A 523498-nucleotide genomic window follows, 5' to 3' on the forward strand; every position below is an offset into this window, starting at 1 on the left:
GCTCCCAGGGTAGCGAGCACACACGTGCATGATCCTGAGGTTGTGGTCACACACGATATGCAAATTCAGGGAGTAGAACCCTTTCCTATTAATATAGTGTACTCCAGATGCCCTGGTGCTTGCAAGGCACCTTGGACCTGGGCATCTTGCTGGCCTGATCCAGGTCGAAAGTGATAGTCTGATGCCAGGGCAGACAGAGCATCTGTCACCTCCTGTATGCACCTGAGGTTGAAAGATTGGGATATGCCACACAGGTGTCAAGCCCTGGAATGACCCAGTGTCATAGATGTTAATGGCTACAGTGACCTTTACAGCCACCACTTTACAGCAGGTGGCTTCCTCATCCACTGGGTGCCATATCTGCAAAGGCATTCCTGAGATGGATTCTTCTGTGGCACATTGCGTCCATCAGCTCATGGAATGACCTACGGCGCTTGTACAACTTGGGCCATCGCTGGCCTCCCCTTCTGGCTCCCTCCTCCGCCTGATGGGCAGCTGGGTATTCAGGGTGTGCAGTAGTCCCTGCACGTGGGGTGGTGGTTATAGCTTGTGTTATTGTTGCTGCCTTGTAAAGCATTTGCTCACCTCAGCTGTCACAAGCACAGCCAGAGTAGCCTCCACGTGATCCACACCAGCAAACATAGTTTTATCTGGAAGGAATTGGAGAAGGAAAAAGGCCAACAATCATTTAGAGCTTCCATTCTAGGACCCTCAAATCGCCCAAGCCTCCCCCATCCTTATCATGGCTGTCCAGCCTTCTCTCAGAGTGCCACCCAGACGAGCCATGTGAAGTGCTCTCATAACTAACACGGCTAATTCTTCATTTGAAGTAGCCTTCAGCTGTGAAGCTAGAGGCTGCTCACAGTCAAAGGGTGTCAAATTGATTTTCGGGAGAGAAGCAGCAGCAGGGCTCCATCCTGGAAGAATTTGATAGGACAGACAGGCTGAAACTGTGGTTGTCCCGGATATGGGTCTCCACAAAGGTTATAGATAGCGTGAAGACCTCACAGACGCAAAGTCCCTCAGCATCCCCGGCTCCTCAGTGACCTCTGACCAGGAAAACGTCAGTTCCCCGACCAAGCCCAACCCCCCTGAGAGGTCTCCCACCAATGGAAATGACGACTCACCTCTTCAGTTCCCCTCAGTAGCCATTGCGCCAGGTTCACATTTTTGAAAAGGTATTCTAAATGACACCCGCATGACTTCCCACTGGGGAGTTGTGTAATTCCCAGGAGGCTGCTGCATTTGACTTGTACCCCGCTAATTAAATTGAATAGAATGCAAATTAGGGTTATTGATATTCTGACCATTTTTGGGTGAGATCCGGAACTTGCCATCATCAGCAGACCAAGTGAATTGCAAAATGGCTCCTGCCCAGCACAAAATCTGATTTTTGCCCTCTCTCACTATTCACCTGGCACTCTCCGGTTTGCGCTGGGTGCAATGCGGTCGCTGAATTGCGCCCATAGTCTTTAAATCATCTAGAGCTCTTAATGGTACATGTGCTTGCCTGGGGAATTTTGTTTCTGTGACATTTAATCCTTTGTGAAGTGGCTGAATTCTTCACTTGTGAACTGAGAGCCATTGTCACTCATTAACTTGTCTGGAATGCCATAATGACTGAAGTGTGATTTCAGGAATTCTACTATTGCTCCTGTCATCATTGCAATTAGCCAGTCTAATTCCCAGTAATCAGAATTATAGTCGACAGTAAGAATCAGTTCTTGCTGGAGTGAAGAGGTTTATTCGCAGCTTCATCCATTGTCTGTCTGGGAAGTCATGCATCATCAATAACTCTCTCTACTTTGTTTAGTTTGGTACTCATCACAAATACCACATTGGCCTATGTGGTCTTTAATTTCATTGTTCTTTCTCAAACTTGATTCAATTCATTAATAGCTTGCATGGACATTTAGCATGTCTCCCTTCATCTTTTTAGGGATGATGACTCTATTTTCTTTTTACAAGATACCATTACGGGGTGTCATTTCATCTTGGTATGGCCGATATACTCTTGTGACTATAGGTTTGTCCTTGATGTGCTTAAGCCATTCTTTCATCGCTACTTCTTGTATCAATTGGAGAATTGCATCATGTTGGATAGTTTGCTTAATTTGAGCAAGGTACTTGTCAGTCAAAGTCAATCAATGGAATTCTCTGTTTGTGAGACTAAGTGATGATGCTACGGCAGGATTCATGGACTTCCACGGCAGCAAAACTGGCGCCGCACCTGGACCGATTCAGCAACTGTTGAGGGGCTAGCACCAGAGACAAGTGGAACACAATTGATTCCAATGAAAAATGGTGTGGGATTTGCCGGATTCGCGATTGACACTTGGGAGGCTGACAGTTGCAGCCGCTTATACACGTTAAAATCCCCACACACACTCATCTCAGCCAGCAATATGGCACTGGTTGGGCTGGAGTGCGCCCATCCCACTGATGGGTCGGCTGGGGCCAGAGGGCACCTAGGGGGGTGGCCTAGGATGAAACCCAGAGGAATTGATGCGCTAAGTTCACAGTGGGCAGTCAGAAGCATACGCAGATGCATGCCCGTCCACCCCAACCCCACAGCTCACCTCCTGTCTACCCCACGCTCTCCCCCAGCCCTGTCAGAAGCCCACCGGCCAACAGCACAACTGTCAATAAACTATGGCGATGTTGGACATTTTCCATACTGTCTCTCTCCCTCAGCAGCCACGGCACCTGTTTCACAATTTTTAAAAGCACAAGTGAACCCCGTCATCGTGAATTTGCCCCAGTGAAGGCAGAGATTCGCGAAGGCCTCGGAGAATACCGGATCAGGCCTGCTGGTGATATGCCAACTGCACTTACTCTACGTGCGTTCTGGAACGCACTGATGCTGCTGTTGAAGCACCAGAGAATTACAATTTGGTGTGAAAACCTGCGCAGGCCACGATTTTGACATTAAACCTGATTCTCTGGCCAATCGCGTTTCGCAATTCCAGCATCTGCTAACGGAGAATCCCGCCCACTGTCTCTGCTGTGTTGGTAGACTTCCCTATCATGTCAAGTTTTTGCTTCACATTGAACATGGACGATTTCACATTCAGTTGTAGCATCCTCAACATTCTTCATGGGGCGGGGGGGGAATGGAGAGGGGTGCTGCTCTCGCCAGCATGTCTGTAATATATATATTAATTAAAGGATTTGAGTGGGATACAGATTATGCAATTAATGGAAGGAGCCAGGTCTGTAACAGGTAGTTTAGCTTTGAATCTGCTGGGAAATTTAAGATGATCAGTGGCTTTTGCCAAAGGCTGTCAAGTTAAGCAGGATTCTGATACAGACAGAAGGATCTGCTGATTGTTTCCTCGAAGTCTCGCTCTCTCGCTTTCCTTTCAAGCAATATTCCCAAGAAATCTCTATTCAAGTGTACATCTAGTAATCCTGTGTTTCCTATCATTATTTATATGTGTTTTTTTGACCTGTGATGGGCTTTGCTTAATTGGAGATAGAGAAAAAAGGGTTTCTTTTTACTTTAAGAATTGTTTAACAGTTAATTGGGAAGCTGTTTTCTTTGATAATGCGTTTAATCCTGTGTTAAGAATTAAGTTTGTTTTAATATGAAAGGTACCTGTTGGACAGTGGAATCACTCCTTGAGTGAAGTATCCTTTCCTCGAAGTTCCAAAAGTGTTTGGAGTTCTTGTTCGGTATCCTAATGAATGCTGGGGTTAGTCCAGGATTCTAACACACTGCAGGGTGACTTCATCATTGATATGATAGTACTTGTGTTATTGTCGCTAGCTGTTTGATTTTCGTGAACAAATATAGCACAGGAACAGACCCTTCGGCCCTCCTCACTTGTACCGGTCATGATACCACCCTTGGCCAAAACCCTCAGCACTTCCTAGTGCCATAGCCCTCGATACCCATCATATCCATGTATGCCTTTTGAACATCGTTAATGTATCTGTTTTCACAACCTCCCCTGGCAACACGTTCCAGGCACTCACCATCCTCTGTGTAAAAAAACCTGCCTCGCACATCTCCTCTAAACTTTGCCCCAAAGACCTTAAGCCTATGCCCCCTGGCGACTGACCCCTCCACCCTGGTGAAGAGTGCCTGCCCATCCACTCTATTCATGCCCCTCATAATCCTATATACCTCTATCAAGTCACCTCCGTTATTCTAATGAAAACAGTCCAAGTCCCTTCAGCCTCTCTGCATAGGTAGCACCCTCAAAACCAGGCAACATCCTGGTAAACATCCTCTACACCCTCTCCAAAGCTTCCACATCCTTCTGGTAGTGTGGCGACCAGAACTGTGTGCAATATTCCAAGTGCAGCCTTACCAAGGTTCTATACAACTGTGGCATGATTTGCCAGTTTTTGCTGCTGCTGAATGCTGCTGCTTAGTCTGTTCTGCAATACCACTGCATCTCCTTGGCAGTGAGCTGGCATAATGGTATACATGCCGACAAATTGGGAAAAAAATAGCTCACAAATCCAAACAATTGTTGCACTCTTTTCATATCTGCTGTTTTCTGCATCACTGCTACAACTCTCATCTTTTGAGGGTCTGGGCAAAGATGTTTGCTGTCAGTACATGCCCCATATACTTGACTTCGGGCATCTTCAATTGCAACCTTTTCTTGTTCATTTGGTGAGCTCTGTGTAGCAACTGTATTAATTCTGAATGTGATCAGTTCTGGCTTCTCCCTTTATGCCTACACATCCTGTAGGCCAGTAGATCATCCGCTATGGCTTCCAGTCCAGGAACATCACTAACTATCTTGTGTTGATGCGCTTCTGGAGCCATGGAAATGTCATATGTCATGTTCAATATTGTGATTCTCAAACAGCATCTAGAATGTAGTTAGAAAGCTGCTGCTTTCACCTAGCTTCACTTGCCAGTAACCATCCTTTGCAACTAGAGTAGTAAAGATCTTTGCCTTGGCAAGTTGTGGAGAAATCCCTTTGATGGTTGGTATGAGGTTGTGAGATTGATTCAACAGTTAAACACAAAAGGATCTGATTAAAACATACTTGCTGCTTTCATTGCTGCTAACCCAAGCTGTTGGAATTGCCACTTCTCATGATTACAACCTTTTATTCCAACTTTTCCATTTCATCTTTTAGGCTTGAGGGCAGCTGAAATTATCCTCAGCAGATGCTGAATTGGTCTTACACTCTCCTCTACTTCAGGATAATATACTCCAGGTAGACATCCCAACACAAATGTATATTTGTATGCTTTTCGGATCTGTTTAGCAGTCAAAGATTTTGTCTCCTGCAACACGCATGTGCGTGTGCACATTGCTGAGTTCCGCTTATGTTTTTTCTCTTAATTCTTTTTACCATTTTTATGCACATCTTCATGCTCTAACTCCAGAGGTGGGATTCTCCAATAATGGGGCTATGTCCCCAAGCCCGCGAAAACTGCGCGCGAATCACTCTAGATTTACCTGGAGAAAGTCCAAGGTGATGCTCCGATTTACAGCGGGATAGCAGGGCCTTGAAGTACTCCTCGCAGCTCCGGCTACCGATGCGGGGCCCTGCAATTCTGGTCAGGGGTCTGCGCATGGGCGCAGCGGCAATCTGTGTCGGCTGCCCTGTGCGACATGGCCGACCCACACTGGCACCGAAAACATAGCCCCCCCCCCAGATCGCACGCCCCCACAGATTGGTGGCCCCCAATCGGTAGCCTGGCCATCCTGGAGCTCCCCCCCAGTGAATGATCCCCCGCCCCCCACCAGGGCGTCCGCGAACTGAGTCCGCAGCCAACACACCGATTGCCCACCAGGTTGAACCATGAGAGAACCACGCCAGCGGGAACTCGGCCAGCTGCACTCGGTGAATAGCCACAGGGGCCTCTTTCAATGGCCCCCGACCGGTGCCGCATTGAACGCGCGCGCAATTGTCGCGATTCTCCGGGGACCGGAGAATCATGGGAGCGGCGTCGGACCCGATCTCGGGTTTGACGCCCATTTTCCGCTCCCGCGCCGAGCGTGATTTCAACGCGGAGGCTCGGAGCATCCAGCCCCAGTTCCTTCACCACTTGTTGGAGAATGTTGTACTATTTCTTACTGGCCCGAGTAAATTTCCTAGCTACTTCCTACCTTTTTCATCGTGCATTTTTATTCTTTCTTACTTTTGACATATCGGGGTCAATTTTCATTTATATTAGGCCCATAAACTTTTACCTCAGTTTCTATTTGAGTTCTTGGTGACATTTATGCAACTTTTCTGTTCACTCTTACTACTTCTGCTGTGGCTTGTCCTACTTTCTGACTTATTCTGGCTTTATCCTTTACTTGTAATTTAGTCCTAAAATTCTCAAGGATCTCCTCACTACAATATCAAAGGATGGCACGCAATTGAGTCTCGCTTGCTTTCAGCTCTTTATTTAGTAATTGAAGGTCTTTTGGTGCACTCCTTCTGGAGTCCATCAGTGCCCTGCTTCTGGAAAGTCTTTCACTGCCTAGTCTGAGTCTGGTGTTGCCCCTTCCTTGAGGGCTTATTACTTCCCCTGAGCTCCAGGGTCTTCTCTCATGTTCCTGTTCCTTGTGCTTCTTTCCCTCTCATGGTGGTTGCATTAAATGCTGTAAAACATTAAGAGCTGGAGTAAGATTTATAAGAACAATCTAAGCTTAAAATCACACTCTGTAATACTTCACCCCCCCCCCCACTTGAAATTTCAATCCCCCATCAATACAGAAATGCAACAAAAATAATGTCTTAACTATATGAAAGTCTGTCAGTAGCGATTGCGACCTACGCAATACCACTGGTGGATCTTGTAACGTTTGATCTGGAATCTGGGCAGCATGGTGGCACAGTGGGGTGGCATGGTGGTTAGCACTACTGCCTCACAGTGCCAGGGATCCAAGTTCAATTCCGACCACGGGAGACTGCCTGTGGCGATCGCACATTCTCCCTGTGTCTGCGTGGGTTTCCTCCGTGTACTCTGGTTTGCTCTCGCAATTCAAAGATGTGCAAGTTAGGTGGATTGGCCATGCTAAATTGCCCCTTAGTGTCCACAGGCTAGGTGAGGTTACGGGAATAGGGTGGGAATGCACCAGTCTCTCTAGGAAGAAAATTGTCTCGGGAGGACAGTAACTTGGGTGGCAAATCGGATAGCAGGATACGGCTCAATGCATGTGCATTTATGTTGCCTTTTCCTGCTCGACACACAATATTGTACTGATAAGCTGACAATGTAAGCACCCATGCTGTATTCTTGCTGAGTATGCGTGGAATACATTTTGACTCACTGAAAGGACTCATCAATGATTTGTGTATAAATGGTGAACATAAATGGTAAACAAGATCCTGATGGAATTTTTCACAACAAAAACGATAGCTATACCATCTTTGTCCAACTGTGAAACTGTGAAAATCCTTTTCCAGCCTTTGTCAGTGTCCTAGATCCAAAACGAATGGATTTTTGTAGCTGTCCTCCATTAAATGAGAAAGAACCGCCCCCTCACCCCAGGGTAAGTCATCGCACGACAGAATGAATTCCGCATCTGGATCAAAATGAAATAGCAGATCAGCTAATTGCAGCTGCGCTTTCACATCTTTGAAAGCCTTCTTCTATGTAGATTCCCTTTGTGCAGAAGTAGATGCAATGGAGCCAACACTTAACAGGTTTTAAAACTTAATCCAGATTGCTGAGATATTTCTCATCAATAATTCCCCATAATTATGATGTCATCCAAGTAGACTGCCACCTGAGGAATGCTTTGTAATAAATTGTCCATCGTCCTCTGAAAGATCACTGAACTGGGGGATATGCCAAGAACCAAATGAGAGTACTTGAACAACCCTTTATGCATGTTGATGGTCACGTACTGTGTTGAATATTCCTCTAGCAAGAGTTGTTGATATGCCTGGCTCATGACCAATTTTGAAAACTCTCCCACGAACGTTGAAAACAAGTCTTCCCCGTAGGTAATGGATGAACAGATAACTTGGAAAACTGATTAATAGTGAGCTTGTAGTCACGACATATGTGCACCATACCTTAATTTTTAAGGAGAGGAGAATTAACCTCTGTTGGAGACAGAGTCAGTCCCATGTTGACTTGTAGGCCTCTTCACTAATTATGGAAGCTGGGGCTCCTGTGTCCACCTCCATCTAGATTTTCTTACCATCGATCACCATTGTAATAAAAATAGGTCTCATTCACATTAAACATGTTGGAAGTATGCTCCTCTGCCTCCTCCAAGCTTTTCACATGATGCGTAGCTGATTGAGGCTTCCTCAAATTTAAATTTTCTTGCTCGGCTGTAATCTTGCACTCCTGCATTTCTTTGCTAAATGTCCTTTCTTTGTGCATTGGTAACAAGCAGTGTTCAGTAACCTGCATTGATTGGCACAGTGCCGCCCTCCACATCTAAACCACTCCACTGCTGTAACCTTTCTGCTTGCAGCTTCTTTCTATACTTTGTGCAGCGTCCCTCCCCAGGCACCACCATTGGCCTGCTGAATATGTCTAGCATTGCTGGCAGCCATTTCCGTGCCCTGAGAAATTACCAGAGCCTCCAATATTGAGGTCTTCAGCCTCTCTGGAGGCCCACTGTTAGAATATAAATACGACATACCAATTTTTAAACGTTGTCACCATTGCCTTCATTGTAACCACAGAATATTCTCAAACATCAGAGGAGCCCAGCTCATTAAATGTCTCAGTTCATGTGGAATTATTGCCTGGTATTGTAATATTCAGGTTGAGACTGGCAGCACATACTCCTATTACTGGGTAAAACTGACTAGTGCATCTGCACATACACAGTTTAACACCGATATCCATGTGTTGTCAGAATGCCTCTACAGGGTACAATGTTGAAGTCTCTGCCGATGGATTCTACACAGAAATTACACTTAAGACATGAACATTGACTAATTGCCTAATGTTATCACCTTAAAGGCCAATGAAAAACTTAAGCTTTGTTCATTCAGGAGTTTGAGTTTTTAATTGTATCACAACTCCGAGTTAAACAGCTCAGGGTGAAGATCATCAGACAATGAGCCTTTGGGCAAAACACAGATGAGCTAATTAACAGATGAAATTATAATAATATCTGAACAATCTCTCCAGCACTGAAAAAAATATTTTAAAAGTGTGGTGTAGCATTCCCTCAGAGGAAAATTAAAATGTGGCTGTCTCTGGCTCTGACGTGCGTCATGTGGATTTCAATTGAAGGCCTAACCTTCATGTTTCAAATCTACTCAGGGTTACAGCTATCTCCGAAAATTAAAATATCGCAGGCTTTTAAACAAATAAATGTATTTTTTTTAAACTTGTTTCTGTTTTCTTTTTTTCCCTTTTGTCCCAGATATATACGCCAATTTTTCTTTCATTTATATGTCATTTATATTTCCTACTTTGCTGTCTGATGGAATTACAATCTGATAGTTGAATATATTCAGGACAGAGGTCAACAAATTTTTGGGCACTCAGGCAATTAGTAATAGTAATCTTTATTAGTGTCACAACTATGCTTTCTTGAAGTTACTGTGAAAATCCGCTAGTTGCCACACTCCGGTCCCTGTTCGGGTACACTGAGGGAGAATTCAGAATGTCCAAATTACCTAACAAGCACGTCTTTCGGGACTTGTGGGAGGAAACCGGAGCACCGGGAGGATACCCACGCAGATACGGCGAGACGTGCAGACTCTGCACATACAGTGACCCAAGCGGGAATTGAACTTGAGACCCTGGCAAGCAACAGTGCTAACCACTGTGCTACCGTGCCACTTAAGGGATATCGGGATTGTGCAGAAAGGTGGAATTGAGCTGGATGAACATCCGTGTTCTTGTTGAATAGCCAAAGAGTCTTGCAGAGTCAAATTTCCTACTCCTGCTCCCATTTCTTATGTTCTTATGCACCTATAGTTGATCAGCCTGCCTGCAGCCTGTCCTAATCCAAGATGCCACAGATTACCTGCCGAAGGCACCAAATTCTAACTGCCATCAGGGAAGAGTGAGTCTGTGTTGTGGACCCCACTAAAATATTCTGGGAAGTTTTTTTTTCCCTGAGATGAACAGCGACCGCTGTTCCCGAATCACTAACAACAAACTTTGGGCAAATGTTTACAGTCTTTCTACGGCCCTTTCTGTTCGGTTTTTAGCAACTGAGCACCTGCATCATGCTTTCCTTCCTTACTTCTCTCCTCTGCCTAATGGCACATTGGGCAGGCGAAGAATGCACTTATGTCTGTTTAAATGGCTAGCCTTTCCTGGAACAGGTTGCCAGTCTGTCACCAGAGGCTAGACCTCAAGAGGCAAGCACTCCGCGTCAAGCATGGCTGGCTGGGAGACTTACCAGCTCTTACTGCCTGCTGCAGGTGTACGGGAAGGGTCTTCAGGTTGATAATCAATCTGTTTGGCCACATTATGTGTGCACATTCGATAGTCACCAAGTTCAGAAGTGGGACTCGATGTGTCTCCGGCGCCAAGGCATGGATGCTATCTACTGTGCCACAATAGCTCCAACACTTGCATTATTACATGTCCGATATTTATGTCCGACAATCACATCCTCCCATTATAATCACCAGTAGTCTCATGACTCAAGTAATAAACACCTTGACAGCCATTAACAATGCAGAACCACCAAGCCCACTGGGAAGGAAGTGTTGTTCCAGAGCCCTGTAGGTATCAGCATTGGTTTGCTGTGAATGCCTGAGAGTCCTGAGGCATTTTTCTCATACATGCAAAGAGAGTTGATCCTCTATCTGCAGACTTTATAGCTTGACACCTTCAACCTCGAACCCTTTGCCAATCCCCTGTCTTGTTGAGCAGAATGTGACTGAGAATAATAATAATCTTTATTGGTGTCACAAGCTACAGTTAAAGCTGAAAAGATCAATGTGAGTGAAGATCAAGGCAGGTCAAATAACTTCCAAGAAGTTGGAAATCAGCTGTCAAATAGTAAAGTAAGAGCAAAGTCTCAGAAGAAGTGTTGTGAGCAACAATATCACCTAGATATTATTGCAGAAAATTGTTGCAAATGCCTCAGCCTTGTCTTTTGCCCATATGTGCTGGGTTCCTCCATCATTGAAGATGGGGATATTTGTGGAGCCTCCAGTGAGTTATTTAATTGTCCATCACTATTCACAGCTGGATGAGGCAGGACTGCAGAGCTTAGATCTGATGTGTTGGTGTGGTGGTATGAATGTGAGCACTGCCATTGGTGCAGAGCATGGGTTTCCCATTGGCTCTGGCTGGTCATGTGCCTCTCGTCCGATTGGCTGGGACTAGTCATGTGACTGCTCACCAATTGGTCGAGAGGCAAGTAGACCCCGCCTCCGAGGCGGGGTATAAGTGCCCAGAGTTCCCGGCAGTCGGCCTTACTCTGTAGTCGACCACCGGGCTAATAACTAGCTGATTAAAGCCACAGTTCGGATCCTAATCGTGTCTTGAGTCCAATTGATGGTATATCAATTTAATCAGCTAGAGCCAATGGGACATTTTGGACTTTGTTGTTATTCTGTTGCACCTTAAGTGGTAGTAGTATTGTTTTTTTTGCCACGAGCCAGTGGGCAGCCCACCTTTCTCGATTTTCGCTGCTTATACCACCAGTCCTCGGACCCCCTCCCCCCCCAATTCCCCCCAGCGCCCCCCGTGCCCCCACGACCCAGCGCACATGCCCCCTCTCTCCCAATTACAGCGTCTCCACCATCGGCCCGGGGTACGGAGACACATCTACGACCAACACTCCGGAGGCAAGGACGACCATCGGCCCGACGTCACCGGCTCCACTGCGACGGTCCTCTAGAACACCACGGGCACCCGACAGGCTGATAGTGTCCATCTGATGCGGCCATGGGACATTTTGGACTTTGTTGTTATTCTGTTGCACCTTAAGTAGTAGTAGTATTGGTTTTTTTTTGCCACGAGCCAGTGGGCAGCCCACCTTTCTCGATTTTCGCTGCTCATACCACCAGTCCTCGGACCCCCTCCCCCCTCTCTCTCTCTTCCACTTACACCCCTCCCCCGCCTTCTTTCTCCACAAGGGGTGAATGTGGTAGTATGAATGTGAGCACTGCCATTGGTGCAGAGCATGGGTTTCCCATTGGCTCTGGCTGGTCATGTGCCTCTCGTCCAATTGGCTGGAACTAGTCATGTGACTGCTCACCAATTGGTCGAGAGGCAAATAGACCCCGCCTCCGAGGTGGGGTATAAGTACCCAGAGTTCCCGGCGGTCGGTCTTACTCTGTAGTCGACCACCGGGCTAATAACTAGCTGATTAAAGCCACAGTTCGGATCCTAATCGTGTCTTGAGTCCAATTGATGGTACATCAGTTGGTTGTGGAATCGCTTAGCAAAGTCTATTATTTATTGCTTATGCTGTTTGGCACACAAGTAGTCCTTTGTTTTAGCTGCATCAGGTTGACACTTCATTTTTTTGGTATGCCTGATGTTTCACCTGGCATGCTGTCCTTCACTCTTCATTGAACCAGGGTTGATCACCTGGCTTGGTGGTAATGGTAGAGTGGGGGATATGCCGGGCCATGAGGTTGCAGATTGTGGTTGAATTTAATTCTGCTGCTGCTGTTGGCCACAGAGCCTCATGGATATGCAGTCTTGAGTTGCTATATTTTTTCGAAGTTAATCACATTTAGCATGGTGGCAGTGCCACACAGCACGATGGAGGGTATCCTCAATTTGAAGATGGGTCTTTGTCTCCACAAGGACTGTGCAGTGGTCAGCTTCTACTGATACTGTCATAGACAGATGCATCTGCAGCAGGCAGATTAGTGAGAATGAGGTCAAGTATGTTTTTCCCTCTTGTTGGTTCCATCACCACCTGCTGCAGTCCCAGTTTATCAACTTTAGCAAATGTGTCATTTAGAACCCAGTCAACTCAGTCTGTGGTGGTGCTACCGAGCCACTCTCGGTGATGGACATTGAAGCCCCCACCAACTACCTTAAACATTCACTCCCTTCACCACAGCAGTGTGCATTGTATACAAATTGCAGTAATTTGCCAAGCCTCCTTGGATAGCTCCTTTCAAACTTGTAACCTAAACTACCAAGAAGAAGTAGGGGGAAGATGCATGGAGACGCAACCACATCCAGGTTCCTCTCCAAGTTGCACCTGATGTGGAACTACATCACTGTTCCTGCACTGTCAATGAGTCAAATTCCTGGAACTCCATCATAACAGCACCGTGGGAGTATTTTCACCATACAGACTGCAAGAAGGTGGCTCACATCTGCCTTCGCCAAGGCAACTAGGGATTGCGACAATGAGCAATTATTATTGTTATTATTTGAAAAAGTAGTTCAGCAAACAGCAGACTTTCTCCCCGTGTCCGCATGCGTTTCCTCCGGGTGCTCCGGTTTCCTCCCACAGTCCAAAGATGTGCAGGTTAGCTGGATTGGCCATGATCAATTGGCCCTTACTGTCCAAAAGGTTACATGGGGTTGCTGGGTTAATGGGATAGGTTCGGGGCCTGACCCTCAGTCAGATACCCTTCCGGTTCAGAATCAATAGGCCGAATGGCACTGTAGTGATTCTATAATTCTATTCAAACTGACCTCATATTATGTGTGATCCAATTAATGTCCCCATTATTAAATTATTAAACTGGGTAATGCCGTTTATGTCAAGGCATGATCATGTGCAATAATGGCCTTGGGCATGGACATTAATGTTTTAGAGTTAACTGCTGTTTTCTACGTTGTTTGTTTTATTGAGACTATCAGCTTTAATGAAACTGCTTTCTGGCCTTCCTGAATTATTTCAGTTGGTATTTATATTTTTACCCAAGTTTTTTTTTCTCACTCCACAGAAGAGGAAAATTCGTCCTTAAGATCCTCACATTTTCTTCTTATCAACTTTAAACCCAGAATCTATTCATATTGTTGTCTGCTTCCTATTTGGTGCATATCCTTGCTATGGTAATTAACTGGCATCAACCTAGTTAGAATGAGCCCAGCTTGGCTGAAACCACATTAACGAATGCATATGTCAGCAACACTTCATTACACGTTTTAAATTTTCAAGGATCCTGTACCAGAAACACTTCTAAGTGAATGTGAGATTAAACAAAATTGATTTTCTACCAGTGTTTTAGCTGGAAGCTAGGTAACTGTGTGTGGTCTCCCTGGTGCTTTCTTCTTTTTCATGTTTGCCATGATCTGCATGGGGATTATAATTATACTGAACTATTATTTATCTTTTACTTTAGCTGAGGTGCAGAACTGCGGGATGTACATTCAGATTAGGCTTTTATTTAAATAGACACAGTCGGGTCATAATACATAATGGTATTGTTATCCCCGTCTAGTGCCACTTGAATCGTGTCTTTGAATTTTTGATAGAACATATTTCAATTTTGGATCGAACTCGATTTGTATAGTTTCTTCACAATCTCCTTGAAAGCATTTTTTAAAAACTGTATCTGTTTTTGTGGAGCAGTCTGGTTAAAATGAATCTCACGCCAAAGTGAGAGTTTATGTATGAAATCATTGTGGAGCAGACCCACATAAAGTCCCTTGTTCAACCCTGGTCTGTGATGAGTTTGGTGATCTCAGCCAGGATGCTATAATTTGGGATGCTATAATTAGTATTGCAGCTCTGGGCTTGGGAAGGGGGAAACAATATCAGACTTGGTTCCCACTACTGATCACAATACACTCGTGCCTGCTAAAAAGTGCATGTTTGTGGGTATTAGCTGAATCCAGGACTGAGCTTCATTGTGATGCTTAATAAGGCAAAGAGATTTTTGTTGCCACTGTTAACTCTCTTATTAAGCTTTGTCATTTGTGTAAAGAATCCTGCCGCACGGCACCAAGGTCCCAGGTTCGATCCTGGCTCTGGGTTGATGTGTTCGGCAGGTTGGTTCGATGTGGACTGCCCTTGATGCAGTGAAGCTAGAAACAGACCTCTAACGCTGGAGAAGATCCAACACGGTTTTATTCAACGATAGAACCAAATATACATATTCAGCTGTGGGTTGACACTATACTGAATTGACTGGAGACCTAGTACTAGCCTGACCAGACTTACTGGCTACCGCATGGTGTTTGCACTTACTAGCTTGTGGACTCTGACTGTCTCAGTGGCTGGATCCAGAGAGAGTGGGAAACCTAGTGCCCTCTAGCTTTATAGAGGTAGTGCCCTGTCTGGTGATTGGCTGCACTGTGCTGTGTGCTTACTGGTCATCCTGTGTGTCAATCACTGCCTGTCTGCACTTCATTATATACATGAGTGGATATTATGACATGAGTCACGGTCCGTGTGGAGTTTGCACATTCTCCCCATGTTTGTGTGGGTTTCGCCCCCACAATCCAAAGATGTGCATGGTAGGTGGATTGGCTACACTAAATTACCCCTTAATTGGATAAAATGAATTGGGTACTCTAAATTTATTTTTAAAAAATTGTGTAAAGAATCATTGGACAAGAAACACTCATCTTAATTCTGCACCTTCAGGAGAGGGCAAGAAATAGAATTTTTTTAATTCTGAGAGTGAGGAAAGAGATCAACAAGTAATCTACATTAATGAACCAAAGAGAAAGGGACAGCAACCATGCACTGCTTTTAAATATATCTTCATAAATAACTGTATAGAACTCATAAATTGGGCAATTAAGGTGATAATTCTCTGCACTGGTGAATTGACTAATTGGATTACAATAAATGTAACTTTCCTATCTCTATTGTATTGATAACCCTAGGGTTACTGATTGATTGTCTTGTTACTTGGAGCTTCCAGCCCAGGGAACTATGACCTCCCTTGGCTATCACCTCAGGATTGTTAAGTGGGTTAAAACACCCAGCAAGAAAATAATATTCAACGCCTAGAGAATGAAAGATCTCTTGGAAAATTACAGAAGAGGAGGAATAGTGATGGTAATTAGACAGAATATCATAGCGGGGGACAGAGAATGTTTAATTAGAACAGTCATCCGAACAGAGTCTCCGGTGAAACAAGTTGGAGAATAGCAACAAATTGCACACAATACTGGAGATATATTACAGATTGGAACAGTGGAAAATGTTGAGACGGGACAAAAAATAAATTCATATCTACATCACCTGGACTACTCTGAAAGAAATGATCATTGGTTTTGAATGGTCAAGGTTTTCCATGATGAGCCAAGACTCAAACTAGAGGAATTTCTAACGTTCTGAAAATGAGCAAGGAGCTCTTCATTTTTAGAAGAGGTGCTAATGCCCCGTCTGACTGCCAACAATTGAATTGACAAGACCAAATTCAAGACCGTTTTAGAGAAGTTTGACAGTCACTGTGAAATCGAAACGAACGACGCTTTGAGCGCTACATCTTCCAGCAACGCCTTCAGGGTAAGGATGAACTGTTCCAATCATTTCTAACTCAGCTCCGCATATTAGCACAGTCCAGCAATTATGGAGACACCACTGATTCCCTCATCTGGGATCAGATCGTGTTTGGGGTGCACTCCAATTCCTTGCGGGAGCAACTCCTCAAAATTAAAAACCTGACCCTGCCAGTCGCAATCGAGACATGTGTAGTGCATAAGCATGCGAGAAATCGGTACTCACGTCTCAAATCGTCGGAATATGAAAAACGTGCCTCCCACGAGGCCGAGAGGGTACAGGCCATCGCCTGGATGCAGCACCTCAGTATCGCTGACAGCGGCCATTTCGTGTGCTTTTCCCGGGGCACCACGCATGCGCAATACGGATGGGAGGACGAAGCTGCCGAAAACCAAATTGGCCAGGTGCGAATGTCGGCTGACCGCACTGCGCATGTGCGATGACACACGGAGCGTAATGACGTCAACGTCATGACGTGCCCAAACTGCGGTACCACCCATTTAAAGCTGCAATGCCCTCCATAATGCAGGTGTTGTTTAAATTGCGGGAAGTCTGGACATTATGCAGCCGTGTGCAGGTCTGCACCACCAGTCAAGGGCTAGCGATCCCAATGCAAGCGCATTCAAAGTGTACAGCAAGGTCGACTGGATTCTGATCCTGGTAGCACTACGGATCCAGAGGACAACTTCCTGGAGTCCCCATATCGTGTGGGCATCATCACTACTTGCTAGTATGCGCCCCAAATGCATCAAGACGCCTATCTATCCTCAATGTGGATTTTGCGGACAGATGGCGTGCTGTCGAACACATAAATCAATCCAGCATCAGTTCAAACTGGACACTGGTGCTTCAGCCAATCTCATCTTTCAAGCTGATTTTGACCGCATTAAGAAGCAACCCAAAATTCTTCCGCCAGCCTGCCAGCTCCTCGATTATAATGGCAATGCCATAACTGCACTAGGATCTTGTCACCTATCTGTTTCCAACAAGGACATCAATGTCACACTGCGATTCGAAATCGTCAAGCCTGACAAGGCATCACTGCTCAGTACTCTGCCATACTGCTACAAGATCCTACTCAGGCCTGATGCCACGCCTGTAATCCATGCACCACACCGGGTGCCGGTTCCTCTGAAGGAGCGTTTAAAGGCACAGCTACAGGAGCTCCAAGACCAGGGCATTATATCCAAAGTGGCGGAACCATCTGACTGGGTCAGCTCGATGGTCTGTGTGAAGAAGCCCTCAGGAGAGTTGCGGGTATGCATAGATCCCAAAGATCTTAACCGGAACATTACCCGATCCCAAAGTGGAAGGAACTGACCAGTGAGATGGAACACACCACATTCTTCACGATACTCGGTGCATCCCATGGTTTCTGGCAGATACAACTGGACGAGCCAGCAGGAAGCTCTGCATGTTCAACACACCATTTGGCAGGTACTGCTATAACCGTATGCCATTCGGCATTGTCTCAGCCTCTGAAATCTTTCACAGGATCATGGAAAAAATGATGGAGGGCATTGAGGGTGTGCGTGCCTACGTAGATGATGTAATCATATGGTCCACGACTCCAGAGGAACACATAGATCGTCTTAAACAAGTCTTTCGACGTGTCCATGCAAACAGCCTCAAGCTGAACACGGCCAAGTGCTCCTTTGGCATGTCATCCATCAAGTTATTGGGCAACCAGATTTCTCAGCAGGGTGTGCGACCAGATTCGGACAAGGTCAAGGCCATTAATGCCATGAAGACTCCGGAAGACAAAAAGGCAGTCCTACGCTTCCTCGGGATGGTGAACTTCTTGGGAAAATTCATTCCCAACATGGCTTCATACACTACGGCTCTCAGACATCTGGTAAAGAAGTCCACTGCATTCCAGTGGCTACCCACACACCAAGCGGAGTGGCTTGAGCTCAAAACGAAGCTCACCACTGTTCCAGTACTAGCGTTTTTTGACCCAGAAAGGGAGACAAAAATCTCCACGGATGGAAGCCAGGACGGCATTGGTACGGTGCTCCTCCAGAGGGATAACTCCTCATCCTGGCTCCAGTTACTTATGCATTCAAGGCCATGACGCCCACTGAACAGAGGTACGCCCAGATAGAAAAATAATCCCTGGGCCTCCTAACCGGCATTGTAAAGTTCCATGACTTAGTCTACAGTCTACCAACGCTTACAATGGAGACTGACCACAGGCCCTTGGTCCATATCATTCATAAGGACTTGAATGACAAGACACCCAGGCTTCAGCACATTCTCCTTCAACTCCAAAGATACGATTTTGAGTTAGTTTACACACCAGGCAAGGAACTTATAATTGCGGATGCCCTGTCCTGCTCCATCACTACGCCCTGTAAAAAGGTTGACTTCATCCGCCAGATTGAGGCACAGTTCCAGCTGTGTGCCAGCAATCTCTCAGCCTCAGATGAAAGGATGATCAGCATTCGAGAAGAGACTGCCAACGACCCTCTGTTGCAGTGTGTGATGCACCACCTTACAAATGGCTGGCAAAAAGGGCAATATCCTCAGTTCTTTAATGTAAAGGATGACCTGACAGCCGTTGAGGGGATCCTCCTCAAGCTAGAGCGTATCGTTATTCCTCACAGTCTGCAGAGCTTAGTGCTCAAACAAATCCATGAGGGACACCTAGGTGCTGAAAAGTGTAGGCGCAAGGCCCGGCAGGCTGTCTATTGGCCTGGAATCAGCCAGGACACATCCAACATGGTCCTCAATTGTCTGAACTTCCAGCATTTCCAACCTGCTCAGACAAAAGAAACACTCCAGCAACACGAGATTGTGACCTCTCCGTGGTCCAAGGTGGGACTCGACCTTTTTCATGCCAATGGTCATGACTATGTGCTCATCATTGATTACTTCTCAAATTACCCGGAAGTTGTGAAGCTGTCGGACCTCACATCAAGGACAGTAATCAAGGCCTGCAAGGAGACATGTGCCAGGCATGGTATTCCACTCACTGTCATGAGTGATAATGGTCCCTACTTCCACAGCCAAGAGTGGTCCAATTTCTCCAAGTCATACCAATTTAACCACATTATCTCACGCCCCCACGACCCGCAATCCAACGGGAAGGTTGAGAAAGCAGTCCTATAGTGAAGCAACTGCTCTGCAAGGCTGCGGACTCAGCTTCTGACTTCTACCTTGCGCTGTTGGTGTACAGGGCAACCCCTCTGTCCACCGGTATGTCCCCGGCTCAACTCCTCATGAATAGAGACTTGCGGACGACTTTTCCAGCCATCCACGTACCAGACCTGGATCACCTCCCAGTGCAGCAAAAGGTGCAGCAACTCTGGAACCCGCAAAAGCTGACGTACAATGCTCATGCTACCGATTTGCCTGGGCTATCTCCGGAAGATGGTGTTCAGATCAAGCTTCCTGATGGAGGCTGGTCAGCTCCAACTGTTGTTGTTCGACAGGCTGCTCCCAGATCATTTGTAGTTTGTATGTCTGATGGCTCTGTTGTCAGGCACAACAGGAGGGCACTGTGCAAAGTTGCTTGCCCATCACCAGATACTACTTTTCTGTCTGTTGTTATGCCTCCTCCGGACACTTTGCACCACAAGGCCACCAATCTGGCAGCAATCCCGCCTGTCAAGGTGCCGTCGTCCCCACCTCCACCTCTCAGGCGGCCGACGCAAGCCCCAAAGATTGGACTTATAGACATTTATCTTGTAAATTTTGTTCTGTATCTGCACACTAAACACCTCCTATGTACATATTCATCCACTCGCCATTTAATGTAAATAGTTCCACATATAAATACTGTCACATATGCTCCAAGCAACCAATTCTTATTTTAAAAAGGGGAGATGCCATAATATGCACATAATGAGATACAGACAGGCAGTGACAGACACTCAGTACAGCCAATCAACACACAGGACAGAACACAACCAATCACCAGGCAGAACACTAGAAAGGGTTTCCCACTATAAAACATACGTGGCATCAACACTCTGTCTCTTTCCACTGGTGACAACTGTAGTGACAGTCAGGGTGTATATATCAGTTAGCACCTTCTACACGTGGCTCAGAGCTAGTCTGGTCTAGTTAGTCCAAGTAAGCACGCTTATCTTAGTAGAATGTCAAACCCACAGCGAACTGTGTGCACTGCTTAACAGGTTCAATAAAATGTATTGAATGAACTTCAATGTTTGGAGTCTATGTTCCAGTACAACTGCATCCAGTTACAGTCTATGTTACTCCAGGGTGATTAACGTGACAGGCGGCTTCAGCAAATCAAACGCTGTGTGGAACTGACATTTAACTATGAGCAATGCCCGAGAACTTTAGGTTGTCAAAAGTGTTGTATTCCTGTATGTCATCAGGAATTGGCTTAGATGTTTAGAAAATCATCCTTGCTTATGAGTTACCTTCAATGTAAGCAATAAACTAGATGAGCTGCGGGCGCAAATGCAAATTGAAGATTATAATGTAGTAGCTATTACAGAGACATGGCTGCAGGATAGCCGGGTTGAGAACTAAATATACCTGGTAATAAATTTTGCAAGAGGACAGAGAATATCGCAGAGGGGGTGGAGTAGCCTTACTGATTAGAAGTACAATCACCTCAATGGTGAGGGAGGATACAATGAGGGGACAGCATTCAGTGGAAACCAAATGGGTGGAACTCAGGAACAAAAAAGGATCTAAAACTAGAATGAGTGTTGTGCATCGAGCCCCTGATAACAGTTCTGAGGTGTTAGGTTGTTGAAATGCAGAAATTAGGCAAGTCTGTAACAAAAGTAGAGTGGTATTAATGGGGGATTTCAACTTACACATAGATTTGGAGAGGCAGACAAGCACGTCTCAGAAAGGTAATAAAATTCTGGAATGTGTCCGGGATAGTTCCCTGCAGCAATATGTTCTAGATGCAACAAGGGGACAGGCAATATTAGATTTAGTTATGGGCAATGAGCCAAATTTAATTATTAGCCTAACAGTGTGCGAACATTTATCAAATAGTGATCACAACATGTGTAGCGTTTGAAAGTGAAAAGCACGATTCAGAAAAGAGAATTTTGGATTTGGGTAAGGCTGATTCTAATGGGATGAGACAGAGATGGTCTACGGTAAACGGGAAAGATCTGTTGATAGGTCAAACAACTGAAGATCAGTGGAGAATATTTAATGAAACATTTAACGAGATACAGAACAAGTATAGACCCCTGAGACGAAAAGGCTCCACTTTACAAAATAAACTGTAGACAACTAACGACGTTAGGGACAGCATAATGCTTTTAGCATTCATAGCTACTTTGAAAAAAATTAAGGACTTACAAAAATGCAAAACATAGCACAGATCCAGACAGATGGTTTGGATACAAAGCAAGAGAGCTAGGAATGAGATGAGGAGAAAATTCTTTACTCAGGGACTTGTTGGATTTTGGGATGTGCTGCGTGGGAGAGTGTTGGAAGCGGATTCCATAGGAGGTTTCACCAGAGAGCTGGATACATATTTGAAAGTGAGGATTTTAGAGGGTAACAGAGACAGGGCTCCTTTTTGTTCATACCTTCCTGGTCTGCAAACCTATCCTTTAAAAGTATCACAAAGAAAACTGGTTGAGGAGGCAGGAACAACGCTGGCAGACACCTGGAGAAGTAAAAAGAAAATAGAGAAAAATCGTCGATCCGTGCGCACAGATCCGAAAATTATTAAGAAGGTAAAAACTTTGCTACCTCACAGCTGGCGACGGAGGGGTGCCAAATATCAGTAGTAGCCATCAAAGGAATGGAAATGCAAACATAGTTTTCAAAGGAAACATAATCAAAAAGAAACTCAGCATGTGCTCTGCCCAGAAAGATCTGGAAAAGTACAGGGAGCACAGTGAGTCATAAGTACCCTACAACAGTAGTACAGAGCTGGGGGGTGTTCCAAAACATGGAAGGAAACAAGCTGAGCTCAGGGGTACCTTGCTTGGAAAGAGAAGCGAGATGGTACTGAAAATGCCATAGCACATCGGGCTTATGCAAGCCCTTTCCACAATAAAAATTGTGGGAATTGTTGGTGCTGTGGGACTGCATGATGAGAACCCCGAAAGATTCAATTATTTTGTCCGAGTGAATAAAATTGCGTCAGATATTGTCCCAACTTTCCTCGGTACAATGGGGAGGTGGGAAACATTCATCCTCCTGCGAAATCTAGTGCAGCCAGAAAAACCAGGTTCGAAACCTGCGGAGATTGCGGAGTTTTGCTGGGCCACCTCTCAACTAAAACGTTGGTCATCACCTGGTGGCTCAGGTTTCATAAATGTAACCAACAAAAAGGTGAATCAATCACACAATTCATAGCTACTTTGAAAAAATTAAAAATTAGCTGAATACTGTGACTTTGGAGATGCCCTGAACAACATCATTATAGATAGACTAGTGTGTGGGTCAAAAAGCGAAGCGATTCAAAAAAGGCTGTAAACCATAAGCAACTTAAACCTAAAGAAGGCTTTAGAAGCTGCAATCTCTATGGAATTAGCAGCTAAGGAAGCCCAACAATTAAGTTTCAGCACCAGAATCCATAAAATGTTGGCTGAAACCCGAACAGCGACACAGGTTCGAAATTGCCATCGATGCAAAAACATGGCCCTCAGCAACAGACTGCTGGTGCAAAGATGCAAAATGCAGGAATTATGATAAAAATAAGCACTTCAAACATGTGTGAAAAGAGTATAGCAGCACAGTAGTTAGCAATGTTGCTTCACAGCGCCGGGGTCCCAGGTTCGATTCCCAGCTTGGGTCACTGTCTGTGTGGAGACTGCATGTTCTCCCCGTATATGCGTGGGTTTCCAGGCTCTCCAGTTTCCTCCCACAAGTCCCGAAAGATGTGCTGTTAGGTGAATTGGAGATTCTGAATTCTCCCTCTGTGTACCCGAACAGGTGCCGGAGTGTGGCGACGAGGGGATTTTCGCAGTAACTTCATTGCAGTTTTAATGTCAGACTACTTCTGACACTAATAAAGATTTTTATTATTATAAACAGCAACAAGTTGCAAACAAAAACTATAAAAATCAAGAACCAAGTGTATAAAATGGAAAACCTAATAAAGGGAAAATGATCCATGTGATACAAAAAGGGCAAGAGAAAGGACGAGAGTCAAAGTCAGATGATGGACTGTTGTTGAATGCACTGGTCATTGCGGGGGCAACAAACCATTACGGGGTCATGCTTGTATGGGATGGACAACTGGTGAGAATGGAGGTGGACACTGGAGCAGCAGTTTAATTGGTATCGGAAACTGTTTACCACAAGAATCTCAACAGGTCACCTTAAAACCTTCAAAGATAATACTAAAAACCTATGCTGGGGAAGTGGTTCCATTGAAGGGCCATATCGATGTAAATGTGCAGCTAAATGGACAGACCGCAGACTTGTCCTTGCACATCGTCAAAGCCAACTATCCAGTCCTAATGGGGATAACCTGACTGGGGAGAATCAAGATAAACTGGATATAGGTGAATCTCACGTTGGGGTCTGAAGCAGGTCGACCGCCGATTTTTAAAAAACATGCCTTTTTCTTTAATGGAGAGCGGGGAAGCATGAAAGGAATCTTAGTCAAACTAAGTATTAAGGACGCCTTTGTCGCCAGCTTTGGTGTTGCAAAGGTTTTACCTTCTTAATCCTTTTTGGATGTCTGCACATGGTTCGAAGATTTTTCTATATATTTTGTTGCTTCTCCAGGAGTCTGCTAGCGTTGTTCCGAAGTCCTACTCGCCAGTTTTTGTTGTGTTTTTTTAAAGGATAGACCTGCAGACCATGATGGTACAAACAAAGAAGACCTTTATTGGAAAGGTGTTTTCTGTATAGGCTGTTAGGATAGGAACTATTTGCCCACACAAATGGCTGATGACATCATCTATATGTCATGTGATCAGACTCTTAACGTAACCTTGTTCCAATTAGAAACAAACATGAATACACAACACAAATCATATTGCAAATGCTCATTTTATGAATTTGTGGACAGGGTTGCACAATCTCACAATTCTCAATACTTCATGCCAATGATGCAACATTGTCATCAATTGCCTTTTATCAAGTACATATCCTGCCTCAATCTCTTTACCTATATATCTGAAATGGTCAGCGTGTTTAATCAGTAGAAACCCAATTTATCTTGCTGGGAATATTCCCTTCACTGCTTTAATTATCCTGTAATGTAATTTTGAGAATTTCAACTGGCACATAATTGCTCATAATTTTCACTGTAAGATTGTATAATGAAGTATCTTCAAAATTTGAGCTGAACTGTTAAAGTAGAACTAAACTGCACATCTTGCAATAAAAGCAATTGCAATTAATTACATGAAGAAATCTCTAATTTGTTCTTCTGAGCCCCCATGTAGTACTTTCATGGTCAGTTTCCTCACTCTACTGCAACTAAATTGGTTAAGGTATGAGATTTGCTTTGTGACTCATGAGTTTATTAAGCATCCAGGAGAGCCAAGCCTTGTTTTGGGTGATGAATTAAGTTAAAGTTGCTCTGAGTCATCAGTTGTGTCAACTGAAGCATCTGTTAGTCCATCATTTCCCTCGATGATTTAACAATCTCTTTATCAGGCTATGATGGAATTATTTTTACATGTGTACAATATCGAAAGATAAATTATGAGCTTTATTAAACTTTTGATCAATGACAATCCACTTGGCTTCCAGAATCTTGCCAGATGTACATTGGTTTATGTAAACTATGGAAAACCGAAATGGAAAGATTTCCCAATTGCTTCAGTATGTGTCCACTGAGTTGATTTAACTATAATATGCACTCTTCATAATGCTTTCTCGACATGTTGATAGGGCATGCTCTGACATGCATGATTCCTGTTTGAAAAATCCTAATATCAGCCTAAAGTTCCAAGCTTCCAAAACTAAAAAGCACTTATATCGCATCTTTCATAATCTCAGGAAGTCTCAAAGCATTTTGCAATTAATGCACTGAGAGAATAACCAGATAACTTATTTTAGTGATGTTGATTGAGGAACAAATATTGATCAGGATACAGGGAAGCATTCCCCAATTCCTTTTCAAAATAGTACTATTGGGTCTTTCATAACCACCTGTGAAGGCAGACAGAAGTTTGCTTTAACATCAATTCAGATACTACTTAATTGTAAGAACATAAGGAATAGGAGAAGGAGTAGGCCGAACGGCCCCTTCTCCACCATTCAGTAAGATCATGGCTGATATTAACATCTCAATTCCACTTTCCTGCCCAAATTTCACAAGCCTTCATTCCCTTAGAGTTCAAAAATCTATTGGTTTCAGTCTTAATATGCTTAAAAACAGAACATCCCAAATGCTCTGAGGTGGACAATTCCAACGATTCCCAACCTTCCTTTTGTGAGGGCCACGAAGATCCAGCACGAGTTTTCAGGATACAAAGAAATAACATTTATTTACAATATATTCAACAGCAGCAACTTCCCTTGCTGCTCACTCCTCTCTCTCTGCTGGTTCCAAACTGGCCAGCTCTATTTATGGAGGGAGTCTGCTAATGATTTCTCCGCCCCCCTCATTGGGGAAGCTCATACTCCCATAGGATTGTGGCATTGCCATTAGTCCCCAGCCAATGGTAAGCATGCAGGTTATAACACCTACTCATCCTAGTCTTAAATTATCAATACTTTATCCTGAAATTACATCCTCCAGTTTTAGACTTCCCAACCAGGGGAAACAATCACTCAGCACCACATTGTCAAGCCACTTCAGAATCTTATGTTTCATTGCAACCACCTCTCATTTTCTAAAATCCAGCAATTCCAGGCACAACCTACTCATCATTGAGGACTCAGTGTTGGACATTATGGAAAAGGCCATTGCTAAGTGGCAGAATTGAATTCATTGCAGATGACAGTATTCTCATATCTAATCTTCATTTTCACATCCCATTTACCCCTCATCCTGCAATCTCTATTTGTTTATGAGCTACAGATTATATAAACATGCTCATAACTTTCCCCTTTCCTCTCCCCTCACCACACCTACTCTTTATCCTTTTCCCTTCAGATACCCAAGAACTGCAACCTGGCCAGGCAGCAGAAGAAAAGAAAGAAGTCATTATTGATGAAGACACAGACTATCATTTGATTCCACACCCACAGCCAGCAACTCAAATACTGACACCATGTGAATTTTAGAAGATAGCATAGTGTTGCACCTGGGAGATATTAGGAACTTTGGCCCAGAAATGAGATCCAAAATGTAGCAGGGAATTTAGGGGTTAAACAGACTGAGAGGGAAAAAAGCTATCAGCATGGAGTGAGAGCAATATGCCCACACCTGGCCGAGTTACATTGTCTCAGTCAGACTTAAAGTCATTAGGGGGAATACATAGGATGTCCCAGATCCATTGTCTTTCGGGACACTCCTGTCTGATCAGCTTCTGGCCCATTACAGAGTCTGATGGCCCTTTTGTCTGTCAATGGGAGTTTAGTTGCATATCAACAGCATGGCTCTGTTATTTTGTATCCACAGGAGGGAGTAATCAGACAGTCAAGCCAACAATGATAGGTTCAAGGCTGCAAACCTCAGCAGAGAACATTTATTTGAAGGACTGGCGGAACTTAGAGAGAGAGAGAATCCTGTTTTGAATAGGTATGAGGAAGGCTTTGGAAATCAACCAGGAGAATTCATGAAAGTTTCTACCAAGATAAGCTTCGGAAAAGGTTTTTGAACAAAATTCCCTAACAGAAGAAAAATTGTTTTGTAAATGCAAGTATTGCCTTTGCCGGCCTGTGTAAGTGGCATGAGAACTGCATGTTCTGTTAAAGTGCTGTTTAATAGGAATTAGTGTGTTAGGGTTAAGAAACTGCTTGTAATTTGTTACTGTTAGGGCTGAAGTTTAGAAGTATAAATTGTGGTTTTTTTTCTTTTGTTTAAATAAGTTTTGTTTATAAAATAGCCAAGCCCTATAATTCTGTTACCACTCCTGGAATGAATCAATATTTCAGCACCTTCTTAAAACATAAGAAGTTCTGTGCCGGGATTCTCCCCTACCCGGCGGGTGGGGGGTCCCGGCGAGACGGAGTGGTGTGAACCACTCCAGCGTCGGGCCACCCCAAAGGTGCGGAATTCTCCACACCTTTAGGGGCTAGGCCCGCGCCAGCGTGGCTCCCGCTCCGCCGGCCGACGCGAACGGCCTTTGGCGCCAACGCCAGCCAGGGCCGAAGGCGAAAGTCCGCGCATGCGCCGGTGCGTCAGCGGTTGCTGACGTCATACTGCGCATGCGCAGAGGAGGGGGTCTCTTCCGCCCCCGCCATGGTGAAGGCCATGGTGGGGCGGAAGAAAAAGAGTGCCCCCACGGCACAGGCCTGCCCGCCGATCGGTGGGCCCCGATCACCCCCAGGGACCAGATCGCCCACGCCCAGGACCCCAGAGCCCGCCTGCGCCGGCAATCTCGCTGGCACCAGACGTGCTTTTATTCCCACAGACAGGAACGGCCTGTCAGCGGCGGGACTTTGGCCCATCGCGGGCCGGAGAATCGCCGCGGGGGGCCCACCAACCGGCGCGTCGCGAATCCCGCTCCCGCCGATTCCACCCCAGGTGTCTGTAGCAAAGGCGTTGAAATGTGGCCAACTTTATCAATAAAAAAATTGTGGAATCAACCCTGATGTAATACCTCATGGCTCTGTCAGCTTCCACTGCATCACAAACAGCTTTCAACAAAAGTCTGGGAGCTGCAGGGGAAGCTCAAACAGCAGCATGCAAGCTCAGTTTGCTCCATCATCATTGTGGATACCAATATTCAAAGGGAATTTCATGGTGTCACAGCAGTCCAGAAATATTGCATTCAACAGATTACGGTGATTGCAGAACCATTACCCTGGGGAAGTGGCAGTGGCTTCATCATGAGCCTGCTGTCTTCCCTCAGGAAGGCAGTATTCCTGGCATTCCACCAGTCACCTTACTGTTGTCTGACAGCCAAGCTGTCCAGACTGCTATCACCCATGCGGGATAATGCTGTCTGAAGTTGGCTGTTCTCGGCCCAAAGCTGTTTGAAGTTGTTCTCCAAGGCCATCTTCAGTCACCCCTGCTGAAAGTCAACAACCTTCTGCCAAACATTCTGCAGCACGGGGGAGCACTATGTAGGAACAGGAACCAAGCATGATTAGTTTATGTTTGCATGCAAAATTGCATGGCTTCATTTTGTTTTTTGTGCTGCCTTTTACTTTTATATGAAGGACAGAAGATAAGGAGTAGAATGTAATGCCCCATTGGTGGTGAGTTTGGAGACAGTGGGGGCACTTCATTGGGTGGGAGGGTGCAGGGTGGGGATCCTGTTTGCATCCTGACTCCCTGCAATTAAGTCCAGGGTAGTAAGATTCCTGGACTTTATTCTGCTTGTGTACTAATTGAGGTCCTTAAGTGAGGAATAAGTCTCGCTATCTCTCTGGAAGGGTTCCTCATTCAAAGGCATTCAATGTCTTATTGAAGGGCTTAGCATTGGGAAGGGTGGGGGGGGGGGCAGGGGGTGCCTGCTTAGAGACAACCCCCACCCTTTCATCCAACCCCTGCAACCCCAAGACAACAACCCTCCCCCAAAACCCCCATCCTGCCTCATTCACCTCTGGTTGGGGGTCTCTCATCAATCCCAGGTCTCTGGTAGGTGTATTACCAGCAGTAGCCACTGCTCCCGATGGCGATGATGGGCTGTGATTTGCCAGTAGCTATTGGGGGAATGAGATTTCAGCCTCCCACAGTCTCTCAAAGGTGGCCATTTCAGTGCTTGATGGGCACATAATTTTGGCAGACCTTCCTCAACGGAGGTGATGCAGGGCTCCTGGCTTCTGCTCGCACCTGAGATCCCCGTTGCCAACATGAAATTCTGCCCAAGGAGTATGGGACATTTAGTGAATGGGAATTTGAGGCTTCTGATATTGCATCACAATTAGTTATTTATGTACAGTTCAGGTCAAAAGGAGTACTAGGTTGCAACCTTCTTTCCTGTTCCTCGTTTTCTTCCTCCTCCTGCTTCTTCTCCTTATGCACAAAAATAATTATGTGGCTCCTTTTTGGGAAGACCACTTTAGACTGGACTAAAAGACCTGTTGGAAAGTTATACTGTGCATTAAAGTGACAGGAATCCAGTCCTAGTGCCTGTTCCATTCCTGTGTTATCGGTGTTAGTGACTGGAATATAGGTTGCAGAATTGAATCTCAGCTGTGTTCTGAAGGCCTACCTGGTCTCTCTAGGGGCAGGTTGTTCCACTCGTTACATGTAGCTAGTGTTCTCCAAGGTTATGGTGCCTGCAAATGCCTCCCTGAACACACTGAATTGGTGCTACGCTGACATCAGATAGCCCAGCCAGTTTATGTGGCACTGGGATTCCGAATCAGGTGCGGATCCTGGCAATGCCTGCATTATCTATTCTTGAAAAGAAAACAATATGAAACAGAATGGTTTGATTTATTAATAGGCCAGACATCTTGGGCGGGGTTCTCCGACCCCCCGCCGGGTTGGAGAATTCCCGGGGGGCGGCGTGAATCCCGCCCCGGTGCTCTGACGCCAGCTGCAGTATTCTCCGGCGCCAGTTTTCGGCCGGGGGCAATGATCACGCCACGGTGGGGGCCATTGGCAGTGCCCCCCCTCCCCCCCGGCAATTCGTCAGGCCCTGATGGGCTGAGCGGCTGTCCGTTTTCGGCCAGTCCCGCCGGTGTGAAATGGACATGGTCCCACACGACAGGACCTGGCTGTGAGGTCAGCTGGTGCGGTCCTCGGGGGGGGGGGCACGGGGGGATCTGGCCCTGGGGGGGGGCCCCCATGGTGGCCTGGCCCGCGATTGGGGCCACCGATCTGTGGGCGGGCCTGTGCCCTGGGGGCACTCCTTCCTTCCGTGCCGGCATCTGTAGGGGTCCGCCACGGCTAACGCAGAGAAGAAACCCCCTGCGCATGCGCCAGAATACGCCGGCCAATTGGCGCCATTTGGCGCGGCGCAAACCCTTCTGGCGCTGGCCTAGCTCCTGGAAGTGCGGAGGATTCCACAACTTCCGGCTGGCCCAATGCCAGAGTGGTTCGCGTCGTTCTTGCCGCCGGCGTCGGGCCATCCCGCCGGTTGCGAGATAATTCCGTCCCTTATTTGCAGATAAGGTACATTTATGGAAATGTTTCTGTTGGAAATGTCTATAAGTACCCTTGAATATTCTTGCAGGTCCTTCACCTCATTTGTCAAACCTTGTTGCTGCATTGTCACAGGAATGGAGAGGAGGAACTGGCATGGCTGGCAGAAATAAACTGAGTTAATGTTTCAGGTTTGTGACCTTTCATCAGAAGTAGAGTAGGTTACCTGTCCGCACAAATTCTGTACCCGGTATGAGAGCGCAGTAGAGCCCCTGGGTTGGCAGCACAATGAGATGATGCCGCAGATGTAGTAGGAGAGGGAAAGCTCGGTCAACTTGGAACTGGACTTGTCAGGCCAGCTAATACAACCAGGATCTCAGCGTACATGGTTGTTCAGAGCTCTCTTCCATGCCGCTCCATTAATGTCCTAATCAAGTACTTGTCTGTGTCCTCATCCTTGAGCAAGCAAACCATCTTTTCATATTGGCCTGGTTGCAACCCACTGGTGCCTAGTGACTCATCATGTGCTTGTTCCAGTTCTACACTAGCCTCCAAGTTAAGTGTGCCTGTAGCAAAGCTGGTGGCTGCAAGTTTGAAAGAAAACGGTGGGTGCCTCTTCATCAGTGTTGTGCTTTTGCTCTATTTCCACCTTGTGTAGCTCCCATGGTGTGGCTGGTGGCAGACCTCCATATATATGAAAGCAGAAACTCCAAGAGGATGGTATTGTGTGGGAAGGGGCTTCTGGCGGGACGCAAGAGGTCCATGGTAATAGCATCAGCAGCATATTCCTCAAACCAGATAGCAGGATGAGGGTGTATTGGGAGTTGAGGAGGAACATAAGGTGGGAATATCCCATCATCCTCATTGTTCTGATCATCATCAGATACTGTGGGCCCCAGCAGAGATGGCCCATTGGTGCTGCAAGCCATTTCCTAACAGGGCTCAGGAGATGCAAACAATACTGTTTCCCACCAGTTCCACTTTCTCTCTACTACTGTGTGCCACCGTGTGCTGTAAGAGAGGGGGAAATGTCACTGATTTGTTGAGCTCTGTGTTTGAATGATATGTTTGCTTTTACTGAATAACTGGAGATAGCAGCGAGATTTGGTTGTGAAGTTAATGGCATTGGTAGGTGTGTGAGGATCAGGTGGAGGAGGATCTAGATATCAGCCTTGAGTGCGAAGTACCAAGTGTTGTTGCTTGGTGAGAGATGAGGGGGCAGTGTATTGAGATGTTGGGAGAACAGTGGGCAGAAGTGACGGTGCATTCATTGGCATTGGTCACATGATGTTGCTCGTCCTGTTGTGGCTGTCAGGTTATCGAGTCTAGATTCTGGGATTTGACCTCCCTGGCCACCTGCTCCGAAGGGTGCTCCTTGAAAGTCTCTGCAGTACTATGTCATCATGATTACCTGCACCACCAATGTCTCCAGGGCCGCATTCATTGGTTTGGATTCCGCTGCCTGCCCTGGAGTTCAGTTTGTAAGAATTTCCATTGCATCTTTTTGTGCAACTTTCCCTTAAGAAGCAGCCTGGCTTTAAGAAAGACTTGACTGTCTGCACCACGTTCTGCGCTGTAAAGCTGTCAGTGCCTCCTGCTATGTGCAGAGTTTGCTGACAGTATTGAGAATGAGAGGGCAGCACTAGAAGTGCAGGAACCCATGCCAAAATCATCCGGATGAGGCATGCAGGTGAATGTTGTATCACCCACCTCTATCTGAAAGGGTGAGGCCACCTAACAAATTGTGACCCTGCTCCCAAACATTTTGGTGCATGAATTAGATGCCCATGTACTTCAGTCGATACATTCGTCTACAGATAAAGTTATGGTTGGTCCTATCACTAAAGACATGAGAATTGGAAAACTGGTTGATAATTCTGCCATCTTAATTCTAATTTGCCCCTCTGCAGCTCTTCAGCAGCAGGGTCACAATCATCAGTATTAATATCAATGGGTAAGACATTCTTTCCTGTTGTTCCATCACCACTAAGTAAACAAACGATGATGCACCTACTAACAGAATTCTCCAGCCTTATATTTCTATAGTATTTCTTTCAAGCGAGTTGTTGCTTTTAATTATATGTCATTAATATATCTTGGTATGCATTACACAGTACTTAACAGCCATGACACATCCAGAATAAGCCTCGGGCACTGATTTTACTGGTGTTTCTGCCGTAAAGACAAATGGATGATAACTGGTTTGGAATGTTGTCTCTCCATGCTGCTGAGGAGACCATTTGAATCTCTTTTCGACTTGGGCATCCTAACCCATCATCACCAAATTATACACTGACCTTATACTTGTTTCATAAATGAAAAAGATAACTGACAGGTAGAGGCCAAATTTGCATAATGAACTGTTTAAATATTCAGATCTCATTTGTGCTGTAAGGCATCATTTGTCCGTAAGAGCCTTAACAACTACTGACCCTTTCGAAGCCAACATCATTTGTCAAATCACATTAGGTTCAAGTTGGCTCACTGACAGCTCTGATTATTCCCTCGATTTTCAAGCAACTATGAAGTAAATTTTTGTGACATAGCCTTCTTCATGTATGCAAAACATTCCTTCTTAAGTTCTTCAGTGGTCACAAATATGTTACTTTGCTCTGAGGTAAAAGAACAGTGCGGGTCAGTTAAGTATGCAAATTTGACATTTCATAACTCATTAACAGATTCACATCTCCTCAGACCGCAGTGCACTGCCACATATTTTCATCATTCTCACCTGGTGCACCCAACATAATCAAGAATAGAATCTGATTGCTATTTGCGTAGTTGCTATCGGGGTCCACATAACTGGTTTAGTAAAGAGATAAATGATGGCCGATTCAAATTGAGGGATCTGTGTATGAATGAGGTAAGACTAAGAGAAAAAGATACCAAGGCGCCAAATTGAAAGTATAAAAATCATAGATCATGGGAGGAATGAAGTGTGAAACAAGTAAGAGTTCTATATATTTGAGGCTTCTTAAGTGAGACCTCATGTGGATACAGCTCATGCTTTACATATAGAACATAAAAAATAGGACCTGCAGCAAAGCATTTGGTTCTTCGAGCCAGTCCCTCCATATTAGTGGCAAATGGAATTCAATCCAGATAAGTGTGAGGTGATGCACTTGGCAGGACAAACAAGGCAAAGGAATACATGATGAACAACAGGACCCTGGGAAGCACCAAGGATCAGAGGCGCCTCCGTGTGCATGTACACCGGTCCTTTAAGGTAACAGGGCAGGTGGATGAAGTGGTCAAGAAGGCAGATGATATACTTGCCTTTATTTGCCGAGGTTTTTAAGAGCAGGCAAATGATGTTGGAATTGTATAAAATGTTGGTTATGCCACAGCTAAAGTATTGTGTGCAATTCTGGAATCCACATTATAGGAGGGGTGTGATGGCACTGGAAAGGGTGCAGAAGAGATCTACCAGGATGTTGCCTGGGCTGGAGAGTTTTAGTTATGAAGAGATTGGATAGACTGTGGTTATTTTCCTTGGAACAGAGGAGACTGAGGAGGGACATGATTGAGATGCATAAGATTTTGAGGAACATAGAATAGACAGGAAGAAACTTTTCCCCTTGGTGAAGGGATCAATGACCAGGGGTATAAATTTAAGGTAAGGGGCAGGATGTTTAGAGGGATTGTGAGGAAAACCTATTCATCACGAGCATGGTGGGAGTCTGGAAGCACTGCCTGAAAGGATGGTGGAGGCAGAGACCCTCATAACATTTAGATGGACAGCTGCAATGTCAAGGCATACAAGGTTATGAGCCAAGTGCTGGAAAATGGGGTTAGAATAGTAAAACTAGTTGTTTTGACTGGCACAGATGTATTGGGCGGAAAGGCTTTCCTGTGCTGTAGGCCTCGATGAAAAGGCTGGCAGCGGAACCGTGGCAAATTGATCTTTTGGCCTCATTTGCATTTACAGATGAGATGTGAGCCCCAGTCCAATCCCAAAGTGGGGGAGCGGGGTGGGTGGGGGGTGTTTGTGTGTGAGTGTGTAAGGTTGAAGAGAAATTGGCTGGCTGGGATTGGCGATCCCAAGTTGCGCAAGTGTGGCCCAGCGGCAGTCCGCATTCCACATTTTGATGTTATTACAGATGTGCAGACAATATTGATAAGTTACAGCATTTGTTTGCCTGGTATGGATGACCTGCAGAGTTAGTCACTGACAATGTTTCTGATTATCTTTTCGGTCATATGATTTTTCTCCAGTTTGGACGAAGAATGGGCGATCTTACATTACTCTTAATCTGAACACCTGCAATCTAATAGAGAGTTTGAATCGTTTGCATATCCTCACTAAATAAGGTGCTGTAAGATCCTGATGGTTGACTTTGAAGATTATTTTTAACAATTCAAAATACCTTTTTTCTTTACGAATTGCTCTCACCTCAAAAGTGGACTTGGAAGTATAGATGACGAGAAATTGTGCCAAAAAATAATGTTGTTTCTTTGCTCCCAGTTTTCTGTGATCCAAACCATTAGTGCAAGTATTCAGAGTCTGTTATTCCATTGGCATTGTGTGCAAACTACTACCTTGCCAAGTGGCCAATAATCATTTGTTAAGTCATTGTAGTGAGGCTTTCAATCATGGGGATATACCAGCCTCAATTAATCCTGTACCTGTTCAAAATCTACACATGCAAACATTCAACAGGGGTTGCTGGATAGCAATCAGAATTATGAATTTGACCGATCTTCCCTCGCTATCCTGAGAGCAGCAATTAGTGCACCCCAACAACTCATGTGGCTGTAATTAAACACAAACTGAAGCACAATTACAGGACAAAATAAGCCATTTAGGGAGCTAAGAAAAGTAACAAAAAATTAGAAAGATAAATTAGTTTAGATTAGATGAAATAAAAGTTGAAAGAATGGGAATAGCAAAAAAAGTATTGTTTCACATTCTAATGGTCTTTTTTAAAAAATCATTTACAGGATGTGGGCATCTTTGGCTAGGCCAGCATTTATTGCTCATCCCTAATTTCCCTTGAAAAGATGGAGGTGAACTGCCTCCTTAAACCACAGTATTGCTGTGGTGTAGGTACATCCACAATGCTGTTAGGGAGGGAGTGCCAGGATTTTGACCGAGCGATAGTGAAGGAATGGTGATACAATTCCAGGTCAGGGTGGTGTGTGGCTTGGAGGGGACCTTAGTGATGGGGTTCCCATGCCCTTGTCTTTCGAGATGGTAGCAATTGTGTGCTTGGAAGGTGAGTTCCTGCAGTGCATCTTGTATATAGTACACACTATTACCTCTGTTCGGCGGTGGTGGAGGGAGTGAATGTTTGTGGAAGGGGTGCCAATCAAGCGGGTTGCTTTGTCCTGGATGGCGTCAAGCTTCTTGAGTGTTGTTGGAGCTGCCCTGATCCAGGCAAGGGCAGTGTATTCCATCACACTCTTGACATGTGCCTTGTAGATTGTGGACAGGTTTTGGTGAGTTTTACTCACTGCAGGATTCCTAGTCTCTGACCTGCTATTGTAGCCACAGCATTGATATGGCTAGTCTAGTTTTGTTTCTTGTCAAAGGTAACACTCAATATGTTGAGAGTGGGGGATTTAGCGACGATAATGCCATTGAATGTCAAGGGGAAATAGTTAGATTCTCACTTGTGGGAGATGGTTATTGCCTGGCACTTGTGTGGCACGAATGTTACTTGCCACTTCTCAGCCCAAGCCTGGATATTGTCCAGGTCATGCTGCATTTCAACATGGGCTGTTTCAATTTCTGAGCAATTGCTAATTGTGCTGAACAATGTGCAATCATCAGCGAACATCCCCACTTCTGACCTTATAATAGGAGGAAGATCATTGATGAAAGCAGCTGAAGGTGGCTTGGTCTGGGATACTACCCTGAATAATTCCTGCAGTGATGCCCTGGAACTGAGTTGATTAAACTCCAATCGCCACAACCATAAAAAGTATAGATTGACCAAAATCTAATGAAATGGTATTCTTTGGCATATCCCTGAACCAAAACATCCACTTTTACAAGTCTAAGGCTGGACTTTATGTAGAGGTAGGTGGTGGCTCAGCCCTCTGACTGAAAGGTCAGGAACAAGGTCCCCTCAGCCAGCCCAGGAAAGGCAGGAATGGCTTTTTCAGTTGTTGAGAAGTTAGTTGCATGAGATTCAGGCATCAAACCGATGGGGAGGATGTCCCACCTCCAAGAAATGCCAGCCATAGATGGCTGGCAGCTCTCCAGTGCCATCAGCACCACCAGGAATGGTGGCCACAGCTGACATGCAGTCCAGTCCCCAAGCAGGAGTGTCATTGGAGTCCAGACTTGCGACTCCAGTGAGAGGGAGGAGGTCCTTAAATGACAAACAATTAGGCATTTAAGGATATCAATTAACCCTAAGGCAAGTGGGTCTGCTGCACCTATAAAATACCAACTGAAGTGGGGAGGTAATGGGCACAGCAACCTTGCTATCCCAGAAAATTTTACTCTTCAGCTCCCAGGGGTGGGGGAAATTCCAGCCTAATGGTTTGTTCTTTTGGAAAGTAGCAAAGCTGAGCTCAAACTCATTTTATGGCCACTGATGTTTGTTACTGAGCTTAAAAAAATCTTTATTGGCATTAATGCTAACTCTACCTCTGTCTTCATCTAACATTCACACTTCCAGCAGGATTCACTTCATGGCAATCAGGAACTGGAATTATGGTCTATAGCTCCGGCAATTGAGATCAGCTGACTGCAAAGACTGGAACTCAAACCTGCATCTTTCTGGTCTGTATTGAATATTTGTTCATTGAACCATCAGGGGTACAAAATCTGATTCCCTAATAATCCATAGAATCCCTACAGTGCAGAAGGAGGACATTTGGCCCCTTGAGTATGCACCAACCCTCAGAAAGGGCACTCCACCTGAGCCAAATCCCCACCCTATCCCCATAACCTTGTGCATTGATCGTGGCCAATCCACCTAACCTGCACATCCCTGGACTGGGAGGAAACTGGAGCAACCAGAGGAAACTCACGCAGACACAGGGAGAATGTGCAAACTCCATACTGAAAGTCACCCAAGGTCGGAATCTTACCCGGGTCCCTGGTGCTGCGAGGCAGGCGTGCTAACTACCGTACCACCATGCCACCCACAATGCAATGAGGTAATGCAGCATGGTAAAATCTTAAGCCTTTCAATGTCGGATTGTTTGTGAATCAATTAATTTATTCTCCATATATTTAATGAGAAGCAGGTAATGATTATTTCACTAAGAAGAAATATTGTAATTATATAACAAATTTTGTTCATTTTGCATACTCATTACTGATAATGCATGCCAACATTTGTTTGTCCTCCCTGTAGTTGGGAAGATGCTGATTAAAACAATGTTGCCAGCAGTCAGCTGATTTCTCGAGATGGCTCATTTTGTTTTATTTTGTTTTAATTTGCTTGATTGTTACGTACAGTATTCATGAGTTGAATAATATTTATACCAAATAAAATTTTGATCCAGACAAATTAATCCTCTGTAATTATTCAACAGATGAAACACTAGCTATAGAATCCCAATGACTCCATCAACCTGAGGCATTGAATGCAACGTCAAGCCACTTTCTGATTTCAAGTGGAAAACAAACTAATTATGTGGAAATATGGTAATGTAATGTGCTGTAGGACTGGTTCCTCATCTCATTAGTGTTGATCTTTATTATCTGCTCCTTGTGTTATTTCTTCCAGGAAGGAATGCCCTTTCTAAACACATGAACAATTCTGACCAGTCTGCCATATTTTACTTCATAAAGTAAATTTACATAATTGGAAGTTACTATTTGGTAGAAATTATATCTTCAAAATGAACAATCATCATTTGCTGCATTATTTCTATGCTAATGCTCGGTTCCTAATTATAAGTGAAAATGGGTAAACCATCATTCCGGCTCGGGATATTGAGGTATGTTCAACATAACACTGGGACATTCCGTTTGTCTGTGTGTGGGAAAAGTTGTAATTTGTACCTATAATTTATTTTTATAGCAGCATTATCACATGATTTGTTTTGTCCAAATAATGGGTCCCTCTGAAAATTATATCAATTGTAATTCAATAAATATATTGTGGGTTTTCCTCCTGCATATTGCCCCTCATTCTTATTCTATTATTAATTTTACTGGTCCTTAATCATAGATCATTAATCGTGTATGGTAAAAAGATGACATGGTAGTTCAACATTTTCTAACCTTCCTTTCCCCTTAATATTCATTTCTATTATAAGGCTGGTTACAAACTTGCAGTACCCCGATGACACAGTGCGACTTGCAGAATCAGAAGTACATTTTTGATATTTAGAGATGGATTGAGCATGGTCACCAGAAAGATGAAAACTACAGAAGTCAGAAGGAGCACAATTGAAGAAACTAGGGTGAAGTGGAACAAGTAGAGCTGTTTATCTATATTGGATAATGAATAGCATAAGGTGGCAGACACAATGATGAATGCAGAAGAAGGATAGAGAGAGCCAGAATTCATAGAATCATAGAATTTACGGTACAGAAGGAGGCCATTCGGTCCATCAAGTCTGCACTGGCCCTTGGAAAGAGCACCCTACTTAAGCCCACAACTCCACCCTATCCAGTAATCCCACCTAACCTTTTGGACACTAAGGAGCAATTTAGCATGGCCAATCCACCTAAGCTGCACATCTTTTTTTTATAAATTTAGAGTACCCAATTATTGTTTTCCAATTAAGGGGCAATTGAGCATGGTCGATCCACCTAACCTGCACATCTTTGGGTTGTGGGGGTTAAACCCACGCAAACACGGGGAGAATGTGCAAACTCCACACGGATAGTGACTCAGAGCCGGGATCGAACCTGGGACCTCGGCGCCGTGAGGCTGCAGGGCTAACCCACTGTGCCACTGTGCTGCCTGCTGCACATCTTTGAACCGTGGGAGGAAACCGGAGCACCCGGAGGAAACCCACGCAGGTAAGGGGAGAAAGTGCAAACTCCACACAGACAGTCACCCAAGACTGGAATTGAACCTGGAACCCTGGAGCTTAATTATGTGAAGATGAAGGATGTGTTAACAACAAGAAAACTGCAGTATATAACAAGAAAAAAACTCATAAGGTGCTGATTTCTGTTCACTTTCTTGTCCGCTTCCGAAACCTAGACAATAAATAAAGATTTGTAGAAGAAAAGAGAGGCCTTTAAAATGTGGTGCTAACAAGCATCCAAAATATAGACCATCAGACAAATCATAGAGATGTACATTGGGACACGGATGGGTCATAGAATGCCTACGCTGTAGAAGGAGGTCATTCAGCCCATCGAATCTGCCCTGACCCTCTGAAAGAGTACCCCACTTAGGCCCACTTCTCCGACCTGTCCCTGCAACCCCACCTAACTTGCTCACCTTTGGACACTAGAGAAATTTAGAATGGCCAGTCAACCTGACCTGCACATTGTTGGACTGTGGGAGGAAACCGGAGCACCGGGTAGGAAACTAATGCAGACAGAGGGAGAACGTACAAACTCCAGGCAGACAGTCACTGAAGACCGGAATTGAACCCATGTTCCTGGTGCTGTGAGGCAGCAGTGATAACCAATGTGCTTGCCATGAAGAGGTATGTGAGATTGTAAGAGCAAAATTAATTCTTAAAAAATGGCATTCAGAAAAAAAAATTGGCCATATGATTGGAGTTGAAAAGCTGCTGAGTTAGCTTCCCGAGGTCAAAGTGGAGGGAAGCAGCAAGATGGTTGTCACAGGATAGTTGTGGATGAGCTACAATGGACGCATAAGGATGTCGCAAGTCAGACATGTGTGACATACAATGACATACTATGACAACAGATTTCCTGATAGCTACAAACAGCAGCAGCAATGCATGCATAGATAATAGAACATAGAACATTACAGCGCAGTACGGGCCATTCGGCCCTCAATGTTGCGCCGACCCGTGAAACCATCTGAAGCCATCTGAAGCCTATCTGACCTACACTATTCCATTTTCATCCATATGTCTATCCAGTGACCACTTAAATGCCCTTAAATTTGGCGAGTCTACTACTGTTGCAGGCAGGGCGTTCCACACCCCTACTACTCTCTGAGTAAAGAAACTGCCTCTGCAAAATTGTAACAGTTTGCAGAATCTTCAGTGCAGAGTTATATTATCTACAGGCTATTGTAAAAGGGGTTTTCCTGACTTGTGGCAGATGCAACAAAGAAATAATTTAGTCCATTAAAAGTTATATTTGCATCCATTTCCCATTAATGTGTTCAGAAAGATGTGTTAATTCACTGGAGAATTGTATTTTATACATAAAGGGCGCGATTCTCCCGAGTCACGAAGACTCGGGAAGCTGGCGTCAAAAACGGGCGGGTTTGACGCCAGCCTCCGCCCCCCCGACCGGGAACCGATTCAACTCCCCGGTCGGGGCTAGTACCGCGCGGCCGTGAACTCCGGCATCGCGGGCTTAACGAATTTCGTTAAGCCCGCTAGCCAGAGTTAGCGACGGCTGACGCGTCAGATGACGTCAGCCGCGCATGCGCGGATTGGACGACTCCAACCCGCGTATGCGCGGATGATGTCATCACGCATTTGCGTGAAACCCGCGCATGCGCGGACCGGTATGCCCCTCAGCCGCCCCGCGAATGGATACAGCGGGGCGGCGGAGGGAGAAAGAGTGCGCGGGGTAAGTACCCGCTGCCCGTGATCGGTGCCCACCGATCGCGGGCCCATGGCACCCTTGGCACGGCCGTGGTACTGCCGTGCCAATCGGTGCCATGGTTCACCAGATCGGGACTTTACGGCTGTTTTTACGAACGGTCAGACCAGGTGTGTTTTACGTTCATAAAAACGGCCGTAAAGGCCTTGGAATTCGGCCCATCGGCCGGGGTGAATAACTGCTCGCCGTAAAAAAACGGCGTGCAGCGATTCGTGTCGGGAGGTGGGCGTGGGGGGGGGGAGAATAGCGTGAGGGCGTCGGACCAGCGTGTCCGTAACAATTTACGCCGCCCGCTATTCTCCGCCCCGTCGTGAGTGCGAAGAATCGCACCCAAAGAGCTCAGCCACAGTGAATAGACATAATTCTTGGATAGTTAGAAACTGAATGGCTGCAAAGCAGACAATTTAAAATAACCTGTTGAGATATAAAGGATTTTCGATGGAATTCTGCATTCCTGAAAATAAGTGTTGACGCCGGGGCAGGATTTGGGAACTTGGAGTAAATTAAATTAAATGAAAATCGCTTATTGTCACAAGTAGGCTTCAATGAAGTTACTGTGAAAAGTCCCTAGTCACCACATTACAGCGCCTGTTCGGGGAGGCTGGTACGGGACCTTCTATGACAGTAAAACTGGTGCCACACCTGGACCGATTCAGCGACCGTTGAGGGGTTAGCACCAACAGAGAGGCGGGCTACCCTATCCTCAGGCCCATGAAGGAGGCTGCCAGTCATCGTTGTTCGCCGTGCCAGGGTGCAGGTGGCAGAGTTGGTCAGTGCCATCAGCAACACTGTCCGGGCCGGCCAACAATATTTGCACAACCTCCTCAGGGTGGCCAGGGTGAGGAGACAGCATTGTTTCCCTGGCACCAACCCACGCACCCATAATCCTACATCTCCCCACCACCCCCCCCCCCCCCCCACCACCCCCCCAAACCCCCCACTAGGAGGATCGCCGAAACCCCACACTGCACCACAAGCTGGCACCTATGGGGCAGCACGGTAGCATTGTGGATTGCACAATTGCTTCACAGCACCAGGGTCCCAGGTTCGATTCCCTGCTCTGGTCACTGTCTGTGCAGAGTCTGCACATTCTCCCCATGTGTGCATGGGTTTCCTCCGGGTGCTCCGGTTTCCTCCCACAGTCAAAAGATGTGCGGGTTAGGTGGATTGGCCATGCTAAATTGGCCATAGTATCCAAAATTGCCCTTAGTGTTGGGTGGGGTTACTGGGTTTTGGGGATAGGATGGAGGTGTGGCCCTTGGGTAGGGTGCTCTTTCCAAGAGCCGGTGCAGACTCGATGGGCCGAATGGCCTCCTTCTGCACTGTAAAATTCTATGAAATCTATACCGGCTGCCATGGCCGGGTGCCCTGGCCACTGAAGCCACCAGCTATCTACCCCCTTGGCTGCATGTGTCGGGCTGCCTAACACTGTGTGATTTCTGTTTCCACCCCCAATGCCCCGCTGCCAGGAGAAGGCCACCCATAACCTCCAGTAGCAGGTGAAGGCTGGAGGGAGACCGTTTGACCTGCGGCACTGCACTGCGGCAGAGCTGAGAACACTGGACGTGGTCGGCGGGCTCGAGGAAAGAGCAGCCACCAGGGTGGTGATCGATGTTGGGCGATGAAGTGAGGCCCCGCTGAACTGTGGTTCCCTGTGACACGTGTAAATTCCCCAACACCACCCTCACTCCCACACCACCTGCATCTCCAGAAAACCCTCATACCCCCCCACAAAACCCTCATACCACCCCCACACCACCCCACATCCACACAACATCCACATCCCTGGCCCACGGTCTAATCATGAGTCTTGTCTTATGTCTTGTGGAAACTGCTGGTGATGGGACGGGTCCTACGCACCACCCGCAGCCACAACCACAGCCCCAGCCACAGATGTCAAGCAACGATGAGGACACCGCCACGGATGCGAGACATATGTCCAAGACCCAGGGCACCCTGGAGCTCAACTCCAATGATGACATTGATTTCCCATCACACCTGTCTCCAACACCCTCCACCATCCCAGAGACACTCACCTCGGTTGGGCACTTTAGTGAAGAGGCACCTTGAACACTATCTAATGTGCACCACACAGCTGCTCTGGTACAGCAGGTGGATGTAAGAACTCCCAAGGGGGTGGAGGGTTGGAGGACTCCAGAGACTATCTCCTGTCCAGACGTGTTTCGGGCTTCTGCAACGGACAGTTCCATCGATTGTGGAGATGCAGTCGTAGAGTTAGGAACTATAGGAGGGGTTGTCGGCAAGCATTCAGCACCTTCAGTTGAACTCCTCCAACTGCATGCAAGAGCAGGAGGTGATGCTGACCATGCATGCCACCCAGGCCAACACCGCAAGGGTGTCGTCCGCCATGGAAGCCTTGAGGGTGAGGGTGTTGGCTTTGGATAAGCTTGGGCAATCTGTGCAGGCACTGGCCGAGGCCCAGGACAGGCCCTCACAGGCAACCGTGTGACAGAGCAACCTGGAAATTGTCGCGGTGCTCTTGAGCGTGGCCCAGTCACAGCGGGCCATGGCTGAGAGCGTAGGTGGCATTGCCCAGGTGCTGGCTGACATGGCACAGACATAGAAGGAGGTGGCCCAGACCCAGAGGGAGATGGCGCAGTCACTGGCTGATGTGGCACAGACCCAGAAGGTGGTGATACAGTCATCCTCCCCCACATTCTCCTCATCGGACGAGGGCCAGTGTTCCTCCTCCTCCTCCAGCACATCGTCCCTCTGTTGCACAATGTTGTGGAGAACGCAGCAGGCCACCATCATGTGGGTGACCCTCCCAACGCCACACTGTGGGACCCCTCCACCTGTGGTCCAGGCTACTGAACTGCATCTTCAGGATGCCAAAGCACCGCTCGATCATGCCCCCTGTCGCTGCATGGGCATCATTGTAGCGGGTCTCCAAATCAGTCTGTGGCCTGCAAATATGTTGCATCAGCCAAGACCGCAACGGATAGCCCCTGTAGCCCTAGAGCCAACCTCCCAGCCGGGGGTATGCTTCAAAGAGGCCTGGAATCATTGAGTGTGCCAGGATGGAGATGTCATGCACACTGCCCAGGAAACGGCGCAGATGTGCATGATGCGCATTTGATGGTCACACGGGTGAACGTTCATCGAGTGAATCCCTTTGCGGTTTGTGGAGAGCGACCTGTCATCTGCAGGTGCTCATAAGGCGGTATGCATCCCATCGATCACCCCCTGGGCCCAGGGCAACTCGGTGATGATGGCGAACCCCGCTGCCGGGCATCCTGGTGGGTTCGGTCTACATTGAAATGGATGTATTGTGCCGACTGGGCACATAGGGCCTCCGTGATGGCATGGATGCACCAGTGCACCGAGCTCTGTGAGATCCTGGACAGGTACCCAAGAAGCTCATGGCATCAACGTTCATGGCGACTGTCACCTTTGCGATGGTGACTGTCACCTTTGCGATGGTGACTGTCACCTTTGCGATGGCGACTGTCACCTTTGCGGTCACCAGGAGCTGGTGTCCCCCCCCACAATACAGGCAGATATGTCGCACTGTCCCCCTGCTCAGCTGGAGTCTTCGACGGCATGCACGGTCCAGCATGTCCTCGAATGACAGGCAATGCCGGTACACACGAGGCCTCATACGGCACCTCCTTGGTACCTCCTCCTCCTTCTCATTCGCTTGTTGGGCGGCTGGCTCTCCATCTTCACCAGCTGCCTCCTGTTCCTCTGCTGCCTGCTCTGCTGCTGCAGCTTCCTCCTCGCCGAGCAGTTCCAACTTGTACAGCCGCAGCGAATACCCAGGGTTGCGGCGACTAGAAAAGGAAGGCCAACATTGCTGGTTGCGTTCCAACATCCATTGTCTGCAGGGGATGAAAGGCCGACGACATGTTAGCATGTAGCACCAGTTGGCACTACAGACTGTGCCCCCACATGTACCACCCGTCCCCCATCCCGCACTCCTGACCCCATTGGTGCTTGGCACTGTGGGGCCTCTGGTCCCAGTGCCCGTCCCTGCTGCCAGAGATACTGTTGGTTGGCACTGCCCATACTAGTGATACGCTCCGCGGCCCCCATTCGGTGCCTCCCTGTGGGGGCGACTGTGGCCGTTGCCCTTAGGCGGGCCACGTAATGCCCCACCGGCGGGTGGCGGCCGGTTGGGGGGGTGGTATGGCAGAGGGTGGGGAATGGAGGGTTTGGTGTGGGGGCACCCATACGGCTGGTGGCACCCTTCAGAACCAAGGCCAAGGTGGGTGGTCAATGGGGTGAGGAGCAGGATGGCTGCCTTGTAGGCAGAGGCAATGGCGGTTACATGCCTGGACACCGCTCCTGTCCAGTGGGGGTTCACTCCTGCACCATGCCTGTCCCCCAATGACACCCACACATCCCCCCACCAGCCAGCCCGGCCAGTGTCAGGACCAGTAGCTCAATCGCAGCATCGACGGACGGAGAATCCCGCATATACCTTTGGATATGCAGATTGGAATATAGATAACTAAGAGCCACAGCTCATCTTCCTGTGTGGTTAAGAAATATAGAAACAAAGCATTATTCATATTTTCAAACTGTTATTGGCAGACTGAAGGATCAAGCATTATGGGCGGAATTTAAAGGAAAAATTTCCAAGTCCATTTGTGGCGGGTCTTGCAGGGAGTTTCCCGCCAGCTCTGCTGATGAGTACCCCACTGCTATCAAACAACACTTAGTGGGCGGGATTCTCCATCGGACGACGCCAGAATCAGGAAATAAGAGTGACCGGAGAATCGCACGTGAGTCAAAAACCGTGAGCAGCGCCGGGCGCCCGACAGAAAGACATGCTCCAGTGCCTCGACAGCGGCGTGAATGCGTTCTACTCCGCACATACAGTAAACGTCTTTGGCATATTATTAACAGCTCTGACCCAATATTCTCCGGGGCTTCCGCAATGCTCCTGCAGGAAGAATTACCGACGACGAGGTTCAATTGTGGTTTTAAAAATCAGGAAACGGGCGCCGTGGCTGCTGAGAGAGAGAGCAGAGGTAGGACATGTTCCCAGAGGCACAACCGTGGGCTGTCGGTCCTGCCGCTGGCACGGCTGGCTGGTATGCATCTGCCAGCGATGGGGGAGGGGGAGTAGCAGGAGGGCAGCCAGGAAATGGGGTGTGGCACCAGGGTGACCCACCCCGGGACCAGGGGGAGTAGCAGGAGGGCCACCAGGGGATGGGTGTGGGGTCAGGGTGACCCACCCCAAGTCCAGAATGTCCAGGGCTACCATTACAACAGGCTGCAAGGCAGCCACCTTGCTGCAATCCCACTGACCGCCAACCGTGGCCCATGGTTGCGCAGAGTGACACTGTTCATATGTGTGTCCCCACCAAGCCCGCACTCCACCCCCCCCCTACATCTGGGCAGGTATCACATGGCCCACATGGCCCCCCCAAGGGCAATGACCACAGTAGCCCCTACAGGAAGGATAAGGACGGGGCACCGTAAAACATGGCGCCGGCTGTGCGCAGACCCAACCTGCTCGATAGTACCCCCTGCCCACCCCCTTGCCACCGCTCACCAATCCTCCCACCCCTCGCATGGCTCCCACCCTACAGTGGCGGTGCGGGACACAGTCCACAGTCACCACACCGGGGGCGAAATTCCCCGGGGCTCAGAAAATCGCCCAGCGCCAGCGTCAATCCCGCCCCCGCCGTGGCCCGAATTCCCCGCCACCCAGGAATTGGCGGAGGTGGGAAATGCGCCGCTCCGGTCAACGAGCCCCCCGCGGCGATTCTCCGGCCCGCGATGGGCCGAAGTGCCGCCGCTTTCAGGCCAATCCTGCCGGCGGGAATCAAAGCACCTCTGGTGCTGGCGGGATGGGCGGCGCGGGCGGGCTCCGGGGTCCTGGGGGGTGCGTGGGGCGATCTGACCCCGGGGGTGCCCCCACGGTGGCCTGGCCCGTGATCGGGGCCCACCGATCGGTGGGCAGGCCTGTGCCGTGGGGGCACTCTTTGTCTTCCGCCCCGCCATGGCCTTCACCATGGCAGGGGCGGAAGAGACCCCCTCCCCTGCTCATGCGCCGGTATGATGTCAGCAGCCGCTGACGCACCGGAGCATGCGCGGACTTCCACCGGCCAGCGAAGGCCTTTCGGCCCCAGCTGGCGTGGCGCCAAAGGCTGTTCGTGCCGGTCGGCGGAGCGGCAACCAGTCCGGCGCGGGCCTAGCCCCTCAATATGAGGGCTTTGCCCCTAAAGGTGCGGAGAATTCCGCACCTTGGGGAGGCCCAACGCCGGAGTGGTTGACACCACTCCAATACGTCGGGAGCCCCCGCCCCGCCGCGTAGGGGAGAATCCAGGCCCAGGTTCCCGACCACTGAGACCACAGATCAACAGCACGGTCAGGAACTCAGCCCACCAGGGGGGGGGGGCGGGAATTTAGGTGATGTGCTAACGCCATTCCAGCGGCGTATGGTGCGAGGCGCGATGACGGCATTTCAGAGGGAGCGATGTATACAAAACATGTGTTAAATAGGCAGTGCCCCCGATTTTGGCATCAGAAGGGATTCTCTGCCTGATCACTGATTACGAAATTGGAGTCGGGGAACGGTGAATCCCGCCCCATGTCTCAGAAATGGAAAATCGCACCCTCTATCTTTTAAATCTGCTTTCTTTGCTAGCTCCAATACATAATGCTGCATTATAAGCACTTGCCCATGTAAAGCAGTGTAAGCAGCAATCACATTCTTGCTTGTAGGATTATATAATTCTGACTCATGAATACATGTAAAATGCCATCCATTTGAATATGTAGCATTTTTCATCCGTCAGTAAATCAGTACTTTGAAACTAGAATTCAATTCATCTCTCACCCCATATGGTCTAAAGGATTTACAAGCTTCAGTCACAAAAGATTCAAGTGCTCGTTGTGGTAATATAACTGAGACACATGCCTCCATTTTCTAAGGTAAGTGGATGTCTGTAATTCTTCATTGATTCCATCTGGGTCTCCACATGTAGCCTTCGATCAGAAAATCACATCAAACTGCATTCACTGTACGCTGAAGTTTACTGTTTGCTGTACCTTTCCCACACCAACCCACGATCAGATCCATTTTGTACAGAAGGTTTCTTAAGATAGCGATATTTCAAGAGTTGTTAGAAATCTTAAAAAGCATAGTTTGTTGAACTTTCTATTTTATGTACATTTCTTTATGTTGAACCTAAAACACACAAATCAATGGCTTCCCTTTCTTATCACTACTCAAGCTGAAGGTATTAGAATTACAACCATGTGTACACAATTTGTGGTGCACATTAGCCTATATTTAACTAATTTGTTTCATAGACAAAGATCTAATTTTATACAGACTGTAGGAACTTTGATCACAGTGATAAGTTTCAGTGAGAGATTATTTTCCTCCGTTTCAATATGTACTTGATCGAAAATGATTTGTCATGTCCATAAATGTCTGCACAAAATTCATTTGATTTTTAGTTACATTACACCTGAATATCACACTATATGGATTGAACACTTTCACTTTCTGTCTCTGCCTTGTGAAATTTAGAGATTTCTCTCTGCCTGGAGTTCCTGGTTCATCAGATCACCTTCTATGTTAAAAGTGACATTTGAACAGTTGCGGGACTTTGTTCGTAGACAGGTCCCATCTTTCCCGCGCCTCCCGCCAATGGGGATCCTCGACAGAATAGTCTCTAGGAGGGAAGAAGGGGAGGGCAGAGTCTCGGGTATATATAAGGTGCTCATGAGGGAGGAAGGGTCCCAGACAGAGGAACTGAAACTTAAATGGGAGGAGGAGCTAGGCGAGGAAATGGAGGATGGGCTGTGGGCAGAGGCCCTGAGTAGGGTAAATTCGACCGCGACATGTGCTAGGCTCGGGCTGATCCAATTTAAGGTCGTTCACCGGGCCCATATGACGGTGGCTCGGATGAGCAAATTCTTTGGGATAGAGGACAAATGCGCTAGGTGCGCGGGAGGACCAGCGAACCATGTTCACATGTTTTGGGCATGCCCTAAGCTGAGGGGGTACTGGGAGGGATTTGCGGGGGTCATGTCCCAGGTGCTAAAAACAAGGGTGGTGATGAGTCCAGGGGTGGCAATTTTTGGGGTTTCGGAAGACCCGGGCGTCCAGGGGGAGAAAGAGGCCGATGTGTTGGCCTTTGCTTCCCTGATAGCCTGGTGACTAATATTATTGGCGTGGAGGGACTCAAAGCCCCCGAAGACGGAGTGGTGGCTTGCGGACATGTCGAGTTTCCTGGGGATGGAAAAAATTAAGTTCGCCTTGAGGGGATCTGTGCAGGGGTTCACCCGGAGGTGGCAACCATTTATTGACTTCTTTGCGGGAGAGTGAGCGTCAGCAGGGGGGTGGGGGGGAGGAGGGGGTAGAGTAGGAGGGAAAATATGGCGGTTAGTACCGGTGGGAGGGGAGCGGGCTTGTGCAATATGTTACGATGGAAGTATTGAAAGTACGTGGATGTTTGCACATTTTTGCCTTTTTTGCTTTCTTTCTGATGATGTCTGTAACTGTTTATAAATCCAAAAACTACCTCAATAAAATTGTTTATTAAAAAAAAAGTGATATTTGAAGTTATGTGTCCTCTGGTGCAATGCAGAATGAAACACTGCGGGTGGGATTCTCCATTGGGTGACTTTGAAATCGGGAAATGCCATTGGGCGAAGAATAGGTTCCGACACCAAAATCGCAGCGGCCGTCTATTTGACACCACATATGCCAGATCCAGGCTGAAAGTTTGTTTTAGTTTGCTGAACATTCAGATTGTTTAGTACTCTGGGGGTTCTATCAAGACTTTTACCATCTTAGTCAGCTGTGCAGCAAGTATAATTGTCGAATGGGGCAAGGATTTCCCAAAACGAATTCCTCTTTCCCTAAGCCATGTTCAGTTGTAACAAGTATGATAAAGTGGTTAAGTTGGACAAGGGATAATAATGCACTATGAGCACAGTCAACTTTCACCAGGACACTTCCAATGCAATGAGGGCAGAAGGGATTCAAATAGGAGGCTTTGGGAATGATGGGGCACAGTGCTAGATGACAAAACTTGAAGCTGAAGGCAAGTATGGATGGTCTTAGTCTTTAGAGACACACATTTAAGTGATATAATAGCATAGACAAGAAATTAATGCTTACGCCACAGAGTATAAGGAAACGAGAGAATGCAGATGAGAACAATGCAGATGAGAATTGCAGGGTTCTGCCATGAAGAGAGAATGGTAACAAACTATCAGGCATACAAGATGTGGAGCTAATAAGTAGGAATGCAATCCATTATACTGTGTTACACAAATATCTGAAAGAGATCCAATTCCATGCTGGGCAACTTCTGAAACTACATTTCAAAGTGGACAGAGCAGGTACTGGAGGGTGTTCAGTTCCCTCAGTGATTGAAAGCTCTTTCTAATTCTGTAAGATTTGTTCTCTCACTGATTGCTGGTAACTCAATCCTGTTCCTTGTAGCAGTTGGGTGGTTCGCGTCTGTGCCTCAGAGGCAGGGTGAGGGTATGATGACTAAATGTGAGAAACTCAATTTTGTTTAGACCACACCTGGGAGGTTGGTGGGACGGAGCAGATCTTTGATGGGCTCGGACTTCCAAATGATCACAGTGTGAGATGTACTGAATGAGTGTAGTCCTCATCTGTCCAACAATAATTGCCACCGTACTGGTTTCCTGTTTCTTATGCCTGTATTTTTATGATTAGCAATGCCACCAGGTTCTCTGGTATTCTTCATGACATTTACCATTATTCCTTTCTTGATTGCGAAGTTACGAAAACACACATATTGCACAATTCATGAAACAATGTTGACACAGACTCCAAGGCAGTCCAATACTAATTTAGACACTGGACCCTCCCTTTGAACCTCCCAGTAGCCAACAAAATTCTCAATCTTCTCTCACGCAATGTTTACTGTGGCCTTCTCTACCAGCAGTGATCTGCCAAGAGACGTCATTGGCCATACAAGTTGTTGTTATCACTTGTGACCTAATAGCCACCCTATTCCTTAGCCCTGCTATTGAGCTGATGAAGTACAAAAGCATCAGGGAACTTCACAACATATGAATTCATGTGCAAGAGGCTGTCCTGCCATTGTAAATAATCTACACATTCATGGACTGGATGTCTTTGTGGCTCATTTAAATATGGGTGTTTACATTTGGAGCACACAATATCCCAATTATTTCATCAATGCCCCCAATGATCCTGGAAAATCCAGCAATTATTATATGTTTGATGTCTGCCATGGAAATTATAATAAAGGCAAATTCTTCGAGAGTTTGATTAAGGAAATTTATCTGACACAAATATTTGTGGAGAGGGGAGTGGTCTGGCCGCATAGCCATTCCACAGCACTCTGAGTTATACACTTGAAAACCATTATATTTATAGTGTGAAATAAACAACTTTGAAGAGATAAACCTTGGGAACATACACAAGAGGAAATATGAATGTTTGATTTAAAAACAATCCGAGTACACATTTTGTTGTCCTTCGGAAGAGCAACTTATTATCATAATAAGGCCGAGTCCAAAATACTAAGTAGTATTTTGTTTATGTTACCTGACCTACTTATTTTTGTTCTAAAAGCAGAGTTAAACTATAGTCGAGCATTCCCAGCATGTTTTAGCAAGTGCCTTTTTTATAAAATACAGCCACGCAGCTAGATAGAATGAACCCTTAAGCAGGCAATTAATCCGCACACTAAAGTCCCTTCTACAATGTTTTTTTCAGTCATCCATGTGGGGTATTATCAAATTGCATGTATTTGAGCAGCCTTGCTCAAGGCTGACATTAGTGACTTGTGTTATAGAGGAGTGCACAGCAAATTGGTTGACGTGACAATATTCCCGGTAGTTCCCTGGAATGAGCTTGCAATGTTGAGTACTGTGGTCACTTTCTCTACCACGGTCAGAGTTGTACATTCTGTAGGTCTTGATTGTAGATTTATATGCAGCAACACGAGACCTCCAAAGCTAAGACAGAGCTCTCAGAAAAGGTATCAGGAAGTGTGTTTATGGTCAGCTGGATGCGTATTGCTAGGATGGTCTATGTCTCTTCTGATATGCCTGATCAATCTGGCTTTTGCTACAGCTCACTGATTCACCTTTTCCTCCAGTGTGTAGATCATGTACCAATGTCAGTGTTCTCGCTCAGGCCACCATCCCTAGCATTGACCGTGCTTGATCAGCTCCACTGGGTGGGCTGCACCATCTACATGCCTGACGTGAGACTCCCGAAACAAGTGCTCTACTTAGAGATTTAAAATGGCAAGTGAGCCCCAGGAGGGCAGAGGATATGCTCCAAGGACACCCCAAAGCCTCCTTGAAACAGTGCAATATCTTCACTGACACCTGAGAATTCCTGGTACAAGACCGCCCGAAGTGGAGGAAAAGCATCTGGGAAGGAGCTGAACATCTCAAGTTTCATCACTGAGAGCAAGCTGAAGCCAGAATTGACAGTGAATGGAGTGCATGACAACCTGGACACTCCACCCACTCAATCCTCCAACCACTGTCTATCCCACCTGTGACAGAGATTGTAGGTTGTGCATTGGACTCTTCAATCAACTCCGAGGGACTGCCTAAGAAGAAGATCCTGTAAAGTTAGAATTCCATTGGACCTCTCATATGCTAGCTCAGTAATTCTCTTCAAATAAAATGTTTTGCCCAGTTATAGTCAAAGGTGTCATCATAAGATCTCAGTTCAGCAGGCTCCCTTTACTTCCATCTTGATGAATGGGTTTTGCCAAACTGCTCCTTTTAAACAGTGGAGCACATTGTCAATGGGTGATGGAAAAGGAGAAGTAGTGAAATGTCAGACAATGGACACCATTCCATCTCAACCCTGTCTTTTGCACATGTTTGTCACTGAAGAGTGTGTGCTTATTCAGTACATCCTGAAAATTAAGATCATTTATGTGAGGGACTCCCTCAGAACAATCCAGTAAGAATCAACTCTATCAAAAATTTCTGCCCTCCAAAAAAGGTTCAATTACTGAATTACGCCCGTCCAAAATGCACAGCATGTGGAATCACCTTCAAGTAACTGACTTCAGAGCTGTTCTGATTTATTCTTAGTTCACATGTTGGTTTAATTTAAGGCGGTAGGTGATTTATTATTCCCACATGCTTTCTTTTGTTTTAGACTATTTTACATGAACTGTAGCTATTTCCTCAGGGTCACACTATAAGAGAATAAGTAACGGATACCTTTTCTATGCTGATTATTTTAATTAAAAGGGTATAATTTGAAAGCTGCTCTGAATTGAGGGGATGAGGGTGCCTTCTCTCCGTATATGCTCAGCTATATGTTCTGAAACTATTCTAAAATGTATTGTAACCTTTCCTCAGGAAGTAACTACAACCTAATGTCTACTAATTACTTTACTTAAGTTATAATGTTAGGCCTGAGGCAGTATGTATTTCCAGATGGAATTCTACATTTATAGCATACAGTTGCCATTGAAAACCTGCAGAAGAAATGGCAGGGAGAATTTACATTGCATAATTTCCTCCTTAAAGTGGGGCCAGCCCCTGCGGTGAGAGCTCCATTGAATGAAGAACTCATAGAGGAAAGGCATGCACCTCCATCCATTAGCTAAGGCATAGGGGCAGAATTCTTCCCCAAAAATTACTCATTTCAGGTGGGAAAACCAATGCGAATCCCAGTGCAATTCTCCCACTATTGTTCATTCTTTTGGAGCCAGGGTGAAACCTGCCCAAAAAGTGATGTGTGGGATGGCGGTAAACCCAGCCTCACAAGGTTTGCGGCAGGATTTTTAGAATGCACCCCGGTCTCAAAGTGAGAGTACAGGCAGCTCCCTCTAAGGATCATTGACATCTGGCCCTTGCAAGGGTCTCTCATCAGGCCCTGCCCCTCCTAGCCAGCATCAGCCCCCCACCGCCCATCAACAGCACCAATGTTAACCCCCCTGTGAGTGCCACCCTGCTAGGATGTCCCCAAATGCACCTAATGCCCCCCTCAATCCCCCCTCTTCATGGTTATGCCCCCTTTACAGCCAGCCCCTCTTTCAGGCCATACCCATTGACAGTGCCCCTTGGCATCCTAGCAGTGGAAAACTGGCACCATGGCACTGCCAACCTGGAGCTATGGCATTTCTGGGGGTCATTGGGTTGTCCTGCCATATACCCGACCACCTGGGGCTCCAATGGCCTCCAATCACTCCGGCATGTTCATCACGTCTGATTGGCGGTTATGGAGAAAGTATCACATCGGCACCAGCAGAGAGAGAATCCCGGGAGATGGGATGCTCTGGCTTAAAACAGTCTGAGCATATAAAAATGCTTCTTTCAATATGCTGACGTGGGCAGATAATCGCCCCCATTGAGTGAGATCTTAAAGTGCAGCAAGCAATGTCTGCAGATGCTCCTTCAGCATGCCCATTGATTCAAATGGATAGAAAATGATGGGAAAGAGCCCCTGCCATTTTTTGATAAGCCAACGCAAAGTTCTGACAAAGCTGAGAGTAGCAGAGAACTTTGGCCATCAAGCCAAGTCAGTGATCAAGTGGACAATAAAGATCCCAGTGAATGATTAAAAGAAGAGAAAAGCCTTCTTCCATCCTTCTCAATAAATAACACCAGCAGCAAATTATCTGGGCCAGAATTTTACGGCTCTAGTAAGGTCCAATATTGGAGGGATGGTTGAGTATCATAGGAACATAGGATCAGGGCCTGCTCCACCATTCAACCAGTTCATGCCTGATCTTCGATCTCATTTTCCCACAGTTCTGCAGATGTCTGCAACAGCTTGTCTAGAGAAATGCTACCTCCTAATGGGGAAAGCTCTGCAGATAGATTCAAAGAGAATCTTGGCCTGCGCACTCTCTCTGTTCAGGAGAGGCCTCTTACCAGAAGACCGCTTACACAATGTTTTCTAATCGGCTCAGCTGCTCCTCTTTCCCCATCCAAATGGAACTGATAATAATAAGACCTTAGAACTTACTGAAAGACACAAAACTTGGAAAGAAGCAAGGTTTGAAGCTGAAAACTCTCCTGCCAATCCAAATAGTACAACAATGGCACAAAGATCCTGTAATCCAATTACCTGCAGCTGAGTGACCCTTTAAATGCTGCTTCAGTGATTGTGAGAGACAGATCCCCCTCGGTTTCACTGGCAGGTTAGCTGCTGGATGAGACTTTGTGATTTGACACAAAATAGCATTGGGGTCCTAATTGCATCAGCGGACCCCAAATGTCACAAGGAATGAGGAGAGTTTGGGAAAAACAAACTTATACTGAGTCATTTGAGGATGGATTGCTTTGCCACTGGAAGTAATCACGACTGAGACTATTCCATCTTTTATGGGAAGTGCAAGTGACTATTTGAAGCAGTGGAAGCTATGAGGCCATGGGGAGAGAGCGAGGCAGTGGAAGTTGTTTTTCATTGCTCTAGCAAAGAGTTGGCAGACATAATGGGCTGAACATTTCTATGGTTCTATGCCAGAACTTGTATCTGTCAAAGATGGAGCCAAACCATCTCATATCAGTCCCTAATAATGGTATTGCTGACAAAAAGGTCTGGAAAAGAAAACTGAGGAAGAAGGAGCAATTACTAGATTCCTGCAGGTTGTCAAGAATTTCTTCCACGTTTTGGTCACTTTAATCATTTTTTCTGAAGGCGTAATGTGAGCATCTTTTTTGTGGGATATCTGCACGTGATTTGGTTGCAAAGATAAACTGGGAGATAAAATTGAATGAATACTTTAATTCATTCACTTCCTACCAAGCACTAACTTGTTCATTTATTCAAATACATAGGCGTGATCCTCAGCAAATGCGGAGAGTCATGAAGGCTGCCGTGAAACTGGCCGTGTTTCACGGCAGCCTCCGCGCCCCCTCCCGGGACCCGATTCTGCTCCCTGGTCGGGGATAGCAGCGAGACCCCGTGAACCACGGCATCGCAGGCTTAGCGAACTTCGCTAAGCCCGCGCGCCAAGGGTAACGGCGGCTGACGCGCACGATGACATCAGCCACGCATGCGCTGATTGGACGGCTCCAACCCGCGCATGCGCGGTTGACATCATCACGCATATGCGTGAAACCCGCGCATGCGCGGGCCGTCATGCCCCTCAGCCGCCCTGCGGACTGATCCAGCAGGGCGGCAGAGGAACAAAGAGTGCGCGGGGTTCGGACCCGCTGCCCGCGATCAGTGCCCACTGATCCCGGGCCCATGCCACCCTTGGCACGGCCATGGTGCGGCCGTGCCAATCGGTGCCATGGTTCTCCAGAACGGCACTTTGCGGCCGTTTTCATGAACGGTGAGAGCAGGTGTGTTGGAGTTCGTGAAAACGGCCGTAAAGGCCTGGGAAATCGGCCCATCGGATAGGGGAGAATCGCTGCTCGCCGTAAAAAAAACGGCGAGCAGCGATTCGTGTTGTGGGGCGGCCGTGGGGGGGGGGGGGGGAGAATAGCGGGAGGTCGGGAAAAATGTCGGGAAGGCCCTCCTGCTATTCTCCGACCCGTCGTGGGGGCGGAGAATCGCGCCCATAGGGCGGGTTTCTCCATCAGCTGATGCTGGAATCAGGGATCGCGATTGGACGAAGAACGGCGTGTGAGGCGATAAACACGGCCGACGGCGGGCGTCTGACAGAAAGAGTAAATGCCATTGACATATCATTAGCGGGCCTGATCCGTCATTCTCCAGGGTCTCTGTGAAGCTCCGTCTCCGCCAGGAGGAATTGCAGACGGTGAGTTTCACTTGTAGTTTTAAAAATCGGGGAACAGGCGTTGTGGCTGCTAAGGGAGAGAGAGGAGGTAGGACATGCAGAGGCATGACCATGGGCTGCTGGTTCTGCCACTGGCAGGCCTGGCTGAGGGGTATTTGCCAGGCCCAGGGGCAGTGGAGGGTGACGGGGGTGACCAGGGGATGGGCTGTGAAGTCGCAGTGATCCGTCCCATTTCTGTGAACTGTAAGGCATCCACCTTGCTGCACACCTCACTGGCCGCCTACCATGGCCCGTGATTGCGCAGAGTGACACGGCCACATGGGTGCCCACATTCCGGCCTCCCACCCCACCAACCCACAACAAGGCACCGCTCGCCGGTGGGGCAGCATGCGGGACACCCAAGGGCAATGTCCAGAATAGCTCCTACAGGAGCAAACTTGTCTGGTATGCGGAGCTTATTATTGGTATGAGTAACGCGAGCCACTGGTATCCCTGTCAGCAGGGACAGGTGCCGGGGCCAGAGGCTCCTATGGTACCGGGCACCGACGGGGACAGGGGTGCTGTGCAGAGGACAGAGTGCCAGGGGGACCGGCCGGATGTGGGATGGGGGAGGAGCGAGGGGGAATGGGGACATGTGGGGACAGGGGCTACCACGCAAGCTGGGGCAACAATGCAGCCTGTTGGACCTGGTTCGGCACAGGGAAAAGCAACATGCTAACATGTCTGCCTTTCAAACCCTTCAGGCAATGGCCATCGCGATCCAACAAGGAATGGTGGCCTTCGGGCAATGTGGTAGCGCAGTGGTTAGCACAGTTGCTTCACAACTCCAGGGTGCCATGCTCGATTTCCGGTTTAGGTCACTGTCTGTGCGGAGTCTGCACGTTTTCCCTGTGTCTGCGTGGGTTTCCTCCGGGTGCTCCAGTTTCCTCCCACAGTCCAAAGATGTGCAGGTTAGGTGGATTAGCCATGCTAAATTGTCCTTAGTGTCCAAAAAATAGTTTGGGTGGGGTTACTGGGTTACGGGGATAGGGTGGAGCTGTGGTCTTAGGTAGGGTGATCTTTCCAAGGGCCGATCCAGACTCGGTGGGCCAAATGGCCTCCTTCTGCACTGTAAATTCTATGATTCATCATGGCCGCCGCAGCCCTAGGCGATGCACTGAGGCTGTACATGCAGGAGCTACTCAACGGGGACCTGCAGACAAGGAGCTTGCCCCAGAGGAATGGGAAGCAGCTGGTGCAGATGAAGAACTGGCTGTCAAACAGGCCAAGGAGGAGGCGGGAAGGAGGCACTGCGTCAGGCCTCGTGTTTACTGGCAGCGCCTGTCATTCGAGGACCTGATGGACCGGACATGTTGTCGAAGACCCCGACTGAGCAGGGGGACTGTATGATCAGATCTTGGCACACTTGGCACTGTGGAGATATGGGGGAGGACACCCCCTCCTGGTGGCTGTCAAGGTGACGGTCACCCTAAACCTTTATGCCAGGAAGTCCTACAAGGCATCGAATGCGAGCCTGTCTGGGATCTCACTGGCCTCCATGCACAGGTGTATCAGTGCCATAACGGATGCTCTATTAGCCCGGTCGACACACACCATATGTGGACCAATCCTACCAGGATGCCTGGGCAGCGGGGTTCACGATCATCACCAGGATTCCCCAGGTCCAGGGGGGTGATCGCTGAGATTCATGTCGCCCTGCGGGCACTGGCCCACGATGGCTGCTCTTCACAAACCGAAAGGAGTTCTACTCGATGAACGTGCAGCTGGTGAGACCCTGAGCTGCACATTATGCACGTCTGCACTCGATACTCGGGCAGTGTGCACTACCCCTTTATCCTGGCACACTGATGATGCCTGTCCATGGCTACAGCCCGACGCGGAGGCCCGCTACAACGACACCCATGTGGCGACGAGGGGCATGATCAAGTGATGCTTCCACATTCTGAAGATGCGGTTCAAGTGACAGGAATGCTCTGAAGGGTCCCAGGCACTTATATAACGCTAGGAGGGTCTCCCACATCGTGGTGGCCTGCTACATCCTCCACAACATGTCACAGCATAGGAGTGATGTGCTGAAGGAGGATGATGAACGCAAGCCCTCGTCCGATGAGAAGAATGCGGGGGAGGGCGAGGATGGGCAGGACATGTGGCCTGTCAGGCACAAGAGACAGCAAAACGTGTGCGCCTGGGCCAGCACACATTGGGGCACCCTAATTGCCTCCAGGATCACTGACTAGAGGGTCTGGTCAACAGTACGAACACCCCATCCCACCCCAACACACTCGCCCCATCCCCACACACCCTGGCTGACTATCCCCTCCCATGAGCACCCTCCCTGCACCACCTCTTCCCCCTCCCTCCTTGCAACCTCCTCTGTGATTCCTACCTGTCTCACTCTGGGGTATGGGCCCGGGGTTGGCAGTAACATTGCGTCAGGTCCATGGGATGGAGGATTATGATGACCTGATCTGCGATGAGCTCTGGGGTGGATTCTCCAGTTGGCGATGCCAAAATCACATTTGGCGATCGGCCGGAGAATCAAAGTTCTCTCCCAAATCTGGGGCAGCGCTGCTTTCGCGATGCTCCGCCCTTCCCAAAATACGGCGCGTGACGTTTCAACGGCCTATAGACGTTGCCTGAGGCCTGCCCCCCGATCCTCTGCCACTGACTTGCCGGGTTCCCGACAGCGTGGGTCGTTCATGGTCTCTTCCCGTCAGAAACTCGGCGTGGCGGTTGCGGGCTCAGTCAAGCACTGCCAAAATCGGGGAGGGACGATTCACAGGCAGGGGGTCTTTATCAGGGGCTGGGGGCACTCTCCAGCCAAAATGGTGGCACAATTTTGCAGGCCGGGTCCGCGAGCGGCCGCCGCCATTTTGTACGGCATGGTTTCTGCAGACCACCGCCATGTTGCACAACAAGGTCACTGTAGGCCGCCGCCCTGCGCATGCGCGGCCACAGCCCGGCAATTCTCCGGGCCATATCGGCAGCTAGAGCTGGGTGTGGTGAATGTAATTCACACTGTATTGCATTGTATTGTATTATGTCCTTGTGGGCTCTGCCTGTGAGCCGTTGCGCGGCTCTGCCCATAGGGGAGATGAGGAGCTTGTACAGGGCTCCACTCTTGGCTCCGCCCATGGCCCCTCCCACTACTGGAAGTATAAAGTGCTGCAGCCGTGTGAGCCTGCCCTCAGTTCTTCTGGTCGCAAGCAGGCTCAGTTGTAAGACTATTAAAACCACAGTTTACTTCCAATTGTGTTCCAAGTGAATTGATGGTCTCATCACTGGGCGCTCTACCCTGCCAGCATGCGAGCCCCCAGCTACATGGAAGATCGGTGCCCGTTTTGCCCCAAATGTTCGGGCGTAAAACTCCACTGTTCCCCTGACAGCGTGAGGACATAGCCTATCAATCGAAGAATCCAGCCCCTGGTGCGCCGTATCATTCGACAGTGTCTGACTCCTGCCCACAGTAGCACTATCCACCTGGGTGATCCCTGCATGTGAGCTGGCCATTCTGTCACACCGTCCCACCAAAATCTTGTGGGGATGATTGGGGAGGGGTTAAGGTGGAGAGGAATCTGCGTGCGGTGGGGTACCAGGTCAGTGAGTGGTGGCTGCACTGGGGTCCCTGGATAGAGCCCACCCCCGACGTATGCCTATTCCCACCCCGGAACCTCAGTGCTTTCTCCGCAGCCAGACCAGCCCAGCCTATCCCTCACACCTTTCTGACAGAGCACTGAGGCTGTTTGCAATGTTGTGAACAGGTGTTTATCATGAAATGGCGAACATTTATGTGCAGGTTTGTGCCCTAGACCCTAACGCTATACTGTGCACTGCATTCATGCCAACTTAACTGGTGTCTACCTTTCTGGCCTTACGGGCCTTAACTATATGTCTAGATGGATCCCAGGCGGCACATCTGCTATGATTCCCGCCCTGTGACACAGGTCCCCTTTGGCGGCCTTCCTCTGGAGTGAACAGGCCTGGACAGGCCCGGCCTCAGCAAGGGTCACCAGCAAGGGCCTCCTCCTCCCTCGGAGTCCCTGATGGTCCCTGGGCTATTCCTTTGGACAGGGTGCTGCAGGGGCTAATTCATGGGGCTCCCCTGCCACCTGGCACTGCCAGTCCTGGATCCCACTCCCATCTCGACCAGGGTCTCAATGCTTCTAGCCATGGAGCATAGGGAGTGAGCCATCTCCCTTTGGACCTTGCCACATCTCCGACTGACTGTGCCAAGTCCCTCTGGGACTGGGCCACCTCCCTCTGGGACTAGTTCAGGTTGGCCAGTGCCAAGACAATGCTGCCACCTCCGTCAGCCATGACCTGTTGCAAATGGGCCAAGCTCTGGAGAGCCGCAGCAATGTCCAGGTGGCTCTGGTCCATAGCTGGTCTGTGACAGGGCAGCCATCCTGTGGGCACTACCTGCATAGAGTGCTCCAGGCAACCCGGTACCCCCTATTTCCCCCCCCCCCCCAAAGCTAGGGCCCCCCTAGCTGCGTAACCCCTTCCATTATATTTCCATAAGTCAGCGACTCCTGCTGACCCCGGCTGCTCCCACCATCCCAACGACCCCCCCCGGATGCAACACCACCACCATTCCCCCCACCCAGTGCTGGCCCCGCCCACTGCTCCTCCAGCGCGGGAAGAAAACCCCTGCTTCCATACCACACGCAGAAAAAAGACGGGCACATGACCCAGCAGGACCGCGGACAGCTCCCCAACCCTCCACCAGTGAAGAAACGAAAAAGCACCCAAATAAATAAATAACATAGGGCAGCACGGTGGCACAGTGGTTAGCATTGCTGCCTAAGGCGCTGAGGACCCGGGTTCGAATCCCGGCCCTGGGACCTGTCCGTGTGGAGTTTGCACATTCTCCCCGTGTCTGCGTGGGTTTCATCCCCACAACCCAAAAGATGTGCATGGTAGGTGGATTGGCCACTCTAAATTGCCCCCGAATTGGAAAAATAAATAATTGGGTACTCTAAATTTAAAAAATAAATAAATAAATAATAGCCCCAAAAAGCGAAAAAGCAGAAAAGCAAAAAGGCATCATCAAACACAACCAATAAAAATGAAAGGATACCAAGGAGGTCAAAGCCTCCGGACTGTGTACATCAAATTGCAGGGTTATTGATTGCACATTTTTCAAATGTGATGTTTTTTCAATCCACTGCTGTGTTTTTACACCTCAAGTCTGCAAAAGCAGTATGTCTGGGCTAAAATATCAACCACATCGCATACTTTCATCAGAATGGCTATTCAAATTAGCCATGATCTAACTGAATGGTAGAACAGGTTCAAGGGGCTGAATGGCCTTCTCCTGCCCCATGTAACCTCGAATAATGGAAAGAAAAAATGCAGGTATAACCTTTTATGTTCAGAACATATACAGGCTTTGATATATTATTCTTATTCTTGTTGAATGTACTTAAATTGCTAACTTTCAAATATATTCTCTCAATGTATGTCAACCGACCGACTCTATTAATCATTTCCCACTAGGACTGTAAAAGCAAATAAAAGGCAAATACACAGGACCTCTCAGAGGACAAGGGACGGAGGCTGAAAAGCATGAAAATCATAGTAATAGAATTAGATCATTAACCATTGATGCTAAGACAATGGAATTCCATTAAATGTGGCTGATGTTGTGTACACAAACTTTATATGGAGCTTTATCATCAAACAAATCTATTATGTATTAAAAAGGGCTAATTGATAAATCCAATCAAGAATTTTTCTTCAATGCTGTAATGAGCTCAGTAGACCAAATAGGAAATGTATTCCATGAACAATGACGTACTCAATCCCTTCTTTGGCAAGAAAGTCTGAATTGAAACTTTTTGCCTTCTGAAACAACAACAGGGCGGTGGGGGGGGGGGGGGGGGGGGGGGGGGGGGGGGGGGGTGGGGGGGGGGGGTGGTTTCTGTTCCTGAGACTAAATGTTGACGCTGGCGCGGGATTCGTGGAGTTCCACGATAGCAAAACTGCCGCTGCACCTGGACCGATTCAGCTACTGTTACGGGGCTAGCACCAGCGCCACATGGAACACAATCGATTCCAGTGAGAAACGGTGCCGGATTCGCCCGGTCTGAGATTGACGCTCGGGAGGCTGACAAACTACAGCCGCATATACACACTATACTCTCCACACACACCATCCCAGCCAACAAGATGGCTGCAAGGAGAGGGGCTCTGCAGTTCACGGATGCTGAACTTCAGACACTGTTGGGCGCCCAGGAGGAGATGTGGGCCACTCTGTACCTTAGTGCAGGAAGGAGATTACCACCTGCTGCCGTGCACAGGGCCAGGGCGCAGGTGGGAAAGGCCATGAGTACCATGGACAACACCGCCAGATTCGGCCAGTCATAGAACCATAGAATGTACAATAGCGAAGGAGGCCATTTGGCCCATTGAGTCTGCACCGGCCCTTGGAAAGAGCATCCTACCCAACTCCATGCCTCCATCCTGTCCCCTTAACCCAGTAACACCACCTAATCTTTTGGACACTAAGGGGCAATTTAGCATGGCCAATCCACCTAACCTGTACATCTTTGGACAGAGGGAGGAAACCGGAGCACCCGGAGGAAACCTACGCAGACACGGGGAGAAAGTGTAAACTCCACACAGGCAGTCACCCGAGGCAGGTGTACGACAGCGGATGGCAGTCTCCTTTGCTCCCTGGGGAACAGCCGGGTCTCCAGCTCAGGTTCTGCAAATCATGGTGCCACTCCCCGTGTTGCCGTCTTGTTAGCTGGGATGAGTGTGTGCGGCGAGTGGAGTGCTAACATGTGGATTTCGAGAGGCAATCCTGACTCCAGCGAATCAGACACCGTTTTTCATTGGAATTGATCATGTTCCACGTGGCGCCAGTGCTAGCCATTAATGGATCATGAATTGCTCCGAGACAGCAAATTTAGTTGTCGTGGAGGTCCACCAATTCAGTCCCGGGGTCAACACTTAGGGCTGGATTCCCGATTGCCGAAATCACATTCGGCGATTGGGCGGAGAATCCCTTTTGACGCCAAAATCGAGGGCAGCGCCTATTTTCGGATGCTCCGCCCCTCCAAAACGGCTTCATCGATGAGTGCGCCGCACGCCATTGAGACGGCCTCAGTATGTTACCTGAAGGCCCTCCCCAGATGCTCCGCCCCTGATGGACGACTTCCCAACGGTGTGAATCACTTGTGGTTTGAGGTTTCGTCAACCTTGATGGTGGCTGCGGACTGCGTCCAGCGCCGCCACAGTCAGGGTGGAGCCATTTTGCTGGCCGGGGGGGGGCTTTGGCGGAGTCTGGGGAGACTGATGGGGGCTGGTCCGGGGGTAACGAGGGGGGTTACAGGGGGCACTATCTGGCGGGCTGGGTCTGCGCGTGGCGCGCCATGTTGTACGGCGTGACCGCTGCAGATTGCCACTGACCTGGCGATTCTACGGCCGTTTCTGTTGGGAAAGCAGGGCTTTTACGTTGCGTGGCTACTCGCCCCCCACCAGGTGGAGCATCGGTGCAGGGGCGGCACCAACTTTTTCATTGTAAGACTAGACACATGCTCCAGACATAGCCTCAAAATCGGAGAATCCAGACCCTGGTTTCTGAAACAGAGAATCCTGCCCCTGTTGTTTCTCTTGGCCTAACTGTATGCTTCTTCCTTGGATCGAATACTATCTCTAATTTCCCTTGTAAGCCATGGAACGGCCATCATTCCCGTTTGGCTTTTGTGCCAGACAGCAATAAACAATTGTTGCAGTTAACCCAAGCGCTCTTTGAATGTTTGCCATTGCCTATCCACTCTCATCCCTTTAAGTAACATTCCCCAATCGATCAAAGCAAACTAATGTCTCATATAATCTTAGTTTCCTTTATTAAGATTCAGGACCCGAGTATCTATCGATCCTGATGAAAAATTCATCGTGGTCGCTTTTCCCCAAGGGATCTCGCACAGCTCGCCAATAATTCCGTCCTCATTACACAACACCCAGTCTAGGATGACCTACTCTCTAGTTGGTTCCTCAAAATATTGGTCCAGAAAACCATCCCGTATACACTCCAGGAATTCCTCCTCTAATATATTGTGGCTAATTTGATTTACCCAATCTATATGCAGATTAAAATAGTCCATCATTACAAATCATAGAATTTACAATGCAGAAGGAGGCCATTCAGCCCGTCGAGTCTGCACCAGCCCTTGGAAAGAGCACCCCACTTAAGCCCATGCCTCTACCCTATCCCTGTAACCCAGTAACCACACCTAACCCCAGTAAGGGCAACTTAGCAAGGCCAATCCACCTAACCTGAACATCTTTGGACTGTGGGAGGAAACCGGAGCACCCGGAGGAAACCTACGCAGACACGGGGAGAATGTGCAGACTCCGCACAGACAGTGACCCAAGCTGGGAATCGAACCTGGGACCCCTGGAGCTGTGAAGAAACTGTGCTAACTACTGTGCTGCTCCTTTGATATTCCTTTATTGCACTAATTTCCTGTTTAATGCCATTCCCAACATCACCACTGCAGTTTGGAAGTCTATCGATGCCCACTAATTTTTATTGTCCCTTGGAGTTTCTCAGCTTTACCCATATAGATTCCACATTGTCAGAGCTAATAGCCAATGAATTGACCAATCGGAAAATACAGAAGCAACAAACTTGTGGATATTGTGTCATCACTTAAGGACAAGTGCTCTATCTCCTGGGTCCATTTTATGTTTTAAACGTATTCTGAAGATAAACCATAAATTGGAGAAAACTAGTGTTAGAAAAGGACAAAGAATGAAGGTCTATGGGGTTGTTCGAGGGAATACTAGGGAGACTTCCAGTATAACTGAACAATGGTTTATTGATAAGAAATAAAGATAAACTATATACAGGCACAGGGTCACTAAACAGATCTTCACTCTCTGGCTCCAGGGTCTACTCTTCCGGGGACCCTACTCCCAGGGCCCTGCATTTTGCCCCATTCGTCGGGGTTCACGCACTCCTGTGAGATAGGGCCGAGCCTATCCCATGGACAAGGAGGGCTCACCCCTTAAAGGGGCCGCGCAACTACACCCCTCCCCCCTTAAGTCCCTCAATAATATATTTACAGAACAGGTTGCCAAGTGGCTATCTCCAATAAAAAGGTTGAGAAACACATGGAGCAGGATTCTCCATCCGTACATGGCAGCGGGATTCTCCGTTCCCGTTGCAGTGAATGGGAGATTTGGCTGAGCCCCAAATTCTCCGTCCACGCCAGCAGCAGTAGTGGGGCAGACTCACAATAGAGAATCCCGACCAAGGAGAGAGAGTCCATAACAGTTCATCACAATGTCAATATGTCCAGGAATTTTCAATATATCATAGGAAATCTTAATCTCTCAACCGGCTCCTCCATCTCTGAGGTAGTAACATTGTTATCCATGGAAGATTGTCTCTGAGATTTGACCACTACAGCAGGGGCATTCCCTTCTCCAACTCCTTCCTGGGTCATCGACGGGGACTTCTCAGAACTCCTGCATTCCTTCTGTTCTGGCAGCACCACGAGAACACTGGTGCTGCCTGTTGGCTCCAAATGTTCCGAGATTGGGGTTGTGGTCCTCCATCTTTTCATGTGGTCAGCATACTTTCACACAGTCCTGCCGTATGAATCCACCATGTAAAAGACTGGGCCTGACTTTGATACAATTCTTGTCGGTAGCCAAAGTAGGCCTGAGGCAAAGTTCCTGTTGAAGACCAGGTTTGCCACGTGAAATGACCTGTCTCCTTTGTGTGAAATATGCTGTTTTCTCTGGTAGGCCTTCCGTGCTTTCTGCCAGTGAGATGCCTGTGGTGGCATAGGTGGGGGGGGGGGGGAGATTGTGTTGTAAGATAGAAGAAAGTTGGCTAACATAAGGCATACTGGTCCGTTGGACTGCTTCTTCATGGATGATTTGAATGTCTGCACAGCTCTCTCTCCCAACCCATTTGAGGAGTGATAGGGGGCTGTTCCAGTATGGCGAATGCCATTTGTTCGGGCAAAGTGCTGAGACTCTTCTCCAGTAAACGCAGTGCTGATGTCAGACACTATTACTTCGGGGAGGCCATGGGTAGCAAATATCCACCACTGGGCCTCTATAGTTGCCGCCGAGGTTGTCATCCTCATCTTCTGGACACCCTGTTGTCTCCTGTTGTCAACCAAGACGAGGATTATTCTGCCCAAGTGGGAGCCTGCGAAGTCGACATGTACCCTCCATGGCCGACCAGGCTATTCCTAAGGAGGGAGATTGGCTGTAGGTGGCAATGTCTGCTGTCTATTTCAGGGGCCGCATGGCGCACCAAGCGTTCAATATTCTTATCTATGCGAGGCCACAAAATATTGCTCCCAGCTAGCATTTTCATTTTTGTTTGGCCCGGATGGGCAATTCCTACAACAGTGGCTCTCTTGCTGGGAGTGGTACCACCACTTGGAAACCCCAGAATATGACTTCACCCTCACAACCGAATTCACCTTTGCTGGTGAAGTAAGGCCGTAACTAGTCGGGTTTATCATGGTGCCACCCAATTAAAGGTCATGGGCTTCATTTTGGATGGGACTGTGTCACATTGCGCCCATTTCTTTATATAACCTGATAATATTGGCAATGTGTCAAGAAGGTTTAGAGCCAGGATGATTTCTTGAGACACCAGTGGTGGTGCCAGGTTCTTTGGAAGTGGGAGTGGACTCAGCGCACCAGCACTTGAAATTTGTGTGTCTGGCTGATGCTAAAAGATGTAATCATAGGCCGCAGCAACAAGGTCCGCTGTTGTACCCGGCGGAGGGAATTGGACGTTTCGGTTTGTCTTCACAGAGGAGCCCCAACAGAGGCTTGTGGTCTGTTATTGTTGTGAAGTGTCGTCCTTAGAGATACTGGTGAAATATTTTGACGCCTTAGAATAAGCCAAGGGCTTCTTTCTCAATCTAAGTGTATTTCCGCTCGGCCTTCTGGAGAGGAAGGCAATTGGCCTCTCTGAATCATCTTGAATTTTATGGTACAGGAACGCCCCTATTCCATATAGTGATGAATTGCAAGTAAATATGATTGGCTTACCCAGGCCAAAGTGAACCAACAGCAAGGACTGCTTGATGTGGGGGAAGGCCTGCTCCTGTGGTTCCTTCAAGCACGTCACGTGTTTTCTTAAGCGCACGTGTAGTGGCACCAATGTTGTTGCTAGGTTGGGGGAAAACAACCATAGTAGTTTGCCATCCCCAGGAAGGACTTTATTTCTGCCATGTTCTTCGAAGCTTGGACTTCTCTTATGGCTCTCACCTTTTCTTTGAGTGGCTGCAGGCATTTTGATTCCACTTTGAACCCTGGGAAGTGACCTCACTGGCTGGGAAAGTGCATTTCTCACACTTCAGTTAGATTCCCACATCTCTAAGACTTCTCAGCACCTCTTCTAGGCATTCCAGGCGCTCTTCATGTGATGTTCCTGTTACTAGAATGTCATCCAGGTAGATCACAACTTCAGGATTCCCCGGAGCAGATTCTCCATTGTGCACTGGGATATCGCGCAGGCCGAAGAAATGCCAAAGGGTTAATCTGGCATATTGAAACAGGTATTTATGTGTGTTAATTGTCACAAACCTTTGAGAATCTTCACCCAGTTCTAACTGCAAATAGGCAAGACTGCGGTGGTGTTTGGGCTATTTGAGGCCCCAAGTAGGCCAACTTTGCATAAAGGTCTTCAATTCATGGAATTAGGTATTTGTCTACTTGGGCTGCCTGGTTTATCATAGGCTTGTAATCTCCGCATATTCTACCTGAGCCATCCGGTTTTAGCACGGGAATGATGGGAGCTGCCCATTTTGAAAACTGCATAATTCCGAATTGTTCCAGGCTTTTAAGTTTGGCTTCCAGTTTTGTTGGAAGGCATCTCGCCCTGACAAACCTTGCTATGGAATCAAAATTTATGTAAATCTTGGCCTTTACTCCCCTTATTTGACCCAACTCGTTCTGGAATACATCTGCGACTGACCCACCCTCAGAGGCACAGAAGCTCCAGATTCTTTACACGTGGCTGAGCTCAAACGTCCCCCTCATCCGCGACACGCTGACATGCGCTGAGGCCATGGCGCTACTAAAGAAGAACTACGCTCAGAAGACCAAGAAAATCTACGCCAGTCACCTCCTCTCCACACGGCATCAGCTCCCCGGTGAGTCTGTGGAAGATTTCTGGCATGCCCTGCAACTCCTAGTGAGATACTGCAATTGCCAGGCCGTTTCGGCCGCTGAACATTCTGACCTGCTACTTAGGGACGCGTTCGTTACAGGCATAGGGTCGGCCTACATCCGCCAACGACTCTTCGAAGGGGCTACCCTCAATCTCACGGTGACCAAGAAACTAGCGCTCTCACTCACAGTCGCCTTACGCAATATACAGGCGTATGCCCCCGACCGCGCGGCCCAACCCTCCCGTGCACCGTGGACCCCGCCAGCGAACACCCCACCGTGGACCCCACCGGCAACCTCCCCCAGATCTGCACCACACGGCAGCCACACAACTCCGGGGGACCCAAGTGCTACTTCTGCGGACAGTCAAAACGCCCCCAACAACGCTGCCCGGCACGGAATGCGCTCTGCAAGGCCTGCGGTAAGAAAGGACATTTTGCCGCTGTGTTCCATCTTCCCCGCCTCAGGATCCCTGCTCGTCGGACACCTCATTGGGCCGCTCATCGCCTGTAACCGCCGCTGACCAGCCACGTCTGGCCTCTGTTACGATCGACCAGACACGACCGCACAACCTCGTGACCGCGTCGACGACAGTGAAGGTCGACGGGCACAAGGTTTCCTGCATTCTGGACTCCAGGAGCACTGAGAGCATCTTCAACCCCAATACGGTAAGGCGCTGCTCCCTCACGGTCCACTCCACCAACCAGAGAATCTCCCTGGCCTCCGGATGCCACTCCGTGGTGATCCAGGAGTACTGCACCCCCACCCTCATCATCCAGGACGTAGAGTTCAGTGGCTTCCGGCTCTACGTCCTCCCCAACCTCTGCGCAGCCTTGCTACTCAGCCTGTACTTCCAGTGCAACCTCCAGAGTCTAATCCTGAAATCTGGCGGGCCCCTACCACCCCTTACTGTATGCGGCCTCACGACTCTTAAGGTCGACCCACCTTCCCTGTTTGCGAACCTCACCCCGGATTGCAAACCCATTGCCACCAGGAGCAGACGGTACAGCGCCCAGGATGGGACCTTCATCAGGTTTGCGGTCCAGCGGCTGCTGCGGGAAGGTATTATCGAGGCCAGCAACAGCCCCTGGAGAGCCCAAGTGGTAGTGGTGAAAACGGGGGAGAAAAACAGGATGGTCATTGACTACAGTCAGACCATCAATCGGTACACGCAGCCCGACGCATACCCCCTCCCTCGCTAATCTGATATGGTCAATCAGATTGAACAGTACCGGGTCTTCCCGACAGTGGACCTGAAATCTGCCTACCACCAGCTCCCCATTCGCAAGGTGGACCGCCAGTACACCGCATTTGAAGTGGACAGGAGCCTTTACCATTTCCTTAGGGTTCCCTTCGGCGTCACTAACGGGGTCTCGGTCTTCCAACAGGAGATGGACCAAATGGTTGACCGGTACGGACTGCGGGCCACTTTCCCGTACCTGGATAACGTCACCATCTGCGGCCACGACCAGCAGGACCAGCTAACCTTTCCAAATTCCTCCACACCCCCAAACTCCTCAACCTAACCTACAACAGGAGAAGTGTGTGTTCAGCACGGACCGATTAGCCATCCTCGGCTATGTGGAGTTCTGGGGCCCAACCCCGATCCCATGCGCCCCCTAATGGAACTCCCCCTCCCCCACTGGCCCAAGGCCCTCAAATGATGCCTGGGGTTCTTCTCGTACTACGCCCAGTGGGTCCCTAACTATGCGGACAAGGCCTTCCCACTCATTCCCTCCACTGTTTTCCCACCAACGGCCGAAGTTCACCAGGCCTTCAAGGCCGACATCGCCAAGGCCGCAATGCACACGGTCGACGAGACGCTCCCCTTCCAAGTCGAGAGCGACGCGTCAGACGTCGCTCTGGCCGCCACCCTCAACCAGGCAGGCAGAGTCGTGGCATTCTTTTCCCGCACCCTCCATGCCTCCGAAATTCGCCACTCCTCCATCGAGAAGGAGGCCCAAGCCATAAGTGATTATTTTGAATTAATTAACAAGTTGTTAAATCTCACAGGGTGCAGTGTTCTAACTGTGAGATGTGGGAGATTCGGGACGCTTCCAGTCGACTATGTCTGCAGCAAGTGTAACCAATGGCAGATCCCCACAGACTGCGTGGTTTGGTTGGAGCAGCAGCTGGATGCACTGAGAAGCATGCACATGGCAGAAAGTGTCATAGATAGGAGTTATAGAGGCATGGTCACACCCAAGGTACAGGCAGACAGATGGGTGGCCACTAGGTATGGCAGGCAGGCAGTGCAGGAATCCCCTGTGGCTGCCCCCCTCTCTAACAAGTATACCATTTTGGATACTGTTAGGGAGGGACAATGGCACCACAACTGGCTCTGTTGCTCAGCAGGGGAGGGCAAAGTGCAGGAGAGAGATAGTTATAGGGTCTCTATAGTAAGGGGCATAGATAGGCGCTTCTGTGGACAGGAACGGGACTCCAGGATGGTATGTTGCCTCCCTGGTTCCAGGGTTAAGGATGTCTCAAGCACAGGACAGCCAGGGTCAAAGTACACATAGGCACTAACAACATAGGCAGGAAACATGATGAGGTCCTGCAGAAGGAGTTAAGGGAGTTAGGCAATAAGCTAAAAAGCAGGACCTCTAGAGATGTAATCTCAGGCTTACTCCCTGTGCCAATTTAAAAGAGCCATGAGGCTAGAAATCGGAGAATAGTGCAGCTAAATACGTGGCTAAACTGGTGGTAGGAGAGAGGGTTTCAGATTTCTGGACCACTGGAATCTCTTCCGGGGCAGGTGTGACCTGTATAAGAAGGACTGGTTGCATCTAAACCAGAGAGGCACCAATATCCTGGCTGGGAGGTTTGCTTGAGGCGCTCAGGAGGATTTAAACTTGTATGGCAAGAAAACAACATCACCCAGTCTGCTCAAACGCAGTGATTTGAAGTGTATTTGTTTCAACACCAGAAGTACAGCAGGTAAGGCAGATGAACTGAGAGCACTTATTAGTACTTGGAAATACAATGTTGTGGCTATCACAGAAACATGGTTAAAAGAAGGGCAGGATTAGCAGCTGAACGTTGGAGGCTATAGATGCTTTAAGAGAGATAGACAGGGATGTAAAAGGGGTGGGGGAGTAGCATTACTGGTTAAGGAGAATATTAAAGCTGTACCGCGGGAGGGCTCAAACAATGAGGCAATCTGGGTAGAGCTTAGGAACATGAAGGGGGCAATCACAATGTTGGGGGTTTATTACAGGCCCCCCCTAACTGCCAGCGAGAGATAGAGGAGCAGATAGGTAGAGAGATTTTGGATAGGTGCAAAAGTAACAGGGTTGTTGTAGTAGGGAATTTTAATTTCTCCTATATTGACTGGGACTCACTTAGTGTTAGGTGCTTGGAATAGGCAGAGATTGTAAGGTGTATCCAGGAAGCTTTCTTGGTGCAATATGTACATAGTCCAATCGGGAAGGGGCAGTACTGAATCTGGTATTGGGGAATGAGCCTGGACAGGGGGTTGAGGTTTCAGTAGGGGAACATTCTGGGAGTAGTGACCACAATTCCGTAGGTTTTAGGGTCATTTTGGACAGGGATACGGGCAACCCTCGCATTAAAGTGCTAAACTGGGTTGCACAGTAGCACAGTGGATAACAATGTTGCTTCACAGCTCCAGGGTTCCAGGTTTGTTTCCCAACTTGGGTCACTGTCTGTGTGGAGTCTGCATTTTCTCTCCGTGTCTGCGTGGGTTTCCTCCGGGTGCTCCGGTTTCCTCCCACAAGTCCCGAAAGATATGGGGCGAGATTCTCCGCAAAGGAATCGTAAAGGCTGCCGTGGGGTAGGCCGTGACCCACGGCAGCCTTCACGGCCACTTCCGGGGCCGATTCTCCCCCCAGGGTGGGGCTAGGAGCGCGGCCCCGTGCGTCACGGCGGTGCGGCCCCGTGCATCACGGCGGCGCGGCCTTGACGACCGTCGTCAAGGCCGCACGTCAAGTGTCACGCCGGCTGACGCGGCCGATGACGTCAGCCGCGCATGTGTAGGTTGGACAATGGCAACCCCCGCGCATGCGCAGTTGCCGTCTTTCTCCTCAGCCGCCCGGCAAGACGTGGCGGCTTGATCTTGCCGGGCGGCGGAGGGGAAAGAGTGCGTCTGTTTTGGACGCTGGCCCGACGATCGGTGGGCATCGATGGCGGGCCTGTCCCCTCCCGAGTACAGTCGTGGTGCTCCAGTGTAAATCGGGCCTCTAGATGCCCCAAACGGGCATCTGGCGCCCGTTTCACAACGGCAGCGAGCAGGTGTGTTTGCTGCCGTGGTGAAATGGGCGTGAAGGCCCGGCCGCTCGGCCAATCGGCCTCGGAGAATCGCCTCTTTCCGTAAAAAACGGCGAGTGGCGATTCGTGGCGTGGGTCGGGTGTGGGGGGGGGGGGGAGAGACTAGCAGGAGGGCGTCAAAAATGTCGGGAGGCCCTCCCGCTATTCTCCCACCCGGCGTGGGGGGGGGGGCGGAGAATCGCGCCCATGCTGTTAGGTAATTTGGACATTCTGAATTCTCCCTCTGTGTATCCGAATAGATGCCAGAATGTGGTGACTAGGGGCTTTTCACAGTAACTTCATTGCAGTGTTCATGTAAGCCTACTTTGTCAATAAAGATTCTTATTAAACTGAGGAAAGGCAAATTACAATAACATTAGACAGGAAATAAAGAATTTGGATTGATGCGGCTGTTGGATAGGAAGTCAACATCGGACATGTGGGAGTCTTTAAAGCGACAGTTGATTAAGATTCAGGAAAGTCACATTCCTGAGAGAATGAAGGATAAAGAAGGGAAGTTTAGGGAGCCTTGTATAACGAGGGATATTGTGAACCTTGTCAAAAAGAAAAAGGAGACTTTTGTACGGTCTAGAAAGGTGGGGACAGCCGAAACCCTTGAAGAGTATAAAGAAAAGAGGAAGGTACTGAAGCGGGAACTTAGGAGGGTTAGGAGGGGTCATGAAAAGTCCTTGGCAAGTAGGATGTAGGTCAATCCCAAAGCTTTTTATTCATCTGTAAAAAGCAAGAGGGTGGCCAGGGAAAGGATTGGACCCTTAAGAACAGTGGGAGGAATCTATGTGTTGAGCCAGAGGAAATGGGCAAGGTACTAAATGAGTACTTTGCATCAGTGTTCACCAAAGAAAAGGACTTTGAGGAAAATGATTCTTGAGTAGGACAGTCTGGATCACGTTAACATTGAAAAGGGGCAGGTATTGGGGGCGGGATTCTCCGGTCGCCAAAATCACGTTCGCCGATTGGCCAGAGAATACACGCCCCCTCCAACGGTGTACTCTTGGAGTACTGTGCACGCCGTATCGACAGCCTCATGATTTTGCCTGAGGCCCACCCCCCGATGCTCCGCCCCCGACTGGACGAGTTCTCGACGGCGTCGGTCGCGTGTGCTATCATCCGTTGGAAACTCAGCGTGGTGGCTGCGAACTCAGTCCAGCGCTGCCACAGTTGGGGGAGGGATGATCCGCGGGCTGGGGGCACTTTGGCTGGGGTTGGGAGCACTGTTGTGGGGTGGTCCGGGGCTCGGTTCCGTGCGCGGCCGGCGCCATGTTGCACGGTCAATTCTTCGTGCCATATCGACAGCTATGGCCGGATGCTCCACGCTGCTCGGCTGCCAGACCTCAGCCAAACAAAGGATCGGTGGCTGATTTGCGCTAAATTTTCGGTCATAATGGGGCAGCACGGTGGCACAGTGGTTAGCATTGCTGCCTACGGCGCTGAGGACCCGGGTTCGAATCCCGGCCCTGGGTCACTGTCCGTGTGGAGTTTGCACATTCTCCCCGTGCCTGCATGGGTTTCACCCCCACAACCCAAAGATGTGCAGGGTAGGTGGATTGGCCACACTAAATTGTCCCTTAATTGGAAAAAAATAATTGGGTACTCTGAAATTTTTTTTTAAAATTTTGGTCATAAAACGGCATGGTTCCCACGCCAGGGTCAAGACATAGCCTCAAAATTTAAAAGATATTTAAGTAGATAAGTCTCCTGGGCTGGATTGGATTGATCCCAGAATAATGAGGGAAGCAAGGGAGGAAATTGCTGGGGCCTTGACTGACATCTTTGTATCCTCATTGGCTACAGGTGAGATCCCAGAGGACTGGAGAATAGCTAATGCGGTACCTCTGTTTAAGAAAAGTAGAAGGGATAATCCTGGAAGCTATAGTCCGGTGAGCCTCACGTCGGTAGCAGGTATGTTTTTGGAGAGAATTCTCAGGGACAGGATTTTTACCCATTTGGAAGCAAATGGACTCATTAGTGATAGACAGCATGATTTTGTGAAGGGGAGTACGTGCCTCACTAACTTGATCAAGTTTTTTGAGGAGGTGGTAAAGATGATTGATGAGGATAGGGCGGTGGATGTTGTTTACATGGACTTCAATAAAAGCTTTGATAAGGTGCCTCATGGCAGCACGGTAGCATTGTGGATAGCACAATGGCTTCACAGCTCCAGGGTCCCAGGTTCGATTCCGGCTTGGGTCACTGTCTGTGCGGAGTCTGCACATCCTCCCCGTGTGTGCGTGGGTTTCCTCCGGGTGCTCCGGTTTCCTCCCACAGTCCAAAGATGTGCAGGTTAGGTGGATTGGCCATGATAAATTGCCCTTAGTGTACAAAATTGCCATTAGTGTTGGGTGGGGTTACTGGGTTATTGGGATAGGGGAGGTGTTGACCTTGGGTAGTGTGCTCTTTCCAGGAGCCGGTGCAGACTCGATGGGCTGAATGGCCTCCTTCTGCACTGTAAATTCTATGAATTCAAAAGGTGAAGCCACATGGGATCAGAGGTGAGGTGGTAAGATGGATACAGAACTGGCTCGGTCACAGAAAGCAAAGGGTAGCAATAGAAGAGTGTTTTTTTGAATGGAAGGTTGTGACTAGTGGTATTCCATAGGGATCTGTGCTGAGGCCTCTATTGTTTGTAGTATACGTAAACGACTTGGAGGAAAATGTGGCTAGACTGATTAGTAAGTTCGCGGATGGCACCAAGGTTGGTGCAGCAGCAGATAGTGAGGACTGTCAGAAGATACAGTGGGACATAGCTAGGTTGGAGACTTGGGCAGAGAAATGGCAAATGGTGTTTAATCCGGACAGATGTGAGGTAATCATTTTGGTAGGTCTAACATAGAGGGAAAATATACCATAAATGGCAAAACTCTTAGGAATATAGAAAGTCAGAGAGATCTGGGTATGCAGGTCCACCGATCTTTGAAGGTGGCAACACAAGTGGATAAGGTAGTAAAGAAAGCATATGGAATGCTTGCCTTCATTGGACGGGCATCGAATATAAAAACAGGCAGCAGGTCATGCGACAGTTGTATAGAACTTTGGTAAGGCCGCATTTGGAATATTGCACACAATTCTGATTGGGGTCCCTAATGGGACTGATGTGGGGGGTGGGTCTGATGCGGGGGGTAGTTGAGTCACTCTCAAATGTGCAAGCACGCTGTGGGGGGGAGGGTGGTGATGAGCGTTATTCCCGTGGTGATGGGGAGAGTATGCCCCTACTTGTTAGTGGAGGGGCGGGTGGTAGGATTTGCAATGTCGGGGGGCGGGGGGCCAGCTGCCGGACCTCAGTATCAGTAGTCCACCCGCTCAAAAAGGCAGCCCGATGCCAGCATTCTGACAGATTCCCACGAGGTCTCCTCCATGCATAGATTTGCATGGAAACAGAGAGTGAATCGCACCCAGGCACCACTTCTAGTGCCTCCAGAGACCAGGAGCTATTTTACTTTGGTGGGAGAACTTAGCCTCCAGAATGGAGAATGAAGCCCAAATCTTTCACCTATTTTCTCGTAATATTTTCAAATTTCAGTTATGAAGGTGAAATATTGTGATTATTTCTAATCTCAATTATAGGACTATGCATATACATCTCTTGAATGTATTCCAGGATCCTCAAGAAAATTGGATGAGATTAATGCAACACAACTGACCCAGGCTAAATTGCATCAGACTGGAAAAAAATCATACATCAAAACTTGGTCATATTACATCAATTCAAACAGAAGATTGAGAAACCTGGGTACAGTGTGTCAGACTGAATGACTATTAAGTAACCTCAGCCACACTGAACCAGACATTTGCAAAACATGACTGAAGGCAGATACTGTGATGCTGCATCAGTTACCTAATGCAAAATATCTCAATTGTCTTGAATACATTGCCTTCAGCTCATCAGTTTACAGTTTACATTTTGTGTTCCACATCTTTCCTGCACTACTATTACAACATACCGTAGTTAAATCTGACAAAGTTGTGGCCACAGAGTAAAAGCAGCTCCATTGAAATCTCAGAAATTAGTTTAAAATTTTGAGCAACTTAAATAAACTTTTAGACCATGTATAGATGGATTTCTGTTGCCTTAAAGTTTTCTTTTTGCCAGTGATTTTTGCCATGGTGGTGAGTGACTGACAGCATTTTTCCATCATTGGATCAGGCAAATTATGTTGCATTGTTGGTTTTGGCATGGGGAGTTTGGGATTAATTTATTCATAGATTAACAGAATAAATTTAGCAAATTGCAGATTTAGGTAGGACCTAGCATGCAGCCATTGCAAATCTGTAACAGGCAAATTGTACGCATCATACTTGTGATGTTACTGCATGTACTGACTATGTACAACTCCAGTGCTATATTATCTATCGGTTTACTTTCTCCCTTCTCACTATCAAAGATCCCAAATACTCCTTCCAAGTAAAGCAGCAATTTACTTGTACTTCTTTAAACTTAGCATACTATATTCACTGTTCACAATGAATCTCCTTGACACTGGGGAGAGCAAACAGATCTGGGGACGCGATTCAGTCACTGCATTGTGCTGGGTGTGGAGCAGGCGCAATGGGTGAAACCCGCTCCCTTGTGGGGCCGATAGCGAGTCATCCAACTCACTCCAGCCGACGCGATCTAGATCTCGTCCTCGCTGCGCATGATCCAGATCAGCAAATTTAAATGAGCTATTAGGCTCACGTAAATACCCAGCCACCATTTTAATCCAGCACCCGAGAGTCAACGGCCATGCCTGCAAGGCCTCAACTGGGCGTCGTTTAGCACTGGTTCCCACAAACGTGGAGCAGGCGTGACGGCACCTCCCCAAGACCATTAGAGCTCCCTAGATGATGGTCGGGGACAGGGCAGGGACTTGGCACTGCCAGGGTGGCACAACCAGGGTGTCCATGTGGCACTGCTATTGTGCCCAGCTGGCAGTTCCAAGGTGCTTGGGTGCCAGATAGCACTGCCGGGGTTGGTCCCCAGAGGGTCTTCCCCATTAGTGGCAGAGTGAAGGGGGATTCCAGGGGCCACTAGAAAGTTGGGGGGATGAAGCTGGAGGGGGTCCATAAAGCGGGGGGAAGGGCCTGAAAGAGCGGGAGGGGTGTAGAGATCGGTCCTGCTGGTCAAAATGGCATCCAATCTGCTGTCCCTCTATCTTCATCATAAAAGCCATTATGAACATACCTGTCTGATTTTGCTCCTTGCGAGAGAAGATAATACACAACATGGCGAGAGGCAAAGGCGAAGGGAGGGGAGGGTGTGCAGATAGTCCTCCAGCGACAGGCACTATAATGGTCACTGGCACCTGCATTCACACCTGCTCCACTGGGAAGATGATCTTGTTCCAGGAGGCTGCAACCTACTGTGGGAGTGTCAGCCTCCTGGAGCACTGCTGCTCAAATGTAACAAGAGAGCTCATCCTCTGTGTTGGGGGTTTTGCCTCCCTCCAGCTTAATCTCTGAGTCTATTGCTTCTTCTCTGTGGGGCTGTGTGTGGTTGAAAAGAAGGCAGCATGCGCTGTTGCTGGAGCTACTCCTGCTAATGATGGTGGTGCTGCCGCTCCTACTCTGGCTTCTCAGCAGAGGTAGAGGGTGGAGCCCTGTAAACTGTTCCCATATTGTGGTGAAGGCTGGCAACTGGGAAGTACAGCTGAGGGTGAGTAAGCTACTAGCCAGGTGAAATATCTTTCAAGTAATTGGAAATGGCCTGTTAATCAGTGAAAGAAGTTGAATAGTTGAATGGGATGCAATATTAATTATTAGAAATTGTTTGCTAGCATCTTCAATTTATATAAGCATCTCAATGGCCATGGTTGGAGCGCTTCAGCATAACTCATTAAGCCTTGGCAACTTGTCAGTTTCACTGGAGAAGCTCCTCCTGTTGTGCACCAACCTGATGCCCCTGGAGCACTCAGTGCAGACACAGTGTGGAAGACACATGCTGCAGCTCCCTGAGGCAGTTCCACAGCGACTGTCCCCCTGAAGGAGCACATTAGACACACCAGTTCACAAGCTCCTTTTCTCAGTGCGCACCTCGCCAGCATGCTCAGCATTTCACTGAGCGTGTTTCACACTGGATGGCCGCTAATTGACCAGCCAGAATGAAATTGCGCTCCAGGGCTGATGGCGGCCGGGACTGCTTTTTGTGTCCACTTCCAGGCTCACCGAGTGCGTGGGCCCGACGGGTGAAAAATTCAAACCCATGAGTTTTCTATGATTGTTTTAGCAAGAGTACATCTTTTGTCTGTACTGAGATTTTCATGAATTTATAGAAATTGAACATGATAGCAAACAATTTCTAATAATTAATACTCCATCCCATTCAACTATTTATTCATTATTTCTATTTACATGGATTTAAAAGCAAAACTCAAGGGATAGAAAATTTATTTGGTGTCTGAAATATGTTGCCATCTGTAAATGCACTTGGTGTTCAGAACATTGCTGTTTTTTCTTGAATCGAGGTTTTGCATTTAAATGTTGTGCTTTGGTCTGGCATTCTATTCAGTGGGTCTGAATGGGACTAGTTTGGTCGACTGACATTATATACTTGGATCAGCATTCTGCTTGAAGCAGCTACTTCTTTATCTGCAGTTAACTGTTGTCTGCTTGAATGGATATATACTTGAGTGTTAGTAAGGTTACTTGGCACAGTGACAGATGCATGCTTACTCTAATTATACCTGCATGATCTCCAATTTCAAGTTAACTATTAGTCTCGCAGTTTGCAAAACACAATGAACAGTCCCAAGAAATGTATATTTCACCCACAATGATGCATTTTGTCATTACAAGCTTGCCTTGCATTTGCATTTGCATAGAAAATTTGAGAGACGATCTGATCATGGTGTTATAAATGTTAAAATATTTTGATAGATTCGACATAGAGGCTGTGATTATACATCCTTCTTGGGAGTGGGCTGGGAGGAAAGGGGTGTCGTGCCCGTCACCTTCCCTCTGCTCCTGGGATTTTACCAGCAGCAACCTGCCTGCCCTTTGGCCAATTGAAGTCTTTAAGTGGTCAATTAAAGTCTGTTCAAGGGTCTCTTCCCACTGCTACTGGTATTAGATGGGCACTTCGCCAGGTGAGGAAACTGCTCAGTTAAACCTGGCAGCCTCTTGCAGGATCTTTGGGGAAGGTTCGCTCCTGGTAATGCCCTCTGTACCTACAGAGAGAGGGTGCCATCTCTGATGGAAGACCCCGCTACCCCCACCCTCCTTCGCCCCTCAGCGGTGCCTGCCTGATTGACTCTGGCTTCCTTTGACCCCACTTGCCTGTCCTCTGGGTTTCTTCAATAGTGTTAAGAAGTTGGATTTTTCTTCCTCGATAGTGGAGAACACTGTGAAATTTACTGTAATCGAGGAATGCTATGGCAGCACAACCTCCAGAGATCTCATTAATTCTGAAATCAAGAGGTTGTGGTGTATCTAAATGGACTCTAGTGTTACCCACACACATGCTCCCACCGTGCCCATTCATTCAAAGTGGCAGGGACCGTTCATTCAAAAACTTTTGCTTGTTTTCCCTCAACTTGCATGTACTGGTCCTAACAAAATGTTAGGACTGCTAACCACAGGAGTAAATCAAGCAGTCAGTCGTCCACAATGCTTATGTCCTCATCCACAAAATATGCAGATGATTGGCAAATGTGATTAACATGAGTTTCCTGATTCATGTCCCCTTCACCACCGTCACCCACCCCGCATGCCTTGTGCCTCCCTGTGTCAACACTCCTGACTTCTCCCGCATACACAGCTTTTCTAAACCCCTCTGGCACATCTGGTTTTCCTCGCCCCCGGTTTGCCAACCCCCTTCACTGTCCCTCTTTGCCCCACCATCCCAGCTGCACTTTGACTTCTCCACCTCCACCCTGATTCCCCTCCTCGCTCCTTCCACCCCCTTCCAGTTCCAGAGCCCTTCTGGTATCAGAACAAGCCGAAGATGGTGGGAGAGGAGAGTTAAGTTGAGGGTGCCAGGTTGAGAGAGAGGCCACAGATGAGGTACAGGTGGCATCAATGTCCGAGGGTCAGATCGTGACAGACTATTTTAAAATTGTAATAAAATTGTTAAAAGTGTTCAGACGTTTGTAACAGGTTTTACATGTGCCAGAACTGTTTAAAAATATTTAAAATCATTTTCTAAAAGTCCCTGTTATTGAGCTTTAGACTGGCCTCAAGAGACGAGCCTTCAGTTCTTGATATCAAGAGGGAGCATGGTTTCACCATCAGCCTGCTAACTCAGCTTCACTTGAACGAGGAAAACCTGGACCAGTGCTTCCGAACCCTGACTTTGGCAACAAGTCCAGGAAATGATGGGTCATATGGGCAGTGAGCTCTTTTAAAGCTCATGCAAAACAATCTTGAAATTAATAAAAAAGCTACCAAGGGTGGGACTTTCCTGTCCTGCTGAAAGTTAATGAACTTTAGGCTGGCCTGTCGCAGCCCCTGCCGAGGGGTCCCACCAGAAAATTCCGGCCCCAATTAGCTTTGAGCTGTAAAGTTAGGGTAAAATGATGAACCAACAATAACTGGAATACAGGGGGCAGAGATGTGAACAATTTCTAAACTTGCTGTCTTCAAGTTAATTAATGTGTTACCGAATTCTGCAGCTGGATGTCTACTGGCGTTTATTGCTTTCTCAGAGTGTGCAAAAGCTTAATTTAAATGTCTAAATTCATGGAAATTAATGAATAATTGGAGAGTTCCTGAAATCCCAGGGTTTTTGTATGTACATGCAGTGTGCTCAGTTCATCCATTTATAACAGATGTTGAAGGCCAGGCACTCTCTGGAATTTCAGGAAATGATTTCATGAAGCTGGATTGCGCTATATATTGTTGCTGCTGTTGAATTTGAAACGTATGGGCATTGGCTCCAGTCCCCTTTATCTGGGATTTGCTGGAGCTGAAAGACAAAGATCAGAAAGAGAGATGCCAGTGAGATCCCTTTGCACCAAGATGACTGCTTGCAATTGCCAACACCCAAGCAACCTTTCCACAGCCCCAGGCTCAGAGCTGGCAATGTTAATGGAGAACTGCCTTCACTGGTTCAAGTTCAACTTCAGCCAGGAGGCAATCGCAGAGCTGTGCCATCTGCTTCAAACAGATCTGCAAACAGCCCCTATTATAGGAATAGTCCAGCCGTAGCAATCAAGGTCACTGCTGCCCTCGACGCCATGCCTCCAGCTCTTTTGAGGGGACATCTGCAATACAAGGCAATTTGTAGCAAACAGATGTAAAAATATGAGTGACTGTTCAGCAGGGCCAACTGTTTCACTAAGCAGGAATGAAAAAAATTAACCGCTTTCCCAATTTGAGCACTTTGCTAAATTCTCTAAAATGAAGGGGTCTTCGGTCACATTGGTTCCACCAGCCAGGGCCCCAAGAGAGAAAGCGGGTAGATTATGGGCCAAATCTCCATGGGGGGTGGCGAGAAGATCAGGTGTTGATTCATGTGCATGAAGGGCGTCAGAATATTTCTCTCAGGTCAACAGGAAGAAATATCAATTTTCAAAATCTGCCTTGGCATACATTGCAGCAAATTAGCGGTGGAGTCACATGGATTAGCATTAATCTACTGTTAATCCACCAATAGAGGAGAATCTCACATGACCAATTTCCCTATCAACCTGTAGGTTTACTGTCGTTGTCTTATTATCATATTGTATCAAATAACAATTTTTTTAATGTTCTTAAATGTGTTTTGTAAGTGTTAAATAGAAATTGTAAATGAACAAGGAAGTTATAAATACATTAAATTAAGGAAGAACTTGGGTTGATTATAAAATAATGAGGTTGACTTTCTTAACTTACCACATGAGGGCAGCAAATATAGCACTTCAGAGACAACTGTATTAAGGGCTGACCATTCTATTTAAAGTAGGTCTCCAATTTTGAACATTCTTGAATGTCTTTATTGTGTTTAGGTACAAACTGAAAACTCTATTTGTAATATTTTGGATCTTTATCAATTTTTTGATTGCATCCCATGAAGGGCCATGGTATATTTTACTATGTTAAAGAGACTGTTAGTGAGGATGGAGAATCTGATGCGCTGTTCGCTGGCGGCGGGATTCTCTACTCCCAGACCCTACCGGATATGGGCTTGGCCATGCACTCCATGGATAAACACTCTGGTTGGCATCGTCAGGTGCCAGAGAATCCCTGCAGTGCAGAATGAGGCCATTCGGTGCATCGAATCAGCACCAACCTGCCAAAAGAGCAACCCACCTAGGCCCACTCCCCCGCCCTATCCTCGGACCCTGCACATTGATCATGACCAATCTACCCAACCTGCACATCTTTGAACTTTGGGAAAAAAACAAGAGCAACCGGAGGAAACCCACACAGTCATGTGGGGAATGTGCAAACCTGACACAGACAGCCACCCAAGGCCAGAATCGAACATGGGTCCCTGACACTGAGGCCGCAGTGTTAGCCACTATGCCATCATGCCACCTGTGTATGTTGAAGGCCACATGGGCATGAGGTACTTGACCTTTCTGCAGGTGCCCCCTCTTCTGAAGGTGTCAGGCCGGGGTCCTCTGGCACCCACAGGGAAGATGCGTGTTAACCAAACACCCAGGAGGCCTCCACTCAGGACGCCCCAACAGTTTGCAGCTACTCAGAGCCCCCTCTGCCTGTGTCTGCACCAACGACAGCAGCGCAAGCCATCGAGGGTGCTTCTGGTCATGAGCTAGAGGCCCTTATGAAGCCAGGGCCCCGGCAGGGCTCGGGTCACTAGAGGACAGCACAGACACCATGACAGTCAGCAGGCTGCCTCCACCCCTGCTGCAGATGTGGGGGCTGCACTAAGATGTAGTGGCAAGGTTAGGAAAGTTAAAAAGTTTTGATGTCACCGCAGGGCCACGAATGCTTTATCAGTGTGAATAAATTGCACTTACTGAAAACCATTCTATGGGTATGTTAATATTATGGTCAGATGAAAACATTGGACGGGATTCTCCGCCCCACCGCGCCACATTTCTATTCCGACCTCCGGCTGGACTCACCATTATGCCGGCTGGTCAATAGGGTTTCCCATTGTGGGGCAGCCCCATGCCGTCAGGAAACCCCCGGGTGCCAGCAAAACGGAGAATCACACCGGCGGAGAATCCCACCCATTTTGTTTTAGACATTTGCAACCACCTTATTCTAAGGTTCAGTCTTCCTCACATTCAGTGTTTCCTTTTAAGACTCACATTCATTTACAAAATGTAAGTGGACAACTTACGGGGGTAACTAACAGCGGGGGGGGGGGGGGGGGGGGGGGGATTGGGGAGGCAAATATACATTTGGGTGCCGGGGAGATAATTACAGTGTGTGATACTTGGCTGTGTTTCGTGTTGTTGTCGCCTGCTTCTCCTGGACCGATCTCGCTGCCGTCTCACGCTCGCCTCCGCTTCTGCTGCTCCTCCTGTCCTCCGTCTTTATTTTCCTCGTTCCCCGCTCCTGGAGATGTCATGCACGATTTGGTATCCCGTGCCTTCTTTCCGGCTCCCATTTCCCTGCCCCCCCCACCTCGCTGGTTCTCCTCTCCTGTTCCCCTCTCCCTCCACGGTTCGCCTTTCGTTCTTCAGGTTTATCTGTCTCCCCCCCCGGCAAACAGTCGCCTACTAACGTGTTGTAAATAATTTTGGCCAGGTGTACAGAGCTGCAGCTGTCGAGCTGGTGCACAATACCCTACCAGTTATTCTATTTCATTTTTTATTGTATTTTTTTTTACTGTGTACTATTTTCTTCTCTTTGATATGTTTGGGTGTGCCCTTCTCTTCTATATATGTGTATATATATATATATATATATGTTTCTTATCCTGTGTACATAACGGTAATTATACCTTGTTCAAAAACCCAATAAAAAACATTTATAAAAAAATAATGACTCACATTTATGTGCTGTCAACCTCAGTGCAATTTGTTATCAGACCCCTGTGTGCTATCAGGGGGATGCGTATAATTCTATATTAGGAATGTAAGATGGTGAGTGCACAATCCTTTGTCCTCAAGGGATAACAATGGCTATAGTGGGCTCATCACGTATGTGACTCTCTGCGCATCTGTGTTTCCTTACTGACAATGTTCCAAATCAAGACAGACACTTTAGGATGAGAGCCTTACGCTGGTCTGTATGTCCTTCATGACCTCGTCCGTCCTTACATTGCGTCGGAAGCGTCTTGCATTGACCCTGTGGCTCCAGTGGTAGTCACCACTGTTGTATTATATTGTATATATTGGTATTACGGTAAGGCACCTGTAGTACAGGTACGGGGGTAGATCCCTGCATGCTGTCTCCGCCCAGTAGGCGGAGTATAAATGTGTGTGCTCTCCAAACAGCAGCCATTTCGCCAGCTACTGCAGGAGGCCACACATCTCTGTGTAATAAAGCCTCGATTACTCTCTACTCTCGTCTCGTCGTAATTGATAGTGCAACAGCTCCTTCGGGAGATGGGGCATAGGAAAAATCCACCCCATGCAAATGCAAATTGTTGTTTCTTTTCCTGGTAGTGCTCAAGAGATTACTGGGATCAGAGTAGGACGTGGTCGGTTAATGCCTGGAGCGGCCTTTCCCGGGCTTCTGACGGCTGTTACACCTCACAAGATCCAAACAGATTTTGTGAGACATCGTGATATGGGTCCTACCCACAATGGGCGGGCCCATTCTTGCACAGTTAAGTGGGTTTAAGAACCCACTTAACCATGCTCACACTGGGTCTAACCAGCCCCTGGCATCCATCGGCTCCTCAAGGAGATCACAGCCAGGCACCAATTAGTATTGGTCCACACAAACATGCACCAGGCAAAACAGCACCTGTGGGGTCTCCCAGGCCATTGGAGGCCCCTGGGTGGACAGGGACAGGGCAGGGTGATACCCTGCCTCTCCATCTGACACCAGGGCACCTTGGCACTGCCTGGCTGGCACCTCAACAATGCCACCCTGGCACTGCCAAGGTACCTTGGGGGTATTGTCAGGGTGCCAGAGTGGCAGTATTAGGGTGCCTTGGTGCCAAGGTGGCAGTGCCAAGGATCAGGGCCTGAGGGGACCATGCCCAAGAAAGGAGGGATGAACAGGGGGAGGGGGTTTGAAGGGTAAAGACTGAATGGTGGGAACGAAGGTGTCCCCATAAGGTGGGGAGATCAAAGGTGGGGGTCCTGAAAGGAGAAAGGCCCGAAAGGGGGTCTCGGAAGGCCTGAAAAGGTATGTCTCCCAGTGCCCCTATAGTGGGGTATCCTCACTTGGGGGGTGTGGGGTAATGCCCATGTGTTTGGTGGGTGACTTTGCCTGCTCATCCCTCCTTTCATGGGCATAGTCCCCTCAGGCCCTGATCCTTGGCACTGCCACCCTGGCACCCAGGCACCCTAACACTGCCACCCTGGCACCCTGCCCTCTGTACCACTCTCCTTCATCCGCCCAGGAGATCCCTGCATGCCTGCTGGCCAGCCCATCTCACGGTCTCATCAAACCTCTGGGGGTGGCAGAGGTGGGGACAGTGTCCGGGGTGGGTGTGGGGGTGGGTGGGGACAAGGCTGGGTAATGGGGGGGGGGCAGTGTGCAGTGGCCAGCCTGGGGTAGCTGATGTACCGCAGCATGTGTGCGGTTTGCACCAGATTTGCTCCAGGAACCACTTCTCTAACATGCCCAATCAAGGTGAGTGTCTCTGGGGTAGTGGAGAGTGCCAGTGCCAGCAGTGCTGAGTAGTCAGCGTCGCCCCCAGGACATTTCCTGCAGGGTGTCTTGAGGTTACCGCTAGGGACTCACATCGTCAGCAGGTCCCGCATCTTGGGGTTAGGGTCGGTGGCAGGGGATGCCAGATGGCCCCGCCTCATTGCCTTATTACAGGCAGCATGGTAGCATAGTGGTTAACACAGTTACTTAACAGCTCCAGGGTCCCAGGTTCGAATCCCGACTTGGGTCACTGTCTGTGTGGAGTCTGCACGTTCTCTCTGTGTGTGCGTGGGTTTCCTCCGGGTGCTCCGGTTTCCTCCGACGGTCCAAAGATGTGCAGGTTAGGTGGATTGGCCATTCTGGATTGCCCCTCGTATCCAAAAAGGTTGGGTGGGGTTACCGGGTTATGGGGATAAAGAGGGATAGGGTGCAGGCGTGGGGTTTAAGTTGGGTGCTCTTTCCAAGGGCCGGTGCAGACTCAATGGGCTAAATGGCCTCCTTCTGGACTGTAAATTCTATGATTGCTGGGTGATCCTGCAAAACAAAAGACCTGGGGCGGGATTCTCTGCCGACGGGATGCTCCATTCTGCTGGTGCCTGGGGGTTTCCTGACGGCGTGGGGCTGCCCCACAATGGGAAGTCCCATTGACCGGCCAGCATAATGGAGCATCCCGCTGGCAGAAATGTGATGCAGCGGGTCGGGAAATGCATGGTTAGATCGCGCGGTGGGAGGGTGTGGGTGGTGGTGGGGGTTGGGATGACACACAGGCCATTGGGGCTCACATTAGTGGAGGGAGTAGTATTGTTACTGGACTAATAATCCAGAGACCCGGGGTAATGCTCTGGGATCCAGAGAGTCCCACCAGACCAGATGGTGGAATTCAATAAATATCTGGAATTAAAAGTCTAATGATGACCATGAAACCTGTTGTTGTAAAAACCCATCTATTAGGGAAGGAAATCTAGCATCCTTACCTGGTCTGGCCTACATGTGACTCCAGACCCACAGCAATGTGGTTGACTCTTAAATGCCCCCCGGGATGACACTAAATGCTGGCCCAGCCAGAGACGTCCACATCCCATGAGCGAATAAAGAAAAAAAAAAGAAACTTGCTTCCTCGATGCCGACCTACGCCTCGACTACTGCCTGTTAACTGGACCCATTGACTAGCTCCTGCACCCTCTGCTCCTCGGTGGTGAGGGACAGCAAATCCGGCTGCTCGCTTTGGTTTTCTCTTTGGTTTTCTATCTCACCTTGTGGTTGTGGGCCGTCTTCTCTTAGGGGTGGGACACATAGATGGGGACAGCACAGCGGGTCCGTGGCTGTTGGCCTGTGTGTGCAGGGCACCTGGCCATGTCGGACAGTATGGGTGTTGACATGTGGTGCAGGGTGGGGTGTGCGTGGACTGCAGGCAGGCAATTGCCCTCTAAGTGGGGAGGGGGGGCTATAGTTGTGTGGATGGGAGTTGGTGCTAGGAGCACGGTGGTGGGGTTGGCTCAGTTTGGCTGGCCTGGGGGGATGCTCACCCTTACCCCGCGCTGCCTGCCAATCCAGCTGGTTGGGGCCGCGTGGCGGGATGGTGGGGGTTATGGGTATGAGGAGTGTGGGACGGGCGTGATGCCAGGGCCACAAAGGTAATGACTTAGCCGGGCGGCCCTGAGATCATGCAGCTTCTTTCTCCACCGCCGTTCGGTCGTGGTGGTGGAGTCCACGCTGCTCACGGCCTCTGCCACCCGGGCTGGGCCCAGTTTATGTCCGCAGATGGCAGCCCCCTTTCCACCCCAGGGAACAGTGTGTCCGGCCTCTCCTCCACACGATCCAACAATGTCTCCAGCTCCGCATCTGCGAATCTTGGGGCTATTCTTCGGGGTGGCATCACTTTGGCTGGAATGTGTGTGCTTTTGTGTGGGGAGTGGGGTGCTTATATGTAGCTGCAACCTGTCAAGCTCTCCAGTGCCAATCCCAAGCCCAACGAATCAGGTGCCAGCGTTCATTGGAATCACACTAGTTCCACATGGCGCCGGTGCTAGCCCACTAATGTGTCCTGAATCGCTCAGGGACTAGCACCACTTTTGTCAACGTAGAACTCTCGCAATTCAGTCCTGGCATCAGCACTTAGGGCGCAATTCTCCCAAAGGGAGGCAAACAGCAGACAGCGGAGTGAAATCCGGAATGTTTCACTCCGGCGTCGGAGGCCACTCCTCGCCCCCTATTCTCCACCCCCCCCCCCCCCCAGGGGGCTAGGAGCGGCAGCGCTTCAATCCCGAGCGCCCGGCCTTGACGTTTGCATCAAAGCGGCGCGCCAGGAATGACGCGGTCAGCGGCGCCGAAGTGACGTCAGCCGCGCATGCGCAGGTTGGCCGGTGCCAACCCGCGCATGCGCGGTTGCCATCTTCCCCTCCGCTGCCCTGCAAGACATGGCAGCTTGATCGTGCGGGGCGGCGGAGGAAAAAGAGTGCGTCTTTTAGAGATGTCAGCCCGCCGATCGGTGGGCACCGATCACGGGCCGACATCTCATGAGCACGCCCGTGGTGCTCGATCCTCCCTCCGCCCCCCACACTTATCGGTTGCGCGCTATTCACATCGGCAGCGACCAGATGTGGTTGGCGCCGGCATGAACCGGTCGGGTTCGGCAGGCCGCTTGGCCCATCCGGGCCAGAGAATCGCTGGTCGCTGTGAGAAACGGCAAACGGTGATTCTTCGAGGGCCTGTTGCAAAACGCGACACACCATTTTGTGGGAGCTGGGAGAATCGCGAGGGGTGCCAGGGCGGCGTGTCGTGATTCGCCCGGCCCTCCCGCGATTCTCCCCCCCGGCGTGGGGTGCGGAGAATCACGCTCTTAGTCTCTCAAATGGAGAGTCCTGACCTGTACAATCTCTGTAGCTACCTCCATTAAGAATCTGAAGTGAAAACCATCAGGTCCATGGCACTTGTCAGCCTTTAACTCCATTTGTTTACATAAAATGAATTATCTGGTGATTGTGACTGTATTTAATTCCTCCCTGTATCGTTTTGCTATTTCTGGAATGCTGTAGAATCCATCAGCAAAGACTGATGCAAAATATCTATTTAACTTCTCTGCCATTTCCTTGTTCCCCATAATTACTTCCCCAGTTTCATTCTCCAAGGATCCAATGAATTCTTTTACTTCACTCTTCCTTTTAATGTACTGAAAAAAGCTCTTATCTGTTGCAATGTTTCCCTCTCACTTTCCCTTTTAGTTAATTTTCTCCTTCCTGATTATTTTTTTCGTCCATCTTTGCTGCGTTCTGAATCTATCCCACTCTTCTAGCTTACCACTGATGTTTGTCATCTTACACATTTCTGTTTTCAACTAAACACCCTCCTTGACTTCCTTGACTTTCTTGGTTATCCATGGTTGGTTCTTCCTTCCCTTAGAGTTTTTATTCCTCATCGGAATGTATTTTTGTTGGGCATCATGAATTATCTCCCTAAATATCTGCCATTGCTCATCTATTTTTTTACCTACTAATCCATATGACCAGTCCACTTTGGCCAATTCCATCATCATACCTTTGTAATTCACCTTCTTTAAGTTTAACACTGATATTCATTGCCAATTTTCTCACATTCAAGCTAAATGCTAAATTCCATCATATTGTGATCACTACTTCCTAGCGGATTCTTAACCTTGAGATCATTGATGAAACCTACCTCATTACATATTGCCAGATCCCAAATAGCCTGATCCCTAGTTGCCTCCGTAACATATTGCTACAGGAAACCATATTGCTCCAAGAATGCCGTTTGCTGCGATTTCCAATTTGGTTAGCCCAATCTATATGAAACTTAAAGCTGTCATGATTAATGCAGCACTCTTTTTACATGCATTTGTTATTTCTTTATTTAAACTCTTTCCCACAGCATGGCTACTTTTTTGGGGCCTCTCCAATACTCTAACCATTTTCTTCCTTCCTTTGGTAGTTGTCACTTCCACCCAAATTGACTCCACACCCTCTGAGCCCAGCTCGTCCCTCAGAACTGTTTCATTTTCTCTTATTAGCAGAGTTACCCCACTACTGCCTTTTCTTTCCCACCTGTTCTCCCTAAAAGTCAAATAACCCTGAATATTGATTTCCCAACTTGGATTTCCTTGCAACCATGGGCGAAATTCTCCGACCCCCAGCAGGGTTGGAGAATCGCCTGGGGGCACCTAAAGTCCCGCCCCCGCCGTTGCAGAGATTCTCCGCCACCCGGGAAGTGGCGGGGGCAGGAATCTCGCCCCGCCGATCGGAGAGGCCCCTGCGGCGATTCTCCGGCCCGGATGGGCCGAGGTCCCGCCGCTGGGAGGCCTCTCCCGCCGCCAAGGTTTAAACCACCTCTGGAACGGCGGGCACAGCGGCGTGAGCAGGCCCCCGGGGTCCTGGGGGGGGGCGGGGGGCGATCGGACCCCGGGGGGTGCCCCCATGGTGGCCTGGCCCGCGATCGGGGCCCCCCGATCAGGGGCCGGGCCAGTGCCCTGGGTGCACTATGTTCCTCCGCGACCGCCACGGCCTCCACCATGGCGGAGGCGGAAGGGAACACCACATCTCGCATGCGCCGGCAGTGACGTCAGCGGCCAGCTGCCACTGACATCACTGCCGGCGCATGCGCGGACTGGCGAAAGCCTTTCGGCCAGCCCCGCTGCCGGGGGTGCCGGTTTTTTGCGCCAGTCTTCTGGTGCAAACCGCTCCGGCGCGGGGCTGGCCCCCAAAGGTGGGGAGAATTCCCCACCTTTGGGGAGGCGCGACCCCTGAGTGTTTGGCGCCACCCCCCTACTCCGGCACCCTCCGTCACGCCGGGTAGGGGAGAATGCCGCCCCATGTCTCAGTAATGGCTATCAGGCGATACCCACTTAACTCTATTTGTGCAGTCAGTTCATTCATCTTCTTTTTTATGCTATGTGCATTAGGATACATAGTATCATAGAATGTACAGTGCAGAAGGAGGCCATTCGGCCCATTGAGTCTGCACCGGCTCATGGAAAGAGCACCCCACCCGAGCCCACACTCCCCACCCTATCCCATAATCCAGTAACCCCACCCAACACTAAGGGCAATTTTTGACACTAAGGGCAATTTATCATGGCCAATCCACCTAACTTGCACGTCTTTGGACTGTGGGAGGAAACCGGAGCACCCGGAGGAAATCCACGCACACACGGGGAGAACATGCAGACTCTGCATAGACAGTGACCCAGCAGGGAATCGAACCTGGGACCCTGCCGCTGTGAAGCAATTGTGATAACCACTATGCTACCGTGCTGACCCTTTTTTTTAGGCAGAATCATTGAAACTTAAAAACAAAACTTAGATACAAAACTCTTAATTTTGCTTTACTACCACATTTCCCTACACTAAGCTCATCTCGAACACCAATAGAGCCACTGTTTGTATTTTTGCCTTTTATTCCCATATCTTCCTCTTATGCTTTCAGCCCGCTGCTCAGGTACGCATCCCCTTGCCATAATGGCCCGCAACCTACAGCTAGCGGCGGGAAGTCATGGGCCGCCGTTTTTTAGAGGGAAAATTGCACACTTACCTCTGCTCAGATATTGGCCGGGATTCTCCCCTACCCGGCGGGGCGGGTGGTCCCAGCCTGATGGAGTGGTGTGAACCACTCCGGCACGGGCCGCCCAAAAGGTGCGGAAGTCACCGCACCTTTAGGGGCCAAGCCCTAACATTGAGGGGCTAGGCCTGCGCCGGAGTGGTTGGCGCTCCACCGGCTGGCATGGAAGACCATGCCCCACGGCACAGGCCCGCCCGCCGATCGGTAGGCCCCGATCGCAGGCCAGGCCACCGTGGGGGCACCCCCCCCGGGGCCAGATCGCCCTGCGCCTCCCCAGGACCCCAGAGCCCGCCCGCGCCGCTTGCTCCCACTGGTCAGGTAGGTGGTTTGATCCACGCGGCAGGAGAGGCTTGACAGCAGCGGGACTTCGGCCCATGACGGTCCGGAGAGTCGCCGATTGGGGGGGGCGCCGATCGGCGCGGCGATTCCCGCCCCTGCCGAATCTCTGGTGGCGGAGACTTTGGGACACGGCGGGGGCGGGATTGACGCCGGCCCCCGGCGATTCTTCGAACCGGCGGGGGGTCGTAGTATCCCGCCCATTGCGTCCAATCTTCGTCTCGGTGCGGCAGCCTAGAGCCTCCAGCGCCTCGGACTGCGCAGGCTCCAGTGCGGCACAAGAAGAGCCTCTTATGGTGGGGCCAGCTTGGGAACGCCCATTGAGGACAGGCATTTAAAAGCTGGTTTAGATTCAAACAACATGCAACATATTTAACAAGCATTTTAAAGGTATGTTGAATATTGTAAAAATAGTTTTCTTTTGCTCTTTCTCTTATCCAGGCATTGCTGTTCTTATTGCTTCTTTTAAAGTAATTTTAAATTTTACTTTATGATTAAAAGTGATTATTTATAAGTGAACACAGGTTTGGTTATTTGATTTAAACCTGTGACATTATTTAATTCTGCACCATATTATTATATAACTTTTTGTGTGACATGCTTAAAAGTGTTTGTATGTTTTCATTTAGATTATGGTTAGAAGATTTTAAAAGTGCCTGGGACATTTTGCTGTCGCTGTCCATGTAATAACTGATATTTTTTTGATTGTGTTTATAGAATTATACAATCACTACAGTGCAGAAGAAAACCATTCAGCCTTTTGAGCCTGCGCTGACACTCTGAAAGCGCACCCTACCAAGACCCACGTCTGCGTGCTAACCCCATAACCCCACCTAACCTTTGGGCACTAAGGGGCAATTTAGCAAGGCCAATCCACATAACTTGCAGATCTTTGGACTGTGGGAGGAGACAGAAGAATCCAGAGGAAATGGTGGTGGCACGGTAGCACAGTGGTTAGCACTGCTGCTTCACAGCACAGGGGCCTGGGTTCATTCCATCCTTGGGTGATTGTCTGTGTGAATTTTATACGTTTTTCCCAATGTCTGTGTGGGTTTCCTTCGGGTGCTGTGGTTTCCTCCCACAGGTGGATTGGCCATGATAAATTGCCCCTTAGTGTCCAGGAATGTTCCAGGTTCCAGGAATAGGGTGAGGGGTGGGCCTAGGTAGGGCATTCTTTCAGAGGATCGGTGCAGACTCGATGGATTGAATGGCTTCCTTCTGCACTGGCAGAATTCTATGGTTCTATTGCATGGTTTTTGGAAACCCATGCAGACAAGGGGAAAATGTGCAATCACCATGCCGTCACCCAAGGTGTGAATTGAACACAGGTCCCTGGCGTTGTGAGGCAGCAGTGCTAACTAGCGTGCCACCGTGTTACCCGTTTTATTATGTTTCTGCCTTGTTTTCTTCAATTATCTTATTCATTTATAATTAGTTCATAATTAAATGTTGCGTTTTGATGTTTCAGTAAACCATTTGTAAAGTTTGGTATAAAACATTTATTAACAATAATAATTTTGTAAATTCAAGACTTTGAAACCAGTCAAAGTTAAATTTTAAGTTAAGCTGAACAATGATATTAAACTGCTTCAACTTTTACAAATTTCTGGCAATAAAATATATCTTCTCACATAAATACAATGGTCATTAAAGTATATTTCCCTGCATAAACACAACAGTTCTGTCTATTTGGAAAGGGATAGGATATTGACATATCAATTGGCTGGTGTAGCTCACTTGGGGCTGGTTTAGCTCACTCGGCTAAATCGCTGGCTTTTAAAGCAGACCAAGCAGGCCAGCAGCACGGTTCGATTCCCGTACCAGCCGTGTTGGAATGTGGCGACTAGGGGCTTTTCACAGTAACTTCATTGAAGCCTACTCGTGACAATAAGCAATTTTCATTTTTCATTTCAATGTTACAAGCTCAAAGTCTGAAAACAGCAGCTGCTGAAACACAGTGTCCTGTCACACATCTCCTCTGACATAATTTTGGGATGTCCTTTTTTGGTACACTCTTAGAGCTGGGTAATTGATTGGCTGCAATACCTGTCAGAGAGATAGTTCACATCAGAGATGCCGGCGTTGGACTGGGGTGGGCACAGTAAGAAGTCTTACAACACCAGATTAAAGTCTAACAAGTTTGTTTGGAATCACTAGCTTTCGGAGCGCAGCTCCTTCACCTAATAATAATAATCTTTATTGTTACAAGTAGGCTTACATTGCAATGAAGTTACTGTGAAAGCTTCTAATCGCCATATTCTGGTGCCTGTTCGGGTACACTGAGGGAGAATTCAAAATGCCCAAACTAGTGGGAGGAAACCGGAGAACCCGGAGAAAACCCACACAGACACTGGGACAATGTACAGACTCAACACAGACAGTGACCCAGCCAGGAATCAAACCTGGGACCCTGACTCTGTGAAGCCACAGTGCTAACCACTGTGCTACCGTGCTGCCCATCTGATGAAGGAGCTGCACTCTGAAAGCTAGTGATTCCAACAAACCTGTTGGACTTTAACCTGGTGTTGTAAGACTTCTTACTGCACTCACTTTATACAGTGAGCCTCATGACAAATCAAAGGTTAAAAAAATCTTTCTTTCACTTTATTTGCATTTCAAACATATTTATAAATGCTAAATACTAATATATAAAATATTAACCTACCAAACAAATGTCTCCTGATTTCCCTTGCTTCTGCTAGACCGAAAGATAGAAGCGCAAATAAAAAGGTGTAAAAACTCACCTAACATCGGGGTAAGTGGTCCAGGTTAGCGCTGTACCTGCATTTTCCACTCAGCAGCTCTAGTACAGCGCAGGGCTTCAAGCAGGGAACAAAAACAGCCAGGAGTTTAAATGCTGTGCGCTTCCAGTGCACCTGCCCTTACCCCTGTACGTCTGGGTCATCATGCCACGCATGTGTGGCGGACCAGCGACTTAAGCCACTGACCAGAGAGGAAATTACGAGCCTCCCAGCAGTACTAGCAAACACTCCTGCAGGGATATTGGTCCTAGTCATTTGGGGCATAACCCATCCAGTTTGTACAGATTGCACCTTCCCCAGAACCTATCCTAATGCCTAAGGAATCTAAAACCCATCCTCCTACACAGTTCCTCTAGCCACCCATTCATCCTGCCTATTCTCCAATTTCTGCTGTCACCATGGTGTAGCACTGGGAGGAATCACAAAATGACTATATTTGAAGCCCTCCTTCTAAACTTAACATCTAATTCCCTGTATTCAGATGACATCCTGAACCCTTGCGCCAGGGAGGCAACATATCATCCTGAAATCATTTTTGTGCTCACAGAAACACCTATCTGTTCCCCTTGCAATTTATTCCCCTGTCACTTTAACACTACTCCTCTTTTTCCTCCCCTTCTGTGCAGTTGAACCACCCATGGTGTCATGGGCTTGGCTTTCACTGTATCCCCATAGAAGTCATTACCCCAACCGTATCCAAAGCAGCATATCTGATGGAGAGGGGTATGGCCCCAGTGGACTCCTGCACTACCTGCCTAACTCTACCCTGGCTGACATTTTCTTTCTGACTGCGTAGACTTAGCCTGGGTGTGACCACCTCTCTAAACATGTTATCCATGAAGATCTCAACCTGACAGATGCTCCAGAGTGACTCCAGCGAGCGCTTCATCTCTAATTAACAGATTTCCAGTATCGACAGCTGAAGACACTTCCTGCACACTGGAAGTGTACCTGGTTTCCCACATTGTACAGGAGAAGCATTCCAAGTGACCAAGCTGTCCTGCCATGACTTGCCCTTACGTCACTTCACTTTTTACTTCCAAGTTAGGGAATATTAATAGCACTACAGACCTTCTTCTACTCCAGATGTTGACCCTGTAATAACAGACCTTACCTCTATTCCTAATCTCCTACACAGTCTATAGTATGATTATACAGCCATTACTGCCTTTCTGAAACAATTTGGTGGTGATACTGAGAGACAGACTGATCCAGCAAGATTCATCTCCATACATCCTCATGGATTTGGCAGATCTGGCCTTTTATAAACCCTTATCTTCAGACTTCCTTCCATTGGTAGAGAAATTCAGTATTCACCAAAGGAAACAATAGTGCAAACATATAATAGTCTCATTGTGAACTCCTCAGATGCAAACAGATACATAGATACGCACTGATTAACAAACAAACATATGCTAATCACTTGTGTTCAAATAAACAGTGGAGTGGAAAGGGGTGAACCTGGTCTTACTCTGTACAATCCTCCTCCATAAAATCCCACTGTTAGGTGCCAGTGCCCAGAGCAGTGGAGCCTCGCCGCAACTTTGGCTCGATTTCCAGCTTCCCACACAGACAAGAGCCAGAGACTGGCCAATCCGAGGCAGGGTTAACCACGCAAACCAACCAATCAAATGCCATACCAGGTGTGATTCGACTTCAATGGAAAGTGTAGCAGCCTATAAACAGACATGTTTCAGGAGATAATAAATACTCTTAGGTGGCAGGCTGAGCAACTTCATCACTTACTCATCATCCTTGGGGCCCTTGTAGTCTGGGGGCCCTGTGCCGCAGCCTACTGTGTTTCATTGTAAATTTGCCCCTGGGGTGTTTAATGTGGACAACCTCAATAGAAAATACATCCTTCAGTGAATCAGGAGATTATACTGTCAAGCAGTACGATAAGCAATAATGAATTTAAGAAATGACCTGCATCAATGTTTCTGATCTTATGAAATGTCAACTTGTAAAAATACAGCAGCAGAACTTCTTGGAGAAGGACAAAGCTGGGAGATTAGGATAATCAAATGTGGCGAAAGATAACATCTGAGAGCTAAGAATTTAATAAAAAAGACTGACCTTCGATTAATTAAAAAAAACGATTGAGGGGAAACATGATCCAGATTTTTCTAATGCTGAAGGGCGCAGGTAAAATAAATTGAAGCCTCCTTGATTTAGACTTTGATCAAAGAGCAAGATGATTTATATTTAAAATGAATGAGTTTCAACTGGAACTGGAAATTAAAGGAAACTGTTTTCTACCGAAAAGCTATATTGCTTCACTTTTTCAAAAAGACTAGAAAAATAACTCTTCACAATCTATTAACTGCTTCTCTGTGACAAGGGTCAGCATTTCAGTCTGTTAAACCAGATCAGTTTTTCTTTTCTCCAGCCATTTTGTTCAGATTCCAGTTTCATTTAGATGTTTAGATGTAAAACGTCACTTCCAAGAATCTGGCAGGCCTGTGCTGTCTTTCCAGCATCATCAGTTTTTAAAAAAATTGAAGGTCTGTAGCATTTTTAACTTGTCTCTCTTTATGTTTAACTATGTAATAAGCTTCAGGTTCTGATGTTTCAGTGGTCCAATACCCTGATGGGGCTGATTTCCCTGTGTTCTAGACAGTTGTCAAGGTGCCTGAAGTACCTCATGCCTGTCAAGGTCTCTCTGCATCTATCAGATTTGCACCCAAACTCTTATTTTCAACTGTACATTCCAGTGCATGAGTCTGCCACAAACTGGGACTGTCTGGGATACTCAATAAAGCGGGAGAATGGAAAATTAATAGGGAGCTTTGCTTGATAACCATTATAAACCTTGTGACATTGTGTTGAATGTCTAGTATATAAAGGGTTAATGTAATACCATAATTGACCACTAGATGGAGCTGTGAACAGACCTGTAAAAAGGACTGACTCTCAGGCTTCTGGGAGAGTATAAGAGAGAGTGGGAAAGAGTGTAGGAGAGAGCAGACTATAGTTTAAGACAGAGTGCATGAGACAAGTATTAGTTTAGTGTAGATTGCAGTTTAATAGATTGTTGCTTGCTATAGGAATAACTGGTCGAGCTGTATATTAAGAAGTGGAAAAAATGTTAGCTTTGTTATTGAACTTAGCTTGTGTGATCTTTGTGAACACTACGACATCCATCCTGAGTATAAGAAACACAAAGAACACCGCAAATCTGAAAATAAATATACAGAACGATAGTTTAGAAATTAAGTAAGAAGCCGATGAGAGACAAACGATAAAATACTATGCCATTTCCTCAGGCAGACAGGTGGGAGACTCCCTCACAAAAAGCTGCATCAGATGCCTGGGTGACAAATGGTTATTAACTCAAAATCCTGGGTGACCTATTTGCTGAGATTGTGGACAACCGGCTGTTGTGTGCAGCCAGTTAGTAACCCAAAAGTCAAAATCAACATCAAAAAGTGTACATATTCCTATTTGGGGTTTATTAATGCAGACATTCTTAATTGTCAAGTGTCATATGCATCCTATTGGAACAAATCTCTCATTATTGTCAATGCTGGAAGTCTGATTTTGGCGAAATTTTCTGAAAAAAATGACAGTGTAATTTTCAGCGAGAAAATTGATGCGATTCCCGCCGCCTCCTGTGGTATAATCCGGGTCACAAATTTCAGGCACTTTGACATTTTTTTCCACTGGGTGAAAAAGATAACGCCAGAAGTGCAAAGCAACTGATTCACCCACCCAGGGGTCATCTGAGCATTCCAATGAATGGTGCGCTGTATTTAAATGGCTCTGCAGCACTTGCTCTCATTCAAGCCAGGAGGATGGCAGCTAAGAAACCAGCTCCTAAATTTACAGAGGAGACCCTCAGCTGTATGCTGTGGAGGAGAGGCAGGCTACGACATACCCCCAGACTGGCAGGATGCCGCCCAGCAATGTAACAAATGCTGCCTGGGAGACGGCGGCAGCCGTGGTCAGTACCAACAGCCTGACCAAGAGGATGGTGTGCAATGTAGAAAAAGGATAACAGACTCTGATCAGCCAAGGTTAAGTGCTTTCTGTCTCCTCCCTGCACTCTACCATTCCGTCACCCCCCCGGAATGCCACGTGCTGCCACCTCGCAGGGCAGCAGCACCCGACCTCCCACCAGCATCATCAAACCCCATGGCACTCCTCATCAGAGCCCCTCCCTGCTTAGATGCAGTGCCCACACATACCAGGTTTTATCAACATCTGACTTGTTAGGCATCCAACTCACATTATCCACATTTGCTTTCCTGCAAGAGAAACTCTCCCACAACCGCCACGAGTGAGAGAAAACGGGTGGTGGGATGTCCGAGCTGAGGATCCTGATTCCATACGTGGAGAAAGCCATGGAGCTCGCAGGGGAGGAGCAGCACCAGGCTGTGCTGAGAGTGAGGTGGGCCTGTGTGTTAAAGGGGTCACTGCACCTTCATCCAGTTGACCAATCACAAGTGAGTTCTGTGTAGTTCAAACCCATGAAGAGACCATGCATTAAAGCCATGTCACTTTGCAGGAACATCAGCCAAAGAGTCTGAACTGTCTATCAGCTGTGTCCCACAGGCCACCTCTGACATCACCTCAAGGAGATCTCTGAGGAGGACAAGGATGGAGTGACAAAGCTATCACCTGCACCATCCACTATTGTAGAGATACACACCTCGGTCGGGAAACTTGGCAGGCAGGCTCCTGGGTCACTATCTGGTGAGCACCACACAGCTTCTGATGCAGTAGCATCCCAAGGATTGGGCAATCGGAGGTCTGCTGTATCCCAGGACTCAGCTATTCCCCAGCCAGCTGTCAGGCCTCTGGACAGGTTCGTCCCTTAGCTGAAGAAGATGTAAATGCATAGCCGGGAATATCAGGAGGGGTCGTCAGTGACATTTTTGCTCCCACTAGTCTAAATGGAGGAGCCCCAGAGCTTTCTGTCACAAGAAATGTTGCCAGCGATTCATGGTACCCAGACCAATACTGCAATACTGCAAGGGCGGCGTCCACAGTGAAAAGAGGTCAGATCCATGATGGGAGAACTCCAAAATCTAGCTCAATCACCGAGGACGTTGGCTGCCTGGGCCTCCAGGACTGGCAGCAGCAGATGACGTTAAGGCTTTTAGAGCTCAATCCAGCTTTCCCTCCATCCCATGGATTAACCCAGGAGCCCACGAGCCTCTGGAGGGAGGAGGAACTGCTGGAGCACATCCCAGGGCCTACCACCCAGGAGACTATGGGAGTGACCAGCCAATTTGAATCCCCTGTTCCTGAGACCAGGGCAACCCAGGCACAGCAGGCAGGAGAGGGTGACGGGGCAATCCGAAAGTAGGCCAGGGCCCTCCAGGTCCCGGCCCTCCAGAGGACACCCGCTAAGGGCATCCAGGCAGCAGATTGTGGGAGCCAGCAGACTGCCGTTCACCTCTGATGTGCACCCTGGGAACACACCCAGATATTGCGGGAGGGTTTGCAAGTGTAAATAATTGTGGGGGACGAGCATAGACTCAGATAGTGGGGGGTCATTGTCTCTTGTACCATCTGCAAACGCCAGTAAATTAAATATTATTGTTGTTTACCATTTTAATGCTTCACATTCTTTAACTCTCCTAGTGGAATAGGTCTTCCATCTGGACACAGTTATTTTCATTGGCCCTTAATGTCTGCCGACGGTTAGATCTACTCATTGTGAATGTTTCATTCGCAAGGGGTAGGACTCAGGAATTATTCCGTGAACCCTAGACCCTTGCCCTGAATCCCCTCCAGAGCTAAGGGACATGCCAGGGAGTCAGCATGCTGGCAGCTGACAGACAGGAGTCAGATATGAGCAATAGTTGAGGAACATCATCCTCCTTGACTGGGCAGCAGGTATTTAAGGACTCCCCAGCCCCAACAACCAGATGAGTAAACTTTCAGCAAGCTTTATTCCCTGGTCGCAGAGGGATCGTAACATCCTGGTGGGGTGTGTGGAGAAGTGGGGGGGATTGTGTTGCGCTATCGGGATACATGCTGGTCCCACTTCATGAAGCGGGAATTGGTTAGGGCATCTGTAGTCCTCCTGCCCATGTGCACCCTCACCCCCACCTGGTCTCCATCCTTCAGATCCTCAGTGGCCTCTTCATTAACACCCTCCTTAACATCTTCCGCATCCTGAAGATCGTCGCCGCGTTGCGGGACCTGATTTTGTTGGGCAAGGCAGACCACCACAATGTGGGAGACCCTCGGGGGGCTGTACTGGAGGGCCCCCCAAACCTGTTGGGGCAGCAGAAGCGCATCTTCAGGAGAGCAATGCTCGCTCTATCACTGGTCGGGTGGCACTATGAGCCTCATTGTACCGGGCCTCTGCTGTGGTCTCTGACCTCTACACTGGCATCATCAACGAAGACCTCAGGGGATATTGTCCCATACAAGCCATCCCTGTAGCCTGCACTGACCCTTGAAAATGGCAGTGATCTGTGGTTGCCTGAGGACATATGCTCTATCATGATGTACTATCATGCATGCTCACTGGAAAGCAGGCATACACATGCATGAATCGCATCTGGTGAGCACACACCAGCTACACGTTGAGGGAGTGAAACCCCTTCCTGTTTATGAAGAGGACCCCCTGACACCATGGGGCGTGTGGAGTAGCATGGATGCATGTCAATCGTTCCCTGCACCTGTGGCAGACCAGCTATGATGCCGAATCCTGTGGCTCTCTCATCTTGCTGGGCCTGTTCCAGGTTGAAACGATTAAAGTCCAAAGTCCTTGCATCGAGTTCATCTGTGACCTCATTGATGCATTTATTGGTGGATGCCTGTACACACAGGTCACCTGTAGAGCCCTGCAGCAGCCCATTGTATAAAGGTTGAGGGCTGCCATGACCATCAAGGCCACAAGGAGCAGGTGCCCCCTGTTGCCAATTCGGCAAGCATGTGGCACAGCTACCGCATAGTCTCCCTGGTGAAGCGGAGTCTCTGATGGCACATATTGTCTGACAGCTTCATGAAGGACACTCGGGCCCTGTACACCTTCAGACCCCTTCTGCACCTTTGTGTCCCCTGTACAGCTGGTGTGGCCTCCAGTCCCTGAGCCTGCGCCGCGGCCCCCTGGTCTCCTGTCGCTGGTTCTTCTCTGGGTGCCACCGGATGTTGCTGCTGGAGTTTGCAGCGTAGAGAAAAGGTATGGAGGTGCCCCAACTCTGGATTCTTACAAACATGATTAAACGTTTTAAATGGGATGTTGCTCCTAAAATCTAAAATAGCGAACTGAAGCACGCACACTCTCTGCTGACGTCACTACAAATCATATGATTCTTCCGCAGCAGAGATATATTCTCAAATATATATATTTACAAATAATCAGCTTCATGGGCTCCAGACCGATATTGCTTAGGGAGGGATAAGAGAGAGAAAGATAGTCAGATTGGTGTTGCATTAGGATAACATCAGTATCTGCCCTGACCCATTGGCCTCCCGGATTTGGAAGCAGCCAATCCCAAAGCTTTTCCAGCGGCTACCACTCACTCAAGGCTCCATTGCATGACTGGCCACAGCCTATACTCTCGTCCACTCACACTCAGAGTCACCTTTGGCCTCCCATCTGCTTCTCCCCTCCCTTATTTGCTATGTCAGTGGGGGTTCTGCAAGGAAGTTTATACGGTCGTACATCCCTCATGGGCCCACTGGACAGTGACATTTGCCTTGAGGGCTCACAATGGATCCTCACTGGCAGGTATTGGGGTCTGGCACATAAGCAAGCCCTGTGCCGCTCAATCCCATGAACCTAAGCCCTGAAGCCCTGAACCCTGAGTACTCATCCCATTCCTTGACTTTGAGACCATGAGCAGCTGACATTGTTGAGGATTAACATATTGATGGCCAGCTAGTTTCATAAGCATGAGTCTCAGGAATGATTGCTTTTTGTTTCAGGGATAGACAATGCTAATAGGAACACTCCTTCTTCAGGCTGCATCATTCTGAGATCTCATTGCTGTTTGGCCTCTACACTTAAGACTCCAACAGCCACTCCAGAGTTTCCCTTCCTGGACATGAACCTGATTGCATCACCGGGGTGGGCCCACAAGATCACATCCCAAAATCTTGCCAGCACAAATCCCATTTTTGGTCTCTTTCGAGATTTAGCAGCCATTAAGGAATTTGCACTTGCGGCTAATGGGGCTGCTAAATCCCACTGTTCACTTCTAGAAAATATCTTTCTGACTTCTAATAGCCACTTAACTATATCTGATGATGCGAGGGCAGCTACAGAGACTGCAAACTTGGGGTACCATGGGCGGGATTCTCTGATCCTGAGGCTAAATGTTGATGCCGTCGTAAACGCCGCCGCGTTTCTCGACGGCGTCAACATGGCCTCATGAGCAGCAACTCTAACCCCTACAGGGGGCCAGCACCGCACTGGAGCGACCCACGCCACTCCAGCTGCCGATCTTTGCATCAGATGGGCGCTGTGAGTCTGCCGCATGCGCAGTGGGGTCGGCGCCAACACGTGCATGCGCAGTGGGACCGGCACAATTGTTGCGCATGCACGGTGGCTCCCTTCTCTGCGCCAGCCCTGACGCAACATAGCGTAGGGCCACAGGGGTCGGTGCGGAACAAAAGAGGCCCACAGCCTGAGAGGCCTGCTTACCGATCGATATGCCCCCCCGGATTTGGACCCCCCCCTTCCCCCCCACCAGACCACCCCCGGATCCATTAACACCCAGGTCACACCGGGTGAGACCAGGTGTAAACGGCGCAGGAGCGACTTGGGTTTTTTTGTACAGCCGCTCGGCCCGTCCCGGGCCAGGAATCGCCGGGGGGGGGGGCAATAGACCGGCCCCCGACTGGCGCCGCGCCGACCTCGCCGGTGCCAATGGTGCTGAAGCTCCGCTCTCCAGAGAATCGGCAGACTGGCATTTGGGCCGGCGTCATACGATTCGCGCCCGTCCAGCGATTCTCCGGCCCGGCCTGGGCTGAGAGAATCCCACCCCATGTCTTAACTGTTATAATTTATTTCCTGTTATCTGATCTTGTTAGCTGCAGCTGAATGGATGTCAACCATCCCAACTCTCCACTTAATAAATTCACTTTGGTTTGAACACAATTTAACCAAGTAAAGCAAGGCAGGACTTTATGGATATTAAATTTTAGAAGAGGTTTACAAACAGAAAAATATCCTCTTCACAACTTTAAGCCTTGTTTTTTACAACATCCTCTGGGTGATCAATCCGTAGAAATGCAACCCTCTCAGAATTCCTTCTTTGACAGTCATTCTCTTGGAGTTCTGCCTCAGGATTCTTTGGTACTTGCTTCCAGTGGCGAGTATATAGTTAGTGAGGCCCTGTGCGCAGCTTCATGTCTGGGACCACCCCACACAGCATCTGTCTGAAGCCCTCTTCTCGCACGCACTCTCTCTTCTCCCCCACCCCTCACACACAGTCTCACTTGCCCTCTCTCCACACACCATGAGTGATGGAGTGGGAGATTTTGAGGTGCAGAACCTCTAAGAAAATGTATTGCCCATATAATTTCTCACACCCCTATTACATTGTTTTCCTTTCTATTAATTATTTGAGTCCACAAATGTCAATAAAACAATGCTTTTTGAGTGAAAAATATTAATGCTGGGTGGCATTTTATTTCAAACCATGAATCATTGAATTATGTCTTCAGCATAGCTAGAATTTCATTTAGCAGCAGATAAATTATGTTATTCGAGCCTGTTAGAAACATGAATAATAGAACTTTACTTTCAAGATAAGGACAAAACTAGGTAAATACAGAACAATCATAATGGCAGAAAAAGCTCAAGGGGCTGAATGGCCTACCCTTGTTCCTTTGTTCCTATCTCTATATCAGTGAATGGGGCTTGGCACGTGTGTTCAAGCATTCATGCATCAAGCTCTTTCTCCAGTCAACTCAAACTCGTTCAAATCTCAAAGAACTATTAGTCAGCTAAATTAATGACTCGCCTCGGACCTTTATGAATCTCTGCAGTATTCGAGGTTAAATGTTATCAGACCCAACAACCTGATCAGTGCCTCAGACCAAACTAAGGCCATTTATGCATTTACATTTAATATCTAAAGTATTTATACCCACCACTGTATCATCTTCAATAGTGAAAATGAATACAAAATATATATATTTACATTTCATCTATATCTTACTCCTCAATGCTAACTACCATGCTAAATCTTACAAAGGGCCCATTGGCTTTTCTAGCCACTAACAGAAATTTTAAGTCATTCCCAAGGGAATGCCACCTGATCAGTTGTTTTTTTTCAATGTAATTTTGCCATTCAATTATGGCATTAGTTAACTTTAACTGTATCTGATACCTATACATTCAATCTTGCCATTTTTTAAATACCTTGTGAAATATTAGCCCATAACTTTATCAGAGTGCAACCCCCATTGGATTGCCCCTTTCGCCGGATTACCTTCACTGGGATTCCGAAGCCCATGTCTTGCCCAACCTCGCTCAGGCTGGGTGAGACAGGAGCAGTGAAGCACGCCCCCGGCAGCATCGCTGTGGAATAACTGGAATTCACAGAGGTAAGTCACTCCCTCTTTTTATGGCAATAAAAGGAGCAGGTCAGTTTTAAAGTTTCGGAAATTGGGGGATGCGAGGGCATGGGGAGGGGATGGCAGAGAGGTGGGGAGTGTGGTTGGACTGGAGATGGGGGTGGTCAGACAGGAGGGGAGAGTGGCAGTGTGACTGGAGAGAGGGGACGGTCAGTCCGGAGAGAAGGGGGACAAGCGGTCGGACTGAAGGCGGTGGGGTGGTGCTGGGGGGAGTTGTACAGAGGAGGCAGGGGCCGGTTGGACTGGAGAAGAGGGGGTGTTGGACCAGAGAGACCATAAGACCAAAGGAAATGGGAACAGGAGTAGACCATTCAGCCCCTCAAGCCTGCATCGCCATTTAATAGGATCATAGCTCATCCAACATTCTTCACTTAGCCACCCTTACACGTAACCCTTGATTCCCATTCTGATCATTAATCTATCTATCTCAGCCTTAAATATACTCAAGGTCTCTTCCCTTATAGCTTTGTGGCAAGGAGTTCCAAAGACTAATAACCCTCTGAGAGAAGAAATTTCTCCTCATCTCAATCTTAAATTGACCCTCCTCTGATCCTAGACTCTCCCGTGAGAGGAAACAGTTACCCTGTCAAGATCCTTAAGGATCCTTTGTGTTTCAATAAGGTCACCTCTCATTCTTCTAAATTAGGCGTATTGGCAACATTCCATTAGCCTTCCTGATTACCTGCTGCAGCTCTGTGCTCGCGTTTTGTGTTTCGCGTATAGGTACCCCCAAATCCCTATGTGTTGCAGCGTTCTGATGTTTTTCTCTATTTAAGTAATACTGTGTTCTTTTGTTCTCCCTTCCAAGTAAACAACTTCACATTTTCCCACATTATACTCCATTTGCCAACTTTCTGCCCGCTTACTAAACCTGTCAATGTCTCTTTGTAAATTGTATATTTCCTGCAACTTGCCTTTCCCCTATTTTTGTGGCATCTGCAAATATATTTGCTTCCTGCCTCCAAGTTATTCATATATATTGTAAACAGTTGCAGTCCAAGCACTGATCCCTGTGAAACCCTCGTGGTTACAGGTCGCCAATCTGAAAAATAATCCCTTATTCCCATTCACCATTTCCTGCCCATTAGTCAATTCTCTATCCATGCCAATATAGTACCTCCAACACCGGTCATGTTTATTTTGAAGCAGCAGTCTAGACAAAGTATCCACCTTCATGTGCTGTTCAGACCTACAATATTAGATGACATAATCCTGTGCGAACAAGATTATGCCCAATTTTGTAGTTGACTAGCAGCGAGCGAAGGGATCCCGTTATACGGCTCAAAAATTGTTGTCAAGGGATGATGGTCAGTCAGTAGAGTAAACTGACAGCCAAATAAATAATGGTGGAACTTTCAAATAGCATAAATTCATGCTGAGAGCTTTTTTCTCAAGTTGAGCATAGTTGGACTCAGTGATAGACAATGTCCTGGAAGCAAATGCTATTGGCTGCTCTGAGTCTGATTGTATTATATGCGAGACAACTGCTCCTACTCCATGGGATGATGCATCGCAAGCAAGCTGCAGCTTCAGGTTTGGGTTATAATGGACCAATAAGTCTGATTCCTGTAATTGTTTTGACATTTTGGTAAGTATCCTTGCAATCTTTCATCCAAAGCCAAGCTTGTTTGTTACGCAACGTGTGTCAAGGCTTCAGTCATGTTGCTAAATGTGGTACGAATTTTCCACAGTAGCTTAATAATCCTAGAAACAACCTTAACTGAGTCACATTCTACAGTCATGGAGTATCCAGGATCTCTGTCAGTTCTTTGTGATGACCGCCTTGATTGATGATGTGTTCAAGATAGTGAATAGCAGATTTAAAACATTTGCACTTCTCTTTCTTGATTCTGAGATGATGTAGTTGGAGCTTTGCAAGAGTAGCTTCTAGGTTCTTTACATGCTCTGCATCGTTCAAACCTATAAACAAAATGTTGCCCAGGTTGCATTGCACACATGATAGCACACTCATGATCTGATCCATAGATCATTTGAAGAGAGCCAGTGTTGACGTTATCTCAAACAGAAGCTGATGATACCGAAACAGATCCTTAGGTGTTAACCATGGTCCGTAATGGCTGAGACTCAATAGCTGTGTTCATTTGCTGATAGGTTTGGGAGAGGTAGATTTTGCAAAATATTTGGCCAGTTGAGAGGCTTTCAAAATGATCTCCGATAAGTGAAAGAGGGTATTGATCAGCACATAATACAAGGTTGATAGTCATTTTGAATTCCCTGATTCTGAGTTTTGTAATGCAACTCTCTGATCTGTGCTACTCAACCTTTAGCCTGTCTTCCCTGCTGTGGTAAACCACTGTTGCACCTATATTAGGTGATGTATGGTACGTCGGTACTACAGGTACTACCTGTACTACAGGTACGTCGTTAGTCCCTGCCTGTTGTGGGAGGCCACACATCTTAGAGCAATAAAGCCTCAGTTGTACCCAACTCAAGTCTTTGTGCAATTGATCGTGCATCAATTTATTGCTCTACGAATTTCAAAAGATGGACCTCCGTATCAAGCCGGATAGCCTGCAGCTGGATCCGCAATCAAGCGATGCCAAAAGGAATTTTCAGTACTGGCTAGCTTGGTTCGAGGCATACATCAACTCGGCGCCAAGCCCTGTCTCGGAGACTCAGAAAATACAGATACTATACTCAAGGTTGAGCTGCAACGTCTTTCCGCTGATCCAGGACGTGCCAAAGTACGCCGAAGTCATGACGCTTCTCAAAGAAAATTACGCTCAGAAGACGAACACAGTCTTTGCCAGGCACATACTCGCCACTCGCTCTCAACTCCCTGGTGAGTCCATAGAAGACTTCTGGCGGGCCCTAATCCCACTCGTCCAGGACTGTGACTGTCAGGCCGTTACGGCCACCGAACATTCAAATCTCCTTATGCGGGATGCGTTTGTTATGGGGATTGGGTTGGACCTCATACATCAGCGACTGTTAGAAGGGGCCACGCTCGACCGAGCAGAGACAAAGAAGCTAGCGCTCTCTATGACGGTCGCCTCGCGCAACATTCAGGCCCACACCCCCAGCTGCGCGCCCCATCCCTCCTACACATCGTGGACCCCACAGACGGCTGCCTCAGTGGGGCCTTACCCAGCCAATACGCCTGCGCCACGCGCCAGCCAGTGAACCCCAGGGGTCCCCGATGTTACTTTTGTGGCCAGCAGAAACACCCCCGCCAACGCTGCCCACCCCGCCCTATGCATTGTAAGGCTTGCGGTAAGAATGGGCACTTTGCCACGGTGTGCCAGGTCTGTGCAGTCATCACTATCGCCCCCACCCCCCTCATTTACGGACAATGGGCGCCTCCATCTTCACCTTCCCGGACCACGCGCGGCCAGTAGGCACCGCCATCTTCTCCCCCTCAGACCAATCGGGCCAGTGGGCACCGCCATCTTCTCCCCCTCAGACCACGTGCGGCCAGTGGACGCTGCCATCTTCTCCCCCTCAGACCAAGCGCGGCCAGAGGGTGCCGACATCTTCCCCTCCGTGCAACACGTGCCACCATCCTGTTCAACCCCCGCCACGTGCGGCCCATGGGTGCCACTATTTTGTTCTCCTCACGATCTTCAGATGTCGCCATCTTGTCTCCCCCATGGCACATGGGCACCGCCAGCGTTCCAGGACCTGTGCCCCCCCGGGCTCCCCATCATCCGACACGAGTGACGACCGACCATGACTCGCCTCAGTGACCATCGACCAGTCTCGTCCGCACAACCTGGCCACTGCATCGACCAGTGTGAAAATCAACGTACACGTGACCTCTTGCCTGCTGGACTCCGGGTGCACCGAAAGCTTCATCCACCCGCACACAGTAAGGTGCTGCTCCCTCGCGGTACACCCTGCCAACCAAAGAATCTCGATGGCCTCCGGATCCCATTCCGTGGCGATCTGGGGGTACTGTACCACGCAGTATGGGTACTCACGGTCCAGGGCATAGAATTCAGCGGCTTCCGCCTCTACGTCCTCCCTAACCTCTGCACTGCCCTACTACTCGGCCTGGACTTCCAGTGCAACCTCCAGAGCCTAACCCTGAAATTCGGGAGGCCCCTATCACCCCTTACTGTCTGCGGCCTCACGACCTTAAAGGTCGATCTGCCTTCCCTCTTTGCAAATCTAACCCCGGATTGCAAACCTAACCCCGGATTGCAAACCTGTCGCCACCAGGAGCAGACGGTACAGCACCCAGGACAGGACCTTCATCAGGTCCAAGGTCTAGCGGCTGCTTTGGGAAGGCATCATCGAGGCCTGCAACAGCCCCTGGAGAGCCCAAGTGGTAGTAGTTAAAACTGGGGAGAAACACAGAATGGTCGTGGACTACAGCCAGACCATCAATCAGTACACGCAGCTCGACGCGTACCCTCTCCCACGCATATCTGATATGGTCAATCAGATTGCGCAGTACCGGGTCTTCTCAACGGTAGACTTCAAATCCGCCTACCACCAGCTCCCCAATCGTAAATCAAACCGTCCATACCTTCGAGGCAGACGGTCGCCTCTATCACTTCCTCAGGTTTCCTTTCGGCGTCACCAACGGGGTCTCGGTCTTCCAAAGGGAGATGGACCAAATGGTCGACCGGGATGGTTTGCGCCGCTCTCCTAAACCTCACCTACAACAAGGAGAAGTGCGTGTTTAGCACGATCTGCTTAGCCATCCTCGGCTATGTGGTCCAGAACGGAGTTCTGGGGCCCGATCCCGACTGCATGCACCCCCTCATGGAGCTTCCCCCTCCCCCACTGCCCCAAGGCTCTCAAACGCTGCCTGGGTTCTTTTCATACTACGCCCACTGGGTCCCAAACTATGTCGACAAGGCCCACCCACTCACACAGTCCACTCATTTTTCCTGACGGCCGAGGCACAACAAGCCTTCGCCCGTATCAGAGCCGATATCGCCAAGGCCAGGATGCACGCAGTAGACGAGACACTGCCCTTTCATGTTGAGAGTGATGCATCAGACGTCGCCCTAGCCGCCACCCTCAGACCCGTGGCATTCTTTTCCCGCACCCTTCATGCCTCAGAAATCCGGCACTCATCCATTGAAAAAGAGGCCAAAGCAATTGTTGAAGCTGTGCGGCATTGGAGGCATTACCTGGCCGGCAGGAGATTCACTCTCCTCACTTACCAACGGTCGGTAGCCTTCATATTCAATAACACACAGCGGGCAAGATCAAGAATAATAAGATCTTGAGGTGGAGGATCGAGCTCTCCACCTACAATTACGAGATTTTGTATCGCCCCAGCAAGCTCAACGAGCTCCCAGATGCCCTATCCCGAGGTACATGTGCCAGTGCACAAGTAGACCGACTCTGGGCCCTGCACGACAGCCTTTGTCACCCGAGAGTCACACGGTTGTACCATTTTATAAAGGCCCGCAATCTGCCCTACTCCATCGAGGAAGTATGGACAATCACCAGGGACTGCCATGTCTGTGCGGAGTGCAAGCCGCACTTCTACCAGGCGCGCCTGGTGAAGGCCTCCCCCCTCTTTGAGCGCCTCAGTATGGATTTCAAAGGGCCCCACCCCTCCACCGACCGTAACACGTATTTTCTCAGTGTGGTCGATGAGTACTCCAGATTCCCCTTCGCCATCCCATGCCCCGACATGACGTCTGCCACCGTCATCAAAGCCCTCAACACAATCTTCGCTCTGTTCGGCTTCCCCACCTACATCCACAGTGACAGGGGATCCTCATTCATTTTTTTTTAAATTTTTTTTTAAATTTAGAGTACCCAATTCATTTTTTCCAATTAAGGGGCAATTTAGTGTGGCCAATCCACCATGCTTGCACATTTTTGGGTTGTGGGGGCGAAACCCACGCAAACACGGGGAGAATATGTAAACTCCACACGGACAGTGACCCAGAGCCGGGATCGAACCTGGGACCTCGGCACCGTGAGGCTGCAGTGCTAACTCACTGTGTCACCGTGCTGCCTGGGGATCCTCATTCAGGAGTGATGAGCTACGTCAGTTTCTGCTCAGCAGGGGTAGCGCCTCCAGCAGGACAACCAGCTATAACCATTGGGGAAATGGACAGGTAGAGAGGGAGAACGGGATGGTATGGAGGGCCGTCCAACTGGCCCTACGGTCCAGGAACCACCCGGATGTCCTCCCTGATGCACTACACTCCATTCGGTCACTACTGTGCATCACCACTAACAACACACCCCATGAACGTCTTTTTGCCTTCCCCAGGAAGTCCACATCAGGGGTGTCGCTCCCGACTTGGCTCGTAGCTCCAGGACCCGTCCTGCTCCGTAGGCACGTCTGACTCCACAAGGCAGACAAGGTGGTGGAGAGGGTGCAATTACTTCATGCAAACCCCCAGTATGCCTACGTGGCATACCCCGACGGCCGCCAGGATACTGTCTCCCTCAGGAACCTGTCACCAGCAGGTTCCGCACATACACACCCCTCTGGCCCGACACCCCTCTCCCCTCCCAGCAGCAACCCCCCCCCAGGACCATCCGTCCTCCCCCTGCCCACGCCCGAGGATGAAGAGGATTTCGGCATGCTCCCGGAGTCACCGAAGATCAGACCAGCATCGGCATCGCCGCCACCACTGCGTCGCACCCAGTGGCACATCAAGGCCCCGGACCGGTTAAACCTCCAACTGGTCCACTGGACTTCAAAAGACATTTTTTTTCTCTCCAATATTGTAAATGTATCACTCATTTGTTGTATATAGTTCTCCACCACCCCCGCCGGACTCAATTTTAACAGGGGATGAATGTGGTAAACCACTGTTGCACCTCTATTAGAGGATGTATGGTAGGACCTGTACTACAGGTACGTCGGTAGTCCCTGCCTGCGGCTCCAGAGTATAAATATGTGTGTCCTCCATGCTGCAGCCATTTCGCCAGCTGCTGCGGGAGGCCACACATCTTGGAGCAATAAAGACTCAGTTGTACCCAACTCAAGTCTTTGTGCAATTGATCGTGCATCACCTGCCATTTATTTTCTCTCTGTTTAAAGGAGTCAACCTCACAATGCAAAAAGAGACTAGCTGTTTTTGTGCCTTGCTATTGATTCCCAGGCAGTAGGTTGCAGAGTTGCAGCCCCATAGGTTTGCGTTCCCATGGCCTGTTTCAATGCCACGCACGTGGTCTGCACAGCTCTCCCCATTACAACAGTAAGTAGACTGAAAACTTTGATCCTCTGTTTGAAGTAAGCCCCCAGCAATTTGCAGTTGTCCGATAGCTTTATTGAAAAACCCTTTCACTTGCACTAGTGGCTGTCGTGATTGACTGGTTAATTTGCTGACGCCCTGCTCCAAACTGTACGGTGTGCAAGTACTTACTTGAGAGTTGGTTTCACTTGGCACAATGATAATTTCACTTTGCAAGACGACAGTATTTCTCCCGACCTCATTCCCGATGGTGTATGAGCCTGGATCTCCGTCAATAATTGCTTCTGAATCACAAAATTGTCGTTGAAAGTTGTTTTTCTCCAGTTTTATTTATGGCCCAGATCTCGTTGCTAGTTTCTGTTTTCTTATGTTCTTTGGTGGAGCCGTAAAGAGAAAGAATCAGAGGTGGCAAACGTCAAGTTCTTGTAACACGGTGCAAGGGTTTATTTACAAGAGGCTGTGAACTATCCACAAAAGCCAGTGCAACGCTCTGATGATGTCAGAAATACAAATTTAAGTGACATCAGAAATAGACAAAATGCCAAAGGACCACAAGGGATTCTGAAACCTTCCATGGAAAGGTGCCAACAGTGTGAATGTCGCATGGCTTTCATCAAATAACAGCAAGAACAGCTATGATTGGTTTATTGAAATTGATATTTGTAAGGCAATCACAAACCATCTAAGAAGGCAGTTATTCTCTACTCGCTATCGTTCATGTCGTTTGAAATGTTGCGAATTAACTGATTTTTAAAATATATTTATTCTTGACATCAAGGAGTTCTAAAAAATCTGAGGGTCTTGGAATCTAAGGAAAAACATTGTGGTGGTTGGAGTCACACTGGACAAAAAGGAAGATGATAGTAGTCAGAGGAGACTGACCATTGTAGACCATAACTACAGGACTTTGTCAGGGCAACATTCACAGCTCAGCATCTTCAGCTGCTTTAGCAACGATATTGTAAGGTGAGAAGAAAGGTTAGTAGCAAATTATTCCACAGTTTTGGGCTCTATTTTGACAATTAAGTAGCCCATGCAAGTCTACAGCAATATTTAGACAAAATCTCGACTTAAAAATAAGATAAATAACCTTTATTGTCACAAATAGGCTGATATTAACACTGCAATGAAGTTACTGTGTAAAGCCCCGAGTCGCCACATTCCGGAACCTGTTAGGGTACACTGAGGGAGAATTCAGGGGCTGGATTGTCCGAGCCAAAATCGCGCTCGGCGCGGGGGCGAAGAATGGGCATCAAACCTGAGTTCAGATCCACGCCACTCCTGCGATTCTCCGGTCCCTGGCATGGCGCCGGTCAGGAGCCCCCGCGGCAATTCTCTAAGTGCAACTGGTTGCGTTCCCGCCAGCGTGGTTCTCTCATGGTTCCACCTAGCGGGCACTCGGCGGGGCAGCTGCGGACTCAGTCCGCGGCCGCCCTGGTGGGGGGCAGAGGATCATTCACCACGGGGGCCTCCAGGATGGCCAGGCTACCGATTGGGGGCCACCGATCCGTGGGCATGCGCGATCTAGGGGGGCCATTCTTTTGCTGTCGCTCTACGGTGTGGTTCGGCCATGTCGTGCGGGGTGGCCAACACAGGCCATCGGCGTGCACATGCGCAGACCCCTGACCGGACGTGCAGGGCCCTGTATCAGCCACCGGAGCTGCGAGGAGCACTCCGGAGCCCTGCTAGTCCCCTCCAGGTAGGAAAATCACTCTGGACTTTCTCCAGGTAAGTTCGGAGTGATTCGCCTGTATTTTGCCGGGGGTGTGTGGACATAGCCCCATTATTGGAGAATCCCACCCCAGAATTCTCAGCTGGTACGGGAATTGAACCCGCGCTGCTGGCTTTATTCTGCATCACAAACCAGCTGTCTAGCCCACTGAGCTAAAACAACATGTAACAGTTGCAGGTAATTTCCAACAAGCAACCGTTCAACTGCCTTCCTCAATCTTTGCCAGCACTATACAGCATGCTGAGATCATCACAGACCAGAGGAAAACTGGACCAATGTGCAAGACTAAGACAGTGGCAAAATGGCCAGTGATGGATAATAAATATGGCCTTGCTATCATTTCCACATCCTGAGAACAAAGATTTGTACTAAATGTACTGCCATGATTGCAGAGAATCATTAATGTCTCATGTTGCCTGGTGTGTTTTCATCCCAGGAAAAAAGTTTCAGAAGTCTGGTCATTGAAATCTCTCAAGAGAAGTAGCGTTGCCAGGGTATACTTTAACTGTGTACAATCGCATCATTCCGAAGATGGGCTGCTTGGAGAAGAAATATCCACTTCATCTCTCCAATTCTCTTGATGACATCTATTTGTGATACTTCATATATAAATCTTTGCACAGAAATACTGCAAATCACGGTTCTACATATGCTCTGCTAAGGACAAAATCACGGCAGCAGTGATAGGGTGTGCACAGAAATACACATTAGTGTAAAGTAAATGTCGCTACTAATTAAAATGTCATGCTGCCTATGCTTGTTCTGTGAATACCATCACATTGATGAACAACTGGTAAGGAGTAAGGCAACAGTGGGCAAGCAGGTAAGATACACATCATTAAAGCTAACACATGGCAAATGTCCGAATGCAGCCGCTCGGGGGAGAAAGCCATCAATCAATTGCTGCAATGGATCTTGTGCTGCCTCTGCTCTTCGGTGGAGAGGTGTGAATGCCCCTCCTTGTTGTCCTTTTGGACAAGAGTGCACTGACCATTGGCGAATAACGTTAAAATCTCTTAAAGTGGCAGTGGTGTGTCATTATACCGCCTTTCAGGGCCACACACGTGGCTGTCACCATGCCAGTCAGGATACCAAATACCTCTTTAGCTCTTCAAGGGCTTAGTTTAGTTCTGGGTCTTAATACTCCTGAACACATTGTGCAGGGCCAATATGAACCAAACGTGAAATTCAAAGCCCACGGGCTGGATTTTCCGATTTTAAGGCTATGTCCGGAGGAATTCCGAAGACAAAGTCGGCGAGGTGAGGGTCCAGAAACTGTGCCACATCAAACTCACGCCCTTCACAAAATAAACGGCCAGAGAATTGCCGGGTCTGTGGCCACGCATGCGCACGCCGACGACCTGCAGCGGTCACGCCACGTGCAGAACCAACCTGCCAGATAGTGACCCCCTGGATGCCCCCTCGCCACCCCCAGGCCACCCCCCACCAGTCCCCCTCACTGAAGCTCCCCCACCTACAGCACGACTCTGCCCGATTGTGGCGGTGCTGGGTACAGTCCGCAGCCGCCAGGCCGGGTTACCGACCGCTGAGACCATGAGTCAACCGCGCGGTCGGGAACTCGTCCCTTTGGGGGTGGAGCATCGGAGAGGGCCTTCAGGTCGCGTCCTGAGGCCGTCCCAACGACATGCAGTGTACTCCTCGATGATCCCGTTTTGGAGGGGATGGAGCATCCGAAAACAGGCGCCGCCCACGATTCGGTCATGAAAAATTATTCTCGGGCAGCACGGTGGCCTAGTGGTTAGCACAACTGTCTCACGGCGCTGAGTTCCCAGGTTCGATCCCAGCTCTGGGTCACTGTCCGTGTGGAGTTTGCACATTCTCCCCGTGTCTGTGTGGGTTTCGCCCCCACAACCCAAAAATGTGCAGAGTAGGTGGATTGGCCACGCTAAATTGCCCCTTAATTGGAAAAAATAATTGGCTAATCTAAATTTTTTTTAAAAAATGAAAAATTATTCTCCGCCCGATCGCCGATTACGAAATTGGCGTTGGCAAGTGGAGAATCCCGCCCCACATTTTTCAACACTCAGGGGACTCCTGAATTGCTGCTGCAGGGAATATCTAAGCACATTTCATCACTGAAGCCTCTTGTGTGTAACACAGTCTAACTTTGGCCCAGATCCTTACATTCTTTTGTCAACCTGATCAAAATTCCATGACCCTAAATCATCACAAAACATCAATTCTCTTTGCCTTTACATGAGCATGCTAACAATTATCAGCTGAGTGAACAATCAACATCAGGTATGTGCACCCTTTACTGAATGATTCAAATCTCCATTGAAAACATTGGCCTCTCAAGCCCCAGCCCCTTGTCTTCTGGAATTTTTTGAGGTTTTGACCAGTAGATTGGACAAGGGTAAACTAGTGGATATTGTGTATCTGGACTTTCAAAAGGCTTTTGACAAGGACCCACACAAAATTAAAGCTCATGGTATTGGTGGTAATATATTGACGTGGAAAGAGAACTGGTTGGCAGACCGGAAGCAGAGAATGGGAATAAACAGGTCCTTTTCAGAGTGGCAGGCAGTGACTAGTGCGATATCGCAGGGTTCAGTGCAGGGACCCCAACTGTTCACAATATACATTAATGATTTGGACAAAGGAATTGCATGCAATATCTCCAAATTTGCAGACGACACTAATCTTGGTGGCAGTGTGTGCTGTGAGGAGGATGCAGAGGTTGCAGGGTGACTTGAACATGCTAGCTGAGTGGGAAAATACTTGGCAAATGCAATATAATGTGGGTAAATGTGAAGTTATCCACTTTGGTGGCAAAAACGGAAAGGCAGATTATGATCTGAATGGGAGCAGTTTAGGTAAAGGGGTGGAGAGAAAGCGGGAGTGGGATACTGAATTTGCATGATCAGCCATGATCATATTGAATGGCGGTGCAGGCTTGAAGGGCTAAATGGTCAACTCCTGCACCTATTTTCTATGATTCTATGTTTCTATATTACAGGCCAAAGTGGCAATCATTGATTGGAGCCAAAACAGGTAGACAAGGTAAATAAGTATTTTGCATCTGTGTTCACTATGGAGTAGGATAATGCAGATATAGAAAGAAAGGAGGGGAACTGTGATATAACTGAACAGATTAGCATTGAGAGGGAGAAGGTATCAGCAGTTTTAAAAATGGATAAATTACCAGGCCCAGATGAGATGTATCCTATGCTGCTGTGTGAGGGAAGGAGATAGCAGGGACTCTGGAGCTAAGTTTTAAATCCTCTCTGACCACAGGACAGGTGCCAGAGAACTGAAGGACAGTTAATGTGGTAACATTATTCAGGAAAGGAAGTAGGGAAAACGCAGGCAATTACAGGCAAGTAAGTCTAACATCAGTGGTATGGAGGTAATTGGAAAAAATTCTGAGGGATACAATTAATCTACATTGGAGAGTCAAGGATTAATCAAGGATAGTCAACATGGCTTTGTCAGGGTGAGATCATGTCTGACAGTTATGATATAATTTTTGAGGAGGTGACTAGGTGTGTCGATGAGAGCAGTGCAGTTAATGTAGTCTACATGCACTTCAGTCAGGTTTTTGACAAGGTCCCACATGGGAGACCGATCAAAAATGTAAAAGCCCATGGGATCCAGGGCAATTTGGCAAATTGGATCCAAAATTGGCTTTGTGGCAGGAGCAGAGGGTGGTGATTATAGATTGGTTTTGTGACTGGAATCCTGTGTTCAATGGTGTACTACAGGAATCAGTGCTGGGTCTCTTGCTATTTGTGGTATTTAATCCTGAAAAGTGTGAGATGAACAATGCAAGGGAATATACAATGAATGATAGGACATTAGGATATACAGAGGATCAGAGGCATCTGGATGTTCCGGTTCATAGATCCCTGAAGACAGCAAGGCAGGTAGATAAGGTGGTTAAGAAGGCATATGTGACATTTGCCTTTATTAGACGAGGCACAGAATATTTCACAGTAACTTCATTGTAGTGTTAATGTAAGCCTACTTGTGACACTAATAAAGAGTGTGGAAGTTATGATGGAGCTGTATAAAATCCTCAGTGGGCCACAGATAGAGTACAGTGTGAAGTTCTGGTCGCCGCACATTTGGAAGGATGTGATTGCACTAGAGAAGGTGCAGAGGAGATCCATCAGGATGTTGCCTGGGTTGGAGCTTTTCAGCTATAAAGAGAGACTGGCTAGGCTGGGTTATTTTCCTTCGAGCAGAGAAGGTTGAGGGGATACCTGACTTTGGTGTCCAAATTTATGAGGAACCTCGATAGGGTAGATAGGAAGAAATGGTTTCCCTTTGTAGAGGGGTCAATAACCAGGGCCATAGATTTAAGGTAAGGGCCAAGACATTTGATGGGGATTTAAGGAAAAGTTTTTTCGTCCAGAAGGTGGTGGGAATCTGGAACTCACAGCCAGAAAGGGTGGTAGAAGCGGCAATCCTCACAACAGTTAAGAAGCATTTAGATGAGCACTTAAAATACCATGGCCAGGACTCTCCGACATCCCGGCCAAGTTTGACGCCGGCGTAAACACCGGAGTGGTTTCCGTGCCGGCGCATGTGCATGTTTGCATCTCTGCACCGGTACATGCACATGTATGCCGCCTCCGCGCCGGCGCAGAACAACATGTCGAGGACCTAACAGCGGGCCCGTGCGGAAGAAAGTAGGTCCCCTCCAGATTGCAGCTGCCTGCCAATCGGAAGCCCCCAATCGCGAGCCTGAAACCCATGGAGGCCCCCCTGGAGTCAGGTCTCCCCCCCCCCCCCCCCCACTAGGATGTCCACCGCAGCCGTAGGTCTGACCTCCTGGTGGTACCAGGTTGGAACCAAGCCAGTGGGTCTTGGCAGAACTCAGCGGGAGTTCAGCCGGTCGCCCATGGTGAATAGGCCCGTGGGGGCCTATTTCAGCGGCTTTCGACTGCCGTCGCAGCGACCGCGCAGGCGTGATTGGCGGCGATACTCTGGTCATCGGAGCGGCATGGCGGAAATTTTCCCCGACCCTGCGCGGGCGCGGGGAATCCCGCCCCATAGCATACAAGGCTACACACCAAGTGCTGGAAAATAGGATTAGAATAGATAGGTGCTTGATGGCTAGTGTTGACACGATGGGCTGAAGGGCCTCTTTCTGTACTGTAAGTTGGGCTTTAAAGCTTTCTATATTCAGTGAGGCTTGTACTGTTTATTTCATACTGAGTGAAACAGTCAACTCTCAACTATCACACTTGACTTGATAAAATAATGTTTTGAATTAATCTACATTGACACCAGATTGAAGATAACATACTCAGCATGGCCTCAGATTAGTGAATAATTAGTAACTGTGTCTGTGTTGTCTGACAGTGACAGGTTCTAGTTAAATATTCTGTGTGCTAGTGCATTCTCAATTTGACATGGTGGTACTTAATTAAGATAGACAATTTGTTCGGGTGGCTTAGTTTGACAGTACCAAACCCCATCTTCTTAATGTCAAAATGCCTTTGGCACCTGAAATTTGCCAATGTAGACAAATCTCAATTAATTTTAGTCAACCCCAGGTTAACGTAGACATGCAACTTAATTCTGATCTTTCTATGGATTATGCATCAGAGCGTGTAGCAAACACATTAAAGATAGTTATTATTGTTCTTGGCAGAGAAACAGCATGAAATTGTTCAGCAATATTGTTGTCAAGATGGCATCGATAATATTGGGGCGCGATTTAGACGTTCATAAGATGTAGGAGCAGAATTAGGCCATTCGGTCCATACAGTCTGCTCCGCCATTCTGTCATGGCTGATATGCTCCTCATCTGTTACCTGCAATTTAACGACCCAAAAACATGGTCTGTTTTGAGCACATATTGCAGGGTGTTTCTAAGCAACTGCAGTGCCCAGAACGACCCGGTTAGTAAATAAGACTCTCTTTGTTTTGGCCACAGTGAGGAACACCATTCCAAGGCCACAATTACTTTATTTCCTTACAATCCATTTTTAAATGCTGCCCTGATTGCTCAGACCCTGCCCATCCACCCCCCTTCAACCCCAGGACACCTCACCTTACCCGCTAGGAGGTCCTCGAGCACCCCCTCACTTCACCTCATAAGAGCAGGGCATACCCCAGCCTTGTCCCTGACATGAGCAACCTAGCACTAAGGCACTGCCACCTGGCAGTGCCCTGGTCAGTCTAGCAGTGCCATCCAGATGGCACTACCAAGGTGCCAGGATCTCAGTGCCAAGGTGCCAGGCTGGCAGTTCCAAGTTGCCTGGGTGGCAACATGAGTGCCAGGGCAGCACCCTGCCCAGAGACGGACCACCCGGGAGCCTCCAATTGCCTGGGATACTCCCCAGATGCCGTTAAGCCTGGTCCACATTTGTGTGGACCAGTGCTAAACAGCGTATTGGTGAGGTCTCCCAGGCACGGCCGTTAGTTCCCGGGCCTCAGGAGCATTGGACACCAACATATTTAAGCAAGCCTAATTGCTAACTGCTCACTTAGTATGTAAATCTGAACCCCACCCTCACTGGACCAGATCCAAATCACGATGTTTGCGTCCATCCTGTTGAGGACGATTTAACAACCTCATCACGTCACCAAATTGGGAGCCCTCAGCAAACCTCTAGATGGGGACAAGCAGAGGTGGGAAACCCTCTATCCACGGTTGGCAGATGTCCTGTCAGCAAAGTAACCAACTCCATCTGGGAGGCTGTGGCTGCCATTGCCAGTGCTAGCTCACTGCATAACAGGACAGGGCTGTAGTGCCAAAAGAAGATGAATGATCTTCTTCGTGCAACCAGGGTGAGTCTTCCTCCTCATGCTCCTTTTGCACACCCCTCACACCTCTACATACACCCACCCACCTCGCATGGTCACAGTACTTGTCATTCACTCCCCGCTCCCCATAATCCCCCCAGTTGCTGTGATGCCTCGCACATGCCCGCTCCCACTCACTACCCATGCATGCCAGACTTGAGATTGGCCCTGGTGGCACGATCTGAACCGCATTTTTGATGCACTCAGAGGAATTTTCTTTTCCCCACGTGAAAAATGCTGCCCTGTGGTGTGAAGCGTCTGATTCACATACCCCAGGTGTCATCTGAGCACTTCATTGAAGGGCTGCATTTAACAGAAGTGATATCCAGTTGCATTTAAACGGTCTCACAGCACTTCATTCTCACTCAAGCCAGGAGGATGGAAGCTAAGAAAGCAACTCATAGGTTTATGGATGGGGCCCTCAGCCATTTGCTGGATGTAGTGGAGGAGAGGCGGGCTACAATATATCTCAGGCTGGCTGGAGGCCTTCCAGCAAGCTGACAAATTCTGCTTGGAAGATGGTGGCAGCACTGTTTAGTGCCAATATCTTGACCAAGAGGAAACCAGAAGCACAAAGGAACTTAGGAGTCCTAGTTCAAGATTATCTTAAGGTTAATGTGCAGGTTCAGTTGAAAGTTAGGAAGGAAATTGCAATGTTAAGAAGGCTAGAATAAAAGATCAGGGGTGTACTTCTAAGGCTGTATAAGGCTCTGGTCAGACCCCATTTAATAATAATAATAATCTTTATTGTCGAACCCCATTTCCCAGGAATCCTGGTAGGGATTGGTCCGCATTGAAATGGATGTATTGTGCTGCCTAGGCGCACAGGGCCTCCAGATGGCATGCATGCACCTGTGTACTGAGGCCTGTGAGATCCCAGACAGGTCCCCATTCGGCTCCCGGAAGGACCCTATGGCATAAAGGTTCAGGGAGACCGTCACCATGACGGCCATTGGTAGTGGGTGTCCTCCCCCATACTCTCGTGGTGCCAGGTGTGCCATCATCTGGCAGATATGTCACACTGTCTCTCTGCTCTTCGATGGCATGCCCAGTCTGGCCGGCCCTCGAATGACAGGTGGTGCCGGTACACACGAGGCCTCCTTGACCTCTTCCTACTCGGCCTGTTAGGTGGTTGGTTGTCCAAACTGAGCGACCGCCACCTGTCCCTCTGCAGTACACTCCGCTGCTGCACACTCCACTGCTGCAGCTTCCGTCTCCTCCTCAAGCAGCTCCTGCTTGTACATCCGCAGGCCAACCCCCAAGGCTGCAGCGGCTAGCAGGAAGACCACCATAGCTGGTTGAATTCTAATATCCATTGTGGTGCAAACCCTCATGGCCAACCAGGTCCACCAGGCTACATGGTGGCCCCACTTGGCACTGCGGACTCTGCCCCCACATAACCCACTCCCCCCACATGACCCCCCCCCCCCCTACCCCCCCTCCCACCTTCCCGCATCACTGCCCCTGTCAGTGTCTGGCACCGGGGGGGGCTTCTGGTTTGTGTGTGTGTGGTGGGGGGGCAGTTGTGGTGGAGGGGGAGGTATGGAGGTGGGGACACCCATACGTCCAGTGACACTCTGCAGAACCATGGGCCAAGGTGCGTGGTCAGTGGCTGCACAGTAATGGCTGGTAATGGTGTTCCATCACCGCCCTAGTCCTGTGGGGGGGGGGGGGGGGGGTCACCCCAGCCTTCGGCCTATTCTCCCCACCCCTCCCTGCCCCTGGCCTTGGCAGGGTCCCCCCCAAACCCAGCCAGCCTGACCAGTGTCTGGCTGGCAGCCCACAATCCCTCCTCTCTGTGTCCCAGATCCTCCCTCTCTCCTTCACCACACTGGTTTCACGATTTTTGAAAGCACAAGTGAACCACACTTTTGGGTACTCGGATGAGGAGAATTGTGGAGACCTCGGAGAATACCAGGTCGGGCCCATTAGTGGGCCGGGAATCTCCGAGCCTGAGCGCTGCAATCGTGCCTGGCACGGGGGCGGAGAATGGGGCGCGGAACGCGACTCTTTCTCCCGATTCTCCGGTCGCCGCGGCGGGGGTCGTTGAAAGAGGCCCCCGCGGCGATTGTCCGCGGACGACCGGCCGAGTTCCCGCCGGCATTGTTCACGTATGGTTCCACCCGGCGGGAGCTCGGAGCCGCGGCTGCAGTGGCCGTCCTGGTGGAGGGCGGGGTGATGTGTCACCAGGAGGAGGGTGCCTGCACGACGGCCAGGCCCGTGATTGGGGGCCACTGATCAGCAGGCGCGTACGATCTGGGGGCGCCTACTTCTTCGGCCCTGGACCGCTGTGTGGTTCCGCCATGTCACGCGGGGCCTGCGCCGGAAGTGCAGGGTCCCGTATCGGCAGCCGGAGCTGCATGGACTCCTCTAGGCCCTGCTAGCCCCCTTCAAAATGGAGAATCACCCCGGATTTTCTCATAAAAAGTCCGGAGTGATTCGCGCCCGTTTTCTCACGGGCGTGGAGACATAGCCCCATTATTGGAGAATCCCGCCCATGATATTCAAATGGTGTTTACTCTACGTGCATTCCAGTATTCATTGACGCCACTGTCGAGGTGATGGTGAATTGCAATTTGGCATCAAGTCAGCGCCTGCCGTGAATTTTGGCTTCAGAACCTACTCTCCGTCCAATCGTGTTTCACGATTTCCGCATCACAAAACGGAAAATCCCGCCCCTTATGTTTCAAATCCTTGTAGTTAATCATGTTAAATGATTTACATCAACAAATAACTGAGATATTGATTTTTGATAAGGAGAAGTATAGCTTTCAATGGTTTAATTGATCAGTATTTGATTATGTTAGTCTCCTGACTGATCTTTGTTCACTGTTCTCAGTCTGGGTGTAGCTTCTGAGAACTAAAGTAAATTAAAGCTTACAGAGAAAGAAAGACCTGAGAGGTCAGAGCTGTGAAGATGTATGAAGAATGTCTATGATTGCTGAGGTATTTTCAAGTACTGTGAATTAACCTGTTGTAGACTTCGAACTAGCATAATCTCTGCATTGCTTTGAAGTAAGAAATACACATAAACATATGCAGCAAACTCGCAAATTCACAATAGGTGGGAGCTGTATGGTTTTTAATAGTTTTCTATGTTATGATTTTTTTAAATTCCCTAAATTGTGTTTCTAACCAATTTTTAGACTCAGTTTCTTGATCACACTAACATCACATCAGCTAATTTGTTTGCCTCACCAAGTTAAAATAAAGGTTTTGCTTCACTGACAGCTTCCTCCAGCTGACAGCAAATCCTTTTTTTTTGCATAATTTTTTTCTGAAAGGAAGTCAGTGGTTAACTGCCATAAATGACACTGACAAGACACTACTGTCAGAAACTTTGTGCTACCACTACCTTTTTAGGGGCTTCTCTGATATACAAGGAGGTTATTTCGCATTGGTAAGCCTATACTCAAAGCACTGCAAAATGACACTAAATATGACAACTCTCAAGATTGTAAGGGTGGCTCAACAAACCCATTGGAAACGTTTTAAACTTTACTTTGCACTATTCCTCATTGTGAAGCAATAGGTACAAAAATCAAACAATGAAGCTACTTCCCAAAGTGATCTTACATGACTTCTCAATACGTGAACTGTATGCAGATTGGCAACTTTAAACTACCTGTTTAGGTCAGGTAACATAGACATTTTCTTCAAACTTGTTTGACTTTACATTATGGCATGTTTAACCAGAAAACTATTTGCTACGCACATTTGGGGGTGGGAGCCACATATTTGTTAAACCAAACTCTCATAACCATTTTATTAGTCAGTGAAATAGAAAAGATTTCAAGATTGACAGTCCAATTATAGCGGTGACAGGGTATACTTTAATAATATTCTTACAAAGAATGAAAGACTGACATGTATATTCATTAGATGTCAAAAAAAGAAATTGAAATGCTTTAACATGATGGAAGAGTATAGGTGTCGTCTTTTTCCCCATAGAATAATTTGGAAGGAGGGAAAAGGAATTGGCCCATGTTTTAGGGCAAACTTCGGAAATGGTGTTCCTGATGTGTGCACATTTCCGATGCATAATACACTGGACTCCATATTCATAAAGTGTTTGCATGTGCACATGTAACAACGTCTGACAGCATGCAGAGCAGACAGATGACAGGGGCCATCAGTGTATAATGCTGATTTAGCACCAGCACTGTCATTTTGGATTTCCATGCTCCAGCCATGCCTTCTCTTAACTAACACAGCTAAACATGTGCTCAATGGCATAAAGAATTTCCCACCAGTGCTAATTGAAAGGATCATGAAATACTTACAGATTAGTTGCTGGATTATTTCTTCCAGTTGTTGTTACAATTCTATGTGTTTTTCCATACTTATTAACAGATTCAACAGTCTGGCTGGCACAGATATACATTTTTGGTGACTTATAGGCTGTGCTCAAGTTAAATGCTTCTGGACATGGATGGTCTAGTATGGTCTCATTTTGGCATTGACTATTATTTGGAGACAGACCAAAGGCCATGCCGAGCAGGACAAACTTCTAGAAGAGGGAGGAGGCTTTTCTCCATGCTCTCTGGCCACCTCACACCAAGACCTTTCTTTCCCTAGCACTGGTTCCAGTCTAGGTGCGCTAAGTATCCTACTCTTTAGCCTGAAGTTTTGTCTATGCATTGGGAGGGCAATGTCAGGTGAATTCCCGGCTCCGTGAACAACACTTTCAAAAATGGCTACCTGGATGTCAGAGTTTCGGCCCCTTTGCAGGGAGCAACTATATTAGAAGTTGGGGCCAGAGATCCCAGAAGTAGTGAGGAACATGCCAGGTGCAGAGGCAGGCAGAGCGGAAGAAACTCTGACTCTGTGTCCCAATATATAAAAAGAAAGCATAAATCATCCCCACCAGCCATCGCCCCTCACACAGCCCTCACATTCCTTACACTCCTCATGCCCCATCTATGCTAATCATGCCAATGCATGCCCTCCACCCACTCCTATAGCCTTCCCCACCATTCATACAAACCTATGCTGTTGTATCAAATCCCCATGGCCCATTACACCATCCATGCCAACTTTCTGCTCCTATACCAACCCCATGGCCATGGCCATTCATACACTCCATGCCAATCTATGCCCCTGCAACCACCCCATGCACTTTTATAGACTTTATGCTAACTTACTGCCAACATTCCAACAAATTTACCCCCTCACCACCCTTTGCCCTTACATCTATTATGCCAACTCACCCAGTATCCACCATGGGCAGACCTCAAGATTCATGCAGATATGTGATAAAATGAAGTTCTATAAATTAAAGTTATAAATGTCTATTGCAGACTTCACTGTTTGAAAAACAAACTCTCGCACTGCCTTATAACAAGAAACATTTGATTCAAGTGCTTAATGACTTATAACAACAAGTATTGGAATTCATAATGCTACGTCAAAGAGTTTATAATCACTTGGAGGTGTCAATAAAGCTAAGAAATAGCAGCTAACCTACTGTGATAATAGATTGTTCTGAAATCAGTCACAAAGCTCTAATTCACTAGTGCAAATCCTCAATCATATGTAAATAGGCAGAGCCGAATGAGATTTCTGATCTCTGGACTTTATTGCCATTTTTGACACAACAAAGCCTCTCCACTGTGGAGATTATCCAGGCCTGCAAGTTCACATAGTGTAAACATCCGCGTTTCTGGCTGTGACCGTGAAGCTAAATGGCAATGTCCCTTAATCTTCACTTTCTTCTTGCGAGACAGTTTATGTTCTCTCAGTGAATCCAGGGATATAGGGAATGGGTGGGATTGTGGAGTTAAGATAGAAGATCAGCCATGATTGTATTGAATGGCAGAGTAGGCTCATGAGGTCACATGGGCTACTCCTGCTCCTATTTCATGTATTATCCTTCCACGTTCTTGGGTATCTAATTAAGGCACAAGTATCTGGCTCTGGCAAGGGAACGGGGTAAGTACAAATTGCAGGCTTATATCATCATATGTGATGGCAATCATAATGTGATGGTACTAACTGAATTTTATGTTTACTGCTCACTAAGCAGAAATATATTTCAAACATTTTTCAGCTGTTTGAAATGTAATCTTGTTTGAAATATAATCTTGGACATTGTAGGTTAGTGCACTTGATGATCTTGTGCTGCAATATTGCAAAGGTCAGATCACAGCTGCTCATCCATAAAGACCATAAGAAATAGGAGTTCGGCCCTTCAAGCCTGCTCTGCCATTCAATAGGATCATGGCTGATCCGACATTCCTCACGCCCACTTTCGTGCCCTTTCCCTATCACTCTTTATTCCCTCACTGATCCAGAATCTATCTGTTATGATCCTCTCGAGACCTATGGAGTGGGCTCAATCACTTTCCCCATGAGTCTCGCCGAATACGAGCTCCCCCACTAAGGGGGTGGAGAGCCCTAGATTTTGCATGGTTAAGTTCAGTATAAAATCATCCAAGGACGGAACCGACAAGACAGACCTGGCTAGGATATGATGTATTGCGTTACAATAAATCAAAATTTATTTTGTACCAATTTGGTTTGGACTCCTTTGCGATCTACAAAACTGGCGATGAGGATGAAATTGTATTACTGTCGATGCTGCTACACCATCGGGTAAACCACCTCCTTTACTCTGGTAGATCACAAATTGGATTTTTTTTTTCAATATGTCTCTGTTTGAAAGCTTAGAGGAATGGATACAGACCACAGAACACATTTGGAACTTTTTCCGGGTGAATGATATGTCAGATAATGAGCAACAGACAATAATACTACTGACTGCCTGTGGTATACATATTTATAGCGTGATTAAAAGACTAATGTATCCTGCAGCTCTGGACACTAAAACCTTTTAACAATTGGTCACCCTAGTGGGGAAAGTCTTCAACGCTAGACCGTCTGTAAAAGTGCCGAGGTACCGTTTCAATAGGGCAGAAAGGACCACATCGGGTTTTTGACAAGGCTACATAAAATTGAAGAATTTTGTGAATATGGAACTCGCCTTTCAGAAATTCTGCAACCGTTTGGTCTGCAGTGTAAATAATGAGGGTACTCGCCGAATCGTCCCTAGATCTATAGCAGGCCCCACAAATTTCACTTTCCTGTGAAAGCGTTGAGAGAAAAGTTCAGAAGATCCAGGGGATGGATGTTCCTGGATCCAGGAATGTTCTAGGATGTTCCCCCTCCTGGTGAGCAGCAACCCCCACCCCTCCAACCAGGACCGATACCCCACCCAGGACTGAGCACCGTAGGGCCCAGGTCCATTGATCAAAGACTGAGTCGTCCCGATGGGGATACCTCCCCGGAATCTATAGAGGGAGAACCAGGATATTTTGGGACATGTGGACAAAGGTCTCGAAGGGGACACAAGTTATAAGTTAGCCAGAGATCCAGGCACCCCAGTCGAGTCAGGTGCCAACATAGGGCTCGCACTTTCCACCTAGATGAACCAGAAAAGGATGAGTGTATGCAGCTGAGTTGTGTTGCAGCAGCCGAATGGCCCCCATTGAGATAACTGTGCAGGTTAATGGGCATCCGTTTGATGGAAAGCAGACGTTTGACAGGATTAAAGTCGAGGGTACAGCAATTGGATGGAGCAACACTGATGCAAGGTTAGCAACGTACAGTGGCGTTTGCCAATGCAGGGACCGCAATGTTTACTGACAACAGTCCCGTTATTCATTGTTAAAGGATACGGCCCCAGTCTGCTAGGCCACGGTTGGCTACATCGCCTCCATTTGGACTGGCAGAAGATTTTCTAAATGACATCCAGAGACCTGTGCAAAGTACTAGGAAAATACCCTGATGATTTTCAGCCCGGACTGGCCACCCACGAGTAATCATTTGAGTATCCTCCCAGCACCCAGAAAGCAAACACAAATGTATTGAGCCAACTGCCTTTGCCGACACATTCCTCTCCTCCTGCTCCCCATATGGACGAGGTAGTGGCCACACTCAACTTTATTGGACGAGTTACCCATTACTGCGTTCCACATCCATGAGTGGACCCAGACCAACCTGTTCCTCTCGAGGTATGACACATCGTTTTACAAGGCGGCCAGCGTAGGCAGTTGATTGCCGAATTGCGTGCATTTTTAACAAAGGTGTCTGAATTTAGTGTGGAAGATAGCATCCTGTTGTGGGGTGCGCGTGTCATCATCCCAAGCAAGGTCCAGGACCTGATATTGAGAGAACTGCACGACGGTCACATAGCTACGGTTGGTGGCCAGGCCTGGATGCTGACATAGAGAGAGTAGCCCAGCAGTGCGGTGTATGTCAGGAGCACCAGAAACATCTGCTAGCGGTGCTTCCTCACCCATGGGAAAGAACGGGGCCACATTGGGCACGTTTACATGCCAATTTTGCCAGTCTATTTCAAGGCTCGATGTTCCTGCTCCTGATAGGTGCCCACTTCAAGTGACTGGAAGTCCATAGGATGTTTGCGACCACTTCCAGGGCAACCATTTAAAAATTACATTCGTCCTTCTGTACATACCAGATCCCAGAGGTGTTAGTTACCGATAATGAAACACCTTTCACAAGTAAAGAATTCTCAGGATTCCTGAAGGCTAATGTGGTGTGGTATATTCAGATGGTCCCATATTACCTAGCCTGAAATGGATTGGTAGAAAGGACGGTAGAAATGTTCAAATGTGAACTCAAAATCAGACTTCAGGGTCGCTGGACACAAGGCTGGCCGGGTTTTTGTTCTGCTTTGGGACCACTCCACACATCCCAACAGGGTATCTCCGGCTGAATTACTGGTGGGCCGAAGACTTCGAATCCATCTTAGTATGGCATTCCCTGATATAGGTGAGAAAGTACACCAAAGCCAGGGGCTGCAAGGTTCGATGAAAGTCACCCAGACTATTCATACCAGGTGACGCAGTCTATTAGAAACTTTGCAAATGGCACCCAGGGACAATCGTGCGCTAGACAAGGCCAGTGTCTTATCAAGTGCAGACACAAGGTTGAATCATGCAAAAGCACCTTGATCACATTCGCGCCAGGTGGCCAGTCTATGAAAAATCCCTCAGGAGAGGAAAGTTACGGTTAAGCCAAATCCAACGCCTGCAGCGGCTAATATGTTACCACAAGGAGGTCAAGACACCGTAACTAGATTCAAACATGGAAACTCAGGCATCGAAGGTCTCCGATGGGGAGCAGGCAGTGCAGCAGACTCAGACAGTGCATCCACCATGACGCTCTGATCGGAAGCAGCATTCACCGTCCAGATATACGCCGCCGTATCCAGCACCACCAGTGCAGGATATGCAGCCAAGTGCAAAAAGAGTTTGATGCCCTCGTACTCCTCAGTTGTCAGAAGAATCTTCGGACTTTGGGGGGGGCAAAGGTTATAACTCGCATGAGATCTCTGGGATGGGAGGAATCACATTCCCCATGAGTCTCACCAAATACGAGTTCCCCAAATAAGGGGGCGGGGAGCCCGAGATCTTGCATGGCTAAATTCAGTATAAAGTCAGCCAAGGATGGAACCAACAGGATAGACCCAGCTAGGACCTGATGTACCTTTCCATTACATTATAACAAACCCAATTTTTTTTTGTAGCAACTCGGTTTGGACCACTTTGTGGTCTACAAAATTAACTATGTCAGCATTAAATATAAACAAAGACTCTGCCCCCACAGTTCTCTGAGGCAAGGACTTCCAAAGACTCATAAAACTCTGAGAGAAGAGATTCCTCCTCATCTTGGTCTTAAACGGGAACCCCTTTATTCTGAGACCATGCCATCTGGTCCTAGTCTCTCCCATGAGGGGAGATGGTGCAGTCATTGGCTGTTGTGGAACAGACCCAGAAGGTGGTGGCACAATCACAGCGTGATGTTGTGCAGTCCCAGAGGGAGGTGGCCCACTTCCTGTGCTCCATGGCTGTGAGAATGCAAATTCAAGTCGAGACGGGAGTGGGCCTCCAGAACTGGCAGCGCCAGGTGGTGGGAGAGTCTCAGGAGATAGCTCCACTCACACCCTCATCCCGTGGAGTAGCCCGGGGGCCATTTGACACCCCGAGGGACGAGGAGGTAAAGGGGCCCGTGCCGGTGACTCCCACAGGGGAGGTGCCAGAGCATGGCAGCACCTCGGACTCCCCCATCCTGTCTCTGGTGCATATGGTTGGCAGTGGGCAGAAAAAAGTGGCACCAAGCCACCTGGGACACCGGAGCAGCAGTTAGAACAATCCAGGCCCGGTTGCCCCACAAGACTCCTGCCAAAGGGGACTCAGATCACAGTGGGAGGAACAACAGGAACAACAGCAGCAGCCTCCATTCCTGATGTACCTTCTGGGGATGCACCGTAAGGCCAGAAAAGTAGACATCAGTCAAGTTGGTACGGGTGCAGGGTACAGTTTAGTGATAGGGGCTAGGGCACTTATCTATATATATGTTTTCACATTAAACACCTGTGCGCAATTTTGCAACCTGTCTCAATGCTCTGTTAGTGGGCTGGCCGCAGAGGGGGCACGAGTGAACGTTATGTGTGGGAGGGTGGACGTTATGTGTGAGCTTGGCTCAAGAACCGAGTTCAGCCAGCTCTCACCCCATCGGTGTCCCACCCCCATTCCACTGCCCCAGGGAATCAATGGGACCCTGGGAATCGATGGGACCCTGTGATGGAATGGTCAGCTCTCATGCAATGGTCACCCAGGTGGACAGCGGAATGTGCTACCGTGGGCAGGGGTCAGACATTGTCAAATGATGCGGAGCAGCAGAGCTCATCACAGAGCTGGTTGTCATTATCTTCCATCCCATGCACCAGACCCACTGTTCCTGCCAACCCAGGACTCACACCCCATAGTGCGGTAGGTATGTATCACGGGGGGAGGTGGGGTGTTGACAGGAGGAGGAGGCAGTGGTGTGGGGTGGGATGTGGTGTCCGTACTCCTAGCCAATCCCCTCCCTAGTCAGTGAACCTGGAGGCGATAAGAGCATCCTATACGAGTTAGCCCTGGACTCACGTTGTGCACCTTCTGTGCCTGGGCCTCATGTCCTACACATTCTTCCCTCCCCCTCATCCTCCTCACTGGGCGTGGACTGGCATTTATCCTCGTCTCCAGCACATCGCCCTCTGCTGCGCGATGTTGTGGAGGCCGCAGCAGGCCGCTACGTTGCGGGAAATTCTCCCAGAACCATACTGGAGAGTGGTCCAGGCACCTGAATCGCATCTTCAGGAGGCCAAAAACATCACTTGACCTCGCTCCTGTTCACGGCATGATCGCCCAAGAGCCAACCCCCACACAGTGGTACGCCTCGAAGAGGCCGCACATTGTTGAGTGTGTCAGGATGAAGGCATAGTTAACATTTCTCGGGTATCGGACGCAGACATGCATGATGCGCATCTGATGATCACACACCAGCTGCATGTTCATCAAGTGAAACCCTTTTTAGTAGAGCGGCAGTCATCTGCAGGTGCTTGGAGGGCGACATGCACCCTGTCGATCACTCCATGGACCCCGGACATCTTGGTGATGGCAGCAAACCTCACTGCCCAGGCATGCCGGAGGGCTTGGTCACATTGAAGTGGATGTATTGCGCCGACTGGGCATATGGGGCCTCCGTGATGGCACGGATGCACCTGCGGTCTGTGAGATGCCGGACAGGTCCACACTCAGTGCCTGGAAGGAGTTCATGGCGTAGAAGTTCAGGACGACCATCAACTTGATGGCCACTGAGAGCGGGTGACCTCACCCATTCCCCCGCGGTGCCAGGTGCGCCATGATCTGGCAGATATGTTCCACTGTTCCCTTCCGCAGCCGGACTCTTCAACGACATACTCAGTCCGGCAGTTCCTCGAATGACAGGCACTGCCGGTACACACGAGTGCTCACGTGATGCTTCCTATGCATCTCCTCCTCGTCCTCTGTGGTCTGTTGGGCGGCCAGCTCGCCATCCTCAGTGGCTGCCTCCTGTTCCTCTGGAGCATGCTCCGCTGCTGTAGCAGCTTCCTATTTCTTGAGCAATTCCAGGTCATAATGCTGCAGTGCATCCCCAAGGCTGAAGTGACTAGGAGAAAGGCCTGCATTGCATGTCGTATTTCAAAATCCATTTTCTGCAGGGGCTGAAAAGCCGACATGTTAGCATAGTGCATACCCCCATGCCCAACCAGGTCCAACAGGATACATGGTGCCTCCAGTTGGCACTGTGGACTCTGCCCCCATATGTTTTCCACCCCCCATCCCCGCAACCCCGTTGGTGCCTGTCACCATGGGCCTCTGGCCCTGGTGCCCGTCCCTGCTGCCAGGGATACCGTCATGCCCATGCCAGCGGTATGCTCCGTGCCCCCATCTGGCACCCCCTGGAAGGGTTACTGTGGCCGTTGCCCTTGTGTGGCCGCATGATGCACTGCCGGTGGGTCGCTGTAGAAGGGATGGTGGGGTGGGAGAGTGGGGTCTTGGACGCAGGGGTGGCAGCACCCACACGGTTGGTGGCACCCTGCAGAACCAGGGGCCAAGGTGGGTGGTCAATGGTGTGTGTAGAAAAATGGGTGCCTTGGGTCGAATCAATGGCAGTCCGTGCCTGGACACTGCCCCAGTCCCATGGGGGTCACCCTGACCACATGGCCTTCCCCCTGTTACGTTATGGTGCTTGGCTGGATGGAATTAGTGCACCAAAGAGTGTCTAGTTTGTGATTAATTAAATGTTTATTGTTAAACAATAATGTGAGTCAGATAACAATAAGAACACCACACCATCAAAATCTACTAGCTGTAAATTACAATGATGCAATTATCTAAGAGCTACTGCTAATGTGACTATCCACTACGATGACTATCTCCAGACTCCCCAAGGTAACAGTGTCACATGATTGTTCTTTACTACCACCTGCTGGTTGGATGTCTAATCTGTTAAGGTATGCCTGATTGCTTATGCATATCATCACACCCCCGGTTCCCCCCACCCCCCCCCCCAGCCAGCCAGATCTGCATCCGGCCCAGCAACCCACGGTCACGCCTCTCTGTGTCCTACCTCCCATCTCTCCCTCATCAGCCACGGCAACTGTTTCTCGATTTTTAAAAACACAGTAAACCTCGCTATCATGAATTCGCCCCGGTGGAGGCGGAGAATCGTGGAGGCACCGGAGAAAATACCAGATCAGGTTTGCCAATGAAATGTAAATGAAATGAAATGAATGAAATGAAAATCGCTTGTTGTCACAAGTAGGCTTCAAATGAAGTTACTGTGAAAAGCCCCTAGTCGCCACATTCTGGCGCCTGTTCGGGGAGGCTGGTATGGGAATGGTGTTTACTGTACGTGTAGAGTGGAACGCATTGACGCCGCTTTTGAGGCACTAGAGAATTGCGATTTGGCGGGAAACCGGCGCCCGCCATGATTTCAGCATCAAAACCAATACTCTGCGCGATCGCATTTCCCGATTCCGGCGTCGGCCAACGGAGATTCCAGCCCGTGGAGTTTAGTCCAACTGATTGCTAATATTATTATGTAATGGTTCTCATATTTGGGTTTCCCAGTCTATTCATAGAAGCCTGGCCACTGAGTGTTAAGGAACTGGAAATATTAAACAACACTCCTGACTCTGCTTGTTGTATACCTGATGCCAGTTTCACATTGGTACCCGTAATATAACGGTGAAAATAAAGATGTAACCGCTGTCGAGGTGACGGAGAATTGTGATTAGGGTCAAATCGGCGCTTGGGGTAATTTTGGCGTTGGAACCTATTCTCCGCCCAATCACGTTTCCCGATTTCGGCATCAGCAACGGAGAATCCCGCCCAGTTTTCCAATTCTCCGTCAGGCATGACCCATCTATATGCTATTTCTGCTTTACAGTAAGAGGGCACCAGATTTATGTTTTAAAACAGGGACAGACAAATTTGTCAAGGTACAATGCTATACATTCTGGAACATCATTTTCATAACAATACAAGAAAAATACTTTGGATGCTGGTAATTGAAAATAAAAATAAAATGCTGGGAAAACCCAGATCATTTTGATATTGGCCTACTCCAGAGACTTGAACACATAATTCTGGCGGACTCTTCAATGCGGCACTGAGGAAAGGTTACCTCATTAGAGGAGCCATCTTTTGGATAAGTACTTAAACCAAGATGATCTGCCTCGTCAACATAGCTCAAGCAAATTAGCTGCCATGTTTTCCTATACTACAACAGTTGTTTTTGTGTCCTCACCTGTTTCCTTTGGAGAATGTCATTGAGTTAGAGGAACAATTTGCAGGCTGATTGACAGCCAAACAGGCTGTGGTGTGGACACCCCTTCAATGTGCCGAATTACCATTATACATGTGGATATCCAATATGGATACGACAAGCCTTATGATGATCTCACTGAATGTCAACCCAGAATTCAAAGCCTAGCTTCGATCTCCACTCCAGGTAAGGACTCAATCCCTGTACAATGCCCTCAAATCCCGACCCCACACTGATGTTGAAGCGCAGGAACGTTGTAGCTTTATTCTGCAAAGTAGTTCGTTGACCAAGTGTCACATGTGCCACCCACTTCACAGCTCTGTATGTGGGATGGAGGCAGGGCTTAGACAGCAGCAAGCCTGTTCAGAAAGAAAAGGAGCAGTCATTGCTGAGGCTGTCATTCATTCACAAGATGGAAGCACAATCTGAGCAGAAGGCAAAGTTTATCAGGCCACGAAGGAGTCCACACCAAGTAGTTCAAAGAAACGTAGTTTATTCACAACTACTATATACATCACATGGTAGATCCCAACAAGTTCTGCCTTGCCGGTGCCTAACTGGCCGGCTTTATATCCCAAAAAAGTATGGATTGTTTAGAGGTCCCCCACCCCCCTTAATGGGGAGCTCATATTATGCAAGGCTCATGGGCATGTTAATTGTCCCGACCCCGTAAGATGTTTGCAGGTTATAACACAAAGGTTAGGGAGGGGCCATTTACAACAAATAGGCAGTAGGTTCATAAACTTCCCCAAAGACAGATTAACATCTCGGGTGCAGATCTAGTCAATTTTACCTGTAACAAAAGCTTCTATTCATATAACATGCTTAATCCTCCGGTGTGAAAAACATTGAACCACCTCCTCCTCCATGTTGTGCTTCTGACAGCATTTTGAACCTGACCCATAAGAATCCAAATCTGTGCCCTGAACATGTTGACAATAAGCTTGTTACTCATCCTCTGAGAACCTTGATGTCGGGCTCCCCAGTCCCCCAGTCTGGGACCTCTCCCTCCAATTGTGCGCTAGCTTATCCTGCATGAAGCCAGGTGGAGACAGTGTGAGCAGAGTGCATGCCAGAGCAGATGATAAGGATGCCTGCCATGTGTGGGTGCTGAGTGGAGCAATGGATGTGATGAGGACATAAGCTCCAGAGGGAATGAGGCCATTTAAAGGTGTGAAGGTGTGTGTGAGAGAGTGAGTCCCTTAAGCTGGCAGTGTGTGAGATCCCTGTGGGCTGTTATCCTGTGAATAGCTGATGGGCTGGTGAATGTAGGCGTTGAGAGTGATGGCCTGGTTGACTTAAGCTGGCGGAATGGACAAGATCAGTCAGCCTCTTTCTGCACTGGATGGTTGACCTCTTCTGTGTAGCGTTGGCACTGACTACCTCTGTGTGGTAGTCACCACTGATGTATATACATATATACTGTATATATATATATGTGTTTTACGGTAAGACCCCTGTACTACAGGTACGGGGGTAGATCCCTGCCTTCTGGCTCCGTCCAGTAAGTGGAGTATAAATATGTGTGCTCCCCGTACAGCAGCCATTTTGTCAGCTGCTGTAGGAGGCCACACATCTCTGTGTAATAAAGCCTCGATTACATTCTACTCTTGTCTTGTCGTAATTGATAGTACATCACTCTGCTACTGCCCTGCCAAGCTAGAGGGGGGATGTCGGTGGACCTCTTCTGGCCAGTGCAAGGGTAGAAGACATTGCAGTGGCCCTCCATGGCATCCTATAGGTGGTTCAGGGAGGCATCACTGAACCTGAAGGCTGCCGTCCTCTTGCCTTTCAGGGCCATATCTTCAGTGTAGCAGGTCTGTCTTCCATGCAGCAAGAATGCTGCTCTTGATTGCTCTCTAAATATGGTGCCCAGAGTTTGGTACCGATGAGCTCACGGCAGGGTGGGCAAATCAGAGCCACCCACCTGCAATTTTTCCTGTACACACATTGTTAGTGCGGCTGGTAGCAAGCGATACAGCTTTAAAACCCACCATTGCAGCCAGTAGGAAAAACATTGATCTTCACACCTGCCACCGAGCAGTGCGAATGGGAAAATCCTGCTAGGTTTTTCTATTCATTCTTCTTTCATTCTGATCGAGCATATACGTCACAACATGGCTTTCCCTCTGTCAGAAACTGAGAACACATCGGGTAAGAGTTCTCTCACGAGCTCAGGGGGGAGAATCACTGTCCATGTGCTACTGAATTATATAGACAAATCTCAGCCCAATCCCCGGTGAGTGCCAAATGAGGTGGTCACAGGAATTTAACAATTGATATCAATGGATGAAAGTGGGAACACTCAGTCAGGGTTCTGGCTATTACTATCCAGTTACCTCCACACTAAATGTTTTCATAGTGGGCAAAGAAAAGACATGGCCCAGCTATAATACTCCCCAGTAGTTGAACAGACTGGCAACCCTTGCCGCCTACAGTCACACACGAAAAATGGAGACTCTGCCAAGGTGCCTGACATCCGTCAGTGCCCATGGTAACGATGAATTGGCTTCTTTAGGAGCGGTGGGGAGGGATTTGTTCATCAAGATTCCTCATCATCTATTGTTTTACTTGCTTCAAGTGAAAGAATCAAGTACAAACAACAGCATGTCACAGAAATATCAGCCTTCTTCACTTGAGTGAAAACATCAATAATGTGAGTATTGGATTTCCCAGAAACATAGATCATAAGTACACAGCAAAGCCTAGTGCCCACCATCCATAATTCCTCGAATTTGGAAAACTCACTCAGACTTTCAAGAAATGTGTGTATTTATTTGGCACACATCATTTTATTATTAAATTTTATTTACATTTGAAATTCCTGCACACAGCTGCTTCTCCACATGGTTGCTGAAATCTTCAGTCCATGCAGTGGCTGGTTTGATCGTTTTTACAGCTTGTACCCTTCACTCAGCTCACTCATTAAAGCCCTTGCCCAGATTCAGCTCAGAGAAAGGATTACTGAGAGCTTATTGAGTGATTGGCTGCTGCTGAGTTCTGATGATGGGTGAAATGATTTTGTAGCGTGCTTGAAAGCTGCTGGTCCAGAATTGCCACTTGCGAGGATTACTGTGGGAAGCAATCTTTTTACAAATGTCAGGGAAAAGGTTAGTTGGAGCTTGATGTTCCTTATTTACTTAAAAAACCCAAGCTCACTCTATGAATGAATGGAGTACACATTCCCTCTGGAAGGAAAAGTACAAATCCATGGAGCCTAAGCAAAGCAGACGGTTTGTCGGTAAGACGAAATTCAACTCAAAGGAGCGCAAAAAGCAAGTCAGATGGAGACAGCCAGATGTATGAAACAGAGAATGGAATGATTTCAACTCCCTCAAGAAAATCTACCAAAGCAACTGATGAATATAGGAATTTCAGATATATATTGCATTATATGTATCTGGTGCAATGATGGTTAAAAGCCTGGGTAGAGCGTATATATCGACGGCAGTAAGGGTTGTAAAATCCTGGTTTAAAAGACAGGCGAATACTGGGGCTACAGAAGGGATAATTAAAGCAACATAAAAGTAAGATCACCATTCATGCCAAATTGGATGAATAGAATTTTGTTTATAGAAAGAAGGTTCCCTGAGGTTTAGATAATTGAGGAATTGTGGTCAGCCTTAGTAAGATGGTCATAACCCAATAATTAGGACAGAGATGAAGCAGTTACTGGGAGGAGCTGGGGGCTGAAGCAGTCAGGTGTTGAGTTTCAGTTTAGATTTTGCTGTGAGTGAACAGAACAGTAGCTTTTTGCCAACTGCTGGGAATTTAAACAGTGGTTTGACACAGGCAAGAATCTGTAGGCTGTTTCCTGAAGGCTTTCTCTCTCTCTCAAAGGAGTTTCTCCAAGGTACATCTACGCAGCAAATATTCCGGTGTTTGCTAGCTGTATTAAAAAGCAGATTGTGACATGAGATGGGTTTTGCTTGATTGGAGATTTTAAAAAGCTAGCAATTAGGGGTTAAAGTGTTTCATTTTATGAGCATTTTTAAAAAATAATTTAGTATGCCCAATTATATTTTTTTCCCAATTAAAAGGCAATTTAGTGTTGCCAATTCACCTACCCTGTACATCTTTTTGGTTGTTGGGGTAAAACCAATGCTGACACAGGGAGAATGCACAAACTCCACATGGACAGTGACCTGGGGCCAGGATTGAACCTGGGTCCTCAGCGCCGTGACGCAACAGTGGTAACCACTGCACCACCGTGCTGCTCTAAGCATTGTTTAACTGGTAATTGTAAGCTATTTCTTGTTGGGTGCCACACTTGGGTGTTGATGTTAGTTCAATACTGTGTGAATAATAAAGTTTGTCTTAATATATCATATACCTATTTATGCGTGGAATCACTCCTGGAGCGTGGAATCACTCCTGGAAACTCTAATAAAATATTAGAGTTTCTGTCTGGTATCCTAGCAAATGTTCGGGTCTGGTCTAGGATCATAACACTGCAGCTCCACCAAACGTGACTAGTACGAGGTCTGGAAGAATTGCCAAGCCTGCAGACCATCTGAATTTATTCAGAGCCTTGTGGGGTGAAGGGGCAGCATGGAACAATTGTATTCTAAATATGTTTGCTTAAAGACTTGGGATGGGGTGGGGGATGTACTATATGGTTGTTCAGCATGACAAGGGTTAATGTGGGGCTCGAGGACAGTGCCACACACAGTATGATGGAGCGAGTCACATGATAATGGACTGAGTGCAGTAAATTCTAGCAGAAGCCATAATGGAGGTTATACCAAGTGTGGGCTTTACCCTGGAGATATATAGTTATGAGTTGTTCATAAACATGTTGGGCAGCACGGTGGCGCAGTGGTTAGCACTGCTGCATCACAGCACCATGGACCCATGTGGAGTTTGCATATTCTCCCTGTGTCTGCATGAGTCTCAACGCCACAACCCAAAGATGTACAGAGTAGGTGAATTGCACACGCTAAATTGCCCCTTAATTGGAAAAATAGCTGGGTATTCAAAATTTATTTTTAAAAACACGTAATGTTCGACAGCACTGGCCTCTGGACCTCTTTGTTGGACATAGGATAAATCCTTACAACATAATATGCTGTGGATGGCCTTAACAAGCACAGAGTGTGATTTCCACCCTTCAGCAGAAGGAAATTCTATCCTCGAGAGCTGCTGGCCAATCAAATAGGTTGGCAGCATTTTCATTCCCAGAAGAGAGCACGGGGCACTGCTGAGAGTGCAATGAGGACCCGGGAGCAAATGGAACCATGGATGCCGGAGACAGGGGGCGGGATTCTCCAAGCTTCCGCGCAAAAATTGCGATTGGCGCGGGGGCAGCGAATGGGCGTCATCAGATCGGGTCTGATGCCGCTCCCGCGATTCTCTGGTCCTCGGAGAATAGCCGCGAATCGGCGTGCGCGGACTAAGCGGCGCCAGTCGGGGGCCATTGAAAGAGGCCCCCTCAGCGATTCTCCAACATCAACTGGGCGAGTTGTTGACGGCGTGGTTCTCTCACGGTTCCACCCGTTGGGAACTCGGTGTGGCGGCTGCGGACTCAGTCCACGGCCGCCCTGGTGTGGGGCGGGGGGGATCCTTCACTGGGGGGGCCTCCAGGATGGCCAGGCTACCGATCGGGGGCCACCGGTCTGCGGGCGCACGCAATCTGGGGGGGGAGGCCTATGTTTTTGGTGCCGGTCCGCGGTGTGGGTCCGCCATTTTGTGCGGGGTGGCCATCGCAGGCCGCCGCCGTTCGCATGCGCGGAATGTACCCTCCTTCGTTCCTGGCTTTTCAACAATTTGGGTGGAAAAAGGCCTCCCCACTCTCACCCACCTTTCGATCAGCGGAAGGGGCTGAGGGCCCCAACAGGCTTAAGGGTGGGCGACCAAGCCTCCACCCCTGTATTCTGGGGACTGGGACAGGGATGGACAGGAAGGGAGCGGGCTAACCACCCAAGATATTTTATATGCCCCCTGCCAAAATTGTACCTGGTGGGGAGGCAATAAAATCCAGCCTATGAGTTCTTAAAGCTACCCTATAGGGCATGTCAAGATGTTCATTTGAACACAAGGGATGATCAAATGAAATAGACTCCAGGGAATGTAGTGGAGACCAAACCACAGAAGTAATTTAATTTGTCACTGGCTGTTCTAACGGGAACTCTGCGACTTCTTTCTGAATGTACCCAATTGATTTTCTCATCTTCATGTATCTTGCGATTTTGTGGAAATAAAAATATTTGAATGTTTTTGTGATTAACCTCATAAAATAGGTAAATGCCACTGCTGTATTCGGAGCTGAAAGGATGAGAGTAATTTTAATTGAACTCATTCATCAACTGTAAAATTTGCAAATCCTATTTCTCCAGATCTCCAAACAATCCTTTGCTAACAGTTTTTTTTCTTCCTCCTTTCCAGTCAGTATTCATAAATAAGTGCAGGTTATAAAAATTTATTCAAACAAATATATGCCGCTGAGTTCAGTAAAGATTCAACTGTAAGTCATTGGAGTGTTACATTGTCTGGTTTATTCATCATTGTGTATATAATTACATCCATAGTGGAACAGAACAGCTGGAAATTTAAAAAAAGACAGAGACTAATCCATCGCCTTGTTTGCCTGGAGGTCACTGTTTCTGGCTGCTGTTTACTTAACCCTATACCTTTGTGGTTAATGGCTCAGGAGGGAATGGGCATGACATTATTTAATGACCATGGAACCCTGTAGTCCAGGCCACAGATTCATTACTGCACGAGCATTTTGTGCCCAGAATGCGTATCTAATAGCAACCATTTCACTTGGAATCCATTTGGGGAGTTGGGAATTTCTATCCCATAGAATCAGTAACATCTGTGTGTGGGAATTCTGTTCGGAGAGTTACACAAATCCTCGTCTTTAACAATCTTTTCTTCCCCCCTCCCCCCTCCGGCCTTAAAATTATGAGCTGAGAGACGATGTTGTTAAATCGTTGTTGATTGTACCAGAAGGGGAAAAAAGGACATCCTTAAGGAGGCCTATTAGAATTGCTAGAACTTCTCCTTCTACTGTAGTTTGAAACAAGATTGGGAAACTGCAAGGAACTACACCACAGGTATGTCTTCAAATTTCCTCTTGGCAATGATTTTTTATGTTCTTTGCTCATTCCAAAACAACTTTTATGCATTAAGGGCTATTGTGGAGTTCAGTGAATGCATAAAACACACTTGGCAACTAATAACGTGAATTGGTTGAACTAATTCAACCATTTGTTTCTTTGACAGATTTCTAAATAATTTGGCAGGGGTTCAGAGTTAATCAAGCTAAGGATCTTGATATCACTGTGCATTTGTCTTTTGGGTGAATTTTAACTTTTCTTTGTAAACAAATGCCACATCATTCCTGGAAAAATGATTTTAGTTTGTGGCACTGGAATAGAAAGCTCTGTTGGACAGCATCGGTTCTAAATTATGGAAATCTACTGGACAATCAATTGTGTTCAGCATATGGAATTATTCAAGTGAAATCAACATCCATTACAAATTTACGAAGAATCACATTTTCCGTCCAGCTATTTTTCAGAAAATTATGTTGTGGCAAAAACAAAAGTCAATTTAGTTGCACAAATATTTGTTCGGACAGATTGAAGTTTCTAAATGTGTTTATTTTGAAACTGAGGAATGCATTGAAGTGACTGAATCCCCTCCACAGGACTTGTTTGGCCTGCTTCACTGAAATCAGCCGGTGGCAAAAACTACATAAAGGCGCATAATGATCGATCAGCTTCTACACTGATTAACAAATTAGATTGATATCACATCACGGTTCAGGCATTTAATTGAAATCATTCCTAAAGATTTAGTTTTGCAACTTTTACAAGTCTCTTAAATTAAAGCATTTGTTGTGTCAAATTAACAAAGGTATTCCAAAAAAATGATTTATATTATACTTTTATTTACTTTTCTCTATTGATCTTAACCTAACATGGTTTAAATATTATGTTCAGCATATTAGTTTATGAAACAATGGGAACAATTTTCCAGGCGCATTGCAGAAATCTCGTTATGTTGGGAAGCCCTGAAACGGGATTTGAGCCAGGCGTCAAACAGCTCGCGATGTTCCCTGGCCCTCTAAGCAGACATAATCTGCTTCACGCCCACACTGTGCGTGAACCAGATTAGTATATTTAAATCCTTATTTAAATATGCAGGATCAATTTTAAGGTGGTTTCTGCCGGATGCTGCAATTCCCCACCCACCAGGGTAACGTGAAGCCGCCGCAAATCACTACTGATCGCCACAAATGGAAGCTAGATGTGATGACCACACCGGGAGGCTCGGAAGCCATTTTAGCCCCTAAGGTCAGGGACATGGCACCACTGGCACCCTGGCAGGCTGGCACCCTACTAGTGCCAAGTTGGCACCCTACCAGTGCCAAGCTGGCACTGCCAGGGTGCCAGAGGCAGTGCTAAGTGGAGCTGCCAAAGGGGCGGGTCTGAATGGGGAGAGGGATGAGGGGTCAGGGGATGAGGGGGAAGGGTGCAGTTGGTGACCCCATAGCAGGGCATCGTTCATCTTGGGGGTTGGGCGGGGGGGAGCTGCTAGTACCGGCAGTTGGGTGGGGGACCTGATTCTGGCAATTGCCGGGGGGAGGGGGGAGGTACCTAATGCCGGAGATTTGGAGGGGTCTGATGGCGGTGAATTGGTGGGTGGAGGTTAGTTGGGTTACTCTGAGATCTGGGCACCCTTTACAAATGAATAAGTCAGACCTGCCAGCATGTTTAGGCCCCGCCACTCTTTTTTTTATAAATTTAGACTACCCAATTCATTTTTTCCAATTAAGGGGCAATTTAGCATGGCCAATCTACCTGTCCACAAACTCCACACGGACAGTGACCCAAAGCCGGGATTGAAACTGGGATCTTGGCGCCGTGAGGCAGCAATGCTTTTTTTTTTATAAATTTAGATTACCGAATTATTTTTTCCAATTAAGGGGCAATTTAGTGTGGCCAATCCACCTAGTCTGCACATTTTTTGGGTTGTGGGGGCGAAACCCACGCAGACACGGGGAGAATGTCGAACTCCACACGGACAGTGACCCAGAGCCGGGACCGAACCTGGGACCTCAGCGCCGTGAGGCAGCTGTGCTAACCACTAGGCCACCGTGCTGCCCTTGAGGCAGCAATGCTAAGCATTGTGCCACCGTGCTGCCCCCCACTCTTAATGTCGGTGCAAATCACGTTGTCTGCTCAGTGGGCAAGCAGCTGGTGGCCTCCGATCCCCTGGGAGACCCCCACAAATGCTTTTCTGTCTGGTCCATGTTTGTCGAGACCAGTACTGAACGACGTTCGCCTGAGATCTCCAAGGTGCAGGGAACAGATACCAATGCCTCGGGTGCATTGTGACTTGGCACATCAAAGTCAGACTCCAGTGAACGACTCACCCCTGAGAAACACACGGCTGGGGGACTGGAGAATCCCGCCGATAATATCACTCACATGCTTAGAATATTCCCCAAAACAATAAGTTACTTTTTAAGTGCTGTCACTGTTGTTACGCAGGTAAACACAGCAGCTACTGGTTGGTTGAGGAAGTGAAATTAACCAGGAGTGACCAGCAAAGAAGTGACAGATGGAATACAATTATCTTTTCAACAGTTATCTTACTGTGCTTAATATTTTTTAAGTAAGGCTGTCAAAAAAAGTGGCCAAGAGGGGACCTTCTTGTTGAGGTGCCCTCTGAGCTATTTACCTTGTACTGCAGCCAGGTGCTCCTCTCCCACTGGGGACCTCAAATGCCCTCTAGTTTCTAGAGCCCATTGCCATCCTTAATTGGATAGAGAAACCTGTTTCATTGCCAACTAGGCAAAGTCTGGTCAAAATTCCAGATCAGTGACTGTTTTGCCCAGGGGGGGGCGGGTTTGGGATCCAAAATCATTCCTGGCTCCTGCTTCCCTGAGGTGAAAATACAGTCCACAGATTTGTTGCAGCACAGAAGTAGGCCATTCGGCCTGTCACATCCATGCGGCTCTGAGCAGGAGCAACTCAGCTACTCCTACTCCTCCATCTTTTTACTGTAGCCCTCCAAATTTTATCTCTTCAGATGAAGATCTTATTACTGCTTTTTTGGAGCGGAAAATTGAGACGTTGCCAGAGAGTAGAGGAAGTAACATAATTCAGTTTGAATGATTGCAAGTGTTATTTTTGTCCCTCCAGTTCCCCAACCATGGAGAAGCCTAAACAGCGAGTGTCAGTAGAATATTCCACTCTAGAGGGCCTCACACCAGAGCCTGATCCTGTCCTGCTCCATGCCCACACTGATGCCTTCAGCAGGAGCCACTAAACTCTGTGTTCTGAGGGGAAATCGTGATTAATGTTTCTCATCCTTAGCACAGGGATGCTGAGATTACTTAACGCCTCACTTGTCATTGTCTGAAATCTGCTGACTTGGCCACAAACCAAAGATGATACTTCCTGCACCTGGTGTAGTACCCATGCCGACAAGGGAGTTTGTAAGTTCAATCCCAGTTCTGTGCTGAGTTACTCAGCTATGTTTACTGTGCTGATGCGACAATTGTGCTCAGTCTCACAAAACCAAGCTTTGTAATTGTTTATCTTCTGGTCACCCCATTCCCACCCCTTTGCAACTGGAACAGTGTGCATAAGCAGACGCCAGCTGAACGCAGGCTGGGATGGTTCAGTAAGTTTCTGGTGTTCAGCATCCAACCTTGTGCAGGAACATGTTCCGGGATTCTCCGAAATCCCGGCCAAGTATTGGCGCCGGCGTGAACACTGGAGTGGTGCACGCCGGCGTCAACGGGCCTCCTGGCCCAGCAATTCAGCAGCCCTCAGGGGGCCAGTACGGCGCCGATACGTGGCACTGCACTGCTGGCACGGGTCCGCGCATGCATGCGACGGCCGTCTCCGCCTGCGCATACTGGCCATCTCTGCACCGGCGCATGCGCGTGGTGGCCGTTTCCGCGCCAGTGCTGCGCAACATGGCGGAGCCCTACAACGGGCACACGCGGAAGAATGTAGGCCCCCTCCAGATCACAGGCACCGCCAATCAGTAGCCCCCGATCATGGGCCTGGACGCCATGGAGGCCCCCCAGAGTCTGATCCCACCGTGGCCGCGGGTCCGAGCTCCCGCCGGGTGGTACCGAGTTGGAACCACGCCAGCGGGAGTCGAAGGAACTCGGTGGAAATTCGGCCGGTCGACTGCACGGGAGCGATTGCTGCCAATTCTCCGGTCGCCGGAGAATCGCGTCCTGGCGTCGGAGCGGCATGGCGGGAATTTCCCGCGTCACAAGAGGAATGAAGTGCAGAAAGTAAACACTTACAGCAAGGTATTTTTTGAAACAAGGAAGAGCACTCAGCAAATATTTGAACAGAATTCAAAGATTCTTACTGCTTTGATACCTCTCCTGCACGATGGATGCAATACCAATACAATTTTGCTAGTTTGCAAAATAAAGAACTTTTTGTTTCTATGACAGTAATTTATAGTTCTATATGCTGGACAAGGCTGTAACCATTAAGTATTATAATCACAAAACTATTGAACGGTGTCCAATGTTCTGTGTTACTTGTGCATCAAAAATAGTTTGCTTGGAAAAATGTCCCTGGGGTCTTTTGAAAGTCTGCTGAGAGGTTACCTGATATGCCGTAAGCAATCAGGTGTTAACACTTAACAGCAATAACTAATTGACCAAATTCCTGAGTGATATGTCAGCTAGTTATTGCTGTCAGAGAACATTTAAAACTCCAGCTCTGACCTGTTCCTGTTCCCCTTCTTCTGCCTCAAGGTGCTGACCCGTGCTTGTTTTTTTCTTCAGAAATGTCACGTACAGAGGTCATGGTGGTGTTTCTCTGTTCTCCACCACTACGATCGGGAATCCCAATTGGGTGGAGAATGGCGTGTAGGCAGACCCATCCCCAGTTTCCGCTCCCATGCCGCCAGCCATAGCGGGCTACCCGCCCTGCACTGGCGAGAACACGCAAACTCACTGTAGCACTAACAATTATACTCAAGGACGAGAGAGTAGTACAATAGAGGCTTTATTGCTGTGCGATGCTATTCCTCCATCTGCAACTGTAGGCTAGAGTCTGAGTGACTCACACGCATATTTATACACAAGCTCCCTGTGCAGCCGGCAGGGGCTTACCGGAAGAACCTGTATTACAGGTGCAGGCATACATCCCCCTACTGCAAGTACACATCACTACAGTGGTTATATCACCACATTCACCCCCTGTAAAAAAATGAGTCCGGCGGGGGTGACGTGTAACTATAAAACAAAGATGAGCTATTTACAAGAGGGTCCAAACAAAGAAAACCAAGAGTCCATCCGGTCAGCAGGTCACAGGTTGAGCCGAACCGGCGGTCGAATGTTCTGCTGTGATCGGCGTAGCTGTGGTGGCGACGTCGGTGCAGGTGCTGGTGGTGTTGGTGCTGGCTGCTGGCGGGATGACCCCGAGAGCGAGCCAAAATCTTCCGTGTCCTCCAGTGTGGGCAGGGGGACGAGGGATGGACCTGGTGGGGACGAATAGGGGGGCGCCGGCGAAAAGGAGGGTGGCGCGGGAGGAAAAGGGGGAGTGGGCATGGGACCAGCACCTGAGGGAGCCAGGTCCCGGAGCGAGACTGTGTCCTGGCGGCCGTCGGGGAACTCCACGTAGGCATACTGAGGGTTGGCGTGGAGGAGGCGTACTTTGTACACCAGGGGTTCCGCCTTGTGGTGCCGGACATGCCTACAGAGAAGGACTGGGCCCGGACTCGTGAGCCACGTCGGGAGCGACACCCCGGATGTAGACTTCCGAGGTAGTCTACATCCTAGATGCAAAAACACGTTCATGGGGTGCACTGTTAGTTGCGGTGCACAGTAGTGACCGGATGGAGTGTAGTGCGTCAGGGAGGACCTCCTGCCAGCAAGTGGCTGGGAGGTTCCTGGACCGTAGGGGCAGCTCGACAGCCCTCCATACCGTCCCATTCTCCCTCTCTACCTGCCCGTTTCCCCGGGGGTTGTAGCTGGTCGTCCTGCTGGAGGCGATACCCCTGCTGAGCAGGAACTGACGCAGCTCATCACTCATGAACGAGGATCCCCTGTCACTGTGGATGTAGTCGGGAAAACCGAACAGGGCGAAAATGGAATCCAGGGCCTTGATGACAGTGGCAGACATCATATCCGGGCATGGGATGGTAAGGGGGAACCTAGAAAATTCATCGACCACACTAAGAATGTAGGTGTTGCGGTCGGTGGAGGGGAGGGGCCCTTTAAAATCCATGCTAAGGCGTTCAAAGGGGCGGGACACTTTCACCAGGTGCGCGCGATCTGGCCGGTAGAAGTGCGGCTTGCACTCGGCACAGATCTGGCAGTCTCTGGTGACTGTCCGTACTTCCTCGACGGAGTAGGGCAGATTGCGGGCTTTGATTAGATGGTACAAGCAAGTGACCCCCGGATGGCAAAGGCTCTCGTGCAAGGCACGGAGCTGGTTCACTTGTGCGCTGGCACATGTACCTCGGGAGAGGGCGTCTGGGGGCTCGTTGAGCTTGCCGGGGCAATACAAGATCTCGTAGTTGAAGGTGGAGAGCTCGATTCTCCACCGCAAGGCTTTGTCATTCTTGACCTTGCCCCGCTGCGTGTTGTTGAACATGAAGGCTACCGACCATTGGTCAGTGAGGAGAGTGAATCTCCTGCTGGCCAGGTAATGCCTCCAGTGCCGCACCGCTTCAACGATTGCCTGGGCCTCCTTTTCAACAGAGGAATTACGAATTTCGGAGGCGTGGAGGGTGCGTGAAAAGAATGCCACGGGTCTGCCTGCCTGATTCAGCGTGGCGGCAAGTGCGACATCTGAAGTGTCGCTTTCTACTTGGAAAGGCAATGTCTCGTCTACTGCATGCATCCCGGCCCTGGCTATGTCTGCTCTAATACGGGCAAAGGCCTGTTGTGCCTCGGCCGAGAGGGGAAAATGTGTGGACTGGATAAGGGGGAGGGCCTTGTCCGCGTATTGTGGGACCCACTGGGCATAATAAGAAAAGAACCCCAGGCAGCGTTTGAGGGCCTTGGGGCAGTGGGGGAGTGGAAGCTCCATGAGGGGGCGCATGCGGTTGGGGTCGGGCCCCAGTAGTCCGTTTTGAACTAAGTAGCCGAGGATGGCTAAGCAGTCTGCGGAACACGCACTTCTCCTTGTTGTACGTGAGATTAAGGAGAGATGCGGTGTGGAGGAATTTAGAAACGTTGGCATCATGGTCCTGTTGGTCATGGCCACAGATGGTGACATTGTCAAGGTACGGGAAGGTGGCCTGCAGTCCGTACTGGTCAACCATTCGGTTCATTTCTCATTGAAATACCGAAACTCTATTCGTGACGCCGAAGGGAACCCTAAGAAATTGGTACAGACGACCGTCTGCCTCGAAGGCAGTGTAGGGACGGTCTGATTTACGGATGGGTAGCTGGTGGTAGGCGGATTTCAGGTCAATAGTAGAGAAGACCCGGTACTGTGCAATCTGATTGACCATATCAGAAATGCGGGGGAGGGGGTACGCGTCGAGCTGCGTGTACTGGTTGATGGTCTGGCTGTAGTCCATGACCATCCTGTGCTTCTCCCCGGTCTTAACCACTACCACCTGGGCTCTCCAAGGGCTGTTGCTGGCCTCGATGATACCCTCCTGAAGCAGCCGCTGGACTTCGGACCTGATGAAGGCCTTGTCCTGGGTGCTGTACCGTCTGCTCCTGGTGGTGACGGGCTTGCAGTCTGCGGTCAGATTGGCAAAGAGTGAGGGAGGCTCGACCTTGAGGGTCGCGAGGCCGCAAACGGTGAGGGGAGGTAGGGGTCTGCCGAATTTGAGGGTGAGGCTCTGGAGATTGCACTGGAAATCCAGGCCTAGTAAGAGTGACGCGCAGAGGTTGGGGAGAATGTACAGATGGAAACCGTCGAATTCCACGCCCTGTACAGTAAGTTTAACCAGACAGAAACCCCGGATCGGGACAGACTGGGAACCGGAGGCGAGAGAGATCTGCCGTTGGCGGGGTGAACTGCAAGGGAATAGTGCCTTACCGTGTCCGGGTGGATGAAGCTCTCAGTTCTCCCGGAGTCGATGAGGCAGGAGGTCACGTGGCTGTTGACCAGCATCGATGTTGACGAGGGTGCCAGGTTGCGAGGACGCGACTGGTCGAGCGTAATGGAGGCGAGTAGCAAGCGATCGGCGGTCGAGTCAGATGAGTCCGGCGAGGAGCGGTAGCGACCCGTGTCCCGTGGCCCCGTCCCAAGGAAGGACAAAATGGCGGCACCTGGAGTACCTGTGGGTAAAATGGCGGTGCCCATGGAGCGCACGTTGTGGGGTTGGGTCAAAATGGCGGCACCCATGCAACACACATGGCGGTGGTGGATGAAGATGGCGGCGCCCATGGAGCGCACATGGCGGGGGCGGCGAAAGATGGCAGTGCCGACTGATCGCACGTGGGGTCGGGGGAAGCGGATGGCGGGGCCGTTTGAGCGAGCGGCTGAGGCGAAGGGACAGGGGGCACGATAGCGGCAACCGTCCGGGACTGACACACCGCTGCAAAGTGGCCTTTCTTGCCACAAGCTTTGCAGGTCGCGGTTAGGGCCGGGCAGCGCTGGCGGGGGTGCTTCTGCTGACCGCAGAAGTAACAGTGGGGACCCCCAGGGAGCGCGATGCAGTGAGCAGCGCAGGCGTAGTGCGCGGGGGCGGCTGCTGGGGGGGGCTGTTTGCGGGGTCCACGAGGGGTAGGACAGGTGGGCCGAGTGGCTAGCGGAGTAAGATCGCGCACTACGGGAGGCGGCCGTCATGGAAAGCGCCAGGGCCTTTGCGGCCGCGAGGTTGGGGGCGGCCCCATCCAGCAGTCGTTGCCGGATGGTGTTCGATGCAATGCCTGTAACAAAGGCATCGCGCATGAGTAAGTCAGAATGTTCCGTGGCTGTGAGGGCCCGGCAGTCGCAGTCTCGTACCAGAGGTATAAGGGCATAAGGGCCTTCCAGAAGTCCTCAATCGACTTACCCGGCTGCTGGACGTGAGTAGAGAGTTGATACCTCGCAAACAGGGTGTTCGCCGACTGTGCATAGTTCTCCTTGAGCAGTTCCATAGCTGTGGTGTAGTCAGTAGCATCTCGAATTAGCGGAAAGACACTGGAGCTAAGTCTGGAGTACAGGAGTTGCTTTTTCTGAGCCTCCGTCGGGGGAGGGTCCGCTGAAGAGATGTAGGCCTCAAAGACTGCCAGCCAGTGAATGAAGTCTTTTCTGGCGTGAGGCGACTGCGGATCCAGCTGCAGACGGTCAGGCTTGATTCTGATGTTCATGGTGAACGGAAAATCACACAGCAATAAATTGTAGCGCTAACAATTATACTCAAAGACGAGAGAGTAGTACAATAGAGGCTTTATTGCTGTGCGATGCATGATTGTGATGCCTCATGGGCGGAGCTACCAACCTCTCAGCCAATCGGCGGGTAGTCACATGACTAGCCTCAGCCAATTGGCAGAGAGGCACATGACTTGCCTGGGCCAATGGGCAGCGAGTCTTCTGCACCAATGGCAGCATGGTTCTAAGGTACCGTAATCTCCCTAGTCATACTACCACAACCCAAATATCCGCTCGCTTGCGAATCCTAGCCTCCACCTGATGTACTGCAGCATGTGTGTGTTGCACAGCAGACGGTGATTCAGGAGCCTCATCACTGACATTTCCAACCAAGGTGATGGTCTCTGTGATGGTGGATAGTGCAGGTGAAAGCAGTGCAGAGAGGTCGGTGTCTTCCGAGGGTCTGAAAATTCTAAAAGGTGGCATTTTAACATTTTTGCACTAAGTGCTGGCTGAGGTGGGAAAACCGGCATACAGCTCATCGATTGCACAGCTGGTTTTTATCGCCATAAAATCCAGCACTTGATTCCAACAAAAGTATCGGCATGGCTCAAGGTGTCTCGCTGGCAGGGGAGCAAAAAGCGGCAAAATCAGGAAACCGGATTCGGGGCTCCCTTTTTAAAAGATCAAGCCCCCCGCCCCCCATTCACACGGAACTCCTCCAAACAGACAACGCCCCATGGAGCCCGTTCCTGCACGGAAACAGGAACCCCCCTCAACCCAGTGAGCTTGCCAGAGCCCCCCCCCTCCCCCCCCCCTCCCCCCCCCCCCCCCCCCCCCCTCCCCCCCCCCCCCCCCCCCCCCCCCCCCCCCCCGACATCGTCCCCAGGCACCCTTTCACTGTTCCTGGCACTGTCCCGGACACTTCCTGGGGCAATGCCGGGGCAGTGCCAGGGTCAGTGCCAGGGTGTCAGGAGCACTGCCTGTGTCCCAAGGGTACCAGAGGGCAGTGCAAGGGGGCTGTGCCAGGGGGCAATGACAGGATACTGCCTGAGCATGTCCCTCTCCTCCCAGAGGTTATAGTTACCTGTCTGCCCTCTGCTGGGTTCCCTTCACCTGGTTCCAGTTTTTAAAAACCTACTGTTGATCTCACCAACGTGAAGTGACGTCCGTGTGGGGATGTGAGGAGATGACACATTAGGGAAGCCCTTTAGTTATATTATAATTTATTTAAATTAGGTTCCCAACCTTTCTGGGCAGGAATCTCATTACGTCACTGGCTGGGAGCATGGGAAAATCTGAAAGAGATCTTGCCGGTGAGTTTCTCATTTTAAGACTCTTGTGGGATTTTGCGTCCACATCGTTGCAGCCACAAATTCCCGGCCAAAGTATTGACTGAGAGTTCATAGTAGACTGGAACATAAGAAATTCCTTTGCGATATCTGCCTGATTTTATTCTTCTATAGAATACTCATCACCTCAGCTGCACAACATCAGCTGGATGATTGCATGTGTCACTCGACTCTGTTTTGCGACGGAGAAACGTCTGAATGTACTCCCTCCTCCTGGCAAAACCCTCATCACCTCACATAGAATGAATGTTATTCTGCACGGAAGGGAAATGTCTTCCATATGGCAGGCACTTCCTGTTCTCATTAGCGTTACGTCCTACATCAACATTTTTGATTCACACATTTAATGCCAGTGCTTTATCACAGGAAAGTCCTGTGTCAACATAATCCCTGTGCATGTTGGAGGAACCAGTTAAATCACTGAAAAAATTAATCCTTGATTTTTTCTGAGAAACTAAACTGATTAAATCCAAAAAGGTGTGAAGCAAATATGTATACAATGATCGGAATTCTCCGGCCGTTGCGATTCACTGTTTCCGTTGACAGTGCACCCCAGTCCGTATTTGTCCCAGTTGCGGTGGGGTGGCCTCAATGGGAAAATTCATTGACAAGCGGTGGGAGCAGAGAATCCTGCTGCCAGCGAATGGCGTGTTGCCGAGAGAACTCGGCTCGGGGACCGGAGAATCCAGCCCATTATGTACACATTTGAGAACATGTTTAAATGTATCAATTGAATTAGAATTTGTCTCTAAATGCTTTCCATCAAGTTTTTACCTCATCTGTCTGAATACAGCAGGCAACGCTTTTTGAAACCCCACCAAAAATGTTGGGCAAAATCTTCCCATTTTGAGGCTGAATGCGGTGGCGGGTGGCACCTGCGGCACCTGTCCTGCAAATGGCAGGAACCCGCACCAGATTCTGGACTTGGAAACTCATTAATAATGCAGAGGCACGTTCCCCTCCCACTCTCCTAGTGGGCTGGCGGCTGATTGGTTCACCTTCCCTCAGCTGACGGGTTCAAAGGACCTGGTGCGATATATAGTAACAGCCCAGCACATTCCTATCACTCTGTCCAGCCAACCCGTCTTCACCGGACAATGCAGGATGTCAGCAACCCAGCGGGAAAGGATAGCATCCTCAGGTGGAAGTCTGTTCATCATTTCAACCACCCTCTCCCCAGCCCATCACCTGTGAGGCACCCATGCCCTACTTGAACCTCTACCCACCATATCTGGAGTCTTTGTGCATCCCCTTCCGGTAAACAATCCCTTCAACCCCCTTGTTTGTGAGCTTTTCATGCAGCCTTGTCAGGGCCTAGCTTCCCTCCTGTCGATCTTCCCTCTGCCTTCCATTGTTTGTCTTCTTCTTCCACCTCCTTGCCCCTCTTCCTGCTATCATTAACCATTGCCCTACCTCTCCACCCTCCCTTGCACAACCTTCCTTTCACATTTCTCCCCTCTGTCTTCATCTAGCCTCCAGTTGAACTTCGGACCTTTGTTGTGGTGGCTGCATGAGTGCCACAGCACAGTGTTGTCCAGATATTACTGATGGGTGAAACCGGGTAAGGGGGGGAACTGAGATGGTGACGCAGGAGGGTCCATGGGTCCAGCGGCTGGATGCAGCCCATGGAAATCAGCTGGACATGGAGATGGAGAGCAGGAACCGGCCTAACCCAGCAGAGTGGTGAACAGCGTAGCAGCACAGCACTGTGGCAGAAGGTCTTTGTTGCACTCACGTCATCTCTGGCAAACTAAGGACCACCTTGTACACGTCACTCTTTAGCGATCCGGTTTTACTCTGATGTTATTTCCCACTGGCATGATGCAAGATTGGAAGGCCTGACAGGATACTGGTGGGTAGCTGTTTCCTGAGCATTAATGAGATGTAAATCATTGGAAATGCTACCTGCCAGAGGATGACTGACCCGATATTAATCCGCCATTGGAGAATTGCAATGTGATTTTACACTGGCAGGTTTCTGACATTTCAGCTCCCACCAAATTCTCCACGCTCGCCGCCACCAAACTCACCACGGGTGGGTTGGTAGAATTCTGCCCATTGTCAGGGAATGCATCCCAACCAATGCCAGCAGCCCCATAGCCATTTAATGCTCCGTGAAGCATTAATTGGCTGGCGACAGGAGGCAGGACTTCCGCCCCTCGCTCATGAGAATGTCCTGCCTTAAAGAACTGTGGACCAAGCAGATTGACTGGCAGCAAAGGAAGCTCAACACACTGCCAGGAATGGTGGCCACTGCTGAGAAAGGCAAAGGCCTGCAGTTTACAGGAGGTAGTGTGAAGATAGTTTTTTTTTTAAATTCACATTTTTTGATGGTGGGATAACCCCCTCTTGGTAATTGCTAAGGTCATAGGGGTTGTCTTCCCTGTCCATAGCCCCCTCTTTAAATAAAAACATACACTTGGATACCTGGAGGGAAGGAAGTGTGAGGGGCTCAATCTCCCATCAGCAAAATGCTGATGGCCTGGTAAAATGGGCATTAATAGAATATTCAAATATTTAAATACGCTTCCCGCCTTGTCGCCATCGGCAAAATTTCCTGACGGTTGGACAGAATCGGGGAGCCGCTCTGGCATGTTTCCCCCACCCCAGGTCTTACAGATCCTCCCAAAACCACCCCCTCCCCCCAATCATGATCCTCGCTCAAGAAGGTCCACAAAATTCTTTGACTGAAAACCTCCTCATAGAACCTCCTCACAGGTGGTTTAGAACAACAGCTGAGCAACTAGTGATGTTAGCTGAATTTCCAGAGTGCATCAATAGTTCCCTCTGACATGACATGGTGCATCTATGAACACAGAGAATTTGTGAGTTTCTTTGCTTTTTCCAAGAGGCAGGAGAAATTGGAGAATTGTCAATTCAGACAAGTTTCAAATTCAAAACAGCAATGGCTGCTGTTTAGCTATGGCAACCTTTTCAAAGAACGGTACGACACGCTGGGTAGATTGCACCCAATGAATTATCTTCAACTGCATCACATGTTTAATTTTGAAAATCAAAGTAATGGTAGGGTGATCAAATTTCCCTCCTTTTAATATGGCTTCAGTCGGCTTTTAACGAGTTATGTCGGTTAGAGCTACTTCCTCCACTCTCACACCACCAATCCCAGCCCTGGATGTGTCTAAAAAATTAAGCCCACTGCCTAAGCCACGGATTATATCTGAAGATACTTTCTCCCACTCCCTGTCCTACCCCCGCCCCGTCAGTTTAATATGCACGTGCACGTATATATGTACCTAAACTTGTTTTAAAATAACACACCACAGCGTTTGAAATTTCTCCTCTTGTTTTTCAAAGTTATTTAAAGAAAGAAGTGCTGGACATTGGAGAAAAAGGTCCCAGCAGCAGAACTGACGGAGCACAACTGGTGTATCCTGGGAAATAAAGTGCAGTGCACAATCCAAATAGTGCTCATGGCGTCACTACTTACAGCACAAACAAAGGAAGAGGCTGAGGCCCATCAGCAATAACTTTAATCAAGATATTGAAAGACACAAAAACTATTCAATGGAAAAAAAATTGTGTTATTAATTGGGGGCGGCATGGTGGCACAGTAGTTAGCTGCTGCCTCACCACGCCAGGGATCCGAGTTCAATTCCGGCCTCGGGTGACTGTCTTTTTTTTAGAAAATGTTTTATTGAGGCATTTATAATTTTAACATTCAAAACAACAGAGCGGTCCGACACACGCAAAAACCCCCCAGTAACATCCCCAACTTTCCCCCGCCCTAATTCCAAGCTACCTGTATATTAGATTCCCTGTCTTTATTCTTCACTGCCATGCCTCCCCTTCCCCAACCCCCATCCTCCCCCCCACCTGCTAATGGTCAGTTTTCCTTAAAGAAGTTGATGAACGACTGCCACCCCCGAGCAAACCCCTGCATTGAACCCTTTAAGGCAAACTTAATCTTCTCTAGCCTGAGAAACCCTGCCATGTCACACCCCCGACTTTGGAGGCTCCGATTCCCTCATCCCAGCAAAATCCGTCTCCGGGCCACCAGGGAGGCAAGGGCCAAAATGTTGGCTTTTCTCCCCCCGCACCCGCCCCCGCCGGGCTCTTGGATCTTCCGACACTCCAAATATTGCCACCACTGGGCTCGGAGTAACCCTCCCGTCCAGGACCTCTGACGTGACATCCGAGAATCACTGCCAAAATCCCCACAGCTACGGACACGCCCAAAACATATGTACATGATTTGCAGGACTTCCTCCACACTGCCCACATCTGTCCTCCACCTCCTCAAAAAACCTACTCAATTAGGCCACAGTCATATGAGCCCTGTGGACCACCTTGAACTGGACCAGGCTAAGCTTGGCACACGACGAGGATGCATTGAGTCTCCTCAGGGCCTCCTCCCATAACCCGACTTCCAACTCCCCTCCCAACTCTTCCTCCCACTTCTTCACCTTCCCGATTGGAACCCCCTTCCTACTCCATCAATTCCTTATATGTTTCAGAGACACCCCCCTCCCCAACCCCTGTTTTTGACATCACCTTATCCTGTAGTCCCACTTAGAGGGGGGCGAGGGAAGCTTGGAACCTGCCTCCGGACAAAGTCCCATACCTGCAGGTACCGAAATCCATTCCCACCCAGCAAACTCCTCCTCTAGCTCCTCCAGGCTCGGGAAACCCCCTCAATGAAGAGAATGCCAAACCTCTCAATCTCTGCCCCCTGCCACCTCCTAAAGCCCCCGCCTAGCCCTGAACCGGTGATGTCACAGATCGGTGACCACACTGACGCCCAGTCTCCAGTCTCATGTGCTGCCTCCATTGCCCCCACACCCTCAGGGATGTCGCTACCATTGGGCTTGTGGAGTACCGAGTTGGCAAGAACGGCAGAGGTGTCGTTAACAGAGCCTCCAGACTCATGTCCTTGCAAGATGACGCTTCCACTCGCTCTCACACCGACCCCTCCCCCAGTACCCATTTCCAAACCATCAAAAGATTGAACGCCCAGTAGGAGTTAATAAAGTTCGGAATGGCCAAGCCTCCCTCCCCACACCCCCGCTCAAGAAGGACCTTCTTCACCCTCGGGGCTTTCCCAGCCCATATAAAACCCGGGATCGCTGCGTTCACCTTGGGGATGAAGATTGGAAGACACTGAAACACGAATAGCAATCTCGGGAGGACTGTCACTTTCACAGTCTGTACCCTCCCGGCAATGACAGCTGGAGCACATCCGTCCTGCAGAAGTCCCCTTTCATTTGCTCAATCAGCCTACCCAAATTATGTTTATGAAGCTGACACCAGTCTCTTGCCACCTGAATCCTCAGGTACCTAAAACTCCTTCCCACCACTTTCTAAAAATAAATTTAGAGTACTCAATTCATTTTTTCCAATTAAGGGGCAATTTAGCATGGCCAATCCACCTAGCCTGCACATCTTTGGGTTGTGGGGCCAAAACCCACGGAAATACGGGGAGAATGTGCAAACTCCACATGGACAGTGACCCTTAGCCGGGATCGAACCTGGGACCTTGGCGCCGTGAGGGAGCAGAGCTAACCCACTGTGCCACCGTGCTGCCCTTCCCACCACTTTTAATGGCATCTCCCTCCGTCTCCAGTCCTGCCCCCTTGCCTGGATTGTGAAGACCTCACTGTTGTTCATATTCAGCTTGTACCCTGAGAACTGGCCAAATTCCTCCAGTGTTCCCATAATTCATGTAATCCCCCCCCCCAACAGGTCTGTTATATAAAGGAGCGAATCGCCCGCATAGAGCGAAATCCTATGCTCCACCCCCCCCTTACCATCCCCTGCCAAATATTCGATGCCCTCAGCGCCATTGCCAAAGGCTCTAAGGGCAGGCCAAATAGTAGTGGGGAGAGTGGACACCCCTGCCTTGTCCCCCTGCACAGACTAAAATACTTTGATCGAACCCGGTTGGTCCTTACATTCGCCACGGGTGCTTGATAAAGCAGCTGCACTCAGTCCACGAATCCCTGCCCAAACCCAAACCTTCTTAGGATATCCCACAAGTACTTCCACTCCACCTGATCAAAGGCCTTTTCTGCGCCCATGGCCACCACCACCTCTACCTCGCGCCACTCCGCAGGCATCATTTTCACATTTAGGAGGTGTCAAATATTGGTCATCAGGTGCCGTCCCTTCACAAATCCCGCCTGGTCCTCCCCTATTACCCTCTGAACACAATCCTCTTAACGTGTGGCCAAGAACTTTGCCAGCAGTTTGGCATCCACATTCAACAGGGAGATCGGCCTATACAACCCACAACTCTCCGGATCCTTATCCCGCTTCAAAATCAGGGAAATTGATGCCTGCAATAACGTTGGGGGGAGAATGATGTGTTGGGTATGCTGGGTCTGCGAGGACTGCGTTTACCATAGTAGTGAGAGAGACAGGCTACCAAAACTTGTAGAAGTACAACTCTATTTTATTTACCTATGAGCTGTTAAACATACTTGCACTGTGGTTGACACTATGTTAAGTTGACTGGAGACCTGAGGCTAACCTGACCAGACTATACTGCTGGCACATGGTAGATGTTCGTGTTGCTGATCACGGGCTCTGGCTGTCTCAGAGGCTGCATCCCAAGAGAGCGGGAAAACTAGTGCCCTCTGGCTTTATAGTGGTTGTGTCCTGTCTGGTGATTGGCTGCTGTGTTCTGTGTGTTAATTGGTCATTCAGTGTGTCAGTCAGTGTCTGTCTATGCACCATCATACTTGTGTGTATATTATGACATCTTCCCCTTTTGAAAAAAAAAATATGTGTACGTGGCAATAAATAGTGTGGTATGTGAATGTGCTTGACTATATAGAGAGCATGTGAGCATACTTACATGACCATGATCCTGGCTATACACAAAAATCCTTATGTATTTACATGGGAAGGTGTCTAGTGCAGATAGAATGTATGTAACAAAACATGGGATATAAATAACAGTATGTACAAATGAGCGAACGAAGAACCAGGGTAGCGAAACAATCAGTCCATGAATTCAGTCAGTTCATAAACTCAGGAAGTTCATAAATTCAGTCTCTGTGGTGGGCGACGAATTCTGGTTGACCAGTGGCCTGTGGTCCGTTTCGACCGTAAATTTGGGGATACATATACGTAGTCATGGAATTTGACAATTCCCGTGAGGAAGCCCAGGCACTCTTTTTCGATTTGAGCATAGCGTTGCTCGGTGGGCGTCATTGCACGCGATGCGTATGCGACTGGAGCCCATGAGGAGGAGTCGTCGCGTTCAATGCCGGACTGGCTCGCATCAATGGAGATCTTTGTCTCCTTGGCAGAGTGGAAGAATGCCAATACCGGGGCCTTGGTGAGTTTTGCCCTGAGTTCACGCCACTCTTGCTCGTGAGTGGGAAGCCATTGGAAGTCGGTGGTTTTCTTCACTAGATTGCGGAGAGCTGTGGTGTGAGATGCGAGGTTGAGGATTAACTTCCCCAGGAAGTTGACCATTCCCAGGAAGCGGAGGACCGCCTTCTTGTCTCCGGTGTCTTCATGGCATTGATCGCCGACACCTTGTCTGCGTCCGGCTGCACACCAAACTGTGATATGTGGTTGCTGAGGAATTTTATTTCTGTTTGACCAAAGGAGCATTTGGCTCTGTTGAGGCAGTGGCCATGCTCGTGGATTCTCCGGAAGACGCGTTGGAGGTGATCGATGTGTTCCTGTGGGGTGGTGGACCAGACAATGATGTCGTCTACGTATACCTGCACCCCCTCGATGCCCTCCATCATTTGCTCCATTATTTGGTGGAACACCTCCGAGGCTGAGATGATGCCAAACGGCATCCGGTTGTAACAATATTGGCCAAAAGGGGTGTTAAAGGTGCAGAGCTTCCGACTGGATGCATCAAGTTGTATCTGCCAGATCCCCTTGGACGCGTCTAACTTTGTGAAAAATTTTGCATGAGCCATCTTGCAGGTGAGTTCTTCGCGCTTTGGGATAGGGTAGTGTTCCCTCATGATGTCACGGTTCAGATCTTTGGGGTCGATGCAAATGCGTAGTTCTCCTGATGGTTTCTTAACACACACCATGGAGCTGACCCAGTCGGTTGGTTCCGTTACCTTAGAGATGACTCCCTGGTCCTGGAGATCCTGCAGCTGCTGCTTGAGGCGGTCCTTGAGGGGCACCGGCACCCGGCGGGGTGCATCTCAAGAAAGCGGGAAAACTAGTGCCCTCTGGCTTTATAGTAGCCACGTCCTGTCTGGTGATTGGCTGCTGTGCTCTGTGTGTTGGTTAGCATTTCAGTGTGTCAGTCAGTGTCTGTCTATGCACCATCATATACTTGTGTGTATATTATGACAGAGAACTCCCAGCTCCTGGGACACGTTAAAAGCCTTCACCAGGACCGGCCCCAGCAGCCCGGAAATGTTTTATAAAACTCAACCGGGTATCAGTCCGGTCCCAGGGCCTTACCCGATTGCATCACCCCCAACCAGTCTATAACCTCCCCCAGCCCAATTGGGGCTCCCAATCCCTCCACCAACTCCTCATCTATCCTCGGGAACTCCAGCCACTCCAGGAATCGCTTCATACCATCCTCCCTGGTTGGGGGTTCCGATTTGTACAATCTACTGTAAAATTCCCAATCCACATCATTCATCCCGCTGGATCCAAAATCACCTTCCCTCCTGTATCCTTTACTTTCCCAATCTGTCTTGCTGCTCCTCTTTCCTCAGCTGATGCGCCAACCAACTGCTGGCTTTTTCCCCATATTCATAGACTGCCCCCTTAACCCTCCTCAGCTGTCCCTCCGCCTTACCTGGGGACAGGAACCCAAATTCCAACTGCAATCTCTGACACTCCTTCAAAGGCCTGTCATCCGGAGACTCTGCATAAATCCTGTCCACTGTAAAATTTTGCCCATCAGCCTGTCCAGCTCCGCCCGCTCAGCCTTCTCCTTATGGGCCCAAATTGAGATGAGTTCCCCCCTCAGAACCGCTTTCAGTGCCTCCTACACCACCTCAGACGAGACCTCACCTGTGTCATTGATCTTTATATATCCCCGAATGGCATCTCTCACCCGCTCGCATACCTCCTCCTCCGCTAACAGCCCCACATCTAATCTCCATTGCGGCCGCTGGGCCTTTCCATTTTTAGCTTGCAAGTCCACCCAATGTGGGGTGTGGTCTGACACCACAATTGCTGAAAAATTCAGCATTTACCACCTCAGCTAGCAGCATTTTGTCCAACACAAAGAAGTCTATCCAGGAATACACCTTGTGCACATGGGAGTAGAATGAAAACTCCTTACTACTTTTGATTAGCCCATTCACTCCCCGAACGTTCCACATGACCAGCCTTATCTGGGGGCACCACGCTCCCTCCCCTGCCTCCCTGCCGATCAACCATAACCTCTCTTAGGCCAGTCTTCGGCCCATATCCTGCACCACCCCTGGCCTGCCCTCGGGCAACTATTGGCATCAACCCTCCTCCTCCTCCACCCTGAAAGTCCCCTCCCCGTCAGCCGTGTAGTGCCCCCCCCATCCAACCCCTTACCCTCCCCCAGCCCCATATCGGCTTCAGCTCACCCCCACTTTTCTTCCGTGAACTATCCCTCCCAGCTAGCCTGGCAGCCCTCGCCCATGGTGCCTAACATCTTACCCCCCACTGGTTCCCCTCCCCCTCTCTTAGTGCAAACAGTTGAAACAAAGGCAAGATCCAAAAACAAATGAACAATCCCTCCCAAGGTCCGAGCACAGAGGCCCACCTCTCCTCCCTTAACCAATTCCTATATCCTAGCCTAACCACAAACAGAACCAAAAAAAAAGGAAAGAAGCAAGCAAAACCCCCGAAATAAGTCCGAACAACGCAAACCCGAAGTTTTACAAAACATAGTTCAATTCCCCTCAGTTAAAGGTCAAGGTCCTCCTTCTCCTGTCAGTCCATTCTCCTTCATAAAGTCCGCTGCCTCCTCCGATGAGCCAAAGTACAACACCCGGCCCCCATAGGTCATCCATAGGCGGGCCGGGTACAGTAGTCTGAACTTTATGCCCTGGCGCCTCAGCGTGGATTTCAAAGGGCCTCTCCCCTCCACCGACCGTAACACATATTTTCTCAGTGTGGTCGATGAGTACTCCAGATTCCCCTTCGCCATCCTAAGCCCCGACATGACGTCTGCCACCGTCATCGTAGCCCTCAACACAATCTTCGCTCTGTTCGGTTTCCCCGCCTACATCCACAGTGACAGGGGATCCTCATTCATGAGTGATGATCTGCGTCAGTTCCTGCTCAGCAGGGGTATCGCCTCCAGCAGGATGACCAGCTACAACCCCCGGGGAAACGGGCAGGTAGAGAGGGAGAACGGGACGGTATGGAGGGCCATCCAACTGGCCCTATGGTCCAGGAACCTCCCAGCCTCTCGCTGGCACGAGGTCCTCCCGGATGCACTACACTCCATCCGGTCACTACTGTGCACTTCCACAAATAACACACCCCATGAACGTGTTTTCACCTTCCCTAGGAAGTCCACATCTGGGGTGTCGCTCCCGACTTGGCTCGCAGCTCCAGGACCAGTCCTGGTCTGTAGGCACGTCCGACTCCACAATGCGGACCCGTTGGTGGAGAGGGTGCAATTTCTCCATGCAAACCCCCAGTATACCTACATGGCGTACCCCGACGGCCACCAGGATACTGTCTCCCTCAGGGACCTGGCACCAGCAGGTTCCGCACATACACACCCCTCTGGCCCGGTGCCAACCCCCCTCCCCCGGCACTCCCAGCATCAACCCCATCAGGACCATCCGTCCTTCCCCTGCCACGCCCGAGAATTAAGAGGATTTCGGCATGCTCCCGGAGTCACCGAACATCAGGCCAGCATCGACATCGCCGCCACCGCTACGTCGCTCTCAGCGGAACATTTAGGCCTCGGACTGGTTAAACCTCTAACTGGTCCACTGGACTTCAAAATACATTTTTTTTGCTCTTAAATAGTGTAAATATAAATTCATTGCTGTATATAGTTCTCCACCACCCCCGCCGGACTCAATCTTAATAGGGGGGTGAATGTGGTAAACCACTGTTACACCTTTATAGGTGATGTATGGTAGGACCTTTACTACAGGTTCGCCGGTAGCCCCTGCCTGCTGGCTCCGCCCAGTAGGCGGAGTATAAATAATGTGTGTCCTCCGTGCAGCAGCCATTTCGCCAGCTGCTGTGGAAGGCCACACATCTTGGAGCAATAAAGCCTCAGTTGTACCCAACTCTAGTCTTTGTTCAATTGATCGTGCAACATGCCCTTCTTGTACTGGGCCACCTTAACATTGTTAAAATTCGCCCTCCTCTTCGCGAGCTCTGCTCCCAGGTCCTGATACACCCGGATCTCGACATCCTCCCACGAAAATCACCTCGTCTGCCTGGTCCACTTCATAATACGTTCCTTGTCCACCATCGGCCTCAGCGGCTCACCCCCCTGGAGCTTGCGCATCATGCCCTGTGGGCCCGATTGACCTCCAGCGGTCAATCAAACGCACTTTCCTCAAGCAGCTTCTCCAGCATCTTCCCCACGTACGCACCAGCGTCCGATACTTCAATTTCCTCCAGCAGACCCACAATCCGAATGTTCTGCCTCCGAGAATGATTTTCTAGATCCTCCACTTTCTCCAGCAGCCTCTTCTGCTGGTCCTGCAGCATCCCAATCTCTGCTGCCATCGAGGTGGACTTGTCCTCATGCTCTCCCGGCAGCTCCTCCAGCCTCTGGATCGCCTTCCCTGGGCTGCCAGTCTCGTCTCCGCGCGGTTAACCACCGCCTCGATCGGGTCCACCGCCCGGGCCAGGTCCTCCACACTCTCCTCCCGTTGTTGGGTGAATGTCTCATTTAAGAAGCTCACCAACTGGTCCATCGATCTCTGAGCTGACGGGGTCTGACCCTGTTCATCCGCTATCTCTACACGTGTTGTCCGCTCCTCACTCGCCGCCACTGCCTGATTCGTTCTTATCCGATTACTTCTGAACCGCAGCTCCATAAACTAGGAGTCCCTTTCTTCTGTTCTTGCTTCTACACGTGGAGCAGGAGATTCTCCTTTCTGGGGAATAAGTCCCTATGCCCGCTGGAAAACAGGTGAGAATCACTCCGGACTTTTTCCTGGAAGATCCAGGATGATTCTCCATTTTTCAGGTGGCTAGCAGAGCCCCGGCGTGCGTCCCGCAGCTCTGGCTGCTGACGGGGCCCTGTTAGCCAGACCGCGCAGCCATGCATGCGCACCTTGGCATGGGGGCCGCAGACATGGCGGTGCCACACAGCGGGCCCGCGCGGAGGAAGGTAGGTCTCTACCAGATCGCGGTGGCCCGCTGATTGGTGGCACCCAATCACAGGCCTGGCCACCGCTGAGGCTCCCTCCGGAGTCAGATACCCCCACCCCCCCACCAGGACAGCCACTGCGGCCGCCGGTCCCAACTCCTGCCGGCTGGTACCACATGTAAACCACGCTGGTGGGGGTTCGGCCAGTCGACCGCAGAGAATCGCCGCGGGGGCCTCTTCCAACGATTCCGGCGCGGAGGGTCGAAGAATCCCTCCTCTTTCCTCGACAAACTTCCTGCAACAATCCAGCGTAAAAAACCACAAATAGTCCACCATGAGCGGGAGCTGCCAAATGTGCGACTGCTCACTCCATGGTCGCCTCCGGAGGTCCTTGGGTGACTGTCTGTGTGGAGTTTGCACTTTCTGCCCGTGTCTGTGTGGGTTTCCTCCGGTTGCTCCACTTTCCTCCCACAGTCCAAAGATGTGCGGGTTAAGTGGATTGGCCATGATAAATTGCCTCTTAGTGTCTGAAGATGTGTAGGATGGATGCGGTTATAGGAATAGGGTGTGGGAGTGGACCGAGGTAGGGTGCTCCTTCAGAGGGTCGGTGCAGACTCAAAGGGCCTCTCTCCATACTGCAGGGATGCTATGTTCTAATTGTGTAGATATCTTTTGAATGTTAAAACATTTTCATAGCATTGCTTTCAGTCTGGAGATAAATTTAGGTTTATGGAAACCCATTGAGCAGTTAGTATAATCATAAAGTGAAATAATCAAAAGTATAAAACAGCAGCTTTTTGTGATGTGTCACATTGAAAATACCCATGATTGCCACCTACTGGAGTAATCAGTACTGCATGTGCTTCCAGTAAGTTTTCAGGACAATCCATGTCTTGCTCATTGAATTTAAATTGTAACAGATTATTGTATATCTAAGTGTCTTCCTGTGGCATATGGAGCCAGCCATCAATATGCAATTCGAGTCTTCAGACAGGAGATTGTTAGATTTTAATCTTGTGTTCAGATTTTCCACCTGATGAGTTGAAAGCATTGCTGAGAATTTTAGGGATGGAGTGCTGGCACACACCCATCCCAGAAGCACGTGAAATCATGCGGGAAGATGTTGGCCGTGCCTCCCAATGTCATCACATACTTACACGAAATGTATGTCTCCGGGTTTGCTTGAGAGTCGTAGTAGAACCCGTCAGCGATCGAGAAGTCAATTTCAATGATTTAAACACCAATTGACCAATATTTACGTTGCCTGCCTACCTGCACATTTGGCGGGCGGGTGGGCCGATTGACAAGGTGGCGTTTACATTTAAAGTGTAACCTCAACCCAGCGTGGGATGAAATATCAGGTGCCGGATACTCCGTTTCAGAGACCAAGGGCGGGATTGTCCGATTTTGCGGTTAAGTGTCGATGTCGGCGTGAGAACGGTGGCATTTTACCTTGCCAAAATCGGCGCCGAACCCTCACCAATTTCGGGACTGGTGAGGGGGCGTTAGCAGTGGTGCCGGGTAAAACCCCGGGCTCCCGCGGCAAAAACGGCCAGAGAATAGCAGGTTCCATGGCTGCACATGCGCACGGTGGCGGCCTGCAGCAGTTGCACCGTGCAATATGGCTCCGGCCATATGTAGACCCGGCCTGCCAAATACAGCCCCACAGGACAACTCGTGGCCATCCCCGGCCACCCCACACTCGTCCCCTCAGCCCTCGCGGAAGGCCCCGCACCTCGGCAAGCAGCACGGCTCCCAGTTGACTTTGGTGGCACTGGACACAGTCCGCAGCCGCCATGCCAGGTTTCTGACCGCTCAGACCATACGTCAACTGTGTGGTCAGGAACTTGGCCCATCGACGGTGGAGCATCAGGGGTGAGCCTTCTGATGATGCTCCAACACCGTTCCAACGGCATGCAGCGTGCAATGCAATGACAGTAGTTTTGAGGGTGTGGAGATTCAAAAACCGGTGTCAAACCGGCGCTGCACCCAATTTGGGTGTCAGAAGAGATTCTCCCTTTCACAGATCACCAAATATGATAACGGCATCGGGCAATGGAGAATCCCGCTCTAAGTGCTGATGCCAGGACTGAATCGGTGGACTTCTACGACCAAGGGATCGGTGTGGGTCCTGTGCAATTCAGAATCCGTTCATGAGCTACCACCAGCACCACGTGGAACTCGAGCGATTCTAATGACAAATGGTGTTCCATTCGCTGACGTCGGGATTGCCACTCAAGAGGTGGACAAGCTGCAGCCGCATATAAGCACTCCCCACACACATTCATCCCAGCCAATAAGATAGATGGCAGAAAGAAGAGCTGACCCCGGTTCATGGACATGGAGCAGGAGACCCTGTTGGTCACCGTGGAGGAGAGGCGGGCCTCCCTGTTCCCCAGGGTGCAAAGGAAGCTGGCACCCACCACCGTACATTGGACTTGGGCACAGGTGCCAGATGTTGTGTGTGCCATGGGCCTCACTGCCAGGACCAGCCATGAGTGCCAGAAGAAGCTACACAATCTCCTCAGAGCGGCCAGGGTGAGTAGGCAGCACCATGCCCCTGGCACCAACTGCTGTCCCACATACCTGTAACTCACCCTCCCCACCCCACCCCCCACCAAGAGAGAAATCGAGCCCAACCTGCCAGCAGTCTGCTTGCACCAACCCTCCACCACATGCCAACACCCATACCGCCCACCATGGCGGGTGCCTTCACAAAGGCCACCAGCTGCCCACTCCCTGTGCTGCACTTGTCCGACTGCCTAACACCTTGCGCTTTCTGTCCACTCACCCACCACCCCCCGCAGTTTGGCCACCGCTCACCGCCTTGGGCAGCACGGTAGTATAGTGGCTAGCACTGTGGCTTCACAGCACCAGGGTCCCAGGATCGAATCCCTGCTGAGTCACTGTCTGTGCAGAGTCTGCACGTTCTCCCTGTGTCTGCATGGGTTTCCTCCGGGTGTTCCGGTTTCCTCCCACAGTCCAAAGATGTGCAGGTTAAATGGATTGGCCATGATAAATTTCCCTTAGTGTCCAAAAAGATTAGGAGGGGTTATTGGGTTAGTGGGGGTGTGGTAGTATGACTAGGGGTATTACGGTACCTTAGAAGTGAGCTGCTATTGGTGCAGAGGACCCGCGGTCCATTGGCCCAGGTAAGTCATGTGCCTGTCAGCCGATTGGCTGAGAGGTAGGTAGCTCCGCCTACAAGACGGGATACATCTTGTGCATTAAAGCCTATCGTTTGGATCTCATCTTCGTCTCGTGTCCAATTGATGGTGCATCGGGGGTAAGGGGGCAGTGAGGCTTAAGTGGGTCGGTGCAGACTCGAGAGGCCGAATGGCCTCATTCTGCATCGTATGTTCTATGTTCCATGTACCTGGTACCTGGCCTCACCCCATCCCCACCACTCACCATCTTAGTACTCCATTCCAACCAACGCCACCCCAAGGGTTCGGTGGGGCCGTGTGATGGAATGGCCAGCTCGCATGCGGGGATCACCCAGGTGAACGGTGGAAAGTGAGACCGTGGGCAGGAGTCAGACATTGTCAAACAATGCAGAACACCAGAATTCGTCGCAGAGCGGGTCGTCATCATCCTCCATCCCATGGATCAGACCCACTGTTACTCCCCCGTAGTGAGGCAGAAGGAATCACGGAGGGAGTTGCCGGTGCCTGGAGGGTTGGGGGGGGGGGGGGGGTGCAGGGAGGGTAGACATGGGAGGGGATGTCCGACTGGGGATTGTGGCAGTGGGACAGGTTGTTTGTGCTGCCGACCAGGCCTCATAGTCAGCAAACCTGTAAGTGATTAGAGCGTCAGGGCACGCCTTCCCTGGCGGACACATTGTGCGGCTTTCTGAGCCTGCCCAGGCCCCATATCCTATCCATCCTCACCCTCCCCCGCATCCTCCTCGCCGGACGAGGCCTTGCGTTCATCCTCCTTCTCCAGCACAGCGCCCCTCTACCATGACTGCATCAGATAACCCCTGTCACCCAGGAGCCAACCACTTACCCAGGGGTGCACCTCGAAGGTGTCAGGAACCATCCAGTTTGCCAGGATGAAGGCGTCATGCACAGTGCCTGGGTATGGAGCGCAGAAGTGCATGATGTGCATCTCATGGCCACACACCAGCTCATCGAGTGGACCCCTTTTCCGTTTGTCAAGACCGGCCCCTCATGTGCTGGTGCTCGCAGAGGGTCATGTGGCCCGTCAATCACCCCCGGACCTAGGACATCCTGGAGATGGTGGTGAACCCCGGGCATCTTGGTGGACTCGGTCCACACTGATTTTGATATATTGTGCTGAGTAGGCATTCAATTCCTCCATGACAACGTGATCTGCCTGTGCACCATGGTCAGCGAGATCCCTGACAGGAAATCACCCGGTACTGGAAGGACCCCATAACGACTGTCACATTGACAGCCACTGGGAGCGGGTGTTCTCCTTCATACCCCTGCGGTTCCCGGTGTGTCATGAACTGTCAAATATGCCGTAAGGTTCCCCTGCTCAGCTGAAGTCTTCAACGGCATGCCCGGTCCAGCAGGTCCTCGAATGACAGTACACACGAGGCCTGATGCGGCGCCTCCTTCCCACCCCTCCTCGGCCTGTTGGGCATCCAGCTCTCCATCCTCACCGGTTGGTTCCTGTTCCTCTGGGGCAGTTTCCACTGGTTCAGTCTCCTCTCCGAGCAGCTGCTGCTTGTACAGCCTCATTGCATTCCCCAGGACTGTGGCGGATACATAAAGGTCTCCATTCCTGGTTGAATTCCAAAGTCCATTGTCTGCAGGGGGTGAAAGGCAGACATATTAGCATGGTGTGTACCCCCGTGCTACACGGTGTCACTGGCCTGCATTGCAGCCCCTGCCCCCGCATGTTCCTCTTCCCCCTACCCCACCTCCTGCCACTCTGCCCTCTGTACTGCACCCCTGCCCAGTCCCGCAGGGACCTCTGGCCCCAGCACCCATCCATGCTAGCAGGGGTACCAATGGCTGGCGCTACCCAAGCTAGCAGTACGCTCGGCAGCTCCCGTCTGGTGCCCTCCTGCAGGGGCTCCATGGGCGTTCCCCTTCGGTGGGTTGCATGATACCTCGCCGGCGGGTGGCATCCGATTGTGGATTGGGGGGTTGGTGGGGTGAAGGTCTGGGTGGAAGGAGAGGATGGTGGTGGGTTGGTGGGATGGGCATGGGGTGGATGGAGGGATTTGGGGTGGGTGGGTACATCCATACGGGTGGTGTCACTCTATGCAAACATGGGCCACGGTGGGCGGTCAGTGGGGTGAGCAGCAGACATCTACCTGCCGTGGCAATGCGGTCTAGGCCTGGACACCACCCCAGTCCTGGAGTCATCCTGACATCACAACCCATCCCCTGGCCACCCCCATCACCCCCGCTACACCTACACGCCCCATCCCCATAGCCAGTGCTATGACCGGCAGCCCACAGTCGCCCATCTGGGAACATGTCCTACCTCTGCTCTCTCCCTCAGCAGCCATAGCGCCTGTTTCCCAATTTTTAAAGCCACATGAACCTAGCTGCCAGTACTTCCTCCTGGTGGAAGTGGAGCATCGGGAAGCCCTGGAGAAGACCGGGTCGGGCTCATTAAGGTTTTGCCAACGGCGTTTACTGTATGTGTGGAGTAGAAGATGTTAACTAGTGGGGTGCCACAGGATTCGGTCCATGGGCCCTAGCTATTTACAATCTATATTAACAACTTGGATACAGGGATAAAAGGTTCGATAGCCAAAGTTACAGATGACACAAAAATAGGTGGGACAATAAGTTGCAATGAGGAAATAAGAACCATACAAATGGATATATTGGATATGGATATAGAAAATACGAGATTGGAAGATGACCAATTTCAGCGGGGTGGGAAAAGATCTGTTCGAGTTAAAATGGAATCAACGATTGGCAGGAAACCTGGAACAGAATATCACACTACCTTTAAAAAGGAGTTTGTTGAGGTACAGAAGAGGTGCATTCCCATGAAGATGGAAGGAAAGGCAAGCAAAGCCAGATCTCTCGAGATGGTGAGAGAGAACGAGGGCAACAGTTAATGGAGGCTGGCTGGGGAGCCTGCGAGATCCCTGTATCACCTATCTTAGGGAAGGCCTGAAGAATTAATTGCCACTCAGGCATTAACTGGAAAGTGGTGGGCCTTTCCTGGGTCAAGGACTTCAGGGGCAATGCCCGTCCATCAAGTGCTGCTGGTATTGGACGGCAGTGCCACTGTGGCGGTGGTAGCTGCTGCTGGTGTGACACCTGATGTGTTATCTGTGTTGGTTTAACATCGACTGAAACTGGATGCAGTAAAATGAGAAACAGGCTTCCGACACAGGAGATGGTCCAACGCTGTTTTATTGAACGTGTCGATTGCTGTACATAATCTGCTGTGGGTTGACATTCTATTAACCTAACTGATAACCTCTTACTGGCTTGACCAGACTAGCTCTCTATCACATGGTGATGATGTTCATTGGCCTGTGCACTGCGACTATCTCCCTGGCCGTGTCCTGTGAGAGAGAGCCCTAATGCCCTGTGGGCTTTATAGTGGTGGTGTCCTGTCTGGTGATTAGTTGTTCTGTGTCGTGTGTGTTCATTGGTTATCCTGTGTGTCAATCACTGCCTGTCTGCATCTCATGATATACATGGAGTGCTTATTATGACATCTCCCCCTTTTAAAATAAATTTTGGAACGTGGCTGTATATGCATGCATAACTATGTACAAGTGGGGAATGAATGAACGTATGTACATGGGAAGGTGTCTATCGTGCAGATACAGAGCAAAATTTACAAGATTTAAGTCGATAGATTCAGTCTTTGTGGTGGGCGACGAATTCTCGTCGATTGCCACAGAGGTGGAGGGGGGACGCCGGCACCTGGACAGGTGGGAACGCTGCCAGATCAGTGGCCTCGTGGTGCAAGATGTCCGAGGAGGCATGATAACATGCGGAGAAGTGCGGTCGGGTGATGGGCAGGGAACTTTACGCAGCTCCCTCCTGTTGCACCGTAAAATGAAGCCATCAGCCATTTAGACAACGAAAGACCTGGGAGCAGCCTGTCCGACAACAACAGCTGGGGCTGACCAATCTCCCTCAGGCAGCTGAACGCGAACAACATCGTCTGGAGCCAGCGCAGGCAGATCCCTGGCATGAGCATCATACGTGATCTTTTGCTGGTCCCTGGATTGCTGCACCTTCTGCAGCACTGTGAGGTGGTCAAGGTCTGGAACATGGATGGCTGGAACAGTCGTCCTCAGGTTGCGGTTCATGAGCAACGGCGCCGGAGACAAACCAGTTGACAGAGGGGTTGCCCTGTATGTCAATAGCACCAGGTTGAAATCCAAGGCTGAGTCTGAAGCCTTGCACAGCAACCCCTTGACAATGTGGACCCCTTTCTCGGCCTTCCTGTTTGATTGCGGGTAATGGGGACTGGATATGATGTGACTAAAGTGGTAGGATCTTGCAAAGTCGGACCACTCTTGGCTGTAGAAACATGGACCGTTGTTACTCATTACCGTAAGGGGTTTCCCATGCCTGGCAAACGTCTCTTTGCAGGCTTTGATGATGGACTTTGACGTGAGGTCCGACAGTTTCACCACTTCAGGGTAGCTGGAGAAGTAGTCGACCAGGAGCACATAATCACGGCCATTGGCGTGAAAGAGGTCCATCCCCACCTTGGACCATGGAGAGGTCACGATCTTGTGCTGTTGAAGCGTTTCTTTGGGCTGAACTGGTTGAAATTTCTGGCATGTTGTGCAGCTGAGGACTGTGTTGGCAATGTCCTGGCTGATGCCAGGCCAGTAAACTGCCTGCCGAGCTCTGCGTCGACATTTCTCGACCCCCAGGTGACCCTCATGGATCTGTCTGAGCACCATGGTTTGCATGCTTTGGGGAATGATGATTCTATCTAGTTTAAGAAGGATCCCCTCAACAACCGTCAGCTCGTCCTTAACGTTGAAGAACTGGGGGCACTGCCCCTTTTGCCAGCCATGGGCGAGGTGCTTCATCACGCGCTGCAGTAGGGGATCTTTGACAGTTTCTTCGCGTATTTGTATAACTCATTCATCAGTGGCTGGGAGGTTGCTGGCACACAGCTGCACCTGTGCTTCAATGTGGCGAATGAAGTCACCCTGTTCACATGGCGTGGTGACGGATCGGGATAGGGCATCCGCGCCGATCAGCTCCTTACCCGGTGTGTAGACGAGTTCAAAGTCATATCGGCGGAGACGAAGAAGAATTCGCTGCAGCCAAGGTGTCATGTAATTTAAATCCTTTTGGATTATGTGGACTAAAGGCCTGTGGTCTGTTTCCACCGTGAACTTTGGCAGGCCCTATACGTAGTCATGAAACTTGTCTATTCCTGTCAGGAGACCCAAGCACTCCTTTTCGATCTGGGCATACCGTTGTTCGGTCGGAGTCATGGTCCTGGAGGCGTATGCCACTGGAGCCCAGGACGAGGAGTCAACTTGCTGGAGAAGCACCGCCCCAATGCCGTCCTGGCTTGCGTCTGTGGATATCTTGGTATCCTTGGTTGGGTCAAAGAATGCCAGTACTGGGACTGTGGTGAGCTTTGCCTTCAGCTCAAGCCACTCCGCTTGATGTGCGGGAAGCCACTGGAACACTGTCGACTTTTTTATGAGGTGCCGGAGGGCTGTGGTGTGGGATGCCATGTTGGGAATTAATTTCCTGAGAAAATTCACCATCCCGAGGAAACGGAGGACCACTTCTTTGTCCTCTGGTGGCATTGATTGCCAGCACCTTGTCCGGGTCAGGTTGCACACCCTGCTGTGAAATGTGGTCACCCAGAAACTTGATAGCGGACTTACCAAATGAGCATTTGGCCCTGTTGAGCTGGAGGCCATTTTCATTAATCCTCTGGAAAGATTTGTTTGAGGCGAGCGATGTAATCCGTGGGTGTCATGGACCAGATGATCACATTGTCCACATAGACCCGCACCCCCTCGATGCCCTCCATCATTTGCTCCATTATGCGATGAAATACTTCGGAAGCTGATATGATACCAAAAGGCATGCGGTTGTAGCAATACCTGCCGAACGGAGTGTTAAACGTGCCCAGCGTCCGACTGGACTCGCCCAGCTGTATCTGCCAGAACCCACATGAGGCGTCCAGCTTGGTAAAGAATTTGGCATGAGTCATCTCGCAGGTTAACTCGTCACGCTTTGGGATCGGGTAGTGCTCGCGCATGATGTTGCGATTCAGGTCTTTGGGATCAATGCAAATACGGAGTTCACCAGAGGGCTTCTTGACGCAGACCATGGAGCTGACCCAGTCTGTTGGTTCCGTGACCTTTGAGATGATACCCTGGTCTTGGAGCTCTCGTAGCTGCGTTTTCAGACGATCTTTGAGAGGGGCCGGCAGCCGGCGCGGTGCATGGATGACTGGGATGGCATTCGGTTTGAGCAATATCTTGTAACGATATGGGAGCGTGCCCATTCCATCGAACAAGTTGTTGTATTGCGTGAGAATGTCGTCTATCTCAGCCTGGAGATTTACATTGGGCGAGGCAGTCACCGGTGTCGAGGACATGGCATAGACGCGGTGGACCAGATTTAGGAGTTTGCATGCGCGAGCACCGAGCAGGGATGCCTTGTCAGGCCGGACGATCTCGAATCGTAACGTCACTTTGATTGCCCTGTGAGATACACCTAGCTGACACGATCCACTGGCAGCTATGGCATTGCCATTGTAGTCAAGGAGCTGGCAGGCTGGTGGAAGAATGCTAGCTTGGTCTCGGATGCTGTCGAGGTCCGACTGTGATATGAGGTTTGCAGATGCGCCAGTGTCCAATTTAAATTGGATGCGAGACTGGTTAACCGTGACGACAGCACACCACTCGTCGTTGGGGTCCACAGTGAGGATTGAAAGGCGGTTTGCAGGCACGGGTGGAGGCCAGCTCGCGCATGGGGATTATGCCCACCCAATATAGAGATTCGAGGCGGTCAGCATCGGGGTCCCTTGGGCTGTCGGGATCCGAATCATGCATGCCTTGTTGTCAGCAGCGGACACTGTGGGCTTCATAGTGGTGGTGTCCTGTCTGGTGATTGGTTGTTCTGGGTCGTGTGTGTTCATTGGTTATTCTGTGTGTCAATCACTACCTGTCTGCATCTCATGATATACATGAGTTGATATTATGCCAACACCCACCTGAAGCCCAGTGTCATCACTGGATCCCAGGCCGTGTGTGAGAAACGGCGGGAGGGGATTACACGTTGGGGGGGGGGGGGGGGGGGGGGGGGGTCGTGTGGGTGGGAAGAAAGGGCAGGAGTGTGACTTTCAGCAGACCCCCCCTTCCCAATGCCTGCAGGTTCCTTAATCACTGAGTGCCTTTGAATGAGGGACTCCATAAGAAACCCTGCATGAGTTTGCTTGTCCTACCCCTGCATGGTGAATCCCCCATGCCCAACGCTGGGTTAATATCAGCGGAGGTAGGAGGAGACCCTTAAATGGGCACTAATTTCCCAGTTAAGGCCCTCAATGGTGGTGGGGCGGTAAGGTTGGTCATGGGCCTTCCCACGACAGAACTAATTAGAGTGGTCGAAGCTACCTGCCCTTCTAGCTCTGGGAGTCAACTGCCTACCATTTTGAAACTTTTTTTCTCTTCAGTCCAGCTTGGCCACCATGTGTTATGATGTTGACTTTGGACCATTGTTGCAGCTTTCTTGCAGTTGCACTCTGGGTGTGTTGATCCTCATTGCTCCCTATTTTAGAAGGTAATTTCAGCTTTATCTTTACTGCATTTTGCTCACCTCTCTTGTGATTTGCCCAAGTCTCTTGACTCTCTGTTCACTCAGGTTCTCTAATGAAGGGGCAATTTAGTGTGGCCAATTCACGTAACATGCAGACAGTGACCCAGGACCAGGATTCGGACCCGGGTCCACAGCGCCGCAGTCTCAGTGCTAACCACTGAGCCACATGCCGCCCTTATTCTGCTTTTTAGCCTTTGTCCCCTTCTTAAATTTTTCTCAGCCTTTTGTGATAGGTTCCTTGACTACATGCGATCAAGTCTGGCACTAGATCACCATGAGCCCTGCTGGAGCCCTTCAGCCTCCATGCCACCAATGTAGTTTTTTAAAGCAATCTTCAACTGTGTCTTTAATTTAGGTGCTTTTCTCTCAGGTCAGGCTTTAATTTCTTTAGCTTTTCATGCTTTGAGACTCTGGGTTCCTTCTCCTGTTTTTTGGGGGTCCATTCTTTACTGCCACCATGTTATAAAGTTGTTTGGTGTTTCACTAAGAGGTCTAGAGTCTTGTATGGTTGAATTTAAACCATTCATGGGCAATTCCTAACAATATACATCTTCAAGGCACAGCCCTGCATGGTGCTGTTTCCATCAAATTGTGCGATGGGCAGTGAGTCTAGCCAATTAAAATACATCAAGAAAACTAATGAATCCAGTACTGACCGCCAGGGAGACCCACTGTATACCTTCCTCCAGTTTGTAAAATAACCATTTCTCATTACTCGCTGGTTCCTGTCACTCAGCCAACTGTTGTCTAAGGGTTATCTGTTGTCCAACTGTTATCTGTTGTCTAAGGGTGTTCGGGTAGAGCAGGGGTAAATGGCTCCTTCTAGACTCTACTAAACACAGACCACCATCATGGGACTCTCTACATCACACTGTGGGTAGTATTGATCTTCGTGTCATTCTTGCATACGGGCAATGCTCCTCTTCGCTAGTATTGCCGAAGCAAGCAATCCCACATTAACCCTTGCGCTGGCTGAACACACTTATACTACAGATACAAATCATCCTCATCTCTGTCTTAAAGGGTAATAATAATAATAATAATAAGAAGAATAATAATCTTTTATTGTCACAAGTATGAAGTTGCTGTGAAAAGCCCCGAGTCGCCACATTCCGGCGCCTGTTCGGATAAGCTGGTATGGGAATTGAAGATTCTTGTTTTAGAATTCCCCACAAAGGTAAATGTGGCACAATTTCAAAATGAGCAGTTGGCACAAAGCTTGAAAATGTGGTGAACTGTTAGGAGGTTAGTAATGGACTTCAAGAGGGCACAAACTAGTCGGGTGGAATGGGAAGACATGAGGCAGAGAAGTACAAAGTGGTACATTTTGGTAAGAAAGACTAGGTACAATAAAAGATAAAGGGAAAAATTCTAAAGGGTGTGCAGAAATAGAAGGAAATGGCACATCTATCCACAATTTATTGAAGGTGGCAGGATAGGTTGAGAAAGTGACTAAAAACACATACAGAATCCTGGGATTTATAAATAGTGAAATAGAGTACAAACACAAGGATGTTGTGAAGAAGTTGGGACTGTTCTATTTAGAGAAATGAAGATTGAGAGCATATTTGACAGAAGAATTCAAAACCTTGAGAGATCGAGATGGAATAGCTAGAGAGAAGCTGTTCCCATTGGTAAAAGAGTTGAAAACCAGAGGTCACTGTTTTAAGGTGGTTGAAAAAAGAACAAATGACGACATGAGGTAAAGCATTTTTAACACTGTGAGTGATTCGGATCTGGAATACTCTAGCTGAGATTGTGGTGGAGGAAGTCACATTTCAAAGGGAATTATAATTCGCTGTATTTCACTCATTCACTTTGCCTCTTGTTTCTTCTTTCGCTTATTTCCTCTCTCATTCTTTCTGATATTCCTTCTCTCTTTCTCTCTCACAATTAGCATCAATAAGATCTTGTTTGGAGCTTTGCTCCTCATTTCTGGCCAGAAATAGACAACAACCAGTGGAGAATGTCCACTTCTTCCCCACCTATAGCATGAAAGTGTTTGTTGTGGCACAGGACCTGGATACCAATGGAGATTTCCTGATGTCACACTTCAACACTCCTACTCCTGCGTAGCCAGAGGAATATGATAAGTAATGGGAGTGGCATTTAACATTTGCTCTTGCTCAGCTCCAAACAAATTGATTGCTTCATAACTCAATATTAAGTTGACATGAGAATAATCCAAAATAATTCCAAAAGTATACAAATAGATAAGAATGGGATGGAGTTTTCTCATTGTATGCTGAGTGTCGCAGCAGGCGAGTAAAATGATGTGGGAGCCATCAGTCCCCAGGCGGTTTTCTCTGTCATACTGTGAGGGACATTTTTTTTTAAGTGAAGGAGTGGGTCCCACAACATCACGCTAGTAGGGACAGTCCAATCAACAAATCCATTTTTTAAAGATCTTCCAAAACAAAAAATTACAAACAGTGGAACAACATTTAGATGTTTCTGTAAGAACAGAGAAGATGGTAAATGAGGGGGGGTGTGGCATTGTTAATCAAGGAAAGTATTACGGCGGTAGAAAGGACGCTTGAGGACTCGTCTACTGAGGTAGTATGGGCCGAGGTTAGGAACAGTAGAGGAGAGGTCACCCTGTTGGGAGTTGTCTATAGACCTCCGAATAGTTCCAGAGATGTAGAGGAAAGGATTGCAAAGATGATTCTCGACAGGAGCGAGAGTAACAGCGTAGTTGTTATGGGGGACTTTAACTTTCCAAATATTGACTGGAAATACTATAGTTCGAGTACTATAGATGGGTCAGTTTTTGTGCAGTGTGTGCAGGAGGGTTTTCTGACACAGTATGTAGACAGGCCAACAAGGGGCGAGGCCACATTGGATTTGGTACTGGGTAATGAACCCGGCCAGGTGTTAGATTTAGATGTAGGTGAGCACTTTGGTGATAGTGATCACAACTCGGTTATGTTTACTTTAGCAATGGGCAGGGATAGGTATATACCGCAAGGCAAGAATTATAGCTGGGGGAAAGGCAATTATGATGCTATTCGGCAAGATTTAGGATGTATAGGATGGGGAAGGAAACTGCAGGGGATGGGTACAATCGAAATGTGGAGCTTTTTCAAGGAACAGCTACTGCGTGTCCTTGATAAGTATGTACCTGTCAGGCAGGGAGGAAGTTGTCGAGCAAGGGAACCGTGGTTTACTAATGAAGTTGAAGCACTTGTCAAGAGGAAGAAGAAGGCTTATGTTAGGATGAGACATGAAGGCTCAGTTAGGGCACTTGAGAGTTACAAGTTAGCCAGGAAGGACCTAAAGGGAGAGTTAAGAAGAGCGAGGAGAGGACACCAAAAGTCATTGGCGGATAGGATCAAGGAAAACCCTAAGGCTTTCTATAGGAATATCAGGAACAAAAGAATGACTAGAGTAAGATTAGGGCCAATCAAGGATAGTAGTGGAAAGTTGTGTGTGGAATCAGAGGAGATAGGGGAAGCATTAAATGGATATTTTTCGTCAGTGTTTACACTGGAGAAAGACAATGTTGTCGAGGAGAACACTCAGGTTCAGTCGACCAGGCTAGATGGAATTGAGGTTCAAAAGGAGGAGGCGTTAGCAATTTTGGAAAATGTCAAAATAGATAAGTCCACTGGGCCAGATGGGATTTATCCTAGGATTCTCTGGGAAGCCAGGGAGGAGATTGCAGAGCCTTTGTCCTTGATCTTTATGTCGCCTTTGTCGACAGGAATAGTGCCGGAAAACTGGAGGATAGCAAATGTTGTCCCCTTGTTCAAGAAGGGGAGTAGAGACAACCCTGGTAATTATAGACCTGTGAGCCTTACTTCGGTTGTGGGTAAAATGTTGGAAAAGGTTATAAGAGATAGGGTTTATAATCATCTTGAAAAGAACAAGTTGATTAGCGATAGTCAACACGGTTTTGTGAAGGGTAGGTCATGCCTCACAAATCTTATTGAGTTTTTTGAGAAGGTGACCAAACAGGTGGATGAGGGTAAAGCTGTTGATGTGGTGTGTATGGATTTCAGTAAGGCGTTTGATAAGGTTCCCCACGGTAGGCTATTGCAGAAAATAAGGAAGTATGGAATTGAAGGTGATTTAGCGGTTTGGATCAGTAATTGGCTAGCTGAAAGAAGACAGAGGGTGGTGGTTGATGGCAAATGTTCATCCTGGAGTTCAGTTACTAGTGGTGTACCGCAAGGATCTGTTTTGGGGCCACTGCTGTTTGTCATTTTTATAAATGACCTGGAAGAGGGTGTAGAAGGATGGGTTAGTAAATTTGCAGATGACACGAAGGTCGGTGGAGTTGTGGATAGTGCTGAAGGATGTTATAGGATACAGAGGGACATAGATAAGCTGCAGAGCTGGGCTGAGAGGTGGCAGATGGAGTTTAATGCGGAAAAGTATGAGGTGGTTCACTTTGGAAGGAGTAACAGGAATGCAGAGTACTGGGCTAATGGCAAGATTCTTGGTAGTGTAGATGAACAGAGAGATCTCAGCATCCAGGTACATAAATCCGTGAAAGTTGCCACCCAGGTTAATAGGGCTGTTAAGAAGGCATATGGTGTGCTAGCCTTTATAAGCAGGGGGATTGAGTTTCGGAACCACAAGGTCATGCTGCAGCTGTACATAACTCTGGTGCGGCCGCACCTGGAGTACTGCGTGCAGTTCTGGTCACCACATTATAGGAAGGATGTGGAAGCTTTGGAAAGGGTTCAGAGGAGATTTACTAGGATGTTGCCTGGTATGGAGGGAAGGTCTTACGAGGAAAGGCTCAGGGAATTGAGGTTGTTTTCGTTAGAGAGGAGAAGGCTGAGAGGTGACTTAATAGAGACACATAAGATAGTCAGAGGGTTAGATAGGGTGGACAGTGAGAGTCTTTTTCCTCGGATGGTGATGACCAACACGAGGGGACATAGCTTTAAATTGAGGGGTGGTAGATGTAGGACAGATGTCAGAGGCAGTTTCTTTACTCAGAGAGTAGTAGGGGTGTGGAACGCCCTGCCTGCAACAGTAGTAGACTCGCCAACTTTAAGGGCATTTAAGTGGTCACTGGATAGACATATGGATGAAAATGGAATAGTGTAGGTCAGATAGGCTTCAGATGGTTTCACAGGTCGGCGCAACATCGAGGGCCGAAGGGCCCGTACTGCGCTGTAGTGTTCTATGTTCTATGTTCTAACCGACATGGAAAACCCCCACTGCCGCTGCCCCCAGCCAGGGGTCAGTGCCCGAGCAGTACCAGTGTACTGCCCAGGCATGACCCTCTCCCCTCTGGGGATGTCCTTACCTGCGCTCCTCCGGCAGGCTCTACTTGCCAGGTACAAGTCATGGGTACCCTACGTGATTCACGTTGTCGAGCCCTCATGTCAATGTGAATGGACAATCCAACGGGGTTGGAGGGAGTGCCTTTTACTTGTATTTAAATGTAATCAAATTGTGATTTCGCCGTTGAACATCAGGATTCTCGTTTTGTCATTGGCGGAGGGCGGGGACAATCGGAATGGGAAATCCCGCCGGCATAAACGACTTTTTGGGACTCGTGTGGGAATTCCCGTTTTCACTGCCAATTCCATCCTTCCCGTAAATGGAATCAGAAAATCCCCTCTATGTTTGTTTACCATTAGATCAATTCCAGAAGAATCCTTTATTAAGGCAAAAAAAAAACAGTGCACTGGTTTCCAAAAGATCTTAATATATGGTTAACAACAATATATTCTTTCAGAAATTTTTGGAATGTAGCTTTTTTAAAGTTCATTTGTGGAATGTGGGCATTACTGGCTGGATAAGTATTTATTGACCATCCCTAATTGCACTTGAAATGGTGGCGATGAGCTGCTTTCTTGAACCGCTGCAGTCCATTTAGTGTTGATGCACCCACAGTGCTGTTAGGAAGGGAGTTCCAGGATTTTGACCCAGTGATAGTGAAGGAACAGCAATATATTTCCAAGACAGGGTGTTGAGTGGCTTGGAGGGGATCTTGTGAGCTCCTGCAGTGCAACTTGTAGTTGATACACACAGCTGCTGCTGTGCATTGGTGGTTGACGGAGTGATTGTTTGTGGAACGGATGCCAATCAAGCAGGCTGCTTTGTCCTGGACGGTTTCAATCTTTTTGTGTTGCAGGAGTTGCACTCATCCAGCCAAGTGGTGAGTATTCCATCACACCCCTGACTTGTGCCTTGTAGGTGGTGGGCAGATTTTACAGAGTCAGGAGGTTACTTGCTCACCGCAGGATCCCTAGCTCTGACCTGCTCTTGTAGTCACAGTATTTATATGGCTGGTCCAGTTCAATTTCTGGTCAATGGTGACCCCTGGGACGTTGAAGGTGGTGATTCAGCGATGATAGTGTGTGGTGGTATGAATGTGAGCACTGCCATTGGTGCAGAGCATGGATTTCCCATTGGCTCTGGCTGGTCATGTGCCTCTTGTCCGATTGGCTGGGACTAGTCATGTGACTACTCACACAACTGGTCGAGAGGCAAGTAGACCCCGCCTCCGAGGCGGGGTATAAGTACCCAGGGTTCCCGGCGGTCGGCCTTAATCTGTAGTCGGCCACCGGGCTAACTAGCTGATTAAAGCCACAGTTTGGATCTTAATCGTGTCTCGAGTCCAATTGATGGTACATCAATTTAATCAGCTAGAATTTTGGAATGGAGCCTTGCATCAAGCCTGACTGCCTCCGCACCAGCCCGCATGCTGCAAATGCATCTGCAATCTTTAAACACTGGCAGGCGTGTTTTAATAGCTACCTGACGACTGCAGCCAGCAAGCCCACCAAGGAGCAGAAACTCCACATCCTGCACCCATGCGTGGGCACAGCGATCTACTCTATGATTGAGGACGAAAGCGATTATGATGCGGCCATGGAGATTCTCAAAGGACACTTTCTCCAGCCGGTCAACGAAGTATATGCACGGCATCTCCTGACGACCAGACAACAGTTCCCTGGTGAGTCACTCGACGAGTTTTACCAGGCCCTCGCAGCTCTAGGGAGAACGTGCGCATGTCTCCAAGTTTCGGCGACGGAGCACATGGAACTTTTAATCAGAGACGCTTACGTTACTGGCATGCAGTCCCCTTCTATCCGCCAACGATTGCTGGAGAAGAACACCCTCATCCTAGCTGACGCACGGACTCTTGCAACCTCCCTGGAGGTTTCTGACCTGAACGCCCGCGCATATGCCCCCGGCCGCGCAGCAACCCCCTGGACCTCATGGCGCGCGCCATCCCCGTCCTCCGTGGACCCCGACCCCCCCCCCCCCCCCAAGCCTGCGCTGCGGGTCGCTCCGACAAACTAGTGGGGCCCCGTTGCTATTTTTGTGGCCTCTCCAGGCACCCTCGCCCATGCTGCCCGGCCCGCTCCGCTCTGTGCAAGAGCTGCACGAAGAAGGGCCACTACGCGGTCGTCTACCAGACCAAGTCGGTCGCTGCTGTTCCACGCAGCGACCGTGGATCGCCCCCCCCCCCCCGGGCTCCCCTAGGGCCAGGCGCCGTGCACCAACCTCTCCGGCCCGCCTCCCGGCCCCCGCAACGGCCCCACGGTCCTCCCAACCCTTGCTCCCAGCTGCCCGGAACGGCCCGCAGACGACGCTGACACTGCCCCCAGCTGCCACGAGGTTCCCAATGGCGCCGCCATCTTGGGCCCCGGGCGCCATGTGCGGGCCATGGGCGCCGCCATCTTGGGGCCCCGACTCTACGTGCGGGTCCTGGGCGCCACCATCTTGAGACACCGACTCCACGTGCGGGTCCTGGGCGCCACCATCTTGGGCCAACACGGAATGCCCTGCCAGCGATTACTCTGGCACCGAGGATAATCTGGATCTCTCACCATGACTTGCTTCCATCAAATTCGACCAATCGCGACCACACGCGCTTGCCAAAACTACGACAACGATCCAGCTCAACGGACACAAAACGAGATGCCTGCTGGACTCCGGGAGCACGGAAAGTTTCGTCCACCCCGACACGGTAAGACGCTGCGCGCTCCCCATCCACCCAGTTAAGCATAAGATTGAATTGGCCTCGGGTTCGCACTCTGTCCAAATCACCGGGTGCTGCATAGCGGACCTCACGGTCCAGGGGAGGGTCTTCAAAAACTTCAAACTCCTCATCCTCCCCCATCTATGCGCTCCGGCACTCTTGGGCCTGGACATCCAGTGCAACCTGCAGAGCTTGACCTTTCAATTCGGCGTCCCTATTCCCCCTCTTACTGTTAGCAGCCTCGGGTCCCTCAAAGTGGACCCCCCTTCCTTGTTTGCTAATCTCACCCCAGATTGTAAAACTGTCTCCACTAGGAGCAGACAATACAGTGCCCAGGACCGGACCTTCATCGGGTCTGAGGTCCAGAGGCTCATTAAGGAAGGAGTTATCGAAGCCAGCAACAGTCCCTGGCGAGCCCAAGTGCTGGTAGTTTGGACTGGGGAGAAAAACCGGATGGTCATCGATTACAGTCAGACCATCAACAGGTTTACGCAGCTGGATGCGTATCCTCTCCCCCGTATTTCCGACATGGTTAACAGGATCGCAAAATACAAAGTCTTCTCCACGGTGGACCTTAAGTCCGCCTACCACCAGCTCCCCATCCGCGCGAGTGACCGAAAGTATACCGTGTTTGAGGCAGATGGGCACCTCTATCACTTCCTCAGGGTTCCATTCGGTGTCACAAATGGAGTCTCGGTCTTCCAACGGGAGATGGACCGAATGGTCGACAAGCACGGTTTACGGGCCACCTTCCCGTATCTCGATAACGTCACCATCTGCGGCCATCACCAGCAGGACCACGACATCAACCTCCAAAAATTCCTCTGAACCGCAAAACTCCTTAATTTAACTTACAATAAGGATAAGTGCGTGTTTAGCACCGACCGTCTAGCCATCCTTGGCTACGTAGTGCGTAACGGAGTGATAGGCCCCGATCCCGAACGCATGCGTCCCCTGATGGAACTTCCCCTCCCCAACTCCCTCAAATCCCTCAAATGCTGCCTGGGCTTCTTCTCATATTATGCCCAGTGGGTCTCCAACTACGCCGACAAAGCCCGCCCCCTCCTTTCCCCTGTCGATGGAGGCCCGCCAGGCCTTTAGCCGCATCAAAGCGGATATCGCAAAGGCCACGATGCATGCTATCGACGAGTCCCTCCCATTCCAGGTCGAGAGCGACGCGTCTGACGTAGCTCTGGCGGCCACCCTGAACCAAGCGGGCAGACCCGTGGCCTTCTTTTTACGAACCCTCCACGCTTCCGAAATCCGCCATTCCTCAGTGAAAAAGGAGGCACAGGCCATAGTCGAAGCTGTGCAATATTGGAGGCACTATCTGGCCGGCAGGAGGTTTACCCTCCTCACAGACCAACGGTCAGTAGCTTTCATGTTCGATAATGGACAGAGGGGCAAGATCAAGAACGACAAGATCTTGCGGTGGCGGATCGAGTTGTCCACGTACAACTACGATATCTTGTATCGTCCTGGGAAGCTCAACGAGCCTTTCGATGCGCTGTCCCGCGGTACCTGCGCCAGCGCGCAGATAGACCGCCTCCGCTCCCTCCACGCGGACCTCTGCCATCCAGGGGTCACCCGTTTTTACCATTTTATTAAGACCCGCAACCTGCCCTACTCCGTTGAGGAAGTCAGGACCGTCACCAGGGACTGCCACGTCTGCGCCGAGTGCAAACCGTACTTCTACCGCCCCGATAGAGCGCATCTGATCAAGACATCCTGCCCCTTTGAACGTCTCAGTATAGACTTCAAGGGTCCCCTCCCCTCCAACAACCGTAACACATATTTCTTGAGTGTTATCGACGAATACTCCCGCTTCCATTTCGCCATTCCCTGTCCCAACACGACCACAACAACCGTCATAACGGCCCTCCTATCCATCTTCTCCCTGTTCGGTTACCCCGCGTACATCCACAGCGACCGGGGGTCCTCCTTTATTAGTGATGAACTGCGTCAGTTCCTGCTCAGCAGGGGCATAGCCTCTAGCAGTACGACCAGTTATAACCCCCGGGGTAACGGTCAGGTCGAGCGGGAGAATGGCACCATTTGGAAGACCATCCTGCTGGCCCTACGGTCCAGAGATCTCCCTGTTCCCCGTTGGCAAGAAGTCATCCCCGACGCCCTGCATTCAATCCGGCCTCTCCTCTGTACTACCACTAATCAAACACCTCATGAACGTCTTCTTGTTTTCCCCAGGAAGTCGTCCTCAGGATCCCCTCTCCCGACCTGGCTGGCCACCCCCGGGCCCATCTTGCTCCGGAAGCATGTGCAGGTGCACAAGTCCGACCCGTTGGTTGAGCGAGTCCAGTTACTCCATGCCAACCCGCAATATGCGTACGTGGAGTATCCCGACGGTCGGCAGGATACGGTCTCGTTTCGGGACCTGGCACCCGCCGGCGTGCAGCCTTCTCCACCTACATCAACACCCCCCCCCACCCCAATTCCCCCCAGCGCCCCCCGCGCCCCCACGACCCAGCGCACATGCCCCCTCTCCCCCGAATACAGCGTCTCCACCACCGGCCCGGGGTACGGAGACACATCTACGACCGACGCTCCCGGAGGCAAGGACGACCATCGGCCTGACGTCACCGGTCCACTGCGACGGTCCTCTAGAACACCACGGGCACCCGACAGGCTGATTGTGTCCATCTGTTGCGGCCATGGGACATTTTGGACTTCTGTTGTTATTCTGTTGCATCTTAAGTAGTAGTAGTATTGTTTTTTTTGCCACGAGCCAATGGGCAGCCCACCTTTCTCGATTTTCGCTGCTCATACCACCAGTCCTCGGACCCCCCCCCACTCTCTCTTCCACTTACACACCCCCCCCCGCCTTCTTTCTCCACAAGGGTTGAATGTGGTGGTATGAATGTGAGCACTGCTATTGGTGCAGAGCATGGGTTTCCCATTGGCTCTGGCTGGTCATGTGCCTCTCGTCCGATTGGCTGGGACTAGTCATGTGACTGCTCACCAATTGGTCGAGAGGCAAGTAGACCCCGCCTCCGAGGCGGGGTATAAGTACCCAGAGTTCCCGGTGGTGAGCCTTACTCTGTAAGTCAACCACCGGGCTAACAACTAGCTGATTAAAGCCACAGTTTGGATCTTAATCATGTCCAATTGATGGTACATCAGTGCCATTGAATATCAGGGGGAGAGGGGTTAGATTTTGTTTTGATGGAGATGGTAAATGCCTGGCACTTCTGTGACATGAGTGCTACTTGTCACTTGTCAGCCCAAACCTAGGTATTGCCCAAGACTTGCTACATTCGGATATGGGCTCCTTCATAACCTGAGGTGTAAAGAATGGTGCTGTATGCCACTCTTCTGTTCCGGATCTGTGTCCTGTCCCACCGGCATTATTTGTAATGTATGATTCGGTGAGTATGACTATATCAGGGTGTTGCTTGATTAGTCTGTGAGACAGCTCCCCCAACTTTGGCATAGGCCTCCAGATATTAGGAAGGAAGACTTTGCAGGATTGACAGGGTTGACTTTGCCTTTGTCGTTTCCTGTGCCTTGCTCCGTCCAGTTTCATTCCTTTTATACTTTTAGCACTTTGATATAATTGAATAGCTTACTTGACCATTTAACAGTCAACCACATTGCAGGTCTGGAGTCACATGTAGGCCAGACTTGCTAAGGGCCCTAGCCATGTGACCCTTACTCTGCTAAGTTTCCTTTAAAGGGACATTCACCACACAATTTAAATCCGGTGTTTCCCAAAATATGAGCCTATGCATCCTGGACCACTAGTACAGTGACATTGCCATTTCAGCACATTTCCCGCTACAAGATAGAAACAATATTAACAGGAATTCAGTAAAACATGTATTGGAAAATAAAAGATCAGTTCTTCCTGTGATAGTCAGTCAGATGACCAAAGGCTTGGTCAAAAAGATATATTTTAATGAGTGTCTTAAAGGAGGAAAGCAAGGTGTAGAGGTGTATGGAGGAAATTCCAGAACATGCAGTAATGGCAACTGAAGGCACGGCCATCAATATTGGAGAGTTATAGTCGGGAATGCACACGAGGCGGGGGGTGCAGGGCGGGCAATGCCATGGGGGGATTTGAAAACAAGAATAAGCATTTTAATATCAAGATGTTGCTTGACTAGGAACCAATGTAGGTTAGTAAGCAGAGTGATAGGGGAATGGGACTTGCTACAGGTTCAGACACGGGTAGCCGAATTTTGGATGGCCTCAAGTTTATGAAGAGTAGTATGTGGGAGGACAACAGGAGTGCATTGGAATAGTTGAGTCCAACGTTAGGAGGCATGGATGAAGATTTCAGCAGAACATGAACTGAGAAAAGGGCGACATCGATGATATAATAGAGATGCTAATAGGTGGTCTCAGTGATGGCACAGACATGAGATCAGATACGCATCTCAGGGTCGAATTTGACACTAAAGACGAGATCTTCCATCTGTTCACGCCAGTGGGATTCTCAGGTCCGGCTGACAAAAAGCACCTGCTGCATGTTTCCTGCCGATGTGGGGTGGATTTAATCGGAAATTCCGTTGACAACCCGCCACCGGACAACAGTTGGCTGCCTCCCGCTGCCGAGAAACACGCCATAGGGTGGCCAGAGAATCTTGCCTCAAGAATGTAAACTGTTGCACATTTTACTTGAGTGTATTACGCGTTTATTGGAGTGTATTAACACGCCTCCGTTTAAAGGCCGTGTGCTTAACACTGCTACAGCTCTGTGTGTGTATTTTCAGCTCGGAGTCGCCAGGTGCCGTATTATAGACACCTCACAAGTATTTCAAGGTCAGGTTCAAAGTAATAAAACTATACACCGATTAGTAAGTTCCAACGATCAATATTTATTATACAAATATAATAAATACGCATGCACACGCTAAAGACTAATACCTATTTCTACTATTAAACGACTAAATACTTATCTAAGTAGGAACCAGCAAGGTCAGGGGACAAGGCCTTTGTTCCTTTCTGGGCTGCACCTTCTGTTCGTTACTAGTCGATTAATGTATAGGCAATGCTGGGTTCACGTAGCGAGCGTCGTTTTGGCACTTACTGAACGATGGCTGGTGCTCAACGGCTGGTGATGGAAGACAGGATCAATGGCTGGAGTCGGAGTCAGGATACAACAGCAGATCTGGGCCGGAGTCAACAGCAGAGCCGGAGCAAAACAGCAACGGAGCCGGAGCACAACAGACAGAACCATGTGCGGGGTCTATCTTTATAGGGCCCCCAATGTCCGTGCCTTTTCGGGGCGGGCCTTTACCTGCCATGTATCGATTGGATCATTTCCCAATCGATGTCTTACAAATCCCCCAATCTGAGGGTCTCTTCTCGATGGGTGGGGCGGTCTCTAGGGTCTTTTGTGATGGATACTTCTGGTGCCGTTTCGTCTGGGCATCCACTCAAAGTATCCATTCAAAACCAAATGTTGCTATTGTGTGTGTCCAGATCTGGATTGCCTCATTACTATGCAAAGTGTTTTGTTATTTACACCTTTGGTTGAGATCTTCCACCTGGCCATAAACTAGTTTCGTTACGTGCAGAATGCTAATTAGCCTTTGCAGACTGCTTGTCTGGCTAAAACTGTTTTCTCCCTACAGTCTTAGCAGTTCTCCATTTTGTTAGCCCAGTGTCCCTCTTAGGTGGCTACAAAACAGACTGAGTTAATCCGTTGTGGCTTAATCTGAGACTGTTTCCAAGAGAGAGAATCAGTCAGCAGTTAGTTAATAGAGTTTTGAGTGTGGGCTATAAACAAATAGCTTCAGTCTTCCCAGTATTTCTGCTCATCCATTACTGGATCTCAGATAGGCAGGATGATAATTTAGCAACAGTGGAGGAGTCAAGAGTGATGGCAGTGGTAAGGTAGCGCTGGAAGTCATCAACGTGCATGTGAAAACTAACACTTATGCATCAAGATGATGCCCAGCTTGTGTTAGCTAGTGAAGTTTAGCTTTTCTTCTCCACTTCCCAGCAATTTTTGATCAATGGGTTCTCTTCAAAAGCCCAAGCAACCATGACATTTCACAACTAAAATTTGTACCTATAGTTTCAAGGGTTCTATTACAAAGGCTATTTACCCTACGTCATACTGCAGAGCCATTTTCAACTAACTTAATAAGTTGAGTTGACATAAATCTTAAATTTAGCAATTCCGAAAATGTAACTGCTGGTTGGGAGTTCATACCATTGAGGAATTAACTTGCTGCAACAACAGCGCTTGCCCTTTAGATGGCTCACATGCCGATGGTTAAGCTACCCAAAGCACTGTTATTAAGAAATTTCTCTGACCATTTGCTCATCACAGTAGGCTTCACCTAGACTATGAACCATAGTGTAAGAACAGAGCTAATGGTCCTTGGAAAATAGCTAAATAAAATGCATATTTTGTGGTAATGCCAACACCACCCTCTAATAAATCAAGAGTCATACTCTTAAAAAATGGAAGGATTTACATAAAACGATTTCCCCCCCAAAACATAAATATAGATTAACAGTTAGTTTATAAAACTCATTCATGACTTACTTAATCTCCATAACATATCAGAAAGGGACTGGTTAGCTCAGTTAGCTAGGTGACTAGCTTGTGGTTCAGAATAGCTCCAACATCCAAGGGTTTGATAACCATTCCAGCTGAATGTAGATTTGGGGCCCGCCTCCCACACTGTCCTGTCGTAAAATCACCGCATAAGCCATAATTCAGCAAGCCTGGAATAATCAAGGATGTCACTGGGCGAAGAAGAAAACAAGTCATATACCTTTACAAAAGCTATAATACTGAATATGAATTCCTTGAGGTCAGTTAACTCGGTTGGCTGTACAGCTGGTTTGTGATGCGGAGCAACACCAACATTGTGGGTTAAATTCCCTCATTAGCTGAGGTTATCCATGAAGGCCCCACCTTCTCAACCTTGCATCTCATCAACTCAGGTTTTCTCACCCTCAGGTCAAATCACCACCACTCAGCTCTCTCTCTCAAAAGTGGGGAGTGAACTGTGGGGCTGTGGCAATTTTCATTTTCAATGCTGAAATGTGAAAATGCTTTGCAAAAACTTGAAAACATTCTGCCTGCTGTTAACTGTCATTGTGTCTCATAAAGAGACACATTTATCAGTCTAGCACCTTTGACTGTGAAGTTGTTGAATGAGGCAGGTTTCCGGGGATATTCTATTTTGATTGACAGCTCTGCAACCAAAAACGTCCTCACTTTTGGTACGACTATCATTCATTTGTACAATACTGCTACTTCTCTTTTTTTTTTCCTTTCTGCTCTTTTTCCCTCTTAGTATTTTCTCTCTTGCCTGGCACAGATACCCTGGAAAATCTCTACAGATCCCCAGGAGTTTGTGGACTCCAGTTTGGAGTCGTATAGTGGTTCTCAAACTTTTGTGGTTGAAGGAAGCCTTTGCAATTGGATCAGTAATGAATTATAAATCACACCATGGATTTAAATCCACTGTTATCGAATATCTGAATTATTCAGTGGAAGAACATTTTAAAACATTTAATTACAATTTTAGGCAGAAAAGGAAACAGCGCCACTGATACATGAGCATGGTGGACTTCCACGTGATCAAAAATATTCAAGCAAGGGCTGAGACTGACTGTGATGCATAAATCAAGACCTTTCCAACCAGCAGATGTTAGCGTGAAAGCAGATTCTCAGGGTCAGGGACTTCATCAATAAACCTTTATTAGAGACAATATTTGGAAATAATCCCTGGGTACCAGCTACCACAACTCATTGTACAGCAACAGAAAGAGGTGGTGGTGGTAGTGGAGGCTGATGTGTTTAACCAGCAGCCTGTCCTTGTCTGTGTACCCAGGAACATGTGGAAAGAGGAATTGTTACCGATGTTTGTTATTTTGAAGCAAACAAAAGCTGCAAAAAAGCAAAAGCAGAACTTCCTTCCTGATTATCGTGGTCACTGTTCACAGCATCTGCCGGCTATAATCAGCGGCTCCTCCCACATCCCAGGGACCAACACTGACTCCATCTGAGTTTACCAAGTGCATTCTGAGCTGACTCCTGTCCCTCGGCTCTGACCAACACTCATTATCCTGACTCCACTTACAAAAGAAACCACGAGATTCAAAATTCCCAGTGGGGGATCATGAACGAGGCATGTCTGTTGTTAGCCGGCAGTGGTAATCACTTTACTGAGTCTTTTTGAATCAGATGGGCTTTGATCAAGCTACTTGCTTTCTTTGTTCATCAGTCAGGAGTTTGTTTTCTATCTCCTGACAGGCACATGAACAGCCAACCTTGGCTTTCAATTGAATGGAACTGACAGCTGGACATCTGCTTTCAGAAAGCAAAAAGCTTATACTTTAAATACAACTTTTAGAGGTTATCCCACCAACAAGTAGAGGATGGTCAGTTTTGTGATGTGGTCAATAGAGAGAAACGAATAGGAACAATGATTAGATATATTGACACCACAGATAGTACAAATTTAACAATCACAATATTCTGTTTATGTTGGCTTCCCAGATGTTAATGCACTGGGAACACAGCAGTAATTGAAATATTATTGCAGAGCAGACAAAAGAGCCGAACAGCCCGCCTAACAGTCATTGTCAGACAGCCGAGGTAATTAGTTAAATGGCCTTGTTAAGACTACCTCTTTAATTGAAGTTGATGATTTCTTGCTGTCTGATTAAAGCCATTACATGTCTGGAAACTAATTATTCTTAATTCATTTAAGTAGTAAAATGATAGCAACAGAGTGCAATTGGATGGCAATGTGAGAAAGGCCTGAAAAATGAATAGTTGATGGTATATGTCTGAGAGAGCGAGGTTTTTAAAATCGGTTTATTGCAGTGTGATGACATTGTGCCATGATTACATTTATGTTTCGAACATGATTTTTTGTGACATAGCAAGTTCCTCATTCATACATGCCAACGTAGCAAAAGCTGACACAGTCCCATTAAAAGATAGAAAGAACTGTTGCCTTACATAATATGGGGTAGAAATACAATCAGGGCCATCTGGTTTGCATCTGACAAATAGATGAAAGTTGGGGTGTTTTGTTTGATCGTAATCACTTCTTTGACACCCAAGGTCCACTAGATCTAATATTTAGGAAGGCCTGTAAATGGGTGAAAAGCTTGAGGCTGCATGAGGCAGGAGGCTGCTTAAATATACAAGGCCATGGGCGGAATTCTCCGCAACGGCCGAGGCCGTCGTGAAACCCGGAGTGTTTCACCACGGCGTCGGAGGCCGCTCCTCGCTCCCTATTCTCCCCCCTACCCCGGGGGGGGCTAGGAGCGGCGTTCCGTAAATCTCGGCCGCCGGGAATGACGCGGCCGGCGCGCATGCGCAGTTGCCGTCTTCCCCTCCGCTGCCCCGCAAGATGTGGCGGCTTGATCTTGCGGGGCAGCGAATGGGAAACAGTGCGTCTCTTGTAGACGCTAGCCCGACGATCGGTGGGCACCGATCGCGGGCCAGTCCCCTCCCGAGCACGGCCATGGTGCTCGCTCCCCTCTCCGCCCCCCACAGGCCCCAAACTCACCTATTGCGATATGTTCACGCCGGCAGCGACCAGGTGTGGTTGCCGCCGGCGTGAACAGGTCGGGAACGGCAGGCTGCTCGGCCAATCCAGGCTGGAGAATCGCACGGCGACCCGCAATTTTCCAAGCGGCGCCCATTTGGGGGGGGGGGGGGGGGGGGGAATCGCGGGGGGTGCCAGAGCGGCCCACCTGCGATTCTCCCACCCGGCCTGGGCAGCGGAGGATCATGCCCCTTGTCTGAAAAATTCAGGTGCAAGAGGGAATATCCTGCACAACACATACACCATCTAGTTGTAAAGGTGTTGACTAGCTTAACCAGCAGTCCTTATGTTGTGCCCTTGCAGACATACCTGCGAATGTATGAAAAAGTGACACTTTATTTTCCTCAAAAACAACATAGAGAATGGACAATCATCAAGATGGTGTCAAAGGAGATGAGTTGACCTCTTGCCTTGTCTGAAAATATATATGAAACTGCCAAGGCTGGTTTATCTCAACTGGATATTAAAATCTAAACAACCTTTTGGAACACTTCTGACAAGACACTAAAAACACAACAGACCAACTAGTAGATTTGACAGCTACTATTGTCGAAATACCCAGAGACTGATGCACACTAACTACACAGATTTAATGGCTACAGAATGAAACATCACAAAATGGGTGTGAAGGAGCAATAGTTCTATCACAAGAGATGCAGATGACTAAGGTTCAAAATTCCATTGTGCATTAATGCTAATGTCATCAGGGACCATTTGTGTGGATAATGGGAACACTGGCACTATGGCCTCCTGGCAGAAACCAGCTTGAAATAAGAAACATTTATAAACATTGTGGTGAGATAACCACTGTAGTTATGTGTACTGCAGTAGGGGGATGTATGCCTGTACCTGTAATACAGGTTCCTCCGGTCAGCCCCTGCCGGCTAGCTCCGCCCACAGGGAGCTTATGTATAAATGTATGAGAGCTGCTCAGACCCTTAGTCTACTGTTGCAGATGGAGGGACAACATCGTACAACAATAAAGCCTCTATTGAACCAGTCTCTCGGCTTTGAGTATAATTGTTAGCGCTACAATTTATTGCTGTACGATTTCCCAGTCACCATGGACATCAGAATCAAGCCTGACCGTCTGCAGCTGGATCCGCATTCGCCTCACGCCAGAAAAGACTTTGATCACTGGCTGGCAGTCTTCGAGGCCTACATCTCTTCAGCACACCCTCCCCCGACGGAGGCTCAGAAAAAGCAACTCCTGTACTCCAGACTTAGCTCCAGCGTCTTTCCGCTCATTCGAGATGCGACCGACTACACCACAGCTATGGAACTGCTCAAGGAGAATTATGCACCATCGGCGAACACCCTGTTTGCGAGGCATCAACTTTCTACTCGCGTCCAGCAGCCGGGTGAGTCGATTGAGGACTTCTGGAGGGCCCCTATACCTCTGGTACGAGACTGTGACTGCCGGGCCCTCACAGCCACGGAACATTCTGATTTACTCATGCGCGATGCCCTCGTTACAGGCATTGCTTCGGACCCCATCCGGCAACGACTGCTGGAAGGGGTCGCCCCCGACCTCGCGGCCGCAAAGGCCCTGGCGCTCTCCATGACGGCCGCCTCCCGTAGTGTGCAAACTTACTCCGCTAGCCACTCGGCCCACCCGTCCTACCCCTCGTGGAACCCACAAACGGCCCCCCAGGCCCATCCGTCCTACCCCTCGTGGACCCCGCAAACGGCCCCCCCCAGCAGCCGCCCCCGCACGCTATGCCTGCGCTGCTCGCCGCACCGCACCCCCTGGGGGTCCCCGCTGTTACTTCTGTGGTCAGCAGAAGCACCCTCGCCAACGCTGCCCGGCCCGCACAGCGACCTGCAAAGCTTGTGGCAAGAAAGGCCACTTTGCAGCGGTGTGTCAGTCCCGGACGGTCGCCGCTATCGCGCCGCCAATCCCCACGCCTCAGCCGCTCCCTCAATGGGCCCCGCCGTCCGCTTCCCCCGACCCCACGTGCGATCAATGGGCGCCGCCATCTTTTGCCGCCCCCGCCACGTGCGCCCCATGGGCGCCGCCATCTTCATCCACCACAGCCATGTGCGTTCCATGGGCGCCGCAATTTTGTTCCGACCCCATAACGTGCGCTCCATGGACGCCGCCATTTTACCCACAGGCACTGCGGATGCCGCCATCTCGTCTCCAGGGGCCGCCATCACGGGACACGGGTCGCTACCGCTCCTCGTCGGACTCATCTGACTCAACCGCCGACCAACCACTGCTCGCCTCCGTTACGCTCGACCAGTCCCGTCCTCGCAACCTGGCACCCTCTTCCACATCGGTGCTGGTCAACGGCCATGTGGCCTCCTGCCTCATCGACTCCGGGAGCACCGAGAGCTTCGTCTACCCGGACACGGTAAGGCGCTATTCCCTTGCGGTCCATCCCGCCGACCGGCAGATCTCCCTTGCCTCCGGTTCCCACTCTGTCCCGATCCGGGGTTTCTGCCTGGTTAAACTCACTGTACAGGGCGTGGAATTCGACCGTTTCCGTCTGTACATTCTCCCCGACCTCTGCACTTCACTCTTACTAGGCCTGGATTTCCAGTGCAATCTCCAGAGCCTCACCCTCAAATTCGGTGGGCCCCTACCTCCCCTCACCGATTGCGGCCTCGCGACCCTCAAGGTCGAGCCTCCCTCCCTCTTTGCCAATCTGACTGTGGATTGCAAGCCCGTGGCCACCAGGAGCAGACGGTACAGCACCCAGGACAAGGCCTTCATCAGGTCCGAAGTCCAGCGGCTGCTTCGGGAGGGTATCATCGAGGCCAGCAACAGCCCTTGGAGAGCCCAGGTGGTAGTGGTTAAGACCGGGGAGAAGCACAGGATGGTCGTGGACTACAGCCAGACCATCAACCGGTACACGCAGCTCGACGCGTACCCCCTCCCCCACATTTCTGAGATGGTCAATCAGATTGCACAGTACCGGGTCTTCTCTACTATTGACCTGAAATCCGTCTACCACCAGCTCCCCATCCGTAAATCGGACTGTCCCTACACTGCCTTCGAGGCAGACGGTCGTCTGTACCAATTTCTGAGGGTTCCCTTCGGCGTCACGAATGGGGTCTCGGTCTTTCAGCGAGAAATGGACCGAATGGTTGACCGGTACGGATTGCAGGCCACCTTCCCGTACCTCGACAATGTCACCATCTGCGGCCATGACCAGCAGGACCATGATGCCAACCTTTATAAATTCCTCCACACCGCATCTCTCCTTAATCTCACGTATAACAAGGAGAAATGCGTGTTCCGCACAGACCGCTTAACCATCCTTGGCTACATAGTCCAAAACGGACTACTGGGGCCCGATCCCGACCGCATGCACCCCCTCATGGAGCTCCCAATCCCCCACTGCCCCAAGGCCCTCAAACGCTGCCTTGGGTTTTTCTCTTATTACGCCCAGTGGGTCCCGCAATACGCAGACAAGGCCCGGCCACTTATCCAGTCCACACATTTTCCCCTCTCGGCCGAGGCACAACAGGCCTTCGCCTGCATTCGATCAGACATAGCCAAGGCCGGGATGCACGCCGTAGACGAGACTCTGCCTTTCCAAGTAGAGAGCGACGCTTCAGATGTCGCCCTTGCCGCCACGCTGAATCAGGCCGGCAGACACGTGGCATTCTTTTCACGCACCCTCCACGCCTCCGAAATTCGGCACTCCTCTGTCGAAAAGGAAGCCCAGGTAATCGTTGAAGCTGTGCGGCACTGGAGGCATTACCTGGCCGGCAGGAGATTCACTCTCTTCACTGACAAACAACACGCAGCGGGGCAAGATCAAGAATGACAAAATCTTGCGGTGGAGAATCGAGCTCTCCACCTTTAACTACGAGATCTTGTATCGTCCCCGGCAAGCTCAACGAGCCCCCAGACGCCCTCTCCCGAGGTACATGTGCCAGTGCACAAGTGAACCAGCTCCGTGCCTTGCACGACAGCCTTTGCCATCCGGGGGTCACTCGCTTGTACCATCTGATCAAAGCCCGCAATCTGCCCTACTCCATCGAGGAAGTACGGACAGTCACCAGAGACTGCCAGATCTGTGCGGAGTGCAAGCCGCACTTCTACCGGCCAGATCGCGCGCGCCTGGTGAAAGCGTCCCGCCCCTGTGAACGCCTCAGCGTGGACTTCAAAGGGACCCTTCCCTCCACCGACCGCAACACCTACATCCTTAGTGTGGTCGATGAATTTTCTAGGTTCCCCTTTGCCATCCCATGCCCAGATATGACGTCTGCCACCGTCATCAAGGCCCTGGATTCCATTTTCGCCCTGTTCGGTTTCCCCGACTATATCCACAGTGACAGGGGATCCTCATTCATGAGCGATGAGCTACGTCAGTTCCTGCTCAGCAGGGGTATCGCCTCCAGCAGGACGACCAGCTACAACCCCCGGGGAAACGGGCAGGTAGAGAGGGAGAACGGGACGGTATGGAGGGCCGTCCAGCTGGCCCTACGGTCCAGGAACCTCCCAGCCGCTCGCTGGCAGCAGGTCCTCCCTGATGCGCTCCATTCCATTCGGTCGCTACTGTGCACCGCAACTAACAGTACACCCCATGAACGTGTTTTTGCCTTCCCTAGAAAGTCCACATCCGGAGTGTCGCTCCCGACTTGGCTCACGACTCCGGGCCCAGTCCTTCTCCGTAGGCATGTACGGCACCACAAGGCGGAACCCCTGGTGGACAAAGTACGCCTTCTCCACGCCAACCCTCAGTATGCCTGCGTGGAGTTCCCCGACGGCCGCCAGGACACAGTCTCGCTCCGGGACCTGGCTCCCTCAGGTGCCGATCCCATGCCCACACCCCTTTCTGAGCCAACCCCAGCGCCCCCCTATTCGTCCCCATCAGGTCCATCCCTCATCCCCCTGCCCAGCCTGGAGGACACGGAAGATTTCGGCTTGCTCTCGGAGTCATCCCGCCAGCAGCCAGCACCAACACCGCCAACACCTGCACCATCGTTGCCATCACCGCCTGTGCCGACATCACCACCACAGCTACGCCGATCACAGCGGAACGTTCGACCACCGATTCGGCTCAACCTGTAACCTGCTAACCGGATGGACTCTTGATTTTCCTTGTTGGACCCTCTTGTAAATAGCATCCTTTGTATTAGAGTTACATGTCACCCCCGCCGGACTCATTTTTTAAAAGGGGGTGAATGTGGTGAGATAACCACTATAGTTATGTGTACTGCAGTAGGGGGATGTATGCCTGTCCCTGTAATACAGGTTCCTCTGGTAAGCTCCTGCCAGCTAGCTCCGCCCACAGGGAGCTTATGTATAAATGTATGAGAGCTGCTCAGACCCTTAGTCTACTGTTGCAGATGGAGGGACAACATCGTACAGCAATAAAGCCTCTATTGTACTAGTCTCTCGGCTTTGAGTATAATTGTTCGCGCCACAAACATACATCTTGAAAGCAGCCTTGGAAGTCAGTCAGTCAGTCCAGTAGACTAAGAGACCACAGAGGGAAAAGGTCCCATCCCAGTAGAATCTATTAAAAGGTAGAGGATAGATAGGGGCTATCCTATTACCTACAGATTTTTAGAATCAAGCCAGGTCTTCGCAACATGGGTCAACCATAACTTTGACTGAAGCAAAGCCAAAAACATACAATTGCAATGAGTAAACTACTGTGAAAGGTGATCATTAGGCCTGCAGCGCAATCACGCATGTGTGTGTGTGTGTGTTTGCTCATACATAAACTTCTGCTTGTTTTTTAAACTTACTAGGACACCTCTCATTTGTCCATTCTGGAGAGTCACATCACTGAAGGTGTTATACAAAATCTTCTTTGAAACATGTCTTGTTCTGCTTCAACGAAAGGTGACAAAATAGGGGAACCACCCTGAAGCAAAGCCTTTGTTCCCGGTCCATGATTCCACACATTAGACAATGGAGAAATTGGAAGTGGAAGGTGAAATTGGTCAATGAAATTGTTAAAAGAAAATCAATCAGCAGGTTTTCACACAGTCTCACTGTGTTGAGTAAATGTAAGAAAAAAAACAAAGAAGACTGAAATCACCCAAATTCTTGCTGATCACTTAGATATTGAATCAGAGATAGAGGAAACAAACATGGAATCAGAAGCTGACAGGATAACATTAATTAGAGCTTAGACAAGTGCAGCGACTTACCGGGAAATGTTTGGTGGTTCTTTTATTCAAGACCTGCAGAGTAAGTCTGAATTCAAACGGACAGAGATCTTGCCATATGGAAAATGTAATTAGAGTTCCAAAGGCAAAAAGAAGAAAGAGCAGAGAAAAAAAAGAAAAGGGAAATCCAAAGAGAAAGAGAGATCAGACAGTTTGGGCTGGCAAAGGCCAAACTGAAATTGGATAATGTTGGTGCCAATAACAGTTCAGATAATAATTTGGATACAGAGAAAGGCTCTTGTGAAACATTTACAGCTGGTGCCAAAGTTTAATAAAGAAGCGGTTGATTCCTACCTTATTTCTTCTGAGAAAATGGCTAAGAGGTTAAAATGGCAAGAAGAGTCTTGGACTCTCCCAAAATAAATTAGTTGGGAGACCTTGTGAAGCTTAATCAATCTAGCAGAGGAATTTCTGTGGAATTTGAACAGACTAAAACTGCCAATTTAAATGCATGAGTTAGTACCCAAGGTATACTGTCAGAAATTCGGAAAAAAGGCTGCATGAACCGACAATGTATTTGAGAGAAACAGATATTTTTGGTCAATGGATAATGTGATGAATGTCGAAATTTCAGGGGCGGGATTCTCCGAGCCTCCGCGCCAACCCCAGAATCGGGTCCAACACTGCTCCTGCGATTCTCCGGTCCTCAGAGAATCTTGAATTATTATAATTAGCAAGAATTCAATTACAAATGACATAATTAGAAATTATGCAGGAAAATGATAAACAGAAAGAAATAGAACTGAAGAAATTAGAAATAGAAGAAAAGGAAAAAGAAAGGACATCTCAAAAGGAAATGGAAAGGTGGAAGCTTGAGGTAGAAATGGAAAGATTAGCAAAGGAATAAAGGGATAAGGAAGAAAAGGGATTGGAATGGCAGAAGGAAAGAAAAAGGGAGAGAGGATTTGAACTTCGGAAACTGCAGCTGCAAAGAGAACACCAACGGAAAATGCCGAAGCTGAGGAAGGTCCAGAGGAAGGAGTAACACTTCCTAGTCAAAAGCTTAGCTGGGATATATTTAAATACATTCAAGCAGTGTCAGCGTTTGATGAGAAAGATGTGAAAGCCTTTTTCATTTCATTTGAGAAAGTGGCTGAACAATTGAATTGGCCAAAGACCATGTGGGTAGTGTTATTTCAATCAAAATTGGTAGGTAGAGCAAGTGAAGTGTTTGTATCACGATCAGAGAAGGTATCTAGGGATCACAATGAGGTGAGAAAAACCATATTAAATGCATATGAACCCATGCCAGAAGCCTACAGACAAAGGTTTAGAAATCTAAGGAAATGACCAAGTGAGACATATATAGAATTTGAAAGAGGTAAACAAAATAATTTTGATAGCTGAATAAGAGCATTAAAAATTGACCAAACATATGACAATCTTAAGGAAATGATTATTTTCAAGGAATTTAAAGATTCACTCCCATAGTAGTGATAACTCATGCGGAAAAGCAAAGAATTAAAACTGCTCGACTGACAGCAGAAATGGCAGGTGATTTTGAATTAGTTCTTAAAGAAAAGTCTGGTGACTGACAGTAGAAATGGCAAATGATTTTGAAATAGTTCTCAAAGAAAAGTCTGGTGACTGACAGTAAAAATGGCAAATGATTTTGAATTAGTTCCCAAAGCAAAGTCTGGTTTTTGACATCAATTTCAATCTGTGAAAGATAGAAACTGGAGAAATGAGAAATTTACTGGTGGTCAAGGTGTAGCAGATTAATTGGTGATGTTAAGGAGAGTTTGCCTCAGGTTAAAATGGAAATCTATGATAGTGGAAGAGAGATAAGAATATGTAAGCATTTTCATTGTAATAAAATTGGACATGTGAAGTCGCAGCGTTGGTGGCTTAAGAAAAGTACTGGGATGACAGACTCGGATAAGCAAGGTAAGCCAGTGGGGTTTATCAAAGTGGGAAGAAAAAGAAATTCTCTCAGCCGGGGGCCGGGCCGGAGAATCTCTGCGACCGGCGTGGATCGCGCTTCGCAGAGCAGAGAATCAGCGTCATTGGCACCGGTGAGTCGGCACGGCGACGGCCGGGGGGCTGCTCTACGGGACCCTCCCGCCGATTCTCGGCCTGGGATGGGCCGAACGCCATGTCAAAAAACCCAAGTCCCGCTGGCGCCGTTCACACCTGCTCTCAGCCGGCGGGAACTCGGCGTAGAAGGGTCGGGATGCGGCCTGTGGCCTGTGTGGGAGGGGGGTCCGACACCGGGGGCGGCCTCTGATGTGGCCTGGCCAGGGATCGGGGCCCACCGATCGGCGGGCCGGCCTCTCTGGCTGGGGGCCTCCTTTCTTCCAGCCGGCCCCTGTAGCCCTGTGCCATGTTGCGTCGGAGCCAGCGCGGAGAAGTGAGACCCCGCGCATGCGTGGGTTGGCGCTGGCCCAACTGTGCATGCGCGGACCCCGCGGTCCCCAGTTCATGCCAGGATCATGGGCCACTCCAGTGCCATGCTGGCCCCCTGTAGGGGCAAGAATTGCTGATTCTGAGGCCGTGTTGAAGCCGTCGAGAAATGCGACGGCATTTCTGATGCCGTCAACATTTAGCCTCAGGATCAGAAACTCCCACCCATTGTTCCAGTGAAAGAGGTGCAACAGAGTGTATAGCCTGTTCAGAGCTTGGTGGATAAAAGATGGTAATATGTGGAATTAATGGTGAGAGGAATGGTGTGCCACCATGTAAGGTAAGATTAGAGAGTCCAGAAAAATGTGAAGTGGTGGTAGGAGTAATAGAAAAAAAATCACCTTTCTCAAGGTACAATTTATCCTAGGTAATGCGATAGCTTGATCAAAGGTAGGAGTGTTCCTATTGTGATTGAAAAAACAGTGGAAAGTGAAACAACTGAGGTTTTGTAAGAAGCATATCCTGGGATGTTTCCTGATTGTGTTGTGACAAAATCACAAAGTCACAGTTTGAGAGAGAATGAAGAGAATATGAGGAGTATCGCTAGGGAGTCTGAGGTTCAGTTGTCAGAAACCATGTCAGATCAGATGGTCAGTAAAAAACAAGGGCAGGTGGGGAGATCGAGCGGATATTTCTAGTTCAAGCAAGTTGTTTGAATTACAGCAGAAAGATTCAGAAATAAAGCAGTTGCATTGGAAAGCATATACAGAAATAGAATCTGAGTGTATACCAGAATGTTATTACATTAGAAATAATGTATTAATGAGAAAATGGAGACCATTACATATTATTTTTGTTTTGAAAATATTTCTATTAAGTCATTTATAAATAAACATCAAATACAACCTCAACCAAGATCAAAAAGATAACCAACAGATAACAAACAGATGATCATATCGTAACTTAATGAGTAACCAACAATTCAGCCCACCCTCCCTACCATACCCCCACCATCTCTACCAAGACAATTACATATTCAAGCAGATGAGAAATGGGCAAAAGTTCATCAAGTGGTTTTACCAGTGGGTTAGAGAAAGGCAGTTTTTCGGGTAGCATATGAGGTTCCGGTTATTTAGGAGTAACGAAAATTCAAGTAAAAATACAAAAATATCTTTATTGGTTTGGACTGCCATACATGTCACACATATCAGGTATTACGGAAAGCTCAGCCAGTAAGGGCAGCACGGTAGCATGGTGGTTAGCATAAATGCTTCACAGCTCCAGGGTCCCAGGTTCGATTCCCGGCTGGGTCACTGTCTGTGCGGAGTCTGCACGTCCTCCCCGTGTGTGCGTGGGTTTCCTCCGGGTGCTCCGGTTTCCTCCCATAGTCCAAAGATGTGCGGGTTAGGTGGATTGGCCATGCTAAATTGCCCGTAGTGTCCTAAAATGTAAGGTTAAGGGGGGGTTGTTGGGTTACGGTATAGGGTGGATATGTGGGTTTGAGAAGGGTGATCATTGCTCGGCACAACATCGAGGGCCAAAGGGCCTGTTCTGTGCTGTACTGTTCTATGTACCCATCTCAGAATTTGAGGAACCTTTTACTCGTGACCTAATTGATTGTGTGGGACACCTGCCTAAAACAAAAAGTGGGAATTAATATCTGTTGACCATAATGGATGTTTCTGGAAGCCATTCCATTAAGAAACATTATAACTAAGAGGGTTGTAGAGGAGTTAACCATTTGTTTTTTTACTCGATATGGACTACAAATATAAATTTAATCATATCAGTGGTCCAATTTTATGTTGAAGTCATTTAGGAAAAAAACAGTTTACCTCAACTGCATATCATCCAGAATCACAAGGAGCATTAGAAAGATGGGATCAAACTTTAAAGACCATGTTGAAGACCTATAGTCAGAATTATCCAGCAGATTGGGCTAAAAGAATTCAATTTATACTATTTGTAATTAGGGATGCACCTAATGAATCAACTAAATTAAGTCTATTTGCATTGATTTTTGGTCATATGGTGAGAGGACCACTTAAATTGATCAAGGAAAAATTGGTGAGTCAGTGTTCGGAGACTACATTGTTGAATGATGTATCAAACTTTACTGAGTGATTAACTAGGGCTGGTGAGTTCGCTAGAAAGTATTTAAATCTGTCACATGATAAAAAAAAAGAGGCAGATAAGAATTTTTTTTTAATTGTCGTTTTGTTCGTAGGGAGAAAGTATTAGTATTGTTACCAATAGTAGGTGAACCATTAAGAGCAAGATTTAGTTGTCTTTATCTAACTGAAATGAAATTGAGTGAGGTGAATTATTTGATAAGAATACCAGACAGAAGGAAAACTCACAGAGTGTGTCATGTTAATATGCTCTAAAGGTATGGAGAGAAGGAAAGGAGAAGGTGGTGTTAGTAACAGGGTAGTAACAGCTGGAGTGATTCCAAGCTTGCCCATCCAAGGAATAGATCTATTACTGACTGGGGTAAACCCCGTCAAGATATAGTGTATTATCCCAGAGGTTCCAAAGACCGTAAACACTGGGAAGTTGAGGAAACTTCTGCAAAGATCAAACAGGTGGAGACAAAACAATCAGAATTTATAAAGGCTGAAAAGAGCCACGAGCAGGAAAAGAATGCTGTAATGAAAATAGCAGACAGTGAGAGAATAGACTCGAGATGTGCTTAGCAGACACTTGCTGCCAACATTTAAATAGGGGCAAGCAAAGTTCGCCGGCCAGCAAGCAGGAAATATGGAACACGCCTCACATAGTTTAAGTGCTCTGGTGAGTGCAGTGGATTCTGAACCTTGAGATAGTAAAGCCCCAGCTTTGGACATGGGGCAGATCAGAATAAAACCCAACCCAGAAATACAGGAAAGAAGGAAGGTCTTTTCTGAAAATAATTTATAAACGGTGAAAACCCCAGTAGGACTGAAAACAAAGTCAGTGTGGATTTACTCACTGAAGAGTCAAACGACCAGATTTTACTGATTCCAGGTCCGAGGCCACCTAAACCTAACAAGCTAAACTGTCTTTGTGGAGTTTGTATGATCTCCCAGTGTGCATGGATTTCCTCCGGGTGCTCCAGTTTCTTCCCACATGCCAAAGATGTGCAGGTTAGGTGGATTGGCTATGCTAAATTGCCCCTTCGTGTCCAAACGAATAGCTGGATTTACTTAGATAGGCAGGATTCTCTGACCACCCCCCCCCCCCCCCCCCCCCACTCCGTAACCGGGTCCGAGAATCCCCGGGGGGTGGCGTGAATCCCGACCCGCCTCTCCGATGCCAGCTGCCATATTCTCCGGTGCCGGATTTCGGGCGGGGGCAGGGACCACGCCACGCCAATCGGGGGCCTTCTCCGGGCCCTGATGGGCCAAGCGGCCGACCGTTTTTGGCCAGTCCCGCCGGCGTGGATTGGACATGGTCCCACACGGTGGGACTTAGCAGGTAAGTTGGCTGGTGCAGTCCTCGGGGGGGGGGGGGGGGGGGGGGGCGTGGGGGGGGGGCGTGGGGGGTTCCGACCCCGGGGGGGCCCTAACGGTGGCCTGGCCCGCGATCGGGGCCCACCTATCTACGGGCGGGCCTGTGCCATGGGGACACTTCTTCCTTCCATGCCGGCCCCTGTAGGGCTCCACCATGGCCGGCGTGGAGGAGACACCCCCCCCGTGCATGCGGCAGAATACGCCAGCCGGCCTGCGCATGCACGGGACCACGCCGGCGGTTCTGCACATGCGCTAACTCGCAGTCCCTTCGGCGCCGGCTGGCATGGCATCATCCCCTCCGCCGCTGGCCTAGACCTCGGAAGTGCGGAGAATTCCGCTACTTCCGGTCGGCCCGACACCGCAGTGGTTTGCGCCGTTTTGTATGCCGCCGTTGGGCCATCGCACCGAATCAGGAGAATTCCACCTCGGTGGGGGCTTCGGTCGAGGAGGGGTACTGTTTCAGAGGGTCAATGCAGACTTGATGGATCGAATGGCTTCCTTCTGCACTGTAGGGATTATATGATTCTATTACTGAAGCTTGCTTTCCCTTCAGGTCAACCAGCAACAGCTTGCAGCAACTTATAGAAGGCTGCAAAAAAACCTTTTCCACTGTTTAACCTTCTCTTTGAAGCAGGCAGTTCCATTCCACACCAGAATCACTCTTTCATGCGTGGAGCTTAACCTAAGCTCAAGAAGCTGAAACAGAGCTCAACGATGCTATCAAGTAACAATCTATGATCAGCTAAGGTTGTGGCCACTTGAGATACTGCAACATAGAGAGCTAGATTAAATTCTGAAGGGCTGTCAAAAGATAAAGATGGTCTTAAAAACACTGAATAAGCCACATAAGAATATAAGAACTAGGAGCAGGAGTAGGCCATCTGGCCCCTCGAGCCTGCTCCGCCATTCAATGAGATCATGGCTGATCTTTTGTGGACTCAGCTCCACTTTCCGGCCCGAACACCATAACCCTTAATACCTTTATTCTTCAAAAACTATCTATCTATACTCCAGGTGTGGCCTCACTAACACCTTATACAATTGCAACATAACCTCCCTAGTCTTAAACTCCATCCCTCTAGCAATGAAGGTCAAAATTCCATTTGCCTTCTTAATCACCTGTTGCACCTGTAAACCAACCTTCTGTGACTCATGCACTAGCACAACCAAGTCTCTCTGCACAGCAGCATGCTTTAATATTTTATCGTTTAAATAATAATCCCGTTTGCTGTTATTCCTACCAAAATGGATAACCTCACATTTGTCAACATTGTATTCCATCTGCCAGACCCTAGCCCATTCACTTAACCTATCCAAATCCCTCTGCAGACTTCCAGTATCCTCTGCACTTTTCGCTTTACCACTCATCTTAGTGTCATCTGCAAACTTGGACCCATTGCCCTTGGTCCCCAACTCCAAATCATCTATGTAAATTGTGAACAATTGTGGGCCCAACACGGATCCCTGAGGGACACCACTAGCTACTGATTGCCAACCAGAGAAACACCCATTAATCCCCACTCTTTGCTTTCTATTAATTAACCAATCCTCTATCCATGCTACTACTTTACCCTTAATGCCATGCATCTTTATCTTATGCAGCAATCTTTTGTGTGGCACATTGTCAAAGGCTTTCTGGAAATCCAGATATACCACATCCATCGGCTCCCCATTATCTACTGCACTGGTAATGTCCTCAAAAAATTCCACTAAATTAGTTAGGCATGACCTGCCCTTTATGAACCCATGCTGCGTCTGCCCAATGGGACAATTTCTATCCAGATGCCTCGCTATTTCTTCCTTGATGATAGATTCCAGCATCTTCCCTACTACCGAAGTTAAGCTCACTGGTCTATAATTTCCTGCTTTCTGCCTACCTCCTTTTTTAAACAGTGGTGTCACGTTTGCTAATTTCCAATCCACCGGGACCACCCCAGAGTCTAGTGAATTTCGGTAAATTATCACTAGTGCATCTGCAATTTCCCTAGCCATCTCATTTAGCCCTCTGGGATGCATTCCATCAGGGCCAGGAGACTTGTCTACCTTTAGCCCATTTATCTTGCCCATCACTACCTCCTTAGTGATAACAATCCTCTCAAGGTCCTCACCTGTCATAGCCTCATTTCTATCAGTTGCTGGCATGTTATTTGTGTCTCCCACTGTGACGACCGACCCAAAAAACCTGTTCAGTTCCTCAGCCATTTCCTCATTTCCCATTATTAAAACTCCCTTCTCATCCTCTAAAGGACCAATATTTACCTTAGCCACTCTTTTTTGTTTTATATATTTGTAAAAACTTTTACTGTCTGTTTTTATATTCTGAGCAAGTTTACTCTCATACTCTATCTTACTCTTCTTTATAGCTTTTTTAGTAGCTTTCTGTTGCCCCCTAAAGATTTCCCAGTCCTCTAATCTCCCAGCAATCTTTGCCACTTTATATGCTTTTTCCTTCAATTTGATACTCTCCCTTATTTCCTTAGATATCCACGGTCGATTTTCCCTCTTTCTACCGTCCTTCCTTTTTGTTGGTATAAACCTTTGCTGAGCACTGTGAAAAATCGCTTGGAAGGTTCTCCACTGCTCCTCAACTGTTCCACCATAAAGTCTTAGCTCCCAGTCTACCTTAGCTAGTTCTTCTCTCATCCCCTTGTAATCTCCTTTGTTTAAACACAAAACACTAGTATTTGATTTTACTTTCTCACCCTCCATCTGTATTTTAAATTCCACAATATTGTGATCGCTCCTTCCGAGAGGATCCCTAACTATGAGATCATGAATAAATCCTGTCTCATTACACAGGACAAGATCTAGGACCGCTTGTTCCCTCGTAGGTTCCATTACATACTGTTCTAGGAAACTATCGCGGATACATTCTATAAACTCCTCATCAAGGTTGCCTTGACCGACCTGGTTAAACCAATCGACATGTAGATTAAAATCCCCCATGATAAATGCTGTACCATTTCTTCATGCATCAGTTATTTCTTTGTTTATTGCCTGTCCCACCATAACGTTACTATTTGGTGGCCGATATGATGGCCGATTTGGTGGCCGACATGATGGCCACAAAACTTCCACTACTCAATTGGAAGTTAGCAAACCTATCTGAATTTACTTTGTTCTGACAACTCATAGAGCTGAGACAAGGGGCATGACTGTAACTTTATGGCATTAGAGCTAGCAGACAAAATAACTGAGCTTGTGCTAGAACCTACCCCAATGGAAGCATTACAAAATGACTTATTGATCCAACCCAAAGGTTATAACTTGGAAACACTACTTTAAAATGGAAACAGGTATGAAGCCATACTACTGGGTGGACAGAGTCTACAGGCTATGAGCAATCAGTTCACAATGGCATGAGAACCAAAACAAGCAAGTCCAGTAAGCAATGCACCTAGAAATTGTCCAACTTTTAATCATGTATACTATGCAGTGATATCAGAGCACATTGGAAACATCAATGTAGAAAGCTAAGGTCGGAACAAGTGGTTCAACATCTCAAGAAGCCAAAACCAGAGACCAGACAGGTTCAGCATTCCAATAAACCAAAAGCACATAATTGATACCTTCAAAACTGGATCCATGAAATGTCTAGTGTAGCTACACGGTCATCCAGACCACTGAACATAAAGTTAACAGTCATTCAGCATGGTGAACATCCAAGATGTATCGCCACAGTGGTACCAACAGAAGCATGTGCTATCATCCAGTTTATATGCCCACAGAATCAGGGAAAGCATAATGCAGGGACAGTGGAAGGGTGACACAGTGGTTAGCACTGCTGCCACACAGCGCCAGAGACCCGGCTTCGATTCCAACCTTGGGTGACTGTATGGAGTTGTCACTTTCTCCCCGTGTCTGCGTGGGTTTCCTCCGAGAGTGCAAAGATGTGCAGATTTTGAAAGTTAAAGGGCAAAGACAGAGCAAATGTGCAGGCTAATGATATAAGTTATGATAACCAGAATGTGACAGAGCATATAAACATAAGCATATGCCAGGAAATAAGACCAGTGTAATTAAAAATAGTAAAAAGAATTAAAAGCTCATTGATTGAAAGCGTGTAGCATTCCGAACAAGACATGAATTGATAGCAAAAGTAGTAATAAACGAGTATGGTATAATAGAGAAGTGCTTGCAAAATGGCCAATTCAGGAACCTGAATATTCAAGGGTATTTGACATTTCAGAGGACAGAAGGAAATTAGCAATGGTAGGCTGAAGGAATAATTTATCAAGAGTATTTGGGATAGTTTCTTGGAACATTACATTCTGGAACATGTCAGGGAACAGATGATTTTGGACCTGCTAGTGTATAATGAAAATAGTTTAATTAAGGACAAAAGCATACATCAAGGCAATTAGAAGGGTATGAAGACAAAATTGGCGAAAATGGACTGGAAAATGAGTTAGAAGGTTAGATGGTGGAGTGCAGTGGTAGATATTTCAGGAGATATTTCATAACTTTCAACAGAGGCGGCAAGGTGGCGCAGTCGTTAGCACTGCTGCCTCACGGTGCCGAGGATCCGGGTTAGATCCTAGCCCTGGGTCACTGTCCATGTGGGGTTTGCAAATTCTCCCCATGTCTGCATTGGTCTCATCTCCACAACCCAAAGATATGTAAGGTAGGTAGATTGGCCACGCTAAATTGCCCGTTCATTGTAAAATGTTTTAAAAACTCTCAGCAAAAATATATTCCATTGCGGAAGAAAGACTCTACCATAGGATGCACCATCTGTGGCTAACAAAGGAAGCTAGGGGTGGTATCACATTGAAAATGCTGTGAAGCTTTGTGGTAGGACAGAAAATTTCTAAGAAAAGTCTTAGAAACCAGCAACTGATAATTAGAAAAATAATAGAGTGAGAAACTGGAGTATGAGAGAAAACAAGCAAGATATATAAAAACAGACAGTAAACGTTTCTGCACATATAAAGAAATGAAAAAAGTAGTTAAAGTGAGCATTTGTTCCTTCGAGGGTGAGACTGGGAAATTAATAATGGGAAACAAAGAAACTAAGTGTTTGAACAAATATTTGAATCCATCTTCACAGTAGAAGAAACAAAAAACATCCCAATAATAGTGAAATGTCAAGCAGCAAAAGGAAGGGAGGGACTAGAACAATCACTATCACTAGAGAAAAAATAATGGGAAAACTACTAGGAATTAAAGATGACAGGTCCTCTGGACATGATGGCCTGTGTCCTATAATATTGAAAGAAGGGGCTGCAGAGAGAGAGATAGAGGGTTGTCATTTTCCAAAGTTCCCAAACTCTGGAAAGGTACCAACTAACAGGAACTGTTCAAGAAAGGAGAAAGAAATCACAAAACTACAGGGTAGTTAGCCAAATGTTTGTCATTGTGAAAATATTAGAATCAATTGTTAAAGAAGCAGTAGCAGGATAGTTAGAAAATCATGATACAATCAGGCAGGGGCAACATGGTTTTGTGAAAGGAAAATCATGTTTGACAAATTTAATAGCATTCTTTGAGGATGTAATAAGCAGGTAAATAAAGGGGTAGATGTAGTGTATTTGGATTTCCAAATGGCATTCAATAAAGTACCACATGGAAGATTACTACATAGGATAGGTGCATATGGTGTTGGGGGTGAAATGGTTAGAGGATTGGCTAACTAATAGGAAACAGAGCTGGGATAAATTGGCCATTTTTAGGTTGATAACTTGTAGCTAGTTCTGTGCTGCAGGGATCATGGCTGGGACTTTAACTATTTGCGATTTATATTTATGACTTGGATGATAGTATAAAGCAAGGTGGAAAGCAGGTTGTGAGGAGAAACCAGAGAGATTTTCCGGTCCCACTAGCGGCGAGCATTGTCATGAGTGGGGCTGGATAATTCGGATAGCGGTCAAAAGTCAATTAACACGATGATGCCCGCCACAGGTGAAACCAGAAAATCCTGGCCAACAGGTCTGCAAAAACAGATAGAGAGGTTAAGTGAGTGGGAAAAACAGTTGGCATCTGGAGCACAATATGAGGAAATATCAGGTTGTTCACTTTCGCAGAAAGAGTAGAAAAGTGTAATATTATTTAAATGAAGAGAGACTGCAAAATATTGTAGGACAAATGGACCTGATTTCCTTGCATGTGAATCACAAAATCTCAGCATGCATGTACGGCAAGTATTTAAGAAGGTAAATAGAATGTTGGCTTTTATTGCAAGGCGTTGGAGTATAAAAGGAAACAAGTCTTGTTACAATTGTACAGCGCACTGGTGAATCAGCACCAAGAGTATTATATGCAATTTTAGATCACCTTACTTCAGAAGGGACATATTTGCCTTGGTGGTAGTTCAGAGATGATTCATAGGCTGATTCCTGATTTGAACGTGTTGTCCAATGAGAAAAAGCTAAGCATGTTAGGCCCATTGAGATTGGTGTTCTGAAGAATCAGAGGTGGTCTTATTGAAACATATAGGATTCTAAGGTGGCTGGCTGTGTAGATGCTGATAGGAAGCTTCAAAATACGCGGTCTCCCATTTAAGATGGAGATGAGGAGCAATTTCTTCTCTCAATGGATCATTGGTGCTCGGAACTCTCTCCCCCAGTGAGCAGTGTAGACTGGATCATCGAATAAATTCAAGACTGAATTAGAGGGATTTTTGATTGACAATGGTGCCAATGGCTATGGTGGACAGGCAGGAAAATGGAGTTATGGCTAAATCAAATCAGCCATGCACTAATAGAATGGCAGAACAGGCTCGATGGGCCCATTGGTCTACTTCTCCTCCTTCTCTGTTCTGAATCGTTCCAGGGATGTGGAGTTTAGCTACAATGTTGAATTGGAGAAGCTGATGTTATTTTCTTTGGAACAAAGAATATTGTGGGCAGATTTGATCGAGGTGCACAAGGTTATGACAGGTTTGGTTAAGATAGACCAAACAAAGCTGGTCCCATTAGTTGATGTCAAAAGGACAAAGGGAGACTGATTTAAGGTTTTGAGAAAGTGAGGCAGAAGGGATGTGAGAAAAAATGCTTTTATATGGGTAGTAATAACCTGGAATTCACTGTCTACAAGGGTGGTGGAAGTGGAGATGATCAGCAATTTCAAAAGGAAATTGAGTAGGCACTTGAGAGAAGGGCTACAGGAATAGAGCATGTAAATGTTACTGATTAGGTCGTTCTCCAGAGAGTTGACATGTACTGGATGGGCCAAAACGCTTCCTTCCACACTTCCACACATGGTGAAATCATTGAAACTACTTTCACCCCAGTGCTTTTTATAACTTGTGCGAATACAACTTGTCTTAAGAGGACAATATTCAAATGAAATTTTGCCCCAAGCCTTTTCAGTAAATAAATGGTTAGAACATTTTCAAATATCAGTGAGCTGTTTAAACCTTTTTTTATTTCACTAGCAGATGGAAATCCACATGAAAGTTGGGATCAAAAGGAATCGGTTTCTGTAATGTACAGGACATTGGAGCTACGGGACAGCTGAGTCAAGAAAATTTGAAAAAAAAACCTGAGGTGGACTTTATTCAGGCATGTGGATAACAAGTGGAAGTAACCTTCTTTCAACCTGACCTTCTCTGTAAAATGATAAAACTTTGTAACTTTTCTTCATGATATTGGATTTTAAACGTTTTCTCCCTTCCTGATTGCAAACACTATTCTCTTCAAATATTACTCCAAAGGAGGTTTTGTCCTCAGAAAGCACCATTTAGAATAAATATGTTTCTAAGTTTGTTGGCACTGGTAAGTTCCTGCATCCAACATACAGAAGCAGATGGACTTGTTCATCTGAATGGAGGGATTATAGTTGGCAGGGGGCAGTACACGTATGTGACAGACAATGACCTGCAGTTCAACATTCCTAAAATCAAAGACTCCTGCAAAGTTGAAGTTGTGTTGAATGAACCTATAACACAACGAGTTGGAAAATTAACTCCTCAGGTAGGTAGCCTCAAACATTGCAAAATGCCACATTAGATAAAAATCAAACTGAAATAACCTGTATTTCTTCTCTTTGAATGTGTTCTAATGTAAAACAGGTTTCATGCGTTTTGTTAAACAATGTCATTTCAAATGTTCAAGTTTAATCTTTTTAAATTCCAAAATACAGAGGAGAAAGATTCCATTCAAAGTATCTTCCTCCAGCAAACACACTGCCCTATAACTTTGATTGGTCATTTCATTTTTTTAAACTCAAAATCCTAAATTATCTAATATATGAGATGCCATGCATTTTACACTCTCTAATCATACAGAATCACTGGTGATTCTTTCTGTGGGGACTTTGATGGGGTCAGGCTTGCTGTTGAAATAGGTTAATTAATGGGATGAAGTTTTTTTCTCTGAGATTGAGAAACATTGTTCAGTGACACAAGTTTAGACAAGCTCTGTTCAATTCCAGGTTAATTCAGCACACTCAACCAACCTCACATACAGCACAGAATGTGTAATTTTGTTTAGATCTGGTACTAATTGGCAGTGAATCATAATTATGGAAAAGGAATATTAGATTGGTGCACTTTGTATCTGTCTTTACTAATGAAGAGGACCTGCCAATGCCACAGTACAGGAGGAGGTAGTAATAAAATTGGATATTAAAACAATTATGCCAAAGTTGGGAGAGCTGTCCCACAGAGACAACAGTCTGACATAGTCATACTCACAGAATCATACCTCACAAACAATATCCCAGACAGCACTATCACCATTCGTGGGTGTGTCCTGTTTCACCGGCAAGACAGACCAAGTAGAGGTGGCAGCACAGTGGTATACAGTCGAGAGGGAGTTGCCCTGCGAGTCCTCAACATCGACTCTGGACCCCATGAAGTCTCATGGCTTCAGGTTAAACATGGGCAAGGAAACCTCCTGCTGATTACCACGTACCAACCACCATCAGCTGATGAATGAGTCCTCCTCCATGTTGAACACTCTTAGAGGAAGCACTGAGGGTGACAAGGGTGCAGAATATGCTCTGGGTGGGGGACTTCAATGTCCATCACCAAGAGTGGCTTGGTAGTACCACCACAAACCGAGTTGGCTGGGTCCTAAAGGACATAGCTGCTAGACTTGGACTGCAGGAGATGGTGAGGGAACCAACAAGAGGGAAAAACATACTTAGCCTCATCCTCACGAATCTGCCTGCTGGAGATGCATCTGTCCATGACAGTATCGGTAGAAGTGACCACACCACAGTCCTTGTGGAGACAAAATCCTGTTTTTACATTGAGGATACCCTCCATCATGTTGTGTGGCACTACCACCATGCTAAATGGGATAGACTTTGAACAGATCTAGCAACTCAAGACTGGGCATCCACGAGGCGCTGTGGGCTATCAGCAGCAGCAGAATTTGATTCAACCACAATGTGCAACCTCATGGTCCTGCATATCCCCCAGTCCACCATTAATGCCAAGCCAAGGGGTCAGCCCTGGTTCAATGAAGAGTGCAGGAGAGAATGCCAGGAGCAACATCAAGCATACCGAAAAATGAGGTGGAGACCTGGTAAAGCTACAACACAGCATTACTTGTGTGCCAAACAGCATAAGCAGCAAGTAATAGACAGAGCTAAACAATTCCACAACCAACGCATCAGATCTAGGTTCTGCAGTCCTGCCACATCCAGACTTGAATGGTGGTGGGCTATTAAACAACTCACTGGAGGAGGAGGCTCCACAAATATCCCCATCCTCAATGATGGAGCCCAGCACATATGTGCAAAAGACAAGGCTGAGGCATTTACAACAATCTTCAGCCGGAAGGGCTGAGTGGATGATCCATCTCGGTCTCCTCCAGAACTCCCAGCATAAGAACATAAGAATTAGGAGCAGGAGTAGGCCATCTGGCCCCTCGAGCCTGCTCCGCCATACAATGAGATCATGGCTGATCTTTTGTGGACTCAGCTCCACTTTCCGGCCCAAACACCATAACCCTTAATCCCTTTATTCTTCAAAAAACTATCTATCTTTATCTTTAAAACATTTAATGAAGGAGCCTCAACTGCTTCACTGGGCAAGGAATTCCATAGATTCACAACCCTTTGGGTGAAGAAGTTCCTCAGATGACAGATGTCAGTCTTCAGCCAATACGATTCACTCCACATGATATCAAGAAATGGCTGAAGGCACTGGATGCTGCAAAGGTTATGTGTCCAGATAATATTCTGGCAATAGTACTGAAGACTTATGCTCCAGAACTTGCTGCACCTCTAGCCAAGCTGTTCCAGTACAGCGACAACACTGACATCTACCCGGCAATGTGGAAAATTGTCCAGGTGTGTCCTGTACACAAAAAACAGGACAAATGCAACTCAGCCAATTACCGTCCTATCAGTCTACTCTCCATCATCGGCAAAGTGATGGAAGGAGTCATCAACAGTGTTATCAAGCAGCACTTACTCGGCAATAACCTGCTCACGGACACTCAATTTGGGTTCCACCAGGGTCACTCAGCTCCTGATCTCATAACAGCCTTGTTTCAAACATGAACAAAAGAGCTGAATGCCAGAGGTGAGGTGAGAGTGACTGCCCTGGACATCAAGGCAGCATTTGACCGTGTATGGCATCAAGGAACCCTAGCTAAACTGGAGTCAATGGGAATCAGGTAAAAGATTCTCCGCTGGTTGGAGTCATACCTGGCACAAAGGAAGATGGTTATGTTGGTTGGAGGTCAATCATCTCAACTCCAGGGCATCGCTGTAGGATTTCCTCAGGGTAGTGCCCTAGGGCCAACCATCTTCAGCTGCTTCATCAATGACCTGCCTTCCATCAGAAGGTCAGAAGGGGGGATGTTTCTGGATTACTGCACAATGTTCAGCAAAGTAAAATAATCATCTTTATTATTGTCACAAGTACATTTAACACTGCAGTAAAGTTACCGTGAAAGTCCCATAGTCGCCACACTCCATCGCCTGTTCGGGTACACTGAGGAAGAATTCAGAATGTCCAATTCACCTAACAAGCATGTCTTCCTGGACTTGTGGAAGTAAACCGAAGCACCCAGAGGAAACCCACGCAGACATGGGAAAAACATGCAGACTCCACACAGACAGTGACCCAAGCGGGAATTGAACCTGGGACCCTGGTGCCGTGAGGCAGCAGCAGTGTGAACCACTGTGCTACCATGCTGCAACTCCTTAGATAAAGGAGAAGTCCATGTCCAAATGCAGCAAGACCTGGACAATATCCAGGCTTGGGCTGACAAGTGGCAAGTTATTTTCAGGCCATACAAGTGCCAGGTAATGTCCATCACCTACAAGAGAGGATCTAACCATCGCCCCTTGACATTAAATGGCATTACCATCACTTAATACCTCACAATCAACATCCTGTGGGTTACCATTGATCAGAAACTGAACTGGACTTGCCACATTAATACTATGGCTACCAGGGCAGGTCAAAGGTGAGGAATCCTACGACAAATAACTCATCTCCTGACTCCCCACAGCCTGTCCACCATCTACAAGCACAAGCCAGGAGTGTAATGGAATATTCTCCATTTGCCTAGATGAGTGCAGCTCCAACAACACTCAAGAAGCTTGACACCATCCAAGACAAAGCAGCCTGCTTGATTGATTCCCCTTCCACAAACATTCAAACCCTCCACCACTGATGAACAGTGGCAGGTGTGTGTACCGTCTGCAAAATGCACAGCAGTAACTCACCAAGGTTCCTTAGACAACACCTTCCAAACCCACGAGCACTACCATCTAGAAGGATACAGGTACCTGGAAACCTGACCTGGAAATATATCGTCATTCCTTCATTGTCACTGGGGCAAAATCCTGGAACCCCCTCCCTAACAGCACAGTGGGTGTACCGACATCACAGGGACTGCAGCGATTCAAGAAGGAAACTCATCACCACCTTCTGAAGGGCAACTAGGGATGGGCAGAAAATGCTGGCCTAACCAGCAACGCCCACATCCCTTAAATTAATTATTTATTTTTAAAATATTGGCAGCACTCTAAATAGCCGAGTCAAATAGCACTGGAGTGCTGGGCTTGTTGCATTTGAGTGCTACAGTGAGAGTTTGGTGACTGAGGGAGTTAGGTGAGGAGGGAGTAAGGTGCTCCTTACATTTCATTTCCTATATTTATCAAAGAGCGTGAAGGGAGCCAGGAGTTTAGAGTATAGCTGACTGGAAGCAGAGTCGGAGTGCGGAGGTCCAGTTGGTCTACGGGGCAGCTAATTCTGTAAAGTAAGAGGGGATGGAGGCTAGGGCAGTTGCATGCTCCTCCTGTAGGATGTGGGTGGTGAGGGATACCACTGGTGACCCCGCTGACTATACCTGCGGGAAGTGCACCCAACTTGAGCTCCTCAGAGACCATGTTAGGGAACTGGAGCTGGAGCTGGATGAACTTTGGATCATCCGGGAGGCAGGGGGGTTATCGAGAAGAGTTACAGGGAAGTAGCCACACCCAAGGTACTGGACAAGAGTAGCTGGGTTACAGTCAGGGGAAATAAAACTAACAGGCAGACAGTGCAGGGATCCCTCGTGGCCGTTCCCCTTCAAAACAAGTATACCATTTTGGATGCTGTTGGGGGGGATGACCTACCGGGGGAAGGCCCTAGCGGCCAGGTCTCTGGCACTGAGTCTGGCTCTGGGGCTCAGAAGGGAAGGGGGGAGCATGGAAAAGTAATAGTAATAGGAGATTCAATGGTTAGGGGAATAGATAGGAGATTCTGTGGTCGCAAGCGAGACTCCCAAAAGGTATGTTGCCTCCCGGGTGCCAGGGCCAGGGATGTCTCTGATCGTGTCTCAGGATCCTGAAGGGGGAGGGTGAGCAGTCAGAAGTCGTGGTGCACATTGGTACCAACGACGTAGGTAGGACAATGGGTATGGAGGTAATAAACAAGTTTAGGGAGTTAGGCTGTAAGTTAAAGGCCAGGACAGACAGAGTTGTCATCTCTGGTTTGTTGCCTGTGCCACGTGATAGCGAGGCTAGGAATAGGGAGAGAGTGCAGTTGAACACGTGGCTGCAGGAATGGTGTAGGAGGGAGGGCTTCAGGTATTTGGAAAATTATAGCGCATTCTGGGGAAGGTGGGACCTGTACAAGCAGGACGGGTTGCATCTGAACCGGAGGGGCACCAATATCCTCGGGGGGAGGTTTTCTAGTAGTCTTCGGGAGGGTTTAAACTAATTTGGCAGGGGAATGGGATCCGGGTTTGTAGTCCAGCAACTAAGGAAGCCGATATTCAGGATGCCAAAGCACGTAGTGATGCAGTGGGGAAGGTAACACTGACAAAGGAGAGTACTTGCAGGCAAGGAGATGGGTTGAAGTGTGTATACTTCAATGCAAGAAGCATCAGGAATAAGGTGAGTGAACTGAAGGCATTGATCGGTACTTGGGACTACGATGTGGTGGCCATCACGGAAACTTGGATAGAAGAGGGGCAGAAATGGTTGTTGGAGGTCCCTGGCTATAGATGTTTCAACAAGATTAGGGAGGATGGTAAAAGAGGTGGGGGGGTGGCATTGTTAATTAGAGATAGTATAACAGCTGCAGAAAGGCAGTTCGAGGGGGATCTGCCTACTGAGGTAATATGGGTTGAAGTCAGAAATAGGAAAGGAGCAGTCACCTTGTTGGGAGTTTTCTATAGGCCCCCCAATAGCAGCAGAGATGTGGAGGAACAGATTGGGAAACAGATTTTGGAAAGGTGCAGAAGTCACAGGGTAGTAGTCATGGGTGACTTCAACTTCCCAAACATTGAGTGGAAACTCTTTAGATCAAATAGTTTGGATGGGGTAGTGTTTGTGCAGTGGGTCCAGGAAGCTTTTCTAACACAGTATGTAGATTGTCCGACCAGAGGGGAGGCCATATTGGATTTGGTACTTGGTAATGAACCAGGGCAGGTGATAGATTTGTTAGTGGGGGAGCATTTTGGAGGTAGTGACCACAATTCTGTGACTTTCACTTTAGTAATGGAGAGGGATAGGTGTGTGCAACAGGGCAAGGTTTACAATTGGGGGAAGGGTAAATACAATGCTGTCAGACAAGAACTGAAGTGCAGAAGTTGGGAACATAGGCTGTCAGGGAAGGATACAAGTGAAATGTGGAATTTGTTCAAGGAACAGGTACTGTGTGTTTTTGATATGTATGTCCCTGTCAGGCAGGGAAGAGATGGTCGAGTGAGGGAACCATGGTTGACAAGAGAGGTTGAACGTCTTGTTAAGAGGAAGAAGGAGACGTATCTAAGGCTGAGAAAACAAGGTTCAGACAGGGCGCTGGAGGGATACAAGATAGCCAGGAGGGAACTGAAGAAAGGGATTAGGAGAGCTAAGAGAGGGCATGAAAAATCTTTGGCGGGTAGGATCAAGGAAAACCCCAAGGCCTTTTACACATATGTGAGAAATATGAGAATGACTAGAGGGTAGGTCCGATCAAGGACAGTAGCGGGAGGTTGTGTATTGAGTCTGAAGAGATAGGAGAGGTCTTGAACAAGTATTTTTCTTCAGTATTTACAAACGAGGGGGGCCATATTGTTGGAGAGGACAGTGTGAAACAGACTGGTAAGCTCGAGGAGATACTTGTTAGGAAAGAAGATGTGTTGGGCATTTTGAAAAACTTGAGGATAGACAAGTCCCCCGGGCCTGACGGGATATATCCAAGGATTCTATGGGAGGCAAGAAATGGAATTGCAGAGCCGTTGGCAATAATCTTTTCATCCTCGCTGTCAACAGGGGTGGTACCAGAGGATTGGAGAGTGGCGAATGTCGTGCCCCTGTTCAAAAAAGGGAATCAGGATAACCCTGGGAATTACAGGCCAGTTAGTCTTACTTCGGTGGTAGGCAAAGTAATGGAAAGGGTACTGAGGGATAGTATTTCTGAGCATCTGGAAAGACACTGCTTGATTAGGGATAGTCAGCACGGATTTGTGAGGGGTAGGTCTTGCCTTACAAGTCTTATTGACTTCTTTGAGGAGGTGACCAAGCATATGGATGAAGGTAAAGCAGTGGATGTGGTGTACATGGATTTTAGTAAGGCATTTGATAAGGTTCCCCATGGTAGGCTTATGCAGAAAGTAAGGAGGCATGGATAGTGGGAAATTTGGCCAGTTGGATAACCAACTGGCTAACCGATAGAAGACAGAGAGTGGTGATGGATGGCAAATATTCAGCCTGGAGCCCAGTTACCAGTGGCATACCACAGGGATCAGTTCTGGGTCCTCTGCTGTTTGTGATTTTCATTAACGACTTGGATGAGGGAGTTGAAGGGTGGGTCAGTAAATTTGCAGATGATACGAAGATTGGTGGAGTTGTGGATAATGAGGAGGGCTGTTGTCGGCTTCAAAGAGACATAGATAGGATGCAGAGCTGGGCTGAGAAGTGGCAGATGGAGTTTAACCCTGACAAGTGTGAGGTTGTCCATTTTGGAAGGACAAATATGAATGCGGAATACAGGGTTAACGGTAGGGTTCTTGGCAATGTGGAGGAGCAAAGAGATATTGGGGTCTATGTTCATAGATCTTTGAAAGTTGCCACTCAAGTGGATAGAGCTGTGAAGAAGGCCTATGGTGTGCTAGCGTTCATTAGCAGAGGGATTCAATTTAAGAGTCGTGAGGTGATGATGCAGCTGTACAAAACCTTGGTCAGGCCACATTTGGAGTACTGTGTGCAGTTCTGGTCACCTCATTTTAGGAAGGATGTGGAAGCTTTGGAAAAGGTGCAAAGGAGATTTACCAGGATGTTGCCTGGAATGGAGTGTAGGTCTTACGAGGAAAGGTTGAGGGTGCTAGGCCTTTTCTCATTAGAACAGAGAAGGATGAGGGGCGACTTGATAGAGGTTTATAAGATGATCAGGGGAATAGATAGAGTAGACAGTCAGAGACTTTTTCCCCGGGTGGAACACACCATTACAAGGGGACATAAATTTAAGATAAATGGTGGAAGATATAGGGGGATGTCAGAGGTAGGTTCTTTACCCAGAGAGTAGTGGGGGAATGGAATGCACTGCCTGTGGAAGTAGTTGAGTCGGAAACGTTAGGGACCTTCAAGCGGCTATTGGATAGGTACATGGATTAGGGTAGAATAATGGAGTGTAGATTAATTTCTTCGTAAGGTATGGGCAGCACGGTAGCATTGTGGATAGCACAATTACTTCACAGCTCCAGGGTCCCAAGTTCGATTTCGACTTGGGTCACTGTCTGTGTGGAGTCTGCACATCCTCCCCGTGTGTGCGTGGGTTTCCTCCGGGTGCTCCGGTTTCCTCCCACAGTCCAAAGATGTGCAGGTTGGGTGGATTGGCCATGATAAATTGCCCTTAGTGTCCAAAATTCTATGATTAACCTAGGATAAAAGTTCGGCACAACATCGTGGGCCGAAGGGCCTGTTCTGTGCTGTATTTCTCTCTCTCTAAAAAAAAAGTCAGGATGGGATACATCCTATCGAGGGAAGTAGAAGTGGAAATTGCAAAGACTCTGGCTACAATCTGCCAACCTTTCTTATTTATGCCAGATGTGCCAGATGCCTGGGGAAGTGCAAATGTTACACCCTTGTTCAAAAAAGGGAGGGGGACAAATTCGGAAACAGCAGGCCAGTCAGCCTAACATCGGTTATGGGGAGATTTTTAGAGAAATTAATACAAGACAAGATTAATTGGCACTTGGGAAAATATGGGTTAAAAATGAAAGCCAGCAAGCATTTACTAAAGGCAAATTGGGAACAAGATTAGATCACCCCGAAATCAGTTGTAGGGATCACGGGGCAGGATTAGCCCATGTGTCCATTCAGGCAGTATGCAAACTTTGTGCTGCCTGCTAATTATGATTGTGGCAGGCAGCCCAGTGCTGAAGCACTGCTAAGTTGCTACATGCCTCAGCAGGGGCCCACATTTGTGTGAAGGCAACAACACTTAAAGCTATAGAGAGAAACAGAGTTAACTTTTCAGATCATGTCCTTACATCAGAACTTATCAGTTCTGATCAACCTGAAACTTAACACTGATTCTCTATCCACGGATGCTGCCAGACCTGCTGAATATTTCCAGCATTTTCTGCTTTAATTTCAGATTTTTTCCAGCATCTGCAGTATTTTGCTTTTGGACCACTTAAAGCTAGCCTGCACTGTTTAAAGCTAGTCTGCAAATCTTAGAGGTGAGATGTATTCTGCGTTCAGCAGTGGCTAGGTGAAAATCCAGAAGGAAGCCACAAAAATTGCGCACAAGGCCAGGGAGTGCATCCCAATGTTCTCATGTGCTATACTGGAGGTCTTGATGCACAGAGGGAGAGGTTCTCTTCCCTCAGGAGGTCAGGAGTCCCGCTAGGCAAATATTGAGAAGGTTGTGGGAGTAGGTAGCCATTGTGGTCAAAGGCACTAGTCTTGCCCTGATGACATGATGCAGTGCGTGAAAGAAATTTAATGATCTCATAAAAGTGATTAAGGTCAGTCAATTGTGGAACTCTTTGCCGCAGAAGGCTCTGGAGGCCAAATCACTGAGTGTCTTTAAGACAGAGGTCAATAGGTTCCTGATTAATAAGGGGATCAGGGGTTATGTGGAGAAAGCTGGAGAATGGGGATTAGAAAAATATCAGCCATGATTGAATGGCAGAGCAGACTCGATGGGCCGAGTGGCCTAATTCTGCTTCTATGTCTTATGGTCTTATGGTCTTTATTCATCTTCAACTGCCATACTACATGTTTTCCCCGTGTCTGCGAGGGTTTCCTCCGGGTGCTCCGGCTTTCTCCCACAAGTCCCAAAAAGACGTGCTTGTGTGGTGAATCGGACATTCTGAATTCTCACTCAGTGTACCCGAACAGGCGCCAGAGTGTGGCGACTCAGGGGTTTTCACAGAAACTTCATTGCAGTGTTAATGTAAGACAACTTGTGACACTAATAAAGATTATATATTCTAACAACAGCACGACTAGCCTCAGACACTGCTTCATTCACCACATTCGCATTGTATTACCCTCTCTCTTGCAGGACAAGGCAGCCCTTAATAGTCAGCGGGAGCCGCCAATATGCAGAGGATAGGCATATGCTCAGCCCAATGGCGAAGGCAGCCCTGGTCATCATTGAAGTGGTCATTACTGAGGCAGAGGCCAGCGGCAGACCTGAATCTATCAAGGATGACAGTATGTTCCTGCCTAATGCACCTTCTCAAATCTCACTTCACTTCGATCCCACAATCTGTTTCATTTACAATCTGCAAATGGTGTAATTTTGCACCTCTGACTTTCTTCTTGACTCACCCCAACCCTGCCCTTGTGCCTTTATGCTTACAAATTCCCAAGAACTGCAGCCTAACCAGGAGGTGGTGCAGGAGACTATAGGCCTAGAGAGAGAAGAGAGGAGGAAGAAACACCATCATTTGATCAGATATACCACCCAATGTCTGAATGCTACAGTGAAAGCTCAGACTGTGGTAATTAAATCTGAGCTTGTTGCCATACTCGCTCAGATTGCTGAGATCATGACTGTGGATACCAATGATCAAAGGGGCTTGCAGGATCTCACAGGCAGTCCAGAAATCTGTCCTCAGATCGATGACTGGGATCGCTGACATGCCTCTTCCCCAAAGATGTGGCAATGATTTCTCTGGAACGTGAACCTGTTGTGCTCTTTCAGAATGACAGGATTCATCTTCCCACCCTGATATCAGTGTCCTTGCAGTTGCCTGTCAGCCAGCCTAGACTGCTACTGCTCACGCTGAAGTAGTATCGCCCAAATCAGGCATTCTGGGACCAGAAGGCATTCTGCAAAGATATCTGCAATTTCCTCCATTGAAAGGCAGCAATTTCACTTTTTAAAACTTTTACTATCGCAGAATTATTCAGTTTAAATATGAATTAACAGATGAAGAATATTTCAAATAAAAAGGGGAGTATGATCGGGCATGATGAACAGGACAAGCCTCTTTGGACACATTTGGATATGGGTGGCATGGTAGCACAGTGGTTAGCACTATTGCTTCACAGAGCTAGGGACCCGGGTTCCATTCCCAGCTTGTCTGTGCGGAGTCTGCACGTTCTCCCCATGTCTGCATGGGTTTCCTCCAGGTGCTCCGGTTTCCTCCCACAAGTCCCAAAAGATGTGCTTGTTAGGTGAATTGGACATTCTGAATTCTTCTTTACTGTACCCGAACAGGTACTGTTGTGTGTGGAGGCTGGGGGATTTTCACAGTAACTTCATTGCAGTGTTAATTAAGCCTATTTGTGACACTAATAACGATTATTATTGGTAGTAGTATTGAACCATGTCTCGAAAAGATCTAAGCTCAGACATATCGTTTGCCATTGGAGCATTGACTATAACCTCTATCTTGTCTTTCACTGGTTGCAGCCCCTTTTCAGATATTTCAAGTCAAGGTACAATATCTCAGCTTCCAAGAAGCACACTTGCTTGTTTTAAAATTCATGCTGTGATCATTGAGCTTTTTAAAAAATTCATCCAACACTTGAAGATTCTAATCCTCTGCTGCAGTCAGGATTGCACAAGCAATACAACGCTCCTTGAAAAGCCATATCGATTGTAGCAATACAACGCTCCTTGAAAAGCCATATCGATTGTAGCAATACAACGCTCCTTGAAAAGCCATATCGATTGGAGCTTGAAAAGCCATATTGATTGTAGCAATACAACGCTCCTTGAAAAGCCATATCGATTGTAGCTTGGAAGAGTTTTGCTGATAATGTCACACCAACGGTAGCTCTTTGTGTAGAGGTATTATATACGTGTTTATCATGAGACATTGCTGATTCTTTCAATCCACACTGAACTGTGCATAAACATGGGAAAAATTCAAGTGTAAAGCTTGAATCCCCACTAATTCCGGGTACAAATTTTCGGAGGTTGATTGTGGCTTCTGTTCACCATCCATAGTTTGCTTTATTGTAACTTTGTAGTTCTCACATCTTCATGGTTTTGGCTGACTTGGGAACTTCTCTCTAGCTCCCTTAGTTCCTCTTCAACTCTTCCTTTGGGTGGTACAATAGCACAGTGGTTAGCACTGTTGCTTCACATCTCCAGTGTCCCAGGTTTGATTCTCAGCTTGGGTCACTGTCTGTGCGGAGTCTGCATATTCTCCCCGTGTTTGCGTGGGTTTTCTCCAGGTACTACAGTTTCCTCCCACAGTTCAAAGATGTGCAGGTTAGGTGGATTGGCCATGCTAAATTGCTCTTAGTGACCAAAAAGGTTAGGTTGGGTTACGGGGATAGGATGGAGGTGTGGACTTAAGTGGGGTGCTCTTTCAAAGGGCCGTGCAGACTTAATGGGCTGAATGGCCTCCTTCTGCACTGTAAATTCTATGATCCCATAAACCTTGCTTTGCGAACAGATGTAATTCGCCTTGTCTTGCATTATACTGGCTTTGCATCAAACCTGAATTAGATATGGATATGGACACGGATTATGCCTTCATAATTATCCTTGAAAATGTTGCTGTAACTATTCAATAGCTGATCAAGCGTCTTGGTTGCGTCAACCTGATAAAGACATGCTTCCAGTCTAACTTCGGCTTCCAAAGCCAGTCTTTGTCCAATTATTGCATTCAAGATTTGCCTTATTCTAATCCTTGACCTCTTCACTTTCATCTTCAAGTTTTAAAATGTTATTACCTCTGAAAAATATGCCCATCCATTCAATATATAAACTGAATGGTTCTTAAGCGCTGTCATATGTTCCTACCTTTCGATTATTCCACAGCCATAAATTCAACAGTGACATTGTAAACACTTTAATGCAGCTGCTCAAAATCAGTCCAGTCAGTGGTTGTAAATATCATTTATATGTGTGAGCTTTACAGTGGGCTGGATTCTCTGGTCGCCGATGCCGGACTGGCGTTAGGCGACAGGCCGGAGAATCCAACCTCCTGACAGGATTGGGGCGACACCGCTTCCGCGATGCTCCACCTCCTCCAAAGTGGCATACTCGCAGAGTACGCCGCACCACGTATCCATAGCCTCAGGCTATTGCCTGAGGACTGCCGCTCGATGCTCCGCCCCCGACTGGTCGAGTTCCCGACGGTGTGGGTCTCTCATGGTCTCACCCATTGGGAACTCGGCGTGGCAGCTGCGGACTCAGTCCAGTGCCTCCATAGTCAGGGGAGGGCCGACCCGCGGGCAGTGATGGGCATATTTGGGGCTGGGGGCACTGTGGTTGGGTGGTCTGAGGCGCGCGAGCCAGTCGAAGGTGGGGACTATTTCGCTGGCCGGGACCACGGGCTGCATCCACCATGAAGCATGGTGCAGCCACTGCAGGCCGCCGCCATGCGCATGCGCAGCCACGTACCCGGCCACTCTCCAGGCCATATTGGCAGCCAGAGCCGGTGCTCTACGCTGCCTCCCTGCTAGCCCCCAGCAAACTGGGGAATCGGCGGCCGCTTTGCACCAGTTCATCGTTCCCACCCCGGCATGGGGAGTCTCCAAATCGGAGAACCAAGCCCAGTATTTCTACTCCATGTCATGGAAGTATTTCTACTCCCTATCATCAGAAAAGACCTTTATCATCGATTATTTTTAACCTTCCTTTTTCAACTACATCTGCTGGAACATTTTTGTGATTTTCTCTCCCTGCTCAAATCTGGGCTGGATTCTGCCACAGAATCCAAAGCACTGGGATAAATGTCTCATTTCAGCCACGGTGTGGCTTTTGCATGGTGCTGATTGATCCCACACTTTTGATCCACAATGGAGTAGGCCATTTCCTAACATGTGAAAAAAACTTACCAATACCTAATCAAACTTTCCAGATTGGTGGGTCAGTTCTGGAGAATATGGCTTCAGCACGCTCACCTTCTTAGTCCATTTTGTGGCATTTTGCACGGCATAAATGAAGAAGACCAACACGAGGTATAGCTAGTTCAGAAAACTAGATTTATTGTATCATTACATACTGTGCTTACTCAAACATTATTAACATAATGCATTACTCCCTTTAAAGTGATCAGGCTTCCTTTACGTATCATTGGCCTTGCTATATTTCTCATCCTCCTCCGAGTCATCCAGCTACAACAGGCAACATGATTAGCAGTAGCAGCTTTCTAAACCATCTAATTGAGACTGGAGCATAAAAATGGATTAAGTGTCCCAAAATCATCAAGCAGATGGGACAGATGCTTTGTTCACTGACCCACTTGATCTGTACTCCAAACCTAAATCAGCTGCCTATATATTCAAATAGTGGCCTTAGCCTAAAGAGGAATTTTGTTAAGGACATCAGCAGAACTTTCCTTTAAAATAGAGTTATGGACTCTTTAACATCCACTTGAACTACTGAAACAGACACACAGGACCTCCATTAATTTAAATTGACATATATAATCGTATTTGATATATTGAACCAGGGATTGGTCAATGCTAAAACTATCTTCCATAATTAGGAAAATGTTCTACCTTTACCAAAATTTAGGAAAAATATTGAAAACCTATTTTGTATTTGAAATTTAATCTCCATTGCCCTTTGAGGTAGGTTGATTCCATTGAATTTAACTTTATCACTGTGGCTACAGCAGTCTAAAGTAGAGCAAGGGCGGCATTCTCCACTCCTCACGCCGGGTGGGAGAATCCCGGGAGGTCCGCTCTCCCACCCCCCCAAAAACGGCGTGTCGTGTTTAAGAGAATTGCGGGCCGCTGTGAAAAACGGCGGCCCGCGATTCTCCGACCCGGATGGGTCGAGCGGCCTGCCGTTCGCGACCGTTTCACGACGGCAGCAACCACACCTGGTCGTTGCCATCGTGATCACGGCATGAGATGCCCGTTTGGGGCTTGTGGGGCCCTAGAGGGGACTGAGGACCACAGCCGTGCTCGGGAGGGGACAGGCCCGCAATCGGTGCCCACCGATTGTCGGGCCGACGTCTCAATGGGACGCACACTTTCCTCTCCGCCGCCCCGCAAAATCAAGGCGCCACGTCTTGCGGGGCGGCTGATTGGAAGACGGTAACCGCGCATGCGCGGGTTGGAGCCGGCCAACCTGCGCATGCGCGGCTGATGTCATTAGGCGCGTCGGCCGCATCATTCTCGGCGCGTCGGGCCTTGACGCCAGCGACAAGGCCCCGTGGCCGAGTTTCCCGGCACGGCCCTCCTAGCCCCCCAGTGGGGGGAGAATAGGGGGCCTGGAGATGCCTCTGACGCCGTCGTGAACCTCTCCAGGTTTCACAACAGCGTCAGGCCTTTGGGAGAATTCCGCCCCAGATGTTCCATTTCAGGGGAATGAAAAATAATCAATCGGCTCAGATGTGCTCCACAAAAATGGAGATCATGTTAACTCAACAAGTGGAATTGATCATGGGCACAAAGAATCTCAGGTAATTATAAAGTATGTTTGGAAGATCAAAGGCAGCACTGAGATCTAAGTGAGCACTTGTGCATAATATGCATTATGTGATAATATACATGGGCCGGCATTTTCCGAGCCTCCGGGCCGCAATCAGGCGCGACGCGGGGGTGGAGAATGAGGCGTCAGACCCGTGATCGGGTCCGACGCCTTCCCACGATTCTCGGAGAATCGCCCCCAATCGCGCGCGCACGTCACTTTTTGTCATGTTTACTGTGAGCAACATTCTTCAAATAATAAATAGTTTTTCCAGAACTCCTGAACTAATTCAGACTGAAATTCAGATCAGGAAAGAAAACAGTGATTTCATTAAACATTTAAATCAAAAATGTATTAACATATGTCTATATTTCTGAGCAGGTCTTTGACTGTCATTTTCTTCCTCACGAAGTGAAGTACACCCACAATGGCTGCCCTCTACTAGAGGAAGATAACGTGATGCTAAGAATCTATAGGTAATCCAAATAATCATCATGTGTTATCAATGGTATGAATTGTTTAGCCGTTCAATTACATTTACAGCAGAGATATGTTTGAATTACCATGATATTAAGGTGATGATGAATAGTCATTCCGGAACAGATGAGGAAAAAGTATCATGGGTGGAATTCTCTGATAATGGGGCTATGTCCCCACGCCCACCAGAAAACAGGCGCAGATTACTCTGGACTTTCCTGGAGAAAGTCCACAGTGATTCTCCGTTTTGAAGGGGGGTAGCAGGGCCCTGCACTTCTGGCCTCGGGTCTGCGGCCCCGTACAAAATGGCGGACCCACACAGCTCTAAGTGATACAAATTCCCACCAGAGTCCTAACCATATGACAATCACCTCCCAAAATAATCAGTAGAAAGCTGAAACTTGTTTTCAATAATAATTTCCATCATATGCAGTGATTTATTTTTCTCTTTCAATCTTCTCCCTTCTTCTCCTGAAAATGATTGTGTGGCATATTTTCATAATTGTCCAATTGATACTCTTTATAAGTGGCCCTAAACATTGCATGTTGTGAAGTTATGAAACATTGGAAGGTACCACAGTTCATTCCTTCCTCATCACAATGCAGACATGCACTCTTCAGCAGTCAAGTTAGTGGATATCATTGGAAACCTTCGCCTGAGAGTTATTCCAGATTTGGTTCCTCTTATAACCCTACAGGAGGCCCAGGTATCTGCAACCTTAGAGTCCCTGTGGCCTTACCTGTGATCTACCTATAGGGGGGTGGAGCTGCCCCCTTTAACCAGAGATTGCTGAGATATAAATACCCTGGTCCAAGTTTGGGCCGGGCATGGGAGACCCTTCAGGGAGTAGGAGGTGTAAATATATAAGGGAATAAATCTAACTTTTCTATAGTCGTCACCTCCGAGTAGTCGCTTGCCTGAGACTTTACAGTGCCTATGCAACCAGCTGAACCCTAACCATCAAACAAACCCATGTCCCTGTTGAGTCAACCACACCAGTCAGAGGATTTACCCACAGCTTATTTGTAGTGCTTGGCGGTTAATCAGCAGCACGTTTTTAACAATAATTCAGATCTTTTGTTGATCAAATAGTATCAATAAAGACATCTAAAACTTAAGTAAATGAGAAGAAATAATTTTAACATCTTGCTAACATGTCGAATTTAGCAGAATATAATTACATGGTACAGTTGGAAACAAGGTCCTGACTCACAACTCTTTCTTTGGCTTAATTCTTACTGCACACCAGTACAAATCTGTTGGTTACTGATTAAGATTGTATTTAGATGTTAATGTATTAAAAATGTTGCTCAGTTAATGATCAAGTACTTGTAATATGCCCTCTGCGAACCAATTATAAAAACCAAGCTGCGAAGGTGCAGAAATGCAAATCATGTCAATTTTGTTTTTATTTCCTTTCCAGATTCACAGAATCTCAGACCTCTCTGGAAACATTCCTTTTGAATGTCCAAATTACAGAACCAAAATCCAGTCTCATCAAGTTTGGATTGGTTAGCCTTCAGGTCCAAAAGTTTTATGGGATATCAAATCCTATTGATAAAAATGTTGTGTCTTTCAAATACAATACAAACTCTATTTGTACAGTAAAGGTCTTTTCAACTGAGGCCCTTGTTCCAGCCCATGGACAGCTAATTGTTGATGATCCGAGGTATCGCCCAGAGAATTTGCTAGATACTGCATTGAAGCAAAATGTTAGGAAAGGTACTTACTATCTTTGTGATTTAAAAACAATATTTTAATAGACCATTAAAATATAGCACTGTCAAAGGTTTATGTTGGGAAACATTTTCTGGAAATTATAGCAATATGATCCCAGTTGATGTTTGGCGTAAACGACAAAGGGGAGTCCAAAGAGTTCATAAGAAAGACATTTATTCAGTATCAAAAGGTATTTACACATGACCCGGTTACACATCTCAGGGTTGTCACTTCTTTCTGTCAGCTGCTACAGTAGCTGACCAGTTATACTCGTGCTGGTCAACTCAAAGCCCAATCAGAACTAGGGAACAATCATTTCCAGCTGGATGAGTCCCATGCAGGGTTATAACAATGCTACAACTGGACGGGAAGATTCCAGAATCGAACCCTGGTTCAGAAACCGTGGGCGGGATTGTTCGACCCCACGCCGGGTCTGAGAATTGCCGGAGGAGGCGCGAATCACGCGACACCGCTCCAACGCTGGTCCTCCGACTCGACCGGAGAATCGTCCCATTGGTGCCGGCACAGCGCCGGTGAGCACCCCCCCCCCCACCCCCTGGCGATTCTCCCCACACGATGGACCGAGTGCCCGCCGAGTTAGGCCGAGTCCCGCTGGTATCGTTCTCGTGTGGTCCTACCCGGCGGGACCTTGGCGTCCATGCTGCGGGGCGCGCCCTGGTGGGGGGGGGGGAGTGGATCCGACTCCAGGGGGTGGCTTCCATGGTGACCTGGCTCGCGATCAGGGCCTACCGATTGGCAGGCGGGCCTATCCCGGTGGGGGCCTATGTTCCTCCGTGGCGGCCCCCTGTAGGTCTCCGCTATATTGCATCGGGGCCGATGTGGAGACGGCAACCCACGCGCATGCACAAACTCGCTGCAGCCGTGGCGCGCATGCGCAGACCTGTGCTGCCCGTGCTGACACCCGTACCAGCAGCTGGAGCAGTGTGAAGACCTCCAGTGCTGTGCTGGCCCCCTTTGAAGTGCAGGATCATTGATCCCAGGCACCAGATAACACCGTCGTAAAACACTCCAGCGTTTACTGAGAATCCCGTCCCGTAACCTTTGCTTTTTTTTATAAAAAGTGGAGGAACAGAGTCAAAGGGCTGCTAATCTGTTTTAATAAGAAGAAGAAAAAGATTTGTTGAACATGAAAAGATTAGATTGTGATGCAATACACATTTACTCATTCAGCAGAAGAAATACATGCAGATTGTAAGATTAACATGGATTAAAAAGTATATATTAACCTAAAATAGTCACAGTAACACACAAGATGGCTGGGCCAAATACACACTCTCCTCTGACCCTCAAATGAATGTCTGTGGATTTCTCCTCAGAATAACCCCAGATGATTGTTTCATGAAAGTTTCCAAACTCCACGACCAAAGTACATGCTTCAAAATTTTCTTTCACAAAAATGCTTTCCATGAGCAGTTTGGATTCTGAAATCCATACAGGTTTTCCAAATGACTCCTTCAAACAAAGCTTCCTCTCCATTTTTAACAACTAATCCAGCATCCAGGTTTTACCACTTTCCCTTTAGGGTTTCTTTGTCTTGACTGTTGTACAAACTGTTCACAATTGCTTTAACTATTGATTCCCAGACATTAAATGGCATCAAATTTTTGATTTACCTCTGAAGGCTGCTTTCCCACTTTAAATCCCACGATTTGATGAAATCTTCACACCTGACTTGGTGTTGCGACAATTCTGCTCAGTCGCGCAAGGGGCTTCTCAGTAGATCTGCGACATTCAAGATGTTTCGCGGGATCCACCTAATCTCGCGAGATGTCACAACTCATCCCTGCGCTGGGTTCCCAGAAACTAATGGCCTCCCCAGCGAGGAGGCCTCCACAAATGTGGACTAGGCATAGCATCGCCTGAGAGGTTTCCCAGGCCATTTGAAACCTCAGCTAATCTGGAGAAGGCAGCATGGCACCCTGGCCTGCCCTCTGGCACCTGGACACCTTGGCACTGCCAGCTATGCACCTTGGCACTGCAACACTGGAAGTGGCAAGGATTGCAGTACCAGGGTGCCCAGCTGCCAGGGTGGTACTGCCTAAAGTCAGGGCCTGAGGGGGGCCATACCTATAAAAGGGGGGATGGAGGGGCATGAAGTGAGGAGGATTGAAGGGCAGGTCTGATGGAGCCGCAAAGGTTTGGGGTGATGGGTGCGGGTCCTAAAAGGGGCAGCCCAAATGTGGGTGTGGGGAGGCCTGAAAAAGGTGACCCTCAATGACACCATAGCAGGGTGTCCTCACTTGGAGCGGGTAATGCCCATGTGTGCAGGTGGTGACATTTCCCATGAGTGGAGAGTGTAGGGGATCCTCAAGCTCACTTAGTGATGAAGGGACCCTTTCAAGATGGTGGCCCAATCTCTGAGGAGGCAGCGTCGCAGGAGGGTTCAGCTCCCCATTGCTGAAAATATTTCCAAGTGTGGGCTAGACCGGGTGAAACTCCCCAAGGCCCAAAGAAATGTTGAAGAGCGCAATATAATGGGTAAAATCCAAAGTGTCATTTTGTGCACGACCTCCTGGGTGATTCCCAACGGGCGGGTCGGCAAGATGGTGGCCTCTTTTTAATGGCACTTGGTGCCGAAAATGAAGCCCCACGTGTTTCACTCTGATACTGCCTGTCCCACTAGCTGATACAGCAGACTTGCACCCGTCAGCTCCCCGCTAACAAGGGGGAGCTGCTTTTAAATACCCCCATCCAATTCATTCCCAATCAGCACACAAGCATGGCACCACACAAACTTGCTCCACGCTTCGAGGAGGCCGATCTCACCAGGCTTCTGGACACCATGGAGGCGAGACGGGATACCCTGTCCCCCCAAGGGGGTTGGAGCACTAGCTGCAGGGCCGCCAATGGACATCCGCTAAGGGCATCACAAGGCCCAAGGTGCGAGAAGCAGCAGGCTGCCCCCACCTCAGATGTGCATCATTGAGTCATAGCTGGACGTAGTGGCAGAGCATGGAAGATTAAGATGATAGAGGATCACTGAGTAGGCACTGGGAGGCACTGGAGGGGTGGGGGGCACTATCTGTAGCTGGGGGCAATGGGAGTTTCAAATGTTTCAAACTATTAAGCATCTAATAACTGATATAGGTAAAGCCTCTGTCCCATTATTCTGCACATCGGGCCTAACTGAAAGCCCACCCCCATCCTCAGTTGCCCTCTACCCCCCCCCCCCCCCCCCCCCCCCCACACACACACACACACACACACACTCACACCCTGCCCTCTGGGCACAGTGGTCCGAGATCACAAGCTCCCAATGCAGACCCCGTTCAATTGATGGGTGTGAGCGTGCTTTCAGCAGAAAGACAGGAATCAGAGTATGGCATAAACTGAAAGGCACCAGAGCTTACCCCACAGCAGGTTATCATCACCCTCCTGCCTTGTATATTGACCCACTGACAGTGCCGACACAGGCCAATTACCCTACGGTGATGTTACATAGACCCTGGGATGGTGGAACAGAGTAGTCGGGGAAGGAGAATAGTGTGGCACGGTTGGGGGATGGGTGGGAAGGCTGGGGATAGGGTTGATCAATGGGGGAGAGGGTGAATGGAGGGGAGTTTGGGGGTGGAGGGGGAGGGGGAAGGGGGAATGGGAGGGTTGGATTGGAGGGAAGGAGGAATTGGGGAGGGAGGTTAGGGGGAAAGGGGGGCTTGGAGGGATTGGAGGAGCATAGGGGGTGGGCTGACGGACAAAGCTCCATCCTATGAGAAGCGGGCAAGGATGCCGCCACCTGCCCTCCATCCTCTGGCTGCTCCCACAGTTCCTCCCTGAGCTCATCCTCCAACTCCTCCTGGTCCGGCGACCAAAGACATTTGTACACCTTAGGGCATCGCTGGCGACCCCTCTTGGTTCCTCCTCGACCTGATGTGTGGCCAGGTCTGCAGGGTGTGTGGCGGCCCCCTGCACATGGGGTGCTGCATCCTGCCTGCATCAATGCTGCTGCCACCTTCTCCTGCATCTGGTCGCCTGGATTGCACGACCACCCCGAGGGTTGCTGCTGCAGGTTCGACAACGCCATCCATCATGTCATCTGTAAGGAAATAGAGAAGGAGAGAGATCAAAAATCAGTTAGGTCTTTCATCCTGGGACCCTCAACTCCCGTAAGCGTATCCCCCCTTCTCTCAGAGTGCCAACACCGAGTCGGTTGTGCTGGAGAATCCCTGTCTACAAACGCACCTCTGCCCACATCAGAGGCCACTAGGCCCCAGACCTCAGACCCCTGCCAGGAATATTAAGGAGACTGTGTTCAAATACCCTCTACACACTCACCTACTGGTCACGAGGATATCCCCAGTGCTGAAACCCATCTCCTGGGTGTTTGATTGTTGGCTGCTGTCTCTGTGGTGCTGACACACTCAGGGTTCAGGAAAAGTGTCTAGGCCTCGCAGTTTGAAGGAATGCTAGGCAATAACACTTGTCTGAAAAATGGTTTGTGTATCCACTAGAATGCACTTGAGAGTTGCAAAGTGCTCTCATAACTAACAATGCCAATTCCTTAATAACAATAACCTTCAGCTGTTCCACTACAGGCTGCTCAAAGCCAAAGGGAGTTAAAGTGACTTTCACATATAACCAAGAACAGGGCTCTGTCCTGGAAGTGTCTGGTAGGCAGCTATAGTCACCCCTGCTATGGGTATACATAATATTGGAGGATGGCTTCTAGGCTCCAGAGATGGCAAGCCCCTCACCCCCCCAGCCCAGGGCAACCTTCGACCAGGCCCATCCTCCCCTGCAGGATCCAGCCCCACTACCCAGGTCCTGCCTACCCCCCCGAGCTCTGGGGCAGCAACTCCACGGAGACTCGGCTGCATACTGGGGAATGGAAGTGGCTACTCACCTCCTCAGCTCCTCTCAACAGCCATTGCGCCAGCTTCCTGTTTTTAAAAGAGAGAGCGAAACGACGCCTGTGTGACCTCTCACTGTGAACGTAAGAACATGAGAACATAAGAACTATGAGCAGGAGTAGGCCACCTGGCCCTTCAAGCCTGCTCTGCCATTCAAAGAGATCATGACTGATCTTTTGTGGACTCAGCTCCCTTTATTCCTTTATTCTTCAAAAAACTATCTATCTTTATCTTGAAAACATTTAATGAAGGAACCTCAACTGCTTCACTGGGCAGGGAATTCCATAGATTCACAAGCCTTTGGTGAAGAAGTTCCTCCTAAACTCAATCCTAAATCGACTTGCCCTTATTTTGAGGCTATGCCCCCTAGTTTTGCTTTCACCCGTCAGTGGAAACAACCTGCCCACATCTATCCTATCTATTCCCTTCAAAATTCTATATGTTTCTATAAAATCCCCCACATCCTTCTAAATTCCAACGAGTACAGTCTCAGTCTACTCAACCTCTCCTCATAATCCAACCCCCTCAACTCTGGGGTTAACCTAGTGAATCTCCTCTACACACCCTCCAGTGCCAGTACGTCCTTTCTCAGCTAAGGAGACCAAAACTGAACACAATACTCCAGGTGTGGCCTCACTAACACCTTATAAAATTGCAGCACCACCTCCCTAGTCTAAAACTCCATCCATCTAGCAATGAAGGACAAAACTCCATTCGCCTTCTTAATCACCTGTTGCACCTGTAAACCAACATTTTGCACGAGCACACCCAGGTCTCTCTGCACAGCAGCATGTTTTAATATTTTATCATTTAAATAATAATCACTTTTGCTGTTATTCCTATCAAAATGGATAACCTCATATTTGTCAGCATTGTATTCCATCTGCCAGACCCTAGCCCATTCACTTAACCTATCTAAATCCCTCTGCAGACTTCCAGTATCCTCTGCACGTTTTGCTTTACCACTCATCTTAGTGTTGTCTGCAAACTTGGACACATTGCACTTAGTCCCCAAGTCCAAATAATCTATGTAAATGGTGAACAATTGCGGGCCCAACACGGAACCCTGAGGGACACCACTAGCTACTGATTGTCAACAGAGAAACACTCATTAATCCCCACTCTTTGCTTTCTATTAATTAACCAATACTCTATCCATGCTACTACTTTACCCTTAATGCCATGCATATTTATTTTATGCAGCAACCTTTTGTGTGGCACCTTGTCAAAAGCTTTCTGGAAATCCCGTTGTCTATCGCATTGGTAATGTCCTCAAAAAATTCCACTAAATTAGTTAGGCATGACCTGCCACGTATGAACCAACACTGCGTCTGCCCGATGGGACAAATTCCATCCAGATGCCTCGCTATTTCTTCTTTGATGATAGATTCCAACATCTTTGCTACTACCAAAGTTTAGCTAACTGCCTATAATTACCCACTTTCTGCTTACCTCCTTTTTTAAACAGTGTGTCACGTCTGCTAATTTCCAATCCACCGGGACCACCCCAGAGTCGAGTGAATTTTGATAAATTATGACGAGTGCATTTGCAATTTCCCTAGCCATCTCTTTTAATACCTTGGGATGCATTTCATCAAGGCCAGGAGACTTGTTTACCTTTAGGCCCATTAACTTTCCCATCACTACCTCCTTCGTGATAACAATCGTCTCAACGTCCTCACCTGTCGTAGCCTCATTTCCATCAGTCACTGGCATGTTATTTGTGACTTCCACTGTGAAGACCGACACAAAAAACCTGTTCAGTTCCTCGGCCATTTCCTCATCTCCCATTATTAAATCTGTCTTCTCATCCTCTAAAGGACCAGTATTTACCTTAGCCACTCTTTTTTATTTAATGTATTTGTTGAAACTTTTTATATTCTAAGCAAGTTTACTCTCATAACCTATCTTACTCTTCTTTATAGTTTTTTCAGTAGCTTTCTGTTGCCCTCTAAAAATTTCCCAATTCTCTAGTCTCCCACTAATCTTTGTCACTTTGTATGCTTTTTCCTTCAATTTTATTATCTCCCTTATTTCCTTAGATATCCAAGGTCAATTTTCCCTCTTTCTGCCATTCTTCCTTTTTGTTTGGTATGAACCTCTGCTGAGCACTGTGAAAAATCGCTTAAAAGGTTCTCCACTGTTCCTCAACTGTTTCAACATAAAGGCTTTGCTCCCAGTCTACCTTAGCTAGCTCTTCTCTCATTGTAATTTCCTCTGTTTAAGCACAAAACACTAGTGTTTGATTTTACCTTCTCATCCTCCATTTGTATTTTAAATTCCACCATATTGTGACCACTCCTCCCGAGAGGATCCCTAACTATGAGATCAGTTATTTCTTTGTTTATTACCCGCCCCACTGTAATGTTACTATTTGGTGGCCTATAGACTACTCCTATCAGTGACGTTTTCACCTTACTATTCCTGATTTCCGCCCAAATGTGTGCAACCTTATCTTCCATAGCACCGCTGTCATCCCTTAATACTGCCCAGATGTCATCCTTAAATAACAGAGCTACAGCACCTCCCTTACCATCTCCTCTGTCCTTCCGAATAATTTGAAACCCTTGGATCTTTAACTCCCAGTTGTGACCATCCTTTAACCATGTTTCAGTAATGGCCACTAAATCATAGTAATTCACGATGATTTGTGCCATCAACTCATTTACCTTATTCCGAATACTGTGAGCATTTAGATAAAGTACCCTTATGTTGGCTATTATACCTCTGTTTTGAATCTGAATACCTCTATCAGTAACCTCTTCTAAGTTATTTTTCTTTTTAACTTTTCTCCTAATTTTCCTTGTCGTTGAACCCATTTCTTAATGTAATAACCGACTGCTTTGCTTTCTATTTATGTTTTTACTTCCCGTTTTATTCCTTTTAGTATTACTGGGCCTATTCACTGAGCTCTCCTCAGTTACTGTACCCTGTACTGTGGCCCTTTTTGATTTTTGACTATGTTTTCTCTGCCTTACACTTTTCCCCTTACTGCATTTTGTTTCTGCACCTGTTTTACTTCCCTCCGACTACCTGCATCGGTTCTGATCCCTCTGCCACAACAGTTTGAACTCTCCCCAACAGCACTAGCAAACAACTCCCCTTGGACATTGGTTCCAGTCCTGCCCAGGTGCAGACCATCCGATTTGAACTTGTCCCACCTCCCCCAGAACCGGTTCCAATGCCCCAGGAATTTGAATCCCTCCCACTTGCACCATCTCCCAAGCCACAGATTCATCCTATCTAACCTGACATTCCTACTCTGACTAGCTTGTGGCACTGGTAGAAATCCTGAGATTACTACCTTTGAGGTCCTACTTTTTAGTTTAACTCCCTGAATTCAGCTTATAGGACCTCATCCCGTTTTTTACCTATATTGTTGGTGCCTATATGCATCACAACAGCTGGCTGTTCACCCCCCCCCCCCCCCAGAATGTCCTGCAGCCGCTCCGAGACATCTTGACCCTTACACCAGTGAGGCAACATCCGCAGAACCGTCTGTCTATTCCCCTTACAACTGAGTCCCCTATCACTATAGCAATGCCATTCTGCTTCCTGCCCTCCTGTGCAGCAGAGCCAGCCACAGTGCTATGAACCTGACTGCTGCTGCCTTCCCCTGGTAAGCCATCTCCCTCAACAGTATCCAAAGTTGTATATCTGTTTTGCAGGGAGATGAACGCAGGGGACACCTACACTGCCTTTGTACTCTTGCTCTGTCTTTTGGTCACCCATTTTCGATCTCCCTCAGTAATTTTCACCTGCGGTGTGACTGTTATGGGCCAGGGTTTAGAGAATCCCAAAGTATATCATGACGTTCACCTGACCCACAACTTTTAATAGATTGTGGTATGGGGAGCACACGGCTTACTCGACAGGTATGGTACAGCAGAAAATAGACCAGTGATTTCTAAAACAAAACAATGTTTATTCTATGAACTCAAGTTAACCTTTTTAAAACAGACAGTGAATATATTAGCACCCAGCAAATCAAATACACCCCCCAAAGAATACAACACTAAGTAACTTGTATGCTGTCCTTTTACACCCAAAAGTCTTAACAAACTTTCAAACAGGAGCACATTAGGTTTACATTTAATACTGAGACCTTTTTACAATCTGAGTTTGCCAAAAGATCCATAGATAGTCTTTGGATGGCAGAGATCATAGCAGATGCAGCTCACTGAAAAACACAGACACATCCAAGCTCTTTCTCAAACTGAAACTAAAAGAAAGCGGAAGTAGAGCTCAGCTCCACCCACACTCTGACATCACTCCAGTAACATGAGCATCTCCATTTCTTAAAGATACATTTCTTAAACACCCATTTCTTAAAGGGTACTCTCACATCACAGTGACCAACTCAGCAAACGTGCTATCCACAACGTTCTCAGCATCGCGAATGCTCCAAAGTGAGTCCATCCGCAGCTCCAGAGCCGTCAAGCTGTCTAACAGGAGCTGCAGCTGGACACACTTCTGGCACATGAAGGAGCCAGAGTCAGTGGACATGTCCCTGAACTCATGGGAGCTGGTTAGTTCCTCGGAGGCCATTACATTGGACTTCCAATTCGCTATTGAGATGGAGATAGGTCTTAATTGGTGTCAGTTAGTGTGTCGCCACGCTTGGGCAGGATCTGGAACCCGCCACCAGAAGCAGGTCGGTTCGATCGTGAATCGATTTGTGCCTGGCGCGTATCCCAATTTTGGCTTCCCCCCACATTTAACCAGTGCACCCAGATCCAAGCAGGGCACAATGCTGCCGTTAGATCGCGCCCTAAGTGTGGGTGAATACTGGTGTGGGTCTCACCCAAAAACCCAGCAAGAAACATCTCCCCAAACTCGCCATAATGAAACTTGGAAGTATTTTGCTTCAATTACATTTATTATGTTTGGCAATGCAAATATATTGAAACTACCTTTTTTTCTGTAAAAATAGATCAATTCACTTAATAGTATATTGAAATGGTAACAGCTAGCCATGCCAATAAATGTAACAATTCAGTAATGAAAATGTTTAGTTTATGTGTCTGTACTGATGACAATTTCATTTCTTCAGTAAGACAGGCTACAATTCCATGCCCCACCAATAAGGCTTGCCCAACTGGTGTTAAGGAAGTGCGGTTCTTAAAGACCAACTGTGAAGATTTCCTAGCAATGGGGCTGAAATATCAACACCTCAGTCCACCCTCTCCTGATAATGACTATATTCCAATTAGAGTAGAGGTCAGAGATGAAAGGACCAGATTCCTCCACCAGGTAACCATTTAATCAAATATATTTTCATTTATTGAATAAGTGTAAAACGTAACTGAAGTTATATTTAGAAGTGTAGGAATGGATATAGTGAGAAAAGATTATTCAGTAAACCAGAACTCTGCACGCACAATCTACAATACCATTTCGTCTTTTTCCAACTATTTAATCTCCAACATTTTTCATGAATGCTTCCTCATTTTCAAAGGCATACAGACAAAAATCCATCCTCACTGTTAACCAGCCTCATTCCTAATTGTTCAGCCCTTATTAGCAGTGCTCCAGAAAGTACTTGGCCGGGACTCTCCGAGCCCGCACCGGGTCGGAGAATCGGCGGTGGCGCGGGGAATTCACGCCACGCCACTCCGACGCCGGGAAACGATTCTGGAGAATCGGCACTAATTGTGCCCGCGCGGTCAACACGGCGCCAGTCGGGGGCCGCTGGAAGCGGTCCCCATGGCGATTCTCCGCGATCGACTGGCCGAAACCCCGCCGAGTTCCGGCGAGTCCCGCCGGCATAGTTCCAACCTGGTACCATCCGGTGGGAGCCCGGACCAGTGGACGCGATGGACGTCCTAGTGGAGGAGCGGGGGGGGGGGGGATCTGACTCCAGGGGGTTCTCCACGGCTTCCAGGCCCAGGATCGGGGGCTACCGATAGGCAGGCGCCCGCGATCTGGAGTGGGCCTACCTCCTTCCGTGCGGGCCCACTGTAGGTCTCTGCCATTTTGCACGGCGTCGGCGCAGAAACGGCCGCCAGGCGCAGGGCTGCCTTTCAGCGCCGGAGCAGCACGCAGCACTCCGCCGCTGTGCTGGCCCTCTGAGGGCCACTGAATCGCTGGGCCAGAAGACCCGTTGACGCCGGTGTACACTACTCCGGTGTTTACACCGGCGTCAACACTTGTCCGGGATTTCGGAGAATCTGGCCCTTATCTTCCCACTTCCCCACTGGCAATGAAAACATTGAATTGGAGTAGAAAATACACAGATGGTGGGAGTAGAAAGATGCAGTCAATGAAATTTAGAATAAAAATGCAATGACTTAAAGACATAAGAACATTTTGCAAAGTATCTCCTCACAGCCTTTTCCATGGCTGACGTGAGGAAGAGAAAAAATAGGTAACAGGCATAGAGAAAGGAAATTGAAGAGACAGGAAACTCAAGATTCAGGTACGACCATGAAGGCAGATGATGGAGTTCTAAACCCACTTAAGCGGCTGACTCTGGACCTATTCGGCTCCCGGCATCTACCAGCCTCCAGAGGGAGACCCCAGCTGCGTGTCCAGTGGGTTTCCCAGGCCATTGGAGTCCCTGGGTGGTCAGGGATAGGGTAGGATGACACCCTGGCTCTCTCCCTGGCACCCGGGCACTTTGGCATTGCCACTCTGGTACTACCAAGATGCCTGGGTTGCATTGTCAGGGCAGCAGTGCCAGGGTGTCCAGATGGTGGGGCAGCACAGTAGCATGGTGGTTAGCATAAATGCTTCACATCTCCAGGGTCCCAGGTTCGATTCCCGGCTGGGTCACTGTCTGTGTGGATTCTGCACGTCCTCCCCGTGTGTGCGTGGGTTTCCTCCGGGTGCTCCGGTTTCCTCCCACAGTCCAAAGATGTGCGGGTTAGGTGGATTGGCCATGCTAAACTGCCCGTAGTGCCCTAAAAAGTAAGGTTAAGGGGGGGGTTGTTGGGTAACGGGTATAGGGTGGATACGTGGGTTTGAGTAGGGTGATCATTGCTCGGCACAACATCGAGGGCCGAAGGGCCTGTTCTGTGCTGTACTGTTCTATGTTCTATGTTCTATGCCAGGGTGGCACTGCCAAGCATCAGGGCCTGAGGGGGGCCATACCCATTAAAGGGATGATGAGGGGAGATATGAAGGATGGGACATGAAATGTGGGTCTGAATGGGCCTCTGGAAGGTGGAGGGGGTTGATGTGCGGGGGTCATGGAAGGGGGGTCCCAAAAGGGGGACTGGAAATGTCTGAAAAGCGGGGCCCTCAGTGATCCCACAGCCGGGTGTGCTCACTTGGGGGGATGTGGTTTAATGCCCATGTACATGAATGTGACATTGCCCATGGGTGGTTGGGGGGGGGGGGGGGGGGGGGGGGTTAGGGGCACCCTTTCAAAATGGTGATCCGATCTCTGAGGACCCGGTCTAGCCAGCGAGTTCAGCTCCCCAGTGATCCAGTGATGAAAATAATTCTAAGTGTGGGCTAGCCCGGTGAGAAACCTCCCAGTGTCGATCAAAGTTTCTAAGGGAATGATCATTCCAAAAGAGAACAAAGTCCCTGAGTGAGTGCATTTAGCCGTGTGTTTCCTGGCATTCACAGTGCCGAGAAACACATGGCTATTCAACACAACCTGCTTTGAATAAGGGGCTCAAACGGGGAACCCACGGCTGAGGCTGCACATAGCCCCATAGCACATAGCAAGTGATCAGGACGCCATTTAAAAATAGCGTCCGATCTCCGAGGCCCACAAAGAATTCCCAACCACCCCTCCAGCCTGAACGCAATATCAGAGGGGCCCCTGCTCCGCTCCGCACCCCCAGCACCCACGCCCAACAAGCCCGGTCTGATCGGCGCATGCAAAAAATGCCAGCTTGCCACCTTGGTAATGTGGTTAAATAGTGGTGGGGAACTCACCAACAGAGCCAGTGAGAGAGTCCCACCTAAACCCACCTGAAATGACATTTAGAAACGTTTCCGTTCGATCGTACCCTGTGAGTCATTAATGGCTCTCTCACAAGGGATTCTAATTTTCACAGTCAAAGATCGCGAGGAGGTTGTCCATCCCTCCGCACCCGTTTTCTAGCGCGCTGCTCCTCCACCGGCAGTGGGATCCTCCGTTTCCCATTATGGGCACCCCTCCACCGTCGGAAATCCATGGGCATGAGTGCGCTGCCGGCGAAGCTGAGGATCCCACCAACGGATAACCCTGCCCCTCACCCACCTTGCAGGGTTTTCATCTCATCTCCCAATACCCCGTTCCCCTGATTCCCAAGAATGCGCTCAAAAGCCAAATCACAAGCACAACTTCAGCTTTTCAGCCATGTCAAACAGAATACCACTGCTCCAAAGGGCTTTGTTTGCCCCAACTTCTGCTGGATTCCTGAATCTCTGTGGCTTATCCTGAGCCCTCTTTGATCACCAGGGCTTTTCACCACATAAAGTCTGCCAACCATAGCCCCTTTTTAAAATTTGGAACTTCTCTTTCTAGATGGTAGATAAGAGTCAACGACATTGATTTCACTGGATGGTAGTGAACTAGATGGTAGTTAAGAGGCAACTACATTGCTGTGAGCCTGGAGTCACGTGCAGGCCAGAACAAGTGAGGGCAGTGGATTATCTTCCATAAAGGGAACAACATGACCTTGTATAGCACCCTTGTAGCTTCCTGGCCGCCATCGTAGAACCATTCTTTTTCTCAATTTCAGACTTAATTAGTTTAATTTAAACTCTCCCAGTTGTCATGGTGAACTTTGAAGTATTAGTCCAGTAGCATTGCCACAATGCTACCATTCCTGTGACCTGGTGTGTTTCATAGAATTCATAGAATTTACAGTGCAGAAGGAGGCCATTCGGCCCATTGAGTCTGCACCGGCTCTTGGAAAGAGCACCCTACCCAAGGTCAACACCTCCACCCTATCCCCATAACCCAGTAACTCCTCCCAACACAAAGGGCAATTTTGGACACTAAGGGCAATTTATCATGGCCAATCCACCTAACCTGCACATCTTTGGACTGTGGGAGGAAACCGGAGCACCCGGAAGAAACCCGCGTACACACAGGGAGGATGTGCAGACTCCACACAATGCTACCAATGTTTCCTCTGGGAATAGAATGCAATAATGTTCAGCAAATGGAATCTGGTCAACTTTCTACAGACATGCGAGGTCACCAGCAAAGTGAGTACAGAGCACTTGTTGGGCATCCCTCCATTAGTCACCGTCTTCCAAATAACTCAGTTGAAAGGATTCCGACTTATCTTTGATGTCAGTAACAGTGTGGAATGGAATGGAAAAAATGGAATAGCTGTCCAATTCCCGTACCAGCCTCCCCGGACAGGCGCCGGAATGTGGCAACTAGGGGCTTTTCACAGTAACTTCACTGAAGCCTACTCATGACAATAAGCGATTTTCATTTCATTTTTCATTTCATTTCATTTCATAAAGGCTCATGAGGGTCTAAGTGATAGTGGAACAACAAAAAAGCATCAGAACAGCTAGAAATAAGTGAAGTTAACTTATCAATACACTCTAAATCAGGTCACTAACCATAACTAACTCATTCCTTTGAGAACAATGCTCTGACCCCAACAGAGGCAAAGTGTGTTTTGGATAAAAGTACCACCAAATCAGTATTAAAATTATGTGCTCACCCTTTTTCTTAGTGGGCATTCGCAATACCTTGAGTGTAAACTCAGAAGTTATGCAAAGCAAACAGTATCAGGCCGAACAGTCATTCCATTCATATTCCAGCCTAAGTTGTCTCAATTTCACTGACAGTATAGACAGCTAGGCTGGAAGATCCTGACCTGTAGTGCCTTATAGCTAGTTGATATGCCTTTTGGCCCAAATTGTGTGCATGCATAATTTGAATCACAGTCATAAAATAGCGAAGAGAACAAAGAACCCTTGCTGAAGTCTCCCCTCCCTCGCCGAGGTATATTGAGGCTATTGAAAGTGTTTGCAATTCTGTCAAGGTTGATATAACCTTGCAGTACACATCTGGGACCTTATTAGTCTAGCTCTCGCATCTCACAACACAGTATGTGGAGTGTTTTTCCATTGTCATTGAATCATAAGACATAAAACTTTAACCTAGAGTAAGAGTGGGAGGATGAAACCTTGATAATAGGGATAATATTGAAAATTTTCTTTTGTCTTGAAGTTAATAACTTGCAATCATGTTGAGCATAGCTTGAGGTTGGGATTTGATTGTTTTACATTAAGCAAACAGTGATGAAACAAAATATTTTTTGACAGGCAGAAAATGCTTGGATTCGAGTTAACATTAAAGGTGCAATTCCAAATCAGCAACCCAAAGCTGCTTTCATGTCAATGTATATACTGGAAGTTGATCAATTCATCCTGACACCATTGAGCATTGCAGCTGTTGATGCACAGGATGACGAAACACCAAAGGACAGACTAGTTTTCAACATCACCAAACCGCCTGTTGAAGGGTACTTGACTCACCTGGATGACCACACCAAATCCATCACATCATTCAGCTGGCAGGATTTACATGAAATGAAAATAGCATATCAACCTCCAAACATTAGTCATACTGAAAGAAGGAATTGTGAGGTATGTTGAGTCAATTTAAATCCATATTTTTTAATAACTGATTTTAGGGTGGGATTCTCCATTTCACCAGCTGGTCTATTGCGTTTCCCATTGTGAGGCAGCCCCACACCGTCAGGAAATCCCCAGGCTGCCGGCAAAACGGAGAATCCCGATTGCGGAGTATATAATAACCGCCCTTTTGCATCCTTAACTTTGAGTATACCACCCATTTTCCTATTTCTTCCTGCACACTTACCACGCTGGGAATTTCCTCAGAGTTGTATCTGTTCCATCACTATAACATCGCCAAAAGTGTGCTGAAAACCTCACTTACCCAAATGAAAACAAGACGCATACTCTACTTCATTCTTCCCCAGGACCGCAAAACTCAGAAGTTCCTAAACTCCCTAAACTTTCTACAATCTAAAGACTTATTTAAAAAATCAAATCTTGATACCACCTGGTTACTGTTCCTTATAATTTGACTAATCTTTCCACTTCTTGCAATTCCTCAGAATATACATCCAAACTTATTTATGCATTGATATACTGAAAGTACTATGCAGGAACACTCTTTGTACAATGCCCAAATTTTAAAATTGTTTGTATGTGGAAATGTTTGTCTGCAGGATGTGCTATTAACATGCAAAGTTAAGATAGTTCAATTGGTTTCAAATTTCAGCCCAGGTTGGTGGAATGGGCACATCTGTTCTGATTTTGCTAAATGGAAGTAGTTAAATCAATCTCAAATCTAAAATTTCCAATATCTGAAAACAATTGGCACAATTTTAAAAGACTTCACCAAAAAGGCCTTATTCAGAAATACTCGGTGCGATTTAACCGGAAAAATATCTCTGTCCAATTTTGGGTGTGTTTAGTTGAGTGTTTCTTGTTGGCTGCAGTGCCAAGAAACATCTTGCTATTTAATGTCACTTTGATGGTATTTTTAGCCTCGGGGAGTTTCAATCCGCCAAAGCCACACTGAAATTCGCTCACCAACAGGGAGAGGCTCCACGCAATTTGGGGTGCCATTGTGTCTGGCTGCCCCGATCTTTACAAGCCCCCTCCTTTTAGATCTTTCCATCGTTTTCGATCTGCCCTCCCCCTCAACTTCGGGAAGGTTCACGGGAACACCCCCTAACCCCAGTCCTGTAAGCCGCCCCCAGGGCACGATTCCTGCCAGTGCCAACCTGGCACTTGGCCATCCTGGCACTGGCACCTTGGCAGTGCTCTGCCTGCCTGACAGTGCTACCCAGGCACCCTGGCAGTGGCTGGCTGGCAGTGCCAAGGTGCCCAGGTGCCAGAGAGAGTGCAAGGGTACCACTCTGCCCTGTCCCTGCCCACCCAGTCGGCTTTAATGGTTGAGAGACCCACCCAGGTGCCATTATGACTGGTCCATGTTTGTGGAAAAGTACTAAATGGCACCCTAGCGAGGTCTCCCAGGCGGGGCCGTTAAGTTCCATGCACTGGGAGAATCCAGCGAATGCATATTTAGATTAGCTTGATGGCTCACTTAAATAGGCTGATCTGGATCTTGCCCAGTAAGGGCGAAATGCAGAACACAACATTTCACGAGGCTCCTTTATATCTGATGAGGCGTTTTGAGTGTCGCAAATCTCACAAGAGGTCTCTCGCCAGATTCACATGCCTCATCCCAACACCAAGCCCGGCACAATTAGACCATTAAATCACGTTCAATCTCCAGAAATGGGAGATCGTGGCACTTAATTGAGACATTTACTTTGGGAATTTACCAGCACCTAATTTGTCTTAACTTCGGCATGCTTAATGCTAACATGAGGTAAACAAGATTGAAAAATATATTCCATTTTCCAGTACCTCCGCAGGCACAAATTTTATTGCAAATAACTGTTCTGAAATGACTTGCATGCAAACCTTCATAACCGATATTCTTTCTTGCTTTAGGTTGATTTTCAGGCAATAGACACATTTTTCGAAGTTAGTGCTCCCATCATGGTTCACTTTTCAATCAGAACAGCAGAGACAAATGCACCAAGGGTTTCTTGGAATATGGGTACGTAGTTTGAGATTATACTATTATTATCAGTCCTTTATTTTAAAAAAGAACATACATTTCAGTTGCTGAGACTCACCCATCTTCATGTGCAGTGTTGTACTTCATGATGAAATCTCTAAATACTCTGAGATGGTATAATTCAACACAATACAACTATAATTATACAATGCAATTTAATATACTGATACCTGGGATTAGGGAGATATCTTTTGAGAAAAGGTCGGACAGACTCCAAAATATCCATTGGAGTTCAGACGATCGAGAGGTGATCTTATTGAAACAGATAGGGCAAAATTTTCCGATATTTTTTCAAAGTGTTGGTTTCAGGAAGAAAACCAGAGAGAATTCGACGAGAAAAATTGTCGTATCCTCAATCACTTTTGCGAGATTCACGCCATACTCGTAGCAGCCTGCCTCTGATTCACTCCCCTGGAATTACTTAATCTCAGCAATCAGAGGAGATTTCCTGTGAAACACCTCGGCATGCGTTCCGAGTCCAATCGGGGGATGGCAGCCCAGAGAATAGCCCCACATTTCTTTGAGGGACCCCTGAACAAGATGTTGGATGGGATGGTGCAGCGGTGTGGCACCCTCTACCCTCAAACGGCAGATGGCGTGCCAGAAAGGCCACCAAACCTGCCTGGGAGGTGGTGGCAGCGACAGTGAGTTCTCTGCATAGGAGGGCGGGAATTCAGTGCAGGAAGAAGATGAATGACATTCTTTGTACAGCTGGGGAAAGCCTGCCTTCTCATGTGTCTACCTGCACCCCTTAGCGCACCCATCACACAGCCACAGTGATCTCGCTCCCAACCACCTCACAGCGTTCTTGGGGTTGACATTCCCCTTCCTGTGACTGACAGACCTCCAGCCCTGCACACCTAGTAGGGCAGCAACACAACACCCCTGCTGCCCAAAAGCAGACCCATATCCTCAAGGTCATGGCCCTCCATGTGCAGCCCACAAACATCATCTCAAGCAACAGGGCATGGCAATCAGCAAGCTGCCTCAAAATCAGCTGTGGATTCTGGGGAGATACCTAGACTCCGGGATAGGGTGAGGAAAGTTAAGAGATTATAGTCATAGCATGGGCATGGTTGAGGTTAAGCACAAGATTACTTATGTAATCACCAGTGTAAATTAAAAGTCATTTTATGCACTCTTAAAAGTGCTTTGCTGCTATCCTTTCATTGAAGCATGCACAGCCGACTCAACATTTAGGCTGGAATTACAATGTCAACACCTCCTCTATCTCCTCTGGGAGGATGGCAGGTCAATCCGCCACAACAGTGTAACAACCAGTCACTCTGATGTAATTAGTTAGGGGTGACATTGTGCTACAGTGATTGGCACTACTGCATCACAGCGCTAGGGATCCGGGCCCAATACTGGCCTTGGGTGATTGTGTGGAGTTTGCACTTTCTCATCATGTCTGCAAAGGTTTCCTCCAGGTGCTCCACTTTCCTCTCACAGTCCAAAGATGTGCAGGTTAAATGGGGGAGTGGGCCAAGGTAGAGTGCTCTTTCAGAGGGTCACTGCAGGCTCGAGGGCCGAAATGTGTCATACTGCACTGTAGGGATTCTAATCCTGGTCATGGGCACCATTCCCGCTCCCCCCCCCAACCCCAACTCAGGCCTTTCATCTCTGCAAGCTTCCTTCCTTCATGAGGAAAGCTTCTGACAGCCTGTCCCCCTGTACAAGAGTTGTAGGCCCATACTGGCACCTCTAACCTCAAAGGGGCAGCAGCTGAGATGAGTCATTCAGCGTATAATCGGCCAAAGATCGCCCAGTTCAGGGTGCGTTTAAGCATCTGTCAGGCAGGAGTCAGGCATTCACAGCAGACCCGAGAAGCATTGCTCCATCCTCACTGCAAGTCATCATCATTCTCCTGAATCGGACAGTTATTGGGCTTCAGAACCATACCCATGAAAGGAGTGATCACCAAGAAGACATCCAATTTGAATATTCTCAAGAAGGAGGTCTCAGACCCCATGGGGGCGGGGGGATGAGCAGAGAGACATTTTTGTCCACTAGTCCTGGTGCTTCCCAAAGCAAGAGGCAATCAGGGCATCACAAGTCCTGCACCCCATTTGTGCCCTGGCTATTGCCAGAGGTCCTTCGTCCACCTCCTCCTGGTGTTACCCCTCACTGCCCTCCTCAACTTCCTCCTTACCTAAGGAGATGCAGTGGTCCCCCATATTCTCCTCATCTAGCTCCTTGCCCTGTTGCAGTGCCGGTTATGGAGTGTGCAGCACATTATGTTGAAGAATGATACCCTCTTAAGGTTGTACTGGAGGGCTCTCCCTTGACTAGCCCTCGCACCAGAAGTGCATCTTGAGCAGGCCAATTGTCTGCTCAACCAGCGCATGTGCTGAAATTTGAGCCTCATTGTAACAAGTCTCCATGAGTGTTTGGGGCCTCTGCACTGGCATCATTAGCCACCTCCTGAGGGGCTCCCTGAGGAGCCATCCCTCTAGCCACTGCTCTCCCTCAAAGACAGTCGGGATCCGAGAGCATCCAAGCATGTAACTATCATGGACGTCACCCGGGAAACGGACGCACATTTTCATAATGCGCATTGCATGGTCCCACACAATCTGCAACTTGAGGGAGTGGAATCCCTTGCAGTTTATGAAGGGCATCCCATACCACCATAGGAGTGCAGAGCCACGTACCTGCAGCCAATAAGTCCCTGCATGTGGGGCAGGCCAGTTATGCGAATGAAGCCCATGACCCTGGCTAGCCTGGTCCTGGGCAATGTTTATGGGTTATGCACCCTCACAAATGGTGGATCGGTCATCTCCCATCTGCACTTATGTGCGGCAGACTGGGAGATGTCGCAAAGGTTCCCATGCAGCCCTGAAATGAGCCACTGGCATAAACATTTAGCTGTGACCTTCAGGGCCACTTGCAATGGGCGACCTCCCAGCCCATGTGGTACCAACTCCTGTATTACCTGGCACAGTTGGACCACAAAACCTTGGGCAGACGCAGTCATCTCTGGCACTGGATCTCTGACGTTTGGAGCTATGTTACAATGCTCCACTACACTCTTTCCCGGTAGTGTCTGCTCTGGGCAACTTGAATGTGTGGCCTTGCCCCCGATAAATAAGCAAGCCCTGCCTCTCCCTCCCCTGCAGGCACATGTCCTGTCCACATACAGCTGAACACATAACGAGTCTCCCATTTAAGATGGTGGCGAGATGCAATGTCGCTCAGATGGTCATGAATATGTAGAACTCTCCTCCCCAGAGACTGGTGGAGGCAGGGTCATTGACTATTTTTAAGGCAGAGGGAGATAGATTCTTGACTAGCAAGGGATAAAAGGTTATTGAGGATAGGCAGAATGTCAAGTTGTGGCCACATCAGATCAACCATGATCTTAGTGAACGGCCCAGCAGGCCCAAGGGGCCAAATAACCTACTTCTGTTCTTAATTTGCATTCATTCATTCTGCACAACTGTCTCTGAACTTAGACATTGGCTTGTCTATGCTTCAAGTACCTCAATTCTGTCCAAAATTCAGCTTAATCCCACCACAAATCTTAATCTTGGAACTCTCTCATATTTTCTCCTCCCTGTCTTCTTTTAACAATTCTAATCTTGCCATGCCCCTCTCTGCCCACTGTACATTTTAGCTGCCACAAAAGACTGAAGCCTATTATTGCTATTCCCCCTCTTTTTTATCCCATCGTGACCCCTTTTCTAACTGTCTCTGTTGTGTCCTCAGCTTCTTATCGTACACCTATATCACCTTTAATTTCTCCCCTTTGGAGTACTTAGTCCCATTGCCCCAAACGGTCATCAGATTACATTGGATTTAAAGCACGGAAACAGGTCACTCGGCCCAACCAGTCCATAGTGGTGTTGATGCTCTACCCAAGCCTCCTCCCATCTTTTCTCATTTATACCTATTATCCTTGTTATTCCTCCATCTTCCAAATTCCCTGCTTTCATCCCATGCTTTAATCCCAGTTGGATATACCTACAACATCCCCCTCTGCCACTTTTGGCCTACTCTACAAGGCCTATTAACATTGTTGTTGCTTTTCTTCATTCTCGCGATGTGATCATGTTGACACTTATTACCTATCCCCAGTTGTCCTGAGAAGGTGGTGATTAACCTGAGTGGCATGCTATGTCCTTTCAAGGGGCAATTAAGAGTCAGTTATGTTGATGAAGGACTGGCCAGACTGGGTAAGAGTGGCAGGTTTTCTTCCCTATGGGACAGAAATGAAACAATTCAGTTTTTACAACAATTCAACAGCTTCATGGTCATTTGTTTAATTAAGAGCAGCTTTGTACTTCCAGATTTTTAAAACTGGATTAAAATCTTCAAACAGCCCTGGTGAGATTTAAGATCATGGAGTAAGACTTTAACAGACTCGAATCCCGTCCTCACACAGATTTAAACTCAGACCAATTTTGTCTGAATTATTAGTCTTGCCATGGATTTCTAGTTCAATGACATGAAAGCACATTACTATGTCCATTAATTAATGCTTGTTGGTTTTGAAAGGTTATTGGTGTTCTGATTCAGATATTCCTAACTTGTGCAGGTCTGGACTTGTTAGAAGGTCAAAATCGACCAATTACTTGGGAAAATTTTCAGATAGTGGACAATGATAATATGAATGCGGTACGTTTAATAGCAGTGGAAGGATTGCAACACGGACGGCTCACAGTTAGAGGTAAAACATAGAGATAATTTTAACAATGATCTATAACCACGTGGTGAGTGATCAGGATTGGAACACGTTTGGGAGTTATTTACATAAATATCTTTATTTTCATCTGAGGGTAACACGGACTAGTATTCGGGTGGGTTTGGTGGCGGGGAACAAGCCCTTGAATTAAAGGATACTTGTCCTATCAGTTACAAGCTGCATTATTGATCCTAGCTAACATTTTCAAAATAAGTCATGTTTCAGAGGCTGGTAATAAATTGTCAAAATACTATATGACATGAAAGACATCAAAGTACTGGGGTGGATTCATAATATTTATATGATTTGTCACTGCTAAATTAATATTTCTTAACCATTATGTCTCTGATTTGTGCAATCATCAGGTGGCAAAGGATTCATGTGCACCGTTAAGGACATTAAGGATGGCGTTGTACGTTATCACCATGACGATAGTGATACAACCAAGGATTATATTATATTCCGAATCTACGATGGCAAACATGCTACTAGACACAAGTTTCCAATTAACATCCTACCCAAGGATGACAGCCCTCCCTTCTTAATTAACAACCTTGCTTTTGAACTAGCGGAAGGAGAATCTATATTAATAGAAAACCATATGCTACTGTCTTCTGATTTGGATTCTAGTGATGATTACATATTGTACAGGATTATAATTCCACCAAGAGCTGGCAAGATTGTGAAAAAAACTCTATCAGATCTACCAGGTATGTATGGATTGAATAAATAAGCATCCTTAATAAAAAGTTAATGTGGATTTCAATTTAGGTTTATGTCACGTGTACCGAGGTACAGTGAAAAGTATTATTCTGCGTACAAATAAGAATCTCAATGAACTGTTTGTATATATTGCTCCTCTTACTGTGAAAGACCACACTTTTTAATTTGAACAGCATTATCTCAGAACTATTTTTTTATTCGTTCATGGGATGTGGGTGTTGCTGGCTGTGCCAGCATTATTGCCCATCCCTAATTGCCCTTGAGTGAGCTGTTAAGAGTCAAATACATTGCTGTGTATCTGCAGTCACATGTAGGCCAGACCGGGTAAGTACAACAGATTTCCTTCACTGAAGGACATTGGTGAACCAGGTGGGTTTTTACGACAATCAACAATGGTTTCATGGTCATCATTTTAATTCCAGATTTTAATTGAATTCAAATTTCACCATCTGTAGTGGTGGGACTTGAACCTGGGTCCCCAGAGCATTACTCTGGGCCTTGGGCTTATTGTCCTGTGACAATACCACTGTGCCACCATCTCCCCCTAATTATCCTCCTATACCTCACCTAAATTTCTGGGAAAGATATTTGAAATGAAATTGTTGTCTGATGAGCAGTTCTTTCCTTACTACTAGCTGACAAACTCGCCTCTTTATTACACAATTCTTGTGTCTATTTTGTCGATTCTATGGTTGTCATTACTGTCTGAGTTTTTCTTTTGTTTTAGGTTCTAAATACGTGGTCATATATTATTTTCCTTTTTGCAGACATGTTGCATTGCTTTTTGTTACAGCTCATTGTTTCATAGTTATAGTTACAATCTACCTCATTAGTAACTAGAATGTAAATATGTGACAACAATGTGGAAATATTGACCATCAAATTCATACCATCTTCTAGCTTTATTGTCATATTTTTGGTTTATAGTTAAAATATTCACACATTGATTCAGGATTTAGATTTTAACGTATATTATCACTGGATGCTTCATGTCAGCATATTAAAAAATTATAGATGTGCCTCCAGTGGCCATTTGTTGCAGGCTGTTCATGATAGAAAATCTTGTCTGCTTGAAATTTAGCTAAGTTCTACAGGAAAAGCCTGATCAGATAATTGCAAGATATAGTCAGCAAGCAGAAATATAATTTAAAGGACAACTATTTGGTGGCTTTAATTGTATAAGTCAAATCCGTACTGGTCATACGGCACATACCAAGTATTGTGCCTGTTACCTGTCACAGGCTAATTATAACCTACTCATTTGTGTGTTAATTATTTGATATACAATATACTAGTATTGTCTGTTATGTACTCTGTTTATAGCAGTCAGGATTCCAACATTCTATTGCTGAAAAATGCTTTTGCACAGAGTTCTATTCAATAACAATAATGGCATTTATTCCATGTCGTTTCAAGGTTGGGCTGGATTTTTTGGCTGCGCCCGCAGCAACAGCGCCATGGACTAGACGGAGACTATGTCAAGGTCCGTTGACCTTGGGTGGGAATTTCCCGTCGCCGGGCGGGCGCGGCCGGAAAATCCTATCCCTGGATTTAGGCTGAGAGGAGATTTGATCAAAATCATGAGGGGCCTAGACAGAGATGATAGGGCGTAACTGTTTCCAATCATGAAAGGATTGTGACATGGATTTAAAGCAATTGGCAAAAATCGCATGAGTAAAAACATTTTCATGCAGCAAGTAACTAGGGTCTGGAATATACTGCCTAAGTGTGTGGTGGGAGCAGCTTCAGCTGAAACATTCAAAAGGGAATTAGACATTTATCCGAAAAGGAAGAATGCGCTGGGTTACAGTGGGAAGGCGGGGGAATGACATTCAGTGAATTGCTCATTCAGAGAGCCGGTGCAGACCCAATGGGCTGAATGGCCTTCTTCTGCACTGTAACAATTCTGTGATTCAGCTCTTTCTTTTGTAATCATTATTTTGAATTTCTTCTTCTGGTAAAAGCTGCAATGGCAGAATTTTAACTGCCAAAGAGAGTCAGGTCCAGATATGGGTGGGGGCTATTAAAAGTCCCGTTGGGTCAGGAACCTGACATGGTCGATTTGGAGATGAGCATGGAGCTCCCTTGCAGCCGTGCAAACAGGAAATATGTTTGAATCTAATCCCGCATTTTGGCTTTAACGGCTACCATGGGTTTTTTGTAGCTGTCTGGAACAGTTGAGGGTTAACAAGATAGGAGAAAAGCAGAACGAGGTTGCTTAATGAAATTGGTATGCACAGAAGCCATTGAAGAGTGAAATCGCAAAATTTGTGGCCAGCCAGAGTGGAGGGCTGTGTCTGCATAATTTATTCTGAGTGCCTACATTCACCTCATCAGGGGTTAACTTCTATTCAACTTCCTACCTGTCAGTCTTCACTACATCATGGGAGCAATTTATGTAGCAGCATCCTGGAACTCTGACGAGGAGCATCAGAAGCCATACCAACAACTGCTGCCCCAGCAACACCAGGAGCAACAACAACACCATCAACAACTGCCTTCCCTGCAGCCTCAGGTTAGATGTCAGAGTAGATGGATAGGGAGCTGCAACTTGAGGAGGTGATACCCGAGTATAAGTACTACAGACAGAGCTTCTTCAATATGTCAGAGCAACTACACCTCAGAATACTCAGGCTCTCACAACAGGTTGTGACCGACATCAACAACTTCTGGAAAAATATTTCTGACCAATAGGACTATAGTGCCATACATTGTAGGTAGCTATGAAAGCCACCAAAGCCCAGAATGTCTTCATCTCCAGCTCCATCCAGGAATCTGTTGACAACATCCCCAGCACCACTCAACCTGCTGCCCATAAGCAACACACTTCCAGGTCACTGATGTCTTGTTTTCCAAGACTGCCACTTAAGTTTACTTTGCCACAAAAAAGACCAATCAAACTTTGCTAGCTTTGTGGCAATAGTTGAGAGTCATTGTTTAAAGCAGTGTTCTTCAAACTTTTTCTCCGGGGACCCATTTTTACCAACCAGCCAACCTTCGGGACCCAACCCGGCCAACCTTCGGGACCCAACGCGGCCAACCTTCGCGACCCACACCGGCCGACCTTCACGACCCATGCCGGCTGACCTGAGCGACCCACCATTTTCTCTTACCTTGTTTACTGCTGATAAAAATGGAGGAAATGGCTTTGGGTCCCTTTGGCCCTCGTACACGCTCCTCCAATGGAACCTGTTGGATGAAGGTGAAGCCTTCCTGTGTCGGAAAGTATGGAGTCTCCATCTGTCCAAAGTTCTGCACTTTTTTCCTGTAAATTTTTGTCAAATAAAAGCCTCCCGAACTTGTAAAAAAATAAAAAATAAAATGAATAAAATAAATGAAAAAAAAAAAAATTAAATGTATAAGATAAATGAATAAAATGAATAAAACCCCCCCGAATTTGAAACAAAAAGCTACGACCGTTAAAAAAAATAACGGCAGCACGGGGCATGTGCGCCCGATCATCGGTCCGCATGCGCAATGCGGCCAAATTTTAAAGGCAGCTTGCAGCCGGTGTTATTTAAAGCCGGCTGCTGCGCGGGGATTTGCGCGATCGGGAGCGCCACGAAGCACAACTTCGCGACTCTCCCGACACCCGCCCGTGGCCCACCCGTGGGTCGTGCCCCCGACTTTGAAGAACACTGGTTTAAAGGCACTTTCAGATCAGCCAGGGGGTCTTCATCAATTTCAAGCGAATTCACTTCCTTAATATCCAGTTGGTTTGTAAACCCTGAAAAATGATCAGGATGTCTGCACTAGATATCCAGGAAGCTGCCATGATTAATTCATTTAGTGGCAGTCACATCTCCCACAGAACTGTGCTCCTTCACACAACATCAGTGGTTGTCTCTTGGGACAAAAAAGTTATCCTGCCCAATGACTTCTATAAGAAGCTTGACCAGTGAATCAGAGGACAGATACAACAGGAGCAACACCATCACAAGAACACCAAGAAAACAAGCTGTTGGGTGCTCAAGATGCATTTCTGGTGCCTCGACACATCTGCATGTGCCCTTCAGTAATCTCAATAGGAGGTTTCCAAAATGGTTGTAGTTTCCTGAGGGCCGGATTTTCACTCCCGGGTCAGGTGCGCAGTATTGGGACATTTCTCGACTTCACAAGCCCAACCCGGGTAAAAGAGGCCTTTAAGTTGGGACTTTCATTCCAGCAGTGCCAGGGTGAGGATGGGTGGGCTCTATTAAAAGTCAGGCCCAACTCCCTCAGAATGAATGTGGAGGCTGCTAGGTGCATAGGCAGGCCGGTCAGAAGGGATGCCTTTGAGCATTACTAAAATGTAAAGAATTGTAAAAGCAAAATAGAACAAAACACATCACTCCAAACCCTACCCCTCAACCCCCCTCACAACCCCCATGCCTCATCCATGCCAACTCATGACCCTGATTCCACCTTCTACTCTCCATGCCAACTTATGCTCCTGTACTCAAGCCTATGGCCCCCTTATGTGATCTATGCCACCCTATGCACCATACCATCCCCTAACACCTCATATTCTCTATGCCCCTGTAGCCACCCTATGCTCCTCATACCTAACACTATTCTTTGCCCTTCTGCCCATCTCACATGGCCCTTCATACCCCAATGCCAATGCATGCTCCCCACTGATCCCTATGAACTTTTACAGCCCCTATGCCAACTTAGTGGCACCCTCCCACTCGCTACCTTAAACCCTCCATGCCAACTCACCTAATATCCATCATGGGAGCTATGCTGGCATAAAATAATATATCCATCGAAGACATCACTAATTTTAAAACATTCTCAACATTTAATATGATATTCCTTCAACTAATTTCTTATGAAAACAAATATCTCCATACCATATCCACCTGGAGTTGTCAATTAAATTGCTCACTTAACAGACATTCCACTGTGATAATATTAGGTTGTAAAATTAATCATACAATAAAAATCCAAGAATGATAGCAGTCAAGCTTATTTCAACAGGCAGAGTGAAACAGAGTGATATTTTTAAATTTCACACATTCTTGTAATTTAATTAATAATAATCTTCATTGTCACAAGTAGCCTTACATTAACACTGTAATGAAGTTACTGTGAAAAGCACCTAGTCGCCACATTCTGGCGCCTGTTCGGGTGCACAGAGGGAGAATTCAGAATGTCCAAATTACTTAACAACACATCTTTCGGGACTGTGGGAGGAAACCGGAGCATCGGGGGAAACCCACGCAGGCACGGGGCGAACGTGTAGACTCCACACAGACAGTGACCAAAGCCAGGAATCGAACCTGGGACCCTGGAGCTGTGAAGCAACAGTGCTACCCACTGTGCTACCGTGCTGTCTTATAAAGTCCAGCAGGCATAAATCCTTTCACAGCTTTGACAGTTCCAATGAATTTTGACAATTCCAGTGAACTTTGACAATTGATTGACAGCTTGTCTGATTTTTAACAATTGACAGTTGTGGGCAGCAATGTAGCACAGTGGTTCAATTCCCTGCTGGGTCACTGTCTGTGCGGAGTCTGCACGTTCTCCCCGTGTCTGCGCGGTTTCCTCTGGGTGCTCCGGTTTCCTCCCACAGTCCAAAGACATGCAGGTTGGGTGGATTGGACATGCTAAATTGCCCTTAGTGTTCAAACAGGTTAGGAGGGGTTATTGTATTACGGGGATAGGGTTGAAGTGAGGGCTTAAAGTGGGTTGGTGCATACCCGATGGGCCGAATGGTCTCCTTCTGCATTGTAAGTTCTATATTCTTTGATACATTGGCAGTTCTTTGACAGCTTTGTCAGTTCTTCATTAATTCTTACAGTTCTTTAACAGCTTTTACAGTTTCAATATGTTTATGTATCTTTTTCGCACATTCATGACTACTTTTAACCATCCCAACTGGCACCTAAACCCTCCCAAATGTACCTTACCTCTCACAAAGGGGTACTTATAGGCACCTGTTGCTCCCATAGGTGTCCCAGGACCATATCCAAACAGGTAACTCACCTCTCCAAAACATTACCCTTGCTAACCAAATTAATCCACAAGGCTCAGACTTGCTCCTACTAGGTTGAATCAACACACTTTGAATTTCAAGCCACCTCAACAAAACCACACATGAATGGAGGCATCTGCTGATTTATATGGACAACCATCTCCATAAATCTCAGATATGCAATTAGAACCCACCTCCATAACCCTCTGGCCTGAGAATGGTGACGCCAGTTTTGGGCAGCGAAAGCCTCTCTGTCTGCTCAGAAATTCAGACTATTGTGCTGCAGAAAGAATGGAGTTTCAGGAAGAACAAGATGCAGAATGACCTGGAATCTCTTCTAAATTGGAAGAAGTAGTAAAGGAGGAGACAGATATGGCCAATGTTGCCTGCAGCTGCATACCTGGTTGTTCTAAATCAGATAGCCGAGCAGTGAAGGATAGAACTGGAGCCTAATCTTTGCACAATGATAGGGCCCAATTTTAACTCTACGCGGGTGAGTAGATTTTGAGTTAAAATCTTGCTTGTGCGCTATTATTTACAGATACACACATTATAAGCATGCATCTCCTAACCTAACATTTGCAGTTTCAGTCTGTTCCTATATATACTGCACAATGGAATCCCCAGCTAAACCTAACCACGTGTTAAACACCCAAATAATATACAGTTGACACTGATTGCCACAGAAGCTTGCAACAAATCATCCACGTACTCTATAATTACTCTGTGTGCATGAGTCCATTCAACAGTGCCTTCAGAAACACTGTGCCACCACTTTCTGCCCACCCCAGATATAATCCATTCCAACAGTCTGCGAGTCAACCATCACATTCAAACATTTACCAGTCAGCTAAAGATTACTCCCAGCGCGAATGAGGATGGAACAAAGTAGAGGTCAGCAAAATTAAGAGTTAAAATGAAGTGTTTTATTCATTGAAATAAACAGCAGCATAATCCCAATAACATTGATATGCACACCCAAGTGAATCCCCTTGCGCAACTATTAAGGGTGGGACTTTCCAGCCGTTTTCACCAATAGGATCTCTCGTCCGACCGACAGCGATCCCGGGGGGTTGTTGGCTTTGGGAAGCCCTGTCGGCAGTAGCGGGCCGAGAAGATTCCACTGCTGCCCACTTGTGGGGGGGGGGGGGGGGCTGTAAAACATGCACCGAGCAGCGGAAAATCGCACCCCAAGATTTTCTCAATCACTCCCCCTTACTCTCACATGCAGCAACCCCTGTGACATCAGCAGAGCAGGAGGCAAGGCTGCTTGTTCCCCTGCTCTGACCCGTGACGTGCCTGTGGTGGGCATCCTCTTGTTCTGGGCCCTGTGAGTTCCCTCCCAAAGACTAACCCACCTGACCTGTGCAGGAGCAGACCACATATTTTAAAAGAAAAAAGGCAAAAGATAGCAGAGGCATTATTGTACATATTTAATAATTTGTTCGAAAAGGTTGTAGTGTCAGAGGACTGGTTGTTTGCTAATGGAATTCCTATATTTAAAAGGGAGACAGGACATGTCCAGGGAATTATACATCAGTCGCAATAGGGGAATAATGTTACCCTTACTAAAACAGAAAAATAAAAACATTTAGAAATGAGAAATATAGTCATATTCTGCATGGATTTCAAAAGGAAAATTTGTGCATGATCAACCTTATTTTTTTTTGAGGAGGTAACAGAGAGAGGAGACATTGGTAATGCAGTAAAGGCCTTCGATAAGCTGAGCCCTCATGGGCGAATGAATAAGGCTGAGTATGTGGAGTCAGGAGACAAATGACAGAATGGATTGCAAGCTGCCTTCAAGGCAGGAAGCAAACAGTGGGAATAAAGAGTAGTTATTCAGAGAGGCAGATGGTGGGAAGGGGTGTTCCACAAGGATTTGTGCTGGGACCATTGCTGTTTACAATTTACGTGAAGAATTTGAACTTTGGAGTCATAGAATCCCTACTGTGTAGAAGGAGGCCATTCGACCCATCGAGTCTGCATCGACCCTCTGAAAGAGTGCACTACCAAGGCCCACTCCCCACCCTATCCAGATGGCCTCACCTAATTTGCACATCCCTGGACACTAAGAGCAATTTGGCATGGCTAATCCACCTAGCCTGCATATCTTTGGACTGTGGGAGGAAAACGGAAAACTCGGAGAAAACCCATGCAGACATGAGGAGAACGTACAAAGTCTGCAGTCACCCAAGGCAGGAATTGAACCTGGGAACCTGGCACTGTGAGGCAGCCGTGCTAACCACTGTGCCGCCATGCCGCCCATCAAAATCAAAAGCAAAATTTCTAAATTTGCGGATTACACCAAATTAACGGGGAGGTGGATAATTAGTTCATTTTTTAAGATACTTTCATGGAATGTGGGCATCCCTAATTGGCTTTGAGCATTTTATTTTTAAAGTCAAGCACATTGCTGGAGTCACATGTAGGCCAGACCAGGTAAGGACGACACATTTCCTTCCCTGAAGGACATTAGCAAACCAGATGGGTCATTACGACAATCGGCAATGGTTTCATGGTCACCACTGGTTTTTTAATTCCAGATATTTATTTAATTAAAATGTCATCATCTGCTGTGATGGGATTTGAACCCAGGACCCAGAGAATTACCCTGGGTGGCAGGACTATAGCCCAGTGATAATACCACTACACCACCACCTCCCCTTAAGGAGGAGGACTGCAATAAATTACAGGAGGACATGAATAAACTTGCAAAATAGACATGCAATTTGCAATGATAAGTTTAACACAGATAAATGTGAGGTAGTGCATTTTGATAGGAAGAATAGGGAGGCCACTTTACTTTGGGTAGAAGAACAAATGGATCTTGGAGTACAAATTTTACAGTTGCATTTGGGAACATCACAGGCGTCAGCATACCCGGAGTGAAATGTGACAACATCAGCCTGGGAGTACAAATGCACCAATCACTAAAAATTGTGAACCGTTAAATGGTTAATAAAACCATTTTTTAAAATCACACCAAGTCCTAGGTTTTATTTCTAGAGGAATAGAATCGAAAATTATGGGCATTATGCTAAAGCTGTATTGAACCTTGGTTAGACCACGCTTAGATACTGCATGTGATTATGGTTACCATATTGTAAAAAGGATGTAGAGACGCTGGAGAGAAGGTATTAGGCATGCTCTACCAGCCACTTTACGCCCGAACAGGGGCACGCACCACCAGAAGATGCCAAGAGAGTCCTCACCCAGGTTTCCTGACAGCCTTTAAGCCTTGCAAAATCTAACCAGACCTTGTGAGATGTCGCAGAGTGAAGTTGGCTTAGTAGCTGAATTACTTCTGCCTTTTTTGTATTGAACGGTGTCGTGGAAATCGTAATAAGGACAAATACCTCGAGGTTCGATTTAAGGAAATTTATTTACACAAATATATTTGCGGAGAGAGAGTGTTCCAGCTGCAAAAGCCAGTGCACTGCGCTCTGAGATTCAATTGAAGGAAGCATATCTTTATAGTCTGAAATAGCAGTTTGAAGTAAACAGGCATGTTTATATTAAATAGACTTTGGAAAGTACGTAAGATGAAATATGTAGTACGTATGTTCTTGCCCTTGGCTAAAAACAACTCGAGTATACATTTTGTTATCTTTCGGAGGACAATGTGTTTTCATAATAAGGCCGAGACCAGAATATCAAGCAGTATTTTGTTTATGTTACTTGACCTACTTATTTTAGTCCAAGAGCAGTGTTGAATAATAGTCAAGCATTTCCCAGCATGCTTTGAAGTTGGTTTATGCTAATTTCCCTTCCGCAAACGGCCACCCGACATTTACCGCCTTGCCGAGGAAACCCAGCTGGGCACCGTTCGGTACCGGTCCTCACAAACGGGTACCAGGCGGAACGGTAGAGGGGGGTCTCCCAGGCAATCCGTACAATCGGTGGGGGGGGGGGGGGGGTCTCCCAGGCAATCAGAGGTTCATGGTTGGTTGGGCTCTGGGCATGCTGGTACCTTGGCACTATTGGTGTCACTTGGACACTTTGGCACTGCCTCCCTGGCCATGCTACCTGGGTGCCATGCTTGTCATGCCAAGGTGCCAAGCTGGCATTGTGCCCGCATTGGGAATCGGGCCCGGGAGGTACCCTGCCGTATGACAGGTGAGTTTGATGGTCCGGCAGTTGCGTTGGGCAATCGTGAGATTGAGGTGTCATTTAAAAATGGCAACCTTATACAGTCCTACATGAAGGAGTTCCGCTCATCTGAGCTCCTCAGTGCAGGAACTGCAACTAAGCGCTGCCTCGTCGGGGCAATTCCCGCCGGGGCACGAAAACAAGACAGAGTGTCGAGAGATAGCAAGGTCGTCCCCGGCACCACAAGCACTGGGAACAACCCCGCTAACTCCACCCAGAACAGCACTCTGCTTTAATTTGGTTGGATTGCACCCATTATCAGGAAAGACTGTCCTTTCAGGGGTGACCAAATAGAAGTATTAAAATCATGAAAGGTTTTCATAGATTGGAGAGAATGGTTCCTCTTGTGCAGAACAGCAAAACTAGAGGCGATCAGTATAATATAGTCACCAAGAAACCCAACAGGGTATTCAGAAGAAATGTCTTTATCCAAAGAGTGGTTAGAAAGTGTAATTCATGGGACTTCCGGTGGCGGCCATGGAGTGAGTGGTTGCATGTTTGGCAGCTCCTGCTCATGGTGGTCTTTTTGTGGCCTTTACCATAGTTTGTAGCAGGAATTTTGGAGGTAAGCAGAAGAGAGTGACCCCTAGTTTGTTTGTTTTTACTTATCGCCTTTGTTTTGACTGTTTGCACCAAGAGCGGGGGAGGGGAATCAGTGGGGGTTAGGTTGCTAGGTGCCATGGGCGGGGCTGCCAGGCTAGCTGGACGGGCTAGTTCATGGAAGCAAAGTGGAGGGTGAGCTGAAGATCAATCTGGGGGGGTTAGTTGCTGGGGAGTTGGAATGAGGGGTTCGGATGGTGGGGGAGTGGAATTATACTGCTGTCAGGGAGGGGACTTTCAAAGTACAGGAGGAGGAGGGTAGATGACGGTAGTTGCCCAAGGGTGGGCCAGGAAATGTGCAGGACATGGGCCGAAGACTGGCCTAGGCGAGGTTATAGTTGATCGGCAGGGGAGGAGGGCCTGTTGCCTCCCGACCAGGCTGGTCACGTGGAACGTTCGGGGGCTGAATGGGCCAGTCAAAAGGGCCCGTGTCTTTGCATACTTAAGGCAACTGAAGGCGGGCATTGCCATGTTGCAGGAGACACATCTGAAGGTGGAGGAATCAGATTAGGTTCCGAAGGGATGGGTTGAACAGGTTATCCATTCGGGGTTCGACTTTAAAATGAGAAGGGTGGGGATCTTGGTTAATAAGCGGGTGGCATTCAAGATGGGGAATATGGTATTGGTAAATATATATGCCCCGAACTGGGGTGACGCTGAGTTTGTGAGATGGCTACTGGGGAAGATCCCAGACCTAGATTCACATCAACTGATTAGGGGGGAGACTTCAAAACAGTCCTGGAACCAAGGTTGGACCGGTCAAGTTCTAGATCTGGGAAGGTATCAGCTATGGGGAAGGAGCTCTGGGGGTTCATGGAGCACATGGGAGGGGTCGATCCATGGAGATTTGGGAGGCCGAGGACTAAGGAATACTCATGTGCACCATGTGAACTACATGAGCATCAGGTGTATTTCCTGAAATATTTTTTTGTTATGGATAAGATGCTGCTGGCTGAGGTGGTAGATGCTAAATATTCAGCAATAGTGGTGATGGACCACGCCCAGCACTGGGTGGACTTGCAAGTTAGCAAAGGAAAGGCCCAGCGCCCGCAATGGAGATTGGATGTGGGGCTGTTAGCGGAGGAGGAGGCGTGTGAGCGGGTGAGGGATGCCATTCGGGGAGATATAAGGATCAATGATATGGGTGAGGTGTCGACGCAGGTAGTTTGGGAGACACTGAAGGCAGTTATCAGGGGGGTACTCATCTCAATTTGGGCCCATAAGGAGAAGGCTGAGCGGGCAGAGCTGGACAGACTGATCGGTGAAATTTTACAGGTGGACAGGAGGAATGTAGAGTCTACGGATGATGGGCTTTTGAAAGAGCATCAGAGTCTGCAGCTGGAATTTAGGCTCCTGTCCACAGGTTTGGTGGTGGGACAGCTGAGGATGGTAAGGGGGTGCTTTATGAATATGGGGAAAAAGCCAGCAGGTTGCTGGCGCACCAGCTGAGGAAACAGGTGGCGGCGAGAGAGATAGGAAAACTGAGGGATATAAGGGGTAGGTGATTCTGGAGCCGGCGGGGGAGAATGATGTGTTTCAGGAGTTTTACAGTAAATTGTATAAATCGGAACCCCCCCAGCCGGGGAGGATGGGATGAAGCGATTTCTGTGGGGGTGCTGGAGTTCCTGAGGATACCCGAGGAGTTGCTGGAGGGCTTGGGAGCCCTAGTCGGGCTATGAGAGGTTCTCGACGGGTTGGGGGCGATGCAATTGGGAAAAGCCCCAGGACCGGACGGATACCCAATTGAGTTTTACAAAAAGTTTTCTGGGCTGTTGGGGCTGCTTTTGGTAAAGGCTTTCAATGAGGCAGCATGGTAGCATTGTGGATAGCACAATTGCTTCACAGCTCCAGGGTCCCAGGTTCGATTCCGGCTTGGGTCACTGTCTGTGCGGAGTCTGCACATCCTCCCCGTGTGTGCGTGGGTTTCCTCCGGGTGCTCCGGTTTCCTCCCACAGTCCAAAGATGTGCAGGTTAGGTGGATTGGCCATGATAAATTGCCCTTAGAGTCCAAAATTGCCCTTAGTGTTGGGTGGGGTTACTGGGTTTGGGGTTATGGGGATAGGGTGGAGTTGTTGACCTTGGGTAGGGTGCTCTTTCCAAGAGCCGGTGCAGCCTCGATGGACTGAATGGCCTCCTTCTGCACTGTAAATTCTATGATTCTATGAGTCAAAGGAGTTGGGAGTGCTCCTCCCAACATTATTGCAGGAATCGATTTCCCTTATTTTGAAACGTGATAAGGATCCGGAGGGCTGTGGGTCATATAGGCCTATATCACTGCTAAATGTGGATGCAAAATTGCTGGCAATGAGCTTGGCCATACGTATAGAGGGTAGTGTTCCAGGGGTAATAGGGGAGGACTGGACAGGACGTCCCTTAACAAATAATGGCTGCAGAAGGGCGCGAGGTTGAGGTGGTGGTGACCATGGTGCAGTAAAATGCCTTCAATCGGGTGGACTGGCAATATCTGTTGAAGGTCCTGGGAAGGTTTGGGTTAGGACAGGGATTTGTGGATTGGGTCTGGTTGCTATACCAGGCACCGGTGGCTAATGTAAGGCCAAACCTGGTTCGATCGGAATATTTTTGCTTGTGTCGGGGGACGAGATGGGGTGTCCACTCTCCCCACTACTGTTTGTTCTGGCCATAGAGCCTTTGGCAATGAGGCTGTGAGCACTGACCATTTGGAGGAGGATAGTGAGGGGGGCTGTAAATTAGAGTCTCGCTCGAAGCGGACGATCTGCTCCTTTGTATAATGGACCCATTGGGGGGGATTGTAGGAATTATGGGGATATTGGAGGAATGTGGCCGCTCTCAGTTTACAAACTGAATATGGGCAAGAGTGAGGTTTTTGCGATCCAAGCAAGGAGGCAGGAGAGGAGACTGAGGGAGATGCTGTTCAAGGTGGTGGGAGGGAGTTTTAGGTACCTGGGGTATTCAAGTGGCAAGAGACTGGGATCAGCTTCACAAATTAAATTTGGGCAGGTTGATTGGGAAAATGAAAGGGGACTTTCAAAGGTGGGACGTGCTCCCGCTGTCATTGGCGGGGAGGGTACAGACTGTGAACATGACAGTCCTCCCGAGATTACTGTTCGTGTTTCAGTGTCTTCCAATTTTCATCACAAAGGCATTTTTTGGGAAGATAAATGAGGCGATCACGGGTTTTATATGGGCCGGGAAAGCCCCGCGGGTAAAGAAGGTCCTTCTTGAGTGGGAGCGGGGGGAGAGGGGGTTGGCTCTTCCAAACTTTATTAATTATTACTGGCCGGCTAATGTATCAATGGTTAGGAAGTGGGTAGTGGGGGAGGGTCGGTGTGAGAGCGAGTGGATGCAGCATCTTGCAAGGGCATGATCCTGAAGGCTTTGTTAACGCCACCTTTGCCGTTCTCATCGGCCCGGTACTCCACAAGCCCTGAGAGTGGCAGCCCTGAGAGTGTGGTGGGAATGGAGGCAGCACATGAAACTGAAGGGGGCGTCGGTGTGGTCACTGATCTGTCACAATCACTGTTTCGCTCCAGGGGATGGGGGGGTTGTTGCTCGGGGGCTTAAGGAGGTGCCTGCAGGCAGGGATTGAGAGATTTGGAGATCTCTTCATTGAGGAGGGTTTCTCGAGCTTCGAGGAGCTAGAGGAGGAGTATGAGTTGCCGGGGTGAATGGGTTCCGATATCTAGAAGTGCAGGATTTTGTCCGGAGGCAGGTTCCGGGCTTTCCTTGCCTCCCACTAAGGGGACTACAGGATAAGGTGATGTCAAAAGCAGGGGTCGGGGAGGGGAGGTCTCAGAAATATATAAGGAATTGATGGATTGGGAAGGGGTCCCAGTAGGGGAGGTGAAGAGGAAGTGGGAGGAAGTGTTGGGAGGGGAGTTGAAAGTCGGGTTATGGGAGGAGGCCCTGAGGAGAGTCAATGCATCTTTTTTGTATGCCAGTCTTAGCCTGATCCAATTCAAGGTAGTCCACAGGGCTCATATGACTGTGGTCTAGATGAGTAGGTTTTTTGAGGAGGTGGACAGATGTGGGCAGTGTGGGGGAAGTCCTGCAATCATATAACTAAGGTTCCCCACGGTCGTCTATTGCAGAAAATACGGAGGCTGGGGATTGAGGGTGATTTAGAGATGTGGATCAGAAATTGGCTAGTTGAAAGAAGACAGAGAGTGGTAGTTGATGGGAAATGTTCAGAATGGAGTTCAGTTACGAGTGGCGTACCACAAGGATCTGTTCTGGGGCCGTTGCTGTTTGTCATTTTTTATAAATGACCTAGAGGAGGGCGCAGAAGGATGGGTGAGTAAATTTGCAGACGACACTAAAGTCGGTGGAGTTGTAGACAGTGCGGAAGGATGTTGAGGTTACAGAGGGACATAGATAAGCTGCAGAGCTGGGCTGAGAGGTGGCAAATGGAGTTTAATGTGGAGAAGTGTGAGGTGATTCACTTTGGAAAGAATAACAGAAATGCGGATATTTGGCTAATGGTAAAATTCTTGGTAGTGTGGATGAGCAGAGGGATCTCGGTGTCCATGTACATAGATCCCTGAAAGTTGCCACCCAGGTTGAATGTTTTGGGTGTGTCCAAGGCTGAGGGGATTCTGGCAGGGATTTTCATTTGTCATGTCAGAGGTCCTGGAAGAAAGGATGACTCCAAGTCCAGAGGTGGTAATATCTGGAATGTTGGAAGATCCGGGAGTCCGGCGAGGGGGAGAGAGGCAGACATTTTGGCGTTTGCCACCCTGGTGGCCTGGAGACGGGTTTTGTTGGGATGGAGGGACTCGGAGCCTCCAAAGTCAGGGGTGTGGGTCAGTGACATGGCAGGGTTTCTCAAGCTGAAGAAGATTAAGTTTGCCTTAAGTGGTTCACTACAGGGGTTCGCACGGAGGTGGCAGCCGTTCATCAACTTCTTCAAGGAAAATTGACCGTCAGCAGCGGGGTGCGGGAGATGGTGTTAAAATTATAAATGCCTCAATAAAATATTTTCTAAAAAAAAACAGAATGTGTAATTCACTACCACAAGGAGTGGTAAATGAATAGTATCAGTGCATTTAAGGGTGAACTAAATAAGTATTGAAGGGAGAATGAAATAGAGGGTTATAATGATAGATTTAGAGGAGGAAAGGTGGAGGAGAATCGAGTGAAGATCAACATGGGAATGGACTGGATGGGCTGAAGGCCTGATTTGTGCCATATATCCTATGTAATCCAATGAAATCTTCTGTAAGGCAAGGATATACTCTATCCTGTGTAAAATGGCAGGCATTTGGTTGGAGCCAAAGTGCAGTAATGGTGTCTGATGCATGCAGATGGCCACTGTTTCTATGTCAGTGGATATTAGTGAAAATGCCTGAAACATCAAGGTACACAAGCTTGAGTGGACTCCTCCAGGGCGGGATCCCCCGACCCCCCGCCGGGTCAGAGAATCACAGGGGGCGGCATGAATCCCGCCCCCGCCGACTGCCGAATTCTCCGGCGCTGGGGATTTGCCGCACCGGTCGGCGGCCGCTAGCAGCAGCCCCCCCGGCGATTCTCCAACCCGCGATGGGCCACGTGGCCGCCCATTTTCAGCAGGTCCCACCCGTGTGTGGTATGACAGGACCTGGCTCCGCGGGCGGGCCTGTGCCGTGGGGGCACTCTATTCATCCGCGCCAGCTGGTGAAACAGTCCGCATTTTCCGGCGTGGAGATGAACCCCCCCTGCTCATGCGCTGGGATGACACCAGCACACGCTGGCGCTCCTGCGCATGCGCCAAGCCCCGTTGCACCGGCCAGCGCGGCACAAACCACTCCGGCGCCAGCCTAGCCCCTGAAGGTGCAGAGGATTCCGTACCTTCGGGGAAGCCCGATGCCAGAGTTGCCCGCCTCGCCGGTTTCTGAAGAATCCCGCCCCCAATCTTTCTACAATGATGCCCACTAGACGGGATACTCTGTTGCCCCACGTTGATAAGTAATCGGCGATCGGGCGGAGAATCGAACCCGACGCCGAAATCGGGAGAGACGCCGGTATGACGGCAGTCAGCCATGCTCCGCACCCTCTGAAATGGCGTCATCGCGTCGTGCCATGTGCCATTGCAACGCCACTGACGCATCATCAGCCGGCCAGCTGGGAGTATACTGCATCCTACAACGAGGACTCTCTACTCATGTCTCTGTCTCCTGCTCCTACTAACATGTGATGTGCTCCTCACCATTTCACAACCTAGCTTTCTGTACGGCATTACCCACCGAGGTCTCTGTTTCTGTGCTGGTGGAGGGTGCACATAAATCATGTGATGGTGCACCCTCCGATCAGAAGATCAGAAGAAATAGGAGCGGGAGTAGGCCATTCAGCCCATTGAACGCACTCTGTCATTCAATAAAATCAGGGCTGATCTGATTGTGGCCTTTACTCTATTTTCCTCCCTTCCCCCATAACCTTTGACTCCTTTGTAGATCAGAAAATAGTGCAACATCTTCTTGAATTTTTAAAATTAATTTACAGGATGTGGGTGTTTCTACCCTTGAGAAGGTTGCCTCCACACCTCTCTGGGGAAGAGTATTCCAAACACTTGCAACCCTCTGACAGAAGAAACTCGTCCTCATCTCCTGGACCCTGGTTCGGACATTGGCTGGAATTCTCTGACCATTTGCTTGGGGGGGCAACACCACACCCCCAGGCCATGGGTTTGCTGGTGGCGTGAGATGGCTTCAATAGGAATTACTATTGATAGAGGCGGGACTAGAGAATCCTGCTGCCAGGGAACGGCACTCCGCTTCCCGCCGCCGAGAAACATGCAGCCGGGAGGCAGAGGAATCCCACCCATCCTCTCAGCATCTACCCTGGCAAGAATTGGATATGTTTCAATAAGATCACCTCTCATTCTTTTAAACTCCAAGGAATGGAGGCCCATCCTCCTCAACCTTTCCTCCTTAGACACCCCCTTCATTCCAGGAATGAGACTAGTGAACCTTCTCTGAACTGTTTCCAATGTAATTATATCCCTCTATAATTATGGAACTACAGTACAGTACAAAAGGTTACACGGTATCTTGGTAAGGCCACCAATGCCCTGTAGAGTTGTAACAAGGTTTTCTTACATTTATCGCTTTCAATTGAGAGCAATATTTGATTTGCCTTCCTAAATACATGTTGGACCTGCATATTAACATTTTGTTATTCACGTATAAAGGTATGTAGCTGAGCATGCTGACCACAGCATATTGCAGTCTCTTTCCTTTTGAATTATATTCTGTTTTTCTGTTCTTCCTGCCAAAGTAGACAACCTCATAATTTCCCACATGTTTCCTACTGTCAAATTTTGGCCAACTCACTGAACCTATCTTTGCAGAATCATTGTATCATCCTGACAACTTGCTTTCTTGCCCTTTTTCGTACCATCAGACAATCTGACTGCAATACAGGCAGTCTGTTCATTCAAGTCATTAATAAGTAGCTGAGGCCCCAGCACTGATCCCTGGGGCACTCCACTGGTTACAGTTTGCCAATCTGAAAATGATCTATTTATCCCAACTCTTTGTTTCCTGTTCATTAGCCATCAGCAATAGCAGGGCATGGTTTTGTGAAAAGGAAACTGTATAAGACTAATTTGTTAGAGTTCTTTGAGGAAGTAACAAGCAATGTGGATGAAGGGGAAACTTTAAGTGTACTTAGATTTCCAAAAGGCATTCTATAATGTTCCACATCAAAGTATACTTCACAAAATAAGAGCTCATGGTGTAGGTAGTTACATATTTGCATGAGTTGAGGATTAGTTAGCTGACAAGAAACAGTGAATAGGGATAATGGGTCATTTTTGGATTGGCAAGCTGTAACTAATGGAGTGCCGCATGGATCAGTGCTGGGTCCTCAACTATTTATGATCATTATTACTGACTTGGACAAAGGGACCAAATATATTGCAGCTAAATTTGCTGATCACACAAAGATAAATAGGAAAGGAAGTTGTTAAGAGGAAATAAAGAGTGTACGAATGGAGATAGACAGGTTCATAGAATCCTAGAGTGCAGTAGGAGACCAATCGGCCCATCGAGTCTGCACCAACCCTCTGAAAGAGCACCCCACCTAGGCCCACTCCCATAACCTATCCCCATAACCCCACCTAACCTGCACATTTTTGGACACAAAGGGGCAATTTTAGCATGGCCAATTCACCTAACCTGCACATCTTTGGACTGTGGGACGAAACCAGAGCGCCTCGAGGAAACTCATGCAGACACAGGGCGGATGTGCAAACTGCACACAGTCACCCAAAATTGGAATCAAACTCGGGTCCCTGGCGCTGTGAGGCAGCAGTGCTAACACTCTGCCACCATGCCACCCGAAGTGAAGAGGCAACAATTTGGCAAATGGAACATAATGTAGGAAAATGTGAACTTGTCCACTTTGGCAGGAAGAATAGAAAAGCAACATAGAACTCTATGGTCAGAGGGATGTGGGTTTCCTTGTACATAAATCACAAGAAGTTGGTATGCAGGTATATCAAGTAATTAGGAAGGTAAATAGAATGTGCACGTTCATTGCAAGGAGAATCAAGTATAAAAGTAGGGAAGCATTTGGAGTATTGTGTACTGTATTGGTCTCCTTACTTAAGAAAGAATATAATTACATTAGAAGTTGTTCAAAGAACGCCACTCGATTGATTCCGGGGTGGTAAGGGTTATCTTATGAAGAAAGGTTGAGCAGGTTGGGCGATATACACATCTGAGTTTAGAGAAATGAGAAATTACATCATGGAAACATAGGGGGCGGAATTCTCCGCAACGCCTGACGCCGTCGTTAAACCCAGAGTGTTTCACGACAGCGTCGGAGGCTGCTCCTCGCCCCCTATTCTCCCCCCCCCCCCGCATGCGCGGTTGCCGTCTTCCCCTCCGCTGCCCCGCAAGATGTGGCGGCTTGATCTTGCGGTGAGGCGGAGGGGAAAGAGTGCGTCCCTTGGAGATGCCGGCCCGACGATCAGTGGGCACCGATCGCAGGCCAGTCCCCTCCCGAGCGCGGCCGTGGTGCTCACTCCCCTCTTCGCCCCCCACAAGCCACAAACGAACCTTTGCCACCATGTTCACACCGGCAGCAACCAGGTGTGGTTGCCGCCGGCGTGAACAGGTCGGGAACTGCAGGCCGCTCGGCCCATCCGGGCCGGAGAATCGCGGGTCGCCATTTTGGGGGGGTGGGAGAATCGCGGGGGGGGGGGGGGGGCCAGAGAGGCCCTCCCCCGATTCTCCCACCCGGCCTGGGGAGCGGAGAATCACGCCCAGGATCTGGAGGGGATTTGACAGGGTGGATGTTGAGAGGATGTTTTCCCTTGTAGGGAATTCTAGAACTAGGGGACATAGTTTAAAAATTAGCGGTCTCCCATGAGCCTGGGATGAGGACGATGTTCTTCTCTTGGAGGGTTGTTGGTCTGTGGAATTCTCTCCCCAGAGAAATACTAATATTTTGATGGGACAGAAGATCAAAATAGGAATCGTTTTGGGAGCCTGATCGAGTCAAGTGGACAGGGGTGGGCACTATGAAAAACTACTTCTGTACACTGTGTGCAGAAAGATTATTGATTTGTTTCGAAAGAATATATTTCCTATTTTCTTACCGGTAGTAAAGAAAAGCTGAATAAAATGAACACTGATTTATATTCAGGACAGCGTGTTTACGTTGAATGGAATACGTTTTATATCCCCAGATGACCTGATACATTGTGCCTCATTGTAGGTTAGATTTTATGAACTCATGTTTCTAGCATGCATATCAGAAGGGCAAGAAAGGGGATCAATAAACCCTGTGGGATTTTTCAATCTACCTTTGTGTCCAAATTTTTCATATGCTTTTGCACCTCCATCCCAATGACACAAGCTTGTAAAATATATCCTTGTAGTATTTTCCTGTTACTTTTTGTAGAAGCTGCTCAATGTTTGGAATAGTGGATCCCGTGCCACTGAACTCAGTGAGAGATTAGATGCAATAGGGATACTTCACAGCTCCTCTGACTAAAAGCATGAAATAAATATTGGAAAGGAAAAAAAGCCAAATACTGTCATTCTCTACAGTTCATTTGAATCAAATGTGATTTACTCTTACTGGCAAATATTTCTAGTAACTATCTCCATCTGGCCAGAAAAGCCAAAATAATATAAAGCAAAAATACTTACATATTGGACATGTTAAATGTGCTCCTCCATACAGCATTTTGATCTGTTATTTTCATGCATAATACGTCCTTTAGCATTGTGCTTTTTTTTTTACTTCTGCAGGGCATCCTGTGACTGCATTTCTGCAACGGGATCTTTTCCAGGGTCTGATTTATTATCATCATTTTGGAGGCGAGGTTTTTGAGGATTCATTTGAGTTCATTCTATCGGATAGCAACGAGCCTCCCAATCTTTCAGACCCCCAGGCAAGCTGTTACTCATTTACCAGATATTATTTTTCAAAAGAAAACTGGAGGACGTTTTATAGATTCTGAAGATTTGGGGGATGTTAATATTGATCTTACTTATCTTAGGCATAAAGAGTTTAAAAAGTGCAAAAAATAGTATGCAATTGAAGATGTTAGTGCCAATTTATACTTCGACAAATGCTGAAGTAAACTAAAAAGAAATCAATGTTAAGCAAAAAATCTTAGAATCTTTACATTAAATATTGCACTATATAATCATCCTTTAGTTAAGTTTAGAATAAATGTGTATTTTGTTTTGTGCTGATATAGAGAACCAACTTTCTGCATTGATCAAAATTTCCTGATACTGAAAATATCCTGATGGAATTAATAAGGCATTAAAATAAGCAGAAAACATGGATGATATTGACTTTGTTGAGTTGGGGTGTATAGTTACAGGATATTACACAATTAATTAGGACAGCCAGGGCACAAAAGATTTTATGTTATCAATAGATAGCCAATTTTACAAGACAGAGTTCTTAGTGCAGAATCTTGGTCAAAAGGAATGCAGGTCACAGATAATTCACTTATCATTATGGCTAAAAGTTGCAACCTCACGCACATAAATGCATATACAGTAAGGGTGATAGAATATGGTAAGATTTACAACTATGGACTACAATATTAAAAGGACCACGGAAATGAATATTAATTCATGTGATTTCCAAAGTCCAAGAAGTCAAAGTCCAAAGGGTGTTTCCTTCATGGTGGAGTGCAGTACAGGTGAGTTCCTGGTTGGAGACAACACTATGAAAATTCTCAAAACAAATGATGCTGTAAAAAGATGAACTTTCTATACATAGACCACTTGGTGGTAAGCAGATACTTTTAAAATCAAACGGGCAGCACGGTGGCGCAGTAGGTTAGCCCTGCGGCCTCACGGCACCGAGGTCCCAGGTTCAATCCCGGCTCTGGGTCACTGTCGTGTGGAGTTTGCACATTGTCCCCATGTTTGCGTGGGTTTCACCCCCACAACCCAAATATGTACAGGGTAGGTGGATTGGCCACGCTAAATTGCCCCTTAATTGGAAAAAAATGAATTGGGTACTCTAAATTTTTTTAAAAATCAAACAGGTTTCCAGGAGTTGAAAGATGGTGGTTGAGAGATGGTGGTTCAGAGATGACGGTTGACTGCTTAAAACTGAGAACTGTTGAAGTTCTTTCTGGATGGCGATAAAGCAGCAGTTCGAGCTGTGAGGCTAGAAGTATAAAAACAGTCGCCTGGGGTTATGTGATAATGAGTTCATTACTACCTTGCAAGCAATTTCTGTTCTCCTGGCCAATATTCATTGTTTCTCTTAGGAGCAAAATGGTGGCTGTTAACACTTCTTCAGGTATAACGAGTTTCAATATCTCTCTCTTAGTTATTGTCCCAGCTGGTGGAGCCAGTTCATTTGTCAGTCATCCAGTTTCATCATTATAATGTAGCCTTACAATGTGGTGTGAGATTCTACAAGGATGATTTTTGTTCCTGTAATCTTTGTTGGAACCTTCCAGAACAGATGGCCAATCGTGTGAGTCATATGATCTGTAACAGCCATTTTCTGGTTCAGCGGAGGCCCATTTTAACATCACAAAAAAGGAATACAGTTTTGGTTTCTTTTTATGTCTTATTGACTTGCTAGATGTGGTAAGATAACTATCTCTGTTCTTCATTTCTCAAGAAAGTGTAAACATACTTGTTGTTTTGTCTCTTTAGACATTTTCCCAGATTTTGTGACTCAAACCACAGCTATTGTGAATCTATGCTCCCTGTGCTCCAGTGAGGTTTTATCTACCACATTTAATGTGTGGCCAGAGATCAAACATAAAATCCTATACCAGAAATATCACTTACCTTTCCTTGAGCACAGAATTACAAAATTGTTATGGCGGAGGAGGCCATTTGGCCCATCGCATTTGAACCAGCTCTCCAATTAAGCATCATCATAGTGCCATTCCCCTCTCTTTTCCCCGTACCCCTGCAAATTGTTTCTATTCAAATAATAATAAATGCCCTCTTGAATGCCTCAATTGAACTTGCCTTTACCACACTTCTAGGCAATGCATCCAGACCTGAACCATTTGTTTTGTAAAAAGTTTTTTTCTCATATCGCATTTGATTCTTTTACAAATCACTTTAAATCGGTGTCGTCTCATTCGTGATCCTTTTATGAGCAGGAAAGCACTATTCGCGACTCCTCAGATACTAAAGCAATCGCTGTCCAAATACAGAAAAACCTGGACACTATCAAGGCCTGAAATAAACAAGAGAGAATCGAACCATTATCCCATGACATTCAATGGCATTAATAGCTGAATTTCCCACCATCAACATCCTGGGGGTTACTATTGACCAGAAATTGAATTGGCTATATACATAAATACTGTGGCTACAAGAGCAGGTCAGAGGCTAGGAATCCTGTAACAGGTAATTCACCTCATGACTATCCAAGGTTGTCGACCACCTACAAGGTCAGGTATGTGATGGAAGATTCTCCATTTGGCTGGATGAGTCCAACAACACTCAAGAAGCTTGACACCATCCAGGAGAAAGCAGACCATTTGATTTACACCCCATCTACAAACATTCACTCCCTCCAACATCGATTCACAGTAGCAGCAGTGTGCACCTTCTACAAGATGTGCTGTGGAAATTCACTAAGACTCCTTAGGCAACACTTTTTAAACCCACAACCGTTACCATCTAGATGGACAAGGGCAGCAGACACATGAGAACACATCCAAGTCACACACCATCCTGGATTGGAAATATATTGCCATTCCTTCACTGTCGCTGGGTCAAAATCCTGGAACTCACTCCCTAACAGCACGGTGGGTGTACCTACACCACATGGACTGCAACGGTTCATGAAGACAGCTCATTATTGCCTTCTCAAGGGCAATTAGGATTGGGCAATAAATGCTGGCCTAATCAGTGATGCCCACCTCTATCCCATGAATGAATTTCTAAAAATCTGTTTACATAATTGAGCCTGCTACCATCTCCAAAAGATTGTTATATTGTAAACGGATTGAAGACTAGAGCTCATTTAAAGGTTTGAACGATGTAATTTAAATCCCAATCATCAGGATTATACTTGAATGATATGAAACAATAAGGGACACCTTCTTTTCAGCAGTCTTTTTGAAATAATTCTGTTTATCTTTCAGGTACCTATGTCTTTTGATATGCCAATGATTATTTTTATCATTCTTCAGTCACATAGCAAAGTCAATCCTTTACAGTTGTTTTATTTATCAGATAACAATGATTCATGTAACCCCGGTGAAGGACCAGTTGCCAAAAGAAGTTGATGGCACCATGCGTTATTTGGTAGTGAAAGAAACAGAAATTCGACACATCACTAAGAATCATCTGCACTTCACAGACACAGAATCCCCAGAGAATGAACTGATGTACATTATCACTAAACCTTGTTCCTTCCCAACAAACCAGAGGTACGATTTTTATTTTTTTTAAATATAGTTATCATATACTTAAAGCTGATATACATAAATATATCTGCGAATATGAGTTCCGTTATTTTCATATCTGTTTTTTGAGTTCAATAGAATCCAATACATTCACTTTATTTCTTTGTTTCTCTGAGTCATGCAATTGCTGTATCTGATAAAGATAATTGTGGACTGATCAATCGCCTGCAGTCCACCATCTATTTCTAATGTCTTTGTGGTTCAGCAGACACTTTGTTACTGCCTCAAACTGTATTTCTTCATTTTCTAGCAACGTACAGAATTAGCGAGCTCTTCATCTGCAGGAGTTCTAGGTCCAGTAAAATTCCTACACATATTTAAATATATTTATTCATAAGAATTCCTCTAGTCTTACATCATTATGAACAAATCTTTTGAATTCAGTAGGATCTAATACTTCAGTCTAACGCTCATCTAATATTTAGTCAATGCATAAAACTGTGTTTATAACGGGATCAGTTCCAGATTTGTGTCCATTTACTCAGAATTAGACCCCAAGGGCTGTTCATAAAGCTTACAGGCATTTTTCTTGTTCCTGATTTGTGCCAAATTATTTGTGAATCACACAAGGCTTCATCTCTGACTTCATGAATACAAATATCCACTTGTTTATTTTCTGCCAGTCACTTGAAAACAGCCCTTTGAATTATGTTGGGAACATTGTGGACAAATTCTGAAAAATACGATGTGAAAACTATTATATCTACGATTTCTACTGTTGCACGTTTTACTGTGGGCGTAAAACGCGTTTATTGGAGTGTATTAACACGCCTCCGAGTTCGACGTGTGCTTAACACTACTAGGCTCTGTTCTATGTAATTATTTAGCTCTGGAGTCGCCAGTTGCCGTATAGGCAACGTCACAAGTATTCCAAGGTCAAGTTCAAAGTAATAAAGACGATACACCGATTAGTAAAGTTCAAACGATCAATATTTATTATACAGTTATAATAAATACTCACACACACACTAAGAGACTAAGCTATAACTAAACTTAAGTGAACAGAATACTTATCTAACAGGAACAGGCAAGGTCAGAGAACGAGGCCGAACTCCTGGTTTGGTACTGCAGCCTTCAGCAAGCGTTCTGGTACTTGGGAGTCTAGTGGGCTTGGATCGCGTAGCGAGCGTTGAACTTACGGTTTCGGCGGCTGGTGCTCAACGGCTGGAGTCAGGATGCAAGATGTCAGTCAGAGCCGGAGCACGAGTTTAACAGACCAGGCTCTGTGGGGAATTTGCTTTTATACCCCTCTCTAATGTCCTTGCCCCCTTCTAGGCGGGCTCTACCTTTCGGTACCGATTGGAACGTTTCCAAACGGCTACCTTCGAAATCCTCCAATGCGGGGCTTCCCTCGATGTTGGGGGGTGGTTTCGATATTCGTTACTCTGGTGCCATCCTGTCTGCTCCACCAATTAAGTGCTACATTGAGATGGAAATGTTGCCATTGTGTGTGCCTGGATCTGGGCTGCCTCATCAGAATGTTAAGCGCTTTGCCATTAACACCTTTGGCTTGGAGATCTGCACCTGGCCAGAAAACTGGTTTGCTGCTTGCAAAATGCTAATTAGTTGAGAGCAGGCTGTCTGTTCTCACTAAACAGGCTTTCCCTGCTGTCTTCCATTTTAGTTTGGCTCAGTGTCCATTTTGCGTGGCCAGCATGGCTACATTCCCTCCTTGTGATCCTCACAATCATACTATTGTGAAGGATCACCTATGTACTTTGCCTTCCTTGTGTTCTGACCTCTTGCCAGTTCCTGTTCTACTCTATCTTAAACTATGGGAAGAAGAAAAAAATTTTAACTAACATCTCTACTTGGCCCTATGTCAAAGGGACATGCATTACTACAACTGGGAACCTCTACCTATCACTATTAACCTTAACCTTAACTTAACATTTCATCACTCTAAAATCTTAACCATTCACACCACAACATCACACTTCCCAACTCGGCAGTCGAGTATGGAACAATATAATACATGGCTGAATTTTTATTTACAGAGTGTTGTAATCAGGGAGGGGTTGAGGGGTTTGGTGGAATCCGAAGATGGGGGATTGAACTCTATAGATGGGTGAGGTGCTGGAACGAGAGGCTCTCCTCTTCCATTTCCTCAACCTGAGGGTCTGCACTAGTATGATGAGGATCGCGATCACCAACAGTGATTCGATTATATAGGACATGGAGTACCACGTCATGAATTTAGTACACCAGGTCTGAACCTCGCTGATCAGAGCTGAGCACTGGGGGTTTGCTGTAATTGAAACATTTACGGTGGGGGTTGTGGGGGAAACGTGTCTTGTTTCCACACATATACATATGACATTGAACAGTAATAAGTGGGCTTCCATCATCTTTTGTTGTTCTTCTTCTTTCTCTTCCTTCTTCCTCCGGTATTGACAATCCTGGCTTCGACCTCTGTCTCGTCCTTTGAAACCTTTGGGATCAAGCACAGTATCTGTCAATACACAGTTTAAGACCTTTACTTGTTAGTGCATCTGTCTTTCAAATCCCAATTGACCCTTTAAAATGACTGGCTAAGTCACACCCTGTGACTCCCCTCATTTTTTTTTTTCAAAAAGCGAATTTAAAGACCAGCATACACCTAACAATCCTTCCTTCTGCAAGCCGTCTCGCAGGCTTTGCTGATTTACCATCCGAATGTTCCCGGATGTAAATAGCATGTGGGATGGCGGCCGAAGGGCTACCTAACGTAAAATGAAAACAAACTTTGAAACAAACATCCGAATGAGTTGCGTATGGGCCGCGACGGGTATGAGTTGGATGGAATCCCCGGGTAGGGCGTGCTGTGCCATACCCGAGCTTGGCTGACCAAGGGTTGGTTCTCAGACAGGGCGGGTCCTCAGTGCCGTTTGTCCACTGCCTGAGTAACCTGGAAAGAAACGGGTACGAATGTGTTGACCGTGACTTGCAGCCTCTATTTCGCCGAATAGAGGGGCACCTAAAAAACCAAGGGAGCCAAGATGCTCCAACTGAGGACATCACTGAAGTTCTCAGAGATATCTGCAGATAAACTATTTGGCGTGTGGCCTTACAACTTTGGAAAAGATCTCCAATCAAACCGAAGTTCTCAAAGGTATCTGCGGACAAGCTAACGTGTATGTGAGGTGGTCACAATCTTTTCAGCTGAAAAGAAGATGTCCATCCTCCAGCTGAACAATGTACAATCCTGAGACAAACAAACATAAAACGAAGACAAACATACGTGCAGGTTCCATCAGAAAGGACATCGTTTCCCTCAAACGATTCCTATCTTACATCATCTGGACACCTCACTTTGATTCTGCCTCTGTGAACAGGGTCACAAAGGGGTTGCCGTGTCGGGATTCAGACATTGCGTCGTCCTGCTCTCCCGGATCCCACACCCTTGTGTGGATCAGGCATGAAACTTTGGAATTGTGTGACCGGGGGTCACTTTCATCATTGCGGACAAGTCTGTAGGAATTGTCCCTGTGCCATTGTGTAGTGTCGAGTGTGTTGTCGGGGTAGTCGGGGTCGGGTGGTGGTTCTGGGTTTTTGAGGTAAGTGACTTCCATGGGGTCACTGGAGTTGGGGTCGTAGTTGGTGCAGTGTGGGCTGTATGGCTGTGTGCTGTCGCTGTCTTCAGAGTCAGTGTCTGTCCTGCTGTCTCTGCTGTGGCAGCTTGTGGGCGTGTCGGGGCGTGGTCTGTAGTGGTCTGTGGGCGGAGTCGTGGGCGAGTCCGTGGATGAACTGGTCTGTGAGGGGGATGGTGGAAAAGTGTCTCTGGTGGGCGGGGTGAAGTGTTCTGCTGCATCCAGCAGGACATGGTGAGCATGGTTGGCCTGTGTTCCATATGCCTTTAACTGGTTTATATGGAACCACGCGGTCTTCCCATTAGGATACTTTATCCTGTAAACGGAGGGGCTAATTTTGTCCGAAATTGAGTAGGGACCGGAATATTTTGGAGCCAAAAAACTGCTGGGGTTATAAACAGATAACATTACCTGTTGCCCAACCTGGAATTCTGTGGTGTGTACGGTCTTATTGAAACAGGCAGTACGTTGCTGTCGGCGTTTCCCTAGCTGGACTGCGGCTGCGAGCTGTGCAGACCTCACAGTCTCAACTAGATCTTTAACTGCCTTTTCATGTGTGAGGGCCGTCACTTCGGGGCTTGTCATGTCCAGTCCTAAAAGGAATTCTGTACCTTTCATAGGGCGTCCGGTCATGAGTGTATGTGGTGTGTATCCTGTAGATGTGGAGACAGTGTTCCTTATGAACATAAGTGCAAAGGGGAGCACTGAATCCCATGTGGAATTATTCTGTTGAACCATTTTCCTGAGGGTAGTTTTTAGGGTCCGATTCATGCACTCCACAATCCCGCTGGACTGTGGATGATACGCAATATGGAAGTTCTGTTTGATTCCGAATATTGTCAGGACGTTCCTCATGACCCGTCCTGTAAAGTGAGATCCCTGGTCCGAATCGATACTTCGGGGTAAACCCCATCTCGTGAAGATGTGGTGGGTCAGGATCTTTGCAGCTGTCTTAGCTGTGTTTGTTCGTGAGGGAAATGCCTCTACCCATTTGGTAAAGGTATCTATCACCACCAGAACGTATTTATAGCCATTCCTACAAGGGGGCAATGGACCTATAAAGTCGATCTGGAGGTTTGTCCAAGGGCCGTTAACTGGGCGAGTATGCCGAAGTTGTGCTTTCTTAGAATACCGCTCCGGGTTATTCTGAGCACAAATGAGGCAATTCTCAATGTAGTGTGTGACATCAGTCCTGAGATTAGGCCACCAACAGAGTTGCCTGAGGTGCCTCGTTGTTGCATCAATTCCCTGATGCCCGTGTCCGTCATGGAACAAGGCAATCATCTGATTCCTGTCCTGCTTTGGGACCACATAAAGTTGGTCCTTAATGATCACACCCTCATGTGTGGTCAGTGTGTGTTTAAAGTGCTCGTACGCAGGCACAAAGTTTCCCTTGAAAACCTCCCTGAGGTCTCCGTCCTGTTTCTGTGCTGCTACGAGATCTTTAACCTCTGTTTGTGAGACTTGTACTGCGCTCACAGGGGCGCTAGCTGGTGCGCTAGCTGGGGGGGTCCATAAGTGTCCTCTCCTGGAACCTGCCTTAGCCAATGCGTCGGCTTTTACATTCCCAGGGGGTGATGACCTATGGTGGCTGCGAACTTTTATTATGCCGAAGGTCCTGTCCTTCGCTTTCTCTAGGATATGCTGGAGTAAGGGGGCTGATGGAAGGGGTTTTCCGTCTGCGGAGACAAAACCTCGTGTCCTCCACAGGGGCAGAAAATCTGTTAGGCTATTGCATACATATAAGCTGTCTGAATATATGTCTGCTGGGCTGGGGAAAGAATCGGGGTGGTCCACTATGTACGCTATGGCTGCTAGCTCTGCTGCCTGCGCGCCTAAGTGACCTGGTAACTTAAGAGCTATCTCTTCGAGAGCGCGCCCCTGCGCGTCCTCTACATAGATGCCGCATCCTGTGATACGCTCACCATTTAAAACTGTGGAGGAACCGTCTACATAAATCCTCAAGGGTCCACACGTGTCTGTGGGCTGGGGGCTTTGTTTTGGGTTCCCTATCTTCCTGGGGGGTGTTTTTGCTAAAAAGGGTCCTGTGTTATGCAGGGGAGCTACAATTTCACAGTCATGGGGCGGTCCGGGGTATTGGAGGTTGTCTGCTAAGTATGTGTGTGTGCGTGTCCGTTTTACTGTAATGTCCCGTCCTTGTAAAAGTAGGGTCCACCTAGCTGCCCTAATCTGGCTAACTGAACCGTCCTTCAGTCGACCGTCTAGTAGTAGCTGTGTGGGTGTATGTTCGGTTAGAATGGTGATGGGGTTTAGTCCGGTTATGTATGAAAAGTACTGTACTGCCCAGAAGACAGCAAGGAGGTGCCTCTCACAGGCTGAAAATCCTTGTTCAACCGGGTCTAACAGTCGGGAGGCATAAGCCACTGGTCTTAGCTGCTCGTGCCGTTCCTGAAGCAACACGGCCGAGAGGGTCAGATCGGTGCTCGCCACCTCTATTGCGAAAGGGGAAAGTGGGTCTGGGACTAGCAGCGCGGGTGCTGCACTAAGGGCTCGTTTTAACTCTTCCACAGCGCCTGTATGCTGCGGAAGCCATTCCCAGGGGGCTCCTTTCTTAAGGAGGTCTGAAAGTGGGGCGGCTTTTGTCGCGAATCCGTCTATGTGGTTCCGACAATAGCCAACCAGTCCTAAAAACGACCGGAGGGCTGAAACATTCTGGGGAAGGGGCAATTTGACAATCGAATCAATTCTTTTGAATTCGATCTCGCGTTTGCCGTGCGTGATGACTGATCCCAAATACATCACTTTACTTTCCAATATTTGGGCCTTTTTCGGGTTAACTTTGCAGCCAATTTCAGTCAAGAGTTCCAGGAGTTCGGCCAGAAGCGTAATGTGCTCTGCCTTTGTGTCTGTCTGCAGTAGTAGGTCGTCTACATACTGTACCAGACATTCGGGTCGGGAAAATTTTTCTAATCCACTTGCCAGCTGTCGGTGGAAAATGGAGGGGGAATTGTGGAATCCTTGTGGGAGGCATGTCCACGTGTACTGCTGAGTTTTAAAAGTGAATGCGAATTTGTATTGGCACGCTTTTGCCAATGGTATTGACCAGAATCCGTTACTGATATCCAATACCGTGAAGTACTTGGCGTTGAGACCCTGCTTGAGCATGGTCTCGGGACTAGTAGCTACCGTTGGGGCTACTGCGGGGGTTACTTTGTTGAGTTCCCGATAATCGATGGTCAGACGCCATGATCCATCGGGCTTCCTCACTGGCCAAATAGGGGCATTGTTGGTGGAGGCTACCGTTCTCAGTACACCTTGGTCCAACAAGCTACCTATAACTTTTTCTATTTCCACCTCTGCTTCAAGGGGAAATCTATATTGCTTTTGCGGTCGGGGGTCCTGTCCGGTAACATGAACTTGTCCAGTCATTCTGCCACAGTCATGACGGTGACTTGCAAATGCTGTCCTGTGTTTGTTTAGTAGGGCCTTAATTTGTCGGTCGGTGTGGAGTGTAGTCAGGTCGAATGAGTACTCTCCCACTGCGCTAATCCGATTAGCGTAGTCTCCTACTGTGAGGGTGGCTGGTGCTCTGTCTAATCTCGCCATTCGCCAGACACACTGGTTCACTGGGTCGAACGACAAGCTATGAGCGTTCATAAAATCTATCCCCAGGATGTGCTCTGCTGTCCGGGGAAGATTTACTAGAACTACGGGGTGCCTTGTGCTAATGTTCCCTAGCTGGATCGCTACGGGTGCGGTGATATGTCCCTGCTGCGAGTGTCCGGTGAACCCGCTAAGTGTGATGGTGGAGGTGGTCGGCCACGTGTCTGCGTGTGCCGTGGTTGTGGAGTTAATGGTGGTGCGGGATCCTCCTGTGTCCCACAGTAACTCTATGGGCTTCCCTTTGACTTTCGCCGTGACTACGGGCCTCCCTGATGAGTCCCATAGTGTGTCACAGACCCAAGTGGGGGAGCCCGAACACCGTCAGTTCGTCTCGTCCACATTGGTGGGTCCTGACTGTACTGCTACATTGTGGATGGGTTTTGCCTTACTGCGGTTCAGAGTGCCTGTCTGCTGGCCTCTCTGAGATCGCTGGGGTGCATTACACTCTTTTGCCCAATGCCCTAACTGTCCACAGTTATAGCATTCCTGTCCTTTCTGTTGAGGGCTGCTCTTGCCTTCATTTACCCATGCGGGCTTCTGGTGCTCTCTGACTGCTTGGATATCTGCAGCAGCCTGAGCCTCTTCTGGGGATCTAACTTTTCCTTTTCCCTGAAGCGATTGCTCCCAAGCGCGGGACAATCTTTTCAGGACCCATTTTTCGTTATGGGCCTCTTCTGAGGGGTCATAGCTATTGCAAGCGCTCTGTCCTGCTTCTGTTGCGTGTGAGATAATTGTGCGCGTCCACTTAACCATGTTTTCGCGGGTTAAATGCGCTCTATCTAGCTGTCCGAAAACTGCGCTGAAATGAATCCACAGCCTTCCTGCGAATGCTGTGGGGTGTTCGGATCTTTTCTGCCTGCACTTATTCAATCCTTCTACGGGGTCACCTCTATTGTACCCGATGGCATCTAAAATGGCGGTGTGCATCTCCTCTAGGCTGCCTCCTGCCACGTTCTGTGGGTCGGGGAGGGCTGCTACTACGCTCTGGTCTAAGCTCAGCACGGTGAGCTTAACCTGCTCTCTCTCATCCAGGCCGTACATGGTAGCCTGCTGTTTTACTTTAGCGAAAAACTGGTGGGGGTCTGCGGTGGGGAGGAACGGAGTGATCTTTTCACAAGCGTCCCTTAGCTGGGTTACTGTTAAAGGGGTGGTGTAAGTTATGTCTGGGGCGCCTTCGGATTCGGCTTTTCTCTGTGTGGTTACGGGATTCATGGGTGCGGTTATGGTCTGAGCTGTGGGGGGTTGGGGTGCCTGTCGTTTCTGCTGAGCTGCGGGCGCACATGTTCCCTGAACATAACGCTGCGCTGTCTCGCTTAATTCCTGCCAATCTGGGGCGTTTTCTCCATCTAACTGTGCTCCAAAGGTGCTTTGGAAGCCATTCTGCACCGAAAGCAGAGATTGCAGTTCCGCAATCTGTTTCCTGCATTTCGCGTGGTCAACTGTGCTTTGTCTTTGTTCGGTCGTTGCAGCATGGAGTGCTCTCAAAGCTGCTTTGAGATCAGAACATTGCCTCTGCAATGCCTCCACCTGCTTTTCCGATTCCTGTCTTATCAGAACGGCACGTTGCACGTCCTGATAGGCTTTCTCATACTGGGTCTGGGAACTGCTCAGATGAGCTAGACAAGACTGATGAGCCCTCTTGGCATCATCCACCTCTCTATCCTTCTCTGCCAACTTCCCTTTTAATTCCAGGTTTTCTTTCTCGATGTCCCTGACATCGACCTTACTCATCCTATTCCTCTCTTCTAAATCTGTCCGGAGCGTCCTGATGACCTCCTCTGCGCCTCGCAACTGTGCCAAACAGGACACAATCGCCATCGGCTTGCGTGCTTTACCTAGATTCTTTTTGTGTATTTGAGAGAGGTTCTCCCACCAAGTATGACCTATACTTCCGGGACCTGTCTCCTCATTTGCACAAAACTCTTTCCAAAGGGGCCATCCCTTTCCTTGTAAATATTTGCGGAGTTCCAGCTCCCACGTGGGACACTGGCCTACTCTGCTACTGCTGCTGGTCGCTGCGACCACAAACTTTGCTGGATCCATCAGACGTTCCATTGCCTGCATGGCCATTTCCTCTGACTCTCTTTGTATAATTTGGAACAGGGGGTTGCTGGGGTGGTGTTTCGAAAAAAGGGTACGGCTTACGCTATTTTCCGTTAACCAAACTACCGAAAGTTTGTCGCAACAAAAAGCTTTCAGTTTTACCTTACAGCCCTGTTAGTACGCATGCACTAAACACACTTCCGAATTTCGCTTATTATTTTGAACACCTTGAATACTTGTGATCTCTTTCTTTCTCTGCAATTTGGAGTTCTAATTCAAATTTCAGGGTCCTGGACACTGTGGTGTTTCCACTTACAACAGGGTCCCGGCGGATGTCGCCACTAAATGTTGCACGTTTTACTGTGGGCGTAAAACGCGTTTATTGGAGTGTATTAACACGCCTCCGAGTTCGACGTGTGCTTAACACTACTAGGCTCTGTTCTATGTAACTATTTAGCTCTGGAGTCGCCAGTTGCCGTATAGGCAACGTCACAAGTATTCCAAGGTCAAGTTCAAAGTAATAAAGACGATACACCGATTAGTAAAGTTCAAACGATCAATATTTATTATACAGTTATAATAAATACTCACACACACACTAAGAGACTAAGCTATAACTAAACTTAAGTGAACAGAATACTTATCTAACAGGAACAGGCAAGGTCAGAGAACGAGGCCGAACTCCTGGTTTGGTACTGCAGCCTTCAGCAAGCGTTCTGGTACTTGGGAGTCTAGTGGGCTTGGATCGCGTAGCGAGCGTTGAACTTACGGTTTCGGCGGCTGGTGCTCAACGGCTGGAGTCAGGATGCAAGATGTCAGTCAGAGCCGGAGCACGAGTTTAACAGACTGGGCTCTGTGGGGAATTTGCTTTTATACCCCTCTCTAATGTCCTTGCCCCCTTCTAGGCGGGCTCTACCTTTCGGTACCGATTGGAACGTTTCCAAACGGCTACCTTCGAAATCCTCCAATGCGGGGCTTCCCTCGATGTTGGGGGGTGGTTTCGATATTCGTTACTCTGGTGCCATCCTGTCTGCTCCACCAATTAAGTGCTACATTGAGATGGAAATGTTGCCATTGTGTGTGCCTGGATCTGGGCTGCCTCATCAGAATGTTAAGCGCTTTGCCATTAACACCTTTGGCTTGGAGATCTGCACCTGGCCAGAAAACTGGTTTGCTGCTTGCAAAATGCTAATTAGTTGAGAGCAGGCTGTCTGTTCTCACTAAACAGGCTTTCCCTGCTGTCTTCCATTTTAGTTTGGCTCAGTGTCCATTTTGCGTGGCCAGCATGGCTACACTACCTTTTCCACATTCCTATCTGTTGACAGGATAAAGAGTAGGACACTATGGACCCATGATTTGAACTCTAAGCTGTGCCAATGGTATAATTTCCTTGGAATAATTATTGATGGCTCCATATCACATGGGCCAAAAGTGGAAAAATAGAACTATTGAAAAATTAGATTTATTTTCTGTCTGATGTACATTTTAGAAATGTTTGGAAAACTAATCGAAAATCCAGACTGTCTGTAAGTTGGACAGGCGTCAGTCCACCATTAATAATAAATAGATTTAAGAAAATGCACTTTCTTAGAAAGTTTGTTGAGATTGCTTACCTTACTCCATGTTTTTGCCTTTACCCTTATTGCAGAACGTCTGATGCAGGCAAGATAATTTTCACAGACAGTACAAAGAATATGAAAAAAGATCCATCTGTCCCCATGCTGAAATCATTTACACAGGTACCTTAAATAAGATGCTGGGTAACATCACGAGGGACTACTACATTTTGACTCAGTACGACTCATGAAAAATTACACATAATATTTGACTGTGATTTTCAGTAGGATTGAGCACAAGTATCAAATACAACAGGATTTCAAATAATTCTTCTACCTGTCACAAAAGCCTTTTGTCACCAGAATCTTTAATGTAATAAATAAAAAATAGATAAATAAAATATTACGCAACATGGGGCTTGGGGTAATGAGTCTGGGTTAAGAGTCCCATTAACTATCAAATCGGCTCGCCAGGCTATGAAGGAATTGGTATTTCTGTAACACTGATCCTCCTGCTGGGATGGCACCAGGATCATATGTGCACGTGTCTATGGCCATAGTACAGGCCAAGTGCACATGCGCAACCACTTCTTCACAGGCACTTTGTTCCCAATCAAGTGAAGCGTCATTGGGAAGGATGTCCTTTCATCTGACTGCTCCTCCCACTCCATCATCTGACACCCCCCTCTAACATGCTGTCACTCACTTATGGCCTAGGATCTAGTTTTCATTCAAGGGTTGGGTCTCTACATTACTGAGAGCAGCTCCTCCTCCTGGCATTGGTTCCAGCCTGTGACTTGCCATAGTTCTCAGCAGTGGGATATCCACCCTTGTGGGGATCCTTAATTGCAAGGGAGGCATGCTGCTGGCCAGTTAAGGCACTTAGTTGCGTTATGTCATGCCCTCCCCTCAAAAGTGATGTGGCGCTCCTGCCAGTAAGCCATCAGATGGCAGGTACCCGCATCGCCAGAACAGAATCCAACCCAATATGAAAGAAATAAAGAGCGGGATTTTCTGACCAGCCACTCACACCATGCTTTCTGGCAACAAGGGCGGCACGTCATTGGCCACCAGTGGCATCTTCCAGACCCACCGATGTATTGGTATTTTGTGTGGCTCGCTCCTTCCACTGTCAGGGACATCTTTGGGGAGAGTAAAATATCCTGCCAGTGGGAAGAGCTAACAATTAGCAAAGTATTGGATGTTTTAATTTTAATACATAAGAAGATAAAAATTATATCCTAATACAGAAATTGGTCATTATTAGGTCATATTATTACACAGTTACCATAATTGTTCATTTATCTAAAATAAAAGTATGTAAGGGACAAATGCAATCATCCTGTTAATTTTTCAAATATGAGGGGCGCAATTCTCCGATGCCGTGGGGCATCGGGAAAGCCGTCGTGAACTCGGCCGAGATTCACGACGGCGTCGGAGGCCGCTCCTCGCACCCTATTCACCCTCCCCCCCCCCCCACAGGGGGCTAGGAGAGGTGTTGTGAGAAACTTGCCCGTTGGGCCTTGACGCTTCCGTCAATGCGGCACGCCGAGAATGACAAAACGGCGGCGCCTAAGTGACGTCAGCCACGCATGCGCAGGTTGGCCAGCTCCAACACGCGCATGCGCGGTTGCCGTCTTCCCCTCCGCTGCCCCGCAAGACATGGCGGCTTGATCTTGCGGGGCGGCGGAGGGGAAAGAGTGCGTCTCTTAGAAACGCCGGCCCGACGATCGGTGGGCACCGATCGCGGGTCAATCACCTCTCGAGCATGCCCGTGGTGCTCGTTCTTCTCTCCGCCCCCCACAGGCCCCACACTTACCTGTCGCGTGATGTTCATGCCGGCAGCGACCAGGTGTGGTTGGCGCCGACGTGAACCGGTCGGGTTCGTCAGGCCGCTCGGCCCATCCGGACCGGAGAATCGCCGGTCGCCGTGAAAAATGGCGACTGGCGATTCCGCGACGCGCCATTTTGGGTGGGGTGGGAGAATCGCGGGTGGGTGCCAGGGTGGCGTGTCGGGATTCGCCCGGCTCTCCCGCGATTCTCCCACCCGGTGTGGGGAGCGGAGAATCGCGCCCGAGAAACTGGGGGCGCGATTCTCCGCTGCCCACGACGGGTCGGAGAATAGCGGGAGGGCCTTCCTGACATTTTTCCCGACCTCCCGCTATTCTCCCCCCCCCCCCACGGCCGCCCAGGACACGAATCGCTGCTCGCCGTTTTTTTACGGCGAACAGCGATTCTCCCCTAGCCGATGGGCCGAGTTCCCAGGCCTATACGGCCGTTTTCACGAACGCAAACACACCTGCTCTCACCATTCATGAAAACGGCCGCAAAGTGCCGTTCCCGACAACCATGGCACCGATTGGCACGCCCGTGGTGCGGCTGTGCCAAGGGTGGCATGGGCCCGCGATCGGTGCCCACCGATCGCGGGCAGTGGGTCCGAAACCCGCACACTCTTTGTTCCTCCGCTGCCCCGCAGTATCAGCCCGCGGGGCGGCTGAGGGGCATGACGGCCCGCGCATGCGCGGGTTTGACGCATATGCGTGATGACGTCATCTGCGCATGTCGCTAAGCCTGCGATGCCGTGCTTTGCGGGGCCGCGCTGCTAGCCCCGACCGGGGGGGAGAATCGGGTCCCGGGAGGGGGCATGGAGGCAGCCGTAAAACGTGGCCAATTTCATGGCAGCCTTTACGACTCTCCGCATTTGCGGAGAATCGCGCCCTGGAAATTTCAAAGAATGTTAATCTAGTAAATTCAGTTCTGTGGTTGATGTAGAAAGGTTAAAAAGTCATAATTTCTACATATGGTCATGAATTATAACATAGTACAACATTTGTAAACTATTTATTATGTATATGAGGTCAATAAAGTTTAATAAAGAATAGGTTGCATTTTTTTACTATTTCCTTATTTAATTGCTGCAGTAACATTTGTTTGGAAGTTCAGTCCTAAAATAGAGATCCAGAATAAGGCTATTCTGCTGCTTCCTAAAGATGAGAAAGGTCCCTCAACGCTTGAGATAACAATAGCTGAGGCAATCTGTAAATCTCTTGTTCTCTGGATGTGATGTGAAGTTTTCCTTGACATTGAAAACCAGTAAAATTAATTTGCTGCTCAAATATAAATGTAGTCTGAAACAGAGAAGCTTAAATATTTGGGGTTAGATTCTCTGGGAGACAAGGGGCAGGATTCTCCATTAGCCGACTCCGAAATCGGGAAAGGCGATTGTGAAGAGAATTGGTTCCGCCACCAAAATCGCGGCAGACGCCAATTGACGCCAAATTGCAATGCTCCAGCATTGGAGAGGTGGAGAGTGGCAGGTGGAGAGCAATGCAAAATGTTCCTGTCATTTTGGGGATTATTGCCAGTCAGCAGATATGTGGAGGAGTGAAGCTTTGCCAGTACAGGGAGCCAAGGGAGTGGGATTGAGGGTAGTGATCGAGTAAAGATACATGTGGTAGCATTCAGCTGTCAACTCTGTGTATGTGATGATCTTGACCAAAATGGGGCGCAGCATTCTGCTACTGAGTGTGGGACTGTGAATGCTGAGGTTCGGAGGGTGGTGGTAGCAGCATCTGGAGGAAAGCCACGCAGAAACGAGGAGAACGTGCAGACTCCACACAGACAGTGACCCAGTGGGGAATCGACAATATTGTTCCAAGTCAGGATGGGGTATGCTTGGAGGGGAACCTGCAGGTGGTGGTGCTCCCATGCATCTGCTGCCTTTTCTCATCTAGATGGTTGCGATTGACCATGATGTTACCACCTTATTCATCACCCGTTGGGCAGCATGGTAGCACAAGTGGATAGCACTGTGGCTTCACAGCGCCTGGGTCCCAGGTTCGATATCCCGTTGGGTCACTGTCTGTGCGGAGTCTTCATGTTCTCCCCATGTCTGCGTGGGTTTCCTCCGGCTGCTCCAGTTTCCTCCCACAGTTCAAAGATGTGCAGGTTAGGTGGATTGGCCATGATAAATTGCCGTTCGTGACCAAAAAGGTTAGGAGGGGTTATTGGGTAACGGGGTTAGGGTGGAAGCGAGGGCTTAAGTGGGTTGGTGCAGACTCGATGGGCCGAATGGCCTCCTTCTGCACGTATGTTCTATAACAAAAAATTTGATATTCCCATGGGCACTCACATCCCAGCCATTACTAGACAGTAATCAAAGGCAAGCACCTTGTCGAGGTCTCTATCCTTCCTCGTGCAAAGTTACAGGGCTGGATTCTCCGCCGGCGGGATGCTCCGTTTTACCGGCAGCCCGGGGGTTTGCCGATGGCGTGGGGATGGCCTACACTGGGAAACCCCATTGACCAGCCGGCGTAATGGCGCATCCCGCCGGTGGGGTGAAACAGAAATGTGGCGCAGTGGGGCAGAGAATCCAGCCCAAGAGTTTAATTGTGATATCTCTACTGCCATGCCTCCGAAGGCTAGCAAACCTATTTCCAGCATGTGCGACCTTTTGACTTTCTTCCTTAGAACTTAGTTTTTTTCAATGGTATTTGAGCTATTCAGCTAAAGTTAATAATCAGCGTTAGGTACAATGGGCTTGATGATGACAGGGCGATCTGGGCCAATGTGGGAGAAACTGGCAGGAACTTTCACCTCTGGATGGGGTATTATACGGTTGCGAGCAGATTGAGCATTCACAATGCTCCATTGACCTGAAAGGAAAATCAGGCAACTAGTAAAATGGACAGCCATCCATTTTACATCCCCATCAAAATTGCAAGTTTGACTCACTTCAGCAGAAAAGCCTTATTCGATCTTTGGAACTGATGAATCATCTAGATCTGTCACATGCTTTAGTCTCCGAAAAAATAGTTTCTCTCATTCTTGTATCTACTACACTGTGCTGATCTTTATGTATGGCATGCAATATATGGGAAATTCCTGACAAGGGAGTAATTTCCTTTCTCCTTTAAGTTTCCTGTGCATATGACTTAACTTGTTCATTTTATATTCCAGCATGCGGTGAACCACATGAAAGTAGCATACATGCCTCCTCATGGCGATATAGGGCCTCATCCGTTATTGGTGCAGTTCGTGTTTTCTGTCAATGATCAGCAGGGCGGCACTTTGTCTGGACTTGTCTTTAACATCACCATCATGCCTGTGGACAACCAACCACCTGAGGTATAGAAAAGCAATATGACTTTGCTGCTTAACAACGTGAAAAGGATCCTTGAGAAACACATTATTTAAAACACTGTTTTCTATCTATTCATTCTTCAGCATCTGCTCAATCACTTACAATCCAACCTGCATTTTATGCTACAGCATTCCAGATTAAGTACACCAGAAAGATCAGATTTACTTTAACCAAAACCCTGTCATGTGTTGAACAAGCTGTTTTAACACAACGTAATTCAATGATTCAATGTTTAACAGTTACTCAGTGTCAGCAAAAATCATTTTGAAAAGTGGGTGAACCATGAGAGGTAGCTTATTAAGGAAACTATTTGTAGGACCAAGTTATATAATGCTGGGCAGTTAATATTGAAAACAACGGCAGGAAGTCCTAAAAGATGATTGTTTATTCATGCCCTGCAGTTTTTTTTCCTTCCGTGGTCTCATTATCTCACGGTCACCCATGTAAAATTATATTTGCCATTCATCTGACATTAATCTCCACCTATTCAGCTAGAGGGAGAAATAGATAGGAAACCATATTGGCAAAAGATGAATAATGTTTAGTATTTACTGAGGAATGTTGAGGAAAGAATTCTTCGCATAACTGTTGGTTTCAAATTTAGCACTTTTGTGGATGAACACATTTTGATTTCAGAAGCAGCAAAATTGTTAACCGTTTTTGTTAGCTTATTTGTAGACACAGCATTGTATTCCTAAGACAATAGATTGAGCAAAACAAATCGCACCATTGAGGTGCATGGAGTATCTGGACCAAGGTGGAGGGTTCCTCTTTCGAGCGTCATTTGACACGTTTCCATGGAACTATGAGGTTGCAACTGAAGAGATAATACAGCAGGGTTTTCCAAACCTTTTTTCCTGCGACCCATTTTTGACAACCCACCAGCCTTCATGACCCACACCTACCAATTTTCACAACCCACGCTGGCTGACCTTCGCGATCCATGACGGCCGACATTTATGGCACATGCCACGTTTGCTTATCTTTAATGGAAAAAGGGAGCCTGGTCCTCATGATCTCACTACAATCAGGTTCACAGGAGGAGAGTGCAATGTGTATATCAGGTGCAGATTTCAGCTTTGTGAGAATAAAAAATGCAAACTCGCACATATAATTCATTGTGAAGGTCAATAACAACAAAATGTTTGTTTTACTCAACACTGGATACTCCTGAGAGATGCAACCCCAGAATGCTGACAGCCTTATAGACTTTTGGCCTGTTTTTAAAGTGGTACCACAGGTCAGGTACATCAGAGTAGTCTTTTCGTTTGGAGTCAGCTCTAAGTTAATAACTGACTCTCGGGTCTCAACCTCAAAAGTAATTTTTCACCCATTTCCCATTCCAAATTCTCCTCTCATGTGCGAGTACTTCCCTGCATATAACACATATGGGCTTTGCATCCTTATATGTAGTGGCACAAATGACAAAACCATATCTCAAGAAATCATATTTGTATTGCTTTATTCCTGAGTTATGTTTCCTTTTTGTAAGCTATTAGCCAGAGGCCCTGGGGCTCTGTAAAGACCTAACACTGGCACTACTCTGTACTACCCTGGACTCTCCTGGTCAGCTTTCTCCAGCTGATTCAGATCTGAGATCCTAGCCAGTAGGTACTCTGTCTATTTGTGTCTCTGGCCATTTCTTACTTGTAAGAAAATGATTCATCTTCACAGTCCTCTTGCCTTGCTTGCCAGTACCGAGAAAATGGAAGAAGCTCTCCATTGTTATTTGGTGGCAAAAACCCGTGCATAGAGGGCATTTGACGCCACGTGTTTGTGTAGGCTGCGTGACCTGCTCACTGCTGCTGCTTATAGCCAGTAGACTGCAAACAGCTTCATTTCATTCTCATTTAAAAGGCGGTAGCGGCCACCATTCTCAATAAAAATGTCAATTACTCTGACTCTCCAGAACTGTATCACACCCGCACTTTGGAAAACCCTTCAATACATTATAGGTTCACTACACGTGCACACAGTAGCGGCTTCAATTTGTGGGTATCAGCCTCTAGATATTTGATCGAACATTTTTTCTTCTGTTTCGTTCAATAGTTGCACAAAATTGCAAACCATTTCTTGTGTGGTAAATTATAACCTTGAAATTATGATGTAGGCTATTCTCTTACAAATATTGAATACATTTGTATGAAATTCTTTCCTCCACTATATTACCTGAGGTATTTAAATATGGATTCTTGTTCAGCTTTCACCAGAACCCTCATGCTGACAACATTCCCTTTTCAAGCTACTCACTCAGACCAAACCCAATGTTGAGCAATTTTTTGTAATAATCTTTATTAATGTCACAAGTAGGCTTACATTAACACTGCAATGACTTAACTGTGAAAATCCCATATAATCTATTCTGAACTGAGCTTCATACTCTATTTCCAATACCTCAAAAAGACTACATTATTCTTCCTTCATAACAGAAAGCCATATGTCCACTTCTGCGGGAACACTCATCCATTACCTGACAGTTTGATTTCTCAAATTCTCTCTTTACCAGTCACCTGAGGTCCACCTAAAACAATTTGCCAAGAACTCTATTCTTAATTTGCTATCCAATCTACTATGTCAATTCCGAAGCCCATCCTCACCGACTTCCACTGGTTCCCACTCCCACAGGATATTAATTTTATTAATTTTCAAATCCCTCCATAACCATGTTCTACTCCACCCTTACAACCTTTTGCAAGGCCACCATACAGCCTTCACTTTTCCAACTCTGCTCCTTCGTCTTCTCCACAGCCTGCTGAAGTATTTTAGACATTTGTTATGTAAAAGGCAACATAAGAGTGCATGTCATTTCACACAAGGATACAAATGTCTTTTACATACCTATTTCTGTGTTTCCTTCATTTTCTTTCTATTTTAGTCTTCCCATTTTACATATTGTTTCATCTTGGATTCGGTGTGAGAATGAGATTTCTTTAGGATTTGCCTGTTATCCTAAGAATGCTTTCTATGACCGTTATTTGTTTAAACCATTCCTCTATATTTGCAGATCGATATTCGGTAAAGGTACAGTAAAGTTGCCATAGTCCCAGATGACCATAAGCTGCTTTCCCCTTTGAGGGGGAGAGCTGACTGGTGGTAGTTTAACCTGAGGATCACCACACCTCAGGCAAGGGACAATCATTTATCCATCACAGCACTCTACACAAGGTTGTATTTCTGCTTCCCACGAGGTCTAAGTCTCTTATTCATGTTTCAATGAATCACATGAGGTGCTCCTGGTGTTAACCTTTCACTCTACATCTCCTCTGAAGTCTTTATACCAATAAAAACATACTCCTACATCTCCCCAAAAGGCTACAGGCTTCACAGTGTTAGTCTTTGAGGTGATCAATTTCCCTGATCTGGTCCTGGTTTCATTTCAAGATTGAGGATGACATATACTTTCTCTTCATTCAGTAGACGCGCCTTCTACATGGGTGGTTGTAGAGTTTCTATTTGTTTCTGGTTCCTTGTCTCCTTCTGGACCTAAATTGTATGTCCAAAGTTCCATTGATGTCCTTTCTAATAATACCAGGGTTCTTCAGTTCTTTCTGATATTTCCCTGGTCCCTTTTAATTCTGGAAGATCTTGGCTATGGAGGTCTTTCTATTGCAATGCCTTATTAATGTTGATCTTGTATCTGCCCTCCCTCACTGGGCAATAGCACTTTTGAGTCTCATGCTCTGTACCTGAAGTTAAAATGATGAGCTTGACTGTCTCTTTGTTGCTCCTCATGCTTCTTAATTTCTCACAACCATCTCAAATCGTATCTCATGAGTCTCAGTATAAAATGTTAAATTCAAGGCACCGTTCTTTTTCTCTGTGCCCATGAGATATCCTGAGATGTAATAAACTGGTCTCACTTGTCCATCTTTTTCAACTTGAAACAGCACTGTGCCCAAGCCTGTAGATGATGCGGCCACTGCTACACCTGTTGGCAGGTTACTTATTGATTTGTCAGAAGCATTTTGCTGGTTCACATTCCAGCACTAAAGTTGACCGTGTCTCAACAGCTGTCATTTTGTTGAAATTTGCTTCCTTGCTTTCAGCTTTGCTAAACCTGGAAATAGGGATGGAAATTAATTCCTGAATACCTCACTAAACTACTCATGAGCAACTTAATCAACCTTGTGAATCAATCCCAGCTGCAAGCATGTTCTTCTGCTCAATAATGATGCCTCCTGGTTCTTTAGCAATTTCTTTATCCTTGCATCTTAATCTTGTCAAGTATTGGCCTATTACTTTTAGTGTAGTTCTAACTGGGCCTTGCAGCTGGATTGAGTATGGTTGTAATACAATGGGCTTGATTCTCCACTGGCGGGATTCTCAGTTGCACCAGTAGTGCACCCATGCCTGGGGACTTCCCGACAGAATGGAGCTTCCCACAATGGGAAACCCCATTGTACGGCTGGTGGGACGGAGAATCCCGCTGCCGGCTGGGACTGGCCAGAGAATCTGCCCACTATTTTTTAACAATTTAACTTCATTAGATAACATTGAAACACCTGCCTCTGTACCTAGCTTCAATTCTTTGAGGGCTGCACGGTAGCACAGTGGTTAGCATTGTTGCTTCACAGCTCCAGGGTCCCAGGTTCGATTCCCAAGTTGGGTCACTGTCTATGCGGAATCTTGCACGTTCTCCACGTGTCTGCGTGGGTTTCCTCCGGGTGCTCTGGTCTCCTCCCACAGTCTAAAGATGTGCAGGTTAGATTGGCCATGCTAAATTGCCCTTAGTTTCCAAAAATGTTGGGTGAGGCTACAGGTTGCGGGGATAGGGTGGAGATGTGGGCTTAAGTGTGGTGTTCTTTCCAGGGTCCGGTGCAGACTCAATGGGCTGAATAGCCTCCTTCTGCACTGTAGATTCTATGATTCTAACAACTTTCAATTTAATACTCGAATAATTATTTTCTGTTTTGCTAACTTCTCCTAGGAAGTTCTGTAGGTCTAGTTCTTTTTAATTTTTAACTGGATTAATTGTAATTTTTTTCTTCCAATGGATGATGGAAACTTTGGATCTGCAGACTATTTTTAAATGTCTTTGACCGCATCGCCAAGAGCATTTCAAGATGATGGTTGGCAAACTTCTTTCCGATTTCACGCGGCTTTTGAGTCACTGTGCTCTTTTCTGTCTGGCAATTGAATGGTTTTGCTTATTTTTTCCAAGGGACCTCACTTTCTCCAAGACCAACCATTCTGTTTTGCTTCCTAAACTCAGTCTGTCATGTTATTTGTACTGCCTTTGTGAGAGTTAAATCTTCCCTCATTTGCCAATGATCTGATAAGGTTTCATCCAAGACGCCAGCTACTCTACAATTGCGTATTCATGCGTCTTATGGATCCCATATGTGCAGGTCTGCACAAATTTGTAGAAGTCATTTATAAATGAACCCATGGATTCACTCGGATTTAGCTCCTCTTATTAAGGGTGTGATTTACCGGCCACGTCCCACCGGAATCAGGACGAAATAGGACGAGGGCAGTCGAACCTGCGAAATGCCTCTCAGGATTCCGAAAGGTCTTAATGCCTTGCGAGATGTAACAAAATCTCAAGAGATATATCTCATCTACAATGGATGAGACCCAGACTCGCAGAGTTAAGTGAGTTTAAAAACTCACTTAAATATCCCTTTACCCGATTTAACCGGCTTCGTTGAGGAGACTACAGCGGAGCACCAATTAGTTCCCCATTGAGGCCCGACAAAAAGCCAGAGTGCCGTGAGATACCGGGGTCATTCCCAGCACTTATCCTGTCCAGAACAGACTTGATTTTTGTTTTGTTAGATCACGCCCACAATTTCTCTCCCTCAATGGTTACATTCTTCAAACTGTGAAGTATGAATTGAATGCGTGAAAAACGTTGTTATCTGATCTCAGACTTATCAATGTCTTGTCTTGCAATAACATCGTCTGCTATGGGCCCGACATTGCAAAGTACTGACCTGATTCTCCTGTTCCTTCTGCAAGCCTGAACCTGGTCCATATCTGGAGAATCTCTTCCTCCAATTGTCCCAGTGTTGGGCCTGTTGTGAGCCTTCATCATTTCAGAACCATTCTGGGAGTGTCAAGGTAGACTCCATGCTTACCCTAAAGTCTGTATCTGTTGCTGCCTCAGTAGTCTGGATGGTAAACTATGATCTGTATTCACTGTTTTCTGCACTCGAGTCTGTGTCAGCTTGCATCTGCAGCACCAATGATGTTCCATTCTCAGGTGAGTCTTCAATCTTTTTCCCCATCTTCTTCCAAGGAATCTGAGCTCTTTCAGGTTTGCAGTCCTTTCTTGGAGTTATTCTGGGTCTTTTCACTCTGTCTGCTACCACCATGTTTCAGGTGGTTCATGCAAACAGGCAGGAGAAACCACAGCTGCCATCATGCTTTGCCTGAGATTCAGGGTCTAGATGGGGTATTTATTTAAAAAATTCTTGTTTATTTTCAGATCTATTCACCTTTTACTCCACACATTTCTTTCATGAACTGCATTCTTCTTTTCTGAATTTGAAATTGCCTTTGAAATGTGCAAAGTTGACTGTTGATTATTTTGGTAGATTTTCACCAATGATATAAAAGCTGAGGAAGGTTCAGGCTGCATGATCACTGCAGATAATGTGATGGTGACAGATAAGGATACACTTGATGAAGATCTCCGAATTCAGATGAAACAAAAACCGCAGCATGGAGATATTGAACTTCAAGGAAACGTCATGCAGGAGGGTGATATGTTTACACTCGATGAACTCAAATTCTTTCAAGTCAGGTGACTAATGCAAAGTCAATGTGCTGTAGTTGTTCTTAAAAGGTTAGATGTTGCCCTTTCATTTAGTTTCCGAGTGTGCGTTAAGTTTGAAACCAGGTAACTACATGTCAGTTTGCCAAACTAAAACTTTTCAAACCCAACCAAAACATAATGAGAGGTGAGCTGTCAATCGAAAAGTGGAAGGAGGATGGGTTGAGCTGAACTGCCTTCACATACTTCTTAAAAGCTAGCAGCTCACCTTTTGCATCCGAGAATATAACAGGAGAACCTGGAAGGATGGTGGGGTGGGGGGGTGCTTTTTAAATTAGGTTGGGATATGTCAGTGTAAGTCACCTAATGGGCGGGATTCTCCATCCTGGGACACCTGGAATGCATTCCCCAAAGGGACGGACAATCGGGCATCGGGAGAAAATGGGATCGGAGGCAGGCTCCGATTCCTGTCTGGTCATGTGAAAAAGGCCCACGATGCGGGCCAGATGGGGGATATAAATAAATGAAAATTGGTCTCAATGACATTTTCAGGCAGGCATTGTGCCCTATGCTCTGGCCCCTGGAAATCACGTGGGCCACTTGTGGTCTCTACCAGCGTAGTGTCACCCTATCACAGGGGTCCCTGTGAGGGGGGTCTCCCTATCACAGGAGTCCCTGTGAGGGGGGTCTCCCTATCACAGGAGTCCCTGTGAGGGATCTACCTATTACAGGAGTCCCTGTGAGGGGGGTCTCCCTATCACAGGAGTCCTTGTGGGGCGTCTCCATATTACATGGGCCCCTCTGTGGGGGGTCTCCTTATTACAGTGGTCCCTGTGGGGTGTCTCTCTATTACAAGAGTCCCTATGGGGCGTCTCCCTATCATAGGAGTCCCTGTGGGGTGTCTCCCTATTACAGGAGTCCCTAAAGGCCGTCTCCCTATCACAGGAGTCCCTGTAGGGCGTCTCCCTATTACAGGAGTGCCTGTGGGCCGTCTCCATATTACAGGAGTCCCTGTGAGGCATCTCCCTATCACAGAAGTCCCTGTGGGACATCTCCATATTACAGGGGTCCCTGTGTGGGGGGGTCTCCCTATCACAGGGATCCCTGTAGGACGTCTCCCTATCACAGAAGTTTCTGTTGGGGTCTCCCTATCACAGCAGTCCCTGTGGGGCGTCTCCATATTACAGGAGTCCCTGTGAGGCGTCTCCCTATTACAGGGGTCCCTGTGTGGGGCGTCTCCATATTACAGGAGTCCCTGTGGGGCATCTCCCTATCACAGGGGTTCCTGTGAGGCGTCTCCCTATTACAGACGTCCCTGTGGGGCATCTCCATATTACAGGAGTCCCTGTGGGGCGTCTCCCTATCACAGGGGTCCCTGTGGGGCATCTCCATATTACAGGGGTCCCTGTGTGGGGCATCTCCATATTACAGGGATCCCTGTGTGGGGGGGTCTCCATATTACAGACGTCCCTGTGGGGCATCTCCATATTACAGGGGTCCCTGTGTGGGGGGGTCTCCATATTACAGACGTCCCTGTGGGGCATCTCCATATTACAGGGGTCCTGTGTGGGAGTCTCCCTATCACAGGGGTCTCTGTTGGGGTCTCCCTATCACAGAAGTTTCTGTTGGGGTCTCCCTATTACAAGGGTCCCTGTGGGTCAGACTCTTTGGTCAGGGGTCCCTGTGGGGAATCTCCCTAATACAGGGGTCCCTGTGGGGACAGGGGGGTAGGTTGGGACACCACCGTACTTGGGGGTTTGGGGGGAACCCAAGACATCTGAGGTTTGGGAGGCTGCTGTGCAATGTAGGGGATGTTAAAGGTCAAGTTGCTGTGGGGGTAGGAAAGGGGGGGGGGAGGGGCTGGCCACAGTACCTTCCTATCAGGTCGCCCACTCAAGGTGATGGCCCGATAGCAGGATTCCCTGAGAATCCATCATATTCTACGCCATGCATGTACTAGCATGGCAAGAAATACAAAATTGCATTCCACTTTAGGATCAAAAGAGGATCGTAAAACTGGCGCAATTCAGCTCCAGTGGGAGAACATAGGTGACAATCCAGTGGACACCCTGCGCCGAAAAAGCAGCTTGCCACGATACAGTGTGGCCGATAAAAGCCAGAAGACCCCACTCCTGGGGTCCACTCAGCTCGCAATGCCTCACGAAACCCAATGCGATCTCGCAAAATGTTGCAATGTAAATCCCGCCCATTGTGGGTGTGGTGAATGTACATCATGTAATTCATACTGTATAGTATTGCGTTCACACTATGTAGCATTGTGTCCTTGTGGGCTCTGTCTGTGAGCCGTTGCGCGGCTCTGCCCACAGGGGGAGATGAGGAGCTTGTACAGGGCTGCACCCTCGGCTCCGCCCATGGCTCTGCCCATGGCCCCTCCTACTACTGGAAGTATAAAGTACTGCAGCCTTGTGAGTCTGCCCTCAGTTCTTTTGGTCGCAGGCAGGCTCAGTTGTAAGTCTATTAAAACCACAGTTTACTTCCTATCGTGTCTCAAGTAAACTGATGGTCACATCAATTTAATAGACTTAAGAAAACTACTATGGAATCATCCCTCAAACCTGATCGACTGGAACTCGACCCACAGGCTGCAGAGGCGAAGGAAATCTTTCTACACTGGCTTCGGTGTTTCAAGGCTTACCTGGCTGCATCGACTACCTCCGAGACTACAGATGAGCAGAAACTCAGCCCACTGCATGCACGAGTCAGCCATCGCATCTCTACGCAACTCAACAGTACCGACTCGTACACCGAGGCCCTTGCTATGCTCGACCGATTGTACGTGCGGCCTGTAAACGAGGTCTACACGCAGCACATTTTTGCTACCCGCCGCCAGAACCCCACAGAGTCGCTAGAGGACTACCTGCGCGATTTAAAAGCCCTTGCACGGCAATGTAACTTTCAGGCTGTAACTGCATCCCAGCATATGGAACTCGCTGTCCGTGATGTGTACATTGCGGGGGTCCGGTCTAATTATGTGCACCAGCGACTACTCGAAAAAGGGACCCAGAACTTGGAGGACACGGTAGCGCTAGCAACCTCAATGGAGGTCCCAACCAGCGACTCCCCCAGGCCTGCGCCGCGTGGCCACCCACCCACTATGGAGCGCCAGCGTGACATTTTTGTGGCCAGCCCCAACACCCAAGGCAGCACTGCCCGGCCCGCAACGTGACCTGCAGCAGCTGCAGTCTAAAAGGACATTATGTCAAAGTATGCCTGTCGAAATCAAAACCCTCTAACTCCCCCGCAGTCCAGAGCAATCGCTCCCCCAACTCGCAGGCCCGCAGACCCCGCAATGTTGCAGCGTGTCTGCTGACTCCGCCTCCACCCGACATGTGCGACTCATGGGGACCGCCATCTTGGCAATCCTCCCCCTCGCGGCCGGCCATGTGCGAGTCATGGGGGCCGCCATCTTGGGCACCATCTTCCTCGCCGCCCGCCACGTGCGATCCACAGGGCAGCCATCTTGGACGCCATCTTCTTCATCGCCCGCCACGTGCGATCAACGGGGGCCGCCATTGTGGTCATCACCCGAAGTTCACCTCGACGACTACGACCTCCGCGGACAGTCATCACGGGGCCACTCCAGCACTGCTGATCGAGCCACCGACTACCCGCAACTCAACGCAGTCACTTTGGACCAGTCGCGTCCGAAGCACCTCAGGAGCTCGATGATGTCCGTTCAAGTCAACGGATACAAGACACCGTGCCTCTTCGACTCTGGGAGCACCGATAGCTTCGTACATCCTGACCTGGTAAGACGCTGTTCACTCCCAATCTTCCCCGCACGGCAAACTATCTCCCTCGCCTCGGGTTCGCACTCGGTCCAAATACAAGGGCGCACCGTTGCGACCCTAACAATACAGGGCGCCAGCTACTCTAATTTCCAGTTGTATGTACTCCCCGACCTCTGCGCCCCACTCTTACTTGGGCTCGACTTTCAGTGTAACCTCAGGAGCCTCACACTCAGCTTCGGCGGACCCCTACCTCCTCTCACTATATGCAGCTTAGCGACTCTAAAAATGGACCCCACTCCACTCTTCGTTAACCTAACGGCTGTAAACCAGTAGCCACTCGCAGCAGGCGGTACAGCCTGCTGGACAGAGTATTTCATTAGAGCGGAAGTCCAGCGGCTCCTATGTGAGGGAGTCATAGAGGCCAGTAACAGCCCCTGGAGAGCTCAGGTGGTGGTCATCAAGACCGGGGAAAAGTTCCGAATGGTGGTTGATTATAGCCAAACCATTAACCGATTCACGCACCTCGATGCGTACCCCCTCCCCAGAATTGCAGACATGGTCAACCAGATCGCCCAGTACCGCATCTTCTCCACGGTGGATCTGAAGTCTGCATACCATCAGCTCCCAATCCGCCCGGAGGACCGCCACTACACGGCGTTCGAGGCAGATGGCCACCTCTTCCATTTCCTCCGGGTCCCTTTTGGCGTCACGAACGGGGTCTCGGTGTTCCAAAGAACAATGGACCGAATGGTGGACCAGTACAGGCTGCGGGCCACATTTCCGTACCTGGATAACGTCACCATCTGCGGCCATGACCAGCAGGACCACGATGCCAACCTCCACTGATTTCTCCAAACCGCCCAGAAACTTAATCTCACCTACCATAAGGAGAAATGCGTTTTCCGCGCTACCAGACTAGCCATCCTCTGCTATGTCAAGGAAAACGGAGTCCTGGGCCCCGACCCAGACCGGTTTAATTATGTGCTCCCTCATTGTCCCAGGGCCCTCAAGAGGTGCCTGGGATTCTTCTCTTATTACACCCAGTGGGTCCCCCAGTATGTGGACAAAGCCCGCCTACTATTTAAGACCACACTCTTCCCACTGTCAGCAGAGGCCCGCCAGGCCTTCAACTGCATCAAGGAGGACATCGCCAAAGCCGCCATGCAGGCGGTGGATGAATCTGTCCCCTTTCAGCAGGAGAGCGACACCTCAGAGGTCGCTCTCGCCGCCACTCTGAATCAGGAACGGAGACCAGTAGCTTTCTTCTCCCGAACCCTCTCCGCTTCGGAACTTCGACACTCCTCAGTCGAAAAAGAAGCTCAAGCCATTGTGGAAGCCGTACGGCACTGAAGGCACTACCTCGCAGGTAGGAGGTTCACCCTCATCACCGACCAGAGGTCGGTTGCCTTCATGTTCGACATCTCGCAAAGGGGCAATATATAAACGATAAAATCTTGCGGTGGAGGATCGAACTCTCCACCTATAATTATGACATCATATATCGACCGGGGAAGCTCAACGAGCCCCCAGATGCCCTGTCCCACGGCACATACGCCAGCACGCAAGACGGCCACTTAAAGGCTATCCACAATGACCTCTGCCACCCGGGGGTCACCCGGCTCGCCCACTACGTCAAAGCCCAAAATCTGCCTTTCTCCACCGAGGAGGTAAAAGCCATCACCAGGGATTGCCCGATCTGCGTGGAGTGCAAACCGCACTTCTATAGACCAGACAAGGCCCACCTGGTAAAGGCTTCCCGGCCCTTTGAACGCCTGAGCATCGATTTCAAAGGGCCACTCCCCTCGACCAATCAAAATGTGTACTTCCTCAACTTCATAGACGAATTCTCCCGCTTCCCCTTTGCTATCCCGTGCCCCGATATGACCTCCCACACAGTCATCAGAGCCCTGCACAGTGTCTTCACCCTGTTCGGCTTCCCCAGCTAAGTACACAGCGACAGGGGTTCGTCCTTCATGAGCGACGAGCTCCGTCAGTACCTGCTCGGCAAAGGCATCGCCTCGAGCAGGAGTACCAGCTATAACCCCAGGGGGAACAGGCAGGTGGAGAGGGAGAACGCGACGGTCTGGAAGACCGTCCTACTGACCCTCTGGTCCAGGAATCTCCCGACCTCCCACTGCAGGAGGTCCTCCCCGACGGGCTCCATGCAATTAGGTCCCTCCTGTGCACTGCCACTAACCAGACCCCTCATGAGCGATTATTTGTTTTCTCTAGGGGCACTACCACGGGGGCTTCGCTCCCATCTTGGTTGAGGACACCGGGCCCGGTTCTCCTCTGGAAGCACGTCCGGACACATAAAACGGACCCACTGGTAGAGAGGATACTACTGCTACACTCAAACCCACACTACGCCTTTATTGAACACCCCAACGGCCGTCAGGACACCGTTTCCCTCCGGGACCTGGCGCCTGCAGGATCCACCACTACCACCACCCCTGCCGAGGTACCCCTCACACTACACCCCACCCGACCACCCACGCCCTGCGCCCCCGCGCCTATAGGTTTCCTGCACCCTCCTTCGCCCGTCGCACTGGTCAGGAACGAAGCTTGGACCGAACCACCCCCGGAGTCCACCCTCAGATCCACACCGCCAGTCACCACCCAGCTACCCGAAGAGGCTGCAACCCTGGTGCTCCGCCGATCCCAAAGGACGACTGAGCCACCGGACCGGCTCGACCTGTAGACCCGTCACCCCCACCGGACTTGATTTTTTTACAGGGGGTGAATGTGGTGAATGTACCTCATGTAATTCACACTGTATAGTATTGCGTTCACACTATATAGCATTGTGTCCTTGCGGGCTCTGCCTGTGAGCCGTTGCGTGGCTCTGCCCACAGGGGGAGATGAGGAGCTTGTACAGGGCTCCACCCTTGGCTCCGCCCATGGCTCCGCCCATGCCCCCTCCCACTACCGGAAGTATAAAGTACTGCAGCCTTGTGAGTCTGCCCTCAGTTCTTCTGGTCGCAGGCAGGCTCAGTTGTAAGTCTATTAAAACCACAGTTTACTTCCTATCATGTCTCGAGTAAATTGATGGTCACATCAGTGGGCAGGATCACTTTTTGGTAAATCTGCATATTATATTGAGAGAGTAAGTGTCACTCTAATGTGAAGATTCCTGAGTACCTGAGGCTTTGGGATTCATCCTCTTCATCCTAGAGAACTTGGCCAAGTGCCGTTCAACACTGGTCCCCACAAACAGGGACCAGCAGAACGGCACTCGTGGGGGTCTCCCAGGGATTTGGTGGCCCCAGCTGCATGCCCTTCAGGCAGGCTGGTGCCCCGGCACTGCTGGTTCCACCTGAGCACCCTAGCAGTGCCCATGCCAGCTGGCAATGCCATTTGTTCACCCTGGCAGTGCCAGGCTGGCACCCTGACAGTGCTCATACAAGCTGGAAATGCCAACTGGGTACCTGGGTGGCACAGCCAAGGTGCCAAGATGCCATTTTGTGTGCATGCGTGATTGGACTGGGGGTGCCCTGTGTGGTTGTTGGTTGGGGGGGGGGCGTGCTGAGGGGCCAGGCATCCTCTCATGGTGCGTTCGGGTTGAGGGGAGGTTGAGGATCGTTTCGGAGACCTCGGAGATTGGGACACCATTTAAAAATGTCGTCCTCATCACTCGCTACACTGGGGAGTTCTAGCGAGCGGAGCTCCCCAGTGTGCAAAATGGGGCTATGTGTGGCCTCAGCTGCGCGGTCCCCAATGATGCCCCTTATACATTGCGAGTCGTGTTGAATAGCCATGTGTTTCTCGGCACTGTGAGCACTGGGAAACATATGGCTAAATGCGCACGCTGTTCCCATTTGGTTGAATTAAGCCCATAATCTAGTTTCCCAAACGGAGAATCCAGGACAATATCTGTAAATAGTGCCCTTGGCAGAGCCTTTAGGTGCTTGGATGGAAATAACTGGGTGATTATACAGTAAGCATTATGTTGGATATTTATATCCGGTCAGTTAATTTCCTGGGGCAGCCAGGAATAACTTGCTGCCAAACCTTGACATGGCCTCTACTGTGATTTAAAATTTATCCTGGAAGAATTGACCCATAATGCAAAAGATGATATTAAATCACTGACCAAATCAACAGCTTGTTAGGGAATCTTTTTTTTAATATAAATTTAGAGTACCCAAATCATTTTTTCAAATGAAGGGACAGTTTAGCATGGCCAATCCACCTACCCGGCACATATTTTGGATTGTGGGGCGAAACCCATGCAAACGCGGGGAGAATGTGCAAAAAGACAGTGACCCAGAGCCGGGATGGAACCTGGGGCCTTGGCGCCGTGAGGCAGCTGTGCCTCACTGGTATTAGGAAGCCTTAATGAAGTGCCCCCTTAATTACATTAGAAGTTGAGATTCTCCTAACATGTTTTAATTACACGGAGAACCAATGCAGCAGCAAGAGTTGTTTCACGGTATCTTGTGCCGGATGAAAATATCTTTTTTTTTAAGGCAAAACGTCCTTATTTTTACCTGATGCCTTGCTCCAGTTGCAAAACTCAGTTCAGTGTAGTTTCTGCAACGTTTTGAGATAATGTAATCCGTGAGCTACAGCTATATTCTCTTCCTGCGTTACTGTCAGAATGGAGATACCAAAACTATGCTTTGCTCATCAGTCTCCAACTTCCAGTGAAATGTCCAAAGTATATTTAATGAACTGGGTCACCAACACTGGTCATGTCAGTCGCACTTTCTTCAGGGATGGAGAGATCTTACTACCAGTCCTTCAATGACCACTGGAGACCTTGCCTTGAAACTAAGTCTTTTGTTGTCTTTTTTCGTTTTTTGTGAGGACAGGAGGAACAGAAGTGTTCCTCCAGACCCCACAAAAATCTTCTGATTCACTCGCAGCCGCACTCTCCTGCAGCTCAATAGAAAACGGCTGAACCTGAAATTGGTTCAGGTCTCCAGACTGTTGCTAATTGGGAGCTCTCTGTTTGGTTTCTCTGCCGGTAATGTCAGATCTCAGAAGAGAAAGGTCAGTTTCTAATCTAACCCATTGCACCAGCCAGACTCTTGTAGTTAAAGTTAAAAAATACTAACTGCAACATTTCTGATACAAAGTCATGTTTTCAAGATGCTGATTATGCAGCTTGTTTCGATAAAGATACTGGCACACCGAGAGCAAATATGCATGTTAGCTGACACACTGATTCACTCAAACTTTCAGATCAGATTTATTCAGCGACAGAGTGTTCTTCCTCATAACTACTATAGCTGTTGACATTGATACAATCTGTTTCCGACTTTTCAATCGGATCAGTGTTTCGCTGTGGACAGACCTCTGAGGTTTGTTCACAGTTGTCCTGTTGTGTGATTTGGCCATAGCATTATACACATCTTTTGAATAAGGTGCAGACCATGGAGTTGTTGGTCAATTTTGCAATGTCTTTTTTCAACAAGTTTCATGCAAAATAATAAAGTCTTACTCTGTCTATTCTAGTAATTGTAGAATACAAGTGTAATTTGAGCTTGTGTCCATAGGTGTGAAGGTAGCACTTGAACTGTCGTGTTGTTTTTTCGCTTATGATTGTGTTGTTTTAATTTGTGGCGTCATTTCCACTCTGTTCACAGGTACAAACATGATGATTCAGAAACACTGCATGATTTAGTTGTGTTTACAGCCACAGATGGATTTAACACTGCAGATGAGGTGTTGAAAGTAAAGGTAAGGACAAAGGGAATGTGTCAATATATGTTGCAACATATGATAAAAGTCTGTTTCAAAGCTTTAGATAACATTGCACAACAGTGAGTTGTAATTTGATTCCTACACGAGTGTTGGTCTGATACATTGTTTAATATTTTTGCTCCGGACAAACAATACAATGCCAAAAAACGGAACTTGCAGTATGTGTTACCAAGTTTTACAAAGCATTACCAGCACAGATTGTTTATGTTCCATATGAACGTCCTTCTACACTACTTCATTTCACCCCATCAAAATATCCATCTATTTATTTTTCCTCTTGTACTCAGCTAGCTTCCATAGAAACATAGAAAATAAGAACAGGAGTATGTCATTTGTCCCCTTAAGACTGCTCCACCATTCAATATGATCATGGCTGGTCCTCCACCTCAATGCCATACTCCTTTGCTCTACCCATACTCCTTGACACCTTTAGATTCTATGGACGGGATTCTCCGACCCCCCGCCAGGTTGGAGAATCCCCGGGGGGGCGGCATGAATCCCGCCCCGCCGCTCCGACGCCGGCTGTCGTATTCTTCGGCGCCGGTTTACGGGCAGGGACGGGGTTTACGCCGGTCGGGGGCCGTTGGCAGCGGCCCCCCAGCAATTCTCCGGCCTCGATGGGCCGAGCAGCCGTCGCTTCCTGGCCAGTCCCGCCGGCGTGAAATGGACATGGTCCATCGCGGCAGGATCTGGCTTGTAGGCCAGCTAGGTGAGTCCTCGGGGGGCTGCGGAGTGATCCGGCCCCGGGGGGGGGGGGGGGGGGGGGGGGCACGGTGGCCTGGCCCGTGATTTGGGACAACCAATTTGCGGGTGGGCCTGTGCCGTGGGGCATTCTATCCTTCAGTGCTGGCCTCTGTAGGGCTCCGCCATGGCAGGTGCGGAGAAGGTGCGCATGCACCAACTCGGCCGGCCCTTCGCTGCTGGTTGGCGCGGTGCCAAACCCTCCGGCGCCGGCCTAGCCCCCGGAAGTGCGAAGGATTCCGCACCTTCCGGTCAGTCCGATGCCAGAGTGGTTCTCACTGCTCTTGGCGCCAGCGTCGGGCCATCCGGCCAGTTGTGGGAGAGTCCACCCCACAAATCTATCTATTTCTTTCTCAAAAATAGTCAGCAATTTGGACTCTCCAGCCTTCTGTGAAAGAAAATTTCACAGGCTCACCACCCTCTGAATGAAGAAGTTTATCCTCATAATAATCTATAAGCAAATTGTTGCAGATACTGGAATTTGAAATAAAAACAGAAAATACTGGACAATCTCAACGGGTCTGACAACATCTGCGGAGATAGAAGAGAGCTAACATTATGAATCTGGATGACTCTTTGTCAACAAGGTTTATCCTCTTCTCAGTTAATCCTCATCTCAGTCCTAAACAGCCTACCCAGTATCCTAAAACAATGACCCCTTGTTCTCGACTCCCCCAGCCAAAGAAAGCAACATTCCTGTATCCATCTGTCCAGGCCTGTCAGAAATTTATATGTTTCAATGAGATCCCCCCTCATTCTTATAAACTCCAGTAATATCGGGCCTAGTCGACACAATGTCTCCTCAAATTACAATCTTGCCATCCCAAGAATCAGTTCCCTTAACCAATTCCCTCTCTATGGGTGGCACGGTAGCACAGTGGTCAGCACTGTTGCTTCACAGCTCCATGGTCTTAGGTTCGATTCCTGGCTTGGGTCACTGTCCATGCGGAGTCTACACGTTCTCCTCAAGTCTGGGTAGATATCCTCCGGGTGCTCCGGTGTCCTCCCACAGTACAAAGATATGCAGGTTAGGTGGATTAACCTTGCTAAATTGCCCGTTAATGTCCAATAAATTAGGTGGGGTTACAGGGTTGCTGGGATTGGGTGGAGGTGTGGACTTAAGTAAGGTGCTCTTCCCAAGGGTTGTTGTTGACTTGATGGGCCGAATAGACTCCTTAAGCACTGCATATTCTATGATCTATGTCTATGCTGTTTATCCCAACTGGTCTTTCCACACTTGAACATTTCTGGGTAACAGGTCTATCTTGAATTCCTTATTGAATTTATTGTGACCATAGTATATTGATGGCCCAAAGATTTACTTTCTCCCACAAATGAAAACATCTTCTTTATTTTGAACCTATCAAAACCTTTCAAAATAGGAACATAAAAATATAAGGGGCGGAATTCTCTGGCCGTTCGCTGGTGGTGGGATGCTCTGGTCTCACTGGCAGCACACGCCCGCCTGTGGGTTTTCTGGTTGCATAGGCTGGTTTCAATGGGAAATCCCACTGATGGCACGCTAAATTCTCCATCCTTGCTAGTAGTGGTAGCGGGGCACTCTAGCAGTGGAGAATCCACCCAAGAAATTGGAGCAGGAGTTGCTCATTGGCCCGTCGAGCCTGCTCTATCATTTAATATGATCATGTTTGATCTCTCACTTCCACTCCACCTTCCCGCACTATTCCTTATGCAAATTTCAAATTCCCTCAGTCCCAAAAATCTATCCACCTATGTCTTGAACATACTCAACAATTGGGCATTTACATCACTTGTTGGGTTGGATTCTCCGGTCGCCGACGTCGAAATTGTGTTTGGCGATCGGCCGGAGAATCCAAGTTTATGACAGAATCGGGGGTGGTGGCACTTTTGTGATGCTCTAGGAGTACGCCGCGCCACGTATCGACGGCCGCAGGACATTGCCTGAGTCCCGCCCTCTGATGCTCCGCCCCCAACCGGACGTGTTCCCGATGGCGTGGGTCTCTCATGGTCTCATCCGTTGGGAACGCGGCGTGGCAGGCTGCGGACTCAGTCCAGTGCCGCCACAGATGGGGCATGGCCGATCCACGGGCAGGATGGAAATTATTCGGGGCTGGGTCACTGTGGGGGGGGGGGGGGGGGGGGGGGTGTGGTCTGGGGGGCGTGAGCCGGCTAAAGTGGGAGCACTATTTTGCGGGCTGCGTCCACCATGTAGCATGGTGCGGCCGCTGCGGGCCATCGCCGTGCACATGCGCGGCCACGGACCCTGAAATTCTCCGGGGTGGATCGGCAGCTAGAGCTGGGTGCTCTACCCTGCCAGCATGCTAGCCCCCAGCAAAACGGGGAAATGGTGGTCGTTTTGCATCATTTTGTTCTGGCGTAAAACATCACCGTTCCCACACCGGTGTGGGGACATAGCCCCAGAATCGGAGAATCTATCCCGTTAATTTAAAGGACTGTGCTCAGAATTAAATCCACAAGCTTTATCGATACTTTTTAAAATACTTCATGCCAAAGTGCACAAAACACTTACCTGTCATTGAGCTGAAGACTGACTTCTGGGGTGAGTCTTCAGCTTGTCATGTCAGAGAGAATGTGCTGTGGGGTCAGGCATCGGCAGTCATTTCACCAGTGGATCCATGGAGCAGCTGGGAAAGCAGGATCCTGCTGCAGCCGCTGAGAAAGATAAGGATGTCATTTAACATGCTGTCGGGACTGTACGCCACCGCTTCACCACTGACCGTAAGATCTGGGATATCATCTGATTGGTGTTTGCAGGCCCATGCTCTGTGCAAATTGGTTCCCATTTCCTATATCATAACACTGACTGCATTTCAAAAGGAATTTATTCGTTTGGGTATCCAGAAGACGCACAAGAACAAAATATCAGTTTTATTTTATATGTTCATTTTGTTCCTCTGATTTTCCATCTTACACACTTGAACTGTGAGAGTAGATGGTGATAACACCATGCAATTTCAAAATTCTGGTCTAGGCTGAGAGCTTGGTGGTGGCCAAAATGTAGCCTGGTTTCGTGCCATTTTCTACTGGTTGGGCGAGAGAATCCTCCACCTTCCAATAGGTCAGTTGAGCATATCTTAGGAAATTACAAATGAACCTTCTGCAAGTATTCCTTTATCAACTAACAGGACTGAGAGCTGGCACAATATTGGTGGAGGCTCCTGAATAAGTCCCAGAAAGGATGGGTTGCCATTGTTATGCCTGTAAATGGTTCCTTTTGGAACTGGCAATTTTCTAAATTGTGGATTCCTTGACCTAGGAAGAGATTTGGAGTGACCTGTGATGGAGTGACTTTGGGCTGCTTTGGATTAGAGGCGTGCAGATGGGGGATCACTTGGTGCCAGTAGCTCAACAGATTGGGTGGAATTCTCTGGTCCCTGCCGCTAAGATCAGGAATCCTGATCAGGCAGAGAATCCCACATTGGTCCAAAACAGGATCGGTGCTGAAGGCAGACCCATCCCCTTTCCCCACTCCCACCCCGCTGGACATAGCAGGCTTCCCACCCCATGCCAGCAGGAACATGCAAAAAGGTCCTTTGCATTCATTTGAATAAGATTAATGTGTTGTAAGCCTTAATCTCCCCCCCCCCCCCAAAAAAAAACTCCACCGGACAGGCTTTGGTGCAAGTATTGACAAGAGCAGTCCTGGCATGATGGTGCTGATACGACCATAAGACATACGACATAGGAGCAGAATTAAGCCACTCAGCCCATGAATCTGCTCAGCCATTTAATCATGGCTAATATTTTTCTCATCCCCATTCTCCTGCCTTCTCCCCATAACCCCTGATCCCCTTATTAATCAGGAACCTATCTATCTCGGTCTTAAAGACTCTCAGTGATTTGGCCTCCACAGCCTTCTGCGGCAAAGAGTTCCACAGATTCACCATCCTCTGGCCCCAGGGGGAGTCAAGGAGGTTAGCCCATTGCTCATGTGCCCCTCGGCCGCTGCCAGGCAGCTAAGTGCTAACTGCTTTTCTGCAGTTAGAAAAGAGGAAGTGAAAGCACTTAACATTTTTGAGGTAGCTAGTAGCTATCAATCAGAACAAGGATGTTTATAAACATTGCAGTTGGGATCAATGGAGGGTACTTCAGATGCATTCAAGCCTGAAGGGAAAGATACATAAACAAACCTCCAACCTACTGTGTTTAAAACATTAAGCTGCCAATCAAAAGCTAGTTAAAAGTATTACACTGTGTTGTACATTTTCTAAGGTGGTCAAGACATTAAAAAGCATCTGTTTGAAATACATACAGCTGACTGAAAAGATGTGAGGAAAGCAAAAATGATCTGGCTTGATTTTTCAGTTAACTGTCTGATTTGCTCATCTGGTGTCAGGTAGAGCAGTTCAGGGAGAGAAGGTCACTTCAATGTTTAAACAGGTCAGACATGGATGATGATGTTGAACAGAGGGCTACCTGAGATCAACATACCAAGAATGATCTTAAGGTCGCCCAGGACTGGAAAGGGCAGCCCAGACACAGGAATCCTATACTTGCAGAGCATCCTGGGGTCAACCCCTTGCCCACAGCCTAAACCTACCTAAACCTACCTAACCCCCAGGACCCTTTGGGGACCCTCCCTCTTTTGCCTGGCAACAGCAGAGTGGCACATGAGCAAGGGCTAATGTCCTTGACCCTCCTCGGGCTCCAGCATGCCAGGCTAGGGTGTCACTGCCAAGGTTTCAGTGCATTGGTCCCAGGGCAGTGCACAATTGACAATGCCAGAGAGTGGGGCCGGATGGTGGGCTCTGGGCTGGGGTCTATCTCTGGCCGCTGGGTTTGATGTGCTCACTCAAAATGGTGGCCCAAGACCAATAAGTGCCAGGAAACTAGTGTGTTCATTGCTATGCAGAGTAAAGGTATGAGAATACCATCTTGGCCACACACCTAGTGCTAATGGGTCACAGTTCTAATTCTCTGCTGACGGGAGAACTTAGTCTCTGGAACAGGGTATCCTGCCCAATCCCCACAATTTGAGGTTAGGTTCATATTCTTGTGCTTGGGCAGGTGAAGGTTCCACTTGGCCACGATTATTATCATGAAGCAGGTAGTGTTGGGAATGCTAATGGGGCTAAAGTTAGTCAAATCTCCTGGCCATGGTGAAATGCATCCCAGGGTACTAAAAGAGATGGTGGTGAAAATAGCAAATTCGCTCGTGGTAACTTACTAAAATTCGCTGGACTCTAGGCTTCATGCTATGCCAGTCGGGGGCTGTTGGCAGCGCCCCCCCCCCGGCAATTCTCTGGGTCTCGATGGGCCGAGCGGCCGCCCACTTTTGGCCAGTACCGCCAGCGTGGATTAGACATAGTCCCACACGGCGGGACCTGGCAGGTAAGTCAGCTTGGGCGGTCCTCGGGGGGGGCGCAGGGTGATCCGACCCCAGAGTGGGGGGAGGGGGTGCCCACGGTGGCCTGGCCCACAATCGGGAACCACCGCGGGCGGACCTGTGCCATGGGGGCACTTCTTCCTTCCGCGCCGACCCCTGTAGGGCTCCACCATGGCCAGCACAGAGAAGACACCCCCCCTGTGCATGCACCAGAATACGCTGGCAGTTCCGCGCATGCTCACGCCGGCCCTTTGGCGCATGCGCAGACCTGCGCATTCCCTTCGGCGCCGGCTGGCGTGGCGCCAACCCCTCCAGCGTCCACCTAGCCCCCGGAAGTGTGGAGGATTCCCTTACTTCCGGTCGGCTCGACGCCGGAGTGGTTTGTGCCATTTTTGACGCCGGCGTTGGGCCATCGCGCCGATTCTGGAGAACCCCACCGGTCCCCCAGCCGCGTGTTTCTCAGTGATGTGCCATTCACGGTGGTGGGATTCTATCTTCCTGATACTTTTCAATGGGATTTCCTATTGAAACCACCCAATGCCACCGGGAAACCCACGGGTGGGAGTGCACTGCCAGCGGGAAAAGGGAACCCCGATGGCTGGAGAATTCTGGCCATGGATTGCTGGGAAGACAGTCTTTTACACTTCAGTGTGTAATATTTCAACTACATAGAGAACGTAGAACATACAGTGCAGAAGGAGGTCATTCGGCCCATTGTGTCTGCACCTACCCACTTCAGCCCTCATTTCTATCCTATCCCTGTAATCCAATAACCCCGCCTAACCTTTTTTTTGGTCACTAAGAGCAATTTATCATGGCCAAACCACCTGACCTGCACGTCTTTGGACTTTGGGAGGAAACCAGAGCACCCGGAGGAAATCCACGCAGACACGTGGAGAACGTGCAGACTCCGCACAGACAGTGACCCAGCGGGGAATCAAACCTGGGACCCTGGTGCTATGAAGCCACAGTGCTATCCACTTGTGTTACCGTGCTGCCAATAACTAGTATAGATAAAGCCATGAAGGCATCTCCAGCTCGATTATGTACACTGGAGCTGATCTGTTTTTACCTCCCAGAGTAGGCACAGTCCCTCAGGCTAGCTTAGAGACAGAATGGCTAGAGTTCCTCAGCTGTTGGGATTCTCTTTTTCCGCTGGCACCTCCACCCGAGGGTTTTCCAGCAGCATGGGGTGGCTTCAATGGAAAATCCCATTGACAAGCAGCGGGAAGATAGAATCCCACAGTCAGTGAATGACATTCCACTGGGGACTCGGGACTCCAGCCCATTGTGTACCAATCAGGTTGGCACATGGGCACCTTGGTCATCTTCATAGCTCAGAGTACAACTGAGTACATGCATGCACATGCTTGATATACAAAGGAATCTGAAGAAGCCAGGTGTACATACAAGTATTAACTTAGGAAACTTATTATTTCCAAATAGCTGATTTTGTTTTATTAAAATATTTGTCCCACTAGCCATTGCCTAAGATCAGTGCCGTGTGTCTCACTCACTGTCCAATCTTTTTGTTTCAAACCATACATTATGTGCAGGTTCTTAGGCCCCTATGTTTACCGAGATATGAGGAAGTTAAGGGGAAAGCACCATCATGGCGCAAATCTGACAAGGCCAGGGACACAGTGTTCTCGCTGAATTTAACAACAGGAATGTATGATCAATTTTTTCTTTGTTTCTGGGCCTTCAGCCAGTCAGCTGGAGACCTTTGAGGATATGGTCCCTCATCATTAGGGAGGAAGGAGGCTGGAGATAGAGGTTTGGCAGCGGTTTTTACAGGAGGGGGCAAAGCCAGGGATCAGTACTTAGGTGGGGAAGGTTAGCTTTTGCAGCAGGCCGGAGAAAAAGGTCACATCAGAAGTGGTGAAGCCATTTCCTCCTTCTCTTGATTTATAAGGAGCACTGTAAAAGGGGATGGCAACTTCTACCTCCCCATGCCGGGTTTCCCAAGCCCTTGAGGGAGGGGGAAATTCTGTCCTCGTGCTTGCTATGCTTTAACTCTTTGATCTTTTCTTGAAGATTATACCAATCAATGATGAACCTCCAGAGCTACAGCCACATTTAAAATCTGGCCTGCAATGTCCTGAGGGAGAAATGATCACCATTACCGCAGAGTACCTTTATGCTACAGATACTGACAGTAATGACATGAAGCTGACATATATAATCGCTCGTTCACCAACATATGGAGTGATACAAAGAAATGAAGTTACAGTCGACAAATTTTCACAACTGGATATCATCCAAGGGTTAATCTCCTATTCGCACACTGGTAGGGACATTAGAAGGAGGTAGTGTTAACTTTAACCAGAAAATAAACGTACAAAATAAATATTCCACTTGTTTCACAATTTAATTGTTCAATAGTCTGTGACCATTTCTTAGAGATTTTCCTTTTAATTTTTATATATTAGGCCATAACTTCCTCAGTCTGGCAATCAACACCAGATTGTTGCTCCATAGACACTTAACTGCACTAAAATTCATAAGTGACTGTCTTGCCCGACCTTCCTGACTCAGGTCAGGTGAGATACAGGCAGCACAGCATGTCCCCGGCTCCAGCACTGAAGTCCAAAATAAGCAGAGCGAAGGAGGATAGACCCCTTTTTTACTGCACTATTTGACTATTTGTTTGCATTGTATTCAGATTTTAATTGTATGGCTTTTCACATCTTGGCATTTCCAAAAATTAAAAAAAATCTTTTTAAGGACCTAATTCTGCTAAAATGGGCATTTACTTGAGAGTTCCTCTTTGCTTCAGAGAACGGCAGGACAAGGAGAGGTTTCAGGGAAACACTTTGTCAGACTTCCTCAATATTGAAGCTGCGTTCACCTGCTCTGCCATTCCTTCCCAGACAGACAGCAGAGTTTGGAAGAGGGTACACCTCTATCACAAAGAAGGCAACACTATGTTTCAACACCCCTCAACCTGACTCTTTTAACAAAGACATGTCTCTTCCTTTAGACCTTTAATTTTTCCTTCCAATCTAGTGAATGGAGCAACAGTCAAATCACCAAGATTTGTGAGTTCTCCTTATGCACAGCAGCAGCTTGTGAACTGCTGTATCAAATAATCTGACCCTGCAGCCTCCCTGTGCAGGGCTAGTTTCTGCAGGCAGCATATGTTAATAAAAGGGATTTACAAATCCACTCAAAACCTGAATGTGCTTCCGATGTTAGTACTGGTTGAGACTATCAACCCGATAAGGACTTGTTGACACGTTAATCATTATTTTTGCATTCCAGGCGGTGAAATAGGACACAGTTCTTGCATGGACACTGTAACAGTAATTGTCTCTGATGCAGAAGCAGGTACAGTGGATAGCTGCTGTTATGATGGACCTCTTCCACCACCAGTGCCACTCCATGGCTCTCTGCCTTTCTATGACCTTAACATCACTGTAATGCCAGTCAACAATCAACCTCCTACAATTCAAATTGGTTAGTTCACAATCTTGTATATTTGTATACACTGTTACGACACCTCAAGATTGGTTGGTGTATTTAGAATACTGGGGTCATGAATTCAACATTGTTGCATTTACTTTTTGTTTAAATGGTTTTGTGTCTTTTCCTTCAATTCTATCTGGAAGTGTATTCCATGTGTTGATGGCTTTCTGATGTTATGTTTAATGTACATTCTACCAGCTTAACCCTACATCTTTGGCCCTACTTTGGTTTATGGTTTAAAGTAATATTCTGAGATTTTCACTGCCTTAGACAATTCATAGGGCTATTTCTGCCCCTCAGTTTGGTTTGGGAACATATAGTTTACAGACCAAAATTCTCAGTACAGGACATCCTAGTCTACTGGTGCCAAGCAGTCAAAACAATGGCCAATAAGGCATCCTTCAAGCCATTTGTAATCTTACTTTCTTTTCTCCTTATGTTGAGCTGGATTGTTCTCCAGTTTTTATCCTCCAAGAGTGGGATGACATTGATTCCTTGTCTATTACATAAGCTTATCAAGTTAAGCAATGCATTACTTCTCATGACCCTGATATATTGTACGATGAAGCAACCACAAATTATGTTTATTAACATGGATTCAGAAATATTTGGCTATTCCTGATTTCTATTTGCACCGTTGAAGGAATTCATTTAATAACTTTGCTGTTTACATATGCCGATTGTTAAGATCTCAGACCAACATTTGTTAGGATACCAGGCAAGAACACCAAACAATTTTTTTTTTTAATTTTTAAACTGTGAGGAAAGGATTCTTCACCCAAGGAGTAATGACTCTGATCAATAGGTATATTTTATGGAAAAAGAAAACGTTAAATTTGAACACAGAATTAACCACATTAACTTCAACTAAATAGCTTTACACTCATCAATTTAACAGTTCTTAAATAAAAGGGAAAAACCTTGGGCGAAATTCTCCGCCCCCCACGACGGGTGGGAGAATAGCGGGAGGGCCTTCCCGACATTTTTGCCGCCCTCCCGCTATTCTCCCCCCCCCCCACCGAAGTCCCGACCCGAATCGCTGCCGCCGTTTTTTTTACGGCCGGCAGCGATTCTCAGCTGTTAGATGGGCCGAAGTCCCAGCCCTTTACGCCGTTTTTACGAACGGCAAACACACCTGGTCTTGCCGTTCGTAAAAACGGCGTGACTAACTCGCTATTAATAACCATGGCACCGATTAGCACGGCAGTACCACGGCCGTGCCAAGGGTGCCATGGGCCCGCGATCGGTGGGCACCGATCGCGGGCAGCGGGCCCGATGCCCGCGCACTACTTGTCCTTCCGCCGCCCCGCAGTATCCATTCGCGGGGCGGCTGAGGGGCAACCCGGCCCGCGCATGCGCGGGTTTCGCGCAAAAAACGCGATGACGTCACCCGCGCATGCGCGGGTTGGAGTCTTCCAAACTGCGCATGCGCGGCTGACGTCATATGACGCGTCAGCCGGCGCTAACTCCGGCAAGCGGGCTTAACGATTTTCGTTAAGCCCGTCTTGCCGGAGCCTACGGCGTCGGGCTGCTAGCCCCGACCGGGGACCAGAATCGATCCCCGGTCGGGAAGGGGCGCGCTGCCGTAAAACCCGCCCGGGTTTTACGCCAGCTTTACGATTTCTCCCGTTTTGGGAGAATCGCGCCCCTTAACTTTATACCTTACACCTCCACTATAGACATTCCAATCACGCAACCCAATACAGTTCAAATGCCACTTATAAATAATGTTGACAGAACAGGTTTACTTGCTTATCTGTCCAGACCTTTGGAGAGAAAGACCCTTTCAGTAACAATCTGAAAATCCTTCCATCTGGTCAGACTCTTCTGCTCAACCTGCCAGCATTTTGCAAGACTGCTGTTCAACTTAAAAACTTCCAGCATGCAGCCAAACTACAGACAGATCTGGCTGCTCCCATTAATTACATCATGTGTATCCCACTAAGTTCCATGGCCTGCTTAGCTAGAATTAAACACCATTCCCCCATATATTATCTACATTTCAGGGAATCTCCAGCAATCAAAACATGATTCCATTAACCCCTTTATCTGTAACCAAATAAATGTTTGAAATCAATCCTGACCTCACCTTTTATGACTCCTAATTACAGCTTTAGCAAACATACAGTCTAGATACCTTAATCTAGATTCTTTAATAATATTACTGCAACAAATATATAAATACCTTAATCAAGGCTTTTAATAACATTACTGCCACAAATATAAAATATAATATCTGACAATATCTACATTCATCACAACATTTGTATCTCTTCATCCATCTTCTTCTGACCACCGTTTTCATCCAGGTTAAATTAGCTATCCAAAGAACAAAGAAGAACAAAGAAAATTACAGCACAGGAACAGGCCCTTCGGCCCTCCCAGCCTGCGCCGATCCAGATCCTTTATCTAAACCTGTTGCCTATTTGCCAAGGATCTACTTCTCTCTGTTCCCCGCCCGTTCATTATATCTGTCTAGATGCATCTTAAATGATGCTATCGTGCCAGCCTCTATCACCTCCACTGGCAAAGCGTTCCAGGCACCCACCACCCTCTGTGTAAAAAACTTTCCACGCACATCTCCCTTAAACTTTCCCCCTCTCACCTTAAAATCGTGACCCCTTGTAATTGAACCTCCACTCTTGGAAAAAGCTTGTTGCTATCCACCCTGTCCATACCTCTCATAATTTTGCAGACCTCAATCAGGTTCCCCCTCAACCTCCGTCTTTCCAATGAAAACAATCCTAAACTACTCAACCTTTCGTCATAGCTAGCACCCTCCATGCCAGGTAACATCCTGGTGAACTTCCTCTGCACCCTCTCTAAAGCATCCACATCCTTCTGGTAATGTGGCGATCAGAACTGCACGCAGTATTCCAAATGTGGCATAACCAAAGTCCTGTACAACTGTAACATGACCTGCCGACTCTTGTACTCAATACCCCGTCCGATGAAGGCAAGCATGCTGTAGGCCTTCTTGACCACTCTATCGACCTGCGTTGCCACCTTCAGGGTACAATGGACCTGAACTCCCAGATCTCTCTGTACATCAATTTCCCCCAGAACTCTTCCATTGACCGTATAGTCCGCTCTTGAATTAGATCTTCCAAAATGCATCACCTCGCAATTGCCTGGATCGAACTCCATCTGCCATTTCTCTGCCCAACTCTCCAATCGATCTATATTTTGCTGTATTCTCTGACAGTCCTCCTCGCTATCTGCAACTCCACCAATCTTAGTATCATCTGCAAACGTGCTAATCAGACCACCTATACCTTCGTCCAGATCATTTATGTATATCACAAACAACAGTGGTCCGAGCACTAGTCACCTTTCTCCATTTTGAGATACTCTCTTCCACCACTACTCTCTGTCTCCTGTTGCCCAGCCAGTTCTTTATCCATCTAGCTAGTACACCCTGAACCCCATACGACTTCACTTTTTCCATCAACCTGCCATGGGAAACTTTATCAAACTCCTTACTGAAGTCCATGTATATGACATCTACAGCCCTTCCCTCATCAACTAACTTTGTCATTTCCTCAAAGAATTCTATTAGATCCAGTGTAATTAATCATGTAACTCTTTATATCCCACCAGATCAACTTTGTTTTCTTAACAAACTCCATTCACTGCAAGTTCAGATATGTGTGCAATTCAGTGGCCTTATCACGCCTGACTTGGTGTTGGGACAAAGCCGTTGAATCTTGTGAGAGGTCCGATCAAGATTTGCGATGCTCGAAGTGTCTCGCAAGATTCAACGGAATCTCGCAGCGCATCGTGATCTGCCTCTCATTCTCAGTGGCTGAGGTGCCTCGCACTCTCAAAGACTGAGGCGTGCATATTTAAATGGCCAGCTGTGATGGCACATCGGTTCTCCTGGGGAGTTGAGGCCCCAGGGTGGTTAGGATCAGGGCAGTGTGTATCCTGGTACTCCCCTGGCACCTGGGCACCTTGGTAGTTCCAGGCTGACACCTTGGCACTACCAGGTTAGAAGGGGCACTTCCACCATGTTAGTCTGGCAGTGCTAAGGTGTCCAGGTGCCAAGTTGCCCATGCAAGGGACAGGGAGGCCTTGCCCATAAGAGGTGGGGTGAGGTGGGGGGGAGGGGGGGGGGGGGGCTTGAGGACCCTGGAAGAGGTAAATAGGATGAATTGGGGGGTTCTGGAGGGGTGAGGGGTGATCAAAATATCGGAGCTGCCTTTAAAAATGGCACCCCGATCCCCGAGTCTTCTTCCTGCACAGGCGAGCTCCAGGAAATGACTTAAAGAATGGCCTCGATGGGGAATCGCTTGTCAAGGCCAAAAAAAATGGAAAAATGCCATTGAATAGCAGGGTCTTTCACCCCGTTAAATGCACTGTTTAATGGACTTGAACTTGGGTCTGCTGAATCGCGTCTATGGTAATTGTGAGCTGTATTATTTGATGCTTGAGATGTATTTTCACTGTCTGGGCAAGATGGAGGATCTTTTACTACGATTCTAAACAAGATAATATGTGACAAGTGAGTACTTTATGCAGGTGCTTGGTCCAAAGAGCTGGAAAATGTTTCCTTCCTGATCACTGGCCCTGATCAATACAAAAACCTACCTCACTCCCTGCAAATATTCTAAAGTCTAGACTGCATAACATAAGAACATAAGAACTAGGAGTAGAAGTAAACCATCCAGCCCTTTGAGCCTGCTCCGCCATTCTATAAGATCATGGCTAATCGTTTCGTGGTCTCAGAACCACTTACTCGCATTCTCGCCATATCCCGTAATTCCTTTATTTTTCAAAAAAACATCTACCCTATCTTTAAATATATTCAATGAAGTAGCGTCTACTACTCCTTTCGGTAGGGAATTCCATACTTTAACCACCCTCTGAGTGAAGAAGTTCCTCCTTGATTCAGTCCTAAATCTGCTCCCCCTAATCTTGAGGCTATGCCCTCTTGTCCTACTTTCACCTACCAGTGGAAACATCCTTTCTACTTCTATCTTATTCATTCCCTTCAAAATTTTATATGTTTCTATTAGATCCCCCCTCAACCTTCTGAATTCCAGTGAATATAATCCCAATCTACTCAGCCTCTCCTCATACGATAACCCCCTCAACTCCGGAATCAGCCTAGTGAACCTCCTCTGTACCCCCTCTAGTGCTAGCACATCCTTTCTCAAGTGTGGAGACCAAAACTGCTCACAGTACTCCAGGTGTGGTCTCACCAGCACCTTGTACAACTGAAACATTACCTCTCTACTTTTAAACTCAATCCCCTTCGCAACGAAGGACAAAATTCCATTTGCCTTCCTAATTACTTGTTGCACCTGCAGACCAACCTTCTGTGACTCATGCACAAGTACACCCAGGTCCCTCTGCATAGCAGCATGCTGCAGCTTTTTACCATTTAAGTACTAACCCGTTCTATTGTTACTCCTACCAAAATGCACAACTTCACACTTAATGACATTATACTCCATCTGCCAGACCTTTGCCCACTCACTCAATGTGTCAATGTTCCTCTGTAAGGTTTTACAGTCCTCAGTACACTTTGCTCTGCCACACAGCTTCGTGTCATCTGCAAACTCGGATACCTTACACATAGTTCCCAACTCCAAATCGTCTATATAAATTGTAAATAATTGTGGTTCCAACACCGATCCCTGAGGCACACCACTCGTCACTGATTGCCAGCCAGAATAGCACTCATTTATTCCCACTCTGTTTCCTGTTAGACAACCAATCCTCTATCCATGCTAGTACTCTACCCTTAACACCATGCAACCTTATCTTATTCAGCAGCCTCTTGTGCGGTACCTTGTCAAAGGCCTTTTGGAAATCTAGGTACACCATATCCACTGGGTCCCCTTTGTCTACCTTGCTCGAAATGTCTTCATAGAATTCCAAGAGATCCATCAAGCATGACCTGCCCTTCATGAATCCATGCTGCGTCCGTTCAATGGGACAATTTCTATCAAGGTGCCCACCTATCTCTTTCTTGATAATAGACTCAAGCATCTTCCCCACGACAGAGGTTAAGCTAACCTGTCTATAATTCCCCATCTTTTGTCTACGTCCCCTTTTAAACAGTGGCGTCACATTTGCTGTTTTCCAATCCACTGGGACTGCCCCAGTGTTCAGCGAATTTTGGAAAATTACCGCCAGTGCATCTGCTATTACTCCAGCCATCTCTTTCAGTACCCTGGGATGCATTCCATCAGGGCCAGGAGACTTATCTATCCTGAGAGCTCCATTAGCTTGCCCAACACTTGCTCTTTCGTGATAGTAATGGTTTCCAGGTCCTCACCTACCTTCTTCTCTTGGTCAATTGCTGGCATGTTATTAGTGTCCTCCACTGTGAAGACCGATACAAAATATTTGATCAATGCCTCCGCCATTTCATCATATCCCATAACTAAATGACCACTCTCATCCTCTAACGGACCAATGTTTACTTTAGCCACTCTTTTTAGTTTTATATAATTATAAAAACTTTTGCCATCTGTCCTTATATTCTGTTCCAGTTTTTTTTCTTATCTTACTTTTCTTTATGGCTCTTTTCGCGGCTTTCTGCTGACCTTTAAAGTTTTCCCAATCTTCTAGTTTCCCGCTGATCTTGGCCATTTTGTAAGCCTTCTCTTTCAATCTGACAGCCTCATGTATCTCCTTAGACACCCATGGTAGATTACCTCTTTTCTTACAATTCTTCCTTCTCACTGGAATATACTTTTGTTGAGCACTATGAAAGATTTCTTTGAAGGTACTCCACTGCTCCTCAACTGTCCTACCATAAAATATTTGTTTCCAGTCTACTTTAGCGAGGTCCTTCCTCATTCTATCGTAGTCCCCTTTGTTCAAGCATAGGACCCTGGTATTGGATTCTATCATCACACTCTCCATCTGTATACTAAATTCAACCATGCTGTGATCACTCCTCCCAAGAGGATCCCTAACGATGAGGTCATTAATTATTCCTGCCTCATTACACAGGACCAGATCTAGGATAGCTTGCTCTCTCGTCGGTTCCATTACATATTGTTCCAGAAAACTATCCCGGATACATTCAACGAACTCCTCTTCAAGGCTACCCTGACCGAGCTGATTTGACCAATCTATATGCAGATTAAAATCTCCCATGATAACTGCTGTACCCTTTTCACAGGCATTAGTTATCTCTTCATTTACTGCCCGTCCCAGTGTGATGCTATTATTTGGTGGCCTATAGACTACGCCTATCAATGTCTTTTTCTTCTTAGAATTTTTAATTTCTACCCAAATGGATTCAACCTCATTCTCCATAGAACCTATATCAGCCCTCAATGCCACCCTGATGTCGTCCTTGATTATTAGTGCTACTTCACCTCCCTTACATACCTGTCTATCCCTCCGAAACATCTGGTACCCCTGGATATTTAACTCCCAGTCGTGACCATCCTGCAACCATGTCTCCGTAATGGCTATCAAGTCATATTCATTCGCGATGATTTGTGCCGTTAATTCATCAACTTTGTTACGAATGCTACGAGCATTCAGGTAAAGTGCCTTTCTGCTGACTTTCTTATCATTATTAGAGAAATTGGACATCATGAGATGTCCTAAGTTATCCTTCCTTTTTGCTTCATTCCTAGTCTGCCTTGAACTTAAACCCACCTGCACACATGCCAACCTGCTGCTTATCCTTCCATTTAACTCCCTACTCCCTGTCGCTTTCCCTTCCCCCCGACTCAGAAGCATCATCGTAGATAACTGCAATGTAATTAAAAGTCTGAATCAGCAAATTGTAAAGATGTGGGTTTATTGTGTTAATGTCCATATAAGACCATTGAGAAAGTGAAATCGTTTGAAATCCATATGTGATGATTGCAAAACATCATCAGAGAAGAGTAAGGCCCAGTGTGCACAGAGGACTTTGAAATTCAACTCATGCAGAAAACTGATCAAGGTTACTGGTGACACCAAAATCCATCTGCTGGATGGTGTAGTCAGAGGAAATATTAATATACACGGGTAGGTTCAAGTCCACTGCATTCAAAGTTAAGATTCTGCAAATACTGCATCCACCAAACACAGATGCTAGACCCCATATGGGAGCTGTGGGCAATCCTCCCACATGCAGTTTTTGATTTAGATAGATGGATATAAATATAATGTTATAGAATTGGTGCTTTATAAGGGTTCACAAGAATACAATATTGTGTGAATTTAATGAAACTTTATGAGGCAAAGTCAGGAATAGCATCTAAATATCTCTAAATGTCTATGCTGTTAAATATGCTCAGATGAAAAAAAAAGATTTGAAAATGAATTACAAATATTTGCCTCTACTCTTGGTATATCGGAATTTTTAAAAGTATTTTTACTTTCTTTTTATTCCTTACACCCTGAAAATTCTGGGGTACAGCCTCATGAATCTTAGCAGCCATGACCTAACTAGTAGCAATCAAAATTCTAGCCCTAAACTTTCCTACCTCTCGCCTCCTTTCAGAATCTCGTTAAAATCTCCCTCTTTGGTCAAGTAATTGTGTAGCTATCCTCAGAATATGTGTTAAACTTTGCTTGACAACTCCCCTGTGATGCCATTTTGGATGCTGCTAGGCCATGGAGAAAATAATGGCTCATGTGCCAGCTCACTGGAGGGTGAGGTTGAATTCTACTACAGGGGGCTCAGATGAAAATTTTGTTGGAGTGGTATACAGGAGGAAACTGATAAGGATGCACACCGAGATGCTGGGTGCATTGACTAGCCTTTCAGACAGCTTCCTGTCACTGGTAAGGAGCATGGGGGATGTCCAGCTCCAACTTGGCAAAGAGTATTGCACAGACCTTCCCTCTTTGCGGCCACTATTCCATCTTATGTTGCAGAGCTAGAGGCGCTGCAATTGAAGACCCATACTTCCTGGTGTGGGCAGGTCACCAAATCCTCAGTCCTACTTGGCAGTATAGATCAAAGCCCCCTGATAAAACACCACAGTATCTCTAAATAACCCTCCAGAGTAGTTCCTGAACTTTAAATGGCAGATTCTTTCTAAATTACTTTACCAGCAAGTTGATTGTTGGCCCTTTAAATAAAATTACTTCTGTGTCCTTCTTGAGTCCTCTTTGGTGAGTGACAATATTGACTAACATTACGTGGTCAAGGTTTGTAAGTAGAGTATAAATCAGCAGGTTTTAACATCATGCCTGTGCCATCTCAGAGTTTGCAGGCAAGCAGGGGATGGGTGTGCCTCTCCCAGTAAGGATCTACAATGATGCAATAGGTCTGATTTTCCCACTCCTAAAGATTACTTGCTCCAGTTGTATTTATACTGCAGCCAGTGTGAAATAATACAATAATCCCTCAGATCGTTTCGCACTATCAGCCAGAATTGAATACAACAGGGCTGAATTTTACCAACCTCCGGCTGCTGAGCTGGGAGGCGAGGGGCTGAGAGCCAGTCAAATAGCGAGGGGGCTGCATCGGGACAGCTCCCTGATTCAGCCCTGCAGCATGGGCATTTTGCCAGCAGTGGACCGTGAGGGGCAGATTGGTTCCCTCCACCAAGAAAGTGGGCCTCTGGTTTTCATTCTGAAAGGTCCTATAAAGGGTAATTTTAGAAAACTACCTGAATACTGCCAATAGCTTCATGATGATGGCCTCCCTGCAACTGCCCAGTGTGCCAATGGAGCTGGAGGCTCCATGGCCCAAAGAGAGGTCCGGGGAGTGGGTGGGGGGGGGGGGGGGGGGGGGGCTGGAAAGACAGTTCCACAGCGCCAACAATCTCCCCAGATAATTTTATCTTACAACCCTCAAATCCCTTGAAATTTTGATTTACTGTCCTGTCCAAGGCTCGAGATCTCTGGTTTACTTCAGTAACAATCAGCTCTCTCGGTTGTGCTTCTGAGACTTCAGAGCTGTCGGCCTCTGATTGGGCCAATAGCATCGGTAGCCATCCATAATTGGACAGCGGACCCGCAGGCGGTCTACCAAAAGGCCATCCATGGTAAAATGACCGAGCCTGTCTTGCTGCCAGCAAATGGTGACTCGGGACCTACCTTTCACCTTGATGTTGGGGTCCCGAAGCCCGCAGTGAAATTCAGCCCAATAAAAAGCCCATAATATTCCTACTTCCCTTGTGAAACATTCTATTATTTTGTCAAAGCAAAGCTACTTTAATAATATAACACAGCATTACCTCTTTATTTGTAGGCGATATGTTTACAGTGGATGAAGCATCACAAGCCAGTTTGGTTTTAGAATGTCTGTCTGCCACAGACGAAGACACCATCACAGAGGAACTAATCTTTGTTTTGGAGAGTTTGCCCCAGTATGGATACATCGAGAACACACTCCCATCACCAGGATATGAGAAGAGCAATGCTGGAATAAATATAGGTACAAAAAATGTCTGTTTAATTGCCAAACAATTTCTACAGGACTTAAACTTTTACAGTTGATGAACACATACAAAAAACAATCTTTGAAGGCCTGTGGTGTCTTATAACCACTGTAACTACAAAAATGCAGTGAACTTTTGATAGCTTACATAAATTGTCAAAATTAAATGTCTAATATTAATATTAGGATTCATTTTGTTTCTTTTCACAATCTGAAGCCACGCATAGCTTGATGATTGGCTATCACGTTCAGCATTAATTTGCTGTAAAGAAGCCGTCAAATAAAACTCCTGTGGTTTAGTTAGTGAAGAAAATGTCCTCCTCTTCCTTTAAAGGTTTCCTAACTCAGTTATGATATTTCCTTGATTTCCAATTTTATCTAATATTTATCTCTCCCTGACTTCAAATTCAGGATATAAATTTCATTTCAACAATTAGTTGAAATACTAGAAAATGTGTAACCAAGAGGCAATATGTTAAATTCAGTTGTACAAGTGCTGTCACTACTAGATTGATATCAAAACCCGATAATCAAAAATTGAGAGCTTGGAAACTCCATTGCCCTGTCAGCAATGTAATGGGCACGACTTCTGCCAATAAGTATGCAGCAGCACTAATCATTAGACCAAATTTCAGAGGCAGGACAATTAGCATAAAAGGGCAGTCTAACAATTGTGGGACGCTCTGGGCGTTCCATGAGCTCTCAAAATTCAGAACGATATGCATCAGTGATGGCAGTCTGGAGTAACTGAATTGAAAATATTTTTTTTGCTGACTTTATCCTCGGATTTGTTTCAATTTTTCTTTTGCTGATAAGTCCTGTTGGCTTCATGCAAGTGTCTGATGTCAGCCACCTGTGTTCACGGTGACTTTTCCCTGCTCATCCACCTTAACATAACTTCAAGCTTTGGCTCAGTTGACCAGACTGTACACTTCAACTGTCTTGCATCCATTATCCAACTCAGAATGGCCATGCTTGATTTCACTTTTACTTATCCAAACAGAGCCAGAGTATCTCTAGAATGGTCCCTGTACCCAGCCTGCACTATTACTAATGGGGCTCTCAAAATATCTATCCTTAGCACTGTCCTCTGCCACATCTAATTATTGCTCCCTCGCTTTCATGTTCCTCACCTTGATGAGTAAATGAAAAATGAAGAAGGGAACAAATTTGGGAGAAGATTAGGAAAATGACAACACTGAACAAATAGGTGTATTTTCATTCAGAAACGCTATTACAGCACATCCATTTCTGTTTATTAGTCCTGCCTGCCGATCAAACTGGTCCATGCACTATAGTTTCCTTTGGGCTGTTTGATAATCTCATTCAACAGAAACTGGCCAATCAGCCTAACCTTCATCTTCAGATTTTTCATGAAAAAACAGTTTAAAAGCCAGGAATTTGGGAGGCGGTGATGTGGTGGTATTGTCTCTGGGCTAGTAAACCCGAGACCCAGAGTAAATCCTCTGGGGACACAGGTTCAAATCCCGTCACTGCAGATGGTGAATTTTGAATTCAATAAAATCTGGAATTAAAAGTCTAATGATGACCATGAAACCGTTGTCGATTGTCGCAAAGACACATCTGGTTCACTAATGTCCTTTAGGGAAGGAAATCTGTAGCGGGATCCCCCTTTCTAACTCCACCCAACGGGCTTATATTGGGCTTGACACCCCTTTGTCCAAGCCCCACCACTGCCCGGGTGATCCTCTCTCTCTTAACGGTGGACTCACAACCACCTTGCGCCTATTCCACTTGAGCAGCGCCCCCGGGAGAGAGAGGAAAGGAAAGTCTCTGCCCACCTTTATCTGGCAGTCTTTCCTGAGTGGGCGGTTTCGAGGCGCCCAGGGTACCCCTCGGTCCCAGACACCGGAATTATGGTAAGGGATGTTTACTATTGTGACTTCGTCAGAGATCGTTGGTGAGGAATTGAAAACTCAAAACGGACTCCAATTGAAAGCCAAATATAGGTATTTATTAAACGTTCAAGGTCAATATCACCAAATGCTAGAAAACACCACAAAATGCCTTATGCTTTACAAAACTATGACTATGGAAGGAATACTAAACGGGCACCACGTAAAAGCTTACTTTACACAATTTTAGCAGTGTCTTAAAACTATGATAGATGCATGCAACCCCCTTTCCCCAAAAGCCTCATCCACTATAGTAATCTTGGGAACTTCGCGAACTTCCAGAGGATACTCACAATCCTAGTTTAAACTTAAACTGTTCAGTGGGTCTCAGGCTGCGTGCTGGAACAAAATGAAAGGCAGGCACCAGGAGCACGATGATGATGAGCAGGAGCGAGGAGAGAAGAGTGACAAAAAGGAAGAGCGCGCTGGCAGGTGTGACCATCCTTTGTATACACCAAGTAAAGGCTACGGCCTTATCTGCTACTGTGATCTTCAGCCTCCATTGAAGCATACGTGGGCTTAACCTCGTTATCTTCGGTATCAGGTGGGCTACGGCCTTATCTGCTACTGTGATATTCAGCCCCCGTTGAAGCATACGTGGGCTTAACATCGTTATCTTCGGTATCAGGTACTTGATTGCACCCTATTGCCCCTCCGGAGGTTGCTGAATGCTATCCCATTAAGGAAATGGGTTATATCTTCCCTCTGGGCCAGGGCCATCAGCGCCTGTATTGAAACTAACCCAGGTGCATTGTTCTTCTGCCGGTCTAGTCTGGTGATGTCACAAACTCCTTTATCTTGGAGATAAACTAATCACCGGCCTGTCTGGGTTTCTGCTGCTTGTGGATTTCGAGAGTTGCCTCTCTAAACACACACACAGGGCTGAAGCTGCTGGGAAGTTTAGTCAATGTCCTGCAGTCCCAAACATGGCTGTTTTTTACTGCTTTAAAGTTCAAAGTCCTTTTCCCAGCTCGTAAAAGGCTTGAATCTTGCCCGGAAAACCTACAAATCTGTCATCCTTACATGATCTGGCCTACATATGGCTCCAGATCCACAGCAATGTGGTTGACTCTTAACTGCCCCCTTAAGGGCAATTAGGGATAGGCAATAAATGCTGGCACAGCCTGCATTGCCCATGTCCCATTAACGAATAAAAATAAATTACAGACAAACCATAATTTTAGTTATGCAATAGTAGTTGGGAGATCAGAATGCACAAAAATAAGATGGTCTCAGTTTGAAAATAACACAGGATCATTGTACTTCTCAAAGGCATCATGAGTACTGGAATTATCCTTTTGAGACCAGCAGGCAAGACAATAACCACAGTGAGATCCAGGATATCTGACAGTGTATTACTGGCACTAGGTGGGATACTCCGTCAGCCGACACCAAAATCGGGAAAGGGGATTGGGCAGAGAATTGGTTTTGACGCCAAAACCATGGTAGGCACCAGCTTAATTTCAAATCGCAATTCTCCAGTGCATCGACAGCAGTGTCAATGCGTTCCACTCCGCACGTACTGTAAATTATATTTGCATATCCTTAGCGGTAAGATGTACAGTATAATGACTTGAGAAGCCATTGAGATAACGCAGACATTGTGCTACAAACATGCTGCCTTGCCTAAAAATTGCAAGTCATTTTTCAATCTTAAAGTTTAAGAAATTGCAAACATTATAATTAGAGCCCATACATAGCATTATACTGATTGTATGTTTTTTCAAATGTAGACTCATTACATTTCATTGGGTATCTCATAACTATACAGGGAAATAACCAACCTGTGTAGTAATTGTACTGATCGCCATGAGCAAAATACATTAAGATCTGTGGCAATTATGACTAATATGCTGCATCTTTGCGGTAATATTCTTCTCTATCTTTCTGGTCTTTTGTGTCATAGTTTCTCCTGAGAATTCCCTCTGGTTCCTCAGTATAATCAAAACTGAGGTTATATGCTCTCTGATATACCATCATGCTTATTAACTCAGGAGTATGTTTGTTGGCGAACCTCCTGGGCAAAAAATGTCATCTTGTTTCCCTATAATTAGTTAATAAGAAACTGCAGGACCTGGTAAGTGAAACATTAGTCAAATTTGTTGCTGAGGGTTACATAGAAATAAAGTACTCCCCATTGTTGAATAAGAAATGTTTTATCATTTATATTAGCTAAAACATGTATTTTTGTCCTTGAGATATTTTGTTTGTGAGACATTAAAAAAAACTATAGAGAAAACCACGAAGGTAAAAAGAAAAAATATGGCCCACAAATTGTTGTAAGTAGACGATCCTTTTGTGATTGATTTTTTACTCAGTTACTTACATTCTGATACACAAAGGCCAGAATTCTTGGGTTTCCCAGCGGGATGGCATGGTTTCAATGGGATATCCCATTGGCCGGCTGGTGGCGGGAGTCCCATCGCCAATGAACAGTGTGCCACCGGAAACACGGTGCTGGTTCACCAGAGAATCCAGCCCAAAATCTTTTAAAGTAAGTTTAGCAATTATTAAAATCAATCATTCATTATTCATATAAACGTCTAGATACTTTTTCTGTTAATTATGGGTCAGTAGTGAAGGTTTTACAAGCACTGTTAGACATATTAATCTTGCCTAGGAAATCCATGTCTGAATTTGTATCCACTTGACTGGCACCACATCCACCACCTTAAACATTCACTCCCTCCACCACCAGTGCAGGAGTAGCAGCAGTGTGTACCATCTACAAGATGCATTGCAGCAACCCATGACCTCTACCACCGAAAGGACAAAGGCAGCAGACACATGGGGACAACCTCACCTAAGACCATCAGACATAGGAGCAGAATTAGGCTATTTGTCCCATCATGCCTGCTCCGTCAATCAATCATGGCTGATATGTTTCTCATCTCCATTTTCCTGCCTTCTCCCCATAATCCCTGATTTCCTTATTAATCAAGAACCTATCTATCTCTGTCTTAATGACACTCAGTGATTTGGCCTCCACAGCCTTCTGCAGCAAAGAGTTCCATAGATCCACCACCCTCAGGCTGAAGAAATTCCTCCTCATCTCAGTTTTAAAGGAACGTCCCTTCAGTCTGATGCTGTACCCTCAGGTTCTAGTTTTCCTACTAGTGGAAACATCCTCTCCATGTCCACTCTCTCTAGGCCTCTCAGTTTCCTAGTAAGAAGTCTTACAACACCAGGTTAAAGTCCAACAGGTTTGTTTCAAACACGAGCTTTCGGAGCACGGCTCCTTCTTCAGGTGAATGGAAAGGCTTGTTCCAGAAATGTTTATATAGACACAGTCAGAGATGCCCCGGAATGCGAGCACCTGCAGGCAATCAAATCATCAAAGATGCAGAGAGAGAGGTAACTCCAGGTTAAAGAGGTGTGAATTGTCCCAAGCCAGTTCAGTCGGTAGGCCTCTGCAAGTCCAGGCTTGTTGGTGGGGGCCGAATGTAATGCGACATGAATCCCAGATCCCGGTTGAGTCCGCATTCATGCGTGCGGAACTTAGCTATAAGTTTTTGCTCAGCAATTTTGCGTTGTCGCGTCTCCTGAAGGCCTCCTTGTAGAATGCTGACCCGGAGATCAGAGGCTGAATGTCCTTGACTGCTGAAGTGTTCCCCAACTGGAAGGGAACAGTCCTGCCTGTTGATAGTCGCACGATGCCCGTTTATTCGTTGTCGCAGTGTCTGCATGGTCTCGCCAATGTACCACGCTTCGGGACATCCTTTCCTGCAGCGTATGAGGTAGACTACATTGGTCGAGTCGCACGAGTATGCGCCGCGTACCTGGTGGGTGGTGTTTCCACGTGTAATGGTGGTGTCCATGTCGATGATCTGGCATGTCTTGCAGAGATTACCCTGGCAGGGTTTTGTGGTGCTGTGGTTGCTGTTCTGAAGGCTGGGTAATTTGCTGCAAACAATGGTTTGTTTGAGGTTGCGCGGTTGTTTGAAGGCCAGTAGTGGGGGTGTGGGGATGACCTTGGCAAGATGTCCATCCTCGCTGATGATGTGTTGGAGGCTGCGAAGAAGATGTCGTAGTTTCTCCGCCCCAGGAAAGTACTGGACGACGAAGGGTACTCTGTCAGTGGTGTCCCGTGTTTGTCTTCTGAGGAGGTCGGTGCGGTTTTTTGCTGTGGCGCGGTGGAACTGTCGATCAATGAGTCGAGCGCCATATCCCGTTCGTACGAGGGCATCTTTCAGCATCTGTAGGAGTCTGTTGCGCTCCTCCTTGTCTGAGCAGATCCTGTGTATACGGAGGGCTTGTCCATAGGGGATGGCTTCTTTAATGTGTTTCGGGTGAAAGCTGGAGAAGTGGAGCATCGTGAGATTATCTGTGGGCTTGCGGTAAAGCGAGGTGCTGAGGTGACCGTCCTCAGAAGACAAACACGGGACACCACTGACAGAGTACCCTTCGTCGTCCAGTACTTTCCTGGGGCGGAGAAACTACGACATCTTCTTCGCAGCCTCCAACACATCATCAGCGAGGATGGACATCTTGCCAAGGTCATCCCCACACCCCCACTACTGGCCTTCAAACAACCGCGCAACCTCAAACAAACCATTGTTTGCAGCAAATTACCCAGCCTTCAGAACAGCAACCACAACACCACAAAACCCTGCCAGGGTAATCTCTGCAAGACATGCCAGATCATCGACATGGACACCACCATTACACGTGGAAACACCACCCACCAGGTACGCGGCGCATACTCGTGCGACTCGACCAATGTAGTCTACCTCATACGCTGCAGGAAAGGATGTCCCGAAGCGTGGTACATTGGCGAGACCATGCAGACACTGCGACAACGAATAAACGGGCATCGTGCGACTATCAACAGGCAGGACTGTTCCCTTCCAGTTGGGGAACACTTCAGCAGTCAAGGACATTCAGCCTCTGATCTCCGGGTCAGCATTCTACAAGGAGGCCTTCAGGAGACACGACAACGCAAAATTGCTGAGCAAAAACTTATAGCTAAGTTCCGCACGCATGAATGCGGACTCAACCGGGATCTGGGATTCATGTCGCATTACATTCGGCCCCCACCAACAAGCCTGGACTTGCAGAGGCCTACCGACTGAACTGGCTTGGGACAATTCACACCTCTTTAACCTGGAGTTACCTCTCTCTCTGCATCTTTGATGATTTGATTGCCTGCAGGTGCTCGCATTCCGGGGCATCTCTGACTGTGTCTATATAAACATTTCTGGAACAAGCCTTTCCATTCACCTGAAGAAGGAGCCGTGCTCCGAAAGCTCGTGTTTGAAACAAACCTGTTGGACTTTAACCTGGTGTTGTAAGACTTCTTACTGTGCTCACCCCAGTCCAACGCCGGCATCTCCACATCTCAGTTTCCTGTAATTTCTATAAGATTCCCGTCCTAGACCTCCCTCCCTAACAGCAATGTGGATGTCCCAGTATCACATGGGCTGCAACAATTCATGAAGGCCGGTACCACCACCTTCTCAACGGGAATAATTAATACTGGCCTCGTCAGCAATGCTCATATTCTATGAACAAACAATTATGTTACATCATTATGTTACATGTTTTGTTTACGTTTCCAAATCTAAAGTTCAGGTCTGGATTTCTGTAGGTTATAATCAAATTGATGTGCACTTTTTGCAGTAATCCAGCGCAAATTATATCATCGATGGAGCTTGAAATCCAAACTAATATAAATTAGGTATGTTTAAAATAAACAATCACAATTGTCCACTTAAGACAATTTGGTTTACTTCAAAGAGTAATAATGGTTTGTATGAAAGGCCATGGAGAAAATGGGGGGGTTTACCACGTGCCATCCAGTGCATTTCTCGATGCTGGGAAGCGACCTGCTGACGGCAGGGTCTTCTGGTCCCCCTGCCGCCAAGAAACCCACGGTGGGAGTCCGCCGCTGGTGAGACCGCAAGATCCCGATGGCGTGAATGGCTAGGAAATCACTAACTGTTTTATACTGAGAATAATAGTGTTTTTTTCTAAAACTGCTTAACCTGCATGACACTTGTGGTGAATGTAATATAGATGTATATATGTTAATTCACACTGTCTTTGTAAGCGCAGTAGTGCTATCCTACCTTTAGGGGGAGTAGCGCTGGGAGCACTCAGGAACTTATACTGGGCTCCACCCTTGGCTCCGCCCACGACTCCTCCCCCTAGTGCAGCTGTATAAATACCCTTGTCCAGAGTCAGCCTGAGTTCACTACGAGTTCATTGACAGGTAACAGGCTGGCTCTGAAGTAAGTCAATTAAAGCCTAGATTCACATCGGAAACATGTGTCTGGTGAATTGATGGTTCCATCAACACTTTAATTGGAATCTAACGGATACTGAATAATGAGGTGTTCAAGTTTGGAAGGATTAGGAAGAATCAGCATCCAGACCCTCAGATTTTGCTTTCTTAATGTAATGTTGTTGGTCCTTCAGTGAAATTTGTATTAAACTACAGTCCTGGGACAACCAATAACGTGATCATAAGCTGCCATCAGCACAATCATCAAATTAGTTACTGGAAAGGTTCATGTTACAGCAGATGCAATGCTAATTATTTTAGTGCAGATCTCTTGAGAAATTATTAACAGCTCAAGAAAAATTTTATTAATAGTTTTAGTTTAAGAAGTCATGAAGGTTCTCTGATTCTGATGTGCTTTGGAATCTTTTATTATCATAAAGATGCAATACAAATATCATAAAAGCTGACACAACAGTATTATTGCAGCACCAGTTTTAGCATCATGTATCTGGTAAAATTATCTCAATTATTCCAACAAGTGTCCCTTGACCAATATAAACTGTTGATCAATGGGGTGAATGCAGGCTACTTCAATTAATTAACCTTCAGCAAATTAACCTATATTGCTAAATAATGGTAAGCAGTAACATATGTGATATTTTTAAAATCTATATTAGGGACCAGGTGTGATATAATAATAATAATAACAATCTTTATTGTCACAAGTAGGCTTACATTGCAATGAAGTTACTGTGAAAAGCCCCTAGTCGCCACATTCCGGCGCCTGTTCGGGTACACAGAGGGAGAATTCAGATTGTCCAAATTACCTAACAGCACATCTTTCAGGACTTGTGGGAGGAAACTGGAGCACCGGAGGAAACCCACGCAGACAAAGGGAGAACGTGCAGACTCCGCACAGACAGTGACCCAGCCGGGAATCGAACCTGGGACCATGGTGCTGTGAAGCCACAGTGCTAACCACTGTGCTACTGTGCTTCCCTATGCTTAAGAAGAGTAGATTTTATCACGCAATGTCAAAATAATTGTTTATATTTTTGTGCCTATAGCAGTGATGGGGCAGCATGGCGGTTAGCACTGCTGCCTCACGGTGCTGAGGACCAGGGTTTGATCCTCGGTCTGGGTCAATGTCTGTGTGGAGTTTGCACATTGTTCCCATGTCTGCGTGGGTCTCACCCCAACAACTCAAACAGATGTGCAGGTTGGTGAATTGGCCACACTAAATTGCCCCTTAATTGGAAAAAAGAATTAGATACTCTAAATTTCTTTGAAATAAAGATAGCAGTGAGGGTCAGGATCTTCATATCTCATTTAGCATGTTAAATCTTCACTTCGTTCTCCTTAACAAAACAAGTGAATGGAGTGTAATGGTCACTGTGCCTTCTATTGGCTGAGACAATACATTTTTGCTTTGTGACTCCTCTGTTAGACTAAATATATTATTCTGTAGACTGGTAAAGCTGAGTGCTTCCCAAGCTAGAAGGTGAATTATTTTGAAAGATTTTTATTTTATGTGCAATTTTAAACCATAGATGTTTGACCCAATCTGTTTGTTTAATAGCTTCCTTCAGTCTGCAGCACCTCAGGGCAGGCTACATTAACTACGTCCAGTGCAGACATAACCAGATGGAACCCACAGCTGACCACTTTATGATGTCTGTTAGCGACGGTGTACATAAATCTAAAGCAGTGCCATTTTATGTCATCATCAACCCAATCAACGATGAAACTCCAGATTTGCATCTGGGAAACATCACTGTAAGTATGGACATAGCAAAGAAAGAAAAATAACTACTCATATTTATTCATAATCTATGTCAAGTAATTCAGACTTTATTTTATCTTTTATTCTGTATGACAGAGTTTATTTTTAAAAAAATATTTTAGATCTCGCCAGATGTTCCATCATTAATAACAGCACAATAACCATTTGGTTACCATTAATCTGAAAGCCAGTCAGTTGAATCATGTATAGTTGTTTGAATTTGAAGGGGAAATAATCCAAACAGTGCATCAAAATGAGTATACTCCCCACAACATGGAGTTGTGTGTGTCACATATAATTCAAATGTAAACACCAGTTGATTTTCCGAATTTTCACCACTGCTTGTGGTAAGAACATGTTTCCATGAAAGGAATGCACCGAATTCACCATTTGTTTTCCTAATCGCTTTAGAATTAGCCAAACAAACCAGGCTTAATACTTAGGGTATTTTTAAGTGTGGAAGTAAGGTTCATTACGGATAAGTTGAAAAAAAAAGAAGCAAAACTAAATCAACGAGTAGTTAAGTTGTGCCAAAGTTTAATGAGAGAAAAACGATCTGGAGCGGTCAGTCGACAAATGGTCATTTAGTTAGACACTGTATGGGCTAAAAAATAATTGACACCATCTTTCTGTGTGGGGATTGTGCCAGAAAACTGTTCCCTTTGAAGTAAGCACTGTGCAAACATTGTCCCCCCCCCCCCCCCCCCCCCCCCCCTCCCTCCCCCTCCGCACCTGATTGTGGCCTTGAGTTGAGCAGCATTGCTGGCTGGCTGAGTTCTCAGAAAGAGGCCCAGCATATGGTTCAGCTGCACCACTCCTCTTAAAGGCAACCTGTCCTTCTTAAAAGGAGGCTCATTCAGTAGAAGATAGTGGCGCAGTGGTATTGTCACCGGTCACTAGTAATCCAGAGACCCAGGGTAATGCTATGGGGACTCAGGTTTGAATCTAACTGCAGGTTGTGAAATTTGAATTCAGGAAAAAGTAAGTCCATGATGACGATGAAATGATTGTTGTAAAGACCCGCCTTGTTCATTAATGTCCTTTAGGGAAAGAAATCTGACGTCCTTACCTGGTCTGGCCTATATGTGACTCCAGTCCACAGCAATGTGATTGACTCTTGAACATGCCCTCTGAAATGGCCCAGTGATCCATTCAGCTCAAGGGCAATCAGGGATGGGCAATAAAAGCTGGACTAGTCAGTAATGCACATCACAGAAAGAAATAAAAAAAGGAGAAGGAAGTTGTTGCTGACTGCCCATACTGACTCTGGTGGCAAGTAAGAGCTGCACAAATAGAGTACCAGGGAAGAGAGAGGTTCACAAATGCAGTGCTGGAGGCCTGATTGTTGGAGGTTGACAGGATTAGAGATATTTTAGCAGCAGGGACCAGGAGACCTCAGGGATCAGCCCCGAAGGAAAGGAGAGCAAGTGGCCAAGGAGGTCAATGCTTAGAGTCTGACAGAAGGACTTGGAAACAGTGCCACAAGATGTTCAGTGACCTCACATCTGTGGTCAAGGTTAGTGAATGTAGCTTCACATGATGCACCCAGCTCACCCATTCCACTCATGCTGCTTAATGCAGCATGACCCTTCACTCATCCAACAGCAGTCTTTAGCAATCAGGACTCATGCCTAACATTAAGATACTTCACCTCATCTTCTTACACCGTCAGTCTCATGTCCACTTTCCAATGTTTCTACATAATTCCAGTAGTTCAGCTATGTCAGACTCATCACCCAAACTCAATATCGCATCCTGTAAGAGAAAGGGAAAATGAGAACTTGGCACAAGATGACATCTGCTGAGCTCTAAGATGATTCTTCGCATCATGTGGTCATCTACAACAGGGACCATTGCTTTTGGCATCACTGAAAGCATTGAGGATGATGCTATATTCCTCACTCATGGCCCCCCTCAACTCCCAGCTCATCCCATTTTGATATCTGGCAGGGTGTGCAAACTGCCAGCAGTGTGGCCCTGCATCTCTTATTTTCCACCCTCAAACTTACCTGAACCATCTGATTTTCTGTCTTTAAACACCAGGCACCAGTGGGCTGCTGCTAGACCTCAGGAACAGATAGTTCATGTGACTAGACAGCAGGGTCACAAGTAAACATGACTACCCGGCCTCATTTTCTCGAATGGTATACAGAACAGTCCTGAATGTGCACGCTGTGATGTTTGATGCTTTAAAGTCCTGCCGGACAGCTTTTTGTCTCTGTCAAGGAGTACGGTGGTATCGAGCTCTAATGTGTCACAGGGTATTCCACAGCTTGAAACCCATTAGTTCCACCATGAAGTGGTGGCCAACTCTATGGCAGCACAAGCAGACCATCCAAAAATGCAGCATCTGATGTGCAGCTTTCATTGCAATACAGGCAGATGCTGCTCAATACTCTCCCATATTTGCTCTCTTCCCTGAGAATCCATGTATGGATCCTTCATGATTGTGAAATCTACAGGGACAGATTACTGTCTCTTTCATTTGTTGGCATCCAACAGGTAGGTAGTAATCCACCAAGCTGCTCATGTGCAAGACCTTATAGGCGACATCAGGAGCATTGCCTTGGTATTCCATCACTATTTGCATCCCATTCAATATATAGCCAATGTTCCCTACTCTAAACAGTCTATAAGAGGGAATGTCAACACAATTCCTAACACTGTGCCAGTTGTGATCAACTACTTGAGCCTTAATCAACCTTCTCAGTTTGCATACACTTTCATTGGTTGAAATTTCATAAACTGTCACTCGTGTTAAATTGCTAACAGAATTGGTTATATATCTCTTCTATAATTTCTCTAAATTATGGTGAGCTTGTTTTACCAACCAACTCCCATCTACTGTGCATACGTTGTTCTGAGCTGACTGTGCTAGCATTTCAATCTTCCTCAATGAGTTAACCCACTTTCCTAACAGTGTCTAAAATTGGATTAGTGAGTTTTGTTAAATGAAGGGTCATTATCAGATCCTAGTTTAGTTGCTCTTGCGCCAGATTATTGCTTTGCTGGAGTACTTGACTTGTTGCTTAGCTTTCCTCAGTTCACTATTCAATGTTATTATATTTAATCTACTATAAACCATTCCTGTTACATCAACTCCTGTCATTAAATTCTTTAAGCAAACTACTTCTACTTCTTGATCCTTGTGGGATTCGTAGCCACTCTAGGACATTTTTGGATCTTGGGTATTTGCTCCAAACACGCGGGAAGTTTTTATTATTTTAATTTGGGTGATATTTTTGCTGCTGCTCCTTGATACAATTATGACTTGATGGTTTATTGCTTCCTTACTTGCACCCTTTGGTGCCACCTTATTCTCAAATTAACTATTTTCACGACAATATCTGCCTTCATACTTTTTAGTAGTAGACTATATTATCACTTACAGAGTGTTTGGTCTCATACAATCTTACAGAAACATCGGTTTTACATTCACCCTTTCCAACCGGTGTTTTCATCTGTGACATTGTGTAATTTAGGTATGGTGCATCTGTCTCTGGCTGATTCAAAAGTTGCATTTAACAAACATCTGCCCTCCTTCTTTTACCACTCAGTTTTACCAAAGCTAAATTATTGTTACATCCTGTTGCCCCTTTTTCAGAGCTGATACTATTGTTAAAAAGGACATGTAAATAGAATGCTTTGGAATATTTTTCAGCTTCAGCCATGTCATAATATACACACAAGTATATGATGGTGCACAGACATACATTGATTGACACACAGGATGGCCAATGAACACACAGAACACAGCAGCTAATCACCAGACAGGACACGGCCACTATAAAGCCAGAGGGCACTAGTTTTCCCGCTCTCTTGGGATGCAGCCTCTGAGACAGTCAGAGCCTGTGAGCAACAACTAGAAAACCTACCATGTGGTAGTAAGATAATCTGGTCAGGTTAGCCTCAGGTCTCCAGTCAACTCAGTATAGTGTCAACCCACAGTTAAAGTATGTTTAATAGTTAAGAGTTCAATAAAATAGAGTTGCATTCCTCCAAGTGTTGGAAGCCTGTCTCTCTCACTGCTATGGTAAACGCAGTCCTCGCAGACCCAGCATACCCAACACATCATGGTACCAGTGAGTCATGTTAGAGTTTGACCGACCTACCTTGAGATAATCTACCTTTGACCAGCGATCAGCCATCCGGTAACATGGGCAGCGTCCGCCTTCCCCCGCTGCTCCGCATCGCCGGCAACCTCGGTGCAAACTGGAAGGTTTTTAAGCAGAAGTTTCAGCTGTATCTTGAAGCCACCAACCTCGAAGCCGCATCGGATGCCAGAAAGATTGCTCTCTTCCTCTCTACAGCCGGGGACCACTCTATCCACATCTTTAACTCCCTCACCTTTGCTGAGGGTGAGGACAAGACAAAGTTTAAAACAGTCCTACTGAAGTTCGACAGCCACTGTGACATCGAAGTCAACGAGAGCTTTGAACGCTATGTGTTCCAGCAGAGGCTTCAGGGTAAGGATCAACCTTTTCAGTCCTTCTTAACCTATCCCCGTGTCCTCGCGCAATCCTGCAACTACGGCTCCACTTTCAACGCCATGACCCGTGACAAGATCATTTTCGGGGTCCACTCCGATCCCCTTCGCCAGCAGCTCCTTAAAGTAAAGCAGCTCACCCTTACCATCGCCATCAGGACCTGCGTCCTACATGAGCACGCTAATAACCGGTACTCCCCTATCAAGGCGGCAGAGACGGCGCGGCAAGGCCCCCACAATGAGGAGCGGGTGCAGGCCGTAAAACAGCTCCAGGGCCTGAGCCTGAATGAGGGCAGCCATTTTGCATGCTTTTCCCGGGCTCCTGCGCATGCGCGCAATGACCGAGGGGACGGCAAGGCCGAGGACTGAACTGCGCAGGTGCGCACATCGTTCAACCACACCGCGCATGCGCGATGGCAGAGCATCCTGACGTCGGCGCCATGACGTGCAACTACTGTGGCTCCGCCCACTTAAAGCGGCAATGTCCCGCAAAATCCCGACACTGTCTCCAGTGTGGCAAGCCTGGCCACTACGCAGCCCTGTGCAGATCTGCTCAACTGCCCACCACACATCGATCCCAGCAGCAGTGCAGGAACGGCCAGTCAGTGCAGCAACCTGTTGCAGACTCCGATTCTGACATGGTTCCACATCCCGACACCGAGGATCACACATCCCCATTCCGGGTGGGCATCATCACCAAGCATACGATGCTTTCCGCAAAAAAGGCTAAACCACTCCCAGTGATGAGCATTGATCTGGATGACGAGTGGTGTGCCACCCTTACGGTCAACAAATCTTGCATACGCTTCAGGCTGGACACCGGCGCTTCAGCCAACCTCATTTCACAGTCTGACCTGGATACCATCCACGTCAAGCCGAGCATTCTTCCATCGGCCCGCCAGCTTCTCGACTACAATGGCAATGCCATTGCTGCCAGTGGCTCATGCCAGCCTGTGGTATCTCATTGTTCTTCAAGAGCCACCCTGCGTTTCAAAATTGTAGGGTCCAACAAAGCTTCCTTGCTCGGTGCTCAGGCCTGCAAAATCCTGAATCTTGTGCAGCGGATTCACTCCATGTCACCCGCTGAGGCATCAGCCTCACCAGATGCCAACTTCCAAATCCAATTAAATGACATCATAGCACAATACCACAGCGTCTTCGAGGGTATGGGCACACTCCCCTACACATACAGGATTCTTCTGAAACCGAATGCCACAACTGTGGTTCATGCACCTGTCGGGTGCCAGCACCCCTTAAGGACCGCCTCAATCAGCAGCTGCAACACCTCCAGGACCAGGACGTCATTTCTAAGGTCACAGAACCCACGGACTGAGTTAGCTCCATGGTTTGTGTCAAAAAACCGTCAGGGAAACTGTGCATTTGTATCGACCCCAAAGATTTGAACCGTAACGTCATGAGGGAACACTACCCTATCGCAAAGCGTGAAGACCTCACCTGCGAAATAGCTCGCGCCAAGTTTTTCACGAAGCTGGATGCCTCCAAGGGGTTTTGGCAGATACAACTCGACGCATCCAGTCGAAAGCTCTGCACAGTTAACACCCCATTTGGTCGTTATTGTTACAACCGGATGCCCTTTGGCATCATCTCCGCCTCGGATAATGGAGCAAATGATGGAGGGCATCGAGGGGGTGCAAGTGTACGTCGATGACATCATTGTCCGGTCCACAACTCCACAGGAACACATTGATCGCCTCAAGCGAGTGTTCCAGAGGATCCACGAGCATGGCCTCCGACTCAACAGAGCCAAATGCTCGTTTGGTCAAGCAGAAATTAAGTTCCTCGGTGACCATATTTCGCAGTTCGGTGTGCAGCCAGATGCAGATAATGTGTCGGCGATCAATGCTATAAAGACACCGGGGGACAAGAAGGCGGTCCTTCGTGATGTGTTGGGTATGCAGGGTCTGCGAGGGCTGCGTTTACCAGAGCAGTGAGAGAGACAGGCTACCAACACTTGTAGAAGCACAACTCTATTTTATTTAACTATGAGCTGTTAAACATACTTGCACTGTGGGTTGACACTATGTTACGTTGACTGGAGACCTCAGGCTAACCTGACCAGACTATACTGCTAGCACATGGTAGATGTTCGTGTTGCTGATCAGGGACTCTGGCTGTCTCAGAGGCTGCATCCCAAGAGAGCGGGAAAACTAGTGCCCTCTGGCTTTATAGTGACCGTGTCCTGTCTGGTGATTGGCTGCTGTGTTCTGTGTGTTGATTCGTCTTTCAGTGTGTCAGTCAGTGTCTGTCTATGCACCATCATATACTTGTGTGTATATTATGACACTCCGCTTCCTGGGGATGGTCAACTTCCTTGGGAAGTTTATCCCCAACCTTGCATATCACACCACAGCTCTCCGCAATCTTGTAAAAAAAAACACCGACTTCCAGTGGCTCCCCGCTCATGAGCGAGAATGGCGTGAGCTCAGTGCGAAACTCACCAAGGCCCCGGTACTGGCGCTTTTCGACCCTGCCAAGGAGACGCGATCTCCACTGACGCAAGCCAGTCTGGCATTGGGGCAGTACTGCTCCAGCGCGACGAATCCTCCTCCTGGGCCCCAGTTGCATATGCATCTAGAGCCATGACACCTACTGAGCAGCGCTCTGCTCAAATCGAGAAAGAGTGCCTGGGCCTCCTCACGGGGATTCACAAATTCCATGATTACGTGTATGGACTCCCCAAGTTTACGGTCGAAATGGACCACAGGCCACTGGTTCACATCATACAGAAGGACCTCAACGATATGACGCCACGCCTACAACGTATCCTCCTCAAACTCCGACGCTATGATTTCAACCTGGTCTACACCCCCGCAAGGAGCTCATTGTAGCCGATGCACTCTCTCGCTCCATCACCACGCCGTGCAAGCAGTCGGACTTCGTCTGCCAGATCGATGCCCATGTTGAGTTCTGCACATCCAACGTTCCGGCCACTGACATAAGGGTCGTACAGATTTGTCATGAAACGGCCAGGGTCTACTCCAACGGTGGTCTACTCCAACGGGTCATGCACCATCTCACAGATGGCTGGCAAAAGGGCCAGTGCCCACAGTTCTATAATATAAAAGACGATCTGGCAGTGGTCAATGGCATACGAATGACCCTGGACAGGATAGTAATACCACAGAGTATGCGGGAGCCCGTCCTCGGCCAACTCCATGAGGGTTACCTGGGGGTGGAAAAGTGTTGCCGGCGAGCCCGAGAGGCAGTATATTGGCCTGGCACCAATCAGGACATCGCCAACACTGTCCTCAATTGCCTAACGTGGCAACGGTTCCAGCCAGCTCAGCCGAAAGAGACGTTGCAGCCGCATGAGCTGGTGTCGTCCCCATAGACTAAGGTTGGCATTGATCTTTTTCACGCAAAAGGCTGGGACTACGTCCTCCTCGTGAACTATTTTTCTAACTACCCCGAGGTGGTCAGACTAAATGACCTCACATCAGCAACAGTTATCAGGGCGTGCAAAGAGACCTTTGCCTGTCATGGCATTCCACTTACGGTCATGACTGATAATGGCCCATGTTTCTTCCGTCAGGAGTGGATGATTTTGCCCGACAGTACAATTTCATGCACGTCACTTCAAGCCCCACTACCCCCAGTCAAATGGGAAAGCTAAAAAGGCGGTACACATTGTTAAGCGCCTGTTATGTAAAGCTGCTGACTCGGGTTCAGATTTTAACCTGGTGCTGCTAGCCTACAGGGCGACTCCTTTGTCCGCTGGCCTGTCCCCAGCACAGCTGCTAATCAACCGCACACTACGGACAACGGTGCCAGTTATCCACATCCCGGACTTTGACAATTTTCCGGTCCTGCAAAGAATGCAACTGTCTCGGGCCCAATGCAAGTCTGCGTATGACGCCCACGCCACAGATCTCCCTGCTCGCGTCCCTGCTGACCGAGTTTGTGTTCAGCTACCTGCCACAGCTGTGGTGGTCAAGTAAGTGGCCTCAGATCATTTCTCGTTTGCATGCATGATGGCTCTTTTCTTCGGCGTAATAGGCAGGCACTGCGGCTGCTTCCATGCTCGCGACCTGAATGTGATGTCCCGCCTCGCCTGCTGATTCTTCAGGACACACCCTTCCAAGAGGTCACCGATCTGCCGCTTTTTTTGCCACCCTCTACATTGGAAGCAGCTCCGCCCATTCTAGTGCAAGCGGCCCCTGACCCTCCCTTTGAGGTGGTCAACCAGAATTCGTCGCCGACCACAGAGACTGAATTTATAGACTGAATGTTGCCTTGCCTTGTGCTTCGTTTACACATCTGTGCATATTGTTTCTTCCTAATTTGTTGTATGCACTCTATCTGCACTAAACACCTTCCCATGTAAATACGTTCACGTATTTTGTATATAGTCAGGCTCCTACTCATGTAAATATGCTCACATACTTTGTACATAGTCAGGCTCATACACACACTCACTATTTATTGACATATACACATTTTTAAAAGGGGGGAGATGTCATAATATACACACAAGTATATGATGGTGCACAGACAGACATTGATTGACACACTGGAATACCGCCTTTATATGGCATTAGCTGCCATAAAGGCAATGTTTAAAGGGACAATTTAAAGGGATAAGGTAAGCGTCTTGTTCTTTGTTGTAGCCACAAAGAGAAAGAGTCAGGTGTCGAGTTCGTGTAAAATAGTGCAAGGGTTTACTGACAAAGATGCTGCTCAAACAGAGTACAATGGTGAACTCCAATAAAGCCTGCAAAATGCTCCGATGGTGATGTCATTGCATAACACATGACATTACACCAGCCTGGTGTAACATTACTCTGATACGTAACATCCCTCCCTCTTTACTCATGTAGAGCCCCTCGCAGATTGCCACTCTGAGGAAGTTACTGGGCAATGAGATATAAGTACCAAAGCATGCCTGTAAATTCTGTTGAATAAATTAGTTGCTATTTAACCAATCAGATCTGCATGGCCCAAACAGTACAATGATAGCCAAAGTAGGGCGAATCTTTGGGTCTTTTTTACTTAATCAAACACTTTAACACACTATACCAAAGCTAACATTGTTATGTTACGGGTACATATTACACTAGTGGGTGGACATCTTCCCCTTCCTCCTGTGCATGACAATGAAAGCGGAATCCTTCAGCTATTAATAGTGGACGGGGAGAGAAATGTTCTTGCAAGACAATCATTAACTCATCATATGACTTGTCTCCAGATTTAGCTGGATGTACTCAATTCTGTAGCAAGGTGAATGTTTTCCTCCCAACTGAGCTCAGAAAGGTTGCAGTATGATAGAATTCACCCTGCAGTTTGAGAGGGAGAAGCTGGAATCAGATGTAATGGTTTTACATTGGATAAAGGACAGGAGGGAGAAGCTGGTCAGAGTTGATGGGAAGAGGAGCCGAGCAGGGAAGACAGTGGAACAGCAATGGCAGGGGTTTTGGGGGGTTATTCAGGGGGCACAACAGAAATTCACCCCAAGGAGGCGGAAACATGCTAAGGGGAGGACAAGGCAACCATAGCTGACAAGGGAAGTCAAGGACAGGATGAAAGCAAATGAAAAGACATACAATGTGGTGAGGATTGGTAGGAAGCCAGAGGATTGGGAAGTCTTTAAAAGCAAACAGAGGACTAAAAAACAATAAGGAGGGGAGACGATGACATAAGAGTGTAAACTAGCTAGTAATATAAAAGAAGATTGTAAGAGTTTTTTTGATATGTAAAAGGTAAGAGAGAGGCAAGAATGGACATTGGACCACTGGAAAATGAGGCTGGAGAAGTAGTAATAAGGAACAAAGAAATGGCAGAGGAACTAAATTGGTACTTTGCATCACCCTTCACAGTGGAAGACACCACTGGGATACCAGAACTTCAAGTGAGTCAGGTGGCAGAGGTGAGTGTAATGGCCTTCACTAAGGAGAAGGTGTTGGAGAAACGGAAAGGTCTAAAGGTGGATAAATCACCTGGACTGGATGGACTACACCCCAGGGCTCTGAAGGAGATGGATGAGGAGATTGTGGAGACATTGTTGGTGATCTTTCAGGAATCTCTGGAGGCAGGGAGGGCCCCAGAGGATTGGAAAATAGCTAATGTTACACCCCTGTTTAAGAAAGGAGGAAGGCAGAAGACAAGAAATTAAAGGCCTGTTAGCCTGACATGGATTTGATTTGATTTATTGTCACGGGTCCCGAGGTACAGTGAAAAGTATTGTTTTGCGTACAGTCCAGACATCGTTTCATACATGAAAAAACACAGGACACACGTAAGTACACAAGGTAAATACACAGATACAGACATCGGGTGAGCATACGGAGTGCAGTACTACTCAGGAGAGAAGATGTGTGAAGAGATCAGTTCAATCCATAAGAGGGTTATTCAGAAGGGGAGGGGGTCTTTGATTATGCTGCCTGCTTTCTCAAGGCAGCGGGAAGTATAGTTAGAGTCAATGGATGGGAGGGGATGGATTTGACTGTGTTCACAACTCTCTGTAGTCTCTTACAGTCTTGGGCCAAGCAGTTGCCATACCAGGCTGTGATGCTGCTAGATAGGATGCACCTTTCTATGGTGCATTTGTAGAATTGTTAAGAGTCAGTGTGGACATGCCGAATTCCTTAATTTCCTGAGGAAGTATAGGCTCTGTTGTGCTTTCTTGGTCATAGCGTCAACCAGACAGATTGTTGGTGATATGCACACCTTGGAATTTGAAGCTTGATGGAGACAAGGGTGTGTATGATACTTTGCTTCCTGAAGTCAATAACCAGTTCCTTAGTTTTGCTGACGTTGAGGGAGAGACTTCGGTTGTTGGTAAGGTTTTAGAATCTACTATTAAGGATGAGATTACGGAGTACTAAGAAGTACATGGTAAAATAGGACTGAGTCAGCACAGATTCGACAAGGGGAATTCATGCATGACAAATCTGTTAGAATTCTTTGAGGATGCAACAAGGAAGTTAGACAAAGGAATATCAGTGGATGTGATCAATATAGATTTCCTGAAGGCCTTTGACAAGGTGCCGTACAGGAGACTACTAAATAAGATAACAGCCCAAGTATTCGGGGGAAGATACTAGCATGGATAGAGGATTGGCTGACTGGCAGAAGGCAGAGAGTGGAGTAAAGGGATCTTTTTCAGGATGGGAGCCGGTGACTAGTGGTATGCTGCAGGGGTCAGTGTTGGGACCACAGCTATCAATGATATATATTAATGATCTCTCAGCATTTTCTTCAGGTTAACATGCAGATTCAGTTGGTAGTTAGGGAAGCAAATGCAATGTTGGCATTCATGTCTGAACATGGTTGTGGAAATTCAGTTAAGTGGTTACTACACACGCTACTGTAGCCAACTTAGCTTGCTGTGTACTCAGATTATGCAGTAACTTCAGTGACATATCTATCTTATTACTTAGATCCACGATTCCTCATTCCATCTGCCTCCCCCCCCCCCCCCCCCCACTTCATCCCTTTCCATACAACTGTATCCATCTATAAAAATATCTCTCCTTTCTGGGTGAATGCCCTTCTTAAACCCTCCATCTATTTCCAACCCTACTGTACAATAATGTGGTTTTCCCACCTACCCTATATTTACTGCAAGGATCGGATGGTTCAATGGTTCTAACTTCAGACCACATGACCCCATTGAGATGATCCATATCTACCAGAGTTAATGTTTGAGAAACATATGCTAACTAAGTTTCTTTGTGTAGTCACAGCCTGCCAACTTGAAAATGCTCCATTTATCCTTATTCTTCATTTCCTGTACATTAACCAATCCTCTACGCATACTAAGATATCATTCCCAACTCTATGAGTCCTTACCTTGCGTATTAATCTTGTGTGTGTCACCTGATTGAATGCCTTTTGGAAATCCAAGTATACTACATCTGCTGCTTTCATTTTATCTCCCCGATTGGTTATATCCTCAAAAAACACAAATACATTTATCAAACAGGATTTCCCTTTCATAAAGCCATGTTCACTTGTCCTAACCAAACTAAGATTTTCTAAATGTGCTGTTAAGACTTCCTTAATAATAGATTCCAGCATTTTACTGATGACTGATGCCCAGCTAACTGGTCTGTAGTTCCCTGCTTTCCCTCTCCCTCCATTCTTGAATAGTGGTGCTACATTTGGTAACTGCCAATCTGCTGGGACCATTCCAGAATTTAGGCAATTTTGGAAAATCATAGCCAGAACATCCACTATCTCTGCAGCTATCACTTTTAGAGCCTTGGTTGTCGGCCATCAAGTCTTGTGGATTTGTTGGATTTGGGTCTCTTGAGTTTCTCCAGTATTTTGCACTCTGCTGATATTAATTATCTTAGTTTCCTCACTCTTATTAGATCCATGATTACACTGCATTTCTTGGTAGATGGATATATATAGTGGATATAGACACCAAAATATTTCTCCATCTCTCCTTCTGAGGGACCAATATTTACTTTAGCTACTCACCTCCTTTTTAGATACTTGTAAAAGCTCTTAGAATCTGTTCTTATATTCCTGGCTAGCTTACTCTCATATTCTTTGTTTTCCTTTTTAATCAACATTTGGTGGCCCTTTGTTGGTTTTTAAAACACATTTAATCCTCAGATTTACTGTAACTCTTTGCAATATTATAATCCTCTTCTTTTGAACTAATGATACACTTAACCTCCTTAGGAAATCATGAATGGATCTTTCTCACTGAGTTTTTGTTTTCCAGTGTTTTCAGTATTTCTGTTGAACATTTAGAGATGTTTCTTTAAATGTTTCCCACTGTAGATGTACCACCTTACCTTTTAGTCTATTTACCCAATTAACCTTGGCCAACTCTCCCCTCAGGCCTATATAGTTGGTTTTGTTTAAGTTTACAAATTGTGGACGGGATTCTCTGACTGGGCCTTGGACTCTTTCAATTCATTTGTTCGATCATTAATCTGTTTTATGCTTTCAAGTAAGGATTTGCTCCTCCATGTTGCATATCGCATTCTTCATGTTGTTCAGATTGGACGAAGGTTCATCAGTTTTGGTTGTTAATTCTGCTTTCAAGCAAATGGTCTGATGCATCAGCAATTATTCCTTCTGCTCCAGGCATTTTGTGTGATGTTTGCTAGAGACTGCTGATTTTTAAATCTCATCACATTTTAATTGAAGGTTCATCTTTGTTGAATTTGCTGCTAGAAGTTCATCATTTAAGTACTTCAAGTCCTCTTTCAAGTGTTCAACATCCTGTGAGCGATATTCCACTGTTCTTATCAGTTTTTCTTTTTCTTTTAACAAATCACCTTTTATATGTGCAAGTTAGTTCTCTGCACTGATCAGTTTTTCTTTAGCAGAGCAGCATTCCTGTGTGCTATCCTCCAAGCTCACGTTCCGTAATTGCACTTCTGTAATTTGCCAATTCTGAGACTCTTCACGCATTTTTGTGAGAAGTTCTATTTGTTCTTCCCATTCTATGTTCTAATTTTCATTTTTTATATATATCTCTTTGAAAATGTAATGTTTTCCCAGGTTCTCTTCAACCATTTTCTTCTTTTCTGTAATGTGTTTCTTCTACCTCTTAGCTTCTTCTTGGACATTCCTGCATCATGTCTACCAAATGATTCTTCAGTTCTTTCAAGACTGCAACTTCATTGAGTGCATTTTCTGACTGCTGTTGTGCCTATCTGTTATTTCATAACATTTAAGAAATATTTAGATGTGCACTTGCGATGCAAAGGCATACAAGACTATGGCCAAGTGCTGGAAAATGGGATGAGAATACTGAGGTGGTTGTTTTTCACCAGCACTGAGAAGATGGGCTGAAGGGCCTTTTGTATGCTGTGGACCTCTATGACTATGACTCTCTGAGTTTCCCCAACTCCTACGTTGATTTGTCGACGTTGGAATTCAGAGCTGATAGGACGAGATTCTCCGCACTCCCGACGGTGCGGAGAATAGCGTGGCTCGTAAAATTTTACGGCCACACTGTTCCGACGCCCTCCCGCTATTCTCCCCCCCCCCTCCCCCACGCCCGACTCCCGATACGAATCGCTGCCGCCGTTTTTTTACGGCCGGCAGCGATTCTCAGCTGATCGATGGGCCGAGTTCCCAGCCCTTTACGGCTGTTTTTAGGAACGGCAAACACACCTGGTCTGGCCGTTCGTAAAAACGGCCGTAAACTCTCGATTTTTAAAACCATGGCACCGATTGGCACGGCAGTACTACGGCCGTGCCAAGGGTGCCATGGGCCCGCGATCGGTGGGCACTGATCGCAGGCAGCGGGCCCGTTGCCCGGGCACTCTTTGTCCCTCCGCCGCCCCGCTGTATCACTTCGTGGGGCGGCTGAGGGGCATCCCGGCCCGTGCATGCGCGGGTTTCGCGCAAATGCGCGATGACGTCATCCGCGTATGCGCGGGTTGGAGTCTTCCAATCCGCGCATGCGTGGCTGACGTCATATGACGCGTCAGCCAGCGCTAACTCTGGCAAGCGGGCTTAACGAAATTCGTTAAGCCCGCGATGCCGGAGTTTACGGCGTCGGGATGCTAGCCCCGACCGGGGACCAGAATCGGTTCCCGGTCGGGAAGGGGGGGGCTGGCGTCAAACCCGCCCGGATTTGACGCCAGCCTTACGATTTCTCCCCATATGGGAGAATCGCGCCCTTAGTTCCTCCAGGTACCTTTGTGACATTTCACAAATTTGTTTGTTCAGATTTCAAACGGTTTTGTCCATTGAAGATTTTAGTTTATCATGCACTTTCAAAGGTATATACTCAATTTGAATTCTGTGGGGGTTTCAAATTTTTCAATTGAGCTTTGATGTGAACATTTTTCCATTTGCAAAGTTTGTGTATTATAGACTTTGTTACAATTCCAGTTGGTGTAACAACTGGACGGGAAAATCCTAGAATGGAACACTGGCCTCCCGTGGCCTGCCCGGGCTCTGTGCCTTGCCCACCCTTGCCCCCCCCCCACACCCCTTTGTTGGACAAGGACTGATGGTTCATCCTCCTCCTCCAGCATGTTTGCCCTCTGCTCCGCGATGTGGTGGAGGATGCAGCAGGCCACCATGATGTGGGCGGGCGACCCTTCCAGTGCTATACTAGAGGGCCCCTCCAGAGCGGTCCAGGCACCTGAACCGTATCTTCAGGATGCTGAAGCACTGCTGGATCAAAACCCTGGTCGCGGCATGGGCATCATTGTAACAGGTCTCCACGTCAGTATGTAGCCTCAGAATAGATGCCAACAGCCACGACCGCAGTGGGTAATCCCTATCTCGCAGGAGCCAATCCCCCCAGCCGTGGGTGCACCTCGAAGAGGCTAGGAATCGTCGAGTATGCCAGGATGTAGGCGTCGTGCACACTGCCCGAGTATCGGGAGCAGACGTGCATGATGCGCTACTGATTGTCACACAACAGCTGCACATTGATCAAGTGAAACACGTTTCAGTTTGTGTCGAGTGGCCTGTCATCTACAGGTGCTGTTAGGGCAACATGCATCTCATCGATCACGCCCTGGACCCGGGGAATCTTGGCGATGGTGGCGAACACCACTGCCCCGGCATCTTGGAGGGCTTGGTCCACATTCAAATGGATGTATTGTGCTGACTGGGCATACAGGGCCTCCAGACAGCATGGATGCAACTGTGCACCGAGCTCTGTGAGATTCTGGACAGGTCCCCATTTGGCGCCTGGAAGGACCCCATCGCATGGAGGTTCAGGGCAACCTTGTCGGCCACTGGAAGTGGATGTCCTCCCCCATTCCCCTGCGTTGCCAGGTGCGCCATGATCCGGCAGATATGTCGCACTGTCCCCTTGTTCAGCCAGAGTCATCTGTGACCTGCTCGATCCACAGGCCCTCAAATAACAGGCGCTGCTGGTACTCGTGATGCCTTATGCGGCCCCTCCTTTACACCTCCTCCTACTACGCCTTTGGGTGGCCTGCTCTTCGTCCTCACCGGCTGCCTCTTGTTCCTCTGGGGCAGGCTCCTCTGCTGCAGCCTCCTCTCCCTCAAGAAGCTCCAGCCTGTACAGTCACAGTGCATCTCCCTGGGCCACCATTGCTTGTTGTATTCCAATATCCATTGTCTGCTGGAGGGGAAAGGCCGACATGTTAGCATGGTGCATAACCCGTGCCCAACTAGGTCCATTGGGCTACATGGTGGCCTCAGTTGGCATTGCGTCCTCTGCACCCGCATGTCCCCACCTCCCACATCCCATCAGCCCTGGCCCCGTTAGTTCCCACGCCCTGGGGGCCTCTAACCCTGGCGCCCATCTCTGCTGCCAAAGGTATCATCGGCGGGCAAGGCCCTTGCCAGCAGTCTGCTCTGTGGCCGTCTGGCGCACTCTTGAGGGGCTACTGTGGGTGTTGCCCTTGGGCGGGCCACGTGATGCCCCACTGGCGGTTGGCAGCCAGTTGGGGGAGTGGTATGGTGGAGGATGGGGTGCAGGTGTTGGGGCCTGGTAGTGGGGTGGACGGTGGTACTTGGGTGCGGGGTTGACGGGTTGGGGGCACCCATACGGCCGGTGCAACTCTGCAGAACCACGGGCCGTGGTGGGTGGTAAGTGGGGTGCGCAGCAAGATCGCTGCCTTGCAGGCCGCGCCAATGGAGGTCCATGCCTGGACACCAGTTCCACGTTGGGGTTACCCCGGGCCCACGGCCCATCCCCACGTCAACCCCTCACCATGCCCTGGCAGGGCCCCCTCCACTCCCAGCCAGCCCAACCAGTGTCTGGTCCGGCAGCCCACAGTCGCGCCTCTGTATGTCCTACCTACTCTCGCTCCCTCATCAGGCACGGCGCCTGTTTCCTATTTTTTAAAAGCACAAGTGAACCTCACCATTGAGAATTCCCCCCAGTGGAGGCAAAGAGTCGCGGAGGCCGCGGAGAATACCAGGTCATGCCTGCTAATGATATGCAAACGGCATTTACTGTACGTGCGGAGTGGAGTGCATTGATGCCGCTTTTGAGGCACTGGAGAATTGCGATTTGACGTGAACCCGTTATCCACCACGTTTTCGGCATTAAGCCAGATTTACCTTTCCCGATTTCAGCATTGGCCGATGGAGAACCCCGTCCATGTTTTTGGGACTTTCAGAAAATTCTTTGCCACTCTAGTGCCCTTGTGTGGTTTGTTCAGGAAGTGTTTCTTGTGCTTTTGGAGATTTACTGGGAAGTTTCCATCTGTCTTTTTAAGCTTCATGAACTCCACAACCTGATGGTTAAAGAATTTGTCAAAAGCTTTTAGTATTTCATCGAAGATTATTGAGAACTCATCAGTGTACTGCTGGGATTACTGCATCAGCATATTTACAAAACCAATATAAAAATGTACTAATCTGGGGCAAAATTCTCCGACCCCCAGCAGGGTCGGAGAATTGCCTGGGGCCGCCGAAAATCCCGCCCCCGCCGTGGCAGAGATTCTCCGCCACCCGGGAATTGCCGGGGGCGGGAATCACGCCACTCCGATCGGCGAGGCCCCTGCGGCGATTCTCCGGCCCGCGATGGGCCGAAGTCCCGCCGCTGGGAGGCCTCTCCCGCCGCCGAGTTTGAACTACCTCTGGTGGCGGCGGGATCGGCGCCGCGACCGGGCCCCCGGGGTCCTGGGGGGGGCACGGGCCGATCGGACCCCAGGGGGTGCCCCCAAGGTGACCAGGCCCGCAATCCGGGCCCCCTGCGCCATGGAAGTAGCGGAAGAGAAACCCATATCGCGCATGCGCTGACCGACGAAAGCCTTTGGGCCAGCCCTGCTGCCGGGCGGCGGGCCTGAAAGGCCGCTGGCGCCGGTTGTTTGCGCCAGTCTTCTGGTGCCAACCACTCCGGCGCGGGGCTAGCCCCCAAAGGTGCGGAGAATTCCCCACCTTTGGGGAGGCCCAACCCCGGCGTGGTTGGCGCCACTCCCCTACGCCGGGACCCCCCGTCACGCAAAGTAGGGAAGAATCCCGCCCCTGGACTTTGATTAACTCTCTAATTGGACTTTAGAAGGTTAGAAATGTTATTCTCCAGAAGGTCCATTTTGTAATTAGGTTTGGCCTTGGGTTAAGACCAATTTGTTCTGGAAGAGTGGAGTTCTGATCCATGGTCAAACATTTACAAGTGTAGGTTCTGCTTTAAGAGATTTCAGAATTTCAAGATCACTTATTTTTCATTTGGAGACAAAAGGATTTCCCAAGCTTTCTGGTTTTGGCAATCATGCTCAGGCTGAAAAACAATTTTCAGCAATGGCTGCCTGGATCGGCTGACTGCAGAATTTTCTTGCTTTTTATTTTAAAGTCATAAATTTGTTGAATCCTGGTTTTTCTTTTTGCTCACAGCTGAGTTTAGAAATTGTGATTCCCCTGGCATGTTTCACTAATAATTTTCCCATTTTGAAGCAATCTTGGATACCAGATGTTAAGACACTGATGTGGGGATTGAGTTTTAGCAATAGGTATTTTCAAATTGCACTCCTGACTCTTAATAATTTAAAGACTTCTCATGACTTGCTGTAGCTTGGGATTCTAAAAGATTTAGCTCATCCCAGATGCAATAGAGCCAGCTGCAGGAAGGAATTTAAAATTTCTGCCTTCAGCTTCCAGGCCTTTTTTGGAGCTTTCTCTTGGCAATTTCTACTCTACACCTCTACTTCTCAAGCTCCTTTTTTGGTCAGAATTGTTTATTAATTATTTTCTCAGCCTTCCATCATTTGGTTTTACTCTGCATTTTCTGTGAAGTTTTGTGTTTTTTCCACAAGCTGCTACATGTTATAAGGTGTTGGTTACAGTTCAGTAGGCCTGAAAAATCTTCATAGTCATCTACAGGTTAACTGTAAAACTTTATTGACTTTTATAACTACTTATAAATATATAAATATTTTCAAATATAACTATTTACAAATATACACCTCGGAGCTGTCTCCACAGTTGCTGGTACACGTGACTGTTCAACATTCACCTGGGTGTGGGTCATGCATTCTCTTACATCACTGTCTGGGTGGCAATGTACTCAGTCCCACATCAACCCCATATTTGCCATACCCATATATCACAGATGGCTCCTCCCTACTTTTTCCCCTCCCCTTCCTCCCTTTGTTCAGAGTTTCCCCTCTCCACAACCTTTGCACCAGATTCCAGAGGCACTGCCTTAACAGCCCAATACGTGGGGCAGCACGGTAGCATTGTGGATAGCACAAATGCTTCACAGCTCCAGGGTCCCAGGTTCGATTCCGGCTTGGGTCACTGTCTGTGCGGACTCTGCACAACCTTCCAAGTGTGTGCGTGGGTTTCCTCCGGGTGCTCCGGTTTCCTCCCACAGTCCAAAGGTGTGCAGGTTAGGTGGATTGGTCATGATAAATTGCCCTTAGTGTCCAAAATTGCCCTTAGTGTTGGGTGGGGTTACTGGGTTATGGGGATAGGGTGGAGGTGTTGACCTTGGGTAGGGTGCTCTTTCCAAGAGCCGGTGCAGACTCGATGGGCCGAATGGCCTCCTTCTGCACTGTAAATTCTATGAAAGTGTTGCAGCCTTTGTGTGGACAAGCCATCAAGGCCTCTCTGGCCTCTCTGTAAGGATGCAACAACATTCTTTGTCAAATCCAGCAAATCACCCCAACATCTCCAAAAACAATCCATGATAGTTCCACAAACTTGTCAATAGTAGAAGTGAGCCAGAATCACCTCATCTGCAAGTCAGATAGCTATCTAGCACTGGTGGAGGGCACTCGTTCAGCTGGGCGCAGTACCTTTTGTGAGTGGATAGTGCATGAAAGTACTGGACTGTACAGTACAAGTTTCAAAAACATGTGATATACCAGTTGGAGTGGTTGTTTGGCATCACAATCTGGCCAGTTGGCATGTTTGCAGTACATGTGTAGCACACATGTGCTGGAACCTATCCCAACATAGAGCACACTGACCACACTGGAAGCAGGCAAAACCAACTGGAAGTAACCAGATGTGGCTGAAAGTGGTCTGTCATGAACTTTGTGGTCTCCATATACTGTAAACCAGCTCCAGTGAATCTTCAGGCATGAATTTCTTTCTCTTTAAGTCTGAAAGATGCATGTGGATGTATATTGGCTTAAGTTCAGCTATTATCTACCAACTCTCCCACATTCCACTGTGACTTGACATTGTCGCTGAGGTTGAGAAATGAATTTAATAGAGAATGGGAATCACTAATTCCCTGGTACATTTTGAGAACTTTGCAAGTTTTGTTGAAGATATCTCCTGACTGGTTGCTGTACCTTGAGCAGAAGATCAACTAAAGTCCCACTTATGTGGTGTATCGAAATTTCCACCGCAGTTACAGTAGTTACTTAACAGAATTTTGGAGGAAATTCCTGATGCCGGTTTTCCATGCTGCACAGTTTCTGTGCCAGTGTGAAAAGCAAAATTAAGAGCATAAAAATTGCTAATCAATATTTTCTTTCAAAAAGTATTTTCATAACTTTACAATCTACCACCCCACAGCTGTAAAAAAAATTGCCTTGTGTCACATTCAAATTCATGAATATTTTGCATCTGTTCAGTTTTTAATAAATTACTTCAGATAAGGTTGCATGTAGGTGAGAGATAATGGGCGAGTTAAAACATTTGCCAATAATATTTGAAGCAAAGTTCAAACATTATTTTCCAGTATGTTTGTTCAGTGTTTGAGCTATGGTGTTATAATAAAACTCAGTGCGGTATTCAAACTGCAGCATTCATTCCGGTAATGAACCTCCCATGTCAAATAACCTATATAATTTTAGAGAAGAGGAGCAATGCCAATGGGTGTTATATATCTGTCATCTATAACATATATATTGTGCTGTGCTTAGACAGAATAATGATAAATCACCATGGATTTGTGTATTTTCTAATTCCATTAGTGTTAACTTTTGATTGGTTCTTTCTCTGCACAAATATAGTTAAGTTAACATGATATTCTTTAAAAATTATGATATTTCAGACTTATGCCATATATGTACCTTATACATCTGAATGCAATGTTGTTCATATCCTCCCGAACTACGATTTAATTTTACATCTGTTTTGAATGTTAACAAGACAAACAATTCTTTACAAATGTCTTCAATTTAAAATTACAAATGTTTAGCTCCCTCCATGGTCTCATCCCTCCCCTTTTCCTGTAAATTCCTTTAGCCTTTCCCCTAAACTTTCCATTTCCTGACTCTGGTATTTTGTACATCCACTCTCCTTTCGACCCACTGTCTGTTCAACCTGGTACTCTCTCTTTTTCTCTCTCCCTCTCTGAACCCTCCTGCCTCCAAACTCTATCCCTTCCTTTCACACCCTCCATAAAAGCCATCTCTTTGGACAAACTTTTGGGAACACGGTCACCTTTTGGCTCAGCAAACAATTTTTGCCCCTTGAAACCTTTTTCTGCATTAAGTGTACAACATCAATGCAAGTTGTTTTTGTAACTTGTGAATGTTACTGACATGCTCCCAAAGTCAGGAAAGAGAGGGGCTGGTTTAGCACAGGGCTAAATCGCTGGCTTTGAAAGCAGACCAGGGCAGGCCAGCAGCACGGTTCAATTCCCGTACCAGCCTCCCCGAACAGGTGCTGGAATGTGGCAACTAGGAACTTTTCACAGTAACTTCATTTGAAGCCTACTTGTGACAATAAACCATTTTCATTTCATTTCAAAGGTCATCCACCTGACCCCAATGAAAATTTTGAGGAACCTAATGGAGGCAAAACCCAGACGATCTGAGTTCCACTCTAAATTAAGTGTTCCCTACAGCAGAATAATTCTGTAGTTGCTCTGAAATTCCAACTACGTATTTTCAATAACATGTAATTTCTATAGCATAATGCACATTGGGAAAATTTGGAATTTGAATTCTGGTGTGTATCGATAGTGACTTCATATCAATGAAACTGTTTTTATGCAGATAATTGAGGGTGATATCTGTGAGATTGGCCCTCGAGTGCTGAATGCAGTTGATCTGGATATACCTCATGATGCACTGATCTTCTCTGTGATTAGACCACCTGCCCATGGAGTGCTCTTGAATGGCATCTATGGAAATGATATTGCCACATACAGACAGATGAATGCTGAAGTACTACACAATCTGAGAGTACATTGCTTCAGCATGGATGAACTCAAACAAGGTCTGTATACTGTGTGCCACAGATGTCCTCTGCTGGACACCAACTATTACTGCATTTCACAATATCTGTTCCTCTCTGGCAAGCATACATGTTTTTTAAAAAATAAATGTTTCCACTTAAGGCGCAATTTAGCGTGGCCAATCCACCTACCCAGCACATCTTTTGCGGTTGTGGGGGTGGAACCCACACAGACACGGGGAGAATGTGCAAAGTCCACACGGACAGTGACCTGGGGCGGGGATCGAACCCGAGTCCTCGGCGCCGTGAGGCAGCAGTGCTAACCACTGCGCCGCCATGCCTCCCCTTGCAGGGGGAAGATATACTTTAGTCCCTGTTGTGCTGGCATGAACAGAATAAATGTAATAGTATAGCAGAAGAAATGATTTAGAATTATTTTGTCCATCACTTGTTTCAGGGCTTTTCAACTAAAATTTCTGGATGAATATATATCAGGAACATTTGAGGACCTACTGATTAGAGATACAATATCAGCCTTTTTTACTATTTATTTGTTACTGGGACAGTATCACACACAATAGGCAGTGCTGCCTGAGGCATTCTAGTCAAATATTGTTTGACCATCATGCATATAGGACGTCCTTTGGGGCTAACTGATGCAGTTGGGGTTAACAGAGTATTTATCTCATTAGAGTAGTGATTCTCAAACTTTTCATCCTGGACCAGGGCAAAAGACCATGCAAATCACCTGCGGAGGGATAGAGAGTCCAAAAAGGGAACATTTTACACTTATTTTCTTACACACATAAACAATAAATGACACTGAATTGTTTTTTGTTTTTCACTCCTTAAGGCTGTGACTGGTGTTAGGGCCCAGTGTCAGATTTCTTATCCAACTGGCCACTTAAGTATGTTTGAGCCAAAAAGTTTAATTTTGACAGCTTGTTCCACCAGAGAAGGCACCGCTGAAGAGCCTGATCCCATTCTTAATTGAGGTGAGTAGCTATTTCCATTTTCCGGCATGCAGCTCAAAGGCACCAAAGCTACTGGCACAGTGCTCATGGGTGGGGTAGTAGACTTCTCTGTGGGGTGCCCGATATAATGAGGCCCATGCTGCCAACTTTGCTGTCACTTAGTGGTGCATCGGATTGATGAAAATGCGGTTCTGATGCCTGGGCCACTCTGGTGGTGCCCTGAGGTACACCCTCCGGAGGGTTCTCCTGCTTTGTGGTGATCTGCTGTACCCTCCACAACCTGGCACAGTAGCAGGGCAACATGCTGGAGGAGGAGGAGGAGGGGGTACATGCAGCCTCACCTGAGAAGGAGGAGGAGGACTAGGAGGGGATGAAAGATGATCACGGGAAGGAGCTAGAGGAGGGGCTGGATGATGGAGGACAAGTGGCAACAAGGTTCCGAGACACCTGGAGGCTCAGGAAGGCCCCATTGTCACCAGATTCTCATAGGTCAAGACTCTGTCCATCAGCTCAATGGCACTCCTATTCTCCACATCCCCCCCCCAATCCTCCTCCCCCCCCCTCCATTTCCCTCCTTTTTCCCATCCCCCCATTTCCCTCCTTCCCCCAATCTCATCCTCCCCCCATTTCCCTCCTACCTCCAATCCCCCTTCCCCTTTTCCCCCGTTTCCCCCAATACCCCCAACTCCCTCCTCTCCAATTCCGCCCTGCCATGCCATCACACCGCTCCCTCACCAACTACCCTGTTCCACCCTCCAAGGGTCTGTGGATTTGGATTTGTTTATTGTCACGCGTACCGACGCACAGTGAAAAGCATTGTTCTGCGTACAGTTCAGATATATCATTCCATACATTAAAAAAATACAGAGGGAAAACATAAATACGCAATGTACATAAGTACAAGCATTGGTTGAGCATACAAGAGTGTAGTACTACTCAGTAGAGAAGATGTGTGAAGATATCAGATCATTCCAAAAGATGGTTGTTTAGGAGTGTATCATCAATCCAGGGTGATGGGCCTGTGTGGCACTGTCAGCGGGTCACTATACAAGGCAGGAGAGTGATGATAACTCACTGTGAGGTTAACTCTGATGTTCCTCGGTTTCTACAAAAGGCTGACTCCTGTCTTTCTTCTGACAGCACGCCCACAGCCATCCTCTGAACGGGGTCTGCAACAAGGGTGTTTGATCTTGGATCACTGTGCCCGGGGGGAGTGGAGGGCAACAGCGGGTGGGGGTACAGGCTGTGAAGATTTACGTGACAGAGGCTTCATTCAGATATATCAGCTGCTACATGTTTTTGTTGTGGACATTTGGCATTTCCATTTCCCCTATCTACAGATAATGACCCTCTCCCCACCCGGGCCTGCTCAGTGCTCCTTAATCTTCTTGCTCTTTTCTTGTCTACTGTTACATCTGGGTGTGTTCACGGGATGCATATCAGAGGTGGAGGCAACCTGTTGCTTTCCGCACCCTATGGGCTTTGATGCCCTTGGTGGATGTCCTCTGGAGGGACTGGAGGTGGAGGACCCAGCTGACCTATCGGTGCCACAGGCGTCGCCGTTCCCCCCTATTCTGCCTGCTGCCCTTGAAATGCGCCGATGTCAGGAGGTGTGTGTAATGATATGTATAATCTCAGGGGAGTAAAGGGTTAACAAGATGATGATCATGTATATCAACGCTAGATGGCATCACTGAGTACTGTTATAAAAGGCTATGTCTCTAGGCATGCTGGGAGAAGCTGTTGGAGAAGTTGATGTAGAAGGATAGTGTGAAGTTGAGTTAGAGTGTAGGTTATATATTAGTGAGATAATTAATTACTGTATCATAGATTCAATACTATTATTTTGTTAGCTGTTACTCAGTAGAGTGTGCGAACCATTTCAAGTAGTGTAAATTCAAAACACAATTTAAGTAGTATAAAATAAATTAGTTTTGATTTAAACATATAGCCTTATGTTCTTTGTCAACACCATGACTTTGGCTATCTTGGAGAACAAAACAAGGAACATAACAGGGTGGATTCGGAAGAGCTGGAAACCGCTGTTGTCTGCTTGGTGGCAGGCCCCAGATTGGACTCCAGTACCTCCTCCTCCCTGATGGCCCCCATAGGGCCTTGAGGGACTCCATGGGATGGAGGGGCAGCTGGAGTGAGCTCCAAAGGCTTCTGTATCATTTGGCACTGCCGAACCTGGTGGCTCCCCATTGACTGCACCATGGTGTCGACGCCCTCAGCAATGTTCCTCAGTAACTGAGCCACGCTCTGTGGTGCCTTGGCAATATCCAACTGCATCTGGGACATGTCCCTCAGTGACTGGGACCTGAAGCCGAGGCCCTTGGCCATAGACATCACAGAGGCGGACGTCGTGCCCAGGTTTTGCACGGCGGTCACCATCTTAGCATCATAGGTGCCATGCATTGTCAACAACAACTCCTGCGAGCGAAGCCTCTGTGACTCCACCAATCAGTTATGCATTCACTGGAATCTCACTGCCATCCCGTCCTGAATCTCACGACCATGTCCTATCATCTGCATCAACTCGAGAAGAACTTTGTGCAGAGGCTGGGCATCTGACTGGGATCCAGCTGAGTCCTGGGCTCCAGCAATCCTCAGACTTCTGGCTCCCTTGGATGTTCTTTCCACCACCTGATGTGCAACAGCTACTGTATGGTGCTCACCAGATTGTGCACCAGAAGCCTGTCCACTAATGTCGCCCACTGAGGTGTGTGTGTCTGCGCAGGTCAAAGGTGGGGATGATAGCAGTGATGCCTCACTGGTGGTCTCTTCGGAGCTGTCCTCTGAGGTGGGCTCTTGGGTGGTGGGGTGGGAGGGGAGAATTGACTTCTGGTGGCCCGGTCCCATCAGATGGAAATCCTGTGAGACATTGGACATGTGGCCAATGAGAGGGAAGGATCATTTTGTCTGACATGAACTACTTACTTGAGACAGGTCATCTGGATCATCTGCACCCCTGTGGTGCAGGCCAAACTCGCTGTAATTAACTGCTCTCTCCTCAGTCAACCCTGCGATCTCCAGGGCCATTGCTCACAGGGGATGAGGACTCGGATCTCTGGTACTCCATCCCCCGTCTTGGCCTTTCCCACTTATTATGGGTTATCTTCTCCTGTGGGGACAAAGAGAGGGCATTGTGAGCCAAAAGCGTGATAGATCATAAAGGTCTATAGCATGTGGCGTGTGTGAGCAGCATACCAGGATATGAAGGGGTTATGCTCATCGGTGCAGGAGGTTCTGAAGAACAAGCTAGAAGATCGGATGTGGGGAGGGTGCGAGATGTCAGCCAGTAATCTGTAGGGGGTGTGGAGGGGGTTGAGGATTTGAGTGGTGGCAGGCGGAGATGATGCCAAGCGAGAGGTGGTAACTTACCCTTGCAACTTGGTGTAGGTTATTGGTCTTCTTCCAACATTGGACAGCGGTCCTCCTGGTCATGCTGCACACACTGACTCTGCCACTGCCTCTCAGGCGGCACTGCTGACCCCTATGCCTCTGATCCCCTCGGGGAAACAGGATATCTCACCTTTCATCCACAGCATCGAGAAGCCTGACCAGGGCGGCATCCCCAAAGCAAGGAGCAGGTCTGCGTGCTGTCATGTTTGTTTTTTGACTGAGAGTGAATGGTGAGGGAACATTTAAAAGCAGATCCCCCTTGTTAGCGGCAAGAATGGCAAGAAGCTGGTGGTGGCTCATTTTCGGCACTAAGTGCCATTGAATACAGGCTACGATCTTACCAATGCAGCCGTCAAGCAACAGCCTGCTAAACACGCCCAAAATGACACTTAGACATAATTTCCATTGAATTGCACCCATTGAGTATTTTTGACCCTGCTGTTTTCTAAAGGTTGCCTTAAAATACAAATGCATACCATGCATGCTCATACATAAGATTGCATAGAATAGGCAACACAGAAACAGAAATAGTCCATTCCATTATTTATGCTTCATGCAAACCTCCTTTGATCTCTAAATCTCTCTCTATACTATTTGCTTCATCCACTCTCTGTGCTAGTGTCATGTGAGAGTACCTTTTAGAAATTGGTGTTTAAGAAATGTACCTTTAAGAAATGAGTGTTTATTAGTGATGTCAGACTGTGGGTGGAGCTGGGCTGTATGTCAGCTTTTTACTTTCATTTTAGGCTGTTTGCTGCAGGGTATGTTTTAGTTTTGTTTTCAGTGTTGGAGCTGAAGCCAGACAGAGCAGGTGTACTGTTGATCTCTCTGCCATGAAAAGACTATCTCTTGATCATTAGGTGAATTCGTAATTATAAATGTTTTCAGTAGTGAATGTAAACCTGATGTGCTCCTGTTAAAAGGTGTTTCTTTTGTCTTCTGGATGTTGTTTGGGAAGTTATTAAGGATTACTTAGTGTTGTATTCTTTGGGGGTTGTATTTGAATTGATGGTTGCTAAAATGTTCATTGCATGTTTTAAAAAGGTTAACTTGAGTTCATAGAATAAACATTGTTTTGCTTTTTAAAAAATATTTTCCCATTTCTGCTGTACCACACCTGTAGAGTGGGCCACGCACTCCCCATACCACAATCTATTAGAATTTGTGGCTCAGGTGAACTCCATGATACACTTTGGGGTTCTCTAAACCCTGGCCCATAACACTAGTGAATCCTACATTCTAACCACTCTTTAGCAAAGAAGTTTCTTCTGAATTTTCTGTTGTATTTCTCGGTCACTATCATATATTGATGATATCTTGTTATACACTTCTCCATTAGAGGAGATATTCACTCTGTACCCATTCTGTTAAAACTTTACATAATTTTGAAGAGTTTGATTAGGTCACCTAGCCTGACAATTGTTTCCTGATATGTATACTGATGTATTTCGTTATCATCCTTGCAAATTGCTCTGCTCTCAAATGTCTATCCTTTTTATAATCTGGCCACTAGAACGTCAGTGTGGTCTAACCAATATTCACTGCAGGTTTAGCATAACTTCACTACTTTTGAATTGCATCTGTCTCGGAATAAAGTCAACTGCTTTGTTTGCTTTTTGTGACTACTCTAACATGTGACACAATGTTTAGTGATTAATGTATTTGTACTCCAACATCTCTTTGTACCCCGACCCCTGTTATTCAGGTGAACATCCATCTGGCAAAGTGAGAAATTGGTATTGGTCTGTCCTCTACATAGTTAATTCATAAATCTCAGTATAACATACATGCGGACTACTTCCCCCCCCCCCCTCATAATCCCCCTCCAGCTGGAAAGTGGTTCTTATTTATGTGCCCTAATCTTTCCCCAATTATTATCTGCTCTTAATCACAATTACACCATGCTCTCAATTGCCCCAGTTTTTATAACATTAGCAACCCCCATCTAGACTTGCTCCTTCCAAGTATTTAGTGAATTCACTATACTTCCCATCAAAATGTATTTCTCACATTTATCTGAGTGGAACTTCATTTGTCAATTATTTGTCCATTCAGCTGCTTATGCTATTTAGTCCTGTGCCGTGGCTTCACCAGGTTGCCACCTCATTTTTAAGGTTCATTGCTTCTGGCATACTCTCCTGCCCTATTCATTGAACGAGGGTTGATCCTCTGGCTTGGTGATAAGGGTGGTGTGGGGGATGCAAACATCCCCACTTCTGACCTTATGATGGAAGGAAGCTCATTGATGAAGCAGCTGAAGATGGTTGGGCCCAGGACACTACCCTGAGGAACTCCTACAGTGGAGCTGAGAGGATTGACTTCCAACAACCATAATTATATTCCTTTATGCTAGGTATGACTCTAACCAGTGGAGAGGTTTCCCCTGATTCCCATTGACTCCAGATTGGCTCAACATCCTTGATGTCACAAATAGTCAAATACTAGCTTGATGTCAAGGGCAGTCACTCTCACCTCACCTCTGGCATTCGGCTCTTTTGTCCATGTTTGAACCATGGCTCTAGTGAGGTCAAGAGCTGAGTGACTCTGGTGGAACCCAAACTGAGTGTCCGTAAGCAGGTCATTGCTAAGCAAGTGCAGCTTGATTGCCCTGATGATGACCTCTTCCATCATTTTACTGATGATCAGAGGTAGACTGATGGATCAGTAATTGTCTGGTTGGATTCGACCTGCCTTTAGTGTACAGGACATACCTGGGAAATTTTCTAAATTGCTGGTAGATAACAATGTTGCAGCTGTACTGGACAAGCTTTGCTAGGGGCGTGGCTAGTTCTGGAGTACACGTTTTCACCACTTTGCCGGAATATTGTCAGAAGCCATAGCCTTTGCAGTATCCAGTGCCTTCAACCGTTTCTTGATATCATGTAGAAAGAATCAAATTGACTGAAGACTTACATCTGTGATGCTGGGACCTCTGGAGGAGATCAAGATGAAGCATCCACTCAGCACTTCTGGCTGAAGATTGTAGCAAATGCCTCAACCTTATCCTGTGCGCTGATGTGCTGGGCTTCTCCCTCATTGAGGATGAATATATTTGTGGAGCCTCCTCCTGCAGTGAATTGTTTCATTGTACACCACCATTCATGGCAGGATGTGACAGGACTTCAAATCTTATGTCTGGTCCATTGGTTGTGCAATTGCTTCCATGTCTATCACTTGCTGCTTATGCTATTTAGTCCTGTGCCGTGGCTTCACCAGGTTGCCACCTCATTTTTAAGGTTCATTGCTTCTGGCATACTCTCCTGCCCTATTCATTGAACGAGGGTTGATCCTCTGGCTTGGTGATAAGGGTGGTGTGGGGGATATGCCGTGTCATGAGGTTACAGATTGTGGTTGAGTACAATTCTGCTGCTGCTGATGGTCCTCAACACCTCTTGGTTGCCCAGTTTGGAGTTCCTAGATCTGTTCAAAATCTAGCCCATTTCGCACATTGGTAGTGCCACACAATAAGATGTAGGGTGTCATCAATGTTAAAACAGGACTTAGTCTCCACAACAACTGTGCGAGGGTCACTCCTTTCTATACTGTCATGGACAGATACATCTGTGGCAGATAGATTGGTGAGATCAAATATATTTTTCCCTCTTGATGAATCCCACACCACCTGCCGCAGATCCAGTTCAGCAGTTATGTCCTTTAGGAGTCAGCTAGCTGAGTCAGTAGAGATGCTACCGAGCCACTCTCTGTGATGGACAGTGAAGTCCTCTACCCAGCGTACATTCTGTGTGTTTTTCATCCTCAGTGCTTCCTCCAATTGTTGTTCAACATGAAGGAGTATTTGTCAGGAGCTGAGAGGTGGGTCCTGGGGGGGGGGGCATGATACGTGGTAATCAGCAGGAGGTTTCCCTGTCCTTGTTTGACCTGATGCCATGAGACTTATTGAGTCCAGAGTCAATTTTGAGGTCAACCAAGATCATTTTATATTTCTCTTTTCTAAATGATCTTCCATATTCTCTCCTTTAGTAAGGATGCCATAATTTTTCTTCCCACTGCTGTTAAGCTGACCCGTCAATAATTCCCTGGACATGTTCTGTCTCCTTTCCTACATATGAGGATTACATTCGCTTTCCATCAGTCCTGTGGCAATACACCTTTTTCTCAAGGCTTATGAAATATGAGTATCAATGCCTCTTCTATCACCTACTGAGAGTCTTTTAAAATGCATGGATGTAGTTCATGCAGCCCAGAGCCTTTGTCCTCTTTGAATTTGTTTTATTCGTTCAATACATTCCTTTTTTAGTTTAAATGCAATTATCTCTTTACTCATCTCATCATTCAATGACATGGCTATCTGTTCTGGCTCTCTGATAAATACTGAACGAAAATAATTATTTAATATATCTGCTTTCTCTCTATCATTACCTGTGGTATTATCCTGAACATCACTTAATGGTTCTATTCCTGTCACAGCCGGGCTTTTTTTATTGATGTGCCCGTAAAATATTTAACTGTTTTGATTTGTACTCCTTAATAATTTAGTTTCATGGCTCCTCTTTGACTCCCTAATTGTTTTTTTAGACTTCTCTCTAAGCGCGGCTGGAATTTTCTGGCCATTGCGATTCTCTGTTCCCGCCAGCAGCGCATTCCCGTCCTTGGGTTTCCCGGTGGTATTGGGATGGCTTCAATGGGAAACGCCATTGGCAAGTGATGGGAGCAGAGAATCCCAGAACCAGTGAATGGCGCAATGCTGGGAAACACACGGCTGGGGGACTGGAGAATCCAACCTCTCTTTGTATTCTCCCTTATCATTTCCCTGACTCAGTAAGGTGAGATGGCATTTTTCTAAATTCATTTATGCGCCATGGGCTTTGCTGTCTGGGCCAACATAGAGGAAACATTAAAAATCAACCCTTTTGGGGGACTTCCGGTGGTAGCCATGGAATTAGCGGTCGCACATTTGCTGGCTCTTGTTTGAGGCAGAATTGTTTGGTCCATTTTACTCATTCACAGGGTTGTTTGCTGGTACAAAGTACGGGAACAGTCAAAGCTAAAGATTCTCCTTTGGATGGGTATGTCTCAGCCCTATCAAATAAGGAGTGCAAATGTAAAGGGACAACAGTCAGACCAGGTGCTTTCACAAAGTGTGGCAGAAGAAGAGATGGCGGAGAGCTCTGTGGTGTCATTGTCCGCTCAGTAATTCACAGAACAGTTGGTGGAGTTTTTGATGGCCACGTTCTGGCAGCAATGGTAGGAGGCCTCAGAGGACCTGATTAATGTGGCAGAAATGATTCGGGCAGCCATTGAGAGTGGAGCAGAGGTCAGAGGCATATAGTGCGTTGCTCCAAAAAGTGGATCGTGAGTCTGCTGAGTAGGAGGCCGAAGGCGGGGAAGCAATGGTGGTACGATTGCACAGATTCCACGGTTAGAAAACATATTATTCATTTATTCAAGGTTTCCAGTTGAGTGATATCAGGGGTTGATTCTCCAGTTCCCCAGCCGTGTTACTCGACAGCCACCGTTCGCTGGCAGCAGGATTCTACACTGCCGCGGTTTGGCAATGGAATTTCCAATTTAAGCCACCCCATGCCACCGGGAAACCCACAGGTAGGCGTGTGTTGCGGGCAGGAAAAGTGAATTGCAATGGACAGAGAATTCCGGCCCAGGCCTCTCTTAGAAATGTGTGATTAATATAAAAAGGCTAAACAAGGCCAACTACCTTTTCACAATTATTACACTTTTCTGGCTCTTTAACAAAGAACTAAGAACAATACAGCACAGGAACACACCCTTCGGCCCTCCAGGCCTCACATGTCCTATCTAGACCAACCGCCTGTACCCTTCTATACCTCATCTGTTCATGTGTCTATCCAGATAAGTCTTAAAGGCCGCTACGTATCTGCTTCAACCACCTCATTTGGCAGTGCATTCCAGGCCACCACCACCTTCTGTGTAAAAACTTCCCACCCGCACATTTCCACTGAACCTTTGTCCCCTCACCTTGAACTTGTGCCCCCTTTTGATTGTCATTTCCGTCCGGGGAAAAAGTCTCCAAATGTTCACCCTATCTATACCCCTATTAAATTATAAACTTCTATCAGGTCACTCCTCAGCCTCTGTCTCTCTAGGGAGAACAATTCTGGTTTATTCAATCTGTCCTCATAGCTCATACCCTCCATACCAGGCAACATCCTGGTAAACCTTTTCTGTACTCTCTCCAAAGCCTCCACGTCCTTCTGGTAGTGTGTTGACCAGAATTGGACACAGTATTCCAAATGTGGCCTAACCAACTTGTAACATAATTTTCGAGCTTTTATACTCGCTACCCCGCCCTATGAAGGCATGCATGCCAGATGCTTTCTTTACCACCATTTCCACCTCTGCTACCATTTTTGAGGATCTGTGCATCTGCACACCCAGATCTATCTGTGTTTCTATGCTCCTGATGGTTCTGCCATTTAGTTTATAGCTCCCACCTGAATTGAATCTACCACAATGACATCACCTCGCATTTGTCCGGGTTAAATTCCATCTGCCATTTCTCTGCCCAATTTTGCAGCCTATCTATATCCTGTTGTATTCTCTGACAATCTTCATCACTATCTGCAACTCCTGCAATCTTACTGTCATCCGCAAACTTGCTAATCAGACCCACCACGTTTTCTTCCAAGTCATTTATATATATTACAAAGAGCAGAGGTCCCAGAACTGGGCCGGGATTCTCCCCTACCCGGGGGTCCCAGCGGGATGGAATGGCGTGAACAACTCCGGTGTCGGGCCGCCCAAAGCTGTGGATTTCTCCGCACCTTTAAGGGCCAAGCCCTAAACTTGAGGGGCTAGGCCCGCGCCGGAGTGGTTGGCGTCCCGCCAGCCGGCGGGAAAGGCCTTTGGCACCACGCCAGCCTGGGCCGAAGGGACTTCGCCGGCCGGCAGAAGTCCGCACATGCGCCGGAGCTTCAGCGGCTGCTGACGTCATCCCCACACATGCACAGGGGAGGGGGTCACTTCCGCGTCCACCATCGTGAAGGCTATGGCCAACGCAGAAGGAAAAGAGTGCCCCCATAGCACAGGCCCGCCCGCCAATTGGTGGGCCCCGATTGTGGGCCAGGCCACCGTGGGGGCACCCCCCGGGGCCAGATCGCCCCGCAACCCCCGCACATGACCCCGGAGCCCGCCCCCGCCGCCAGTCCTGCCGGTAAGGGAGGTGTTTTGATTCCCACCGGCGAGACAAGCATGACAGCAGCGGGACTTTGGCCCATCGCGGGCCGGAGAATCGCCGGGGGGGGGGGGGGGGGGGGGGGGGGCACCGACAGGCGCGGAGCGATTCCCACCCCCGCCGACTTTCTGGTGCCGGAGACTTCGGGAGATGGCGGGGGCGGGATTCACGCTGCCCTCCGGCGATTCTCCGACCCAGTGGGGGGTCGGAGAATCCAGCCCTTGATCACTGCAGTACACCACTAGTTACAGACGTCCATTCGGAAAAACACCCTTCCACTGCTACACTCGGACTTCTATGGCCAAGCCAGTTCTGAATCCATCTAGCTAGTTCACCCCTGATCCCATGTGATCTAGTCACCGGGGGAAGGCATGAATCCCGCGACACCGCTCCAACGCCAGCCCGCCGATTCTCCGCCGACTGGAGAATTGGCGTTAATTCTCACGGCGTGATGGGCCGAGTGCCCTCCGAGTCCCGCCGGCGTCATTCTCGTGTGGTCCCAGCCGGCGGGACATCGACGTTCTGGCTCCGGGCAGCAGCTTGGTGAGGGGTGGGGGGTACGGGGGATCCGACTCCAGGGGGGCATCCACGGTGGCCTGGCCCGTGATCGGGGCCTACCGATCAGCAGGCGGGCTATTCAGGTGGGGGCCCATGTTCCTCCACAGATTCTCGAACATACGTGCCACATATGCCCCTATGTCCGATCCCTCGCTGCCCTCCCGGAGGCCAACAATCCTTATGTTCTGCCTGCGCAACCTGTTCTCCAGGTCCCCCACTTTCACTTGCAGCCTTTTCTGGTGGTCGCTCATCAGCTCCATCTCCGTCGCCATCGTGGTTAGCTGGTCCACGTGCTCAGCCTCTGCTTCTTCTTCCTTCCGGATCACCTGGCCCTGGGCTTCCAATCTTTTTTCCACCTGGTTAATCCCCATCTTAATCGGGTCCAGGTACTCTTGTCTTTGCTTCACAAAGCTCTCCTGAAGGAATTCCACCAGCTGCTCCGTTGACCACTGGGCTAGCAATCCCAGACCCTGAGCCTTCACCATGTTTTCCTGTGCTGCAGACTCCACTCCCTTCTTTGCCCTACAATCTCTCCTTTTCAGACCACTTCTGGTCCACAAATCCGCAAACTGGTGGGGGATTCTTCTCCTCTACCTCACCAGCCTCCTATTTTACCGATCAAATCCCCCCTAAGTCGGGGAAAAAGGTCCCAAAGGGCCATCACAAGCGAGAGCTACCAAATAAGCGACCAGTCACTCCCTGGCCACCACCGTAAGTCTATCTTAATGCTTTTTAACATACCTAATACTTGCTCACTCGTAATAACGACCTGTTCTAACCTGTTTACACATCCCTCTGAGACATCACCAATCAGCATGTCCCTCTCTTTTGTGAATACCGATGCAAAATACTCATTAAGGACCTCACCTACTTCCTCTAGTTCCATAAATAATTTCCCTCCTTTGCCCTTGAGTGGACTAACTCTTTCTCTAGCTACCCACTTGTTCCTAATCTATGTATAAAATGCCGTGGGATGCTCCATAATCCTGTCTGCCAAGGACATTTCGTGACCCCTTTTTGCCCTCCTAACTCTCTGCTTGAGCTCTTTTCTACTTTCCTTGTATTCCTCAAGTGCTTTATCTGTTTTTAGTTGCCTGTTCCTCACATTTGCATCTATTTTCTTTTTGACAAGATTCTCAATTTCCCTGGTCATCCATAGTTCCCGAATCCTGCATTTCTTGTCCTTCCATTTACCGGGACCCATTTTTACCAACAGGCTGACTCATGCTGACTCGGAACTCATGCTGCCCGGCTGACCTTGGCGACCCACACCAACCAACCTTTACAACCTACCTTTTCACTTATCTTTGACGCAATGGGTGAGATGCTTGGTCCTCATGATCTCACTTGCTTTGTCACTCAAAGTTACATTTCTGCTCAGGACTTCAGCTGATAATTTAAGTTCTCGCTGCATCCTTTAAAAAAAATCAAGAGATTTGTCCTCGAAAGTGCCATGCTTCATATTCAAATGTCTTTGAAGTTTTGAGGGTTTTAACCTTTCATTTGCCAGTACTTCCCTGCACATAACACACATGGGCTTTGCATCCTGATTTGCATTGGCACAATTAATAAAGCCATACCTCAAGAAATCACCTTTATTCTTCTTTGTTCCTGATTTCAGCCTCTTCTTAATGGACTGTTCATTAGAGACCCTGGAGCTCACACCAGCACTGCTTTGTCCTGCACTGGACTCTTCCGAGAATCTCTCTCCAGCAGATTCAGTTGTGAAATCCTGGCCTGTTTGTGTTTCCGGCCCTCTGTTCCTTATTACAAGCTGATCTATCTTCAGTTCTTCACACACTCCTGTTGCTTTCTTGCTGGCAACTACAAAATAGAGAAATCTCTCCTCTGTGATTTCGCAGTCAAAGCACGGATCGCGTGATGTTAGTGTGCGTGCCGGGTGCACGATCTGCTCTCTGCTGCCACTTCTGGTGGGAAGACTCTGCCAGTTTTAAAAATAAATTTAGTCCTGGGACAGCACGCTGATGTCAGGAGAAGATGGTACTGGGACAGCACGCTGATGTCAGGAGAAGATGGTACTGGGACAGCATGCTGATGTCAGGAGAAGATGGTACTGGGGCAGCACGCTGATGTCAGGAGAAGATGGTACTGGGACAGCATGCTGATGTCAGGAGAAGATGGTACTGTGGCAGCACGCTGATGTCAGGAGAAGATGGTACTGGGACAGCATGCTGACTTCATGAGGAGATAGTCCTGGGACAGCACGCTGATGTCAGGAGAAGATGGTACTGGGACAGCATGCTGATGTCAGGAGAAGATGGTACTGGGACAGCACGCTGATGTCAGGAGAAGATGGTACTGGGAGAGCACGCTGATGTCAGGAGAAGATGGTACTGGGACAGCATGCTGACTTCATGAGGAGATAGTCCTGGGACAGCACGCTGATGTCAGGAGAAGATGGTACTGGGACAGCACGCTGATGTCAGGAGAAGATGGTACTGGGACAGCACGCTGATGTCAGGAGAAGATGGTACTGGGAGAGCACGCTGATGTCAGGAGAAGATGGTACTTGGACAGCATGCTGATGTCAGGAGAAGATGGTACTGGGGCAGCACGCTGATGTCAGGAGGAGATAGTACTGAGACAGCACGCTGTGGAGGCAGTTTGCCCTGCTGGGCACTGGGCCTGTGCACTGCCAGATTCGCCTGAGGAGGCATGCATGTGGACAGCATTCTCTTTTTTGTAAACAGCACATGGGTACCATAAATTTATTTGTAAAGACTGATAACTTATAATGCACCATTATAGTCACACAATTGCACAGGTTGCAACCATTCACACAGATTTCACATGCTGGTCCTTAAATTCCACTTGCCCTGCCTCACAGGTCATTTATTTTCTGTAATTGCTGCAGGTGTCTTCTTCTTGGATCTTAGTTTGAAGAACAAACAAATTGCAGCAATCCCTGTTTATGTAGCTATCACATCATTCCTCTTCCCTGTGATGGTGTAGGCACTGAAGTACTTATAGAAGCCAGTGAACTGGTGCTGTCTGCCAAAATAGTGACCCTCCATTCTCACCCCTCACACAAACTTCACTCAGCCGCTCTCCATGCCCTTCACAGGCCCTGAGCTCCAACAGTCTGAAGCACAAAGTACCGACCCCGCTTCCTCCTATTGGTCAGCGGTCACCCATTGAATAATCTGGGTGCCAATCATATGGAGCAAGGCAAAATTTTGTGGCTGTTGGCAGCCGCGGCTGGCATTCTCAACCTAAATGCCGGTCACGGCCATTGGGCACTTCTCTTGCGATTGGGAACTCCACGATCCACGACACCTGAGCATCTAACACGGGGACATGGTAGCACAGTAGTTAGCACAGTTGCTTCACAACTCCAGGGTCCCAGGTTTGATTCCTGGCTTAGGTCACTGTATGTGCGGAGTCTGCATATTCTCCCCGTGTGTGCGTGGGTTTCCTCCGGGTGCTAAGATTTCCTCCCACAGTCCAAAGATGTGCAGGTTAGGTGGATTGGCCATGCTAAATTGCACTTAGTGTCCAAAAAGGTTAGGTGGGGTTACGGGGATAGGGTGGAGGTGTGGGCTTAGGTAGGGTGCTCTTTCCAAGGGCCGGTGCATACTCAATGGGCCAAATGGCCTCCTTCTGCACTGTAAATTCTATGATTCTATGAACTCCTGGGACACTGTTTGCACCAGTACTTGCCCTTGTGACCTTAGTTAATTGAACCATGCCATATATTTATTCATAATGTTTTGCCGAAGGATGTCGCAATGTTTTAATAAAGTGGTCTGTACATTTGCAGGGTACTTCATATTGTTATAGAGTGATATGTATATTTTATTGTGAAAATGCAAGAGTATTATTAATGAGGTTGCAGCACGACATTTTAGAAAAGCAAAAAGTCAGGCACAGTCAACAGGTTTTTGTAAAATTGAAATGGTGTTCAACCAACCTATTAGAGCTCTTTGAGGATGTAACAAGCAGGGTGGATAAAGGGGATGGAATGAATTTGGATTTTCAAATTGCATTCACTCAGATGCCACTTAAAAGGTTACTGCACAAGATAAGAGCTCTTATGTTGGGGATAATATATTAGCATGGATAAAAAAATTGGCTAATTAACAGGAAACAGGATAAATGGCTCGTTTTCAGGTTAACTGTAACTAGTGGAGTGCTGTAGGGATCAGTACTAGGGCCTCAACTATTTATAATCTATATTAGCATAGGAATTAGGAGCAGATGTAGGCAATTTAGCTCTTCAAGTCTGCTCTGCCATTCAATCAGATCATGGTTGATCTCTTCCTGGTCTCAAATCCACCTTCCCAACTGTTCCCCATATCCCTTTAACTCAGTTTTTTTAAAATCAGAAATATATGTATCTCGTTCTTGAAACCATTTAATCACGCAGATTCCACCATGCTATGAGGCAGTGAGTTCCACAAATTCACTACCTCTGCAAGAAGTAGTTCCTCCTCATCTCAACTCTAAATCTCCTACCGCTCAACCTATATCTGTGACCTCTTTTTCTAGATTGCTGTTCAAGGGGAAACATTTGGTCTACATTTACTTTATCAAGCCATTTTAGTATCATATATACATTGATCAGATCCCCTCTCATCTTTCTAAACTCCAGTGACTATAAGCCCAAATGACTTAATTTCTCCTCATACATCAACCTTTTCATCCCGGATCAATCTGGTGAATCACCTCTGAACTCCTCCAATGCTACAACACACTTTCTCAATGAGGAGACCAAAACTAGACACAATACTCCAGGTGTGGTCTCACCAACACTCTATACAATTGAAACAACACTTCTCTACTTTTATACTCCAGTTCTATTTCAATAAACACTGACATTACATTTGCCTTTTTAATTACATGATGAACCTGCATACCGACTTTCTGCAATTCATGAACAAAGACACCCAGATCCCTCTGCCCAGATGCATTTTGAATCTTCTTTCCATTCAGATAATTTGCCTTTCTATCTTTTTAGCCAAAAGGGGATAACCTCATATTTATTTACATTAAATTCCATCTGAATTTCCCATCTATTTTAGTATCATGCACAAATGTTGCTATGTTACGCCTTATCCCTGCTTGCAGACCATTTATATAGATTGTAAACAGTTGAGGTCTGAGGACTGAACCTTGTGGCACCCCGCTAATTACAGCTTGCCAGATAGAGAAGGACACATTTATCACAACATTCTGCTTCCCATCAGTCAGCCAATCCTCAATCCAATCTAGTACTCAAGCCCCAATACCTTGTGATCTCACCTTCTGGATCAGTCTTTTATGCACCTTGTCAAACATCTCCTGGAAGTCTGAATATACCACCTCCACAGGTTCCCCCTTATCCACCTTGCTGGTTACATCCTTAAAGAACTCAAGCAAGTTTGCCAAGCATGACTTATCCTTCATAAAACCATGCTGATACTGGTGGATTGAGCTTTGTCTTTCCAAATGTTCAGTCATCTCCTACTTAATGATTGATTCCAGCAACTTCCCCACCGCAGAAATGAAGCTGACAGCTCTATATTTAATATCTGCCTGAACATCCACCATTGTTCCTCAACTGTCCTACCCTCAATTATTTCTGCCCAGTCTACTTGGGTCAACTCTTTCCTCAGACCTGTACAATTATCTTGCCTGATGCTAAAACTCTACTATGGTACCCTGTCTTCTCTCACTCAATCTAAATTTGAAATTCCAGCATGCTGTGATCACTCCTTCCAAGAGGATCCTGAATGACAAGACTATTTATTTGCCCTTCTTCATTACATAATACGAAATCTAAAATAGCCTGCTTCCTGGTTGGCTCGATAACATATCGCTCTAAGAAAATATCCCTCACACACTCTATGAAATGGCCCTTGAGGCTACTCTTGCCAATTTGATTGGTCTAGTCAATATGCATATTAAAATCACCCATGATTACCATTGTGCTCTTCTCACAAGCCCACATTACTTCTTGGTTTGTACTATGCCTCACTTTGGGTGCATTACTCGGGGGCCTGAAAATTACTCCTACCAAGGAGTTTTTTCCTTTGTTTTTTATTTCCACCCAGATCGATTTAACATTTTGGCCCTTATTACCAATATAATTTCTTAATACAGCCTTGATATCATCTTTAACCAATAAAGCAACTCTGCCTCCTGTTCCATCCTGTCTATTCGCTCAGGATACTGAGTACCCTTGGAGATTCAACTCTCCGTCCTGTTCCTATGTTTCAGTAATCCCCACAAGATCATACCCATTTGTCTCTATTTGTGCCGTCAGCTCATTTACCTTATTCCGAAAACTACGTACATGTCGTCCCAATTTTTCTTTCTTTGCAGGATTTTCTTGTGCACTAACTTTTCAGACATTCTGACCTCTTTGGTAATCTCTGATAACACTCAGCCTCATCCCCAACTTTCACTCCCCCAGTCACATTGCATTTTGATTTTTTATGTTTCCATTCCCCTCCATATTCTTTTGACTGGTCCTGCCTGTTCATTCTATTAACCTCTACCTTCTCCTCACATGCTGAGCTGTTGTTTTTGTTCTCATTAACTATTATACTTCTTGTAGCTTTACCCTTCCCTTACCCGCATTTGCTAGTTCAAAGTCATTATGACCACCCTATTTATCCTTTCTTCTAGGACACTGGTCCCAGATCGGTTCAGGTGGAGACCGTCCCAATGGTACAGATCCCTCCTATCCCAATACTGATGCCAGTGCCCCATAAAATAGTACCCCTCTTTCCCGCACCACTCTTTTAGCCACGTGTTTACTTCCCTAACTTACTCATCCTTATGCCAATATGCACGTGGCTCGGGTAGTAATTTAGAGATTATAAACCTTGAGGACCAGTGCTTTAATTTTGTTCCTAGTTCCTGATAATCCCCAAACAGGCCCTCTTTCCGAGTCTTGCCTAAATTGTTTGTCCCAACGTGGACCACAACAACTGGATCCTCCCCCTCCCACACCAATATCCTGTCAAGCTGGTTAGAGATGTCCCTCACACTGGCACTGGGCAGGCAGTCCCATGTGGGACTGTCGGTATTATCAGCTCCCCTAATTATAGACTCCCCTACTACAACTTGTCTTTTTGCTCTCCCCACTTGAATGGCCTCCTGTACCACGGTACAGTGGTCAGCTAGCTCATCCTCCCTACAGTCCTTTTCCTCATCTACACAAGGAAAAAGTAACTCATACCTGTTGGACAAATCAAGAGCTGAGGCTCTTCCGTTTCTGAATTTAGGATCCCTCTATCTGCCTCACTCACAGTCACACCCTGCTGTCCCTGACCACTTGCAAAATTTGAGGTACTTAATCTATGGGGTGGGACCACCTCCTGAAACAAAGCGTTCAGGTATCTCTCCCTTGCCCTGATGTGACACCATGTCAGAAGCTCAGACTCCTTTCTCTCTGCTCTTTAATGAAGGCTCACCTCTCTCTCTGCTCTTTAATGAAGTCTCGCCTCTCTCTCTGCTCTTTAATGAAGTCTCACCTCTCTCTCGACTCTTTAATGAAGTCTCGCCTCTCTTTTCTCTCTTTAATGAAGTCTTGTCTCTCTCTGTGCTCTTTAATGACTTGGATGAAGGGACCGACTATATTGTCATCAAATGTTATGATTCGACGAAGGTACATGGGAAATAAAGTTGTGTGGAGAACAGAAAGAACCTGAAAAGAGATAAAGGGTGGGATTTACTGACCACCCCGCCGTCTGTTTCTCGGCGGCAGAGGTGGCCCGCCAGCGGGATCCATCAGTCCCGTTATTGTCAATGGGATTTCCCATTGACTGCACCACTCGCCGCCGGGAAACCTGTGCGCCAGTGTAGGACTAGAATTACCCGGTGGTGTGAACAGCCAGTAAATCCTGCCAATAGGTAGGTTCAGTGAGCGAACAAGAAATTGCCAGATGGAGTATAATGTGGGAAGATGGAAGGTTGTGGCAGGAAGAATAGAAAAGAGAAATATTGTTTAAATGGAGAGGGATTGTAGGATACTTCAGTGCAGAGGAATCTAGTGTCCTTATACAAGAATCATAAAAAAGTTACCATGAGGATACATCAAGTTATTAGGAATGGAATATTGGCCTTAATTGCAAGGGGAATGGAATATAAAAATGGAAAAGTTGTTACAACTGCATCGGGCATTGGTGAGATTGCGCCTGGAGTATTGTGTACAATTTGGTCTCTTTACTTAAGGATGGATTTATTTCCATTGGAATCAGTTCAGAGAAGGTTCACTCGGCTGATTCCTGGGATGAAAGGGTTGTCTTATCAGGAGCGTTGGGCCTATGCTCATTGGAGTTTAGAAAAATGAGAGCTAATCTTATTGAAACATAAAAGTTTCTGAGAGGATTTGACAGGATAGATGCTAAGAGGATGTGTCCTTTTGTGAGAGAGACTATAACTACAGGGCACTGTTGAAAAATAAGGGGTCTCCCATTGAAGATGGAGATGAGGAGAAATTTCATCTTTTAGAAGGTCATTAATCTGAAATTTTCTTCCACAGAGAGCAGTGAAGGCTGGGTTGTTTAGTGTGTTCAAGACTGATTGACAGCCAAGTCGAGGATTGTGGAGAGGAAACAGAGTTAACTCTTCAAAGAGTCACACAGACTTGAAAGGTGAACTCTGTTTTCTATCTCTACAGATGTGGCCAGAGCTGCTGAGTTTTCCTAGAATTCTGTTTTTGTTTCAGATTCCAGCATCCGCAGTATTTTGCTGAGACAAGGGTTATGGGGGACGGGCAGGAAAGTGGAGTGAAGGGCACAATCAGATCAACCATGATCTCACAGAATGGTAGTACACATTTTTTGGGCTGAATGGACTATTTTCCTATTTCCTCTGTTCTTATTAAGATCTTATAAACTTTACAAGGTGATCTGTATTTTTATAGGGCAAATTACTTTCATGGGCTGGTTGTAACATTATTTTTTGCAGGAATGAAGCTAATGTACCTGCATGATGACACAGAAACCTTGAAGGATAGTTTTACCATTCAACTGACTGATGGCAAGCACACAGTACCAGGGACAGTACATGTCCAAATTATATCGATCAATGATGAGAAGCCAGTTGTTTTAATGTAAGCTTGAATACTTTGGCAAGGTATCCACAATATGAATTTTTAGATGGTATATCATAAAACAAAGCATTGAATGAGCATTGTTTGGGAGAGTGGGCAGGAGGAGCAGTGTGGTTGAGCGACTGCTTTGTGCAGTTTCATTCAGTTTCACACTTAAAGGTTATGTTACAGACTCAAATTCAATTGATGTCCTCTATCCGGTGTCTGCCTTGAGGGCTGTCATTTCTTCTTAAAACTCGTGATGTTTTAGGGGCGTCTTGACAAATACATGATGGGAATAGAGGGATACGGATCCCAGAAGTGGAGATGATTTTAGTTTAGACGGGCAGCATGGTTGGTGCAGGTTTGGAGGGCTGAAGGGCCTGTTCCTGTGCTGTACTTTTCTTTGTTCTTTGTAACTCAGATTTGGGACAAATGTATCAATTTATTTACCAATTTATCTGTGACTGTATTTAAGAAATCTTGTTTGATATGCAGAACTCATTCAAAATAAAGATATCAGGCAACATGGGGATGATTAATGAGAAGATAAATTATTCAAGCCTTCTGTTGATTTAATGAGTGGTATTAAAGTGCAGTGTGGTCTGTAATTTTGAATACAAGCTCAACCACCACTGTTCACGAGTTAAGTCCTAATTTTATGTACTTATGTTCAATTTGCAAGTTTAGATACCCTCTTGGTTCAATGGTTCAACTGAACTTGATGGTGTGGAACTCAGCAATCCAGACAAGGAAATACATTGGTTGATTTCAGCTGGGGCAGTCAAAACAATAGGCAGCAATCAATTTCTAAAGCCCATTCATTGGAAGGTTTAATGTCCAGTTACCAATGGAATTGCAAAGCACAAATCATGCTGAGTTTGTACTCTGCTTATACTGAGACTGAAGACTTATTGAATTGGATGAGTGAGCTCAATTCAAGTCTACTGCAGGAATATTAGATAACGGATGTGATCTAACCAAAAAAAAAAGTTTGTTCTGGGTGGGAACAACCCCACTATCTAATGGCGCTATTTTTTAAAAATCGGACCTCAACATGGAACTTCCCACCAAGGATGTACTCAGTCATATTTTCTGCACTGAGGGAAAGAGATCGGGCAACATTTTTAAATGGCAGCCCGATCTCTCGACTTCCTGACGTGACCCCACCGCCCCCCACACATACACCACCAATGGCCCAACTCATCTGATGGGGGGACCTCGAGCTCCCTGCATCCCACGTCATACAGGCAGGGCACCCTGGGCCCGATTCCTGATGTGGGCAAAATGCCACCTAGATGCCTTGGCACTGCCAGCCTGCCAATGGCCCTGCGAACTTGGCAGTGCCATCTGTGCATCCTGGCAGTGCCAGGCTGGCACACAGGTGACACTTCCAGGGTGCCCAGGTGGCACTGCCAGGGTGTCAGGTAGGTAGTGTCAAGGAGCCCAGGTGGCATCAGCAGTGTCAGGGTGCCACCGTTCCCAGATACAAACCATCTGGGGACTTTTGATTGCCTGTGAGACCCCACCAAGTGTCGTTCTGCCTGGTCCACATTTGTGGGGACCACTGCTGAACAGCGCCCAGCTAGGGTCTCCTTAGTGAGGCCTGCAAATCCCGGGTGTCGGTTAGATTTGGCATCAGCAGAGTTAAGTGAGCTTTTAAACTCTCTTAACTCTGCAACTCTGAGTCCCGCCCATTGTGGTGTAACGACCATCGGGAATCCTGGAAGAGGCCTCTCGCAGGATCCGCCAGCCGCATCCCGTCCCCATTCTGGCAGGACACGGCCGGTAAATCGTGCCCAGCATATTTAAGAAGATGGGATTGCAATCCTCAGTAGTTGAATTACTCTATAGAATGAAGAGTACTCTTAGAATTATTAATTCCTACCTTGCTATAGTCATTCTAAGACTACAGAATACTACCAAAGTGCAGTGATAGTTGTGGCTTTGTGTTGGATCAATGACTGCCCTTTATCTGTTCAGAAACACTGGCTTGGAAGTGGAAGTGGGAGAAAACAAAGTTATTTCCAGTGTAGCTTTAGAAGCTGAAGACAAGGACACACCACGGTTCAAGCTTTACTACGTAATCAACACTGTGCCCCTATTTGGACAGCTGCAGCTAAAGGTAAGAATTGACAACACCGTCCATGATTTTCCCATTTGTGCAAAGAGTTCAGAGAAGTGATTCGCGGCTTTAATTAACTATGTTGTAAAGAAAAGCGTGGGTCATTAATCATCCATGGAAAATTAATTTTAAATAGCAGTGAGACATCAGGAGAAGAAGTCCTCTGCTCCTTTTATACAATGGTATTAGTAATGACTTCTTTAAGTTGATGAAGATTCCATGTGGTCGGTAATTCCAGTCCAATTATAAATATGTTCATGAGGAAAGGCATGTCAGAATGTTGGAAATACAAACCAGAGACAATCTGCATAAACGACATGAACTTCTTTATAACACAGATGTGTACTGAGACCAAAGCAATTGCTCTCCCTTTGAAAGCTAATTCGACTAACATGCGAGTACAAGACACGAAATTCCAACTGCACCACAGTGCAACTGAAAGAATGGAATTTCTGTCTGCTATCACGTCCTCAACTTCACCTTATCTCAGATTCCAGAGAGAGTTATGACTATATTTTGGTGAGTACCTGTTCCAGGAACAGCACGACAGGAGAATTTTCACAGCAGCAGTGAAACAGAGGTACCTCACCAACAAAGTAGCCCAAAAGTTGTTGGAAATGGGCAGCAGGACTCAGGTCAGCTGGTTAACTTGCAAAATACCATCTTTGGATAAGACAAGAAACAAAGGACCTGTCCGCTTGCTCATGTGGATCAAAAGAATGTTTTGAAGAACTGATAGTCCCTTTAGTATCCTAAAGGACATGAATCCCTCAAACAAGATGATGCAGAATAATTGGAAACTTATACCATTGCTATACAGTGTCCACCCTTTAACCTGTGCATGTTGGTATCAACACAATTTGCTTATATAGATGATGTGACCAATAAATGGCTTACAAATGACAGAAGAAAATCCTCATCTTCTGGCATTTAACTGCCTACTCTGTCTAAAGGTCGCAATGCCATGATTGCCAGCGTAGAAATGATCCATGTGAGAAATGACCAAAACCTGCACCTCTTCCCTCATAACTGCTTAATACATTCCCTGGTGCAATATAATGAATTTGGAGATAGAAATCCAATTAAAGCAAAGGTTGAGGACTTACAAAGGTTGAATACAATATTCTCAGCTGCATAAGATGATTCCAGCACTTTTTTGCAACAATGTTGTATTAATATATTATTTCTAATTTCTTGAAACAGACTGAATTTGAATGGATTCATCTATACCCAGGCATGAATTATAGTCAAGAAGATGTAGACATGAACCGAATTTGGTATCTACACACTACCATTGTGGGGTCAAAAGGTCAGGACAGCTTTCGCTTCCATGTTACAGATGGGGATAACACCTCACCTTCACAGAATTTTTATATCTCACTAAAAAACATGAAGAAAGGTGAGTAAATTATAATTCTGGACAAATCCCATTATGCAACTTAATTTTAAATATATATTGGTTATCTATTATATATATATATATATATATTTAGCTTAGATTTGTCAAGAGTACATGGTGGAAAAATTATCTGTTTGAAAACTGGAAACATCTGGCATGATACTTTGATATGGTCTGCATCATTACATTGTATATTGTGAAAATTTAGAAGTTTGCAAAACAGGAAACTTGTCCTTGCAGAGGCATAAATCCAAGTGATCAATAATGCTTTCACTTGCAGTAACCAAATTTTATGCAGTCTTACATTATGACTAAGGTAAAATTATGATTTTTCTGTGAAACTTTTCTATGAAGCTGCAAGAGGAGTTCTTTCTAACAAGCATCCAGCAGCTTTAGTGGACCTGATCACGATGGATGAGAAAAATTTCTCACTGTTTTGATGACACTCTACAGATGTAGCTTGTCTTGAAGATATGACTTGAATAACCTTGATTATTGCTTGTGTCCCTGGGTGTCAATTGCCACAGTCAAGATCCTACTAGGAGAAGCAAGTCTTGTCATTGTAGGTGTGGCAAAGTCTACTGTGGCGTGAATGGCTGTCTTCACAAAGGCATTTTGCTTAGTGTGGACATCATTTGAATAATGATATCAACTCTCAGTTCATGCCATTAAAGTTTTGGAAGATCATGAACTCAACTTATAGAGTCCAATAATCATTCCTGAAGAATATGAACAGTAATACAGACGAAGAGGTGAATTTTCCCAGGCAAGGAGTGGCAGGTTTGGGTGCATGTGGGGAGTCAATGCTCTAAAAGTGATGTTGGGTCACAAGCCTGATATCATAAGACCATAAGATATAGGAGCAGAATTAGGCCATTCAGCCAAACAAATTTGCTCTACCATTCGATCATGGCTGATATGTTCCTCATTCACCTTCTCCCCATAACTCCTGATCCCCTTATTAATCAAGAAATCTCTTTATTAATCAAGAACACCAAATTTGTGTTTGAGGTGCTGTTACCTACAAAACAAGAGCTAGAGAATGGAATTGGACAGAATAGTTCTTTTATAGAACATAGGAACTAGGAGTAGGGAATTTAGCCTCTCGATCCTGCTGCACTGTTCAATACAATCATGGCTGATGTCATCATGGCCTCTCCGTAACCCTTCAACCCATTGCTAATTAAAAATCTGTCTAACTCCTCTTTAAATGTACTCAGTGTCCCAGAATTCACCGCACTCAGGGGTAGCGAATTCCACAGATTCACGACCCTTTGGGAAAAGTAGTTTTTCCTCATCTCCATTTTTAATTTTCTATCCCTTATCCTGAGACTATGACCTCTCATTTTAGAATGCCCCACAAGAGGAAGGATCTGCTCCACGTCTACTTTATCCATACCTTTTAATATCTCATTTACCTCAATTTTATCTCCGCTCATTCTTCTAAACTCTAGAGAGTATAGGCCTAAACTGCTCAATCTCTCTTCATAAGACAAACCTCTCACCTCTGGAATCAATCTAGTGAACCTCCTCTGAACTGCCTCCAATGCCTCTACATCATTCCTCAAATAAGGGGTCCAAAACTGTGCACAATACTCCAGATGCGGTCTTACCAATCCCTTGTATAGTTGCAACAACGCTTCCTTACCTTTATGCTCTATTCCTTTAGCTTTAAATGTCAACATTCCATTCGCTTTCTTTATTATCTGCTGTACCTGCATGCTAGTTTTCTGCAATTCTTACTTGAGGACACCCAGATCCCTATGCACCGGAGCACCCCAATGTCTCTCCCCATTTAGATAACAAGTTGCCTTTCTATTTTTCCGACCAAAATGGATGACCTCATGCATATTCACATTAACCGCCATCTGCCCACTCTCCTAATCTAACTATATCCATTTGTAAGTTTAATATTTCCTCATTTCAAATTACTGTCTTCCCTATTTTAGTGTCATCTGCAAATGTGATTATAGAACCTTCTCTACCTGTATCCATGTGATTAATATAGATTGTAAATATTTTGAGTCCAAGGACCGAACCCTGTGGCACACCACTAATTACATCTTGCCATCCAGAAAAAGACCCATTTATCCTTGATTCTCTGTATTCTGTCCATCAGCCAGTCATCTATCCAAACTAATAAATTACCCATAACCCTGTATGATCTAACCTGTGTATCAACCCTCTGTATGGCACCTTATCAAACACCTTACAGTAGTCCAGGTGTACTACATCTACAGGATCCCCATTATCCACTTCGCATGTTACATCTTCAAAGAGCTTTATAATATCATGCTGACTCTGATGGATAGTGTTTTGACTTTCTAAATGTCCTGATGTTACTTCCTTATTAATGGATTCCAACAATTTCCAAACAACAGGTGTTGAACTAAATGGTCTGTAATTTCCTACATTCTGCCTCACTCCCTTTTAGAATAAGCATTAGCATTTTTCCAATCCATGGAAACCTTACCCCTGTCCAAGGAATTTTGGAATATTATAACAAATAGATCCACTATCTCACTGACACTTCCTTTAACATCCTAGGATGTAGGCCATCAGGCCCTGGGTACTTGTCTGCTTTCAATCCCAATAGTTTGTTGAGTATTGTTTCCCTATTAATGCTGATTGTTCTTAGTTCCACCCTTTCTATCACCACTGAATTGCCTTTTTCTTATAGGGATGATACTAGTGTCCTCCACCGTGAAAATTGAGGCAAAATATTGATTTAGTGTCTCCGTCATTTTTTTGTTCCCCTCTACTAATTCTCATTGCATGTCCATTTAGATTTTACTCAGTTGCATTTGCAGGCAAGCACCGAACCTTGTGCAGCAGCGAGGGAAGTCTTTGATATATTCAAATAGTTCATCAAGTTGTGTTTTAACCAAGGATTCTTTTAACCAAGGCTTTAACAGCCAGTGAACCGACTTCCCGAACTGCCAGGATCATCAAGCCGAGCGCATGGCAATGTGGGTTTCTTCAATGAAACTGATAGGCTGGGAAACTTTTGACCAGTGAAACTAAAGAGCAGCAGCCTTGGCCAGGTGAGAGGCTGCTGCTCACGACATTCCTTTGCAGAGAATGGATTCACTGCTTGACAGGTGAATGCCTGGAACTTCTTGGAAATCACGATACCTGTCTTGCGCTTCACTTACCTTGAGCTGCACATCCTAGCTACAAGCGTTCACCACAGCAAGGGAACAGCTTATGTGGCTCCGCCTCCCACCTCTGACAAAGAACAAGACTAGTAAAAGCACCAACAGCCCAGCAGTAGCTGCCTTCGGCCCAGCTGTACACTGCACACTGCTCCACAGGGCAGAAGGTTGTGTTTTCCGGTTTCTTCTGGTGTCAGGATTTTCCAGTCCTGCTGAAATCAATGGATTTTTGAATGGCTCGCTGCATTTTCCAGCCTGACCCACGCCAACAAGGAGTTGTAAAACTCTGCCCAGAGAGTCAGCTCCAAGAAGTGAAATCTCCAATGAAGGGGATCAGCTCACTCAACATTTCTGAGCACCAGTACTGCAGGAAGATTGGGTTTTCATGCAAGGTTGTTGTTGACATCTACAGCCCCCGGAACAAGACCTCCTTCCCAGTAGACCAGGTGGGCTTGCATTGCCAATAACTGAAACGGTGTCTGTCACCATTGGAGGCCTCCCCCCAAATCACTACCTCTCTTCAGCAAGGCGAGAAAGCAAAAAGGTGTGAGATTAAACATGGTTTCTGTGGAGCGGATGGAAAGGAACATTTGTGGAGGGTGACTGTGAGGCATTGTTGCCAGATATCAATAGGATGAGTGGGAGTGTTGATTGTTCAGATGGGAAATAAGAAGGTGCCTAGAGAGAATGGAATGTGTGGATCTGAAAGGCATGTTGCTCTGAGGAGTGCTGTGCAAAGGAATGTTGGGAAAGTTAGTGGGTGGGATTTTCCACGCGTCCCCTACGACGTGTTTTGAGGCAGCGGAGGGGGTTCGCCATTGTCTGATAGCGGGATCTCCCGATCCCACCACTGTCAACAGGGTTCCCCGTTGTTCACACCCTCCACTGTGGGAGAAACCGGCGCAGGTATTCGCCGTTGACAGGACCAGATGATCCTCCCGTGGGAACAGCAGGAAATTCCTGCCCAGTGTGTGACCTGGCTACTGAAAGTGCAATGTCACTCACTATTCTTGCCCATGTGACCCTGTATTCTCTTGGTGTACTACTTCTAGGTTGGAGAACCACACACCTGGTGCTAACTCGCTGAGACACGTCCACCACACTTGCTAGGTTGGAGCAGCTATTCTCTTCCTTACGCCCTTTGGAAAGATCACCTCACTTTCAGATCACCTTTCAGATTCCACAACACGTAAGAGTGAGAGACCCAGGAACACCTTCCCAGGCCTCCTCTCCATTCCTGTAACTGCTGCAGCCTCAAAAATCCATATTCTGTTATACGTTTGTAAACCATACCAGGATTCGCTTTAATTAGAAATCCTTTCTTTGACCGTGTCATTGCACCCTCCATCTCTGATTGGTCGGGGAGCCCAGAGGCAGCATGCTAATGTTCTGGCTCCATTAAAGAGCCACTGTAAAATCTGTTACTCAATCAAACAGGTTCCCAACCCATTGATGATTCCCCTGTTTTGGCAGGAAGTTTGTTCAGAAAATTCCAGCCTAAGAAATTGTGAAAATCATTAATTCGAAGGATGGAGTCATGATTATGTGGCATCTAATTGCCTATAACGAGAGCTCTATGGACAGATACTTAAGGTTTTTTGTTTGCCTGTTGATTTCAAGCTGCCTCCAATTTGAGTTGTCAGAAAGTGACTTAAAAGTTTTCTTAAATTATATTTTTGTATAAATGTTCCTTTAACCAAAACTGGTTTTGCTGCCAAATAACAACTTACGTTAGCAGACATAAGCCAAGACTAGAGAAATTTCTTTTTACATGTTTTCATTTTTCCATTTGTACTTTAGTTATTCCCATTCTTTAATCATTTTCTAGCTCATTGTCATGAGCTCTTTCTCATGAGCAGCATTTTTTACCGAGAAATATTTAAGAATTATCCTGAAAATAATTTTTTCTTGCCTTTTTAAATTATTTTACAACAAAGGTCTGCTCTTAAAACATACTTTTCCCACCCCGTTGAGCCCAGGCTGATCCCGTTGTGCCGGATGAATGGCAGGAAAGGTCAAAAATGGATTCACGCCAGATGCGAACCATTTTGTCATTAACCCGGCCTGCTACCGATAGCGAGAACAAAATGGCGAGAAGCTAATTAGCATTCATTTCAATCTGATTAGCAAGATTGACGTTGAATGCTGCGGCCTCTCGGAAGTCACCCCCCCCCCCCTCCCCCCCGGCACCTCCCAGCGAGAGGTCATGTGGCCGTTGTTTAATACTCCTCTACAAAAACGTACACCTGCCGCAATGGCTGCCAAGGGGAAGTGAGAAGGTGAATATCCCTCTCCATTTACTGGCATTGAACTCATGAGCACCGGAGCTTTTACCTCAGTTCTCTGGGGGACGTGGGGGCTCTTCAGGCGGAATGGGGCTGTACATGGGGGGGGGGGGGGTGGAGTTGTGTTTGTGAGGCATTCAAGCCATCTTACATATCGTGAAGACCCATAACAGTGGCAACCACAGCTGTAACTTATCTGTCCTACCAAACTCTCCAGCACAGAGCCATGCTGCAGCTTCTCTCATGAAAGTCAATTTCACCCCCTTTGATGGCCAGCAACCTCTGGCTTCACAGCTGAAGGCTATTTCAAAGGAGAGATTAGCCTTGTTAGTTGTGATAACACTTCACGCTGCTGAAACCTCACTGCTTCTTCGAAGGAACAGGTGGCCTGTCTGAGAGGATGATAGTACACCTGCAAGCAACCTTTGATGCCTGAACACAGTGCCTGCACTCTAGGAGGATGTGAGGTGTCAGCCAATGGATTGGTGGCGGAAAGGGGTGGCGAGGTGCGAGGGGGTCTTGGGAAATTGAAGGGTGGCAGGCGATACTGATGGAAGGAGAGAGGTGGTAAATTACCCTTGCAGCTTATCCGAGGTCGTCCATCTTCATCCTACATTGGACGGCAGTCGTCCTGGTCATGCTGCCTACTGAGTGCATTGTGGCATTGCTCACGGTGCTCCTGGTTCTCCGACCCCCCTTGTGGGTACAGGGTGCCTTGCCTTTCATCCACTGAGAAGCCTGGCCAGGTCAGTATCCCTAAAGTGAGAAGCAGGTCTCCGTGTTGCTATCCTTGTGTCTTGACTGGGGGTGAGTGCTGGGGGAGCGTTTAGAAACAGCACCCCCTTGTTAACAATAAGCAGTGAGGCATGAGGTGGGGAATCAGACAGCGAGGTAGTCAAGCATGGCGAGATTCATGTGGGGGCTCATTGTTTGCACTAAGTGCGCTTGAATACAGATCGCAATTGTGCCAATACAGCCGATGCAAAGAACCCCGGCAAACCTGCCCAAAATGACACTTGGTGCAGGATTCTCCATCTCCCACTGCACCCATTTTCTTGTACGGCGTGCCGCCTCTGGCAGCGAGAATCTCCATACTGGCAGCCGGCCAATGGGGTTTCCCATTGTGGGCACCCCCGTGCCATCAGAAATCCACGGGCGTGAGTGCGCTGCCGGCAAAACAGAGGATCCTGCCGACAGAGAATCCAGCCCTTAGTCATTTTTCGGGTGAATCACGCCCTATATCTAGAAGAACAAAACACTAGAGGACAGAACAAAGGTCCCTGCAACAGCGCAAACAGACAGGCTGGCATTTGGCTCTTCTGCTTAACTCCAATCTCGACTGTCAGCTACATCTCTTTCCAAGCAACATTTTCTTTCAAATGTGGAGATTTTGTATTCAGCTGCATTTGTCCTTTTTCTGCCATTGTAGGGAATTGCTAACATACAACATAGAGTTTTGGACGAGGTGAATTTCCCACCAGGTGGATCTGTGCAATTCAGATCACAATCTACCCACACTTCAATGGTGTTTTGGAGCTAGGGCTGATTGGCACTGGGGGACCTGAAGAAGCCGGCAAGGCTAATCCTCAGAGATCGGTGCACTCTTTTTAAGGGCACCCCAGCTCAGAATAACACTGCAACGTCCCCCCGCCCCCCCGCCCCCATTACTGGCAAGGCTCCCCCTAATCATTAGCAAACCCCCCAATTGCTGGCAAGGCCCCCCACCCCCATTGTCGGCAAGGCCCTCCCTACCCCCATTTAGCGACATCCCGCTATGGGTTCACCAAAGGCCCCTCCCGCATTCAAGGCCGCCCTTCAGTTCCAACCCCTTAGATCCCTCCCCCTGGAGGTCCAACTCCTCAGTCCCCCACTTCAGGCCCTGCCCCTTGGTAGTGTCAACCTGGCACTGTCCTCTGGCTCTCTGGCACTGTCAACATAATTGATTGATATTTATTGTCAGATGTACGAAGTAGTATTTTTCTGCGGCCAAGGGAATGTACAGAGTGCATACATAGTAGACAAAAGAATTATCAACAGAGTACATTGACAGTGGTGCATCAATAAATCGTGATTGGTTACAGTGCAGAACAAGGCCAAACAAGAGCAGCATAGGGCGTTGTGAACAGTGTTAAAAGAGTTTTAGTAGGTCAGAACGGTGAAAAGAGAGAAAAGAAAGAGGTCTGGTTGAGAGAGCTCGCAGAGAGTTGCCACGATCCGGCGCCATCTTGGATGACACTGCCAGGTTGGCACTACAAGGTTGGCGGTGTCGGGGGGCAGCACTCAGACAGGGCACTTGACCTTTCTGGGAAGGAATTTAGAACAGATGAAACCCCAGCATAGAAAAAGCAGCCAGACAGAGCATCTGCTCTTTCTAGGAAGCACTTAAGCACAGAAGAAAACCCAGCAGAAAAAAAAGGCAGTCTGAAGTACTTCAGGCAGTCTGAAATAGCTTCTTTTTAAAAAAACAGAGGTTAGAAACAACGCCTGCTTAAAAGAGGAATAGTTAATGGAATGTGAAGAGTTATAAGAACAAAAAAGATAATCCTCCTATGAAACAGCCTGGGCATGGCAATGAAGAGGCTTGTAAAAGGTAAAAGTTGCTTTCAGAGTGTGGGTGTCTGGCCACAGTTCCCCTATTGGATTTCATCAATTGTGTACTTACTGTGAGCATTAGAGTATAAGTTGGATTTTGTAACTTGTGCTGTCCTTACAAATTTCTATATATAATGATAATAACCTTTATTGTCACAAGTAGGCTGACATTAACACTGCAATGACGTTACTGTGAAAAGCCCCTAGTTGCCACATTTTGGCGTCTATTCTGGTACACGGAGGGAAAATTCAGAATGTCCAAATTACCTAATAGCACGTCTTTCGGGACTTGTGAGAGGAAACCGGAGCACCCGGAGGAAACCCACATAGAATCCACACAGACAGTGACCCAAGCCGGGAATCGAACCTGGGACCCGGGCGCTGTGAAACAATAGTGATAACCACTGTTATATCTGTAACATAGAACATAGAACATAGAACAGTACAGCACAGAACAGGCCCTTCGGCCCTCGATGTTGTGCCGAGCAATGATCACCCTACTCAAACCCACGTATCCACCCTATACCCGTAACCCAACAACCCCCCCTTAACCTTACTTTTTAGGACACTACGGGCAATTTAGCATGGCCAATCCACCTAACCCGCACATCTTTGGACTGTAACGCTGTAGCTGTGGTTCATCTTTTATAGTTCATCTTTTCTTGTTTCATAAAAGTTGTATTATTTTGTTCAAAGTTCATCAACTGACTCCTGTGGCTATGTTCTGTAACCATCATCCACTTTTCTAAAGCAAAAATAGAAGTTAAACTGCATGATTCTCCATCGGCGGGATCCTCTGCTTCGCTGGCAGTGTACCCACATCTGTGGGTTTCCCAGTGGCGTTGGGTGGCTACAATGGGAAACCCCATTGGCCGGCAGTGGGGTATGTCTCACTGGAAAATGGGGCTGGCGGGACAGAGAATTCCGGGGTAAGGATCTCTCAAGCCAGGTTCCACCCTGGGTTCTGACTTGTCCAGTTGTAACAACAGCTGGGATGATAACACTATGTCGCAGATGACACAAAAATTATTGGAGTTGCGGATAGAGAAGAGGATTGTCAGAGGATACAGTAGGATATAAATTGGTTGGAGTCTTGGGCAGAGAAATGGAAGATGGAGTTTAATCTGGACAAGTGTGAGGCAATGCACTTTTGAAGGTCCAATGCGTGTAGGAATTACACAGTAAATGGTAGAACGCTTGCAAGTATTGACAGGCAGAGAGATCTAGGCGTGCATGTCCATCTACCACTGAAAGTGGCAACGCATGTGGATAAGGTAGTCAAGAAGGGGGCCAAGTGCAATGTGTCCAAGTTTGCAGACAACACTAAGGTGAGTGGTAAAGCAAAAAATGCAGAGGATACTAGAAGTCTGCAGAGGGATTTGCATAGTTTAAGTGAATGGGCTAGGGTCTGGCAGATGGAATACAATATTGACAAATGTGAGGTTATCCATTTTGTTAGGAATAACAGCAAAAGGGATTACTATTTAAATGATAAAATATTAAAACATGCTGCTGTGCAGAGGGACCTGAGTGCCCTTGTGCATGAGTCACAAAAAGTTGGTTTACAAGTGCAACAGGTGATTAAGAAGGCGAATGGAGTTTTGTCCTTCATTGCTAGAGGTTTGGAGTTTAAGACTAGGGAGGTTATGCTGCACTGTATAAGGTGTTAGTGAGAGCACACCTGGAGAATTGTGTTCAGTTTTGGTCTCCTTACTTGAGAAAGGACGTACTGACGCTGGAGGGTGTGCAGAGGAGGTTCACCAGGTTAATCCTCGATTTGAGGGAGTTGGATTACAAGGAGAGTTTGAGTAGACTGGGACTGTACTCGTTGGAACTAAGAAGGATGCAGGGGATCTTATAGAAACATATAAAATTATGAAGGGAATAGATAGGATAGATACGGGCAGGTTGTTTCCACCAGCGGGTGAAAACAGAACTAGGGGACATAGCCTCAAAGTAAAGGGAAGTAGATTTAGGACTGAGTTTAGGAGGAACTTCTTCAGCCAAAGGGTTGTAAATCTACAGAATCCCCTGCCCAGTGAAGGAGTTGAGGCTCCTTCATTAAATATTTTCAAGATAAAGATAGTTTTTTGAAGAATAAAGGAATAAAGGGTTATGGTGCTCGGGTGGGAAAGTGGAGCTGAGTCCACAACAGATCAGCCATGATCTTATTGAATGGCAGAGCAGGCTCGCAGGGCCAGATGGCCTACTCCTGCTCCTAGTTCTTATGTTCTTATGGAGAAGGCATATGGCATGCTGGCCTTCATTGGACGGGGTATTGAATATAAAAATTGGCAAGTTCACTAACACCTTATACAGTGCAGCATAACCTCCCTAGTCTTAAACTCCAAACCTCTAGCAATGAAGGACAAAACTCCATTCGCCTTCTTAATCACCTGTTGCACTTGTAAACCAACTTTTTGTGACTCATGCACAAGGGCACTCAGGTCCCTCTGCACAGCAGCATGTTTTAATATTTTATCATTTAAATAGTAATCCCTTTTGCTGTTATTCCTAACAAAATAGATAACCTCACATTCAGCAGGGGCATGGGAACCTGGATTGTAGTTTTGGGGTACGGGAGATTGAGAGTATAGAGGTCAGGAGCACAGATTTGACTTCGCAGGAGGGTGCCAGTGTTCAGGTAGGTGGTTTGAAGTGTGTCTACTTCAATGCCAGGAGTATACGAAATAAGGTAGGGGAACTGGCAGCATGGGTTGGTACCTGGGACTTCGATGTTGTGGCCATTTCAGAGACATGGATAGAGCAGGGACAGGAATGGTTGTTGCAGGTTCCGGGGTTTAGGTGTTTTAGTAAGCTCAGAGAAGGGGGCAAAAGAGGGGGAGGTGTGGCGCTGCTAGTCAAGGACAGTATTACGGTGGTGGAAAGGATGCTAGATGGGGACTCTTCTTCTGAGGTAGTATGGGCTGAGGTTAGAAACAGGAAAGGAGAGGTCACCCTGTTGGGAGTTTTCTATAGGCCACCTAATAGTTCTAGGGATGTAGAGGAAAGGATGGCGAAGATGATTCTGGAAAAGAGCGAAAGTAACAGGGTAGTTGTTATGGGAGACTTTAACTTTCCAAATATTGACTGGAAAAGATATAGTTCGAGTACATTAGATGGGTCATTCTTTGTACAATGTGTGCAGGAGGGTTTCCTGACACAATATGTTGACAGGCCAACAAGAGGCGAGGCCACATTGGATTTGGTTTTGGGTAATGAACCAGGCCAGGTGTTAGATCTGGAGGTAGGTGAGCACTTTGGAAACAGTGACCACAATTCGGTGACCTTTACATTAATGATGGAAAAGGATAAGTATACCCCGCAGGGCAAGAGTTATAGCTGGGGGAAGGGCAATTATGATGCCATTAGACATGACTTAGGATGTGTTGGTTGGAGAAGTAGGCTGCAAGGGTTGGGCACACTGGATATGTGGAGCTTGTTCAAGGAACAGCTATTGCATGTTCTTGATAAGTACGTACCAGTCAGGCAGGGAGGAAGGGGTCGAGCGAGGGAACCGTGGTTTACCAAAGAAGTGGAATCACTTGTTAAGAGGAAGAAGGAGGCCTATGTGAAGATGAGGCATGAAGTTTCAGTTGGGGCGCTTGATAGTTACAAGGAAGCGAGGAAGGATCTAAAGAGAGAGCTGAGACGAGCAAGGAGGGGACATGAGAAGTCTTTGGCAGGTAGGATCAAGGAAAACCCAAAAGCTTTCTATAGGTATGTCAGGAATAAAAGAATGACTAGGGTAAGAGTAGGGCCAGTCAAGGACAGTGGTGGGAAGTTGTGTGTGGAGGCTGAGGAGATAAGCGAGATACTAAATGAATACTTTTCGTCAGTATTCACTCAAGAAAAAGATAATATTGTGGAGGAGAATGCTGAGACCCAGGCTATTAGAATAGATGGCATTGAGGTGCGTAGGGAAGAAGTGTTGGCAATTCTGGACAAGGTGAAAATAGATAAGTCCCCGGGGCCAGATGGGATTTATCCTAGGATTCTCTGGGAAGCCAGGGAAGAGATTGCTGAGCCTTTGGCTTTGATTTTTAGGTCATCATTGGCTACAGGAATAGTGCCAGAGGACTGGAGGATAGCAAATGTGGTCCCTTTGTTCAAGAAGGGGAGTAGAGATAACCCCGGTAACTATAGGCCGGTGAGCCTAACGTCTGTGGTGGGTAAAGTCTTGGAGAGGATTATAAAAGATACAATTTATAATCATCTAGATAGGAATAATATGATTAGGGACAGTCAGCATGGTTTTGTGAAGGGTAGGTCATGCCTCACAAACCTTATCGAGTTCTTTGAGAAGGTGACTGAACAGGTTGACGAGGGTAGAGCAGTTGATGTGGTGTATATGGATTTCAGTAAAGCGTTTGATAAGGTTCCCCACGGTCGTCTATTGCAGAAAATACGGAGGCTGGGGATTGAGGGTGATTTAGAGATGTGGATCAGAAATTGGCTAGTTGAAAGAAGACAGAGAGTGGTAGTTGATGGGAAATGTTCAGAATGGAGTTCAGTTACGAGTGGCGTACCACAAGGATCTGTTCTGGGGCCGTTGCTGTTTGTCATTTTTATAAATGACCTAGAGGAGGGCGCAGAAGGATGGGTGAGTAAATTTGCAGACGACACTAAAGTCGGTGGAGTTGTAGACAGTGCGGAAGGATGTTGCAGGTTACAGAGGGACATAGATAAGCTGCAGAGCTGGGCTGAGAGGTGGCAAATGGAGTTTAATGTGGAGAAGTGTGAGGTGATTCACTTTGGAAAGAATAACAGAAATGCGGAATATTTGGCTAATGGTAAAATTCTTGGTAGTGTGGATGAGCAGAGGGATCTCGGTGTCCATGTACATAGATCCCTGAAAGTTGCCACCCAGGTTGATAGGGTTGTGAAGAAGGCCTATGGTGTGTTGGCCTTTATTGGTAGAGGGATTGAGTTCCGGAGCCATGAGGTCATGTTGCAGTTGTACAAAACTCTAGTACGGCCGCATTTGGAGTATTGCATACAGTTCTGGTCGCCTCATTATAGGAAGGACGTGGAAGCTTTGGAACGGGTGCAGAGGAGATTTACCAGGATGTTGCCTGGTATGGAGGGAAAATCTTATGAGGAAAGGCTGATGGACTTGAGGTTGTTTTCGTTAGAGAGAAGAAGGTTAAGAGGTGACTTAATAGAGGCATACAAAATGATCAGAGGGTTAGATAGGGTGGACAGCGAGAGCCTTCTCCCGCGGATGGAGGTGGCTAGCACGAGGGGACATAGCCTTAAATTGAGGGGTAATAGATATAGGACAGAGGTCAGAGGTGGGTTTTTTACGCAAAGAGTGGTGAGGCCGTGGAATGCCCTACCTGCAACAGTAGTGAACTCGCCAACATTGAGGGCATTTAAAAATTTATTGGATAAGCATATGGATGATAATGGCATAGTGTAGGTTAGATGGCCTTTAGATTTTTTCCATGTCGGTGCAACATCGAGGGCCGAAGGGCCTGTACTGCGCTGTATCGTTCTATGTTCTATATGTTCTATGTTCTAAGTCACGTTGCAGCTGTACAGTACCTCAGTTAGGCCTCATCTGGAATATTGTGTTAATTTCTGGTTGCTACACTATCAGAAGGATGTGAATGCTTTGGAGAGGGTAAAACGTGGTTTACTTGGATGTTGCCTGGTATGGAGAGCAGTAGCTGTGAGGAGAAGTTAGATAAACTTGGTCTGTTCTCACTGGAATGACGGAGGTTGAGAGGTGGCCTGATAGAGGTCTACATGGTTATGAATGGCATGGACAGAGTGGATAGTCAGATGGTCTTTCCCAGGTTAGGAGAGTCATGTTCTAGTGGACATTGGATTAAAGTGTGTGGGAAAAAGTTTAGAACAGATGTGCGAGGCAAGTTTTTTACATAGAGGGTGGTAAATATATGAAACTGGGGAGGTGGTGGGAGCAGGTACGATAGCAACATCCAAGGGGCATCTAGACAAATATATGAATAGGGTGCAAATGGAAGGATATGGGGGGGTTTCCGAGCCCCGCACCGTGCCGGAGAATTGGAGCAACAGCGCCACAACGCCCTGACGCCGGCGCGCGATTCTCCAAGATGAGGAGAATCGGCGCCATTTGCGTGGCACGTTTGGCGCGGCACGGCCACGGACCGCTGGAATCGGCGATTTTCCAGCCCAAATGGGCCAAGCAGCCGCTCCGACACAACAGAGTCCTGTCGGCGCCGTTCACCCCTGGTCGCTGCCGGCGGGAACACTGAGGGAACGCTCGTGGGGGGTGGCCTGTGCGGGGGGTGGAGGGGGGGGTGGGGGGCTCCGTCCCCGAGGTGGGGCCTCCAATTGTGTCGGGCCCGCGATCAGGGCCCACCGATTTGCGGGCCGGCCTGTCTGTCGGCGGGCCTCCTTTCCTCCGCCGCCTATGTTATATCCCTGCGCCATTTTTGTGCGGGGTGACCTGGGGAAGAGACGGCCACTGCGCAAGCACTAGTTTAGCCTGCCCAACTGCGCGGGACCCAAGGCACCACGTCTTTTACGCGGCGGCGGGTCTCCAACGCCGCGCCGAGGCCCTGCCCCGCAAATCATGCCACACCCCTGCCAGCCCCACGGAGGACCCAGAATGGGGTCTGGGAATGGGCGGCGACGCCGGAGTAAAACACTCCGGTTTCTACTCCGTTGGGAGAATCCGGCCCATGGACTCCGTAAGTGCAAATGGTTTTAGTTTAGGCAGGTACCCTGGTCGACGCAGGCTTGGAGGGCCGAAGGCCTGTTCGTGTGCTGTATTGTTATGTGTTCTTTGTACAATGGATCCAGAATAAAGCAGCATCTTACATCCTTCTCATCAACATGGCCAAGCACCTGAACAGCCACAAACACCCCAGTGGACGAAGTTTATGATCTTCAGGGGCCAGCACAAGGTTAATCACAGGACATTGTATTTGGACAGAGTAGCGAGGGAATAATTGTACCAATTATGGCAGAAGGATCAAGAACCAGAGGGGGTTGATTTAACATGATTGCCAAAAGAAGTAGAGGTGAGATGTTGAAAAACATTTTTTAGGTATAGAGTGGCTCCAATCTGGAATGCACTTCCTGAGAGTGTACTGGGGGAAAGGCAATTATGGCCCTTAAAATAAAATTGGGTAATTAATGAAGAGAAAAGATGCTTGGAGCAAGAGGGCAAAAGCAGGGATTGGGACTGGTTGTGGTGTCCTTGCAGGGATCTGGCATGGGCATGCTGGGCCAAATGGCATCCTTCTGTCCTGTAACTATTCTATGATTGTATGATGAAGATAAATTGGCAGTGACAGAGGAAGAGCAGGAACTCAATAGCTTGACAGACACACTGCTGCCATTAATGAATCATTAATAAGTAGTGTGGGTTGCTTTCTAATGTTGCTATTGCTATTTTTTGTGAAAGTAGATTAATGATGTCGGCCATGCTGAGAATTGAATGTCCTCAATTTGACGCATGTCTGAGCAAGTCATTCACTAAAGCTGTATTCGATCCCTATGTTACATTGGGAGGAGGCAGAGGCAGTAAAGTTTGGAAAAGAGGTGACTGCCAATAACACTGAAGTTTAAATGGTGCAGATTGGCTCCAGATATCCTTCTAGCAGATGGCATAGTTCTGCAAATGGCTTGCTACTGATCTTGTTTATCCTTCACCTTTTGGCATAGCTGCTGCTCCATGTGCTCCAGGCCTCCAGTCATGCCCTATGCAGTTGTGGAACATTGACTAATAAAGGCAGGAAAATACGTTTTGAAGGCAGAGTTATCCCAGCTGTTAGAGAACAAGATTTATTAAAATAGGACAATTTAACAGAGCTGGGCAGGATTCTCCGTTTGGGAGATTCGGTTCTCCCGCTGGAGATGAATCGCAACTAATTTGTGCTCGAGCTTTGAGAGCAAAAACCACCCTCCCTTGCCATGCAAATTTATGCATGGCGGGGATTGCAAGGGATTCCCGCTATCAGGCCACCATTTTGAGTGGGTTAACCGATAGCGCCGTCTGGAGGCTCAGTGCTTTTCCTCCCGCAATGCAATTTTGCCCCTGCCGCCCCCCCCGCCCCACCACAGATTGATCGTGATGCAACCACCCCCTCACAACCCCCACCAGAGACCCCATGAGAGAGACCCACACCAGAGACCCCGTTTACAGAGACCACCACCAGAGACCCCTCATGAGAGTTCCCTGCCTGGAATCCCCCCATAAGAGAGACCCCTGCCTGCAAGCTAGCGAGCAGTCCAGAGAGAGGCAGTAAAACAAATCACTGCTTTAAAACTCATCTGTGCGATACACCTGCTGGCTCAAGCACAGGAAGCAGCGCCTGTACATTCCTGGAAAGAGAAAACCAGTCAGCTGGATTTACACCCCCTCAGATCTTTAAGCTGCAAGCCTTTTTAATCATATCTATGAGAAATTGCTTTAACTAGTCTGTGATTGGCAGCTTCTGCACACAGCTGTCTGGATTGTTCAATTCAACCCCCTTCATGCTTGATGGATTTCAAGTAGTCAGCTGTGAAATGAATTTATAAACACATAGCTATGATTGACAACTCCTGGACCACAAAGACAGTTAAGTACTTTCTGCAGAATAAAAGAGAAAGTGACCCTTGTACTGTAATTGGGGGGGGGGGGGGGGGGATCTCTGGTAAGAATCTTTCTCATGGAGTCTATGGTGAGTGTCTGTCTTATGGGGTCTATGGTGAGTGTCTGTCTTATGGGGTCTCTGGTGGTGGTCTCTGTAATTGGGGCTCTGGTGGGGATCCCTCTCATGTGGGTCTCTGAAATTGGGGGGTCTGCGGTGGGGGTTTCTCTCATGGGGAGTCTCTGGTGGGGTTCTCTGTAATGGGGGCTCTGGTGGGGCGTCTCTCATATGGGGGGGGGCTCTGATAGGGGTTTGTGACGGGTCTGGTGGAAGTGGGGTGGGCAAGAGTTACATTGTGTGGGAGAGCATGGCCCTCCGATGGCAACTCCCTTAAAGAGTTACCCACTTGGCCCACCATTTAGTTCACCAAGTCTTCAAGACAGTCTTCACATCATCGCATGGAATGTGTCAAAAGGCAGTGGTGGTGAGAGTAGTTGCTGAAAAAATCATGGGTGGGATTCTCTGTCCCGCCAGCCCCATTTTCCGGCGTGGCACGCCCCCACCAGCAGCAGGATTCCCCATTCCCCCAGCCGGCCAATGGAGCTTCCCATGTGGCCGCCTCCACACCACCGAGATATCCGCAGGCGTGGGTGTGCTTCCAGCAAAGCAGAGGATCCCGCCGATGGAGAATCCCGCTGCATACATATCATTAGATTCTTCCATTGCATTCCGATGTGGCCGTGTGGAAAAGAACACTTAGAGGAGATGGAAGCCGGGGGGGGGAGGGGGGGGGGGGGGGGGGGGGGGGGGGGGGGTTTGAATTTGCTGGTACATCAGACATGTTGCTGTTAAGTAGCAAATGGTGTTCAACACAGCTGGCACAATGTAGCTGCAATTTGGAACAATGCTTCTTACATAGATTATTACAAGGTACAATTGCCACCTTTGGAAAGGTTAGTTATCTTCCTCCAGCCATGTAGCCATACATAGGTTGCTTGAGCCCAAATTAGTTGTGATTCATCTCCGGCGGTTACTACCAAGGTAACCTTTTTCCTGTATTACAGCCTATGCGGATTCCTTTCCTTTAGGCTTTAAAATTCATTGTCAGATTACAGCCAGGGGTCCTTAACTGTGTTGCCCTTAAAACACACCAACCTCAGGTGTGAAAGTCAGCGACATTGCTGGAGCCACATAGTGGCTGTCTTGGCCCTTTCAACTGTTACTACAGCACTGGATTTCCTTTGGCTCATAGGACATTAGTGGCACCCATAGCCTGTCATGAATATTCACTGAAGATGCACTGAATAAAATTTGACTTTTTTTGATGGTGTAATACCAGTGGATAAAATGCCATTCTGCTGCTATTTTGATGGAAGAAACTCAAGCCCAAAAAGTCCTGAGGTTTTGAAATATATTCCTGCTAACTGCAGTATCAAGCCTTCAGGCAGTGGCTTTTTCAGGGAGGATAAGAAAGCTCTTTCAAACATATCTGACTATGTCTAAACATGTTCTGCCCCACTACTTATTCCTGTCCAAAGTAAATAGATCAACAAAACTTTTAACTGTTCCAGCAGAACATTCAATCAGAAATAGTAAAACACCCAATGTAAGAAAAAAATCATACTTGTGGCGCTTATTAACTTGCAAATATCATACATTGAGTTGCATAATACAAGTATTACATTGGTTAAAATCTATCATTGCATTTGTTGTTGATCGCCAGAATAACAGTGTTGGTTTATTATTTTATTAAGACATCTTATCGAGTGCATGTGTCAGGTACAGCATTCTATGCAGACATCAGTTGAAGTGGAATTATCAACCAAATACTGTGATCTTAACTGTAACCAAATGACGTATTTTTCTCATAGCATTTAAATCAAGAAAAACAGATTACTTTTGAGGCCGATAATGAAAATCTAATGCCATCAAAAGGACTGGAGCCAGCATCTGAAAACACCATTGTTTGGAGCATGCATAAATTACCATCGCTGGCACAAGCAAACAATTAATCATCTATTAACAACTGAAAAGAGAATTTTACTTAACATATCGAATATAACAAATATGCAACATTTAAGTAAGGTGATTAGAATGGCTACCATTTTAAACCCTTCAAAATGTTCTCAATAATCTTATTCCAATATTTTAAGTACATGGGTGAATAAGTGGACAAGGAGTTTATAGAGGACCTGTAGCGAAACTATGGCAAACATGTACTTCGAATCTGTAATAGAAATAGAAAATGCTGGAATTGCATGGTAGATTATCAACATCTGCAGGAGGGCAGTAAAGCTAACCATTCAACTGAACTCAGCAAAGGGTAACACACTTGAGGGTCAAGCTGCTCTTTGTTTCCAGAAATATTTTATTTTATTTCAGATTTGTAGTTTTTTGTCCTATCTCTGCTTCAATCTATTTTAAAGGCATGGATGTTGGTCGATCAGAAGCAGACTAAATGGAGTTACCACAGAATCAAATGAGCATGTAACAAAGCAATCCCGGTCATGTGCAAACATTAGTGTTGAGCACAAATCGTGGGAGGGTGGGGGGGAATTTACTTTCAAATTTATTCTGAACACCTGCAGGTTTTTTTTCTCTCTCTAAGAAATGTTTTGGAACCTAATGCTAATGTTATTTCAAGTCTAATTCATTGAAAAGCACTGTAGGGGCCCTCAATGGCACGTCAGAAATAAGAGTTCAGCCCAACTGAATGGTGTATTGATGTTTTTTTTTTGTACATTGCAAATTGGCTGTGCTCAGCGGAGCACCAGCTGGAAGCTGTGTAGAGAACCCATGTGTTCACCTTTAATGTACTGGAGCATACAGTAAAAGAACCCTCCGAAAATGATGTCACATCAAGCTGCTTGACACATAATACACTCTTTGATCTTCCACTTTTCACGGCAGTGCATATCATCAGAATTTATGAGGTGAATATAATCATTTAATATATCTTTTCTTTAACAAGTTGAGTATCTTCATGATTGATGGAGGCAAGTTTAGAAAATCTGGTAAATCTCCCTGAAATGGTGTCAGTCAACCTAGAGAACTGAGTTCAGCTTCTGCAGATCAGCATAGCTGCCAGCAAATGATTGGTACGAAAGAAATAGAAGCAGCCGGCTCTCTGGAGGCTGTGCCTGGCACCGTTTTCTGACGAACATTCACAGTCACAACTGGTGAGAAAGAAGAGTGCCATCTGTAAACTGTAAATCCTGAACATTTACTCAATCTGCTGCACTGTGCTGACAATAGGGAGTTCATAAAATAAAAGCCACCTCACAAATGAAAGCGGAGAGCTGCATTTTACCAATTAAATTAAGCTAATTCATCACTAACACAGCTGAGGCTTTGTTCATGGGTGACAATATGTGAGTTTTACTTTCTCTTTTCTTTCCCTTCCTCTCTTTTTTTATTTCTATAGGTGACATTGTTGTACTCACCAAACCTGTAACTTTAAAAGAGGGTGACAGGGTCACCTTGACGACAGATGTTCTCAAGGCAACAGATGGCACTGGCAAACCCGAAGAGCTGTTATTCGCCATCTCTGTGCCACCTGCACATGGTCAGATCGAGTACATCAATTATCCTGGAGTGGCCATTTCCAGTTTCAGCCAGTTGGAGGTAGCAGCCCAGAAGGTCTGCTATGTCCATGACAACAGTCGTGAGGCCAGCACGGATGGATTCAGGTGAGGAAGCCAAGCTCTGTTGTACTCTGGCCACTTTAACAATAACAGCATTAATCAAACGCCAAACTACTGATCACAACTGTCAGTTCTTGATTATTCGGCAGCATATGTTTTGTAACAGAACCTGTTTTTAAAACTCACCTATACAACTGAGTATTAGGTAAATGCTACATATCTAATTACATGCATAAATTGCAAACGATTTCTAAAATCACTATATTTAAATCTGATGTCACTTCTTTAATCCTACAGGAAATTAAAATAGCACTCACAAAAACCCCTCAAATCCCCTAAACGATAACACAAATATAGCTTGATACAGACAATTCTATAGATTAGTGGAACAGAATATCCAAGAGGGTATTTTTGTCAAGGATGACTGACCACTGAGAGTTCAAAGGGCTTATAGAATAAGGATTTATATCCAGTTATAATCCTATTGTCGTATTTTATTGCTTACTTCATGTAGGGGAACATTTGTATCCATCAAGCTGGGTTTCTTAACTGTGATTATGGAAAACCACAATGTGGATTATAATTCAATATATTTGAATGGAATAATTAAAAATCTACTCTAGCACATAAAAATAAGGTTTTTTTTAGAAAACAGAGGTCTATGTGGGATCCCATCCTTTGACTATGATGAAATAGATGTTTTTCATGAATGTTTATCACTTTTTTGTAGCTGGTACCTTCTGGCGTAATCTAGTGCCAAAGCCCAGCTCCCTATCAGCTCTGCTATAATTCATTCTCAGCATTTGGAAGTGATCTGGTTCCAGGTGATTTATTAAATTACTTTTTATTGTGCTACTCCTAACTTGTCCATCTGTTCGGCAGCTCCTAACTCACAATCTGTCTGTAGTTTGCAGAAAGACAAACTGTCAAGGCCTGTTTGTGCACCAACACTTGACAATTCTCTTTCGGATTAGATTAATACCAGTTGTGACAGATTTTAAAGCTTGAAAAGAGATGCAAAAAAAAAAAAAAAATCTTATTAGAGCTCGTTGGAGCACTGATCAATTTTGACAGACACAGGCTGGGAGCCGGAGATAGAGCATAATTCATTTTACAAAAAAAGAGGATACAAAGAAGACACAGAATATGCTTTGGGAAATTTCAAAGGAACCCACATCAAAATGTTTAAAAGATTAAGGAATAATCCTGTTATCGACAATTAGGGTGGGCTTGTGCATTTGCCATAAAGAAAGATGGGTATTGCTATTTGTGTGCTAGTGGAACAATGTCTAAAAAACACCAACAGATGATGGATGCAGATGATTAACAAAATGACTACCCTTGGCACAGACATTTGAATTTAAAGTGAAAACCTTTTCATCAGGATTGATTGGGATAATTACACTAAAAATGAGACTTCCTAACAGATGCTGTTATCTGCTATGGTGGAATTAAGCCCTTTCTCATTTAAACTCTTGTTTTCCCACAGATTTTTTGTCAGCAATGGGATGACGGTTAAAAACAGTTCCATGGAATTTAACATTGAGCGCACTGACCGTATCCTGCCCACTTTAGTCAGTAATAAAGGTCTTCAGTTACTAGATGGGGCCATGTTGGTCATCTCTCCTGATAATCTTCAACTCTCAGATCCAGACACTCCCCTGATAAACCTAACCTACATTATTATCCAGCCTCCTCAGTGTGGCAACCTGTACCTGAAAGGAAATGTTCTTTCCCAGGACCACTTCACACAGTTGAATGTGAATAATTTGGACATTTCATACAAACACAATGCTGGGCCCTCTGAACTTGACCACTTTACATTCATAGCTACTGATGGAACCAATCATGGGTTTTTAGTCAATGGCCAGATGAGAGAGGAGCCTGTTATATTCAGCATACAGGTACGTGGATATTATCTGTACAAAGACTAACTTAAACAGTAAGCAAGATAGTAATACAATTTAAAATTGCAATATTCTGTAGGTATTTATTAAAATAATTTACCGAAATTAGCCGTAGCTGATAAAAACAAATTGGTTTTGGAGTAATCAAACTTTTACATGTAAAAATTAGATGGAACACTTTTCTAAATGCAGTACATTCAGTCACCAGATTAATTGTTTTACAACTGTTTTAGATAAGTAAAATTAGATATTGCTTCTTTGACTATTTATTTTGTATTAATACTTTAACTATTTACCCACTTCAGAGTTAACTCCTCTCAAAAATCTTACCTGCATTTAATAGTTGTTAATTATAGTCATTCGGAGGGAGTGTTACGAATGCTTTTACTGAAACCAACGTCTCCAACATCTTTCTATCTTGTAACACAGCATTGATTAAAACTCAACATGTATCTCTGTAAAATCTCAAATACAGTCATTCCATTTTAATAGATAGATTTAAGAGATAAACTTGAAAGTCTCTTGAAATTGAAAATCTGAACTTTTAACCAAAATGTTTTGATCTGTTCAGTCTGTTTATGAATGAAAAATTATCAGATTGGAATTTGAAGCAATTTGTTATTTCAGAGGAATTTTTTCTTAATGGGGCATTGGAACAAAAATTTAACAAAGGGGAGTTGATGAGAATTGCTTTTATTTAGCGAGTTATTTTAATCTGGAATACACTTCCTGAAAGGGTGGTGGAAGTAGATGCAAGAGTAGTTTTCAAAACGTTATTTCATTTATATTGAAAAATATTTTTTTTGCAGGGCGACATGGAGAGACCAATAAAGTGGGAACTAATAGGATTAATCTTCCAAAGAGCTAACACAGACATGATGGGCTGAATGACCTTTCCCTGTGCTAGTTTAAGGCTAAAATATTAATAATTAAACAGTGTTTCCTCAAATATGTCAGCAAATATGAGGAGCCATTCCCATTATTTTATCCACTTTTTGCAACCACAATCAAAATATCCATTCACATAGACTCACACACAAGCATACAAAAATACACACAGGATATGTATTAGTATGTGTAGCAGCTGTACAGTTTAAACTTAGCAGCATCATTTCAATCCAAATATAACTCTTTGCCCAAGTGATATTTTTGTTAAAACTTCTATTGAGAATTCTTGATCAACTTTTCAAATGTACATTTTGGTGACTATTGCAATTACAGACTAATTAAGCAGTCGTGTTGTCAGGACATGTAACCTTATTTTTTTAAAATTGCATTACAGTACTTGTAGACTTTTTAATCATCACTTATTTTTAAAGAACAAGTATTTTCAGATATCAAAATTAAATTAAATTCCCAGCGCACATCACATAATGAATGGTGCTCAGAGTTCAGAGATAATTATAGTTACAATATATTGCTGCATTCATTTCAATCTTTAATATTTAACAAACCTACTTCAGTGCAGCAACTAGTAATATTCAATGGAGGAAGTTAATTTACTATTTGTTTTAACACCTTTTTATTTAAGGTGAACTTGCTGAATTAATGACATCATCCTTTGGGATCACTAGTATGCCATAATAAAGGCTTTTAATGCAAATTAATAGGCAGTACCCATTAAACCGTGAATCACACATAAATAATCACTGTTTTAAGATTCCAATAAATTAACTCCTTGAGTACTACATTGTGCTAGTATTTTGTAGCACATTACAATAATGCAATTTCCCTTTCTTCAGCAAATTTAGTGAAAAGTCTGTGGATGTCTCTAAGTCTACTTTGCAGTATTTGCTGTTGAATCTACTTTAAAGTGATTCGCCCTGCATTGACCCTTCTTGTAGGTGAGTGAGCAGGTGTCCATTTCCATGAGAATGGAGGGTTCTTGTGCCCTCCTCCTTGCCTTGCCAAAACCCCATTCAATCCCTCACCACTCCTCCCAGCTCAATGGGTGAATTTATTTTTAAAATTTGCAGCGGACTACTTAATTGGTAGGCCCCATTTGCACCAAGAAGGAAGAAGTTCTTCTGAACTAGGAATGTGGGAACTCTCAGCATGAGTCTCTGCCACAGCTCCAGTCGTTGGGATCTCTACAGAACAACTAGAAGTTCTGCCCCTTCCCTGGACTCCTGAAATTAATTGACTCTTTATGTATTTATGAGAAACTGAAGTGAATGAACTATATCGAATAGTGAAGGCTATTACTAATATCAAAACAGAATAGCAGATAAAAGCAACCTTGGAATTGAAAATGATGATGTACAGTAGTTATATTACTGGACCAAAAATCCACAAGCTGGACTAATAGTACAGAGAACTGAATTCAAATCCTACCATGACAGCCAAGAAACTGAAAAATCCGGGATAAAAGCTGACACCAGTAAAAGTGACCACAAAACTGTCTGAATGTCATTAAATCTGAAATGGTTCACTAATGTCTATTTACGGAATGAAACTTTTCACATTCTTATGTGACTCAATATCTTGGCTGCTGACTCTTCACTGGCCCACCACTCAATGATATCAAGATCTAGTAGAATCAATTTAACCACCTTTTGGCAACTAAGGGTGGGCATTAAGTGCCAGTGACATCCTCTCCTGGGAATGAATGAAAAAACATTGTAGAAAAGGAAAACTGTTTTTGAGATTTTGAGATTCTCAGAAAAAAATTGAATTCAGTGCGCCAGACAACAGTGCGGTGCCAGGAAGGGGAAAGAGCATCAGGGTGACATATTTGGAGGACAAGGAAACAAGAAAGGAAATTCAGAACAGTAATGATATGTTAGGATATAGTTCAAGGAAAGGAAAATGGAAACTAAACTGGAGGATTGTGTGTCGAAGGTTAAGAGATGGATCATTTATCAGAGGACAAACCAAACCCATTTCTATTGTTGACATTCTACTGGTTAACTTGCTTTTATAATTTCAACCTGACTAACTAGGCCTCTCACTTGTGTCTGTCATCCCACAGAACATTACACATTACCTTAAGGCTAAATCTTTTAACTGAAAAAAATAAATTAAAAGATACATATTGACATAAATAGAATATTATCTATAAATGGGAGCAATTAAGTAGGTAACAAAGGATAGGAAAGAGGACTTAACCCGCATCCACCAGAAAGAAAAGGAAAGAATTGCCAACAAATATGCAAATTATGAATTAAATACTAAATAGTAATTAAAATATAAATCATTTAGTTGCTGAAAAACATTGTGGTTTGTGATTACATCGATGTTGAAGAATATGTTTGAATCAAAGTGAAGATGCATGTTTATTTTGTATCATTTTTTTTTACCTAATTGTCATTCACTTATAATGTTCGGTACTGCATTATTAAATCATTTCTGTGGGATGACAGACACATGCAGCACTAATACTAAATGATAGAATTATGTAAATAATTGTATGTCACAGACCTACATAGCTGCAACAATGATTAAATACGTCTTTATCTCATTTAACAGCACTTGCTCATAGAATAAACCTAAAAGTTAGTGACTGGAAAAACAAGTTGGATTCCTGTTCACAGGATGTCTGTTTAGTACCTACATGGGTTAATTAGGCAGGTGCTGATGCGGACTGAATCTGAGAGACATTTTTGGCAAAGCTTCAAAAGTGGATGTTCTGGAATAAATTAACTTTGCAGTTCTCAAGAGCACCAATTCCAAGGTTGCACAGTGCTGTTGTGAATTTGAATTGGTTTAACTCAATGGAGGTGTCTATCAGCACATGCATCCAACAATCATTCCAAAAAGCACTTTTCTGAATTCTGTAAACAAACACTTCTCAACGCTTCCTTTTATACTTTTCTCCCTATTTTACTGAAGGCACTCACTTATGCTAGAATATGATTCCGCAAGCAGGCAGCTCTCTCGTGCCAAGTAGCCATTTGCTCAAACAGGAAGGGAGGAATTTAACCTAACTCACTTAGCGTGAAACACACAGGATCAGGTGGAATGCCATTGGCTTCACTGGAGAATAAAATCCGTGCTGTAAAACTCTCATTGCATTTGATCTGGTCAGTCTTTTGATAGTCCCCTAAGCAGGCTATTCTACTACTGGGGTTGAGGAACGATTCACAGCTAAGAGCACCTCCACACCTCAGATCTCCAAACATGTATTTCCAACTGATTTATTTTCCTTTCCCTAGCCCTGAAGATTTGTGCCATCCAGGCCACTCTGTTGGCCTGAAGGCTAGGGGGAAAAAAAACAGCCAGTGGCTTCTACCCCGATCCCAACAAAATGTTTTTCACATTGTGAGTGAATGCAAAATGCCATTATGGGTCAATCTTGGTTATCCACCAGAGGAGGAGGCAGGGAATGTGGAGGCGGCCTATTGATAGTTTCCCGATAGGCACCACTGCCACAGTGTTAGTGCCCTAATCATTATCCTTTACAAAGAGAATAATGTACATGGGAAGCTTGTAATATTTTTTGGAAGTTCAGTTGAAGCCCAGCTGGGCTCTCACATCCTACAGCCACCATCGAGAGAGCCTATATGCCTGAATATTGCTCTTGGACTTTCAGTTTGGCAGAGAGCATGCTGGGAACACAGTAGGCGCGATGCTATCATCCCGACTTGGGATGTGACAGGCCAGTAAATCTCACAAGACGACCCTGGCAAGATTTACCGGCCTCGTCACGCCTTGCGAGATCTAATAAGACGTCGCGATCTGGATCCTGCCCATTGAGGCCAGGATCCAGATTTGCATATTCAAGTGAGCAGTTAGTCTCACTTGAATATGTTCATGCCAGATCTACCTAGCACCTGGGATCGAACGGCCTCGCTTCGGAGAGTCAGAGTGGGCACCGTTTTGCATTGGTTTCCACAAACGTAGACCAAGTGTACCGGCAATTGGGGGCCCAGGTGATCAGGGTGGTTGGGCTTTGGACAAGGTAGTGCACTGGCATCCGGTATGTCATCTGAGCACAGTGGCACAAAGCCTGACACCCTGGCCGCCTGGAAATGCTGGCAATGCCACATGGGTGCCATCCTTGCAATACTGGGTGTCCAGGTGGCAATGACAGGCTGAAAGTGGCACTGCCAGTGTGCCAGGCTGATAGTGCCAAGGTGCCTAGGTGGCATCTTGCCCGTGCCAGCGACCAGGCCCAGTCGCCCTTATCGTCTGCCCTTATGAGGTGGGGTGAGGTACCCCCTAATCGGTAAGTTGGGGTGGGCGGGGTGGGGAAACCAGAGGTAACGGTGGGTGTCTAGCGCTCGGGGCGCCATTTAAAAATGGCACCAATCTCTTCCTGCACTAGCGACTGGACGTTGTTGGTGCAGGAAATAGAACTAAGTGCGCCCTCGCTGAGGCCCAGAAATGAAGCAGAGTCCCGTTTAATATCTGCCAGCGTCTGGAAACACCTGGCTAAACACGCCCGACATGGGACCCTGTTTCATTCCATTATATTGCACCCACTAATTCAACTGTGGAAAATTCCTTTCCTCCTAGCCTTTGGATTTGAGTTTATTGTCACGTGTACCAAGGTACAGTGAACAGTATTGTTCTGCATACAGAATCAGACAGATCATTCCATAAGTGGTGAAAAAAAACATAGGACAAATGATAGATATGCAGACATTGGATGAAGCATACAGAGTGTAGTACTACTCAGGAGAGAAGATCTATAGAGAGATCAGTTCAGGCCATAAGAGGGTCATTCAGGAGTCTGGTAACAGTCGAGGCTAGCAACAGCCCCTGGCGAGCACAAGTGCTGGTGGTTAAGACCGGGGAGAAAAGTCGGATGGTCATAGACTACAGTCAGACCATCAACAGGTTTACGCAGCTGGTCGCGTATCCTCTCCCACGTATCTCCGACCTGGTCAACAGGATCGCGCAGTATAAGGTTTTTTCCACGGTGGACCTTAAGTCCGCCTACCATCAGCTCCCCATCCGCGCGAGTGACCAAAAGTACGCTGCGTTCAAAGTGGATGGGGCGGCTCTACCACCTTTTAAGGGTTCCTTTCGGTGTCACAAACGGGGTCTCGGTCTTCCAAAGGGAGATGGACCAAATGGTCAACCAACACGGTTTACGGGCAACCTTTCCGTATCTCGATAATGTCACCATCTGCAGTCACGACCAGCAGGACCACGATATCAACCTCCGCAAATTCGTCCGTACCACAAAACTCCTTAACCTGACCTACAATAAGGATAAATGCGTGTTTAGCACCAACCGTCTAGCCATTCTCGGCTACGTAGGCCCTGACCCCGAACGCATGCACCCCCTGATGGAGCTTCCCCTCACCCACTCCCTCAAAGCCCTCAAGCGCTGTTTGGGCTTCTTTTCATATTACGCCCAGTGGGTCCCCAATTACGCCGACAAAGCCCGCCCACTCATCCAGTCCACCACTTTTCCCCTGTCGATGGAGGCCCGCCAGCCCTTTAGCCGCATCAAAGCAGACATTGCAAAGGCCACGATGCGTGCTAAAGACGAATCCCTCCCCTTTCAAGTCGAGAGCGACGTGTCTGATGTTGCTCTGGCGGCCACCCTCAACCAAGCGGGCAGACCCGTGGCCTTCTTCTCCCGTACCCTCCATGCTTCCGAAATTTGCACTCCTCGGTCAAGAAGGAAGCACAGGCCATAGTCGAAGCTGTACGACATTGGAGGCACTATCTGGCACGGTCAGTGGCTTTCATGTTCGATAATGCACAAAGGGGCAAGATAAAGAACGATAAGATCTTGCGGTGGAGGATCGAGTTGTCCACGTACAACTACGACATCTTGTATCATCCTGGGAAGCTAAACAAGCCTCCCGATGCCCTGTCCCGCCGCACCTGTGCCAACGCACAAGTGGACCGCCTCCGAACATTCCACGCGGACCTCTGTCACCAGGGGGCCACCCACCTTTTCCATTTTATAAAGACCCGCAACCTGCCCTACTCCATCGAGGAGGTCAGGACAGTGACCAGGGAATGCCACATCTGCGCGGAGTGCAAACCGCACTTCTACCGCCCTGAACAAGCGCATCTGATTAAGGCTTCCCGCCCCTTTGAACGTGTCAGCATGGACTTCAAAGGTCCCCTCCCCTCCAACAACCGCAACATGTACTTCCTCAACGTGATTGACGAGTACTCCCGTTTCCCTTTCACCATCCCCTGCCCCGACATGACCACGACCACCATTATCAAAGCCCTACACACCATCTTCTCCCTGTTCGGTTACCCCGCATACATCCATAGCGATCGGGGGTCCTCATTTATGAGTGACGAGCTGCATCAATTCCTGCTCAGCAGGGGCATCGTCTCCAGCAGGACGACCAGTTACAACCCCCGGGGTAACGGACAGGTCGAGAGGGAGAATGGTACGGTCTGGAAGACCATCCTACTGTCCCTACGGTCCAGAAATCTCCCAGTCTCCCACTGGCAAGGGGTCCTCCCAGACGCCCTCCACTTCTCTGCACCTCCACTAACCAAACACCTCACAAACGTCTTCTTGTTTTTCCCAGGAAGTCTTGGGACCTCGGTCCCGACCTGGCTGGCTACCCCCGGGCCCATTCTGCTCCGGAAGCACATGCGGGTGCACAAGTCGGACCCATTGGTCGAAAGAGTCCAGTTACTCCACGCAAATCCGCAATACGCATATGTGGAGTATTCCGGTGGTCGACAGGACACGGTCTCCCTTCGGGACCTGGCACCCGCCGGATCCTGGCCACACCCCCCAGAACCAGCACCCCCCCCCAACCCCAACTTCCCCCAGCAACCCCCCCCCCCCCCACCCCCCGGCCCCACCGACACCCCCACGGCCCAGTGGACAGGACGCCCCTCCCCCGGCCTGGCCCCCGCTAACCCCGACCAGGGGTACGGACACAGGAACAGGATCATCGCTCCCAGAGTCACAGACGACCACCACTCCAACGTCGCCGACACCGCTGCGCAGGTCAAGCAGGACATCATAGGTGCCCAATCGACTGATTGAATCGATGTGACCTACCGGTGGACTTCTGCCTGCAGATGGACTCTTGTTTCTTTTCCTTGCCTGTTCTCCATTTTACCCCCCCCCCTCCCCCCCCCCCTCCCCCCCCCCCCCCCCCCCCCCCCCCCCGCAATTCTATACACTGTGCATAGTTGCTGTATTTTGCACATAATTGCGGGCCAGTGGGCAGCCATCGATGCAATGGTACGACCTAAACATCTCTAGTCATACTACCAGTCTCATGTACTCACGGGACACGCCCCCCCTCATGTCCGCGTTTCCCGTACCATCCCCCCCCCCCGCTTTTTTTTCAACAAGGGGTGAATGTGGTCGTATGACATGGGGTATTACGGTACCTGGAAGTGAGCTGCTATTGGTGCAGAGGACTCGCTGCCCATTGGCCCGGGTAAGTCATGTGCCTCTCAGCCAATTGGCTGAGAGGTAGGTAGCTCCGCCTACGAGGCGGGATATAAGAACCCGTGCTTCCCGGCAGTCGGCCTTTCTTCTGTACGTCTGCTGCCGGGCACACATCTTGTGCATTAAAGCCTATCGTTTGGATCTCATCTACATTTCGTGTCCATTGATTGTGCATCAGTTGGCACTGTCAGCGGGTCACAGTTGAAGGCAGGGGAGTGATGATAACCTGCTGTGAGCTGAGCACTGCTGCTCTTCAATCTATGCTAGAGTCTGACTCCTGCCTGTCTGCTGAGTGCTCGCTCATATCCAGCACCCACATGTAGTGTGTCTGGGTGGGGGAGGGGAATCAGAACCTCCAAGCCCGGGGGCTGGGGCAGAGGATTGGTGATCAGCCCACATTGCAGAAGAAAGTGCTGGAGGTATCGTATTTCTTGGGTCCAACGTTCTTTAATGCTGTACATGTATGTCCCCAAATTTTCCTCTACCCCAATACTGCCGCTCCACCTTCCCAACCCCTCCCAACCTTCCCCCCTCACCCCACACTCACCCGTCACCCCCTTCCGCCCCTTCCCCAGTGCCCTTGCAATGATCCTTGATCTGCTTAGCCGTCATGCTCTACCGTTGCGTCTAGGTGTGTCCCCAGGATGCACAGCAGAGGTGGAGGCAGCCTGATGATTACCATGCCCCGGGGTCTTCACTGCACCTAGTGGGCACCCTCTGGGGGCCCTGGGACTGCAGGTACAGGCCCCACTATGCCACCCAGTTTCGGGGACTGATTCTGAGACGTGCCAATGTCAGTGGGGTGATTTAATGACATGTATATTGACTGGGATGTTAAAGTTAACAAGTTAATGATAATGCTTCTTACCACTGGAGGGAACCACAGAACAGTCATATATATCATGTGACATTGGGGATTCTGGGAGTCACGAGTTCGAGAGAGAGCTGGGAGCAGTTGTACTTGAGAAGTTCTGTTAATTAGGGATAGCATAGTTTAACATAGAAACCTTCTACTTTAGGAATGTGAATGAATCTTAGTTACTGGTGTAATAGATTTATAGTTTTGTTTGTTAACAAAACTTTGTGTTCTTTATTCAACACTACATATCCAAGCCACCCAGGTAAAGCTATGTGGGGTTGGCGGTTTAAGTGCTGCTATCCCTTGTTCGCAGGGAGTTGGGGAGCACGGTCTGGGTGAATCAGCCGGCGGGACAGTTATTTGTGACGTGAAGCCTGTGGGACCTCGTTTAGTGGACTAATTCATGTTTTATAGAGTCAGGAAGCTTGCTTCCCGCTCACTATTACACTCAGAAACGTTTCTATTAAATCGTGCCCAATATGCCAGTTTAGAATCACAAGGGTTTTGCTTTCGTCATTTATTCTTTTGTCGCAATTGAGTGGCTTGCTCGACCATTTCAGTGTTTTTTTAAACAAATTTAGAGTACCCAATTAATTTTTTCTAATTAAGGGGCAATTTAGCATGGCTAATCCACCTACCCTGCACATCTTTGGGTTGTGGGGGCGAAACCCACGCAAACACGAGGGGAATGTGCAAACTCCACACAGACAGTGACCCAGAGCTGGGATCGAACCTGGGATCTCGGTGCTGTGAGGCAACAGGGCTAACCCACTGCGCCACCTGCCATTTCAGTGTTAACCACATTGCTGTGGATCTGAAGACACATAAGCCATAACGGATCAGGACGGCAGATTTCCTTCCCTAAAGGACATTATTGATCTTGGTGGGCTTTTACAAAAATCAATGATAACCGTAGTGAGGTCACCATGACAGAAACTAACTTTGAATATTCAGATTTATTAACTGAATTTAAAGTCATTCAACTATTGTGGTGCGACTTGAACCCATGCTAACTGAGCCTCTGTACTCATGTAATGATATTACCACTGCTCCCAGTAGATGGTCATGGCTGATAATGGGTGGATGGTACATCTCAACAGTCATGGAGAGACGCCCAATAGTATTTGAGGGTGGATATGTGGGCATGGCTTTTATTACCGCAGTTAATGCTGCAGTCTCCATATACACGGGAATATGAATGAGAGGACAACTCATCTGTGGTTCTCCATAATGGGTTTCACCATGGTGGGGCAGGGGGGGATGGTGTCCATCGATATACCGATGCTCACTAAAGGGCTTCACATTGGCTGAAATGCTCAGGGCTGGAGGGACAGCTTTAAAGAAAATGCTGACTAGATGGATCAGGGCAATTTATTCACAAGTCGCCTCTGGCATACATGACCCTGCCACCAGGCAATCCTGCACATCTACTGGCTACAGTCCAGCTGGGGAGACTTCCTGTCTGCCCCCTCTGAGATTCCCTGTGCATACATATCTAATGACCTTACGAGCACGAGATTGCAAGTAGCCAGCCATCCCGCCCTAAGCAGAAATGACTCTCACTTCTGCCCCCACTTCCCAAATTATACTTCAGACCGAAGGTTTCCATCTTGTGGCTTGGATATCTAGTTGCATCAAATATGCCCAGTTCACTGTAATACAAAGTGAAGGAAATGGATTCAATGTTATAATTCTCCACAGTTAGTTTTTAATCTTGGCCTGAGATACACCTTAAAAAAGTGAAGCACTTATGAAATGAGAGGATGTTTCCCTCATTGAAGTATTAGTGCCTAGTTATATAAAAATCTGGACCAGTTTTCTCATGTACGTATTACCCTGGTTAGAAAATGAAAATAAAATATCTGGACAAAGAAATGATAGTCTGCACATCACGTAATTTTGAGTATTAGATGAAGTAATGACAGTAATTGAGGTTTGAGCAACTAAACATTATCCACTTACCAACTAGTCAACTGGTTTCAGTGAAGTGGATGATAAGAGATGACTTTGTCTTCTCCTCTGCCAGGTGGATCACTGGGAGATGGAGCGATGAAACTATTAAAGAACATAAACCTCAGTTTTTGTACTACACCTTCGAACAGGGCCATTTTCATTTGGTGGGCATTATTAATTCCTTTAGTTGAGTTACTATTACAATCCAGTCTGTTTTGCAGTTCTGCAATGTTATACAATATTAAATTGGCCACAGAAGAATATTTTGGTCTTTCAAAATACTTTAAGTAATTCTGAGCTTCATTTCCATGAAGGGAGCATGTCATATATTTCTACCCAGGAATGTGAGGGACTGTTTTTCCCAGTACATCTGGACCATTGTGGGAGTGTTTGCCAAGGATTTCTTTGGCGTTTCTTAGCCCAGGTTAGAAACTCAAAAGAAAGAACAATCTAATGAACATACATGATAAACTTTGCTTCCTGTATCACTTTTACTTTTGTATTGGATTGTGATCTTAATTTATTTTTAAAAATAAATTCAGAGGACCCATTTTTTTTTCCAATGAAGAGCTAATTTATCATGGCCAATTCACCTATCCTGCACATCCTTTTAGGTAATGGGGGCGAGAGCCACACAGACATGGGAGAATGTGCAAACTCCACAGTGACAGTGACCTGGGGCTTGGATCAAACCCGGGTCCTCGGCACTGTGAGGCGTAGTGCTGATCACTGCGCCACTGTGCTGCCCCGTGATCTTAATTTCTAATACTAAACTTTTCCAATACAAAAGAAAAATACTGCAGATGCTGGAAATCTGAAATAAAAGCAGAAGATGCTGAACAATTTGAAATGTAATTCACCTTGTGGAACTTAACACCTTGTGTGAGATTGAAAACTGAAAATTCCAGCAATTTACAGAAGGTTATTTTGCACAAATATTACTGTTGCCTATTCCTTGACTGCAATTAGACTAACATCGTGTTACTGCAATTTTCCTCCTAAGCACATTAAAGTAACAGGCGCCTAATCCTGATGGTTGAGAGCTAATGTGTACATCAAATTAACATACTGAGCGGAATCTTGTGAAGGCGACAGGGTCTCGGCCACCAGCTAGAGAGCTGGAAAGAACCCAGTGTTGCTTCTTTTCGCCAAGGGCTGCCGCATCTTGTACAATTAGGCACTTAACAAGTCAGTGTCGAGCATTCCCTCAGGATCAAGAATCCCGGGGCAGTAAATCCCGGAGCTGAAAGCTACCAGTCAATCAGTGCTGGCATCTCTTCTGTAGTCAGGAACGCTGTTGGGAGGTGGTGAGTGCTGCCGGTCCTACACCAAGCTGATGTCCAGGAACAAGCAGAGACCCGGGCACGGGTGTGTGATGGTGGGAAGGGGGTTGCACAAATGGAATCACAGGCGGGGGGGGGGGAATCAGTAGCTAGGCCAGGGAGCTGGCTCTCAGTGGGCCATCCCCCCTTTCCCAATGGCAGTTCACTCAATCAGGCACCTCTGAATGACATATTTATTAATGTCATTATTAATAATGTCATTATTAATTCCTTCAGTTGAGCTACAATTAAAATCTGTTCTGTTTTGCCGTTCTGCAATGTTATACAGTATTAAATTGGTCAAAATAGAATATAATTTAAGGAATTTTTAGCTTAATTTCCATGAAGGGAACATATCATACATTTCTTCGCAGGAATGTGAGGTACTGTTGTTCCCAGTACCCTCTGGTCGGAACCCCCACCCAGCACCCCTCCCCCTGAAGCCTGCAAACAAACATGGCAGGTCTTATTTGTCATGCTCCCCACATGTCGAGATCCCCAGCCGTCACTGATTGAGTATCAGAGATGGCAGAATGAAACCAATGGGGATGGGAAGGCCATCCACACGGCTATCTTCCATGCACTTGATCAGGACAGAGGCAGGCCCCTGTCCGCCACCCTCGCAATTGGTTAAATGCCACCAAACTTGTCAAAAGGGAAGGCACACTATTTTGTCAACTGTGTGAAGTTCAATCCTGGGGCATCTACAGAGGCAGCTGCTATCCCTTTGACCCTTCAAGGATAGAGGTGTATGTAGGAGCATCCCCTCATTCCAGAGATTACTCTTGTGAACCTCCTCTAGCCCGTCTCCAAGGCCAGAACATCCTTCTTTAAATATGGGTCCCAAAACTTCTCACAATATTCCAAAAGCATCAACAGTTCATCACTGTTCTTGTATTCTAGCCCTCTTGACATGAATGCTAACATTGCATTTGCCTTCCTAACTGCCGACTGAACCTGATGAGAATCTTGAACTGGGACTCCTAAGTCCCTTTGTGTTTCTGGTTTCCTAAGCCTTTTACCATTTAGAAAATAGTCCATGCCTCCATTCTTCCACTGTGCAAAGTGCATAAGCTCACACTTTTCCACATCTGCCACTTTATTGGCCACTCTCCTAGCCTGTCCAAGTCCTACTGCAACCCCCCTGCTTCCTTAATACTACCTGCCCCTCTGCGTATCTTTTTATCATCTGAAAAATTAGCATAAGTGCCCTCAGTTCCTTCTTCCAGATCCTTAATGTATATTGTGAAAAGTTGTGACCTGAGGCACACCACTAGTCACCGGCGGCCATCCTGAAGAAGACTCCTTTATCCGGCCAATAATATCAGAATCCAAGATGCACCACTCAGCAAATAACAAATGATTCCACCTCAAATGATTTGTAGTTTCTTTAAGTTTTTGGGCGGGATTCTCCACGAACCGGCAGGGCGGTCCACTCCTGCGGCGAAGAGTGGTGTGAACCACTCCGGCGACAGGCCGCCCCAAAGGTGCAGAATCCTCGCACCTTCAGGGGCTAGTCCGGCGCCGGAGTGTTTGGCACCGCGCCAGCTGGAGCGGAAGGGCTTGGCGCCACGCCAACCGTTGCCGAAGGGCCTCCGCCGGCCGGCGCGAGTTGCTGCATGCGTGGGAGCGCCAGCGTGTGCTGGCGTCATCCCAGCGCATGGGCAGGGGGGGGTTCTCCGAATTGGCCATGGAGGAGGTTGACAGCGGCCGGTGTGGAGGGAAAGAGTGCCCCCACGGCACAGGCACGCCTGTGGATCGGTGGGCCCCAATCGCAGGCCGGGCCGCCGTGGGGGCATCCCCCGGGGCCAGGTCCCCTGCGCGCCCCTGTGGTAGTCACCACTGATATATATATTGTTCATATAGGATATTGATATAGGTGCTTCATGGTAAGGCCACTATACTACGGTTATGTGGGTAGATCCCTGTCTGCTGGCTCCGCCCAGTAGGCAGAGTATAAATATGTGTGCTCCCCGTACAGCTGCTGTAGGAGGCCACACATCTCAGTGTAATAAAACCTCGATTACATCCTACTCTTGTCTTTGTGTAATTGATAGTGCATCAATTTATTAGACTGAGATTTTCAGAGATGGGCCTCCGCATCAAGCCGGATCGCCTGCAGCTGCATCCTCAAGCAGACAACGCCAAAAAGGACTTCGAACATTGGCTAGCCAGACACAATTCCAGAAGCACAGAAGCTCCAGATTTTTTACACACGGCTGAGCTCCAGCGTCTTTCCATTCGTCCAGGACGCGCCAACCTACGCAGAGGCCATGATGCTACTGAAGGAAAACTACGCTCAGCGGACTAACAAAATCTACGCCAGTCACCTCCTCTCCACGCGGCGCCAACTCCCAGTGAGTCGGTGGAAGATTTCTGGCGCGCCCTGCTCGCCCTAGTTAGAGACTGTGACTGTCAGGCCGTTTCGGTCACTGAACACTCGAATTTGCTAATGAGAGACGCATTTGTTACGGGCATAGGGTCTGACTACATTCGCCAGCGCCTCTTAGAAGGGGCCACGCTCAACCTCGCGGTGACCAGAAAACTAGCGCTCTCACTTACAGTCGCATCATGCAACATTCAGGCCTATGCCCCCGACCGCGTGGCCCATCCCCCCTGTGCATCATGGACTCCGCAGACGGCCGCCTCATCGTGGACCCCATCAGCGAACGCCCTCAGCCAACCCCACGCCTGTGGCGCGCGGCAGCCAACCAACCCCAGGGGGCCCAAATGCTACTTCTGTGGGCAGTGAAAACACCCCCGACAGCGCTGCCTGGCGCGGAGAGCCCTCTGCAAGGCCTGTGGCAAGAAGGGACATTTCGCTGCAGTGTGCCAGGCCCGCTCAATTGCCGCTTTTGTCCGGGTACCCAACACATGTGGCCAGTGGGCACCGCCATCTTCCCCTCCTCGGACCACTTGCGGCCAGTGGACGCCGCTATCTTGCTTGACTCATAACACGTGCGGCCCTTGGGCACCGCCATCTTGTTCCTCCTAGAACCAACAGGTGCCGCCATCTTGCCTTCCTCACGACAGGTGCAGCCCCAGGGCACCCCCATGTTGCCTCGCCCACGACACATGCGGCCCGAGGATGCCGCCACCTTATCTGACTCAGGACCCCTGCCCGTCGGGCACCTCATCTGGCCGCTCATCGCCTGCAACCGTCAACAACCAGCCGCGTCTTGCCTCGGTCACGATTGACCAGTCTCGACCACACAACCTCGCGACTGCTTCAACTAAAATGAAGGTCAATGGGCACGAGATCTCCTGCCTGCTGGACTCCGAGAGCACTGAGAGCTTCATTCACCTCGATACGGTAAGGCTCTGTTACCTCGCGGTACACCCCGTTAACCAGAGAATCTCTCTGGCCTCCGAATCGCACTCCATGGTGATCCGGGGGTATTGCATCGCCACCCTCACTGTCCAGGGCGTGGAGTTCAGCGGCTTCCACCTCTACATCCTCCCCAACCTCTGCACTGCCTTGCCACTCTGCCTGGATTCCAGTGCATACTCTAGAGCCTAACCCTGAAATTCAGCGGGCCCCTACCACCCCTTACCGTGTGCAGCCTCGCGACCCTTAAGGTCGACCCGCCTTCCCTTTTTGCAAACCTAACCCCGGATTGCAAACCCTTCGCCACCAGGGGCAGGTGGTACAGCACCCAGGACAAGACCTTCATCAGGTCTGAAGTCCAGTGGCTGCTTCGGGAAGGCATTATTGAGGCCAGCAACAGCCCCTGGAGAGCCCAAGTGGTAGTGGTCAAAACTGGGGAGATAAACAGGATGGCCGTTGACTACAGTCAGACCATCAATCGGTACACGCAGCTCAACGCGTATCCCCTCCCAAGCATATCTGATATGGTCAATCAGATTTCACAGTCCCGGGTCTTCTCGACAGTGGACCTGAAATCTGCCTACCACCAGCTCCCCATCCGCAAGACGGACCGCCCGTACGCTGCGTTCGAAGCAGACTGCCGCCTTTACCACTTTTTTAGGGTCCCCTTCGGCGTCGCCAATGGGGTCTCGGTCTTCGAACGGGAGATGGACCGAATGGTTGGCCGGTACGGACTGCAGGCCACTTTCCCGTACCTGGACAATGTCACCATCTGCGGCCACGATCAGCAGGACCATGACGCCAACCTTGCCAAATGTCTCCACACCGCCACTCTCCTCAACCTCACGTATAACAAAGAGAAGTGTGTGTTCAGCACGAACCGCTTAGCCATACTTGGTTATGTGGTCCAGAACGGAGTTCTGGGGCCTGACACATGTTTGCATGTTATCCCTCATGGAACTCCCCCTCCCCACTGCCCCAAGACCCTCAAATGATGCCTGGGGTTCTTTTCGTATTACGCCCAGTGGGTCCCAAACTATGCGGACAGGGCCCGCCCACTCATTCAATCCACTGTTTTCCTCTGACGGCCGAGGCTCACTAGGCCTTCAACCGTATCAAGGCCCACATCACCAAGGCCGTGATGCACGTGGTCGACGAGTCGTTACCATTCCAAGTCGAGAGCGATGCATCAGACGTCGCTCTGGCCGCCATCCTCTACCAGGCAGGCAGGCCCATGGCATTCTTTTCCCGCACCCTCCATGCCTCCGAAATTCAGCATTCCTCTGTCGAAAAAGAGGCCCAAGCCATCGTTGAAGCTGTGCAGCATTGGAGGCATTACCTGGCCGGCAGGAGATTCTTTCTCCTCACTGACCAACAGTTGGTTGCCTTCATGTTTAACAACACCCAGCGGGGCAAGATCAAAAACGATAAACTCTTGAGGTGGAGGATCGAGATCTCCATCTACAATGACGAGATTTTGTATCGCCCCAGTAAGCTCAACGAGCCCCCCGATGCCATATCCCGCGGTACGTGTGCAGCACACAAGTGGATCAACTCCGGACCCTGCCCGACAACCTCTGTCACACAGGGGTAACACGTTTTTACTATTTCACCAAGGCCCGCAACCTGCCCTACTCTATCGAGGAAGTCAGGGCTATCACCAGAGACTGCCAGGTCTGCGCGGAGTGTAAACCGCACTTCTACCGGTCAGACCGTGCGTGCCTGGTGAAGGCCTCCCGCCCCTTTGAAAGCCTCAGAGTGGACTTCAAAGGGCCCCTCCCCTCCACTGATTGCAACACGTACTTTCTCAGTGTGATCGATGAATATTCCCGATTCCCCTTTGCCGTCCCATGCCCCGATATGACGTCTACCACCATCATCAAAGCCCCCAATACCATCTTCGCTCTGTTCGTCTTCCCCGCCTACGTCCACAGCAACTGGGGATCCTCATTCATGAGCAATGAGCTGCGCCAGTACCTGCTCAACAAGGGTATTGCCTGGAGCAGGACGACCAGCTACAACCCCTGGGGAAACGGGCAGGTGGAACGGGAGAATGGGACGGTCTGGAGGGCTGTCCAGCTGGCCCTACGGTCCAGAAATCTCCAGGCCTCCCGCTGGCAGGAGGTCCTCCCCGACGCACTTCACTCCATTCGGTCGCTCCTGTGCACTGCGACTATTGAAACCCCCAAGGATGTCTCCTTTTCTTCCCTTGTGAGGTTTCACTCCAGGACTCCTCCGGAGACACGTTCGGCTCCACAAGGTTGAGAGGGTACAGCTACTTCACACCAACCCACAGTACGCTTACGTAGCGTACCCCGACGGCCGCCAAGACACAGTCTCCCTCAGGGACCTGGCACCAGCTAGTTCCACACACAACCCCCCACCGCCCCGGCGCCACCCTCCCTTCCCCCGGCGCACCCCACCGCAGCCCCCACTCCGGGACAATCCGTCCTCCCCTTGCTCACACCCGGGGTTGAAGAGGATTTTGACACGCTCCCAGATTCACCGAAGACCAAGCTGGAGTTGCCACCAGCACTGCGGCACTCTCGATGACAGATCAAGGCACCGGTCCGCCTGAATTTGTAATTTTATCTGTACTTTTAAACACAACTTTCTGTATATCCCCTGCCGGATTCATTTTGTAACAGGGGGTGAATGTGGTAGTCACCACTGATGTATATATTGTATATATAGGATGTTGATGTAGCTGCTTTACGGTAAGGCCTCTGTACTACAGGTACAGAGGTAGATCCTTGCCTGCTGGCTCCGCCCAGTAGGCGGAGTATAAATATGTGTGCTCCCCGTACAGCAGCCATTTCGTCAGTTGCTCTCAGAGGCCACACATCTCAGTGTAATAAAGCCTCGATTACATCCTACTCTCGTCTTTGTGTAATTGATAGTACATCACCCCCGTGGACTCTGCAGGCCGCCCGTGGAGCCAGGTCCCACCGCTAAGGATCTGTTGCGATTTACGCCGGCGGGATCTGCTGAAAACGGGCGGCCACTCGGCCCTTCGCGGTCTGGAGAATCGTTGGGGGGGGGGGAGCTGCCAGCAGCCGCCAACCAGCGCGCTGCGATTCCCCCCGCCTGCCAAACCCCAGCGCCAGAGAATTCGGCAGCCGGCGGGGGTGGGATTCACACCTCCCCCCGGCGATTCTCCGACCCGGCGCGGGGTGTCGGAGAATCCTGCCCTTTATTTTTGTTTTCACCTTCCATATTTTGTCCAAAAGGCATGAAAATGTAACTGAGCATTCCATAATCACAGAATCATTGGGCGGGATTCTCCGACCCCCGCTGGGTCGCAGGATCGCCGGGGGGTGCGGCGTGAATCACGCCCCTGCCAGCTGCCGAATTCTCCGGCACCGGGGATTTGGCGGGGGTGGGAATCGCGCTGCACCGGTCGGCGGCCGCTGGCAACGATTCTCCGTCCCACGATGGGCCGAGTGGCTGCTCGTTTTTGGCCAATCCTGCCGGCGTATGTTACACCAGGTATTTGCCAGCGGGACCTGGCTGCATGGGTGGCCTCCGGGGTCCCCAGGGGGGTGCGGGGGGGATATGGCCCCAGGAGGTGCCCCCACGGTAGCCTGGCCCGTGATCGGGGCCCACCGATCCGCGGGCGGGCCTGTGCCGTGAGGGCACTATATTCTTCCGCACCGGCGGCTGTAGCGGTCCACCATGGCCAGTTCGGAGACGAAGCCCTCTGCTCATGCGCTGAGATGACGCCAGCACATGCTGGTGCTCCCGCGCATGCGGCAACTCGCATCAGCCGGTAGATGCCCTTCGGCGAAGGTTGGCGTGGTGCCAAGCCCCTTCCACGCCGGCCGGTGCGGCGCAAACCACTCCGGGGCCAGCCTAGCCCCTGAAGGTGCGGAGGATTCCACACGTTTGGGGCGGCCCGACGCCGGAGTGGTTCACGCCACTCCTCGCCGCCGGGAACCCCGCCCATTGAATTTACAGTGCAGAAGGAGGACATTCGTCCCATTGAATCTACACCAGCCCCTGAAAAAGCATCCTACCTAAGCCCACACCTATCCCCGTAACCCAGCAACCCCACCTAACGTTTGGACATTATGGGGCTATTTTAGTGTGACCAATCCACCTAACATGCACATCTTTGGACTGTGGGAGGAAACTGGAGCACCCGGAGGAAACCCACGCAGCCAAGGGGAGAAAGTGCAGACTCCGCACAGACAGTGACCCAAGCCAGGAATTGAACCTGGGTCCCTGGCGCTGTGAAGCAACAGTACTAATCACTGAATGATAATTCAGAACTAGTTAAAGAATGATAGAAGACTGATAACCTTTGTACAATTGTTTGTGGATGACACTGGACATCCTTTATTGCCCTGACAATTTGAGTGGTTTGTTAATAACTCTTTGGAGCGAATGAAGTCAACATGTAAAGTGGGACTAAAGTCAGACGCAGGACAGGCCGCAGCAAGATAACAGTTTCCGTTCTCAGAAAGAATTCCAGATTAAAGTCCAATACGTTTCTTTGGAATCGCTAGCTTTAGGAGCACAGCTCCTTCCTCCGGTGAGTCACCTGATGAAGGAGGTATGCTCTGAAAGCTAGCGATTCCAATCACTGGGACCTCGGCGCCTTGAGGCAACCGTGCTAACCACTGCACCATTGTGTTGCACTGTCTTAACTATCTTTGAAGAAATCAATAAACGGCTTCCATCCTCATAACCCAGCCTCCACCTCCCTCCCCAGCTCTTCCTCCCACTTAACCTCTCCATTCGGGGCTCCCTCCAAGTCTATTAATTCCTTATAAATCTCCAACACCTTACCCTCACCAACTCCTGTTTTCAACAGCACCTTGTCCCACAGTCCCGGGAGCGGCAAGTCGGGAAAGGATGGCACCTACTTCCTCGCATAATCCTGTACTTGCAAGTACCGGAACCCATTCCCGCTGGGCAGCCCGTACTCCTCTTTCAATTCCTCTGGGCTTGAGAAGCATCCCTTCACAAAAAGGTCCCCAAACCACACAATCCCCACCGCTGACACCCCCAGAACCTTGCGTCCCACCCCACCGGAGCAAATCAATGATTCCCACATATCGGTGCCCAAACCAAGGCACCTCCAACCTCAGTTGCTGCCACCACTCTCCCCACACCCTCAGGCTTGTGGAATACCTGACCAGAGAGAATGGCAGAGACGCCATCAACCTTGCCCCTAGGTTAGTGACCTTACAAGAGGCTGCCTTCATCCGCTCGCACGCCGACCCCACCACATTACCCACTTCCTAACCATGACCATATTTGCTGGTGGATCTTCTCCACCAGTCTTGCCATCTCTGCCCACTCTATCTTGACCCTGTGCACCCAGATCATTATAAGCTCCCTCCTGACCACTTTCTTAAGCGCCTCCCATAGCGTGGAAGCCAAAACCTCAACAGTATCATTCAGCTCCACATATCCATGAATGGCAGCCCTCACCTGCTCACCAGCTCCTCGTCTGCTAATAACCCCACTTCTAACCTCCAGTGAGGGTGCTGCCCCCTCCCCCAGTTCACTTGCAAGTCCAGCCAGTCTGGCATGTGGTCAGAAACCACAATAGCCAAATACCCCGAATTGACCACGCCCACCAGCAGAGTCTTATCCACCACAAAGTAGTCGATCCGCCAATATACTCTGTGCACATGGCAGAAGTACGTAAATTCCTTCACCCTCGACCTTCCGAACCTCCACCGATCAACCCTCCCCCCCTTGAACCCCGTAAGCTCCTTCGCCACCATTGACATCATCCCCGATCACGGACTCAATCAGTCCAATCTCGGTTTGATAACGGTATTAAAACTACCCCCCATGATCAATTAGTGTGAATCCAAATCCGGATCCTCCCCAAATCCCGCCTCATAAATTCGACACATTCCCAATTTGGGGCATAAACGTTCACCAGGACCACTGGCATCCTCTCCAATTTCCCGCTCACCATCACGAACCTTCCCCGGCAGCACGGAGGCATAGTGGTTAGCACTGTTGCTTCAGAGCGCCAGGGTCCCAGGTTTGATTCCCGGCTTGGGTCACTGAGTGTGAGGATCTGCACGTTCTCCCCATGTCTGTGTGGATTTCCTCTGGATGCAGGAGGTCCTCCCCGACGCACTTCACTCCATTCGGTCGCTCCTGTGCACCACGACTCAGGATCCCAACTTCAGCCACCAAGGAGATAACTGTTCCCCTTGCTCCCCACTGCCTCGTCCACCTTCTGGAACGCCTGGCTCTGGGTCTCCAGCCTCAGCTCCACGTGGTCAATGCCCGCTTTCAGCGGGTCTACTACCTTCGCCAGATCCTCCTAAGCCTCCCTTCTCTGCTGACTGAACGTTTCATTCAGAAAGTCCATTAACTGCTCCATCGACCATTGGGCTGGTAGGGCTGACCCTCTACCATCTTCCCCTGTGCCACACAAAGAGTTCCTTGTTCCTGCAGCTCTTTCCTTTTCGACCCACTTCTGGTCTGCGGATCCATCCACCAACCTCACCAGTGGAGTATAGCTTTTCTCCATCACCTCTGCACCTTTATTCTCCAAAACATCCACCCGGCAACCAGGAAAAAGGACCAAAAAAAAATCATCCTCGAGCGGAAGCTGCCAAACATGCGATCACTCACACCATGGCTGCCACCGGAAGTCCTCCGACAATTTTTATATGTTGAATAAACATCTGGAAGTTTTTCAGGAAATTCTGGGCAGGGTTAAGTGTACCAGAGCCCGCTTCTATGTCGATCTTACTGCTCAGCCTTGGTACTTCTGGCGAGGCCGGTTCTCTATGCACTACTTCCTAAAGTGGATGCAGAACTGCAACAGTTGTAAGATCTAGGCGTCACCTGACCCGTAAACTTTGCGGGATAGGCTGCATCGTTGGTGCCAGTGATGAAACCTAATAAAAACATCTGGCCGTGTGAGGACTTCAAGCTTACTGTCAACAGGGCTTCGTGATTGGACAGCTACCCGATGCCTGGGGTTGAAAATTGAATGCTGGGCTGGCCAGGGGCTGTTCATTTACAAAGCTCGATGCAAGCCATATGTATCTTCAAGTGAAGCCTGACCTGGAATCTGAAAAGGTTTACCGTGATAAATACACATCGTGGACTGTTTGAATAAACCCGCCTTCCATTTGGATTTTCATCAGCCCCCTGGCCAAGGAGAACATATTACAGGGCTTGCCAAAAGTGGCCGTCTACCTAGATGACATTCCTATGACCGGTTCCATGGAGCTGGAGCACATGGAAAATTTCCAAGAGGTACTCCAACGTTTCGTCCATGTGGGCTCCTGACTAAAATGGAGTAAATGTGTTTTCCGTGTCAAGAGAGTGACCTACCGCAGATACCACGTGGATAGTGAGGGGCTACAACCAGTCAAGGATAAAGTCCAGACTATAAAGGGGGCCAAGGTGTCCAGGTGCCAGGGGGAGTGCCAAGGTGTCACACTGTCCTATCTTGGAAGACCTGGGGGTAACCAATGGCATGGGAGACCCCACCAGGTGCTGTTATGACTTATCCACATTTGTGTGGATCAGTGCTAAATGGTGCCCTGACAAGGTCTCCCATGCATGGCCACTGAGTCCTGGGCACTGGGCAAATCTGCCCAGCGAGGGCGAGATCCGGATCGCACCGGGCGGAGCGAGTCAGGTGACTCACAATCGGCATGTAGCCTGATTTCCGCCTCGAGCACAGTTCACTCATCGTGCCTGGATCCATGTTGGGTGCAGCAGGGTCAGAGAATCGCGCCTGAGGTCACCAAATAATGTTTAGTTTACAACAGAGCTGTTGTAAACTGCACCAGCATAATGTCATGCCAGTGCTCAATGAATGTTCAGAGAGGGTGGAAGTCCCAATGGGGCAGCTCGCAAATTACATCCTAATGCATTTAAATGAGGTTCCCACCCTTCCTGGACAGGAGCTTGGAAAATCAAGAAATGAGTGGCTGGATTCTCCGCACCCCGACGCCGAAATCGTATTCGGCGACGGGGCGGAGAATCCGTTTTGACACCAATATCGGGAGCAGTGCTGGTTTTTCTATTCTAGCCCCCTTGAAAAACACTGATTATCCACAGCCTCAGGCCATTGCTTGAGACCCGCCCCATGATGCTCCATCTCCCACAGCTGGAGTCCCCGACGGCGTGGTTTACATGTGTTCACACCATCCGGGAACCTCGCGTGGTGGCTGCAAACTCAGTCGAGGGAGGGCCGATCCGCAGGCAGGGGACCTTCATTCAGGGCTGGGGGCACTGTGGGCGGGCAGTCCAGGCCACGCGAGCGCTGAAGGGGGGCACTACTTTTATGGTCCAGGTCCGCGGGTTGAGTCCGGCATCGCGCACGCGCGGCCGCTACAGACTACTGCTGTGTGCATGCACCGCAACAGAACTGGAAGTCCTCCAGGCCGTATCGGTACCTAGGGCTGTGAGCTCTACACTGCCTTCCTGCTAGCCCCCAGCAAAACAGTGAATCACTGGCAGTTTTGCGCCAATTTACCTGGCATCAAAGACCACCGTTTTCACACCGGCGTGGGAACCAAAATGGAGAATCCAGCCCGACATTTTGCCGGCGACAATCTTATTTCCATTTACACTGATGAATGATATAGTTGGAGAGATGCGTGGAGGAGGTGGGGCAGTATAGAAAGACAGGGATAGTTCTGATCAAAGGAGAGATTCGCAAAGCTGTCATGGCATAAGACAAATTGGGTTTCAATTGTGCCATTAATAACTGAAGAGTGTTAAAGGTGAGAAAAGGTAGTGCGCTAATGGGAGAACAAAGGTTAGTGCTCAGTGGGAGCAAAACAGAACAGGAAGGACCAAGTGGCCAGGTGGGGCAAGCTATGGTTGTGTTGGGATAAGCCCCAACCGCAAAATAAAAATAAAAATGGGGGGGGGGGGGGGGGGGGGGGGGGGGGGTGTCAAGATAGAGAGGAAAATTCACAATCTAAGGTTATTGAACTCAATGTTGAGTCCAGAGACTGGAACATGCCTAATTGGAAGATGAGGTGCTGTTCTTCCAGTTTGTGATGGGCATCACTACTTCTACGTTGCTTGCGGATGAAGCAAAGGCATTCCGCAGAATGGTCACCCAGTCTGAATTTAGTCTCCCCAAATAGAGGAGACTGCATTGGGAGCAGCAAATACAGTAGACCAAGTTGAAGGAAATGCAAGTGAAGTGCTGCTTCACCTAAAAAGTGTGTTTTTTGCCTTTGGACAGTGAGCAAGTAAAGGGGCTAGTCTTGCACCTTCTGTCATTGCATGGGAAGGTGCAGTGGGAACGAGATGAAAGGTTGGGGCAATGGAGGAGTGGACCAGGGTGTCACGGAGGGGGTGGTCCCTGCAGGATGCTGACGGTGGTGGGGGTGGGGTGGTGGTGGTTAGGGGAAGATAATGTTTAGCGGTGGCTTCATGCTGGAGTTAGCGGGAATGGTGAAGGGTGAGGTTATTGAAAAATTATCTTTTACAGCTACCTTCTTGCTCCAATCCACTTTCTTGCAAATTGCAAAACCTAGAGATTGATAACCCAGTACATTTCTCTCCTGGTGGTGTGAGCCACATGCATCAGTAGTTGAAAGTAAGTTGCTCAAAAACATTACCCATTTAACAGTTGTCCCCTTAACATTCTTCCTCAAAAAGGGACTCAGAAATTCGATTTTTACATGAGTATATATGGTAATAATTGTAGTGATCTCTGTATATCAATATACATAATCAATATTTGTAATGCTAGTACAGACAATTGACACTAGAGGTCTCACTATCAGAACCTATATTAATGGTTTTCACACTCTTTCTGATAGCACGGTGTATCAGGAGTGCAGAGAGAACAGATATAGTAAAGCTAGAGAGAGAAGTTATTTGTTATCAAAGCAATGCATTGTATAATTTACTTAGTTATCTCTATAATTGTTTCTTAATTTACTAAGTAAAAGAACTCACAATATTTATTTATATTACTCAATAAATTAGATTATACTTAAAAGAAGACTATTACTCATTTCAACAATTCAGCTGGTTCCAGAGAGTAATATATATAATACGTAAGGTAATATAACAATAATTAATTGACAGAATGAACAAAAATACCCCCTATGTCTTAACAAGATCTTGCATTCTTAGGACCTGATAGGCCCAATGGCTTCCTTCAGTGTTGTAAATGTTCTACGATTCATTCGATTTAATTGTTTTACAAATGTTTAACAGGTTCCTTTTTCTTGGCTAAACCTTTTACTAAGGTGAATAAAATATTTTCAAAAAATGTGTAATGCAACAAAGGACAATTTGAGAACTAAGTTATATTAATCTGGCGAAGAATTTCTTAAGGTGTAGACCATTGACGAAGACTCTCACCAGAAAATAATTAGCATTTCTAATTACACACAGTACATTAATTGCAGGTGGAGCATGTAGACAAGACATCTCCCGACATCCTCATCAATCACAGCCCAACTATAATTGACAATCTGAGAGATGGACGTTTTGGTATCTACATCACTGCCCGTAATTTAAAAGCCTCAGATGTGGACAGCAAAGATGAGGAGCTGATTTATACAATTCTCCGTCCACCTTACTATGGATACTTGGAAAGTACAACAACAGGTAATCTATTAATTGATACAAACATGAAAATCAAAGCAGTAACCTTCTAAAAATATGAAATTGTACTGTTTACAACTACCAACGCAGACAGGTATTTTGTATTATCGCGATATCAAACGTTCAATTGTCTATTTGATAATTATCATCTTGTCAAACAAATTATTATCTTATTATGACAGGTAGAAAGCTTAGTGTTACGAGGTTAGATTTCTGGATTTGTATACGTAAACCAGGTAGGCCCCATCAGTAAAACTGGGTTCAGTACCGTGAAATATGCACTTGTTCCCCTTCATTTCAGGAAGCCTTCCCCTGCCATCCCAACTCCCATGATTGGTGGTTACATATAAAAGTGATGAAAATTATATCATGATTTCCAAGTTTCTATTTTTTCAATACATTTCCTTCGATTAATTTTCTCTCCCTTATAAGCAGCCGTTACGTGTACTGTACGGATGAAATAAGACCATCACAATATTCCCTGCAAAACCACTAGAAAATTGGGCCTACACTCATTCCAATATGATTTACATTGTTCTTCATTCTGAAATGAGAATTTCCCCCATTTTGGGGTTGATTACTAAAGGAAAACCTAAAATTTTGGTTGAGAGATCACTTACGGGCTCTCCTTAAGTGGGCAGACATCATGCATAGTTTCCACATGCTGATATTAGTTAGGCAGAATGGCAAATCTACCATAGAGCCTCTTATTATTTTACAAATAATATGTCAATAAATGTTCCTAATATCTCTTGCTTCAGTAATGGTGAAGATTAAATATTTTGATGCGGAGGGTTTATTTAATTGCAGGTGGATACATTCAAGGCACATTTACCCAGGAAGAGGTGGATAGACGTACAGTTCGCTATATCATCAATCCCTCCATAGAACTGACATTTGACAGTTTTGAGTTCAAAATATCTGACACTGCAGGAAACTCAAATGCACCAAAAATGTATGTTTGTTGAATGTCCAGTTTTCTGAACAAAATGTATTCTTAGGGGCAGCACGGTAGCACAAGGGCCTGGAATTGTGGCTTCACAGCGCCAGGGTCCCAGGTTCAATTCCCCGCTGGGTCACTGTCTGTGTGGAGTCTGCACGTTCTCCCCGTGTCTACGTGAGTTTCCTTCGGGTGCTCCGATTTCCTCCTACAGTCCAAAGATGTGCAGGTTAGGTGGATTAGCCATGATAAATTGCCCTTAGTGACCAAAAAGTTTAGGAGGGGTTATTGGGTTACGGGGATAGGGTGGAAGTGAGGGCTTGAGTGGGTCGGTACAGACTCGATGGGCAAAATGGCCTCCTTCTGCGCTGTATGGTCTATGTTCTTTAGAGAAGTCCCAGGCTTCCGATGTTTCAGGCAAACAAAATAAGAAAAATTTAGTTGCAAAGTGGAATTAGATTTTTCCTGATGCATTGTTTTAAAGTGAGCGTGATTTGTTTCTGCTTCTTCAAGGACATAATTTTATGTTAGGTGTGCAACACTGGTACATATATATGGAAGGATGCATCTCTTTTCAGGAGTGTGTAGAGCAGTGAGGTTTTCACAACTTTGAGGTTAGTTACGTGCTGAAAGTGTGCAGTCGTGGGAATGGGAGATATGATGAAGCAGTAGATTTAAACGGTGATGTCCAGCTTAAAAGGACACTTATGATTTCAGAGAACAAAGAAAAGTACAGTACAGGACCAGGCCCTTTGGCCTTCCTAGCCTGCACCAACTATGCAGCCCTTCTAACCTAATATTTTTACACTTCTGGGGCCCGTAACCCTCTATTTTCATGCTATTTGTCAAGATGGCCCTATTGTACGTGCTTCCCCCACCTCCTCCGGCAGCGAGTTCCAGGCACCCACTGCCCTCTGTGTAAAAAACTTTCCTCGCACATCTCCTCTAAACTCTTGCACCTTAAACCTATGTCCCCTAGTAATTGAAGCCCCTCGGGGCTTTTCACAGTAACTTCATTGAAGCATTAATGTAAACCTACTTGTGACAATAAAGATTATTATTATTATCATTATTAATTGACTCTTCCAACCTGGGAAAAAGCTTCTGACTACTTCAGCAGTGCAAGTTTGCAGCAGGAAAAATTAAATAAACACTTTGAAACAGGTTGAATTCAAAGGCCCAGGGAAGGAAGAGGCTGAGCGAGAGAGTAATGCTGAGCTGGGTGCAGCAAAGGGAAATTATTAATTTCAGGTCAGGGAGCACTCTCTTCAGAGACTGTTGCTTGGAAAGAGGTACCATTTCACACACAAAGAAGTGACAACTGGAAACGAAGTAAAACTGAACAGTTTGTCATAGTTCCTCTTCTTCTTCGGCGATCGCTCTCTAATGAGTATGATCATCCATCTAAGAAACTCTGTGATGCTGGTCATGGATTCTGTGGGTCCTTACATGACTAATGTGCCCGATCCTAGAGCCGTATCTTCAACCGCACACTTGGCAGGTGTTTCTAGGATGTGGGGTCAGTCCTTGAACTCTAGATTGCTTGTATTCCTTTCTCAGGCTCCTTTTCCAAACCTTGCAGTCGGGTGTCCTCGAAGAATTGTGTCTCTTCTATCAGGAGGTTCCTCCATGCAGGTCTCTTTGAGCAAAGGTCTCCCAGGCATTGAAGTCTGTGTTGCCGTTCTTGAGGTCGGCCTCCTCTTGTTCAGAAGCCTTCCTTGGGCTGGGCAAAGAAGATTTGCTTTTGCAGTGAGGACTATGCCATCCTAAGCACATGGCTGGCCCAGCGGATTTGGTTTCAGAGGACCATGCCTTGATGTTTTGTGCTCTTGGCTTCTTCAAGGACGCTGACGTTAGTACGCCTGTCCTCCCACCTGATGTGGAGAATCCATCTCAGACAGCACTGATGGTATCTTTCCAGGTCCTTGAGATGGAGTCTGTACATTGTTCCAAGTTTCTGAGCCGTCCAGAAGAGTTGGGAGGACTGTAAATTCTATAATTCTATATAAAAAGACTGCTCTGTACACGAGGATCATGGTGTCAGCACAAATGTCGCGGTCATCAAAGGCTCTCATCCTTTGGCGTCTGAAGAAGGTGCTCGTGGATTGGATAGAATGATGGTTCTCCACATCGCTGTGAGCCTTAGATGAGAGGTAGCTCCTGCCACACTTGGTAGGGTTAATCCATTGATCTTGATGGAGAGAGAGCCCCAAATTAATTTTCTGACCACAGGTAGATGAGCCTACTGGATGTGGTTTTACATCTAGGTTGGAGACGGAACAGACTATTTTTAGGGCATCTTTCCCCATGTAGGGTGAGCAGAGCAGATCCTGAAGAGGGCTGCTCAGTCATGAAGAAAGCTGCTGAAATGCTCTCCTTTTCCTATCCCAAGAGCAAGACAATTGAATCAAACTCTACTGCCTACATGCTAGTCTGAAGCTAGGTTCTTTTGGATCCCATGGTCCTGTCCCCATCACCTCTCGCCGATCACCGCAGGGCTTTTCTATGTGGGGGCTGTGTTGGTTACCTCTTGGTAGACGCCTGGTGTGGGACATCTTTTAACGCGGGTATGCCATTGCACATCTGCAGACACAATGGTGCTTAACAGAGGCTAGGCCCAGTGCCAGTGGCAAGGGAACCTTAACAACTGGGAGTCTGCCTACAGCTGCAGCCTTCATCCGCCATCGCAACCGTTGTTACCAGACGACCATCCTCCGGCTGATCCTCCATTGAGGACTTGTTTTGGATTGCGCATTGGTTCCTCCCCTCCGACCTTACTGTCATGGGTGACCCTGCTAGGAGCTTGAGACACCTGATAGCTGTGGTGGTATGAATGTGAGCACTGCCATTGGTGCAGAGCATGGGTTTCCCATTGACTCTGGCTGGTCATGTGCCTCTCGTCCGATTGGCTGGGACTAGTCATGTGACTGCTCACCAATTGGTCGAGAGGCAAGTAGATCCCGCCTCCGAGGCGGGGTATAAGTACCCAGAGTTCCCGGCGGTCGGCCTTACTCTGGAGTCGACCACCGGGCTAACAACTAGCTGATTAAAGCCACAGTTCGGATCCTAATTGTGTCTTGAGTCGAATTGATGGTACATCAATGGCATTGCTCTGGGGATCAACAGAACGCTTAAGCTTCTCCACCAAGGCAAGATGGTAATCCAAGGAAAGGATTTACCATAGTAAAAGCACTCTTAATGCAGGGGCTTCAAACATAATATATGGCATTGCTGCAAAAGACACTTTCACCTTAAGGAACCGTAACTTGACTTTCAAGGTTGCGGTTTTGAACATTGGGAAATGCTTTTCTCACATATTAGAAACGCTGTCATTATTCATGCCTGATGCAACTAACGTCCAAGGAAACGGGAACTTCGATTTCCAAAAGTGTGAAATAATTACATTTTTAGACTCAAAATGCTGGAGCTCCATTGAGTGTACTTTTTACAGGTGGTGAAGTGCAACATTGTTGCTCAGCACTTGACAGCAGTGCAACAGTAAATATTGCACCCTGGATGTACATTCATATCACAATTAGTTCCTAGCTCCTTATGAATAATAGATATGCTAACAATATCTCATCCCTCTTTCTTTAGAAAAATATTGTTTCTGTGTCCAAATAACTATTCCAATCATTACCTTTATTATGCCATACCTAACCTAAAGAAGATTGACAATTGACTTTTATAATTAAACTGAGCGTGTTTTCTTTTCTCAAAAAACATAGCCACTGTATTGCTTCAGCGCTAAAATGATGTGCCTGTTCCTAGCTAAAGCTGCACACTGTAGTCTGTCTTTTGGCTTGGCGGTATTTTTCTCAAGCACTGCTTTATGATTCTGCAGCTTATATTTCTCTTCCAATCATGTGCCTGCCTTCCATTAGTTTTTCAGCTTCCCGATGTGCCACTCTGATCGACTTCTTACATTTTGTATATCCTCTTTCAAACTTTCCAGCATTTCTTGCAGTTTGTCTCCAGTAAATCATTCTCCCACTGTGATATGGTGTTAAACTGATCTGCACTTCACTAAGTTGCTTGACTGAAGTCAAAATTACTATTCTTTTTTCATGTTCTTGCCGCTGAAGTTTTGATTTAAGGTCCTTCTTGAAAGCCTCCTCTGCTAACTGTACAGTTTGCAAATCTTCTTCCATATACTTCCTTGCAGCTTGTCACTTCATCTCTTGCTCAGCCTTCGTCACTCCAGGCCAGCAATCTTATTCTCGAGGTCTAACCTTTCATCTTGGCTGTAAGTTTCTGGAAATCTACTTCTTTAGCTGCCTTAACTTTCCGAATTTGCTCACTTTCCTTTTCTGTCAAGAGCTCTTTGTGTCTTTCAGAATTGGCCTTGAGAATTTCAATATATCACTGCAGCCCATCTATTTGGCTTTGCATGTTTAGGGGTAATAGATATAGGACAGAGGTCAGAGGTGGGTTTTTTACGCAAAGAGTGGTGAGGCCGTGGAATGCCCTACCTGCAACAGTAGTGAACTCGCCAACATTGAGGGCATTTAAAAATTTATTGGATAAGCATATGGATGATAAGGGCATAGTGTAGGTTAGATGGCCTTTAGATTTTTTCCATGTCGGTGCAACATCGAGGGCCGAAGGGCCTGTACTGCGCTGTATCGTTCTATGTTCTATGTTCTATGTTATCTGTCCAAGCAGTGGAATTTTCTTCTTCTTAAGCAGTCCCTCGAGGATAGCTTGTCTCCAAAATAAAAGTGAGTTCTCGGGTGTCAGGAGTCTGATGCGTGACCTATAATCTCTGTCACAGGTGAGACAGACAGTGGTTGGAGGAGCAGGTGGGTGATGTGCCCAGGTTGTCATGCATTCCTTTTATTGTCAACACTTGGTTTCAGCTTGCTCGCGACATTAGAACTCTTGGTGTTCAGCTCCTTCCCGGATGCTTTTCCTCCAGTTTGGGCGGTCCTGGGCCAGGGCTTTCCAGGTGATGATGGGGATGTTACACTTTTTCAGAGAATTTACAATGCAGAAGGAGGCCATTCGGTCCATCGAGTCTACACCAGCCCTTGGAAAGAGCACCATACTTAAGCCTAAGAGCAATTTAGCATGGCCAATCCACCTCACCTGCATATCTTTGGACAGTGGGAGGAAACCGGAGCACCCGTAGGAAACCCAAGCAGACACGGGGAGAAAGTGCAAATTCCACGCAGACAGTAACCCGAGGCTGGAATTGAACCTGGGACTCTGGAGCTGTGAGGCAGCAGTATGCCACTGTGCCACCGTGAAAAATGAAAGTGGAGAATGTGGGCATTGATTCCACTAACTCTCACATGCTAAGTGAGCGCTCTACCATTTGACCTAATTTGCCCGATCTGGGGGAGGCTTTGGGAGTGTCAAGGAGGCTTTGGGAGTGTCCTTGACGTGTATCCTCTGCCCCCCTGGGGCTCGCTTGCTGTGTTGAAGCTCCATGGATGATGTGGCCCACCCAGTGGAGCTGATCGAGCATGGTCAATGCTTTGATGCTGGGAATGTTGGCCTGAGCGTGAACACTGACGTTGGTGTGCCTATCCTGCCAATAGATTTGCAGGATCTTACCATAGTACTTCCCCAGTGTTTTGAAGTGCTTGCTGCATATAGTCCACATCTCTGAGCCAGATAGCAGGGTCGGTATCACTACCATCTAGATCATAGATTTACCCAATATGTAGGCTCTGTGAATCTGGCAGTCACTTTCTTGCTTCTGATTGGAGGGCGTTTTTCAATGGGTGCACTACTTTAATCCTAAATGCTGCCTCCTTCATCTACTGAGATAAGCTGCAGCTCTTCACAATTGCTCAACCCAAGGATGGCAGGACCATCTGTTTTAGTGAATTCGATCATACAGTTAACACAATTTCCGCTGTGTGTACCTGTGATTTGGGTTGTTCATTGCTGTTGAATCTCAGTCCCCTCGTATGCTGTCGAAATGGCATTGTTCAGTTTCACAGCATCTTTCCTTGGGTAATCATTGTCTTTAAACTTTCATGCAAGATCTTCTGGAATGGTCTGAGTGGGATGATGTCACTCTGTGATCTGGTATCCATCTTCAGTTTCAGATTTGTGTTTGTGGACTTGTTTCTTAACCTTTTCCTGATCTGAATTTCTTATCTGTAAAAAGTGTCACATCCGTCCATTTCATACAATTATATGGTTCCTTTGTCTATTGTGTTCTCAAGTTGTCATCATCTTCCGGAGTATGAATGTTTTGATTTCCTTTCCTTCTAATTCTACCTGTGGCTCTGACGCTGATAACTCATTTATCATCTTCTTTCCTTTCTTTACCCAGTGATTGGCTTTTCCACAAGCTCTACAATTTCATCCGTAAGCATGACAGTTATTTCTGTCCATGAATTTGTGTGGTCGTCCACAGCTCCTGCACATCTTTCTCCCTATTTGGTGTATTCATTTGTTACTTTTTAACTGCATCAATCTTGCTGCCATTTCTTAACTGTAGACTAGCCATTTGCAATTTCAATATTTGCGTCTTCTGTTCCTGGCTCCATGTGCTCTGGTGGTATCTACAATCTGCAAAATTGTGAGCTTGTAGTTTTCAAACAAATATTTTTTGTACTTTGGGTATGCAGAGCCCTAAATGAACTGATCCATCAGCCTTTCACCTATTTCCTTGAATTTACATTTCTTGGCTGCACTTTTCAATGTTGTTAAATTAAACAAATGTCTCCTGCCCATGAAAGGATACAACTGACCCTTTCCTCTTCACTGGTGCCTTTGAAAAAACTGCTAAACATCAGGTGCACTCCTTTATTTAAACTTTTCAAATACCTCCACAATAGTATCAGCTTCTTAATTCACTTTGGGCTGAAGCTGAGTGTTCATCACTACAACAGCAGCCATTTTATTTTCGTGCTACTGACCCTGGTATTTTTCTCAATCTGTTTCAGGTTGATTTTTCTCAATCTTATTAAACGTCAAATCCATTTAAAATCTTTGAGTCCTTGCTCATTCGTCATCCACTGACACCATGGTATTTCTTCTTGTTTCCAAGAGTTTGAAATAATCACACCTTCAGGTTCAAAATGCAGGAACTTCATTGGGTATGGCTGCTGTTCTGATATATTGGGCTGGATTCTCTGGGCGCCGACGTCGAAATTGCGTTTGGTGATTGGCCAGAGAATCACTGTTTGCGCCGAAATCAGGGGCAGCGCCGCCATTGCAATGCTCCGCCCCCTCAAAAACAGTGTACTCGCAGGGTAAGCTGCACGCCATCAGGACAGCCTCAGGACGTCACCCGAGCCCCTCCCACGATGCTCCGTTCCCGATGAGCCGAGTTCCCAACAGCGTGGAACACTTATCCTATTTTTTTTTGTGAACCCGGAATGGCGGCTGCGGACTGATCCAGTACTGCCATTGTTGGGTGGGAGCCGTTCCGTGGGCAAGGGGGCTGGGAGCACTGGTGGGGGGTGGTCCGGGGGCGGTGAGCCTGGTCAAATGGGGGCAATTTTTGGTAGGCCGGGTTCGTGCGCGGCTGGCGCCATGATGCACGGCCGCTGTAGGCCGCCGCCGTGCGCATGCGCGGCCACGGACCCGGCAAATCTCCGGCCGTATCCGCAGGCAAAGCCGGGGGCTTTATACTGCATGCCTGCTAGCCCCCCACCAGATGGAGGATCGGTGCAGCTTTGGTGCCGTTGCTCGGGCGCAAAACACTACTGTTCCCACGCTGGCGTCAGAACTTTGTCTTCAAATCGGAGAATCCAGCCCATTGTAGCTCAGCACTTGTTTGCAGTGCAGCGATAAATGTGGCACACTGGGTGTACATTTGCATTAGTTCCCAAAACTTTATAAATAATGTTACAATAATACAGAAACTTTAAATGCAGAGTTAAATGGTCCTATCTTCAATGTCATAGATAGATACAATGCAGAGAGTAGATAAAATGCCGATCCAAGCCTGGTGCACACTAGGTGCAAAGCTTCTTCCCAAGGCTTTCTGCCTCTGCTTTCCAGCTAAATCTCTTTGGCTTAGACAGATCAGGATTCAACCCAGGACATTCCTGGTTTGAATAGCTCTGCTGGACATGGGCACTGCATTTGCTCATCACATTATTGAAAGTAATTTTTTGCTGTATTAGAAAGGGAACTAGAATCTGAATATTACTGCTGTGCTAAGCTCACACGAGCAGTACTATTGGCATGTTATGAAACAACAATTTGCTGAGTCTTGATTAGCCCTTATGTCCCATCTGTCCATTTGGTGAACACTTCAAGATTACTCTACGGTGAAAGTCAGTGCTTCAGTGTGATAGTGTTCCAGATGTGTATCACACTGATTAAACTTGTTATTGCTGGCAGAAATCCTCATTACCCATTGAGTGCACCATGTTCCATGTTATTATTCAGAGCTCCCACAACTGTACTGCTTTGTGCATGAAGCTTGCCTAATTGGTGGTGGGTAGGGGCTAGAAATCACGATGTAGGTGAAAATTAATGGGATGTAGCAGGATTTCCTCTTGCTAGAAAAAGTATTTAACCCATTGACAGCCAGGGGTAAGAAACGACTGCCAAACAAAAATGAATTGAAAGACAACCCAACATACAGGCATGAAACAAACTCTTGCAAGTAAAAGACTAGAATCTCATCCATGTTTCATGGGTAGCAAAGTGATTTTTTGTGCTGTTCGATGAGGATGTATGTATGATTACTGTGCTTAGTAGTACTCACTCCACAGGATAGCTCAGCACGATGGAATAAGGATGGGAGACAGCGGTATTGTTGTGGCAATGAGAAATTAGCAATGTCGGTTCCAGATGTCAACCTGAGAGCACCAAAGGTACCGCTTTACCTAAATCTGCAATTTACTGGCCCCGGTGGTGGCCCTGTTCATCAAAGGAAAATCTGATGGAAACCCCATCGAAACCATTTTTGTGAACCTGACTAAATGCCTGTCAAGCAATCAGCCACCTGCCATCAGGCTTCCCAGGCATTTGAGGGCTGGCAGCTCTTCAAAGCCAGCTTCCTCACCAGTAACAGTGGCCACAGTTAGATTGTTGGAGGCTGGAACTGCAACCAGCGATGGAAGCCCAAGAAGAAAATGAGTGGGGTGGGGTTGTCAGGGCCGATCAGGAGGTTGAGTCTGGGGGGTTTTATCACTGGTAGGACCCTCCATAAGGTACAGGGTGCCTAATCAGGAGGCTTCTCCCACAGAAAGGACATCAGGATAGACCTGGCTGCCAGTTCATGTACTGCGATCCGTCCCTGCTGCTGGTTGAATATCAGCTGCAGTAGGACGAGGTCCGAAGTGATTTTTGATTGGTCAACATCAGGACCTTATTTGATCTAAGTGTGGGAAGGCCACACTTAACCTTCCTGCTCCTTACTTAATTGATGGGAATTGGGATGGAAACAGGTTCTCACCTCACCCACTTACACCATCTTCCTCCCCACACCACCTCCAAACCTACTCCCACTGGGTGGAGGAGGTGTTAAATTCTATCCCATATCTACAAAGTAAGGCTGCACAGATCATATTCATACATTCATGTTCAGTTCCTCCAGCACCACTTATCTCATCTTATGCTAGACTCCCTTTGATTGTTATGTATAGTAAATGGAAATGCCACCAAAGTCCCAGAGTACCATTTGACCCTTTGAGAGAGAGCTGACTGGTGGTGATTTAACCTGAGGGTCATCACACCTCAGAAAAGGAGGGGGGGGGGGGGGGGGGGGGGGAATGGCAAGATTGAGAATAACCTCAGCCGGTATGGGAATTGAACCTGTGCTGTTGGTGTTGCCGTGCATTACAAACCAGCCATCCAGCCAACTGAAATAATAAGCTCTTAAAGCAAGCTTAAAATAAAGTTGTCATGGAAGAATATCATTGACATGATTTGGCATGTTTTGCTGCTTTGCAATTGTCCTTTATTGCCAACATGTGATACCCAAGTTGATAGAATTGCAGCACAAGCAATGCTGCAGCACGGCATACAAGGCCTCGTTTCATGGCTGGTGAAAAGGGTGGAGGGATAGACGCAGAGGGTGCAAATAAGATTGCCCTGAGTGGCATTCACATTGTCCCCATATGAGTACCAAGCAACATGCTAAGCATGAGCCTGATTCATGAAATGTATCATCTAGTGACTTTCAAACCACTGGCAATGTTGTGTGTCACAAGGTGATCACAGCAGAGAGGTGGCACCCAAAGTATACGAGAAACAACATCCAGAAAACAGCAGTCCTAGTCCAGAAAAGCTCTGCTGTATAAAATATGGATGAATAACAGATTTAATAATGAAAATCAGAGTGGATCTGTGTATTAATATGTTGGGTGATTCTATTATGAATGTTTTTATAGGACATGGATGGTTGTTTTACCTCCTGTGACCAACAGTTAATGACTCAATTCCTTTTTTAAAGCAATGTTGAATTTTTGTGTGCAGAATGGAACTGAAATGGTCCAGGATTGAAATGTCTGCAAGTTGCTACAAAGTCTGTGAAGACATCGGAACTCTCTCCATTAAGGTTACCAGAAAAGGATACAGTGCTGATCCCTCTTATGTTAATATAAAGGTACAGGATCTACAGATGTTTACATCTTTTGTATTACGTTTGAAATCACTTCAGGTTGTTCCTGCGTCAATGAGTCTGTCTGCACTAAAGGGCACAGGCACCAAAGTTGTCCATGTGACATCACTGGATGAAATCTAAAATACAGTTCTGCTGCACACCCTCATCTCTGGAAATTGCTAGCATGCTTCCATTTGGAAAGTTGAATCCATTTGGGTGGAAATCAGGAATAGTAAGGTGAAAAAGTCACTGATAGGAGTAGTCTATAGGCCACCAAATAGTAACATGATGGTGAGGAAGGCAATAAACAAACAAATAATGGATGCATGTAGAAATGGTACAGCAGTTCTCATGGGGATTTTAATCTACATGTCGATTGGTTTAAGCAGGTCGGTCAAGGCAGCCTTGAGGATGAGTTTATCGAATGTATCCGCGATAGTTTCCTCAAACAGTATGTAATGGAACCTACGAGGGAACAAGCGGTCCTAGATCTGGTCCTGTGTAATGAGACAGGATTGATTAATGATCTCATAGTTAGGGATCCTCTCGGAAGGAGCAATCACAACATGGTGGAATTTAAAATACAGATAGAGAGTGAGAAGGTAAAATCAAACACTAGTGTTTTGTGCTTAAACAAAGGAGATTACAATGGGATGAGAGAAGAGCTAGCTAAGGTAGACTGGAAGCAAATACTTTATGGTGAAACAGTTAAGGAATAGTGGAGAACCATCTAAGTGATTTTTCACAGTGCTCAGCAAAGGTTTATACCAAGAAAAAGGAAGGATGGTAGAAAGAGTAAAAATCGATATCTAAGGAAATAAGGGAGAGTTTCCAATTGAAGGGAAAAGCATACAAAGTGGCAAAGATTAGTGGGAGACTAGAGGACTGGGAAATCATTAAGGGCAACAGAAAGCTACTAAAAAAGCTATAAATAAGAGTAAGATAGACTATGAGAGTAAACTTGCTCAGAATATAAAAACAGATAGTAAAAGTTTCTACAACTATATAAAAGAAGAAAGAGTGGCTAAGGTAAATATTGGTCCTTTAGAGGATGAGAAGGGAGATTTAATAATGGGAGATGAGGAAATGGCTGAGGAACTGAACAGGTTATTTGGGTCGGTCTTCACAGTGGAAGACACAAATAACATGCCAATGACTGATGGAAATGAGGCTATGACAGGTGAGGACCTTGAGATGATTGTAATCACTAAGGAGGTAGTGATGCGCAAGCTAATAGGGCCAAAGGTAGACAAGTCTCCTGGCCGTGATGGAATGCATCCCAGAGTGCTAAAAGAGAGGCTAGGGAAATTGCAAATGCATAGTGATAATTTACCAAAATTCATGAGACTCTGGGGTGGTCCCGATGGATTGGAAATGAGCAAGCATGACACCACTGTTTAAAAGGAGTTAGGCAGAAAGTGGGTAATTATAGGTCAGTAAGCTTGACTTCGGTAGCAGGGAAGATGCTGGAATCTATCATCAAGGAAGAAAAAGCAAGGCATCTAGATGGAAATTGTCCCATTGGGCAGATGCAGCATGGGTTCATAAAGGGCAGGTCATGCCTAACTAATTTAGTGGAATTATTTGAGGACATTACCAGTGTGGTAGATAACGGGGAGCCAATGGATGTGGTATAAGTGCATTTCCAGAAAGCTTTTGACAAGGTACCACACAAAAGGTTGCTGCATAAGATAAAGATGCATGGCATTAAGGGTAAAGTAGTAGCATGGATAGAGGATTGGTTAATTAATAGAAAGCAAAGAGTGGGGATTAATGGTTGTTTCTCTGGTTGACAATCAGTAGCTAGTGGTGTCCCTCAGGGATGAGTGTTGGACCCACAATTGTTCACAATTTACATAGATGATTTGGAGTTGGGGACCAAGTGCAATGTGTCCAAGTTTGCAGATGACACTAAGATGAGTGGTAAAGCAAAACGTGCAGAGGATACTGAAAGTCCGCAGAGGGATTTGGATAGGTTAAGTGAATGCGCTAGGGTCTGGCAGATGGAATACAATGTTGACAAATGTGAGGTTATCCATTTTGGTAGGAATAACAGCAAAAGTGATTTTTATTTAAATGATAAAATATTAAAACATGCTACTGTGCAGAGAGACCTGGGTGTGCTGGTGCATGAGTCGCAAAATGTTGGTTTACAGGTGCAACAGGTGATGAAGAAGGCAAATGGAGTTTTGTCCTACATTGCTAGAGGAATGGAGTTCAATAATAGGGAGGTTATGCTGCAATTTTATAAGATATTGGTGAGGCCACACCTTGGGCCGGTGCTAGGAATTGCGGGACCAATTAGAAAAGTGATGGCGGGGCCCCTACTCTACAAAAGTAAAAATTTATGTATGTTTATATTTCATGTAGTATGCTCGTCTTTAACCAAAAAAAAACATTAAATGCTTGATATACTAAAATTTTGAAACTTACTTACCCGGGCGGAAGGATTTGGCGGCGCAGGACTGAAGGATTTGTCGACGGTAATGCGGTGCGTTCCCCAAAAGTAAAAACTACCCTATAGTTCCTCTTAGAATACAGAAAAGGCTTCAAACGGTAACTCTGTCACCGCTGGCGCGGGGCCCCCTTAAGGTGCAGGGCCCAATTTGATGAAATTGGTCAAATAGGCTTAAAACCGGCCCTGGCCACACCTGGAGTATTGTGTTTAGTTTTGGTCTCCTTACTGGTGCTGGAGGGTGTGCAGAGCAGATTCACTAGGTTAATCCCAGAGCTGAAAGGGTTGGATTATGAGGAGAGGTGAGTAGACTGGGACTCTACTCGTTGGAATTTAGAAGGATGCGGGGGGATCTTATAGAAACATATAAAATTATGAAGGGAATAGATAGGATAGATGCGGGTAGATTGTTTCCACTGGTGGGTGAAAGAAGAACTAGGGGGCATAGCTTCAAAATAAGGGGAAGGAGATTTAGGACTGAATTTAGGAGGAACTTCTTCACCCAAATGATTGTGAATCTATGGAATTCCTTGTCCAGTGAAATAGTTGAGGCTCCTTCATTAAATGTTTTTAAGATAAAGATAGATAGTTTTTGAAGAATAAAAGGATTAAGGGTTATAATGTTTGGGCTGGAAAGTGGAGCTGAATCCACAAAAGATCAGCCATGATCTCATTGAATGGCGGAGCAGGCTCAAGGGGCCAGATGGCCTACTCCTGCTCCTAGTTCTTATGTTCTTATGTTCCCAGAATCTCCTTAGGACTACAATTTATGGGGAACAGACCTGTGATTTCTCAAAGTGCTTTCCTGGCAGCCAAGGCTCTAAAATGGGAGCACATGCATTGTAAATTCAGCCTTTCCATGTGTAAAATCCAATAATATGATAATAAGATCACAACAACTTAGTTGTGAGTTATATCACTGGGTTTTACGCTTGGCAATGAAGTCAAAAAGGATATGACACTTAGTTCCTACCCAAACTGATTTAAGAAAGGCATGCTGCAATCCCTGCAGAGACCAATCACCTGAAACAAGAGATTTGAATTCCCAGTTTAACCACAGATTAACAACATGATTTCAAGTTTTAAGACTTCTAATACATTATACTATAGAAAAGCTATCCCTCCTTTAACTGTAACATGACCAAAAACCCCATGCCATTCCAATACTATTCTCTCTCCCAAGACACAGATACAGACTGCTTAACACAGTTAGTTAGTACACAGAACATTGTTTTAAAATGCTGATCTTGCCAATGTGGGTTATAATTTAATAATATAATAATCTTTATTGTCACAAGTAGGCTTACATTAACACTGCAATTAAGTTACTGTGAAAAGCCCCCAGTCACCACATTGCGACACCTTTTCGGGCACACAGAGGGAGAATTCAGAATGTCCAAATTACCTAACAAGCACGTCTTTCTGGACTTGTGGGAGGAAACCGGAGCACCCAGAGGAAACCCACGCAGACATGAGGAGAATGTGCAGACTCCACACAGGGTTTATTATTAAACGTTCACCCAAAGGCTTGTCTATAATCTAGCTAGACAACAGTCTGTTATTCCAAAAAGTAAATAACCTTGCTGGTTTACACCACAAGTCCTTGAGGCATAAGTATTTGACGAGCATTTGTTCTTTACTCAATGCAGGGGTGTTTGATCTATTCCCCCCTTTACTAAACCTATTAATTCACTCTTACAATATCACATAGTGCATTGAATAACACAATGTTTGTCTCCTACAGGTCCAGGGGTTATCAGCTACAATTGGTAGAGACTTCACCCATAGCTCGGCAAGTTTAATTCAGTTTGATCCTGGTAAGTTACATTAATAAGACAGGGTGCTGTTGAAATAACAATATTGCTTGTTACTATGGGAATAAAAACTTCTACCAAGGGATATAGGAATGAGGATCGTAAAATTAAATCCAGGTTAAACAAAAACTCCTCGAACTATCTCAACTGAATTGACTTACATGAGAACCATGGCGCCACAGACTCTGCCGTAACACCAGCATCTCACCTGATTGGTCATTTGGTATATGTCAGTCAGGACAGCGAGTTTATTGAATCATGGAAGATGCGGGGGATCAATTGAACTGAATCCAACCCTTACCTCACCTCACCTTATATCACACTTGTACTTTTCCAGTGGAGGACATTGGATCGAAAGAAGGGGCAGCAACCTTAGCCGATATTTCTTCTCCCCAGTTCAACAATATGGAAATGATAGACAGGAAAATACACCTTGTTCTAACTTGTCCATCCCATGTAGTTGTGATGTCTGATGCATAAAAATGCAGGCACTTCCTATTCACCAAAAGCCTTGTAATTTTTCTGACCCTCCCAGCTCCACATTTAGGAAAGTAAATAATGTTTTTGTGGCAGATTCCAGCAATCTCTTTCCGGAATAATGATTTGGTTGCTCTCGGGTGTAAGGTGAGGTAAGGTAAGGATTGAACTCAGTTTGAAATATCCCTGCACCTTCCATCGTTGAATAAGTTCGCTATCCTGACTGATTTGTGCTTAATGACCAATCTGGCGAGATGCTAATGTTGTGGCAGTGTCTGTGGAGCCATGGTTCTCATGTAAGTCAATACCTTCAGGTAAGAAACTTAGAGGAAATTTATTTCAAAAAATCTGGGTGTGATTTTAAGATTTTTATTTCTTGGCCTGAGAAAACAAACAACATGCACAGCACACGATCAGGCATTATTCAATATGAGAAAGGGACCTAAATACAAAACACCACTGCTGATTATTTCAGGTGTGCAGCCTGGGTGATCCCGGGCAGCTGATCCATTTGATATGCAGTGCCCTCCTGTAGGGAAATGAAGGGACATGTGGCATATGTCATAATGATTCCTCACCTGAAAATTGGACAATTACATGTTGAGGTTAGTGTGCTTAGGAATACTTGCTCTGGATATTAACCACTATAATATCATACATACAGACCACACCTCTTTGCTAAAGTTGGACTGAAAAGCATTCAGTCTAGCTGCACAGCAACAAGCTTGTTTATTTCACCAAGATAATCCAGGAATAAACAGAAGGAGTGCGATCAATTTCCTGTGATCCTTGTTTCAAGTAAAATAACAAAGTCAGAAGGAGGCATGCAGCACAGTGGTTAGCACTGGGACTGCGGGGCTGAGGACCCGGGTTCGAATCCCGGCCCTGGGTCACTGTCCATGTAGAGTTTGCACGTTCTCCCCATGTCTGCATTGGTTTCACCCCCACAACCCAAAGTTGTGCTGGTTTGATGGATTGGCCACACTAAATTGCCCCTTAATTGGAAAAGAAAAATACTTGGCTACTCTAAAAAAAAATTTAAAAACAGAGCCATAATGTTACTGATATCCTACGCATAACCCCCCTTGCATCCAAATATTCCAAAACTAACTATTTCTGTTACAATCTGCTCCTGTTCATCCACCCTAATAGAAAAAGAAAAAGCAAACTGTTAATGTTGCAATATTGTGGGCGTGGGTTGGCACACTGAAGTATCAATTAAAGTTGCTACTCTGAAGGGCCTTCTCCTTGAAGTGGGAGCAGGGATCACCAAATTGTCTGTATTAAGTAAACTCCTGGCTCGCCATATGGACAAAGATGACACCTAAGATTGCAGATAATGAACCCTTATTTGTTTACAAATTAACATCCCAAATGTGGTTGACTTAATTTTATAATCACAGGCTAAATGTAACTGTGGTGGTATGACTAGGAGGTTTACGGTACCTCAGAGTAGTGCTGCCATTGGTGCAGAGGACTCGCTGCTCATTGGTTCAGGCAGGTCATGTGTGTCTCTGCCAATTGGCTGAGGCTAGTCATGTGACTGCTCACCAACTGGCCGAGAGGCCGGTAGCCCCTCCTACGAGGCGGGGTATAAGAACCCGTACCATGCGGCAGTCGGCCATTCTCTGTAAGTCGACTGCCGGGCACACAACTAGTTCATTAAAGCCTGTTATTTGGAACTTCTTCAATTGATGGTGCATTAATTTAATGAACTAGAATTTTGAAATGGAGCTACGGATCAAGCCAAACTGCCTCCGCATCAGCCCGCATGCTACAAACGCGTCAGCAACTTTTAAACATTGGCTGGCGTGCTTCAACAGCTACCTCACCACTACAGACAATCAACCCACAAAGGAGCAGAAACTCCACATCCTCCACTCGTGCGTGGGCATCGCCGTTTATTCGATGATAGAGGATGAACAAGACTATAGCGCAGCCATGGATCTTCTCAAAGGACATTTTCTCAGGCCAGTAAACCAAGTCTACGCGCGGCACCTCCTGGCAACAAGGCAACAATTCCGCGGTGAGTCCCTTGACGAATTCTATTGGGCCCTCATTGTCCTAGGGAGAAATTGCGCCTGTCTGCAAGTTACTGCGGAGGAGCACACTGAACTGCTAATCAGGGATGCCTTTGTCGCGGGGATGCAATCCTCTCAGATACGCCAACGACTCCTAGAAAAGGACACATTGAGCCTCACTGAGGCACGGACACTCGCATCCTCCCTGGAGGTTGCCAACCACAACGTATGCCCCCGGCCGCGCGGCGGCCCCTTGGGCAATCTGGCACGCGACTTCCATCACCCCCGCCGATTCCGACCCCCCCCCCCAGGCCTGTGCTGTGGGACGCCCCGATAAGCCCACAGGGCCCCGCTGTTATTTCTGTGGCCAGGCCAAGCACCCCCGCCTGCGCTGTCTGGCCCGTTCTGCAGTCTGCAAGAGCTGCAGCAAAAAGGGCCATTACTCCGTGGTCTGCCAGTCAAAGTCGGTCGCTGCCGTTCCACGCAGCGACCGGGGATCGTTCCCCCCCCCCCCCCCCCGTGCTCCCCCAGGGCCCCGTGCAGCCCGTGGACCTCCCTGCCACCGCTCCTAGCCACCACGAGTTACCCCCGGACGCCGCCATTTTGGGGCCCTGTCGCCACGTACTAGCCCCAGGCGCCGCCATTTTGGGGCCCCAACTCCACGTACTAGCCCCGGGCGCCGCCGTTTTGGGGCCCCGACTCCACGTGCGGCCGACGGGCGCTGCCATCTTGGGTTGGCATGGAGGACCCCACCAGTGAACACTCCATAGAAGAAGACGACTCAGAAATCCTTCCATGACTCGCTGCAGTGATGCTGGTCCAATCGCGGCCCCGCACGCTCTCCACGGCGACCACGCAAATCCTCCTCAATGGACATGAGACGAGCTGCCTACTAGACTCCGGGAGCACAGAGAGTTTTGTCCACCCTGACACGGTAAGACGCTGCGCACTCCCTGTTCACCCGGTTAAGCACAAAATAGCTCTGGCTTCAGGTTCGCACTCCGTCCAAAACACCGGGTGCTGCTTAGGGGAGGGTTTTTAAAAATTACAAACTCCTCGCCCTTCCCCGTCTCTGCGCACCGGCACTTTTAGGACTGGACTTCCAGTGCAACCTGCAGAGCTTAACCTTAAAATTTGGCGGCCCTATTCTCCCCCTTACTGTCTGCAGCCTGTTTGACTTCTTAAAAGAATGCTCGAAGTCGTCTCTAGGTTAACTGATGCTTTATTGTGCCCCACAATAAACTACAGTGGTACTTGAAAATATACTGCTTTACTTGTCTGCAACTAGGCCCAAAAGACTTGCATCTCCACAGTTGAGTTCCACCTCTTGTCTCTTCAACCCTCTAGCTCCAACTGGCCGAAGGCGGAGCTCCGGCGTTCCTCCTATTTGTCCTCGCGCTGCCCCCTGGTGGTACTTGTACACACACAGGCGAGGATCACCACATCCCCCTTTTTCACTCTTTTTTTTTTTTTTTTCTTAGCTGCAGAGCTGTAACAAAACACAAATGTAACAGTTAGGTTTATATACATGTATATACAACAGGGCAGGGCCATGCATGTGTCAGTCCATGTTTACAGGTTCAGACGGTCAGGTGCACGTCTGATCCGAGTGGACCTCCTGAGTGGGCATGGAGATCCAGGGTCGTCTGTGTCCATGTGGACATCTGCTGCTGGAGTGTCAGGATGATGCATGACAGCGTCCTGTAGGTCCAGCGTGTCCTGCCGATCAAGAGTCGGAAAGACCCGTGGTCGAGGTGTGACTTTAAGAAGGTCTCTCCGATTTCGTCGAACCATTGTCCCAGCGTCCAACCGAACGATGTAGGACCGCGGCGATGTTTGGCGAAGGACCACGGCCATTTTGGACCATCCTCCAGCCGGGTTTCGCAACCTCACCGTGTCGTTGCTGGCCAACGGCTGCAGTACCTTGGCCTGCTGGTCATAGTGCTGCTTTTGCACTTGACGTTGGTGACGCATTTTATCCAGGACAGGCGAGTGATCAGGATTGGTGAATTGTAGCGCTGGTAATGTTGTCCGTACGTCCCTGTTGAAAAGCATCTGAGCTGGTGATAGTACCGAGCTCAAAGGTGACGATCGGTACGACAAGAGGGCCAAGTGTACGTCGGATTTCGAGTCCTCAGCCTTGCTGATGAGTTGTTTAACTATGTGGACACCTTTCTCCACCCTGCCATTTGATTGCGGAAAGTGTGGACTCGACGTTATATGCTGGAAATTGTAGTGCTTGGCGAAGTCCGTCCACTCCCAGCTGGCAAAGCAAGGACCATTGTCGGACATGACCGTCCGTGGGATGCCATGCCTGGAGAAAGTTTCTCTGCAGGCCTTGATGACGGCTGCGGCTGTGAGATCCGGGAGTTGCAGGACTTCCGGAAAGTTGGAGTAATAGTCAATGATCAGAACATAGTTGCGGCCCATGGAGTGGAACAAGTCAATGCCCACTTTGTCCCATGGTAACGTGGCCATCTCATGCTGCTGCAGTGGCTCCTTGCATTGCGCCGGTCGATGTCTTTGGCACGTGTCACAAGTGAGCACCATGTTTGTAATGTCCTCGTTAATCCCTGGCCAGTAAACAGATTGTCGCGCTCTCCTTTTGCACTTTTCGGCACCAAGGTGCCCCTCATGAATCCTGTGAAGGATGTCCGCCCGGAGAGCCGTAGGAATGACGATCCTGTCGTTTCGTAGTATGATGCCATCGACCACGGATAGTTCAGTCCTAACATTTTGGAACTGTGGGCACCGCCCCTTTGGCCAGCCATGTTGCAGGTTGTGTAAGACTTGGAGGAGGGTAGCATCCTCCTGTGTTGCCTGACGAATTTGCTGTAGCCTTTCGTCCGTTGCCGGGAGCGTCTCCTTGCACCACTGTGCATGAGCTTCCACATCATTGATGGAAGCCGGTGGCGGGTTGTCAGTGTCCATGGCTCGTGATAGTGTGTCAGCTATTACAAGGTCCTTGCCAGGGGTGTAGACCAGCGTGAAGTCGTACCTTCGCAACTTCATCATCATGCGTTGTAGGCGCGGTGTCATATCATTTAGGTCCTTGTCGATGATATTGACCAGCGGCCTATGATCCGTTTCCACGAGAAAAGTGGGGAGACCGTACACATAGTGGTGGAATTTGGTCACCCCTGTGATTAGCCCTAGGCACTCCTTTTCTATCTGTGCATACCTGCACTCTGTGACAGTCATTGCCCGTGAGGCGTAAGCCACTGGGACCCAGTCCGACTGGTCGTTCTGTTGTAGGAGCACAGCACCAATTCCATATTGACTGGCGTCAGTGGAGATCTTGGTAGGTTTTGCCGGGTCAAATAATGCGAGCGTTGGAGCTGCCATCAATTGGTGTCTCAGATCATCCCATTCATCTTGGTGAGCTTGGGTCCAGGCAAACTCCGTGTCCTTCCTTGTCACGTTCCTCAACGCCGTTGTCCGTGCTGCCAAGTTCGATATGAATTTACCAAGGAAGTTGACGAATCCGAGGAACCTTAAAACCGCTTTCTTGTCCTGTGGTCGCTGCATGCTCTGAATCGCAGCGATCTTCTCAGCGTCCGGCATCACCCCATGCTCGGATATAGTGTCGCCCAGGAAGGTCAGAGAGGACTGTGCGAAAGTGCACTTGGCTTGGTTGAGTTTCAGTCCATACTGGTGGATCCGCTGGAAGACTTGCTTCACCCTCGCAATATGGTCTTCCTCTGTCGTGGACCATATTATGATGTCATCCACATAGACACGGACGCCTTCGATGCCTTCTACCATCTGCTCCATAACCCTGTGAAATATTTCGGATGCCGATATGATGCCGAAGGGCATCCGATTATAGCAGTACCTTCCAAACGGCGTGTTGAAGGTGCACAGCAGGCGGCTGGACTCATCGAGCTGCATTTGCCAGAACCCCTGTGATGCATCCAGTTTGGTGAAGATTCGAGCTTGTGCCATTTCGCTCGTGATCTCCTCGCGCTTGGGAATAGGGTAGTGTTCCCTGCGAATGTTCTTATTGAGGTCCTTGGGATCTAGACAGATCCGGAGTGCACCCGACGGCTTCTTGACGCACACCAGCGAGCTGAACCAGTCAATCGGCTGTGTGACGCTTGAGATGACACCTCGAGTTTGGAGACGCTGAAGTTCGGCTTTTAACTTGTCCCGCAATGGAGCCGGCACCCTCCGTGGGGCATGAATGACCGGTATGGCATTCTGTTTGAGCAGGATCTTGTACGTATAGGGCAGTGTGCCGATGCCCGAGAAGACGTCAGGGTAGTCGCTGAGTAGCAGTTGTATGTCCTCGGCAATTCGTGATGCTGCAGCCGTGTTCATGAAAATCCGCTGAATCAGCCGCAAATCCTTGCAGGCTTGAGCACCGAGCAGTGAGGACTTTTTGTCCTCTACAATTTCAAAGCGGAGTTCTGTCATGACTGTTTGGTTGGCAACTCGTAGGTGGCATGATCCCTTTGAGACGATCTGGTTGCCGTTGTAGTCAGTGAGCTTGCATGCTGCAGGTAACACCTCGTGCGTCCCTGGGACGGATGCGAGATCTTTGCTCGTCAGCAAGTTTGCTGAGGCTTCCGTGTCCAGTTTGAAGGTGATGGGGAAGTTATTTACGTGCACCATGGCAGTCCATTCGCTTGCCGAATTGATGGCATGCACGTGACGAGGTTTTGTCGTCAGGTCCTGTGGTTCCGCTGTGGCATTAATAATTCCAATGCTGTACTTGTGCTCCCAGGAGTTGAATTCCTCATGGTCGGAATAATTGTCATCGGGTGCCTGAGTGTTCATGACATCAACTGTGCGGACCTTCATGTTCCCGTGCCGTGGCATTGAGGAGTGAAATTTTGCTGTAGACTGACATTGGGAGGCGAAGTGATTCATTCTTAAACACTTTCTGCACTTTTTTCCTTGAGCTGGACATTGCCCTTTTAAGTGGGAGGAGCCGCAACAATAACACGTCATGACGTCATGCGCATGGTGTGTTCGCGCATGTGCAGTGCGGTTTTCATTCCAGGGCCGGTATTGCGAGTAGTGCGCATGCGCATGCCGATCACTTCCGGGATCGCGTCTTTCAGGACGGTGCGCATGCGCAGACGGGCCGGAGAACGGAAGAGACGGCCTGGAGAACGGAAGAGACGACCTGTGAGGGGAAGCCACCATCTTTATATCTGCCTCGTGGTGAGTGTCTTTCAATGAATGCTTTTCAAACAACTCGTGTACCTGCTGCTTTTTCTGCTCATGTAACAAACATTTATCTATGGTAGTTTTGAGTGTTAAATCGCTTTGTAGTAACAGAGAATCTCTCAGATTTGTATCAGCAAGACCAAAGATTAGCTGATCTCTAATGAGTGAGTTTGCCAAATCACCAAAGTTGCAGCCTTGTGCCAGCAAGCGTAGGTCTGTCACAAAGTGGGAGATAGTCTCCCCGTGGTTTTGGAGTCTGCTACGCAGGGTGTACCTTTCAAGGATCTCACTGGATTGAGACTTCCAGTGTTCATCAAATTTTGCAATTACCACGTCATACTTAGTTTTGGCTGCAGCATCAGCATATGTGAAAGAGTTATATGTATTTAACACCTGCTGGCCACCTATTGTGACCAAATGTGCAATTTTTCTGTCATCAGCGACTGTATGTAAGTCCAGAGCTAACAAATGCATCTCAAACTGTTGTTTAAACATTTTCCAGTTGGAATGTAGATTACCTGTAGTGCGCATTGGCCCTGTAAGTAGCTTGTGTTCCATCATTGCAGAAGGTCGTCTGTAGTTGAGAGGCTGCAGAGTCTGGTGGCCTGCCTGTTGTTGTTGCTTTTTTTTTTTTGTTTGCTGGTTCCTTTTGTTCAGAGAAGCCACTCCTGTACCATGTTTGACTTCTTAAAAGAATGCTCGAAGTCGTCTCTAGGTTAACTGATGCTTTATTGTGCCCCACAATAAACTACAGTGGTACTTGAAAATATACTGCTTTACTTGTCTGCAACTAGGCCCAAAAGACTTGCATCTCCACAGTTGAGTTCCACCTCTTGTCTCTTCAACCCTCTAGCTCCAACTGGCCGAAGGCGGAGCTCCGGCGTTCCTCCTATTTGTCCTCGCGCTGCCCCCTGGTGGTACTTGTACACACACAGGCGAGGATCACCACACAGCCTAGCGTCCCTCAAAGTGGACCCCCCTTCCTTGTTTGCGAACCTCATCCCGGATTGCAAACCCGTCGCCACTAGGAGCAGACGATACAGTGCCCAGGACCGGACCTTCATCAGGTCCGAGGTCCAAAGGCTGCTGAAGGAAGGAATCATTGCGGCCAGCAACAGTCCCTGGCGAACACAAGTGCTGGTGGTTAGGACTGGGGAGAAAAACCGGATGGTCATTGACTACAGTCAGACCACCAACAGGTTTACGCAGCTGGACGCGTATCCTCTCCCCCGTATCTCTGACCTGGTTAACAGGATCGCAAAGTACAAAGTCTTCTCCACGGTGGACCAACGGTCAGTGGCGTATCACCAGCTGCCCATCCGCACGAGTGACCGAAAGTACACTGCGCTCGAGGCGGATGGGGGCCTCTACCACTTCCTAAGGGTTCCATTGGGTGTCACTAATGGGGTCTTGGTCTTCCAATGGGAGATGGACCGAACGGTTGACCAATACGGTTTACGGGCAACCTTCCCGTATCTCGACAATGTCACCATCTGCAGCCACGACCAGCAGGACCACGTCATCAACCTCCAAAAATTCCTCCGTACCGCAAAACTCCTTAACCTCACATACAATAAGGATAAGTGTGTGTTCAGCACCGACCGTCTAGCCATCTTCGGCTACGTAGTGCGTAACGGAGTGATAGGCCCCGATCCCGAACGCATGCGCCCCCGTATGGAACTTCCCCTTCCCAACTCCCTCAAAGCCCTCAAACGCTGTCTGGGCTTCTTTTCCTATTATGCCCAATGGGTCCCGAACTACGCCGACAAAGCCCGCCCCCTCATCCAATCCACCACGTTCCCCCTGTCGATGGAGGCCCGCCAGGCCTTTCGCCGCATCAAAACGGATATTGCAAAGGCCACGATGCATGCTATTGACGAGTCCCTCCCATTCCAGGTCGAGAGCGACGCGTCCGATGTAGCTTTGACGGCCACCCTGAACCAAGCGGGCAGACCCGTGGCCTTCTTCTCCCGGACACTCCACGCCTCCAAACTCCGCCATTCCTCGGTGGAAAAGGAGGCACAGGCCATAGTTGAAGCTGTGCGATACTGGAGGCACTATCTGGCCGGCAGGAGGTTCACCCTCCTCACAGACCAACGGTCAGTGGCCTTTATGTTTGATAATGCACAGAGGGGCAAGATCAAGAACGACAAGATCTTGCGGTGACGGATCAAGTTGTCCACGTACAACTACGATATCTTGTATCGTCCTGGGAAGCTTAAGGAGCCTCCTGATGCCCTGTCCCACGGTACCTGCACCAGCATGCAGATTGACCACCTCTGCACCCTCCACGCGGACCTCTGCCATCCAGGGGTAACCCGCTTCTACCATTTCATCAAGACCCGCAACCTTGCCTACTCCATCGAGGAGGTCAGGACCGTGACCAGGGACTGCCACATTTGCGCGGAGTGCAAGCCGCACTTCTACCACCCCGAGCAAGCGCATCTGGTAAAGGCGTCCCGCCCCTTTGAACGTCTCAGCATGGACTTCAAGGGTCCCCTCCCCTCCAACAACCGCAACATATACTTTCTAAGTGTGATTGACGAGTACTCCCGCTTCCCTTTTGCCATCCCCTGCCCCGACATGACCACAACAACCGTCATCAAGGCCCTCCTCTCCATTTTCTCCCTGTTCGGTTACCCCGCATACATCCACAGCGACCGGGGGTCCTCCTTCATGAGTGACCAGCTGCGTCAGTTCCTGCTTAGCAGGGGCATCGCCTCTAGCAGGACGACCAGCTATAACCCCTGGGGTAACGGGCAGTTCAAGCGGGAGAGCGGTACAGTCTGGAAGACCGTCCTACTGGCCCTACGGTCCAGAAATCTCCCTGTCGCCCACTGGCAAGAGGTCTCCCAGACGCCCTCCACTCGATTCTGTCTCTCCTCTGTACTACCACGAACCAAACACCTCATGAACGGTTTCTAGTTTTCCCCAGGAAGTTTTCCTCAGGATCCCCGCTCCCGACCTGGCTGGCCACCCCCGGGCCCATCTTGCTCTGGAAGCATGTGCAGGTGCACAAGTCCGACCCGTTGGTTGAACAAGTCCAGTTACTCCACGCGAACCCACAGTATGCGTACATGGAGTATCCCGACGGACGACAGGACACAGTCTCCCTTCGGGACTTGGCACCCGCCAGTGTGCGGCCACAACCCCCAGCACCAACACCCCCTCTCCAGTCCCAACCACCACCCAAGCCCCCAGCGCCCCCGCAGCCCAGCGCACAGGACCCCCCTCCCCCGGCCGGAGCATCGTTAGCACCGACCAGGGGTACGGACACAGGACCACGACCGCCGCTCCCGGAGTCACGGACAACCACCGATCCGACGTCACCGGCACCGCTGCGACGATCCAGCAGGACATCGAAGGCGCCTGGCAGACTGATCGAGTCGATTTGATGTTCCACTGGACCTTATCGGATTCTTTGTTCAGTGTTCCCTTGTACAATATTGCTTGTTCCTTTTCTTTTTCTTTTGGTTTTGCTTTGTTCCTCGTTGTTCTTAAGTGCATTGTATGCGGTATTGTTGTTCTCCTTTGTACATTAGTCGCGGGCCAGTGGGCAGCCACCAGATATCTCGGTACACCTCGTTCTCTCTAGTCACACTACCAGTTCGATGGCCCCTCCTCCTTTTTCCTCCTCTCTTCTCTCTCTCTCTCCCCCCCCCCCCCGGCTTCTTTCTCCACAAGGGGTGAATGTGGTGGTATGACTAGGAGGTTTACGGTACCTCAGAGTAGTGCTGTCATTGGTGCAGAGGACTCGCTGCCCATTGGCTCAGGCAGGTCATGTGTCTCTCTGCCAATTGGCTGAGGCTAGTCATGTGACTGCTCGCTGATTGGCCGAGAGGCCGGTAGCCCCTCCTACGAGGCGGGGTATAAGAGCCCGCACCACGTGGCAGTCGGCCATTCTCTGTAAGTCGACCGCCAGGCACACAACTAGTTCATTAAAGCCTGTTATTTGGAACTTCTTCACGACTCGAGTCCAATTGATTGTGCATCAGTAACATGACAAAAATATAGTAAATTAACAAAATTGAGTTTGGGCAATACAGGTTAAAGTCCAAAATGATGCACTCACACATCAAAAAGTGCTGCTTTCTCACAAAATGCAGTATCAGTAGTCAAATTATGAGAAGATTGGAATTAGAAAAGAACAAACATGGTGACAAACAAATGAAGCAGAACGCTCACCCATTCTGGAAGTCACCTTATGAAAAATAATAGAATAATTTCACTATAGCTGGCCATCCAAGTAATTAATAGAAAAATTACCCCTCAAATATCCAAGCCCTTGCAGTATGATTTTAAGGTTGGCGAGCGACTGGCACTCGCCAACAGTTGGTGGAAAAGCTGCTATTGCCGACTCTTGGAAGCCCACTGCAATTTAACGTTCACTTGAGCTTTGATTGGCAGTGGGTGAGACGTCTGCAGTGGGTGAGACGTCTGCCCCCCTCCCCCCCCGCCAGGACCATTGGAAAGGTAAGTCCCAGGGGTCCCAGGGGTGGGAAGATAGAGGATGCCCTGGAGGGTCAGGAGGGGTGGTGGTCACAGCGTCAAGATGTAGGCTGGGGCAGAGGGGAGGCCTCCAGGGTATCGGAGAGAGGGTACCCAAAATCAGAAGAAATCTTCAGAATGAGATGCCCCTGATCCGGTCTTCCCTCCTGAGATAGAGAAAATACGTTTTTCTCAGTTTCCCACCCTGCCCGCACCTGCCAGCTTAAAAATTGAGGCTGTGCGGGAATATACCTTTAAGTGGCCATTAAGTGGACCTTATAGGTCCTTAATAGGTAAATGGGTGAACGTCCTGCCCGAGGCTCTTGCCTCCCCTGCGTAAAATTGCATCTTGGTTTGAGAAAACGGGTTCCCGGGTGAATCTCATCCTTTCAATTTTACCCCTCCCCCCCCCCCCCCCCCCATCCCCCACCACCTCAGAACTACCTTTGGGGGATTGGCGGCGGGGGGGGGGGGGGGGGGGGGGGGTAAGTGTAAAGCTCTGCCCTTGAAGTAAAATGAAATTCCTCCAAATTTTTTTTTACTTCTCACCCACTCCCTTGAAAAAGACATACAATCTTGTTTATTAGAATCCTGTCCCAATAAAAGGAGCCTGCCCCTAATATTATTTCTAAGGTAAAGAAAATCGATCACATTGTCAGTAAGATGTGTTTGTCGACTCACGTTTTTTCCAGTCACCTTGTAACTTTAGGCCTCCAATACTTTTACCGACAGGGAAATCTTCACAAAAGCTATCTTCCAAATATTATTAACACAGAATGCAATAGGTACTGTCATGTAAGCAATATGGAACAGGTTGAATTTGTTTAAGAGATGTGAAATCTATTATGTAAAGTGTTCCCATGATTAAAGTTTCACATTTGACTGCAGGTGTTTCTATGAAGGTATGGAACATTTTCATTAAAGATGATGGACTTGAAGAGAACAATGAAAAGTTGAAAGTAGAGCTAAAGACACCAATGAATGCCATCATTGGGCAGAAGGACATCTCTTTGGTGGAAATTGTAGATTTGCGTGGAGGTACAAATTATAAATGCCAAGGTTCATGCAATAAGTTACATTTATATAAAACACAACAGCAATTTGCATTTATATAGCAACATCCACAACAAACAACATCTTGACTGCCTTTGCCCCCCCCCCCTCTCCCCTGCACCTTTTCCAATCCCATTCCTGCCTTTGAACTTCCATCTCTTCCTTCCTGAGGACTACCATCTGACCTCTGCAATCTGACTTCTGCAATCCTCCCTGAGACATCCGATTATCCTGCACTTTCAAATTTCCCCTTGAGGCATCCAGCTCCATCCCCTCCAAGCTGTTCAATCTCTACACCCTCACTTCTCAGGACTACAACTGTGCCAACTACTCAACTATGAGGCCTCTGAATCTCCACACTCGGGTCCCTAATCTCTTCCTTACTGATACTGGAAGTCCACCTGATCAAATCCCCACTCCTTTGCAAACCCCATCCCCCCCCCCAACTGACCATCCTCTGCCCCTATACCTACCCCATCCTCCAAATTAAACCCCTGCAATTGGTCCCCCTATCTGTTGAAACTCTTCTGTCCGATCTCCCTTTGAACCCCTGCTGAGGTTGACTACCCCATGTCTGATTGACTCCTTAATTCCCCCCATTCTCATTCAAACTGCCTGATTGACTCTGATTGCGCCACCTCTTCTGCCACATCATAACCCCTCCCACATCGGTCGGCTCCCTGCATTCTCCTCAGTCCCCAGTGCACACTTACCTGCGGCTACAGAGCCTTCGCCAACTTTTGTCCCGTCCGAATAAAGGCCCAGCTGGCTTCTAGGCCGGGGTCCCACAGAGTATGGAGGAATCCTGAATTACTGGTGCCTCATGATTTCTGATCAACCCATTCCCCACTGGTTACATAAGCAAACATCCCTTTTCAATTTTTGATTTTCCCACAGCAGGATTAGAGATTTTACATAGTAACCATTTAGGATATCATATATTACGGTAAGTAATAACAAAATGAGGCATGATTTGTTCACCTATGTTATGAAACATACCCCCAGCTCTTTTGTTATTTGCTTATTGATTTCTTATGGCATTCTTACAACACAAATCTATTTTTCAACCCTTCTACCTTCAAATAAAAATGCTAATAAACTTATAAGCCAAATAACGTTTTCCTTCAAAGGGAGCTCTTCTCTCCCTGTGTCAGTCCAGATTTGACAGTTGTTTCATTGAATGGCTTTCATTGACTGAAAACTGGTTTACTGGCAGAGGAGAGGAAACCTCCATGAAATTGTCAGAAGCCTATGGACATCGAAGGGCAGAATTTCCTGTTCCAGCACCAGGGGCTATTGCATCAGTTTGGCGCAGCAAATATTGTAAGCATGGGTAGGGAAATGTGCAAGTCCATCCAACTTTCTGTCCATTCATTTAAATCAGTTGAAAATCAGGAATATTCTGCTGTTCTTCCCACCTGATTGTCTTGTAATTGCTTATCCTGGCTATCTAGTTGTCTCCTGTCCGAGAGCAGAAAAATCTGTCCCATAAAATCTGGTGCCCGAGGGAAAATGTACAAAATTTTGTCTCTTCAGGCAGCTGTGATCGAGTGGATTTGAGAACAAGTGAAGAGGGTTATATCAGTCAGATGGACAGCGGTGTAAGCGAACCTCCAAAGGCATCTGCCGAATCGCCCATATTCAATCAGGAAGGAAGATTATTGACACAGCCCGAGCTGTACTGGGATCACAATACCTCCCCTCCTAGGGGTGATGTTCCTCAGACTGATCATTTTTTGGACCACCATGGAACACTGAACGGAGATGGTGTTTCTCCAGTGACATCCAGAACACAGCTTCGGGCCATTGGAGGCGGCAGAGTGGTATGGAAGAATGAAGATTTCATATTGAAAGAGATGATTGATTGCTCCTCACATTAATTTTCTTTTATTTGAAATTTTAAATTAGATATTGTAATCTCCTAATCATTGCAAAAATAGGAAATTAAATGGACAAAGTGATATTAATCTGATATTAGTATTAGTTTTACATCATTCATTCTGTCTATTTTGATTACAAAGCCGTGACTAATCACATGCAATTATTTTCAGATTCCTCCCTCTTCAATTCAGAGGAAGAATGGGGAGATTGTGAGGACAGTAAGTTTTTCTGAAAATACACAATTTTATTCTTCAACAAAATGTTTGAAAATAGCTTAACATCAAAAGAATTACATCAGTGATGCAACAGAGGAAAAGAGATGAATAATGGAAAAGGAATAAGAATTGAGGCCATTGATGTTGGGAAAGGTTTTCATGATTCTCTGCTGTTTTACAGTACCACGGGATGATGCCAATACGAATTGAAGAAAAAATGGTTCCTCTCCCCCCACAAACCAGTGGATGGCAGTGGTCTCTGTTCCCATTCCGCTTAAATCAGAGACGTGATTTGCTCCAAAAAGACTTCCCACCAGCAGTTGAAAATACTCAATCATCCAGCAAAAAGGATCAGGTAGATACTCTACTCCTACAACCTCTGCAGTCACAGGAGGGATTCACATCTATTCCCAGAATGATTCTTAATTGTATTGTTTTCATCCAATAAAGCACGGGTATTTGCTACTCTCAGCATTAAGGAGCAAAAATATTCTCCCATTCTCCTCAAGAGAAGGACCTTAAGTCTTGGACCCAGGTACGCTGGGTCTTCCCTTTAAATGAGAGATTCAATGGGACCTTGGAAGGAGCAGGGTCTCTTTCTGCCTGTAAGAAGCACAGTGCTATAAAAATGTGCAGAGGCAGGGGTTCCTATCATGGGAAGGTCCCAGGCTTCCCAGTTTCAGAAAGACATTGCCAGCTATTTAAGTGGTAGACCTGGCTTTACCAGATGGCCAAAGAGCAGAAGTGGTGTCATAACCAAAGAAAACAGCTAACAGTTTTTCACAATGTCAGTGCTGTAATGGCACTTCAACCTTCTGCTTTGGGGGAGTGGGGAAATGTGAGAAACTGGACCTCCCCTCCCCCCGTTACAACCAGGAAGTTGTGCTAGAATTCCCATCCTTTCTATTACTGCAAGCCTTGAGATGTTCTCCTGGTGACAAAGGTACTCATTAGTCTCACAGAATGCAAAGAATTTCCTGTAACCCCTGATAATTCGTCAGTTTCTGCAGGATTGATACTGGAAGAAGTGCCAGGGTCATGGACCTCCTCATTTTCAGGGTGTACAGTTTACGAGTGAAATCACATACCTGAATTAAACTTACATTTTCAATGCCACCTCCTTGTTTACTTCAAATGGCTTTAGGAGCAGAAGCTGTCATCACAGTTTTAATGTCACATTTCCTAACCAATGCAATGTCCTGCTAGAGGCTGGAGAACTGGGGGGGATTCTCCGACCCCCCCCCCCCCCCTCCCCCCCGGGCCGGGTCGGAGAACAGCCCAGGGCCGGTGTCAATCCCGCCCCCACCGTGCCCCGAATTCTCCGCCACCAGAGATTCGGCGGGGGCGGGAATCGCGGCGCGCCAGTCGGCGTGACCCCCGCGCCGATTCTCCGGCTCGCGATGGGCCGAAGTCCCGCCATTGTCAAGCCTCTCCCGCCGGCGGAAATCAAAACACCTACCTGACCGGCAGGAATGGCGGCGCGGGCGGGCGCCGGGGTCCTTGGGGGGAGCGCGGGGTGATCTGACCCCCGGGGGGTGCCCCCACGGTGGCCTGGCCTGCGATCAGGGCCCACCGATCAGCGGGCGGGCCTGTGCCGTGGGGGCACCATGGCAGGGGCGGAAGAGACCCCCCCTCCCCTGCGCATGCGCCGGGATGATGTCAGTAGCCGCTGACGCTCCGGCGCATGCGCGGACTTACGCCGGCCGGCGAAGTCCTTTCGGCCCCGGCTCACGTGCGCCAAAGGCTGTTCATGCCAGCCGGCAGAGCGGGAACCACTCCGGCGCAGGCCTAGCCCCTCAATGTGAGGGCTTGGCCCCTAAAGGTGCGGAGACTTCCCGGCGTGTTGGAGTGGCATGAACCACTTCCGCACCGTTGGGGCGGCCCGATGCCGGAGTGGTTCACGCCACTCCAACACGCCGGGACCCCCCCGCCGGAGAATCCTGGCCCAAGTGTAACTCCAGGATGTTGCCCTTAAATTTGAATAGGGGACAATATGTTATTGTGTTACTCCATGATTCAGTTGGATTTTCTACAATTGTAGCCAGGTGAAGTTTTGTTTATCAGGTGGCCACATCCACCATATCCAGTCCATATTCTATTCCGGGTTGTCCAATGCTCCGGGGAAAATTGAAGTCTAGTTGTTGACATAATGGTCAGAGATAATGGCCTGGACTTTACTGCTTGGAGCAGGTACCAGGTGTTGGGAAAATTTTAGGCTCGGCCTGCTTCCAGAGAAAGTTCTCGCAAGGGTGGAATTTTCATTCTGGGGGAATGCTGAGGGCTGAAGTTGGGCCAGTCAACTCAGGAAAATGTTTGGAGGTAGCCACAGGGGCTGGCAAGTGCTGAGGTGGATTGTTTAAAAGACCCGTCAAGGTGCTATGGGGCTTGATTTTAGTTAAAACAAAAACAGAATGGTCCTCTCTCCTCACAATCCCCTTATTCCCCATACATTCACCATGCCCCCACTCACCTCCCATGGTCCCTCATTCCCACTATCGTAAGCTACATGGTTTTCTAGGCTCTCAACCAAGCCTCGTTGTGTACTCTTGGTTGCGAACCCAGACATTCATTAGAGTACTAAAATACCTGAGCCACAGAAAAAACGTAGCTTGATTGACAACTTTAGCTCTGGGATCTGTGCTACAAATTTCACAATGTTTATTTACACTAGGTATAGAGGATTTTTCTTGGAGTTTCAGCGATTAAAAGTTAAAAGGGTCTAGATGATTGTCACTTTTACTGCCCTGCCGTAAAATAATTTTTCTCTAATGTAATGGAAATTTATGAATGAATGGCTTTTTATAGCTTTTTTAAACACATCCTGTGCCACCATATATTGGTCAATGGAAATAAAAGAACTACAGCTTCGTATGGATGGCATGAGGAGCCATAGCATTGGTTTGGAGCACAATAATAATAATATCTTAGCATGGGGGCATGAGGGGCCAGAAGGGTTAGTTGGGAGGCATACCTTGACATGGGGGCATCAGCAGGACCTTTTAAACTTAATTTTAAAAGGTCCCATTACGCAAACTATGATTCACCTCTGCCATGAATCAAATCAAGACTCACTGAAAGCCTGGCCCAACTCCATGAAAATTGAGGAGGGCCAGGATATGTCTATCTTCTCAATAGAGATGGTCAAGTTGGGAGTGCAGGGTGCAGGCTCATGACTTGAACCCAGTGTGCACCCTTGAAAGGTACTCCCAAAAATTGCAAACCCTGGAATGGGGTTGGGAATCCCAAAGCTGGGTCCCGGCCATCATTTTTAAAGAGCTCCTAAGTAATCCTGAATCCAGCCCAGTGTGTTTATTTGGGTGGTTGTTTTCTGTCCAAGCTTTCTTCCAAGTTTCATCAGTGTTATGGAGTTCGAGATGCTCGATTTGTGTCCAGAGGGGATTTTGTTGAGCCGTATGTCGAGCTGGTGGCTTAAAGGTCTCTATGGATGCAGAGGTCCTCCACGTTGTTGCTGATACAATTAATTTTTCTGTCTGTTACTGCACCTTGTCGAGGGAGGGGTGAAACCTGAGAGAACTGGGATTGACCTCAGTATTCCAGAAGTTGTCCTCAGTACTGAGTGAAGTTGTGTGTCAGTGGGTTTGATATGATGACTTGAGACCCAGACAGGTGCCCAGTACTCAGAAGCTGAGAAGATAGAGTTACGGCAGAACTATGAAGCTCATTAGCTTGTGTCAAACAGCATGAAGTCCACTTGTGCCTTGGTCTTTTCAGCAGATGTTCAGAGGTGGTGATGATAAGTTAGGGAATGGTCAATGGTCACTTCAAGATACATTTAGGGTCTTGTGTGCCCTGCAATTTTTAAGTTGGAATCCATAGACAATGGATCTGGCTGGGTTTGATTGCAGAAATATTTAACCATTTTTGACAAGCTAGAGATTAGCGTGGCTTCCATACCTTGGATAAAGTTTTGCTGAGTTGTCAAGGCTCATGTTAATGTTAAAAAGTATCAGCGCCAGGACATTGCCCAATGGAAAACCATTATTGAATGTTCTTGGAGTGCTAACCTTGTCACATAGGTCGATCTTCTTCTTTCTGTCACTCAGAAATGTCCACAGCAGCTGGAATAGTTTGGTACATGGCAGCAGCAGGGACAGTTTAAGCTTCAGTTTGTGTTTTCACACAGTATAATAGGCTGAGAAAAGAGCTAGGAAAGCAGCTCCAATCTTGCGCTTGTGATGAAAACAAGCCTCAGTGTTTGTGATGACAGCAAGGACTTGTTCACAGCAACTGTGTTGGGACTTAAAGCACTTGCCCCCCAGAAAATTTTATTTCATATTTAAGAGTTTATTCATCATTTATAGGCAGCTTTAGTTTTTTTTTCAACCATGCATACCAGAGTTGCAAAGTTTAGAAGAATGTAAGACATCATCAGGCTGATTGGATGAGAAATTGGGTTCCCCGGTGACAACAATTGAAATTTTTGACATCAGATTCTCAGAAGCCCAGTTTGTAACTGCAGTGTGGAATTGGATCATACAGAGTATGAAGTTCCCAAGTAGAATCGCAGTCCCAAATAGAATCACAGAGCGGAGAGAGGTTACAATTATTCATAATTGGGTTTGTGGCCCTGATTACTATCCAGTGATTCCTGTGACTCCTAACTGGATGAGTGTGTGTGTGGAAGTGTGTGTCTGTACAGGGAATTGTGTGTGTGAAACTGTGAGTGAGCTTGTGTGCGTGAGTCTGTGCACGGAACTGAGTGTGTATGTTTGTGCATAAATGTGAGTGTTTTTGTGCGTGGAAAGTGTTTTGTTACCTGTGTGGTAGGTAACATGTGCTACTCAATCCTTGGCTAATGAAGAGGTCTTCTGAATCTCGATGAAGGAGACTTGAACTCATCCAGTAGTAACAAAAGGTTTATTGAGTAACTATAACAATAATTGCATGAATTCTTTACTTTAATTTTGATACTAGTGATAAGGTTAACAAGATCTAACTACAGTAACTATACGTAACTCCACTAGCCATCTGAACTACTCTGCTATTGCCCTGGCCACAGTGCACCCCCAAGAGATCCAGAGACCCAATGTGGTTGCCTTTTATACCCCTGTTGGTCCGGCCCTCTACTGATCATGTTGCGCTACTGATTACACATTAACCCCTTGTGTACATGCACATATAGAGATCACTACATCCCCCTTTTTGTTGTTACATATTTTCTGTATGTTGTAAAGAAAATTGAACAAACATAATGGATGCAGTTTGCATTACATAAAATCAATGGGTTAGTCCGTAAAATGTGAATACATTTTAGTTTTTTCGTTTGCGTGAAATAGGTAGACAAATGATGTTATGTCCACGTTGTGATGATCTTGATGATTATACAAAGCCAATTAATATTGATGAGTACAGTGTTAATGTAAGCCTACTTGTGACAATAAAGATTATTATTATTATTTAAGTTCCTTTAATAATTGGTTTACAGCTTGAAATAAGAGATATTGTCAGGAAAGGGAATGTACAGACACATCTAGGCTGAAGTTTGTAGACTCCAGTATTGGACCCGGAGATCACTGTCCACCCTAAGCTTGTCCACTCTGGAGGAGGCTGCTCCTCCAGTGAGGAGAGGAGGAGAAGGACGGGGGCAGTTGGCCACTGACAGGTGTGCCCTGTAGTCCAGCAAGATGAGGAAGTTGCTGTTGTGCAACAGCAGGTAGGTAGAGATAGATGAAGATTCTATCCTGCCAACTGAGTGTACAGGGTGAGGATGATCTATCTCTAAATGTCATAGTGCCGTAGAAGACTGATTTCTCCAGAGGGACAGTCACATCACAGTGAGATATGTTGGCTGCATAGATTGACTCAAATTGTGTTGGTGGCCACCATATGCCAGTGGAATTGCAAATTACAGTGACCTTGAACTTTTTCATCTCTTGAGTCCTTAAAGCTGGAGACTATGATGGGATTACGCCAGTGGCCCATCATTACACCAAAGTTTTCATAATTGCAATATTCAGGCATGTGAATTCATATTATTCAGCGCAGACAACACCAATCAAGCCGGCAGAGGTTCTTCTACAGTTGCTGGATTCTAAAAGTGCGAGGAGTCATAGATTTCACAAGTGGCAATCAAAGCAATGTTGGGGCAGCCAGGGGTCTTTGTGAACAAACGAGGCTTCCATTCAATAAATGTGCAGCTTGTCTGTGACCATGAGCAAATGTAGGGAGAGAAAAGAGCTCTTTGTCAAAGTTCTGACAAAGGGTCTTCTAGACTCGAACCGTTAGCTCTTTTCTCGCCCGACAGATGCTGCCAGACCTGTTGAGATTTTCCAGCATTTTCTCTTTTGGTTTCAGATTCCAGCATCTGCAGTAATTTGCTTTTAACTATGAGCAAAGGATTATGCAGTATGTGCATGGCATCTCAGGATCTATCAAGATTTGTACATTCTTAGGCATTCTCGAGTGCCAGATGTTATGAACACCGGAAACTTTGGAAAGCTTTGAGTTGATAATAACTGAAAAATTAATTTTTTTCTTCCTGTGTCCTCTATTGCCCTCCATGAAGGCTTAAGTACCAATGCAGTTCTATCAGTGCTACCAGTCCTTAGTACCCCCCATATGTAATTATCCTCTATATATGAGGTTAGACAGTGAGTGTTGGCAACAACAGTGCATCATAACTGAGCCCTTAATGTCTAAAAACAGTTTCCAGTAAGGACATTAGATCATGATCAAGATGGGAACCTGACCATTTTTTCCCCTCGAAGCCTAGGGGCCATGTTTCTAATTGCTCTTCCATGCTCCAGTGTTCCAGTTGAGATACACTAACTCAGAACAGAAGGAGGGATTAAACCTGGCATAAATGTTCATTTCCTGCACTGCATAAACTTAGTGCTTACATGACATCGAGAAATATACAGTTTTGTTATTCAGTTAACTTTGAATCCAGAAGCTTTATCCTATTTCCAAACTACAACATATTTGGAACAAGTACTTTGTTAAGCAGCAAATTACAGTCTTGTGTACTTACAGGAAAATCAACAAATGGAATGCCCTTCAGGCTGGACCCAGCACAAGAAACATTGTTATATCATGAATCCTGAGAGAAATGCAACCTGGGAAGGAGCTAAAATGGCCTGTAGGCAAATGTGAGTAACATCTGTCAATTGCCAAATAAGGTTTCATTCAGTGAAGTTCATTTCAAAATCTCCAAGGCATCTACTTAAGGATATAAGTTTAAGCCAATAGTCAACATTATGATAAGAAAACCAAGGACTTTTCTGTCAAGAAGAATGGGCATTACTTTCTAACATATTTCTAGCAGTAACTGCTTAACAATGACAGTTCCAGTACTGTATCTGATGAATGGCTTTAGGTGAAAACAGGCTTCTATTGCGACACAAAGTGGTTTTAGTCAATAACGTATACTATTTAATATATTAAATATCTGTTGTTAAAAGTTTCTGATAATATTTCAGACCTGTAATTATTGAAATATATCACACAAAGACTCCTTTTCTTTTCAAAGTAAATTTAATTTTGGTCTTGATCTCAAGTCTGCTAACTTAATTGATAGGTCTAAGGATTGCAGCTGAATAATGCAAGACTGTTTTACTTACTAAAGGCTGACTATAGGTATTGTAGTGTTCTGAAAATTTCTAAAAGTAGTCCGAGCACAGTTAATTTCTCAAAAGTTAATGTTTAAAAGTAACTAACAATCCAAAGGTAATTATAACCTTTTTATAAGAGCTCACATCTATTCTCTTCTCACCTTTATCTGTTGTATTCTTTTAACCCTTTAGCTAATGAACTAATACTGTTTTCATGAAATGATCTTGAACTCATTTAATATTTTACTAAATCAAGTAAATGATTAACTATTTTTGTCTCAGTTTAAAAGTGCACTACAATTCAGATTTTAGTTAAAGAGACAAGGGGCGCGATTCTCCGAGGCCGCGCCGGTTCGGAGAATAGCGGGCTGCACCAGTCTTTCATGCGATGCCGGTCTGACGTGCTCCCGCAATTCTCCCAAACGGCGAAATCGGTTCCGTCGTGTTCCGCGCGGCAAAATCCGGAGAATCACCCGAGGCACCCAAAATGGCGATTCTCCGGCACCCCCGCTATTGTCCGGCCCGGAACGGCCGAAGTCCTGACGGCGTAACCCCAGCTCACGCCATCGCCGTCCACAGCTGCTTTTTATAGTCGTCAGCCAGTCGTGCTGGCTGACGCTGAGCAGTGAGGGGGTGAGCGGACCGTCCCGGAGTCTCCGCAGACTGGGGAAAGCATCCCCGAGAAGGGAGCGAGTAGTGGAGGGGGGGGGGGGGGTGGGAGTAGTGGGGGGGGGGGAGAGGGAGTGAGTAGTGGGGGGGAGAGAGGGAGTAGTGGGAGGGGGAGGGAGAGGGAGTAGTGGGAGGGAGGGGGGGAGAGGGAGTAGTGGGAGGGGGGAGAGGGAGTAGTGGGAGGGGGAGAGGGAGTAGTGGGAGGGGGAGAGGGAGTAGTGGGAGGGGGGGAGGGAGTAGTGGGAGGGAGGGGGGGAGAGGGAGTAGCGGGAGGGGGAGAGGGAGTAGTGGGAGGGAGGAGGAGAGGGAGTGAGTGGAGCGGGTCGTCCACCCCCGGATGCAACATCTCAGCCGCCCTGCCATGGCAGGACGGTGACGAGGACACGGCCGTTGGTTGCCCTGTGGCTGATGGGCACAGCCCACTGACGCACCGGTGAGGAGGACGTTGTTAACTGGCCGTTGGATGCAGAAAGTGACCAGGGGTTAGGCTGGCCGCGTGTCAGCAGCGCGACCAGGCCACCGGGACACACAGGTATCCCGTGGCAGGCAGCTGCCGAGGTGTCGAATAACGTCCGTCTAACATGGCGTTTCTCTGCCCCCCCCACCACCCTTCTGTAGGTGACCATGTATTCGAACCGAACGGCGATGTTCACCGCAGTGGTTGGGGCCACTGCACTGCAGCTGTCCACAGCGACATCCCACAGTGGATGCAGGGGCTGCTGCTGCAGCAGAGGGAATGGCCGCGGAGTGGCCCGTCGTCGCCGTACAGGCCGCAGGCACTCGTGGCCGGTATGTTCAGGGGGATGCCGAGGGGAACATTGACCCCCAAACGCTGAGGAAGGCACAGGATGCGGGCACTGATGTCGAGCAGCATGGGGGGGAGGAGGAGGAGGAGACGCTGATGGTGGAGCCAGGGCGCCAGCGGCGACAATCGAGGCCTAGGGTGTACCGTGACCGGATCTCTTTCGAGGCACTGCCGGACATCACCTGCCGGTGGAGACTCCGGTTCAGCAGGGAGACGGTCGCACATATCTGCCACCTCGTGGCGCGTGGAACAGGAGGAGGACACGCGATACCGGTTGTCGTCAAGGTGACGGTGGCACTTAACTTCTATGCTACCGGTTCCTTCTAGTCTCCGAGTGGGGACCTATCCGGGATATCGCAGGCATTGGTCCACAGGTGCATCCGGGATGTGACCGATGCCCTGTTCGCCATTGCAGACCGCTACATAACCTTTCCCGAGGACCGAGCAAATCAAGAAGTACAAGCCCGTGGATTTGCCAAGGTGGCCGGGATACCGATGGTCCAGGGAGTGATCGATGGTGTTCGCGTCCCCATGCGCCCGCCTGCAAGCAACAGGGAAGTGTTCACTAACAGGAAGGGGACATAATCCATGAATATCCAGGTGGTATGCGACCCCCACATGAGGATCATGCACGTGTGCGCAAGGTTCCCAGGGAGTATGCATGATGCCTACATTCTGGCGCAGTCATTCATCCCCGCAATGTTTTAGCGATGGCCCCCCCCGGCTGAGGGGCTGGTTGCTGGGCGACAGGGATTATCCACTGAGGTCTTGGCTGATGACGCCCATACGGAGGCCTCAGACCAACGCAGAGACCCTATATAACGAGGCCCATGCAGCAACCAGGGTTGTGGTGGAGCGCTGCTTCGGCCTGCTGAAGATGAGATTCAGATGCCTGGACCGCTCCGGAGGGGCCCTGCAGTACCAGCCCGACAGGGTCGCTCGCATTGTTGTGGTCTGCTGTGCGCTGCACAACATCGCAATGCAGAGGGGAGATGCTCTGGTGGAGGAGTCGGAGGGAGAAGCCACTGGCAGTGGTGCCTACGCTGAGGAGGAGGAGGAGGAGGTGGTTGAGGAGGAGGAGGTGGAGGATGTTGGCGTGGAGCAGGGTGGTGCATCGGGCACCGCACACAGACATGACCCGGGTGCTGGTAATGTACAGGAGGCTGCACGATGGCACCGGCGAGGACAGCGGGCACGCGACCCGTTGGTGGCTGCAAGGTTCACACATCGCGTGTGACGGCATCGCTGAACACTACCACTACCACCTGCATCGCCAGTCATGCAGACGGACAGCACACAACTCCCACCACCCCCCCCACCCCGCACACCCGCTCCGCGTACACTGCTCCACTTCGAGATCACCCTTACCACTGCAGCACAACGGTATGGCACGACATTGATGGCTGTGTCAGCAGGTGTGATCAGTGCCATGTTGAATGATAACAGCCCGATCTGCGATGAGCTGTGAGCTCAGAATCGTTAGACAAAGTCTGACTCATGGCAATAGCTGAATCATCCATCTCGGTGGTCGTTGAGTTTGTCAGGGACACTCCATCACGTGCCCGCATGGGGTAGCTGGCTTCGGAGTGCCGAGGACTACGGTGTCCGACTGTTGGGGGGGGGGGGGGGGGGGGGGACTGCACACCCGGCACCAAAGTTTCACCGCTCGTCAACCCTAGCGACACTCGGTCACCATCACGATCCCTCTGGCAACGGAAAAATCACAGTCTTACAAGTTAGGTGCAACGCTGAGTTTAATGGTGAATATTATGTACAGATGCCCTAGCCCCTACAACTAAACTGTGCCCTGCACCCGTGCCAACTTAGTCTGTGCCCCTCTTCATTGCCTTACGGGCCCTACCACTACGTTTAAGTGAGTCCCCAGATGGTACAGCAGGAGTGGAGGCGGACTGCTGAGAATGGCTCCGTGTCGGCACTCGTTTCCTGGGGCGACCCGGCCTTGATGGGCCAGGCTGCTCCGCGGGTGTTTCGGATGACGTTGTGCCACCCTGCTCTGCCCGCTGCCCACCCGATGCACCAGGGATGGGACGGGGGGAGGCCGAGCGTTCAGGGACGTCCCGTGATGGAGTTAATCAGCCCCCAGAACCTCCTCCTCACTCGGGGAGCCCGGTGGCCCCGGGGCCTCACTGTGGGACAGAGGTGCGAGCGGGGAGGTGCCCCGTCGCCCCACCGACACCTGGCGCTGCCAGTCCTGGAGGCCTGCAACGGTATCGACCAGGGTCCGAACATCCGCTGAGATGGAGTCCAGGGAGTGAGACATTCTCGCCAGGGACTGTGCGACCTCAACCTGTGAGGGCACGACGCCATCCAGCACGTGCGTCAGGCAGTCGATGCTCTCCGCGACTGACTGCTGGGACTGTGCCATGGCCTGCTGGGACTGGGCCATGGCGTGCTGGGACTGTGCCATGGCCTGGTGAGACTCGGCCAGGGCCCGTAGCGCGCCGGCAATGTCATGTTGGCTCTGGCACATTGCTGCCTGTGAGAGGACAGCCCTCTGCTGGGCCATGGATGACGCGTGCACATGAAGCCCAACGCCTTGCAGAACCTGACCCATGGCCGATACCGTTTCACCCATTGCCTCGACCGCGGATGCCACCCGTGCGGTGTCGGCCTGGGTGGCTGCGATGAGCGGCACCACTCCCTGCTCCTGGATGTGGTTTGACCCCTCTAACTGCGTCTGCAGCTGCTGGACGATGGCCCTCATCCCGTCATTGTATCCCTGGGTTTCAAAATGCATCGGGTATCCGGGTGGGTCGAGTAAATCCAGGAACCCGGGAAACGTCTGGGCGGCAGCTGGATGCTGGGCCCGGGCTACCCTCCGACCATTTAGCCCCTCGGCTGCTCCGACCTCCACCTGCTGTACCGGCTCAGCTGTGTGGTGCACACCAGACCGTTTACCAGGACCCATTAATTGCCCAACCGAGGTGAGTGTCTCTGGGATGGTGTGGGAGACAGCAGTGCCGCAAGCTCTAGGTCCTCGTCCGTCAGAAATACAGGAGTGTCCTGGTCCCAGTCATGTCCCAGCGCAGGGCGCATGCGGCCCATGTACGGTTCAGCGTCAGATGAGTCCGTTGACTGCGTTGCCATCCTCTGTGCATCTGGGTCCACTGACCCCATCCTGTCCTGTCTCACAGCCCGACCTTCGGGCAACGCACAGCCATGAAAGTCGTCACTGTCCGTCCTCTGTACGTCCCGCTCGAGAGTCCCGGATTTGGAGGATGGCGCACCTGGCCGACCTCCTGCCACCCTCTGGCGTGCGACCCTGGGTGCGGTGGTCATCGCAGATGGTCGGCTGTGTGTAGCACCAGACGGCCCTGAACGTTCGTCAGCTGGCCCTGGGGAACAGAACGATACGGGGTTAGTTAGACATGCTCGGCCGGGTGTAGGATGGTCCAGTGGGCAGAGTGTGAAGGGAGAGAGGATGGGTGGTCCAGTGGGCAGAGTGTGAAGGGAGAGAGGATGGGGGGTCCAGTGGGCAGAGTGTGAAGGGAGAGAGGATGGGGGGTCCAGTGGGAAGAGTGTGAAGGGAGAGAGGATGGGTGGTCCAGTGGGCAGAGTGTGAAGGGAGAGAGGATGGGTGGTCCAGAGGGCAAAGTGTGAAGGGAGAGAGGATGGGGGGTCCAGTGGGCAGAGTGTAAGGGGAGAGAGGATGGGGGGTCCAGTGGGCAGAGTGTGAAGGGAGGGAGGATGGGGGGTCCAGTGGGCAGAGTGTGAGGGGGCAGAGGATGGGGGGATCCAGTGGGAAGAGTGTGAAGGGAGAGAGGATGGGGGGTCCAGTGGGAAGAGTGTGAAGGGAGAGAGGATGGGTGGTCCAGTGGGCAGAGTGTGAAGGCAGAGAGGGTGGGGGGTCCAGTGGGCAGAGTGTGAAGGGAGAGAGGATGGGGGGTCCAGTGGGCAGAGTGTGAAGGGAGAGAGGATGGGTGGTCCAGTGGGCAGAGTGTGAAGGGAGAGAGGGTGGGGGGTCCAGTGGGCAGAGTGTGAAGGGAGAGAGGATGGGGGTCCAGTGGGCAGAGTGTGAAGGGAGAGAGGATGGGGGGTCCAGTGGGCAGAGTGTGAAGGGAGAGAGGATGGGTGGTCCAGTGGGCAGAGTGTGAAGGGAGAGAGGGTGGGGGGTCCAGTGGGCAGAGTGTGAAGGGAGAGAGGATGGGTGGTCCAGTGGGCAGAGTGTGAAGGGAGAGAGGATGGGGGGTCCAGTGGGCAGAGTGTGAAGGGAGAGAGGATGGGGTATCCAGTGGGAATAGTGTGAAGGGAGAGAGGATGGGGTGTCCAGTGGGAATAGTGTGAAGGGAGAGAGGATGGGGGGTCCAGTGGGAAGAGTGTGAGGGGACAGAGGATGGGCTGGGGGGGGGGGGGGGTTGTCATGTAGGGTTGTCTCACTTGGTTCTGCACTGCCAACCTCGCATTGCGCGACCTCCCGGGTGGTAGATCCCCCAGCAAGGTCCAGGGCCCTCTGCTGAAACACTGTTAGGAGGTGCATAACGGGTGAACCCCCTCCAGTTCTGTTGCGCTCCCAGCTGTTGTGAGCAGTCTTGTCCTGTTGGGTGGGGCATAGATAAAGCATCACAAAAAGGCAGGTATCATCCGGGCATTCAGATATAGGCTACATTAATGCAGGGTGGGGGGAAAGTTACAGCTACACCATGGCATCTCTCCAGGGGTTTGCAGCGCTCACGTGGGTCTGTGACAACGTTGTTAACCACCCTCCACTCACTCTCTCCCCCCCCCCTGCGTGCCCGCAGGGGGGGAGGGTGTGCGTGATGAGGGACATGGGGGGGGATGGTTGTGACCCGGGGGCACCCTCGTGGCACTCACCCTGGCAGCCCTGGTGAGGTCGTGGAGCTTCTTTCGACACTGCTCCCCGGACCGAGGGGTCTGCCCCACAGCACTGACTGCCGTGCCCACCTCACGTCAGGCCCGTCGCACAGCGCTGGAAGGGTGGCGATGCCCTCATCTTGGGCAGAGGATGCCATTGCGCTGCTCCACCTCATCGAGGAGGGTCTCCAGATCCGTATCACGGAACCTCGGGGCGGCCCTCCGTGGCTCCGACATTTCCCTCCCTCCTTTCTCTGCGTGGATCGCGCCCTTTTACGACGCGGAGCGGCGTCATTCGGGCGTCGCGTGCTGATGACGCGCATTCTTTGTCGCGCGCGTGTTCCGCGCGGCCCCGATACTAACCCATTCCCGGGGCCAGAATAGGTCACGATCGGGGCCATTTCGCGCCTTCGTTGAACTCGACAGAGTTCACGACGGCTGCCTCGATGCGGCGCAGCCTCGGAGAATCGTGCCCATGATCTCGGGATACCACCAACATTTGAAATGCATAGGACCGAAGATTAGATAAATCATGATGCCATGATTGAGTGAAGCTAAATTTTGATTTTGAAAGCTGTTAGATTGGAGAAGGATGTAGGAGACCACAAGCTTAGATTTTCCACAGTTTTTGATATCCTTAAAAAGAATGAATTAAGATGGGAGATGATGTGATGGATCTGGATTTCACCATAGTGAGATACAAGGAAGAGGAGGTCACAATAGTTACGAAAAAAATAGTCTAATGTCATGTAGGTAGAAGATGGCCACTTAGACAACAGGATGATTGATGTAAAAGCGGACAACATGCAGTACCAGGTAGACAATGGCCTTTTAGTTAGGAGAACTTAGTGTGGAAAGGAGCTTCTTTTCTTTTTATTTAAATGGACACAGTCCTGAGTCAGATCATGGTTAGTCTAACTCTATTTGTCTATTTTACTGGCACTGTTGCAAAGTGAACTGTAAGTTTTTTAACTATTACTTTCTCGAGAAAATTACACTTATTAAGGATTCCTAATATTTTCTGTGTATAGGTTTCATGCCAATTTAGTCAGTGTGCATTCCAAGAAGGAACTGAAATGGCTTTGGAACTTTGCTGGGGGGCAGCCATTCTGGATTGGTACGTATATGTGGAGAAATTCAGAAATTGTGATGTATAAACTCACAGCACATTCTTCCTAAGGTTAGAAAAGCTGCACATTGAAGGGACAGCATTTGATATGTGTCTTTGTGTGGGCTTTCATCTTTAGCTTAAATAATATTAAATAGTATGAGGTTGGATTTTGAACATAGGAATATAGGAGTAGGCCACTTAGCCTTCAAGCCTGCTTGCCATTCAACTAGTTCATAGTTGACCATCTACCGCAATGTCATTTTCTCGTGCTATCTCCATATCCCTTGATGTCACTCATATCTCAAAATCTACCTACTTCTGTTGTGAACGTAAGGAATGTCTGAGCTTCCACAACCCTCTGAGGTAGAGAATTCCAAAGCCCCTTAATAGGTGAATTGGACATTCTGAATTCTCCCTCAGTGCACCCAAACAGGAGTGGGGCGACTTGGGGATTTTCACAGTAACTTCATTGCAGTGTTAATGTAAGCTTACCTGTGACACTAATAAAGATTATTATTTTGTAAGTTTCAGTGAGATCACCACTCATTTTCTAAATTCCAGAGAATACAGGCCCAGTCTCCTCAACCTTTCCTCATAGGACAATCCTACCATCCCAGGAATTAGTCTGATGAATCTCTACTGCACTCCCTCTATAGCAAGTCTATCTTTCTTGAGATAAGGGAATCAAAACTGTACACAATCCTCCAGGTACAGTCTAACCAAGGTTCTATACAAGTGAAACAAGACACGTTTACTCCTGTACTGAAATGCTCTTGCAATAAAGGCCAGGTTCCCTTCCCAAGTGCTTGTTGCATCTCCATGTTAACTTTCAGTGACTTATGAACAAGACAACCCATTTCCCCTTGGACATCAACACTTCCCAATCTCACAATTTAAGAAATACTCTACACCTCCATTCCTGATTCATAACCTAACACTTATCCACATTGTATTCCATTTGAATATGTGGTTGCTTGAAAATTTAAAATATATGTAGCCAAGACCATAGATTAAACTTCAACCTCTATTGTATAACATACCAGGAAATACCATATAGTACAAGGGTACATTCTGAATTGGTCAATTTAGACTATAGAAAACAATATACTATAGTTTTCTCATTGTTTTGCTGTAAGGAGCATATTTATCTTTTCCACATTAAGAAAGATAACTTCACTCGTGGGATCAAATTATTTTCAATCATGGAGTCCACAGCAAAGTTCAGACAGGAACTCTTTTAAAAGCATAATAATGATCTAAGGTCCCAAAGATTTGTTTCAATGGAAGTGAAGAAGTTGGGCAAGCAATAAGCTGGGAACCAAGAGGTGGGGATGTTCCAATTTTGTGTTCTGTTAAGTTAGATACTTGAATTGATGGCTAGAATATAATATCCACTCACCCGAATCAATAAAGTGAAGGGAAGGTTTATGAGTGGATAGCATCATCCTAATTCCCCATCATTTCCACCGAGATGAATTTTATGGGGCTCATCCCAACCCTTGTTGATTAGATAAGTTGGTAGTGATGCGGCTGACTTTAAAAAAGGCTAACCTGCAGCAATAATACTCTATATTAAACTATGGAGAAAATTTCTCAAAATGGTTCAGTGTAAATGGAGTCGCCCAAAATATTCCAAAATATTCCAAAATTAATCTTGAAGGTCCCCGTGGGCAATCCCAATTTTATCTCAAAAGGATGTAGGTCAACAAAAAGTTTATGCCAGAAATAAGTTGTGGGTGGTTTGCCTTTTAAAAGATCCCTTTTAAGAGAGGACTTCTACCTGAATCACTAATAACGGCCTTAACTGGAATTAAACAGTGTACTAGTTAATGATGATGAAATGCATAATTTTGTGTCTTAAAATGTTAATACTTAGGTTCTGCAAAAGTAAGCTGTTAGTTCTCGTTAATAAAAATAAATATCATTTAACCTACTGAAGACAAATGTGTACCTTTTTAATGTTATGCCATATTTAGAGTGTGATGTATACATTGACAAATTAGAGTGTGTCAAATGTTTTAATATCTATTGCAGGCTTAATAGATGAGACTGGTTCTGGAAAATGGACATGGATTAATGGAAGACCAGTAACCTTTACAAACTGGAAGAAAAATAAATCTTCACGATTGAGAGATATTCAGCCGAGCTGTACTCTTGTCCAGGGTAAAGGCAAATGGGTGACCAGAGGGTGTAATGAAAAACAGGAGCGATATATCTGCTGCACCTCTACATTGAGACCTTAACTGGCCAATCATTAAATTGGTCATATTTTGTGAACATCAGGGCAAACATTTCTAAAATATGATATTGAAAATCTTTATGTCCAAATTATGTGCATATCACAAGCCTGTATATCTCTCTCAGGGTATTCTGTGGTCGACATAATTGGCAGCCAATTGTTCAACCATAGAACACAGACACTGTTGTTCGTGCTCTGTTTAGTCACTCATTATAAAGTATTTAAAAATTGTTTTGAATGCATCGGTATACTTCCATTGTTAATGACAAATTTATTACTAACCACCAAAATGAAGACACCTCAAAGTGACAGCATCCTGAAACATTTAAATAATTCTGGTAAAAGTTAACTTTCAGCAACAAGTACAATGTAAAACAGTGAACTATCATAGAATAATAGTTTGATTCGAGGCAAGCTCCATGTGCACTTTACCCGGTAGTATTCTTTCATCTGTCAATGGCACTGCTATCTCTTCTGCTTCAGCTGCAGGTGCCGCAGCTTAATTATCACAACCTAACTCAGAGTAAGAGTTACTCTGGTCACTATGTGTCACAAAACGATTAATTTGTTGACGATTATTCTTTCTGTTTAGTATTTTCAGTAAAATCGCAGACAAATTCTAAAGGAACGAGTTTCTGACTTCTTTAAAGATTATTCGGCATGATTTAACCAAATGGGAACTATGTCCCATAGCGAGTGCGTTTAGCCGTGTGTTTCCATGCGCTCGCAGCACCGAGAAACACAACGCTATCAACATGATTCCAGTTAGTAATGGGACCTCAGCGGGGAACGCACAGCCGAGGCTGCACTTAGTCCCGTTTCCTGCACTGAGGAACCGCACTTGCCAAAACTCCTCAGTGCAGGGAGAGATCGAGATGCAATTTTTAAATAGCATCATGATCTCTCGAGCACCCAACCCGACTCCCCCAACCCCCACACACCCGCAAGGCACCACCCGCCGATCACTACCGCACAAGAAATGCCAGCTTGGCAGTGCCATGGTGCCTGATTGGCACCAGCAATGCCAGGTACCACCCTGCCCAGAGGGGATGCAGCTGAGGGCCTCCAAACCCCTGGGGGACCCCCATGACTGCCGATCAGTTTGGTCCCTATTTGTGGAGACCAGTACTGAACAGCGCTCACCCGTGGTCTCCAAGGTGAATGGAATAGATCCCAATCTCTTAGTTACCTGAGGGAGCTGCATATTAGAGTGAGACTAGCTGTCTTGTTCATATGCAGATTTGTCAAAAGTGATCCCGCCCACAATGGGCGGGCTTCAAATTGCGAAGTCTCGCGAGACCGTGTTAGACCTTGCGAAGCGTGGCGAGCTGGGAAGATCCTGGGAGAAGGGCCCCCGGTCATTTACTGGCCAGATTGCGCCATGGAGCGCTGCTTTTTGGGCAGAGGGTGACCAGTAGATCACACCCAATGACGATACTTTACAAGTGTAGTTAAAATGTTGCTACGTGTAATAACAAAAGCAATTCTTTCCTATTTGTGCTATTTCAATGCAGATATCAGATGCTTGTGACTGGAAATCTTCCAACTCCTCTGACACTCTCTCCTTACATCACCATTAACATAATGATGACCAGGTTTTTGCTACAGCTTTGTACTTCCCGTACCGGCCTCCCTGGACAGGAGCGGAATGTGGCAACTAGGGGCTTTTCACAGTAACTTCATTGAGCCTATTTGTGACAATAAGCGATTTTCATTTTTTCATTTTTCTTTTTTTTTCATTGATGTCCATTGATGTTGATGATGCAGCACCTACCATCAACGCTTCAGAGAAACTGACAATGAAACTATGGATGTGTGAAAATATTATTTATCGACACACTTGAGTGCTTTACTGTGTGACAAACACAAGTTGTATATTAGTTCATTATGTGTTGTTAAATCAAAATTAATCTCATAGAATTCAAATCCAATGAATTCTTTCTCAGGCCTCAAAACTGTAAAACTCCTGTCTTCCCTCATGTAGCACAATCTTCTCTCTTACTTTTTTCAAACTTAGTATATTGTACTATGGATTTCAACCTATCACTTAATTAATTCGATGAATAAAATTAGCAACTTGCATCAATAATACATTTTTATTCTGATGAATTCTTTATAATTTGGTTCTAAATTCTGAGTTGTAGAGGTCTTTAAAAATCAACACTAGGCCTAAATCTATACATTATACTTTTTAAAATTACCGCGCATCATGCAAGTTCAGAACAACAAGAAGATCAGATTAGCATACACAAACGAACCTCTGTGAATTTTATTAAGACCGTTTTATACAGTCACATATCTACAAGTATGATTATGTCAAGATTTTTTAAATGTGACACTGAAATTTATGCCCCATAGCAAAAGGCAGATAAGACTTTTGGTTAAAAGGCTGTTCTATAAAGAATTTATAAATATTATTTAGATTATGGAAGTGATGACGTGGTAAACAATAGGATATGTGCTGGTTCAATTATTGATCCACAAGTAACTACATTTTCAGTGATATATACAGATAATACGGTGGCAGCTTCACGAGTAATGTTTCAAGCCTTTGTATAGTAAATACAATTGTTTTAATCATCATATTGAAGAATATATGAATTTTTATGCCATGAACTATTACGAAATCTTCTGTGAGATCCAAAATGTATCAAAAAGGATTAAACAATTTAAATGCCAGAAATAACTTTGCTTGGCTTTACTTATAATCTGCAGTAGGGCACAACTAATTTGAAAGCTGGAAGAGGATGAACATCCAGACTACAGTTAAAGGCGCATATGCTTTGTTGTCCTATTGTGACTATGAGATAAATTGTCCTTTTATAGTGCAGAAAATAATCCAAAACAAATTGCATGTTATTTTGTTTCTGGTATCGGCACAGAAAACTGGGCCATCAGGGCACAGTTACCATAATGGTCCTTTTCCATATTCTTAAGCATCTACATTACTAGTATGGAGGTATTGTGGTGTAGTGGGTAGCATCCCTGCCTCTGAGCCAGAGGTCTGTGTTCAAACCCCACTCCACTACTTAAGAGCAATGGAAGAGGATTAATATATGGCCAAATAGGAGGATCATCGACCTGTAAATCCTTCCAATATGCCTGTGGCAGGTTAAGAGTCGGAGAGCCTCCTGGCCAGTCATGCTTGATGTGGAGTGAAGCCCCTCAGTCTTTGGCCTCTGACGATTAGCTAGTGTCCTGTTCTAGGAAAATTTAGCTCTAGAAACAAAAGTAGGAATGTGCTTCAGCTGCCTCATATATCTCTGGGAACCAGGAGAAAATGAAGATGACATTGCTAGTTATTGGATGTTAACAGTGAACATTTCGCTTATCCAGCTTTGAAGTATGCAAAGCTTCATTCCATTAAGAAGTCATAATTTCCGTTTGTTCCCATTTCTTTTATTTTATCTTTGTTGTTTTTGTTTGGTCTGGGAATCATGAATTGAAATCTACTTTTTACTTAAGTATATATATATTTTTTTAAGATATACCTTTAAGGAGGAAGTACAGAATTCAAAGTTTCAAATAGGTTAACAACTGGAACACTATGTCCTCAAGTTTTGTATTTGGGAAAGGAAATCGCAGACTTTCTGGCACCCAGTTTGGTTGACTGGCAGCTAATGGGGTGGCCAGGGGCAGTGTTCTGCCTGGCAACAGACAATGAATCCCTGCCAGGTGGCCTTTTTCAGACAGAATACTGTAGAAGACATGAGACCTTTGAAGTAAGAAGCTGTATTCTCTCTCTCTCTCTCTCTCGGCTGCTGGGTGCCTGCTGTCTCTGTGAATCTACAACAAAGACTGTTAGAAGCTGAACGAAACCCAACATCCAACTAAAGGCCTAACTTGGAGAAAGGAACTAACTGGAAGATATCCATCTGAAGTCAAGGATCCCTATCTTTTATTTTTTATCATTATTTTCTTCCATCTCCCCCACCCATTCCCTCTATGTTGTCTGTGTCTTTGTGTGTATAGAGTGGGGCGAGTTGGAAAAGGGCAGGGTTGGCAATTAGATAGTAGATAAACAGTTGTGAGGTTGCCTACTTAATACTAATTCATGTTAAGTAATAAAAGCTTATTTGCATTAAATTTACAAACTTGGTGGCTGTACTTAATCGGGATAAAACCAAAGACATTGGATATTTAAGTGATTTTAATTTAAGTGACTTTAATTTCACCTGTGTTGCGACTCAGGGTCAAATGAGGCTGGAATTGACCACGCACTAGTCCAGGGTGTTGTGACTGTATCATACAATAAATCATTGAACGAAGGCAGAAGGCAGCCAACAATCTAGAGCCATGTTCAAAATGTTTGACAATGGGTCATATTATTCATCTCAACATTGCCCAGTTGAAGAATCTGCCTACACAGGTGAGATATCCCTCAGTCCCCTACATTCAGTAATGACTACCAAACATGAAGCATGACAGTGCAATATACCCTCCGATGGAGGACATTCCAGCAAATGTGCATAATGTACAAGTTAACATATGTAGAAATATATATATCATCATAGATATATCATACAGAAATACAGCACAGAACAGGCCCTTCGGCCCACGATGTTGTGCCGAACTTTTGTCCTAGGTTAATCATAGATCGTAGAATTTTGGACACTAAGGGCAATTTATCATGGCCAATCCACCCAACCTGCACATCTTTGGACTGTGGGAGGAAACCGGAGCACCCGGAGGAAACCCACGCACACACGGGGAGGATGTGCAGACTCCACACAGTGACCCAAGCCGAAATCGAACCTGGGACCCTGGAGCTGTGAAGCAATTGTGCTATCCACAATGCTACCATGCTGCCCTTAAGAACAAATTAATCTACACTCCATTATTCTACCATAACCATGTACCTATCCAATAGCCGCTTGAAGGTCCCTAACGTTTCCGACTCAACTACATCCACAGGCAGTGCATTCCATGCCCCCACTACTCTCTGGGTAAAGAACCTACCTCTGACATCCCCCCTATATCTTCCACCGTTTACCTTAAATTTATGTCCCCTTGTAATGGTTTGTCCACCCGGGGGAAAAGTCTCTGACTGTCTACTCTATCTATTCCCCTGATCATCTTATAAACCTCTATCAAGTCGCCCCTCATCCTTCTCCGTTCTAATGAGAAAAGGCCTAGCACCCTCAGCCTTTCCTCATAAGACCTAATCTCCATTCCAGGCAACATCCTGGTAAATCTCCTTTGCACCTTTTCCAAAGCTTCCACATCCTTCCTAAAATGAGGTGACCAGAACTGCACACAGTACTCCAAATGTGGCCGTACCAAGGTTTTGTACAGCTGCATCATCACCTCACGGCTCTTAAATTCAATCCCTCTGCTAATGAACGCTAGCACACCACAAGCCTTCTTCACAGCTCTATCCACTTGAGTGTCAACTTTCAAAGATCTATGAACATAGACCCCAAGATCTCTCTGCTCCTCTACATTGCCAAGAACCCTCCCATTAACCCTGTATTCCGCATTCATATTTGTCCTTCCAAAATGGACAACCTCACACTTGTCAGGGTTAAACGCCATCTGCCACTTCTCAGCCCAGCTCTGCATCCTATCTATGTCTCTTTGCAGCCAACAACAGCCCTCCTCACTATCCACAACTCCACCAATCTTCGTATCATCTGCAAATTTACTGACCCATCCTTCAACTCCCTCATCCAAGTCATTAATGAAAATCACAAACAGCAGAGGACCCAGAACTGATCCCTGCGGTACGCCACTGGGTAACTGGGCTCCAGGCTGAATATTTGCCATCCACCACCACTCTAAACTTCTATTGGTTAGAACATAAGAACATAAGAACTAGGAGCAGGAGTAGGCCATCTGGCCCCTTGCGCCTGCTCCGCCATTCAATGAGATCATGGCTGATCTTTTGTGGACTCAGCTCCACTTTCCAGCCCAAACATTATAACCCTTAATCCTTTTATTCTTCAAAAACTATCTATCTTTATCTTAAAAACATTTAATGAAGGAGCCTCAACTATTTCACTGGACAAGGAATTCCATAGATTCACAACCATTTGGGTGAAGAAGTTCCTCCTAAATTCAGTCCTAAATCTACTTCCCCTTATTTTGAGGCTATGTCCCCTAGTTCTGCTTTCACCCGCCAGTGGAAACAACCTGCCCGCATCTATCCTATCTATTCCCTTCATAATTTTAAATGTTTCTATAAGATCCCCCCTCATCCTTTTAAATTCCAATGAGTACAGTCCCAGTCTACTCAACCTCTCCTCATAATCCAACCTCTTCAGCTCTGGGATTAACCTAGTGAATCTCCTCTGCACACCCTCCAGTGCCAGTATGTCCTTTCTCAAGTAAGGAGACCAAAACTGAACACAATACTCCAGGTGTGGCCTCACTAACACCTTATACAATTGCAACATAAACTCCCTAGTCTTAAACTCCATCCCTCTAGCAATGAAGGACAAAATTCCATTTGCCTTCTTAATCACCTGTTGCACCTGTAAACCAACTTTCTGTGACTCATGCACTAGCACACCCAGGTCTCTCTGCACAGCGGCATGCTTTAATATTTTATCATTTAAATAATAATCCTGTTTGCTGTTATTCCTACCAAAATGGATAATCTCACATTTGTCAACATTGTATTCCATCTGCCAGACCCTAGCCCATTCACTTAACCTATCCAAATCCCTCAGCAGACTTCCACTCATCTTAGTGTCATCTGCAAATTTGGACACATTCCATCAAGGCCAGGAGACTTGTCTACCTTTAGCCCAATTAGCTTGCCCATCACTACCTCCTTAGTGATAACAATCCTCTCAAGGTCCTCACCTGTCATAGCCTCATTTCTATCAGTCGCTGGCATGTTATTTGTGTCTTCCACTGTGAAGACCCACCCATAAAACCAGTTCAGTTCCTCAGCCATTTCCTCATCTCCCATTATTAAAACTCCCTTCTCACCCTCTAAAGGACCAATATTTACCTTAGCCACTCTTTTTTGTTTTATATATTTGTAAAAACTTTTACTGTCAGTTTTTATATTCTGAGCAAGTTTACTCTCATACTCTATCTTACTCTTCTTTATAGCTTTTTTGGTAGCTTTCTGTTGCCCACTAAAGATTTCCCAGTCCTCTAGACTCCCACCAATCTTTGCCACTTTATATGCTTTTTCTTTCAATTTGATACTCTCCCTTATTTCCGTAGATATCCACGGTCGATTTTACCTCTTTCTACCGTCCTTCCTTTTTGTTGGTATAAACCTTTGCTGAGCACTGTGAAAAATCGCTTGGAAGGTTCTCCACTGTTCCACCATAGCTAGTTCTTCACTCATCCCATTGTAATCTCCTTTGTTTAAACACAAAACACTAGTATTTGAGCCAGTTCGTTATCCAACTGGCCAAATTTCCCACTATCCCATGCCTCCTTACTTTCTGCATAAGCCTACCATGGGGAACCTTATCAAATGCCTTACTAAAATCCATGTTAACTACATCCGCTGCTTTACCTTCATCCACATGCTTGGTCACCTCCTCAAAGAAGTCAATAAGACTTGTAAGGCAAGACCTACCCCTCACAAATCCGTGCTGACTATCCCTAATCAAGCAGTGTCTTTCCAGATGCTCAGAAATCCTATCATTCAGTACCCTTTCCATTACTTTGCCTACCACTGAAGTAAGACTAACTGGCCTGTAATTCCCATGGTCATCCCTATTCCCTTTTTTGAACAGGGGCACGACATTCGTCACTCTCCAATCACCTGGTACCACCCCTGTTGACAGTGAGGACGAAAAGATCATTGCCAATGGCTCTGCAATTTCATTTCTTGCTTCCCATAGAATCCTTGGATATATCCCGTCAGGCCCGGGGGACCTGTCTATCCTCAAGTTTTTCAAAACGTCCAACACATCTTCCTTCCTAACAAGTATCTCCTCGAGCTTACCAGTCTGTTTCAAACTGTCCTCTCCAACAATATGGCCCCTCTCGTTTGTAAATACTGAAGAATACCTCTCCTATGTCTTCAGACTCAATACACAATCTCCCGCTACTGTCCTTGATTAGACCTACCCTTGCTCTAGTCATTCTCATATTTCTCACATATGTGTAAAAGGCTTTGGGGTTTTCCTTGATCTTACCTGCCAAAGATTTTTCATGCCCTCTCTTACCTCTTCTAATCCCTTTCTTCAGTTCCCTCCTGGCTGTCTTGTATCCCTCCAGCGCCCTGTCTGAACCTTTTTCCTCAGCCTTACATACTTCTTCCTTTTAACAAGACATTCAACCTCTCTTGTCAACCATGGTTCTCTCACTCGACCATCTCTTCCCTGCCTGACAGGGACATACATATCAAAGAAACGCAGTACCTGTTCCTTGAACAAGTTCCACATTTCACTTGTGTCCTTCCCTGACAACCTATGTTCTCAACTTACGCACTTCAATTCTTGTCTATGTTCCCAACTTCTGCACTTCAGTTCTTGTCTGACAGCATTGTATTTACCCTTCCCCCAATTGTAAACCGTGCCCTGTTGCACGCACCTATCCCTCTCCATTACTAAAGTGAAAGTTACAGAATTGTGGTCACTACCTCCAAAATGCTCCCCCACTAACAAATCTGTCACCTGCCCTGGTTCATTACCAAGTACCAAATCCAATATGGCCTCCCCTCTGGTCGGACAATCTACATACTGTGTTAGAAAAGCTTCCTGGACACACTGCACAAACACCACCCCATCCAAACTATTTGATCTAAAGAGTTTCCACTCAATGTTTGGGAAGTTGAAGTCACCCAATGACTACTACCCTGTGACTTCTGCACCTTTCCAAAATCTGTTTCCCAATCTGTTCCTCCACATCTCGGCTGCTATTGGGGGGCCTATAGAAAACTCCCAGCAAAGTGACTGCTCCTTTCCTATTTCTGACTTCAACCCATACTACCTCAGTAGGCAGATCCTCCTTGAACTGCCTTTCTGCAGCTGTCATACTATCTCTAATTAACAATGCCACCCCCCCCCCCCCTCCCACCACCTTTTTTACCATGCTCCCTAATCTTGTTGAAACATCTATAACCAGGGACCTCCAACAACCATTTCTGCCCCTCTTCTATCCAAGTTTTCGTGATGGCCACCACATCGTAGTCCCGAGTACTGATCCATGCCTTAAGTTCACCCACCTTATTCCTGATGCTTCTTGCATTGAAGTATACACACTTCAACCCATCTCCTTGCCTGCAAGTACTCTCCTTTGTCAGTGTTACCTTCCCCACTGCGTCACTACACGCTTTGGCGTCCTGAATATCGGCTTCCTTAGTTGCTGGACTACAAATCCGGTTCCCATTCCCCTGCCAAATTAGTTTAAACCCTCCCGAAGACTACTAGACAACCTCCCTCCCATGATATTGGTGCCCCTCTGGTTCAGATGCAACCCGTCCTGCTTGTACAGGTCCCACCTTCCCCAGAATGCACTCCAATTATCCAAATACGTGAAGCCCTCCCTCCTACACCATTCCTGCAGCCACGTGTTCAACTGCACTCTCTCCCTATTCCTAGCCTCGCTATCACGTGGCACCAGCAACAAACCAGAGATAACAACTCTGTCTGTCCTGGCCTTTAACTTCCAGCCTAACTCCCTAAACTTGTTTGTTACCTTCACACCCCTTTTCCTACCTACGTTGTTGGTACCAATGTGCACCATGACTTCTGGCTGCTCACCCTCCCCCTTCAAGATCCTGAAGACACGATCCAAGACAACCCTGGCCCTGGCACCCGGAAGGCTACATACCTTCCGGGAGTCTCGCTCGCGACCACATAATCCACTTCTATTCCCCTAACCATTGAATCTCCTATTACTATTGCTTTTCTATTCTCCCCCATTCCCTTCTAAGCCCCAGAGCCAGACTCAGTGCCAGAGACCTGGCCGCTAGGGCCTTCCCCCGGTAGGTCATCGCCCCCAACAGCATCCAAAATGAGAGACTTGTTTTGAAGGGGAACGGCCATGAGGGATCCCTGCACTGTCTGCCCGATAATTTTATTTCCCCTGACTGTAACCCAGCTACTCTTGTCCAGTACCTTGGGTGTAGCTACCTCCCTGTAACTCTTCTCGATAACCCCCTCTGCCCCCCGGATGATCTGAAGTTCATCCAGCTCCAGCTCCAGTTTCCTAACACGGTCTCTGAGGAGCTGGAGTTGGGTGCACTTCCTGCAGGTATAGTCAGCGGGGACACCGGCGGTATCCCTCACCACCCACATCCTACAGGAGGAGCATGCAACTGCCCTAGCCTCCATCCCCTCTTACTTTACAGAATATAGCTGCCCTGATATATATATATATATATATATAAGCACACTGTCATGGCCCCCATATATTCTGAATCCCAAACTAATTGTTATTATTTTAAAATTACTACAAATGGCAGCAAAAGATGTTACTTGAGGACCATTTAACTTATTTTGTGGATTGAAATAATTTCCTTGTTTCAAGAAAGAAGGAACATTCCAGACTGATGTTGAATCAATACCCTTTCCTGAAGCTAATCCAAATGGGTATTGTCAAATTGAATGTGTCATTCAAAAATAAAGGCCCTGGTTGTCTCAAACTCTCAAGTTGCCACATTCACAACACAGCTTCTTGCTGATTTTAAAAGTAAACAACAAAATGGTTCCTTCAATATTAGACTTCTGAAAGTTTAACGTTCTTTTTCAAAACAAAGGGTGGTGGTTATGATGAATACATATGCTGTTAAAAAAGGACTTTGAACTGATGTGAGTCACATGATGATGTAACCCATTTGTTGCCTACTTTTGAAACCAGCAAGAAGCTAATTGCAGATGGAGAGTTCCACCAAAAGCCATCAAATTAGCTGCAAGCCATCAAGCAGCCAAATGAATCAACGACAATACTTCATAAGTGGTGATGCCCAAGAGAAGGATTCCTATTTCAGGTTCACATCACAACCGACCTTCAAGAAATTAAATTACAAGAAACCTCACAGTCTGCTGAGAATATAAACCCTTTATAAACACTTCACTTCAACTTAAACATTGATTTTATCTAAAAAAAACTTCAGGCCTGCCACAAAAGAGACTGAGATAATTTTAAGCTGTAACTGTATATTGCTGTTATCTGTATCAAATCTTTGCATATGTGAGAGTAGGTGCAAATTGTGTGCAACACGTTTTACCATTTCAGAGTAAGTGCATGTTAATAAATAATCCTATTTATTTTTGAACTCAAAACAACTTGCTGCTGGAATTAGTTCATTGGGACATGCTGAGGGTAAAAAAACTTCACCTCTTATATTAAAATGTATTGGTCATGGGCAGAGAAAGGAAACGTGTAAATTCTGTCTGTCACAATATCATAACAACGTCTCTGCATGTGTTACCTTTGTGTCTTCGATACTTCTTAATTTGTCTCTTATGACGGCTTGTTGTGACCCCGACATCGGCAGCTGATGAAGAAACAGGCTGCTGAGAATGATCCCACTGTATGTGTTTGCACACACACTTACAATTTTCAATGGGTTAGTGGAAGTGGCGGCTCCGAACACATAAGAGGAAGTAGTGCTCAATATTTGTCCTGCTGTTGGGATCCGCACCCTTCTTCCTAAATTCTGCCCGCGATATCTAATGATATCAATGAAAGTAATGTTGCACCATCACAGTAATGAATATAATGCCAGCTGGCACATACCAAGGCTGTCAGAAATGAGCAGGTCTTTGACGGACAATCCTTAGAGGTTTAATCTGAAATTTTCAAAAATCCACAAAGCTTCATTTCAATAATCTTTTTCTCATCTGACCTATTATATTCTTTGTTGTAGCCACAAAGAGAAAGAATTAGAGGTTTGTATCATACAATGAGTTTGTCTAACACAGTGCAAGGGGTTTATTTACAAGATACTGCTAGAACAGGGTGAACTCCACAAAAGCCCGCAAAACGCTCTGGTGATTGCGTAACGCGTGACATTATACCAGCCAATATGCCAGTAACACCTCAGCACTTTCCACTTTGCATATTAATATTTATCTATCGTTCTTCTTGACTGTTGTATTCACCTATGTTATCTTTAAAGAATATGAGAAACCTTCTGTCAAAATTGTAAGATTGAAGCAGATATTAACTCAAAAAGGAAATGTTAACCTAAACAGTCCATTGGGACACTGAAGAGTTTGGGTGCAACATTGATTTTTGGCACTAACCGATTTTCATTTTCAACAAAGTCATTAAAGAGCAATATCGGAATGGGTATAAAATCAGCAAACATCAGATCCCGTGGGTTTCCTGCCTGACAAATTAGGTTAAAATCATCCCGTTTTTACATTCTATTTTCAAACTGATATAGATGGAGGATTTCCTGATAAGTGGTTTCGGAGATTGCTTGGTATTTACATGCATATAAAAGGTACAGGGGCAAAGCACATCACATCATTTTTTGGGTGAACTAATGTGTACACCACATAGGGAAGAACAATATAATCAATTAGCCCTGCTGCAGCTTCTGTTGGAGCCCTGTTCTCATGCTGGAAGTGTTAATGGTGTTATATTTCTCCAATTGCTTTTAAGGGGATGATTTTCCAAGTTAGCACCATCAGTGGGGAACCTTGCCCGTCAGCTGCACATAACAGAAAATCATTGACAATGTGTCCTTAATTTTGCGACATATACTTCCAGCAGGAAAGGTTGCCCACTGCTGGCACAAATTCAGAAACTTCCATTTTTTTGGCAAGGCATGTGGAGATGTAGAAATATGGAAATGCTAATAAAATCCGGAGCCACATTTTCCAGTGGTTTGACATGTTTGCAACTTGCTGCAGGACATTTACCATGAATTATTAAAAATACTAAAAAACAGAAAAAGGCTCATATAGTCAAATCATGATGCCATTCCATCTCAAACATCCAACTTTTTTATTAGCTTCACAAGTTTGTCCATACTCATTTTGAAACCCAAAATAGATCACTTGTCTCAACTCTTGACGTTTGAAGGTTATCAGTTAATTTGCATGCTCAGTGATGCGCCTTGAGAAAAGCAAGGTGGAAAAATTATGACTGCATCTGCTGCTGCTGACCCTTGAAGTGCAAATGGATGGTGAGGGCGGAATAGTGATTGACTCTTGTGATGTCTCTTGTTAGCACGTGGAAGGAGGTTGAGAATAGCAATGACCTTCACTGCTGCTGATAGTGGAGCAGATAGTTGGTTCGCACTACTGGCGCAAACTCCACATGGCAACCTATAATAACACACTCTTGTGGCCATTTGCGTACTTATACACATAAGCAAACTGGAAAAAAACAGATTTAGTTGGATTTTTAGAACACCATGCGTAAACAACAATGTTTTTGTCCTGCAATGGCATCACAGTCTGGCAATTAAGATAAGATTACAGATTCCCTAGCCACATAAATTTGGTTGAAGATGATTCCAACAAATCAGTAGAGAAACAAAGTTATTTTAAACTGAGGAATAAACCTGGGCAAGATTCTCTGACCTTCTGTGGCGTGCTTCTGCGGTGGCAGGAGGAAGTCCACCGTAGTTCGGCGGTGGGATCTTCTGGTCCTGCCACTGTCAATGGGATTTTCCATTGAATCCACCCCACCCTGTCGGGAAACCCACGGCGGGGGTGCGCTATTGGTGGGACAGGCGGATCCCACCAGTGTGAACAGCTGGAAGATTTTGCCCATTGTACACACATTTGGGTGAACTGATCTTCAAATATTGTTCCATCAACGTTGGGTGGCTGGGAGAGTACAGTGTGACTGAAAGTGTTTTAATGTGTGTAGATAGAATGGCTTGAGGTGTTTTAGACCCCGAATAATATCCTTGAAGATCCAACTGATATTCCACTTATTAATCAGTCAATGGGGAAAAGGAAAAGGGTCACAGAACTGTCCATTTCTGAAGACTGTGCTATAGCTGCAAGAAGAGGTGTCATCTAAGCATGTCAAAAGAATGTAAACAAATAATATACTGATTGGAAGAAATGGCACAGACTGCATACGGTGTCAATCAGCAACAGGTAAATGTGGGGTCAATGAGAAAAATCCCCATAATCTCCATGTGTCAGTTCCAGTCACAAACAATTAGCAATGTAGAAAATTGCCCATTATTGTCATGAAAGCTGTAAACCCAGCCTTGTTAGCACTTAAGTAAAACTGGAATGAGCTTTTCGCATAGAAGCAAAATTTACAATGCAAGACAACGTAATCGGCAAGTACCTTCAAGTGTTTTGTGACGCCAGTAAACCTATTCAAGGATATAAAACCAATGTACAGATTCATAGGGGCACAAGACACATTTACTGCAGGTCTCATCCAGTGCCATTGCTCTGAGGGAGAAAGTAAAGGAAGAGCTGAAAAGACAGCAGACAGTCTCTGAAGTAGTACAGAGTAATTGGGCTACTCCCATAGTGGTAGTACCAAAATGAGATTGTAGTTCAAGAAACTGTGGGATTATAAGGAATGCACTGGATTGTATTCCACCCAATACGTTGCCAGATGTGGAAGATCTGTTCCAAAATGTACTCAGGAGGCCACAGATCATTTTCAAAATTAGATCTGGCAAATGTCTACCTGCAACTTGAGTTAGACCATGAGTCCAAGTCCTATTTGACTATTGCTACTCATACAGATCTGTTTCAGTTTCATAGGCTGCCATTTGGTGTTTCTTCAGTCCCCAGAATCTTACAAGGGGTAACAAACCAGATCTTGCAGACTCATAACAGGCTGTAAAAGGTACTCCGATGTTTGGAAAAGCCTAGAGTTTGGGTGATGATACACCAATATGAAACGTCTCTAAACTCTATAGTGTGTTTAGATCACAGTAAGAAGTCTTACAACACCAGGTTAAAGTCCAACATGTTTGTTTCAAACACTAGCTTTCGGAGCCCAGCTCCTTCCTCAGGTAGATCACAGGGAAGACAAAGATGGGTTGCGTCCTGCCAAGAGTAAGGTTCAAGCACTACATCCTCAGAATATTTCTGACCACAGATCTTTTTTTGGGCCCAGTGAATTACTATGATAAATTAGTACCAGATTTTTAAAAACTGTATTTTATCCATTTAATGAACTCTTGAGAAACGGGGTTCAGTGGAATTTGACAAGGGTGTGTGACAAGGCATTCCAGTTGTCTGAAACTAAATTGGTAGGTGGTACAATGCCTGTACATTACTATGTGTCTGAAAAGCTTAAGTATGCCTCTCCATACAGATCGCTGTGATCTCTCATATTGGATAAAGGTGAGGAAAGACTGATTGCATTTGCCTCGGTGTCAGTGAGTGAAATTATGTTTAGAAAGAACATGAAGCATTCTTTGATTTTCCAGAGTAAGAACATGGCATAACTACTTGTGTAGCCACAGTTTCACAAGTTAAACTGATCATAAGCCACTGGTGGCTATTTTGAATCTAAACTCTCCAGTATCCTTGGGCTGTGAATAGTTAGACTTTGATTTGAAGGACAGACAATCGGAAGATCATTGTACTGTCAATGTGATATCCAGATTATCATCTCCATCAGAGTTTGAGCCCAACAAGAAAGATGTATTTTTCTGTTCACACATAGTTAAGGTGCCAGTTACAGCAGATGACATTGGTAGAACTCACAGAGACAATAAATAAATCCAATCCAATCCAACTGCTCAATCAACTCCTAATCCCCTATTAGCTCCCAATCCTAAAGCTCAATAAACTGCAGCTGAAAAAGTTAATAAAAATTCTTTCTATATTTTTGATATAACAGAACAGCCACAAGTGACTGTCTCTGATAAATCCTGAGTTGATACCATTGCAGACATGAAAAAAATGAAAATTTCTAGGAGCAATCTTATCACAGAACTATTACAGCACAGAAAGAGGCCAATCAACCTATCGTGTCTGTACAGGCTCTCAGAACGCGCAATGTCAGAATCAATGAGAAGAAGGAAGACAGCTAGTCTTGGTTGGAAATTAGTGATGAAATGCAAAGAGCTGTTACAAATTTTAGCCATTAACATAGCGAGTTGAAAAGGTTGTTATTGATTAAATTAAAATGGAAAAAATAAGGCTCCATAACTGCACGTCCTCCCCCTGTGTGCGTGGGTTTCCTCCGGGTGCTCCGGTTTCCTCCCACAGTCCAAAGATGTGCGGGTTAGGTGGATTGGCCATGCTAAATTGCCCGTAGTGTCCTAATTAAAGTAAGGTTAAGGGGGAGTTGTTGGGTTACGGGTATAGGGTGGATACGTGGGTTTGAGTAGGGTGATCATGGCTCGGCACAACATTGAGGGCCGAAGGGCCTGTTCTGTGCTGTACTGTTCTATGTTCTATATGAATCTTGATTTCCCTTACATCAAAAACACTTTGTTTATATGGAGTGGGAATGGAAAACTTGACCCTAAAATGACGAGAGAAACTGAGGATTCAGGGCAAGAAACTGTAATAAAGAAAGCTGAAGAGGTGATGAACCCTACATGGGCAGGAATGGTGCAGGCATGAACCTTGACCTGTGTGGTTAATCAGAGGGTCACAGCCAGGTCAATGATGAGACCCATGTGGCCTTTAGGTTGAGTAAAGATCAATCATGGTTTAATCAATCACTACTAACTGTTGGCCAGTGACTTCTACACATATGTGTGTATGTATATGCAAATATTCAGTGAGAACAAGGTTGCACAGTCAGGCACAACTACTGTGGTCAAATAGACAACACATACTGGCCAGGCTTATGTATGAAAATTCACTATCTGGGCAACATACAGTAGAGTGTCTTGTGTGTGCACAAATCAGTTTCCTGAAATATGTCTGACGCTTAGGATAATCAGGGGAAAACCAGAGGCGTTTTCTTTTGGTCAAAATGTGAGGAATATAATATTTAAAGTTGTGATGGATTGACGTGAAGCCCAGAAAGATATAGGGGCTAAAATTGTTTCCACTGGAAAGGAGGATTTAATAACAGGTAAATCGATTCCCACACAAGAAGAGAAAATAATAAAACAAAACACAGCAGGAAGAGGTAGGAAAGTGAAAACTGAAAGATATTTTAAAAATCATTGCAAGTTATAGTTTATGGCGGACCATATAAATAACTCCTCTGTCTTGATTATTATTCTGACCTTGTGAGCACAAAGGAACAACTTTCTGATTAACCAGTAAAAGACCACACTGGCACGCATTAAATCAGAAAACCAAATGCTTACACATTTCAATTCACTTATTGTCAAAAATCAACAGAATAATATTAGAAGTGTTCATTGAACATACCAGTGCATTACGAAAGTTCAAAAAGAAATTCAGTAAACAAGGGCTTGTAGGAAAGGAAATAAAGAGCAGAAAAAAACTCCAATCATTTCCCACTAAGGGGACTATATCTTTTTATATTTAATCATAATGAAAATTAAGCCAACACAGCTGTGGGTAAATATGGCAGAGTGGCTCCGCTTTCTAATAAGTTACTCGCTTTAACTGGATAATTTGCTGCAGCTGGTGACCCCTATGACCCACGTGCAAAGAACAGCGGCATTTTGGAACGCATTCATGTAATAAGATGGAAACCAAGGATAAAAGACTCTATCCTGGTATCAAGTAATTAATGACGTCTACCGTGAGATGCGGCCAACAGCTGTGAAAGAGATGGGGTGGGGGGGGGAATCAAACTAGCAATTAAGAACAATAGCAAATCACTGAAACATATCATTTTTTTGAAATAGATTTCTAATAAACTTGTGTCTGATTCAGGCATTTTAAAAACAAGTGCCGATAATTATACATGCAACAGGAATATTGTCCTGCGCTTAATCGAGAATAATATTGGCGCTGGTGTTGCAAGCACTCTGCCAGAGACACAGGTGTCCTGTGGCTGTGCTCAGAATACTGGAATGTTCATAACTTCCAGTCTATTAGCTTCACACCACCTGCAATTCATTTGCCTTATTGTCCTGCCACCTGTAAAGTACAGCATTAAATACCGCAGACACTGAAGGGCAAGCGTGAGTATGTGTCAATGCTATAGGGGCAATGTTAGCAAATTCACTGGGGCGGGCTTCAGTTCATAAACTTTGGACTCGTTTGGTGGGGGTGGGGCAGTAATTTACAGCTGAGTGATAGTATAAATGGACTAAATTAAAAATCGTTATTCACCATCACCCGAGGTCAAAAATGACCCCCATAATCCATTGGGAACAAGAGGCTGCTTCCAAACTCAGTGTAACCTGCACATGTTATGATGTGTAACATTGAAGTTACATCACACATACCAATTTGATATCAGCACCTGCAAAGAGTCACTGGATCTAGGGACTTACAAAAGAATCCCAGGTCCTGGGGGCCACCACACTAATTAGCTTTCTGTATACTTTATATTTGGTCCTTTAATAGCACGTTATTTTTATTATTCATGAGGTTATTCATGGAGGCTCCGCCTTCTCAATCTTGCCCCTTGCCTGAGGGAGGTGTGGTGATCCTCGGGTTAAGTCACCGCCAGTCAGCTCTCCCCCGCAAAGGGGAAAACAGCCTGTGGTCATCTGGGACTATGGCAACTTTACTTTTACTATTCTTATTGCTGTATGATAATAAAATATTCACTCCATAGACAGTGTTGTTTCCTGTGGTTGGCTGATAGAAGAACATTTCAGAGGCAGGGTAAGGATTTCCAGAAGTGTACCATCATTTAATAAAAGCAATATATTGTCAATGCTGGAAATTTGAAATAAAAACAGAAAACGCTGGAATGATTCAGCAGGTCTGGAAGCAGCTGTGCAGAGAGAAACAGAGTTAACGTTTCAATTCTGTATGAGTTCTTCATTACACTTCTGTACTATTCTTTACTGGGGTTCTCTGGCACAGAGAAGTTTGAAAACGCTTGACATAGAGTAGCAGGCAGGACAGATTTATGAGCGTATATAGAAAGGTTCAATGCATGAGTCAGAAATGCTGAAACTGGTCCCATGGGAATGGCAAGGGTGGAAAGAAAGGAGCTAGTATTACCCTCCTCCAGGGTTACCAACATGTGTACTCCCTCCCCAACACAATGACTTTAACACCATGAATACTGTAAAACATCTCAAGATGCTGCAGAGCCATGATTAAATGGCAAAATGGCCTAATTCTGCTCCTATGTCTCCTGGTCTTCGGATTGTTGTCAAACAAAATAGGATACTGAGCCACACAAAAAACAGTTGAACAATTGACCAAAACTTTGTCAAAGAGGTAGGTTTCATGGAGCGTCTCAAAGAAGGAAAGAGAGATAGAGATAAGGCACAGTTGAAGGGAAGGAATTCCCAACTAAAGGTGCAGCAACTAATGATGGAGTGATTAAAATTGGGGAGGCTCAAGATGCTGGAATTGGAGGAATGCGGATATCACAGGGAGTCATCGAGATGGTAGAGATTACAGAGATATAGAGGGATGAGATTGAGGCCATGGAAGGATTAGAAAACAAGGATAAAATGTTTAAAGTTGAGATGTTACTGGACCAGAAGCCAGTGATCACAGGACAGGTGAACATGACTCAATTCAGCATGACCATTTCCTTAACCAATATCAGGAGCAGGAGCACATAGACTTAGTTCAGAGTGATTAGTGTAGTCAAACAGAGATACTATATTTAGATCTTGTAACCTTTCTACTAGTGTAAATCTTAAAGTAAAGAATGCACACAATTGTTAATTTAGTTACTCAATAAACCTTTCATTACTTCTGGACAACTTTGAGTCTTTTTCATCAAGATACAGAAAAGCTCATCAGTAACTGGATTGAGTAACACATGTTACGTTCAGTAGGGTAAGCAAACGCACACTGAAAGAATAACATAAGACCCCCTTGAGGAGCCTGGAAGGAACTTGTGGTGAAAAAGTTTAAGGACTGTGGTGACGTTGAGAGTCCATGGCAAAGCATAATCTCCTGACCGAGGAGGATGCAAATCCAACTGCAAGAGGCCTGCCTAGTAAAGCACAGCCTCGTTCTGCACTGCTTCTCAGAAATATCCAAGCAAGTCAGTCTAGGCCTGCAGCCCTACGGCTGGAATAAAGCACCTTTGAGCTGCAGCACCTCACTAGGTGTCATCCAACAAGCCCAGCTGTTGCTTGCCCTATTTCTTCAGGGTCACTTGTCCATCAAAAGGACTGAAGTAAAAAAACAGATGCAGCATTTGCTTAAAAAGATAGATGAGAGGGAGAACATAAAACAAAAATCTAATAGGAAATTCAGAATTATCAAGAGAATGTTCTATTCACAATGACACGTTGACCCGAATAAACTGAGTGCCTGCAGATGAGTGTCCCTTTAAATAAATGCCAGTAAGTTTATGAAACCCATGTCACTAAACATTACTCAATCCATTATCCAATGAGTACAACATGTGCCCATCAGGTTTAAATTACAATTAGTAGTAGGGTCAGAAAGGGTTAATGTGGGACCAAGTATAGTAGTGCGCACACAGTGATGTAAGAAGGCACATGATCCAGAGCCAGGGTCAGTCCAGAGATGGACTTGAGTGGGTAAAGGCCTAGGATGGAGTCAGCTCCATACGTGTACCCTCTGCTGTACATATATATATAGTTATGAATTGTTGATAAAGACTTGCTGTTAATATGCTCAAGGCGACAAAGCAACCCGTGCTGCCCCCTTTCATTCAGGCAGGAGCACTGTTTTAATGAGATCTGTTGTTAACCCTGATCTCTGACTCCAGGGGATCGGGATGGGTTTGGGGGTGGGGGGGTGGGGGGGGGGGGGGGTGGGGGGGGGGGGGGGGGGGGGGGGAGCGGGGGGGGGGGAGTTCGCTGGCCTCCCAGCCATGTGTTTCTCAGCGCCGGGAGGCGCCACGGCATTCGCAGATGGCGGGATTCTCGGCTCCCACCACGGTCAATGGAATTTCATATTGAAACCACTCCACGCTACCAGGAAATCCATGAACGGGGATACTCTGCCGGTGGGTCTGTCGGTGAGAATCCCACCATCTGCGAATGGCTGGTGTATTCCAACTCAAGTCTCAAAACGTGGTTCCCGACGTTGACTAAGAAAGAAAAATAAATAAATTTACTCTACTCTGGGCGCCTCGCACCATCCGATTTCCGAGACAACAAGCCTGAAGTTCTTCACTACGTGTCCCAACCACAACGCTATACCGCTGATTAAATTAACCCCTCCCCCGCTATTGTGGATTCTTCTTCAAGAACAAATGCTGACATTTTAGAAAACCTGCAACAAACTGACAAGTGTGGGAATAATAATAATAATAATAGTTTATTGTCACAAGTAGGCTTCAATGAAGTTACTGTGAAAAGCCCCTCATCGCCACATTCCGGGAAGATACATTGCTCAGCAGTGAATGGCAATGCCATCTTGGAAGCCTGTAATCGCTTAAAGTTGTACCCACATTTTTATAAATCTTCAAAATGGATCACAATTCCACAACTTCAGTTCCACTGAAGTTCAGCCACGGCCCAGACAGTCACAGAATTGGAATCTTTGAAGGAAAAGATTTTTAAAATACTGCACTGCCATTTCTTTACTCGACTGGGCCAATTGTAGATGACAACATTACACGAAAAGCAATTGATGAGTCAACACTGAATCCTTCAGTGTTTATTTCAACCTGAGTTGCAATAAAATATTAGAGAGAGCCAAATTGAATTGGAGAGTTCAACTGCCTGGATAACCTGTTGATTCATAACCAATCTCTACAGGATGGCAGAGGGATGTCAATATGGCAATTTAAAGTCTGAGCTTACCCAAGACAGGTTCACTCTCTGACCTCCTACAAGCTATCTTACCCTAGACGAGGCAATCCAGCTAGTTAGACTTGTTATAACGATGCAGGAAAAGAACATGGAATTATACATAGGAATACTAGACTTTAAAAAGACCTGAGTTCTATATTTTAAAATGGACACAAACCTCATAGGTAGCTGGGAATGTATAGTTAGCCACTGACCGGAATGGCCATAGCGTGTTTCTCCAAGGGGCAATAGAAGTCCTCCCTGTGTTTCCAGACAAGGTACTTCTAAAAGCATCCAAAGATTGATTACCATTTCTGGGAAAGACAAAGGAACATAAAGACTATCTCATCTAAAAGACCTTGGGTGTAATTGCCTCCTTAGACCAACTAGTGGATTCTGGATCCAGTTGGAATACACAGAGAAGATGTTAAAAGCTAGCTGAGATAGTTGTTTGCCTGCCTGTCCGACTGTGTCTACCCGGTCTGTCTGTAAATCTGTTTATGTGTCTGCTTTGAGGAAAAGCAGCTGTACGTTTTCCACACTGGAGGTATGTGATGCAGTATCAGAAATGGTTTCTCTCAAAAAAAACCCATCGTTTGCAGGAATATCTAAAAAAAACTCCCACTCTCACTGTGGAAGTCAACGAGCAAGCAAAACGGGGTCACAGCTGAAGAAAACCCTGAAATCTCTCTGACAAACCACAGAAAATCTGAATTGAAGAATCAACTATTCGCCAGCAGAAATCAACAAAACTGGAGTCAATCCATAACTCTTCACTATCTACTTGCTGCTCAAGAACTGCATAACGTTTTATTTCTGCTTACTTACTATTTGGGCTCAATTCTTACTCCTAATCTATATGAATGTAGAAGCGTGTATTTTACCCTTTCTCTTTACCTTTTTAGTAGTCAATACACTTATTCTGTAAGTTAAATTAGCTCCTTTATTAATCATAACTATTGGATCTGGAAAAGGTATCCAAAGGAAAGGAAACCTTATTAGATTACACCTTTGTTGCTACCAACAGAGGGTGGGTTGTATAAAGTCACAGAATGAGTCACCCCCTCCTCCCCCGGGTTTGTAATAATTTGGGGGTATCTGGGCCAGATGATAAAAAATGAAAATTGCTTTTGTCACGAGTAGGCTTCAATGAAGTTACTGTGAAAAGCCTCTAGTCGCCACATTCCGGCGCCTGTCCGGGGAGGCTTGTACGAGAATCGAACCGTGCTGCTGGCCTGCTTGGTCTGCTTTAAAAGCCAGCGATTTAGCCCAGTGTGCTATGACAAATCAAAGGATCTCACCCAGATCAGAAACTGGGGCTGGTCATAACAGACTTTCTGAGCTACACAGGATCATCCCAGGGGGAGAGAACACTACATGGGCAGAAACCAATCCTTAGTCCAACGTACCAGGTCACAGAGACGCAAGGACCATCAAAATCAAGGAAAACAATTCCTGAACCACCCAGCTGTGACCTTGCCAGCTCTGTGGTGCAAAGCACCTTCACAGGAAAGATTGGTGTTATGCAAGCACTGCCCAATGTTCCCACTGCAACAGACAGGATCACTTTGGTAACTGTGCAAGTGAAAACCCCCGCACCACACAGATAGCCAAAAGCTAATCCATGAGGTGGAAACTGAAAACCATTAAGATATACAACCACATTTCTAGGGTGACATCAGAGAACGCAACTTTTCATTTTGAAATGCTGACATCCTGGCAAATAGTCATCCAACTAATTTTAATTAGATTCAAGTTGCAGTGTGACAGCCCCATCAAGTGAAGAAACATAGGTCAAAGGCCTTGGACTTGAATGACAGACTCTCCACTTTAGGAAGCAGGGGGGAGTCTGGCTCCTGATCATTGGCATGACCCTTGAACCACTGAGGTATGGCATCAGAGAGCTCTTTGAGCTGATTGATGTTGTCTGGAATCAGTCTTCTCTCTTCTAACGGGATATGTGTTCAGCCCGCGATATCCCCCAGACATCAGTAGTTGTCAAGACTACCTCTGCTGTTAGCCAGCCAGCACAACACGATTCTGAGTTCTCAAATTCTAAAGAGTATTCCGACTCTGATTTCACATGTGATCTCTCTTCTCTTTTTGTGGAGCAGGTTTGTCCATCATCATTCCCCAATGGTCAAATTTACCTACAGCACACAAGATTACTATAGTACCTTCAGTGGAAGTGGTAATAGAGGAGAATCCACACTTTGAGGAGTGTCTACCTCCAACTATGCTTGATAGTACAGTTGGTAGATACACTGACCACCGTGTACACACTGCAACTTGATTTAATGCTAGTACAAGCAGTGGAGATAGAGTTCAAAGAGTTTTCTGCACATCATTATGTGATATATTCCATGGCCACATGAGGGCAGCAAGGATTATCAGGAGCAGCTGAGAACAGTGTCATGGTGAATGGGAAACATTTTCCTGCAAAGTTATAATCAGTATGAATTGAGTGTAAGATAAATATTATTAAAGGTAAATATTATTAAAATAAACAAGAATGAGTGAAAATGACGGGTTTCCTCCGGGTGCTCCGGTTTCCTCTCACAGTCCAAAGATGTGCAGGTTAGGTGGATTTGCCATGCTACATTGCCCCTTAGTGTCCAAATGTTAGGTGGGGTTACTGGGTTACGGGGTTATGGAAATAGGACAGAGGATCAGGCCTAGGTAGTGTGCTCTTTCAGAGGGTCGGTGCAGACATGATGGATGGAATGGCCTCCTTTTGCACTGTAGGGATTTTATACTTCTAGTTGTTGGATCTATGATTCCCCCCCTTCTTCTCCTCCTGCCCCCTCCTCTCCCTCTCCTCTCCATCACCTTGTTTCCCCTCTCTGTCTCCCCTTCCTCCTCTCCATATTGTTGCCAAATCTCCTTTGGTGCTCAAGGGTGGGAAGAAATATTGCCCAACATGAATGGTTGTTTTAGCACACTGGGCTAAATACCTTGCTTTTAAAGCAGACCAAGGCAGGCCAGCAGTGTGGGTTCAATTCCCATACCAGCCTCCCCGAACAGGCGCCGGAACGTGGCAACTAGGGGCTTTTCACAGTAACTTCATTTGAAACCTACTTCTGACAATGAGCAATTTTAATTTCATTTCTTCATCAACGTGGAATGTCATTTGTTGGTAATATCCTTGTACAAGGAATTTTTCCTTCTTTTGTCAGCAATGTTTCCTGATGCCAATAAGTTACATTTCTATAGTTATTGAACAACTCTGATTCCAGTTGAGGTCTGACTGATCAGTCGTGTGGCAGGAGCAGAAAGCACGTCTACGTGTCAATCAATCTCACTATATAGTGAAAACATCAGTCTTTCGGATAGGACAAGTGTATTTGACCCAGTAAAGCACCAACAAAGGCATTAGACTTAGTGGACTGTTATTGAACTTGGATTCGCAGATGCCAGAGAACCAGAGAGGCTAGTCAGAGTGCCAAGAAAGTTGGATTTGTCCTGTCGGCTGTCAAACAGATGGGTGTGCAGGTAGTAAATTGCAGTGATCCTGGATGGATGAGCAAGCATCTAGTCTAGGAAATCAGATAGACAAAATACAAAATAAAGTAAGACAAACCTATCTTGTTAAATCCTTGCAGCCACCAAATGGTCGATGTTATGCGTCAAGTCCAGTCTGCGGGGGGAAGAGAATTAGGATGCTTTCCACGTTTCTATGCTAGCTTGCTTCTTATTTACAGCCACTACTGCTGGTTAGCAGCAATACAACAAAGAGAGCCAGATGTGTAAGTCTCTCCCTGTCAGTATATAGCCTCTTCATCAACAAGTCTTCAACTGTGCCTCCTTGTGGCAAAACACGGAAACCGGGTCCCTCGCAAAAGCTGAAGCTACAGAGGAACTTTGGCTTCCAGACTGACAGTATGTGCAGGTCCACAGGCATGTGGAAATGCCCTGGCACTAATGAATCAAACTCCCAGCTATGGGCCATTAGCTTCACTGTCTTGTTGATACCTTGGGAGAGTTAATTGCGAAGGGAGTAAACCCTGACAAAAATATAAAGGCAGGCTGATGTAATTTTTCCAGCAACTCCTGCAACCAAGCCAGTGCCAAACATAGTGCTTTGCTTTCCTTTGAACTCAACCAGGGAGGTTGAGAGGATTGAGAGGGAGTTACTTGTGTGTGGGCAGCCCAGTGACTCCATTAATCTTCACAGGCTTGCGCCCTCTAGAGGACACTCCAGTTTTGCCACAGAATGTTAACACAACACGGGAGACAGCAGTTACAAGTGATGAGCACAACTCAATTGGTGTAGAGAATGGGTGCTACAGGCCGTCTCCAACAGCGGAGGAAACCATTGTGTTCCATTGGTCTTCCACTTCCCACCTCAAGTCAGGCAGCCGCTGGCTAGTGGGTGCTGACCCACCGTGGTCCATCAGCTTTAATAGGTGCATGGAGCATTGAGTCTCTGCTCAACAAGTGAATGCATCCATCACACCTGGCAAAAAAATGAAAAGAAGGGGCATGCCAAATTCTTCGACTGACCAGCTGGAACATCAATGCCAAGTGCATGGAATAGCTGGACAACTTCAAGTTGATCGATAACATGCACATGACAGGGGCTAATAAAGCATACAGCATCCTCGGCTGTATTAATAGGAGCATAGAATTAAGAACAATGAGGTTATGTTGAACTTGTATGAGACATTTATATAGGACACTCGAGTGATGCATCCATTTCTGGGCGCTGCACTTTAGGAAGGATATGAAGGCACTGAATTCCAACATTTATGTCTTAGACATAGACATAGAACAGTACAGCACAGAACAGGCCCTTCGGCCCTCGATGCTGTGCCGAGCAATGATCACCCTACTTAAACCCACGTAACCCGTAACCCAACAATCCCCCCATTAACCTTACACTACGGGCAATTTAGCATGGCCAATCCACCTAACCCGCACATCTTTGGACTGTGGGAGGCAACCGGAGCACCCGGAGGAAACCCACGCACACACGGGGAGGACGTGCAGACTCCACACAGACAGTGACCCAGCCGGGAATCGAACCTGGGACCCTGGAGCTGTGAAGCATTGATGCTAACCACCATGCTACCGTGAGGCCCTAAAGGTCTTGAGACCTTAACTCCTTTACTTAAGCTAAATAGATAAACTATTGCTCAGTTAGTGTCAGTTTAACTTGGCTTTAATAGGAAAATTGCGGGAGAAAGATGGGCCCGAAGATTGTAGTGAAATAAGATTAAAATTTCTCTTAGTTGTAAATCAATTAATAACAAAGAGAAATTCTCAGCATTTTAACTTCACTTTTTACCACAACTTTATAGAGATTCTGGGATTGGTTTTGCACTTGCAGCCAAATGTAAAGTCAGTATTGTGCATCAACATCATAGAAACTGTCCAATTTTTATTTGTATAGGAAAAAAAATGAAATGTTTCTTGTGACTTACTAAAAGTAGTTACAAGAGGAATGCTGCATGACATGAACTTGGCAAAACAAGCTGCAGTTGCAAATATACATGGGGAATTCAAATTTTTTGGGTGCATTTTACAGAATCATGTAGCATTAGAAGTGACCAAAAACAATCGATTTGAAATGTTAACTCAGTTTCTCAAATGTTATTATAATGTGAACAGTTTTGGAATCAACATGAATTGAATTCCTCAAACATGAGTTGTTGGGGTAGCTTTTCCATCTTCAACCCTGGGTGTTACATGGTGCCCTCATTAAAGAGAGGAAGGTAATTATGTGGCCAGAGGATTCCTGTCAGTAACAGAACCCAACTGATTTTCCTTTTAGTGAAGTAAAAGTGGGTTCTGGAAGGGGCAAGCAACCATCACAATCAGAGTTTTCCTTCTGGAATGTGTTCAATGTTTAATGTCAAGATGATAAAGATGAAAAAAGGTGAAAGTGGTCCCAGTTTTGATTTGGTCTGTGTTTTGTACTGGTCCCATCACAGTTGGAAGATAATCAGGAAGACATCATACCATAGCTGTGCAAGTAAGCAATTGTCATGTTAGAGCTCTCCAGTATTGAATAAGCCAACAGAAACAGTCCAGTTGGCTGGCCAATAGGCTCTGTGCAGGCCCTAGAAGTAGATGCTGAGTAAAGACTACTGCAGTGAGGTGAGTGTGGACTGGACGGAGATTCAAGAGGAAGGTGCAATAAAGGGAAAATGCCTGGAGAATGGACGCTTTAAACAACAAAGCAAAACATACACTCAAAACGCATACATAGAACATAGAACATAGAACAGTACAGCACAGAACAGGCCCTTCAGCCCTCGATGTTGTGCCGAGCAATGATCACCCCACTTAAACCCACGTAACCCGTATACCCGTAACCCAACAATCCCCCCCATTAACCTTACACTCCGGGCAATTTATCATGGCCAATCCACCTAACCCGCACATCTTTGGACTGTGGGAGGAAACCGGAGCACCCGGAGGAAACCCACGCACACACGGGGAGGACGTGCAGACTCCACACAGACAGTGACCCAGCCGGGAATTGAACCTGGGACCCTGGAGCTGTGAAGCATTGATGCTAACCACCATGCTACCGTGAGGCCCCTGCTGCTGCTCCCTATTAACAATCTCTTTACTTCAGTTGTTATGACTTGTTGGACACTTTCAGCCAGGTGTAGCTCAGTCAGATCCAGGGCAAAGTATTCTTGATTATGTTTTGATAATGTGTCTTGACCCCAATTCCAAGAAACCATTACACCAAGTGACATTTTCTCCAATTTTAATGCCATCTACCCTATTGTCTGTCTTAGAGATTACAAGTTTAGAATCAAGTAGTGTCAGATAGGGTCAATGTTGTGCTATGGATTCATGTAAATTAGGATCCCTGTGGCCAACAGATATCCATCCCATCTATTATGGATTGATTTGAACATTGGTCTCAGATGTCAATGTAATTTTGTGTCTATTCAACATTGAGTGGTTGTTCCAGGGCCTCACCTTTTCCATTTTTGACGGAAAGCTGTCAATGAAACCTCTTTTCCTGCTGGATGCCATGTCTCCGTGTGTTTCTGGATATTCTGTGTCATACATTCCTTACCTTTTCACACAAGATGAATGTATTATTATGTGGGCCTGATTGATGCTTCATTATAGTTGGGAATATATTGTATGACTGTAGAAGGAAACATGTGAAAAAGGATTAGAACAATCTTATTGCATAATTGATTTAATAAACAACCACATTCTGTCGAGGTTAAACAACCTCTTCCTGATGTAGTTTTACAAGTTGCATTGTCATTTTTAAAGTTTCACTAAAATCCTGTGGCATTGCACACAAGATGTCAAGGTCAGATCTGTCCTCTGCTTCACATTGCCTCTTCACCAATCATAGTGGGGCATTTCACTGTAGCTGAGCTTTAACGCAGGATCATCTTGCATGCTTTCTGTGAGCCAAAAATTCCTGAATGTATTGGTCTACCTGCCAGGCTCTGGGCTCTGCCAACTCCTCTGCCTTGAGCAGGCTATGGATGTCCTACAGTTGGTCCTTTCACAGATGAATGGAAGTGCTAAGATGCAGCTCAATAGCAGGGCCAGTCATGCAATGGGAATGGAATATGCTGCCCTGTCTCAGACTTCATGTGTGGAACATTAATACCTCCTCAATGCCTGCCCTGATCAAGTTAGAAAGTTAGCTGGGCCCAACGGTCGCAGGATGGCGGCACAGTGGTTAGCACTGCTGCCTTACAGCGCCAGGGATCCGGGTTCAATTCCGGCCTCGGGTGACGACGGTCTGTTTGGAGTTTGCACTTTCTCCCCGTGTCTGTGTGGGTTTCCTCCGGGTGCTCCGCTTTCCTCCCACAGTCCAAGGATGTGCTGGTTAGGTGGATTGACCATGATAAATTGCCCCTTGGTATCCAGGTTAGATTACCGGAACAGGCGGGATGGATGGGGGAGTGGACATCGGTGGGGTGATGTTTCGGAGGGTTGGTGCAGACTCGATGGGCTGAATGGCCTCCTTTTGCACTGCGGAGATTCTATGATTTCTATTCTATGATTTCAATTGCCTCTGCACCCCACAAGTTGCTGCTTTTCAGAAGCCAGGCCTGAGCCTGTAGAAGTCACCAACCAAGAGCAGGTCAAGGGTTTTTGGCTGAGCTTCAATTGACTTCTACCCCCTGTGCTGAAGCTGCTGAGGGAGCACCTTGTTGGAACAATGGAGCAGGTAGCAAAGCAATTAGGAAAGGATGAGTGTTCACACATGGGTGGTACTTGGCATGCAGGTATTTGTGTAAATAAAATGATAAAACTTCTTAAACTCTTCTTGTGCAGAACATGCTCCTAACTACAGACACTGCATTATTAGTTGACATAAAATTCAGTTTTGGTCTTTAGACAGATGCAGTTTATTCCAGTGTAACAGGTGTTGGACATGACTGTGAATGCAGGGCAGTAGGGAGACTTTGCCCAGCATCCTCACCATACTCTGTTATCTCATCCTGCTGAGGATCTTGTCCAATGGTGGCCTCACAATTGGCTTTGTTACAGTGAAAAGCTACATAGCTTACAATATACCCATATCATATGGGCAGGTTTCTAATGTTTATTCCAGGAAGCCATCACATCTATGGAGTGGAAGATGGCAGTCTACATGCAGCCTACTCCATTAAGTGAGAAATCACATCAAATGCCATCAACGCGGCAACCGTCCTGCCTCCCCCACTAACTGAAGAAAAAGCCACTCACATCAGGGCTATCAAGATCGGGGAGTTATATCAGTATGTGTATAATGTCCCAAAGTCAAAGTGGCTGAAGCCAGCACTCCCAAGCGCACCCACTCCAGCTGTACATGTTGGTGATTTTAACAGTTGTAGAATCATAAAATCCCCACAGTGCAGATAGAAGGAGGCCATTCGGCCTATCAGTTCTGCACCAACCGTCTGAAAGAGCACCGGACCGAGGCCCACTTGGCTTCCCAATTCCTGGAATCCCGTAACCCCACCTAACCTTTGGACATAAAGGGGCAATTTAGCATGGCCAATCCATCTAATCTGCACTTCCTTGGACTGTGGAAGGAAACCAGAGCATCCGGAGGAAACCACGCAGACGCCACATTATGGGAGGTTCTGAGATAAATTACATCGATGGCAAAGACCTCACAGACTGGATGTCTGTAGAAGATCTGCAACTGATCTTCGATCACAAACAAAAAGTAACTTTCCATTCCAACGATTGGCGACAAGGCTACAATCCACATCTCACCATCATGTCCATCATGGGAACACACTACATACGTCTCGCATAATACTTCCTGATTTACCCAACAGCCAATCTGGGCTTACCCATCTCAGCTAAACATGCTTTCTGTGGACCTTTGTTCCCATTTAGTTAAATCGCGTCAAACCAATTTTATAAGTAGTTCTTAAAAACAGTTGTTATTATATTCATATCGTTCTCGAAACACAGATTATATTAGTGACTGAATTACTAACCTTATGAGGATTGAATGGTATCTCTGTAACAGGAATGCAGAGATACAATATTTAAAAAGTAAGATGAACAGCTTGTCCAAATAATGTTTCCCACGTACAACCTTGATGCTGTTCATGCAGATTTATATGATAGTTTTAATAGTGAACCATTTGAAAACTATGGTGTTCAAGGATAGTATAAGTAAATTTGAATGATCAAGATGGGCATTACAACATGTGGACATGATTCAGGATATCTTCAAAATCAGGAGGGAGAGTGATTCTGCAGGCTCCAAATACTGTTAGGCCTGCAAATAGATACTCGACTTCAATATGCAAGAAGAAAAGACTAGAGGGCTCATTACATTGTCTTGCTGCAATGATTGTAGAGCCACTGCACACCAGCAAGCCACTGCTCATCGCAAGATGTCCTGTGCACCTCTGGGCCAATCAGTTCAGGTACAGAGAATGTGATGACTGAGAGTGTGAGATATCCAGTGTGACCCGACAGCCCTGAACAGCTGTCTGGATACCTAAAATGAGGCGAAGTAAGGGCTGACTTGGTGTCCTATTCGACCTTGAGCAGAGCCCACAATCCCATATCATTGTCATTACAGAGACCATTTAGCCCTACGTTTGTAACATCAGATTTTTCCATTCCTACCTCATTGCATCTGCTAATGAAACTTTCATCGAAGAGCTGGATTCGCCGGACCCCCAGCCATGTGTTTCTCAGTGGTGCAGCGTTCACTGCCGGCAGGATTCTCTGACCCTGTCGCTTGTCAATGTGATTTCCCATTGAAGCAACGCCTCGCCACTGGGAAACCCATGGCTGGGGTGGGGGGGTTGCTACCAGATGGAACAGAGAAGCCCAACAGCCGGATAATTCCTGCCTAAGTATTTGTCACCGTTCCTCCCCGCCACCCCCCACCCCCACCCCCCATTCCTGACTGAACTTTCTAATGCTTATGCTTTCCTGGGAGACTACATTCGCCAGTACTTGCGGCTCATCTGAAACTTGCCATTTTGTTTCCTATCCTTCACTAAATTCCGCTTACACATTGCCCCAGTGCTCATTGACCTATGATCTCTAAAACCTCACCTTTAAATTGCCAGCTCTCACCACACACCCCCACCTGCCCCACCTCCCCTTAACCCCACCATTTTCAGCCATGTCTTCAATCACCATGTTCCCATATTCATGTCCCATCCGTAAACCCCTCCACTTTTCCACTACGGCTTCCTCCTTTAAGATTCACCTCTTTGACCAAAGTTTCTCCCAGCTCTCAATCTGCCCTGGTGACTATTTTGCCTCTGTTAATTCCTTTAGAATGTTTTGCCAATGGTGCTATGTGAACGCAAGTTGTTGTAGCTGGTATTGTTAGAATAGTATGTTCCAGAACCATGGCCAGACTTCTCTGCCACCCGGGAATCGGCGGGGGTGGGAATCACGCTGCGCCGGTCAGCGGGACCCCCGCGGCGATTCTCCGGCCCGCGATGGGCCGAAGTCCCGCCGCTGACAGGCCTTTCCCGCCGGCGGGAATCAGAGCACCTCTGGTGCCGGCGGGAGCAGGCGGCGCGAGCGGGCCCCGGGTTCCTGGGGTAGGCGCAGTGCGATCTGACCCCGTGGGGTGCCCCCACGGTGGCCTGGCCTGCGATCGGGGCCCACCAATCGGCGGGCGGCCTGTGCCGTGGGGGCACTTTTTGTCTTCCGCCACCACCACAGCCTCTACCTTGGCGGAGGCGGAAGAGACCCCCCCCTATCGCGCATGCGGCGGGGTGACGTTAGCAGCCGCTGATGCTCCAACGCATGCGCGGACTCACACCAGCCGGCGAAGGCCTTTCGGCCAGCCGTTTGCACCGGCTGGCGGGTCGCCAACCACACCGGCGCGGACCTCGCTCCTAAAGGTGCAGAATTGGGGAGGCCCAACGCCGGAGTGGTTCTCGCCACTCCGGTACACCGGGACTCCCCACCCCGCCGGGTAGGGGAGAATCCCGGCCCATATATTGGTTCTTCAAAAAATGTGTAGTCTCCAGGCTGAGTTCGACTTGTTGACCACCAGAAAAGCGGAAGCTCAGTGGAGGAAGGCACAGGGAGCGGTGTATGAATATGGGGAGAAGGCGAGCAGGATGCTGGCGCACCAGCTCCATAAGCGGGACGCGGCCAGGGAGATTGGTGGAGTTAAGGATAGGGGAGGGAATGTGGTGCGAAGGGGGGTAGACATTAATGGGGTCTTCAGGGACTTTTATGAGGAACTGTATCGGTCCGAACCCCCAGCGGAGGAGGGGGGATGGGGTGCTTTTTGGACCGGCTGAGATTCCCGAGGGTGGAGGAGGGACAGGTGGAGGGACTGGGGGCGCCAGTTGAGCTGGAGGAGCTGGTCAAAGGGATAAGGAGCATGCAGTCGGGGAAGGCGCCGGGGCCAGATGGGTTCCCGGTCGAATTCTATAAGAAGTATGCAGACCTGTTGGGCCTCCTGTTGGTTAGGACCTTCAACGAGGCAAGGGAAGGGGGGGCTCTGCCTCCGACGATGTCTCGGGCGCTGATTTCCTTGATCCTTAAGCGGGACAAGGCCGATCTCACTCTTAAATGTGGACGCCAAGCTGTTGCCGAAGATTTTAGCCATGAGGATAGAGGACTGTGTGCCGCAGGTTATCCACGAGGATCAAACGGGGTTCGTGAAAGGGAGGCAGCTGAAAACTAACGTACGGAGGCTATTGAATGTTATAATGATGCCGGCGGTAGAAGGGGAGGCAGAGATAGTGGTGGCGTTGGACGCGGAGAAGGCCTTTGATAGGGTTGAGTGGGGGTACTTGTGGGAGGTGCTGGAAAGGTTCGGGTTTGGGGAGGGGTTTGTCAGGTGGGTGAGGCTGTTATATGAGGGCCCGATGGCGAGCGTGGCCACGAATAGGAGGAGGTTGGAGTATTTTCGGTTATACCGAGGGACGAGGCAGGGGTGTCCCTTGTCCCCCCTGCTTTTTGCGCTGGCAATTGAACCCCTGGCCATGGCGCTGAGGGAGTCGAGGAACTGGAGGGGGCTGGTGCGGGGTGGGGAGGAGCACCGAGTGTCGCTCTATGCGGATGACCTATTGTTGTATGTGGCGGACCCAGTGGGGAGAATGCCGGAGGTGATGAGGATTCTCAGGGAATTTGGGGATTTCTCAGGGTACAAGCTCAACTTGGGGAAGAGCGAGCTGTTCGTTGTACACCCGGGGGACCAGGAGGGGGGGGATTGGTAGGCTCCCACTAAAAAGGGCGGACAGGAGCTTCAGGTACCTGGGAGTCCAGGTGGCCAGGAGCTGGGGGGCCTTGCATAACCCTAACCTCACAAGGCTGGTGGAGCAAATGGAGGAGGAGTTTAAGAGATGGGACATGTTGCCGCTGTCTCTGGTGGGTAGGGTGCAATCAGTCAAGATGACGGTGCTCCCGAGATTTCTGTTCCTGTTCCAGTGCCTCCCCATCCTTATCCCGGAGGCCTTTTTCAGGCGGGTTAACAGGAGCGTTATGGGGTTTGTGTGGGCACATGGGACCCCGAGGGTGAGAAGGGTGTTCCTGGAGCGGGGCAGGGATAGGGGGGGCTGGCGCTGCCCAACCTCTGTGAGTATTATTGTGGGTATGGGTGCGTAAGTGGGTGATGGACGGGGAAGGGGCAGCATGGAAAAGGATGGAGATGGCGCCCTGTGTGGGCACGAGCCTGGAGGCATTGGTAACGGCGCCGCTGCCACTCCCTCCAATGAGGTATACCACGAGCCCGGTGGTGGCAGCTACCCTCAGAATTTGGGGGCAATGGAGATGGCACAGGGGGAGGTGGGGGCCTCGATGGGGTCCCCGATACGGGGGAACTGCCGGTTTGTTCCGGGGAGAATGGACAGCGGGTTCCTGAGTTGGCACAGGGTAGGTGTTAGGAGGTTGAGGGACCTGTTTGTAGACAGGAAGTTTGCGAGCCTGGGTGAGCTGGAAGGGAAGTTCGGGCTCCCCCCGGGGAACACCGTTAGGTACATGCAGGTCAGGGCATTTGTCAAGCGGCAGGTGGCGGAGTTCCCTCTGTTGCCGCCGCGGGGGATCCAGGACAGGGTGCTTTCGGTGGTGTGGGTTGGAGAAGGGAGGATCTCGGCAACGTACCAAGTGATGCAGGAGGTAGACGAGGCCTCGGTGGAGGAGCTGAAGGGTAAATGGGAGGAGGAGCTGGGTGAGGAGATTGAGGAGGGGACGTGGGCGGATGCCCTAGGAAGGGTGAACTCCTTCTCTTCTTGTTCAAGGCTTAGCCTCATACAGTTTAAGGTGCTGCATAGGGCTCACATGACCGGGACAAGGATGAGCCGATTCTTTGGGAGCGAGGACAGGTGTATTAGGTGCTCAGGGAATAAAAATTGAATAAAAACTATTTTTTTTAAAACCCACCAATGTGATGAAAAGGGTATCCGTCATAATTTGAATCACCAGAAAAATGAAGATCCTAATGGTGCCAGCAGCAACACTTGAGTTCACAGAAAGTGGTATGTTGCCGGGGGGGCATTATGCCACTTTGTGCACCTCACTGGCACCCACCTACACCGTGCTAATAGACACCACAGGTTCTGTTTGTCTTTCGAGTGAACGGATCAGCAAGGGTTTTCTCTGGACCTCCCATCCTGACCCCACATTGGTCTGATCATTCCCTGAGCAAATTGCGTCCCTTCTCAGATCAACCTTCAACTCTTCGACTCGAAACATTAGCTCTTTTCTCTCCCGACAGATGCTGCCAGACTTGCTGAGATTTTCCAGCATTTTCTCTTTCGGTTCAGATTCCAGCATCCGCAGCAATTTGCTTTTATTCAACCTTCAACTCTGCTGTGCCTTCACAATTCTGTTTTTTTCTGCAGGATTACGGGTCGTCATAACATTGCACAGATCACTGATGATCCTTTTGGTAGCTTTGAGTTGGGCTTACTGCTGGTTCTTTTAAATTTACTTGTACTTGGGTACGGCACCCAAATCACCACTAGATGGCAGCAACGACCAAACAGTAAATCCTAAATAAACAGTGAAGCTTGCAGATTGCAATCAAAATATATAACACATTTTCCAATGGCTTTATATTGTTACCCCTACTGTGGGTATAAGTGGTGGGGGGGGGGGGGGGGGGGGGGGGGGGGGGGGCGTGCGATTCTCCCAAATGGAGCACTGTCGTGAACGCGTTTCACAACGGCGCGAAACGGGCATGGGGACGACCGATTCTGTCCCCCACAGGGGGCCAGCACGGCGCGGGAGCGGTTCACGCCGCTCCAGCCTCCCTCCCCGGCGCTAAATGGGCGCCGCGCCAACCCATGCATGCACAGTTGGGACGCGCCAAAGTGCGCATGCACGGAGGACTTTTTCTGCGCGCCGGCTTCGACTCAACATGGCGTCGGTGTTCTGGGGCCAGCCACGCAGAAAAGTAGGCCCGGGGGGGAGGGGGGGGGGGGGGGGGGGGAAGAGGCCGGCCCGCCGATCAGTGGACCCTGATCGCGGGCCAGACCCCATTGGACGTCCCCCCCCTCCCACTCTCCCGGGTGAAGGATTGCTTTTCCCCTCCCCACAGGCTGCCCCCTGGCCCTTCGTGCAGAGTTCCCGCCGGCAGCGACCAGGGGTGAACGGCGCCCGCGGGACTCTGTCGTATCCGCGTGGCCACTCGGCCCATCCGGGCCGGAGAATCAGCGGCCCCGCCGATTCCAGCAGCCGGTGCCGCGCCAAATGCGGCGGCGTAAATGGCGCCGATTCTCTGCACCTCGGAGAATCGTGCGTCGGCGTCGGGACGTTGTGGCGCGGTTGCGCCGATTCTCCGGCTTGGCGCGGGGCTCGGAGAATCGCCCCCAAGGGGTATTTCCTGTTACACTTCACTACCCTGCACAACACTGAACCAAGTCGACACTTTCCCAGATGAAAAAGTTTTACTGTACAACAGTAGCTGATTGATATTCAAACTAATTGTGATGTTATTTTAATTATGCAGAAATCAATTTAAAGACTAATGCACACAATCATTTATAACTTAAAATTATAAGATCACAATATATATACAAATAAGGTTATTTTGCCCAAATCATTCATTTATTCGAATAGATCTCACATTCATCTCATATATAATTCACATCTTCTGTTTTTATTACCCTATTCACAGGATCATGCAGTTTGTTGATCATACATTATATCTTGAACTCCCTGACACTAGTCCTAAATTTGTTTGTTGGTAATTTGAACTTCTGTTCTCTTCTGCCACTCTAATAGTTAAATTTAAAAATGTTCCAAATCTATGTTTTAGATGCCTTATGGCATCTTATACCCCTTCATGATCACATCTAAATTCACTTCTTGCAAGTCTCAACATAAAGGTGAGTGCTTGAATTCATACCATGGGCGGGATTCTCCGATAATTGGCGCGATGGCCGGAACCCGGCGGCAAAAACGGCGTGGATCACTCCGGCGTCGGGCCCCCCCAAACGGCGCAAAGTCTCCGGCCCCGAATGGGCCATTCGCAACGGCGTCACCCGCCACGGACGTGCGACGTCACAGCACAAAAGACGCTGCCCCGCCCCGGAGACCCCACAAGATGGCCGCCCGCCGCGCAGCTCCAAGGTTCCAGGAGCGCAACATCGAGGCGCTCCTAGACGCAGTAGAGCAGAGGAGGGAGGCCCTGTATCCCGGACACGGCCGCAGGGTTGCCCCACGCCTCAGCCGGCACCTGTGGAGGGAGGTGGCAGAGGCCGTCAGTGCTGTGGCTGTGTCACCAAGGACAGGCGCCCAGTGCCACAAGAAGGTGAATGACCTCGTCAGGGCAGCCAGGGTGAGTACCCCCCCCCCGATGTGCGGCACACCCTCAGGTTCAACTAACCCTAACCCTAATGTGCTGCGCACCTCTACCAATACACGCACAACCGCTGGCCTGCATGTATATCCCTGCCTAACACTGTTGCCCTTTATCCCTGCCACCCACCCGCCCGCCCCCCCCACAGGAGAAGCATGCACACAACAGGGAGCGTGAGAGGACCAGAGGGGGCACAGCTGATGAGAGACCACTCACCGTTCATGAGGAGAGGGCCGTGGAAATGGCAGGCGGACCCGAGGACCGGGAGATTGCTGATGCAGAGTTCAGGGGCGTACCACCAAGTGAGACCCCCCACAGCCTGTCTCCCTTCCCCCTTCCCCCATATCCCCCTGTATATCCCCATATCTCCCCTCCCCCATATCCCCCCTCCCCCATATCCACCATATACCCCATCCTCCATATCCCTCCTCCCCCATAACTCTCCTCCCCATATCCCCCATATCCACCCTCCCTATATCCCCCTCCCTCATAACCCTCCTCCCCCATATCCCCATATCCCCCCTCCCCCATATCCCCCATACCCCCCTCCCTCATATCCCCCCTCCCCCATAACTCCCCTCCCCATACCCCCCACATCCCCCATATCACCCCTCCCCATATCCCCCCTATCCCCCCTCCCCATATCCCCATATCCCCCCTCCCCATACCCCCCACATCCCCCCATATCCCCCATATCACCCCTCCCCCATATCCCCCATATCCCCCATATCCCCCCTCCCCCATATCCCCTATATCCCCATATCCCCCCTCCCCCATACCCCCCACATCCCCCCCCCCCATATCCCCCATATCACCCCCTCCCCCATATCCCCCATATCCCCCTTCCCCCATATCCCCCGTATCCTCCCTCTCCCCGATCCCGACAGCCCAACAGATCCTGATGTGAGTGCCTCACATCCCCATACCTGATTGGCATCATTACGAAGCATGCG

At 47.4% G+C, this 523498-nt stretch overlaps 1 protein-coding gene across 2 annotated transcripts; it reads left to right on the plus strand.

The window, feature by feature from the left end:
- The first annotated feature begins 142512 nt into the window (after window positions 1–142512).
- Window positions 142513–487342, plus strand: frem1b (Fras1 related extracellular matrix 1b). Of its 2 annotated transcripts, XM_038794342.1 has the most exons (37): window positions 142513–142867; window positions 213262–213796; window positions 229486–229580; window positions 231006–231304; window positions 241223–241422; window positions 246403–246726; window positions 248632–248740; window positions 253299–253430; window positions 253811–254155; window positions 275097–275239; window positions 278529–278725; window positions 289646–289736; window positions 294513–294680; window positions 301236–301444; window positions 310758–310851; window positions 318983–319235; window positions 320210–320404; window positions 330579–330764; window positions 340486–340682; window positions 363001–363223; window positions 384209–384353; window positions 386316–386457; window positions 387661–387856; window positions 407883–408147; window positions 409592–410006; window positions 436186–436387; window positions 437195–437339; window positions 447723–447852; window positions 452049–452121; window positions 465168–465317; window positions 466869–467155; window positions 467384–467431; window positions 467610–467783; window positions 474422–474537; window positions 482338–482423; window positions 484452–484580; window positions 486171–487342. In XM_038794342.1, exons 2-37 carry the CDS (start codon window positions 213575–213577, stop codon window positions 486185–486187), a joined length of 6402 nt encoding a protein of 2133 aa, XP_038650270.1. In that variant the 5' UTR covers window positions 142513–142867; window positions 213262–213574; the 3' UTR covers window positions 486188–487342. The 2 variants fall into 2 exon arrangements, with proteins under 2 accessions (XP_038650270.1, XP_038650269.1); XM_038794341.1 differs by having other exon boundaries at window positions 142514–142867; window positions 436186–436381; window positions 437192–437339; window positions 484452–487342.
- The last annotated feature ends 36156 nt before the right edge of the window (window positions 487343–523498 follow it).

This window comes from Scyliorhinus canicula, chromosome 4 (genome assembly GCF_902713615.1).
Source record: "Scyliorhinus canicula chromosome 4, sScyCan1.1, whole genome shotgun sequence".
Lineage (NCBI taxonomy): Eukaryota > Metazoa > Chordata > Chondrichthyes > Carcharhiniformes > Scyliorhinidae > Scyliorhinus > Scyliorhinus canicula.

Coding starts and splice junctions, on each gene's coding strand:
- frem1b (XM_038794341.1), top strand. CDS start 213,575: ATGTTTCTAAGTTTGTTGGCACTGGTAAGTTCCTGCATCCAACATACA. Junction 330,765..340,485: donor CAATGCTGGAATAAATATAG/GTACAAAAAATG, acceptor TTTGTTTAATAG/CTTCCTTCAGTCTGCAGCAC. Junction 386,458..387,660: donor TTGGACAGCTGCAGCTAAAG/GTAAGAATTGAC, acceptor TTCTTGAAACAG/ACTGAATTTGAATGGATTCA.